This window comes from Miniopterus schreibersii (assembly GCF_964146895.1).
Source record: "Miniopterus schreibersii genome assembly, chromosome: 13".
Taxonomy (NCBI): Eukaryota; Metazoa; Chordata; class Mammalia; order Chiroptera; family Miniopteridae; genus Miniopterus; species Miniopterus schreibersii.
In genome coordinates this window covers 23967511-24535853 of record NC_138113.1, presented here as the reverse complement: position 1 = coordinate 24535853, position 568343 = coordinate 23967511, and the positions used below count along the sequence as shown (strand labels likewise).

Sequence of the window (568343 nt, the reverse complement as noted above, 5' to 3'; positions counted from 1 at the left end):
GTAAACCTTTCCTTACTCCAAAACTCTGATCTATTGAATATTGATTGGCTTTTCTTTTGAAGCATTGGGTACATGAACCTTGTACCTGTAACAAAAGCCTTTCCCTCTGCTCTCTGGTCTCACTGTGGCGAGAAGACTGGATGAGCAGGTTCCCTTAAAGGCCTCACAGGTCCCATTACTGAGGAGTCCTTTTACAAGCTCGGGTTAATTTTTAACTTCCCTGGGGTGAGATGAAAAACAAAGGCGGAGACTCAGACCCAGTAACAGTGCATCCTCACCCCACAGCTAATTTCTAAAGCTCTCGGTCTTTGTCCCCCAAGTCTCCTCCCCTCTCCTTTGTCTCCAGGGCCCGGGAAGGCTGAGAGGAAGATCACGTGGCGCCAATGAGGCCGTGTTCCTGGCTCCCTGCTGGGACCAGGATCCCTAGGATTTCAGGAGGCTGCCCCATTTTTTCTTCCCCTTTTTGTTTCTGTTGTGGGTGTGGCTGTATGCCCACAACCCTAGGATTCCCCCGACCTCAAACTCCAGAATCCAATTTCTTAGATTTCAATATTTTTAAGGTCAGTGGAAACTTTTAAAAAGCAACATTAGGCTAATATATCCTTACTGCAGAGAGCAAGCTTTATTCTATTTCTCTCTAAAACTGATGCTCGCTAGTGCTTTTCAGATCTTGAAAGATATGCTTTTTTTTTTTTTTTTACTTTAATTTTTTATTTTTCAATTACGGTTGACATACAATATTATATTAGTTTCAGGTGTACAGCCCAGTGATTAGACATATAGCTTACTAAGTGATCACCCTGATAAATCTAGTACCCATCTGACACCATAAATAATTATTAGAATATTACTGACTATATTCCCTGTGCTGTACTTTACATCCCTGTGACTATTCTGTAACAACCAATTTGTACTTCTTAATTCCTTCACCTTTTTCACCCAAGCCCCCTCCCATCTGGCGTTTGTTTTTTCATTATTATTGTTGTTGTTTCCATCTGGCTTTTATTTTATTTTATTAAAATATATCTTTATTGATGTCAGAGAGAGGAAAGGAGAGGGAGAGAGAAACATCAATGATGAGAGAGTCATTGATTGAGCCCGCAACCCGGGCATGTGCCCTGACTGGGAATCGAACCCCGATCGCCTGGATCCCAGGTCGACGCTCAACCGCTGAGCCACGCCCGGCAGGGCTCCATCTGGCTTTTAAAAACAACCAGTCACTCAGAATCCTTCCCTTCCCTTTCTCTGATGATATCACCTTCTTAAAGGCTCCTTCACATACCACCCAAATAGTTGAAGTATAAAGAACTATTTTCTCCTGGCCAGCGTGGCTCCTCAGTTGAGCATCAACCTATGATCCAGAGATGGTTTGATTCTGGGTCAGGGCACATGCCTGGGTTTCGGGCTGGATCCCCAGCAGGGGGCATGCAGGAGGCAGCTGATCAATGACTCTCTCATCATTGATATTTCTCTCTCTCTCTCCCTCTCCCTTCCTCTCTCTGAAATCAATAAAGATATATTTTAAAATAATTATTATTTCCTGGGACATTATTTTTACTTTGGTGAAATTGAATGGTAAACATTTCATTAACACTTTCTCCCTTTCCTGACTGAGATGTTAAATCTTTTTTTTTTTAAAGTATGTTTTTATTGATTTTTTAGAGAGGAAGGGAGAGGGAGAGAGAAACATCAATGAGAGAGAAACATCATATCGATTGGCTGCCTGCTGCATGCCCCATACTGGGGATTGAGCCTGAAACCCAGGCATGTGCCCTTACTGGGAATCAAACCTACGACCTCTTGGTGCATGGGACAATGCTCAATCCACTGACCCACACTGGCTGGGCTGAGATGTTAAATCTTGGAGTCAGCCTGGGTAATGTTATACAGGGAAATAGCTCTTCTCACTCACACGCTCAGAATGGACACAACTACTGGTTATTTTATGTCTAGAAGAAATAAGAGATTGCAGTATTTGTCATGAACTTGGGAAAGGGGCAGAGGGGGATTGGTATTTAGAACATCCTGACCATGATTTTCTGCTCTGGGGGAGGGCCAGAAACATTTGCTAAAATGTTGTGCAAAGCATCTTTCCCAGTGCCCTGGTTGCTCTGGGGAGGCAATACTGGTAGCTCAGTTGCCCACACAGACAAATCCAAATTCTGTTTGTGTCCTGAGGTGTGTGTAGCCTGAAAAGAAAAGCAGACACTGTGAGGCATGGCATTCAGCTGCAAAGAAACTCAGACGATGATTTTAAGTCTTGAAGATTTCACTGAATGAAGAGCTGTCCCTGTGAAGACTAAAGACATAGGGTTGGTGAGGGTGGTGGGCAGCAAAGTTGTGCAAGGAAAAGGGATGGATGGTTCAGGAATTCGATTGGTCTTAGGGGAGCTTGGCATGGCCAATTGGATTGATGGGCCCCAAGTCCATTTGTTGAGGCAGATAGTACAGTCCCAAGTTCATCATCAAGTTGTTTTTCTGCTGATACTGACCTATTTTTTCCTGGCAGCACTCTGGTTTCTTCTCTAGGGGTCCTGACTGCTTGTGATCTTTTTACTTTCCAGCCTCAGCATCCTGCAACAGGCAAGTACAAATGCACATGCTCAAAGATCCTTAAGAAATCACTTATCAAACCTCAACACTATTGATATTTGGGGCTGGATCATGATCTGTTGTGGGGTGTTGTCTTGTAGGACATCATTGTAGGATATCTTGCAACATCCTCTATCCACTAGATGCCAGTAGCATCCCTCAGTTGTGACAACCAAAATGTCTCTAGAGCCTGGCCAGCATGGCTCAGCAGTTGAGCACCGATCCAGGAGATGGTGGCTCAATTCCCAGTCAGGGCACATGCCAGGTTTGGGGGCTTGACTTCTGGTGGGGGACGTGCAGGAGGAAGTCAATCAATGACTCTTTTATCATTGATGTTTCTATCTCTCTCTTGCACTCTCTGAAATCTATAAGGACATTTTTTTAATGTCTTTAGACAATGCTACATGTCCCTTGAAGGCAAAATCACCCCTAGTTGAGAACCACTGCTTTAGATAAGGTACCTTCCATGAAATTCTTCACTAGGCTATTGTGGCGATTGGTAGTTCATCAAGCTACCAGAACAAAGCCAAGAAACTCAGTATCACCTCATGTTTTTTTGTTTTGTTTTGTTTTTAAATTTATTTTAGAGAGAGGGAGAGAGAGAGAGAGACCGATTTGTTGTTCCACTTATTTATGCATTCATTGGTTGATTCTTGTATGTGCCCTGGTAGGGGGATGGAACCTGCAACCTTGGCAGATCAGGAGGATGCTCTAACCAACCAAGCTACCTGGCCAGGGCTCTCCTCAAGTTAAGTTTGAAAGTGTTCCTGCCTCGTTCTACTTTAGGCTCAAATAAATCTAAGGGTCAGTCAGCCCAGGGTCCAAGGCTCTAGGCCTGTTTCATCCATGTCCCTTCCCATGGGGTAAGGGTCAACAGGGCCAAGAATATATGCCCACTGGAGCCCACACCTCCCTTCCGGACCACATTCTGGATGCCAGACACCAAAACTCCTTGCCAAAAGGGTCAAGTGTGCTTTCAGTGCTGACATGGCCTCTCCTCTGGGTCCCTTTTCTGACTGTGAGCCCTGCCACTGGGGAGGCCCAAGTTGGGCCAAGGGGTGTCCTCTGTGGCATTGTGGATGGAGCTTGGACATGCAGACTATACTCTTACCCTAAATCTGCAAATGTTAGACAAGGGCTTCCCCTACCATTTTATGCCACTGCCCTCTAACAAATGTAGTTGATAAGAGATAATTAGCAGTTCAGTAGCCTCTCTGACCTCCACCTTCCTCAACATCTGCAGAAGGTGATCACTGGCTCAGAGTGAAGAACCAAAAGGGGAAAGAGGAGATTCTGAGAGCACTCTAGAGAATTGCTCCCTGCTCAAGCATGGGCTACACAGCTTTATGCCTTTCCACCAAGCAGAGAACACTACTTATTACTGGTGAAACATTCCCTAGAAAAACACCAGCATTCCTGGTAACACTGTTAATGTAAGAAACATTCAGACCTGTGAAGAATTTTTTTGAGTTTATTTGAGCCAAACTGTCAACACATGTCAAGAAGCAGAATCTCAACAGATTGAGATAATGCTCCAGAGAATGGCAATTTTGAACCTTGCTTTATACAAAGGAGAAGTTGCAATGAAATCCATTGGTGGTAGATTAGGGAAGTGGGAGAAAGCAAAGGGGGGGAGCGCGAGGCGGGGGGGAGGGGCAGACTTCTGGGATTGGATAAAAAGTAAAATGATAGACACATACTTCTTTACATAGGTGGGTACAGGATAGGTGACTTAACAAGACAGCAGTAACGATGAGAGGATTCCTGGTCTCTGCCCTGGTGCACTGAGGGCCCAGAAAAAGGGGAAATTACTTTGTTTTGCAAAGGCATGTGTTAATCAGGTATGTTATCTCAGATGCAAAAGACAACAGACAGGCTTAATTAAGGTGAAAATTAACCTTTGTGAAGGAAAAATACTGCCTTAGTACATGGGCACCAACCATAAACTGCTTATGTTTAAAAAGTTTTAATTTCAGACCATCTTTTGTGGTTATTTTAGGTCTCTGAGTTTGCAAGGCCACCACGCAGGACTGCTCTGAGCTTTTCAGGGTTAGTATGTGGCCCCTTTTTGTCCACACACATAAGACAAGTCTCTCCTCTGGACTGCAGGCCCCACAGTCAGACAATATTTGGTGAATGTCTCCTGCTCTTCTTTTCCCTCCACCCCTCCTCCCTCTTCCTCTGTGAAGCTGTCTGGCTGACTCTCTTCAAGGTGGAATGAATCACTCTCTCGATTTTGAGCCCCTACAGCCTGTTACTCACATCTTAACTAATCACTTACCTACTCATTGTACCTGGCACTGAGGTAAGTCCCCTGAGAATGAGAAAGGGCTCCTCAAAGACAAGGGCCTCTGACTCAGCCCACTTTCCCCAGTGGGCCTAGCGCAGGGACACACACCCCAGGCAGCTGCTCGGGCTTACTCACTGAGTCATTTAACTTTAAAATTCCTCCTGGTTGGGGTTAAAGTCACCGAGCTTTATGAGAAAACCAGTCCAACCAGCTTCCTCCTTCTTGGCTCTTAGAACCTGAGGCTGGTTTATTTTGTCAACTTAGAGCCCTGCTATTATTAACTTTCACTTTACACCTGGGCCCCCAGAGCCTTTTCTTTTTTAACCTTGTAAAGACTGGAGACATAAGGGAAAAGTATGTTTTAAAAATTGCATTAGTTTCCTAGGGTTGCTGTAACAAAGTACTACAAACCTGGTGGCTTAAAATAGTACAAATTTATTCTCTCACTGTTCTGGAGGCTAGAGGTTCAAAACTGAGATGTTGCCCTGTCCGGTTTGGATCAGTGGTTAGAGTGCCTGCCAACTGAAGGGTCCCGGGTTCGATTCTGGCCAACGGCATGTACCTCTGCTGCAGGCTCTGGTCAGGGGGCATGTGGGAGGCAACCAATTGATGTGTCTCTCTCACACAGATGTTCCTCTCTCTGTCTGTCTCTCTCTCCCCCTTCCACTCTCTCTGAAAAGCAATGGAAAAATATCCTCGGGTGAGTATTAAAAAAAAACCCTCATACAAAATTGAGATATTAGCAGGGCCATAGTCCATCTGAGGACCTAAAAGAAGATCTCTTCTTGCCTCTTTCATCTTCTGGTGGTTGTGGCAATCTCTGGTGTTCCTTGGCTTATAGCTATATCCCTCCAATCCCTGCCACCATGGTCACATGGCATTTTCCCTGTGTACCTTTTCCTGTGTCCAAATTTCTTTCTTTGTGAGAACACCAATCATTGGGTTAGGGCCCACCTAATCCAGTATGACCTCATCTTAACTCGATTATGTCTGCAAAGACCCTGTTTCCAAATAAGGTCACATTCACAGGTACATGGGGGTTAGGACGTATCTTTTTTTTTTTTTAATTCTCACCCACGAATATTTTTTCCATTGCTTTTCAAAGAGAATGGAAGGGAAAGAGAGAGAGAAATCAGTGTGAGAGAGAGACATCGATTGGTGCCTCCTGCACGTGCCCCGACCGGGCCGGGGATCAAGCCTGCAACTGAGGTACGTGCCCTTGGCCGGAATCAAATCCGGGACCCTTCAGTCTGAGGGCTGACGCTCTAACCACTGAGCCAAACTGGCAGGACATGTCTTTTGAGGGGACACAATTCTACCCACTGCAGGGATGAAAGCTTGATTCCCACAGCCTTTGGTACAACTCTGACTTGGGCATGTATGACTTTAGGGCAGCGTGAGCCTGTTCTCCCATTATATCTCTCTGTGGAAGGCTTTGCAATCTGGAATGTTTGGTCTAAGCCCCAGCTCCACCATATGTGCAACCTTAGATAAACTATGTATCCCAGAACACCTTCACATGTCTTTATACCTCTTCACATTAAACTTAAGTACCTGACAACAATATATTTCTATTTCTTCTCTCCCATCCTTTGGCTACTGTGATCACATATTTTACTTCTATGTATGTTATTACTTTATGTAATACCTTGTTATTATTTTAAAATTTAAACAGTATTAAATCTGGAAAATTTTGGACTATTACTTCTTCAAATATTTTTTCTTCCTGCCCTCGATTTTTGGGGGGCTCTAATTATGTTAGATTACTTGATATTGTCCCACAGATCACTGAGACTCGGTTCTTTTTTTAAAATTTATTTATTTGAGAGAAAGAAACATCAATTTGTTGTTCCACTTTTATGCATTCATTGATTGCTTCTTGTATGTTCCCTGACCAGAGATCAAACCCACAACCTTGGTGTATAAGGACAACACTCCAACCAACTGAGCTACCTCAGTTGGGCCTGCTCATTTTTAAAAGTCATTTTTTTCTCTGCTTCACTTTGGCTGGTGTCTATCGCTATGTCTCAAGTTCAGTAATCTTTTCTTTTGCAGTACCTAGTCTACTGTTAATTTCATCTCTAGAAATTCCTTTTTAAAATATATATCTTTCATGTCTCTTCTCACTGTGTTCATGTCTTCATGGAGTTTCACTTCATTCATGTATACTTTACTGCTCAGTAAAAATTCATGGTACCCCAAACTCTTTCTCTTTTGTAATCCCATCCTCTCTGGAATTTTGTTCTACAAATTCCAGCTCCCCTGGACCCCCTACCCCTGCACTCTGATATCTCTCCTCAACTCAGCAAGAGACTCTCCCTCTACCATAGTGTAGAATGTGCTTTGAGGCAGAAAATCACAACAATTATAGATCTCATTTCATTTGTTTCCCTTCTCTTAGGTATCACAGACTTGTACTGCCTGTTGCCCAATGTCTAATAACATTTGTTTTATATATTTTTGTCTAGTTTTCTGGTTGTTTATGGTGAGAGGGTAAATCTGATTTCTGTTACTCTCTCATGGGCCACAATTGAAAATTCTGGCTCAATCATATAACCTGTCTAGCTTCAGTTTCTTCATTTATAAAAATAGAGCCAGTAATTTTATATCCCAGGAATAATGTGAAGATTAAATGAGATAAAGTATGCTTATAGTAGTAGCTACCATTTGATGAGTGTAGTATGGGTGGGGTCTCATCCTAAGTACTTTATATTAACTATCTCATATGTATTTGAACATCACAACTGTGAATGAAAGATATTATTAAGTCCATTATATAGGTGAGAAAGTTTAAGTAAATTGTCCAAGGTTAAATGGCTGATAGACCTATATCCTTATTTCAAAGCCTATATTACCCTACGGGTTATAATAGCTTGAGGCAGCACCTGGCTCATAGTAGAAATTTGAGAATTCAAATGTTAGACTCCCCCTTTACTCCATTGCCCTCCCTCATAGCTGGAAGCTCAAAGGATTTATGGCATTGTAGTAGATGCCAAAGTTTATATTGGGAAATCCAGTTTCTAGTATTGAGTCCTTTCTCTCTGCATCCCCCTCAGGATTTTCTCTCTTAAATAGCTCTCAGATCCATTGACTTTCTTTGCCTCCACTGCCTCCCTTCTAGTGCAGGTGACTGTTCCCTGCCTGGACTCCTACAGGAGCCCCCTGCACCTACTCTGTCCTTTCCTCATCACAGCCCAAGTGATTCTTTCAAAGAGCAAATGTAACCAGCTCTCTTTCCTGTTTAAATTCTTCAGAGAACCATTAGAATGAGGTTTTAAAATCTTAATTTATCCCACGGGATCAGCGTGTGTGGTCCCCACCCGTTTTTCCAGCCACTTCTTTTTTTTTTAAAGATTTGTATTGATTTTTAGAGAGAGGGGAAGGAAGAGAGAGAGAGAGAGAAACATCTATGTGAGAGCGTAATACTAATTGGCTACCTCCTGCACAGCCCCTACTGGGGATTGGTGCCCTGACAGGGAATTGAACCGGCAACCCTTTGGTGCACAGATGATGCCCAACCAACTGAGCCACACCAGCCAGGGCCTCCAGCCACTTCTCACACTGCATTTGCCTTCAGTCTCCTAGCCACTCATGTCCTGTTGTTATTTCCCCAAATATGCTGTCACACATCTAGGTTCTTACCTTTTCTAGTGTGTCCTTATGATAACAAATCCCCATTTTAGTAAAGATGTCTAGATTCTTCTAAATTCTGTTTGTAACCTGAGACCATATGCTAATCCCTGGGGGCCTTCCCGCCAAAGCGTGGGTCTGCAGGGCCATCCAGGCAGGCTCCTAAGCCTTGGCCCTTACGCTGACTCCCTGCCGCAGAATTCACAATGTTTTCATTTACTTTCTTTGCTCAACAAGAAAACACTGGCTCCTGAGTATTATCACACTGCAATGCAAGTTTCACAAAATCGCCCTAAGATCAGCTCAGAATGTTGTCTATAAAGATCGGTGGCCATAACTAACCTTGGACAACTCTTTTCTTATACCAGAGGAGGCCTGGAAGTTTCTTCTAGTCTGTTTGTTCCCAGATAGGATGGAAAGCCCCACATCTCCTCTACCTTCAGGGCTCCCGTGGGAGCTGATGAGACAGGGCCCATAAATGGCTTTGAGCTCTTCTGTGAGAGCCGGTGCATAGGTAAGTGTCACATGCTGAAGTTTGTAATGAGAGTGTGCAATGAAGTCTGATGTCATCATTCTAAGCATGCAGTGTTGCTCAATGGAGTGGGATTATTGAAATGACCCATTAAAAGCCCATGAGAAAAATGTGGGGAGGGAAGGTAGCCCCTGGGAGGAGGGGGGTGGAAAGCTCCTTAGGGGGTCATGGGTTCTTCACTTTTATCCACTTCAGAGCTTAGCCCAGTATGGAATACACACAGGTAGGAGCTGCCCAGGGGGGCTGATTGCCACCTACAAAGGTTATTCTGCAGAGGTGATTCTGTGCTTGGAACAGGTGACGGAGAATGCAGCCTCTGCAATGAGATCACCTGGGCTCTGAGACAGAAACAAGGCTTGTCAGAGCTGGTTACTTACCAAGCCTGGCTGGGTGTGTTTGGCCCTGTATTATCTGCTGAGAGTCAAGGCTGGCTTCAGTGAGGGGTGAAGAGACAGCTTCCCATGTGGTGGTCTAGTCTCCTCCACTTAAATATGTCTCCCTCCGAAGCTAGGAGTCCCACTTTAGAGTTCATTTTCTTTGGGTTGTTTCCCCCTTGCTAAAATGTGAACACCTTGTCATGAATGGGGAGTTTTCTTCCTCCCTAGTGGATACCCACACTCTCTGAGAGACGCAGAGGTGAAATCAGAGGAAGGCACGTGGGGGTGAAACACACCTTTCGATGATTCTGTCTCAATCTGTGAAAGGGCACAGGTGCCCTGAAGGAGCCCAGGAGGCGGAGGAAGGGGCAAGGAACAGGGGGTCTCATAGCCAAACACCAGCATATAGCTTAGGCCAAGATTTGGCTAATTGTGGGCTGGGACGGGGTGATGGAAAGTTCCACAGAGGAAATTTACCTATGCACTTATAAGGCAAAATTACATGGGCTTAGTTACTGGCAGAGTTTGGAAGCCATGACTGTCACCACCATGGAGAGCCGGGTCCAGAACAAGGCAGAACTCAGGTTAGAGCCTCTGGTGTTTCAGAGACTGAGGCTCAGAACCTGATGGGTGGCGTGACCTGCCTTCAAGGTACAGTTGATGTCAGGTATGTCCTACCTTGGAAGGTCCTACCTCCAGGAATGTTTCTCCCACCTGCTCACTGATGCCTGACATTCCTTTTAATGGGGAGCAAAGCCTTGCATTACAGAAATAAAGAGCAAGCCTAAAATGACCATGGGAGAAAAGAGGGGGTGGGAAGTGGGGAAGGGAGAGAGAATATGCCTGACACTAAATATGCCTGACAAAGAAAGTCCAGTGGCCTTGGTGGGAAGAGTGTGTGTGTCCAGGATGGCATAATTTTGCTCAAGACCATCTCAATGAAGAAATCCCCCCCCCCCCGCCCCAGGCAACAAAATCATTCAGAATGGTTTTAAGGTTTCCCAGAATTAGGAAACAGAAGAAAACAAGGCCTTTCTTCAGGGCAACTAACGAAGAATATGAAGGGGGTGGAGTGACCAAGGGGCTCAAACTCTACCCGTATTCTGTAATAGGTCTCAAACTGCCCCTTTGAAATGCAATACTTCCCTCTGCTGGTGGCAGCATGGTACAGTAGCTCATCACAGACCAGGATGAGCCCAAAGTCCTTTCCCCACATCTGGGAAGGATTGAGGCAGTGACTCTGAGTGTGAGGCGGGGTACAAATCAAATATGGCAGATTTTCCAGCTACATCATCCCCTCAGGAAAGACCCCTTACTGTCTTTGGTTTTGAATTTAAACAGGCATATCTAACTTCTCCAGTCCTGCTTAGCAAATTAGGCCTCGTTGGCATAAATGTTCAAAGAGCAGTGGCCCCGAGCCCCGCCCACCAGACTGAGGACCGAGGCCCCCTCCCAAAGCCTCCCTGAGATTCTGTAGTGTTCTCAGGGGTGGAGGCGCGTGGTCTGGGGCTGTGGGCACTGGGGAGAGGCCGCCATGCTCTTCTTGCGGGCTCCTGGTCTCCTATAATGTCTCTTGGCCAAAAAGCCCTTTGAAGGAAACTTCTCACCACACTGCTGACTGTGACCCTGGCACTGCTGATTCTTGCCAGTCCTGCTGGGGCCAGTTTGGTGTTTGTTTGTTTTTTTTTTGCTGGTGCCAGTTTTGTGCAGACATAGGAAAAAGGGGCCCAGTAGAGATTCACTATTTATTCACATATGTTTGTACCACCAAATAACTCACGTTAAATGCTCTCAGTTGCCTGTGTGTTTGGTTATTAAAACCCATACTTAGGAGATTTTTTTTAGTTGTGTGAAACTGGATCTCCACAAATTGGTTCTGAAATCAAAGTGAAAACTTTACTAGTATTTTCTCTCTATTGCTTTATAATGTTTAACTCAAAATCTGCTTTCATTTTCTTCAGGGGCCTTTAAACCTTTCCTAACCAATGGAAGGCGCCTATTCATCAGGTCCCTAAGGATGAGAAATGGAGCCGAAAAGAGAAGGTGTTCCCAATAGGCCTCTCCAGCAATCAGTAGCAAGAAGAAAAAGGAGAGTTTTATGAGTTTATAAGCCTTTCTCGGGGCACACTGGGAAACATGGGTCTGATTTCAGGGGCTGGCAAATGGCAGCATATCCAGTTTTTCAAAGCAAATAAAAGGCAAGTTATTACTTTTGACACCAACAAACCAGAGCCCCAACACCCCGAGGAGCTTTTCAGCAACTGGAAGAAGCTGATGAGGCGGCAGTGATCTGAGCCTGAGGATGTTCGACCATTGCTCCTCAGGCCCCGTCAGTTTTTGTTCCTGCTGTGGGAAGCTCCACGCCCTCCTAAGGCTGTCTGAGCACAGCCTCAGCTCTGACAGGAGCAGCTGGGAGCAGAGGCTCCGGGAGGACCGAGCGGAAGGTGTGCGCTCGCTGTGGCCACACAGCGCCCAGGGCTCAGAAGGGCTCCATGTTCAGAAGGTCCTGCACGTGGGGATTAATGCTCTATGGCCACTGTCTTGATACTTTTACCTTTAATCATGTTAAGGATTATTAAGGAGTTATTGAAAAAGATAAATTTAAGAATAATTTCACCATTTTAAGTGTTATCTTTGAAATGGCTTCCTAAGTGAAGTCTGACGGGACAAGGAAGGAGGCGCCGGGGGCTTGGAGCCTCACCCAGGCACGGTCTGCCTCTCACGGCCTACTTGCCGCCCTGGGGCGGGTCTCTGCTCCCCGGCTCCCTGGCCCACGTGGCTTCTCCTTCCTCGCCCTTGCCCCACACCCCTATTAGGGGCCTGTATGGACATCACGTTTGAGCACGAGTGCCCCGCAGCACCTCGGGGAGAGGCATGGTGGCAGCTGTGCCCCCTCTGGGCCAGCAGTGCCGCAGTACATTTGGTGGTAGCAGCAGAAGTGAGCCTCTCACCTGCCATTGAGCATGTCCCGGCACAGAGGTGCAATCCGTTGGGGCTCTCCCACCCACCGTGGGTTCTGCCTGGAGCATGGCACGTCAGTGTGTGCATGCGCAGCAGGGGTCAGTCCACCCCCACCCGAGGGCCTGTGCAGGTCTGCACTCAGCCTACAAATACCCCTGGGCCTGAGGAAGCATAACATTAACTAGCAAATAAGAAACACCATGAGAGAGTGAGAGAGACCACGGAAGAAAAAAATTTCATATTTTAGTGCCTTTAATGGCATTCTTCCCCTGCTTTTTGAACAAGAGACCCTGCATTTTCATTTCGTACTGGCACTTAGAAATTAGGGAGCTAACCCCACTGTAGCAGAACCATCTTTCTGTCTATATGGCATCTCAAGCTACTGGCTCTTATTAAAGATGACTTATCAAGTTTTCATAGGTACAGATGAAGTTCTCTGGGCCAGGGAGTCACACAGGTAGCCACTGACAACCTGAGAACGAGTGAGAATAAATATTTGCTGAATGAATTGATAGATAAATGAATAAATGCATACAACAGCAAACTAAGGAAAACCTCAAAGCTCAAAATATGACCCTCCTACGGTTATTTGCTTTAGGACAGTAGGTGAAAGCCAAGTAAGAAAAATTTGTGGCATAGGGAGCCCTTGAGGGTTCTGGGGGGAGGGTGGCCTCCAAATCTCCCTGAAGAGGCTGCTCTGCTCAGTCCAGTCTCCTCTGCTGGTCAGTTTTCCCTGTCTACCACAACTCCCGCTCACTTTTTTTATGCTGATGATGTCTAGAAGATGTTCACACTGTACAGGGTCTTTGTAATGAGGAAAGACAGAGGCCTTGATAGAGAATTTCTCCTCCTGGGAGGAAATACCTGGACAGTGTGAACCTCTGTTAATTTGTCTCCAAAAGCTGCAATGATTCCAAGTTGCTCGGGGCACAGAGAATGTGGCTGATATTTAATCAGAACACCCCACTGCATGCGCTGTGTCCACACCCCCTTCTCCCTGCCTGTCAGTGCCTCTTCAGCTGGTCTCTGTCTTCTCCTTGAAGCCTTCTCTGTCTGCTCCAGCACTCTGAGTTTTCTCTTCTGAATGCTCACTGCATGGACTGGGACTCCATCTTTCCTAGATATGCTATTATTTTAGCATTTGCCGTGTGGGCTTTAGATGCTCATTGCCTTTATGAGGCCCAGGACAGTATTGATTTCTTCTCTCAGATTGCTCTGAAGGCCAAGCACAGGCCTGAGCACCAACTACTTGGACTCAGTTCCAGCCGTTCGGTCTTCCCTGCTGTTTCTCTATTACCTGGGCCTGACCCCACAACAGGGCCTTTGCACTTGCTCTCTCCCTGCCTGGAAAGCCCTCCCCTCAGCTATCTTTGGGGCTTGATCCCTTTCTCTTTCAGGCCTTTGCTCAAATGTCGGCTCATCAGGGAATCACTTCCTGACCACCCTGTTTACACTCTAAACCTTCTCTTGCTCCCTTCATCCCTGTTCCATTCGCCAACTTATTTTCCTCCAAAGTACCGCCACCATCAAGCATCCTAAATAATATACTCATTTATTTGTTTATTGTCTGCCTTTCCCTTCTAGAAAAAACATTCCATAAGGATGGTGATTTCATCTGCTTGTTTACTGATACGTCTAGAACATTCCCTGGCACACAGCAGAGGCTCAAACAATAGGTGCTGAATTCAACAAAGAACACGTTCAACAGGTTCTTACTCATTTCAGTGGAAGTCGCACTGCCTGGTTGTGGCTCTTGGAAGCTGCTTCTGTGTCAGGGTAGAGAGAGTAAAGGAGTACCGTGGAGGGTAAGGAATCATTTCTATCTAATAATTAATCCGATTGGCTAGTATCTCAGCTCCTGGAGAGTCATAAAGACGAGCGGTCAGAGTGAAAGCTGCACTTCCGTGCTCCAGGCCCCGTTAGCTCAGCTCTTAGGGCCTGTCCTGGGGCAGCCAGAGTCACATGTCCCCTCCCTGGGTGGGTCGTGGCACATGGCTCAGTTTTACAGTCCAGCTAGGGTGCATTGGAAACAGAATGAGCAAATATGGGCAAACCGAGAGGCGAGGGAGCTGTACAAATGCAGACTTTTGCTCATTTGTTCCCTTCTTCAATAGCTGTAACAATTTCCTGCTGAAATTGAGACGGGATCAGGGAAGGAGGAGGCCTGCTCTCTGCTGTTGAACAAGCTGCAAAGCTGGTCTGTTCTACGAGCCAGATGACAAGCAGAGCGTGGCGCTCTGAGGGAGCCACGAGGGAGGGGCCACGAGGGAAGGAGCTGTGTGCTTCAGGGGAGGTTGGGGCGCTCTCTGCAGGGGCCTTCAGGTGGGCTCAGCTTTAAGGGTAGCACGTGATTATGAGGAGACTGTAGGAAGATTCCAGGTGGGAAGAGCTGTCCAGTCAGGGTGATCCTCAGGACTCTTGCTTATAATGTTGGACTAGACTTGTTTCTTCTTTTTCTTGGGGACATTGACGGCCTGACTGAGCCATCCAGCCACCAGGCTGCGGGTACAACAGATCAGGGAGGAGGGTAGAACCCAGGGAACCACAGATGAAAGGAGTCAGACCCAGATGAAAGCAACCCTGACAGGCAAAGCCCTCTGCATGCTTTTTAGGGCACTTAGGGACGAAAATGTTGAGTCTAACACACAGAACCAAAGGTGCTCATTATTATTATTATTTTTAAAAATTTAATTAAAAGCATTTTTATTAATGATGTGATTAAAATTGTTTTTTTAATTTTAATTTTTAAATTTTATTAATGTTTAAAATATTAAAGATGTCCCTTTTTCTCCCCAATGACCCATTCCACCCCGTCTCACCCCCCTCCCCAGTCCCTCTCCCCACCATTGTCCATGTCCTTGGGTTGTGTATATATGCACATAAATTCTCTGGCTACTCTCTCCACCTCCACCCACCCGCCCTCCTCCATCCCTCTGACATTCATCAGTCTCCTCTATGCTTCCATTTCATTGAATCTATTCTGTTCATCAGTTTATTAAGTTCTTTAGATTCCACATATAAGCGAGATCATGTAATGTTTGTCTTTTTCTGCCTGGCTTATTTCACTCAGCATAATATTCTCCAGGTCCATCCAGACTGTCCCAAAGGGTACAAGATACTTCTTCTTTACAGCTGCGTAGTATTCCATGGTGTAAACATCCCACAGCTTTTTTATCCACTCATCTACTGACGGGCACTTGGGCTGTTTCCAGATCTTAGCTATTGTAAACTGTGCTGCTATGAACATCGGGGTACATATATTCTTTCTGATTAGTGTTTCAGGATTCTTAGGATACATTCCTAGGAGTGGAATCACTGGGTCAAAAGGCAGCTCCATTTCTAATTTTTTGAGGGACCTCCATACTGTAGGATGCTGATTATTCATATCATTAAAAGTGTAACAGAAAAAAAAAAAGTGTAACAGAAATATGGAAACTCCTTTGCTTATGAACTTCCAACTTCCAATTACACCACATACCATAAGCTCTAAGCAAGAATGGAATTAGGTTACTCTGCCCGACTCTCCAGATGGCGTTGGTTGCTGACGTCCAGGAGCATGGAGCTGGGAACTAGGTGGCATTCTCTGCTTGCTCCAGAGGCCCAGGACTAGGCATGTCGTCTCCTCATGCTACACCTGGAAGGGCTGACCCCACCCAGGGGCCAGCTGCGAGCCCTCTCCTGTGGGAGCGAAAGACGTTGAGGCTCATGCCCATCCGGCTCCCCACGCTCCTGCAAGCATCAGACAAATGCCGCTGTCGAGGGGAAGGGGCTGCCAGCCTGTGTCCTGAGAAAGGAACCCTGAAGTAGTAAAAGTTTCCTTCAAACAAACCAACGCAAACACCTGGCTCTACCAAACAGGTACTTCTTTCAGGTTCTTGGCTTCCAAGTTCGCTTCCTGGCTTAGCTGTGGCACAGGAGTGCTGAGAGGCTGGAGGCAATTCCTCACTTGCAAGTCAGTGCAGAGATTTTTAGATGAAAAATAAAGGCACAGTTAAAACCTTTCTGTGTATTGGGAACAGTCCTGTATGTTTTCCATTTCAAGATCTTTCCAGGAAAAGCCAATGGCTCCTTGGCCCCTAAGGGCCTTGAAGATCAGAGAAAGAGAAGCAGAGGGCATGTGGCTTCAGACTGGCAAAGGCAGCTGTGACCTGCTGAGCTGGGCCTGGGAGCAAAACAATACAACAATCACGGTTCTCCTCACTGAGTGTCCACACGTGCCACGCACGGCTCTCTACGCCTTACGTTTCATCTTCAGTATTAACACACACATATTATTGACACGGAAGCTCAAGCACAAGAGAGCATAAGCTCATACGCAGCTGGAGAGAGGCATGACCGGTGCTTACGTCCTACAGTCTTTCACTCCAGAATCTTTAAATGCCAATGAAAAGCCCACCCCCAAGGACACTGGCTGTGGCCAGGAGTCCAGCAGGGAGGGCCGTGGAGGATAATAGTGAGAGTGCCACTGGTGGTGTGCAGGGGGCCCCTGGTTCACTTACTCAGGAGGATTTGGGTTTCACCAACCATTAAGGCCCCCCCAAACTGAGTACTTACCTTTTCATTTTGTCAAGTAAAAAAATTTTTTAAAAGTCATCTCAACATCATTTTATAACATAAATAAAATAAAGTAAACGTAATTTTAATGCAAAGAAGGACAGACTCTCAGAATCAAGGCCAGTACTTTAGTTGAACAAACCTGCTCTGGCAGAAATCTCCTTTCACTGTCCTATTTTCCTCATCTCGCTGTGGGCTGGAGGAAATGTCCCCGCGGCTCTTGTCTCAGGACCCTTATCTGGGACCACTGCAGGACCTCTTTTGATCCCCATAAACCCTCTGCAAGGTAGGCAGAGAAAGTCTTGTTAACCCACCGTTTATTAATCAAGAAACCAAACCCAGAGAAGTTAAGAAATCTGTTTAAGGACACACCATTTTAAAAATGGGAGGGCCAGGCTACAAACCCACCGTCTTCCCTTGTGTATTTCAAGCCATTCATCGGATGAACTGACTGGCCGCGGGACTGATTCCTGTGTGAGGACCCGAATGCTCAGGAAGTGGAGCCACTGGTAGGGCTCAGAATGGAAGAGCCCAGCCAGCTGAGAGCTTCAGCCAGTCTCTGGCTTCAGGATGAGGTGAGAAGCCCCTTAGGGGTAAGGAAGGAGCATATTTTTTCCCACCCTCAGGCCCAGCCTAGCACAAGGCTGGGCCCACAGGGCTGGCAAGTAATTCTTGCAGCTTAGAAGTGGGAGTATGGTTTTGAATGTCAGTTTTTACTTAACAAGATTATACTGTGGAAAGAAAGAAGTGGGGGTAAAAATCTCAGACACAATTTGATAGGATGCTACTGGGAGGAGGGAAAAAAGGCCAGAGTTCAGAAAAGACTTGATGGAGACACCCTGGACAGTGAGGGAAGGAAGGAGGCAGCAAGAGGGGGCTTGTGTGTGTGTGGGGGGGAGTTGGGGGGCAGGGGGGGAGTCCCGGGTGGCATGGAGGCAGGAGCACTGAATGTAGCTTCCCACCATTCTTAGGGTCAAGTTCACATTCTTGATTATGGCTCCCAGTACATGATGGCCTGGCCCTTGTCTACCGCTCTAGTGTTACCTCTACCACTTTTGATTTTGTACACCAAACATGCCCCATGGGATCTCACCTAGGGACCTTTGAACATACTGTTCCTACTTCTGGGAAAAAAATTTTTTAAACAGTATGTAATTATTAATGCCTATTCATTCTTTGGTGACTTCCCTGAATCCCATCCTGTGGTGACTTCTCTGACTCCTGTCTACCAGCTGGAGGGGTAGACAGCCCAGAGCCACATTAGACCACTTCCAAAAGCGTGACCATTTAAATGTGCGCTGTGCACAGAGCCCAGGGGCAGCACGTCAGCCAGCAAAGTGCTCATGAGGCTCACGGGAGCCCCCTTATCTTGTCCTGGTGGTCAGTACCTTGAACCTTTCCTTCATGTCTTTGCTAGGGTCTGAAATTATGTATCTGGGGATTGGTTAATGTCCTTTTCCCACTGAATAGCCACCTACTCGAGGGCAAGGCTTTGTTTTTTCTGGGCATTGTACCTGTCACCTCTCCTGGAGCCAGGGGGGCGCGCAGATGGTGCCCAGTAAGTACACATTGATGGCTTCCCGCCTTGTTTTGCTGAGGGCTGCCTGGCTGTGCAGCTGGCATTTTGTTTTCAACTCACACTATTCTTAGGGGTGGGTGTGAGAGGAGTTGGAGGTCACGGCCATGTCTAGGAGACTACTAAAGATCGTGTTTTCTTTCTAGCTGAAGGTTCAGAACCCACTGCGTTTTAGGTCCTTCAGTACAGGGGACAGTGGAGCTGCCACCTGCTGAGCAGGGTGGGGCTCGGACTCCGGTGAGAAGTGTGTTTTGGGTGGTTCTGAGTGGTTGTCCCTCTGACTGTAGGAGGAAAGAGACTTCTACCCTATGCCATGTGTGGTGGGCCAGGAGCAGGCCCCGGCGCCCGGCAGACTTGTCATTTCCCATTCAGCCACCAGAGGACACTGTTGTTCCACAGGGAAGAGCTGGCTGCAAGGGGCCATCACAGCAAAGCAACCAGGTGCAAGTGACACTGGCTGGCATGTCCTGAGTGCCCGTGGTGTGCTAGGCACTTTGAATACTCTAATTCCATAATCACACAAGAGAGGGATGATGAAATCTAATTTACAGATGAAATAAGGAGGACCAGAGAGATTAAATGATGTTTTCAAGGTGTCCTGCAGCCACCTACCCGGATTGTTGGCCACAGCACAACCTTCTCTCAGGTGGCTCAGCTTAGCCAATTTTTTTTTTTTTTAAATCCTCACCTAAGGATATTTTTTCCATTGCTTTTCAGAGAGAGTGGAAGGGAGAGAGAGAGAGAAGCATTGATGTGAGAGAGACACATCGACTGGTTGCCTCCCGAATGGTCCCCGACTATGGCTGGGATCGAGCCTGCAACTGAGGTACGTGCCCTTGACGAGAATTGAACCCAAGACCCTTGAATCCAAAGGCTGATGCTCTAACCACTGAGCCAAACCGGCTAGGGCTCAGCTTAGCCAATTCTGATTATCCAGACTAATGTAAGTGCCACTGAATTGTGGCTAAAACTTAAAATTGAGTTATTAAAATAATTTATTTGAATCCAGAGACCATTATTGTGGGTCAGAGGGGGGTGGGGGAGGTAGGAGAGGGAAAACAGATTTGCCCTTCCAGAACCTTCTCTCCTAGTTTCATTCTGCAATCCATCTTCCTCCATCCCCACCAGCCCTGAAGCAGCAGCTAGAGAGCTGCTTTCCTATAGATTTGATCAGATGACTCTCACTGCTGTCCTTCGGTGGCCTCCTGTAGGTTCCAGGAGAAAGTCCACTCCTTAACCAGTTCCCAAGGTCCTTCATGAGCTGAACCATGTCTTGCTGCCTTATTCCCCTGCTTCCATTTGCTCACAAACCTGCGCTCTCAGCTCCAGCCCCCTCAGCCACAGCCCTTCAGTGCCCCCTTGGAGCTGCAACCTCTCCTCTGCAGAGTTGAAATAATGATACTTCCCACCATGTGGTTGTGAGGATGGAATTACAGCTGTAAAGCTGCTGGCACAGTGCTGACCCACAGTAGGAACTCATTAATATTTCTTACTTTCCCTTTCTCAGGCCTTGGGGTTGTGCAAAGACAATGCAATCTGCAAAGGCAAATTTATGTGGCACAATGCTCCATACAGAGCAATCCGTGTGTAAACATTTCCAGACACAGGCAAATGTCATCAGGGTGATGTTTTGCTGGAGCTGACACTGAGGAAGACATTTCCTGTACTGTTTTTTTCCTGTACCCATGCTGAGCTTCAAGGTGACTCAAACACTCTGGATGCTAAACTCCCTGAGGACAGGGACAGGGCTGTGAACCTCTGGGTATCCTCATAGACTCAACAAAGCACTGGGTCTTCAGTGGTGTTTCTGAAAAGGTTACTTGGCCAGTTAATTACTGACTTGGGTGCATGAGAAGCTGCAGGGTTAGGCAGGTCATTTCAGGGTATCATCATCTGAAACAGAAGCAGCATTATTTTAAGAGGCTGTTGAAGCCCAGGAGAAATACAGTACTTTCTTCCTGTTGCAGAACTGGCGGCTTAAGACCACAGGGCATTAGGCCAAGAAAGCCATGAGGCTGACCAGTGAGCGGCTTGATTTGAGCGCTCTGGGCTGATTGGGCTGACAGGTTCAGATGTGGAAATTGGCAGGACTCACCCTGGCATTTGAGCACTCAAGCATTGGTCTACCCTTTTCTCCTGTTTCTCAGTTTAATCTTCTTCTTCTGAAGTTTAAAGAGACAAAGCCTAAGGGAGATCCCCAGGTTACAGACACACCAGGATCGTGGAACTCAGTCTCTTCTAGGGAGGGTCCCACTGTTCAGATGAGAAGTGGGGATTCCACTCTCATCTCAGACTCTCTTGACTTCAGCCCAATCTCAGTCTCTCCCTCAGGGTGCCAGCTTCCCCCCATCCAATGTTGCATGGAACCTACCTCCTCTGGGTTTGCATGTCAGGTAAATTCTCTGATCAATATGCATTTGCCTGTTCTTCTCCCATGACTAAGGCACCTTTAGAATTGGTTATTCTGCCTCCATGTGTTCTCATACTCTCGTCATCAAATGCCCTTTGAACATTGTAAACATGTTCTACACAGATTATTCTTTTAAAATATATATATATCTTTATTGATTTCAGAGAGAGGAAGGGAGAGGGAGAGAGAGAGAGAGATAAAAACATCAATGATGAGAGAGTCATTGATGGGCTGCGTCCTGCATGTCCCCTACTGGGGATTCAGCCCGCAACCCGGGCATGTGCCCTAACCAGGAATTGAACCGGGATCTCCTGGATCATAGGTCGATGCTCAACCACTGAGCCACAGATTATTCTTGACTTTAGTCATCTCAGTAACTGTCTGTTATATGGCGTTTAAATGATCTGGGTGGTCCTGTATACCATTCTTTTAGAACCATAGGAAAAACTGATTACTATTATTCCCATGAGCGATGGGGACTCTAAAGGACTTGTCTAAGGTCGTTCTACAAAGTAGTGATAGGGCAGAACCTCTGGCTCTTGTGTCAGCAGCCCTGCCAGTGAGAGTTCTGTTCATGCTCTGTAGTAGCACCCATGGGGCCACATGCAAATATATTACTGCTGCAGCCGGTAAAGGTGGAGCACATGCAGAAGCCCGCACCTGTGGGCAGGTGGGTGTGGCCAGGGTGGCCAGCCAGGCAGGGAACCCCAGAGTAGGAGGCTGCTGAAAGAGTGAGATTTGTGGGCCCTGGAATGAGCTCCCCAGCACCCAAATACCTTACTTATTGCCTGAAACTCTTAATGAAGGAATAAAGCCTTGCAGTCCAAGTTGAGAGATCTGGGTGCAAATCCCAGCTTTGCTCCTTATTGGCTACATAAACTTGGCAGCACACCTAGCCTCTCTGAGACTTTGTTTAAACACCTGTTAGATGGTGTTTAAGTTAGGCAGGGTGCTAAGCCCACTGTGTGCATTTTTAATTTAATCCTCACAATCCTATAAAATAGGTAATTATAAGAAAATTTTGTTTTTAGAGAAAGGGTCAGGAGTGTGGCTGGAGTTGGACAACCCCAGACTGGAGCAAAGGTGATCAAGTTCTTATTGGGTCCTGGCAGAAAGGGAGAGCAAGACAGGGAGGAGGAGCAGCTGTGTTAAACCACTGACACTGTCAGGGTCAGGCATCAAGGAGTGAACTCGGAGCAGGGTGGACAGGGGCCTGTGGAGTCTTGTGCATCAGGATCTAATCCCACAGCAGCATGGCAGGACTGAGTAATGTCCAGTCACCTAACAGGCCATTCAGTCATGGGATTTCGATGTGACCAGTATGTGCTTAAACCAATAGGCTAGGGACACAGTTGCTAGAAGCCTAGAGCCTGGCATAGGGTTGGAGGGGCTGTTTCTTGGGGTCAAACATTGGGACCTTTCCTAGAAGTTCATTAATTCACTTATTTATCTAGCAAGTATTTCATTCATTGATTTGAAAAATATTAAGTATCTACTGTGTCCCAGCCCTGGCACTGAGGCTCTAGCAAGAAACAGACAAAACTCCCTTTCCTACAAAGAGAGAATCTTAAAAGTAGCAAGAGAAAAGTAGTTACCGACAAGGGAGCACCCATATGACTATCAGCTGATTTCTCAACAGAAACTTTGCAGGCCAGAAGGGAGTGGCAAGGAATATTCAAAGTGATGAAAAACATGGAACTACAACCAAGATTGCTCTACCCAGCAAAGCTATCATTTAGAATTGAAGGTCAGATAAAGAGCTTCTCAGACAAGGGAAAGCTGAAAGAGTTCATCACCCTTCTTGAAGGGTCTTCTTTAAGAAGAAGCTAATGAACAAAAGAATCTGACGATCTAAATAGATCCAGAGACATTGATGCATGCAACAGACAATTATATTTCAGAGGAAAGAGGGAAGAGGGTGGAGGGTGGGAAGAGATTAACCAAAGAAGTTATATGCATATATGCATAACCCATGGACACAGTCAATAACAGGGTGAAGGCCTGGGGAGGGGGTGGGAGCAAGGTGGAGGGAGTGAACTGGGGGAGGGGGTGAATGGGACATCTGTAATACTTTCAACAATAAAGATAAATTAAAAGACAAACAAACAAACAAAAACTCCCTTTCCCGAAGGAGATGTGTTCTAATGGGGGAGACAGATGACAAATAACCAAAATATCAGTAGGTTCAATAGTGATGAGTGTGGAGGAGAAAAAGTGGGGGAATGAAGGTAACTGATAAGTGATATTTAAATTAACACCCAAGGACGGGTGGTGAGGGAGGGAGTCAGGCAAGTATCTGGGGAATCATTTGTTGAGCTCCCAAAGAAGCACAGCCCCCACAGGCAGGAGTGGGGAGGGCCCGAGCCCCATGAAAATCTAAGATAAAGCCGCATGAGGAACGAACACCTGGGGGGGTTTTCATTTTGCAAAGGGAAATACAAAGTGTGCCCTTGTGTGTTTATAAATGAGCACTGAGGCTCATAACAAATAATATTTAGTAAACACAAGACACATAATTGCATAATCATCATCATGCTGCATCTTCTTTCTAAATAATTATTTATATAAATTATAGATCATAGTGCAGAGCAAGACCTTAGCAACCATCTGGAGTTAATGTTTTCCAGATTTGCCAGAAGGTAAGAATCCACTGGGGCTTAAAGATACAGATTCCAGCCCGCCTCTCCCATTCCAGGGAATCTGTATGGTTAGCAAGAGCCCCAGGTGATGCTGTAATGGGCAAGTTTGGGAGACATGGATGGGTCCATCCTCATGGTTCACGAACAAGGAAGTTGAGGCCTAGCGAGAGGGGATGTCTTCTCAAGGTAGAATTGGTCAGTTAGGTAGAGCCAGAAATAATACTTAGATTTCCCAACTCCTCCAGGTTGATGAAAGATTGATTTTGATATTTAAACTCAGGATCCAACAAGACACAAAATATAAAAATGAACACCAGGGAAGACACCTGCTTGGAGCACCAGATGTACCTGAGATGAAGTAGTTACTATGACTGATCCCCAAACTCAGCACTGATCGTTCACGCAGCCAAGTTTGCAGGGGAAATGGGTCAGGTTATTCCACTCACAGGGTGCAATAAAATGATGCATAGTAATTTGATTCGATAAGAAAAGCTTTTACCTTTAACAAACAAATTTTAAAAAGCTCCAGAGGTTCAGTATCCTACTGGGGCAATTACAGGAGAAAGGGGAAGAGAGGAGGGAGACAGTGTCAAAAGAAGAGATCCACCCTCTCTCGGAATGAGCGCTTCCCTGTAACTGATCTCACGTGGGCAGTCTGGGGTTTCAACCCTCTCAACAGACCATGAATAACTGTGTTTGAAGGGATCTCAGGATATACTTCTTGAAAACAGATCTTTTCTGATGCTGCCTAACGTTCTTCACTGGAATGGGATGTGAGGCCTGAAAATAACGGTGTGACCTGTGACAAGTCATAGGACGGTCTGGGCCATATAGCCCCACTTGGACAAGAGGAATCTATTATTCCTTGGAGGGGTGGGCTGGATGCCTTCCCCAGGCCCCTTTGGAGCTGTGGCATCTGGGACTCAGGGGCCTGCTAGTCTGGGCAGGAGGGCTTTGTTGGGGTTTGTGTGTGCATGTGAGTGTGTGCACTGTGCATATGATGAGTGTCCTGCCACACACGTGGGAACTCAGACACCACACTGCTGCAGTTGGTGGCTGGGTGACCACATCAGCCGCTCAGGAAAGCTGGCTTCTTGGGAAAAGAAGTTTGTTTTCCAAGCCTGCTGTGTGGGCCTGTGAGGAAACACACAATTGCCTTTGTCGTATGTTCTTCCTGTGTGGGGACAAAAGCCCTTTCAGTTGCTGTGGAATATACAAAAAGTTATGTGCCCGAGGGCCGGCTGGCCCTGGCCTGGACCCTGCACACAGGGATCAGCGGGGGAGCTGGCCACTTCCCTCTGGAGCTTCCACCTGCCCAGCAGCCTGCCAGCATCTGTGTGGCCCGCATGGAGGGCAAGCGTGAGAGGGTCCCCCACTGCCTGCCTCCTGTGCCACGGCATCCCCGGCAGTGACCGGCGGCAACCCATCCCTGTCGCCGAGCCGCCGGGGCCTGCTGCGGGGGGCGCGGTGCCAGGCAGGGCTTTGCTGCCTCACCCAACCTCCCGCCCTTGGGGCTGCAGTGGTGTGACCCCATTTTGCAGCTGAGCTGACTGGTCTTCAGAGGGAGCGGTGGGGGGACAGTGCTGAGACAGGAGCAGGGCAGCGACAGGCGGGCAAGGAGCAGAGTCACCGCTCAGGAGCAGAGCGGCGCGGCCTCAGTCGGCGGCCTTTACGCTCTTATCTCAAGTTTAAGCAAAACAAAAAATGACAACGAGCACTTCGGTGGGGGATAAGAAAGAACCCGCCACCACGGAAGCCTAATCGCGGCACCAGGGGCCTTTCTCGCGGCTGTGACATCGCCGGGTGTGGGCGGCTCAGCAGGTCGCCCAGCGTGCGGGGCTGAGCTGCTCCGGAGGCGGCTGCCCGGCTGCTGCCGTCTGCGTTCTCCCAGCTAGGATGGGGCTCTCCTGAGGGTGCTTTGGTCAGCCAGTGCTGGACTTTGCCCTAGTCTCAAAATATAAACGAGCGAGTGTCGGTGGAAGTGCCCAGGGCCAGGCCTGAGCAGTCGGCTCCCGGGGAAGGAGGGGACTCCGGGAGAGGGCTGGGGACTGACTGGGTTCCAGTCATCTTACCGTCTCCCCAGGACGGAGAAGAAAGGAGAGAAGGAGGCAGAGGGGGAAAGGTGTGGGGATCAAACCAGCTTTTATATCCGATCTTGTTTAAACAAGGCTCTTATCGAAGAGTAATCCTAAACTTTGGTCTTTCTTATTGCCTCAGCTCCCTGCGGAATGGGTATGTGACTTTTGGGTCCCAGGAGGCGGGATTAAATTGCCTCTTCGAGATAAGGACCCCAAATAAGTAGATAAGGTTGATAGTGTTGGGGGTGGGGGAGGGATTCTTTAGCTCTGTAGTTCTTACAGCTGGATTAATAATAAAATTGACACAAGACTAGATTAACAGAAGAACCAATTTAGTACATGCACTCGGGAGAATCACCATATGATACTCAGATCAGAAAATAAGGCTCAAAGAAATGATTGAAGCAGGCATCTTTTTATACTTTTTAGATAAAGAAACAATAAAGTTGTGAGATGTTGGACAGAAAAGTTAATGCTCATCAGAAAGGAATCTGAGCAAGACTTGGGTATTTGCTAGTGAAGAATCTAAGGGAAGTTTGGGCCTGGGTAGTAAATTAGTAAAGGTGTTACAAGGCTCTTTGTACAAGTTTCGACTCTGGATTCTTTTCACTCTTGTGATAAGATTGTCTCTCAGCCCTCAGGAGCAGGGGAGGCACCTGGGAGACTTATCTTCTGCTTTCAGGGGGACAGAGAGATCAGGGTTTTCTTACTTAAACAGGCAGTTTAAGTAATTTTAATTCAAAATAATCAATATGCCATTATGGGATATCTTGGAGAGATCTGCCCTGGGCAATAGAAATGGGAGGAGAAGCATTCACTTGTGTGCCGTGGAGATGTTCTTTGCTCCCCACTATCTAGATCTATGTCTTCTATTGCATAAGGTGTGCACCAAGGCTGCGAGGAGAACTGACCCCTACTTATGGAGCAGCCCGGTGCTGCAGGACGGGTGGGACACTGAGGAATGAGCCATGGTGCGGTGGCACGCGAGGAACGTCTAGTGGCACGTGTGGTGGCTGTGTGGGCACAGGGCATTCATTTTGAAATCTCTATTAAATTGCTGTTTTGTGCCTAACACTCTGTTACATGCTCTGGGAAAGACCCCAAGTAGCTGACATATAATTAAACATGTGTTTCCTGTCCACCAAGTTCACAGCACCTCACCGGAGAACAAACAACCGCAGCAACACAGTAGAGTGTATGGGGTAAGGCGGGGAGTAGTTAGGCTCTGCGTCCAAAGTGCCTGGGTTTGAAGTCACACTTGGCTGTGTGACTTGGTAAGTCAGCTCTCTTTGCCTCCATTTTCTCACCTATAAAATGGGAATAATTTTTCAGCATTGTTACAGGGGTTAAATGTAAAGTGCTTAGCACAGTAAGTGCTGAAGAGACATTGACCATCATTTATTACTATTATCATCTAAGACTCTGACCCTTGCCCTTACGGTGTTTACAACCTAAAGTGCAAAGTAAATAGAGATGGCTTGAAACAGGACAGAGCTGGGCCTGGTTATTGCTGATAAGTGTGCCATAGGTGTCACACGAGGACAAAGAGACTTCAAGCAGGAGCCATTAAAGAAGGCTTCAGGGAGGGGATGAAGGACAGGGCCTTCAGAACTGGGTCAGAATTTAGTACGCGAGGACGTTCTAGCTGGGAACAAACGGCATATATACAAGGAGGTGGAGGCAGGAAAACACCAGGCCTGTTTGTGGGGTGCCAGCTTACTTTGGCTTGACCTTGGCTAAAGTCCCGTAGGAGAGCTGTGAGAAATAAAGTTGGAGGTTGGTAAATCAGGGCCGGTGGCAGACTGTGGAGTTTGACCTTCATAGTGTACGCAATAGAAAGCCATCGGGAGGAGTTTGAGAAGCAGTTGGGATCTGCTTCTCTCGCCTTCCCTGGGGTGTTCTGTGTTCAAATACTGAGGTGATGCTGAACTTACCATCACCAGGTCTGCAGAGGCTCTCATCGGCTTCATCTTATTGCAAACCAGTCTGCTGGAGGGCAGGGCCTATCCAGTGTACAAAAAGACCCTTTCTCCATTGCTCCCACTGAGGACATAAGAAACATCCAAACCCGGAGAGAATTTTTATGAGTTTATTTGAGCCAAACTGACAACACTGCCAGGAAGCAAGGTCTCAAATGCTCTGAAGAATGACAGTTTTGCAGTTTCTTTTATACATTTGGAATTAAGGAGGGAACATAAGGAAGATTTCGTGAAGGTGGGAGAAAGCAGGGCAGGAATTTCAAAGTGTGTTAACCTAGATGCACAAAAACAATGGACATGGCTTGCTTAAGGCAAAGATAACTTTTTCCTCGGGGAGTTATAGGCCTGAGGTGTGACTACCCACTATGATCTGCCCAGTTAGGAATCTGTAATCAGATCACCCTGTGAAGTTACTTTTGGTCACTGGACTTGTCAGATTTATTATAGAGCTTCTTTTTCATCCACCCATCCTTGGAGCATTCAAGGCTAGCTGGCAAATGACTTGAGAATAAGGACATGGTTAGGGAGGCTTCTGCAGGTCACTGAATGGAGCTATGGGTTCAATGTGCCAGCCACTGGTCACTTGTGGCTGTTGAGCACTTGCAATGTTGCTGCTCTATACTGAGATGTGCTATAAGGGTAAAATTATACACCAGATGTCAAAGACATAGCACAAAAAAATGAATAATATTTTTAATATTGTTACATGCTGATACAACAATATTTCAAGTATACTGCATTAAATAAAATATTATTAAAGTTAATTTCACTTTTTACTTTACGTGCCTATTAGAAAATTTAAAATTTACTGGACAGTCTAGAGAAATAGAGACTGGGTGATTTGTGACCTTGGTACTTACTAGGACCATAACTATACAACCCCGATTAGCCTGGGTGGGTTGCCTGGCTCCTAAAACAGCCAGGCTCACTTAAATGTTTATTTATTAATTGATTTTAGAGAGAGAGAAAGGGGGAGGGAGAGAGAGAAATGTTGATTTGTTGTTCCACTTATTTACACATTCATTGGCTGTTTTTTGTATGTGCCCTGACTGGGGATTAAATCCACAACCTTGGTGTGTCAGGAGGATGCTTTAACCAACTGAGCTACCCTGCCAGGGCCAGGCTCATATTTAAACCAAATCAAATCAGCATTATGCTGAGGATAAGAAGTTTAGGAAGGAAAGGGTGTATCATTTCTTGTGTATCAAGTCTCCAAATTTCTCCAAAAATTGGCTCCAAAATTATAACTTTCAGTTGAGGATGGAAGATGGCAGGACTGTATTGTGGGCCCACTTTGGGAAAGTCCTCACCCTTGAGAGTAAAGGGAGAAAGTTCTAGGATGTAGGGGGCACGAGGTCATGGTTTCCTGGGCCTTTTGTCAGCAGCTCCTTGGGTGTGCCTGCCTGTGAACACTACCAATATGGTGAGTCAGGAGCTGGTGGAGAGGCTGGGATCAACGGGCCTCTTTTGAAAGACATGCTGTATGTGAAAGAAATATGTCAAGCTGTTTTAAAAGATTATCTCAAGGTTTTGTACTTATGCATGATTTTTTTTCTTCCTCCTGTGTTTTTCAGGGTTTTTCTGATTTTCTACAGTGAACAACCAAAAGAGGCTATTTTTTTAAGAGCGAGAAGAGAGCCGTGGTAGGTTCTCAGCTGCTACTAAGTGGAAGCTGGTCAGGGAGGGGACTCGGACAAGATGTTGTCAGTCCCCAGACTTAATGTAAAGCACACATTGATGGAGAGAGGTTCTTTTTGAGAAGGCTGGAAAGGCTCCATCAGCAGCCCGCACAGGCAGGCCTGGCTGCTGAATACTGATGTAGTGTGAGAGTTAAGAGGATTCAGGAGATGTACAGAACTGGGTTCAAATTCTCAGTGTACAACTTACCATCTGTGTGTAGGCTTTCTACCATCTCCAAGCCTCGGCTTTCTCACTCTGGGCTGGTGATACCTTTAAGGATAATAAATGCTGGATAAATGCAAGCTATCGTTATAATGGACATTTAGCTTTTCAAATATTCATTCTAACAATAATAGAATAAATATGTCCTAGGCTCCATCCTGGGTATTTTGCAAGCCTTTCTTTCCAGAGCAGACTGAAAGTGACCAGGTTGTGGAAGGGCCTGCAAAGAGATGGAGAGCTCAGCCCACGAGGTCACTCAACTGCACCCAAGGTCAGTTCAACACTGCCCTTGGCATTCCATTCCCCACATCAGAGTTTCTGAGTAAAGTTTGTTGTTCTAAAAACTCTAATTAGGAAAAGCTAGAATAATGGTACACATTCTCAGAGCTCTTATACCAACAAACTGCCTCTCACAGAGGGCAAGAAAACAGCGTGCCAGCCTCTAAACATCCCAGCCGGCATTAATCAGGGGCTCTGTGTGGCTGGATGCCAGGTCTAATTGGCCAGCGTTTCACTGCCCCACTCCAGGACAGTGACAATGTGTTGTTTTATTGCAAATGGGCTCAATATCTAGAGGGAGATAGAACATTTTCTCTTCATTCTTGAGGCTATTTTTCCCACTTTTTTTTTTACTGCAGTAAAATACATACAACATAAAATTTACCACCGTCAACCGTTTTGAAGTGTACAGTTCAGTGGTATTAAATATATTCACCGTGTGCAACCATCCCCACCATCCATCCCCACAACTCTTTTTTTTTATAAAAAATATATCTTTATTAATTTCAGAGAGAGGAAAGGAGAGCGAAAGAGAGAGCGAGAAACATCAATGATGAGAGAGTCATTGATCAAGCCCGCAACCCGGGCATGTGCCCTGACCGGGAATCGAACCCGGATGGCCTGGATCCCAGGTCGACGCTCAACCGTTGAGCCACGCCCGGCCAGGCCCCATAACTCTTTTCATCTTGTAGAACTGAAACTCTGTACCCATTAAAAAATAATTTTCCATTTCCTATATCCCCATAGCTCCTGGCAACCACCATTCTACTTTCTGTCTCTAGAGTTTGACTACTCTAAGTATCTCATATAAGTGGAATGATACAGTGTTTTGTGTGTGTGTGTGATTGGCTTATTTCACTTAACACAATGTCTTCAAGGTTCATCCAGGTTGTAGCATATGGCAGAATTTCCTTCTTTTTTAAGGCCGATTAGTATTTTATTGTACGGATAAACCACATTTTGCTTATCCATTCATTAGTCAATGGACACTTGGGTTCCTTCCATGTCTTAGCTGTAAATAGCTAAGATATTGTACAAATATCTCTTTGAGGCCCTGCTTTCAATTCTTTTGGGCATATACGCAGATGTGGAATTTCTGGATCATATGGAGTTGTAATTTTAATTTTTTTGGAGAGCCTCCATACTGTTTTCCATAGCAGCTCTATCATTTTATATTCCCAGTGGTGCACAAGGGTTTTAATTTCTACACATTCTTGCAAACACTTGTTTTCTGTTTGTTTGTTTTTTAAATAATAACCATCCTAATGGGTATGAAGTTTGATGTTAATATTAAGTTGCTTTAGAGCTTTCCATGTGTTTTTGTTTAACATCTTTGTTTTAGGTGCTTCATCTCCACTCAGGTGTCAGTCCACCCTTGTTAACTCTTGGCTTCCTGCATTTGATCTGTTCTTCCTTCTTTAGTGTCATTCTCCTGGCAGGTTGAAGTAGGGGCTGGTGAATGAGGGCACCACCCAAATTGGACCCTGGAGTCCAATAAGATGATGAATTCTCCATTGCTTGCAGGTCACCATCATAAGACCATGAGCTTGGGAGTCTTGTTGGTGTATGGAGAACCCGTTGACCTTAAGAGAAGTCACACACAGATCATGTACACTGTCGCAAGGCCTTAACCCAGTAGCTCTCAGCCTAGTGAGCAATTTTGTCCCTCAGGGGACACGTTCTGTGTGCGTGTCACACAGCTGAGTGAAGGGGGCAACTGGGGGTGGCGGTTCTATGGCATCCAGTGGGTAGAAACAAGGAATGCTGCTAATCATCCTACAATGCACAGGAGGCTCCCCCCCCCCCCCCAGAACAATCTGGTCCAAATGTCAATAGCGTCCAGGCTGAGGACCCTGGGTTAAGCTGACTCAGCAATCAATGTCCTCTATTATGTGCTCCTAACTCACATGACCAACTGTCGCTCCCCCATGTACTCCTGCTCCTCTTAGGCAAGTCCAGTCCTTACTCCTAAATCTGCCTCTTTTAGTTCTGACCTCTGTGCCTTTGTTCATGTGGCTCCCTCTGCTTGGAATGCTCTCCTATGCACCTGTCGGGACTCTGCCTTTTATTCAAAGCTTAAGCAGCTCCTCTCCTGTAAATTTGTCTTCAACTACCCTAGTCATGGTAACCTCTCTGACCTTCCTCTGAAGCAGAATGGCTGTTCTATGGTCTCTGGAGTGTCAGCTCCTTTAGGGCAGGAACTGGAGCTTAATGTATATACCTGTGTACCCTCTGTAGTGTTTAAGTTTCTCTGTACACAGTTGATTAACCACTCACCTACATTGTCTGGGTTTTTCTTGCTGTTCCATTGAAAATTGTCCCTATGCTAAAAGAAAAATTGTTAAAAGGTAGAAAACTTTGTTGGCTGAGGCTTGGGAAAACCTTTGATGTTATAGGATTTGATCTGCATGGCCTAGAGGTAGGAATTTTATAAACTTCCAGCTCTTTAGATTAGATAAACATCTACCAATCAATCCTTCATGTGAAAAGCCTGTGATGACATATATGAGTAAATAAATAGTGTAACACTGTTTACCAAACTGTGCATGCCCAGCAGCAAAGTAGTGGGGACCCAGGCTGACGCTCTCCTTCATTTCCCCAGTGTGCAAACAGCAGCTTCATCAGCCTGGAGGAGCGGCCCACGCTCTCTCTCTCCTCCTCTCCCTCTCTGTGTGTCTGGTGGGTGTAAAATGGGGATACGGGGATATAGTACCAACCTTGTTACAGTTGTAGTGTGGATTAATAATGCAAATTGGCTGGCACAGTGTGGTATTATAGTGAGCTTACAATAAATATTATTTGTCTCCATTTTCCTTTCCTTCTCAGCCAACGATATGATAATAAAATTAGTAGTAATACAATAAAGATGTTATAATACCTTGTATTTTTCATATTCATTTGAGTTTCATCAGTCCCTGTAAAGTATCTGAAGTAGGAATTTTTATTTCTATTTGTCAGATAAAGAGACAACTCCAAGGTTGGAGTTGTACTGAAATAATGGAAATGACATTGTCACAGTTTCATAGGTGGTCCTATCTGCAAACCTAAGAATGGGTTGTTTTCCTGTAAGCCAGTCTCCTTTCCTTACAAGTTTTTCTTTTTTTCATCTCTTTCTTCCTCCCTCGGTCCCTCCCTCCCTCGGTCCCTCCCTCCCTCCCTCCCTCTCTCCCTTCCTTCCTTCCTTTCAATTTGCAGGTGGGTGGGAAAAGACGTTCTGTTCCTATATATTCTCTCCTCGGGCAGCCTTATCCACACACTGGTCTATAATTACCATCTATACATGGATGACTCATACAAAGATCTTTAGAGCTCTCCTCTGAGTTCCAAACTGGTTCATCCAGCTAGTTGCCTCTTCATCGTCAACTCTTGAAGTTCTCAAATGCACCCTAAACTCAACAAGTGCAAATCTAATCCTGTAGTTCTCCCGCTTAAAACCCTTCAATTCTTCCCATTGTTCTAAGAAAATGGATGACACTAATAGCCAACTGTGGCCTGACATGGCTCAGAGGTTGAGCATAGACCTAGGATCCCAGACTCAAGGTTCAAGTCCCAGTCAGGGCACATGCCCAGGTTGCAGGCTCGATCCCCAGTTGGGGGCGCGCAAGAGGCAGCTGATTATTGAGGACTCTCTCATCATTGATGTTTCTATCTCTCTCCCTCTCCCTTCCTCTCTCTCAAGTCAATGAAGATATACTTTAAAAATTAAATAAAACAAATAGTCGATTGTGTTATGTATCATCTAGCCCCTGCTATCTCTCTGGCATCACCTTGTACCAGCCCCTTGTGGCGACCCACTTAGAACCCCAGCATTGGTATGAAGATTATTTTAAGTTGAAGACATTTGGGATTCAACAGATGCAGAAAAAAGCCTTCTTGGAGCTTCCCTTGTCTGACTACAAGGAGAATCTTCTGGGAAATGAGGCTGCCACAAATTCCCTCTTCAGGGTGGCTTTTACTCCTGAAGGAGACCAAGAGTAAGCCAACTATAAATCCCCTTTCTGGGAGTTTTATGACTATGAAGAAGCCTGAAAGACCACTTGTACCTGCTTGAACAAGCTTTATCACAAACTTTCTTATCTCCCACTTGTTCTTTTAGTAAACTATTTGTCTTTTCTAAAGAAACCTATTTGTTCTTCTCATAGCAACTCCCCCCATCCCTTTTCCCTACTAAATTAAGTGTATAAGACTCTGGCTTTAACCACTTATAGAGCTACTTCTTTTGTAGCTAGCTATGTGGTGAGGCATATAAATAATTTTTTTCTTCTGTTAGTTTAATTCACAGGCCTCCAGCACTCCACCTACAAGGGCAGAGGAAGAGCTTTTCCTCTCTGACACCCTTGTGATCTTTATGCTCCCTTACGCTGGCTGCACTTTACTCTCATAATTCCTCCTTCTACAGACCTCTGCCCACGCTCTTTCCTTTTCCAGGAGTGCTTGCCCTTACCTGGACACCTACGAACTACTGCTTATCTTCAGAACCCAGTTCACGAAGCACCTCCCACAGGAAGCCTCCTCAGACCTCCCTGTTTTGGCCTTTCAGGACATCCTGACCAGGGCAAGGGAAATTTGTATGATTGTTTGACAAATGTGTCCAGCCAGTGTAAGCTTCTTGGTGGCAGGGGTTCTGTCTGTTTTTGCCATTATATCCTAAGTTCCTAGCACAAAGTAGGCACTGAAGAAAAACAAACCACTGAACCACTGTCTGAGTGAACGGTAGAGAAACTGCACATATGACAGACTAGAACCACTCCCTTCAGGATACTTCTTTCGAGCCAAGGACATGTGGAGCCCCTGAATTACAAGTCGTTAACGGTTAGACATATAACTGGGGCAAAGCAATCTCAAAACAGCTGATGTTAGTGTGGGAAAAGTGGTTAGTCTGTCATGGCAACTGTCCTGATCATGGATTAAATGACAGTTTATTTGAGAAAGGCTGACCCAGAAAACCATCCTGCAACATGCAACATGCATGAGAGAACCAGATCCAATCTAAAAATAGCTCCGTCACTGGAACTGGAAGAACTTCAGTGAGAATTCAGTCTCTCTCCTTGCAACGTCTACTCTTGTGGAGGTTTTTACCCTTTTTATTGATCTACTTAATCCCAGGATGGTAGTGCTGGGACAGGATCTGGTTTGCTGCTTTCATTTGAAAATGAGAAAATTAGGAACAGAGGGGGTTAGTGACTTCTGTATCGCCCAGCTAGTTGCTCGCAGAATCAGGACTCGGACAGGGACTTTCGGCTTCTCTTCCACAGTGATGCTTGGGTCTGACAATTTTAGGCATCTTGGAGCCTGAAGACCCTGTAAGATTTATGTTTTTGTGGGTTGCCCTAGTGGGAGGCAGGAAAGCTGGGTTTATTGCCCAATTCTGTGGTTCACTGTCAGGGGTTCAGGGAGGGGTATCTGCGTGAAACCTCTCAAGATCCAGGTGAAGGACCCCTAGAATGGAGAATGGACTCTTGCAACGTGGAGGACAGGAGCTTGGATTCTGGGAGTGGTCTTAGCTCTGCCACCTGATTGCTGAGGCTATCACCTGAGCAACACACTTGTCTCCCTAAATATTTGTTAAATGGGTTAGTGACACTGGCTTCAGGCTATTGTGAGACTCAAATAAGGTAACGAGCTAAAGACTTTTAGCACAGCCCGTCCCACCTGGCTCAGTGGTTGAGCACTGACCTAGGATCCAGGAGATCACGGTTCGATTCCAGGTCAGGGCACGTGCCCGGGTTGCAGGGGATGTGCAGGAGGCAGCCGATCAATGACCCTTTCTCATCATTGATGTTTCTATCTCTCTCCCTCTCCCTTCTCCATTCCTCATACTTAATAAATAAATAAATAAAGACCTTTAGCACAATGTCTGATTTCTGGTGGTCAGTAAATAGAAGTTTTGTTCATTTCCATTCCACTTCAAACCCATAAACATTTGTGGGAAGTGTGCTTTAAAGGCAAAGCAGTTGGGGAGCAGAGTGATTACTTGGGAGGGGAAAACTCAGCCTTCCTTCCAAATGACACATTTCTTTGTTTAGGTATGCTAATATATTTACTCAGGTTGTAGTCGAGTCCTGTTGGCCAGCTGAGCCTTTTTCAGTGACTTTGCATGTTTGTTCTCGGATCCATTAGTCAGAGGTTTTACAGTTCACCAGCTGGAGCAATTTTAATTCCTTCATTCCCAAATTCTCAAGTAATTTATCTCTGTAACAGCCAATGGCTGATGGAGAATTGTGATTGTTAAGAAATGTGGAGGCCTCGAATGTGAGAAGATGGAAGGGGTCCTCTTTTAAGCCTCTGTGACTATAACATAAAAATATTTTGAGTTGGAATGGAAATATTTTGAGTTCCTGAAATCCCTTGTCTGCCTAAAAGCAGAGCCTCAAAAAAAGAATTTGAAATAACTCAATTGTCATAAATCCCCTTCCCAGGGGCAACTCTAATCTTTAGGAGGAGAGAAGTCAACACCATGCCCAGACATTGCCACAAAACTATCATATCTCCCATTCACTCTCTTAAGGGCCCATTTATCTTTCCTATACAGTGTCCTTCTCCCTCTCCCCTTCCTCTCTTTTTTTAAAAAAAAATAATTTTTATTGATATTTTTAGAGAGAGAAAAACATGGATTGGCTGCATCCTGCATGCCCCCTACCAGGATATAGCCCACAACCCTGGCATGTGCTCTGACCAGGAATCAAACCCACAACCTCTCGGTGCATGGGACAATGCCTAACCAACTGAGCCACACTGGCCAAGGCTCTCCTCCATCTCTTATGGTGGTGTATAAGCCATCATTTCTAATCACCCCTTTGAATCACATTTATTTGTGAACTCCCATACATACAGGATTAAAATCTATCTTTTCTCTTGCTAATCTATCTTGTCAGTTTAATTCACACGCAAAGCTTTTCCTCCCTGACAAGATCATGGTACCATCACACAGTTATAAAAACAAAACACACTGTTAAAGAACAAAAATTGAACTAAGTAAATTTAAAGGTCTAATTGGCTTTATTGAACAGTTTATGAATTGGGTAGCATCTCATTTAGTAAATAGAAAGGTGCTTTAGGAGTTGCACAAAGTGGAAGGCTGTTAGAGGTAGAAATGGGGTGGGACAAGAAAGTTAAGATTGGATTGTTTTAGGCCAGCTCACCTTCCCTTAGGGAGAGGCAGGGGGTTTTATCAGGCAGATTACCTCACTAGTGCTGACCAGGAAATTCCAGACTGATTGGTTTAAAATACCGCCCCTGGGAGAGGCTGAAACTGCAGTTAGGTTAGGTATTGTGGACAAAAAAGGGGCCACACACTAAACCTGACAAGCTCTAGGGAGGCCTGCATGGTGGCCTTACAAACTCAGAAACTGAAAATTAACACGTAGGGTGGCCTGAAGTTAAAACTTTCTAACTAAAGGCTGGTGATGGCAGGTAGTCATGTCCTGGGATGGTATCTTCCCTGACAAAAATCAATCTTTACCTTAACTGAGCCTGTTTACTGTCTTTTGGCATCTAGGTCCTAGGATAACATATTTTTGGAATGTCAGGGTAATTTCCTATTTTGTTTTCCAGACCCCTCAGTGTATAACCACCATACAAGAGCAGAAACCACAAATCCACTCATTGCTAGTGTTACTTGTTAATTGTCTGTTAACTGTCCCATACCCACCTTCGTAAAAGAAGCAGATGTCTATTCTTTTTGCTTTTTATCCCATTCCAGAGATCTCCCCACTTTCTCCGGTCTCCCTAATCTATCACAAATGAATTTCATGTAACCCACTTACGTATTCCACTTAGATTGTGATGTATAAAATAAGTGGTAAAACTGCCACTTTCCAGAGCATTTTCTCAATCTGTTGAGATTTAGCTTCAGGGCAATTGTCAGTTTGGCTCAAATAAACTCATAAAAATTCTCTACAGGTTTGAATGTTTCTTACGTTGACAATATTGTCTTGGTGGGGTTTACCACAGGTGACTTCATTTTGGGTCTGTTGTTTCTTTTTAACAACATAAAATAAATAGAAGAAAGCATAAGTTTCCTATTTTGACTATTTTGTGCTTTTGTTTTATTCTTTCTATCAAACATAAGTTCTTTCAAAAGCATTTTCTTGGTGCCTCTGCATTAGGCCCAAACACATCTGCCTATTGGGTGGCCCAGCCGTTGGCACTGTTAATCCTAATTTTGCAGGCTAAGAGTTGAGGGCACGTAGGTGGGAAGGAGCAGAGTGAAGATAAAGTTGCCAGCTGTCAAATGAGTTGAAGCTTCTTACTACATGGCATTGGTGAACCCTTGAGTGTTTCCAGTTCTTCATGGTGATCGAGGGACTGAGATAAGCAGCTTTGGGCATAAAGCTTTGGGCACACGTAACTCCAAATACTTCTGAAGGATACGCTTTTAGAAGTGGAATTTTGAACTCAAAGCTTGAAAACACTTTTAACATGTGACTATTTTAAAATTATCTGGTAATAGTTTCTCATTCCTTAGGAACCAGAAAATCTAGTACTCAAAGTTGCTTTTACTTGTGGTAGCTGCTTCTACTTTCCAGAAAGGAGGATTTGTTCTGGAAAAATGATAAAAAACTTGGCCCTGGACAGTTTGGCTCAGTGGTTAGAGTATCAGCCCGTGGACTAAAGGGTCTTGGGTTTGACACCAGTCACATACCTAGGTTGCAGGCTCAATCCTGGGCCCTACTTTCAGAAGGCAGCCAATCGATGTGTCTCTCTCACATTGATATTTATCTCCCCCCCCCTCACTTCCTCCCTTCCACTCTCTGAAAAGCGATGGAAAAAATATCCTTGGGTGAGGATTTAAAAAAAGAAAAAAAGATGATACAAAACTTGGAAACAAGGCAGAGAGATATTTGTGTGACCTTTAAAATCATATGAAAACATGTCTTAATAGGCGCAGCTGAGGGTCAGCTGACTTTCTGAAGGAATATACTGTATTTAACTAACAATTGATAATTATTGTCATTTTAATAATTTCACAGTTTTGGAAAGTCCTGCTCCCTCACAAGGACTCCCTAGATTAAGAACCTCACAGAAAATATAATTTTGAGATCCTTTGTGCCTCTTGGCCTTCCCATTTCCAGGTTACTTCAGCCAATTCCTTGCATTTTCGCCAAGATCTGGCAGATCTGGCTCATTTTCAGAGCTCCCAAGCATTAAAGTCTGATGTGTTACCAATCTATCTGCTGTGGTTAAGATGTCTTTGCCTTTTAAATATTAGAAATAGGAAATGTGGTTCTCCAAGTGACGTATGTCTGCCTGTTGAAAACTGGTAGGACCTAGTTATTGTCTTTCAGAGGAGAGTTTGAAAGGCCACAGAAGCACTGACCAGAGAAAAGGTCTGGTGGACAAGGCGGGTGGTTGAATGCCTATCTTCCAGCCTCAAGTCCAGAAGCCTGGGTAGGGAGTGGCCTGCTGTGCTACTGCTTGTGCTGGGAAGTCTGTGAGAGCTTCCAAAGGTTAAATAGAGACCTGGGCTTGTAGGCTTCTGTCAATATATCTTTGTTTAAGGAATTCCATGGGATAGACCCATGAAAGATCCCCAGAGTGGGTAGGGAGAAAGTGGTGGCCCACAGCCTTCTGTCTGTCCAGTTCTGCACTCTTAGAGTTGTTTACCTGAAGAGGTTTATTTTTGTTTTTGTTTTTCATGTAGGCATATGTGTCAGTGTCAGTATTTGCATTGGACTCATGGCTGAAATTAGAGCACTGAAGCTTGTGGTTCTTATTTGTATATCTGTAAATGAGAAAAACCTTTGGCCCTCCTTACAGAGGAAAAGTAATTGGCCATTTGTGATGATCTGTATATAATTGTAGCCTTTATATCTGTGGTTAACTTCTTTGGGAGAAGCTTGGTTAACAGATCATAGGAATCTGTCATTTGTACTCATTATAGGGATCTCAAGAAAAGGAAAGGAAATGTAAATTGACATCAAGCTAACAATTAGCAATCTGTTCTAAAAATGTACTCAGGATTTGTTTTAATCAGGTATGGTTAGACATCCAGACATGAAAATGATCACCATGAGAAGTTTATACTCTCAGACCCCTAGAGAAAGGAGGCAGGGCATGCCACACAGGGCCATATGGGGAAGCACCAGGGTGAGTCAGGAGGCCGAAGGAGGAGCATGGCTCAGAGCCATTACTGGAGTTTTTGCAGGAAGGAATGTGTGAGGCAGAGTAGTATGTTGAGTAAGCTTACAATTGGGTGGTTTGAATAATTTTGGTGGGCTCTGGGTTATAGAGGTTGTCCCTGGTTGTCTGGTAGCTGGCCCTGGAGTGATCGATATAGGACAGTGTGAGAGTCTGATAACAGAGGGTCAGAGTATGGGCTCTGGATTGGTTGGTTTGTATATCAAAGGCGTGCTTGCAGAGGGATGTTTAGTCTAGGAATTAGCTAGCCCTGAGAGGGGCAGTCTGTCCAGGATCAAGGCTTCAAATGCCAAAGCATTTTTGTTGTTGTTGTTAATAACCCAAGGATATTTTTTCCATTGATTTTTAGAGAGAGTAGAAGGGAGGGAGGGGGAGAGAGAGAGAGAGAAAGAAGAGAGAGAGAGAAACATCCATGTGAGAGAGACACATCGATTGGTTGCCTCCCACATATGCCCCAACCAGCCAGGGATGGAACCTGAAATCCAGGTACATGCCCTTGACTGGGAATTGAACCCATGACCCTTTGGTATGTGGACCAATGCTCTAACCATTGAGCACACTGGCCAGGGCCCAAAGAATATTTAATGTCATAGGGAAATGCTCATGTTATATAAATAGGTTAAAAAGCAGATTATAAAATAGTATCTCTAGTGTAATTCAGTATTTTAAAAAATATATGGATGGGTTATACACATTCATAGCAGTCTGAACACAGGAGATTGCAGGTGCTTTTTAAATATTATTTGTGGCTTCTGTATTTTTCAAATTGTCTATAATAACTATGGTATAGCTTTTGATTTCAGATTAAAAAAAAAATGAAACAAAACAGAAAATGGAAAAAAAATTGTATTGTTACTCTTGTTAGCCAGCTAGCCAAACTCCAACTATTCCTTGTTCTCAAGCACCTATGCTTCTATCTGAAATGAGTGCTCATCTCCCCTGAAGCTCATTTGATGTTTCCTTCCCCTAAAATTCACAAGAAAGCTCATAAGGTATTTTTTGCACATGAATATTATTTGGCCTTGGTGGATGCTGTTTGGTAGGCCCCAAAAGTCTATTCCCTTTCTTTATAAAAGGTAAGGTGCTAGAAATAACTAGGTATGTTTGGTAATCTCCATGATTTTATTGCTCAACTGATAGTGAGAGCTGTTGTGTTTATCAAGCTCACAACATGGAAAGAACTGTCAATAAAAAAAGAGAAGCTAGAGAAAATAAATAAATAAAATAAAATAAAATAGGGGAAGAAGCTCAACTCTCCTGAGCCAGTTATGAACAGACAGAGTGTTACTTCAGCAGTTGTTAACCCTTCAGGATGGATAGAAGCATACTGTGTTCAGGTGAACGTGTCTGACGCAATAACTCTCAACAAACTGATTTTTAAAGAGTTTTCCTACATTTAAAATATTCTTCCCAAAAAGAATGGATGGTCTTCAGTGCCCTAAAAAATAAAAAATATAAAAAATACTCTTGCCAACCAGTAGCAATTGTAACACGTACTTCACTGGATGGATTAGAAGAAACTTGAGATTTGTCCCTGCCTTCAAAGAGCATGATACAGCCTTGCCCCAGAATCATTATAGCCCGGCCGGGTGTGGCTCAGTGGCTGAGCATCGACCTAGGATCCAGGCGATCGGGGTTCGATTCCCAGTCAGGGCACGTGCCCGGGTTGCGGGCTGCAGCCGATCAATGACTCTCTCATCATTGCTGTTTCTATCTCTCTCTCTTCCTCTCTCTGAAATCAATAATATATATTTAAAAATAATAATAATAAAGGAATCATTATAAATGGTTATGCATTATACTCAATAGAGGAGTCTACTCTTTATTCTGGAATTGTTGGTTACTGTAATAAATTAACCAGCCATTCCATTTTGCCATCAGCAAGTGGTGCAGGGCCAGGACCACAGGAGGCTAAATACTTACAGAACGATTGGCTGACTGAACGAATAATGTGGCTTCACTTAGGAGGATTCTTTCCCTGTGATCACCTTTGCTCTCCTGCTCACAGGCAATGCTCTACCTGTGGCCAGTCAAGAATGGTCATCTCCTTCGTTTTTAGCCTGGGACAGGGTAATCATTTGCTTCAAATGACCGGGTAACAGCAAACTCTGAAACAGGGGGGCTGCAAAGGGCTTTTTGCAGGAGCCAGGGCTGGAAGGCAATTCTAGCATGCTCACTGGGGTAGGCTTGGGGTAATAGCTACATTGCCTGAATGTCAAGAAAAATGTCCAGGGGGAATTTCATGATGTGGGGCCTCCTGTGATTGATCCAGAGCTATGCAGTTGATTTCATCCCTGCAGAACACGGGACTCACTACTTTACTGCACTGTGACAACAGAGCCTGCCGCTTCCTGAGGAGTTCTTTGGGAAGGAGAGGGGGCAGGACACATCATTTATAATAACTTTGAACACGACATAGATCAGACTTCCTTAAAAACCACTCACCAGAAGCAACCCAACTGATCATTAACTGATGAATGGATAAACAAAATGTAGTGTATCCATATACTGAAATATTACTCAGCAATATAAAGGAATGAAGCACCGATCCTTGCTACAACATGGATGAACCTTGAAAGCATTATGCTATGTGAAAGAAGCCAGGCACAAAAGACCACCTATTATATGATTCCATTTATATGAAATATCCAGAATAGGCAAATCTATAGAGACAGAAAATAGGTTAATGGTTGCCAGGGGCTGGGGGAAGGGAGGAATGGGAAGCGACTGCTAAGAAGTACAAGGGTTCTTTTTCGAGTGATAAAAATGTTTTGGAATTAGATACTGGTGATAGTTGCACAACCTTGTACTAAAAAACATTGAATTGTATACTTTAAGTGGTGAATTTTATGGTACATGAATTTATCTCAGTTTTTAAAAGAGAAAATAATGATACCGTAATAAGAAAATCGATACCATTCACTATCACCATGAGTTTCCCACTGTAGTTTTTTCAGTGGCTAAATGCTACCATGACTTTCAACATTCAGCATTTCATATGACATGGCCATGGCAATAGGTTTAAGAAGTTGATGGAAAATGTGGGTTTTATAGGGTTCCTTCCGTTGAAGTTTACAGGCACAGTTGAGAGTTCAGATTCAAATTGGATGGTCCTGCCAGATGACTTTAGAAGCTGACAATACGTGCAGTTTCCTAGCAATTGTGATACTTCTTTCCAGGAGAGGCGACTGTGTCTTTAGACTCTAAGTTATTGGAAGAGAAGAATTATATTTTCTCCATCTCTTGTGTTCCCATATAACCTATGTTCCATCTGTAGCACAGGGAGACGAATGTCTTCCCTAATTATAGGGGGGGAAATGCAGCTCCACAAAATTCAATACTGAGTCTGATCTACTTAATTACTCTTAAGTAGATGGAAGCAAATGATATTTTCATCTCCCTGCAAAAGACCAGGGCACAGGAATTAATATCAAACGAAGTTAAGAAAGTGCACAGTCCAGTCACTAGGAAGCTTTTGCTTTTATATTCTTTGATGGGGCTCATGTGTGCACTTTAACTTTCTCGTCTTCTTTGTACCTTTTTCTCCCTTTGTGTGTGTCTGTGTGTGAGATCCTCTGACCTCGGGACTCTCACATGGATGGCAAGTCCATGCGGGCTGTTAGCAGAAAGCCTCAATTCGTCACACGTGGACCTTGCCATAGGTCTGCTTGAGTGCCCTCCCAACCTGGCAGCTGGCTGCCACCGGAGCAAGTGACTCCTCGAGAGAGCACAGGTGGAACTGCCATGTGCTTCATGACCCAGCCTGGGAAGTCGCATTCCATCATCTCCGCAACATCCTGTCGGTCACGCAGCTCAGCCCACGGTGTGGGACGGGGCTAACCGAGGGTGTGAATGTCAGCTATCAGGAGTGGAATAGTTGTGGTGCCATCTTGGAGGCTGGCTACCACCTAAACCACAAGATAAAGGGCAGTTTCAATTGAATTAAGTTGGAATTCCCCTCTATATCTGCCAACACAAGCCCTGGATCCTCAAAAGAGGCCTGCTGTACCTGTTTCCAGAAGATCCAGGGGAATTAGATAGAAGAAAAGCCCCTAAGGATAGTTGAAAGACTGAGACTCACCCACCAGAACAAAAGGAAAAGGCTTGATTGGAGTCTATAAATCAGGAAGGGCCTGGAAGAGAGTCCATTTTGACAAATTACAGGAATATAGAATGGGGCTTCTGTTTTAAAGCCAGAAAATGGCAGGAATATGCAAAGCCACCCTCCAGCGAATCCCAGTCCCCTGAGTGATCCATGAGAACGTACACAGCACCTTCTGAGGTGAGGCTGAAAGTTCAGAGCGGCTGAAGGTTCAAACCGCTCCTCGGCAGTCTCCCTAGGTTTGAAAGTCTGCCCTGAAGGTGCCCCGCACACAGTTTCCCAAGGGCCCGGGAGTCCTGGTCCCAGGTGGCCTTGTTAGGGTAAAGCAGCTGAGGGATCTGGGCAGCTCATTCCGCAGCTGCTTCCTTTCTCAGTTGTTTTGGTTGGCAGAATTGGTCCTGAGGTTTCCAGGGTGGGGCTGTCTCACTAGGCCAAACCAGGCCTGAGGATCTGGCTCAGATTTGGGATGAAGCGGAATCTTTCTCTTCCACGCAGTTGTGGCTTTGAGAGATTGGAGTTGTCACAGGGAGACATGTGCGTGCCTGCATGCCTGCATGCCTGCGTGCCCGCGTGCGTGAGTGTGTATGCTGGGCCCCTGAAACTCCAGTTGTTATTTTTAGTCTGGATATTGTAGAGAAATTATTGCCCACTGAATTTTACCTGGTTGCTCATTTGTATTTATATTTAGTATAAATATAGCTGGTCCAAATGACTTGTGAGTGGGAATACAATGTTAAGGAAGAAAATTAGGAAAAACTAAAAAACCTTTCCCGCCCGACCGGGCGTGGCTCAGCGGTTGAGCGTTGACCTAGGATCCAGGCGATCAGGGTTCGATTCCCGGTCAGGGCACATGCCCGGTTGCAGGCTTGATCAATGACCCTCTCATCATTGATGTTTCTATCTCTCTCTCTCCCTCTCCTTTCCTCTCTCTGAAATCAATAAAGATATAAAATATATTATTTAAAAAAAACAAAAAAACCCTTTCCCTTCCCCAAATTCTTGGACTTTTTTGGCCCTATGATTCCAAGTTATGTCCATGTGTGTCTTCTCTGTCCCCAGAACCAAGATGGAAGTGTTTGTGCCACAGGCAGCCGCTCAGTGCCTCTCCTAGGGCAGGGGGGTGAATCTCTTTATGCTCTGCTTTGGGATGACTAAGCACTGAATTGGGAGACTGAAGAGCCCTGGACTGGTCATAAGAAAGTCCTGGCTTCTAGTCCTGCTTCTGTCTCCAGCCAGCTTTGCAAACTTGAGCAGGCCTCTTAGCTTCTCTGAGCCTCAGTTTTGTCATCTAAATCAGAGGTGATAAGATCTGTCCTGCCCATCTCACAGGCTAGTGGGAAGGATTGACTGGAAAATGAAGGTGAAAGTGGGGTAGGTGTGTATGTTCTTTTTTATCAGATATAAGTGAATAAGTACATAGCAAACGACCAAGCCATCAAGGGTGCAGCCACCAGCTGTCTGTCACTGAACGTTGCCCATCTGATTAGAATGGGTGCTTGTCAGTGTCCTCCACCTGTCGTAATAATGGCTTCAAATCACAGGGCACCTGGCAGGGCCGGGGCCAGGTTTTACATGCTTATGCAATTTGGGGATACTCTCCTTAGGAAAAGAATGTGAACACATGGTTTGGGCCTCCCCAAAGCCTTGGAAGGGGCCCATGCAAGTGGAAGGCCCTGAAGCTGCTTCAGCTTCAAGATAATTCTGCCTCTGGCTTCTGGACTGGATGCATGTCTGGGGTCTGAGCATCTCTGGAAGCAGGCCAAGATTCAAGCGACCTTTCTCCCACTGCATCTTCTGGATTGGAAATTTTCAGAAGCCTCCCCAGATACTGAAGCTGGATCCCACCATGATATACTCTGAGCAGCCTCTGCCCAAATGTTCCTTGACTCACTCAGGGCCGGCTCTTCCTCTGAGGATGATCTGTACCCCAGAGATCCTTGTGAGGCCTCAAGTCAAACCCTTAATTCAAGGTGGAAGAAATGTGGCCCAGAGATGGGCAGTGACTGACCTGTTAGTGGCAGAGCTTAAAGAGGAAACTGGAACTCCTGAGTCCCATGTAGATTCTCTTTCCACCATGTTCCCTTGAACATAAGTCTCGCAGTTATTCCTGAGTGTTACCTAACTGTCCATCAAGAATCTGCTGTCAGTGAACCCATTTGGTAGTCATTTATGTTTTCAAGTGGGAGAGGCTCACCAGTGGCAGAATGGGTTGGTCTTTGACTTGGCCAGCATGGACTCTTGTGGTTTCTTCTTAGCTCTCCCAGGATTCTAGCCACACTGACAAGAGGTCAGGCCTAAACAGCTTCCTCAATCCAGACTTGGCCAAAGGCTTTGCACCCCACACACCACTAGGAGGTCCCCAGACCCTGGCACTTGTCCCACAGTTTCTGTTCATGCTGTCCACCTTCTCCCTAGAAACTGACCCTCAGGCTGACCTTGCCTCAGAGGTCAACCTTTGGTTCTCTCCGGTTTACATACCTCCAGCAAGTGCCAGCCCTAGGTGCCCCTACATCTGCCCAGTGTCTCAGCTAGAGCACTGATTCAGCCAAGGCAGAAACCCTAATGACCCATTCAGAACCCCTACACTGAGGGGGCCCAATAAAGTGGGGCAAGTGTGTACCTGTGTGTGTAAGGAGGCCACTGTCCCTTGGACAGGCTTAGCTCTGACCCAGTCCATCCCAATGACCCTAGAATGCAGGAAAATCAGGAACCTCAAGCCATACTTATTGTCCCCTGGAACCTAGGGCTAACACTCAACACTAATAAATGGCTTCAGTTTTTTGGTTTTGTTTTTTAATAGTAAACATTTAATTGGTTTCCTAAGAAACTCCAGCACAACTTTTGCTGAAAGGGAGGCAAAATCAAGCTACCCAGAGGTTCATGAGGTGTGGGGGTCATTGAGGAGGCCTCCAGAGTCACTGACCCCACTCCTCAGTGACCTAGTAGAATAAAGGTTGGGCTGATTGAATGTGAAGAGGCAGAAAAAGGGGGCAGGGTGAGGGAAATACAGGTCCTGGCTCATATCTTTCCCTACAGAAAGAAAAAAAGAGGGCAGGAGACTCCCTGCACAGAAGGGTTGGAACTATCCATTCAAGTTTTCAACCTTGTGTGTAAGGGAAACAGATGGGCCTCTTTCCTACTGTCTTGCAGTAGAAACCCTTTCCAAGTGGTCTTCTGTCATCTCTGTTCTATCTTCTCCATTCTGTATTTCAAGTTCTGCAGGTCAAATCCAAGTTCTGAATTGTAAGTTCTACCTTCTGGGTTCCTAGTTCTGTGTTCTTGTTCCTGTTCCATTTTGTTTCCTGCCCCAGATCCTTTCCAGCTCCCTTTTCCCAGCCTTTCTGGGTGAATTAGTTGGACCTTTCACTGACCTTGCTAACTTGAGGGTTTTCCTTTATTTCTTATGGCAGTTGTAGGCTTTTCCCCAGCAGGAGGGACTTGGTTCAGAATGTCCAGCAAGAGGGTGGCCCAGAGGAGACCAGGGAATTCTTGAGAGCCTGGCCTGGGTTAGCCTCTTCCCTTCCCATTCCACTTCTAACCACAGACACACTACCTTTTGTGAAACCACAGCTAAACTGAGCATTTCCATGGTGATGATTGGGGAATGGTGGTCTTGAGATGAGGACTCTTGGGGGCAAATGTGAGAAGACATAAAGGTTGATGTTCCTCATTCAGAGAAATTAAAGACTGCTTCCAGCACGGGGGAGGAATGGGTGGGATCAGTGGGAAGCGTCTGAGCAGAGCTGCAAGCCCTCAGAACCCTGTCATCCTTCAGTTCCCATTGTCTGAGCTGAGCACTAACCCCCAGAGTCCTCCCAGATCTGAGAAAAAACCAAGACAGCAGGACTGGGAGCTCCTCTGTCCATGGCTGCCCTGGGGGAGAAGGGAAGCGAGGTGGAGGCAGCAGCTGCATCACTGGAGAGGTGAGATTTTCAAAGGGCTCATGGTCTGAGACTCCGTGTCCCACCAGGGGGACTGTGTGGCAGACATTTTCCGCTCAACCCTTCTTCCTCCAAGCAGCATCTCTAGTCTCCTCCCGAGACTGCAGGTCTTTATAGGCCCAGAGATGGTGCATAACGTAGAGCTTTCCTGTCTGTGAGAAGAAGCCGTCCACTGCCTCTTGGTTCTCCTGTTGTGCTTGATGGCATATCTGATAAGGGATTAATATACGGAATATAGAGAGAACCCCTAAACTCAACAAGACCAAACAACCCAATTCAAAAATGGGCAAAGGACCTGAATAGACATTTCTCCAAAGAAAATATACAAATGGCCAAAAGCACATGAAAAGGTGCTCAACATTACTAATCATGAGCGAAATGAAAATGAAAATCACAATGAGATATCACTTAATATCCATTAGGATGGCTACCATCACTAACACAACAAGCACTGTTGGTGTGGAAATGGAGAAATTTGAATCTTTGTGCATTACAGGGGGATATACCAGTGGAGCAGCCACTTTGAAAAATTATTTGAGGAAATAATTAAACATAGAATTACCATTTGATTTAGCAATTCCACTTCTGGGTATACATACAAAAGACTTGAAAGCAGGAACTGGAAGAGATATTTGTACACCCATTTTCATAGCAGTATTATTTACAATGGCCAAAAAGTGGAAACAACTCAAATGTCCGTCAAAGGGTTAATGGATAAACAAAATTTCCATACAGTTGAATATTATTTAGCCTTACAAAGCAATACAATTTGGACATATGCTACAACATGGATGAACCTTGAAGACATTATGCTAAGTGAAATCAGCCAGACACAAAAGGACAAATATCATCCTACTTTATGAGGTATCTAGAGTAGTACATTTTGTAGAGACAGAGTAGAATGGTGGTTACCAGGGAGTTGGAGGAGGGAAGTAATGGGAGTTACTGTTTAAATGACTATGGAGTTTCAGCCCGGCCGGGAGTGGCTCAGCGGTTGAGCTCTGACCTAGGATCCAGGAGATTGCAGTTCGATACTGGGTCAGGGCACAGGCCCGGGTTGTGGGCTCGATCCCCAGTCGGGGGCGTGCAGGAGGCAGCGGATCAATGACTCTCATCATTGATGTTTCTCTCTCTCTCTCCCTCTCTCTTCTCTCTGAAATCAATAAAGATACATTTAAAATAAATAAATAAATGACTATGGAGTTTCAGTTGGGGATGATGAAAACATTTTGGAGATGAATAATGGTAATGACTCCACAACAATGTAAAAGTACTTAATGCCACTGAACTGTACACTTAAAATGGTTAAAATGGTAAGTTTTATATTATGTGTATTTTGCCACAATAACAACAAATTTAAATAAATAAATCAGGAAGTACAACTCTGTTGTTCACAGATGAGCTGAAAACTTACTTGCTCTGAATTGCACAGCTACTGGAGTGGCCAAGAGAGCCAAACCTGCCTATCCATCACTGGGGCCTAAGCACTGCCTCAGTGCTCTTTGGTGGAACAGGTTTCATCACCTGCTCTATCTCTGCATCCTAGAAACCTTTTTACTGTAATCCTTTGGTTACCCACCTGGGGTATCTACCTTGAGGCTGAACAGTTCTCTCTTCTGCAAGGGTGGAAATGAAGGGGGGGGGGGCTAGGACTGAAGTCAGGACACTTGTTCCCAGTACAGGGGAAAAAGAGTAGTTGCCCTTTCTTTGAAGGGAATGAGAAATTCTGTAGGAATTTGCTATCCCCCTCCCCATCCCCAACATTCCTCTCTCCTCATACACTGCTCCTGGCTACCAGCTGCGGGAGCCTCTTGGGTATTTGGTATTTGGCCACCAAGGCTAGATTAGAAATTCTCTGAGGGCAGGGATCACATCTTTGCAAATGCTACCCTCCTTCCCCCCCTCCCCAAACCTCATCTCAGTGTCTGCCAAGCATCTCACTCATGGCCCAGCACTCAGTAGCCTCCAGGGAACTTTCACTGGCTGCTTCAAACCCCCAAGCTCACCTATCTTATCAGAAGGTGCACCTTGAAAATGCTCTTGGTTATTCTGCAGGTAACTGCAGAGGCCCAGGAAGGCCAATCTTGGAAGATAATTGAGAAGTTGGATGGGGTCTGGGAGTGGGAAACGGTCAGTACAGGGTCCAAGTGATGGGTGGAGTAGCCTGAAAGCCTGGTGAGGTGGTCCTGAGAGCTGTCATCTAGGAAAAGAGCCAAATGTCAGGGACAGGTGAGCAAGACTGACTCTAGGCCCTGGGGAGCAGGGCATGGTCCCTATTGAGGGTCCTGCTGAGATCAGTACAGGAAGGCAAGCAGAGCCACCAGCTTGCTCCTATAGGTGTTCAGACCCTACCCTGGCCCTCTGGGGACACCATACAGTATTCTTTAACCAAGTAATGTATCTTATAAGCAGATTATGAAAGACCTGTATGTAAAAGTTCAGTAAGCTCCTAGGTGCTAGGAGCCAGCCTGCATCAAGGTCCGTAGCTGGCAATGGATGCCCCAGGAAGGTCCAAAAGGAGCGCTCATCCGAAAAGTGAAGGGTTCATGAAAATATTTGGTTGCCTTAAAACACCATTTCTTCCATTTTTACTTTTTGCCTACTTCCAAAATAAAATGTCAACATTATAGCTTCAGAAGGGGAAAGGAATGAATGAATAAATTCTAAGAGTATTTAGAAAGGTAAAGACTGGTGAGGAACTAATGAGTGTGGCTGCTTACCTGATTGTCATAATCACTTCATTTGCCTGCATTTTTGAGGAGAAAGTAAAAAAATTTTAGCAGTCCAACTTGATCTTTTGATCCTCTTAGGGGTAAAATAAGCTACCCATAATAAAAATATATCTCAGAGCTCTAATCTGATCAGGAGCTCCAATCTAATCAAGAGCTATAATATAATCAAGTACTCTGGGGGGAGAAAAATCCTAGAGTCACAGTTAGTTTTTTTCACTGAGTCATGGTTAGCAATTTTCAACCTTGACTCAGTGAAAATTATTGACAATGACTCAGCAAAAATTGTCTAGATGACTCAGTGAAATCACTTACCCTTCTCTCTGAAATCAATTTTAAAAAAATAGCAGGAAATATGTTACAGAATGTTTCTTCTCAAAATAACAAGATTCCCAAACAAAAGTCAGGCTTGTAAATTCACACTTGCTTTAAATCTCACTCTAATTCTGAGTAGTAAAACGGCTGTGGAAACTTTAAAATTACAAATGTTCGTGCATAAGTGTATAGAACAACAATGAACTAGGAGAGAAATAGAATACTAAGAGAGCATTTAAGCCAAATGAAATGGTATAGTAGGTAAATGTTTAGATATCTTATTCTCAGTCTCATACTCATTTCTAACTCAATCACGCTTATCAGTAAAACAACTTTTATTGTAAAAATCACTAAGTCATGGTTAGAAAAATAGCTGAGTCATGGTTATCGATTTTCGATGAGCCATGGTGAGTGAAAAATCACTGAATCATGGTTAACTGATTTTGTTGAGCCATCAAGAGTGATTTTGTTGAGTCATCATAATCAATTTGTCATCCAAGTGTTTTTGCTGAGTCATCTAGGTGATTTCGCTGAGTTATTTAAGTAATTTCACCGAGTCATCAAGAAATGCACCTCTCTTGTCCTCTTCAAGGTCCCAAGACCGTTGGCTCTGACTTTCACAATTTCATCCCGGTTTCAGGAAGGTAGAAAGAGGAAGCAAGAGAAAATGAGGTGGCCGCCAGCTGAGTCAAGTCGGCTAATCAAGCCCTCTAATCTGATCAATCTAATCAATCTAATCAAATCGTGGCTTTGCACTTTCTAGTTTTTTCTCCTTTTCTTGTCTCTACCACTATCTAAAGTTTCTCTTTTATTCGCTCCATTTTCCCTGTCCTGCTCAATTGTGTCTCCATTCACAGCAGTTTTGTATCTTACTAGGGACCTTTGTCCTAGAAGGAAGCCTTGCTCTATTGGTTTTGAGATGTGAGAGTTCATAGTGCTCGGAGAGCTTCAGCTCCCTCAGGCCCCATCGTGCACTCACCTAAAAGCTGGAGTGTGCGTAAGCACTTTCTGGTCTCACCTGCTGTCTTGACATTGCTGCCACACGTCTCCAGGTATCTATGGGACACTTGCAGGCTCTTTTGTTCTCAGGTCCATTAGATGCCCCTGCTGGTAATATGTAGGTTTGAAACTATCAACAGTTTGTCGTCCTCCATTATACTTTGGGGTTCATGAGGATGTCAGTTCATGTAGTTTGAGGGATGTATATAAGTTCCTTCCTTGAGCCTCCATGTGGACTTTATATAGATCTGTACTTAGGCATAACACTCATCATTCTGGTTTGTAATTATTTGCCTGTCTGCCATTCTGTTCTTCAAGGGCAAGAGCCCAGGCTATTCATGGCCTGTCCCAGTCATTTAACAAATTTATTGAGCACTGACTATGTGCCAGGTTGTTTCTGGGCGCTGGATAGTGAACAAAACTTCATAAAGCTCTGTTCTCCTGGAGCTTACATTCTTGTTGGGGAGACAGACAACATACAAATAAATAAATTATATGTCAGGTAGTGATAAGTGCTACAAGAGAATCAAGGTGGCTAAGGGCACAGAAAATGATGGAGGCTGTTATTTGAGACAGGATGGTCAGGGAAAGCTTTTCTTGATAAAGTGGCATTTAAATTGACACCTGAAGGAAGAGTGGGTTATGTGGGTATCTGGCGGAACAGCATTCCAGGCAATGGGAACAGCAAGTGCAAAAGTCCAGAGGTAGGGGTGTGTCTGGTGTGTTCAAGGGATGCCAGAAAGGGGGCTGATATGGCCAGAGTGGTGAGTGATGGGAAGAGCCGTAGGAGAGGAGCTCCAAGGAATAAGAGGCAGGGACCAGGAGAACTTAGCCTTCAGGCCAATGTAGAAGCTTCAGCTTTTGCTTCAAGCCAGATGATAGCCATTGCAAGGATATGAGGGGAGGGGAGATGGTCTAACCTAGACTTTAGAGCATTTATGATCTGACATGACCTCCTGCCTACACTTTGGAAAACAGATTGTCCATGGTGGGTGCTCATGAAGGGCAGTGATCATGTGGGACCAGATGCAAGTGTGCTGGAGAACAAAGCGAGATTGTCCTTGATTGAACAGGATATGGGAGTGTCGGCTCTCCCTAATCTATGTTCCTTCTCTTTCTTCTTCCTTAGATAAGGGTCCTAGGTGATGAGGATTTTCACCCTGTGAGTGGCATTCTATGAGCCTGGGGACGCCAGACAAAACTCCTGGGAAATAAAGAGACCCCCCCCTCGCCCCTCCCTAACTAAGGGACACTGACCTTTCCTGTAACAGTTCAACCAAAATGTCAAGGCAGACTTCCTGGAGGAGGGAGGCTCAGGTTTCCAGTGATTAATAAAAGGCAAAGCATGGCAGGAAAAACTAGCCTTGCACAACCCCAGCACTCTGGCTGCATGACTGTTGGCTCTGAGTCACCTTCAAGATGGCCAAATGAGCAGTAATAAAAGCTTGCCTGAAAGAAGGAATGGAATACTTTGACTACCTACTCCTTCTAGGGCCCTTCCCAGGCGCATCTGATATATCCTCACTGTTAAAATATCCCAATGAAAATATCCAGTAAAAGCTGAGGACGGCATCTCTCCACCCTTCATGCTGCCCTGCAAAGAATCTCTCTGATGGGGGGTTTTCAGGGTCAGCCGGCCCCTAACATGCCTTGGGGAGGAGACTTCAGGGGCGCCTCTGTTCTCACTACGGAAAAGGTTTCTATTTCCACCTCCCCTCCCCGGGGAGGCGGGCGGAGAGAGGGGGCCGGAGGAGGCCCGGCTCCCCCCGACGTGCCCGCCCTCGTCCAGCCCGGGGGCGCGGGGGCGGCGCCGCGTGCAGGGGAGGCCGGCGCCCGGCAGGGGGCGCGGAGGATCCGCTCGGCTCGCCCGAGCCCGCTCCCGCCCGCGGAGCGCCCCGCTCCCGCCCCGCCGGCCCCCGCGCCCTCACCGCCGGGCTCGCCCGGCCTCGGGGTGCGCGTAGGCGGGTCAGGAAGCTCCTTTCTAGGCCAGTCTCCAGCCACCATCGCTCCCCTTCCCCGGCTGCGGCCGCAGCCCTTTCCGGGTAACCTCGGGCGGCCCCCAGGACGGCCCGCACTCGCCACCCTTCCAAGGCCAACCCTCTCCTCCCGCAGCTCCGCCCCTCCCAGTGTGGCCACTGGGGAAGGGTGGCGACCGGGGTGAGGCGTGGTCGGGAGGACGTGGGCTGCGAGCCCGGCCCGTGAGAATGAGAGGTTTTGTAGAAAGAAGTCGTAGGTGAGAGGCCCAAGCCTGTTTCACCCCAGTACCTCGCCGTCAAGGGCTCCCTGGCCTCAAGCCTTGGGACTGGACGCGGGGAGGGGGATTAGAGCCCAGCGCCCTGGGAAAGAAGGGAGGTTTAGGCACTGTTTAATTCGGCAGGGCCTGGCACGTGGTGGGGGACAATCAATATTTGAATAAGTGAATGAATGAAAGAAATGGCCTGTTTGCCCAGGACCCGGCGCTGGCCAGCCCTTGCTGGCACATTACCTCTTAGGGTTTGCCACACTCACCTTGCTCCTTAGCTGTCTCTCTCCCGAGACAGTCTTCCCACGCCTCCCAGCATGCCTTTCACTTTCTGCCACTGATCAAAAGTCCTCCCACCTGATCTAAATCCCTTCTCCCAGCGTTCAAAGTTCTGCACAGTCTTGCCCCAACCTATTTACACACATGGCACACTCTTTTGCTGGAATCTGCTCTCCGACTACACTAAATCTAGACAAGTCTTCTGAACATAACTTGAATTGGCCTTCTCCCTGGGAGCCACCCATCCCATTTTCCCTATCAGCAACACCTCCCTTGCCTCTAAATCTTTCTCTTCCTTCAGAATCTAGCCTCAAACCCATTTCCTTTCTTCAGAAAGCATTTCAGCCCATAGTAAGTTTTCCCAGCTCTGACCTCCTATAACATATACTCCTTGGCCCCTTTTTGGTCCCAGTCACCTATGGTGCTTTGTCATATAGTACTTATTGTACCTATATTTTCTCTCCTATTATTGTAAACATTTGGAAGGCAGGGTCCAAGTCTTATTTATTTCTCTATCTCCCGCTCAGTTCATTTCACATTTATTGAACATCTGCATACCAGGTGTAGAGTCTAGCATATATGGTCCCAGAGGAATCTAGGATATAGCTCCCTACAATGAAGTTAGGAAGAAAATAAGACACATGGGGTTTGCAGAAAAGTCCAGGGTGTGGCTCTGTCATGGAGCACTCACTAGGAAAGTCCCAAATGACTGTTTCTTTGGGAGTACTCAGCATCCTGGATTAGGAAACAGTCTCATTCTCTGAGGGCGTGTCTGACAATTTAGGGAGCCACTCACTCACCCATTCCTTCCTTCATTCATTCATTTGATAAATATTCATTGAGTCTGTACTTTTCTCAAGTGATTCATAGGATTGGTCATACTGCAGCTACAGGGCTGACTAGTTTGTGTGTGTGTGTGTGTGCATAGTACTAGGAACCTGGAAAGCTTTTGGTGTGAGTTGCTTCTTTGTCAGTTCCTGTTTGGAGGCATAAATCCCTGCTGGAAGTGGTCTTGGGAAGGACTAGGTGGCTGTAGCAAGAGCAGAAAAACCGCAAATTTTAGGGAGGGAAGGAGAACCATCAGCCTTTCCTGAGGGTAAGACTTTTCCTTAGAGTTTACTTTGGAATAGCTTACTCTGCCAGAAAACATTTACTTTAAAGTCCTTTCTTTTCATTCAAGGTTTCCCAAACAGCCCTCTGAGGTTAGGTCTATTTGCCAGATTGAAAAGCTGAGGCTAGGATATTTAGGTTTCCCCAAAGTCACTAGGCTATGTCAGGAATGGGCCTAGACCAGATCATTCACATCCTGATCTCCTCAGCTTCATTGTAAGGGGTTCTGTCCTCAACACCTTTGGGACCTTCTGTGCTAGACTCTACACCTGGTGTGTAGTATACTCAACCTGCTCCATATGCAGGTACACCCAGGCCTGTTGAGGAGCCAGTCAGAAAAGAGAAGTCTCTGGCTCCCTATAAGGAAGAAGGAAGGTCCCTGGAATAGAATATTTTAAATTTCAAATCAAAGTGATGGCCCCCACTGTATCTGACCACTAGCTCTCCGTTTCTCATTCAGAAATTTAGTGGCAACTAATTACCAAATCCTAATTCCAGTTGACTTCTGAACTCTAATCTTAATGCCCAAATTCTAACCATTCCTCTAAATTATTCATTCCTCAATTCTGACTGGATTACATATATCACTTCACCGCTAAAGGCTACTCAGACCCTCTCAAATCCTCACTGTTGGCTGATGCTATCTATAATATCCTTCACATAGCCTGCAGTGGGTCAAAGCCGGCTGTCCTAGCATCCTGGAGGAAGGAGAAGTTCCAAAATTAAGGTGCAAGCAGCTAGGATAACACCAAGGCTGATAACACCAAGAATGTGTCTTTGTTATGAAAGTGGTTCCCTTTCCTTCTCAGGTACCCAGGCCTTCATGTTGTCCCCAGGCCTTTCTGGAAGTGGGGAGAAAAGAAATAGGGTGTTAAACCTAGAGGTTTTCAAGAGAGACTTAAAACAGGCAAGATTTATCAGAAGAGATGAAGCATTAGTGGAGGGAGTCTAGCTATTCAGGCATTCATTCAGTCAACAATCATTATATGAGCAATTAAAAGTATCAGGGCGCCCAGGTCAGCTATAATTCATATATAGCTCCTATCCTCAGGCGCATTGCTATCTAGAGGCAACTGATTTTTTTGAGCACTTTCAATGAGCTGGGTACCTGGGTTAAGCACTTTTCTATGTTATAGTTTATTTAATTTCTACAACCCTATGGAAAAGGAACTACTACTCCATTTTGTAGATGAAAGGCAAAGCTGGGGACTGAAAGGCTGAGTCCTTTCCAGCATTGGCTCTGGGTGGGGTAGGGGAGGGAAGCTTGCCTGTCACCCTCACTCCTGGGGCCCGAGGCAAGTCGCCTCCGGCACCAGCTAGCGCAGACCCAGCACATTGGGCCCGATTCCCTCCAAGGCCCCGCCCCCAGGTATGCGCAGCCTATCAGATCGCAGGCCCTGGGCGTGGCCAGAGGCTGGTGAATGGTTGCCGGGTGTCGGTGGAGAGTCAGAGCCGAGCCCGGAGCTCCCTTCGCCGGTTGCTGCGCTTTTCCTTGGTGCCTGGATCTACCCGGTTGTAGACCACCAGGGTTCCAAGTGACCCAAGAGTCATGGCCTGCTCCGGCTCCCCATTAAAGTCACGGTCTGACTAGCTTTGTGCACAAAGCACAAAGCCCTGCCTTCAAGGAAGTAACTCTGCTTCTACTTTATGATCATCATAAAATAATGCTATTTAGTTAATCGGTATATCATGCAACTACTCTTCCTCATCCTTGAGGAGAAGTATGACCCCTGCCCTTGAGGTTCTAAGACTGTGGTTATAAAAAATATGAACTAATAATAGAGCATTATAATAGATTCCATTCGTAGAGCATTAGCTGCATGCCAGGCACTGCAGCTTTCAAGGATTATCTCATTTAATGCAAAGCAACATCGGCATACATCACAGAACGTTTCTCCTGCAACATATAACAGAAGTGGGAAGAGCTGGGGGAATAGCAGCAGAAATTCAAAGCCTGTCAAACACTAGCTATAGGCTGCTTGGAAGTTACTTCACCAGTCTGAGCCTCAGCTTCCATGTGAGTATTCTCTGCCCCTGTGGTAAAGAGCTGCTTGTGAGGGCTAAGTAGGATATGCCTATGAAGCACCTAGGATGGTTTCTGGGATGGAGGAGGTGCTCCTGTGTTTATTTATTCATTTGACGAACATGTACTGAGTGCCTGTTATGTGCCAGGCTCAGTTGTAGGCTCCGGCAATCCAACAGTGAAAAAACACAAAGGCCACTTATGCTCTACAACTCATTCAATCTTGGTTTCTTTTCTGCTTGCCTATTCCCGTACATGTTCAGGTGGATTAGCTCATTTTAAGTTGATATATTTATTTACTTCATGTTTGCATCACCATGGTCAAGTAGGAATAAAGAAGATTAACTCCATGTGATGGTTGGAGAAACAGAGGCCTAGAGAGATTAGATGATTTACACAACACATCTTTAACAAACTCTAAACCACAGCTTGGTCTCCTGTTTCCCAGCCTGGTCTCTTCCAGGGGCTCTCTCTTTCGACATATATTCCAGGCAGCCCCACACTTCTTCTGGGGGCTTTGAGCTCTCCAGAGGAAGTTCTGCAGAGAGCGCACGGCTGGAGGTCCTAGCGCAGCCCACTCTCAGGCGCTGTCTACACACAGGTGGAGTGGGGGGCTGGGCATCAGGGCAGAGCCCTCCACCAGCGTAGACTGACTCGGGAAGAACAGGTGGAGAAAAAGATAAGTGGTGAGTGAGCCCTGTGAACCCCCACCCCACCCCCACCCAGCACCTAGCCACTGCCCACTTAGCTCCTTTCCTGCTGAGACTCCTCCTATACCTTCCTCCAAACTGAGGGGTGAGGACCCAACAGGATCCCTGTGCAAAGTGGGAAGAGCACTGAGGTCGGATCGGGAGCACAGGGACAGCAGGTGAGAGAACTTGGGTTTAATAAAATTGGCCCTCGTGTTGTTTATTAATATGTAGCAAAATTTACCCTGAGCAAAATCAAAGGATTGGGCAAAGACCATATACAAGCTTGTTCATTCATGAAGGAGTTATTTAGGATTGCAGAACACTGGAAACCAGTTAAATGTCTGACAACAGGGGGTTTATTGAGTAAAACTGTGGCTTTCTCTCTCTGAAATATTAGGCAGCCATGAACAATTCTACCATAAAATAATATTTCCTGGCCTGGGGAAATAACCATGATATGTTGCTAAAGGGTAAAAAAGTAGGCCAAAATGTCAGGGAAAGCCTCCAGGAGAAGGAGGCCAGCCCAGGTCTCTTTGCCACCAAAGAAAACTTGGCCTGATATTTGTTTGTAGAGCCATCTCTCTACTGCCTGTGAGAAGTTTGTCCACTGTAGAGGGCTTCAGATTCTTCTTCTTTCCTCTACCTTTTTATTTTGTAACCACAATCCTTGGTGTTTCCCAAAGGGCAGTAGGAGAAAGACCTCATAAAAATCATGTCACTTCCTCACAGGCTCTGCTAGGGCTTTTGTACAAGCTGTCTTCCAGTTGAAGGAACCAATCGCGGAGCTTATATTCCCTAAACATACACACACACACACACACACACACACACACACACTCCCCTCCCTCCCCCCAGCCCCCAGCTCTCAGCTCTGCCATCGCTTCACATGGGAAGCCTTCCTTGACTTTCCCGACCAGTCAGTGTTCTCTCTGATGCATCCTCACAGCGCCATGCACTCCCTTCTCCTTTGTTTACATTTATTTCTGTGAGTATCTGACGAATGTCTTTTTCCATCTGTGCTGTCTCCATCTGTGACAAGGATCATGGCTGCTGATGTACATCACTTTCTTTACCACTCCACATGTTTCTGGCCACAGAGATTCTCAATAAATGTCAGATGCAGAGCTAGATAAACCACAGACGAGATAGATGGATGGATGAAGCCGCAGGAAGCAGGAAGGAGGGGAGTGATTACAACAGATACGCCTCCAAAGCAGAGTGGAGCTTGGGATCAGGTCTGGCTCTGTACATGGATGAATAGGTGGCTGCCTGCAGTGCAGTTTCAGGGTCAGTAGGAAGGCCCTCCCCCACCTCTGCTCCAACATCTAACATCTCTTTTACAAAGCCTTTTGTTCCCTAAAGTGTAGGGAGCTCAGGCATGGGTCCCACATTCCGGGAGAAGGGAGAGGTCTCTGTGGCTCACTTACACTCATGCCAAGGGGTAGAAGACTGATTGAGCCTTTCCTAAGAGCACATTGTGATGGGAGGCTGTGTGCAGAGGAGGAGGGGAGAGAAAATTAGGAAGCAAGGCTAGGACCCCAAATGGGGAAAGGACACAGAAAAAGGAGTCTTAGGGACCGAGGCCAACCTTGGCCTGCAGTGTCATTTTGCCTTTGCTGCGCGCAGCCCAGTCCTGCTGGGTATTAAAAGCCTTTTTGGTAAATCGGGTTGTGCAAATATTTGACGTCTGGAAAACTTTCAACAAAGATGGCTTTCGGAAGCCTGGCTCAGAGGCCCCAGGATGACAACCTAATTACGTGCCTTTTAATAGCTCTTTCCCAAGTGCTCAGTCAGGGACATCTGCTCTGCCGCGGTTGCACCTTCAGGGAGGAATATTTTTAACACCGCGATGCCACAAAAGGAAACTTCTGAAGGCTGGATGAAAATGGCCTCTGTGTTCCCAGAGCCTCGGGGGCCCAGGTAGGTAGGGCTTCCTGCTCCCCAAAACAGGGCCAGCCTCCTTCTCACAAGCAGAGGAGGCGTCGGCTTACTCGAAGTGGCTGTTGTGTGTGTGTGTGTGCGTGTGTTTCAGTTTTCCTTTTTCAGTTCTCACAGAGGTGTGTTCAATGTGCCAGGCCGGCTCACCCAGCTTTCCATGTAAGCAGTGTGTCGAAAATAACAACCAAAGCAGAGCGAACCCTCTGACGCCGGCTCTTCCTGCTCAGAGCTGGGCCTCGTCCCCGCTTCTACCCGGTAACTGTTCTTCCCCCACACCCCAGCCTTAAATTTAGACAGAAAAAGAAGTCAATCCATGATGTACTGTATTGCGAAGTCTCAGGGGAGAAACCCTGCACCCCAACAGCTACCACTTCTCTGTTATTCTTCTGAAGCAGCACTGCCCATGGAACTGCGTCAGTGGTGAAAACGTCCCCTCTCTGCTGTCCAGCCTCGTAGCCCCTGGCCACATGTGGCCATTGGGCACTTGAAATCTGGCAAGTGTGACTGAAAAAGTAAATTTTTAATTTTAATTTAAATCTAAATTTAAATTGCCACATGTGCTCGTGGTTATCATAACAGATAGGGCAGTTTTTGAGACCTCTTTTAGAATATATATCTCCCTGAGAGGCTCAGACCTTAAGCAATTATTTGCCAAAACTGTAGTCCAGGGAGTGAAAGCTAGGGACAAGGGTGCCAGGTGGATGCATTCCGTTTGGCCAGCATGAGGCTTTAGATTCTTTAATCCCAATGCCTTTCCCCTAGTTTCACTCCAGGGCCATATGCACAATTTGCCACCTCTGAAGGCATGTTTAGTTGTGACTCCAGCCTTGGTAAAAGCCCTTCAGTGGTTCTAAACCTTATTTCATTTGCTTCTTACAGAAGCCCCAGGATGGAGATAGAGTTGAGAATGTTTTACCCATTTTATGGTTAAGAGAATGAAGGTTCACAGAAGCCCCTAGGAAGGGCCATTCTCTGCCTTTTCTGTCTGATTTAAATAGACACTGGAAGCCACAGGCTTGCATCTGCGGCTGACGTGGCCCTGCCCTGCCCTGGTCCAACAGCCCTCAGAGTGCCTCTTCCCCAGCACTCCATTCTTGTTCTCATTCAAACATCATCTTGATTCATTTTTAATGTAACCCAGCTGCTGTGCTAAGACTTACTTAATTCACCACTCACCCGTGTGCCTGCCTGCCTGCCTGCCTGGGCTTCCAGCCTTCTGTTGTGCTTCCAAAGTCCAACCACACATGGGGTCCATCAGCAGATTCAATTGGGTAGACTGGGAGGGGAAAAAAACAACCCTTAACTTTACCAGCAACAGAAGCCTGCACCCCAGGCCTTCTCTCCCCATTGAACCTGATCCCAGCCCCATCCCAGTTTTCCATTGGCATCATACTGCTTATCTACCAGCTTCTGGAATTTAACACCTGCTTGACCCATGCCCCCTTCCTGAGTGAAGGCCTCTGCCCCTCGCAACCACCATTGGCCCACTCAAGTTTCCTGCCTCCCTGACCACTGTAGCCTGCACTGAACTCTGCCTGCCCACCCCTCACCTCCACCACTACCCACAGGTTTCTTTCCCTCTTTTCACAACTTTGTGTTTACATTACTGGATGACAGTGGCCGAGGAAAGAGATCTGCCTGCTGTCCATGAAAGAACGAAACATAAGATTATTTGAGCCAAATTTTGAGGACATGCCCAGAACAAAATCCCAAAGGATTGAGAGAATGCTCCAGAAAATGGCAGTTTTGTACTTATTTTATACATTAGAATCAAAGGAGAAGACGAGGAGAGTTACTTGAAGCCCATTGGTAGTAGATTAAGGAGGCTGGAGAAAGCAAAGCAGGGAAATCTCTAGGACTGGAAAGAAAGCAAAACGGAGAAACACATTTCTTCTACATTGGTGGGTACAGGATAGTTAATAATGAACATTTACAGCACATAGAGATGGTAGGTGAGGAGGAGTAACAATGAGGGATTCTGTGGTCCTGTGCTCTGCAGCCTGCAGCTGTGCCTTCCAGGGGTCTAAAAGAGAAAATTACTCTGACAGTTTTAAGGTATGTTATATTAGATGGATAAGAACAGTGGACAGGGCTCACTTAAGGTAAAGATTGACCTTTGCTAAGTATTCTATAGGCGGGGGATGTGACCACCCACCACGGCCTGCTCAGTTGGGGATTTACTATCTGACCATCCTGAGCTTGTCAGGCCTGCCATGTGCTGCCCCTCTCCCACAGCTTGCTGGGTTTATTACATAGCCCCTTTATCATTCACACTGCAATCAGGGGGTGCAGGTTGTGTGACCTTGGGCAACTAATTTGACCTCTTGGAGTCTCACTTTCCAAAACTGGGTTTTTCAGGGGTGGGACCAGATTAGGGATTTTTTTGAGCTGCTTTCCCCAGGAGGGCTCCTTGGACACCGAGCAAGCAGAACGCGTCGGTGAGAGGGGAACCAGGCCAATGGAGGCCTTAGGATTTCCCTACCCCCTTCGCCAGAGGTGTCACCCCAATCTGATTAATGGACCAGGCTTCTCAAATGTTGCTGAGACACAGAGAGAGGGAGAAGGCTTTAGATTATTTATAATGAGATGATCCAAAGAGACTCTTAAGCTCTAACACAGTGGAGTCAGTCTTTTCTCCCCAGTGCGTTACAGGCCCCTTGGGGCAGTTTGCATGCAGGCTGCACAACAGAAGCCCAGTCAGTGCCTGTGGAATGAAGGAAGAACAGTGGACACTCTCTTGTTCTCTTCTGTGATGTTCCTGTCACCAGCCAGGCTGAAAGGCCTTATTCTTGCACTTCTTGTGCATTTTCCAGAGAGCTCCTAGAACAGGACCTATAGTCTGGCCTTCAACCCTCTTCCTAGTTGAGAGGTCCAGGGGGCAGGGGGAGGGATGAAGACCTCTGAGGCAGAACCTGTAAACCTGAGTGTAAAGTATAATAAAACAAGTGCCGAAGCCCGGGGTGTGAGTCTGCCTCCTTTCCTACCTCCATGATCTCTGATGGGAGACTTAAGTCCCTCTGAATCTCACATTTCTCAGCTAGGTAATAATGCTTATGATTTATTATTTTGAAGTGAGACCTTATACCTAGACAACCTCCCCCTTATCCTGAGGTGTGCTCGCCCCAGTGTGGGAGGGTGGGGAGATATAGTCACTGTTTCTTCAGTGGAAACCACAATTCAAAGGATCAGAGTTGTGTCGTCAGAAATGAAGGGGAGCAGAGTTTGCCACCCCAAAATATGCCTCTGGAATATTGATTATTTTTAGGATGGTTAACTTGAAGAAACAGCAGACCTAGAAGCTCTGAAAACCAGGTAGAAGTTATCTTTTATAAAGGGTACAAATTTGTAAAGGAAATGTCTATCTGTAAAGACGTTTCCTTCACTGTACCAGGCCTGCCTTCATTAACCGTGGAGAACGCACAGGGTTTAAATCTGCATGATAATCTTACCCTTTTTCGTTCATTTCCTTCCTCCCTCCCTTCCTTCCTTCCTTCCTCCCTCCCTCCCTTCCTTCCTTCCTGCCTGCCTGCCTGCCTGCCTGCCTGCCTGCCAGCAGTGGTATGGGAACTGGGCTGCCCTCCCATGCAAGGGCTTTGCAGCTGAGGCCTGTCCCTGGGACACCAGCTGCTGCTGCTGCCAGACTCTAAGCTGCAGGACTTCCTTCTTCCACTTCTGCTCTCCCAGACGCTGACCCAACTTGACCCCTAGGATAGGCCTCGTTCTGTTGCTTGCCTGACCATGTGTAGGCGCTGCTGCTAGCACGGGCAAAGCTTGTCCACCGAGTGGGGTTTAGGTAGGATTTTAGCCTCTACTTGCCCCCTCAGCCAGGCACCTCTGTGCACAACTGCACAATGTTTCTGAGTAGGTTCCTGGGTCCCAAGTCCAGCCATGCTTGGTGGGCCCATCCCCCAGTTTCCCAGCATTTCCTCTTCCTCCTCTTCTGATACTTAATCCTGGGGAAACAGGGATTAATGTAATAATTAATATATTGAGATTCTGTCTGAGGTAGTGTACTAAGCATTGCACATATGTTATTATATTTAATTCTTACAATCACCATGCAGGGTAGAACTACTGTCCCCATTTTCCAGATAAGGAAACTGAGGCATAGAGAGATCAAAGAATTTTCCCAAGGCTCACCACTGAGTGACAAAACTAGAATTCAAACCTTGGTCTGTCTTTTGCCAAAGCTTAAGCTTTTAACTACTCAGCTCTGTCTCCCAAGTCAAAGAAATCTAGAAAGGAGGCTTAGAGAAGTCAATAATTTGTCTAAAATCATAGCTCATCAGTGACAGAGCTCGAATTCAAACCCAAGTAAGTCTTCTGTCTCTAAGTCCAAACCTCTTTCACCTGCTGCCTCTTTCATTGCTGTTTGCCTCTCAGCTCCTGGCATGCGATGGGGCGCACAGGGGGTGTTCAGGAAATACTTGCAGACTGAAGGACTTACCTCAGCTGATTTGATATGCCTACTTGGAGTTGTTTTCTTGTAGACTCTCTCAAAATTTTTTTGACATCAGCCAGGCTGGCCTTGTCCACAGACAGGTTAAGGTTATATCTTAGCTCAACCCCCATCCTCTCAAACCTAGAGGGCCTGGAATTCCACCGTGGAATGCAATTTTCCTAGGAGGGGGAATAGGAGATTATCATGAACTGGATTTAATGTCCTAACATCTCAGGATAAATGAGTTTTCCTGAAAGCTTCCTGGCAAGAGAACCTGGGTAGGCTGGGAATGGTCACAGGGCTAAACCTGGCACAGCAGGGTATGAAGACAAATGTCACTTAAAGTGATTTTCCAGAGGTGAGAGTCTCTCCATCCTGCTTCCTTGAACTTTGCGTCTCCGGGTTTAACCTTGTCTTTGGGCCAGCCCTACAGGCGCCTGATCCAGGACCCTCTTCCCAGCTGGGAAGTTTAGCTCAGGTACTGCTGGAGAGAACCTAGGGGCAGGTGGTGCACCAGGGTAGGGCCAGAAGAAATGCCATGTTCATACAGCAAGGCTTCACACCTGTCCCCTTTGGGCAGTCCTAGGCCTGGCCACAACCCCTGGGAACAGTCCTGCCAAGCTGTTTGGCTTATTAGAGGATCTAATGGACAGTAAACTGTGTGCAGCCTGTAAGAAAAATTTAGATCCCCAGTATGCCTGGCGAAAATAGGTTTCTTAGAGGACTCAGTTCCTGGCAGCTTTGTCGGGATTAAGGATTTTCTAGAACTTTCACTCAGTTCAATTTAAATGAGCAAAGATTTACTTAGCCTGAGTGCCAGCACTGCTTCTGGAGACCAGCGTAGGAGACTTCATCACTTTCCTTCTATTCTGGTCCTTTTTTTATATCCCGATAACAGACAATTTTCTTTTTTTTCTTTCTTTTTTGTTAATCCCCACCATTGATTTTTAGAGAGACTGGAAGGGAGGGGGGAGAGAGAGACAGGGGAGAGAGAGAGAAGCATTGATGTGAGACAGACACATTGATTGGTTGCCTCCCTCATGAGCCCCGACAGGGTCCAGAGATGGAACCAGGTATGTGCCCTTGACTGGGAATTGAACCTGTGACCCTTCAGTGCATGGGCTGATGCTCTAACCACTGAGCACATTGGCCAGGGCAAGCAGCTGATTTTCTTAAAGCCAGCACTGCATAATGTTTCAAGGCTTTGGAATAAGACAGACTTGGGTTCAAATTCCTCTGCCACTCACTAACTGCATGACACTTAGCATCACTGAGCTTCAGTTTCTCCATCTGTAAAACATCAACTTCATAGGACTAAACATGAGAATTAAATGAGATTGTACATGAGCTTAGGCCAGGATCCACCACCTGCAAGACTGTGATCAGTCAGTGGTAGTAATCAAACCAACAAGCAAATAAAACCGTAAAGTCTCCCTGATCCCATCAAGCATTCCTTTGCTCAGACACCTCCCATAATTCCTTACCACTCATAGGACAAAGCTCGGCCTTCTTTACCTGGCACTCAAGGCCTTCTATGTAGGGCGACATTTCTAGTGCTTAATAACCACATGGGTCTTGAGGCCGCCGTATTGGACAGCGCAGAATAGAACATTTCCATTGTTGCAGGAAGTTTACTGGGCAGTGACAGGTAATACTATAGCTCACTCACTAACCTGAGTCCCTTTTCTTGGAACAGGTTTCAATGCAGGTATGTGGTAAGGATGGTCAGCATCAGGGTCCTAGAAGGAAGGGAGTGGGCACCACCAGGCCAGGGAAAGGAGTAAACAGAGCTCAGGGAACTAAGGTTAGACCACAAGGGGCTGCTGTCAACATGCCCCTCCCCAACACCTTTCATCTTTTTCCCCATTTTGGCCGTAGCCTTCTAGAGGTGTTCTAGGAGGGTAAGAAGATAGGGGACTTGGACTTTGTGGACCTCTGTAATTTACTGTGTGTGACCTTTCTTTCACCTGTTTAATTATCCTTACTTCTCTAGTTGTTGGAAAGAGTCAACAATGAACACCCTACCGCTGTGTGGGCACACTGGGAGAATTTAGCAAATGATAGGTCCTTTTCTCACATGTAAATAAGCCTTGTATATGAAAATCTGTCAAAGGGCTGTGTGTGTATTTGTTTTTAATTTTTAAAAAAAGAAGAAAGAAAAATTAGCAGACCATTCTTACCTTAAAGCACATGTACCTGCCTCCCCCCCCCAAAAAAAGTTGGGGGAAGATGGATAAAAAAAGATTGGCTATGAGGTGATCATTTTTGAAACTGTGCAACAGTAATGTGAGGGTTCATTATTCTATTCTCTGCCTGTGTGTGCTTTCATAATTTTTCATAATAAAAACTAAGAACATACTCCAGCTAAAAGTTACTGTACCCAAGCAGACCACTTGCCCCCAGACTTCCAAGGAGGTCTCTTCTGTAACACAAGGTGCATCTGTTCCAATGAGCTGGGAAGGGAGCAGGGAGTGTGGGGAGGGGCAGCTGGTGACTGTTCATCCTGGATGTTTCCATCCTGCTATCTGTTTATTTTACAGGGAACCTGAGCCTATGGCTTCTCAGGTGTCGGTTCTGATTCCCCATGAAAGGATCTGAGGGGTGGCCCCTGGTGTCCTGGTGCCCTGGCCCCTGGCCAGGTTTTCCGGTTGTTTCTGGGCCTCAACTCTGGCTGGGCTGGGCTGGGCTGGGCTGAGAGCTTCCATCTCTGGGTACAGACCCATCCAGTCCCCCCACCCCATGCTCTACCTGCCCAGCTTGCACCTTCCTTCCTTTCTCCCTCTGCACGGCGCCTGCTCCCGCCCTCCTGCAGCCTGCAGACACCTTGCTTTTCTCACCGCTCAGGGCCCTTTGCTTCCCTAGGCCTGCTTTCTTACTACCTGGGCCACAGGGCACGCTCTGAGGAGCTGGGTGATCCCTGGGGATCACTCCTTTGGGACCCTCTGCTGCATCCCATTTTGCTCGGATTGTTTCAGGGGTTAGTCTGACCTCTCTGGCTACAAGGCCAGTCCCAGGGGGCTGAGTTCTGTTATCTCCTGTTTATTTCCATAGCACCTAGGATAAGGCTGGGTTCACACAGAGGAAGTATGGTTGATTGATTGATTGATTGACTGATTGACTGATTGAATGAATGGGTCTTGCAGGCAGTGAGCTCCTCCTTTTCCCGTCAACTTTATCCCAGCTGGGGGCTCTGAGGAATGGCCTTCCGCCCGAGCTCAGCCAGGCCAGGGGTTCCAGGCCGGACTCCGCCACAGCGACACTCCGTCCGTCCGCCCGTCTGTCCCTGCTGGGAGAGGGGTGGGAGGTAGTGGGTGCTCCGAGTCTCTCGGGAGGGAAGAGGAGAGAGGAGAGGCGGAGCGGACACGGGGGGCGGGCGGGGCGGCGGGGAGCAGGGCGCAGCCGGGGGGAGCAGGGGCGCAGCCGGGGGGGAGCGGGGCGCAGCCGGGGGGAGCGGGGCGCAGCCGGGGGGAGGGGAGGAGCAGGGGGGGGAGCGGGGCGCAGCCGGGGGGGAGCGGGGCGCAGCCGGGGGGGGGAGCAGGGGCGCAGCCGGGGGGGAGCAGGGGCGCAGCCGGGGGGGAGCGGCGTGCAGCCGGGGGGGAGCAGGGGCGCAGCCGGGGGGAGCAGGGGCGCAGGCAGGGGGGAGCGGGGCGCAGCCGGGGGGGAGCGGCGTGCAGCCGGGGGGAGCAGGGGCGCAGGCGGGGGGGAGCGGGGAGCAGCCGGGGGGAGCAGGGGCGCAGGCAGGGGGGAGCGGGGCGCAGCCAGGGGGGAGCGGCGTGCAGCCGGGGGGAGCCGGGGCGCAGGCGGGGGGAGCGGGGCGCAGCCGGGCGGGGGGAGCGGGGCGCAGCCGGGGGGAGCGGGGCGCAGCCGGGGGCCCGCCGCGCCGACGCCCCAGCGCGTTGCTCGCGTCGCTGACCTGCTCTCAGGCGTCAGCGGCCGGGCGCCGCGCGGGAGAGCTGGCGGGCCGCGGGGACGGCGCGGGCGGACGGCGGCGCGGGGGGCGCCCGGGCACCGAGGCGGGGGGCAGTTGGGGCTTTTCCTAAGCCCCGGAGGACGGCCCTCCCCGCCCTTTGACACTGACAACGGGTGCTTTCCAGTCTTACATAAGTGCCGCACGATTTCAAGGCTGCTGCCCTCAGTCCCCCAAACGCCGCTGGGGGACCCCGCCCGGACCCGCAGCCCCCCCCCCCCCACGGCTGGGGTGCCTGGGCCGCTCTCCCGACATTTTAAAATTTTTATTTTTAAAAAAATCTCCGTCCCATTCTTTCTCTCCATTTCTGCATCTCTGCCTTTTTGTCTCTCTGTCTCTGGATCTGCAGGAGCTCTTAGGGAGGAAATTCTCTCTTTCGGGACAAAGAGCCTGCCATCCAAAAACCGCTGAGCTGGTTTTTCTCAAGTCAGCATCAGCATCAGCATCCCCCAAACCCTCCAAGTGTCTGCACGTGCACACAGGCCGTCCCCAAAGCTGTGCCCGGCCCGGAGCCAGGAACAGGGCCAGCAGCAGGCGGCCCCTCCTGAAGCTGCGGGTCGCTGCGTGGTTTGCGCTGGTGCAAAGCCAGTTCTTTTCTCATTTGCCTGCAGAAAGCAGGCCTAAACCACCCCAAACAAACCTGCCAACTCAGGGCTTCTCATTCTGGAGTCTGAGGAAATGCTTTAGAGTGTCCCACGGACATTATATGCAATAATATGTAATAATACATATGCATATAATATAATATCTATATAATGTTTGTACATACCTGCATTTCTCTGATAAGAGCATGCACAGTATTCCCCAATTCTCTCATGGCTCTGTACTGGCCCCAAGGATCCTGAAGCACAGCTCTAACCTCCTTGTGCTGTCAGGCCCTTAGATGGGTCCCTAGATAACCGAGGCACTTGGATGGGTGCTTCTTTCCATCTCTGCATCCGTGGCTCTAGAAAAGCCCCTCTGTTTCTCACGTGGATTTTGCAGTGAAAGTTTATGTCAAAAGGGGTCAAAGGCTAGAAATAAAGAAGGCAAGAAGAGGCCCAGTGTTCACCTAAGACTCAAACGAGAATGAAAACTCATGCTTTAAGTCTTGGCATCCAAGCACAGGCTGCTGACTGTATTTCACAGTAGGACTGAAGTTTATGTTGGCAACTCAAACTGTTCTCTAGAACAGCCTTTCTTTCCAAGGAAGGAAGGTAGGAAAAAAACATGTGCTGGGCACTTTCTCTGTGCAAGTTTCGGTCCCAAACAGTCTGCTGTGATCTTGGTCACATTCCAGGGAGGCAGAGCCTCCATCCTACTTCACTGAGGAGGAAAGTGAGACTCCAAGAGGTTAAGAATCTTGAATAGCAGAGTTAGGATGTGAACTTAAACCTTTTTGCCACCACAGTCCAGCTCTTTCCATTATGCAGAATTGCCTGGGCTTAAACACTAGCTCTTGGAGGGACATTTTCTTTCTGGGTGCCAATCTGGCTAACTCCTACTTCCAAGTTCCCATTTCTCATTGCCTGTGCTCCACCTGTACAGGCCCTACCCTTCTTTAAAGACCTAATTTAAATCCTACTTCCTCTATCAAGCCTTTTCTAGACAATTTCAGCAGAGTGACCTCCTTGTATGGCATGAATAGTATGAGTAGATGTAACTTATACAAAAAGGTGGGCTGCAGTGGACACTTGAATTTTAGTCAGCATCCGTTTCCTCATGTATTCATGTCTAACAGATCCTGATTTCTACAAGATATTTATTCCCCCTCCCCCAGTGGGATATTTATTTATTTTACAGTTTACATTCAATATTATTTTGTATTAGTTTCAGGTATCCTGCATAGTCTTTAGAAACAATCGTACACTTCATAGAACTCCTACTCCCCTCTCCAGTGGTCAGCCTGGGAATGGGCACATGACCCAGGTCTGATCGGTGAGATGATGGGGGAATTGCTGGGTGAGCTCGTGAGAGAGATATGGGAAGAAGACAGTGTCTTCTTCAGTAGGCTATTCCATGTCTGGAATTTCTGTGGGCGTCCTGCCACCCATCCTGAGGGTGCAGCCCTCTCAAGGATGGCAAGGCAGAAGGAAAGGACTTCTTGAGCTGCTGTATCCAATATTCTGAGCCTGCCCTTCCTCTGAACCTCTGCTATGAGACATAATAAATTCCCTTGCAGTTAATGTCAATTTGAGTTGAGGTTTTTTGTTCCTTGCTGACAAAGACATCATAGCTGATATACTCTCCCTCCTTTAACACAGTATTTGTGCTGATTGCCTGACACGTGTCACATACTGCTTTGTCACTCTATTGTATTGTTGTCTTGAGTTGTTATTTAACTTTTTCTGTGTTTATATCTTGTCTCTGAAGTCTGCACCAGCTCTTCCAGCCCACATAGATGTTCTCTGACTTCTTATAGAGCTTTCAAATAGCAGTCAAATCTGTCATCCATTCATTCCAGAAAGATTTATTGAGTCTCTATTATGTGCCAAACCCTGGGTAAGGGCTAAGGATAGCAGTGAGCAAGAGAGATATGGTTTCCACCCCTATAGAGCTTATAGTTTGTCATGGGATGAATGTTAGTGTCCCCCCCGAAATTTATATGTTGAAAGCCTGATCCCCAATGTGATGGTATTAGGAAGTAGGGCCTCTGGTAGGTAATTGGGTCATGAGGTGGAGCTGTCAAGAATGGGATTAGAGCCCTTCTAAAAGGGACCCCAGAGGGCTCTCTTGCCTTCTTTCCACCATGTGAGGACACAAGGAAAAGATAGTCAGCTATGAATCTGAAAGCAGGTGTTCATCAGACATGGAATCTGCCGGCACCTTGATCTTAGACTCCCTGGCTTCTAGAACTGTGAGAAATAACTGTTGTTTAAGCCACCCAGTCTATGGTATTTTTTTTATAGCAGCCCAAATGGGCTAAGATCCAGTCTTAATGAAGAACTCAGACATTAATCAAATAATCTCAGGAATAAGCCTAGAATGACAAGCGAGAAGAGTAATGAATGGAGGTACCCAGAGCAATGTTATGGTGTAGTAAGGGAACCTGCCCTAGTCTGGGGGTAGGGAAGGCAGCTCAGAGAAACTAAGATCTGAAGAATGTGTGGGACCAAATGGGTAAAAAGAAAGGGGAGAGGGGAATGAGTTCCAGTAAGAACAGTAAGGTCTGTCCTCTCTTCTCCATCTTGACTACCACTGCTCTGATGTAGGCCCACATCACTCTTCACATGGATCATCATTGGTCTCCCTGTTTGTAGCTGTGTTCGTCTCCAGTGCACCCTCCTTCCAGCTATGAGAGTTATCTATTAAAAACCCTTTGGTGGTCTCTACCATCCATCAAGACAAGGTCGATTTCCTTAACAAGGCTCTGCATCACCTAAGCTCTGCTTGTCTTTCTAACATCATTTTCTGCCTCTCCCTGCTTCTGAGAACTGCCTACTTATAGTTTTCAATCATACCAGACCATTGGATCTTTCTATACTGTTCTCTATGCCTAGAACATCCTTCCTGCTTCCTTTTATGTGGCTTCCATGACTCAGCTCAGACATTGTGTCACCTGGATTGAGCTCAGTGGCCCTCCTCTGTGCTTCCACAGTGCCCTGTGCATATCCAAGTTGTCCAGTGGCATGTGTTTCCCCAACTAGCACTAAAAGTTTCCAGTGTAGGGACCAGGTCTCATCTATCTCTGTACCTCTTAGAACTTAGCACAGCCTGGTACATAGCGTGCCCTCAGGAAACATTAGCTAAACTGCACTTGGGCACAGGTTGTTTTACCACATGATATAGCACTGGTCAAAAATTCCATTTGACTGTACGGTGTTCCACTGATTGTTTCACTTGTGCTAATTTTGACTCCGCATCTAGATTCTAAGTTCCCAGAGGTCAGATCATTTCTCAGCAGTTTTACATTTCTCAGCAGTTCTCATAGCACTTAACACAGCCAAACCCCAAATAAGCGTTCAGTAAGTGCTAAATTAGTGAAGGGATGAATGCATAAGTGAATGGGTAGAGTTAAATAAATAGTTAAACATTTTCCTTATACCTCTCCAGTTGGGAAATTACAGATGACTCCTTCTCTTGCTGTCAGAATCCTGAGGGCAGGCCCTGGGAAGAGAGGCTTCCTAGAAAAGCGAATGTCCATGAGGAATTCCCTGAGCCACTACCCTGCCAGCAGGGCCTTGACATCTTTGTAGTCCAAGCTGGCTTCACTCTCCTGGCTGAGGGGACTGAGGAAGGGAGATCCTGAGGGTTCCTAGACACATGTGGCCCTGAGCTTTCCAGGCTAGAGCCCTACTGCTCCCTCCTTCCGAATGCACTGCTTGGTGACTAAGTAACCTTCATGGATTATGGCCCAGGAGCTCGGGCCCTTCTCTTCTCCTGCTATGATGGCTTCCTCTGGCCCCTGATGAGTGGATGTGCTCCTGCTAATGGTCTGGAAGTGCTCCTGCGGGCCTAGACTCCCAGTAGGTCTTGAGAGAGGCAGAAGCCTGGAGAGAAAACACAGGCTGCTTACTCACTCCTGAGGTCGAAACTCAGGAGACACTAAGCAGGCCTGTGCCTGAGCTAGTCCAGACAGCAGCCAGCAAGGTTTGCTGAGAATTTGCTAAGTGGGCTGTTATAGCTCGGACCAGGGAGCAGGCAGGGAGGAGGAGCCAAAGAAGGAAGCATCGAGTCCCCTGTGATGTGTCCCCTTAAATCTATCAGCCAGGCTTATTTGCAGGCAGAAGTGAGGCCTTGCATGCTGCTGGATACAGAACTTGCTAAAGAGCCCAGCTTTTGCACCTGGACTTGCCTGTGCTCAGGCTGTTCCTTACTGTCTCCGAGCCTCCATGGTCTCAGAGGAGCAGAACCAGCTATGTAACTTATGGGGCCCAGTGCAAGATGAAAATGTGAGGTCCCTTGTTCAAAAGTATTAAAAATTACAAGACAGTGACAGGAGAGCATTAAACCAATTAAAGCACACGGTCCATCTAAGCGCCAGGCCCTGTGTGACTGCACAGTTGCCCCCATGCAGCTGGCCCCAGAGAGGAGTTGTTTGAGAGTGGGGTGTGAGTGGGGCTGTAACCAGGAGAATCTGCACAAGTTAACCACCAACCATGTGTCTTAAAGGCAGGGATTTATCTTCCTTGGTTCTCCTTCCTGGGACATAAAGGCGTTCACCACTGACCTGGTAAAAGTGAGGGGAATTTTCGTATAGTTGGCCTTGGACTAGAAACTGTCTTCCTATGTGTGGCGTGGATCCAGCATGAAGGAGGTCCAGAACCTAGAGTCCAGGTTGGAGGTCATAGGCCAAGACACCTTTATTTTTGAACTTGGGAAAATGGTATGAAGATTGAGTTGGAAAAATAAACATGAGGACACTTGGAAAATTTTTTTTAAAATTTAAAGAAGAGGGCCCTGGCCCATGTGGCTCAGTTGGTTGGAGCATTGTCCCAAGGGTTCAGTCCCCAGTTGGGACATGTACGGGAGGCGGCTGACTGATGTTTCTCTCTCACATTGATGTTTCTCTCTCTCTCTCTCTCCATCCCATTCTCTCTAAAATCATTTTTAAAAAAATGTAAAGAAGAGTATAGGACCTTAGATATTAAAGTACATTTTCAAGGGCATATAAAGGGGCCCCTGGGGTCCTCTTCCACCTGAGCAAGTCCACCAGATGCGCTTCTTTACTCCTTAGCCCCGGTTGCTGAACCCCTGGGCCAAGGCTGGGAGGCTATGTTCCCCAGACCCTGCACCACTAGGGTGCTGGTCAGGCCACTCCCTGGATGTCAGGGTTGTTGACCACTGCCCACTGCCTCTGGGTTGCACATAAACACTCAGGAGGCTTCAACTCCCTGTGTGTGTGAGTGTGTGTGTGTGTGTGTGTGTGTGAATTGTTTCAAAGCCCTATTCCTACACATGAAACTCATAAAGGAATTTTGCACCAGCTCCTTGTGCCTGGCTTCGCCCATCACCTTCGAGGCTAGGTAAGTCATCAGGCCAAGGAAGGTCTTAAAAAAGAAGGCAGCCCACTGCTCCAGGCACAGGCCAACATGTCAAACTAAGCTCTTCTCAGATATGGGGGGTGGTAGACACACACTGGGATGTCCAGGACCCTAGCATGGCTTTTCTTCTTTATCCTGGCATTCCCTGGTCCTCCTGCTTTGTCTTCCTTGAGTGTCTCCACCAAAATTCAAAGAATTAATTTAAAGAACAGGGAAAAATTAGGGTGAACACTTGGTTTAGAGGAAAGTTGAGTTGATTGAAACTGGTTGTGATGTTTCTCTGGGTTGGTAGCTTGTCGTCTCTCATTCCTCTCTCTAGTCCCTCTCAACCCCACAGGTAACTGAGAGTGAGGACTATTCCAGAAAGCAGGGGGGGATCCAGATGCGTGGACATCCTTAGTCCCTCCACGGTGTTCTCAGTAGCCCTGGGCTCCATTCCTACTTGCTTCACATGCTTCCCTATGGATTTGCTTTAGGGGAAAATAGTTGGAGTGAGTGTTTGAAGCAAAATCTCACAGCAGCAGTTTTTTCCCTTCCAGAAACCATTCTTTGTTTTGGCTAAACACTGGACATTCAAAGCAACTTGCCTTTTGTCTAAACTGGGAGCAGAGACCTTGTTGGGCCTAAGGTGGATTTCTAATCCTCTTTACCTGCATCCAGCTCAGGACTAGTGGCCTGTGTCCTGGATGGAGTCATTTCAGGGTCTGGGAGAAAAAAGCAAATTTGCCCATTTTATCAATCCTTCCCATAGCAGGAGCCAGAGTGAGGTCTGGTGTGTTGACCCTTGCTGGCTGAGACTTAGATCCTCTGTCACTGCATACAGAGCTGCTTATTTTAACACTGCAGCATGAACAGAGAGGCTGCAGTGCAGGTTCCAGAGGAGGCTGGATGTCAGGGCCCATCTGGTCCTTAGAACAGGCCTGCAGAGAGGGCTTCCTGGGGATCATAAGGGCTGGAGGCCTCAGACCCAGAACTACACCCCTCCTCCCAGCCCCCACCTGCTGCATTGCACCACTGATTCAGTGAAGGCATCATCCTCACTCCTCTCCCGGAGCTACTTGTCGCGGATCTGACAATTAGACTGGCTGCTGCAGAGAAGTGCTCATCCCCACCGACATATGGCTTTTTAAAGTGATAAATTGCATTAGCAAATTTCTTATTAGCTCTGCTGTCAGGGGGGAGCTCTTGCCACTTAGTTTGCTGAGGCTGATGCATGACTTCCCGCCTGTTAATTACCATGCCAAGGGCTAAAGGGACTCAGAGGCCGGTCGGTGGATGGGTGGAGGCCCCCTTCTGTCTTTCCCCTTATGTGGGAAGTCAGAGGAGGCTGGTACTTGGTGTTGAGCTGTTTTAGATCTGACTGCAGCAGGTGCTGTGCTTTGGGCTTCTGATCCTGCTGGGGAGGGCACAGGAAGCCCAGGTACCATGTGGATTGGTTGGGGTTGGGTTATTTCTCAGGCCTCTAGGATTTGGCAGCTTGGAATCTGCACAGCATCTCTTTTGGAGCTGCATGTTCAAGGCAGAGCCTGGGCTGTGTCCCAGAAAGGTGTGCTGGCTTCTCCTCGGGGGTTCAAGGCCACTGATCCTCCTCATTCCTGATCCCCTCACTCCAGACAGCTGAAGAGTCTCTTACCCAAAGGTGACATCATGTCTCCTCCTCAGATCTTCTCTTGGCTACTCTCCAAGGCACTGCACAGTCAGGATGTTCAACTCCAATTTCCATGGGCCCAGGCTTCCCCTTTCCAGGTGGAAGTGCATAAAACTAAAACTTACCGGGGAGCAAAATAAGAGGAGAAACATTGCAATTTCCTGTGTTAACTATTGTCCATTTGGAGGGTCTCTGACTCATTTGAGAATCAGATAGAATGAACAGATCCTCATATCCAGGAAAAAAGCACACCCTCACACTTGTGCATTCAGTTCCGGGGCCTTTCCAGACCCTCTGCAACCTGTGTACAAATCCACCCTTTAATAGGTGCCTTTCCTAAGCTCCAGAGAGCAGTTAATCCCTGGAAAGGGACTGAGCAGCCCCCTGCCACAAGAAGTGAGTTAGTCTTCTCCTAAAACAATAGCAGAGCAGGTCGCCAGGGCAACCCCAGGCACTGTTTGGGTGAAGGCCACTAGATGCGGTTACATCATTTCTTGGTTATATAAGACATGGTGAGACTGAGAAGTGGGCTCAGGGCAGCAGTGACTTTGTGGCCAGGTCCGCATTAATTCCTCCTTCTGAGAAACAGTTCCTGTGGCCAGGAGGCTCCTGTGGTAATATTCCTGTCCTGGTGTGCTCCTGCTGAGAAGGGAGGTGGGTAGGAGGCGGCGGCCAGAGCCTGTGGCACAAAAAGAGAAGATTCTAAAATGGATGTGGGGAGTGTGTGTGTGTGTGTGTGTGTGTGTGTGTTTGGAGGGGGAGGGAGGGAGGAAGAGGGCTGAATTCCTTGTTTTCAGCTGAAGGATGCTTTTGAGATGGAATCTCAAAAAAAAAAAAAAAAAAAGCTAGGAATTGCACTCTTTCACACACATGGCCTCAAATTCTGCATTATCTTGAGCTTTGGTTGGATCCAATGCTCTGCTCTGTGAAATGAAAAACACTCTCCTTTCTTGTCATCTCTCAGAAGGCTGGGTTTAGGAAATGCCCCAAGGGGGTGAAAGAGGATAGGTGGCTACCAACCTACTCTCCAAGATCCTAGGTTGTTTCCATGACCCCCTGAGGAAACCAAGAAGGTAAAAATGCTGTAAGACCAGTCCCAGCCAGAGGGGGTTTTTGTCCTGTTTTTTTTTAGGGTTGGAAGGCAATGATAACCAGTCCAGCACTGACTGCCCCCTTCTCTGAACCTGGGAGCATGCTTTAACTTTAGTCTAGATCCCAGTGCAGCTTTTGGACTGCAGCCAGCCCAGGGCCCATCCTCTCCCTGCTCCCTCTCTCTTCCATAGTCCCTCCAGGTCAGTGCAGTCATGAGCTGGGCTCCTGCCCCAACCGTGGCCAAGAATCTGCCTGGTTTTCCAAGTCTCTTTCCAAGGTGGTCCAGCTTGGGATCTAGCCCCACCACTTTGAGCCACTTGCTGTCCCTCAGTAGGTTGCCTAATTTCCAAAGAGGCCCCTCCTTGGGTTTTCTAAGTCCACACCACAGCCCTTTTTGCTTCTCCAGCAACATAGTACAGAAACTGGGGCATGAGAAGCCACCCTGCCAGCATCCAACTTGCTCCTCTCTCACTCTCAGACCAAATACCAGTCTGGTCACTGAGAGGGGAAAACAGAGACAATGAAAGGGCTCGAGATTCTGTGAGCTGGGGAAGAGATGACCTGGGCTGACTTGGTTTTTCCGAGGACCATTGGGCCTGGGTTTAAGTATGTTTTCTCCTGGGCTATGGAAGAATGGTCAAGACTGGGCCCTGACAGAGGGGCCACTCGGAAGAAAAAGGAGCTTATTGCCTGGCCGGGTGCCGCTCAGCAGTTGAATACCGACCTAGGATCCAGGAGATCACAGTTCGATTCCCGGTCAGGGCACATGCCTGGGTTGCAGGCTCCATCCCCAGTTGGGAATATGCAGGAGGCGGCCGATCAATGACTCTTTCATCATTGATGTTTCTATCTGTCTCTCCCTCTCCTTTCCTCTCTCTCTGAAATCAATAAAGATACATTTTAAAAAGAAAAAGAAAAGAAAAAGGAGCTTATTGGTTGCCAAGAGGATGAAATTTTGCAATGACTTATGGGAGAAAGGAAAGGAACCCACCCCTGAAAATGTTCTCCAAACATCCACGTGCATGGCTTCAGCATTCCTCATCTCTGGCTCTGGGAATCAGGGACCACTCCTTCTGGCTGCCCCATCCCATGCCTCTGGCTGGTTAAGTCTCCACTGGAATCAAGTTAGGCTGTGGATAAAGTTAGGGGTCCTTTGCCTGGGTATTGGGGAGGAGAGGCATGAATGGCCCAGGAATAGAAGCAAGGAACATAATTCTCTAAGAACTTAACTTACTTTCAGGAAAGGGTTTGAAATGGGAGAAACTGAGTACCCCCAGTCCCTAACTCCCTGCCCTGATACCTCTGTACTCTATAACAACCATAGAAGAGAGTTAACTAAAGTAGCCTCCCCATCTCTCTCTGCTCCATGTGTTTTATTTTTGTCACAGCACTTATCACAGTCTTTTATTTATTTGTGTTTTTGTTTACTAGGTATTGTCTGTCTCCCTCTACCAGCCTTCCTCTCTTTCTCCATGGGCACAGGCCTCTGTCATGTTCATGGCCACATCCCTAGCACCCAGCACAGTGCCTGGCTCACAGTAGAGGTATGCAGTCAGTATTTGTTGATATAACGAGGAATGCTTAGGATTTGGAGAGGAGGCCAGGATGAGAGAGGGCATTTGGGTATAAGGAGAAAAGAGGACATTTGGCACATTCATTTTCAATACCCTTCAGAGGCCTCCCATGGCCAAGTGGATAAAGCCCAAATTTGTTATTCTGACAGGCAAAGCCCCAATCCACCTCCTAGGCTCATTTCTTGCCAGTTCCCCTTTGTTCCTCCAATGGTTCAGCCTCTCCAAATCACTAAATGTCCCACATTCCCAAGTTCTTTCAAATGGATTCTTTTGCATTTGTTCCCACCTGGGACAAGATGCCTTTTGTCTATGCAGTTAGGAATTATAATATCTACTTTTTGCAGTGCCTTGCTGAAACAAAGTCTTCACGAAATGTTGGTGAGCACCCTTCCCCTTCCTCTCTGTCTGGGGAATTCATCAGCACAGGGGGCTCTCCTCTGTGAAGCCTCAGGTAGTTGGTCATTCCCCAGGACCCCACAGCACTATGTTCTGCCCACAGTTAGAGACCTGTTAGGGGGTCTGTGTCCCCAAGCTATCTCCCAGGGTAGAGGCATCTGTTCTTCTTTGTGCTCAATGTGATGCTTAGCACACAGTAGGTGCTAAATGTATGTCCACTAAATAACTGGAACCGAGGTAGGTCTGGGACTTGCGAAGCAATGGGTCTGCTCATCTACCCATAGCCAGAGCTTGTATAGCCACTGACGTCACTGGGGAGAAAGGTCAGCTCTGCATCTTCCTGGGCTGGGAAACCTGCGGGGGGAGGAGGGGGTGGAGAGAGAGGGAGGGGGCTCCCTCCTGCAGCCTAGTCAGCCATCTGGGTACACCTGGCCATGAAATTAGAAGCCACATCCCAAGTACCACGGCCACGTCTAATTTTCCGTCAATGAAATATTCAGCTGCTCCGCAGCCCAGGTCTGCCTGCTCTGTGTCCGGCAGGGAGGGGTTCCCGCCTCACCAGCGCCTGTCTCCCACCCCTCCCCTGCACACACCATCTCTCCGTCCTCAGACCAGGATTTTTTATCCTCCCTCGGCGCCTTTACTAACGCTCTGTGCCCCTGTCCCTAAAATCAGGAGAGCCCTTCTTTCTTCCTGCCCCCTGACTATCAAACTCCAGCCCACCCTTCACCAAGGCCCACCACGTCAGTGAAATTTTTATCAGAAGTGATCGTTTCCCCCTCCTGGATCCCAGACATGCATCTGAACAGCAAGTGCACACTTCGCAATCCCAGTCAGGCAGAATGGTTCTTAACTGGACCCACCCTAGTTCATATGGGATAAAGGCCTTTGACTCAGAATGATGGTCTGCTGCTGCTGTGGATTTCCCTTCTGCATTGGGGTTGGGGCTGGGGTGCTTAGTAGAAAGTAGGAAGGGGAATTTCCAATGAAAACACATGTGGGGGTGCTTTCAGGGACTTCTGCCTGGCCTGCACCCCTAAAGACCCTCCCCTTCAACCAAGGCCCATCCTTCAGTTTCTCCCTACTCCAGACCAGTCACTCTGCAGGGACAGGTCAGGGGAACATTTGGGGTCAAACGCACAGTGCTGTCCAGTGAGAGTGAGCAGCCTCTGGGCGCATGGTGACTGCTGTTCAATGTGGGGATGTTATCAGATTGCCAAGTGGCAGAGCAATGAGCTGGAGGCAGGGCACGCGCAGAGTTCTGGGAAGAAAGGGCATTAGTGTGGGCCTGTTGGCCAACCCTGTGGAATGAGAGCGGTAGGGCCTTGCTTTATGCATTTTGAAATTAGGTGTGAATAAATGTTTGAACTCAAGTCTAATTTTTATACACTATTCAAATGATTTTGATCAAATGGTTCCTACGAAGTGACACTGGCTGGCCCATTGCCAGCAGGATGGTGTGTGGAGAATGGGTCTAGGCTTTGGATTTGGAGTCAGGGGGATGGGGCTTGAACTTAAGCTCTGCTTTTTGTTCATCTGAGTGACCCCAGGTCAGACCCTACCTTCCAGAGAATCAGTATATACATGCTTGTTGAGTGTGTGTGTGCTTAGCTCTACACACGCACTTTCGTTTTTTGAGCATTCTTTATGTGCTAAGCACTCTGTCAAGCATGTTATTTTCAGTGCCCTCATTTAGTCCTCACAACAACTCTGAGAAGAAGATATTATTGTCCTCACTTTACACACCAAGGTTTGTTTTGCAAACAGAAATTTAATAGAGAGGTTAAGTAATTTGCCCTAAAACACATTTATTAAAGGGCATATCTGGGATTCAATGTCAGCGTTCCTAAGCACTGTGAGATTTTGAATTTCTGTAAAATGAGAATAAAAACACCTCCCTCAGCCCAGCTGGCGTGGCGCAGAGGTTGAGTGTCGACCTGTGAACCAGGAGGTCACGGTTCGATTCCTGGGTGGGACACATACCCGGGTTTCAGGCTGGATCCCCATTGGGGGGTGCAGGAGGCAGCCAATCGATGCTTTCTTTCATCATTAATGTTCCTATCTCTCTCTCCCTCTTCCTTCCTCTCTCTGAAATCAATAAAGACATAAAATAAAATAAAATAAAATAAAATAAAATAAAATAAAATAAAATAAAATAAAATAAAATAAAATAAAAACACAGTTCCCTCAGCTGTGTCTGAGGAGAGAATGAAATCATCTATATGAAAGTCATAAACTGTAGAGCATTCTTTTCAGAAGACTCAGTTCTTGCCCTCCAGCACTTTATAATCTGAATTAGTAAGAGCTGCACAATGCATGGTTCAATGAAATCAAGTGTCAAAATGTACACTGTGCACCTTAACTAAGTGATCCAACTTAGCATCATCACTAATGGGACAAACAGACCTGGCGTGTCTCCCGACACGATGGCATGCCACAGAGGCACACAACATCCATCGGCTTTTTGGTATATTCTTGCCCCAAAATACTTACTCTGAATCAAATCAGACAAATCCAGATTATGGGACATTATACAAGATAACTCACCAAGACTCTTCAAAAATGCCAATTAAAAAAAAAACCCACATGCACAAAAATCCCACTACCACCAGCAAACCCCCTCTTTTTACCTCCCCTCACATGCCAATATCATGGAAAAAAAAGTAGGAGACTGTTCTAGATGAAAGGTAACAACAGAGACACGACAATTAAATATACTGTGTGAATCCTCATTGTCTCCTAGATTTTTTTTGAGCCATCAAGAGTATTTTGGGAGAATTGGGGAAATTTAAAATCCTCTATAAGTTAGCTAATATTACTGTATCAATGTTAAATTTCTTAGGTGTGATTATATTCTTGTGGTTATGGGAGGAATTATAGGAGGAATGTCCTGGTTCTTAAGTATTTGGGATAAATGTCATGATATCTGTGACTTTCAAATGCTCTTGCAAAAAGAAAGTGTGTTTATATATATATGAAGAGAAAAAAAGAAAATGGCAAAATGTTAACCCTTGGTAAATATAGATTAAAGAAATTTACAGATATACCTTGTTTTATTGCACTTCCCTTTATTGTATTTCATAGATGTTGGCAGTTTTTACAAATTGAAGGCAAGACCTTCCACCAGCAAAAAGATTATGACTCACTTTATTGCAGTGATCTGGAACCAAACCCACAATATCTCCAAGGTAAGTCAGTGTAGGTTTCCTGTACTATCCTTTCAATTTTTCTCTAGGTTTGAAAATTACTCAGTAAAAACTGAGAATCTGAGCAAGCAGAGGTTTAATAGAGAGGGCAAATAACATTTATTAAAGGGTGGATCTGGGTTCACTGTATGTTACAGGGCTACGGGGAGATTGTTATTTAAAGGAACTTAGAGCTGAAGTCTTCTTTAATATAAAAATGTTTCCATTAAGTATATTTCTTTGTTGGCTCCACTTTTAATCAGTAGAAGGGGGTAGCTCAAGAAGGGTCCCAGGGCCTGAGGCAGCTTCTCCACTCTTCTACAGGAAGGAGTCTAATAGTGGTTCATCAGGGCTGCTTTCCCTTTGGCTACAGTGTAGTCAAAACAATCTCCTGCCCCAGCCTCCGGGTTCCTAGGAGACAAGGCTCAACATCTTTGCAGAAGCTGGGAACCCTCTATGGTCCTGTGGTTTCCATGGTGCAAACAAAGCCCAGATTTACCCAGGGGAGGGACAAAGATAGTGAGGAAAGGGCCTTCTGCAACCGTGCCTGTGAGCCACCAGCACAGTCACCAGGGTGCTTGTTTAAATGCCCCACACCTACTGAGGCTGGGAAGTGGGACTGTTTATTTTAACCAGCACCCAGGTAACACCGCAGCCCACCAAAGTTTGAGAACCATTAGCTTTGGCTAAAATCCAGACCTCTAAAGCTGGCATTCAAGGCCTTGCAAAGGTTCCTTTCCTCCTCAGCAGGTACTTTTCCTCCAGCCAGGCTGAAGGCTCCCTAACCTGACCTGTGGTCTGGAACTCTGCTTAGTCCCACCCTTCCCTGGAATCTTTACTCTCTCTCCTCAATCCATGTGATGCCAACGTAGCTTCAAGACTGAATTCAAGTCGCACTTACTTCCTGGAGCCTTCCTGATCACTCCGGCCCCTTAATACTGAATGATACAACCATCTACCATGGTTGTTTTGTTTTTTTTAAATCCTTACCCGAGGATATTTTTTCCATTGCTTTTCAGAGAGAGTGGAAGAGAGAGAGAGAGAGAGAGAAACATCCATGTAAGAGAAACACATCTATTGGCTGCCTCCTGCACTTGCCCGGACCAGGGCCAGGGATGGAGTTTGCAACCGAGATACGTGCCTTTGGCCAGAATTCAACCCTATCTGCCGCTGATGCTCTAACCAATGAGCCAAACCAGCCAGGGCCCCCATGGTTTTTCACTTGCTTTGGTTGAGTTAATGTCAACCTCTTGTCAGCTTGTGAAGTTCTTGAGGTCAGGGATCACATCTTTTTCTCTTGCATCCTGTTTAGTAATGAGGACAGTTAAAGTCCCAGGTAGGTCCTCAGGACCAGGTTGTTAATAACCGAATAGAGGGAGAGAGTGTAGAAAAATAGAGTAAAAGAGAGGGTAGAGGGGAGAGAGAAGAGGAAAAGAATTGGCTATGGCCGTCGTAGCTTTAGGAAGAGGACGCAGGAAATTTCCCTTGAGCCTGCATCCCAGGCCCCATGAATGGGTGTGGTTAGCACGACCATCCCTCCCAGCCCATAACTATTTGCATCCTGGGCTGGGCTGCTTTGGGATCCCTGCCTTCTCATGATGATTTGCATCCACAGATTTACATAGAGGTCAAGATTTCCTGAGAGAAGAGACAGAGGACTGCCCTCCACCATATTCCTCCTTTGTCATTCAAAGTTATACCCGGTGAACCTGGGGCTGGAGGTGTGGGCGTGGACTCAAGAGGTAGAAAAGTGTGGATGTGCCCCTGAGGGGGAGCTCAGTTCAAGGGGAGGAAAAGGAGTGTTTGGATTTCTCCCTGTGGCTAGCAGCTTTGATAATCTCACAGCTCCTTGGTGGCTGAATTCCTCCACCAACACCTGGCCCCCCACTGCTATGCTTGAAGCAGTTGAGACCAACAAGTAGGGCTGTGTGTTTGGTGGGGCACAGCGGATATTTGGTCATAAATATAAATGGGACCTCCCTTGTAGGCCCAGGAAGGTGAAATCTGCCACATTTTATGCTGTTTCCAGCTCACCTTACACTGTTCCCTCCTCCTGGAATGCCCTCTCCCCTGACCACAGCTTGGCAAGCTCCACGGGGAGCCTGGCTGGATTCCCGGAGTGGAGAGAGACTCTGCTTGAAGGTCTCTGTGAACAGCTCTGTCCCCCCCATCAAATGAGAATGACTACCTGCAGGGTGGGGAAGAGAAAACATGATCAGGTTCAGGCCAAACAAAGGGCTTGAAATCGCCTCTTTACTTCTGTCTCCCCACGTTTCACTAATAAGGCTGGCAACCCTCCCTGCTCCCACCCCGGAGTACCTCGACTGCAGTGGGTCCCCCTAGATGGGGTGGAGGGACAGCTCAGAGCCCTCTGCGGGTGCTGCTCAGCTTTGAGCTGCCCGTCCCAGCCCAGACAAAGGATGTACTCAACCATAACGGCCATGGGACAAAAACCAAGGTGACAGATGCAAGAGAGCTGCAAAGATAGCAGTCTGCGGAGGAGGAAGGAAAGGTCAGCGACCCTGTGAAACATAAGTACAGTTTGCATGGGAAGAGCCAGGAGCCACAGAGCGGGTTCCTGATGGAGGAAAAGTGAAAAGAGAAAAATCGATGATGCAGAGGAAGCTTCTCCTCACATCCTCCAAATGGCTGCAGCGGGAGGAGGGGGAGGACCAGCTGGAGCTGGGAATATATTAGCTGCCTGCTCGCGTTACCAAGGGAGTTGTGGAGTCCCGGGCTGGAGGCTTCTCAGGAGATGGCAGATGATTATGGACGGGTCTCGGGGTGAGGGATGGAATATATGACCCTTTCAAGGTCCCCTTATCTGTACCAGAACAGGTTACGGCAAGACAAAGAATTCAAGAAGCTGTCATATAATTATTTGTGTTGCACGCTTCCTTTAGCTTTTGAGAAATCTAATGAAAATCCTAAGTGCTCAAGGTCAGAATGAATTTGGGGATTTCACTACCCTCACCCCCACACTGTGGATTTATTAACGATAATAATAATAATAAGTCCAACCTCCTGAAATCCTTAAGACAGAGGCTCTACAGCCAACAAGAACAGGATTTAGCTTTCATTAGAAATGTTGGCATTTCCCTTTAGTTAAAGGAGGGTGGGGTATGTTGGAATATTAATGTGGAGCATTTAGATGAGGCTCTTAATTTGAAAAGAATGTGAGAATTAATGCTTGAGTTTAATCAGAGCCTGAATCATCACAGATAGATTTTTACCCTCCTTAATCAATTTCACCCTAATTAATTCTTCTGTGGCTAAGCCTTGTTACATTAGATAGTCTGTTGATTATTTCCACAATCAAGAGACTGTATATTCATGCATTTTTCATTAGGAGCGACTGCATCCCTTTCCATAAGTGATCCTACTGCTTGGCAGTTGCAGCAGCTAAAATAATTATAGAGCAGATTACTTACTTTTACATCATTGTTTGCTGTCATATTCATCCTAGGTGACAATTTGGAAGAGCTCTGGAGGCTGCTGTAATCAGCAGAGGAGCCGGGTATTTAATATGGCAATTTTCAATGTCAAGTGCTGTTTATTTGTAGGTCAATGCCTCTTGTTTTCTTTTAAATAAACACAGGGGTGATTTGGTCCTGCTGGCTGATGAAGCCATGTGCTAAGACTTGAAGGCCATTCTAATTCTATGCTTAGTTTAAAACCTGACTTGTAGAAAGACCTACTTCTGAAAGCTGCCCAGCCCCTTATGCCTTCAATTTTGACTGGTCCAGAGAAGGCTGTCAATGTCTGCTTGTATTTAGTTGATGGGGTGCTCTCATATCAGACCCTGATACCTCTGCAACCTAGAAGGCTTGCAGCAGGTGACACAGTAATTCCAAAGCCTCAGCTTTTTTCTGTTGAGCAAGAAGAAGAGGAAAAATACACCTAAGGGAAAGACTGATTTTTATTTTTGGAAAAACACTGGGCTTTTTGGTTATGCAGAGGAAAGCTCAGAGCTGATTCTGGAATGGACAGGTTGAGACAAAAGCAAAAAAATGGCTGTGTATACTAATACAGAAGGCTTTCCTCTTCTCTCTTGGGGAAAACAGAGAGGCGGGGCCTGCACGCCAGATTGGGGAGTCTGGCCAAGGGCCCTTCTTGCTGTGGGAGTTAAGTTAGCTCTGTAGTCAGATGGTAGGCCTGAAGGCTATTGTGGGGGAGAAGGCAAGCAGGGCACCCCAGGCCATGGGTCAGGGGACTTCAGGAGAGTCTGTAGACAACCTCCAACTTAATTGATTTTCTTCTGTAATTGTATCTCTCTTTTTCCAACCCAAGCCACCAGTAGTTTTGTTAACCTTACAGCCTTTGGAAAATAAGAGCCTGTATCCATGCTTGGATGGGATGGGGGTGCAAAGGAATGTGATCGTCCTTTAGAACCCTACCTCTAAAGCCTATTAAAGGAAGCATAATGGTCCTGGAGCCCAGGTGAGGGGCCATAGGATTGACCCTGGGGGAGGAGGGGACTCATAGCCTCTGGGCAGGTGCAGAAGTGGAATGAGAGAAACTTTCTTCCCCATATATTGGAGAGAGACCTTCAAAAGGAGAAACTACAGCTTGCAAATTACACAGGCATGGGTTGTTGGCTAACGGCCATCTGGGCTGCCCTTAATATACACTGCAGTTGGCCAGAGTCTCAGAGGTAGTCCTGCCTCCCTGTTCTCCACACCAGCTGTTCAGAAAAAGAGCCAAACTGTAGCAGCCTCCAGCTCTTTTCCCAGGAAGGCCACCCCCAGCTGCTCTGGAGAGCCAAGAGCCAGTAGTTAGAAGCATCATTGAAACTTCGGTCATTACTCCCACCCTTAGTGCAGATGAGGAACCAGAACAATTCTGGGGCAGTTACTATCTATAGTGAAATGATCAAAAGAGGTGTCCTCCAGCCTGCTGAAAGAGTTGAGAAGACTGGAAAAGCAAGACCTGAGCAAGTTTGTTGTCATGGGAAATAAATGGCAAGCTGGTTAAATGTCCTGAGCCAGCCCCCCAAACCCCATTTCACTGGTAACCTAGGGTCAAGAGGTAATGTGATTTGTTCAAGGTCACTCTGTTGATCAGGGACAGGTTCAGGTTTTGGGTCCCAGGTCCCCCAACTCCCAACTCAATGCTCTTTTAGGATAGCCCATCCCGCAAGTGAATTTCTTTTTAGCTAGAGAAAAGAAGGCTGGCTCAGGACATCCAGCCAGCTTAACATTTTTTACTGGACTAATTTATCATGTTTAGTTCTGCAGCTTCTGTGCTGGATTTCATAGCCAGAGTGCAAACCCCAAGTAGGTATGGGAGTAGGAGAGGTCAGAGGATCTCCATTCCCTAAGAACTGTAGGAACCTCTTGGGCTATGTGTTGGGAACTAATTTTATTTTTTCCTTTATTTTTTGTTTTCCTTCCTTTCCTTTTCTTCATTTTTTGTCTTCCTGTAATGTTTTTAAGTTTCCTACCCACATCCTCACCACAGAGCTTACCAGAGAAAATAAAATCGGACTAAAGGGATGGGGCAGGGAACCATTCAATGGCTCTCAAAGCTACTTAGATGCGATGAACATCACTTCCACTGGGAAATGAAGTCACATGGCCAACTCTGATCCCAGTAGAGCAGAAGGTTTAATCTTCCCTTTGGAGGAGCACCAGGGAGTGGCTGTGCAGAGGTAGCAGCAGATGTCTTTGAACAAATAATGCAGTCTACCCACAGAGCAGTTTTAGATTATGAATATACTGTGGCTTTACATATAGTAATATTTATGTAATAAAGTTTATTGAAGATTTTGCTGTACATTACATTCATATGACTGCAGTGTGTCTACCTAAATATTGCCTATCTTTCAATGCCCACATCAAGTCTCACCTCCTCCATGCAGCCTTCTTTACTGATCACAGCATTTATTGCCTCTACAACCCATTCTGCCACTATTGCCCGCCTTCTGCTGGCTGCTGTTCTATATGTATGTCTTGTCTCCCTTAATAGACTGGAATTCTCGAGAAGAGAGACTACATTTTATATTCCACTGGGGATCTCAGTCTGTTCATGGAAAGTACTCAGTAAATTCTTTTAAAGTTAGGTACTTTAGTTTGAAATTTTATTTTTAAGGAGCTGTCTTCCATGTTAATGTGACACTGTTCCATTCTGACAGATGGGGAAATTGAGGCTCCAAGAAGTTCAGAGGACTGGTACACAGTCACAGTCAGGTCTGGCCTCCCAGGCCTTTGAATGGTCTCTTATTGCCCAAGCTGCCTCTCAACGCCACCACTGTGTGCATGTCTAAAACACATGTAATCTTTATGGATTATTTCTAAGACCCATTTTCAGGTTTGACTGTGATCTATGTCCCTGAGGTAAGATAAATGGCATCCACTGGAAGGTCAGCTGCTGGGGATATTAGGTTAAAGGAGCTAAGGAAGTAAATCACTTGGCAAGTGAACTTAGAAAGGCCAAGATGTTAAACTCCAAGCCAACCAGGATTTAATTTATTAGTTACTGCGGTCAGTGCCCTTTTTACTGCACGCTAATAAAAGCCTGAGCTCTGTTGCCAACATTCAAGAGAAATCCTGGTTGTCATTTTCCCTTCCACTGGTAGGAAAATGGAGACCTGTCAAATGTGGAAAGGCTGGAAGAAAGGGAAGAAAGGAGAAAATGCACAGTGTTTTCCCCTCCTCTAGTCTGCAACCTCCTTTTCCAGGACAGATGGAGTCATGTCATCTTCTTCATCAGTGTCATGCCTGCTCTAGGAACAGACATTTCTTCCTGGGGCCAATTTCCCTCCTTGGGTCGCTAGGTGCTTTGGGCCAGAAGGTGGACAACCCAGGGTTTTGACAGATGTTGAACTCAATAGAGGAGACCTCCCTACATCTAGAGCACTTGGTTTTCCTAGCCTCACTCATCCCGACTTCGCTTATCCATTTTAACTAGGAAGCCACTGCCAACTCCACATGTGCCAGGTTCACTTCAGACTGTAAGCCACTCCAAAAGCCTTTTCTCCTCCTGAAACACATATATCCCTCTTCAGTTCTCACAGTCATGCCATCTTCCATGCCTGCTTCAACACCTCATGTGAAGACTACCTGTTTCAGGAAGGAAGCCATCATTCCAGAGGACCTCCCTAGTTTAGGACAGTTACACAGAGCTATGGACATGGGATCTGCTTGATGTCGGCATGGCACAGGAGAAAGACACCACTTGGAGGAAACAGCAGACGTGGGAACTAGTCTTACTAGAAGGAAGGAAGGAAGGAAGGAAGGAAGGAAGGAAGGAAGGAAGGAAGGAAGGAAGGAAGGAAGGAAGGAAGGAAGGATTAACATTCTGGTCTATATAACATGTTTGATTACTTTGGTTGATATTAGTTTATTCTTAAAAGACAATCCACTTTCAGCCTGTTGATCACGTCAAGTTTTGGAGCCTAATGAGGGATATCCTAGACTTTGGAAAATTCATCAAGGTCATCTCTGGCCTTGGGAACCCTCCTGGAACTCAGCTGGCCTCTTCCCTTGGCACCACCCTCTCTCTTGCTACACATCTTTCTAACATCAGCAGATTGTATTTCCTTGGAGTACTGGTGGGTTTTTGAAACTAAGACCCTCTTCCTTCTACAAAGGGGTGTGTAGTCATGTTCAGCTTTGCCAGTCCTGTGTCAAAAGTACCCAAGGTGCTGCCCCAAAAGGACCACTAGCCATCATCCCTGTTCTGTGAGCCATTTGCACACAATTCACTTGGTGCCAGTCACTCAGCTCTCCTCAGTTTCTGCCCTTTTCCTCCAGTAGCCTCTGGACTCTGGAGAGAGCTGGGATGGGCTGTGAGAGTTGATCTGGGCCTGGAACTTATGTTACTGTATCACCCTCCCAGAAGTAGGTGTCAAGTTATTCCATGTTAATCTCCCAGGGACCCTTGCTCTTTTTGGAGCTGGGAAAAGGTAGCTAGATAGAAAGAAATGGATGTAGTGGTAACATTCTTGGTAATGGCTAATTTTTTAAGCACTTACCATGTTCCAGGCCCCATGCTAAGAACATTACATGTATTATCTCATTTAACTGTCACAAAAAAACCCAAAACTATAAGACAGCATATTATTACTATTATCCCCATCTTACAGGTGACTAAACTGAGTCACAGAGAGGGTAAGTACATTTGCAAGGTCATACAGTAAATAAATGGCAGAGGTAAGATTCAAGACCCCATGCCATGCTTTTGATTACCACACTATAGTCTTCTCTTTCCCTGCCCCCTGCAAAAAATCATTTCTCTCTTTTATAACTTTGCGGAGTACAAAAATTCGCCTTTAGTACCTGTGATTCAGGCTGCCTTGCCTGAACCCTGGAGTCTTCCTCAGGGGCACCTACCTCATGGCATCTTCTCCAGAGGCTGCTGTTCTCTATGAAACCTCCCTCCTCCCCCAGAGGAAACCTGCAGCTTCCACGCAAAGGTGCCCAGCTTCACCCCCCCAGCCCTCCACTCCTCCTGGAACTCTTATTAGCAGTATCTTCTCATAAGCGATTCAGGGAGGCCATGTGTGTTCCAAAATAGAGTCATTTAAATGGTTTATTGCCTCATAAACAGTGCTCTGCAGGGACACGGCAGGCCCGTGTTGACCGAGAGGCTCAGTTCCTGTATTTTGGGGTTTGGATTTACCTTTCCCAGCTGCGGGTACGCGCTTCCTTATTCTGGGCAGGCTGACCTTTGTCAGGGGAGGTTGAGTGCCGGGCTGGCAGTGCCTCTCCTGCTTCCCTGGCAGCCCAGCGTGATGGGGAGATGGAGGCACTTTCTGCCCCTCTCCTCCAGTCTGAGTGAGCAGGGTTTCTCTTAGGGGAAAAGGCTCAGGAAGGTGGGAGAAGGGGCTAGGAGACCTGCAGAACCCAGCAGCCATCAACCTGAGGGCCCTCTATAGAGTGTCCCCTGGGTAGCAGCAGTGGCTCGCTGTGCTTCATCTCTCCTCGTCCTCACGACTTCTAGTATCCATACCTACAGATGAGAAAGTGGAGCCCAGATGTTGATGCCCTGGGCTACACAGCTAATAAGTGAGATACCAGGCAGGCCCTAGAAGGGGGAAGACCCACTAAATATGGTTCACACAAAGGCTTCATTTCACTTAGAGAGGTGAAGGCAGGGTTAAGGGACAAACAAGGGCTCAAGAGGCACCAGAGATGAACAATGGCAGAAATTTCTGACCCTGAGCCTGACGATGGAGCAGGAGTGAGACCAGAGATGGGTGAGAACGGGACCATGGGGGTGGACCTAGAGCCACCGAGAGACACAGCCACTGCCAAGACCAATCTCCAAGCAAGGAGGGAACAGAGAAGAAATACCTGAAGTCTCTTTTCTTCTGCTTTCCCACCCCTCCCATATCTCCCATGGGCCAAATTCATCCAGAACCCAGGTGATGTAGCCTAAAGAGATCAGTCACCTGGGCACAGAGCAGGACCGAGGAGGAAGGCAAGGGCAAATGGAGCGTAACCAGCATAGCATGGAGCTGGACTTTGAGCCATGAACTCTCAAGAGCCCCTGGCCTTGGCTGTGGTTCCTTCAAGATAGGATGTCTTTCCACCATGCAGCATCATTACTCTGGCTGAAGGCTCTCTCAGAGACTGAGGCACCTATTTATTAATTTGAACAATCCATTTCCTACTTCTTTCCTCCTTCCTGTTCCTGTAGGAACCTCTCCCAGAGAATGAAATTGCCTGGACCCAGGCTTCTGGCCAGCTGGATACAACTACAGTCCTGACTGCTGATCCCACAAATTTTTCAGATTTGCGCTTACTTGGCCTGGCAATGGGTTTCTGACCAGCCGTCTCCCCTCCCCAGCCTCCACCTGCACCAGTTCAGTATTTCCACTCAAGCCTTACATTTTTCTCTGCAGATTTTGCTGCCCTTAACATGAATAGTCAGCCCCCAGTGGCATTACTGCTGCCCCGTGGCTGTTCTGGGCAGGGACTGAGTACTCTGAGAGCCCAGACCAGGAAGAAGCTCAGCGGTGCTGATGCTCTCAGGTGGCATCCCACCCAGATCCAGTGTGAGCTGAGATTAAGCCACAGGGGTGGTTGCCTGGAGCCCGCTGGAAGTTTGAAAGGTAGTCCCTCTTATATGTCAGGAAACCACTTTCAGGGTGAGAGGGACAGAGAAGAGTTCATTTTCCAGTGTGTCTAATGTGGCACCAACAAGGTGTTGGCTAGAGACACGGAAACTTCTGGAAGGGTTCCCAGGCAGTCTGTCAAACTGTATTTATTTTCCACCCACACAATTTTATCCAGGTTCATCCACCTGTCTATCTCCCCTGCAGCTTCTAGACTGGCTAAACCTGGGGAATGGTCTCCGGCTGGGCAGATGTTTGCTGCAAAACACCATTCCTCGGGGTGGTAGGACTTCTGGGTATCCCGGTCAGGTTTAAGTTCTCGCCTATTCCCTTTCATTCACTCACCTGGATGCTGCTCTCCACTGAACTGCCTTGCATTTCAGTCATCAGGGTCACAAATGATGATGATAATGACAGCCAACATTTCTCATTCTTTAGCTACTGTTTCAAATACTTTACAAATTCCAGATGATTTGTCTTCACAACACTATTATTATCCCCATTTTACAGATGGAGAAAGCAAGGCTTAGAGAGATCACATGATTTGGCCTGAATCCAAACCTAGTGAAGTTTCTGCGGCCCACATTCTAGCTTTATTAAGTTATAATTGATATACAGTTAACTGCACATCTTTAAGAATACAATTTGATGAGTTCTGAGACATGCATGTATACAGCCATAAAACCATTGCTACAATCAAGATAATGAATATGTCTATCACTCCCCAAAGCTTCCTAGTGCTCCTTTGTAATTCATCCCTCACCCCCCACACTCCCACCCTGATCCTAAGCAAGCAATTATCTGCTTTCTGTCACTATAGATTAATTTGCGTTTTCTAGAACTTTATGCATGGAAGCAGATAGTATGTACTTTTTTTTGGTCTGACTTCTTTCAGCATAATTATTTTGAGGTTCACATGTTGTTGCAAATATCAGCAGTTCACTCCTTTTTGTCACAGCACTCCACTGTACCAAACACTAAATTCGATTATTCACCTCTTGATGGACATTTGAATTGTCTCCAGTTTATGGCTATTAGGAACAAAACTGCTATGGACATTCAAGTACAAGTCTTTGTGTGGGCACATGCTTTCATTTCCCTCGGGTAAATACCTAGGTGTGAAATGGCTCCATCATTTAGTATGTATATATTTAATATTAAGAGAAATGGCCAAACTATTGTCCAAAGTGGTTTTGCCATTTTACATTCCTACCTCCAGTGTACAAAAAGTTTCAGTTGCTCCACTTCCTTGCAAAATTTGCTATAGTTAGTCTTTTTAATTTTAGCCATTCTGGTAAGTATATAGTGGCTTCTCAATGTGGTTTTAATTTGCATTTTTCTGACAACTAATTATTTTAGGCATCTTTTCATGTGCTCATTTGCCATCTACTTTGGTGAAATGTCTGATCAAATTTTTTGTCCATTTAAAAAAATTGAATTGTTTGTCTTATTATTTAGTTTATATATTCTTTATATATTCTAGAACATGTCCTTGGTCAGATAAGGTTTTGTAATTTTTCATATGTTTCACCTTTTCAGTTTTATAACAGTGTCTTTTAAAGTACAAAAGTTTTGAATTTTGCATTTTTTTTCAGTTTGTTTTTTGCCTAAAGAGAAGGCATTCTTATTTGCTATTATTTTTTATTATTGTGGTAAAATAAAACACATCATAAAAGTTACCATTTTAACTACTTTAAGTGTGCAATTCAGCATTAAGTATATTCACACTGTTATAGATTATACTTTTTGAATCCTTTAAAAAAAAATTTTGGCAAACCTAAGGTCACTAAGATTTTCTTCTGTAGTTTCTTTTAAAGGTTGTATAGTTTTAGCCCTTACAAATCAACTTCCAGTTAAATTTTGTATATGGTATGGTCAAGATTCATTTTTGCTTGTGGTTAAGCACTTGTTTCTGTACCATTTGTCAAAAAAATTATCGCTTTCCCATTGAATTACATTGACACTTTTGTGAAAAATCAATTGGCTGGGGTTTTTTGGGTTTTTTTTTACTATTTTCCTGGTTTGCTTTCAACTTTAACTCTTGACAGGGTGCCTTATGATTTTCACATACTGTCTTCCTGGATCCCCCACTGGTCACTCTGCCCTGGTCTAGCTCCTGACCTTCCCTCCTAGCTGGTTGATAGATTTCTAGAGGTATTTTTCAGGTCTGACCTAATCCCTTGCCTATTCCCTAATCTACAGTCAGCTTGGCTCCCGCCTTCCTCATCTGGGTTCTGTGCCCAGCACCTGAAACCTGCTGCTGCCCACAGTCCTGATACCATCAGAGTCCTGGAGGACAAGAGCTGCAGATGGGTCCTGCCCAGGGATCTAGCACAGAAGCTTTCCCAACCAGTTACTAAGGAAACATGGGAGACCAGAGATCCAGTCCTCATAGCAATGATGCGGCTACCAGAGCTTCTCAAGCCCTCACTCACCATTGGTATCAGCCCAGTTGCGAACCCCAGTTAGATCCGAAGGACCTCAGTGGGTGATCTCCGTTTAATCAGCCATCATGTCTGATTAACAAAACCTGGGAGAAGCCTTGGAATGACTTCCTTACATTGTTTAGACTTCTCTACCAATCTGGAAGACTAGGAGAGTGGCTCAAGTTTGGTGGGAGACATCACTCTGTACCCATCAAGGTGGACCCAGGGAAGGTTGTCCTCAGCAGGGACTGCGCAGCTTGCCTCCGGACTGGTCCATGTTAGAGCCTCAAAGCCACATGCCAGAGGGGAGTATCTTGTGGAAGGATTTTCTTTTGAATTCAGCTGAAAGGGGGCATTATACAGAACCTTCAAATGAAGTGTGAGGCTTTATTATGTAGCAAAAGCATTTTCCATGAGGAATAAAGAATCCTGTGGCCTGGCCGGGTGTGGCTCAGCCGTTGAGCATCGACCTAAGATCCAGGAGATCGGGGTTCGATTCCCCGTCAGGGCTCATGCCCAGGTTGCGGGCTAGGCAGCCAATCAATGACTCTCTCATCATTGACGCTTCTCTCTCTCTCCCCCTCCTTTCCTCTCTCTGAAATCAATAAAGATATTAAAAAAAAAAAAAAGAATCCTGTAGTCAGCACATGTTCAGAGGAGCACTTGAGAAAGGCTGTATCCTAGCACAAGTATCCCTCCATTCCTAGGAGGCAGAAGGGTAGATGCTATAAATGAGCATGTTGCCTTGCATGGGCACTGGGCTCTGAGTTGTTTTTTTAGCCACTAGCCAAACTTAGGCTCTTACCTTTGTGAGCCAACAGCTCCAGTCTGGGAGGTGGTTTTATTTTAGTTGTTATTTTAAAGTTTTATTTTAGTGTTCTGCCTGGTTCATTCAGGGATGGCCCCATTAACACCAAGTGCGAACCAAAGTCCCCACCACCCCTGGCAGGAAGTCACACACTCATTTTCTTGGAACTGCACACAGCCTCCTCTCTTGTGGGCTGTTTTCAAATGGACAGAGTTCCTGGATGTGATGGCTGGAGAAGCTTAAGGATGGAAGGAGGCATAGACTAGCATTGTCATATACTCATTAGGAACTTGGCCCTGGGTCTTGTCCTAGAAGGAAGTAGACCAAAGCTCATCTCTTTCCCAGGCCCACTTAGGGACAGAGGTAAATTAAAGAAGCTTATACTGGAGCTTGACTGATGCTTCAGGACTTCAGGGACTTTATCTTTTGAGGCTGTCACTTCCCCAGCATAAAGTGCTGGGAGTACTATGCGAGAGAAATAACCTCCACGACTGTGGGCACTGATGAGGGTGAAAAAAATGAATAGAAAGTTTTTCATGGTGAATAACACCTTATTAAAAACGAGGTATTTAAGGACATACTTCTTCATCTGCCCAAGTGTCTGGCCAGACTCACCGGTAAGCAGATTAAGCTGAGGCTTTAGTGACCTGAAATCCAAATGGTGTTATAAGCCCAGCTGGCGTGGCTCAGCAGCTGAGCATTGACCTATGATCCTGGAAATCGAGGTTCGATTCTCAGTCAGGGCCCATGCCTGGGTTTGGGGCTAGATCCCAGTAGGGGGCATGCAGGAGGCAGCTGGTCAATGACTCTCTCTCATCCTTGATGTTTCTATCTCTCTCCCTCCCTCTCCTTTCCTCTCTCTGAAACCAATAAAAATATATTTGAAAAAGAAAAAAAGAAATCCAAATAGTGTTATGGGAAGAGCACATCCTGGAGTCAGATACATCTGGATTTAAACCCTAGCCCTGCATCTATTATCTGAGTGAATCTGGGAAGTTACCTACCTTTGTTTCTTCATCTATAAAACAGAATAATACTCATCTCATTGGGTTGCTATGAGGATTATTATTTTTTTAAATAATAGCTACTTGTAATTGATTTATTATGTGCTGAGCACTGTGCTAAACACTATACGTGTATTAAATCATTTAATCTGAACTCACTATCTAAATGATATAATAGCCCTAGCCAGTTTGGCTCAGAGGTTAGAGTGTAGGCCTGTGGATTGGAGGGTCCCAGGTTCGATTGCTGCCAAGGGCACGTGCCTCGGTTGCAGGCTTAATTCCCGACCCTGATTGGGGCTTGTGTGGGAGGCAACCGATTGATGTGCCTCTCTCACATCAACATTTCTCTCTCTCTCCCCATTTTACTTTCTGAAAAGCAACAGAAGAAATGTCCTTGGGTGAGGATTAAAATAATAATAATAATAATAATAATAATAATAATAATAATAAGTCATAATATCTGCAAAGTGCCCAGTACTATCATATTACTTCAGAGATAAAAGGAAGGACTCTTGCTTCTCTTGCGTCCTTCCTCCCCAGACTGCTGGTGCTTAAACTGAGAAATGTGGCTGAAAACCTAATCATCTCTGGAAAAGAGGAAACCTGGCATTGAAATTCGTCCCAAAGTGTAAATGATGATAACAGAACCTTTCCTGAGAATAGGTTTTGATAGCACAAGGATGTGAGGAAGTGTGAAGAGGAAGGGGTGGGTAAATAAGATAAACACTGGAGATAACTTTGCCGGCCCTGCCTAAGCACCACCTGCAACGGAGTTAGGAAGTTTCAAAGCGAGTTTTCATGGGCCGATAGTCTGGTTGGGTGGGGATGAAAGGGGGCAGCAGAGAGAGCCCCGGAGAATTTTGTTTCTGCATCACTGAATTTTGAGGAGCACCTGGGAGGAGGGAGATGGAAGTCTTTGTGTCTAGGGGCACCTCTGTACTGGCTGCCGGGGGAATGAACAAAACCTCACAGAGGTCTCTGGCCATGTCAGTCCAGACTCACATCCTTCCACCTTGGGGGACTCCAGGATAGGGGAATCTGAAACAGACAGAACTACCCGGTAGTAGAGACCAGAACACCTTTCAAAGGACTTGCAAAGTGTTCTGGTCTCTGCTACTGGACAGGCTGTCCCTGAGATGCTTGCCACAGGCCCCAAAGGCTGAGCTTCTTATAAAAATTTCCTAGTTGTCTGTTTTCATAACTATAATGTGCTTCTCCCAGGAAGCAAATATCATGGAGAGCAATTAAAAAAAGCTTGTCGAATTCTGCAATGCAAGTATTGAAGCAAAGTGAAACACTCCTGAGAAAGGGTTCTGGGGAATTGATGTAATGCATCCGCAAAGGTCTCATACTAAAACAAAACAAAACAAAAAAACGCACAAAATTCTTCATGCCAGCCCTGCTTCCCTAAGAACCCACTTGTTCAAAGTTTTTCTGGAAGGATATACAGATGAGAAAGAAAAGCTTTAGAACTCTGAGCTGAATGAATGGGCCTGGGATCTTAGTACCAGGCACTATACCTCAGGTAAGGCCCCATTCCTGAAGCAAATCGCTCCAGCAGTCTTGACTCAGGATTCAAATTTCAGGGAGAGCTCAATGAGCGTGATGACTACCTTGGACTACATGGTCCTCACTGGACAGAGTCACCCACATGGATGTGTCAGGAATAGGGGTAAAGGTACCTCACCAGAGTCAAATTGGGTGCTGAGACCAAAGGAAAGAAGGGAGAATGGGTATTTGAAGGAGAAAAACCACAGATTCTTAAACTTGATTTCAGCATAGATCATATGATGTGAGAGAAATGGAAGTTCAGGTATTGACTGATTAGAAAGTGGGCAGAGACAGAAATCAGCTGCTCCCTCTGAACTGTGTTGAGGAAAAAGTGCTGGCCTGCTCTGGGCTCTGCTGCTCATTAGCTGTGCTACTTCAGGCCAGTGATTAACCTCTCTGTTTGCAGACTCACATAAGCCAGAGCAAATGCCGCAAACCCTATCTTCACCAAGGGCCACCTTGATGATTTCTCCCACTCTCCCCCTCCTCCAAAAAACTCACAGTAATTCATAGCTTTATCCTGGGGAAATGTACAATGTGCATTGGGCTTCTTTAAATTGTGAAACCAGCTGAGGAGAGGGAGAGTGGGCATGGCGTCAAAGGGGGCTTGACACAGGGAGTGAGCGAGGCAGGCCAGGTGAGAGGAAGAGCATAAATTACAGGGCAACACAGACAGGTTTCAGCACGTCACAGGCAGGATTAAGAGCATCTTCAGATTCCCTCCTATTGTTTACTTTCTGCCTTTATCGAGACCAAAGAAACAGTCCCCTGATACTGATCCACCCAGTGTTTTCTAGGTTTGGAGATGCCATTTGCTACATTGTTACCTTGAATTCCCTACTGGGGGTGCCCTGCTAGCTGCAAATGTTAACGCAGCAAACTGCACTGGGTTTCTCCCCCAGTCCGCACTGAGCACGCCTTTCCCCCAAGCACCCCCCCTCCCAGCACTTATGCCCACTTACATTTCCTGCCATCGTGTAGCTCTTCATTACATATTGCCCTGAATTGTTCTCCGGCCCACTCTGATCAGAGCCTCCCATCTCCCAGCCCACCAGCTCCTATGCTCGGTTTTCAGCCTCCTCAAAACCTACAGTCTCTTTCCCTTGCCATTTTCTGTCACTGCATCAAATCCCCCACCCACCCTCTTCTTAATTTCCTTCCCTATTCAGCCTAAGCTGCAGGAGCCCTCTCATCACCCTCCTTTGCCTAAACCCTCCCCTCCGCCCAGTCTCGCTGCTGATCCTGTCTGGCTGATCAGGCCGGCTCTTCCTTCTCTGACTTCTGAGCTCCTGCGCTCTGCTGGAGAAAATCGCAGCCCACGCAGATTGGCACTACTACAAAGTCATCATCTGCAGCCTCAGCAGGCTGCTGAGCAGCCTGGAAAGCCTTGTTAGTGTCCCTGTCAGCACACAAGTCCTTTCCCTGCAGGGGCTCGTCTACGTATTTCCCACCCCTCGAGCTTTGGTGAGAAAATAAAAGCCATCAGGTAGGAATTCCCTCATCCCCATGGTACTCCTCTGCCCTACCAAGAAATGGATCGTCCCCCCTTCCTCCTCTTTGCGTCTCCCCATCTCGAGAGGCTGTGGGACCTCCTTACCTGGCCAAAGGTCCTCAACCCTTCCTAAGAGCTCCAGCAGCCTTGGCACCTCTTTCACTTCCTCAGTCCCCTGTCTCCTCTAACTTTCCATCTCTCTCTATCGCATCTTGTCTTTCTTCTGAGCCCATAAACGTGTTCCCTCTCCATCATGACGAGGTTCTTTTTCCCCGAACTTCACAATGCAGTATACTCGGTGAGGCCATAGCCGGCCATGACCATCAAAGTGTGCAACAGCCACTAATGACCCTCTCATGGTCAAGTCCATGACCACTTCCAGCCTGTCTTATGTGACCCTGTTCATCCTCTGACACGGTTGGCCCTTCTCTTCCTGCTTCTCTCGCTGTTCTTGTCACCTCTGTGTTACTACACTGTTCTCCTGCCTGCTCCACCCTGGCCCAGTTGAGGATCCTTCAGGCACTTTGGGATGAAATTCACCTTCCTTTGGAGAGCAGAGAAGGGCCTTTGTCATTTGGCTCCAGCTTTCTCTCCCTCCCCCTGACACATGATTTATCCCCTCCTCCACTGGCCACATTCTCTCTCATCCCTGTATCTTTAGTGCATTTCTTTCCTCTGGCTGGAGCACCCATTCTCCCTCCCTGCCGCTTCACCAGGAGCACTTATTCACCTTTTAGGGACCGGCTCAGGGGTTGCCTCATTCCTAAGTCAGTCTTTCATAATCATGCCTCATCTGAGTTCCCAAAACACCCCGAGAATGTCTTAGTCTTAGTATCTATGGCATTAAATTGAAGTTATCTGTGTCTGCTCTACTAATCTGTCAGCCCCTTGAGGCTGAGGACTGGGCCTTTTCACCCCATGCTTACTGCCCAGAACAGCTTGGCACATAATAAGTGCTCAATTCATTCATGTTTGCTGAATGAGTGAATGACTTAATGTATTAGGTACTATTCTCAACTAGGCTGCTGCAGGGTAGTGAATATGATCAGTCTTCTCAGAGCATTTCATGTGGTAGATACATATTTTATTGTGGTAGAACACATATAACATAACAATTTAATGTGTACAATTCAGTGACATTTAGTACCTTCACAATGTTCTATAGCTATTACCGCTTTCTAGTTCTAAAACATTTTTATCATCCCCCCCTCAAAAAGACCCTTTACCTGTTAAGTAGTCATTCTTTAAAAAAAAAATAAATTATTGATTTCAGAGAGAGGAAGGGAGAGAGAGATAGAAACATCAATGATGAGAGAGTCATTGATCGGCTGCCTCCTGCACGCCCCTGACTACGGATCAAGCCTGCAACCCGGGCATGTGCCCTGAACAGGAATCAAACTGCGATCTCCTGGATCTTAGGTTGATGCTCAACCGCTGAGCCACACCAGCCGGGCTAAGTAGTCTTTCTTTATTCCTACATTCCCCTCTCACCTGGGAACCACTAATCAGCTTTCTGTCTCAAAGGATTTGCCTAGTCTGGATATTTTATATACGTAGAATCATATTATATGTTGTCTCTTGTGTCTGGCTTCATTCACTTAGCATAATGTTCTTAAGGTTCATTGATATTGTAACATACATCAGCTCTTCATTCCTTCATATGACTAAATAATATTCCATTGTATGACTATACCACATTTTGTTTGTCCATTCATCAACTGATGGGCATTTGGGTTGTTCCCACCCTTTGGCTATGTTGAATAGTGCTACTATGAGGATTTATGTAGAAGTTTTCACCTGGTTTTAGTTCTATTGGGTATATATCCAGGCGTAGAATTGTTGGGTCATATGGTAATTTCATTTAAGTCATTGAGGAACCACGAAACTGTTTTCCATAGCAATTGTGCCATAATACATTTATATTTATATTACCATTTACATTACATGAGGATTCTAATTTCTCCACATTCTTGCCAACATTTGTTATTTTCCTTTTTTATTTTTTTTAGTAGAGCCATCCTAGTGGGTGTGAGTGGTAGATATATTTTGAGGTATATGCTCAGTTTAAATGATTCCCACCTATAAGTGACTTATTGCCATTTTTGGAGGGTGGCATTCCACAGCTGTTTATGCCTAATGGGACCCTGACCCCTGGCCATAATTGATTGGATCAAGCATTGATTCCTGCACCAATTTGGGCCAAAAGAGTTCTTTCCATGGGAGTTTATGTTTGCGAGAGAAGGACTGTGGGAGAGAGAGACTTGGTTTATAAGGCTGGAATGAGACAAAGCAGCAGAGGGAATGCCCGGAAAAAAGATGGACACAAATACTCAGAGAGAAACAGAAACGAAAGATGAAGAGACATATCCCTTGAGTGTCTGACAGTCTGCAAGTTCCCAGTTCTAGTTTTTCCTTAAGCCTTGAGCCTTTCTAGCCCTGAGGGCCTGTAAGTCACTCTACCATCCTGTTGTGTGTGGCTAAGCCTACTCCAGTGAATTTCTATTTCTTGCAAGCAATCGAATCCAGAGCAACACTCACTGACACTCTCACAATCTACTTGAACTAAGAAGGGCCCACAAACTGTAGGCCAAATAAAACAGCTGTAAGGCTACTTCCATTTTTTGTGTGACCTAAAAATAATTTCTTGTCACCTCAATGACCTTACCCCTGCCCACCAACTCAATGTAAATTTAGAGGCAAGTCCAGTGTACTAACATGATCTAATATTCATGAGGCATCCTCAAGGGTAGGGTGTCCAGGCACCTTGATGTGCCTTTTGGCATCTGTTCTAGATCCCCTCCCCCCGCCTAATAGCAGAACTCTTTTGTTCAGTTCTCCAAGTGTCATGTTTTCTTGTTTTAGTTATCACTGTAACTTCTACTCTTACAGAGCATTTCAAGGGCAGAAAGGCAATATGGTGTGGAAGAGAGGACATTCAACTGGGAGGTTTGAAGAACCAAATTTTAGCCCTCTTCCTGCCACTGGTTTTGCTTCGTAATGCTGAGTAAATCATGAGACGCTCTTGATCTGTTTTCCCATCTGTGGAAGTGGGAGAGAAAAATAATACTTTCTTTGCTTACTTCACAGAGATGCAAGCTAAAATTAGGTCATGGATGTGAACATTTCACGAGGCAAAAATATATAAATTGCTGTATCCTACTTCCTAACACCAAGTTCAAGGTCCTCACTCAATAACTACTTGAATTAAACTCTAGTTGCTTCCCCCCCCCCATGTGGCTCTGTCTCTTCATCTGTTTCTTTTGAAACAGGTAAACACTGTATAAAATTACAAATAAAGGAAACAAGAGACATGCGTCCTGTTCTGTTATAAGGCAAGCTAATTTCTTGTCATTTCTTAATGACTGTGTTTATTTTCCTTTAACCTAGCATGTCATTTCCAAACAAGTCTCCACCAGGCATATAGTCCATTACACAGTGGTTCCCAAACTTGTCTGAACCTTGGAATCAATGGAGAGCTTTGAAAACTACTATTGCCAGTGTCCTACCCTAGAGATTGTGATGTAACTGGACTGGGGTGTGGCCTGGGGTTGGAAGTTTTAATAGGTCCCTAAATTATTCAAATATCTAGCCAAGTCTGGGAACCACTGCCTTTAGGGTTCTTATTTTTTTTTAAAAAATCGAATACTAATCATCTTGGGGTTGATTTCCATCTAGGCTTTCTCCTGAAACATTTTCCTTATAAATTGCTATAAGAAACAACAGGAGATTAATCCTAAATCCATCTCGTCATCCTACTGTGATTGCCTGGGTTTCATTAGGTTAATTGAAATCTCTTCTGATAAGTGCAGTAAAGCCTTCAATGGAGCCTTCACTTATCTACATGTACAGTTCCTGTTCTACTGTGTCTTCTCTCCAATGATTTAGTTATGATTTATACGATACCTTTTTTTCCCCTCCCAATTCAAATGGCCTCTTGCTGTACCTGAGTGACTGGCTGGGTCTCTCTACCTGCTATTTCACTTCTGGGAGAACAAAATTTCTCTCTCTCCACTTACGTCGTCTCTGGCACGTTCCAGATCTAGCCAGCCAGCTCAGTGAGCTTGTTCCAAGGGTTGTTTGGGCTATACCTCAAACTGATACCTTTCACAGTTTGGAGCCAGACTTGGTAAAGCTTCTGCACTTCAGTGTTTATCCGTTTCTACCTGACAGGGGGCCAGAGTGAATCTGCTGTTGATTCTGTAATATAAGCAAACTGTATGAGGGACCCTCTGATAGTTACGGCTGACATCTCATTGGCTTTGGTCAGGAGCTAGGGCAGATTCAAACCTGAACACAAATCCTTTGGGGCTTTTTGGACCACCCCCTGACCCAAAAGAGTATGTGAACTTCATCTCAACATGGATCTGAATTCTAAGACTGCTGTTTCATCAGGGCCTCATCCCCACTCAGGATGAGTCACTGCCTTTCATCTGCCTTGGCCCTCTTGATTTATAACACCATCTGATTTCCAGGGGGTGGGGATGACAGAAGAATAGATGCTTTCAGTAAAATAAGCATTACTGAGTCCTGGGCTGTTTTAGGCCACATGGTGCCACAGCCTGTGACAGCCCTCATTCCCTTCTCTTCTTATGGTTCACTACCTCTCCAATTGGCTACAACCAGAGCGTCAGTCCCACCCAGGGGTGAGAGTTCAAACTCACTCATGACATCAACAAAGGGCCAAAAATCATTCAGCCTCTCTTTTTAAAGAGCTTAATTTTTTTAATTATTTAAATTCTCTGAAGAAAGCAATTTTTGTATTAAAATATTATTTGAGGTATTTCAAAGAAACTTACCATTACAACATTATTTGAGGCATTTTAAAGAAATTTACCATTACAACATTATTTGAGGTATTTCAAAGAAATTTACCGTTATGTTCAGTGATTAAAACATATGGCATTTCCCCCACTTTGCTTTGCTTCAGAAACTCAAAAGAAGTCCAGAAAGGTTTGTGATGTCTGAGGCCACAGTTGCTTCTCTGGATTAGAGCAAACAAGGGTCACTTCACTTATATATTATTAATGCATATCACTATTAATAATAACTGAATCTATTGAGCATTTACTATGTGCCAGATACTATGCTAAGCCTTTTCCATAATTTATTTCAATTACTCTTTGTCCCACGTTATGAAGTAGCTACTATTTATTATCTCCATTTTATATATGAGGACATAGAAACTTAGGGAACTTAAAGCTTACACAACTAGGAAATGGTGAGTTCAGAACTCAGACCTATTCTGACCACTGTATAGTCCATGCTCTTAACTTCTAGAGACTTCTGAGATGATCTCCTTTTATAGAAATGTCCTTAAATCCCAGTAGCATTGCTTTCTCTGATTTTAAAAACTAAACTAAGACCTATATGATTGTTAGGGTTATAAATATGAGGATCAATAGTTTAATGCATGTAAAAGTCACTTAAAAAATAATTATCAATGGGTTGATTGACAGTTGGTATTTTATTCTCTCAGGCTCTGAATAGGGTTCTGGACGCTAGAAGATGATGGAAGGGGAGAGACTTGGCCCCCTGGACGGTTTGTGCAGGTGGCCTCTTCAGCCACACCTGAGCCTGTCACTGCTTGTTTCAGGTCTACTCTAAAAGGCTTCCTTATTTCACAGACCTAACATGAAAGCGATGAAGCTGGCTGACAGGCTGAGGACTGCTGAGGCTTTTGAAGGAAAAGAGCGATTTCAGAAAATGAATCCTGTGGTTTAGAAAGAAATCAGCTAAACTTATGATCTGAGCTCATTCATTCTATTCTATTTTTTAAAGAAAGAAAAAAAATATATTCCCATACAAAGAAAACAATTTCTGTAGGCCTGGAGAATTACAGTCTACCCATGAGGCCTTCAACGCTCTGAAATATCTAGATTTTTCAGAACCAAAGGGACCTTTAAAGATAGCTTTTGCATCAGAGTCTTGAATATCACAGAAAGGAAACTGAGGCCCGGAGAGAGTTTGAGGCCACAAAACTAGTTAGTGGAAGGAACTGACTCCCAGTTTTCCTGTCTTCTCCATCTCATTCTTTCTTTTCACTTTTGCATTTTGAGCGACAGAACATTCATAGGCCACTGGGTAAAAAAAAACCCCAAGATAATATTTGCTTCTTCAAGAAAGGTCAGAGAGAACTCCAAAACTTCTAGAAAGAGGAGAGTCCAATGATTTAATCTAATTTCACGAATAGCTTTGATCTTATTAGCTGAGGGAATGTATAAGGAAACAGAGGCCTACGGAGCAAGATGTATTACTGCTTCTCACGAAAGCAGGGGGAAAATGGATACTGGCTTAATGGGGGTTGGGGCCTGTAATTTAATTCTTTGCTTCAGCTTAGACAAACAACCCACAGACAAAAGGTCAGTGGGTCCTAGTAGTGACCTCCTGGGGAAAGGGGTCACCTGCTATTTCTCCACAGACCCCTAGGATTCTAAGTCACCTCTGTGGTGTGGAAGCCTAGAAAGGAAAAAATCCATTGGCCTCTCATTGGCCTAGAAAGTGTATGAATAGTGCCATTGCTTCCCCAGACCAACGAAACAATGAGTAAAATTTTCTTAGAGAGAAAATCCTTAGCAAAGATATGGCCGTGATACTAAAATTAATTCACAGGGGAAGAATTTGAAAGTGAAAATGGAGAAAAAGAAGGAAGGCTGGGGCCATATCAATTCAATAAGCCTGTACTGAATGCTAACTATGTAGTACACACCAAGAGATAAATAAAACCTCTGTCCCTGGAAGTGCTTGCAGATGAGTAGTTACTAGCGACCACAGAGGAACTTGTCCCGAGGATTCAGACACCAAAATGCAAAACTGTCCAGCATGCCAGAAGCTCATTTCCATTCTGAGACTCTTGTTCTGTTACAATTATGGGGCAGCACAACTCACTTCTGTGGGCTACAAAAATCCCCAACTAATTAGCAGCTCACAGATGGGCACACGCATCCAGCCCAAATCTGAGGGTGCTCAAATGAAGAAGGAAATTCAGAGTTAACTGAAGCCACCAGTTCCCTTCCCCAGATGTCATCAGTGCAAATGGGCAGCAGGCCCTGCCCCAGGCCAGCCTATAAATGCAGCTCTCCAAGACTGCCTCACTCTATCAAAACATCAGTTATTGAGGAAAGGGACTGTTTGCTTGTGTTAAAAACAAATCAAATAGCATTACCCATCATGGGATCTGATCCAGGCCAGTGCCCGTTGGATCAATCAACCCTTTAAAAATCCTTTTAGGATAAATATTCAGTTACATTCATGAATTAAGTATGTGAGAGAGAGAAAAACAGTATACAGTGCACAGTGGTTAACACTGGGTTTAAAACCAAAGTGTGACACTGCATTAATCTTCTTGTTGAGGCCTAAAAAAAAGGAATCGAGTAAAATTTGTTCTAACCATGTCTGTTCTGATAAACAGTAAAGATCATTGAATTTCGTGGAAGGTAAGAAGGGGAGACAGTTCATGGCTAAATTAACCTCTTTAAAACAAACAAAAAAATTAAAATCAATATGAAATTTTCCACCAAAGCTGTGTATCTGCTAAATATTAAATAAGTGCCTCACTGGCCAATTTTACTCATCCCCCTACAGACATATTTCCAAGTCATGAATCCTTGTATACATGCAAAACAATAGATGGTCATTAGGTTACCTCTATGAATCCCTAAGCGAATTACCATGGTTCCTCTGTATTTCCACAGGTAGAGTCATGCCAAAGATTTCAGGAAACAGTAGAGCTGGCTTCATGGGTGTGTGCCCAGTGTGGTTGGTTACACAGGGCCTCGCACTCAGAAGGGCCCCACACTTGGGGTTTAACGCTCAGCATTCCCCATCTTAAAATTGTTAGTAACTTTATATTTGATTTTGTGTTCTGTAAGTGAAGTCTAATGAGACAATATGAACATGTGCCCAGGGGCTTGGAGCCTTATGTAACTCTGTCTTTCTAGTTTTCCTGCCTCCTCAGGATGGATTCTTGACTGTCTGTTCCCTGTTCCTTGGCCATCGAGGCCTCACCTGACCTTCCTTCTAAAATGTAGGGAGGCCAGTGTGACCTCACACATATGCTGCCTTGATGATAGTTGTATATTTTTGGTTGAAGGCTACTCACTAATAGCAGTCTATGGGGGGGACTATCCTGGTAAGAGGGGAAGATGTGGAAACAGGCATGGCTGATATGGACCTCTGAGTGGAGCTGAATTGTGGGGGGCAAAGAAGAGAAAATGGGTCGAGAGCCTCCCAGCCATGCATACTGAGGTACATACAGCAGGTTGCTACTATTAAACACAGCAGGCCACTCAAAGTTCTCCCTAGACCAGTGAAGAAAAAACAAAGGGAACTGACCTTGTGCTTAAGCAAGAGACAGAGGGAAGTCAAGTTTCCCAGTGAGCTCAATGATGAGGGAAAAAGCAAATATTCTCTGGTGAAGGTTGACTTAATTAGCCATTTTAATAATTCATGAGTCTTTAAAATGTTTGCCAGAAGATTCAGAGCTCAGATTCTGCTTCTGGCATTTAGCTCTGGGTTTTCTTGATCACAAATTGTGCTGCCTCATGGAGCAATGGCAGGAGCCAGCCTGAGAACGTGAGGTCTGGTTGGCCAGACCATGCACAGTTCTTGACCCTTTGGGGCTTAAAACCTCTTTGGGAATCTCATGAAAGTTTTGGGCCCTTGCCCTAGGAAAAGATATGTATATACAAGTTCAGGGCTTTATAGATTTTCCCAAGGTCCATCCTTGAACTTCAGCTTAAGAATCCTCAATTTAGATGATCTCTAACAACTCTCACATTCTTTTTTAACTTACCCACCAGCCAGCCAGTCTGTCAATATATGCTCTGGAAATGCTGTGACTCTAGGTTTGCAAGCAAGCAGCCTCATGTGGATGTTTGCAAAGTGAGAAAGGCATAATGCTCATTAAGCTGAAGCAATGCTAATGCAGAAAAGAGGGCTGAATGAATTAAAAGCCATGAGTCAGCTCCCTCCTTGCCACCTGCTATCAGAGGCATCTTGCTGAAGCTGAGGGGGTGAGCCCTGGAGTCAGACAGCCTGGGGCCCTCAAATCCTAACCCAGGTACTTTCTGGCTGTGACTTGGAGGAGTGACTTAACCTGTCGTAGTCTCATTTGTAAAATTGAAACCGAGAGTCCTTATGACTTTGATTAAGTTTAGCTTTAAACCTCCCCTTCCCCCAAGGCCTAACCTTTCCCCCAATAATCAGCAACCCCTGAGGCAGCAGAAGACAGTAGACTGGGCCTGACTAATGGTCCAGAACTCTGGTAGGCTAAAGATAACATTTTGACCTAAGTTATGTTTCACTTCCTGAGCCCTACTACCCCTGGCTACTTTCCCATGAGACTGGACAGAAAGACACTGGAAAAGACCTCAGAGCTGTCCTCAAGACCTGAAGAAATGATTCATTACGCTTACCTTATCTCCTACCAATCAGCTCCCAGCATGACCCCAACCCCTAACCCACGGTGTCTTATGTCCTATATAATCTGTAACCTACATGCTATGGAGGAGTTTGGGCTTTTGAGCATTAGTTTCCCATTCTTCCGGATGGCGCCATTCATCAATAAAATAGTCAATATTTCTCCACTGCACTTCTCGGTGTCCAGTGTTTGGCTCTGCTAGTGCGAGGCAGATAACTCTTTCTGTTCTAAAACAAAATGGAACCAATAGGATTTACCCTGTTTCCTCATATTCTGAGGACAAATTAACCCACCGTCTGTAAATCAGCATGCATAGTTCCTGGGCTACAGCAGTGCTCAGTAAAGGGAGTTCATTCTCCTGATCTCACCCACAGGAGGAGCGGTACTGTGAATTCAGGGACAGTGCCTTGACGTAATGCTGGGGGAAGGGACAGGCTTCGGAGTGGCTGGGAACCCTTTTTCTGAACTCCTCCATATGTGGCGCCTTCCCTCTTCCTCAACCCCCACTCCCAGCTTGCGAGGGCTGAGTTCAGCACACGAGGCGGGAGTAGCAGCCTAGGTCTGGAGCAGCTCCCTGTCTTTTCCTCTCCTCTGCTGCTCTGAAGTGTGGAGGCTGCAGGAAACGCTGGCGGGGAGATACTGGGCTTTTCTGGCTGCAGGCCTGACTGCAGGGGGGGGGGGGCCGGCTTCCCCTCAGTTTCTGAACAAGCAGTCCGCATGTTATTCTGGAGCCCACAGCGAAGCTGGGGCTGGGGCTGGTCCTGGGGGACATGCAGAGCTGAGCAAGATGAGGCCGCCACTCTCAAGGACCTTGCAACTTTGACATGGCAATAAGATAAGCCTCAGGAAGGCGAGCGCTGAGAGGCTGGCTGCATCGCTGGCTGCAGAGCATCCTGTCCCATGTGCAGCCTGGGAGGGGAGGGGCAGTGGGGCAGGATGGTGGAAGGCCCATTTCCACAGTGCCAGGCACATGACATGCACTAACTCTCACCCTCACAGTCACACTCCAGCACAGACGCTGTTATCTGTTACTGTGTGACGAGGAAACAAGCTCAGTTAGTGACTCACTCAAGGCAACAGCTGTTCAGTGGTGCCATAGCATTTAAACTTGGTCTTCCTGCCTTGGAAATCTCTTTCCCCACTCTCCATCCAGGCTAGCTAGGGGAAACGGAGGCCTCCACAGTCCTGACTCTGAGGCCTGTGGAGCCATTACTCAGCTGCTACTATGCTATGCTGTCTCGCTCAGTGAATATTTGCTCCATGATTGGGGAGGAGAAAATACTCCTTTCTGGGTTCTCAGCAGCTCTGGGCAGTTCACGCGCTGTTTACTTTCCTCCCACATTCCCCCATGAGGACTCATCAGCCCTCCCTCCCCTCAGTTGAGAATGAAGGCAGAGTGGAATGAGGGAAGTGCCTGGATTACGTAGAGCCTATCTCAGACCTGCCCTGTGCTGCCCCAGGTCTCCTTGCAAATAGCAGCCTCTATCAGAAAACCCTTGTTAGAAAAATACCTCACAGCATTTAATAAGGCCAACTTTGGAGGAATAAATGTTTCAAGGCCTTCAAGGGCCCAACACCAAGAAAGACAGCTTGTGCTCAAGCTCCTATGAAGGAAGGCATTTTGGATTTTCTGGGAAAAGCCGGCCTCCCAGAGACTAACAGTGCCTCCGTGAGAAGTAGGTCTAGAGCAGGCAGCAGCCAGGAAACTTCAGCTCAGCCTGGGCCTCTGCCGAGGGGGAATCCTGTTGTCCTCGGAAATTTTCTGAGCGGTCTCCTGACCTGATTTGTAGCTGGTTGTGTGAATGCATTATCTAAAGCTAGGTGCCCAGTGGAGAGCAAAATGAGACCACCTCTCCATTCATTTCCAGCCGTTGATTCAGTGATGTTGATGAACAGTGATTTTTAAATGGAAAGGGCTTTGTCATCATGATTTTTCAATAAAATTCTAGCACAGCTTTGTTTTCTAAGGCCCTGGGGATTCTTTTTAATATGTTGGGTATGACATATTCCCCAGGGTCAGCTTTTTATTTCATTGCCAGTTTAAGGGTATCAGAGCATGTGGCTAGGATTTACATCTAAATAATAGATAGCTGCATGGTAAAAGCCTATATCATTACTTACACTTAGTAAAGTCCCTTTGGATAGTAAGGACCAGCATGCTATTAATTTTTCTTGCTGTCACTTGACAATATGAATTGGTTTTGTGCAAGAACCAGGAACTCATTGGATTGAATTTAGGAAATTGGTAAAACAAATTTGACTTTAGTGGGTTTGAATGATTACAATGTAATAAACATATAAAGGCTAGGAAGTTAATTTATCATTGCTTTCAGTTTTATTTATTTGAAACTCCTTCATTGTTGGTATAAACAGGCTTTATTAAAGATTATGAATTCAATTTCCAAATGAACTGTAAATGGCTTTCTATAGAGAGATTACTTGATTCATTGTTTTTCTGAATAAAACATGTTTTTGCCCAGTAGGGTTATATAGCCCATATATTAACATTATTCTGTTGAGCTTGGCATCTATGATGTGCAACATGTGATTTGTTCTCTGATCTATCCATCTTCACTATCTCTAATAAACACTGAGATGGGATGCATAACCTCTTAAGACTTGCACTTCAATGAATCATAAGAGAATGTCTGTCTGTGTGGCAGTTTATCATTTGAATGATAATTCTGGCTCCCTTTAAAAATGTTACAGTGTCTGCTTTTCAAAATAGACTACGGTGAAAGGCCTGAGAGATGCTGAGGGTCACTGATGGGAATCATAATTGACCTTGGCTTTGGTTGCATAGTAACAGACTCTCTGGGTATTAGATCATTACATACCACAGAACTACCAACACACTGCCCTCAAAGTCAGGGGAAATTTTTCATTGGCAATTTAAAAAACTACATGCAGCAGACCCTTGTAGAGTAAGAAGCAGCCTGTCAGTAGAGGCAGAGCCTCTGGAAGATGGTCCTCCAGAAGCCTACCATATTGTAATAACCCATTCAATTTCAATCTTTCACAAAAGGATTGTAACTTTCACAGCTCAGTGCCTACTGGAATAATGCACTGCCCAAATGAAAACACTGAAAAACAAATTAGTATCTGTGTGAAGTATCTCAGATTGCTGAGACTGGGGAGGACCTTGGAGGGCCACTTATTTTCATTGTCTCAATGCCAGTTGGCATACTTTAATATATAAAGCTATTGTCTAATGAGCTAGAAAAGTTAATTGTCTAAAGAGAGAAGATTCTACCTCTCTCCAGGAACCCTCATTTGTTGTTGTTGTTTTACTGTATCATAAAACTCCAGATTGAAGGATACAAAGCTCTGGCGGAGAAGAAGTCATTACCCAACCTCAGTTTTGGAAGAAAGGATTTCACTGTTAATGACAGTAGTATGTTCGCTCCATAATTCAACAACTTTAAAGCAGATCAAACTAAACCAGGCCACCGACCAAACTAATTTTAAATTTATTGCCTTGAAGATTTTTAAGCAGACTCAATAATTCTGAAGTCTCGTAAAGAAATACTAGACTGTCATTTTCCACTTCCCATCGGAAGATAGTTCTCTTTTTGGATAATCAATCCCAAAGGCTAGCCTCTTCTGATCACATCGGGGATAAGGCATTCATGTGCACTCCCATATGGCTTTACCTCTGGTCTGAGTGTTCTGGTTATCTTCCTTAACTTGGTATTTTCCAGGTGCCCATCATTGTACCCAGTAGATGCTCAACTTTTCTTGCTGGTGACAGTTTAATACAATTTTAGCAGGATCTGCCTTGAATTATATTCTATTAGTTCCATGTTTATAGAATTTGCATCTCCAGTTAGAACAGGACTTGCATTTCTTTTTCTTTTGCATAGTGCCTAGAGCAGTGCTGGGCCCTAGTAGGTACTTAGTAAGCACCTGGACAATGAATGGATGAATGACTGAATACTGTATTCACAGACAGAAAAATGCTGTGGGTAGGTTTGGAAGTCAGTTAGAGATGAGTTAGAAATCTGAGACTTACTAGCTATGTGACTGGGCAAATTATGTAAATCCTTTAAGCCTCAGCTCTTCCATCTGTAACCTTGGGTGGTTGTAGAACTGACCCTGTAAGTTTGCCATGAGGAGTAAATGTGATACTAAATGGAAAATGTTTAGCACAGAACCTAGAATATAGTGTTTGAAAAATAAAAATGTTTGCTCCTGTAATTATAATTGGAAGTGATAAACATACACATACAGAGGTGTGAAGGTGGGAAATAGGGTTACTGAAATTACTATGGTTGGGTTAGAGGATTAGCAGAATTTTAAAGAGGGTGGAGATGGGAGTCAGCCATGTATAGTATAGAAGGGACTAGACTGACAGTCAGTGAAACTGGCTTCTAGACCTGGCTCTTCCTTCAACTAGATGCAGGACCTTGGGCAAATCACCTAATCTTTAGGACCTTAATTTTCTCATTAGAAGGTTACATTAAATGACCTTTGAAACCTCTTTCTATTCAAACAATCTATAATTTAAGGAAAAAAAGTTCCTAGGATGTCTCTCTCCCTTTCCCCCAGATTTACTAAAATGGACCTTAAAATCAAGAGACCAGGTGACAAATTTGCAATCTGAGGTCCATGGAGGCCATGAAGCTTACCCTAAAATCATAGAGCTAGTTGGTGGTGACTTGTATACAAATCCTTACCCCCGAGTCCCTGTGCAGTGATGGATCCTCTATACGATGTCCAACTAGTCAGAGACAAAGGAGGGCATAGCCCAGGAGGCACTTGCTGGGGCGGGGGAAATACAACGCAGGGCTTGCTGGGAGATAATGCCACTAGAAACAGAAGGAATCAGCTGAAAGACCTTTGTTGCACAACTGAGAGTTTCAATATGGTAAAGATAACTAAGAATCACTGGAGCATAAAATTATTCTAGTTTTACTTATTACTAAAACATATAATAAATCTAGACAAGATATATTCAAACATAGAAACTGAAACATAAACATGAGAAAAATTAACATAGGAATTTCCTATATAAATAGTCAAAATAATAGTCTTACAGATTCATATAAATTATTGAAATGGTCTTGGAGACCTAGGGCAGTAGCTATCTCCCCTCTTCTCTCCAGACCTTGAGGTCACCCTACCTCAAGCATTCAACTCTAAGATTAAAGCAAAGATCCTGTCCCCAGTTCTGTCTTCAAGGAAGCAAGAGGGCGTGAGGATGAGAGCAGGGGCTTTGGGAAGATGTGGCCTCTCTGCCAAGGGCAGTAACGGCTGCATTCTGCTAGTTCTCTCTTGTCGAGGCCCTGCTTGTCCAGGCCTTTCACCTGTCTCTTCCTAATGGGCTTTGTGATACTATCCATGTTCCAGTTTGACCCAAAGCTCACTTTTTACACCCACGGATATGACACCTTGGGAAAAGACTGAAGGAGATGCTAAGACCAACACAGAGGCAACACAAAGAATTAAGCACTGAGAGCAAGGGTCCAGGATGGATAAAAGCTACATTGAGAAGAAAAACTACCGAGGACCGAGGGAAAGCCATTGAAGTGTTTATGGATCGGCTGAGTACAACAAATACAGAAAGATGACTTTTTACAAGCTTGGAATGAAAAACAAAAAAGGATGCATTAAAATTTTCTGAGGATCCTTGAATAAAATGGCTGATTCCAGGTCCAAGCAGAGAAAGTACAAGGTGAGCCTGGAACATTTTGTGCCAGAAAGCAAAAAAATACTCAAGAACTATTGGAAGTATTTCAAAAGGACACAGGAGCTGGGCTGAACAGTGCATACTAGCCAAATTTGGGACAACTTGAGCACCAAAAACTAAAATATTATTGATTATGATACATTGATTTTTTTAAAAATCCACCAGTTAACAGGAATGCTCAGAAAAGGAGAGGAAAGTACTTCTTTACAAAAAGAATGCCAGCTAATGCATATAGAAGGGATCATAGAATTAGAAAAAACACCATTTTGTAACTTGCAATGTAATTATACTAAAGAATCATCAATGAATGATAAAATCACTACAGGAAGAGTTGCTGGGAAAACCAGAATATTTACATGGTGGCACAGTATTGTCCCACAGGTTACTTATTTATTAAAAGTGAAAAATGCACCTTTATGGTGGTGAGCTCTGGTAGAAGCCATCTTACCTAAGTGATTGAATTTATCACTAAGAATGGAACAATGGCTATAATGTGCTCTTGAGATGATTCGGTGTGAAATATACAATATTACCTGTGAAATGTTTTTGCCCAAAGTCTTTAACTTGAGTCTTGACAAGCCTCTAAGAACTAAATACTGCCTGGCTGGTATGGCTCAGTGGTTGAGCATTGACCTAGGATCCAGGAGATTAGGGTTCCATCCCTGGTCAGGGCACATGCCCACGTTGTGGGCTCGATCCCCAATCAGGGGCGTGCAGGAGGCAGCTGATCAATGACTCTCTCTTCATTGATGTTTCTCTCTCTCCCTCTCCCTTCCTCTCTCTGAAATCAATAAAGATATATTTTTAAAAAAGAAAAAAAGAACTAAATTTTGATTTATAGGAAATGCAGGGGATAGAGAAACAAGTTAAATGACACAATGAGGAAACAATCAGACAAATCTAGAGTGTGGCCATTGTAAAAAGAAAACTGTCCTGGATTCTTCAAAATGTAAATGTCAGAAACAAAGGTGGGGAAACTGATCTGGATTAAAAGATTTAAAAGAGTCTACAGAGACGTAACCTTGCAAAGTCCAAGCCCTGTCAGATCCTAGTGAGGAAAAAAAATATTTTTGGGATGATTGGGGAAATTTAAGTATAGATTGGATCTAAGATAATTAAGGGAATTTTTAAAGACAAAACAATAACAGTGTTGTGGTTTTGTAAGAGAATATCTTTATTCTTAGGGCTGAAGTAGTGATGTCTGAAATTTTCTTTCAAGTGGTTCATCAAAAAAACAAAAAAGCACATCTGTCTGTGTGTGCGTATATAGAGACAGACAGAGAGAGACAAAAAGAGAAAGCAAACGTTAGCCATTGTAGAATCTAAGTGGACAGTATACGGATGGCTTATTGTACTATTCTTTCAACTTTTCTATGCATTTGAAATTTTAAAAAATAAATTGAGAACTAAATTTCTGAGTAAATATTTGGAAGTTAAATAAAAAAGCTTACATCTGGAAAAACAGAAACTCATTTCTAATCAATCCTGTTATTGTAATGTGGGCACATTTATGTCTCTCTGAGCTGCCACATGAATGGCAGGGGCTGTGACTTACTTCACTTTGGACCCAGTGAAAGTAAGAATGTGGCACTAAGATAAAGATGTTTTCACTAAGTGACTCCCATTTTCTCATCCAGAGGGGGAACTGAATTTAGTTTGGAACATTTTAAAATCTTTTTTCAAAGCAGACAATGATATATTCCAGGTTTCATGAGCAGAGCCTAGAAATATTGGCTCAATAGTTAGATGTGGAATGGAAACAATGAGAAGAAGGGAAGGAAGGACCCCCAATAATGCCAACTTCCCAGGCTTGAGAATGAGAATCCTATTTTTCACCTGTAAAATCAGCCAAAGAATAATAAAAAACCAAGCTAGTATGAAGAAAATGAAGTTAAAATGTGAGGTCCATCACCGAGAATTCACATCTCCATGTGGGCCCCCACACTGCCAACACAATACTAACTACATCAATCACCTTTCTGTGAAACCATTCAGAGTTGAAAGCACAATTATTTTAGCTTAATTATGTGGTGCTAATTGCTTTAATTCTTAGTTTCATCAAGCTAATATAGTATGAACCATAAATTCTCTAAGTGAGATTGGGGAAAAACAATTTAAATTGTATAAACAGTTATTGCACAATGATATCCAAAATAATCCCAAGGAAGGTGAAAATTATATTTGATTAAGTACATATTTAGCATTTTCAAATGGACTTAAATAATAACTCATGTAAGGAGATTAGAATTATCCTATTGGCTACTTTCTCTGATAAAAAAAAAAGATTGCAGTATTTATACAACTCATTCTTTGTAAAAAACCTTCTGAGTGCTTATTAAAAGCCATGTGAAAAAGGCATGTACAAAATGATAATTATCTTTTTCCATTCATCCACCTATTCATTCAAGAAAATTTACTGAGCATCATCTATGTCCCAGCACCATGCAAGGTGGTGAGGGTAAAAACATATTAAAATCCCTGCGGGAACTCGGCCTACCTGGGATGACAACCTGTAAGGAAATAGTACCTTAAAATGTTGTAAGGATATTTTGAGAATGATTATTTCTCTTTGGGCCCAGGAGAGAGGGCTGCTGGAGTTAGGAAGACATCATAGGGAGCACGACGCTTGGGCCAAGTATGAGCTATGTGCAGCAGGCAGTGGGAAAGGGAGGAAGGTTGTTCCAGGCAGAGGGAGCAGCTGGAGCAAAGACATGGAACTGGGAAACTCTGTAGTACATCCAGATATCTGCAAGCAGTTCAGCCTGGCTTGGGTGACAGGGTAGAGAGAGGCACTTTTCAATGAGGCTAGAATAGAAGAGAGCAGGTCTGGGTGAAAGGATAATGGGTTCAGTTTTGAATGTGATGTTTCAGGGCCTGAGGGCCTCCAGGAGTAGTTGCCAGTAGACATTTTTAGGACTGCAAGAAAGGACTCTGCCCTAGCTTCCCTTTACAGGGCCTTGCTCTGGCCCTCTTCTAGAGGTACCCCTCCACACAGGGCCAAGGAGACCTCCCTATCCAGATTCCATACTCTACCCTACTCCAGACTACTCTAGGTCCCCAGAATCACGGAATTCCTTACTCAAATAGCACTGAGCCTGCTTCCAGGATCTGTATAGTTCCTCAGTTCCATTCTCTAGAGACCAGACCACATCTCTAGGGTGCATACCCTTAGGTGCAGGCCTTTAGGGATGGTTGAGAGGCAGTTATTTGTGTGGGGCTGTTGATGAAGCTAGGTTATGAGGACTAGTGTCCACACACGTGAATGTGGAGCCCCTCGAAGTATGGATGGAGCTGGGGATGAGAAGAGAAACTGGTGGGCTGTGGATGAGAGGATGGCTTCCTTACATTTCCATGATCTGGTGTGGAAATACAAAGTTCTAAAATTTTCCATGATCTTCTAAGTTGTTATGAATGTTTATCAAGGTAGGCAGATAGAATGTATTTGATTTGTTTGTTAGCTTGATTTATAACTTTAACACATTTAATATACGCTATGTAAGCCTCTGTTTGTACTCTTAGCTGAGCCCACAATGTTAGGATTGGCCTGAGCAGCTGAAAATACTGATTAGGAGTTTAGGAGAGATTATACATCTGGCCATCTAAATTTGGAGGTCATTAGCACAGAGCTAATGCTATGGGAATGGGGAGAGTGCCCAGAGTTGGTGTTGAAAATCACAAGAAAAGAGAGCCATGGCTTAAACACGGAGGCACACTATTTTTTAAGCAACAGGTGAAGGAGCCAATTAAAGAGCCTGCAAAAGACAAAAAGCAAAAACTGCCAGAGAGGTAGGAGAAGTACTAGCAGAGGGGCGTTTCAGAAGCCAAGCAAGAAGAGTGTTTCAAGAGGAATGGAATGGTCAACAATGTGGACAATGTAAAGGGATCAGCCTAGTGCCTGGCCCATGGTAAGGACCCATTAACCAGTGGCTGAAAATTGTGGTGATGATGTTGATGATGGAGGTGGTAATGATGTCTCTCTTCCTTTATGTGTCTATACCTTTTCCTCCTTCTCCACCTGTACTCAAATTTTTATGGATCACATTCTCTAGGAAGTTTCCTCTTGCCTATTAGGTTGCCCTTTTACATGTTTCCATGGTCTCCTGTGCTCATTAGTATCATAGCACATTTATATCACATAATAGGCTGCTGATACTAATTGAATGAATGGTTGTTGCTTTTAGGGTGACCCTGGTTTACCTACGACTGTCTGGTTTTAGCTCTGTCCCAGGAAATTGCTCAATCCTAGGCAAATCTAGATAAATGGTCATCCTAAATTGACATCTCAATTTTTTTTTGAATGAGCAAATGAATGAATGGCAGAGTATTAATATCAAAATTAATGACCTTCAACTTTTCCTGTGTGTATATGAGCATAATAAGCCCATTCAGGATGGCTGGAGGATTCAGTTTTTTCTTGCATGCTTCATCCCTCATTGAACTGAGGATGCTGTGGAAAGATATTCTCATGACCAGGTTGAATTCCTGTCCCAGCTGTTTTGCCCCATAATCTTGGAAGAGGATAGCTTAACTTCCTCAGTCATGGCTTCTTATCCAAACCAAAAACAAGAAAATGATTTGAGTATTATTTTCTCAATTCTCTAAAAGGTGACACATAACTGTAATTCTAGATGCACAGGAGAGAAGCTGATGCAATACTGTAGATGCCTTAGGGCATTTAGGGCTTAATTCTTTCACCTGTTGAGAATCACACAGGCCTTGCAATCGAGAATGGCACTGTGGCCCGGCCTGACGTGGCTCAGTGGTTGAGCATCGACCTAGGATCCAGGAGATCAGGGTTCGACTCCCAATCAGGGCACATGCCCCGGTTGAGGGCTCAATCCCCAGTTGGGAGGGGGGTGCAGGAGGCCGTTGATCAATGGCTCTCTCTCATTATTGAGGTTTCTAACTCTCTCTCTTCCTCTCCCTTCCTCTTTCTGAAATCAATAAAGATATATTAAAAAAAAAGAAAAAAAAGAATGGCACTGTGATTGTCCTCTGCTCTTGTTTATTAGTACAACTGTCTGGAGGAGAAAAGCTATGGGAAGTGTCAAAGGACAGGACTTGTGTTATATCTGTTCTACAAATTGAGGAACTGAGGCCTGGAGGGAAGTGTATTCTCATTTTCCCAAGAGAGACAAAGTAGAAAGCTATAAGATCTCACTGTTAGGTGGGGAAAATAGAAATACAACCAGCTACCTCCTATGCCTTGATGTAGTGGCTGTCACTAACTTGGCTTCTCAGCTGGCGATTGCCAAAGTCAGGCTGCACTGTATGTCATCTTGTGGAAGACAAATGATCTATAAATAAATTGACTTGGAACAGCCTCAAATACACATAAACCACAATGGCTTTAAAAGTAAGTCTTGACTTTTTTTCTCATTTTCTTTCTCTTCTTGGAGAGTTAAGCAAAGAAGATTCTGCACGATAGGTCTTACTGAAATTCAACCCAAGAAACCAGGAAGAAGTTTTCTGTGTTCTCTTTAACAGGCATATTTCATTACCAAACGTTTGTTTTAAAGCTCTTCAAGTCAATACATACATCTCTAAGCATGAGCCTGTATAGTAGACGTAAGCTCCTGTTCGTTATGTTATGCATCAATTCTTTAATAAAAAAGTCCATTTTTTAGAGGAGGTGATTATTTATTTTGTCATTCAATTTCTCATTAGTAAAAATGTCATATGTAAAATCACTGGATACTGGTAGGATAATGTGTAAAGAGAGAATATTTTTAGTGACTAAGTGAAAAGAAAAGATTGTTGATAGCTCTTCCATCGGAGGGGGAATCAGAGACATATTTCTGAGTAATACCTTGTATGGACTTGGGAGCTTCTGGGATGCAGAGTATGTAATGGTGGCCTTAGGGCTCTGTTTTCAGCTCAGATTCTGAAGCAGAGGTACCCACTTTTAAATAACATTCTTAATGGTATTTCATTTGAGGGATAAAGTTAATTATCCCCCCTTCCCCTATGGCATAATTAGCAAGGACAATAGAAGCACAGAGTCCTGAGTTTTCATTGAACATTCATTCATCTGAAAGGGAGGTCATAGGGTTGCCAATGCTAATTTAAAAAGCACTCATTTTATGTCTGATTTGCATGACTGACAGAAAATCCATCTCTGGCCTAGTAAAGGAAATACTTTTGAAGGCATTTGAAAATGTCTAACTTGGCTAAAAGAGGTTGAATTCCACTGAAGCTTTTACAAATGTGTGCAGATAGCCACTAGGAAAGGTCTTATTCTTGCTGCACAGGAAAATGCTCTGGAGGGAACCTTTTTCTCAGAAGGAATGATTTCGCCTTGGCTTGCTAAAAATGCTGTTCACTAGGTTTAAAAGGCCCACATGCCTATGCTTTTTAGGGGAAATTCTAAGGCCTTGATGTGGCCTAAGATGATTTTTTCTGGATGGTGGTTCTACCAACAACCTTCTTGAGGAATGCAGTTTGAGCATTAAACACTAGATCTTTTCTAACTGCCCAGTGCCCTCTCCCATGCTCAGCTGGATCTGGTACTGCCTAACCACTGGCAGCTCCTATATCAGGCCGTGAAATTGCATGCCTCTGGACCTTTGCTCTGTGTTTTTTTCTTTCAGCTAGAATTTGCTTCTCTCTTCCTCCCCACCTTTCCATTTTTTCCTGCCCATTTATCATGTCACACTTAATTTAGGAGTCATCTTTAGGAATCCTTTTTGGAACCTCTGTGGTAAGCTAAGGTACTTTCCTCTGTGCCTTATATAAGCACCCTCTGTGGTAACAATTACAATGTATTCAAATCAAGTTCACACAGTAGGTGTTCACTATCCACTTGTTAAACATTCCGGGTTATGGACACCCTTGCTTATTTTGGGTGGGACCAAGGAGCTTATTTAAAAAATATGTATAATAAAATACACACAAAATTTACCAGCCTAACCATTCTTAAGTATACACTTTGATGACATTAAATACATTCACAATGTTGTGTAACCATCACCACCATTCATCCCATAACTCTTTATATTTTGTAAAACTGAAACTCTATATACCCGTTAAACAATGACTCCCCATTCCCTCTAGCCCCAGCCCCTGGCAATCACCATTCTACTTTTTGTCTCTATGATTTTGACGATTCTAAGTACCTCATGTAAGTGGAATCATACAGTATTTGTTCTTTTTGTAACTGGCTTATTTCACTTGGCATAATATCCATATTGTAGCATATCGTAAAATTTCCTCCATTTTTAAGACTAAATAATATTCCGCTGTAACCATATTTTCCCTATCCATTTATCCAGTGATGGAAATTGGGTTGCTTCCACATTTTAGCTTTCCTGAATAATGCTGCTAATAAATATAAATGTACCAATATCTCTTCAAGATTCTGCTTTCACTTCTTTTGGGTATATGCCTCTAAGTGGAATCGCTGGATCAACGTAGTAATTTTTTTTTTTTACTATATCTTTATTGATTTCAGAGAGGGCAAGGGAGAGGGAGAGAGAGAGAGAAACATCAGTGACGAGAGAGTGACTGACCGGCTGCCTCCTGCAGGCCCTGCCTGGGGATGGAGCCCCCAACCTGGGCAGTGCCCTGACTGGAACTGACCCCCAAACTCCTGGATCCCAGGTCCATGCTCAAGGCTGAGACATGCCCGCCCGGCGCTTTTTTAATTTTTAAAGGGACTACCATGGTGTTTTCCACAGTGGCTGAACCATTTTACACTTCCACCAACAGTGCACAAACAAGGGTTCCAGTTCCAAGAGGCCAACTTTTAAATAGTTTTTTAAATGTCCATCTCAATCTGAGAGATTAGGGACCCAAAAGAACAGACTCATTTTGAGGAGGAGGTCTATCATAGTGGCCACTTGTTCGGTGCCTACCCTGTGCCAGGCGCTTCGACATTTTACATTAATCTTTATATAATCCTAATTCTCACAGTAATTTTTTGAGATAGGTGTTATTGCGTCCATTTTACAAATGAGGCTAAATATGAAATGACTCATCCAAGGTCATGCACCTAAGGAAGGGGCCCAATCAAACCCACCGCCAGGCCCGACTCCGAGCCAGAACGCGGTTATTCCAGTGTCAGCGGCCACTGGGAGCGGCTAACCCCACAGCCTCGGACGCTGCGGGTTTCAACTTTTTTCCGGTAAATTACCCCAGGCAAGGAAGGCGAAGGGGCAGTACACACGGAAGACCTTTTCAGACTAGTCAGCTGAGCAGCTGCATTTGCCCTCAGCCAGATTTTCACGGGTTTCGCGGGGGAGCGAAATGTAAAATGCGTGGCCTCCGCGAGGCTGAGACGCTGAGCGGGGCGCGGGTTTCCCGCGGTCCTTCAGCTTCGTTCCGCATCGGCGTAAGGCGCTCTCCCCTGCATAAGGAGCGGCAAGCCGCGCGTGCGAGCGTGGCGGAGACGGGGTGCGGGAGGCAGGCTCCGCGGGCCCGCGCGGGCAACGCGGCTCCGCCGCCCGGCGCAGTTGCCAGGACAGCGCGGCCGGAGCAGCAACGGTAGAAGCCGCACCGCGTCCCCGCGGCGGCCGCTGCGAGCCGAGTGACGCATTGCAGGTACAAACCAACCAATCAGGGGCCGGCTCAACGACTATCGGGGCGCGTCACTGCGACGGTGCTCCTCCGCGCCGCGAAGTAGCGCCCCTCAAGCGCCTCTCCACAGGCATTTTTAACGGCTCACCGGGGAATGAGACCCACTTACGTCATCCGTTTGTCCACATCGCCTTACCCCTTGCATCGTCCACAAAGTAACTGCGAATGGGCCAGGGGTCTCGAGAACAGTTTGCGGAGGGGGGTAGGGTGTGTGTGGCCGGGACTCGTTTGTGATGTTCCGTTATCTGGCCTGCGGCGGAGGGATCTGGCGGAGGGAGGTGTTTATGAAGCGCTGGGGGCGGAGGAGGAGAATTAGTCCGAGTGCAGCGAGCGAGGCGAGCGGTTGTGTGGTCGCGTCTCGGAGACCGGTAGCGCTTGCAGCATGGTGAGTGCGCCGCTGAGCTGCCGGCCTTTGGCCCGCGGGGGGAAGTGGCTGAAGCGGACTGACTGCAGAAAGGGAGCTCGCCTCTCCTAGAACTTCCAGGAGTGGGCTTGGCCAGCGGGATGGCGCGAAAGAGGCTGGGGGCACCCGCGTCGCTTGTGTCGCAGGTGTCCCCCCACCCCCATTCTCCTCAGGGAGGTGTCCCCTAGCGTATTGGGGGCCAGGTGCCCTGCCCCAAGGCCGCAAGCTCCTGGAGGCTTGACCGAGTGAGGATGGATCCGGGGCGGGGGGCTGCCCAGCACAGGAGGGAGGGGAGCGAGTGGGATGGCGGGGGGAGCGGGAGCGCCGAAGCCTTTGGGTCGGGCATGTAGAAAGGTCAGCCCCGGGGCCGGATTCAAAAGCCCAACGGACGGTTAGTGCGGGCGCCAGGAAGCGCCTTTGTCCGCTGGTGGCCGCCATGCGCCGAGGAGGCGGGAGGGAGCGCGCGAGCCCCGGGCGAGCCCCGACGCCGCCGTTAGCCCGCAGCCTCCGCGTGCCGGGAGGGGGGGCGGGCAGGGGGACGCGCGAGCGGGTGCCGCGCGCTGTGTGGGCCGAGCCCGCGCGGCGCGGGGAGCGGCCGGGGGGCGGGGCCGGAGCCGCCGCCCGCTCGGCTCGCGCCCCAGCTGCTGCGCTGGCACCTGCAGGGCTGCGGAGGTCCTGGCGGCCGCGCCGTTGCGGGGCTGGCGAATTGGGGATGGGTGGGGGAGGGTGGCCTCGAGAGCTTCCCCTCCCCCTCCGGTGATGAGAAGGAAGCTCGTTGAATGCCGATTTTTTTCCATCTAGGTTCTGGGGCATTTTCCCACCATCCAGGCTGGACATTTAAAAAAAATTCTTTTTAAGTGGCTTTGTCGTTGGAGGAAATGATCTTTGTGTCACTGAAGTCAGGCGCGTCCCCGAAGTACGCATCTTGTTAGAGAAAGCCATCGGCTCGGGTTAGGGTCTGAAAGGCGTTTCCTACCTACCACCTACGGAAAGCAGGCTCCGGGGTGACTTGTGAAAGTCGGCCTTATTCTCGCGTAACGAGTGGAAGATGCTTTCGCAAAAGGCCACTGAGTATATCCTATTTTTGAGTAATCGCGTGCACTCCTAATGTCAGGGAACCACGACCACGCACGGCATTGCCCCGCTTCAGCCCTCTTTCCATACAGAAGTTGCCAGATCATCTTAACGTGCGGTTCAGTTCATTTGTTCAGTAATGATTGTCAAATACTGTAGTGTGGTAGAAGAGTATTTTGGGGTCAGGGAATTTTAAGAAGAGTTTTCCTGTTACTTGAGACTAGAACGTAAGTTCTTTCCTGTAAAAAAAAAAATCTAAGGAGGGCGGTAAGTAATTACAGCGGTGGGTGTGTCCAGGAGGCAAGGTGACATCTTAAGAGTTGGAAATCCTTGCCAACTGAAACCTCCAGCCTTTATGGGTGTGGGGAGAGGACTTCACCTTGGTTAAAACTGGTGTTCATTTAGGTTTGATACACTCGTTCCATATTGATATTTTTAAGTTATTTTATTCTGAATTTGAATATGCTGGTTGAACTTGGTACTCTTTTAGGTGAAACTGCATTATAGGCATGTAATCGAAGTTCTAAATAGTTCTAAATTTTATAATGTTTTTAAATGAAGGGTAAGGCTTGTGGGGTTTGTCCCCCCCCCCCCAGTCTAATTGAATTAAAAATTCGAATAGGTTTTTTCTTGGTGATGGGTAGAGTTTATGCTTTCGTGGTTCATTACTCCAGTGATAATATTTTGTAGTTACAGATTGCATTGTTGATGCTTTGGGGTTTTTTGGTTTGTTAAATTGACATCATAAGTTAATGACTTAATTTGGAAATTGTTCCTCAGGTAACTTCATAATTATAAGACTTGGAGATTTAAAATTAAAACTCTGACAAGAAAAAATTTATATGAAAGTGGAATAAGTTTATATGAAAATGGAATAATATTGTTCACATAGCTCTTAGGTTTACCATGTAGTCAATATATGCTCTTTGAAAGGGGGTTTGTTTTAAGGAGACTTGAGGCCTGGGGTGGTTAGATAAATAAAAGATGTGAAGAGGTAGAAAATTTTGTCACTTTCTAAATAAATAATCATTCCATCAAACTGCAGGGAGATCTGTTTCTGTTAGACTGAGGAAATTCACTATCGCTCAATTAAAATACAGGAAGTTCTGGATTTAGCTAGAATGGTCAAGTTAAGCCTTTGGTAAAGGTCCTAATTTTTAAAAACTAATTTATCGGTGGTTTTTTTTTGGTCCAAGATGCTGTGTGTATAGTAAGTAAAGTACTGATACAATGACTGAGTTAATTTAGAGACTGCTTTTGATATAGGTAAAGCAAATACCTTTATTTCTGAAATTGTAGGAAAATTTTACTTAAGCAGCCTATGTTGTATCTAAGTAGCACTTGGAAGAAACAGGAATGAATGAATGAAGGATAGAAGTTTGTGTTCCATTTCAACCCTATAGACTCATTCGTTTACTCAGATAAGAATTTTGGATCATTTGTGTAAAACCTTTCCCTAGATAAGCTCCAAGAGTATCCATACCTACTTTTGAGTGTCATTTAGGAAATATTTAATAGGTACATAATGCATTCACTTTCAAGTCACACCTAGTCTAGATTAGTGTTTCTCAGTGTTTACAAATCACCTGTGGTTTTGAACCTGAGAGTGAGTATACTAATGCCTGCAAGCTTTCTCTGGCATGACGAGCAGTAGGAGGAATTATATGAAGTGTAGAAATAAAGGGCCTAAGAACTAGTCAGCTCTCCAGTGAATTATTCTTCACTGTACTGACATAAACACACATGGTAATGAGCTTGAGTTTTCCCAAAAGTATAATTCTTCTAGTTCTAAGTAAGAAAATGTCACTCCATACAGAAATAAGAACCAAATTTATTCATTATAGTTGGTTGGGAAAGGCTTAGAAATTAGAGTGCTAGAGAGTGTCGTGTTTCTGCTTTTAGTAGGCTTTAATTTGAATGTTGCTGGTATAAAGATATTTTAAAACCTTGAACTTTGGATTAGTAGTAAATATAAAAAACTTTTGTAAGTTTCTTCAAACACTCCAAACAAAAATCACACAGTGCTTTTAGGCTATGAGAGTAACTTAGGCTCCTGTGTGCTTAGTTTATTTCTTGAAGCTCATTTGTAATCTTAAGATTGGGTTTGCCCACAGGTAGGGAACTGGACAAAGTAGTGTGGGACCATTGAAATTGGACTTTCCAAGCAAAATTGAAAATTTTTTGTTATATAGCTAACATCCTTATTTCTTCTAAAGACCTTCAGCTTTCACATAAATGAGCTTTCCCAAAATCTTCACCCCACCATGTCTCAAGAACAAACCCAAGTGTCTCCCTTTCTGCACATAGCCCATCAATCCTTCAGCTTTCACGCATGCTGCAGTGCCTTCCACATACTTAGTTTAACGTTTTTGGTCCTAAACTGATATTTACCTTCTAAATCTGTCCCTGGACTACAACTGGTGGTTTCAGTTTGTGGAAATATATTTTCTCAACTTAAAGTTAACATGGAACATAGTAGGTTTGTTGTAAAGGGCTTGAAATGCCATGCATGTTTACCTTCTGTGTTAGGTTGATAGTTAACATTGTAGGTTCTTTGATTAGTTAATTTATATAAAATAATTATCACTGAACTCTTTGGGCCAGCCCTTTACATAGCTTTTGATTTACTCTACACAGTAACTTTCTAAGGTAGGTATCACTGTGTTACAGAAGAAGTTGACTGAGAGGTTGAGTAATGTGTCCAAGGTCACACAGCTTTTAAGTTGCAAGGCTGTGGTACTAGCCCCATGATGACTCAAAACACACTATGCTTTTTCCTGCACCATACCATGTTGCGCTTCCTTCAGAAATGATAGAAATCCTGCAAAATGAAATCAAACTAGAAGTAAATCCTCTATAGCCTCTAACAAAGTAAACAACTCAGTGGATTTACTGGGTTTTAAATATTTTTCCTAGGGAAAATAATCTGGCTGATTTTATACCAAATAGTTGCTGGAGATAATTTATTTTATAAGCTTCTGCATTTGAACTTAATTATTGGCTCTTCAATTTTAAGTTACTAGGCCTTTGGCTTTTTTTTCCCCCCCTTTTTAATTTTTTTAACTAGAAATGAGTTGACTGCATTGAGGTCAAATTGAGTAGGGAAAGAAACTTCTGCTTTGTTTTTTCAGATTTTCTCATGCTGTCCCCTAGAGAAAATGTGATGCTATTCTACATTGAGGTGTTATCCTTTCCAGAGATGTTTTTATTTAAAAAGTGAAACCAGGCAGTGTTTCATTCTTTTCATTACCACAAATGAATGGATTAATCATAGTATGTTTGACTTTATGTAGGTAAATATATTAGATATGAGGCTTATTAGTGCCTGCCAGAACCACATAAGCAGCTATTTCACGGGTATGCATACTGATAAGCAGTGAAATGTCCAAAGATGAAGGACACATGAAGAACAAAGTCTTGATATTTTGCAAACTCCTTTGTATAGTATGATGCTTTGAATTTTAAACTTAGATGCATTGGATATGTCTAACACCTTAGTGTTTAATCCTGACTACTAGTTAACTAATTTTGTGTTCCCACTCCCTGAAATTTAATCTGAGCCTCGCTGTCCCCATTTGTAAGATAGGGGATAATAACACCATTAAAGGGTTACTGTGAAGATGGAATAAGAACAACATATATAATGGTTTTAGCAAATGCCTGAACATATGTTTTTAAAGCAAAAACCAGTAACTTCTACATGTGCTAAAGACGTCACAAACCTCAAGCTCAGGTTGGGATTTCAAAAGTCAGGAGAAAATGGGAGGCTGGACTTACTTAACCTTTGGTAAATAATGTAGTTCGAATGTTCAGAATCCTTCATTCTGCAGTTGCCTGGTAGGTGAGGAGTAAAAACTGGTAGCTTTCATGTTGCCCCCCACCCAAGATGGCGTGTGCAATTTCAGTCTTTTTAATGAATGGGAGTTTTGCTTAATTTTGAAGTTTGGAAAATTACTTTCATGTCCAGGTGGTGTATTGAACCATTTATAGGGGCAATTTTGAATATAGTCCTTGGGCATTATTTTTGGTTCAAGGAGGTGTGAGCTTAAGTTTAGGTATGTTAACTTTGAAAAGGGAAATAATGTTTTTATTGGATTCTATCTTTAATTTAGAATAACTCCAATTAAACTTTTTAGTATGCCAGATTTGCTCTTTTCCCCGATTTATGTAAAATTTAGACTTTCAGACATTCTCAAATGTTTTCATTATCTTAACTTGGGGTCAAGGCAGCTCGGCTTTGAAGGTAAACCAGATATATGCATTTTCTACCCACCCTGTGTGCTTGTTGCTGGTACTAAGAAATGTTGAACTAAATGAAGTTTATGGTACATGCTGAACCTTGAAAATTTTAAAACTTGTTTTTGTAACTGCTAGTCTACATAGTCTCAAGTCACTTATCTATCTCTTGATTTTTTGTAGGCTGACCAACTGACTGAAGAGCAGATTGCAGGTGAGGAATACTTTGCCTGATTGTACCAAATTGGATTTTATTATAAATTGAATAGCCAATCTCAAAATAAGATAATTGTATGAAAAAATTCACTTTGTGTAGAACGTGATAACAAATGGGTGTAATGTAATATAGTAATTGAACCTGCTTTGGCAAGTGAGAAGGTAAACTTGCCTGAGAAAGATGTGTGTTGCTAACTATAATTAAAGACATGTTTTTAGGCCATGTGGGTATACTTTGGAGCCTGGTGGTGGTCTTTTGTTGTCACTGTTGAAGGTTATCTTGCTTTAAAACATGAATTCTAGGCAATTTTTAACATTGCAACTCCAACAAATCAGTCTATACAAGAGGGCCAAGTTGTGTAACTAATAGGTAACTTGAAATGTAGAATCAGAAAGTGAACGTTGAATTTACCTCAGTTTAAAGTAGCTAATATTTTAACCTTAGAATTGCATATATAGTCAGGGAATAACCATTTCTCCAATGAAAAACCTAGATCCAAAGGTTAGCATTTATTACACATGTAATTTTGTCTTACAGTGCAGTGATAGCTTGAAATGAGCTTCTTAAATCTTGTCTCCTTTGGTTTGCTATGGAAATAAGTGAAATTGTTACATAAAACCTGATGTCATGTTGTCTTTATACCATACTATTAAACATTAGTACTTTTGATTTTATTCTAATACTTTGAGATGTCTGGTTAATATTAAAATGTTTTGGAAACTTACTAAAGGTTTTTAAAAAAATGCAATATTAAAATGTCTTTCAAACTCTATTCCTTCCATTGGAGGCTTTTATTAACACAAGCATCAAGTTTTAACTGCCACAATTTTCCTGGTAAGCAGAGAGTTTGAAGTGCTTGGAAACACTAAAGCATTTTTTTAATGCTAGAGAAAACTGAGAAATGCAGATAGAACTCATCTGTGTAGCTCATTTAAAGTAATTCCTTCCCCAACCCCTGTAAACACACATTTGGAGGAGCCAGAAATCACTAATCTCAAATATTCATCACAGATATTATATGATAGGGCTATATAAAGTAGAAAGCTATTAGCATTAAGGACCAAATTTAAGCAGGTTTATTTTTACTTTGTGATTTAAACCTGAGATTTGCTTTCTAGGGTTGGTAAATTGCATGCATTGTGTTAAAGTAATCCACCAGAGCTTTAAAAATAGTTACTTTGTTGGTTTATACTATTTTTAAATGTATCAGTGAAATGCAAAATTATTCCAAAATAGTTTTTAATATAACCTCAGGAACTGACCTGGGCTGGTATTTCCAGTTTTTAAAACTCTTACATTCGCTAATATATCTGGCCTTCCTCTTCCTGCCTTTCATTTCTTGGTATTCCCAGTTAGTTAGTTGTGCGTACTGTACATAGCACAAAACGTTCACTTTAAGGTAGAAAATGTATTATTCAGGGTGCCTATCAGAGACAGAGTTGGTGCTCATTATTGCCTTCCCAAACACACACACCTCTTTAAAGAAAGTTTGTGTCTGTGAAATATGAGTCTTCAGTGATACAGCATTTTTATCCAGAACAGGTGTAGTTCTCTGGAACATTGTCTTTAAGATAAATTCTGTCATTTCATTGACTTCCATCATACAATTAAAATTTAAGTGGGAGTGATAGGAAAATCTATTGTAGATTTTCTCCCTACCTTTCTTCTTTTCTAGGCTTTTAAAGATATTCCTTAGACCCCAGGCTTTAGTAAACCTGTAAACCTGTAGGTTAGAGGAACCAAAGCTTTTATGCTACTAAAATAAAAACTGAGATCAGTGACCTTTGTTTCCTCTTGTGTTCTCGGTGCCTCCCACATAATAAGGACTGAGTAAATATTTCTTGAAGGAATAAATTGTATTTTCAAAGAGGAGTATGACACAAAAAGTGTTGTAGAACACTGCCTACCTTGGCCTAAGAATTTTCCTGCCTCTTTCCAAAGACCCTTCCTAAATTTGGTATGTTTCAGTGTCCACCTTTGAGGTAAACACAAATTTTGTCTTTACCTGGTGAGTTATAATCACTGGTGACCAGTAACATCCTAGCATCCAAGACCTACTTGTTGAAATGTTATCAAGCTTCATACATGCAATGCAACATTGAATATGCTAAGGTACTTTTTAAGCTATTTTTATCTTTATATGATAATCATTACTACAGATTTATTTAGAAATTCTAATAACAAATAACTTGGTCTAGGAAAAAAGCATGCTTCTTGTTTAGGTGGTTACTTAGGATTGTTTACATTATCTGGTCTTAAAGAGCAATCCAGAACAGTCTAGTGTGATATCACAAGTTAATTTTGTTTGACTCTGCCATGATGTCATTAATAGTTGACATTAAGAGGACTAATAAAAAGTGTACAAGAATTTTTGTTTTTAAAAGAAATATGTGCCTAAACCTTCATTGAACTTTCAGTCAAGGTTCAATGTAGGGATAGAATTTAGTTGATAAAAAACATTAACTGTACTGAGTTTATAGCAACAATTACATAGTGCCAACAAATATCTGATACATGACCTTTAAAGGAATTAAGTTTGGTTTCCTAAATACATAGAAGTTAGTAGGCATTTGATTTTTCTTTTATTGTAGTTGTCTCATGATCTATTTTAATAAAATTGTAAATTTATGTAACATAAATAATTAGAAAAGGGTCCTGGGGTTGCTAATGAACAAATAAAATTTAGATAATAGTATGACTTAACCTGAAAGTTTCCATTTAGGCATAACTAGAATGAATTTGAAGGAAGATCTTATCAGTTGTGTTGAAGATAGCTGTTGTGTGTGACATTCGGGACCTGTTGTTTTCTTACTGTGCATTTAGATTTTGACTCCTGGGTTTGTATTTGAAGTCATTCTTTGGAATTACTGTTAATAATAACATGTTTCTATACATGAAGATTATACTAGTTCTGAAGTACAGGTGAGCTGTACAGGCAGGTGAATTTAAATTGTACTTTTGAGTATTATTTCAAGGAATTTTTACAGGTATTTCTGGCTCTTTAGTGTAAAAATACAAATAGAAATTTGGAATAAACCTTTTTTATTTGTTCCTTTCTTGTATTCATAAAATAAATTGTTATAGCATATATACAGTTTTCGGCTTTTCACTTATTTCAGCAAACATAAGTTACTAGATTTTAAAATATTGAAACTTAGAACACACATATGAATTAACACCATGCATCTTCCAGAATTTGGCTTTAAGGCAAGTCCTATAGTAAAATTATTATAGCTAGTTACACATTGGGAATTTTGCATATAATGGTGGTGTTAAATGATGCTTGACCGTTAAGTATTACAGCAGACAATGTAGTGTAAACAAATACAATTCTCTGGGTAAGTCTAATTTTCTTGTAGCCTAAGTTATGGGAGATACATATGATGGGGGCAAACCCTAATAATAGTTTACATATTTCTAATTATTTCTACATCCTGTTTAAAAAATACCTAAGATGGAAATGTTTTCATCAAATTCTGCTATTTGTAGGATTTATTGATCTATTTTGGTTGTTGGATTGATCTAGATTAGTACTGTGTACTATTTTCATAACATCAATGGGTAATTTGTTACTAAGCTTCTGGTATCAGATGAGTTTCTCTGAAAACAAGTATGATATTTAAATGAAATGGAACTGTTACTTATTCCTGAATGCAGCAAACTACAACTAGTCAGTTATATTTGATCTAAGCAATTCAAAGATTTTGAGCAGAATAAGCAGAGGAAAGTAACATAGTAATGCAAAAAGGTAAATAGGTAAGGTAAACAAGTAGTTGTTTGGATAATTTTAAAATAAAGAACCCAGGTAGCAGGCTATTATAATTGTCTAGGCAAAAGGTGATGGGGTCATGAACCAAATTATTGGTTGTAGTGAAGAAAATCCAGTATTTAAATAGCAGAGTTCAATTAGAGGGAAAGAGCTTAAATGGCTTTTGCTTGTGTTCCTAGGGTGTATATGGAATTCATAAGTCTTTCTTGAGGTCAACCAGGGGAGATGTCATCCTGTAGGAAGTCAAAAATAAAGGATGTTATGTTATTGAGAGAGATGAGTATACAAAGACATGAAATCTTCATTATAAGCGGGCATAGATGAAATGGCTAAGGAAAGAAGAACGGTAAGAGAGTTGGTCACATTTACTTGGAAGAGACAGGTGCCAAAAGCCTTAGGCACATTGTAAGGTAGGATATAAATTAAAGTACTATTGTGGAGGCCAAGAGAAGTTTGAGGGGTTTTTTAGTGTAGTTTTGGATACTGCAGGAAAATGTAGGAAGTAGGTATGGTTATGCCAAGGCAGGAAAAAAGTTTAGTAACTTAATTTTCTGGAGGTTGCGTTTCTAGTAAGTAGCAAAGCTGGGATTTTTAACCCAGGCAGTTGAGTTCTAAAGTCTGATTTGAGTTTCTGTGCTTTAAGGCCTCACACATGACACATACTTTCTGGATTAGGCACCTAGGTCATTCTTGGTGAACCTAGCATTTTCAGCTGATGAGTTGGAGCTGAAAGCAGTTTTAATAATTCATTGATAGAGAAGAAATGGATATGAGTAGTGGTGCCTTTTGGAATTTGGAGAGAGAGAAGGATAGGTGCTTAAAAGAAAATATAACTTAAGATTTGAGTTTAGTTTTAGGCTAAGAGGCATGATGATAATTAAATTAATGGCAAAATCAGTAAAAGAATGGTTGAGTCCAGAGAAGGAGGTGATAAATGAAACTTGGGAGGTATATGAATTGGAGCAAGGATAGACAAGTTAGGGGATAAATAGACTTGGACTGTAAGAGGAGGCACACACCATTTCTTAAACATGTATCAGGTATATATATTCAAGTGTTCTAGATATATTGGGAGAGCTTATGGCCTCTTGAACTTTGGAACTGCTTTTGCATTTGTGAAGTACTAGATTTTGTTATTAGCTCATTTATATGATCTTGCGCTACCAGATTTAATCTCTTCTTTAGTTTCTCTGTAAATAAATGGTAAGCCAGGTATTGTGGACTGTGTCTCCCAACAACTTCCCACGTAATCTAGCGGTGAAGTAAAAGCAACATAATTTTGTAAGAAGATCTTAAAGATTTTAGGCAATGATATATTTCACTCTCTTACAACTTTGGGATTATATAATCTAAAGAAAGGTCTAGGTTATCTTTGTTCTCAATAATAGAGCTAAAATTGGCCACTCATATCTTGATCATCCCATTAACACCAGTATAGATTATTTGGTGATAGTCTCTTGAAAACTAGCCCATTGGCATATTGTTCTTAAGTTCAAAGGTTTTTGTTTCAATTTAGTAGGTGATGAGATAGTACTTTAAAGGTGTACTGTAAACATAATGCAAATAGTATAGTTGCACTATAGAAATGTGTTTGGAACCAGTTGTCTTTATTTTTCGGCTCTGAATGAAGGTTAGACCTGTAATATTGAATTGTGTTCCACAGAGCAGCTTTAACAGAAAATAGAGAAGCTAGTCATTTGGGGTTTTGATCCTTTTCCCCCTTTAAATGCAGAATAATAATAGTCTAGATATTGCAGTTCCCTGTAAGATTTTAGATGAAAAAAACCCCCTGGCAGATCGATATGAGCATATACTGGTGTGATTAGCTAAAGATGTTTGAAATGCCACAAGGCTTTCCCATCTAATGCTTTAGAAATCAAAATTCCATTTTGGGTGTTATCTTCATATATATCTTCAAGAGTTGATTTATACATTTCATTTAGGAATGTTAACCTGTATATTTGGATTGTGGTCTCTCACACAGAATTCAAAGAAGCTTTTTCACTATTTGACAAGGATGGTGATGGAACTATAACAACAAAGGAATTGGGAACTGTAATGAGGTCTCTTGGGCAGAATCCCACAGAAGCAGAGTTACAGGACATGATTAATGAAGTGGATGCTGATGGTGAGTCTTTAATTTTGGGGTTTGGGGAGGAGGAAGTTGAAATGGCATTTCAATTCTATTGTAATGTTTCAATTAAACAAACCATTTCAGGCAATGGCACAATCGACTTCCCGGAATTTCTGACAATGATGGCAAGAAAAATGAAAGACACAGACAGTGAAGAAGAAATTCGAGAAGCATTCCGTGTGTTTGATAAGGTAGGTTTTCAGGGGATGAATTTCTTAAATTTTAATTTAAAGATGAAATGAAAATAACAATTCAGTATAAGCTCAAATTTCCTAATAACTTGTATTGCATTGATCTTGTGACAAAAGAGGTATCGCTTGACTTTGGAACTAAGAAGTCGTGCTTGTCTCTCAATGATGTTTAATTTATAGGTCAATTGTTCGTAGATTCTCTTTAGTTTGTGTGGATTTCTAAAGTGTGTTTTTCTCATGTGAATGTAGTAAACTTATTAAACTTCCATCCCAACTCTGATTTTACTTAGGTATTTTAATGGCTTTTTTCTAGGATGGCAATGGCTATATTAGTGCAGCAGAGCTTCGCCATGTGATGACAAACCTTGGAGAGAAGTTAACAGATGAAGAGGTTGATGAAATGATCAGGGAAGCAGATATTGATGGTGATGGTCAAGTAAACTATGAAGGTAAGTCTTTCACTGTCACCACCTCATTCTGTGCTTTAACTTTAGGTTTAGAGGTACTAGGTATCTGATAGGTCAAAATTAGTAACTTCGTTACCCCATGAAGATGTTAAAACAGTATGTTTTCTAACCTTTTGCTATTCAGAATGTGTGTACAGACTGGGCAGCATCCCTGTTACCTGAGAATATTGTAAAACTATTATCAGGTCCTACCCCATACCTAGGATCTGCATTTTTAACAGGAATTCCTGGTGGGTGATTTCATATGTGCATTAAAGTTTGAGATGCACTATACTTTAAACTGTGCTAAAACAATGTTTGTATAACGTTTGTGTAACAGTTTGAAAAGCTTCACTTTAATTTCAAGATCCTCAAAATGAAATTAAGGTGACTTTCTTTTCTTCATTGGATTTCCTTCCTCTACTCAGTTTTAGTCTGAAACTGTTTCATATGCTTCAGATTCAAAAGTATCATTTGTAATACTAAACTAAGCAAGAATACTTTTTATTCATAACTAAAGCATTAATTGGGTTTGTTAATAATTTCGGTTTCTGAAGTTCCAGCCTCTTAGCAGTAGGCTAGCTTTCCTCGGTACTTTAATTTTGAGGAAAGAAAGGGGAATAGAGATTGCTCTGTGGTTGAGTAAATGTGATTGGTTTTGTCAGTCTTTTGCCATTGACTGACTCAACTTTTTGTGTATTCTTTTTCAGAGTTTGTACAAATGATGACAGCAAAGTGAAGATATTGTACAGAATGTGTTAAATTTCTTGTACAAAATTGTTTATTTGCCTTTTCTTTGTTTGTAACTTATCTGTAAAAGGTTCCCCCTACTGTCAAAAAAAAAATATGCATGTATAGTAATTAGGACTTCATTCCATGTTTTCTTCCCTTATCTTACTGTCATTGTCCTGAAACCTTATTTTAGAAAATTGATCAAGTAACATGTTGCATGTGGCTTACTCTGGATATATCTAAGCCCTTCTGCACATCTAAACTTAGATGGAGTTGGTAAAATGAGGGAACATCTGGGTTATGCCTTTTTTTAAGTAGTTTTCTTTAGGAACTGTCAGCATGTTGTTGTTGAAGTGTGGAGTTGTAACTCTGCGTGGACTATGGACAGTCAACAATATGTACTTAAAAGTTGCACTATTGCAAAACGGGTGTATTATCCAGGTACTCGTACACTATTTTTTTGTACTGCTGGTCCTGTACCAGAAACATTTCCTTTTATTGTTACTTGCTTTTTAAACTTTGTTTAGCCACTTAAAGAAAATCTGCTTATGGCACAATTTGCCTCAAATCCATTCCAAGTTGTATATTTGTTTTCCAATAAAAAAAAATTTTACCCAACTGTTGCTCTGAATCTGAGTCATTTCATTAACTTGAGGTCAAATAATTTTGAGAATCAAATGTGGAGGTGGTTAATTGGTATAATTTATAAAACTAAGTTTATTTTTTTTAACTGGTCAAGATTGTGTTTAGCTTTTAAATTATGATAACTTCCTTCAGAAAGTTTAAGTGAAAGATTAAAAACCTTTTGTAAATGTGCCTAGCATGGGAACTGGCATGAGGTAGTTGTTTTAATGTTTTATACCTTTTAAATATGTTTTCCAACTTTGCCATGCAGTGATTTTTTTAAATGTTTGTATTAAGAACACAGCAATCTAAATCCTAATGCTTTACTCATTGTGCTCTTTAATTCTTGAATTCTTTTGCCACAAGGCAAAGGAGACTTCAGTTCTGCCTGCTTTATTTGTAATACCTTTTACAAAAAAAGGTCTCTTTAGGAGTGGATTGGCAGTAACTAAACCTTGTTTTAGTTTTTACTTCTAAACCAGTGCTTTCTCTCATAATTTAAGCTACTCAAAAGCTGGTTATTAGTTTTTATTTTTTATTTAATACTTAATGAGAGATTTCATAGCAAACCAGAGTATAATTGTTAACTGATTATTATAGGCACAAGATTTTTAATTTGGCAGGTTACTACCCATCTTTGACTATTTTAATACCACCGTTACTCTACCAGAAAATAGGAGATTGGATGATTAGTAAAGGAAAAGGGTGATAAGTATGTTTCAGATTAGACAAGGGAAATTACAGGAATTGATGATCCTAACAGTGTATTACATTATTACATATTAGGCAGGCAAATAAAATAAGAAGATGTTCATTAGATTTTAAACAGTGGTTTTTAAAAAAAAAGGCCAAACAGGGTATTTGGTGGAAGACAATTCATGACTACCTGTTTGAGGCATCTGGGCTTTGGTATTTTATTTCAGTGTTTCAGGTTACTGCTGTATATAAGCTTGAAGAGGTAAAGATTAATCAAGCCTCAGTTATCTTAGCTATAAAATGGGTATAATTTACCCAACTGGTTTCTAACTTGGCTTTTATATTAAGGTAGAAAAGCACTTAGCGTAGTCCTTGGCATTTGCACTAAGTGTTCCATTATTACTGTCCCGTTAAACCAGTTATGACCCTATAAAATGAGGGAATTGGGCAAAGTTAATCTTGTTGGTTTTCCAATTTCAAAAACCAATAGTTTTGAAATTGTTAAGGTAGAAAGGGAAACACTTTTGGAGTACTTTTGTGTGTCATGTTAATGGCTGATTTTATATTTTAATATTCACAGAAGTCACAGTAAGCATTATTTTGGTTTTACAGGAAATTAAAGCACAGAGCAGTTTTACATAATTTAACTGGTTGTTGAGCACAAACTGGGCTGAGTTCACATCTCAGTTCTATTGCCTACAACATAATCTTTAAAATTCAGGGTTATAATTTTAAAATCTTATCTTCAAATCTTTACCATGTTACTTGTTTTATATTAGCAGGGTCATGGTAATTGATAATTTTTTCCTCAATACTATCTGTTGTAGCATGTTTGTGTGTAGATCATTTTAACAAAACCATCACTACTGCAGTTGAAAATGATCCTGGAATGTAATTTTCTTTAAAGATCTGATGTATAGAAAAAAATCACTATTAAGCTCTACTTAGTATAAGGTTGTATTCAAAGAAAAATGCTTGTTATCATTTTTAAACTTTTCCCAGTGGTATTGTATAATGCAATGTTTCCTTATGAGGACATTTTGTTTATCCTATATGCTTAATCTGTTTCATTGGTGAAGTCCTTGAAATCATTGACCCATGTTTCTATTTTTGAGATACTCAAGCTATTTTCTCATCTAGATGTTCCCTTCTGTTTCAAACCTTGTGTGGGTTTCTGGACTTCTGTACCTTTCATCATATTGTTTTAGTCTCTAGGGCACCAGTCCCTAGTCTGCTGAGCCAGTTTTTTCCCTGAAAATGAAGTGAGACACAGTGATGGGCTTGATTAGTCTTTTACATTTGTGAAAGCTCTGGTTTTTACTTGCCTCTTGGCCTTTTAATTCTTTATTTCAAACCTGGTGTCTGGTTGTTATTTTTCTCCCTTTTATATGTTTTAAGGCTATGTTAAGTGAATTTAGAATCCCAGTATTTGAAGAGAAATGGAGTTCTCTAGTCACTTGCTACTCAAAAAGTTGTCCATAGAATCACGTGAAAGCTTGTTAGAAATACAGAATTCTAGGCCCTGCCCCAGAATCTGAATCTGTTTTAACAAAATCCCCAGATGTTTGTGTGCACATTTTTAATTTTAATTTTTTATTTAAATATATCTTTATTGATTTCAGAGAGAAGAAGGGAGAGACGGAAACATCAATGATGAGAGAGTCATTGATTGGCTGCCTTCTGCACGCCCCCTACTGGTGGGCAAGCCTGAAACCCAGGCATATGCCCTGTCCAGGAATCAAACTGTGATCTGGGTCATAGGTCAGTGCTCAACCACTGAGCCACGCCAGCTGGGTTGCAGGTTAATTTTTAAAAAGCACTGCTATAGTTCGTCCTCTGATTTTATATATAGAGAGGAAAACTGGTCATTTATTCAACAAATAATTTAATCCTGTATTCAAAGGACTCAGAAGTAAGACAAAAACCTGTGTTTGGTTATGATTTAAATTGGTCGCAATGAAGTCTTCCAGTAAAGGTAAGTACAAGATCCCTTTGGGCTACCAGGGATTAGGCTTAGGGACTTCTCAGAGGAGTTGACCTTTGAGGGTGTACCAGGCTGTCAAAGAAGGGCTGGCTAGCATATGGGGAGACCTTAGAAGTGTGAAAGTGGTATGTTTGGGGTTTGTAAGTACAGTTGACCCTGGAACAACAATACAATGGGTTTGAACAGGGTGGGTCCAGTGAACATGATTTTTTTTTCCAGTAAATACAGTCCCTCCATATCCTTGAGTTTCACATCTACCGATGCAGAGCCAATTGTATGCATTGTTCTAAGCCATTTTATTATTTTTTAATATATCTTTATTGATTCCAGAGAGAGAGTTGAAACATCAATGATGAGAGTGTCATTGATAGGCTGCCTCCTGCATGCCCCGACTGGGGATTGAGCCCAACCCGGGCATGTGCCCTGACCTGGAATCGAACTTCGACCTCCTGGATTCCAGGTCGATGCTCAACCGCTGAGCCCCGCCCAGCCAGGCTCAGCCATTTTATATAAGGGCCATAAGCATCTGAGGATTTTGGTATCCCTGGGGCTCCTGGAACCAATCTCCTATGGATACCAAGGGACTGTAGCTAAGGTTTTGGGAAGTCAAAAGTTAGCGTGGACATTAGGTGGCTTGGAGTTGGCACTCCTAATCCCGTGTTCAAGGGTCAACTCCGTACATCAAAGCATGAGTTCCTGAAGAGGGAGAGGAAATTGGATTGTAAATTTTGCTTTTGTCCTAAAGGCAATGATAGACCATATTTACTGAACACAGTGGGCCAGACATGGTTCCAAACATTTCACTCAGTCTTCATAATCACCTTCTGGGGAAGGTACCAGTTTATTACCACCTTTATAGACAAAAGAAGCACAAATCACAGCAAATGCAGCCAACATTCAAGTTCTGGTAGAGAAGGAGAGGGATTCAAGAGTGAGGGAGTGGAGTATTCAATGCAGCAATGACAATGGAGGGCAAATTAAAAGCTGAGAAATGCCCATTGGATTTGGCCATTGGATCACTGGTAAATTTAGCAAGTGCAAATTTAATGAAAAGGTGTATGCTCATGCCAGATTAAGATGGTTTTAGGAAAGTATGGGAGGTGAAAGTTTGAGTCTACTCTTGAAATTTTGTAAAAGAGCAGAAACTTCATGGTGGTTTGGACACAGTCACTGGAGTCAGACCTGGACTTGAGCTCTGCCGCCGCTGTATGATGCTGAGGAAACTGTCCAAGGAGGTCTCTTTTCTCCTTTATAAAATGGGATTAATACCTACTTCACAGGGTCGTGGGGATTAAATTAATGTATGTGAAGTATCTGGAACACAGCAGGTACTCTCCAAAATGGAATTACTAAGGTTGAGGGGAGGGTTTGTTTTGAAAGATGAAATTGTTTATAGGTGAGATGGTACATCAAAAGGTTGAAAGTGAAAGGGTCTGATAGGAAAGGGTGGTCTGTGGTTTCACAGTAAAGCCTGTTGGGTCTAGTGCTCACTCTACTTCCAAAGTCAGGCAAGAGAAGTGACACAGAATTTCCATCTGGAGGAGCATAGAAACAATCCGAAAGTGGGTCCTACCTGATTTTTGCCTTAGAGCTAGGTATCCCTACCAAGCATTCTGTCCCCTTTCCTGGGGCTACGTGACTGGGGATGATTTGTGAAAGCGTTTATGGAGATGATGGTACGCCCAAGCCTTTCCTAACCGCCTTTAAAAGTCTCGGAGCAGCCTGCCTGGTGCTCAGTTGGTTAGAGCGTTGGCCCCCATGCCCCAAGGTGTGCGAAAAATTAAAAAGTCTCGGTGCAGATACTGAAGCTGAAGGCTTTCTGGTGAGTCCACGCTGCGAAGCACCAGACTTCAGAGCGTGTGCCTGCCTCCCTTCCCCCACCACTGGGGAACCACTTGGGGGGGGGCCTGCGCGCGCACGCGCACACTGGGCACTGCGCCCCGCGGGGTCTCCTGGCAACCAGGCTCCAGCCTCGGCCCAGCGCTGAGGAGGTCGCGATGGACCAGCCAGAAGGCCCCGTCCCTCCCGCCGCAGTAAGGGAAGACTCGGGCGTGGCCGTGCGTGGCCGTGGCCTCGCACCCATGTCCGCCCGGTGCCCAACCACTGGCGCCTTCCGCTCGACTCTTCGCCAGAAGTCCCCCATCTCCGGACCGGCCTCCGCGCCCCTCCTCTCCTCCCTGTTCTCACCCCCTTGTAGTCCTTCTGATCTTTATTTGAGCTCTACTTCGTTTCATTTCCTCTGCCCTTGCTACTCCCTTATCCTTCCGATTTGCCTTTTGTTTTCTGTATGTCCCCCCTTCCCTACGACTAATGCTCTGGACAACCGCTTTAATTAGGTTTCTTTCATTTTCTCCTGTCTGTCGAGAGATGGGTTATTTTTTTTTCAGCTTATGGACAGGTTCTTGAGTTTAGTATTTATAAAATACTTTAAACTACCTTTGTTTAGTGTTTACATTTGGACTAGGGATGTTTAGCCTATCTTTTGTAAAGTGATTCACCCCAAAAGCGAATTTGAAGTGATAGATGGGTGGAGTTTAGATCACCTGCCTTGGGCAAAACAAAACAGCAGCTGGCAATTACCTTCCTTTGGATATATCATGTTTACTTCTCCCTTGGCCTTCCCAACTCATTTTCCTGGCCCAGGTGGAGTTGGGAGACCTGTTTTGACCTGCCTGGGAAAGTTTGATTTCTGTGACTATAAATGTGCAACAGAGAACATTCAATATAATAAATCTAATAAGGGGAATGTATAAAAGGAAATTCAGATTAGTGTGTATGAATTCAGATTAGTGTGTATGAAATAATGTTTTTTAGAGAAATGCATATATTTCATAGTAAAACTAAAGTCAAGGGTACTCATAAATCGAGAGGATATAAGTTGCTAGACAGGAACAATGAATTACATCAGTTTTGCTGATTCGATTGTTTATTATTTTTAATGCATTATTACTTGAGATAACCCATATTTTGTACTAATAAATACATTATAAATGAAAGTAGAAGTCAATATTTTAATGATTTTACTTAGTGGGAACAGCACAAAAGGAAAAATGAGCAATTATGTTCTGTTAACAGTGAGGCTGAATAAAATGTGGAAAAATTTAAAAAGGGTATAGAGTACTTATTATGGAAGACAAGAGTGTCCTTGGAAACTGAATACCAAAATAATCTGCTTAACTTGTTAGATGAGATGTTAAAAATAAAAGCTACCATTTATTATTGAGCACTGGTTGTGGGTGCAAGTGTTTATATGTACAGTGCCTTATGCTCATGCCAACCCTCATATGCCTTATTTTTATACTCCTAAGAGGAAGCTGAGGGTCGGAAGGGCCAAAGTAATTTGCCTAGTACTCTTAGCTAGTAAGTGGCAGACCTGGAGTTCAAGCCCAAGTCTGTCTGGCTCCTCTATCAGTCTGACTCTTCAGTGTCAAAGCTAGCTGGACAAGCTGAGAGAACTGGCTGTATATTTATATAATACATATTTGATAATGTATGTAAATCTAGGAAATGGCAGCTGGCAACGTTTGCCATATCTCCAGGAGTTTGTATCCCAATGTCATATTAATCTGATGACTACGCATTTTGACCTTGAGCTCCAGCACAATCACCTGAGCCATGGTTTTAGGGTAAACCGTCCAAGCAGTTTTTATTTATTAATATTCATAAATGCACACAGCAGCTTCATTAGAGATGTCAGTTTTCCTCTTCAGTTTGAATGTGGAGTACTAGGAGAGCCTTTTGCATGTTAAGGTACAGGAAGCAGAGATCACCCCTGCACTGTTACCTATATTTCCCTGCTAGAAGTAAAAATTAGTTAAGTGGAAATCATATATATTTTTTCTCTTCCTTTTGAATGTATACAACATAGCAAGTGTCAGACCTGATTGCAATCACCAAACAAACCCAAGGTAGTTGTTCACTTTCATTGGCAAATAAAGCCCAGAGGGCATTGTCTGCGAATGGGGCGTCATTGAAGAGGAGGAGGTGGAGGCTCATTTCCTTTATTACTTTCTTTTAAATTTAGGTTTTCTAAAGCATCTAGAACATCTAAGGGCATAATATCTATACAATCCTTGACACCAAAATCTGCCATGTCCCCCAGTTCATCCTTGTCTGAGGACGAGCTCTCTTCACCCACTAAAGTGGACAGAAGGACTGAGCCATCAATCTTAACAATTATGAAAATACAGTTTTGGATTTACACAACTCTTTTCTTCCCAAGAACACCAAATTTTGTCACATCTAATTATCCTTATGGTATCTCTGTCACATGCAGGTGTTTATTGCTCTAATTTTCCCAAAGGGAATTTAGATATTTAAAAAGCACTTAAAATAATAAAATAGCAATTTAAAGAAATATTACAGGCAAAATAGATCATGATGTAGCTTTTAATTCAGACTGACCAATTTGGTGCAGGTATTAATTAATTCAAGTAAATATTTTCTAAATTATATTTAACTTCCAGGGATCGCCTTTCAAATGAATAAGCATATTTTATGTTTGTTAATAGAAACCAACCCGGAAGACATCGTCTTTTGAACGAGAAGGGTGGTGGAGAGTAGCATTAACAGTATGTATATTTTTACTCTTTTCTATTCATGCTATTCTTATTCCATTAGTATTTGATTTAATCAGTCTTACCTTTTAAGTCACTAGCACTTACAGTGGGCCTTATTTTATACTTATAATTTTAATATTAGCATATGAATGAGACTAAATTTTTTATTTAAAAGCTTGGAAAAGTAAAACAACTCTAGAAATCTAGTTGCGTTACAGAATAGCTGAGAAAGATCAACCTAGTTTATGATCTTGGCCGGGCGTGGCTCAGTGGTTGAGCATCGACCTGGGATCCAGGAGACCAGGGTTCAATTCCCGGTCAGGGCACTTGCCCGGGTTGCGGGCTAGGCAGCCGATCAATGACTCTCATCATTGATGTTTCTCTCTCTCTCTCCCCCTTCCTTTCCTCTCTCTGAAATCAATAAAGATATTAAAAAAAAAAAAAAAAAAAGATTACACAAGAAAGGAAAAAGCATACATCTGGAGAGGTTTCTGGGTTTCAGTTTTTAATCTCACTTAGATGGCATAGAGCCTATGAAAACTTTTATTCATTAATATGGTCAGCATAAGAAAGCAAGATGGTAATACACGAAAGTAAAACGACCAGAAGATCTCCCTCTCAAGAGACGTCATTTCTATATTGCAGAAGTATTTCCTATCCACACCCTGCAATAACAGAGAGATCCCCTGGGCCAAAGCCTTCCTGGAATTGAACTCATTTTAACGGTGGAACTGAGCTGAGTGCTCAGTGGAAAGATGGCCACAAAAGCAGCAGTGACTAAACCTTCAGGTTTGGCCATTTAGCCACATTGTGGTTGGGATTTGAAAGTACCAAACCCCTTATTGGACTAATGAAGCGAGATGCTCTGCCATATTCATTCTCTGCCTCATGTCATTATCCTGTAGCTTCCCACTTGAGGGCTAGACAGAAACATGTAGCATCTACTAAGCAGGAGTAGGATAACTTTTATTTAGTCAAGAAACATCCTAAGTGGTCTCGCTAGAGGCCTGAGATTTATAGTCGAGTTGAATCTCAAGTTGAAGTATCTGTAAAGCTACTTTTTAGGAAGTTCAAACTTCAACTATGGCCATAACCCATTTGCTATAACTCAGCAGCTGTCTCAGAAAGGAAGTAATTGTGATTCTCTTGAACTATTGTTCTGTCCAGAGTGTTTACTATATTTTAATAGAATTTTATTAAACTTTAAAACAAAGAGAAATGCTGCTTAGGAGTGACCCTTTCGAGAAGGCTGCTTTCGGAGATGTTGCCAGTTTACACACTGATTTGAAAAACGATGTCAATTTTCCACAGAATACTCCTGTCCCCGGCACTTACCACTTGAAAACTTTTATTGAAGAATCCCTATTAAATCCAGTGGCAGCAACCTACAATTTTAAAAATGAAGGAAGGAGAAAACCACCTCTTGTGCAAAGAAACAATCCAGTACTAACCGACCTTCCCCCGTACATGCCTCCTGACTTCTTGGACTTGTTGAAGAAGCAAGTGACCACTTATTCATTTAAAGACCAACCACGGTCAAGCCCCAGCTCACTGGTTTACAGAGATCAGGTAAAGTGCTACGAGCAGCTGGGTGTTTGTGGGAACGCTGCCAAGAGCTCTGAGAAAGATAATCTATAACTTAGAGTGTATCTTCCCCAGTAGAAGTTAACAATCTTTAGGATGCCTTATTTTCTACAGAAATCAAACAAGGGCTGCAAATATTTCCAGCAAGATTTTTCCCTGTGAGGCCTCCTGAACCTAAGGAGAGGCCGTGGGGGGAAATGTTCCCTCTGGAGGGAATCTTGGCAGGATTCCCCCAACTGAGGGAGCCTCTGGGATCTTATTTGTGGTTGGCCCATGCTTCTGGTCTTTTCAAGCAGTTTGCACAGTGTTCTCTCTTCTTTTAAAAAAGAAAACTCTGCCTTTCTGTGAGTAAGTACCCTTATTAGAATGTGAATATGACTATATACCATAGGGAAACTTTTTCTAAAATTTCTTGTGGAAATGAGCACTGTGGTACCAGGAAGGTAAGATTCTACTCTCAGCCAGCAGTTCATTCACAACATTGATAATATAGAGCACTGCTATGCTTACTGCCCTGTGCTAGGCTCCGTGGAGGGAAGGTGTTCCTGACTCAGAAATATTTAAGTAACAATACAAGAGCAAATATATCAAATGCTGAGATAAATAGTATAGCAGGAAATGCCAGGGGAGGGTTCATTGTAGGCTGGATTGAAAGGTTGGAAGTTTTCCTGGATGAAATAGGACTCACACTGGGCCTCGAATAATATATGACGTTTATGTGGCTCTTAATAGTTTACTGTGAGCTTCTACATATATTCGCAGTTCTTCCCAAGCATTCTGAAATAGAACAGATGTTATCCCCATTTTACATACAAGTAAACTGAGGTGAATAGAGATTAAGTGACTTGTTCAGAGGTACATAGCTAATAAGTAGAGCAGGTAGTACTTTTAACTGAGGGTTTCTGAGTCCAAATTCAGCGCTCTTTCCAACCTACTCTGTGCCTCTGGCCTTGAATAAGGGGTAGGGTCTGGATGGGTGGAACCCAAGAGCTGTGTCTCAAAGGCTGGCATAGCACTGTAAAGGGTCTGTTCAAGGGATAGAGTTGTGACTTGGACTTTGTTACTTGAGACTTGGGCCTTACTATCTCCCATTTATAGGGAAGCTAGTAATAGTATCAGTCTTCACAACCTTATCAGAATATTGTTGTGATAACCTGAGAGGAAATGCATTGCAGCTGGAAGTTGAATGAAATACAAGTGGTTGTGGTTATTGGGAGGGACAAGAATTTTTCTGTGGGGTGAGTGCATGTTGTATCCAATGTGTAAACCCATCCTACTGCTTTGCAGGTTATAGCTCAGAAACAGGACAGAATGGTAAAGGTCACTGGGTAATTCTCATCCCATTCATTTCAGAGGATGACTAGAAACACTAAATTACACCTAGACTCTTAGGCTTGGTAGCAGCTCACCGGGCTTCCTGGGAAGTCACTCTGGCCACGCCCAGGGCAAAATCGTTCTTCTTGTTCTCCACTACCCTTTGCTTCCCTTCTCCTTCATCTCCTCTTGCTTTCAGGGGTTTCTCAGGGGAGGCTGAGGTTCACTGATGAAGAGAAAACACAGAAGGTTGGTATTAGACAAAATTTAAGGCTTTAAAAGACCAAAGGAGTTTGGCTTACCCACAGGGATGGCTGAAACCTTCTGAAAACATATTTTTCCTGTTCCTTTCTTTTCTTTCTCCTCTCTTCCCTGCCTCCCACGAAGGACTGAGCTCCCAAAACTGGGAGAATGAAATGTTTTCCTAACTTTCTGTTTCAAAGGTCTATGACACTGTGTTCACAAGAGGAGAGATACCCAGATGTAACATTGTTTACTCACCAATAAAACTCATAGTTCTTCTTCTTCTTTTTTAATCCTCACCTGAAGATATTTTTTCCATTGCTTTTCAGAGAGAGTGGAAGGGGGGAGAGAGAAGCATCGATGTGAGAGAGACACATCGCTAGGTTGCCTCCCCCACGGGCCCCAACCAGGGTGGGGGATCCAGCCTGCAACCCAGGAATGTGCCCTTGGCCGGAATCAAACCCGGGACCCTTCTGTCTGAGGGCCAATGCTCTAACCACTGAGAAAGCTGGCTAGGGCATAATTCCTTTTGTTTTAATGGCAGAACTCAGTAAAATAATAATTTGAATTTGAGGTGGATATAGTATACATTAATATTATTACTTATTAAGATAGAATGACATTCTCTCAAGCTTCATGATTTTTAATAGAATATTCACTTTATACCTCATTAGTGCTGTTTATTATTTGTAAGAAAGTTTTTACTATTTTTAACACCTTTATTCTGAAGCATGTAACTCAACTAGAGAATCTGTATCAAAGAATCTTATACACATATATATATAGATATATACACACACACATACATATATTTGAATGTGTGTGTGTGTGTGTATAAGGAAGTCAAGGTAGTAAAGGGTAAAGGGGGTCAAATATATGGTGACAGAAGATGATTTGTCTCTGGGTATTGACCACACAATGCAATATACAGATCACATATCACAGAAATCTACACTTGGAGCCTATATAATCTTATTAACCAATGTCACTCCAATAAATTTAATTTATAAAAAAGAGTATTTGAGCCCAGCCAGTTTGGCTCAGTGGTTAGAGTGTTGGCCCACAGACTGAAGGGTCCTGGTTCGATTCCAGCCAAGGGCACGTACCTCGGGTGCAGGCTGGGCCCCGGGCCCAGGTTGGGGCCCATGTGGGAGACAACCAATTGATGTGTCTCTCTTACATCAATGTCTCTCTCTCTCTTTCTCTCTCCCTTCCACTCTCTGAAAAGCAATGGAAAAAATATCCTTAGATGACGATTAAAGAAAAACAAAAACAATAAAAAATAAATAAATAAAAAAGAGTATTTGAGATGGCCCTAAAATTTTTACAATTTTTTTTTCTTATCAGAGAAATAATGCATTTTTATTGTAGAATATATGTACAAAAGTGGGACCATCTCTCTTCATGTACATAGATAGTTTGTGTCCTGCTTTTCCCCACTCTTGCAGTCATCCACTAATCCCAGGGTTACTCCCCCTTATTTCTGGATGATTTAGCTCCCTTGGCTCCCTGCCACTCTTTCTACTCCTCCTGTCATAATTTCAGTACACATGTAGATGATCTTCCAACAATCTCCCTTCTCAGTTTCTTGACCTCTGCTCTATCTCAGCTACGCACTCCTTGGGTTTTTCCAAGACCAGTCATTTCAAACCTACATAATTTCAGCTGCATGCACCCCACTCTGATCACTCCTGATGTTCAGCCTCATTCACTCTAGTATGCCAGTTCCTCCAGTTTTTCTGTTCCCCCAATCTATAATCCATTGATCCTACTTGCAAAGCTTAAATCTCATAGTTGGTCGTCAGAATTACAGCCTGAATTCGCTCTCAATTCCCTTGCCCCTGATGGCACATCTCACTTGTTTGTCAAAGCCACACACCTGGGTAAATTTAACTCTCTGGGGACTTTGTACCTGCATCCATGCCGCTGAATGACTGGCCTCATTTTATAGTCTCACCTCATGTGTGCACTGAATGGGCTTCCCTAGCCTGTTGACTCTCCCGCTCTCCTGGGTGGCTTTATCTCACATCTCCCCATTCCAAACTCCAGACATCTCCGCCTCAATCCTCATTCTTATTTTTTCTTCTCAGCCTTTTTGCTGGTTCGGCCCCTCTTCCCTGATCTCTTGCAGGAGCGCCCCAGATCACCAGACCTCTTCCTCAGCTACACTCACTCCCTTGGTGACCTCGTTTAGTCTCGGCTTTGAACACCGTCTCTGTGATTTCTAAGTTATTTCTCCTGCCCAGACTTCTCTCTTGAATTCCAGACTTGTATACCCAACTGCTTTTTTGACTTCTCCACTTATATGTCTAATTCAGGGTTTCTCAACCTTGGCACTATTAATATTTTGGACGGGATAATTCTTTGTTGTGGGGGACTGTTCTGTGCTTTCTAGCGTGTTTAGCAGCATTCCTGGATAATTGATGCCATTAGCTAATCAGATGCCAATAGCAATCCCCCCCTCTCTGTTGTAACAACCGAAACATCTCCAGACATTGCTGAATGTCCCCTGGGGGGCAACCCCCCTCCTGATTGAGAACCACTGGGTTTAAATCTTTTCGATAGTGGGTGTGATCTCTGAGTGGTTCTTCTCAGGGTCAACAGTTCTGTTGTGAACTGGCTTTATTCCAGACCTCATCTTTTACTACTCCCTTTCACTCTCTTCCTGCCCTGCTGGCCTCCTGAATTTACTTCCTGAATCTGCCACTCCCGCCTCAGGGTCTTTGCACTGGGTCTGGCCAGTTCATTGATCTTTGTTAGCTGTGTTTATAGCTGTGATTATGATGATGTCTCTGAAGACGTGTTAATTTGAAAGTGCTCCATGGTACCACCCACTGAAGGGATTTTCAACAGAGTGGTTTTTCACTGAACAAGGTACTGACTGAACTGGCAAGTGATACTGTAGGGAACTCAAAACTTAAATACTGGAATAATGAAAAGCAAAACATAGGTAAGATGGAGCAATTCATTGTACCAACACCATTTGAATGAAAAAAGTGGCCCTAAAAATTGGCTTGTTTATCACATATTTTTGAGACTGAATTCTCAAAAAGCAAGTGCAAGGCAAAACACTAGTTGTCACATGCAAATATGTCAAGAGAAGCAAATGAAAATGGATTTTGAAAGATGGACATAGAGTACTTATCTCAGGCACTGGAACACACTTGTAATTATTAGTTTTGGAGCTGATAAAGATTACAGGGTACTGGTAAAATTAAGAACAATATCATTGGTTTCTGCTTCATTTTCAGATTTGTTTACCTTGCCTCCTTAACTCTTTCCTGCTTCCACTATCTGAGGTCAAACCTCACACTATCTCAGCTGCAAGGATGTCAGGAGTGTATAGCAGTGTTTTAATAGAGTATCTCCTAAGATAAGCCAAAGAAGTCTGAGGTGACTCTACAAGGTTGCACAGTATGTGATTTTGTCTGTATGGAAGACTGAATAAAATCAGATATTGGATAAACTACAAAAGAAGAAGACAAAGAAGAAAAAGAACAATATCATTGGTATCATTAGGCAGCCTTCTTTTTGAGAAAGTCCTATGTTGTGTCTCATTCCATAAAGAAGTCTGAGCAGTAAGTCAGTGATACTTCCATAAGACACAAAAGACTTTACTTCTCAGAGAGAAGATGCACTTGAAATTTCTACAAATAGTACCTAAAAATATTGCACCTACCAGCCCTTTGGCTGCATTCACCTTATGATCATTCCGACAGGGCTTCTAATGCATTGAAAAATCTGTTTCTTTCTTTCCAACCTATTTATGGATCTGGGTTCTCAAAATGTTGTCATACCAAGAACCTAATATAATAAGTAGGGTTGGATTTTTTCACTTATTCCAGTTTTCTAACACTGATGGTATTGGTACAACAGAACAGAATTAAGTATCCATATTAATAGCATCCTGCCATATCGCATGACTCCAAGCTATTGCAAGATTTCTGAGTGCCTAATCCACATGGACTGCAACATTAACTAGAATCAGGTATTTTACGGGCACATTGTTTAGATTCTCTGAGCCTCATTACATTGAAGAACTGATACACATATGTAGGAATTAGAGAAATGTATGTGTATATTAAAAGTCTCCAAGGACAGTGGAGCCATCCAGATAGTTTGCAACAATGTGCAGAGAAACAGTCTCTTACATAAGGCAGCTGACTGTTCACGACTTTATGGAAAAAAGTCAGCCCTCTCAGTTATATTAAATAGTAAATAATGGCCAATGCCAAGTAAAGTAGAACAAACACTGAAGCTACAGGGAACCAATATTCCTTTCTAGGCTAATGCTCTCTAAGAGTTTTCCACAAGTACTTTTTTATAAAAACTCTATGTGGCCCCCTGGATGTGGCTCAGCGGTTGAGCATCAAACTAGGATCCAGGAGATTGTGGTTTTATTCCCAGTCAGGGCACATGCCCGGGTTGCAGGCTTGATCCCCAGTCAGGGGCGTGCAGGAGGCAGCCGATCATGACTCTCTCACCATTGATGTTTCTATCTCTCTCTCCCCCTCTCCTTTCCTCTCTCTGAAATCAATAAATATATATTAAACACGCGTGCGCACGCGCACACACACACACTCTCTGTGATTGCTGAATGTAGATGGATAAATAGCTGCTTTAAGGTTTTTTTCTCCACTTTTCAGTCTTTGTTCTTTCTCCAGTGTATGTGTGCGTATGTGCATAAGAGAGTGAGCAAGCATGCAAGAGCAAGCACATAAAGTATGCATGCACTATTTAAAGTAAAATAGGATGTTGCAGCTCTGAAAAGCCCCCTGCTTAAAATACGTTTTGGTATTTCCACAGAGGGATAAAAAATAATACCAGTGTTTCCTGGGTGTTTATTATGTCAAGTGAACAATTAACAAGGCACAGGTGCATCGGGACAGTGTGTGTATTTCATCATAAATTTGTATTTACTGTCCCTGTCACTGTATCTACAGAAGTTTTCCTCTGTAATCAAAATTGTGTATTAATATGTGAATGAAAGCAGCAGGGCAAAATATAATAGCTGAACTTCCATGTAGATGCCTCATCTTCAAAAAAGGTATTGTATTTTTAAATCTGATTTAAATACAATACTTCAAAAGTATTGTATTTTTAAATCTGATTTAAAAAATAATAGAGGGTAGGGAGTAGATTGTTCCCTTTGGGAAGGATTCTTCCTAGGATTGTGTAATATAATTCCTTCCTACCAGCTCCCTCAATAGAAGGAGTCTGGGAGGTTGGGTCAGTCTTCCCTGGCTTCACATTCGGCTTCCTCCTCTCCCTCCCTCCCTTTACATATCCCAGTTTCTGTGCTTACCAGTTCCTTATGCTCCGTTACTTCATGTACCTCTGAGCTAATATCCATAAACCGAGGGACAATGGAGCCACCCAGGTAGTTCGAAACAAGTCTGGCAGTGGGCAGAGAGACAGTCTCTTCTGCAGTGTTTCTCCTTAGAATACTTCCCTGGCTCTCCTCTAGGATGTTTTGTATTCCTTAAAGCCCCACTCAAATCTCTTTGTCTTTACCATTTAAAAAAAAAAAAAAATCTTTATTGATTTCAGAGAGAGGAAAGGAGAGGGAGAGAGAGAGAGAAACATCAATGATGAGAGTCATTGATCGGCTGCCTCCTGCACGCCCCCGACTGGGGATGGAGCCCGCAACCCGGGCATCTGCCCTGACTGGGGATTGAACCTCGATCACCTGGATTCTAGGTCAATGCTCAACTGCTGAGCCACGCCTCGCCGGGCGTCTTTACCATCTTTAGATCACCCAGTTGGATTTATTTATTTTCCCCAGCTCTATGGAGGTATAATAGACAAATAAAATTGTGTATGTTTAAGGTGTACAACATGATGATTTGATTTATGTATACATTGTGAAGTGATTACCACAATCAAGTTAACATATCCGCCCAGCCGGGCGTGGCTCTGCGGTTGAGCATCGACCTAGGATCCAGGAGATCGGGGTTCGATTCCCGGTCAGGGCACATGCCAGGGTTGCGGGCTAGACAGCCGATCAATGACTCTCTCATCATTGATGTTTCTCTCTCTCGCCCCCTCCTTTTCTCTCTCTGAAATCAATAAAGATATGTTTAAAAAAAACAACATATCCATCACCTCACATAGTTACCATTGTGTGTGTGGATGAGAACACTTAAGCTCTATTCTCTCAGCAAATTTCAAGTATACAAATACAGTATTATTAACTATTGTCACCATACTGTACCTTGTATCCCCAGAACTTATTTATCTTATAACTGAAATTTTGCTCCCTTTGACCAGCCTCCCATCGCCACCCCAGGCCCTGGCAAGCACCATTCTTCTTTTTTTTTTTTTTTTCCTGGCAACCACTGTTCTACTCTCTTTCATGAGTACAAGCTTTCTAGATTCCACATATAAGTGATACAAAACAATATTTGTCTGGCTTATTCCACTTAGCATTATATCCTCCAGGTTCATCCATGTTGAATTATAGAATTATGTATATATTTTTCAGTTACTTATATATCACATTTTAATTACCCATTCATGCATCAGTGGACACCCAGGTTGTCCCCATAGCTTAGCTTTTGTGAATAATGCTGCACTGAACATGAGAGTGAAGATACCTCTTCCAGATACTGATTTTGTTTCCTTTCGATATATACCCATAAGTAGAGTTGCTAGATTGTATGGTAGTTCTATTTTTAATCTTTCAGGGAAACTGTTTTCCATAATGGCTGTACCATTTTACATTTCCACCAACAGTGCACAAGGGTTCCCTTTTCTCCACATCCTCACCAATACTTATCTCTCGTCTTTTTGATAACAGCCATCCTACTAGTTGTGAGGTGACATCACATTGTGGTTTTGATTTGCATTTCCTTGGTGACTAGTGGTGTTCAGCACCTTTTCATGTACCTGTTAGCTATTTGTGTGTTTTCTTTGGAAAAATGCCTATTCATGTCTTTTGCCCAATTTAATCAGATTATTTTTTGGTTATTGAGTTGTATGAGTTCCTTACATATTTTAGATATTAACACCTTATCAGATACATGGTTTGTAAATACTTTCTCCTGTTCCTTATATTGCTTTTTTATATAGTTGATAGCTTTCTTGTCTTTTTAGTTTGATGTCTTCCCACTTGTTTATTTTTGCTTTTGTTGCCTTATTTTGCCTTTCTTGGTGTCATATAAAAAAAATTACTGTTAAGACTAATGTCAAGGAACCTTTCCTATGTTTTCTTTTAGGAGTTTGCAGTTTCAAGTCTTACATTTAAGTATTCAGTCCATCTTGAGTTAATTTTTATGAGTGGATAAGATAGAGGTCTAGTTTTATTCTTTTGCACATGGATATCCTGTTTACCCAATACCATTTATTAAAGCGACTATCCTTTCCTCATTGTGTATTCTTGGTGCCCTTGTCAAGATAAGTTGATTGTATATGCATGGGTTTTTTTGAGGGGAGCTCTCCATTCTCTTCCATTGGTCTGTGTGTCTGTTTTTATGCTAGTACCATACTGTTTTTATGACTATAGTTTTGTAATCTAGTTTGAAATCAAGAATTGTGATACTTCAGCTTTGTTGTTCTTTCTCAGGATTGCTTTGCCTAAGGCTCTTTTGTGGTTCCATATAAATTTTAAGATTATTTTTCTGTATCTGTGAAAAAATGCTATTGGAATTTTGATAGGAATTTCGTTGAGTCTGTAGATTGCTTTGGGTAGTACTAATATTAATTCTTCTAATCTATGAATATGGGATATCTTTTCATTTATTTGTATCTTTTAAAATTTCTTCAATTTCTTTCTTACAGTTTTCAGTGTACAGATCTTTCGCTGCCTTAGTTAAATTTATTTCTAAGTATTTTCTTGTGTTGATACTATTGCAAATAAGATTCTTTTCTTAATTTCTTGTTCAGATATTTCATTGTTAATGTATAGAAACTCAACTGATTATTATTTTTTAAATATATCTTTCTTGATTTCAGAGAGAAAGGAAGGGAGAGGGGGAGAGAGAGGTAGAAACATCAATGATGAGAGAGTTGTCATTGATTGTCTGCCTCCCACACCCCCCTGACCAGGGATCGAGCCTGCAACCCCGGCATGTGCCTTGACTGGGAATCGAACAGTGATCTTCTGGATCCTAGGTTGATGCTAGACTGCTGAGCCACGCCCAGCCCGGCTCAACTAATTTCTGTATGTTTTTTGTATCCTGCAACTTTATTTAATTTATTGATTAGTTCTAATGGTTTTTTTGGTCGATTCTTAGAGTTCTTTTAGATATAAGATTATGTCACCTGTAAACGGACAGTTTTACTTCTTCCTTTCCGATTTAGATGCTTTTATTTCTTTTTCTTGCCTAATTATTCTGGCTAGGACTTCCAGTGCTATGCTGAACAGGAATGGAGAGAGCGGGCACTTTTCTCCTGTTGCTGATATTAGAGGACAAGTTTTTAGCTTTTTGCTCTTTGTTATGTGATATTAGCTATGGGTCACCCAGTTAGATTTAACCTCTCCTTACCTCCTAAACCTTCAATTTGTCTTTTAGCTTTGATTATATTGTTTTACATTAGGATTGTTTATGTGCCTTCTCACTCCTGCTGGTCAAGGACCATATTTTTGTTACCATCATATTCCTCACCACAACTAGTCAAGTTCTTTACCCACAGAGCAGGCTCACTACATGATGATCAAATTGATTTATTGAATATAGTATATTGAAAATATGATCAATTTGCCCTGGTCGGTGTGGCTCAGTTGGTTAAGCATAGACCTATGCATGGGAGGGTCCTTGGTTTGATTCCCAGTCAGGGCACGTACCCAGGTTACCGGTTCAATCCCCAGTTGAGGTGCATGTAGGCAACTGATGTTTCTCTTTCACATCAATGTTTTTTTTTTCTTGGTGTTTTTTTTTTTTTTAATATCTCTTTATTGGTTTCAGAGAGAGGAAGGGAGAGGGAGAGAGAGAGAGATAGAAATATCAATGACGAGAGAGTCATTGGTTGAGCCTGCAACCTGGGCATGTGCCCTGACCGGGAATCGAACCCCGATCACCTGGATCCTAGGTCGACACTCAACCGCTGAGCCACGCCCGGCCGGGCAGTTTTTTTTTGTTTGTTTGTTTCTTTCTTTCTCTCTCCCTTTCCCTTCCTCTCTCTCTTAAAAAAAAAAAAAATCAATAAAAACATATTTAAAAAATAAATAAAACAAAATAAAATACAATCAATTTTATAGCATTTTCAACACATCGTTTTAGGCATACAGTCATAAAATTCACCATGAAATGTGAACATCTGTGGAATATTTTGAAGCTGCACCTTTGAAAATGTGCCATTTCCACTGTTAAGATAGAGAATAAATTATATAATGTTGTATGGTCATAAAATAAAGGACTATGAATGACAGATAATAAAATAAAGTGAGTTTAAGACCTGTATTAATCTATTATTGGTGTCCTTGTTCATTTTGTATAGTCAGTTAAGCTTTCACCAGGACAATACAATCTACTTCCTGCACCAGTTCCCAAGCACGCTTCCAGGTAATTATATACTTATTAAGCTGCTTTTAATCATTTCACTCATGCCTTTCTATATACATACTTAACAATCAATACTAATGGCTTTTAAACCTCATTTATGTCCATTATATCTAGATTAGCATTTTAAAATATTTAATGAGAGATAGGGAATAAATTAACAAAGATCCTCACATTAAAAAATCAATTTAGGAAATCATATCCTCTTTTTAATATAGGAGCTTCGTATTTCGTTCTACAGTTCAAAGATTTCCAACAGCCTGCTTCACTCCTGTAAGTATATTGTAGACACTTAACTCATGGTAAATTTGATGTTTAAACTATTCAATGATTCCTTTTGATATATCAAGATTAACATTTTACTCATTGGAATAGATAAGCAATGAATGATTATGTAATTGATTTAAAATATACCTAAAGTATATCTGAAGCTATACTGGGGATTTCAATGTAAGCTAACCATTTGTGTCAATTTATGGATGAAAAGTATAGGTTTCTTTACTTTTTTAGGTCTTGACTCATATCACCTCAGTGAGGTCTTCCCTAGTCATATGTTCAGAATTTCCTGTCCCCCTTCCTTTATTTATTTTTCTCCATAGCACTCATCACTGTCTGATGCACTCACTACATTTAGATTTTTACCTATCCTGTTTTTATCTTTCTCCCCTTCTAGAATGCAAGTTTCATGAAGGTGGGGATATTTGTCTGTTTTTGTCCTGTATACCTAGCACTTAAGAAAAATGGCTGACACATAGTATTTGTTGAATTAACTAATTAATAAAATCATCAGAGATATTCAATAGATATTATATTAACAACAAAAAGAAAAAGTATCTTTAGGTTCTTTTCTTTCAAAAATATGAAAATGCCTTCTTGTTTCTAAAAATTTCCAAATATATTTACATGTATTGTGATAAAAATGAACTCTTTTAGATAAGTGACCAGCAGAATACCAAAAAATAATTACATAAACATTTAGAAAGAATGAGAAAATGTGAAATTATTTTGGGATGATTTGAAGGATTATTGTTATTTATTTGTAAGTAGAAACTTGGGAATAGGAGGAGGAGACATACAACAAGCACCTGAAAGAGAAATTGGGATAACTGAACTGAGCTCAGAAACAGACACTAGAATATATAAGATTTATATACTTGAGAAAGATGATAGGACAAATCCACAGGGAAAGGAAGAGACATTTTGTGTTAGAAAATTGTTAAATAATTTGGAAAGATTAAGTTAGGTTTCTTTTGCTGCATATTAAAATAAATTCCATATTGATTAAAGAATTAAATACTTTTGCCCTGGCTGGATGGTTCAGTTGGAGCATCGCCCCGTACACCAAAAGGTGGTGGGTTTGATTCCCTGTCAAGGCTTATACCTAGGTTGTGGATTCAACTCCCTGTTTCTCTCTCAATCTTTCTCCCTTCCTCTCTTTCTAAAAATCAATAAAAACATATCCTCAGTGAAGAAAATAAATAAATAAATATAAAAAAGAAATAAATACTTTTGAAACCATAAATCTAGGAGAAAATATATTAGCTTATATCTAATTTTAGGATAAGGCAGAGTTTCTGACATCATAGCAATGGATGAATTACAAAGGAAAAAAAGTATTAGATTTGATTACATAAGATTTCAATTTTTTATATACATTAGAAAACAAACTGTAAACAAGTTAATAGGCAAATGTAGACTAGGAGAAGTATTTTCAACAAGCAAGGTAGATAAAGGGTTAGTGGTCTTATCTAAAATTCTCTTAACCTATAGGAAAAACATCAGTAGAAAGTAAAACAAATAAAGGCCATGAATGGATAATTCATAAAACAAGAAATTCATATATCCAACAAAGGTGAAAAAGTCTTGATGTCACTAACACTTAAGTGTGAGAAACCAGGAGGCTGATTGAAACTTCCGGTATGTGGGTGGTGTGGTGGACTAAATAATGGCTCCCAAAGATGTCCAATCGCCAGAATCTATGAATATTACCTTATATGGCAGGAACTTTGCAGATGGGATTATATTAAGGGTCTTGAGATGGGGGAATTATCCTGAATTATCCGGGGGGCCCTAAATGCAATCACAAGTATCCTTAGAAAAGGTGGGTAGAGGGAGATTTGAGAAAGGAGGGGAAACACGGAGGCGGAGATTGGTGTGGTGTGGCCACAAGTCAAGGAAGGCAGCGGCCACCAGAAGCTGGAAGAGGCAGGGCATGGATTCTCCCCTGGAGTCTCCAGAGAGAGCATGGCCCTACCAACACCTTGATTTTGGCCCAGTGAAACTGATTTTGGACTTCTGGTCTCAGAACTTTGAGAGAATAAAATTCTGTTCTTTGAAGCCACCAAATATATGGTAATTTGTTACAGCAGCCACAGGAAACTAATTAGGTGAGGATTGTTTCCAGGTCGATTTCACAGGAGATGGATGGGATGAGGACTTGGCCTTTCCTTTTGGTAGACCATAAATGTTTGTATCTGTAGGCCTTCTCTCTTGGACCCATTAGTTGCTTCAAAATGACTCCTTAGCCTCCTGCCTGGGGTATAAACCAGTTGCCAGTGGTCTGGGAACTAAATGGGGAAAGGGGCTGGAGGTCTCACCATTTGTAAGGCTTCGTTCACTTAATTTCTGTCTTCAGAAAAGGCCCCTGCCCTCACAGTGCCGGGGGCTACTGAGTGCAGATCTCTGGTGCAGTCTCTCCATAAAGGAAACCCTGTGTGTCCTACAGGGACATAGCATAGGCAGCTACCTGACTGCCTTGAGTGAGGTGAGTAGGGACTTGGACGAAAATGGTTAGTGTTAGGATTAGGGTTACCGTTAGGTTTAGGGCTAAGGTTAGGGTTAGGGATACCATTAGACCTAGGCTTAGGGTTACAGTTAGGATTAGGGATAGGGTTAGGGATAGGATTAGGATTAGGTTTAGAGTTAGACCTAGGGCTAGGGTTAGGATTAGGGTGAGGGTTAGGGCAACAGTTAGGGTTAGGTTTAAAGTTAGGGTTAGGGTTAGGGTTACGATTAGACCTAGGATTCGGGTTAGGTTTAGAACTAGAGTTCGGGTTAAGGTTGGGAGTAGACCTAGGATTAGGGTTAGGGTTAGAATTAGGTTTAGGTTTAATGTCAGGATTAGAATTAAAATTAGGGTTAGGGTTAGGGAGGGGATAAGGGTTACGATTAGGGTAAGGGTTAGGATTAGACCTAGGGTTAGGGTAAGGGTTAACGTTAAAATTAGATGTAGGGTTAGGGTTAGGGTTAAGGTTAGGGTTAGGGTTAGACCTAGGGTTAGGTTTAGGGTTAGGGTTACGGTTAGGCCTCAGTCTAGGAATAGAGTACGGTTAGGGTTAGCCCTAAGTTTAGGGTTAGGGTTAGGATTAGGGCTAGGGTTAGGGATAGTATTAGGTTTAGGGTTAGGGTTAGACCTAGGGTTAGGGTTAGGGTTAGGGCTATGATTTGGGTTAGGGTTAGGGATAGGATGAGGGTTATGGTTAGAGTTAGACCTAGGGTTAGGGATAGGGTTAGGGTTAGGGTTAGGGTTAGACCTATGATTAGGGTTACGGTTGGGGTGAAGATTAGGGTTAGGGTTAGGGTTAGGGTTGGGGTTAGGGTTAGGATTAGGGTTAGGGTTAATGTTAGGATTAGACCTAGGTTTAGGGTTAGGGTTAGGATTACACCTAGGATTAGGGTTAGGGTGAAGGTAAGGTTGGGGTTATGGTTATGCTGAGGGCTGGGTTCATGTTAGAATAAGACCTAGGGTTAGGGTTAGGGTTAGGATTAGGATTACGGCTAGCGTTAGGGATAGGATGAGGCTTAGTGTTAGGGTTAAAACTAGGGTTAGGGTTAGGGTTAGTGCTACGGCTAGGGTAAGGGTTAGGTTCAGGGTTCAGGTGAGGATTAGACCTAGGGTTAGGGTTATGGTTAAGATTAGCGTTAGTATTAGTGTTAGGGTTAGGGTTATTGATACGATTAGACCTAGAGTGAGGGTTAGGGTTAGGTTTAGGGTTAGGAGTGGAGTTAAGTTTAGGGTTACGGTTAGGGTCAGGATTAGAAGGAGGGTTAGGGTTAGTATTATGGTTATTGCTAGGGACAGGGTTAGGGTTAGGGTTAGACCTATGGTTAGAGTCAGGGTTAGGATTGGACTTAGAATTGGAGTAAGAATTAGTGTTAGGGTTAGGGTTAATGTTAGGATTGGTCGGAGGGTGAGAGTTAGGGTTAAGGTTAAGATTAGGGTAAGGGTTAGGGTTAGGATTAGGGTTATGTTTAAGCCTAGGGTTTGGATTATGACTAGGATTAGGGTTAAGATTAGGTTTAGGGTTATGGTTAGAAAGATGGTAAGGGTTAGGTAGAGACCTAGGGTTAGGATTAGGTTTAGGGTTAGGGTTAGGGAGATGGTTAGGGTTAGGGTTAGACCTATGGTTGGGGTTAGGATTACGATTAGGGTTTGGGAAATGGTTAGGGTTAGGATTAGATCTAAGATTAGGATTAGGTTTAGGGTTTGGGTTTGGGAGATGGTTAGGGTAAGGATTAGACCTAGGGTTAGAGTTAGGTTTAGCATTAGTGTTAGGGAGACGGTTAGTGTTACGATTAGACCTAGGGTTAGGGTTTGGTTTAGGTTTAGGGAGATGGTTATGGTTAAGATTAGACCTAGGGTTAGGGTAAGGTTTAGGGTTAGGGTTAGGGATATAGGTAGGGTTAGGATTCAGCATAGGGTTAGGGTCAACTTTACAGTTGGCGTTAGCTAAATGATTAGAGTAACGATTACACCTACAGTTAGGATTAGATTTAGGGTTACAGATAGGGAAATGGATATGGTTAGGATAACAGCTACGGTTAGGGTTAGGTTTAGGGTTACGGTTAGGGAATGGTTAAGTATGGATTAGACTGAGGGTAAAGATTAGATTTAGGATGAGGGTTATGTTGAGGGCTAGGGATAGGCAGTTGGTTCGCGTTACGATTACACCAAGGGTTAGCGTTATGTGGAGTGCTAGGGTTGGGAGGATGCTTAGGGTTAAGATTAGACCTAGGGTTATGGTTATGTTTAGGTCAAGGGTTAGGAGGAGGTTACGGTTAGGATTCGATCTAGGGTTATGGTTATGTTGACGGCGAGATTTAGGACGATGGTTAGGGTTAGGTTTAGACCTAGGGTTAGGGTTATGTTTAGGGATAGGATTAGGCAGATGGTTAAGGTTAGGATTATACCTAGGGTTAGGGTGATGTTGAGGGCTACGGTTAGGAGGATGGTTAGGGGTAAGATTAGACCGAGCGTTAGCGTTACGTTGAGGGCTAGGATTAGGATCGTTAGGGATAGGATTAGACCTAAGGATAAGGTTATGTTCAGGGCTAAGGTTGGACAGATGGTTCGGGTTAGGATTGGACCTACTTTTAGGCTTATGTTGAGGACTAGGGTTACAGGGATGGTTCAGAAAGGATAGGACCTAGAGTTAGGGTTATGTTGAGGGCTAGGGTTAGAGAGAGGGTTCGGGTTAGGATTGGTCCTAGGGTTAGGGTTATGTTGAGGGCTAGGGTTAGAGAAAGGGTTCGGGTTAGGATTGGACCTAGGGCTAGGGTTATGTGCAGGGCTAGGGTTAGAGAAACGGCTCGGTTTAGAATTGGACCTAGGGTTAAGGTTATGTTGAGTGCTATGGTTAGAGAGATGGTTCCGGTTAAGATTGGACCTAAGATAAGGGTTACATTTAGGGCTAGGTTTAGAGAGATGGTTCGGGTTATGATTGGACTTAGGGTTAGGGTTATATTGAGTCCTAGAGTTATAGAGATGGTAGGCTTACGATTGGACCTGGGATTAGGGTTACGTTGAGGACTAGGGTGAGAGAGATGGTTAGGGAGAGGACTGGACATAGGGTTAAGGTTATGTTGAGGACGAGGGTTAGAGAGATGGTTAGGGTTAGGGTTGGTCCTAGGGTTACGGTAATGTTGAGGGCTAGGGTTAGAGAGATGGTTCGATATAGGATTGGAACTAGGGTTAGGGTTATGTTTAGGGATAGGGATAGAACGATGGTTAGGGATAGACTTAGGGTTAGGGTTATGTTGAGGGCTAGGGTTAGAGAGACGGTTAGGGTTAGGATTGGACAAAGGGTTAGGGTTATGTTGAGGCCTACGGTTAGAGAGACGGTTAGGGTTAGGATTGGACCTAGGGTTAGGGCTTTGTTGAGGGGTAGGGTTAGAGAGACAGTTAGGGTTAGGATTGGACCTAGGGTTAGGGTTATGTTGAGAGCTAGGGTTAGAGAGACGGTTAGGGTTACGATTGGACCTAGGGTTAGGGTTTTGTTGAGGGCTAGGGTTAGAGAGACGGTTAGGGTTAGGATTGGAAGTAGGATAGGGTTATGTTGAGGGCTAGGGTTAGAGAGACGGTTAGGGTTAGGATTGGACCTAGGGTAGGGTTATGTTGAGGGCTAGGGTTAGAGAGACGGTTAGGGTTAGGATTGGACCTAGGGTAAGGGTTATGTTGAGGGCTAGGCTTAGAGAAACGGTTAGGGTTAGGATTGGACCTAGGGTTAGGGTTATGTTGAGGGCTAGGGTTAGAGAGACGGTTAGGGTTAGGATTGGACCTAGGGTTAGGGTTATGTTGAGGGCTAGGGTTAGAGAGACGGTTAGGGTTAGGATTGGACCTAGGGTTAGGGTTATGTTGAGGGCTAGGGTTAGAGACGGTTAGGGTTAGGATTGGACCTAGGGTTAGGGTTAGGTTGAGGGCTAGAGTTAGAGAGATGGTTAGGGTTAAGATTGGACCTAGGGTTAGGGTTATGTTGAGGGCTAGGGTTAGAGAGACAGTTAGGGTTAGGATTGGACCTAGGTTTAGGGCTTTGTGGAGGGCTAGGGTTAGAGAGACGGTTAGTGTTAGGATTGGACCTAGGGTTAGGGCTATGTTGAGGGCTAGGGTTAGAGAGATGGTTAGGGTTATGATTGGACCTAGGGTTAGGGCTATGCTGAGGGCTAGGGTTAGAGAGACGGTTAGGGTTAGGATTGGACCTAGGTTTAGGGTTATGTTGAGGGCTAGGGTTAGAGAGACGGTTAGGGTTAGGATTGGACCTAGGGTTAGGGTTATGTTGAGGCCTAGAGTTAGAGAAACCTTTAGGGTTAGGACTGGACCTAGGGTCAGGGTCATGTTGAGGGCTAGGGTTAGAGTGACGGTTTGGGTTAGGATTGGACCTAGGGTTAGGGTTATGTTGAAGGCTAGGGTTAGAGAGACGGTTAGGGTTAGGATTGGACCTAGGGTTAGGGTTATGTTGAGGGCTAGGGTTAGATAAAGGGTTCGGGTTAGGATTGGACCTAGGGCTAGGGTAATGTGCAGGGCTAGGGTTAGAGAGACGGCTCGGTTTCGAATTGGACCTAGGGTTAAGGTTATGTTGAGTGCTATGGTTAGAGAGATGGTTCCGGTTAAGATTGGACCTAAGATAAGGGTTACATTTAGGGCTAGGTTTAGAGAGATGGTTCGGGTTATGATTGGACTTAGGGTTAGGGTTATATTGAGTCCTAGAGTTATAGAGATGGTAGGGTTACGATTGGACCTGGGGTTAGGGTTACGTTGAGGACTAGGGTGAGAGAGATGGTTAGGGTGAGGACTGGACATAGGGTTAAGGTTATGTTGAGGACGAGGGTTAGAGAGATGGTTAGGGTTAGGGTTGGTCCTAGGGTTACGGTAATGTTGAGGGCTAGGGTTAGAGACACGGTTAAGGTTAGGATTGGACCTAGGGTTAGGGTTATGTTGATGGCTAGGGTTAGAGAGACGGATAGGGTTAGGATTGGACCTAGGGTTAGGGTTATGTTGAGGGCTAGGGTTAGAGAGACGGTTAGGGTTAAAATTGGACCTAGGGTTAGGGTTATGTTGAGGGCTAGGTTTAGAGAGACGGTTAGGCTTAGGATCGGACCTAGGGCTAGGGTGAGGTTGAGGGCTACGGTTAGAGAGACGGTTAGGGTTAGGATCGGACCTCGGGTTAGGGTTATGTTGAGGGCTAGGGTTAGAGAGATAGTTAGGGTTAGAATCGGACCTAGGGTTAGGGTTATGTTCAGGGCTAGGGTTAGAGAGAAGGTTAGGGTTAGGATTGGACCTAGGGTTAGGGTTATGTTGAGTGCTATGGTTAGAAAGACGGTTATGGTTAGGATCGGACCTAGGGTTAGGGTTATGTTGAGGGCTAGGGTTAGAGAGACGGTTAGGGTTAGGATTGGACCTAGGGTTAGGGTTATGTTGAGGGCTAGGTTTAGAGAGACGGTTAGGGTTAGGATTGGACCTAGGTTTAGGGTTAGGTTGAGGGATAGGGTTAGAGAGACGGTTAGGGTTAGAATCGGACCTAGGGTTATTGTTATGTTGAGGGCTAGGGTTAGAGAGATGGTTAGGGTTAGGATTGGACCTAGGTTTAGGGTTATGTTGAGGGGTAGGGTTAGAAAGACGGTTAGGGTTAGGATCGGACCTAGTGTTAGGTTTATGTTGAGGGCTAGGGTTAGAGAGACGGTTAGGGTTAGGATTGGACCTAGGGTTAGGGTTATGTAGAGGGCTAGGGTTAGAGAGACGGTTAGGGTTAGGATCGGACCTAGGGTTAGGGTTAGGTTGAGGGCTACGGTTAGAGAGACGGTTAGGGTTAAGATTGGACCTAGGGTTATGGTTATGTTGAGGGCTAGGGTTAGAGAGACGGTTAGGGTTAGGATTGGACCTAGGGATAGGGTTATGTTGAGGGCTAGTGTTAGAGAGACAATTAGGGTTAGCATCGGACCTAGGGTTCGGGTTATGTTGAGGGGTAGGTTTAGAGAGAGGGTTAGGGTTAGGATCGGACCTAGGGCTAGGGTTAGGTTGAGGGCTAGGGTTAGAGAGACGGTTAGGGTTAGATTCGGACCTCGGGTTAGGGTTATGTTGAGGGCTAGGGGTAGAGAGACGGTTAGGGTTAGGATTGGACCTAGGGTTAGGGTTATGTTGAGGGCTATGTTTAGAGAGACGGTTAGGGTAAGGATTGAATCTACGGTTAGTGTTAGGTTGAGGGCTAGGGTTAGAGAGACGGTTAGGGTTAGAATCGGACCTAGGGTTAGGGTTATGTTGAGGGCTAGGGTTAGAGAGACGGTTAGGGTTAGGATTGGAACTAGGGTTAGGGTTATGTTGAGGGCAAGGGTTAGAGAGACGGTTAGGGTTAGGATTGGACCTAGGGTTAGGGTTATGTAGAGGGCTAGGGTTAGAGAGATGGTTAGGGTTAGGATCGGACATAGGGTGAGGGTTAGGTTGAGGGCTACGGTTAGAGAGACGGTTAGGGTTAAGATTGGACCTAGGGTTAGGGTTATGTTGAGGGCTAGGGTTAGAGAGACGGTTAGGGTTAGGATTGGACCTAGGGTTAGGGTTATGTAGAGGGCTAGGGTTAGAGAGACGGTTAGGGTTAGGAACGGACCTAGGCTTAGGGTTAGGTTGAGGTCTACGGATAGAGAGATGGTTAGGGTTAAGATTCGACCTAGGGTTAGGGTTATGTTGAGGGCTAGGATTAGAGAGACAGTTAGTGTTAGCATCGGACCTGGGGTTCGGGTTATGTTGAGGGCTAGGGTTAGAGAGACGGTTAGGGTTAAAATTGGACCTAGGGTTAGGGTTATGTTGAGAGCTAGGTTTAGAGAGACGGTTAGGGTTAGGATCGGACCTAGGGCTAGGGTTAGGTTGAGGGCTAGGGTTAAAGAGACGGTTAGGGTTAGGATCTGACCTCGGGTTAGGGTTATGTTGAGGGCTAGGGGTAGAGAGACGGTTAGGGATAGAATCGGACCTAGGGTTAGGGTTATGTTGAAGGCTAGGCTTAGAGAGACGGTTAGGGTTAGGATTGGACCTAGGGTTAGGGTTATGTTGAGGGCTAGGGTTAGAAAGACGGTTAGGGTTAAAATTGGACCTAGGGTTAGGGTTATGTTGAGGGCTAGGGTTAGAGAGAAGGTTAGGGTTGGGATTGGACCTAGGGTTAGGGTTATGTTGAGGGCTAGGTTTAGAGAGACGGTTAGGGTTAGGATTGAACCTAGGGTTAGGGTTAGGTTGAGGGCTAGGGTTAGAGAGACGGTTAGGGTTAGAATCGGACCTAGGGTTAGAGTTATGTTGAAGGCTAGGGTTAGAGAGACGGTTAGGGTTAGGATTGGACCTAGGGATAGGGTTATGTTGAGGGCTAGGGTTAGAAAGACGGTTAGGGTTAGGATCGGACCTAGGGTTAGGGTTATGTTGAGGGCAAGGGTTAGAGAGACGGTTAGGGTTAGGATTGGACCTAGGGTTAGGGTTACATTGAGAGCTAGGTTTAGAGAGACGGTTAGGGTTAGGATTGGACCTAGGGTTAGGGTTATGTTGAGGGCTAGGGTTAGAGATACGGTTAGGTTTAGGATCGGACCGAGTGTTAGGGTTAGGTTGAGGGCTACGGTTAGAGAGACGGTTAGGGTTAAGGTTGGACCTAGGGTTAGGGTTATGTTGAGGGCTAGGGTTAGAGAGACGGTTCGGGTTAGGATTGGAACTAGGGTTAGGGTTACGTTGGGGGCTAGGGTTAGAGAGACGGTTAGGGTTAGGATTGGACCTAGGGTTAGGGTTATGTTGAGGCCTAGAGTTAGAGAGACCTTTAGGGTTAGGACTGGACCTAGGGTCAGGGTCATGTTGAGGGCTAGGGTTAGAGTGACGGTTTGGGTTAGGATTGGACCTAGGGTTAGGGTTATGTTGAAGGCTAGGGTTAGAGAGACGGTTAGGGTTAGGATTGGACCTAGGGTTAGGGTTATGTTGAGGGCTAGGGTTAGATAAAGGGTTCGGGTTAGGATTGGACCTAGGGCTAGGGTAATGTGCAGGGCTAGGGTTAGAGAGACGGCTCGGTTTCGAATTGGACCTAGGGTTAAGGTCATGTTGAGTGCTATGGTTAGAGAGATGGTTCCGGTTAAGATTGGACCTAAGATAAGGGTTACATTTAGGGCTAGGTTTAGAGAGATGGTTCGGGTTATGATTGGACTTAGGGTTAGGGTTATATTGAGTCCTAGAGTTATAGAGATGGTAGGGTTACGATTGGACCTGGGGTTAGGGTTACGTTGAGGACTAGCGTGAGAGAGATGGTTAGGGTGAGGACTGGACATAGGGTTAAGGTTATGTTGAGGACGAGGGTTAGAGAGATGGTTAGGGTTAGGGTTGGTCCTAGGGTTACGGTAATGTTGAGGGCTAGGGTTAGAGACACGGTTAAGGTTAGGATTGGACCTAGGGTTAGGGTTATGTTGATGGCTAGGGTTAGAGAGACGGTTAGGGTTAGGATGGGACCTAGGGTTAGGGTTATGTAGAGGGCTAGTGTTAGAGAGACGGTTAGGGTTAGGATCGGACCTAGGGTTAGGGTTAGGTTGAGGGCTACGGTTAGAGAGACGGTTAGGGTTAAGATTGGACCTAGGGTTATGGTTATGTTGAGGGCTAGGGTTAGAGAGACGGTTAGGGTTAGGATTGGACCTAGGGATAGGGTTATGTTGAGGGCTAGTGTTAGAGAGACAATTATGGTTAGCATCGGACCTAGGGTTCGGGTTATGTTGAGGGGTAGGTTTAGAGAGAGGTTTAGGGTTAGGATCGGACCTAGGGCTAGGGTTAGGTTGAGGGCTAGGGTTAGAGAGACGGTTAGGGTTAGATTCGGACCTCGGGTTAGGGTTATGTTGAGGGCTAGGGGTAGAGAGACGGTTAGGGTTAGGATTGGACCTAGGGTTAGGGTTATGTTGAGGGCTATGTTTAGAGAGACGGTTAGGGTTAGGATTGAATCTACGGTTAGTGTTAGGTTGAGGGCTAGTGTTAGAGAGACGGTTAGGGTTAGAATCGGACCTAGGGTTAGGGTTATGTTGAGGGCTAGGGTTAGAGAGACGGTTAGGGTTAGGATTGGAACTAGGGTTAGGGTTATGTTGAGGGCAAGGGTTAGAGAGACGGTTAGGGTTAGGATTGGACCTAGGGTTAGGGTTATGTAGAGGGCTAGGGTTAGAGATATGGTTAGGGTTAGGGTCGGACATAGGGTGAGGGTTAGGTTGAGGGCTACGGTTAGAGAGACGGTTAGGGTTAAGATTGGACCTAGGGTTAGGGTTATGTTGAGGGCTAGGGTTAGAGAGACGGTTAGGGTTAGAATCGGACCTAGGGTTAGAGTTATGTTGAAGGCTAGGGTTAGAGAGACGGTTAGGGTTAGGATTGGACCTAGGGATAGGGTTATGTTGAGGGCTAGGGTTAGAAAGACGGTTAGGGTTAGGATCGGACCTAGGGTTAGGGTTATGTTGAGGGCAAGGGTTAGAGAGACGGTTAGGGTTAGGATTGGACCTAGGGTTAGGGTTACATTGAGAGCTAGGTTGAGAGACGGTTAGGGTTAGGATTGGACCTAGGGTTAGGGTTATGTTGAGGGCTAGGGTTAGAGATACGGTTAGGTTTAGGATCGGACCGAGTGTTAGGGTTAGGTTGAGGGCTACGGTTAGAGAGACGGTTAGGGTTAAGGTTGGACCTAGGGTCAGGGTTATGTTGAGGGCTAGGGTTAGAGAGACGGTTCGCGTTAGGATTGGAACTAGGGTTAGGGTTATGTTGAGGGCTAGGGTTAGAGAGACGGTTAGGGTTAGGATTGGACCTAGGGTTAGGGTTATGTTTAGGGCTAGGGTTAGAGACACGGTTAGGGTTAAAATTGGACCTAGGGTTAGGGTTATGTTGAGGGCCAGGGTTAGAGAGACGGTTAGGGTTAGGATCGGACCTAGGGTTAGGGTTAGGTTGAGGGCTAGTGTTAGAGAGACGGTTAGGGTCCGGATCGGACCTAGGGTTAGGGTTATGTTGAGTGCTAGGGTTAGAGAGACGGTTAGGGTTAGGATCGGACCTAGGGTTAGGGTTATGTTGAGGGCTAGGTTTAGAGAGACGGTTAGGGTTAGGATTGGACCTAGGGTTAGGGTTATGTTGAGGGCTAGGTTTAGAGAGACGGTTAGGGTTAGGATTGAAGCTAGGGTTAGGGTTAGGTTGAGGGCTAGGTTTAGAGAGACGGTTAGGGTTAGGATTGGACCTAGGGTTAGGGTTATGTTGAGGGCTAGGGTTAGAAAGACGGTTAGGGTTAGGATCGGACCTAGGGTTAGGGCTATGTTGAGGGCAAGGGTTAGAGAAACGGTTAGGGTTAAGATTGGACCTAGGGTTAGGGTTACGTTGAGAGCTTGGTTTAGAGAGACGGTTAAGGTTAGGATTGGACCTAGGGTTAGGGTTAGGTTGAGGGCTAGGGTTAGAGAGATGGTTAGGTTTAAGATTGGACCTAGGGTTAGGGTTAGGTTGAGGGCTAGGGTTAGAGAGACGGTTAGGGTCAGGATCGGACCTAGGGTTAGGGTTATGTTGAGGGCTAGGGTTAGAGAGACGGTTAGTGTTAGGATCGGACCTAGCGTTAGGGTTATGTTGAGGGCTAGGGTTAGAGAGACGGTTAGTGTTAGGATTGGACCTAGGGTTAGGGTTTTATTGAGGGCTAGGGTTAGAGTGACGGTTAGGGTTAGGATCGGACCTAGGGTTAGGGTTATGTTGAGGGCTAGGGTTAGAGAGACGGTTAGGGTTAGGATTGGACCTAGGGTTAGGGTTATGTTGAGGGCTAGGGTTAGAAAGACGGTTAGGCTTAGGATCGGACGTAGGGTTAGGGTTATGTTGAGGGCAAGGTTTAGAGAGACGGTTAGGGTTTGGAATGGACCTAGGGTTAGGGTGATTTAGAGGGCTAGGGTTAGATAGACGGTTAGGATTAGGATCGGACCTAGGGTTAGGGTTAGGTTGAGGGTTACGGTTAGAGAGACGGTTAGGGTTAACATTGGACCTAGGGTTAGGGTTATGTTGAGGGCTAAGGTTAGAGAGATGGTTAGGGTTAGGATTGGACCTAGGGTTAGGGTTATGTAGAGGGCTAGGGTTAGAGAGACGGTTAGGGTTAGGATCGGACCTAGGGTTAGTGTTAGGTTGAGGGCTACGGTTAGAGAGACGGTTAGGGTTAAGATTCGACCTACGGTTAGGGTTATGTTGAGTGCTAGGGTTAGAGAGACGGTTAGGGTTAGGATTGGACCTAGGGATAGGGTTATGTTGAGGGCTAGGGTTAGAGAGACAGTTAGGGTTAGCATCGGACCTAGGGTTCGGGTTATGTTGAGGGCTAGGGTTAGAGAGACGGTTAGGGTTAGGATCGGACCTAGGGCTAGGGATAGGTTGAGGGCTAGGGTTAGAGAGACGGTTAGGGTTAGGATCGGACCTCGGGTTAGGGTTATGTTGAGGGCTAGGGATAGAGAGACAGTTAGGGTTAGGATTGGACCTAGGGTTAGGGTTATGTTGAGGGCTAGCGTTAGAAAGACGGTTAGGATTAGGATCGGACCTAGGGTTAAGGTTATGTTCAGGGCAAGGGTTAGAGAGACGGTTAGGGTTAGTATTGGACCTAGGGTTGGGGTACATTGAGAGCTTGATTTAGAGAGACGGTTAAGGTTAGGATTGGACCTAGGGTTAGGGTTAGGTTTTAGACTAAGGTTAGAGAGACGGTTAGGGTTTGGATGGGACCTAGGGTTAGGGTTATGTTGAGGGCTAGGGTTAGAAAGACGGTTAGAGTTAGGATCGGACCTAGGGTTAGGGTTATGTTGAGGGCTAGGGTCATAGAGATGGTTAGGGTTACGATTGGACCTAGGGTTAGGGTTATGTTGAGGGCTAGGTTTAAAGAGACGGTTATGGTTAGGATTGAACCTAGGATTAGGGTTAGGTTGAAGGCTAGGGTTAGAGAGACGGTTAGGGTTAGAATCGGACCTAGGGTTAGGGTTATGTTGAGGGCTAGGTTTAGAGAGACGGTTAGGGTTAGGATTGGACCTAGGGTTAGGGTTATGTTGAGGGCTAGGGTTAGAAAGACGGTTAGGGTTAGTTCGGACGTAGGGTTAAGGTGATGTTTAGGGCAAGGGTTAGAGAGACGGTTAGGGTTAGGTTTGGACCTAGGGTTAGGGTTATGTTGAGGGCTAGGGTTAGAGAGACCGTTAGGGTTAGGATCGGACCTAGGGTTAGGGTTAGGTTGAGGGCTACGGTTAGAGAGACGGTTAGGATTAAGATTGGACCCAGGGTTCTGGTTATGTTGAGGGCTAGGGTTAGAGAGACGGTTAGGGTTCGGATTGGACCTAGGGTTAGGGTTATGTAGAGGGCTAGGGTTAGAGAGACGGTTAGGGTTAGGATCGGACCTAGGGTTAGGGTTAGGTTGAGGGCTACGGTTAGAGAGAAGGTTAGGGTTAAGATTCGACCTACTGTTAGGGTTATGTTGAGGGCTAGGGTTAGAGAAACGGTTAGGGTTAGGATCGGACCTCGGGTTTGGGTTATGTTGAGGGCTAGGGGTAGAGAGACGGTTAGGGTTAGAATCGGACCTAGGGTTAGGGTTATGTTGAAGGGTAGGGTTAGAGAGACGGTTAGAGTGAGGATTGGACCTAGGGTTAGGGTTATGTTGAGGGCTAGAGTTAGACGGTTAGGGTTAGGATTGAACCTAGTGTTAGGGTTATGTTGAGGGCTAGGTTTAGAGAGACGGTTAGGGTTAGGATTGAACCTAGGGTTAGGGTTAGGTTGAGGGCTAGGGATAGAGAGACGGTTAGGGTTAGAATCGGACCTAAGGTTAGGGTTATGTTGAGGGCTAGGGTTAGAGAGACGGTTAGGGTTAGAATTGGACCTAGGGTTAGGGTTATGTTGAGGGCTAGGGTTAGAAAGAGGGTTAGGGTTAGGATCGGACCTAGGGTTAGGGTTATGTTGAGGGCAAGGGTTAGAGAGACGGTTAGGGTTAGGATTGGATCTAGGGTTAGGGTTACATTGAGAGCTAGGTTTAGAGAGACGGTTAAGGTTAGGATTGGACCTAGGGTTAGTGTTAGGTTGAGGGCTAGGGTTAGAGAGACGGTTAGGGTCAGGATCTGACCTAGGGATAGGGTTAGGTTGAGGGATAAGGTTAGAGAGACTGTTAGGGTTAGGATTGGACCTAGGGTTAAGGTTATGTTGAGGGCTAGGATTAGAGAGACGGTTAGGGTTAGGATCGGACCTAGTGTTAGCGTTAGGTTGAGGGCTACGGTTAGAGTGATGGTTAGGGTTAAGATTGGACCTAGGGTTAGGTTTATGTTGAGGGCTAGGGTTAGAGAGACGGTTAGAGTTAGGATTCGACCTAGGGTTAGGGTTATGTTGAGGGCTAGGGTTGGAGGACGGTTAGGGTTACGATTGGACCTAGGGTTAGGGTTATGTTGAGGGCTAGGTTTAGAAAGACGGTTAGAGTAAGGATCGGACCTAGGGTTAGGGTTATGTTGAGGGCTAGGGTTAGAGAGACGGTTAGGGTTAGGATTGGACCTAGGGTTAGGGTTATGTTGAGGGCTAGGTTTAGAGAGACGGTTAGGGTTAGGATTGAACCTAGGGTTAGGGTTAGGTTGAGGGCTAGGGTTAGAGAGACGGTTAGGGTTAGGATTGGACCAAGGGTTAGGTTTATGTTGAGGGCTAGGGTTAGAGAGACGGTTAGGGTTAGGATCGGACCTAGGGTGAGGGATAGGTTGATGGCTACGGTTAGAGAGACGGTTAGGGTTAAGATTGTACGTAGGGTTAGGGTTTTGTTGAGGGCTAGGGTTAGAGAGACGGTTAGGGTTAGGATTGGACCTAGGGTTAGGGTTATGTAGAGGGCTAGGGTTAGAGAGAAGTTTAGGATTAGGATCGGACTTAGGGTAAGGGTTAGGTTGAGGGCTACGGTTAGAGAGACGGTTAGGTTTAAGATTAGACCTACGGTTAGGGTTATGTTGAGGGCTAGGGTTAGAGAGACGGTTAGCGTTAGGATTGGACCTAGGGATAGGGGCATGTTGAGGGCTAGGGTTAGAAAGACAGTTAGGGTTAGCATCGGACCTAGGGTTCGGGTTATGTTGAGGGCTAGGGTTAGAGAGACGGTTAGGGTTAAAATTGGACCTAGGGTTAGGGTTATGTTGAGGGCTAGGGTTAGAGAGACGGTTAGGGTTAGGGTCGGACCTAGGGCTAGGGTTAGGTTGAGGGCTAGGGTTAGGGAGACGGGTAGGGTTAGGATCGGACCTAGGGTTAGGGTTATGTTGAGGGCTAGCGTTAGGGAGACGGTTAGGGTTAGAATTGGACCTAGGGTTAGGGTCATGTTGAAGGCTAGGGTTAGAGAGACGGTTAGGGTTAGGATTGGACCTAGGGTTAGGGTTATGTTGAGGGCTAGGGTTAGAGAGACGGTTAGGGTTAGGATTGGACCTAGGGATAGGGTTATGTTGAGGGCTAGGGTTAGAAAGACAGTTAGGGTTAGCATCGGACCTAGGGTTCGGGTTATGTTGAGGGCTAGGGTAGAGAGACGGTTAGGGTTAAAATTGGACCTAGGGTTAGGGTTATGTTGAGGGCTAGGGTTAGAGAGACGGTTAGGGTTAGGATCGGACGTAGGGCTAGGGTTAGGTTGAGGGCTAGGGTTAGAGAGACGGTTAGGGTTATAATCGGACCTAGGGTTAGGGTTATGTTGAAGGCTAGGGGTAGAGAGACGGTTAGGGTTAGGATTGGACCTAGGGTTAGAGTTATGTTGAGGGCGAGGGTTAGAAAGACGGTTAGGGTTAAGATTGGACCTAGGGTTAGGGTGATGTTGAGGGCTAGGATTAGAGTGACGGTTAAGGTTAGGATTGGACCTAGGGTTAGGTTCATGTTGCGGGGGAGGGTTAGAGAGAAGGTTAGGGTTCGGATTGGACCTAGGGTTAGGGTTATGTTGAGGGCTAGGGTTAGAGAGACGGTTAGGGTTAGGATTGGACCTAGGGTTAGGTTTATATTGAGGGCTAGGGTTAGAGAGACGGTTAGGGTTAGGATTGGACCTAGGGTTCGGGTTATGTTGAGGGCTAGGGTTAGAGAGACGGTTAGGGTTAGATTTGGATCGAGGGTTAGGGTTATGTTGAGGCCTAGGGTTAGAGAGACGGTTAGGGTTAGGACGTACGTAGGGTTAAAGTTATGTTGCGGGCTAGGGTTAGAGAGACGGTTAGGGTTAGGATTGGACCTAGTGTTAGGGTTATGTTCAGGGCTAGGATTAGAGAAACGGTTAGGGTTAGGATTGGACTTACGGTTAGGGTTATGTTGAGGACTAGGGTTAGAGAGATGCTTAGGGTTAGATTGGGACCTAGGGATAGGGTCATATTGAGGCCTAGGGTTAGAGAGACGGTTAGGGTTAGGACGTACCTAGGGTTAGAGTTATGTTGCGGGCTAGGGTTAGAGAGACTGTTAGGGTTAGGATTGGACCTAGGGTTAGAGTTATGTTGCGGGCTAGGGTTAGAGTGACGGTTAGGGTTAGGATTGGTCCTAGGGTTATGGTTATGTTGAGGGCTAGGGTTAGAGAGACGGTTAGGGTTAGCATTGGACCTAGGGTTAGGGTTATGTTGAGGGCTAGGGTTAGAGAGACGGTTAGGGTTAGGATTGGACCTAGGGTTAGGGTTATGTTGAGGGCTAGGGTTAGAGAGACGGTTAGGGTTAGCATTGTACCTAGGGTTAGGGTTATGTTGAGGGCTAGGGTTAGAGGGACGGTTAGGGTTAGGATTGGACAGAGGGTTAGGGTTATGTTGTGGGCGAGGGTTAGAGAGAAGGTTAGGGTTAGAATTGGACCTAGGGTTAGGGTTAGTTTGAGGGCTAGGTTTAGAGATACGGTTAGGGTTAGGATTGGACCTAGGGTTAGGGTTATGTTCAGGGCTAGGGTTAGAAAGACGGTTAGGGTTAGGATCGGACCGAGGGTTAGGGCTATGTTGAGGGCAAGGGTTAGAGAAACTGTTAGGGTTAAAATTGGACCTAGGGAGAGTGTTATGTTGAGGGCTAGGGTTAGAGAGACGGTTAGGGTTTGGATCGGACGTAGGGCTAGGGTTAGGTTTAGGGCTAGGGTTAGAGAGACGGTTAGGGTTAGGATCGGACCTCGGGTTAGGGTTATGTTGAGGGCTAGGGGTAGAGAGACGGTTAGGGTTAGAATCGGACCTACGGTTAGGGTTATGTTGAAGGGTAGGGTTAGAGAGACGGTTAGAGTTAGGATTGGACCTAGGGTTAGGGTTATGTTGAGGGCTAGAGTTAGAAAGACGGTTAGGGTTAGGATCGGACCTAGGGTTAGGGTTATGTTGAGGGCTAGCGTTAGAGAGACTGTTAGGGTTAGGATTGGACCTAGGGTTAGGGTAATGTTGAGGGCTAGGTTTAGAGAGACGGTTAGGGTTAGGATTGAACCTAGGGTTAGGGTTAGGTTGAGGGCTAGGGTTAGAGAGCGGTTAGGGTTAGAATCGGACCTAAGGTTAGGGTTATGTTGAGGGCTAGGGTTAGAGAGACGGTTAGGGTCAGAATTGGACCTAGGGTTAGGGTTATGTTGAGGGCTAGGGTTAGAGAGACAGTTAGGGTTAGGATTGGACCTAGGGTTAGGTTTATGTAGAGGGCTAGGGTTAGAGAGACGGTTAGGGTTAGGAACGGACCTAGGCTTAGGGTTAGGTTGAGGTCTACGGATAGAGAGACGGTTAGGGTTAAGATTCGACCTAGGGTTAAGGTTATGTTGAGGGCTAGGATTAGAGAGACAGTTAGTGTTAGCATCGGACCTAGGGTTCGGGTTATGTTGAGGGCTAGGGTTAGAGAGACGGTTAGGGTTAAAATTGGACCTAGGGTTAGGGTTATGTTGAGAGCTAGGTTTAGAGAGACGGTTAGGGTTAGGATCGGACCTAGGGCTAGGGTTAGGTTGAGGGCTAGGGTTAGAGAGACGGTTAGGGTTAGGATCTGACCTCGGGTTAGGGTTATGTTGAGGGCTAGGGGTAGAGAGACGGTTAGGGATAGAATCGGACCTAGGGTTAGGGTTATGTTGAAGGCTAGGCTTAGAGAGACGGTTAGGGTTAGGATTGGACCTAGGGTTAGGGTTATGTTGAGGACTAGGGTTAGAAAGATGGTTAGGGTTAAAATTGGACCTAGGGTTAGGGTTATGTTGAGGGCTAGGGTTAGAGAGAAGGTTAGGGTTAGGATTGGACCTAGGGTTAGGGTTATGTTGAGGGCTTGGTTTAGAGAGACGGTTAGGGTTAGGATTGAACCTAGGGTTAGGGTTAGGTTGAGGGCTAGGGTTAGAGAGACGGTTAGGGTTAGAATCGGACCTAGGGTTAGAGTTATGTTGAAGGCTAGGGTTAGAGAGACGGTTAGGGTTAGGATTGGACCTAGGGTTAGGGTTATGTTGAGGGCTAGGGTTAGAAAGACGGTTAGGGTTAGGATCGGACCTAGGGTTAGGGTTATGTTGAGGGCAAGGGTTAGAGAGACGGTTATGGTTAGGATTGGACCTAGGGTTAGGGTTACATTGAGAGCTAGGTTTAGAGAGACGGTTAGGGTTAGGATTGGACCTAGGGTTAGGGTTATGTTGAGGGCTAGGGTTAGAGATACGGTTAGGTTTAGGATCGGACCGAGTGTTAGGGTTAGGTTGAGGGCTACGGTTAGAGAGACGGTTAGGGTTAAGGTTGGACCTAGGGTTAGGGTTATGTTGAGGGCTAGGGTTAGAGAGACGGTTCGGGTTAGGATTGGAACTAGGGTTAGGGTTATGTTGAGGGCTAGGGTTAGAGAGACGGTTAGGGTTAGGATTGGACCTAGGGTTAGGGTTATGTTTAGGGCTAGGGTTAGAGACACGGTTAGGGTTAAAATTGGACCTAGGGTTAGGGTTATGTTGAGGGCCAGGGTTAGAGAGACGGTTAGGGTTAGGATCGGACCTAGGGTTAGGGTTAGGTTGAGGGCTAGTGTTAGAGAGACGGTTAGGGTCAGGATCGGACCTAGGGTTAGGGTTATGTTGAGTGCTAGGGTTAGAGAGACGGTTAGGGTTAGGATCGGACCTAGGGTTAGGGTTATGTTGAGGGCTAGGGTTAGAGAGACGGTTAGGGTTAGGATTGGACCTAGGGTTAGGGTTATGTTGAGGGCTAGGTTTAGAGAGACGGTTAGAGTTAGGATTGGACCTAGGGTTAGGGTTATGTTGAGGGCTAGAGTTAGACGGTTAGGGTTAGGATTGAACCTAGGGTTAGGGTTAGGTTGAGGGCTAGGTTTAGAGAGACGGTTAGGGTTAGGATTGGACCTAGGGTTAGGGTTATGTTGAGGGCTAGGGTTAGAAAGACGGTTAGGGTTAGGATCGGACCTAGGGTTAGGGCTATGTTGAGGGCAAGGGTTAGAGAAACCGTTAGGGTTAAGATTGGACCTAGGGTTAGGGTTACATTGAGAGCTTGGTTTAGAGAGACGGTTAAGGTTAGGATTGGACCTAGGGTTAGGGTTAGGTTGAGGTCTAGGGTTAGAGAGACGGTTAGGGTCAGGATCGGACCTAGGGTTTGGGTTATGTTGAGGGCTAGGGTTAGAGAGATGGTTAGTGTTAGGATCGGACCTAGCGTTAGGGTTATGTTGAGGGCTAGGGTTAGAGAGACGGTTAGTGTTAGGATTGGACCTAGGGTTAGGGTTTTGTTGAGGGCTAGGGTTAGAGCGACGGTTAGGGTTAGGATCGGACCTAGGGTTAGGGTTATGTTGAGGGCTAGGGTTAGAGAGACGGTTAGGGTTAGGATTGGACCTAGGGTTAGGGTTATGTTGAGGGCTAGGGTTAGAAAGACGGTTAGGCTTAGGATCGGACGTAGGGTTAGGGTTATGTTGAGGGCAAGGTTTAGAGAGACGGTTAGGGTTTGGAATGGACCTAGGGTTAGGGTTATTTAGAGGGCTAGGGTTAGATAGACGGTTAGGTTTAGGATCGGACCTAGGGTTAGTGTTAGGTTGAGGGTTACGGTTAGAGAGACGGTTAGGGTTAACATTGGGCCTAGGGTTAGGGTTATGTTGAGGGCTAAGGTTAGAGAGATGGTTAGGGTTAGGATTGGACCTAGGGTTAGGGTTATGTAGAGGGCTAGGGTTAGAGAGACGGTTAGGGTTAGGATCGGACCTAGGGTTAGTGTTAGGTTGAGGGCTACGGTTAGAGAGACGGTTAGGGTTAAGATTCGACCTACGGTTAGGGTTATGTTGAGTGCTAGGGTTAGAGAGACGGTTAGGGTTAGGATTGGACCTAGGGATAGGGTTATGTTGAGGGCTAGGGTTAGAGAGACAGTTAGGGTTAGCATCGGACCTAGGGTTCGGGTTATGTTGAGGGCTAGGGTTAGAGAGACGGTTAGGGTTAGGATCGGACCTAGGGCTAGGGATAGGTTGAGGGCTAGGGTTAGAGAGACGGTTAGGGTTAGGATCGGACCTCGGGTTAGGGTTATGTTGAGGGCTAGGGATAGAGAGACAGTTAGGGTTAGGATTGGACCTAGGGTTAGGGTTATGTTGAGGGCTAGGGTTAGAAAGACGGTTAGGATTAGGATCGGACCTAGGGTTAAGGTTATGTTGAGGGCAAGGGTTAGAGAGACAGTTAGGGTTAGGATTGGACCTAGGGTTGGGGTTACATTGAGAGCTAGGTTTAGAGAGACGGTTAAGGTTAGGATTGGACCTAGGGTTAGGGTTAGGTTTTAGACTAAGGTTAGAGAGACGGTTAAGGTTTGGAAGGGACCTAGGGTTAGGGTTATGTTGAGGGCTAGGGTTAGAAAGACGGTTAGAGTTAGGATCGGACCTAGGGTTAGGGTTATGTTGAGGGCTAGGGTTAGAGAGATGGTTAGGGTTAGGATTGGACCTAGGGTTAGGGTTATGTTGAGGGCTAGGTTTAAAGAGACGGTTATGGTTAGGATTGAACCTAGGATTAGGGTTAGGTTGAGGGCTAGGGTTAGAGAGACGGTTAGGGTTAGAATCGGACCTAGGGTTAGGGTTATGTTGAGGGCTAGGGTTAGAGAGACGGTTAGGGTTAGGATTGGACCTAGGGTTAGGGTTATGTTGAGGGCTAGGGTTAGAGAGACGGTTAGGGTTGGGATCGGACCTAGGGTTAGGGTTTGGTTGAGGGCTACGGTTAGAGAGAAGGTTAGGGTTAAGATTCGACCTACGGTTTGGGTTATGTTGAGGGCTAGGGTTAGAGAAACGGTTAGGGTTAGGATTGGACCTAGGGATAGGGTTATGTTGAGGGCTAGGGTTAGAAAGACAGTTAGGGTTAGCATCGGACCTAGGGTTCGGGTTATGTTGAGGGCTAGGGTTAGAGAGACGGTTAGGGTTAAATTTGGACCTAGGGTTAGTGTTATGTTGAGGGCTAGGCTTAGAGAGACGGTTAGGGTTAGGATTGGACGTAGGGCTAGGGTTAGGTTGAGGGCTAGGGTTAGAGAGACGGTTAGGGTTAGGATCGGACCTCGGGTTAGGGTTATGTTGAGGGCTAGGGATAGAGAGACGGTTAGGGTTAGAATCGGACCTAGGGTTAGGGTTATGTTGAAGGGTAGGGTTAGAGAGACGGTTAGAGTTAGGATTGGACCTAGGGTTAGGGTTATGTTGAGGGCTAGAGTTAGACGGTTAGGGTTAGGATTGGACCTAGGGTTAGGGTTATGTTGAGGGCTAGGTTTAGAGAGACGGTTAGGGTTAGGATTGAACCTAGGGTTAGGGTTAGGTTGAGGGCTAGGGTTAGAGAGACGGTTAGGGTTAGAATCGGACCTTAGGTTAGGGTTATGTTGAGGGCTAGGGTTAGAGAGACGGTTAGGGTTAGAATTGGACCTAGGGTTAGGGTTATGTTGAGGGCTAGGGTTAGAAAGACGGTTAGGGTTAGGAACGGACCTAGGGTTAGGGTTATGTTGAGGGCAAGGGTTAGAGAGACGGTTAGGGTTAGGATTGGATCTAGGGTTAGGGTTACATTGAGAGCTAGGTTTAGAGAGACGGTTAAGGTTAGGATTGGACCTAGGGTTAGTGTTAGGTTGAGGGCTAGGGTTAGAGAGACGGTTAGGGTTAGGATCTGACCTAGGGATAGGGTTAGGTTGAGGGCTAAGGTTAGAGAGACTGTTAGGGTTAGGATTGGACCTAGGGTTAAGGTTATGTTGAGGGCTAGGATTAGAGAGACGGTTAGGGTTAGGATCGGACCTAGTGTTAGCGTTAGGTTGAGGGCTACGGTTAGAAGATGGTTAGGGTTAAGATTGGACCTAGGGTTAGGTTTATGTTGAGGGCTAGGGTTAGAGAGACGGTTAGAGTTAGGATTCGACCTAGGGTTAGGGTTATGTTGAGGGCTAGGGTTAGAGAGACGGTTAGGGTTAGGATCGGACCTCGGGTTAGGGTTATGTTGAGGGCTAGGGACAGAGACAGTTAGGGTTAGGATTGGACCTAGGGTTAGGGTTATGTTGAGGGCTAGGGTTAGAAAGACGGTTAGGATTAGGATCGGACCTAGGGTTAAGGTTATGTTGAGGGCAAGGGTTAGAGAGACGGTTAGGGTTAGGATTGGACCTAGGGTTGGGGTTACATTGAGAGCTAGGTTTAGAGAGACGGTTAAGGTTAGGATTGGACCTAGGGTTAGGGTTAGGTTTTAGACTAAGGTTAGAGAGACGGTTAAGGTTTGGATGGGACCTAGGGTTAGGGTTATGTTGAGGGCTAGGGTTAGAAAGACGGTTAGAGTTAGGATCGGACCTAGGGTTAGGGTTATGTTGAGGGCTAGGGTTACAGAGATGGTTAGGGTTAGGATTGGACCTAGGGTTAGGGTTATGTTGAGGGCTAGGTTTAAAGAGACGGTTATGGTTAGGATTGAACCTAGGATTAGGGTTAGGTTGAGGGCTAGGGTTAGAGAGACGGTTAGGGTTAGAATCGGACCTAGGGTTAGGGTTATGTTGAGGGCTAGGGTTAGAGAGACGGTTAGGGTTAGGATTGGACCTAGGGTTAGGGTTATGTTGAGGGCTAGGGTTAGAGAGACAGTTAGGGTTAGGATCGGACCTAGTGTTAGGGTTAGGTTGAGGGCTACGGTTAGAGAGACGGTTAGGATTAAGATTGTACCTAGGGTTCGGGTTATGTTGAGGGCTAGGGTTAGAGAGACGGTTAGGGTTCGGATTGGACCTAGGGTTAGGGTTATGTAGAGGGCTAGGGTTAGAGAGACGGTTAGGGTTAGGATCGGACCTAGGGTTAGGGTTAGGTTGAGGGCTACGGTTAGAGAGAAGGGTAGGGTTAAGATTCGACCTACGGTTAGGGTTATGTTGAGGGCTAGGGTTAGAGAAACGGTTAGGGTTAGGATTGGACCTAGGGATAGGGTTATGTTGAGGGCTAGGGTTAGAAAGACAGTTAGGGTTAGCATCGGACCTAGGGTTCGGGTTATGTTGAGGGCTATGGTTAGAGAGACGGTTAGGGTTAAATTTGGACCTAGGGTTAGTGTTATGTTGAGGGCTAGGGTTAGAGAGACGGTTAGGGTTAGGATCGGACGTAGGGCTAGGGTTAGGTTGAGGGCTAGGGTTAGAGAGACGGTTAGGGTTAGGATCGGACCTCGGGTTAGGGTTATGTTGAGGGTAAGGGGTAGAGAGACGGTTAGGGTTAGAATCGGACCTAGGGTTAGGGTTATGTTGAAGGGTAGGGTTAGAGAGACGGTTAGAGTTAGGATTGGACCTAGGGTTAGGGTTATGTTGAGGGCTAGAGTTAGACGGTTAGGGTTAGGATTGGACCTAGGGTTAGGGTTATGTTGAGGGTTAGGTTTAGAGAGACGGTTAGGGTTAGGATTGAACCTAGGGTTAGGGTTAGGTTGAGGGCTAGGGTTAGAGAGACGGTTAGAGTTAGAATCGGACCTAAGGTTAGGGTTATGTTGAGGGCTAGTGTTAGAGAGACGGTTAGGGTTAGAATTGGACCTAGGGTTAGGGTTATGTTGAGGGCTAGGGTTAGAAAGACGGTTAGGGTTAGGATCGGACCTAGGGTTAGGGTTATGTTGAGGGCAAGGGTTAGAGAGACGGTTAGGGTTAGGATTGGATCTAGGGTTAGGGTTACATTGAGAGCTAGGTTTAGAGAGACGGTTAAGGTTAGGATTGGACCTAGGGTTAGTGTTAGGTTGAGGGCTAGGGTTAGAGAGACGGTTAGGGTTAGGATCTGACCTAGGGATAGGGTTAGGTTGAGGGCTAAGGTTAGAGAGACTGTTAGGGTTAGGATTGGACCTAGGGTTAAGGTTATGTTGAGGGCTAGGATTAGAGAGACGGTTAGGGTTAGGATCGGACCTAGTGTTAGCGTTAGGTTGAGGGCTACGGTTAGAGAGATGGTTAGGGTTAAGATTGGACCTAGGGTTAGGTTTATGTTGAGGGCTAGGGTTAGAGAGACGGTTAGAGTTAGGATTCGACCTAGGGTTAGGGTTATGTTGAGGGCTAGGGTTAGAGAGACGGTTAGGGTTAGGATTGGACCTAGGGTTAGGGTTATGTTGAGGGCTAGGTTTAGAAAGACTGTTAGAGTTAGGATCGGACCTAGGGTTAGGGTTATGTTGAGGGCTAGGGTTAGAGAGACGGTTAGGGTTAGGATTGGACCTAGGGTTAGGGTTATGTTGAGGGCTAGGTTTAGAGAGACGGTTAGGGTTAGGATTGAACCTAGGGTTAGGGTTAGGTTGAGGGCTAGGGTTAGAGAGACGGTTGGGGTTAGGATTGGACCAAGGGTTAGGTTTATGTTGAGGGCTAGGGTTAGAGAGACGGTTAGGGTTAGGATCGGACCTAGGGTGAGGGATAGGTTGAGGGCTACGGTTAGAGAGACGTTTAGGGTTAAGATTGTACCTAGGGTTAGGGTTATGTTTAGGGCTAGGGTTAGAGAGACGGTTAGGGTTAGGATTGGACCTAGGGTTAGGGTTATGTAGAGGGCTACGGTTAGAGAGAAGTTTAGGATTAGGATCGGACTTAGGGTTAGGGTTAGGTTGAGGGCTACGGTTAGAGAGACGGTTAGGTTTAAGATTAGACCTACGGTTAGGGTTATGTTGAGGGCTAGGGTTAGAGAGACGGTTAGCGTTAGGATTGGACCTAGGGATAGGGGTATGTTGAGGGCTAGGGTTAGAAAGACAGTTAGGGTTAGCATCGGACCTAGGGTTCGGGTTATGTTGAGGGCTAGGGTTAGAGAGACGGTTAGGGTTAAAATTGGACCTAGGGTTACGGTTATGTTGAGGGCTAGGGTTAGAGAGACGGTTAGGGTTAGGGTCGGACCTAGGGCTAGGGTTATGTTGAGGGCTAGCGTTAGAGAGACGGTTAGGGTTAGGATTGGACCTAGGGTTAGAGTTATGTTGAGGGCTAGGGTTAGAAAGACGGTTAGGGTTAAGATTGGATCTAGGGTTAGGGTGATGTTGAGGGCTAGGATTAGATTGACGGTTAAGGTTAGGATTGGACCTAGGGTTAGGTTCATGTTGCGGGCGAGGGTTAGAGAGAAGGTTAGGGTTCGGATTGGACCTAGGGTTAGGGTTATGTTGAGGGCTAGGGTTAGAGAGACGGTTAGGGTTAGGATTGGACCTAGGGTTAGGTTTATATTGAGGGCTAGGGTTAGAGAGACGGTTAGGGTTAGGATTGGACCTAGTGTTAGGGTTATGTTCAGGGCTAGGATTCGAGAAACGGTTAGGGTTAGGATTGGACTTACGGTTAGGGTTATGTTGAGGACTAGGGTTAGAGAGATGCTTAGGGTTAGATTGGGACCTAGGGATAGGGTTATATTGAGGCCTAAGTTAGAGAGACGGTTAGGGTTAGGACGTACCTAGGGTTAGAGTTATGTTGCGGGCTAGGGTTAGAGAGACTGTTAGGGTTAGGATTGGACCTAGGGGTAGAGTTATGTTGCGGGCTAGGGTTAGAGAGACGGTTAGGGTTAGGATTGGTCCTAGGGTTATGGTTATGTTGAGGGCTAGGGTTAGAGAGACGGTTAGGGTTAGCATTGGACCTAGGGTTAGGGTTATGTTGAGGGCTAGGGTTAGAGAGACGGTTAGGGTTAGGATTGGACCTAGGGTTAGGGTTATGTTCAGGGCTAGGGTTAGAGAGACGGTTAGGGTTAGCATTGTACCTAGGGTTAGGGTTATGTTGAGGGCTAGGGTTAGAGGGACGTTTAGGGTTAGGATTGGACAGAGGGTTAGGGTTATGTTGTGGGCGAGGGTTAGAGAGAAGGTTAGGGTTAGGATTGGACCTAGGGTTAGGGTTAGGTTGAGGGCTAGGTTTAGAGATACGGTTAGGGTTAGGATTGGACCTAGGGTTAGGGTTATGTTCAGGGCTAGGTTTAGAAAGACGGTTAGGGTTAGGATCGGACCGAGGGTTAGGGCTATGTTGAGGGCAAGGGTTAGAGAAACTGTTAGGGTTAAAATTGGACCTAGGGAGAGTGTTATGTTGAGGGCTAGGGTTAGAGAGACGGTTAGGGTTAGGATCGGACCTCGGGTTAGGGTTATGTTGAGGGCTAGGGGTAGAGAGACGGTTAGGGTTAGAATCGGACCTAGGGTTAGGGTTATGTTGAAGGGTAGGGTTAGAGAGACGGTTAGAGTTATGATTGGACCTAGGGTAAGGGTTATATTGAGGGCTAGAGTTAGAAAGACGGTTAGGGTTAGGATCGGACCTAGGGTTAGGGTTATGTTGAGGGCTAGGGTTAGAGAGACGGTTAGGGTTAGGATTCGACCTAGGGTTAGGGTTATGTTGAGGGCTAGGGTTAGAGAGACGGTTAGGGTTAGGATTGGACCTAGGGTTAGGGTTATGTTGAGGGCTAGGGTTAGAAAGACGGTTAGGGTTAGCATTGTACCTAGGGTTAGGGTTATGTTGAGGGGTAGGGTTAGAGAGACGGTTAGGGTTACGATTGGACCTAGGGTTAGGGTTTTGTTGAGGGCTAGGGTTAGAGAGACGGTTAGGGTTAGGGTCGGACCTCGGGTTAGGGTTAGGTTGAGGGCTACGGTTAGAGAGACGGTTAGGGTTAAGATTGGACCTAGGGTTAGGGTTATGTTGAGGGCTAGGGTTAGAGAGACGGTTAGGGTTAGGATTCGACCTAGGGTTAGGGTTATGTTGAGGGCTAGGGTTAGAGAGACGGTTAGGGTTAGGATTGGACCTAGGGTTAGGGTTATGTTGACGGCTAGGGTTAGAAAGACGGTTAGAGTTAGGATCGCACCTAGGGTTAGGGTTATGTTGAGGGCTAGGGTTAGAGAGACGGTTAGGGTTAGGATTGGACCTAGGGTTAGGGTTATGTTGAGGGCTAGGTTTAGAGAGACGGTTAGGGTTAGGATTGAACCTAGGGTTAGGGTTAGGTTGAGGGCTAGGGTTAGAGAGACGGTTAGGGTTAGAATCGGACCTAGGGTTAGGGTTATGTTGAGGACTAGGGTTAGAGAGACGGTTAGTGTTAGGATTGGACCAAGGGTCAGGTTTATGTTGAGGGCTAGGGTTAGAGAGACGGTTAGGGTTAGGATCGGACCTAGGGTGAGGGATAGGTTGAGGGCTACGGTTAGAGAGACGGTTAGGGTTAAGATTGTACCTAGGGTTAGGGTTATGTTGAGGGCTAGGGTTAGAGAGACGGTTAGGGTTAGGATTGGACCTAGGGTTAGGGTTATGTAGAGGGCTAGGGTTAGAGAGACGGTTAGGATTAGGATCGGACCTAGGTTTAGGGTTAGGTTGAGGGCTACGGTTAGAGAGACGGTTAGGGTTAATATTAGACCTACGGTTAGGGTTATTTTGAGGGCTAGGGTTAGAGAGACGGTTAGCGTTAGGATTGGACCTAGGGATAGGGGTATGTTGAGGGCTAGGGTTAGAAAGTCAGTTAGGGTTAGCATCGGACCTAGGGTTTGGGTTATGTTGAGGGCTAGGTTTAGAGAGACGGTTAGGGTTAAAATTGGACCTAGGGTTAGGGTTATGTTGAGGGCCAGGGTTAGAGAGACGGTTAGGGTTAGGGTCGGACCTAGGGCTAGGGTTAGGTTGAGGGCTAGGGGTAGAGAGACGGTTAGGGTTAGAATGGACCTAGGGTTAGGGTCATGTTGAAGGCTAGGGTTAGAGAGATGGTTAGGGTTAGGATTGGACCTAGGGTTAGGGTTATGTTGAGGGCTAGGGTTAGAGAGACGGTTAGGGTTAGGATTGGACCTAGGGATTGGGTTATGTTGAGGGCTAGGGTTAGAAAGAAAGTTAGGGTTAGCATCGGACCTAGGGTTCGGGTTATGTTGAGGGCTAGGGTTAGAGAGACGGTTAGGGTTAAAATTGGACCTAGGGTTAGGGTTATGTTGAGGGCTAGGGTTAGAGAGACGGTTAGGGTTAGGATCGGACGTAGGGCTAGGGTTAGGTTGAGGGCTAGGGTTAGAGAGACGGTTAGGGTTATAATCGGACCTACGGTTAGGGTTATGTTGAAGGCTAGGGGTAGAGAGACGGTTAGGGTTAGGATTGGACCTAGGGTTAGGGTTATGTTGAGGGCTAGGGTTAGAAAGACCGTTAGGATTAGGATTGGACCTAGGGTTAGGGTTATGTTGAGGGCTAGGGTTAGAGAGACGGTTAGGGTTAGGATTGGACCTAGGAATTGGGTTATGTTGAGGGCTAGGGTTAGAAAGAAAGTTAGGGTTAGCATCGGACCTAGGGTTCGGGTTATGTTGAGGGCTAGGGTTAGAGAGACGGTTAGGGTTAAAATTGGACCTAGGGTTAGGGTTATGTTGAGGGCTAGGGTTAGAGAGACGGTTAGGGTTAGGATCGGACGTAGGGCTAGGGTTAGGTTGAGGGCTAGGGTTAGAGAGACGGTTAGGGTTATAATCGGACCTACGGTTAGGGTTATGTTGAAGGCTAGGGGTAGAGAGACGGTTAGGGTTAGGATTGGACCTAGGGTTAGGGTTATGTTGAGGGCTAGGGTTAGAAAGACCGTTAGGATTAGGGTTGGACCTAGGGTTAGGGTTATGTTGAGGGCTAGGATTAGAGCGACGGTTAAGGTTAGGATTGGACCTAGGGTTAGGTTTATGTTGCGGGCGAGGGTTAGAGAGAAGGTTAGGGTTCGGATTGGACCTAGGGTTAGGGTTATGTTGAGGGCTAGGGTTAGAGAGACGGTTAGGGTTAGGATTGGACCTAGGGTTAGGGTCATGTTGAAGGCTAGGGTTAGAGAGACGGTTAGGGTTAGGATTGGACCTAGGGTTAGGGTTATGTTGAGGGCTTGGGTTAGAGAGACGGTTAAGGTTAGGATTGGACCTAGGGATAGGGTTATGTTGAGGGCTAGGGTTAGAAAGACAGTTAGGGTTAGCATCGGACCTAGGGTTCGGGTTATGTTGAGGGCTAGGGTTAGAGAGACGGTTAGGGTTAAAATTGGACCTAGGGTTCGGGTTATGTTGAGGGCTAGGTTTAGAGAGACGGTTAGGGTTAGAATCGGACCTAGGGTTAGGGTTATGTTGAAGGGTAGGGTTAGAGAGACGGTTAGAGTTATGATTGGACCTAGGGTAAGGGTTATATTGAGGGCTAGAGTTAGAAAGACGGTTAGGGTTAGGATCGGACCTAGGGTTAGGGTTATGTTGAGGGCTAGGGTTAGAGAGACGGTTAGGGTTAGGATTGGACCTAGGGTTAGGGTTATGTTGAGGGCTAGGGTTAGAAAGATGGTTAGGGTTAGCATTGTACCTAGGGTTAGGGTTATGTTGAGGGCTAGGGTTAGAGAGACGGTTAGGGTTACGATTGGACCTAGGGTTAGGGTTTTGTTGAGGGCTAGGGTTAGAGAGACGGTTAGGGTTACGATTGGACCTAGGGTTAGGGTTTTGTTGAGGGCTAGGGTTAGAGAGACGGTTAGGGTTAGGATCGGACCTCGGGTTAGGGTTAGGTTGAGGGCTACGGTTAGAGAGACGGTTAGGGTTAAGATTGGACCTAGGGTTAGGGTTATGTTGAGGGCTAGGGTTAGAGAGACGGTTAGGGTTAGGATTCGACCTAGGGTTAGGGTTATGTTGAGGGCTAGGGTTAGAGAGACGGTTAGGGTTAGGATTGGACCTAGGGTTAGGGTTATGTTGACGGCTAGGGTTAGAAAGACGGTTAGAGTTAGGATCGGACCTAGGGTTAGGGTTATGTTGAGGGCTAGGGTTAGAGAGACGGTTAGGGTTAGGATTGGACCTAGGGTTAGGGTTATGTTGAGGGCTAGGTTTAGAGAGACGGTTAGGGTTAGGATTGAACCTAGGGTTAGGGTTAGGTTGAGGGCTAGGGTTAGAGAGACGGTTAGGGTTAGAATCGGACCTAGGGTTAGGGTTATGTTGAGGGCTAGGGTTAGAGAGACGGTTAGTGTTAGGATTGGACCAAGGGTCAGGTTTATGTTGAGGGCTAGGGTTAGAGAGACGGTTAGGGTTAGGATCGGACCTAGGGTGAGGGATAGGTTGAGGGCTACGGTTAGAGAGACGGTTAGGGTTAAGATTGGACCTAGGGTTAGGGTTATGTAGAGGGCTAGGGTTAGAGAGACGGTTAGGATTAGGATCGGACCTAGGTTTAGGGTTAGGTTGAGGGCTACGGTTAGAGAGACGGTTAGGGTTAAGATTAGACCTACGGTTAGGGTTATTTTGAGGGCTAGGGTTAGAGAGACGGTTAGCGTTAGGATTGGACCTAGGGATAGGGGTATGTTGAGGGCTAGGGTTAGAAAGTCAGTTAGGGTTAGCATCGGACCTAGGGTTCGGGTTATGTTGAGGGCTAGGTTTAGAGAGACGGTTAGGGTTAAAATTGGACCTAGGGTTAGGGTTATGTTGAGGGCCAGGGTTAGAGAGACGGTTAGGGTTAGGGTCGGACCTAGGGCTAGGGTTAGGTTGAGGGCTAGGGGTAGAGAGACGGTTAGGGTTAGAATGGACCTAGGGTTAGGGTCATGTTGAAGGCTAGGGTTAGAGAGATGGTTAGGGTTAGGATTGGACCTAGGGTTAGGGTTATGTTGAGGGCTAGGGTTAGAGAGACGGTTAGGGTTAGGATTGGACCTAGGGATTGGGTTATGTTGAGGGCTAGGGTTAGAAAGAAAGTTAGGGTTAGCATCGGACCTAGGGTTCGGGTTATGTTGAGGGCTAGGGTTAGAGAGACGGTTAGGGTTAAAATTGGACCTAGGGTTAGGGTTATGTTGAGGGCTAGGGTTAGAGAGACGGTTAGGGTTAGGATCGGACGTAGGGCTAGGGTTAGGTTGAGGGCTAGGGTTAGAGAGACGGTTAGGGTTGTAATCGGACCTACGGTTAGGGTTATGTTGAAGGCTAGGGGTAGAGAGACGGTTAGGGTTAGGATTGGACCTAGGGTTAGGGTTATGTTGAGGGCTAGGGTTAGAAAGACCGTTAGGATTAGGATTGGACCTAGGGTTAGGGTTATGTTGAGGGCTAGGATTAGAGCGACGGTTAAGGTTAGGATTGGACCTAGGGTTAGGTTTATGTTGCGGGCGAGGGTTAGAGAGAAGGTTAGGGTTCGGATTGGACCTAGGGTTAGGGTTATGTTGAGGGCTAGGGTTAGAGAGACGGTTAGGGTTAGGATTGGACCTAGGGTTAGGGTCATGTTGAAGGCTAGGGTTAGAGAGACAGTTAGGGTTAGGATTGGACCTAGGGTTAGGGTTATGTTGAGGGCTAGGGTTAGAGAGACGGTTAAGGTTAGGATTGGACCTAGGGTTAGGGTTATGTTGAGGGCTAGGGTTAGAAAGACAGTTAGGGTTAGCATCGGACCTAGGGTTCGGGTTATGTTGAGGGCTAGGGTTAGAGAGACGGTTAGGGTTAAAATTGGACCTAGGGTTAGGGTTATGTTGAGGGCTAGGGTTAGAGAGACGGTTAGGGTTATAATCGGACCTAGGGTTAGGGTTATGTTGAAGGCTCGGGGTAGAGAGACGGTTAGGGTTAGGATTGGACCTAGGGTTAGAGTTATGTTGAGGGATAGGGTTAGAAAGACGGTTAGGGTTAAGATTGGACCTAGGGTTAGGGTGATGTTGAGGGCTAGGATTAGAGTGACGGTTAAGGTTAGGATTGGACCTAGGGTTAGGTTCATGTTGCGGGCGAGGGTTAGAGAGAAGGTTAGGGTTCGGATTGGACCTAGGGTTAGGGTTATGTTGAGGGCTAGGGTTAGAGAGACGGTTAGGGTTAGGATTGGACCTAGGGTTAGGTTTATATTGAGGGCTAGGGTTAGAGAGACGGTTAGGGTTAGGATTGGACCTAGTGTTAGGGTTATGTTCAGGACTAGGATTAGAGAAACGGTTAGGGTTAGGATTGGACTTACGGTTAGGGTTATGTTGAGGACTAGGGTTAGAGAGATGCTTAGGGTTAGATTGGGACCTAGGGATAGGGTTATATTGAGGCCTAGGGTTAGAGAGACGGTTAGGGTTAGGACGTACCTAGGGTTAGAGTTATGTTGCGGGCTAGGGTTAGAGAGACTGTTAGGGTTAGGATTGGACCTAGGGGTAGAGTTATGTTGCGGGCTAGGGTTAGAGAGACGGTTAGGGTTAGGATTGGTCCTAGGGTTATGGTTATGTTGAGGTCTAGGGTTAGAGAGACGGTTAGGGTTAGCATTGGACCTAGGGTTAGGGTTATGTTGAGGGCTAGGGTTAGAGAGACGGTTAGTGTTAGGATTGGACCTAGGGTTAGGGTTATGTTGAGGGCTAGGGTTAGAGAGACGGTTAGGGTTAGCATTGAACCTAGGGTTAGGGTTATGTTGAGGGCTAGGGTTAGAGGGACGTTTAGGGTTAGGATTGGACAGAGGGTTAGGGTTATGTTGTGGGCGAGGGTTAGAGAGAAGGTTAGGGTTAGGATTGGACCTAGGGTTAGGGTTAGGTTGAGGGCTAGGTTTAGAGATACGGTTAGGGTTAGGATTGGACCTAGGGTTAGGGTTATGTTCAGGGCTAGGGTTAGAAAGACGGTTAGGGTTAGGATCGGTCCGAGGGTTAGGGCTATGTTGAGGGCAAGGGTTAGAGAAACTGTTAGGGTTAAAATTGGACCTAGGGACAGTGTTATGTTGAGGGCTAGGGTTAGAGAGACGGTTAGGGTTAGGATCGGACCTCGGGTTAGGGTTATGTTGAGGGCTAGGGGTAGAGAGACGGTTAGGGTTAGAATCGGACCTAGGGTTAGGGTTATGTTGAAGGGTAGGGTTAGAGAGACGGTTAGAGTTATGATTGGACCTAGGGTAAGGGTTATGCTGAGGGCTAGAGTTAGAAAGACGGTTAGGGTTAGGATTGGACCTAGGGTTAGGGTTATGTTGAGGGCTAGGGTTAGAGAAACGGTTAGGGTTAGGATTCGACCTAGGGTTAGGGTTATGTTGAGGGCTAGGGTTAGAGAGACGGTTAGGGTTAGGATTGGACCTAGGGTTAGGGTTATGTTGAGGGCTAGGGTTAGAAAGACGGTTAGGGTTAGCATTGTACCTAGGGTTAGGGTTATGTTGAGGGCTAGGGTTAGAGAGACGGTTAGGGTTAGGATTGGACCTAGGGTTAGGGTTTTGTTGAGGGCTAGGGTTAGAGAGACGGTTAGGGTTAGGATCGGACCTCGGGTTAGGGTTAGGTTGAGGGCTACGGTTAGAGAGACGGTTAGGGTTAAGATTGGACCTACGGTTAGCGTTATGTTGAGGGCTAGGGTTAGAGAGACGGTTAGGGTTAGGATTCGACCTAGGGTTAGGGTTATGTTGAGGGCTAGGGTTAGAGAGACGGTTAGGGTTAGGATTGGACCTAGGGTTAGGGTTATGTTGAGGGCTAGGGTTAGAAAGACGGTTAGAGTTAGGATCGGACCTAGGGTTAGGGTTATGTTGAGGGCTAGGGTTAGAGAGACGGTTAGGGTTAGGATTGGACCTAGGGTTAGGGTTATGTTGAGGGATAGGTTTAGAGAGACGGTTAGGGTTAGGATTGAACCTAGGGTTAGGGTTAGGTTGAGGGCTAGGGTTAGAGAGACGGTTAGGGTTAGATTCGGACCTAGGGTTAGGGTTATGTTGAGGGCTAGGGTTAGAGAGACGGTTAGTGTTAGGATTGGACCAAGGGTCAGGTTTATGTTGAGGGCTAGGGTTAGAGAGACGGTTAGGGTTAGGATCGGACCTACGGTGAGGGATAGGTTGAGGGCTACGGTTAGAGAGACGGTTAGGGTTAAGATTGTACCTAGGGTTAGGGTTATGTTGAGGGCTAGGGTTAGAGAGACGGTTAGGGTTAGGATTGGACCTAGGGTTAGGGTTATGTAGAGGGCTAGGGTTAGAGAGACGGTTAGGATTAGGATCGGACCTAGGTTTAGGGTTAGGTTGAGGGCTACGGTTAGAGAGTTGGTTAGGGTTAAGATTAGACCTACGGTTAGGGTTATTTTGAGGGCTAGGGTTAGAGAGACGGTTAGCGTTAGGATTGGACCTAGGGATAGGGGTATGTTGAGGGCTAGGGTTAGAAAGTCAGTTAGGGTTAGCATCGGACCTAGGGTTCGGGTTATGTTGAGGGCTAGGTTTAGAGAGACGGTTAGGGTTAAAATTGGACCTAAGGTTAGGGTTATGTTGAGGGCCAGGGTTAGAGAGACGGTTAGGGTTAGGGTCGGACCTAGGGCTAGGGTTAGGTTGAGGGCTAGGGGTAGAGAGACGGTTAGGGTTAGAATGGACCTAGGGTTAGGGTCATGTTGAAGGCTAGGGTTAGAGAGATGGTTAGGGTTAGGATTGGACCTAGGGTTAGGGTTATGTTGAGGGCTAGGGTTAGAGAGACGGTTAGGGTTAGGATTGGACCTAGGGATTGGGTTATGTTGAGGGCTAGGGTTAGAAAGAAAGTTAGGGTTAGCATCGGACCTAGGGTTCGGGTTATGTTGAGGGCTAGGGTTAGAGAGACGGTTAGGGTTAAAATTGGACCTAGGGTTAGGCTTATGTTGAGGGCTAGGGTTAGAGAGACGGTTAGGGTTAGGATCGGACGTAGGGCTAGGGTTAGGTTGAGGGCTAGCGTTAGAGAGACGGTTAGGGTTATAATCGGACCTACGGTTAGGGTTATGTTGAAGGCTAGGGGTAGAGAGACGGTTAGGGTTAGGATTGGACCTAGGGTTAGGGTTATGTTGAGGGCTAGGGTTAGAAAGACCGTTAGGATTAGGATTGGACCTAGGGTTAGGGTTATGTTGAGGGCTAGGATTAGAGCGACGGTTAAGGTTAGGATTGGACCTAGGGTTAGGTTTATGTTGCCGGCGAGGGTTAGAGAGAAGGTTAGGGTTCGGATTGGACCTAGGGTTAGGGTTATGTTGAGGGCTAGGGTTAGAGAGACGGTTAGGGTTAGGATTGGACCTAGGGTTAGGGTCATGTTGAAGGCTAGGGTTAGAGAGACGGTTAGGGTTAGGATTGGACCTAGGGTTAGGGTTATGTTGAGGGCTAGGGTTAGACAGACGGTTAAGGTTAGGATTGGACCTAGGGATAGGGTTATGTTGAGGGCTAGGGTTAGAAAGACAGTTAGGGTTAGCATCGGACCTAGGGTTCGGGTTATGTTGAGGGCTAGGGTTAGAGAGACGGTTAGGGTTAAAATTGGACCTAGGGTTAGGGTTATGTTGAGGGCTAGGGTTAGAGAGACGGTTAGGGTTATAATCGGACCTAGGGTTAGGGTTATGTTGAAGGCTCGGGGTAGAGAGACGGTTAGGGTTAGGATTGGACCTAGGGTTAGAGTTATGTTGAGGGCTAGGGTTAGAAAGACGGTTAGGGTTAAGATTGGACCTAGGGTTAGGGTGATGTTGAGGGCTAGGATTAGAGTGACGGTTAAGGTTAGGATTGGACCTAGGGTTAGGTTCATGTTGCGGGCGAGGGTTAGAGAGAAGGTTAGGGTTCGGATTGGACCTAGGGTTAGGGTTATGTTGAGGGCTAGGGTTAGAGAGACGGTTAGGGTTAGGATTGGACCTAGGGTTAGGTTTATATTGAGGGCTAGGGTTAGAGAGACGGTTAGGGTTAGGATTGGACCTAGTGTTAGGGTTATGTTCAGGGCTAGGATTAGAGAAACGGTTAGGGTTAGGATTGGACTTACGGTTAGGGTTATGTTGAGGACTAGGGTTAGAGAGATGCTTAGGGTTAGATTGGGACCTAGGGATAGGGTTATATTGAGGCCTAGGGTTAGAGAGACGGTTAGGGTTAGGACGTACCTAGGGTTAGAGTTATGTTGCGGGCTAGGGTTAGAGAGACTGTTAGGGTTAGGATTGGACCTAGGGGTAGAGTTATGTTGCGGGCTAGGGTTAGAGAGACGGTTAGGGTTAGGATTGTTCCTAGGGTTATGGTTATGTTGAGGGCTAGGGTTAGAGAGACGGTTAGGGTTAGCATTGGACCTAGGGTTAGGGTTATGTTGAGGGCTAGGGTTAGAGAGACGGTTAGGGTTAGGATTGGACCTAGGGTTAGGGTTATGTTGAGGGCTAGGGTTAGAGAGACGGTTAGGGTTAGCATTGTACCTAGGGTTAGGGTTATGTTGAGGGCTAGGGTTAGAGGGACGTTTAGGGTTAGGATTGGACAGAGGGTTAGGGTTATGTTGTGGGCGAGGGTTAGAGAGAAGGTTAGGGTTAGGATTGGACCTAGGGTTAGGGTTAGGTTGAGGGCTAGGTTTAGAGATACGGTTAGGGTTAGGATTGGACCTAGGGTTAGGGTTATGTTCAGGGCTAGGGTTAGAAAGACGGTTAGGGTTAGGATCGGTCCGAGGGTTAGGGCTATGTTGAGGGCAAGGGTTAGAGAAACTGTTAGGGTTAAAATTGGACCTAGGGAGAGTGTTATGTTGAGGGCTAGGGTTAGAGAGACGGTTAGGGTTAGGATCGGACCTCGGGTTAGGGTTATGTTGAGGGCTAGGGGTAGAGAGACGGTTAGGGTTAGAATCGGACCTAGGGTTAGGGTTATGTTGAAGGGTAGGGTTAGAGAGACGGTTAGAGTTATGATTGGACCTAGGGTAAGGGTTATGCTGAGGGCTAGAGTTAGAAAGACGGTTAGGGTTAGGATTGGACCTAGGGTTAGGGTTATGTTGAGGGCTAGGGTTAGAGAGACGGTTAGGTTTAGGATTCGACCTAGGGTTAGGGTTATGTTGAGGGCTAGGGTTAGAGAGACGGTTAGGGTTAGGATTGGACCTAGGGTTAGGGTTATGTTGAGGGCTAGGGTTAGAAAGACGGTTAGGGTTAGCATTGTACCTAGGGTTAGGGTTATGTTGAGGGCTAGGGTTAGAGAGACGGTTAGGGTTAGGATTGGACCTAGGGTTAGGGTTTTGTTGAGGGCTAGGGTTAGAGAGACGGTTAGGGTTAGGATCGGACCTCGGGTTAGGGTTAGGTTGAGGGCTACGGTTAGAGAGACGGTTAGGGTTAATATTGGACCTACGGTTAGCGTTATGTTGAGGGCTAGGGTTAGAGAGACGGTTAGGGTTAGGATTCGACCTAGGGTTAGGGTTATGTTGAGGGCTAGGGTTAGAAAGACGGTTAGAGTTAGGATCGGACCTAGGGTTAGGGTTATGTTGAGGGCTAGGGTTAGAGAGACGGTTAGGGTTAGGATTGGACCTAGGGTTAGGTTTATGTTGAGGGCTAGGTTTAGAGAGACGGTTAGGGTTAGGATTGAACCTAGGGTTAGGGTTAGGTTGAGGGCTAGGGTTAGAGAGACGGTTAGGGTTAGATTCGGACCTAGGGTTAGGGTTATGTTGAGGGCTAGGGTTAGAGAGACGGTTAGTGTTAGGATTGGACCAAGGGTCAGGTTTATGTTGAGGGCTATGGTTAGAGAGACGGTTAGGGTTAGGATCGGACCTAGGGTGAGGGATAGGTTGAGGGCTACGGTTAGAGAGACGGTTAGGTTTAAGATTGTACCTAGGGTTAGGGTTATGTTGAGGGCTAGGGTTAGAGAGACGGTTAGAGTTAGGATTGGACCTAGGGTTAGGGTTATGTTGAGGGCCAGGGTTAGAGAGACGGTTAGGGTTAGGGTCGGACCTAGGGCTAGGGTTAGGTTGAGGGCTAGGGGTAGAGAGACGGTTAGGGTTAGAATTGGACCTAGGGTTAGGGTCATGTTGAAGGCTAGGGTTAGAGAGATGGTTAGGGTTAGGATTGGACCTAGGGATAGGGTTATGTTGAGGGCTAGGGTTAGAGAGACGGTTAGGGTTAAAATTGGACCTAGGGTTAGGGTTATGTTGAGGGCTAGGGTTAGAGAGACGGTTAGCATTAGGATCGGACTTAGAGGTAGGGTTATGTTGAGGGCTAGGGTTAGAGAGACGGTTAGGGTTAGGATCGGACCTCGGGTTAAGGTTATGTTGAGGGCTAGGCGTACAGAGATGGTTAGGGTTAGGATTGGACCTCGGGATAGGGTTATGTTGAGAGCTAGGGTTAGAAAGACAGTTAGGGTTAGCATTGGACCTAGGGTTCTGGGTATGTTGAGGGCTAGGGTTAGAGAGATGGTTAGGGTTAAAATTGGACCTAGGGTTAGGGTTATGTTGAGGGCTAGGGTTAGAGAGACGGTTAGGGTTAGGATCGGACTTAGGGCTAGGGTTAGGTTGAGGGCTAGGTTTAGAGAGACGGTTAGGGTTAGGATCGGACCTCGGGTTAGGGTTATGTTGAGGTTTAGGCGTAGAGAGACGGTTAGGGTTAGAATCGGACCTAGGGTTAGGGTTATGTTGAGGGCTACGGTTAGAGAGACGGTTAGGGTTAAGATTGGACCTAGGGTTAGGGTTATGTTGAGGACTAGGGTAGAGAGACGGTTAGGGTTAGGATTGGAACTAGGGTTAGGGTTATGTTGAGGGCTAGGGTTAGAGAGACGGTTAGGGTTAGGATTGGACCTAGGGTTACGGTTATGTTTAGGGCTAGGGTTAGAGAGACGGTTAGGGTTAAAATTGGACCTAGGGTTAGGGTTATGTTGAGGGCTAGGGTTAGAAAGACGGTTAGGGTTAGGATCGGACGTAGGGTTAGGGTTATGTTGAGGGCTAGGGTTAGAGAGACGGTTAAGGTTAGGATCGGACCTAGCGTTAGGGTTATATTGAGGGCTAGGGATAGAGAGACGGTTAGGGTTAGGATTGGATCTAGGGTTAGGGTTTTGTTGAGGGCTAGCGTTAGAGAGACGGTTAGGGTTAGGATCGGACCTCGGGGTAGGGTTAGGTTGAGGGCTACGGTTAGAGAGACGGTTAGTGTTAAGATTGGACCTAGGGTTAGGGTTATGTTGAGGGCTAGGGTTAGAAAGACGGTTAGGGTTAGGATCGGACGTAGGGTTAGGGTTATGTTGAGGGCTAGGGTTAGAAAGACGGTTAGGGTTAGGATCGGACGTAGGGTTAGGGTTATGTTGAGGGCAAGGTTTAGAGAGACGGTTAGGGTTAAGTTTGGACCTAGGGTTAGGCTTATGTTGAGGGCTAGGGTTAGAGAGATGGTTAGGGTTAGGATTGGACCTAGGGTTAGGGTTATGTAGAGGGCTAGGGTTAGAGAGACGGTTAGGGTTAGGATCGGACCTATGGTTAGGATTAGGTTGAGGGCTACGGTTAGAGAGAGGGTTAGGGTTAAGATTCGACCTACGGTTAGGGTTATGTTGAGGGCTAGGGTTAGAGAGACGGTTAGCGTTAGGATTGGACCTAGGGATAGGGTTATGTTGAGGGCTAGGGTTAGAGATACGGTTAGGGTTAAAATTGGACCTAGGGTTAGGGTTATGTTTAAGGCTAGGTTAGAGAGACGGTTAGGGTTAGGATTGGACCTAGGGCTAGGGTTAGGTTGAGGGCTAGGGTTAGAGAGACGGTTAGGGTTAGGATCGGACCTCGGGATAGGGTTATGTTGAGGGCTAGGGGTAGAGAGACGGTTAAGGTTAGAATCGGACCTAGGGTTAGGGTTATGTTGAAGGCTAGGGTGAGAGAGACGGTTAGGGTCAGGATTGGACCTAGGGTTAGGGTTATGTTGAGGGCTAGGGTTAGAAAGACGGTTAGGGTTAGGATCGGACCTAGGGTTAGGGTTATGTTGAGGGCTACGGTTAGAGAGACGGTTAGGGTTAGGATCAGACCTAGTGTTAGGGTGAGGTTGAGGGCTACGGTTAGAGAGACGGTTAGGGTTAAGATTGGACCTAAGGTTAGGGTTATGTTGAGGGCTAGGGCTAGAGAGACGGTTAGGGTTAGGATTGGAACTAGGGTTAGGGTTATGTTGAGGGCTACGGTTAGAGAGACGGTTAGGGTTAGGATTGGACCTAGGCTTAGGGTTATGCTGAGGGCTAGGGTTAGAGAGACGGTTAGGGTTAAAATTGGACCTAGGGTTAGGGTTATGTTGAGGGCCAGGGTTAGAGAGACGGTTAGGGTTAGGATCGGACCTAAGGTTAGGGTTATTTTGAAGGCTACGGTTAGAGAGACGGTTAGGGTTAGGATCGGACCTAGCGTTAGGGTTATGTTGAGGGCTAGGGTTAGAGAGACGGTTAGGGTTAGGATTGGACCTAGGGTTAGGGTTTTGTTGAGGGCTAGGGTTAGAGAAACGGTTAGGGTTTGGTTCGGACCTCGGGGTAGGGTCAGGTTGAGGGCTACGGTTAGAGAGGCGGTTAGGGTTAAGATTGGACCTAGGGTTAGGGTTATGTTGAGGGCTAGGTTTAGAGAGACGGTTAGGGTTAGGATTGTATCTACGGTTGGTGTTATTGGGCGGGCGAGGGTTAGAGAGAAGGTTAGTGTTAGGATTGGACCTAGGGTTAGGGTTATCTTGAGGGCTAGGTTTAGAGAGACGGTTAGGGTTAGGATTGGACCTAGGGTTAGGGTTATGTTGAGGGCTAGGGTTAGAGAGACGGTTAGGGTTAGGATTGGACCTAGTTTTAGGGTTATGTTGAGGGCTAGGGTTAGAGAGACGGTTGGGGTTAGGATTAGACCTAGGGTTAGGGTTTTGTGGAGGGCTAGGGTTAGAGATACGGTTAGTGTTAGCATTGGACCTAGGGTTAGGGTTATGTTGAGGGCTAGTGTTAGAGAGAAGGTTAGGGATAGGATTGGACCTAGGGTTAGGGTTATGTTGAGGGCTAGGGTTAGAGAGACGGTTAGGGTTAGGGTTGGACCTAGGGTTAGGATTATGTTGAGGGCTAGGGTTAGAGAGACGGTTAGGGTTAGGATTGGACCTAGGGTTAGGGTTATGTTGCTGGCGAGGGTTAGAGAGAAGGTTAGGGTTAGGATTGGACCTAGGTTTAGGGTTATGTTGAGGGCTAGGGTTAGAGAGACGGTTAGGGTTAGGATTGGACCTAGGGTTAGGGTTATGTAGAGGGCAAGGGTTAGAGAGACGGTTAGGTTTAGAATCGGACCTAGGGTTAGGGTTAGGTTGAGGGCTACGGTTAGAGAGACGGTTAGGGTTAAGATTCGAGCTACGGTTAGGGTTATGTTGAGGGCTAGGGTTAGAGAAACTGTTAGGGTTAGGATTGGGCCTAGGGTTAGGGTTATGTTGAAAGGTAGGGGTAGAGAGACGGTTAGGGTTAGGATTGGACCTAGGGTTAGGGTTATGTTGAGGGCTAGATTTAGAAAGACGGTTAGGGTTAGGATCGGACCTAGGGTTAGGGTTATGTTCAGGGCTAGCGTTAGAGAGATGGTTAGGGTTAGGTTTGGACCTAGGGTTAGGGTTATGTTGAGGGCTAGGTTTAGAGAGACGGTTAGGGTTAGGATTGAACCTAGGGTTAGGGTTATGTTGAGGGCTAGGGTTAGAGAGACGGTTAGGGTTAGGATCTGACCTAGGGTTAGGGTTAGGTTGAGGGCTACGGTTAGAGAGACGGTTAGGGTTAAGATTGGACCTAGAGTTAGAGTTATGTTGAGGGCTAGGGTTAGAGACACGGTTAAGGTTAGGATTGGACCTAGGGTTAGGGTTATGTTGAGTGCTAGGTTTAGAGAGACGGTTAGGGTTAGGATTGGACCAAGGGTTAGGGTTATGTTGAGGGCTAGGTTTAGAGATACGGTTAAGGTTAGGGTTGTACCTAGGGTGAGGGTTATGTTGAGGGCTAGGGTTAAAGAGACGATTAGGGTTGGGATTGGACCTAGGGTTAGGGTTATGTTGAGGGCTAGGGTTAGAGGACGGTTAGGGTTAGGATTGGACCGAGGGTTAGGGTTATGTTGTGGGCGAGGTTTAGAGAGAAGGTTAGGGTTAGGATTGGACCCAGGGTTAGGGTTATGTTGAGGGCTATGGTTAGAGAGACGGTTTGGGTTAGGATTGGACCTAGGGTTAGGGTTATGTTGAGGGCTAGGGTTAGAGAAACGGTTAGGGTTAGCATTTGATCTAGGGTTAGGGTTATGTTGAGGGCTAGGGTTAGAGAGACGGTTAGGGTTAGGATTGGACCTAGAGTTAGGATTATGTTGAGGGCTAGGGTTAAAGAGACGGTTAGGGTTAGAATTGGACCTAGGGTTAGGGTTATGTCGAGGCCTAGGGTTAGAGAGGCGGTTAGGGTTAGGTTGTACCTAGGGTTAGGGTTAGGTTGAGTGCTAGGGTTAGAGAGACGGTTAGGGCTAGGATTGGACCTAGGGTTAGGGTTATGTTGCGGGGGAGGGTTAGAGGGACGGTTAGGGTTAGGATTGGACCTAGGGTTAGGGTTATGTTGAGGGCTAGGGTTAGAGAGACGAGTAGGTTTAGGATTGGACCGAGGGTTAGGGTTGAGGGCTAGAGTTAGAGAGACGGTTAGGCTTAGGATTGGACCTAGGGTTAGGGTTATGTTGAGGGCTAGGGTTAGAGAGACGGTTAGGGTTAGGATTGGACCTACGGTTAGGGTTATGTTGAGGGCTAGGTTTAGAGAGACGGTTAGGGTTAGGATTGGACCTAGGGTTAGGGTTATGTTGAGGGCTAGGGTTAGAGAGATGGTTAGGGTTAGGATTGGACCTAGGGTTAGGGTTATGTTGAGGGCTAGGGTTAGAGAGAGGGTTAGAGTTAGGATCGGACCTAGGGTTAGGGTTATGTTGAGGGCTAGGGTTAGAGAGACAGTTAGGGTTAGGATTGGACCTAGGGTTAGGGTTATGTTGAGGGCTAGGTTTAGAGAGACGGTTAGGGTTAGGATTGAACCTACGGTGAGGGTTAGGTTGAGGGCTAGGGTTAGAGAGACGGTTAGGGTTAGAATCGGACCTAGGGTTAGGGTTATGTTGAGGGCTAGGGTTAGAGAGACGGTTAGGTGTAGGATGGGACCTAGGGTTAGGGTTATGTTGAGGGCTAGGGTTAGAAAGACGGTTAGGGTTAGAATCGGACGTAGGGTTAGGGTTATGTTGAGGACAAGGGTTAGAGAGACAGTTAGGGTTAGGATTGGACCTAGGGTTAGGGTTATGTTGAGGGCTAGGGTTAGAAAGACGGTTAGGGTGAGGATCGGACCTAGGGTTAGGGTTATGTTGAGGGCTAGCGTTAGAGTGACGGTTAGGGTTAGGATTGGAACTAGGGTTAGGGTTATGTTGAGGGCTAGGTTTAGAGAGACGGTTAGGGTTAGGATTGGACCTAGGGTTAGGGTTATGTTGAGGGCTAGGGTTAGAAAGACGGTTAGGGTTAGGATCGGACCTAGGGTTAGGTTTATGTTGAGGGCTAGGGTTAGAGAGACGGTTAGGGTTAGGATCGGACTTAGGGTAGTGTTATGTTGAGGGCTAGGGTTAGAGAGATGGTTAGGGTTAGGATCGGACCTAGGGTTAGGGTTATGTTGAGGGCTGGGGTTAGAGAGACGGTTAGGGTTAGGTTGAGACCTAGGGTTATGGTTATGTTGAGGGCTAGGTTTAGAGAGACGGTTAGGGTTAGGATTGGACCTAGGGTTAGGTTTATGTTGAGGGCTAGGTTTAGAGAGACGGTTAGGGTTAGGATTGAACCTAGGGTTAGGGTTAGGTTGAGGGCTAGGGTTAGAGAGACGGTTAGGGTTAGATTCGGACCTAGGGTTAGGGTTATGTTGAGGGCTAGGGTTAGAGAGACGGTTAGTGTTAGGATTGGACCAAGGGTCAGGTTTATGTTGAGGGCTATGGTTAGAGAGACGGTTAGGGTTAGGATCGGACCTAGGGTGAGGGATAGGTTGAGGGCTACGGTTAGAGAGACGGTTAGGTTTAAGATTGTACCTAGGGTTAGGGTTATGTTGAGGGCTAGGGTTAGAGAGACGGTTAGGGTTAGGATTGGACCTAGGGTTAGGGTTATGTAGAGGGCTAGGGTTAGAGATACGGTTAGGATTAGGATCGGACCTAGGTTTAGGGTTAGGTTGAGGGCTACGGTTAGAGAGACGGTTAGGGTTAAGATTAGACCTACGGTTAGGGTTATTTTGAGGGCTAGGGTTAGAGAGACGGTTAGCGTTAGGATTGGACCTAGGGATAGGGGTATGTTGAGGGCTAGGGTTAGAAAGTCAGTTAGGGTTAGCATCGGACCTAGGGTTCGGGTTATGTTGAGGGCTAGGTTTAGAGAGACGGTTAGGGTTAAAATTGGACCTAGGGTTAGGGTTATGTTGAGGGCCAGGGTTAGAGAGACGGTTAGGGTTAGGGTCGGACCTAGGGCTAGGGTTAGGTTGAGGGCTAGGGGTAGAGAGACGGTTAGGGTTAGAATTGGATCTAGGGTTAGGGTCATGTTGAAGGCTAGGGTTAGAGAGATGGTTAGGGTTAGGATTGGACCTAGGGATAGGGTTATGTTGAGGGCTAGGGTTAGAGAGACGGTTAGGGTTAAAATTGGACCTAGGGTTAGGGTTATGTTGAGGGCTAGGGTTAGAGAGACGGTTAGCATTAGGATCGGACTTAGAGGTAGGGTTATGTTGAGGGCTAGGGTTAGAGAGACGGTTAGGGTTAGGATCGGACCTCGGGTTAAGGTTATGTTGAGGGCTAGGCGTACAGAGATGGTTAGGGTTAGGATTGGACCTCGGGATAGGGTTATGTTGAGAGCTAGGGTTAGAAAGACAGTTAGGGTTAGCATTGGACCTAGGGTTCTGGGTATGTTGAGGGCTAGGGTTAGAGAGATGGTTAGGGTTAAAATTGGACCTAGGGTTAGGGTTATGTTGAGGGCTAGGGTTAGAGAGACGGTTAGGGTTAGGATCGGACTTAGGGCTAGGGTTAGGTTGAGGGCTAGGTTTAGAGAGACGGTTAGGGTTAGGATCGGACCTCGGGTTAGGGTTATGTTGAGGTTTAGGCGTAGAGAGACGGTTAGGGTTAGAATCGGACCTAGGGTTAGGGTTATGTTGAGGGCTACGGTTAGAGAGACGGTTAGGGTTAAGATTGGACCTAGAGTTAGGGTTATGTTGAGGACTAGGGTAGAGAGACGGTTAGGGTTAGGATTGGAACTAGGGTTAGGGTTATGTTGAGGGCTAGGGTTAGAGAGACGGTTAGGGTTAGGATTGGACCTAGGGTTACGGTTATGTTTAGGGCTAGGGTTAGAGAGACGGTTAGGGTTAAAATTGGACCTAGGGTTAGGGTTATGTTGAGGGCTAGGGTTAGAAAGACGGTTAGGGTTAGGATCGGACGTAGGGTTAGGGTTATGTTGAGGGCTAGGGTTAGAGAGACGGTTAAGGTTAGGATCGGACCTAGCGTTAGGGTTATATTGAGGGCTAGGGATAGAGAGACGGTTAGGGTTAGGATTGGATCTAGGGTTAGGGTTTTGTTGAGGGCTAGCGTTAGAGAGACGGTTAGGGTTAGGATCGGACCTCGGGGTAGGGTTAGGTTGAGGGCTACGGTTAGAGAGACGGTTAGTGTTAAGATTGGACCTAGGGTTAGGGTTATGTTGAGGGCTAGGGTTAGAAAGACGGTTAGGGTTAGGATCGGACGTAGGGTTAGGGTTATGTTGAGGGCTAGGGTTAGAAAGACGGTTAGGGTTAGGATCGGACGTAGGGTTAGGGTTATGTTGAGGGCAAGGTTTAGAGAGACGGTTAGGGTTAAGTTTGGACCTAGGGTTAGGCTTATGTTGAGGGCTAGGGTTAGAGAGATGGTTAGGGTTAGGATTGGACCTAGGGTTAGGGTTATGTAGAGGGCTAGGGTTAGAGAGACGGTTAGGGTTAGGATCGGACCTATGGTTAGGATTAGGTTGAGGGCTACGGTTAGAGAGAGGGTTAGGGTTAAGATTCGACCTACGGTTAGGGTTATGTTGAGGGCTAGGGTTAGAGAGACGGTTAGCGTTAGGATTGGACCTAGGGATAGGGTTATGTTGAGGGCTAGGGTTAGAGATACGGTTAGGGTTAAAATTGGACCTAGGGTTAGGGTTATGTTTAAGGCTAGGTTAGAGAGACGGTTAGGGTTAGGATTGGACCTAGGGCTAGGGTTAGGTTGAGGGCTAGGGTTAGAGAGACGGTTAGGGTTAGGATCGGACCTCGGGATAGGGTTATGTTGAGGGCTAGGGGTAGAGAGACGGTTAAGGTTAGAATCGGACCTAGGGTTAGGGTTATGTTGAAGGCTAGGGTGAGAGAGACGGTTAGGGTCAGGATTGGACCTAGGGTTAGGGTTATGTTGAGGGCTAGGGTTAGAAAGACGGTTAGGGTTAGGATCGGACCTAGGGTTAGGGTTATGTTGAGGGCTAGGGTTAGAAAGACGGTTAGGGTTAGGATCGGACGTAGGGTTAGGGTTATGTTGAGGGCTAGGGTTAGAAAGACGGTTAGGGTTAGGATCGGACGTAGGGTTAGGGTTATGTTGAGGGCAAGGTTTAGAGAGACGGTTAGGGTTAAGTTTGGACCTAGGGTTAGGCTTATGTTGAGGGCTAGGGTTAGAGAGATGGTTAGGGTTAGGATTGGACCTAGGGTTAGGGTTATGTAGAGGGCTAGGGTTAGAGAGACGGTTAGGGTTAGGATCGGACCTATGGTTAGGATTAGGTTGAGGGCTACGGTTAGAGAGAGGGTTAGGGTTAAGATTCGACCTACGGTTAGGGTTATGTTGAGGGCTAGGGTTAGAGAGACGGTTAGCGTTAGGATTGGACCTAGGGATAGGGTTATGTTGAGGGCTAGGGTTAGAGATACGGTTAGGGTTAAAATTGGACCTAGGGTTAGGGTTATGTTTAAGGCTAGGTTAGAGAGACGGTTAGGGTTAGGATTGGACCTAGGGCTAGGGTTAGGTTGAGGGCTAGGGTTAGAGAGACGGTTAGGGTTAGGATCGGACCTCGGGATAGGGTTATGTTGAGGGCTAGGGGTAGAGAGACGGTTAAGGTTAGAATCGGACCTAGGGTTAGGGTTATGTTGAAGGCTAGGGTGAGAGAGACGGTTAGGGTCAGGATTGGACCTAGGGTTAGGGTTATGTTGAGGGCTAGGGTTAGAAAGACGGTTAGGGTTAGGATCAGACCTAGTGTTAGGGTGAGGTTGAGGGCTACGGTTAGAGAGACGGTTAGGGTTAAGATTGGACCTAAGGTTAGGGTTATGTTGAGGGCTAGGGCTAGAGAGACGGTTAGGGTTAGGATTGGAACTAGGGTTAGGGTTATGTTGAGGGCTACGGTTAGAGAGACGGTTAGGGTTAGGATTGGACCTAGGCTTAGGGTTATGCTGAGGGCTAGGGTTAGAGAGACGGTTAGGGTTAAAATTGGACCTAGGGTTAGGGTTATGTTGAGGGCCAGGGTTAGAGAGACGGTTAGGGTTAGGATCGGACCTAAGGTTAGGGTTATTTTGAAGGCTACGGTTAGAGAGACGGTTAGGGTTAGGATCGGACCTAGCGTTAGGGTTATGTTGAGGGCTAGGGTTAGAGAGACGGTTAGGGTTAGGATTGGACCTAGGGTTAGGGTTTTGTTGAGGGCTAGGGTTAGAGAAACGGTTAGGGTTTGGTTCGGACCTCGGGGTAGGGTCAGGTTGAGGGCTACGGTTAGAGAGGCGGTTAGGGTTAAGATTGGACCTAGGGTTAGGGTTATGTTGAGGGCTAGGTTTAGAGAGACGGTTAGGGTTAGGATTGTATCTACGGTTGGTGTTATTGGGCGGGCGAGGGTTAGAGAGAAGGTTAGTGTTAGGATTGGACCTAGGGTTAGGGTTATCTTGAGGGCTAGGTTTAGAGAGACGGTTAGGGTTAGGATTGGACCTAGGGTTAGGGTTATGTTGAGGGCTAGGGTTAGAGAGACGGTTAGGGTTAGGATTGGACCTAGTTTTAGGGTTATGTTGAGGGCTAGGGTTAGAGAGACGGTTGGGGTTAGGATTAGACCTAGGGTTAGGGTTTTGTGGAGGGCTAGGGTTAGAGATACGGTTAGTGTTAGCATTGGACCTAGGGTTAGGGTTATGTTGAGGGCTAGTGTTAGAGAGAAGGTTAGGGATAGGATTGGACCTAGGGTTAGGGTTATGTTGAGGGCTAGGGTTAGAGAGACGGTTAGGGTTAGGGTTGGACCTAGGGTTAGGATTATGTTGAGGGCTAGGGTTAGAGAGACGGTTAGGGTTAGGATTGGACCTAGGGTTAGGGTTATGTTGCTGGCGAGGGTTAGAGAGAAGGTTAGGGTTAGGATTGGACCTAGGTTTAGGGTTATGTTGAGGGCTAGGGTTAGAGAGACGGTTAGGGTTAGGATTGGACCTAGGGTTAGGGTTATGTAGAGGGCAAGGGTTAGAGAGACGGTTAGGTTTAGAATCGGACCTAGGGTTAGGGTTAGGTTGAGGGCTACGGTTAGAGAGACGGTTAGGGTTAAGATTCGAGCTACGGTTAGGGTTATGTTGAGGGCTAGGGTTAGAGAAACTGTTAGGGTTAGGATTGGGCCTAGGGTTAGGGTTATGTTGAAAGGTAGGGGTAGAGAGACGGTTAGGGTTAGGATTGGACCTAGGGTTAGGGTTATGTTGAGGGCTAGATTTAGAAAGACGGTTAGGGTTAGGATCGGACCTAGGGTTAGGGTTATGTTCAGGGCTAGCGTTAGAGAGATGGTTAGGGTTAGGTTTGGACCTAGGGTTAGGGTTATGTTGAGTGCTAGGTTTAGAGAGACGGTTAGGGTTAGGATTGGACCAAGGGTTAGGGTTATGTTGAGGGCTAGGTTTAGAGATACGGTTAAGGTTAGGGTTGTACCTAGGGTGAGGGTTATGTTGAGGGCTAGGGTTAAAGAGACGATTAGGGTTGGGATTGGACCTAGGGTTAGGGTTATGTTGAGGGCTAGGGTTAGAGGGACGGTTAGGGTTAGGATTGGACCGAGGGTTAGGGTTATGTTGTGGGCGAGGTTTAGAGAGAAGGTTAGGGTTAGGATTGGACCCAGGGTTAGGGTTATGTTGAGGGCTATGGTTAGAGAGACGGTTAGGGTTAGGATTGGACCTAGGGTTAGGGTTATGTTGAGGGCTAGGGTTAGAGAAACGGTTAGGGTTAGCATTTGATCTAGGGTTAGGGTTATGTTGAGGGCTAGGGTTAGAGAGACGGTTAGGGTTAGGATTGGACCTAGAGTTAGGATTATGTTGAGGGCTAGGGTTAAAGAGACGGTTAGGGTTAGAATTGGACCTAGGGTTAGGGTTATGTCGAGGCCTAGGGTTAGAGAGGCGGTTAGGGTTAGGTTGTACCTAGGGTTAGGGTTAGGTTGAGTGCTAGGGTTAGAGAGACGGTTAGGGCTAGGATTGGACCTAGGGTTAGGGTTATGTTGCGGGGGAGGGTTAGAGGGACGGTTAGGGTTAGGATTGGACCTAGGGTTAGGGTTATGTTGAGGGCTAGGGTTAGAGAGACGAGTAGGTTTAGGATTGGACCGAGGGTTAGGGTTGAGGGCTAGAGTTAGAGAGACGGTTAGGCTTAGGATTGGACCTAGGGTTAGGGTTATGTTGAGGGCTAGGGTTAGAGAGACGGTTACGGTTAGGATTGGACCTACGGTTAGGGTTATGTTGAGGGCTAGGTTTAGAGAGACGGTTAGGGTTAGGATTGGACCTAGGGTTAGGGTTATGTTGAGGGCTAGGGTTAGAGAGATGGTTAGGGTTAGGATTGGACCTAGGGTTAGGGTTATGTTGAGGGCTAGGGTTAGAGAGAGGGTTAGAGTTAGGATCGGACCTAGGGTTAGGGTTATGTTGAGGGCTAGGGTTAGAGAGACAGTTAGGGTTAGGATTGGACCTAGGGTTAGGGTTATGTTGAGGGCTAGGTTTAGAGAGACGGTTAGGGTTAGGATTGAACCTACGGTGAGGGTTAGGTTGAGGGCTAGGGTTAGAGAGACGGTTAGGGTTAGAATCGGACCTAGGGTTAGGGTTATGTTGAGGGCTAGGGTTAGAGAGACGGTTAGGTGTAGGATGGGACCTAGGGTTAGGGTTATGTTGAGGGCTAGGGTTAGAAAGACGGTTAGGGTTAGAATCGGACGTAGGGTTAGGGTTATGTTGAGGACAAGGGTTAGAGAGACAGTTAGGGTTAGGATTGGACCTAGGGTTAGGGTTATGTTGAGGGCTAGGGTTAGAAAGACGGTTAGGGTGAGGATCGGACCTAGGGTTAGGGTTATGTTGAGGGCTAGCGTTAGAGTGACGGTTAGGGTTAGGATTGGAACTAGGGTTAGGGTTATGTTGAGGGCTAGGTTTAGAGAGACGGTTAGGGTTAGGATTGGACCTAGGGTTAGGGTTATGTTGAGGGCTAGGGTTAGAAAGACGGTTAGGGTTAGGATCGGACCTAGGGTTAGGGTTATGTTGAGGGCTAGGGTTAGAGAGACGGTTAGGGTTAGGATCGGACTTAGGGTAGTGTTATGTTGAGGGCTAGGGTTAGAGAGATGGTTAGGGTTAGGATCGGACCTAGGGTTAGGGTTATGTTGAGGGCTGGGGTTAGAGAGACGGTTAGGGTTAGGTTGAGACCTAGGGTTATGGTTATGTTGAGGGCTAGGTTTAGAGAGACGGTTAGGGTTAGGATTGGACCAAGGGTTACGGTTATGTTGAGGGCAAGGGTTAGAGAGACGGTTATATTTAGGATTGGACCTTTGGTTAGGGTTATGTTGAGGGCTAGGGTTACAGAGACGGTTAGGGTTAGGATTGGATTGGGTTACGGTTATGTTGATGGCTAGGGTTAGAGAGACGGTTAGGGTTAGAGGTGGACGTAGGCTTAGGGTTATGTTGAGAGCTAGGGTTAGAGAGACGGTTAGGGTTAGTATTGAACCTAGGGTTAAGGTTATGTTGAGGCCTAGGGTTAGAGAGACGGTTAGGATTAGGATTGGACCTATGGTCAGGGTTATGTTGATGGCTAGGGTTAGAGTGACAGTTAGGGTTAGAATTGCACCTAAGTTCAGGGTTATGTTGAGGGCTAGGGTTAGAGTGACGGTTAGGGTTAGGATTGGACCTAGGGTTAGGGTTATGTTGAAGACTACGGGTAGAGATACGGTTAGGGTTAGGATTGGACTTAGGGTTAGGGTTATGTTGAAGGCTAGGGTTAGAGAGAAGGTTAGGGTTAGGATTGGACCTAGGGTTAGGGTTATGTTCAGGGCTAGGGTTAGAGAGATGGTTAGGGTTAGGATTGGACCTAGGGTTAGGGTTATGTTGAGGGCAGGGGTTAGAGAGACGGTTAGGGTTAGGATTGGACCTAGGGTTATGGTTATGTTCAGGCCCAGGGTTAGAGAGACGGTTAGGGTTAGGATTGGACCTAGGGTTAGGGTTATGTTGAGGGCAAGGGTTAGAGAGACGGTTAGGGTTAGGATTGGACCTAGGTTTAGGGTTATGTTGAGGGCTAGGGTTAGAGAGACGGTTAGGGTTAGGATTCGACCTAGGGTTAGGGTTATGTTGAGGGCTAGGTTTAGAGAGACGGATATGGTTAGGATTGGACCTAGGGTTAGAGTTATGTTGAAGGCTAGGTATAGAGAGACGGTTAGGGTTAGGATTGTATCTACGGTTGGTGTTATTGGGCGGGCGAGGGATAGAGAGAAGGTTAGTGTTAGGATTGGACCTAGGGTTAGGGTTATCTTGAGGGCTAGGTTTAGAGAGACGGTTAGGTTTAGGATTGGACCTAGGGTTAGGGTTATGTTGTGGGCTAGGGTTAGAGAGACGGTTAGGGTTAGGATTGGACCTAGTTTTAGGGTTATGTTGAGGGCTAGGGTTAGAGAGACGGTTGGGGTTAGGATTGGACCTAGGGTTAGGGTTTTGTGGAGGGCTAGGGTTAGAGATACGGTTAGTGTTAGCATTGGACCTAGGGTTAGGGTTATGTTGAGGGCTAGTGTTAGAGAGAAGGTTAGGGATAGGATTGGACCTAGGGTTAGGGTTATGTTGAGGGCTAGGGTTAGAGAGACGGTTAGGGTTAGGGTTGGACCTAGGGTTAGGCTTATGTTGAGGGCTAGGGTTAGAGAGACGGTTAGGGTTAGGATTGGACCTAGGGTTAGTGTTATGTTGCTGGCGAGGTTTAGAGAGAAGGTTAGGGTTAGGATTGGACCTAGGTTTAGGGTTATGTTGAGGGCTAGGGTTAGAGAGACGGTTAGGGTTAGGATCGGACCTAGGGTTAGGGTTAGGTTGAGGGCTACGGTTAGAGAGACGGTTAGGGTTAAGATTCGACCTACGGTTAGGGTTATGTTGAGGGCTACGGTTATAGAGACGGTTAGGATTAGGATTGGACCTAGGGTTAGGTTTGTGTTGAGGGCTAGGATTAGAGAGACGGTTAGGGTTAGGATCGGACCTAGGGTTAGGGTTTTGTTGAGGGCTAGGGTTAGAGAGACGGTTAGGGTTAGGATCGGACCTATGGTTAGCGTTATATTGAGGGCCTGGGTTAGAAAGACGGTTAGGGTTAGGATCGGACCTAGGGTTAGGGTTATGTTCAGGGCTACGGTTAGAGAGACGGTTAGGGTTAAGATCGGACCTAGGGTTAGGGTTTGGTTGAGGGCTATGGTTAGGGAGACGGTTAGGGTTAGGATCGGACCTAGGTTTAGGGTTATGTTGAGGGCTACGGTTAGAGAGACGGTTAGGATTAGGATTGGACCTAGGGTTAGGGTTTTGTTAAGGACTAGGGTTAGAGAGATGTTTAGGGTTAGGATCGGACCTAGGGTTAGCGTTATATTGAGGGCCTGGGTTAGAAAGAGGGTTAGGGTTAGGATCGGACGTAGGGTTAGGGTTATGTTGAGGGCTAGGGTTATAGAGACGGTTAGGGTTGGGTTGAGACCTAGGGTTACGGTTATGTTGAGGGCTAGGGTTAGAGAGACGGTTAGGGTTAGGATTGGACAAAGGGTTAGGTTTATGTTGTTTGCTAGGGTTAGAGAGACTGTTAGGGTTAGCATTGGACCTAGGGTTAGGGTTATGTTGAGGGCTAGGGTTAGAGAGACGGTTAGGGTTAGGATTGGACCTAGGGTTAGGGTTATGTCGAGGCCTAGGGTTAGAGAGATGGTTAGGGTTAGGTTGTACCTAGGGTCAGGGTTACGTTGAGGGCTAGGGTTAGAGAGACTGTTAGGGCTAGGATTGGACCTAGGGTTAGGGTTATGTTGCGGGGGAGTGTTAGAGAGACCGTTAGGGTTAGGATTGGACCTAGAGTTAGGGTTATGTTGAGGGCTAGGGTTAGAGAGACGGTTAGGTTTAGGATTGGACCTAGGGTTAGGGTTATGTTGAGGGCTAGGGTTAGAGAGACGGATAGGGTTAGGATTGGACCTTGGGTTAGGGTTATGTTGAGGGCCAGGGTAGAGAGACGGTTAAGGTTAGGATTGTACCTAGGGTTAGGTTTATGTTGCGGTCGAGGGTTAGAGAGAAGATTAGGGTTAGGATTGGACCTAGTGTTAGGGTTATGTTGAGGGCTAGGGTTAGAAAGACGGTTAGGGTTAGGATTGGACCTAGGGTTAGGTTTATGTTGAGGGCTAGGGTTAGAGAGACGGTTAGGGTTAGGATTGAACCTAGGGTTAGGGTTATGTTGAGGGCTAGGGTTAGAGAGACGGTTAGGGTTAGGATTGGACCTAGGGTTAGGGTTATGTTGAGGGCTAAGGTTAGAGAGACGGTTAGGGTTAGGAATGGACCTAGGGTTAGGGTTATATTCAGAGCTAGGATTAGAGAGTCGGTTAGGATTTGGATTGGACCTAAGGTTAGGGTTATGTTGAGGGCTAGGGTTCGATAGACAGATACAATTAGGATTGGACCTAGGCTTAGGGTTATGTTGAGGGCTAGGCTTAGAGAGACATTTAGGGTTAGGATTGGACCTAGAGTTAGGGTTATGTTGAGGGCTAGGGTTAAGGAGACGGTTAGGTTTAGGATCGGATCTAGGGTTAGAATTAGGTTGAGGCTACGGTTAGAGAGACGGTTAGGGTTAGGATTGGACTTACGGTTAGGGTTATGTTGAGGGCTAGGGTTAGAGAGACGGTTAGGGTTAGGATTGGACCTAGGGTAGGGTTATGTTGAGGGCTACGGTTAGAGAGACGGTTAGGATTAAGATCGGACCTAGGGTTGGGGTTATGTTGAGGGCTAGGGTTAGAGAGACGGTTAGGGTTAGGATCGGACCTAGGGTTAGGGTTATGTTGAGGGCTAGGGTTAGAGAGATGATTAGGATTAGGATCGGACCTAGCGTTAGGGTTATATTGAGGGCTAGGGTTAGAGAGACGGTTAGGGTTAGAATCGGAGCTAGGGTTAGGATTATATTGAGGGCTAGGGTTAGAGAGACGGTTAGGGTTAAGATTGGACCTAGGGTTAGGGTTGTTTTAAGGGCTTGGGCTAGAGAGGCGGTTAGGGTTAGATTGTGACCTAGGGTTAGCGTTATGTTGAGGGTTAGGGTTAGGGAGACGGTTAGGGTTAGGATTGGACCTAGGGTTAGGGTTATGTTGAGGGCTAGGGTTAGAGAGACGGTTAGGGTTAAAATTGGACCTAGGGTTAGGGTTATGTAGAGGGCTAGGGTTAGAGAGACGGTTAGTGTTAGGATCGGACCTAGGGTTAGGGTTAAGTTGAGGGCTAGGGTTAGAGAGATGGTTAGGGTTAGGATCGGACCTAGGGTTAGGGTTACGTTGAGGGCTAGGGTAAGAGAGACGGTTAGGGTTAGTATCGGATCTAGGGTTAGGGTTATGTTGAGGGCTTGGGTTAGAGAGACGGTTAGGTTTAGGATTGGTCCTAGGGTAGGGTTATGTAGAAGGCTAGGGTTAGAGAGACGGTTAGGGTTCGGATTGGACCTAGGGTTAGGGTTATGTTGAGGGCTAGGGTTAGAGAGACGGTTAGGGTTAGGATCGGACCTAGGGTTAGGGTTTGGTTGAGGGCTATGGTTAGGGAGACGGTTAGGGTTAGGATCCGACATAGGGTTAGGGTTATGTTGAGGGCTACGGTTAGAGAGACGGTTAGGATTAGGATTGGACCTAGTGTTAGGTTTGTGTTGAGGGCTAGGGTTAGAGAGACGGTTAGGGTTAGGATCGGACCTAGGGTTAGGGTTTTGTTGAGGACTAGGGTTAGAGAGATGGTTAGGGTTAGGACCGGACCTAGGGTTAGCGTTATATTGAGGGCCTGGGTTAGAAAGAGGGTTAGGGTTAGGATCGGACGTAGGGTTAGGGTTATGTTGAGGGCTAGGGTTAGAGAGACTATTAGGGTTAGCATTGGACCTAGGGTTAGGGTTGTGTTGAGGGCTAGGGTTAGAGAGACGGTTAGGGTTAGGATTGGACCTAGGGTTAGGGTTATGTCGAGGCCTAGGGTTAGAGAGACGGTTAGGGTTAGGTTGTACCTAGGGTTAGGGTTACGTTGAGGGCTAGGGTTAGAGAGACTTTTAGGGCTAGGATTGGACCTAGGGTTAGGGTTATGTTGCGGGGGAGTGTTAGAGAGACCGTTAGGGTTAGGATTGGACCTAGAGTTAGGGTTATGTTGAGGGCTAGGGTTAGAGAGACGGTTAGGTTTAGGATTGGACCTAGGGTTAGGGTTATGTTGAGGGCTAGGGTTAGAGAGACGGATAGGGTTAGGATTGGACCTTGGGTTAGGGTTATGTTGAGGGCCAGGGTAGAGAGACGGTTAAGGTTAGGATTGTACCTAGGGTTAGGTTTATGTTGCGGTCGAGGGTTAGAGAGAAGATTAGGGTTAGGATTGGACCTAGTGTTAGGGTTATGTTGAGGGCTAGGGTTAGAAAGATGGTTAGGGTTAGGATTGGACCTAGGGTTAGGTTTATGTTGAGGGCTAGGGTTAGAGAGACGGTTAGGGTTAGGATTGGACCTAGGGTTAGGGTTATGTTGAGGGCTAGGGTTAGAGAGACGGTTAGGTTTAGGATTGGACCTAGGGTTAGGGTTATGTTGAGGGCTAGGGTTAGAGAGAGGATTAGGGTTAGGATTGGACCTAGGGTTAGGGTTATGTTGAGGGCTAATGTTAGAGAGACGGTTAGGGTTAGGAATGGACCTAGGGTTAGGGTTATATTCAGAGCTAGGATTAGAGAGTCGGTTAGGATTTGGATTGGACCTAAGGTTAGGGTTATGTTGAGGGCTAGGGTTCTATAGACAGATACAATTAGGATTGGACCTAGGCTTAGGGTTATGTTGAGGGCTAGGGTTAGAGAGACGGTTAGGGTTAGGATTGGACATAGGGTTAGGGTTATGTTGAGGGCTAGGCTTAGAGAGACATTTAGGGTTAGGATTGGACCTAGAGTTAGGGTTATGTTGAGGGCTAGGGTTAAGGAGACGGTTAGGGTTAGGATCGGACCTAGGGTTAGAATTAGGTTGAGGGCTAGGGTTAGAGAGACGGTTAGGGTTAGGATTGGACCTACGGTAGGGTTATGTTGAGGGCTACGGTTAGAGAGACGGTTAGGATTAAGATCGGACCTAGGGTTGGGGTTATGTTGAGGGCTAGGGTTAGAGAGACGGTTAGGGTTAGGATCGGACCTAGGGTTAGGGTTATGTTGAGGGCTAGGGTTAGAGAGACGATTAGGATTAGGATCGGACCAAGCGTTAGGGTTAGGTTGAGGGCTAGGGTTAGAGAGACGGTTAGGGTTAGGATCGGACCTAGGGTTAGGATTATGTTGAGGGCTAGGGTTAGAGAAACGGTTAGGGTTAGGATTGGACCTAGGGTTAGGGTTATGTTGAGGGCTAGGGTTAGAAAGACGGTTAGGGTGAGGATAGGACCTAGGGTTAGGGTTATGTTGAGGGCTAGGGTTAGAGAGACGGTTAGGGTTAGGATCAACCTAGGGTTAGGGTTATGTTGAGGGCTAGGGTTAGAGAGACGGTTAGGGTTAGGATCGGAGGTAGGGTTAGGATTATATTGAGGGCTAGGGTTAGAGAGACGGTTAGGCTTAAGATTGGACCTAGGGTTAGGGTTATGTTGAAGGCCAGGGTAGAGAGACGGTTAAGGTTAGGATTGGACCTAGGGTTAGGTTTATGTTGCGGGCGAGGGTTAGAGAGAAGGTTAGGTTTAGGATTGGACCTAGGGTTAGGGCTATGATGAGGGCTAGAGTTAGAGAGACGGTTAGGGTTAGGATTGGACCTAGGGTTAGGGTTATGTTGAGGGCTAGGGTTAGAGAGACGGTTAGGGTTAAGATTGGACCTAGGGTTAGGGTTATGTTGAGGGCTAGGGTTAGAGAGACGGTTAGGATTTGGATTGGACCTAAGGTTAGGGTTATGTTGAGGGCTATGGTTCGATAGACGGATAGGGTCAGGATTGGACCTAGGCTTAGGGTTATGTTGATGGCTAGGGTTAGAGAGACGGTTAGGGTTAGGATTGGACCTAGGGTTAGGGTTATGTTGAGGGCTAAGTTTAGAGAGACGGTTAGGGTTAGGATTGGACCTAGGGTTAGGGTTATGTTGAGGGCTAGGGTTAGAGAGACGGTTAGGGTTAAGATTGGACCTAGGGTTAGGGTTATGTTGAGGGCTAGGGTTAGAGAGATGGTTAGGGTTAGGATTGGATCTAGGGTTAGGGTTAGGTTTAGGGCTAGGGTTAGAGAGCCGGTTAGGGTTAAAATTGGACCTAGGGTTAGGGTTATGTTGAGGGCTAGGGTTAGAGAGAGGGTTAGGGTTAGCATCGGACCTAGGGTTAGGGTTAGGTTGAGGGCTAGGGTTAGAGAGACGGTTAGGGTTAGGATCGGACATAGGGTTAGGATTATGTTGAGGGCTAGGGTTAGAGAAACGGTTAGGGTTGGGTTGAGACCTAGGGTTAGGGTTATGTTGAGGGCTAGGGTTAGAGAGACGGTTAGGGTTAGGAATGGAGAAAGGTTTAGGGTTATGTTGATTGCTAGGGTTAGAGAGACTGTTAGGGTTAGCATTGGACCTATGGTTAGGGTTATGTTGAGGGCTAGGGTTAGAGAGACGGTTAGGGTTAGGATTGGACCTAGGGTTAGGGTTATGTTGAGGGCTAGGGTTGGAGAAACGGTTAGGGTTAACATTGGACCTAGGGTTAGGGTTATGTTGAGGGCTAGGGTTAGAGAGACGGTTAGGGTTAGGATTAGACCTAGAGTTAGGATTATGTCGAGGCCTAGGGTTAGAGAGACGGTTAGGGTTAGGTTGTACCTAGGGTTAGGGTTACGTTGAGGGCTAGGGTTAGAGAGACTGTTAGGGCTAGGATTGGACCTAGGGTTAGGGTTGTGTTGCGGGGGAGGGTTAGAGAGACGGTTAGGGTTAGGATTGGACCTAGGGTTAGGGTTATGTTGAGCGCTAGGGTTAGTGAGACGGTTAGGTTTAGGATTGGACCTAGGGGTAGGGTTATGTTGACGGCTAGGGTTAGAGAGACGGTTAGGGTTTGGATTGGACCTAGGGTTAGGGTTATGTTGAGGGCTAGGGTTAGAGAGATGGATAGGGTTAGGATTTTACCTTGAGTTAGGGTTATGTTGAGGGCCAGGGTAGAGAGACGGTTAAGGTTAGGATTGTACCTAGGGTTAGGTTTATGTTGCGGTCGAGGGTTAGAGAGAAGATTAGGGTTAGGATTGGACCTAGGGTTAGGGTTATGTTGAGGGCTAGGGTTAGAGAGACGGTTAGGGTTAGGATTGGACCTAGGGTTAGGGTTATGTTGAGGGCTAGGGTTAGAGAGAGGGAAAGGGTTAGCATCGGACCTAGGGTTAGGGTTATGTTGAGGGCTAGGGCTAGAGAGACGGTTAGGGTTAGGATCGGAGGTAGGGTTAGGATTATATTGAGGGCTAGGGTTAGAGAGACGGTTAGGCTTAAGATTGGACCTAGGGTTAGGGTTCTGTTGAAGGCCAGGGTAGAGAGACGGTTAAGGTTAGGATTGGACCTAGGGTTAGGTTTATGTTGCGGGCGAGGGTTAGAGAGAAGGTTAGGTTTAGGATTGGACCTAGGGTTAGGGCTATGATGAGGGCTAGGGTTAGAGAGACGGTTAGGGTTAGGATTGGACCTAGGGTTAGGGTTATGTTGAGGGCTAGGGTTAGAGAGACGGTTAGGGTTAAGATTGGACCTAGGGTTAGGGTTATGTTGAGGGCTAGGGTTAGAGAGACGGTTAGGATTTGGATTGGACCTAAGGTTAGGGTTATGTTGAGGGCTATGGTTCGATAGACGGATAGGGTTAGGATTGGACCTAGGCTTAGGGTTATGTTGATGGCTAGGGTTAGAGAGACGGTTAGGGTTAGGATTGGACCTAGGGTTAGGGTTATGTTGAGGGCTAAGTTTAGAGAGACAGTTAGGGTTAGGATTGGACCTAGGGTTAGGGTTATGTTGAGGGCTAGGGTTAGAGAGACGGTTAGGGTTAAGATTGGACCTAGGGTTAGGGTTATGTTGAGGGCTAGGGTTAGAGAGATGGTTAGGATTAGGATTGGATCTAGGGTTAGGGTTAGGTTTAGGGCTAGGGTTAGAGAGACGGTTAGGGTTAAAATTGGACCTAGGGTTAGGGTTATGTTGAGGGCTAGGGTTAGAGAGAGGGTTAGGGTTAGCATCGGACCTAGGGTTAGGGTTAGGTTGAGGGCTAGGGTTAGAGAGACGGTTAGGGTTAGGATCGGACATAGGGTTAGGATTATGTTGAGGGCTAGGGTTAGAGAAACGGTTAGGGTTAGGATTGGACCTAGGGTTAGGGTTATGTTGAGGGCTAGGGTTAGAAAGACGGTTAGGGTGAGGATAGGACCTAGGGTTAGGGTTATGTTGAGGGCTAGGGTTAGAGAGACGGTTAGGGTTGGGTTGCGACCTAGGGTTAGGGTTATGTTGAGGGCTAGGGTTAGAGAGACGGTTAGGGTTAGGAGTGGACAAAGGTTTAGGGTTATGTTGATTGCTAGGGTTAGAGAGACTGTTAGGGTTAGCATTGGACCTAGGGTTAGGGTTATGTTGAGGGCTAGGGTTAGAGAGACGGTTAGGGTTAGGATTGGCCCTAGGGTTAGGGTTATGTTGAGGGCTAGGGTTGGAGAAACGGTTAGGGTTAACATTGGACCTAGGGTTAGGGTTATGTTGAGGGCTAGGGTTAGAGAGACGGTTAGGGTTAGGATTAGACCTAGAGTTAGGATTATGTTGAGGGCTAAGGTTAGAGACACGGTTAGGGTTAGGATTGGACCTAGGGTTATGGTTATGTCAAGGCCTAGGGTTAGAGAGACTGTTAGGCTTAGGTTGTACCTAGGGTTAGGGTTACGTTGAGGGCTAGGGTTAGAGAGACTGTTAGGGCTAGGATTGGACCTAGGGTTAGGGTTATGCTGCGGGGGAGTGTTAGAGAGACGGTTTGGGTTTGGATTAGACCTAGGGTTAGGGTTATGTTGAGGGCTAGTGTTAGAGAGACGGTTAGGGTTAGCATCGGACCTAGGGTTAGGGTTAGGTTGAGGGCTAGGGTTAGAGAGACGGTTAGGGTTATGATCGAACCTAGGGTTAGGGTTATGTTGAGGACTAGGGTAAGAGAGACGGTTAGGGTTAGGATCGGACCTAGTGTTAGGGTTATGTTGAGGGCTAGGGTTAGAGAGACGGTTAGGGTTAGGATTGGACCTAGGGTTAGGGTTATATTGAGAGCTAGGAATAGAGAGTCGGTTAGGGTTTGGATTGGACCTAGGGTTAGGGTTATGTTGAGGGCTAGGTTTAGAGAGACGGTCAGGGTTAGGATTGGAACTAGGGTTAGGGTTATGTTGAGGGCTAAGGTTAGAGAGACGGTTAGGGTTAGGTTTGGACCTAAGGTTAGGGTTATGTTGAGGGCTAAGGTTAGAGAGACGGTTAGGGTTAGGATTGGACCTAGGGTTAGGGTTATATTGAGAGCTAGGAATAGAGAGTCGGTTAGGATTTGGATTGGACCTAAGGTTAGGGTTATGTTGAGGGCTAGGGTTAGAGAGACGGCTAGGGTTAGGATTGGACCTAGGGTAGGGTTATGTTGAGGGCTACGGTTAGAGAGACTGTTAGGATTAAGATCGGACCTAGGGTTAGGGTTATGTTGAGGGCTAGGGTTAGAGAGACGGTTAGGGTTAGGATCGGACCTAGGGTTAAGGTTATGTTGAGGGCTAGGGTTAGAGAGACGATTAGGGTTAGGATCGGACCTAGCGTTAGGGTTGTATTGAGGGCTAGGGTTAGAGAGACGGTTAGGGTTAGGATCGGAGCTAGCGTTAGGATTATATTGAGGGCTAGGGTTAGAGAGAAGGTTAGGGTTAAGATTGGACCTAGGGTTAGGGTTATTTTGAGGGCTAGGGCTAGAGAGACGGTTAGGGTTAGATTGAGACCTAAGGTTAAGGTTATGTTGAGGGCTAGGGTTAGAGAGACGGTTAGGGTTAGGGTTGGACCTAGGGTTAGGGTTATGTTGAGGGCTAGGGTTCGATAGACGGATAGGGTTAGGATTGGACCTAGGCTTAGGGTTATGTTGACGGCTCGGGTTAGAGAGACGGTTAGGGTTAGGATTGGACCTAGGGTTACGGTTATGTTGAGGGCTAGGGTTAGAGAGACGGTTAGGGTTAGGATTGGACGTAGGGTTAGCGTTATGTTGAGGGCTAGGGTTAGAGAGACGGTTAGGGTTAAGATTGGACCTAGGGTTAGGGTTATGTTGAGGGCTAGGGTTAGAGAGACGGTTAGGGTTAGGATTGGACCTAGGGTTAGAGTTATGTTGTGGGCTAGGGTTAGAAAGACGGTTAGTGTGAGGATCGGACCTAGGGTTAGGTTTATGTTGAGGGCTAGGGTTAGATAGACGGTTAGGGTTAGGATTGGACCTAGGGTTAGGTTTATGTTGAGGGCTAGGGTTAGAGAGACGGTTAGGGTTAGGATTGGACCTAGGGTTAGGGTTAGGTTAAGGGCTAGGGTTAGAGAGACGGTTAGGGTTAGGATCGGACCTAGGGATAGGGTTAGGTTGAAGGCTAAGGTTAGAGAGACGGTTAGGGTTAGGATTGGACCTAGGGTTAGGGTTATGTTGAGGGCTAGGCTTAGAGAGACGGTTAGGGTTAGGATTGGACCTAGGGATAGGGTTAGGTTCAGGGCTACGGTTAGAGAGACGGTTAGGGTTAGGATTGGACCTAGGGTTAGGGTTATGTTGAGGGCTAGGGTTAGAGACATTTAGGGTTAGGATTGGACCTAGAGTTAGGGTTATGTTGAGGGCTATGGTTAGGGAGACGGTTAGGGTTAGGATCGGACCTAGGGTTAGAATTAGGTTGAGGGCTACGGTTAGAGAGACGGTTAGGGTTAGGATTGGACCTAGGGTTAGGGTTATGTTGAGGGCTACGGTTAGAGAGACGGTTAGGATTAAGATCGGACCTAGGGTTAGGGTTATGTTGAGGGCTAGGGTTAGAGAGACGGTTAGGGTTAGGATCGGACCTAGGGTTAGGGTTATTTTGAGGGCTAGGGCTAGAGCGACGGTTAGGGTTAGATTGACACCTAAGGTTAGGGTTATGTTGAGGGCTAGGGTTAGAGAGACCGTTGGGGTTAGGGTTGGACCTAGGGTTAGGGTTATGTTGAGGGCTAGGGTTAGAGAGCCGGTTAGGGTTAAAATTGGACCTAAGGTTACGGTTATGTAGAGGGCTACGGTTAGAGAGACGGTTAGGGTTAGGATCGGACCTAGGGTTAGGGTTAAGTTGAGGGCTAGGGTTAGAGAGATGGTTAGGGTTAGGATCGGACCTAGGGTTAGGGTTACGTTGAGGGCTAGGGTAAGAGAGACGGTTAGGGTTAGTTTCGGACCTAGGGTTAGGGTTATGTTGAGGGCTAGGGTTAGAGAGGCGGTTAGGGTTCGGATTGGACCTAGGGTTAGGGTTATGTTGAGGGCTAGGGTTAGAGAGACGGTTTGGGTTAGGATCGGACCAAGGGTTTTGGTTTGGTTGAGGGCTATGGTTAGGGAGACGGTTAGGGTTAGGATCGGACCTAGGGTTAGGGTTATGTTGAGGGCTACGGTTATAGAGACGGTTAGGATTAGGATAGGACCTAGGGTTAGGTTTGTGTTGAGGGCGAGGATTAGAGAGACGGTTAGGGTTAGGATCGGACCTAGGGTTAGGTTTTTGTTGAGGGCTAGGGTTAGAGAGACGGTTAGGGTTAGGATTGGACCTAGGGTTAGGGTTATATTGAGAGCTAGGGTTAGAGAGTCGGTTAGGATTTGGATTGGACCTAAGGTTAGGGTTATGTTGAGGGCTAGGGTTCGATAGACGGATAGGGTTAGGATTGGACCTAGGCTTAGGGTTATGTTGACGGCTAGGGTTAGAGAGACGGTTAGGGTTAGGATTGGACCTAGGGTTAGGGTTATGTTGAGGGCTAGGGTTAGAGAGACGGTTAGGGTTAGGATTGGACCTTGGTTTAGGGTTATGTTGAGGGCTAGGGTTAGAGAGACGGTTAGGGTTAGGATCGAACCTAGGGTTAGGGTTATGTTGAGGACTAGGGTAAGAGAGACGGTTAGGGTTAGGATCAGACCTAGTGTTAGGGTTATGATGAGGGCTAGGGTTAGAGAGACGGTTAGGGTTAGGATTGGACCTAGGGTTAGAGTTATGTTGTGGCCTAGGGTTAGAAAGACGGTTAGGGTGAGGATCGGACCTAGGGTTAGGGTTATGTTGAGGGCTAGTGTTAGATAGACGGTTAAGGTTAGGATTGGACCTAGGGTTAGGGTTATGTTGAGGGCTAGGTTTAGAGAGACGGTTAGGGTTAGGATTGGACCTAGGGTTAGGGTTAGGTTGAGGGCTAGCGTTAGAGAGACGGTTAGGGTTAGGATCGGACCTAGGGATAGGGTTAGGTTGAAGGCTAAGGTTAGAGAGACTGTTAGGGTTAGGATTGGACCTAGGGTTAGGGTTATGTTGAGGGCTAGGCTTAGAGAGACGGTTAGGGTTAGGATTGGACCTAGGGATAGGATTAGGTTCAGGGCTACGGTTAGAGAGACGGTTAGGGTTAGGATTGGACCTCGGGTTAGGGTTATGTTGAGGGCTAGGGTTAGAGAGACAGTTAGGGTTAGGATTGGACCTAGGGTTAGGGTTATGTTGAGGGCTACGGTTAGAGAGACGGTTAGGATTAAGATCGGACCTAGGGTTAGGGTTATGTTGAGGGCTAGGGTTAGAGAGACGGTTAGGGTTAGGATCGGACCTAGGGTTAGGGTTATGTTGAGGGCTAGGGTTAGAGAGACGATTAGGGTTAGGATCGGACCTAGGGTTAGGGTTATATTGAGGTCTAGGGTTAGAGAGACGGTTAGAGTTAGGATCGGAGCTAGGGTTAGGGTTATATTGAGGGCTAGGGTTAGAGAGACGGTTAGGGTTAGAATCGGACCTAGGGTTAGGGTTATGATGAGGGCTAGGGTTAGAGAGACGGTTAGGGTTAGAATCGGACCTAGGGTTAGGGTTATGTTGAGGGCTAGGGTTAGAGAGACGGTTAGGGTTAGGTTGTGACCTAGGGTTAGGGTTAGGTTGAGGGCTAGGGTTAGAGAGACGGTTAGGGTTAGGAAGGACCTAGGGTTAGGGTTATGTTGAGGGCTAGGGTTAGAAAGACGGTTGGGCTTAGGATCGGACCTAGGGTTAGGGTTATGTTGAGGGCTAGGGTTAGAGAGACGGTTAGGGTTAGGACTGGACCTAGGGTTAGGGTTATGTTGAGAGCTAGGTCTGGAGAGACGGTTAGGGTTAGGATTGGACCTAGGGTTAGGGTTAGGTTGAGGGCTAGGGTTAGAGAGAGGGTTAGGATTAGGTTCGGACCTAGGGATACGGTTAGGTTGATCGCTAAGTTTAGAGAGACGGTTAGGGTTAGGATTAGACCTAGGGTTAGGGTTATGTTGAGGGCTAGGGTTAGAGAGACGGTTAGGGTTAAGATTGCACCTAGGGTTAGGGTTATGTTGAGGGCTAGGGCTAGAGAGACGGTTAGGGTTAGGATTGGACCTATGGTTAGTGTTATGTTGAGGGCTAGGGTTAGAGAGACGGTTAGGGTTAGGATTGGACCTAGGGTTAGGGTTATGTTGAGGGCTAGGGTTAGAGAGACGGTTAGGGTTAAAATTGGACCTAGGGTTAGGGTTATGTTGAGGTCTAGGGTTAGAGAGACGGTTAGGGTTAGGATCGGACGTAGGGTTAGGGTTAGGTTGAGGGCTAGGGTTAGAGAGACGGTTAGGGTTAGGATCGGAACTATGGTTAGGGTTATGTTGAGGGCTAGGGTTAGAGAGACGGTTAGGGTTAGAATCGGACCTAGGGTTAGGGTTATGTTGAGGGCTAGGGTTAGAGACGGTTAGGGTTAGGAATGGACCTAGGGTTAGGGTTATGTTGAGGGCTAGGGTTAGAGAGACGGTTAGGATTAGGATCGGACCTAGGGTTAGGGTTAGGTTGAGGGATAGGGTTAGAGAGACGTTTAGGATTAGGATCGGACCTAGGGATAGGGTTAGGTTGAGGGCTAAGGTTAGAGAGACGGTTAGGGTTAGGATTGGACCTAGGGTTAGGGTTATGTTGAGGGCTAGGGTTAGAGAGACGGTTAGGGTTAAGATTGGACCTACGGTTAGGGTTATGTTGAGGGCTAGGGTTAGAGAGACGGTTAGGGTTAGGATTGGACCTAGGGATAGGGTTATGTTTAGGGCTAGGGTTAGAGAGACGGTTAGGTTTATAATTGGAACTAGGGTTAGGGTTATGGTGAGGGCCAGGGTTAGAGACCGTTAGGGTTAGGATCGGACCTAGGGTTAGGGTTAGGTTGAGGGCTAGGGTTAGAGAGACGGTTAGGGTTAGGATCGGACCTAGGGTTAGGGTTATGTTGAGGACTAGGGTTAAAGAGACGGATAGGGTTAGTATCGGACCGAGGGTTAGGGTTATGTTGAGGGCTAGGGTTAGAGAAACGGTTAGGGTTAGGATTGGACCTAGGGTTAGGGTTATGTTGAGGGCTCGGGTTAGAAAGACGGTTAGGGTGTGGATCGGACCTAGGGTTAGGGTTATGTTGAGGGCTAGGGTTAGAGAGACTGTTAGGGTTAGGATTGGACCTAGGGTTAGGGTTATGTTGACGGCTAGGTTTAGAGAGACGGTTAGGGTTAGGATTGGACCTAGAGTTAGGGTTATGTTGAGGGCTACGGTTAGAGAAACGGTTAGGATTAAGATCGTACCTAGGGTTAGGGTTATGTTGAGGGCTAGGGTTAGAGAGACGGTTAGGGTTAGGATCGGACCTAGGGTTAGGGTTATGTTGAGGGCTAGGGTTAGAGAGACAATTAGGGTTAGGATCGGACCTAGGGTTAGGGTTATATAGAGGGCTAGGGTTAGAGAGACGGTTAGGGTTAGGATCGGAGCTAGGGTTAGGATTATATTGAGGGCTAGGGTTAGAGAGACGGTTAGGGTTAAGATTGGACCTAGGGTTAGGGTTATGTTGAGGGCTAGGGTTAGAGTGACGGTTAGGGTTAGCATTGGACCTAGGGTTAGGGTTTTGTTGAGGGCTAGGGTTAGAGAGACGGTTAGGGTTAAAATTGGACCTAGGGTTAGGGTTATGTAGAGGGCTAGGGTTAGAGAGACGGTTAGGGTTAGGATCGGAACTAGGGTTAGGGTTAAGTTGAGGGCTAGGGTTAGAGAGAAGGTTAGGGTTAGGATCGGACCTAGGGTTAGGGTTACTTTGAGGGCTAGGGTAAGAGAGACGGTTAGAGTTAGTATCGGACCTAGGGTTAGGGTTATGTTGAGGGCTAGGGTTAGAGAGACGGTTAGGGTTAGGATTGGACCTAGGGTAGCGTTATGTAGAGAGCTAGTGTTAGAGAGATGGTTAGGGTTCGGATTGGACCTAGGGTTAGGGTTATGTTGAGGGCTAGGGTTAGAAAGACGGTTACGGTTAGGATCGGACCTAGGGTTAGGGTTTGGTTGAGGGCTACGGTTAGAGACACGGTTAGGATTAGGATTGGACTTAGGTTTAGGGTTATGTTGAAGGCTAGAGTTAGAGAAACGGTTAGGGTTAGGATAGGACCTAGGGTTAGGGTTATGTTCAGGGCTAGGTTTAGAGAGATGGTTAGGTTTAGGATTGGACCTAGGGTTAGGGTTATGTTGGGGGCTAGGGTTAGAGAGACGGTTAGGGTTAGGATTGGACCTAGGGTTAGGGTTATGTTGGGGGCTAGGGTTAGAGAGACAGTTAGGGTTAGGATCTGACCTAAGGTTAGGGTTAGGTTGAGGGCTATGGTAAAGAGACGGTTAGGGTTAGGATTGGACCTAGGGTTAGGGTTATGTTGAGGGCTACGGTTAGAGAGACGGTTAGGGTTAGGATTGGACCGAGGGTTAGGGTTATGTTGAGGGCTAGGTTTAGAGAGACGGTTAGGGTTAGGATTGGACCTAGGGTTAGGGTTATGTTGAGGGCTAGGGTTAGAGAGACTGTTAGGGTTAAAATTGGACCTAGGTTTAGGGTTATGTAGAGGGCTAGGGTTAGAGAGACGGTTAGGGTTAGGATTGGACCTAGGGTTAGGGTTATGTAGACGGCTAGGGTTAGAGAGACGGTTAGGGTTAGGATCGGACCTAGCGTTAGGGTTAGGTTGAGAGCTACAGTTAGAGAGACGGTTAGGGTTAAGATTGGACCTAGGGTTAGTGTTAGGTTGAGGGCTAGGGTTAGAGAGACGGTTAGGGTTAGGATTGGACCTAGGGTTAGGGTTATGTAAGGGCTAGGGTTAGAGAGACGGTTAGGGTTAGGATCGGACCTAGGGTTAGGGTTTGGTTGAGGGCTACGGTTAGAGCGACGGTTAGGGTTAAGATTGGACCTAGGGTTAGGGTTATGTTGAGGGCTAGGGTTAGAGAGACGATTAGGGTTAGGATTGCACCTAGGGTTAGGGTTATCTTGAGGGCTAGGGTGAGAGAGACGGATAGGTTTAGGATTGGACCTAGGGTTAGGGTTATGTTGAGGGCTAGGGCCAGAGAGACGGTTAGGGTTAAAATTGGACCTAGGGTTAGGATTATGTTGAGGGTTAGGGTTAGAGAGACGGTTAGGGATAGGATCGGACCTAGGGCTAGGGTTAGGTTGAGGGCTAGGGTTAGAGAGACGGTTAGGGTTAGGATCGGACCTAGGGTTAGGGTTATGTTGAGGGCTAGGGTTAGAGAGACGGTTAGGGTTAGAATCGGACCTAGGGTTAGGGTTAAGTTGAGGGCTAGGTTAAAAAGACGGTTAGGGTTAGGATTGGACCTAGGGTTAGGGTTATGTTGAGGGCTAGGGTTAGAAAGACGGTTAGGGTTAGGATCGGACCTAGGGTTAGGGTTATGTTGACGGCTAGGTTTAGAGAGACGGTTATGGTTAGGATTAGACCTAGCTTTAGGGTTATATTGAGGGCCATGGTTAGAGAGACGGTTATGGTTAGGATTGGACCTAGGGTTAGGGTTATGTTGAGGGCTAGGGCTAGAGAGACGGTTGGAGTTAGGATTGGACCTAGGGTTAAGGTTTTTGGAGGAGTAGGGTTAGAGAGACGGTTAGTGTTAGGATTGGACCTAGCGTTAGGACTATGTTGAGGGCTATTTTTATAGAGACGGTTACGGTTATGATTGGACCTAGGGTTAGGGTCATGTTGAGGGCTAGGGTTAGAGAGACGGTTAGGGTTAGGTTGAGACCTAGGGTTAGGGTTATGTTGAGGGCTAGGGTTATAGAGATGGTTAGGGTTAGGATCAGACGTAGGGTTAGGGTTATGTTGAGGGCTAGGGCTAGAGAGACGGTTGGGTTAGGATTGGACCTAGGGTTAGGGTTAGGTTGAGGGCTACGGTTAGAGAGACGGTTAGGGTTAAGATTGGACCTAGGTTTAGGGTTATGTTGAGGGCTAGGGTTAGAGAGACGGTTAGGGATAGGATTGGACCTACGGTTAGGGATATGTTGAGGGCTAGGTTTAGAGAGACGGTTAGGGTTAGTATTGGACCGAGCGTTAGGGTTATGTTGAGGGCTATGGTTAGAGAGAAGGTTAGGGTTAGGACTACACCTAGGGTTAGGGTTATGTTAAGGGCTAGGGTTAGAGAGACGGTTAGGGTTAGGATCGGACCTAGGGTTAGGGTTTTGTTGAGGGGTAGGGTTAGAGAGACGGTTAGGGTTAGGTTGAGACCTAGGGTTAGGGTTATGTTGAGGGCTAGGCTTAGAGAGACGGATACGGTTAGGATTGGACCTAGGGTTAGGGTTATGTTGAGGGCTAGGGTTAGAGAGACGGTTAGGGTTAGAATCGGACCTAGGGTTAGGGTTATGTTGAGGGCTAGGATTAGAGAGACGGTTTCGGTTACGATTGGACCTAGGGTTAGGTTTATGTTGAGGGCTAGGGTTAGATAGACGGTTAGGATTAGGATCGGACCTAGGGTTAGGGCTAGGTTGAGGACTAGGGTTAGAGAGACGGTTAGGATTAGGATCGGACCTAGGGATAAGGTCAGGTTGAGGGCTAATGTTAGAGAGATGGTTAGGGTTAGGATTGGACCTAGGGTTAGGGTTATGTTGAGGGCTAGGGTTAGAGAGACGGTTAGGGTTAAGATTGGACCTACGGTTAGGGTTATGTTGAGGGCTAGGGTTAAAGACACGGTTAGGGTTACGATCGGACCTAGGGTTAGGGTTATGTTGAGGGCTAGGGTTAGAGAGACGGTTAGGGTTAGGATTGGACCTAGGGTTAGGGTTATGTAAGGGCTAGGGTTAGTGAGACTGTTAGGGTTAGGATCGGACCTAGGGGAGGGTTAGGTTGAGGGCTACGGTTAGAGCGACGGTTAGGGTTAAGATTGGACCTAGGGTTAGGGTTATGTTGAGGGCTAGGGTTAGAGAGACGATTAGGGTTAGGATTGGACCTAGGGTTAGGGTTATCTTGAGGGGTAGGGTGAGAGAGACGGATAGGGTTATGATTGGACCTAGGGTTAGGGTTATGTTGAGGGCTAGGGCTAGAGAGACGGTTAGGGTTAAAATTGGACCTAGGGTTATGGTTATGTTGAGGTTTAGGGTTAGAGAGACGGTTAGGGTTAGGATCGGACCTAGGGCTAGGGTTAGGTTGAGGGCTAGGGTTAGAGAGACGGTTAGGGTTAAGATTGGACCTAGGTTTAGGGTTATGTTGAGGGCTAGGGTTAGAGAGACGGTTAGGGTTAGGAATTGACATACGGTTAGGGATATGTTGAGGGCTAGGGTTAGAGAAGGTTAGGGTTAGTAATGGACCTAGCGTTAGGGTTATGTTGAGGGCTATGGTTAGAGAGACGGTTAGGGTTAGGACTACACCTAGGGTTAGGGTTATGTTAAGGGCTAGGGTTAGAGAGACGGTTAGGGTTAGGATCGGACCTAGGGTTAGGGTTTTGTTGAGGGGTAGGGTTAGAGAGACGGTTAGCGTTAGGATTGGACCTAGGGTTAGGGTTAGGTTGAGGGCTAGGGTTAGAGAGACGGATAGGGTTAGGATTGGACCTAGTGTTAGGGTTATGTTGAGGGCTAGGGTTAGAGAGACGGTTAGGGTTAGAATCGGACCTACGGTTAGGGTTATGTTGAGGGCTAGGATTAGAGAGTCGGTTTCGGTTACGATTGGACCTAGGGTTAGGTTTATGTTGAAGGCTAGGGTTAGAAAGACGGTTAGGGTTAGGATCGGACCTAGGGTTAGGGTTATGTTGAGGGCTAGGGTTAGAGAGACAGTTAGGGTTAGAATCGGACCTAGGGTTAGGGTTATGTTGAGGGTTAGGGTTAGAGAGACGGTTAGGGTTAGGATTGGACCTAGGGTTAGGGTTATGTTGAGGGCTAGGGTCAGAGAGACGGTTAGGATTAGGATTGGACCTAGGGTTAGGGTTAGGTTGAGGGCTAGGGTTAGAGAGACGGTTAGGATTAGGATCGGTCCTAGGGATAGGGTTAGGTTGAGGGCTAAGGTTAGAGAGACGGTTAGGGTTAGGATTATACCTAGGGTTAGGGTTATGTTGAGGGCTAGGGTTAGAGAGACGGTTAGGGTTAGGATCGGACCTAGGGTTAGGGTTAGCTTGAGGGCTACGATTAGAGAGACGGATAGGGTTAGGATTGGACCTAGGGTTAGGGTTATGTTGAGGGCTAGGGTTAGAGAGACGGTTAGGGTTAGAATCGGACCTAGGGTTAAGGTTATGTTGAGGGCTAGGGTTAGAGAGACTGTTTCGGTTACGATTGGACCTAGGGTTAGGGTTATGTTGAGGGCTAGGGTTAGAAAGTCGGTTAGGGTTAGGATCGTACCTAGGGTTAGGGTTATGTTGAGGGCTAGGGTTAGAGAGACAGTTAGGGTTAGAATCGGACCTAGGGTTAGGGTTATGTTGAGGGCTAGGGTTAGAGAGACGGTTAGGGTTAGGATTGGACCTAGGGTTAGGGTTATGATGAGGGCTAGGGTAAGAGAGACGGTTAGGGTTAAAATTGGACCTAGGGTTAGGGTTAGGTTGAGGGCTAGGCTTAGAGACACGTTTAGGGTTAGGATTGGACCTAGAGTAGGGTTATGTTGAGGGCTAGGGTTAGAGAGACGGTTCGGGTTAGTATTGGACCTAACGTTACGGTTATGTTGAGGGCTAGGGTTAGAGAGACGGTTAGGGTTTGGACGGCACCTATGGTTAGGGTTATGTTAAGGGCTAGTGTTAGAGAGACTGTTAGGGTTAGGATCGGACCTAGGGTAGGGTTATGTAGAGGGCTAGGGTTAGAGTGACGGTTAGGGTTAGGATCGGACCTAGGGTTAGGGTTTGGTTCAGGGCTACGGTTAGAGAGACGGTTAGGATTAGGATTGGACTTAGGTTTAGGGTTATGTTGAAGGCTAGGGTTAGAGAGACGGTTAGGGTTAGGATCGGACTTATGGTTAGGGTTATGTTGAGGGCTAGGGTTAGAGAGACGGTTAGGGTTAGGATCGGACTTATGGTTAGGGTTATGTTGAGGGCTAGGGTTAGGCAGACGATTAGGGTTAGGATCGGACCTAGGGTTAGGGTTATATTGAGGGCTAGTGTTAGAGAGACGGTTAGGGTTAGAATCGGAGCTAGGGTTAGGATTATATTGAGGGCTAGGGTTAGAGAGACGGTTAGGGTTAAGATTGGACCTAGGGATAGGGTTATTTTGAGGGCTAGGGCTAGAGAGACGGTTAGGGTTAGGATTGGACCTAGGGTTAGGGTTATGTTGAGGGCTAAGGTTAGAGAGACAGTTAGGGTTAAAATTGGACCTAGGGTTAGGGTTATGTAGAGGGCTAGGGTTAGAGAGACGGTTAGGGTTAAGATCGGACCTAGGGTTAGGGTTAAGTTGAGGGCTAGGGTTAGAGAGATGGTTAGGGTTAGGATAGGACCTAGGGTTAGGGTTACGTTGAGGGCTAGGGTAAGAGAGACGGTTAGGGTTAGTATCAGACCTAGGGTTAGGGTTATGTTGAGGGCTTTGGTTAGTGAGACGGTTAGGGTTAGGATTGGACCTAGGGTAGGGTTATGTAGAGGGCTAGGGTTAGAGTGACGGTTAGGGTTAGGATCGGACCTAGGGTTAGGGTTTGGTTCAGGGCTACGGTTAGAGAGACGTTTAGGATTAGGATTGGACTTAGGTTTAGGGTTATGTTGAAGGCTAGGGTTAGAGAGACGGTTAGGGATACGATTGGACCTAGGGTTAGGGTTATGTTGAGGGCTAGGGTTAGAGAGACAGTTAGGGTTAGGATCTGACCTAAGGTTAGGGTTAGGTTGTGGGCTACGGTAAGAAGACGGTTAGGGTTAGGATTGGACCTAGGGTTAGGGTTATGTTAAGGCCAGGTTTAGAGAGACGGTTAGGGTTAGGATTGGACCTAGGGTTAGGGTTATGTTGAGGGCTACGGTTAGAGAGACGGTTAGGATTTAGATCGGACCTAGGGTTAGGTTTATGTTGAGGGCTAGGGTTAGAGAGACGGTTAGGGTTAGGATCGGACTTATGGTTAGGGTTATGTTGAGGGCTAGGGTTAGGCAGACGATTAGGGTTAGGATCGGACCTAGGGTTAGGGTTATATTGAGGGCTAGTGTTAGAGAGACGGTTAGGCTTAGAATCGGAGCTAGGGTTAGGATTATATTGAGGGCTAGGGTTAGAGAGACGGTTAGGGTTAAGATTGGACCTAGGGTTAGGGTTATTTTGAGGGCTAGGGCTAGAGAGACGGTTAGGGTTAGATTGAGACCTAGGGTTAGGGTTATGTTGAGGGCTAGGGTTAGAGAGACGGTTAGGGTTAGGATTGGACCTAGGGTTAGGGTTATGTTGAGGGCTAAGGTTAGAGAGACAGTTAGGGTTAAAATTGGACCTAGGGTTAGGGTTATGTAGAGGGCTAGGGTTAGAGAGACGGTTAGGGTTAGGATCGGACCTAGGGTTAGGGTTAAGTTGAGGGCTAGGGTTAGAGAGATGGTTAGGGTTAGGATAGGACCTAGGGTTAGGGTTACGTTGAGGGCTAGGGTAAGAGAGACGGTTAGGGTTAGTATCAGACCTAGGGTTAGGGTTATGTTGAGGGCTATGGTTAGTGAGACGGTTAGGGTTAGGATTGGACCTAGGGTAGGGTTATGTAGAGGGCTAGGGTTAGAGTGACGGTTAGGGTTAGGATCGGACCTAGGGTTAGGGTTTGGTTCAGGGCTACGGTTAGAGAGACGGTTAGGATTAGGATTGGACTTAGGTTTAGGGTTATGTTGAAGGCTAGGGTTAGAGAGACGGTTAGGGATACGACTGGACCTAGGGTTAGGGTTATGTTGAGGGCTAGGGTTAGAGAGACAGTTAGGGTTAGGATCTGACCTAAGGTTAGGGTTAGGTTGTGGGCTACGGTAAGAAGACGGTTAGGGTTAGGATTGGACCTAGGGTTAGGGTTATGTTCAGGCCAGGGTTAGAGAGACGGTTAGGGTTAGGATTGGACCTAGGGTTAGGGTTATGTTGAGGGCTACGGTTAGAGAGACGGTTAGGGTTAGGATTGGACCTAGGGTTAGGGTTATGTTGAGGGCTAGGGTTAGAGAGACGGTTAGGATTAGGATTGGACCTAGGTTTAGGGTTATGCTGAGGGCTAGGGTTAGAGAGACAGTTAGGGTTAGGATCGGACCTAGGGTTAGGGTTATGTTGAGGGCTAGGGTTAGAGAGACGGTTAGGGTTAGGATCGGACCTAGGGTTAGGGTTATCTTGAGGGCTAGGGTTAGAGAGACGGTTAGGGTTAGTTTCAGAACTAGGGTTAGGGTTATGTTGAGGGCTAGGGTTAGAGAGACAGTTAGATTTAGGATTGGATCTTGGGTTAGGGTTATGTTGAGGGCTACGGTTAGAGAGAAGGTTAGGGTTAGGATTGGACCTAGGGTTAGGGTTGTGTTGAGGGCTAGGGTTAGAGAGACGGTTAGGGTTAGGATTGGACCTAGGGTTAGGGTTATGTTGAGGGTGAGGGTTAGAGAGACGGTTAGGGTTAGGATCGGACCTAGGGTTAGGGTTATGTTGAGGGCTAGGGTTAGAGAGACGGTTAGGTTTACGATCGGACCTAGGGTTAGGGTTATGTTGAGGGCTACGGTTAGAGAGACGTTTAGGGTTAGGATTGGACATAGGGTTAGGGTTATGTTGAGGGCTAGGTTTAGAGAGACGGTTAGGGTTAGGATTGGACCTAGGGTCAGGGTTATGTTGAGGGCTAGGGTTAGAGAGACTGTTAGGGTTAACATTGGACCTAGGGTTAGGGTTATGTAGAGGCCCAGGTTTAGAGAGACGGTTAGGGTTAGGATTGGACCTAGGGTTAGGGTTATGTAGAGGGCTGGGGTTAGAGAGACGGTTAGGGTTAGGATCGGACCTAGGGTTACGGTTAGGTTGAGGGCTACGGTTAGAGAGACGGTTAGGGTTCAGATTGGACCTAGGGTTAGGGTTATGTAAGGGCTAGGGTTAGAGAGACGGTTATGGTTAGGATTGGACCTAGGGTTAGGGTTATGTTGAGGGCTATGGTTAGAGAGACGGTTATGGTTAGGATTGGACCTAGGGTTAGGGTTATGTTGAGGGCTAGGGCTAGAGAGACAGTTGGGGTTAGGATTGGACCTAGGGTTAGGGTTTTGTGGAGGGCTAGGGTTAGAGAGACCGTTAGTGTTAGGATTGGACCTAGCGTTAGGACTATGTTGAGGGCTAGGTTTATAGAAACGGTTAGGGTTATGATTGGACCTAGGGTTAGGGTCATGTTGAGGGCTAGGGTTAGAGAGACGATTAGGGTTAGGTTGAGACCTAGGGTTAGGGTTATGTTGAGGGCTAGGGTTAGAGAGACGGTTAGGGTTGGGATCGGACGTAGGGATAGGGTTATGTTGAGGGCTAGGTTTAGAGAGATGGTTGGGTTAGGATCGGACCTAGGGTTAGGGTTAGGTTGAGGGCTACGGTTAGAGAGAAGGTTAGGGTTAAGATTGGACCTAGGGTTAGGGTTATGTTGAGGGCTAGGGTTAGAGAGACGGTTAGGGTTAGGATTGGACCTAGGGTATGGGTTATGTTGAGGGCTAGGGTTAGTGAGACGGTTAGGGTTAGTATTGGACCTAGCGTTAGGGTTATGTTGAGGGCTATGGTTAGAGAGACGTTTAGGGTTAGGACTGCACCTAGGGTTAGGGTCATGTTAAGGGCTAGGGTTAGAGAGACGGTTAGGGTTAAGATCGGACCTAGGGTTAGGGTTTTGTTGAGGGGTAGGGTTAGAGAGACGGTTAGCGTTAGGATTGGACCTAGGATTGGGGTTAGGTTGAGGGCTAGGGTTAGAGAGACGGATAGGGTTAGGATTGGACCTAGGGTTAGGGTTATGTTGAGGGCTAGGGTTAGAGAGATGGGTAGGGTTAGAATCGGACCTAGGGTTAGGGTTATGTTGAGGGCTAGGGTTAGAGAGACGGTTTCGGTTACGATTGGACCTAGGGTTAGGGTTATGTTGAGGGCTAGGGTTAGAAAGTCGGTTAGGGTTAGGATCGGACCTCGGGTCAGGGTTATGTTGAGGGCTAGGTTTAGAGAGACAGTTAGGGTTAGAATCGGACCTAGGGTTAGGGTTATGTTGAGGGCTATTGTTAGAGAGACGGTTAGGGTTAGGATTGGACCTAGGGTTAGGGTTATGTTGAGGGCTAGGGTTAGAGAGACGGTTAGGGTTAAAATTGGACCTAGGGTTAGGGTTATGTTGAGGGCTAGGCTTAGAGAGACGGTTAGGGTTAGGATCGGAGGTAGGGTTAGGGTTAGGTTGAGAGCTAGGGTTAGAGAGACGATTAGGGTTAGGATCGGACCTAGGCTTAGGGTTATGTTGAGGGCTAGGGTTAGAGAGACGGTTAGGGTTAGAATCGGACCTAGGGTTAGGGTTATGTTGAGGGCTAGGGTTAGAGAGACGGATAGGATTAGGATCGGACCTAGGGATAGGGTTAGGTTGAGGGCTAAGTTTAGAGAGACGGTTAGGGTTAGGATTGGACCTAAGGTTAGGGTTATGTTGAGGGCTAGGGTTAGAGAGACGGTTAGGGTTAAGATTGGACCTAGAGTAGGGTTATGTTGAGGGCTAGGGTTAGAGAGACGGATAGGATTAGGATTGGACCTAGAGTAGGGTTATGTTGAGGGCTAGGGTTAGAGAGACGGTTAGGGTTAGTATTGGACCTAGCGTTAGGGTTATGTTGAGGGCTAGGGTTAGAGAGACCGTTAGGGTGAAAATTGGACCTAGGGTTAGGGTTATGTTGAGGGCTAGGGTTAGAGAGACGGTTAGGGTTAGGATCGGACGTAGGGTTATGGTTAGGTTGAGGGCTAGGGTTAGAGAGACGGTTAGGGTTAGAATCGGACCTAGGGTTAGCGTTATGTTGAGGGCTAGGGTTAGAGACGGTTAGGGTTAGGATTGGACCTAGGGTTAGGGTTAGGTTGAGGGCTAGGGTTAGAGAGACGGTTAGGGTTAGGATTGGACCTAGAGTAGGGTTATGTTGAGGGATAGGGTTAGAGAGACGGTTAGGGTTAGTATTGGACCTAGCGTTAGGGTTATGTTGAGGGCTAGGGTTAGAGAGACGGTTAGGGTTTGGACTGCACCTAGGATTAGGGTTATGTTAAGGGATAGGGTTAGAGAGACGGTTAGGGTTAGGATCGGACCTAGGGTTAGGGTTTTGTTTAGGGGTAGGGTTAGAGAGACGGTTAGCGTTAGGATCGGACCTAGGGTTAGGGTTAGGTTGAGGGCTAGGGTTAGAGAGACGGATAGGGTTAGGATTGGACCTAGGGTTAGGGTTATGTTGAGGGCTAGGGTTAGAGAGACGGTTAGGGTTAGAATCGGAACTAGGGTTAGGGTTATGTTGAGGGCTAGGGTTAGAGAGACGGTTTCGGTTACGATTGGACCTAGGGTTAGGGTTATGTTGAGGGCTAGGGTTAGAAAGACGGTTAGGGTTAGGATCGGACCTAGGGTTAGGGTTATGTTGAGAGCTAGGGTTAGAGAGACAGTTAGGGTTAGAATCGGACCTAGGGTTAGGGTTATGTTAAGGGCTAGGGTTAGAGAGACGGTTAGGGTTAGGATTGGACCTAGGGTTAGGGTTATGTTCAGGGCTAGGGTTAGAGAGAGGGTTAGGGTGAAAATTGGACCTAGGGTTAGGGTTATGTTGAGGGCTAGGGTTAGAGAGACGGTTAGTCTTAGGATCGGACGTAGGGTTATGGTTAGGTTGAGGGCTAGGGTTAGAGAGACGGTTAGGGTTAGAATCGGACCTAGGGTTAGCGTTATGTTGAGGGCTAGGGTTAGAGACGGTTAGATTTAGGATTGGACCTAGGGTTAGGGTTATGTTGACGGCTAGGCTTAGAGAGACGGTTAGGGTTAGGATTGGACCTAGGGTTAGGGTTATGTTGACGGCTAGGCTTAGAGAGACGGTTAGGATTAAGATCGGACCTAGGGTTAGGGTTATGTTGAGGGCTAGGGTTAGAGAGACGGTTAGGGTTAGGATCGGACCTAGGGTTAGGCTTATTTTGAGGGCTAGAGTTAGACAAACGATTAGGGTTAGGATCGGACCTAGGGTTAGGGTTATATTGAGGGCTAGTGTTAGAGAGACGGTTAGGGTTAGAATCGGAGCTAGGGTTAGGATTATATTGAGGGCTAGGGTTAGAGAGACGGTTAGGGTTAAGATTGGAACTAGGGTTAGGGTTATGTAGAGGGCTAGGGTTAGAGAGACGGTTAGGGTTAGGATCGTACCTAGGGTTAGGGTTAAGTTGAGGGCTAGGGTTAGAGAGATGGTTAGGGTTAGGATCGGATCTAGGGTTAGGGTTACGTTGAGGGCTAGGGTAAGAGAGACGGTTAGGGTTAGTATCAGTCCTAGGGTTAGGGTTATGTTGAGGGCTATGGTTAGTGAGACGGTTACGGTTAGGATTGGACCTAGGGTAGGGTTATGTAGAGGGCTAGGGTTAGAGAGACGGTTAGGGTTCGGATTGGACCTAGGGTTAGGGTTATGTTGAGGGCTAGGCTTAGAGTGACGGTAAGGGTTAGGATCGGACCTAGGGTTAGGGTTTGGTTCAGGGCTACGGTTAGAGAGACGGTTAGGATTAGGGTTGGACTTAGGTTTAGGGTTATGTTGAAGGCTAGGGTTAGAGAGACGGTTAGGGTTAGGATTGGACCTAGGGTTAGGGTTATGTTCAGGGCTAGGTTTAGAGAGATGGTTAGGGTTAGGATTGGACCTAGGGTTAGGGTTATGTTGAGGGCAATGGTTAGAGAGACGGTTAGGGTTACGATTGGACCTAGGGTTAGGGTTATGTTCAGGGCTAGGGTTAGAGAGACGGTTAGGGATACGATTGGACCTAGGGTTAGGTTTATGTTGAGGGCTAGGGTTAGAGAGACAGTTAGGGTTAGGATCTGACCTAAGGTTAGGGTTAGGTTGTGGGCTACGGTAAGAAGACGGTTAGGGTTGGGATTGGACCTAGGGTTAGGGTTATGTTGAGGGCTAGTGTTAGAGAGACGGTTAGGGTTAGGATTGGACCTAGGGTTAGGGTTATGTTGAGGGCTACGGTAAAGAGACGGTTAGGGTTAGGATTGGACCTAGGGTTAAGGTTATTTTGAGGGCTACGGTTAGAGAGACGGTTAGGGTTAGGATTGGACCGAGGGTTAGGGTTATGTTGAGGGCTAGGTTTAGAGAGACGGTTAGGGTTAGGATTGGACCTAGGGTTAGGGTTATGTTGAGGGCTAGGGTTAGAGAGACGGTTATGGTTAGGATTGGACCTAGGGTTAGGGTTATGTTGAATGCTAGGGTTAGAGAGACGGTTAGGGTTAGGATTGGACCGAGGGTTAGGGTTATGTTGAGGGCTAGGTTTAGAGAGACGGTTACGGTTAGGATTGGACCTAGGGTTAGGGTTATGTTGAGGGCTAGGGTTAGAGAGACTGTTAGGGTTAAAATTGGACCTAGGTTTAGGGTTATGTAGAGGGCTAGGGTTAGAGAGACGGTTAGGGTTAGGATTGGACCTAGGGTTAGGGTTATGTAGACGGCTAGGGTTAGAGAGACGGTTAGGGTTAGGATCGGACCTAGCGTTAGGGTTAGGTTGAGAGCTACAGTTAGAGAGACGGTTAGGGTTAAGATTGGACCTAGGGTTAGTGTTATGTTGAGGGCTAGGGTTAGAGAGACGGTTAGGGTTAGGATTGGACCTAGGGTTAGGGTTATGTAAGGGCTAGGGTTAGAGAGACGGTTAGGGTTAGGATCGGACCTAGGGTTAGGGTTTGGTTGAGGGCTACGGTTAGAGCGACGGTTAGGGTTAAGATTGGACCTAGGGTTAGGGTTATGTTGAGGGCTAGGGTTAGAGAGACGATTAGGGTTAGGATTGCACCTAGGGTTAGGGTTATCTTGAGGGCTAGGGTGAGAGAGACGGATAGGTTTAGGATTGGACCTAGGGTTAGGGTTATGTTGAGGGCTAGGGCCAGAGAGACGGTTAGGGTTAAAATTGGACCTAGGGTTAGGATTATGTTGAGGGTTAGGGTTAGAGAGACGGTTAGGGATAGGATCGGACCTAGGGCTAGGGTTAGGTTGAGGGCTAGGGTTAGAGAGACGGTTAGGGTTAGGATCGGACCTAGGGTTAGGGTTATGTTGAGGGCTAGGGTTAGAGAGACGGTTAGGGTTAGAATCGGACCTAGGGTTAGGGTTAAGTTGAGGGCTAGGTTAAAAAGACGGTTAGGGTTAGGATTGGACCTAGGGTTAGGGTTATGTTGAGGGCTAGGGTTAGAAAGACGGTTAGGGTTAGGATCGGACCTAGGGTTAGGGTTATGTTGACGGCTAGGTTTAGAGAGACGGTTATGGTTAGGATTGGACCTAGCTTTAGGGTTATATTGAGGGCCATGGTTAGAGAGACGGTTATGGTTAGGATTGGACCTAGGGTTAGGGTTATGTTGAGGGCTAGGGCTAGAGAGACGGTTGGAGTTAGGATTGGACCTAGGGTTAAGGTTTTTGGAGGAGTAGGGTTAGAGAGACGGTTAGTGTTAGGATTGGACCTAGCGTTAGGACTATGTTGAGGGCTATTTTTATAGAGACGGTTACGGTTATGATTGGAGCTAGGGTTAGGGTCATGTTGAGGGCTAGGGTTAGAGAGACGGTTAGGGTTAGGTTGAGACCTAGGGTTAGGGTTATGTTGAGGGCTAGGGTTAGAGAGATGGTTAGGGTTAGGATCGGACGTAGGGTTAGGGTTATGTTGAGGGCTAGGGCTAGAGAGACGGTTGGGTTAGGATTGGACCTAGGGTTAGGGTTAGGTTGAGGGCTAGGGTTAGAGAGACGGTTAGGGATAGGATTGGACCTACGGTTAGGGATATGTTGAGGGCTAGGTTTAGAGAGACGGTTAGGGTTAGTATTGGACGGAGCGTTAGGGTTATGTTGAGGGCTATGGTTAGAGAGAAGGTTAGGGTTAGGACTACACCTAGGGTTAGGGTTATGTTAAGGGCTAGGGTTAGAGAGACGGTTAGGGTTAGGATCGGACCTAGGGTTAGGGTTTTGTTGAGGGGTAGGGTTAGAGAGACGGTTAGCGTTAGGATTGGACCTAGGGTTAGGGTTAGGTTGAGGGCTAGGGTTAGAGAGACGGATACGGTTAGGATTGGACCTAGGGTTAGGGTTATGTTGAGGGCTAGGGTTAGAGAGACGGTTAGGGTTAGAATCGGACCTAGGGTTAGGGTTATGTTGAGGGCTAGGATTAGAGAGACGGTTTCGGTTACGATTGGACCTAGGGTTAGGTTTTTTGTTGAGGGCTAGGGTTAGATAGACGGTTAGGATTAGGATCGGACCTAGGGTTAGGGCTAGGTTGAGGACTAGGGTTAGAGAGATGGTTAGGATTAGGATCGGACCTAGGGATAGGGTCAGGTTGAGGGCTAATGTTAGAGAGACGGTTAGGGTTAGGATTGGACCTAGGGTTAGGGTTATGTTGAGGGCTAGGGTTAGAGAGACGGTTAGGGTTAAGATTGGACCTACGGTTAGGGTTATGTTGAGGGCTAGGGTTAAAGAGACGGTTAGGGTTACGATCGGACCTAGGGTTAGGGTTATGTTGAGGGCTAGGGTTAGAGAGACGGTTAGGGTTAGGATTGGACCTAGGGTTAGGGTTATGTAAGGGCTAGGGTTAGTGAGACGGTTAGGGTTAGGATCGGACCAGGGGGAGGGTTAGGTTGAGGGCTACGGTTAGAGCGACGGTTAGGGTTAAGATTGGACCTAGGGTTAGGGTTATGTTGAGGGCTAGGGTTAGAGAGACGATTAGGGTTAGGATTGGACCTAGGGTTAGGGTTATCTTGAGGGGTAGGGTGAGAGAGACGGATAGGGTTATGATTGGACCTAGGGTTAGGGTTATGTTGAGGGCTAGGGCTAGAGAGACGGTTAGGGTTAAAATTGGACCTAGGGTTATGGTTATGTTGAGGTTTAGGGTTAGAGAGACGGTTAGGGTTAGGATCGGACCTAGGGCTAGGGTTAGGTTGAGGGCTAGGGTTAGAGAGACGGTTAGGGTTAAGATTGGACCTAGGTTTAGGGTTATGTTGAGGGCTAGGGTTAGAGAGACGGTTAGGGTTAGGAATTGACCTACGGTTAGGGATATGTTGAAGGCTAGGGTTAGAGAAGGTTAGGGTTAGTAATGGACCTAGCGTTAGGGTTATGTTGAGGGCTATGGTTAGAGAGACGGTTAGGGTTAGGACTACACCTAGGGTTAGGGTTATGTTAAGGGCTAGGGTTAGAGAGACGGTTAGGGTTAGGATCGGACCTAGGGTTAGGGTTTTGTTGAGGGGTAGGGTTAGAGAGACGGTTAGCGTTAGGATTGGACCTAGGGTTAGGGTTAGGTTGAGGGCTAGGGTTAGAGAGACGGATAGGGTTAGGATTGGACCTAGTGTTAGGGTTATGTTGAGGGCTAGGGTTAGAGAGACGGTTAGGGTTAGAATCGGACCTACGGTTAGGGTTATGTTGAGGGCTAGGATTAGAGAGTCGGTTTCGGTTACGATTGGACCTAGGGTTAGGTTTATGTTGAAGGCTAGGGTTAGAAAGACGGTTAGGGTTAGGATCGGACCTAGGGTTAGGGTTATGTTGAGGGCTAGGGTTAGAGAGACAGTTAGGGTTAGAATCGGACCTAGGGTTAGGGTTATGTTGAGGGCTAGGGTTAGAGAGACGGTTAGGGTTAGGATTGGACCTAGGGTTAGGGTTATGTTGAGGGCTAGGGTCAGAGAGACGGTTAGGATTAGGATTGGACCTAGGGTTAGGGTTAGGTTGAGGGCTAGGGTTAGAGAGACGGTTAGGATTAGGATCGGTCCTATGGATAGGGTTAGGTTGAGGGCTAAGGTTAGAGAGACGGTTAGGGTTAGGATTGGACCTAGGGTTAGGGTTATGTTGAGGGCTAGGGTTAGAGAGACAGTTAGGGTTAGGATCGGACCTAGGGTTAGGGTTAGGTTGAGGGCTACGATTAGAGAGACGGATAGGGTTAGGATTGGACCTAGGGTTAGGGTGATGTTGAGGGCTAGGGTTAGAGAGACGGTTAGGGTTAGAATCGGACCTAGGGTTAAGGTTATGTTGAGGGCTAGGGTTAGAGAGACGGTTTCGGTTACGATTGGACCTAGGGTTAGGGTTATGTTGAGGGCTGGGGTTAGAAAGTCGGTTAGGGTTAGGATCGTACCTAGGGTTAGGGTTATGTTGAGGGCTAGGGTTAGAGAGACAGTTAGGGTTAGAATCGGACCTAGGGTTAGGGTTATGTTGAGGGCTAGGGTTAGAGAGACGGTTAGGGTTAGGATTGGACCTAGGGTTAGGGTTATGATGAGGGCTAGGGTTAGAGAGACGGTTAGGGTTAAAATTGGACCTAGGGTTAGGGTTAGGTTGAGGGCTAGGCTTAGAGACACGTTTAGGGTTAGGATTGGACCTAGAGTAGGGTTATGTTGAGGGCTAGGGTTAGAGAGACGGTTAGGGTTAGTATTGGACCTAGCGTTACGGTTATGTTGAGGGCTAGGGTTAGAGAGACGGTTAGGGTTAGGATCGGACCTAGGGTAGGGTTATGTAGAGGGCTAGGGTTAGAGTGACGGTTAGGGTTAGGATCGGACCTAGGGTTAGGGTTTGGTTCAGGGCTACGGTTAGAGAGACGGTTAGGATTAGGATTGGACTTAGGTTTAGGGTTATGTTGAAGGCTAGGGTTAGAGAGACGGTTAGGGTTAGGATCGGACTTATGGTTAGGGTTATGTTGAGGGCTAGGGTTAGAGAGACGGTTAGGGTTAGGATCGGACTTATGGTTAGGGTTATGTTGAGGGCTAGGGTTAGGCAGACGATTAGGGTTAGGATCGGACCTAGGGTTAGGGTTATATTGAGGGCTAGTGTTAGAGAGACGGTTAGGGTTAGAATCGGAGCTAGGGTTAGGATTATATTGAGGGCTAGGGTTAGAGAGACGGTTAGGGTTAAGATTGGACCTAGGGTTAGGGTTATTTTGAGGGCTAGGGCTAGAGAGACGGTTAGGGTTAGGATTGGACCTAGGGTTAGGGTTATGTTGAGGGCTAAGGTTAGAGAGACAGTTAGGGTTAAAATTGGACCTAGGGTTAGGGTTATGTAGAGGGCTAGGGTTAGAGACGGTTAGGGTTAAGATCGGACCTAGGGTTAGGGTTAAGTTGAGGGCTAGGGTTAGAGAGATGGTTAGGGTTAGGATAGGACCTAGGGTTAGGGTTACGTTGAGGGCTAGGGTAAGAGAGACGGTTAGGGTTAGTATCAGACCTAGGGTTAGGGTTATGTTGAGGGCTTTGGTTAGTGAGACGGTTAGGGTTAGGATTGGACCTAGGGTAGGGTTATGTAGAGGGCTAGGGTTAGAGTGACGGTTAGGGTTAGGATCGGACCTAGGGTTAGGGTTTGGTTCAGGGCTACGGTTAGAGAGACGTTTAGGATTAGGATTGGACTTAGGTTTAGGGTTATGTTGAAGGCTAGGGTTAGAGAGATGGTTAGGGATACGATTGGACCTAGGGTTAGGGTTATGTTGAGGGCTAGGGTTAGAGAGACAGTTAGGGTTAGGATCTGACCTAAGGTTAGGGTTAGGTTGTGGGCTACGGTAAGAAGACGGTTAGGGTTAGGATTGGACCTAGGGTTAGGGTTATGTTAAGGCCAGGTTTAGAGAGACGGTTAGGGTTAGGATTGGACCTAGGGTTAGGGTTATGTTGAGGGCTACTGTTAGAGAGACGGTTAGGATTAAGATCGGACCTAGGGTTAGGTTTATGTTGAGGGCTAGGGTTAGAGAGACGGTTAGGGTTAGGATCGGACTTATGGTTAGGGTTATGTTGAGGGCTAGGGTTAGGCAGACGATTAGGGTTAGGATCGGACCTAGGGTTAGGGTTATATTAGGGCTAGTGTTAGAGAGACGGTTAGGCTTAGAATCGGAGCTAGGGTTAGGATTATATTGAGGGCTAGGGTTAGAGAGACGGTTAGGGTTAAGATTGGACCTAGGGTTAGGGTTATTTTGAGGGCTAGGGGTAGAGAGACGGTTAGGGTTAGATTGAGACCTAGGGTTAGGGTTATGTTGAGGGCTAGGGTTAGAGAGGCGGTTAGGGTTAGGATTGGACCTAGGGTTAGGGTTATGTTGAGGGCTAAGGTTAGAGAGACAGTTAGGGTTAAAATTGGACCTAGGGTTAGGGTTATGTAGAGGGCTAGGGTTAGAGAGACGGTTAGGGTTAGGATCGGACCTAGGGTTAGGGTTAAGTTGAGGGCTAGGGTTAGAGAGATGGTTAGGGTTAGGATAGGACCTAGGGTTAGGGTTACGTTGAGGGCTAGGATAAGAGAGACGGTTAGGGTTAGTATCAGACCTAGGGTTAGGGTTATGTTGAGGGCTATGGTTAGTGAGACGGTTAGGGTTAGGATTGGACCTAGGGTAGGGTTATGTAGAGGGCTAGGGTTAGAGTGACGGTTAGGGTTAGGATCGGACCTAGGGTTAGGGTTTGGTTCAGGGCTACGGTTAGAGAGACGGTTAGGATTAGGATTGGACTTAGGTTTAGGGTTATGTTGAAGGCTAGGGTTACAGAGACGGTTAGGGATACGACTGGACCTAGGGTTAGGGTTATGTTGAGGGCTAGGGTTAGAGAGACAGTTAGGGTTAGGATCTGACCTAAGGTTAGGGTTAGGTTGTGGGCTACGGTAAGAAGACGGTTAGGGTTAGGATTGGACCTAGGGTTAGGGTTATGTTCAGGCCAGGGTTAGAGAGACGGTTAGGGTTAGGATTGGACCTAGGGTTAGGGTTATGTTGAGGGCTACGGTTACAGAGACGGTTAGGGTTAGGATTGGACGTAGGGTTAGGGTTATGTTGAGGGCTAGGGTTAGAGAGACGGTTAGGATTAGGATTGGACCTAGGGTTAGGGTTTTGTTGAGGGCTAGGGTTAGAGAGACGGTTAGGGTTAGGATCGGACCTAGGGTTAGGGTTATGTTGAGGGCTAGGGTTAGAGAGACGGTTAGGGTTAGGATCGGACCTAGGGTTAGGGTTATCTTGAGGGCTAGGGTTAGAGAGACGGTTAGGGTTAGTTTCAGAACTAGGGTTAGGGTTATGTTGAGGGCTAGGGTTAGAGAGACTGTTAGATTTAGGATTGGATCTAGGGTTAGGGTTATGTTGAGGGCTACGGTTAGAGAGAAGGTTAGGGTTAGGATTGGACCTAGGGTTAGGGTTATGTTGAGGGCTAGGGTTAGAGAGACGGTTAGGGTTAGGATTGGACCTAGGGTTAGGGTTATGTTGAGGGCCAGGGTTAGAGAGACGGTTAGGGTTAGGATCGGACCTAGGGTTAGGGTTACGTTGAGGGCTATGGTTAGAGAGACGGTTAGGGTTAGGATCGGACCTAGGGTTAGGGTTATGTTGAGGGCTAGGGTTAGAGAGACGGTTAGGTTTACGATCGGACCTAGGGTTAGGGTTATGTTGAGGGCTACGGTTAGAGAGACGTTTAGGGTTAGGATTGGACATAGGGTTAGGGTTATGTTGAGGGCTAGGTTTAGAGAGACGGTTAGGGTTAGGATTGGACCTAGGGTCAGGGTTATGTTGAGGGCTAGGGTTAGAGAGACTGTTAGGGTTAACATTGGACCTAGGGTTAGGGTTATGTAGAGGCCCAGGTTTAGAGAGACGGTTAGGGTTAGGATTGGACCAAGGGTAGGGTTATGTAGAGGGCTGGGGTTAGAGAGACGGTTAGGGTTAGGATCGGACCTAGGGTTACGGTTAGGTTGAGGGCTACGGTTAGAGAGACGGTTAGGGTTCAGATTGGACCTAGGGTTAGGGTTATGTAAGGGCTAGGGTTAGAGAGACGGTTATGGTTAGGATTGGACCTAGGGTTAGGGTTATGTTGAGGGCTATGGTTAGAGAGACGGTTATGGTTAGGATTGGACCTAGGGTTAGGGTTATGTTGAGGGCTAGGGCTAGAGAGACGGTTGGGGTTAGGATTGGACCTAGGGTTAGGGTTTTGTGGAGGGCTAGGGTTAGAGAGACCGTTAGTGTTAGGATTGGACCTAGCGTTAGGACTATGTTGAGGGCTAGGTTTATAGAAACGGTTAGGGTTATGATTGGACCTAGGGTTAGGGTCATGTTGAGGGCTAGGGTTAGAGAGACGATTAGGGTTAGGTTGAGACCTAGGGTTAGGGTTATGTTGAGGGCTAGGGTTAGAGAGACGGTTAGGGTTGGGATCGGACGTAGGGATAGGGTTATGTTGAGGGCTAGGTTTAGAGAGATGGTTGGGTTAGGATCGGACCTAGGGTTAGGGTTAGGTTGAGGGCTACGGTTAGAGAGAAGGTTAGGGTTAAGATTGGACCTAGGGTTAGGGTTATGTTGAGGGCTAGGGTTAGAGAGACGGTTAGGGTTAGGATTGGACCTAGGGTATGGGTTATGTTGAGGGCTAGGGTTAGTGAGACGGTTAGGGTTAGTATTGGACCTAGCGTTAGGGTTATGTTGAGGGCTATGGTTAGAGAGACGTTTAGGGTTAGGACTGCACCTAGGGTTAGGGTCATGTTAAGGGCTAGGGTTAGAGAGACGGTTAGGGTTAAGATCGGACCTAGGGTTAGGGTTTTGTTGAGGGGTAGGGTTAGAGAGACGGTTAGCGTTAGGATTGGACCTAGGGTTGGGGTTAGGTTGAGGGCTAGGGTTAGAGAGACGGATAGGGTTAGGATTGGACCTAGGGTTAGGGTTATGTTGAGGGCTAGGGTTAGAGAGATGGGTAGGGTTAGAATCGGACCTAGGGTTAGGGTTATGTTGAGCGCTAGGGTTAGAGAGACGGTTTCGGTTACGATTGGACCTAGGGTTAGGGTTATGTTGAGGGCTAGGGTTAGAAAGTCGGTTAGGGTTAGGATCGGACCTCGGGTTAGGGTTATGTTGAGGGCTAGGTTTAGAGAGACAGTTAGGGTTAGAATCGGACCTAGGGTTAGGGTTATGTTGAGGGCTAGGGTTAGAGAGACGGTTAGGGTTAGGATTGGACCTAGGGTTAGGGTTATGTTGAGGGCTAGGGTTAGAGAGACGGTTAGGGTTAAAATTGGACCTAGGGTTAGGGTTATGTTGAGGGCTAGGCTTAGAGAGACGGTTAGGGTTAGGATCGGAGGTAGGGTTAGGGTTAGGTTGAGGGCTAGGGTTAGAGAGACGATTAGGGTTAGGATCGGACCTAGGCTTAGGGTTATGTTGTGGGCTAGGGTTAGAGAGACGGTTAGGGTTAGAATCGGACCTAGGGTTAGGGTTATGTTGAGGGCTAGCGTTAGAGACGGTTAGGGTTAGGATTGGACCTAGGGTTAGGGTAAGGTTGAGGGCTAGGGTTAGAGAGACGGATAGGATTAGGATCGGACGTAGGGATAGGGTTAGGTTGAGGGCTAAGGTTAGAGAGACGGTTAGGGTTAGGATTGGACCTAGGGTTAGGGTTATGTTGAGGGCTAGGGTTAGAGAGACGGTTAGGGTTAAGATTGGACCTACGGTTAGGGTTATGTTGAGGGCTAGGTTTAGAGAGACGGTTAGGGTTAGGATTGGACCTAGGGTTAGGGTTATGTTGAGGGCTAGGGTTAGAGAGACGTTTAGGGTTAATATTGGACCTAGGGTTAGGGTTATGTTGAGGGCTAGGGTTAGAGAGACGGTTAGGGTTAGGATCGGACCTAGGGTTAGGGTTAGGTTGAGGGCTAGAGTTAGAGAGACGGTTAGGGTTAGGATTGGACCTAGAGTAGGGTTATGTTGAGGGCTAGGGTTAGAGAGACGGTTAGGGTTAGTATTGGACCTAGCGTTAGGGTTATGTTGAGGGCTAGGGTTAGAGAGACGGTTAGGGTGAAAATTGGACCTAGGGTTAGGGTTATGTTGAGGGCTAGGGTTAGAGAGACGGTTAGGGTTAGGATCGGACGTAGGGTTATGGTTAGGTTGAGGGCTAGGGTTAGAGAGACGGTTAGGGTTAGAATCGGACCTAGGGTTAGCGTTATGTTGAGGGCTAGGGTTAGAGACGGTTAGGGTTAGGATTGGACCTAGGGTTAGGGTTAGGTTGAGGGCTAGGGTTAGAGAGACGGTTAGGGTTAGGATTGGACCTAGAGTAGGGTTATGTTGAGGGCTAGGGTTAGAGAGACGGTTAGGGTTAGTATTGGACCTAGCGTTAGGGTTATGTTGAGGGCTAGGGTTAGAGAGACGGTTAGGGTTTGGACTGCACCTAGGATTAGGGTTATGTTAAGGGATAGGGTTAGAGAGACGGTTAGGGTTAGGATCGGACCTAGGGTTAGGGTTTTGTTTAGGGGTAGGGTTAGAGAGACGGTTAGCGTTAGGATCGGACCTATGGTTAGGGTTAGGTTGAGGGCTAGGGTTAGAGAGACGGATAGGGTTAGGATTGGACCTAGGGTTAGGGTTATGTTGAGGGCTAGGGTTAGAGAGACGGTTAGGGTTAGAATCGGAACTAGGGTTAGGGTTATGTTGAGGGCAAGGGTTAGAGAGACGGTTTCGGTTACGATTGGACCTAGGGTTAGGGTTATGTTGAGGGCTAGGGTTAGAAAGACGGTTAGGGTTAGGATCGGACCTAGGGTTAGGGTTATGTTGAGAGCTAGGGTTAGAGAGACAGTTAGGGTTAGAATCGGACCTAGGGTTAGGGTTATGTTAAGGGCAAGGGTTAGAGAGACGGTTAGGGTTAGGATTGGACCTAGGGTTAGGGTTATGTTCAGGGCTAGGGGTAGAGAGACGGTTAGGGTGAAAATTGGACCTAGGGTTAGGGTTATGTTGAGGGCTAGGGTTAGAGAGACGGTTAGGGTTAGGATCGGACGTAGGGTTATGGTTAGGTTGAGGGCTAGGGTTAGAGAGACGGTTAGGGTTAGAATCGGACCTAGGGTTAGCGTTATGTTGAGGGCTAGGGTTAGAGACGGTTAGGGTTAGGATTGGACCTAGGGTTAGGGTTATGTTGAGGGCTAGGGTTAGAGAGACGGTTAGGGTTAAAATTGGACCTAGGGTTAGGGTTATGTTGAGGGCTAGGGTTAGAAAGACGGTTAGGGTGAGGATCGGACCTAGGGTTAGGGTTATGTTGAGGGGTAGGGTTAGAGAGACTGTTAGGGTTAGGATTGGACCTAGGGTTAGGGTTATGTTGACGGCTAGGCTTAGAGAGACGGTTAGGGTTAGGATTGGACTTAGGGTTAGGGTTATGTTGACGGCTAGGCTTAGAGAGACGGTTAGGGTTAGGATTGGACCTAGGGTTAGGGTTATGTTGACGGCTAGGCTTAGAGAGACGGTTAGGATTAAGATCGGACCTAGGGTTAGGGTTATGTTGACGGCTAGGGTTAGAGAGACGGTTAGGGTTAGGATCGGACCTAGGGTTAGGCTTATTTTGAGGGCTAGCGTTAGACAAACGATTAGGGTTAGGATCGGACCTAGGGTTAGGGTTATATTGAGGGCTAGTGTTAGAGAGACGGTTAGGGTTAGAATCGGAGCTAGGGTTAGGATTATATTGAGGGCTAGGGTTAGAGAGACGGTTAGGGTTAAGATTGGAACTAGGGTTAGGGTTATGTAGAGGGCTAGGGTTAGAGAGACTGTTAGGGTTAGGATCGTACCTAGGGTTAGGGTTAAGTTGAGGGCTAGGGTTAGACAGATGGTTAGGGTTAGGATCGGATCTAGGGTTAGGGTTACGTTGAGGGCTAGGGTAAGAGAGACGGTTAGGGTTAGTATCAGTCCTAGGGTTAGGGTTATGTTGAGGGCTATGGTTAGTGAGACGGTTAGGGTTAGGATTGGACCTAGGGTAGGGTTATGTAGAGGGCTAGGGTTAGAGAGACGGTTAGGGTTCGGATTGGACCTAGGGTTAGGGTTATGTTGAGGGCTAGGCTTAGAGTGACGGTTAGGGTTCGGATCGGACCTAGGGTTAGGGTTTGGTTCAGGGCTACGGTTAGAGAGACGGTTAGGATTAGGGTTGGACTTAGGTTTAGGGTTATGTTGAAGGCTAGGGTTAGAGAGACGGTTAGGGTTAGGATTGGACCTAGGGTTAGGGTTATGTTCAGGGCTAGGTTTAGAGAGATGGGTAGGGTTAGGATTGGACCTAGGGTTAGGGTTATGTTGAGGGCAATGGTTAGAGAGACGGTTAGGGTTACGATTGGACCTAGGGTTAGGGTTATGTTCAGGGCTAGGGTTAGAGAGACGGTTAGGGATACGATTGGACCTAGTGTTAGGTTTATGTTGAGGGCTAGGGTTAGAGAGACAGTTAGGGTTAGGATCTGACCTAAGGTTAGGGTTAGGTTGTGGGCTACGGTAAGAAGACGGTTAGGGTTGGGATTGGACCTAGGGTTAGGGTTATGTTGAGGGCTAGTGTTAGAGAGACGGTTAGGGTTAGGATTGGACCTAGGGTTAGGGTTATGTTGAGGGCTACGGTTAGAGAGATGGTTAGGGTTAGGATTGGACCTAGGGTTAGGGTTATGTTGAGGGCTAGGGTTAGAGAGACGGTTAGGATTAGGATTGGACCTAGGGTTAGGGTTATGTTGAGGGCTAGGGTTAGAGAGACGGTTAGGATTAGGATCGGACCTAGGGTTAGGGTTATGTTGAGGGCTAGGGTTAGAGAGACGGTTAGGGTTAGGATCGGACCTAGGGTTAGGGTTATCTTGAGGGCTAGGGTTAGAGAGACGGTTAGAGTTAGGATCGGACCTAGGGTTAGGGTTATGTTGAGGGCTAGCGTTAGAGAGACTTTTAGGGTTAGTTTCAGAACTAGGGTTAGGGTTATGTTGAGGGCTAGGGTTAGAGAGACGGTTAGGGTTAGGAATGGACCTAGGGTTAGGGTTTCGTAAGGGCTAGGGTTAGAGAGACGGTTAGGGTTAGGATCGGACCTAGGGCTAGGGTTAGGTTGAGGGCTAGGTTTAGAGAGACGGTTAGAGTTAGGATCGGACCTAGGGTTAGGGTTATGTTGAGGCCTGGGTTAGAGAGACGGTTAGGGTTAGAATCGGACCTAGGGTTAGGGTTAAGTTGAGGGCTAGGTTAAACAGACGGTTAGGGATAGGATTGGACCTAGGGTTAGGGTTATGTTGAGGGCTAGGGTTAGAAATACGGTTAGGGTTAGGATCGGACCTAGGGTTAGGGTTATCTTGAGGGCTAGGGTTAGAGAGACGGTTATGGTTAGTATTGGACCTAGGGTTAGGGTTATGTTGAGGGCTATGGTTAGAGAGACGGTTATGGTTAGGATTGGACCTAGGGTTAGGGTTATGTTGAGGGCTAGGGCTAGAGAGACGGTTAGGGTTAGGATCGGACGTAGGGTTAGGGTTATGTTGAGGGCTAGGGTTAGAGAGACGGTTGGGTTAGGATCGGACCTAGGGTTAGTGTTAGGTTGAGGGCTACGGTTAGAGAGACGGTTAGGGTTAAGATTGGACCTGGGGTTAGGGTTATGTTGAGGGCTAGGGTTAGAGAGACGGTTAGGGTTAGGATCGGACCTAGGGTTAGGGTTATGTTGAGGGCTAGGGTTAGAGAGACGGTTAGGGTTAGGATCGGACCTAGGGTTAGGGTTATCTTTAGGGCTAGGGTTAGAGAGACGGTTAGAGTTAGGATCGGACCTAGGGTTAGGGTTATGTTGAGGGCTAGCGTTAGAGAGACGGTTAGGGTTAGATTCAGAACTAGGGTTAGGGTTATGTTGAGGGCTAGGGTTAGAGAGACAGTTAGATTTAGGATTGAACCTAGGGTTAGGGTTATGTTGAGGGCTACGGTTAGAGAGAAGGTTAGGGTTAGGATTGGACCTAGGGTCAGGTTTATGTTGAGGGCGAGGGTTAGAGAGACGGTTAGGGTTAGGATTGGACCTTGGGTTAGGGTTATGTTGAGGGCTAGGGTTAGAGAGACTGTTAGGGTTAAAATTGGACCTAGGGTTAGGGTTATGTAGAGGCCCAGGGTTAGAGAGACGGTTAGGGTTAGGATTGGACCTAGGGTTAGGGTTATGTAGAGGGCTGGGGTTAGAGAGACGGTTAGGGTTAGGATCGGACTTAGGGTTACGGTTAGGTTGAGGGCTACGGTTAGAGAGACGGTTAGGGTTAAGATTGGACCTAGGGTTAGGTTTATGTTGAACGCTAGGGTTAGAGAGACGGTTAGGGTTAGGTATGGACCTAGGGTTAGGGTTATGTAAGGGCTAGGGTTAGAGAGACGGTTAGGGTTAGGATCGGACCAAGGCTAGGGTTAGGTTGAGGGCTAGGGTTAGAGAGACGGTTAGAGTTAGGATCGGACCTAGGGTTAGGGTTATGTTGAGGCCTGGGTTAGAGAGACGGTTAGGGTTAGAATCGGACCTAGGGTTAGGGTTATGTTGAGGGCTAGCGTTAGAGACGGTTAGGGTTAGGATTGGACCTAGGGTTAGGGTAAGGTTGAGGGCTAGGGTTAGAGAGACGGATAGGATTAGGATCGGACCTAGGGATAGGGTTAGGTTGAGGGCTAAGGTTAGAGAGACGGTTAGGGTTAGGATTGGACCTAGGGTTAGGGTTATGTTGAGGGCTAGGGTTAGAGAGACGGTTAGGGTTAAGATTGGACCTAGAGTAGGGTTATGTTGAGGGCTAGGGTTAGAGAGACGGATAGGATTAGGATTGGACCTAGAGTAGGGTTATGTTGAGGGCTAGGGTTAGAGAGACGGTTAGGGTTAGTATTGGACCTAGCGTTAGGGTTATGTTGAGGGCTAGGGTTAGAGAGACCGTTAGGGTGAAAATTGGACCTAGGGTTAGGGTTATGTTGAGGGCTAGGGTTAGAGAGACGGTTAGGGTTAGGATCGGACGTAGGGTTATGGTTAGGTTGAGGGCTAGGGTTAGAGAGACGGTTAGGGTTAGAATCGGACCTAGGGTTAGCGTTATGTTGAGGGCTAGGGTTAGAGACGGTTAGGGTTAGGATTGGACCTAGGGTTAGGGTTAGGTTGAGGGCTAGGGTTAGAGAGACGGTTAGGGTTAGGATTGGACCTAGAGTAGGGTTATGTTGAGGGATAGGGTTAGAGAGACGGTTAGGGTTAGTATTGGACCTAGCGTTAGGGTTATGTTGAGGGCTAGGGTTAGAGAGACGGTTAGGGTTTGGACTGCACCTAGGATTAGGGTTATGTTAAGGGATAGGGTTAGAGAGACGGTTAGGGTTAGGATCGGACCTAGGGTTAGGGTTTTGTTTAGGGGTAGGGTTAGAGACACGGTTAGCGTTAGGATCGGACCTAGGGTTAGGGTTAGGTTGAGGGCTAGGGTTAGAGAGACGGATAGGGTTAGGATTGGACCTAGGGTTAGGGTTATGTTGAGGGCTAGGGTTAGAGAGACGGTTAGGGTTAGAATCGGAACTAGGGTTAGGGTTATGTTGAGGGCTAGGGTTAGAGAGACGGTTAGGATTAGGATTGGACCTAGGGTTAGGGTTATGTTGAGGGCTAGGGTTAGAGAGACGGTTAGGATTAGGATTGGACCTAGGGTTAGGGTTATGTTGAGGGCTAGGGTTAGAGAGACGGTTAGGGTTAGGATCGGACGTAGGGTTATGGTTAGGTTGAGGGCTAGGGTTAGAGAGACGGTTAGGGTTAGAATCGGACCTAGGGTTAGCGTTATGTTGAGGGCTAGGGTTAGAGACGGTTAGGGTTAGGATTGGACCTAGGGTTAGGGTTAGGTTGAGGGCTAGGGTTAGAGAGACGGTTAGGGTTAGGATTGGACCTAGAGTAGGGTTATGTTGAGGGATAGGGTTAGAGAGACGGTTAGGGTTAGTATTGGACCTAGCGTTAGGGTTATGTTGAGGGCTAGGGTTAGAGAGACGGTTAGGGTTTGGACTGCACCTAGGATTAGGGTTATGTTAAGGGATAGGGTTAGAGAGACGGTTAGGGTTAGGATCGGACCTAGGGTTAGGGTTTTGTTTAGGGGTAGGGTTAGAGAGACGGTTAGCGTTAGGATCGGACCTAGGGTTAGGGTTAGGTTGAGGGCTAGGGTTAGAGAGACGGATAGGGTTAGGATTGGACCTAGGGTTAGGGTTATGTTGAGGGCTAGGGTTAGAGAGACGGTTAGGGTTAGAATCGGAACTAGGGTTAGGGTTATGTTGAGGGCTAGGGTTAGAGAGACGGTTAGGATTAGGATTGGACCTAGGGTTAGGGTTATGTTGAGGGCTAGGGTTAGAGAGACGGTTAGGATTAGGATTGGACCTAGGGTTAGGGTTATGTTGAGGGCTAGGGTTAGAGAGACGGTTAGGATTAGGATTGGACCTAGGGTTAGGGTTATGTTGAGGGCTAGGGTTAGAGAGACGGTTAGGATTAGGATCGGACCTAGGGTTAGGGTTATGTTGAGGGCTAGGGATAGAGAGACGGTTAGGGTTAGGATCGGACCTAGGGTTAGGGTTATCTTGAGGGCTAGGGTTAGAGAGACGGTTAGAGTTAGGATCGGACCTAGGGTTAGGGTTATGTTGAGGGCTAGCGTTAGAGAGACTTTTAGGGTTAGTTTCAGAACTAGGGTTAGGGTTATGTTGAGGGCTAGGGTTAGAGAGACGGTTAGGGTTAGGAATGGACCTAGGGTTAGGGTTTCGTAAGGGCTAGGGTTAGAGAGACGGTTAGGGTTAGGATCGGACCTAGGGCTAGGGTTAGGTTGAGGGCTAGGTTTAGAGAGACGGTTAGAGTTAGGATCGGACCTAGGGTTAGGGTTATGTTGAGGCCTGGGTTAGAGAGACGGTTAGGGTTAGAATCGGACCTAGGGTTAGGGTTAAGTTGAGGGCTAGGTTAAACAGACGGTTAGGGATAGGATTGGACCTAGGGTTAGGGTTATGTTGAGGGCTAGGGTTAGAAATACGGTTAGGGTTAGGATCGGACCTAGGGTTAGGGTTATCTTGAGGGCTAGGGTTAGAGAGACGGTTATGGTTAGTATTGGACCTAGGGTTAGGGTTATGTTGAGGGCTATGGTTAGAGAGACGGTTATGGTTAGGATTGGACCTAGGGTTAGGGTTATGTTGAGGGCTAGGGCTAGAGAGACGGTTAGGGTTAGGATCGGACGTAGGGTTAGGGTTATGTTGAGGGCTAGGGTTAGAGAGACGGTTGGGTTAGGATCGGACCTAGGGTTAGTGTTAGGTTGAGGGCTACGGTTAGAGAGACGGTTAGGGTTAAGATTGGACCTGGGGTTAGGGTTATGTTGAGGGCTAGGGTTAGAGAGACGGTTAGGGTTAGGATCGGACCTAGGGTTAGGGTTATGTTGAGGGCTAGGGTTAGAGAGACGGTTAGGGTTAGGATCGGACCTAGGGTTAGGGTTATCTTTAGGGCTAGGGTTAGAGAGACGGTTAGAGTTAGGATCGGACCTAGGGTTAGGGTTATGTTGAGGGCTAGCGTTAGAGAGACGGTTAGGGTTAGATTCAGAACTAGGGTTAGGGTTATGTTGAGGGCTAGGGTTAGAGAGACAGTTAGATTTAGGATTGAACCTAGGGTTAGGGTTATGTTGAGGGCTACGGTTAGAGAGAAGGTTAGGGTTAGGATTGGACCTAGGGTCAGGTTTATGTTGAGGGCGAGGGTTAGAGAGACGGTTAGGGTTAGGATTGGACCTTGGGTTAGGGTTATGTTGAGGGCTAGGGTTAGAGAGACTGTTAGGGTTAAAATTGGACCTAGGGTTAGGGTTATGTAGAGGCCCAGGGTTAGAGAGACGGTTAGGGTTAGGATTGGACCTAGGGTTAGGGTTATGTAGAGGGCTGGGGTTAGAGAGACGGTTAGGGTTAGGATCGGACTTAGGGTTACGGTTAGGTTGAGGGCTACGGTTAGAGAGACGGTTAGGGTTAAGATTGGACCTAGGGTTAGGTTTATGTTGAACGCTAGGGTTAGAGAGACGGTTAGGGTTAGGTATGGACCTAGGGTTAGGGTTATGTAAGGGCTAGGGTTAGAGAGACGGTTAGGGTTAGGATCGGACCAAGGCTAGGGTTAGGTTGAGGGCTAGGGTTAGAGAGACGGTTAGAGTTAGGATCGGACCTAGGGTTAGGGTTATGTTGAGGCCTGGGTTAGAGAGACGGTTAGGGTTAGAATCGGACCTAGGGTTAGGGTTATGTTGAGGGCTAGCGTTAGAGACGGTTAGGGTTAGGATTGGACCTAGGGTTAGGGTAAGGTTGAGGGCTAGGGTTAGAGAGACGGATAGGATTAGGATCGGACCTAGGGATAGGGTTAGGTTGAGGGCTAAGGTTAGAGAGACGGTTAGGGTTAGGATTGGACCTAGGGTTAGGGTTATGTTGAGGGCTAGGGTTAGAGAGACGGTTAGGGTTAAGATTGGACCTAGAGTAGGGTTATGTTGAGGGCTAGGGTTAGAGAGACGGATAGGATTAGGATTGGACCTAGAGTAGGGTTATGTTGAGGGCTAGGGTTAGAGAGACGGTTAGGGTTAGTATTGGACCTAGCGTTAGGGTTATGTTGAGGGCTAGGGTTAGAGAGACCGTTAGGGTGAAAATTGGACCTAGGGTTAGGGTTATGTTGAGGGCTAGGGTTAGAGAGACGGTTAGGGTTAGGATCGGACGTAGGGTTATGGTTAGGTTGAGGGCTAGGGTTAGAGAGACGGTTAGGGTTAGAATCGGACCTAGGGTTAGCGTTATGTTGAGGGCTAGGGTTAGAGACGGTTAGGGTTAGGATTGGACCTAGGGTTAGGGTTAGGTTGAGGGCTAGGGTTAGAGAGACGGTTAGGGTTAGGATTGGACCTAGAGTAGGGTTATGTTGAGGGATAGGGTTAGAGAGACGGTTAGGGTTAGTATTGGACCTAGCGTTAGGGTTATGTTGAGGGCTAGGGTTAGAGAGACGGTTAGGGTTTGGACTGCACCTAGGATTAGGGTTATGTTAAGGGATAGGGTTAGAGAGACGGTTAGGGTTAGGATCGGACCTAGGGTTAGGGTTTTGTTTAGGGGTAGGGTTAGAGAGACGGTTAGCGTTAGGATCGGACCTAGGGTTAGGGTTAGGTTGAGGGCTAGGGTTAGAGAGACGGATAGGGTTAGGATTGGACCTAGGGTTAGGGTTATGTTGAGGGCTAGGGTTAGAGAGACGGTTAGGGTTAGAATCGGAACTAGGGTTAGGGTTATGTTGAGGGCTAGGGTTAGAGAGACGGTTTCGGTTACGATTGGACCTAGGGTTAGGGTTATGTTGAGGGCTAGGGTTAGAAAGACGGTTAGGGTTAGGATCGGACCTAGGGTTAGGGTTATGTTGAGAGCTAGGGTTAGAGAGACAGTTAGGGTTAGAATCGGACCTAGGGTTAGGGTTATGTTAAGGGCTAGGGTTAGAGAGACGGTTAGGGTTAGGATTGGACCTAGGGTTAGGGTTATGTTCAGGGCTAGGGTTAGAGAGAGGGTTAGGGTGAAAATTGGACCTAGGGTTAGGGTTATGTTGAGGGCTAGGGTTAGAGAGACGGTTAGTCTTAGGATCGGACGTAGGGTTATGGTTAGGTTGAGGGCTAGGGTTAGAGAGACGGTTAGGGTTAGAATCGGACCTAGGGTTAGCGTTATGTTGAGGGCTAGGGTTAGAGACGGTTAGATTTAGGATTGGACCTAGGGTTAGGGTTATGTTGACGGCTAGGCTTAGAGAGACGGTTAGGGTTAGGATTGGACCTAGGGTTAGGGTTATGTTGACGGCTAGGCTTAGAGAGACGGTTAGGATTAAGATCGGACCTAGGGTTAGGGTTATGTTGAGGGCTAGGGTTAGAGAGACGGTTAGGGTTAGGATCGGACCTAGGGTTAGGCTTATTTTGAGGGCTAGCGTTAGACAAACGATTAGGGTTAGGATCGGACCTAGGGTTAGGGTTATATTGAGGGCTAGTGTTAGAGAGACGGTTAGGGTTAGAATCGGAGCTAGGGTTAGGATTATATTGAGGGCTAGGGTTAGAGAGACGGTTAGGGTTAAGATTGGAACTAGGGTTAGGGTTATGTAGAGGGCTAGGGTTAGAGAGACGGTTAGGGTTAGGATCGTACCTAGGGTTAGGGTTAAGTTGAGGGCTAGGGTTAGAGAGATGGTTAGGGTTAGGATCGGATCTAGGGTTAGGGTTACGTTGAGGGCTAGGGTAAGAGAGACGGTTAGGGTTAGTATCAGTCCTAGGGTTAGGGTTATGTTGAGGGCTATGGTTAGTGAGACGGTTACGGTTAGGATTGGACCTAGGGTAGGGTTATGTAGAGGGCTAGGGTTAGAGAGATGGTTAGGGTTCGGATTGGACCTAGGGTTAGGGTTATGTTGAGGGCTAGGCTTAGAGTGACGGTAAGGGTTAGGATCGGACCTAGGGTTAGGGTTTGGTTCAGGGCTACGGTTAGAGAGACGGTTAGGATTAGGGTTGGACTTAGGTTTAGGGTTATGTTGAAGGCTAGGGTTAGAGAGACGGTTAGGGTTAGGATTGGACCTAGGGTTAGGGTTATGTTCAGGGCTAGGTTTAGAGAGATGGTTAGGGTTAGGATTGGACCTAGGGTTAGGGTTATGTTGAGGGCAATGGTTAGAGAGACGGTTAGGGTTACGATTGGACCTAGGGTTAGGGTTATGTTCAGGGCTAGGGTTAGAGAGACGGTTAGGGATACGATTGGACCTAGGGTTAGGTTTATGTTGAGGGCTAGGGTTAGAGAGACAGTTAGGGTTAGGATCTGACCTAAGGTTAGGGTTAGGTTGTGGGCTACGGTAAGAAGACGGTTAGGGTTGGGATTGGACCTAGGGTTAGGGTTATGTTGAGGGCTAGTGTTAGAGAGACGGTTAGGGTTAGGATTGGACCTAGGGTTAGGGTTATGTTGAGGGCTACGGTAAAGAGACGGTTAGGGTTAGGATTGGACCTAGGGTTAAGGTTATTTTGAGGGCTACGGTTAGAGAGACGGTTAGGGTTAGGATTGGACCGAGGGTTAGGGTTATGTTGAGGGCTAGGTTTAGAGAGACGGTTAGGGTTAGGATTGGACCTAGGGTTAGGGTTATGTTGAGGGCTAGGGTTAGAGAGACGGTTATGGTTAGGATTGGACCTAGGGTTAGGGTTATGTTGAATGCTAGGGTTAGAGAGACGGTTAGGGTTAGGATTGGACCGAGGGTTAGGGTTATGTTGAGGGCTAGGTTTAGAGAGACGGTTACGGTTAGGATTGGACCTAGGGTTAGGGTTATGTTGAGGGCTAGGGTTAGAGAGACTGTTAGGGTTAAAATTGGACCTAGGTTTAGGGTTATGTAGAGGGCTAGGGTTAGAGAGACGGTTAGGGTTAGGATTGGACCTAGGGTTAGGGTTATGTAGACGGCTAGGGTTAGAGAGACGGTTAGGGTTAGGATCGGACCTAGCGTTAGGGTTAGGTTGAGAGCTACAGTTAGAGAGACGGTTAGGGTTAAGATTGGACCTAGGGTTAGTGTTATGTTGAGGGCTAGGGTTAGAGAGACGGTTAGGGTTAGGATTGGACCTAGGGTTAGGGTTATGTAAGGGCTAGGGTTAGAGAGACGGTTAGGGTTAGGATCGAACCTAGGGTTAGGGTTTGGTTGAGGGCTACGGTTAGAGCGACGGTTAGGGTTAAGATTGGACCTAGGGTTAGGGTTATGTTGAGGGCTAGGGTTAGAGAGACGATTAGGGTTAGGATTGCACCTAGGGTTAGGGTTATCTTGAGGGCTAGGGTGAGAGAGACGGATAGGTTTAGGATTGGACCTAGGGTTAGGGTTATGTTGAGGGCTAGGGCCAGAGAGACGGTTAGGGTTAAAATTGGACCTAGGGTTAGGATTATGTTGAGGGTTAGGGTTAGAGAGACGGTTAGGGATAGGATCGGACCTAGGGCTAGGGTTAGGTTGAGGGCTAGGGTTAGAGAGACGGTTAGGGTTAGGATCGGACCTAGGGTTAGGGTTATGTTGAGGGCTAGGGTTAGAGAGACGGTTAGGGTTAGAATCGGACCTAGGGTTAGGGTTAAGTTGAGGGCTAGGTTAAAAAGACGGTTAGGGTTAGGATTGGACCTAGGGTTAGGGTTATGTTGAGGGCTAGGGTTAGAAAGACGGTTAGGGTTAGGATCGGACCTAGGGTTAGGGTTATGTTGACGGCTAGGTTTAGAGAGACGGTTATGGTTAGGATTGGACCTAGCTTTAGGGTTATATTGAGGGCCATGGTTAGAGAGACGGTTATGGTTAGGATTGGACCTAGGGTTAGGGTTATGTTGAGGGCTAGGGCTAGAGAGACGGTTGGAGTTAGGATTGGACCTAGGGTTAAGGTTTTTGGAGGAGTAGGGTTAGAGAGACGGTTAGTGTTAGGATTGGACCTAGCGTTAGGACTATGTTGAGGGCTATTTTTATAGAGACGGTTACGGTTATGATTGGAGCTAGGGTTAGGGTCATGTTGAGGGCTAGGGTTAGAGAGACGGTTAGGGTTAGGTTGAGACCTAGGGTTAGGGTTATGTTGAGGGCTAGGGTTAGAGAGATGGTTAGGGTTAGGATCGGACGTAGGGTTAGGGTTATGTTGAGGGCTAGGGCTAGAGAGACGGTTGGGTTAGGATTGGACCTAGGGTTAGGGTTAGGTTGAGGGCTAGGGTTAGAGAGACGGTTAGGGATAGGATTGGACCTACGGTTAGGGATATGTTGAGGGCTAGGTTTAGAGAGACGGTTAGGGTTAGTATTGGACGGAGCGTTAGGGTTATGTTGAGGGCTATGGTTAGAGAGAAGGTTAGGGTTAGGACTACACCTAGGGTTAGGGTTATGTTAAGGGCTAGGGTTAGAGAGACGGTTAGGGTTAGGATCGGACCTAGGGTTAGGGTTTTGTTGAGGGGTAGGGTTAGAGAGACGGTTAGCGTTAGGATTGGACCTAGGGTTAGGGTTAGGTTGAGGGCTAGGGTTAGAGAGACGGATACGGTTAGGATTGGACCTAGGGTTAGGGTTATGTTGAGGGCTAGGGTTAGAGAGACGGTTAGGGTTAGAATCGGACCTAGGGTTAGGGTTATGTTGAGGGCTAGGATTAGAGAGACGGTTTCGGTTACGATTGGACCTAGGGTTAGGTTTTTTGTTGAGGGCTAGGGTTAGATAGACGGTTAGGATTAGGATCGGACCTAGGGTTAGGGCTAGGTTGAGGACTAGGGTTAGAGAGATGGTTAGGATTAGGATCGGACCTAGGGATAGGGTCAGGTTGAGGGCTAATGTTAGAGAGACGGTTAGGGTTAGGATTGGACCTAGGGTTAGGGTTATGTTGAGGGCTAGGGTTAGAGAGACGGTTAGGGTTAAGATTGGACCTACGGTTAGGGTTATGTTGAGGGCTAGGGTTAAAGAGACGGTTAGGGTTACGATCGGACCTAGGGTTAGGGTTATGTTGAGGGCTAGGGTTAGAGAGACGGTTAGGGTTAGGATTGGACCTAGGGTTAGGGTTATGTAAGGGCTAGGGTTAGTGAGACGGTTAGGGTTAGGATCGGACCAGGGGGAGGGTTAGGTTGAGGGCTACGGTTAGAGCGACGGTTAGGGTTAAGATTGGACCTAGGGTTAGGGTTATGTTGAGGGCTAGGGTTAGAGAGACGATTAGGGTTAGGATTGGACCTAGGGTTAGGGTTATCTTGAGGGGTAGGGTGAGAGAGACGGATAGGGTTATGATTGGACCTAGGGTTAGGGTTATGTTGAGGGCTAGGGCTAGAGAGACGGTTAGGGTTAAAATTGGACCTAGGGTTATGGTTATGTTGAGGTTTAGGGTTAGAGAGACGGTTAGGGTTAGGATCGGACCTAGGGCTAGGGTTAGGTTGAGGGCTAGGGTTAGAGAGACGGTTAGGGTTAAGATTGGACCTAGGTTTAGGGTTATGTTGAGGGCTAGGGTTAGAGAGACGGTTAGGGTTAGGAATTGACCTACGGTTAGGGATATGTTGAAGGCTAGGGTTAGAGAAGGTTAGGGTTAGTAATGGACCTAGCGTTAGGGTTATGTTGAGGGCTATGGTTAGAGAGACGGTTAGGGTTAGGACTACACCTAGGGTTAGGGTTATGTTAAGGGCTAGGGTTAGAGAGACGGTTAGGGTTAGGATCGGACCTAGGGTTAGGGTTTTGTTGAGGGGTAGGGTTAGAGAGACGGTTAGCGTTAGGATTGGACCTAGGGTTAGGGTTAGGTTGAGGGCTAGGGTTAGAGAGACGGATAGGGTTAGGATTGGACCTAGTGTTAGGGTTATGTTGAGGGCTAGGGTTAGAGAGACGGTTAGGGTTAGAATCGGACCTACGGTTAGGGTTATGTTGAGGGCTAGGATTAGAGAGTCGGTTTCGGTTACGATTGGACCTAGGGTTAGGTTTATGTTGAAGGCTAGGGTTAGAAAGACGGTTAGGGTTAGGATCGGACCTAGGGTTAGGGTTATGTTGAGGGCTAGGGTTAGAGAGACAGTTAGGGTTAGAATCGGACCTAGGGTTAGGGTTATGTTGAGGGCTAGGGTTAGAGAGACGGTTAGGGTTAGGATTGGACCTAGGGTTAGGGTTATGTTGAGGGCTAGGGTCAGAGAGACGGTTAGGATTAGGATTGGACCTAGGGTTAGGGTTAGGTTGAGGGCTAGGGTTAGAGAGACGGTTAGGATTAGGATCGGTCCTATGGATAGGGTTAGGTTGAGGGCTAAGGTTAGAGAGACGGTTAGGGTTAGGATTGGACCTAGGGTTAGGGTTATGTTGAGGGCTAGGGTTAGAGAGACAGTTAGGGTTAGGATCGGACCTAGGGTTAGGGTTAGGTTGAGGGCTACGATTAGAGAGACGGATAGGGTTAGGATTGGACCTAGGGTTAGGGTGATGTTGAGGGCTAGGGTTAGAGAGACGGTTAGGGTTAGAATCGGACCTAGGGTTAAGGTTATGTTGAGGGCTAGGGTTAGAGAGACGGTTTCGGTTACGATTGGACCTAGGGTTAGGGTTATGTTGAGGGCTGGGGTTAGAAAGTCGGTTAGGGTTAGGATCGTACCTAGGGTTAGGGTTATGTTGAGGGCTAGGGTTAGAGAGACAGTTAGGGTTAGAATCGGACCTAGGGTTAGGGTTATGTTGAGGGCTAGGGTTAGAGAGACGGTTAGGGTTAGGATTGGACCTAGGGTTAGGGTTATGATGAGGGCTAGGGTTAGAGAGACGGTTAGGGTTAAAATTGGACCTAGGGTTAGGGTTAGGTTGAGGGCTAGGCTTAGAGACACGTTTAGGGTTAGGATTGGACCTAGAGTAGGGTTATGTTGAGGGCTAGGGTTAGAGAGACGGTTAGGGTTAGTATTGGACCTAGCGTTACGGTTATGTTGAGGGCTAGGGTTAGAGAGACGGTTAGGGTTAGGATCGGACCTAGGGTAGGGTTATGTAGAGGGCTAGGGTTAGAGTGACGGTTAGGGTTAGGATCGGACCTAGGGTTAGGGTTTGGTTCAGGGCTACGGTTAGAGAGACGGTTAGGATTAGGATTGGACTTAGGTTTAGGGTTATGTTGAAGGCTAGGGTTAGAGAGACGGTTAGGGTTAGGATCGGACTTATGGTTAGGGTTATGTTGAGGGCTAGGGTTAGAGAGACGGTTAGGGTTAGGATCGGACTTATGGTTAGGGTTATGTTGAGGGCTAGGGTTAGGCAGACGATTAGGGTTAGGATCGGACCTAGGGTTAGGGTTATATTGAGGGCTAGTGTTAGAGAGACGGTTAGGGTTAGAATCGGAGCTAGGGTTAGGATTATATTGAGGGCTAGGGTTAGAGAGACGGTTAGGGTTAAGATTGGACCTAGGGTTAGGGTTATTTTGAGGGCTAGGGCTAGAGAGACGGTTAGGGTTAGGATTGGACCTAGGGTTAGGGTTATGTTGAGGGCTAAGGTTAGAGAGACAGTTAGGGTTAAAATTGGACCTAGGGTTAGGGTTATGTAGAGGGCTAGGGTTAGAGACGGTTAGGGTTAAGATCGGACCTAGGGTTAGGGTTAAGTTGAGGGCTAGGGTTAGAGAGATGGTTAGGGTTAGGATAGGACCTAGGGTTAGGGTTACGTTGAGGGCTAGGGTAAGAGAGACGGTTAGGGTTAGTATCAGACCTAGGGTTAGGGTTATGTTGAGGGCTTTGGTTAGTGAGACGGTTAGGGTTAGGATTGGACCTAGGGTAGGGTTATGTAGAGGGCTAGGGTTAGAGTGACGGTTAGGGTTAGGATCGGACCTAGGGTTAGGGTTTGGTTCAGGGCTACGGTTAGAGAGACGTTTAGGATTAGGATTGGACTTAGGTTTAGGGTTATGTTGAAGGCTAGGGTTAGAGAGACGGTTAGGGATACGATTGGACCTAGGGTTAGGGTTATGTTGAGGGCTAGGGTTAGAGAGACAGTTAGGGTTAGGATCTGACCTAAGGTTAGGGTTAGGTTGTGGGCTACGGTAAGAAGACGGTTAGGGTTAGGATTGGACCTAGGGTTAGGGTTATGTTAAGGCCAGGTTTAGAGAGACGGTTAGGGTTAGGATTGGACCTAGGGTTAGGGTTATGTTGAGGGCTACGGTTAGAGAGACGGTTAGGATTAAGATCGGACCTAGGGTTAGGTTTATGTTGAGGGCTAGGGTTAGAGAGACGGTTAGGGTTAGGATCGGACTTATGGTTAGGGTTATGTTGAGGGCTAGGGTTAGGCAGACGATTAGGGTTAGGATCGGACCTAGGGTTAGGGTTATATTAGGGCTAGTGTTAGAGAGACGGTTAGGCTTAGAATCGGAGCTAGGGTTAGGATTATATTGAGGGCTAGGGTTAGAGAGACGGTTAGGGTTAAGATTGGACCTAGGGTTAGGGTTATTTTGAGGGCTAGGGGTAGAGAGACGGTTAGGGTTAGATTGAGACCTAGGGTTAGGGTTATGTTGAGGGCTAGGGTTAGAGAGACGGTTAGGGTTAGGATTGGACCTAGGGTTAGGGTTATGTTGAGGGCTAAGGTTAGAGAGACAGTTAGGGTTAAAATTGGACCTAGGGTTAGGGTTATGTAGAGGGCTAGGGTTAGAGAGACGGTTAGGGTTAGGATCGGACCTAGGGTTAGGGTTAAGTTGAGGGCTAGGGTTAGAGAGATGGTTAGGGTTAGGATAGGACCTAGGGTTAGGGTTACGTTGAGGGCTAGGATAAGAGAGACGGTTAGGGTTAGTATCAGACCTAGGGTTAGGGTTATGTTGAGGGCTATGGTTAGTGAGACGGTTAGGGTTAGGATTGGACCTAGGGTAGGGTTATGTAGAGGGCTAGGGTTAGAGTGACGGTTAGGGTTAGGATCGGACCTAGGGTTAGGGTTTGGTTCAGGGCTACGGTTAGAGAGACGGTTAGGATTAGGATTGGACTTAGGTTTAGGGTTATGTTGAAGGCTAGGGTTAGAGAGACGGTTAGGGATACGACTGGACCTAGGGTTAGGGTTATGTTGAGGGCTAGGGTTAGAGAGACAGTTAGGGTTAGGATCTGACCTAAGGTTAGGGTTAGGTTGTGGGCTACGGTAAGAAGACGGTTAGGGTTAGGATTGGACCTAGGGTTAGGGTTATGTTCAGGCCAGGGTTAGAGAGACGGTTAGGGTTAGGATTGGACCTAGGGTTAGGGTTATGTTGAGGGCTACGGTTACAGAGACGGTTAGGGTTAGGATTGGACGTAGGGTTAGGGTTATGTTGAGGGCTAGGGTTAGAGAGACGGTTAGGATTAGGATTGGACCTAGGGTTAGGGTTTTGTTGAGGGCTAGGGTTAGAGAGACGGTTAGGGTTAGGATCGGACCTAGGGTTAGGGTTATGTTGAGGGCTAGGGTTAGAGAGACGGTTAGGGTTAGGATCGGACCTAGGGTTAGGGTTATCTTGAGGGCTAGGGTTAGAGAGACGGTTAGGGTTAGTTTCAGAACTAGGGTTAGGGTTATGTTGAGGGCTAGGGTTAGAGAGACTGTTAGATTTAGGATTGGATCTAGGGTTAGGGTTATGTTGAGGGCTACGGTTAGAGAGAAGGTTAGGGTTAGGATCGGACCTAGGGTTAGGGTTACGTTGAGGGCTATGGTTAGAGAGACGGTTAGGGTTAGGATCGGACCTAGGGTTAGGGTTATGTTGAGGGCTAGGGTTAGAGAGACGGTTAGGTTTACGATCGGACCTAGGGTTAGGGTTATGTTGAGGGCTACGGTTAGAGAGACGTTTAGGGTTAGGATTGGACATAGGGTTAGGGTTATGTTGAGGGCTAGGTTTAGAGAGACGGTTAGGGTTAGGATTGGACCTAGGGTCAGGGTTATGTTGAGGGCTAGGGTTAGAGAGACTGTTAGGGTTAACATTGGACCTAGGGTTAGGGTTATGTAGAGGCCCAGGTTTAGAGAGACGGTTAGGGTTAGGATTGGACCAAGGGTTAGGGTTATGTAGAGGGCTGGGGTTAGAGAGACGGTTAGGGTTAGGATCGGACCTAGGGTTACGGTTAGGTTGAGGGCTACGGTTAGAGAGACGGTTAGGGTTCAGATTGGACCTAGGGTTAGGGTTATGTAAGGGCTAGGGTTAGAGAGACGGTTATGGTTAGGATTGGACCTAGGGTTAGGGTTATGTTGAGGGCTATGGTTAGAGAGACGGTTATGGTTAGGATTGGACCTAGGGTTAGGGTTATGTTGAGGGCTAGGGCTAGAGAGACGGTTGGGGTTAGGATTGGACCTAGGGTTAGGGTTTTGTGGAGGGCTAGGGTTAGAGAGACCGTTAGTGTTAGGATTGGACCTAGCGTTAGGACTATGTTGAGGGCTAGGTTTATAGAAACGGTTAGGGTTATGATTGGACCTAGGGTTAGGGTCATGTTGAGGGCTAGGGTTAGAGAGACGATTAGGGTTAGGTTGAGACCTAGGGTTAGGGTTATGTTGAGGGCTAGGGTTAGAGAGACGGTTAGGGTTGGGATCGGACGTAGGGATAGGGTTATGTTGAGGGCTAGGTTTAGAGAGATGGTTGGGTTAGGATCGGACCTAGGGTTAGGGTTAGGTTGAGGGCTACGGTTAGAGAGAAGGTTAGGGTTAAGATTGGACCTAGGGTTAGGGTTATGTTGAGGGCTAGGGTTAGAGAGACGGTTAGGGTTAGGATTGGACCTAGGGTATGGGTTATGTTGAGGGCTAGGGTTAGAGAGACGGTTAGGGTTAGGATTGGACCTAGGGTATGGGTTATGTTGAGGGCAAGGGTTAGAGAGACGGTTTCAGTTACGATTGGACCTAGGGTTAGGGTTATGTTGAGGGCTAGGGTTAGAAAGACGGTTAGGGTTAGGATCGGACCTAGGGTTAGGGTTATGTTGAGAGCTAGGGTTAGAGAGACAGTTAGGGTTAGAATCGGACCTAGGGTTAGGGTTATGTTAAGGGCTAGGGTTAGAGAGACGGTTAGGGTTAGGATTGGACCTAGGGTTAGGGTTATGTTCAGGGCTAGGGGTAGAGAGACGGTTAGGGTGAAAATTGGACCTAGGGTTAGGGTTATGTTGAGGGCTAGGGTTAGAGAGACGGTTAGGGTTAGGATCGGACGTAGGGTTATGGTTAGGTTGAGGGCTAGGGTTAGAGAGACGGTTAGGGTTAGAATCGGACCTAGGGTTAGCGTTATGTTGAGGGCTAGGGTTAGAGACGGTTAGGGTTAGGATTGGACCTAGGGTTAGGGTTATGTTGAGGGCTAGGGTTAGAGAGACGGTTAGGGTTAAAATTGGACCTAGGGTTAGGGTTATGTTGAGGGCTAGGGTTAGAAAGACGGTTAGGGTGAGGATCGGACCTAGGGTTAGGGTTATGTTGAGGGGTAGGGTTAGAGAGACTGTTAGGGTTAGGATTGGACCTAGGGTTAGGGTTATGTTGACGGCTAGGCTTAGAGAGACGGTTAGGGTTAGGATTGGACTTAGGGTTAGGGTTATGTTGACGGCTAGGCTTAGAGAGACGGTTAGGGTTAGGATTGGACCTAGGGTTAGGGTTATGTTGACGGCTAGGCTTAGAGAGACGGTTAGGATTAAGATCGGACCTAGGGTTAGGGTTATGTTGACGGCTAGGGTTAGAGAGACGGTTAGGGTTAGGATCGGACCTAGGGTTAGGCTTATTTTGAGGGCTAGCGTTAGACAAACGATTAGGGTTAGGATCGGACCTAGGGTTAGGGTTATATTGAGGGCTAGTGTTAGAGAGACGGTTAGGGTTAGAATCGGAGCTAGGGTTAGGATTATATTGAGGGCTAGGGTTAGAGAGACGGTTAGGGTTAAGATTGGAACTAGGGTTAGGGTTATGTAGAGGGCTAGGGTTAGAGAGACTGTTAGGGTTAGGATCGTACCTAGGGTTAGGGTTAAGTTGAGGGCTAGGGTTAGACAGATGGTTAGGGTTAGGATCGGATCTAGGGTTAGGGTTACGTTGAGGGCTAGGGTAAGAGAGACGGTTAGGGTTAGTATCAGTCCTAGGGTTAGGGTTATGTTGAGGGCTATGGTTAGTGAGACGGTTAGGGTTAGGATTGGACCTAGGGTAGGGTTATGTAGAGGGCTAGGGTTAGAGAGACGGTTAGGGTTCGGATTGGACCTAGGGTTAGGGTTATGTTGAGGGCTAGGCTTAGAGTGACGGTTAGGGTTCGGATCGGACCTAGGGTTAGGGTTTGGTTCAGGGCTACGGTTAGAGAGACGGTTAGGATTAGGGTTGGACTTAGGTTTAGGGTTATGTTGAAGGCTAGGGTTAGAGAGACGGTTAGGGTTAGGATTGGACCTAGGGTTAGGGTTATGTTCAGGGCTAGGTTTAGAGAGATGGGTAGGGTTAGGATTGGACCTAGGTTTAGGGTTATGTTGAGGGCAATGGTTAGAGAGACGGTTAGGGTTACGATTGGACCTAGGGTTAGGGTTATGTTCAGGGCTAGGGTTAGAGAGACGGTTAGGGATACGATTGGACCTAGTGTCAGGTTTATGTTGAGGGCTAGGGTTAGAGAGACAGTTAGGGTTAGGATCTGACCTAAGGTTAGGGTTAGGTTGTGGGCTACGGTAAGAAGACGGTTAGGGTTGGGATTGGACCTAGGGTTAGGGTTATGTTGAGGGCTAGTGTTAGAGAGACGGTTAGGGTTAGGATTGGACCTAGGGTTAGGGTTATGTTGAGGGCTACGGTTAGAGAGATGGTTAGGGTTAGGATTGGACCTAGGGTTAGGGTTATGTTGAGGGCTAGGGTTAGAGAGACGGTTAGGATTAGGATTGGACCTAGGGTTAGGGTTATGTTGAGGGCTAGGGTTAGAGAGACGGTTAGGATTAGGATCGGACCTAGGGTTAGGGTTATGTTGAGGGCTAGGGTTAGAGAGACGGTTAGGGTTAGGATCGGACCTAGGGTTAGGGTTATCTTGAGGGCTAGGGTTAGAGAGACGGTTAGAGTTAGGATCGGACCTAGGGTTAGGGTTATGTTGAGGGCTAGCGTTAGAGAGACTTTTAGGGTTAGTTTCAGAACTAGGGTTAGGGTTATGTTGAGGGCTAGGGTTAGAGAGACGGTTAGGGTTAGGAATGGACCTAGGGTTAGGGTTTCGTAAGGGCTAGGGTTAGAGAGACGGTTAGGGTTAGGATCGGAGCTAGGGTTAGGGTTTTGTTGAGGGGTAGGGTTAGAGAGACGGTTAGCGTTAGGATTGGACCTAGGGTTAGGGTTAGGTTGAGGGCTAGGGTTAGAGAGACGGATAGGGTTAGGATTGGACCTAGGGTTAGGGTTATGTTGAGGGCTAGGGTTAGAGAGACGGTTAGGGTTAGAATCAGACCTAGGGTTAGGGTTATGTTGAGGGCTAGGGTTAGAGAGACGGTTTGGGTTATGATTGGACCTAGGGTTAGGGTTATGTTGAGGGCTAGGGTTAGAAAGTCGGTTAGGGTTAGGATCGGACCTAGGGTTAGGGTTATGTTGAGGGCTAGGGTTAGAGAGACAGTTACGGTTAGAATCGGACCTAGGGTTAGGGTTATGTTGAGGGCTAGGGTTAGAGAGACGGTTAGGGTTAGGATTGGACCTAGGGTTAGGGTTATGTTGAGGGCTAGGGTTAGAGAGACGGTTAGTGTTAAAATTGGACCTAGGGTTAGGGTTATGTTGAGGGCTAGGCTTAGAGAGACGGTTAGGGTTAGGATCGGACCTAGGCTTAGGGTTATGTTGAGGGCTAGGGTTAGAGAGACGGTTAGGGTTAGAATCGCACCTAGGGTTAGGGTTATGTTGAGGGCTAGGGTTAGAGAGACGGTTAGGATTAAAATTGGACCTAGGGTTAGGGTTAGGTTGAGGGCTAGGGTTAGAGAGACGGTTAGGGTTAGGTTCGGACCTAGGGTTAGGGTTATGTTGAGGGCTAGGGTTAGAGAGACGGTTAGGGTTAAAATTGGACCTAGGGTTAGGATTAGGTTGAGGGCTAGGTTTAGAGAGACGGTTAGGGTTAGGTTCGGACCTAGGGTTAGGGTTATGTTGAGGGCTAGCGTTAGAGAGACGGTTAGGGTTAGAATCGCACCTAGGGTTAGGGTTATGTTGAGGGCTAGGGTTAGAGAGACGGTTAGGGTTAAAATTGGACCTAGGGTTAGGGTTATCTTGAGGGCTAGGGTTAGAGAGACTGTTAGGGTTAGGATCGGACCTAGGGTTAGGGTTAGGTTGAGGGCTAGGGTTAGAGAGACGGTTAGGGTTAGGATTGGAACTAGGGTAGGGTTATGTTGAGGGCTAGGGTTAGAGAGACGGTTAGGGTTAGGATTGGACCTAGGGTTAGGGTTATGTAAGGGCTAGGGTTAGTGAGACGGTTAGGGTTAGGATCGGACCTAGCGTTAGGGTTAGGTTGAGGGCTACGGTTAGAGCGACGGTTAGGGTTAAGATTGGACCTAGGGTTAGGGTTATGTTAAGGCTAGGGTTAGAGAGACGATTAGGGTTAGGATTGGACCTAGGGTTAGGGTTATCTTGAGGGGTAGGGTGAGAGAGACAGATAGGGTTATGATTGGACCTAGGGTTAGGGTTATGTTGAGGGCTATGGCTAGAGAGACGGTTAGGGTTAGGATTGGACGTAGGGTTAGGGTTAGGTTGAGGGCTAGGGTTAGAGAAACGGTTAGGGTTAGGTTCGGACCTAGGGTTAGGGTTATGTTCAGGGTTAGGGTTAGAGAGACGGTTAGGGTTAGAATCGCACCTAGGGTTAGGGTTATGTTGAGCGCTAGCGTTAGAGACGGTTAGGGTTAGGATTGGACCTAGGGTTAGGGTTAGGTTGAGGGCTAGGGTTAGAGAGACAGATAGGATTAGGATTGAGCCTAGGGATAGGGTTAGGTTGAGGGCTAAGGTTAGAGAGACGGTTAGGGTTAGGATTGGACCTAGGGTTAGGGTTATGTTGAGGGCTAGGGTTAGAGAGACGGTTAGGGATACGATTGGACCTAGGGTTAGGGTTATGTTGAGGGCTAGGGTTAGAGAGACAGTTAGGGTTAGGATCTGACCTAAGGTTAGGGTTAGGTTGTGGGCTACGGTAAGAAGACGGTTAGGGTTAGGATTGGACCTAGGGTTAGGGTTATGTTGAGGGCTAGTGTTAGAGAGACGGTTAGGGTTAGGATTGGACCTAGGGTTAGGGTTATGTTGAGGGCTAGGGTTAGAGAGACGGTTAGGATTAGGATTGGACCTAGGGTTAGGGTTATGTTGAGGGCTAGGGTTAGAGAGACGGTTAGGGTTAGGATCGGACCTAGGGTTAGGGTTATGTTGAGGGCTAGGGTTAGAGAGACGGTTAGGGTTAGGATCGGACCTAGGGTTAAGGTTATCTTGAGGGCTAGGGTTAGAGAGACGGTTAGAGTTAGGATCGGACCTAGGGTTAGGGTTATGTTGAGGGCTAGCGTTAGAGAGACGGTTAGGGTTAGTTTCAGAACTAGGGTTAAGGTTATGTTGAGGGCTAGGGTTAGAGAGACAGTTAGATTTAGGATTGAACCTAGGGTTAGGGTTATGTTGAGGGCTACGGTTAGAGACAAGGTTAGGGTTAGGATTGGACCTAGAGTCAGGGTTATGTTGAGGGCTAGGGTTAGAGAGACGGTTAGCGTTAGGATTGGACCTAGGGTTAGGGTTATGTTGAGGGCCAGGGTTAGAGAGACGGTTAGGGTTAGGATCGGACCTAGGGTTAGGGTTACGTTGAGGGCTATGGTTAGAGAGACGGTTAGGGTTAGGATCGGACCTAGCGTTAGGGTTATGTTGAGGGCTAGGGTTAGAGAGACGGTTAGGGTTAGGATTGGACATAGGGTTAGGGTTATGTTGAGGGCTAGGTTTAGAGAGACGGTTAGGGTTAGGATTGGACCTTGGGTTAGGGTTATGTTGAGGGCTAGGGTTAGGGAGACTGTTAGGGTTAAAATTGGACCTAGGGTTAGGGTTATGTAGAGGCCCAGGGTTAGAGAGACGGTTAGGGTTAGGATTGGACCTAGGGTTAGGGTTATGTAGAGGGCTGGGGTTAGAGAGACGGTTAGGGTTAGGATCGGACTTAGGGTTACGGTTAGGTTGAGGGCTACGGTTAGAGAGACGGTTAGGGATAAGATTGGACCTAGGGTTAGGTTTATGTTGAACGCTAGGGTTAGAGAGACGGTTAGGGTTAGGAATGGACCTAGGGTTAGGGTTATGTAAGGGCTAGGGTTAGAGAGACGATTAGGGTTAGGATCGGACCAAGGCTAGGGTTAGGTTGAGGGCTAGGGTTAGAGAGACGGTTAGAGTTAGGATCGGACCTAGGGTTAGGGTTATGTTGAGGCCTGGGTAAGAGAGACGGTTAGGGTTAGAATCGGACCTAGGGTTAGGTTTAAGTTGAGGGCTAGGTTAAACAGGCGGTGAGGGTTAGGATTGGACCTAGGGTTAGGGTTATGTTGAGGGCTAGGGTTAGAGAGACGGTTAGGGTTAAAATTGGACCTAGGGTTAGGGTTATGTTGAGGGCTAGGGTTAGAGAGACGGTTATGGTTAGGATTGGACCTAGGTTTAGGGTTATGTTGAGGGCTATGGTTAGAGAGACGGTTATGGTTAGGTTTGGACCTAGGGTTAGGGTTATGTTGAGGGCTCGGGCTAGAGAGACGGTTAGGGTTAGGTTCGGACCTAGGGTTAGGGTTATGTTGAGGGCTAGGGTTAGAGAGACGGTTGGGTTAGGATCGGACCTAGGGTTAGGGTTAGGTTGAGGGCTACGGTTAGAGAGATGGTTAGGGTTAAGATTGGACCTAGGGTTAGGGTTATGTTGAGCGGTAGGGTTAGTGAGACGGTTAGGGTTAGGATTGGACCTAGGGTTATTGTTATGTTGAGGGCTAGGGTGAGACAGACGGTTAGGGTTAGTATTGGACCTAGCGTTAGGGTTATGTTGAGGGCTATGGTTAGAGAGACGTTTAGGGTTACGACTGCACCTAGGGTTAGGGTTATGTTAAGGGCTAGGGTTAGAGAGACGGTTATGGTTAGGATCGGAGCTAGGGTTAGGGTTTTGTTGAGGGGTAGGGTTAGAGAGACGGTTAGCGTTAGGATTGGACCTAGGGTTAGGGTTAGGTTGAGGGCTAGGGTTAGAGAGACGGATAGGGTTAGGATTGGACCTAGGGTTAGGGTTATGTTGAGGGCTAGGGTTAGAGAGACGGTTAGGGTTAGAATCAGACCTAGGGTTAGGGTTATGTTGAGGGCTAGGGTTAGAGAGACGGTTTGGGTTATGATTGGACCTAGGGTTAGGGTTATGTTGAGGGCTAGGGTTAGAAAGTCGGTTAGGGTTAGGATCGGACCTAGGGTTAGGGTTATGTTGAGGGCTAGGGTTAGAGAGACAGTTACGGTTAGAATCGGACCTAGGGTTAGGGTTATGTTGAGGGCTAGGGTTAGAGAGACGGTTAGGGTTAGGATTGGACCTAGGGTTAGGGTTATGTTGAGGGCTAGGGTTAGAGAGACGGTTAGTGTTAAAATTGGACCTAGGGTTAGGGTTATGTTGAGGGCTAGGCTTAGAGAGACGGTTAGGGTTAGGATCGGACCTAGGCTTAGGGTTATGTTGAGGGCTAGGGTTAGAGAGACGGTTAGGGTTAGAATCGCACCTAGGGTTAGGGTTATGTTGAGGGCTAGGGTTAGAGAGACGGTTAGGGTTAAAATTGGACCTAGGGTTAGGGTTAGGTTGAGGGCTAGGGTTAGAGAGACGGTTAGGGTTAGTTTCGGACCTAGGGTTAGGGTTATGTTGAGGGCTAGGGTTAGAGAGACGGTTAGGGTTAAAATTGGACCTAGGGTTAGGATTAGGTTGAGGGCTAGGTTTAGAGAGACGGTTAGGGTTAGGTTTGGACCTAGGGTTAGGGTTATGTTGAGGGCTAGCGTTAGAGAGACGGTTAGGGTTAGAATCGCACCTAGGGTTAGGGTTATGTTGAGGGCTAGGGTTAGAGAGACGGTTAGGGTTAAAATTGGACCTAGGGTTAGGGTTATCTTGAGGGGTAGGGTTAGAGAGACTGTTAGGGTTAGGATCGGACCTAGGGTTAGGGTTAGGTTGAGGGCTAGGGTTAGAGAGACGGTTAGGGTTAGGATTGGAACTAGGGTAGGGTTATGTTGAGGGCTAGGGTTAGAGAGACGGTTAGGGTTAGGATTGGACCTAGGGTTAGGGTTATGTAAGGGCTAGGGTTAGTGAGACGGTTAGGGTTAGGATCGGACCTAGCGTTAGGGTTAGGTTGAGGGCTACGGTTAGAGCGACGGTTAGGGTTAAGATTGGACCTAGGGTTAGGGTTATGTTAAGGCTAGGGTTAGAGAGACGATTAGGGTTAGGATTGGACCTAGGGTTAGGGTTATCTTGAGGGGTAGGGTGAGAGAGACAGATAGGGTTATGATTGGACCTAGGGTTAGGGTTATGTTGAGGGCTATGGCTAGAGAGACGGTTAGGGTTAAAATTGGACCTAGGGTTATGGTTATGTTGAGGTTTAGGGTTAGAGAGACGGTTAGGGTTAGGATCGGACCTAGGGCTAGGGTTAGGTTGAGGGCTAGGGTTAGAGAGACGGTTAGGGTTAAGATTGGACCTAGGTTTAGGGTTATGTTGAGGGCTAGGGTTAGAGAGACGGTTAGGGTTAGGATTGGACCTACGATTAGGGATATGTTGAGGGCTAGGGTTAGAGAGACGGTTAGGGTTAGTAATGGACCTAGCGTTAGGGTTATGTTGAGGGCTATGGTTAGAGAGACGGTTAGGGTTAGGACTACACCTAGGGTTAGGGTTATGTTAAGGGCTAGGGTTAGAGAGACGGTTAGGGTTAGGATCGGACCTAGGGTTAGGGTTTTGTTGAGGGGTAGGGTTAGAGAGACGGTTAGCGTTAGGATTGGACCTAGGGTTAGGGTTAGGTTGAGGGCTAGGGTTAGAGAGAGGATAGGGTTAGGATTGGACCTAGTGTTAGGGTTATGTTGAGGGCTAGGGTTAGAGAGACGGTTAGGGTTAGAATCGGACCTAGGGTTAGGGTTATGTTGAGGGCTAGGATTAGAGAGACGGTTTCGGTTACGATTGGACCTAGGGTTAGGTTTATGTTGAAGGCTAGTGTTAGAAAGACGGTTAGGGTTAGGATCGGACCTAGGGTTAGGGTTATGTTGAGGGCTAGGGTTAGAGAGACAGTTAGGGGTAGAATCGGACCTAGGGTTAGGGTTATGTTGAGGGCTAGGGTTAGAGAGACGGTTAGGGTTAGGATTGGACCTAGGGTTAGGGTTATGTTGATTGCTAGGGCTAGAGAGACGGTTAGGGTTAGGTTCGGACCTAGGGTTAGGGTTATGTTGAGGGCTAGGGTTAGAGAGACGGTTGGGTTAGGATCGGACCTAGGGTTAGGGTTAGGTTGAGGGCTACGGTTAGAGAGATGGTTAGGGTTAAGATTGGACCTAGGGTTAGGGTTATGTTGAGGGCTAGGGTTAGAGAGACGGTTAGGGTTAGGATTGGACCTAGGGTTATTGTTATGTTGAGGGCTAGGGTTAGACAGACTGTTAGGGTTAGTATTGGACCTAGCGTTAGGGTTATGTTGAGGGCTATGGTTAGAGAGACGTTTAGGGTTACGACTGCACCTAGGGTTAGGGTTATGTTAAGGGCTAGGGTTAGAGAGACGGTTAGGGTTAGGATCGGACCTAGGGTTAGGGTTTTGTTGAGGGGTAGGGTTAGAGAGACGGTTAGCGTTAGGATTGGACCTAGGGTTAGGGTTAGGTTGAGGGCTAGGGTTAGAGAGACGGATAGGGTTAGGATTGGACCTAGGGTTAGGGTTATGTTGAGGGCTAGGGTTAGAGAGACGGTTAGGGTTAGAATCAGACCTAGGGTTAGGGTTATGTTGAGGGCTAGGGTTAGAGAGACGGTTTCGGTTACGATTGGACCTAGGGTTAGGGTTATGTTGAGGGTAGGGTTAGAAAGTCGGTTAGGGTTAGGATCGGATCTAGGGTTAGGGTTATGTTGAGGGCTAGGGTTAGAGAGACAGTTAGTGTTAGAATCGGACCTAGGGTTAGGGTTATGTTGAGGGCTAGGGTTAGAGAGACGGTTAGGGTTAAGATTGGACCTACGGTTAGGGTTATGTTGAGGGCTAGGTTTAGAAAGTCGGTTAGGGTTAGGATCGGACCTAGGGTTAGGGTTATGTTGAGGGCTAGGGTTAGAGAGACGGTTAGGGTTAAGATTGGACCTATGGTTAGGGTTATGTTGAGGGCTAGGGTTAGAGAGACGGTTAGGGTTAGGATCGGACCTAGCGTTAGGGTTATGTTGAGGGCTAGGGTTAGAGAGACGGTTAGGTTTACGATCGGACCTAGGGTTAGGGTTATGTTGAGGGCTACGGTTAGAGAGACGGTTAGGGTTAGGATTGGACATAGGGTTAGGGTTATGTTGAGGGCTAGGTTTAGAGAGACGGTTAGGGTTAGGATTGGACCTTGGGTTAGGGTTATGTTGAGGGCTAGGGTTAGAGAGACTGTTAGGGTTAAAATTGGACCTAGGGTTAGGGTTATGTAGAGGCCCAGGGTTAGAGAGACGGTTAGGGTTAGGATTGGACCTAGGGTTAGGGTTATGTAGAGGGCTGGGGTTAGAGAGACGGTTAGGGTTAGGATCGGACTTAGGGTTATGGTTAGGTTGAGGGCTACCCTTAGAGAGACGGTTAGGGTTAAGATTGGACCTAGGGTTAGGTTTATGTTGAACGCTAGGTTTAGAGAGACGGTTAGGGTTAGGAATGGACCTAGGGTTAGGGTTATGTAGGGGCTAGGGTTAGAGAGACGGTTAGGGTTAGGATCGGACCAAGGCTAGGGTTAGGTTGAGGGCTAGGGTTAGAGAGACGGTTAGAGTTAGGATCGGACCTAGGGTTAGGGTTATGTTGAGGCCTGGGTTAGAGAGACGGTTAGGGTTAGAATCGGACGTAGGGTTAGGTTTAAGTTGAGGGCTAGGTTAAACAGACGGTTAGGGTTAGGATTGGACCTAGGGTTAGGGTTATGTTGAGGGCTAGGGTTAGAGAGACGGTTAGGGTTAAAATTGGACCTAGGGTTAGGGTTATGTTGAGGGCTAGGGTTAGAGAGACGGTTATGGTTAGGATTGGACCTAGGTTTAGGGTTATGTTGAGGGCTATGGTTAGAGAGACGGTTATGGTTAGGTTTGGACCTAGGGTTAGGGTTATGTTGATTGCTAGGGCTAGAGAGACGGTTAGGGTTAGGTTCGGACCTAGGGTTAGGGTTATGTTGAGGGCTAGTGTTAGAGAGACCGTTGGGTTAGGATCGGACCTAGGGTTCGGGTTAGGTTGAGGGCTACGGTTAGAGAGATGGTTAGGGTTAAGATTGGACCTAGGGTTAGGGTTATGTAGAGGGCTAGGGTTAGAGAGACGGTTAGGGTTAGGATCGGACCTAGGGTTAGGGTTTTGTTGAGGGGTAGGGTTAGAGAGACGGTTAGCGTTAGGATTGGACCTAGGGTTAGGGTTAGGTTGAGGGCTACGGTTAGAGAGACGGATAGGGTTAGGATTGGACCTAGGGTTAGGGTTATGTTGAGGGCTAGGGTTAGAGAGACGGTTTCGGTTACGATTGGACCTAGGGTTAGGGTTATGTTGAGGGCTAGGGTTAGAGAGACGGTTAGGGTTAGGATTGGACCTAGGGTTAGGGTTATGTTGAGGGCTAGGGTTAGAGAGACGGTTAGGGTTAAAATTGGACCTAGGGTTAGGGTTATGTTGAGGGCTAGGCTTAGAGAGACGGTTAGGGTTAGGATCGGACCTAGGGTTAGGGTTATGTTGAGGGCTAGGGTTAGAGAGACGGTTAGGGTTAGAATCGCACCTAGGGTTAGGGTTATGTTGAGGGCTAGGGTTAGAGAGACGGTTAGGGTTAAAATTGGACCTAGGGTTAGGGTTATGTTGAGGGCTAGGGTTAGAGAGACGGTTAGGGTTAGGATCGGACCTAGCGTTAGGGTTATGTTGAGGGCTAGGGTTAGAGAGACGGTTAGGTTTACGATCGGACCTAGGGTTAGGGTTATGTTGAGGGCTACGGTTAGAGAGACGGTTAGGGTTAGGATTGGACATAGGGTTAGGGTTATGTTGAGGGCTAGGTTTAGAGAGACGGTTAGGGTTAGGATTGGACCTTGGGTTAGGGTTATGTTGAGGGCTAGGGTTAGAGAGACTGTTAGGGTTAAAATTGGACCTAGGGTTAGGGTTATGTAGAGGCCCAGGGTTAGAGAGACGGTTAGGGTTAGGATTGGACCTAGGGTTAGGGTTATGTAGAGGGCTGGGGTTAGAGAGACGGTTAGGGTTAGGATCGGACTTAGGGTTATGGTTAGGTTGAGGGCTACCCTTAGAGAGACGGTTAGGGTTAAGATTGGACCTAGGGTTAGGTTTATGTTGAACGCTAGGTTTAGAGAGACGGTTAGGGTTAGGAATGGACCTAGGGTTAGGGTTATGTAGGGGCTAGGGTTAGAGAGACGGTTAGGGTTAGGATCGGACCAAGGCTAGGGTTAGGTTGAGGGCTAGGGTTAGAGAGACGGTTAGAGTTAGGATCGGACCTAGGGTTAGGGTTATGTTGAGGCCTGGGTTAGAGAGACGGTTAGGGTTAGAATCGGACCTAGGGTTAGGTTTAAGTTGAGGGCTAGGTTAAACAGACGGTTAGGGTTAGGATTGGACCTAGGGTTAGGGTTATGTTGAGGGCTAGGGTTAGAGAGACGGTTAGGGTTAAAATTGGACCTAGGGTTAGGGTTATGTTGAGGGCTAGGGTTAGAGAGACGGTTATGGTTAGGATTGGACCTAGGTTTAGGGTTATGTTGAGGGCTATGGTTAGAGAGACGGTTATGGTTAGGTTTGGACCTAGGGTTAGGGTTATGTTGATTGCTAGGGCTAGAGAGACGGTTAGGGTTAGGTTCGGACCTAGGGTTAGGGTTATGTTGAGGGCTAGTGTTAGAGAGACCGTTGGGTTAGGATCGGACCTAGGGTTCGGGTTAGGTTGAGGGCTACGGTTAGAGAGATGGTTAGGGTTAAGATTGGACCTAGGGTTAGGGTTATATAGAGAGCTAGGGTTAGAGAGACGGTTAGGGTTAGGATCGGACCTAGGGTTAGGGTTTTGTTGAGGGGTAGGGTTAGAGAGACGGTTAGCGTTAGGATTGGACCTAGGGTTAGGGTTAGGTTGAGGGCTACGGTTAGAGAGACGGATAGGGTTAGGATTGGACCTAGGGTTAGGGTTATGTTGAGGGCTAGGGTTAGAGAGACGGTTAGGGTTAGAATCAGACCTAGGGTTAGGGTTATGTTGAGGGCTAGGGTTAGAGAGACGGTTTCGGTTACGATTGGACCTAGGGTTAGGGTTATGTTGAGGGCTAGGGTTAGAGAGACGGTTAGGGTTAGGATTGGACCTAGGGTTAGGGTTATGTTGAGGGCTAGGGTTAGAGAGACGGTTAGGGTTAAAATTGGACCTAGGGTTAGGGTTATGTTGAGGGCTAGGCTTAGAGAGACGGTTAGGGTTAGGATCGGACCTAGGGTTAGGGTTATGTTGAGGGCTAGGGTTAGAGAGACGGTTAGGGTTAGAATCGCACCTAGGGTTAGGGTTATGTTGAGGGCTAGGGTTAGAGAGACGGTTAGGGTTAAAATTGGACCTAGGGTTAGGGTTAGGTTGAGGGCTAGGGTTAGAGAGACGGTTAGGGTTAGGTTCGGACCTAGGGTTAGGGTTAGGTTGAGGGCTACGGTTAGAGCGACGGTTAGGGTTAAGATTGGACCTAGGGTTAGGGTTATGTTGAGGGCTAGGGTTAGAGAGACGATTAGGGTTAGGATTGGACCTAGGGTTAGGGTTATCTTGAGGGGTAGGGTGAGAGAGACGGATAGGGTTATGATTGGACCTAGGGTTAGGGTTATGTTGAGGGCTAGGGCTAGAGAGATGGTTAGGGTTAAAATTGGACCTAGGGATACGGTTATGTTGAGGTTTAGGGTTAGAGAGACGGTTAGGGTTAGGATCGGACCTAGGGCTAGGGTTAGGTTGAGGGCTAGGGTTAGAGAGACGGTTAGGGTTAAGATTGGACCTAGGTTTAGGGTTATGTTGAGGGCTAGGGTTAGAGAGACGGTTAGGGTTAGGTTTGGACCTACGGTTAGGGATATGTTGAGGGCTAGGGTTAGAGAGACGGTTAGGGTTAGTAATGGACCTAGCGTTAGGGTTGTGTTGAGGGCTATGGTTAGAGAGACGGTTAGGGTTAGGACTACACCTAGGGTTAGGGTTATGTTAAGGGCTAGGGTTAGAGAGACGGTTAGGGTTAGGATCGGACCTAGGGTTAGGGTTTTGTTGAGGGGTAGGGTTAGAGAGACGGTTAGCGTTAGGATTGGACATAGGGTTAGGGTTAGGTTGAGGGCTAGGGTTAGAGAGACGGATAGGGTTAGGATTGGACCTAGTGTTAGGGGTATGTTGAGGGCTAGGGTTAGAGAGACGGTTAGGGTTAGAATCGGACCTAGGGTTAGGGTTATGTTGAGGGCTAGGATTAGAGAGACGGTTTCGGTTACGATTGGACCTAGGGTTAGGTTTATGTTGAAGGCTAGGGTTAGAAAGACGGTTAGGGTTAGGATCGGACCTAGGGTTAGGGTTATGTTGAGGGCTAGGGTTAGAGAGACAGATAGGGTTAGAATCGGACCTAGGGTTAGGGTTATGTTGAGGGCTAGGTTTAGAGAGACGGTTAGGGTTAGGATTGGACCTAGGGTTAGGTTTATGTTGAGGGCTAGGGTCCGAGAGATGGTTAGGATTAGGATTGGACCTAGGGTTAGGGTTAGGTTGAGGGCTAGGGTTAGAGAGACGGTTAGGATTAGGATCGGTCCTAGGGATAGGGTTAGGTTGAGCGCTAAGGTTAGAGAGACGGTTAGGGTTAGGATTGGACCTAGGGTTAGGGTTATGTTGAGGGCTAGGGTTAGAGAGACGGTTAGGGTTAAGATTGGACCTACGGTTAGGGTTATGTTGAGGGCTAGGGTTAGAGAGACGGTTAGGGTTAAAATTGGACCTACGGTTAGGGTTATGTGGAGGGCTAGGGTTAGAAAGACGGTTAGGGTTAGGATCGGACCTAGGGTTAGGGTTATGTTGAGGGCTAGGGTAGAGAGACAGTTAGGGTTAGAATCGGCCCTAGGGTTAGGGTTAGGTTGAGGGCTAGGGTTAGAGAGACGGATAGGGTTAGGATTGGACCTAGGGTTAGGGTTATGTTGAAGGCTAGGGTTAGAGAGATGGTTAGGTTTAGAATCGGACCTAGGGTTAGGGTTATGTTGAGGGCTAGGGTTAGAGAGACGGTTTCGGTTACGATTGGACGTAGGGTTAGGGTTATGTTGAGGGCTAGGGTTAGAAAGACGGTTAGGGTTAGGATCGGACCTAGGGTTAGGGTTATGTTGAGGGCTAGGGTTAGAGAGACAGTTAGGGTTAGAATCGGCCCTAGGGTTAGGGTTATGTTGAGGGCTAGGGTTAGATAGATGGTTAGGGTTAGGATTGGACCTAGGGTTAGGGTTATGTTGAGGGCTAGGGTTAGAGAGACGGTTAGGGTTAAAATTGGACCTAGGGTTAGGGTTATGTTGAGGGTTAGGGTTAGAGAGACGGTTAGGGTTAGGTTGAGACCTAGGGATAGGGTTATGTTGAGAGCTAGGGTTAGAGAGACGGTTAGGGTTAGGATCGGACGTAGGGTTAGGGTTATGTTGAGGCCTAGGGTTAGAGAGACGGTTGGGTTAGGATCGGACCTAGGGTTAGGGTTAGGTTGAGGGCGACGGTTAGAGAGACGGTTAGGGTTAAGATTGGACCTAGGGTCAGGGTTATGTTGAGGGCTAGGGTTAGAGAGACGGTTAGGGTTAGGATTGGACCTAGGGTTAGGGTTATGTTGAGGGCTACGGTTAGAGAGACGTTTAGGGTTAGGATCGTACCTAGGGTTAGGGTTATGTTGAGGGCTAGGGTTAGAGAGACGGTTAGGGTTAGGATTGGACCTAGGGTTAGGGTTATATTGAGGGCTAGGGTTAGAGAGACGATTAGGGTTAGGATCGGACCTAGGGTTAGGGTTATATTGAGGGCTAGGGTTAGAGAGACGATTAGGGATAGAATCGGACCTAGGTCTAGGGTTATATTGAGGGCTAGGGTTAGAGAGATGATTAGGGTTAGGATCGGACCTAGGATTAGGGTTATTTTGAGGGCTAGGGCTAGAGAAACGGTGAGGGTTAGATTTAGACCTAGGGAGAGGGTTATGTTGAGAGATAGGGTTAGAGAGACGGTTAGGGTTAGGATTGGACCTAGGGTTAGGGTTATGTTGAGGGGTAGGGTTAGAGAGACGGTTAGGGTTAAAATTGGACCTAGGGTTAGGGTTAAGTTGAGGGCTAGGGTTAGAGAGATGGTTAGGGTTAGGATCGGACCTAGGGTTAGGGTTAAGTTGAGGGCTAGGGTTAGAGTGACGGTTAGGGTTAGGATCGGACCTAGGGTTAGGGTTAAGTTGAGGGCTAGGGTTAGAGTGACGGTTAGGGTTTGGATTGGACCTAGGGTTAGGGTTATGTTGAGGGCTAGGGTTAGAGTGACGGTTAGGGTTAGGATCGGACCTAGGGTTAGGGTTTGGTTGAGGGCTACGGTTAGAGAGACGGTTAGGATTAGGATTGGATTTAGGTTTAGGGTTATGTTGAAGGGTAGGGTTAGAGAGACTGTTAGGGTTAGGATTGGACCTAGGGTTTGGGTTATGTTCAGGGCTAGGTTTAGAGAGATGGTTAGGGTTAGGATTGGACCTAGGGTTAGGGTTATGTTGAGGGCTATGGTTAGAGAGACGGTTAGGGTTAGGACTGCACTTAGGGTTAGGGTTATGTTAAGGGCTAGGGTTAGAGAGACGGTTAGGGTTAGGATTGGACCTAGGGTTAGGGTTATATTGAGGGCTAGGGTTAGAGAGACGATTAGGGTTAGGATCGGACCTAGGGTTAGGGTTATATTGAGGGCTAGGGTTAGAGAGACGATTAGGGTTAGAATCGGACCTAGGGTTAGGGTTATTTTGAGGGCTAGGGCTAGAGAGACTGTTAGGGTTAGATTGAGACCTAGGGAGAGGGTTATGTTGAGGGATAGGGTTAGAGAGACGGTTAGGGTTAGGATTGGACCTAGGGTTAGGGTTATTTTGAGGGCTAGGGTTAGAGAGACGGTTAGGGTTAAAATTGGACCTAGGGTTAGGGTTAAGTTGAGGGCTAGGGTTAGAGAGATGGTTAGGGTTAGGATCGGACCTAGGGTTAGGGTTAAGTTGAGGGCTAGGGTTAGAGTGACGGTTAGGGTTAGGATCGGACCTAGGGTTAGGGTTAAGTTGAGGGCTAGGGTTAGAGTGACGGTTAGGGTTTGGATTGGACCTAGGGTTAGGGTTATGTTGAGGGCTAGGGTTAGAGTGACGGTTAGGGTTAGGATCGGACCTAGGGTTAGGGTTTGGTTGAGGGCTACGGTTAGAGAGACGGTTAGGATTAGGATTGGATTTAGGTTTAGGGTTATGTTGAAGGCTAGGGTTAGAGAGACGGTTAGGGTTAGGATTGGACCTAGGGTTTGGGTTATGTTCAGGGCTAGGTTTAGAGAGATGGTTAGGGTTAGGATTGGACCTAGGGTTAGGGTTATGTTGAGGGCTATGGTTAGAGAGACGGTTAGGTTTAGGACTGCACCTAGGGTTAGGGTTATGTTAAGGGCTAGGGTTAGAGAGACGGTTAGGGTTAGGATTGGACCTAGGGTTAGGGTTATATTGAGGGCTAGGGTTAGAGAGACGATTAGGGTTAGGATCGGACCTAGGGTTAGGTTTATATTGAGGGCTAGGGTTAGAGAGACGATTAGGGTTAGAATCGGACCTAGGGTTAGGGTTATTTTGAGGGCTAGGGCTAGAGAGACTGTTAGGGTTAGATTGAGACCTAGGGAGAGGGTTATGTTGAGGGATAGGGTTAGAGAGACGGTTAGGGTTAGGATTGGACCTAGGGTTAGGGTTATGTTGAGGGCTAGGGTTAGAGAGACGGTTAGGGTTAAAATTGGACCTAGGGTTATCGTTATGTAGAGGGCTAGGGTTAGAGAGACGGTTAGGGTTAGGATCGGACCTAGGGTTAGGGTTACGTTGAGGGCTAGGGTAAGAGAGACGGTTAGGGTTAGTATCGGACCTAGGGTTAGGGATATGTTGAGGGCTAGGGTTACAGAGACGGTTAGGGTTAGGTTTGGACCTAGGGTAGGGTTATGTAGAGGGCTAGGGTGAGAGAGACGGTTAGGGTTCGGATTGGACCTAGGGTTAGGGTTATGTTGAGGGCTAGGGTTAGAGTGACGGTTAGGGTTAGGATCGGAAATAGGGTTAGGGTTTGGTTGAGGGCTACGGTTAGAGAGACGGTTAGGATTAGGATTGGACTTAGGTTTAGGTTTATGTTGAAGGCTAGCGTTAGAGAGACGGTTAGGTTTAGGATTGGACCTCGGGTTTGGGTTATGTTCAGGGCTAGGTTTAGAGAGATGGTTAGGGTTAGGATTGGACCTAGGGTTAGGGTTATGTTGAGGGCTATGGTTAGAGAGACGGTTAGGGTTAGGACTGCACCTAGGGTTAGGGTTATGTTAAGGGCTAGGGTTAGAGAGACGGTTAGGGTTACGATCGGACCTAGGGTGAGGGTTTTGTTGAGGGGTAGGGTTAGAGAGACGGTTAGGGTTAGGATCGGACCTAGGGTTAGGGTTATGTTTATGGCTAGGGTTAGAGAGACGGTTAGGGTTACGATTGGACCTAGGGTTAGGGTTATGTTGATGGCTAGGGTTAGAGAGACGGTTAGGGTTACGATTGGACCTAGGGTTAGGGTTATGTTGAGGGCTAGGGTTAGAGAGACAGTTAGGGTTAGGATCTGACCTAAGGTTAGGGTTAGGTTGAGGGCTACGGTAAAGAGACGGTTAGGGTTAGGATTGGACCTAGGGTTAGGGTTATGTTGAGGGCTAGGGTTAGAGAGACGTTTAGGGTTAGGATTGGATCTAGTGTTAGGGTTATGTTGAGGGCTACGGTTAGAGAGACGGTTAGGGTTAGGATTGGACCTAGGGTTAGGGTTATTTTGAGGTCTACGGTTAGAGAGACGGTTAGGATTAGGATTGGACCTAGGGTTATGGTTATGTTGAGCGCTAGGGTTAGAGAGACGGTTAGGGTTAGGATCGGACCTAGGGTTAGGGTTATGTTGAGGGCTAGGGTTAGAGAGACGGTTAGGGTTAGGATCGGACCTAGGGTTAGGGTTACCTTGAGGGCTAGGGTTAGAGAGACGGTGAGAGTTAGGATCGGACCTAGGGTTAGGGTTATGTTGAGGGCTAGGGTTAGAGAGAGGGTTAGGGTTAGTTTCAGAACTAGGGTTAGGGTTATGTTGAGGGCTAGGTTTAGAGAGACTGTTAGGTTTAGGATCGGACCTAGGGTTAGGGTTACGTTGAGGGCTATGGGCTATGGTTAGAGAGACGGTTAGGGTTAGGATCGGACCTAGGGTTAGGGTTATGTTGAGGGCTAGGGTTAGAGAGACGGTTAGGGTTACGATCGGACCTAGGGTTAGGGTTATGTTGAGGGCTACGGTCAGAGAGACTGTTAGGGTTAGGATTGGACCTAGGGTTAGTGTTATGTTGAGGGCTAGGTTTAGAGAGACAGTTAGGGTTAGGATTGGACCTAGGGTTAGGGTTATATTGAGGGCTAGGGTTAGAGAGACTGTTAGGGTTAAAATTGGACCTAGGGTTAGGGTTATGTAGAGGGCTAGGGTTAGAGAGACGGTTAGGGTTAGGATTGGACCTAGGGTTAGGGTTATGTAGAGGGCTAGGGTTAGAGAGACGGTTAGGGTTAGGATCGGACCTAGGGTTAGGGTTATGTAAGGGCTAGGGTTAGAGAGACGGTTAGGGTGTGGATCGGACCTAGGGTTAGGGTTAGGTTGAGGCGTACGGTTAGAGAGACGGTTAGGATTAGGATTGGACTTAGGTTTAGGGTTATGTTGAAGGCTAGGGTTAGAGAGACGGTTAGGGTTAGGATTGGACCTACGGTTTGGGTTATGTTCAGGGCTAGGTTTAGAGAGATGGTTAGGGTTAGGATTGGACCTAGGGTTAGGGTTATGTTGAGGGCTATGGTTAGAGAGACGGTTAGGGTTAGGACTGCACCTAGGGTTATGGTTATGTTAAGGGCTAGGGTTAGAGAGACGGTTAGGGTTAGGATTGGACCTAGGGTTAGGGTTATATTGAGGGCTAGGGTTAGAGAGACGATTAGGGTTAGGATCGGACCTAGGGTTAGGGTTATATTGAGGGCTAGGGTTAGAGAGACGATTAGGGTTAGAATCGGATCTAGGGTTAGGGTTATATTGAGGGCTAGGGTTAGAGAGACGATTAGGGTTAGAATCGGACCTAGGGTTAGGGTTATTTTGAGGGCTAGGGCTAGAGAGACGGTTAGGGTTAGATTGAGACCTAGGGAGAGGGTTATGTTGAGGGCTAGGGTTAGAGAGACGGTTAGGGTTAGGATTGGACCTAGGGTTAGGGTTATGTTGAGGGCTAGGGTTAGAGAGACGGTTAGGGTTAAAATTGGACCTAGGTTTAGCGTTATGTAGAGGGCTAGGGTTAGAGAGACGGTTAGGGTTAGGATCGGACCTAGGGTTAGGGTTAAGTTGAGGGCTAGGGTTAGAGAGATGGTTAGGGTTAGGATTGGACCTAGGGTTAGGGTTACGTTGAGGGCTAGGGTAAGAGAGACGGTTAGGGTTAGTATCGGACCTAGGGTTAGGGTTATGTTGAGGGCTAGGGTTAGAGAGACGGTTAGGGTTAGGTTTGGACCTAGGGTAGGGTTATGTAGAGGGCTAGGGTGAGAGAGACGGTTAGGGTTCGGATTGGACCTAGGGTTAGGGTTATGTTGAGGGCTAGGGCTAGAGTGACGGTTAGGGTTAGGATCGGACCTAGGGTTAGGGTTTGGTTGAGGGCTACGGTTAGAGAGACGGTTAGGATTAGGATTGGACTTAGGTTTAGGGTTATGTTGAAGGCTAGGGTTAGAGAGACGGTTAGGGTTAGGATTGGACCTAGGGTTAGGGTTATGTTGAGGGGTATGGTTAGAGAGACGGTTAGGGTTAGGACTGCACCTAGGGTTAGGGTTATGTTAAGGGCTAGTGTTAGAGAGACGGTTAGGGTTACGATCGGACCTAGGGAGAGGGTTTTGTTGAGGGGTAGGGTTAGAGAGACTGTTAGGGTTAGGATCGGACCTAGGGTTAGGGTTATGTTGATGGCTAGGGTTAGAGAGAAGGTTAGGGTTACGATTGGACCTAGGGTTAGGGTTATGTTGATGGCTAGGGTTAGAGAGACGGTTAGTGTTAGGATTGGACCTAGGGTTAGGGTTATGTTGAGGGCTATGGTCAGAGAGACAGTTAGGGTTAGGATCTGACCTAAGGTTAGGGTTAGGTTGAGGGCTACGGTAAAGAGATGGTTAGGGTTAGGATTGGACCTAGGGTTAGGGTTATGTTGAGGGCTAGGGTTAGAGGGACATTTAGGGTTAGGATTGGACCTAGGGTTAGGGTTATGTTGAGGGTTACGGTTAGAGAGACGGTAAGGGTTAGGATTGGACCTAGGGTTAGGGTTATTTTGAGGGCTACGGTTAGAGAGACGGTTAGGATTAGGATTGGACCTAGGGTTAGGGTTATGTTGAGGGCTAGGGTTAGAGAGACGGTTAGGGTTAGGATCGGACCTAGGGTTAGGGTTATGTTGAGGGCTAGGGTTAGAGAGACGGTTAGGGTTAGGATTGGACCTAGGGTTAGGGTTACCTTCAGGGCTAGGGTTAGAGAGATGGTGAGAGTTAGGATCGGACCTAGGGGTAGGGTTATGTTGAGGGCTAGGGTTACAGAGAGGGTTAGGGTTAGTTTCAAAACTAGGGTTAGGGTTATGTTGAGGGCTAGGGTTAGAGAGACTGTTAGGGTTAGGATCGGACCTAGGGTTAGGGTTACGTTGAGGGCTATGGTTAGAGAGACGGTTAGGGTTAGGATCGGACCTAGGGTTAGGGTTATGTTGAGGGCTAGGGTTAGAGAGACGGTTAGGGTTACGATCGGACCTAGGGTTAGGGTTATGTTGAGGGCTACGGTCAGAGAGACGGTTAGGATTAGCATTGGACCTAGGGTTAGGGTTATGTTGAGGGCTAGGTTTAGAGAGACAGTTAGGGTTAGGATTGGACCTAGGGTTAGGGTTATGTTGAGGGCTACGGTCAGAGAGACGGTTAGGATTAGCATTGGACCTAGGGTTAGGGTTATGTTGAGGGCTAGGGTTAGAGAGACTGTTAGGGTTAAAATTGGACCTAGGGTTAGAGTTATGTAGAGGGCTAGGGTTAGAGAGACGGTTAGGGTTAGGATTGGACCTAGGTTTAGGGTTATGTAGAGTGCTAGGGTTAGAGAGACGGTTAGGGTTAGGATCGGACGTAGGGTTAGGGTTATGTAAGGGCTAGGGTTAGAGAGCCGGTTAGGGTGAGGATCGGACCTAGGGTTAGGGTTAGGTTGAGGGCTACGGTTAGAGCGACGGTTAGGGTTAAGATTGGACCTAGGGTTAGGGTTATGTTGAGGGCTAGGGTGATAGAGACGGTTAGGGTTAGGATTGGACCTAGGGTTAGGGTTATGTTGAGGGCTAGGGCTAGAGAGACGGTTAGGGTTAAAATTGGACCTAGGGTTAGGGTTATGTTGAGGGTTAGGGTTAGAGAGACGGTTAGGGTTAGGATCGGACCTAGGGCTAAGGTTAGGTTGAGGGCTAGGTTTAGAGAGACGGTTAGGGTTAGGATCGGACCTAGGCTTAGGTTTATGTTGAGGGCTAGGGTTAGAGAGACGGTTAGGGTTATAATCGGACCTAGGGTTAGGGTTAAGTTGAGGGCTAGGTTAAAAAGACGGTTAGGGTTAGGATTGGACCTAGAGTTAGGGTTATGTTGAGGGCTAGGGTTAGAAAGACGGTTAGTGTTAGGATCGGACCTAGGGTTAGGGTTATGTTGAGGGCTAGGGTTAGAGAGACGGTTATGGTTAGGATTGGACCTCGGGTTAGGGTTATGTTGAAGGCTACGGTTAGACAGACGGTTAGGGTTAGGATTGGACCTAGGGTTAGGGTTATGTTGAGGGCTAGGTTTAGAGAGACGATTAGGGTTAGGATTGGACCTAGGGTTAGGGTTATGTTGAGGACTAGGTTAGAGAGACTGTTAGGGTTAAAATTGGACCTAGGGTTAGGGTTATGTAGAGGGCTAGGGTTAGAGAGACGGTTAGGGTTAGGATTGGACCTAGGGTTAGGGTTATGTAGAGGGCTAGGGTTAGAGAGATGGGTAGGGTTAGGATCGGACCTAGGGTTAGGGTTAGGTTGAGGGCTACGGTTATAGAGACGGTTAGGGTTAAGATTGGACCTAGGGTTAGGGTTATGTTGAGGGCTAGGGTTAGAGAGACCGTTAGGGTTAGGATTGGACCTAGAGTTAGGGTTATGTAAGGGCTAGGGTTAGAGAGACGGTTAGGGTTAGGATCGGACCTAGGGTTAGTGTTAGGTTGAGGGCTACAGTTAGAGCCACGGTTAGGGTTAAAATTGGACGTAGGGTTAGGTTTATGTTGAGGGCTCGGGTTAGAGAGACGATTAGGGTTAGGATTGGACCTAGGGTTAGGGTTATCTTGAGGGCTAGGGTGAGAGAGACGGTTAGGGTTAGGATTGGACCTAAGGTTAGTGTTATGTTGAGGGCTAGGGTTAGAGAGACGGTTAGGGTTATGATTGGACCAAGGGTTAGGGTTATGTTGAGGGGTAGGGTTAGGGAGACAGTTAGATTTAGGATTGGACCTAGGGTTAGGGTTATGTTGAGGGCCAGGGTTAGAGAGAAGGTTAGGGTTAGGATCGGACCTAGGGTTAGGGTTACGTTGAGGGCTATGGTTAGAGAGACGGTTAGGGTTAGGATCGGACCTAGGGTTAGGGTTATGTTGAGGGCTAGGGTTAGAGAGACGGTTAGGGTTACGATCGGACCTAGGGTTAGGGTTATGTTGAGGGCTACGGTTAGAGAGACGGTTAGGGTTAGGATTGGACCTAGGGTTAGGTTTATGTTGAGGGCTAGGGTTAGAGAGACGGTTAGGGTTAGGATTGGATCTAGGGTTAGGGTTATGTAAGGGCTAGGGTTAGAGAGACGGTTAGGGTTAGGATCGGACCTAGGGTTAGGGTTAGGTTGAGGGCTACGGTTAGAGCGACGGTTAGGGTTAAGATTGGACCTAGGGTTAGGGTTATGTTGTGGGCTAGGGTTAGAGAGACGATTAGGGTTAGGATTGGACCTAGGGTTAGGGTTATCTTGAGGGCTAGGGTGAGAGAGACGGTTAGGGTTAGGATCGGACCTAGGGCTTGGGTTAGGTTGAGGGCTAGGGTTAGAGAGACGGTTAGGGTTAGGATCGGACCTAGGGTTAGGGTTAGGTTGAGGGCTAGAGTTAGAGAGTCGGTTAGGGTTAGGATCGGACCTAGGGTTAGGGTTATGCTGAGGACTAGGGTTAGAGAGACGGATAGGGTTAGGATCGGACCTTAGGTTAGGGTTATGTTGAGGGCTAGGGTTAGAGAGACTTTAGGGTTAGGATTGGACCTAGGGTTAGGGTTATGTTGAGGGGTAGGGTTAGAGAGACGGTTAGGCTTAAAATTGGACCTAGGGTTAGCGTTATGTAGAGGGCTAGGGTTAGAGAGACGGTTAGGGTTAGGATTGGACCTAGGGTTTGGGTTATGTTCAGGGCTAGGTTTAGAGAGATGGTTAGGGTTAGGATTGGACCTAGGGTTAGGGTTATGTTGAGGGCTATGGTTAGAGAGACGGTTAGGTTTAGGACTGCACCTAGGGTTAGGGTTATGTTAAGGGCTAGGGTTAGAGAGACGGTTAGGGTTAGGATTGGACCTAGGGTTAGGGTTATATTGAGGGCTAGGGTTAGAGAGACGATTAGGGTTAGGATCGGACCTAGGGTTAGGGTTATATTGAGGGCTAGGGTTAGAGAGACGATTAGGGTTAGAATGGGACCTAGGGTTAGGGTTATATTGAGGGCTAGGGTTAGAGAGACGATTAGGGTTAGAATCGGACCTAGGGTTAGGGTTATTTTGAGGGCTAGGGCTAGAGAGACGGTTAGGGTTAGATTGAGACCTAGGGAGAGGGTTATGTTGAGGGCTAGGGTTAGAGAGACGGTTAGGGTTAGGATTGGACCTAGGGTTAGGGTTATGTTGAGGGCTAGGGTTAGAGAGACGGTTAGGGTTAAACTTGGACCTAGGGTTAGCGTTATGTAGAGGGCTAGGGTTAGAGAGACGGTTAGGGTTAGGATCGGACCTAGGGTTAGGGTTAAGTTGAGGGCTAGGGTTAGAGAGATGGTTAGGGTTAGGATCGGACCTAGGGTTAGGGTTACGTTGAGGGCTAGGGTAAGAGAGACGGTTAGGGTTAGTATCGGACCTAGGGTTAGGGTTATGTTGAGGGCTAGGGTTAGAGAGACGGTTAGGGTTAGGTTTGGACCTAGGGTAGGGTTATGTAGAGGGCTAGGGTGAGAGAGACGTTTAGGGTTCGGATTTGACCTAGGGTTAGGGTTATGTTGAGGGGTAGGGTTACAGTGACGGTTAGGGTTAGGATCGGACCTAGGGTTAGGGTTTGGTTGAGGGCTACGGTTAGAGAGACGGTTAGGATTAGGATTGGACTTAGGTTTAGGGTTATGTTGAAGGCTAGGGTTAGAGAGACGGTTAGGTTTAGGATTGGACCTAGGGTTTGGGTTATGTTCAGGGCTAGGTTTAGAGAGATGGTTAGGGTTAGGATTGGACCTAGGGTTAGGGTTATGTTGAGGGCTATGGTTAGAGAGACGGTTAGGTTTAGGACTGCACCTAGGTTTAGGGTTATGTTAAGGGCTAGGGTTAGAGAGACGGTTAGGGTTACGATTGGACCTAGGGTTAGGGTTATGTTGAGGGCTAGGGTTAGAGAGACAGTTAGGGTTAGGATCTGACCTAAGGTTAGGGTTAGGTTGAGGGCTACGGTAAAGAGACGGTTAGGGTTAGGATTGGACCTAGGGTTAGGGTTGTGTTGAGGGCTAGGGTTAGAGAGACGTTTAGGGTTAGGATTGGACCTAGGGTTAGGGTTATGTTGAGGGCAACGGTTAGAGAGACGGTTAGGGTTAGGATTGGACCTAGGGTTAGGGTTATTTTGAGGGCTACGGTTAGAGAGACGGTTAGGATTAGGATTGGACCTAGGGTTAGGGTTAAGTTGAGGGCTAGGGTTAGAGACGGTTAGGGTTAGGATCGGACCTAGGGTTAGGGTTATGTTGAGGGCTAGGGTTAGAGAGACGGTTAGGGTTAGGATCGGACCTAGGGTTAGGGTTACCTTGAGGGCTAGGGTTAGAGAGACGGTGAGAGTTAGGATCGGACCTAGGGTTAGGGTTATGTTGAGGGCTAGGGTTAGAGAGAGGGTTAGGGCTAGTTTCAGAACAAGGGTTAGGGTTACGTTTAGGGCTATGGTTAGAGAGACGGTTAGGGTTAGGATCGGACCTAGGGTTAGGGTTATGTTGAGGGCTAGGGTTAGAGAGACGGTTAGGGTTACGATCGGACCTAGGGTTAGGGTTATATTGAGGGCTAGGGTTAGAGAGACGATTAGGGTTAGAATCGGATCTAGGGTTAGGGTTATATTGAGGGCTAGGGTTAGAGAGACGATTAGGGTTAGAATCGGACCTAGGGTTAGGGTTATTTTGAGGGCTAGGGCTAGAGAGACGGTTAGGGTTAGATTGAGACCTAGGGAGAGGGTTATGTTGAGGGCTAGGGTTAGAGAGACGGTTAGGGTTAGGATTGGACCTAGGGTTAGGGTTATGTTGAGGGCTAGGGTTAGAGAGACGGTTAGGGTTAAAATTGGACCTAGGTTTAGCGTTATGTAGAGGGCTAGGGTTAGAGAGACGGTTAGGGTTAGGATCGGACCTAGGGTTAGGGTTAAGTTGAGGGCTAGGGTTAGAGAGATGGTTAGGGTTAGGATTGGACCTAGGGTTAGGGTTACGTTGAGGGCTAGGGTAAGAGAGACGGTTAGGGTTAGTTTCAAAACTAGGGTTAGGGTTATGTTGAGGGCTAGGGTTAGAGAGACTGTTAGGGTTAGGATCGGACCTAGGGTTAGGGTTACGTTGAGGGCTATGGTTAGAGAGACGGTTAGGGTTAGGATCGGACCTAGGGTTAGGGTTATGTTGAGGGCTAGGGTTAGAGAGACGGTTAGGGTTACGATCGGACCTAGGGTTAGGGTTATGTTGAGGGCTACGGTCAGAGAGACGGTTAGGATTAGCATTGGACCTAGGGTTAGGGTTATGTTGAGGGCTAGGTTTAGAGAGACAGTTAGGGTTAGGATTGGACCTAGGGTTAGGGTTATGTTGAGGGCTACGGTCAGAGAGACGGTTAGGATTAGCATTGGACCTAGGGTTAGGGTTATGTTGAGGGCTAGGGTTAGAGAGACTGTTAGGGTTAAAATTGGACCTAGGGTTAGAGTTATGTAGAGGGCTAGGGTTAGAGAGACGGTTAGGGTTAGGATTGGACCTAGGTTTAGGGTTATGTAGAGTGCTAGGGTTAGAGAGACGGTTAGGGTTAGGATCGGACGTAGGGTTAGGGTTATGTAAGGGCTAGGGTTAGAGAGCCGGTTAGGGTGAGGATCGGACCTAGGGTTAGGGTTAGGTTGAGGGCTACGGTTAGAGCGACGGTTAGGGTTAAGATTGGACCTAGGGTTAGGGTTATGTTGAGGGCTAGGGTGATAGAGACGGTTAGGGTTAGGATTGGACCTAGGGTTAGGGTTATGTTGAGGGCTAGGGCTAGAGAGACGGTTAGGGTTAAAATTGGACCTAGGGTTAGGGTTATGTTGAGGGTTAGGGTTAGAGAGACGGTTAGGGTTAGGATCGGACCTAGGGCTAAGGTTAGGTTGAGGGCTAGGTTTAGAGAGACGGTTAGGGTTAGGATCGGACCTAGGCTTAGGTTTATGTTGAGGGCTAGGGTTAGAGAGACGGTTAGGGTTATAATCGGACCTAGGGTTAGGGTTAAGTTGAGGGCTAGGTTAAAAAGACGGTTAGGGTTAGGATTGGACCTAGAGTTAGGGTTATGTTGAGGGCTAGGGTTAGAAAGACGGTTAGTGTTAGGATCGGACCTAGGGTTAGGGTTATGTTGAGGGCTAGGGTTAGAGAGACGGTTATGGTTAGGATTGGACCTCGGGTTAGGGTTATGTTGAGGGCTACGGTTAGACAGACGGTTAGGGTTAGGATTGGACCTAGGGTTAGGGTTATGTTGAGGGCTAGGTTTAGAGAGACGATTAGGGTTAGGATTGGACCTAGGGTTAGGGTTATGTTGAGGACTAGGTTAGAGAGACTGTTAGGGTTAAAATTGGACCTAGGGTTAGGGTTATGTAGAGGGCTAGGGTTAGAGAGACGGTTAGGGTTAGGATTGGACCTAGGGTTAGGGTTATGTAGAGGGCTAGGGTTAGAGAGATGGGTAGGGTTAGGATCGGACCTAGGGTTAGGGTTAGGTTGAGGGCTACGGTTATAGAGACGGTTAGGGTTAAGATTGGACCTAGGGTTAGGGTTATGTTGAGGGCTAGGGTTAGAGAGACCGTTAGGGTTAGGATTGGACCTAGAGTTAGGGTTATGTAAGGGCTAGGGTTAGAGAGACGGTTAGGGTTAGGATCAGACCTAGGGTTAGTGTTAGGTTGAGGGCTACAGTTAGAGCCACGGTTAGGGTTAAAATTGGACGTAGGGTTAGGTTTATGTTGAGGGCTCGGGTTAGAGAGACGATTAGGGTTAGGATTGGACCTAGGGTTAGGGTTATCTTGAGGGCTAGGGTGAGAGAGACGGTTAGGGTTAGGATTGGACCTAAGGTTAGTGTTATGTTGAGGGCTAGGGTTAGAGAGACGGTTAGGGTTATGATTGGACCAAGGGTTAGGGTTATGTTGAGGGGTAGGGTTAGGGAGACAGTTAGATTTAGGATTGGACCTAGGGTTAGGGTTATGTTGAGGGCCAGGGTTAGAGAGAAGGTTAGGGTTAGGATCGGACCTAGGGTTAGGGTTACGTTGAGGGCTATGGTTAGAGAGACGGTTAGGGTTAGGATCGGACCTAGGGTTAGGGTTATGTTGAGGGCTAGGGTTAGAGAGACGGTTAGGGTTACGATCGGACCTAGGGTTAGGGTTATGTTGAGGGCTACGGTTAGAGAGACGGTTAGGGTTAGGATTGGACCTAGGGTTAGGTTTATGTTGAGGGCTAGGGTTAGAGAGACGGTTAGGGTTAGGATTGGATCTAGGGTTAGGGTTATGTAAGGGCTAGGGTTAGAGAGACGGTTAGGGTTAGGATCGGACCTAGGGTTAGGGTTAGGTTGAGGGCTACGGTTAGAGCGACGGTTAGGGTTAAGATTGGACCTAGGGTTAGGGTTATGTTGTGGGCTAGGGTTAGAGAGACGATTAGGGTTAGGATTGGACCTAGGGTTAGGGTTATCTTGAGGGCTAGGGTGAGAGAGACGGTTAGGGTTAGGATCGGACCTAGGGCTTGGGTTAGGTTGAGGGCTAGGGTTAGAGAGACGGTTAGGGTTAGGATCCGACCTAGGGTTAGGGTTAGGTTGAGGGCTAGAGTTAGAGAGTCGGTTAGGGTTAGGATCGGACCTAGGGTTAGGGTTATGCTGAGGACTAGGGTTAGAGAGACGGATAGGGTTAGGATCGGACCTTAGGTTAGGGTTATGTTGAGGGCTAGGGTTAGAGAGACTTTAGGGTTAGGATTGGACCTAGGGTTAGGGTTATGTTGAGGGGTAGGGTTAGAGAGACGGTTAGGCTTAAAATTGGACCTAGGGTTAGCGTTATGTAGAGGGCTAGGGTTAGAGAGACGGTTAGGGTTAGGATTGGACCTAGGGTTTGGGTTATGTTCAGGGCTAGGTTTAGAGAGATGGTTAGGGTTAGGATTGGACCTAGGGTTAGGGTTATGTTGAGGGCTATGGTTAGAGAGACGGTTAGGTTTAGGACTGCACCTAGGGTTAGGGTTATGTTAAGGGCTAGGGTTAGAGAGACGGTTAGGGTTAGGATTGGACCTAGGGTTAGGGTTATGTTGAGGGCTAGGTTTAGAGAGAGAGTTAGGGTTAGGATTGGACCTAGGGTTAGGGTTATGTTGAGGGCTAGGGTTAGAGAGCCTGTTAGGGTTAAAATTGGACCTAGGGTTAGGGTTATGTAGAGGGCTAGGGTTAGAGAGACGGTTAGGGTTAGGATTGGACCTAGGGTTAGGGTTATGTAGAGGGCTAGGGTTAGAGAGACGATTAGGGTTAGGATCGGACCTAGGGTTAGGGTTATGTAAGGGCTAGGGTTAGAGAGACGGTTAGGGTGAGGATCGGACCTAGGGTTAGGGTTAGGTTGAGGGCTACGGTTAGAGCGACGGTTAGGGTTAAGATTGGACCTAGGGTTAGGGTTATGTTGAGGGCTAGGGTTAGAGAGACGATTAGGGTTCGGATTGGACCTAGGGTTAGGATTATCTTGAGTGCTAGGGTGATAGAGACGGTTAGGGTTAGGATTGGACCTAGGGTTAGGGTTATGTTGAGGGCTAGGGCTAGAGAGACGGTTAGGGTTAAAATTGGACCTAGGGTTAGGGTTATGTTGAGGGTTAGGGTTAGAGAGATGGTTAGGGTTAGGATCGGTCCTAGGGCTAAGGTTAGGTTGAGGGCTAGGTTTAGAGAGACGGTTAGGGTTAGGATCGGACCTAGGGTTAGTTTTATGTTTAGGGCTAGGGTTAGAGAGACGGTTAGGGTTATAATCGGACCTAGGGTTAGGGTTAAGTTGAGGGCTAGGTTAAAAAGACGGTTAGGGTTAGGATTGGACCTAGGGTTAGGGTTATGTTGAGGGCTAGGGTTAGAAAGACGGTTAGGGTTAGGATCGGACCTAGGGTTAGGGTTATGTTGAGGGCTAGGGTTAGAGAGACGGTTAGGGTTAGGATCGGACCTAGGGTTAGGGTTATGTTCAGGGCTAGGGTTAGAGAGACGGTTAGGGTTAGGATCGGACCTAGGGTTAGGGTTACCTTGAGGGCTAGGGTTAGAGAGACGGTGAGAGTTAGGATCGGACCTAGGGTTAGGGTTATTTTGAGAGCTAGGGTTAGAGAGAGGTTTAGGGTTAGTTTCAGAACTAGGGTTAGGGTTATGTTTAGGGCTAGGGCTAGAGAGACGGTTAGGGTTAAAATTGGACCTAGGGTTAGGGTTATGTTGAGGGTTAGGGTTAGAGAGACGGTTAGGGTTAGGATCGGACCTAGGGCTAAGGTTAGGTTGAGGGCTAGGTTTAGAGAGACGGTTAGGGTTAGGATCGGACCTAGGGTTAGGTTTATGTTGCGGCTAGGGTTAGAGAGACGGTTAGGGTTATAATCGGACCTAGGGTTAGGGTTAAGTTGAGGGCTAGGTTAAAAAGACGGTTAGGGTTAGGATTGGACCTAGGGTTAGGGTTATGTTGAGGGCTAGGGTTAGAAAGACGGTTAGGGTTAGGATCGGACCTAGGGTTAGGGTTATGTTGAGGGCTAGGGTTAGAGAGACCGTTAGGGTTAGGATTGGACCTAGGGTTAGGGTTATGTTGAGGGCTAGGGTTAGAGAGACCGTTAGGGTTAGTATTGGACGTAGGGTTAGGGTTATGTAAGGGCTAGGTTTAGAGAGACGGTTAGGGTTAGGATCGGACCTAGGGTTAGTGTTAGGTTGAGGGCTACGGTTAGAACCACGGTTAGGGTTAAAATTGGACGTAGGGTTAGGGTTATGTTGAGGGCTCGGGTTAGAGAGACGATTAGGGTTAGGATTGGACCTAGGGTTAGGGTTATCTTGAGGGCTAGGGTAAGAGAGACGGTTAGGGTTAGGATTGGACCTAAGGTTAGTGTTATGTTGAGGGCTAGGGTTAGAGAGACGGTTAGGGTTATGATTGGACCAAGGATTAGGGTTATTTTGAGGGGTAGGGTTAGGGAGACAGTTAGATTTAGGATTGGACCTAGGGTTAGGGTTATGTTGAGGGCTACGGTTAGAGAGAAGGTTAGGGTTAGGATTGGACCTAGGGTTAGGGTTATGTTGAGGGCCAGGGTTAGAGAGACGGTTAAGGTTAGGATCAGACCTAGGGTTAGGGTTACGTTGAGGGCTATGGTTAGAGAGACGGTTAGGGTTAGGATCGGACCTAGGGTTAGGGTTATGTTGAGGGCTAGGGTTAGAGAGACGGTTAGGGTTACGATCGGACCTAGGGTTAGGGTTATGTTGAGGGCTACGGTTAGAGAGACGGTTAGGGTTAGGATTGGACTTAGGGTTAGGGTTATGTTGACGGCTAGGTTTAGAGAGACGGTTAGGGTTAGGATTGGACCTAGGGTTAGGGTCATGTTGAGGGCTAGCGTTAGAGAGACTGTTAGGGTTAAAATTGGACCTAGGGTTAGGGTTATGTAGAGGGCTAGGGTTAGAGAGACGGTTAGGGTTAGGATTGGACCTAGGGTTAGGGTTATGTAGAGGGCTAGGGTTAGAGAGACGGTTAGGGTTAGGATCGGACCTAGGGTTAGGGTTATGTAAGGGCTAGGGTTAGAGAGACGGTTAGGGTGTGGATCGGACCTAGGGTTAGGGTTAGGTTGAGGGCTACGGTTAGAGCGACGGTTAGGGTTAAGATTGGACCTAGGGTTAGGGTTATGTTGAGGGCTAGGGTTAGAAAGACGGTTAGGGTTAGGATTGGACCTAGGGTTAGGGTTATGTTGAGGGCTAGGGTTAGAGAGACGGTTATGGTTAGGATTGGACCTAGGGTTAGGGTTATGTTGAGGGCTACGGTTAGACAGACGGTTAGGGTTAGGATTGGACCTAGGGTTAGGGTTATGTATGGGCTAGGGTTAGAGAGACGGTTAGGGTTAGGATCGGACCTAGGGTTAGTGTTAGGTTGAGGGCTACGGTTAGAGCCACGGTTAGGGTTAAAATTGGACGTAGGGTTAGGGTTATGTTGAGGGCTCGGGTTAGAGAGACGATTAGGGTTAGGATTGGACCTAGGGTTAGGGTTATCTTGAGGGCTAGGGTGAGAGAGACGGTTAGGGTTAGGATTGGACCTAAGGTTAGTGTTATGTTGAGGGCTAGGGTTAGAGAGACGGTTAGGGTTAGGATCGGACCTAGGGCTTGGGTTAGGTTGAGGGCTAGGGTTAGAGAGACGGTTAGGGTTAGGATCGGACCTAGGGTTAGGGTTAGGTTGAGGGCTAGAGTTAGAGAGTCGGTTAGGGTTAGGATCGGACCTAGGGTTAGGGTTATGCTGAGGACTAGGGTTAGAGAGACGGATAGGGTTAGGATCGGACCTTAGGTTAGGGTTATGTTGAGGGCTAGGGTTAGAGAGACTTTAGGGTTAGGATTGGACCTAGGGTTAGGGTTATGTTGAGGGGTAGGGTTAGAGAGACGGTTAGGCTTAAAATTGGACCTAGGGTTAGCGTTATGTAGAGGGCTAGGGTTAGAGAGACGGTTAGGGTTAGGATTGGACCTAGGGTTTGGGTTATGTTCAGGGCTAGGTTTAGAGAGATGGTTAGGGTTAGGATTGGACCTAGGGTTAGGGTTATGTTGAGGGCTATGGTTAGAGAGACGGTTAGGTTTAGGACTGCACCTAGGGTTAGGGTTATGTTAAGGGCTAGGGTTAGAGAGACGGTTAGGGTTAGGATTGGACCTAGGGTTAGGGTTATATTGAGGGCTAGGGTTAGAGAGACGATTAGGGTTAGGATCGGACCTAGGGTTAGGGTTATATTGAGGGCTAGGGTTAGAGAGACGATTAGGGTTAGAATGGGACCTAGGGTTAGGGTTATATTGAGGGCTAGGGTTAGAGAGACGATTAGGGTTAGAATCGGACCTAGGGTTAGGGTTATTTTGAGGGCTAGGGCTAGAGAGACGGTTAGGGTTAGATTGAGACCTAGGGAGAGGGTTATGTTGAGGGCTAGGGTTAGAGAGACGGTTAGGGTTAGGATTGGACCTAGGGTTAGGGTTATGTTGAGGGCTAGGGTTAGAGAGACGGTTAGGGTTAAACTTGGACCTAGGGTTAGCGTTATGTAGAGGGCTAGGGTTAGAGAGACGGTTAGGGTTAGGATCGGACCTAGGGTTAGGGTTAAGTTGAGGGCTAGGGTTAGAGAGATGGTTAGGGTTAGGATCGGACCTAGGGTTAGGGTTACGTTGAGGGCTAGGGTAAGAGAGACGGTTAGGGTTAGTATCGGACCTAGGGTTAGGGTTATGTTGAGGGCTAGGGTTAGAGAGACGGTTAGGGTTAGGTTTGGACCTAGGGTAGGGTTATGTAGAGGGCTAGGGTGAGAGAGACGTTTAGGGTTCGGATTTGACCTAGGGTTAGGGTTATGTTGAGGGGTAGGGTTAGAGTGACGGTTAGGGTTAGGATCGGACCTAGGGTTAGGGTTTGGTTGAGGGCTACGGTTAGAGAGACGGTTAGGATTAGGATTGGACTTAGGTTTAGGGTTATGTTGAAGGCTAGGGTTAGAGAGACGGTTAGGTTTAGGATTGGACCTAGGGTTTGGGTTATGTTCAGGGCTAGGTTTAGAGAGATGGTTAGGGTTAGGATTGGACCTAGGGTTAGGGTTATGTTGAGGGCTATGGTTAGAGAGACGGTTAGGTTTAGGACTGCACCTAGGGTTAGGGTTATGTTAAGGGCTAGGGTTAGAGAGACGGTTAGGGTTACGATTGGACCTAGGGTTAGGGTTATGTTGAGGGCTAGGGTTAGAGAGACAGTTAGGTTTAGGATCTGACCTAAGGTTAGGGTTAGGTTGAGGGCTACGGTAAAGAGACGGTTAGGGTTAGGATTGGACCTAGGGTTAGGGTTGTGTTGAGGGCTAGGGTTAGAGAGACGTTTAGGGTTAGGATTGGACCTAGGGTTAGGGTTATGTTGAGGGCTACGGTTAGAGAGACGGTTAGGGTTAGGATTGGACCTAGGGTTAGGGTTATTTTGAGGGCTACGGTTAGAGAGACGGTTAGGATTAGGATTGGACCTAGGGTTAGGGTTAAGTTGAGGGCTAGGGTTAGAGACGGTTAGGGTTAGGATCGGACCTAGGGTTAGGGTTATGTTGAGGGCTAGGGTTAGAGAGACGGTTAGGGTTAGGATCGGACCTAGGGTTAGGGTTACCTTGAGGGCTAGGGTTAGAGAGACGGTGAGAGTTAGGATCGGACCTAGGGTTAGGGTTATGTTGAGGGCTAGGGTTAGAGAGAGGGTTAGGGCTAGTTTCAGAACAAGGGTTAGGGTTATGTTGAGGGCTAGGGTTAGAGAGACTGTTAGGGTTAGGATCGGACGTAGGGTTAGGGTTACGTTTAGGGCTATGGTTAGAGAGACGGTTAGGGTTAGGATCGGACCTAGGGTTAGGGTTATGTTGAGGGCTAGGGTTAGAGAGACGGTTAGGGTTACGATCGGACCTAGGGGTAGGGTTATGTTGAGGGCTACGGTCAGAGAGACGGTTAGGGTTAGGATTGGACCTAGGGTTAGGGTTATGTTGAGGGCTAGGTTTAGAGAGAGAGTTAGGGTTAGGATTGGACCTAGGGTTAGGGTTATGTTGAGGGCTAGGGTTAGAGAGCCTGTTAGGGTTAAAATTGGACCTAGGGTTAGGGTTATGTAGAGGGCTAGGGTTAGAGAGACGGTTAGGGTTAGGATTGGACCTAGGGTTAGGGTTATGTAGAGGGCTAGGATTAGAGAGACGGTTAGGGTTAGGATCGGACCTAGGGTTAGGGTTATGTAAGGGCTAGGGTTAGAGAGACGGTTAGGGTGAGGATCGGACCTAGGGTTAGGGTTAGGTTGAGGGCTACGGTTAGAGCGACGGTTAGGGTTAAGATTGGACCTAGGGTTAGGGTTATGTTGAGGGCTAGGGTTAGAGAGACGATTAGGGTTCGGATTGGACCTAGGGTTAGGGTTATCTTGAGTGCTAGGGTGATAGAGACGGTTAGGGTTAGGATTGGACCTAGGGTTAGGGTTATGTTGAGGGCTAGGGCTAGAGAGACGGTTAGGGTTAAAATTGGACCTAGGGTTAGGGTTATGTTGAGGGTTAGGGTTAGAGAGATGGTTAGGGTTAGGATCGGTCCTAGGGCTAAGGTTAGGTTGAGGGCTAGGTTTAGAGAGACGGTTAGGGTTAGGATCGGACCTAGGGTTAGGTTTATGTTTAGGGCTAGGGTTAGAGAGACGGTTAGGGTTATAATCGGACCTAGGGTTAGGGTTAAGTTGAGGGCTAGGTTAAAAAGACGGTTAGGGTTAGGATTGGACCTAGGGTTAGGGTTATGTTGAGGGCTAGGGTTAGAAAGACGGTTAGGGTTCGGATCGGACCTAGGGTTAGGGTTATGTTGAGGGCTAGGGTTAGAGGGACGGTTAGGGTTAGGATCGGACCTAGGGTTAGGGTTATGTTCAGGGCTAGGGTTAGAGAGACGGTTAGGGTTAGGATCGGACCTAGGGTTAGGGTTACCTTGAGGGCTAGGGTTAGAGAGACGGTGAGAGTTAGGATCGGACCTAGGGTTAGGGTTATTTTGAGAGCTAGGGTTAGAGAGAGGTTTAGGGTTAGTTTCAGAACTAGGGTTAGGGTTATGTTGAGGGCTAGGGCTAGAGAGACGGTTAGGGTTAAAATTGGACCTAGGGTTAGGGTTATGTTGAGGGTTAGGGTTAGAGAGACGGTTAGGGTTAGGATCGGACCTAGGGCTAAGGTTAGGTTGAGGGCTAGGTTTAGAGAGACGGTTAGGGTTAGGATCGGACCTAGGGTTAGGTTTATGTTGCGGCTAGGGTTAGAGAGACGGTTAGGGTTATAATCGGACCTAGGGTTACGGTTAAGTTGAGGGCTAGATTAAAAAGACGGTTAGGGTTAGGATTGGACCTAGGGTTAGGGTTATGTTGAGGGCTAGGGTTAGAAAGACGGTTAGGGTTAGGATCGGACCTAGGGTTAGGGTTATGTTGAGGGCTAGGGTTAGAGAGACCGTTAGGGTTAGGATTGGACCTAGGGTTAGGGTTATGTTGAGGGCTAGGGTTAGAGAGACCGTTAGGGTTAGTATTGGACCTAGGGTTAGGGTTATGTAAGGGCTAGGTTTAGAGAGACGGTTAGGGTTAGGATCGGACCTAGGGTTAGTGTTAGGTTGAGGGCTACGGTTAGAACCACGGTTAGGGTTAAAATTGGACGTAGGGTTAGGGTTATGTTGAGGGCTCGGGTTAGAGAGACGATTAGGGTTAGGATTGGACCTAGGGTTAGGGTTATCTTGAGGGCTAGGGTAAGAGAGACGGTTAGGGTTAGGATTGGACCTAAGGTTAGTGTTATGTTGAGGGCTAGGGTTAGAGAGACGGTTAGGGTTATGATTGGACCAAGGATTAGGGTTATGTTGAGGGGTAGGGTTAGGGAGACAGTTAGATTTAGGATTGGACCTAGGGTTAGGGTTATGTTGAGGGCTACGGTTAGAGAGAAGGTTAGGGTTAGGATTGGACCTAGGGTTAGGGTTATGTTGAGGGCCAGGGTTAGAGAGACGGTTGAGGTTAGGATCAGACCTAGGGTTAGGGTTATGTTGAGGGCTAGGGTTAGAGAGACAGTTAGGGGTAGAATCGGACCTAGGGTTAGGGTTATGTTGAGGGCTATGGTTAGAGAGACGGTTAGGGTTAGGATCGGACCTAGGGTTAGGGTTATGTTGAGGGCTAGGGTTAGAGAGACGGTTAGGGTTACGATCGGAACTAGGGTTAGGGTTATGTTGAGGGCTACGGTTAGAGAGACGGTTAGGGTTAGGATTGGACTTAGGGTTAGGGTTATGTTGACGGCTAGGTTTAGAGAGACGGTTAGGGTTAGGATTGGACCTAGGGTTAGGGTCATGTTGAGGGCTAGCGTTAGAGAGACTGTTAGGGTTAAAATTGGACCTAGGGTTAGGGTTATGTAGAGGGCTAGGGTTAGAGAGACGGTTAGGGTTAGGATTGGACCTAGGGTTAGGGTTATGTAGAGGGCTAGGGTTAGAGAGACGGTTAGGGTTAGGATCGGACCTAGGGTTAGGGTTATGTAAGGGCTAGGGTTAGAGAGACGGTTAGGGTGTGGATCGGACCTAGGGTTAGGGTTAGGTTGAGGGCTACGGTTAGAGCGACGGTTAGGGTTAAGATTGGACCTAGGGTTAGGGTTATGTTGAGGGCTAGGGTTAGAGAGACGATTAGGGTAAGGATTGGACCTAGGGTTAGGGTTATCTTGAGGGCTATGGTGATAGAGACGGTTAGGGATAGGATTGGACCTAGGGTTAGGGTTATGTTGAGGGCTAGGGCTAGATAGACGGTTAGGGTTAAAATTGGACCTAGGGTTAGGGTTATGTTGAGGGTTAGGGTTAGAGAGACGGTTAGGGTTAGGATCGGACCTAGGGCTAAGGTTAGGTTGAGGGCTAGGGTTAGAGATACGGTTAGGGTTAGGATCGGACCTAGGGTTAGTTTATGTTGAGGGCTAGGGTTAGAGAGACGGTTAGGGTTATGATCGGACCTAGGGTTAGGGTTAAGTTGAGGGCTAGGTTAAAAAGACGGTTAGGGTTAGGATTGGACCTAGGGTTAGGGTTATGTTGAGGGCTAGGGTTAGAAAGACGGTTAGGGTTAGGATTGGACCTAGGGTTAGGGTTATGTTGAGGGCTAGGGTTAGAGAGACGGTTATGGTTAGGATTGGACCTAGGGTTAGGGTTATGTTGAGCGCTACGGTTAGACAGACGGTTAGGGTTAGGATTGGACCTAGGGTTAGGGTTATGTAAGGGCTAGGGTTAGAGAGACGGTTAGGGTTAGGATCGGACCTAGGGTTAGTGTTAGGTTGAGGGCTACGGTTAGAGCCACGGTTAGGGTTAAAATTGGACGTAGGGTTAGGGTTATGTTGAGGGCTCGGGTTAGAGAGACGATTAGGGTTAGGATTGGACCTAGGGTTAGGGTTATCTTGAGGGCTAGGGTGAGAGAGACGGTTAGGGTTAGGATTGGACCTAAGGTTAGTGTTATGTTGAGGGCTAGGGTTAGAGAGACGGTTAGGGTTATGATTGGACCAAGGGTTAGGGTTATGTTGAGGGGTAGGGTTAGGGAGACAGTTAGATTTAGGATGGGACCTAGGGTTAGGGTTATGTTGAGGGCTACGGTTAGAGAGAAGGTTAGGGTTAGGATTGGACCTAGGGTTAGGGTTATGTTGAGGGCCAGGGTTAGAGAGACGGTTAGGGTTAGGATCGGACCTAGGGTTAGGGTTACGTTGAGGGCTATGGTTAGAGAGACGGTTAGGGTTAGGATCGGACCTAGGGTTAGGGTTATGTTGAGGGCTAGGGTTAGAGAGACGGTTAGGGTTACGATCGGACCTAGGGTTAGGGTTATGTTGAGGGCTACGGTTAGAGAGACGGTTAGGGTTAGGATTGGACCTAGGGTTAGGGTTATGTTGAGGGCTAGCGTTAGAGAGACTGTTAGGGTTAAAATTGGACCTAGGGTTAGGGTTATGTAGAGGGCTAGGGTTAGAGAGACGGTTAGGGTTAGGATTGGACCTAGGGTTAGGGTTATGTAGAGGGCTAGGTTTAGAGAGACGGTTAGGGTTAGGATCGGACATAGGGTTAGGGTTAGGTTGAGGGCTACGGTTAGAGAGACGGTTAGGGTTAAGATTGGACCTAGGGTTAGGTTTATGTTGAGGGCTAGGGTTAGAGAGACGGTTAGGGTTAGGATTGGACCTAGGGTTAGGGTTATGTAAGGACTAGGGTTAGAGAGACGGTTAGGGTTAGGATCGGACCTAGGGTTAGGGTTAGGTTGAGGGCTACGGTTAGAGCGACGGCTAGGGTTAAGATTGGACCTAGGGTTAGGGTTATGTTTTGGGCTAGGGTTAGAGAGACGATTAGGGTTAGGATTGGACCTAGGGTTAGGGTTATCTTGAGGGCTAGGGTGAGAGAGACGGTTAGGGTTAGGATCGGACCTAGGGCTAGGGTTAGGTTGAGGGCTAGGGTTAGAGAGACGGTTAGGGTTAGGATCGGACCTAGGGTTAGGGTTAGGTTGAGGGCTAGGGTTAGAGAGTCGGTTAGGGTTAGGATCGGACCTAGGGTTAGGGTTATGCTGAGGACTAGGGTTAGAGAGACGGATAGGGTTAGGATCGGACCTTGGGTTAGGGTTATGTTGAGGGCTAGGGTTAGAGAGACGGTTAGGGTTAGGATTGGGCCTAGGGTTAGGGTTATGTTTAGGGCTAGGGTTAGAGAGACGGTTAGGGTTAAAATTGGACCTAGGTTTAGGGTTATGTTGAGGGCTGGGGTTAGAGAGACGGTTAGGGTTAGGATCGGACCTAGGGTTAGGGTTAGGTTGAGGGCTAGGGTTAGAGAGACGGTTAGGGTTACGATCGGACCTAGGGTTAGGGTTATGTTGAGGACTAGGGTTAGAGAGACGGATAGGGTTAGGATCGGACCTTGGGTTAGGGTTATGTTGAGGGCTAGGGTTAGAGAGACGGTTAGGGTTAGGATTGGACCTAGGGTTAGGGTTATGTTGAGGGCTAGGGTTAGAAAGACGGTTAGGGTGAGGATCGGACCTAGGGTTAGGGTTATGTTGAGGGCTAGGGTTAGAGAGACTGTTAGGGTTAGGATTGGACCTAGGGTTAGGGTTATGTTGAGGGCTAGGGTTAGAGAGACGATTAGGGTTAGGATCGTACCTAGGGTTAGGGTTATGTTGAGGGCTAGGGTTAGAGAGACGGTTAGGGTTAGGATTGGACCTAGGGTTAGGGTTATATTGAGGGCTAGGGTTAGAGAGACGATTAGGGTTAGGATCGGACCTAGGGTTAGGGTTATATTGAGGGCTAGGGTTAGAGAGACGATTAGGGATAGAATCGGACCTAGGTCTAGGGTTATATTGAGGGCTAGGGTTAGAGAGATGATTAGGGTTAGGATCGGACCTAGGGTTAGGGTTATTTTGAGGGCTAGGGCTAGAGAGACGGTGAGGGTTAGATTTAGACCTAGGGAGAGGGTTATGTTGAGAGATAGGGTTAGAGAGACGGTTAGGGTTAGGATTGGACCTAGGGTTAGGGTTATGTTGAGGGGTAGGGTTAGAGAGACGGTTAGGGTTAAAATTGGACCTAGGGTTAGGGTTAAGTTGAGGGCTAGGGTTAGAGAGATGGTTAGGGTTAGGATCGGACCTAGGGTTAGGGTTAAGTTGAGGGCTAGGGTTAGAGTGACGGTTAGGGTTAGGATCGGACCTAGGGTTAGGGTTAAGTTGAGGGCTAGGGTTAGAGTGACGGTTAGGGTTTGGATTGGACCTAGGGTTAGGGTTATGTTGAGGGCTAGGGTAGAGTGACGGTTAGGGTTAGGATCGGACCTAGGGTTAGGGTTTGGTTGAGGGCTACGGTTAGAGAGACGGTTAGGATTAGGATTGGATTTAGGTTTAGGGTTATGTTGAAGGCTAGGGTTAGAGAGACGGTTAGGGTTAGGATTGGACCTAGGGTTTGGGTTATGTTCAGGGCTAGGTTTAGAGAGATGGTTAGGGTTAGGATTGGACCTAGGGTTAGGGTTATGTTGAGGGCTATGGTTAGAGAGACGGTTAGGGTTTGGCCTGCACCTAGGGTTAGGGTTATGTTAAGGGCTAGGGTTAGAGAGACGGTTAGGGTTAGGATTGGACCTAGGGTTAGGGTTATATTGAGGGCAAGGGTTAGAGAGACGATTAGGGTTAGGATCGGACCTAGGGTTAGGGTTATATTGAGGGCTAGGGTTAGAGAGACGATTAGGGTTAGAATCGGACCTAGGGTTAGGGTTATTTTGAGGGCTAGGGCTAGAGAGACTGTTAGGGTTAGATTGAGACCTAGGGAGAGGGTTATGTTGAGGGCTAGGGTTAGAGAGACGGTTAGGGTTAGGATTGGACCTAGGGTTAGGGTTATGTTGAGGGCTAGGGTTAGAGAGACGGTTAGGGTTAAAATTGGACCTAGGGTTATCGTTATGTAGAGGGCTAGGGTTAGAGAGACGGTTAGGGTTAGGATCGGACCTAGGGTTAGGGTTACGTTGAGGGCTAGGGTTAGAGAGACGGTTAGGTTTAGGATTGGACCTAGGGTTTGGGTTATGTTCAGGGCTAGGTTTAGAGAGATGGTTAGGGTTAGGATTGGACCTAGGGTTAGGGTTATGTTGAGGGCTATGGTTAGAGAGACGGTTAGGGTTAGGACTGCACCTAGAGTTAGGGTTATGTTAAGGGCTAGTATTAGAGAGACGGTTAGGGTTACGATCGGACCTAGGGTGAGGGTTTTGTTGAGGGCTAGGGTTAGAGAGACGGTTAGGGTTAGGATCGGACCTAGGGTTAGGGTTATGTTGATGGCTAGGGTTAGAGAGACGGTTAGGGTTACGATTGGACCTAGGGTTAGGGTTATGTTGATGGCTAGGGTTAGAGAGACGGTTAGGGTTACGATTGGACCTAGGGTTAGGGTTATGTTGAGGGCAAGGGTTGGAGAGACAGTTAGGGTTAGGATCTGACCTAAGGTTAGGGTTAGGTTGAGGGCTACGGTAAAGAGACGGTTAGGGTTAGGATTGGACCTAGGGTTAGGGTTATGTTGAGGGCTAGGGTTAGAGAGACGTTTAGGGTTAGGATTGGACCTAGGGTTAGGGTTATGTTGAGGGCTACGGTTAGAGAGACGGTTAGGGTTAGGATTGGACCTAGGGTTAGGGTTATTTTGAGGGCTACGGTTAGAGAGACGGTTAGGATTAGGATTGGACCTAGGGTTAGGGTTATGTTGAGGGCTAGGGTTAGAGAGACGGTTAGGGTTAGGATCGGACCTAGGGTTAGGGTTATGTTGAGGGCTAGGGTTAGAGAGACGGTTAGGGTTAGGATCGGACCTAGGGTTAGGGTTATGTTGAGCGCTACGGTTAGAGAGACTGTTAGGGTTAGGATTGGACCTAGGGTTAGGGTTTTTTTGAGGCCTACGGTTAGAGAGACGGTTAGGATTAGGATTGGACCTAGGGTTAGGGTTATGTTGAGGGCTAGGGTTAGAGAGACTGTTAGGGTTAGGATCGGACCTAGGGTTAGGGTTATGTTGAGGGCTAGGGTTAGAGAGACGGTTAGGGTTAGGATTGGACCTAGGGTTAGGGTTATGTTGAGGGCTAGGGTTAGAAAGACGGTTAGGGTGAGGATCGGACCTAGGGTTAGGGTTATGTTGAGGGCTAGGGTTAGAGAGACTGTTAGGGTTAGGATTGGACCTAGGGTTAGGGTTATGTTGAGGGCGAGGGTTAGAGAGACGATTAGGGTTAGGATCGTACCTAGGGTTAGGGTTAAGTTGAGGGCTAGGGTAAGAGAGACGGTTAGGGTTAGTATCGGACCTAGGGTTAGGGTTATGTTGAGGGCTACGGTTAGAGAGACGGTTAGGATTAGGATTGGACCTAGGGTTAGGGTTAAGTTGAGGGCTAGGGTTAGAGACGGTTAGGGTTAGGATCGGACCTAGGGTTAGGGTTATGTTGAGGGCTAGGGTTAGAAAGACGGTTAGGGTGAGGATCGGACCTAGGGTTAGGGTTATGTTGAGGGCTAGGGTTAGAGAGACTGTTAGGGTTAGGATTGGACCTAGGGTTAGGGTTATGTTGAGGGCGAGGGTTAGAGAGACGATTAGGGTTAGGATCGTACCTAGGGTTAGGGTTAAGTTGAGGGCTAGGGTAAGAGAGACGGTTAGGGTTAGTATCGGACCTAGGGTTAGGGTTATGTTGAGGGCTACGGTTAGAGAGACGGTTAGGATTAGGATTGGACCTAGGGTTAGGGTTAAGTTGAGGGCTAGGGTTAGAGACGGTTAGGGTTAGGATCGGACCTAGGGTTAGGGTTATGTTGAGGGCTAGGGTTAGAGAGACGGTTAGGGTTAGGATCGGACCTAGGGTTAGGGTTACCTTGAGGGCTAGGGTTAGAGAGACGGTGAGAGTTAGGATCGGACCTAGGGTTAGGGTTATGTTGAGGGCTAGGGTTAGAGAGAGGGTTAGGGCTAGTTTCAGAACAAGGGTTAGGGTTATGTTGAGGGCTAGGGTTAGAGAGACTGTTAGGGTTAGGATCGGACGTAGGGTTAGGGTTACGTTTAGGGCTATGGTTAGAGAGACGGTTAGGGTTAGGATCGGACCTAGGGTTAGGGTTATGTTGAGGGCTAGGGTTAGAGAGACGGTTAGGGTTACGATCGGACCTAGGGGTAGGGTTATGTTGAGGGCTACGGTCAGAGAGACGGTTAGGGTTAGGATTGGACCTAGGGTTAGGGTTATGTTGAGGGCTAGGTTTAGAGAGAGAGTTAGGGTTAGGATTGGACCTAGGGTTAGGGTTATGTTGAGGGCTAGGGTTAGAGAGCCTGTTAGGGTTAAAATTGGACCTAGGGTTAGGGTTATGTAGAGGGCTAGGGTTAGAGAGACGGTTAGGGTTAGGATTGGACCTAGGGTTAGGGTTATGTAGAGGGCTAGGTTTAGAGAGACGGTTAGGGTTAGGATCGGACCTAGGGTTAGGGTTATGTAAAGGCTAGGGTTAGAGAGACGGTTAGGGTGAGGATCGGACCTAGGGTTAGGGTTAGGTTGAGGGCTACGGTTAGAGCGACGGTTAGGGTTAAGATTGGACCTAGGGTTAGGGTTATGTTGAGGGCTAGGGTTAGAGAGACGATTAGGGTTCGGATTGGACCTAGGGTTAGGGTTATCTTGAGTGCTAGGGTGATAGAGACGGTTAGGGTTAGGATTGGACCTAGGGTTAGGGTTATGTTGAGGGCTAGGGCTAGAGAGACGGTTAGGGTTAAAATTGGACCTAGGGTTAGGGTTATGTTGAGGGTTAGGGTTAGAGAGATGGTTAGGGTTAGGATCGGTCCTAGGGCTAAGGTTAGGTTGAGGGCTAGGTTTAGAGAGACGGTTAGGGTTAGGATCGGACCTAGGGTTAGGTTTATGTTTAGGGCTAGGGTTAGAGAGACGGTTAGGGTTATAATCGGACCTAGGGTTAGGGTTAAGTTGAGGGCTAGGTTAAAAAGACGGTTAGGGTTAGGATTGGACCTAGGGTTAGGGTTATGTTGAGGGCTAGGGTTAGAAAGACGGTTAGGGTTAGGATCGGACCTAGGGTTAGGGTTATGTTGAGGGCTAGGGTTAGAGAGACGGTTAGGGTTAGGATCGGACCTAGGGTTAGGGTTATGTTCAGGGCTAGGGTTAGAGAGACGGTTAGGGTTAGGATCGGACCTAGGGTTAGGGTTACCTTGAGGGCTAGGGTTAGAGAGACGGTGAGAGTTAGGATCGGACCTAGGGTTAGGGTTATTTTGAGAGCTAGGGTTAGAGAGAGGTTTAGGGTTAGTTTCAGAACTAGGGTTAGGGTTATGTTTAGGGCTAGGGCTAGAGAGACGGTTAGGGTTAAAATTGGACCTAGGGTTAGGGTTATGTTGAGGGTTAGGGTTAGAGAGACGGTTAGGGTTAGGATCGGACCTAGGGCTAAGGTTAGGTTGAGGGCTAGGTTTAGAGAGACGGTTAGGGTTAGGATCGGACCTAGGGTTAGGTTTATGTTGCGGCTAGGGTTAGAGAGACGGTTAGGGTTATAATCGGACCTAGGGTTAGGGTTAAGTTGAGGGCTAGGTTAAAAAGACGGTTAGGGTTAGGATTGGACCTAGGGTTAGGGTTATGTTGAGGGCTAGGGTTAGAAAGACGGTTAGGGTTAGGATCGGACCTAGGGTTAGGGTTATGTTGAGGGCTAGGGTTAGAGAGACCGTTAGGGTTAGGATTGGACCTAGGGTTAGGGTTATGTTGAGGGCTAGGGTTAGAGAGACCGTTAGGGTTAGTATTGGACCTAGGGTTAGGGTTATGTAAGGGCTAGGTTTAGAGAGACGGTTAGGGTTAGGATCGGACCTAGGGTTAGTGTTAGGTTGAGGGCTACGGTTAGAACCACGGTTAGGGTTAAAATTGGACGTAGGGTTAGGGTTATGTTGAGGGCTAGGGTTAGAGAGACCGTTAGGGTTAGTATTGGACCTAGGGTTAGGGTTATGTAAGGGCTAGGTTTAGAGAGACGATTAGGGTTAGGATTGGACCTAGGGTTAGGGTTATCTTGAGGGCTAGGGTAAGAGAGACGGTTAGGGTTAGGATTGGACCTAAGGTTAGTGTTATGTTGAGGGCTAGGGTTAGAGAGACGGTTAGGGTTATGATTGGACCAAGGATTAGGGTTATGTTGAGGGGTAGGGTTAGGGAGACAGTTAGATTTAGGATTGGACCTAGGGTTAGGGTTATGTTGAGGGCTACGGTTAGAGAGAAGGTTAGGGTTAGAATTGGACCTAGGGTTAGGGTTATGTTGAGGGCCAGGGTTAGAGAGACGGTTAAGGTTAGGATCAGACCTAGGGTTAGGGTTACGTTGAGGGCTATGGTTAGAGAGACGGTTAGGGTTAGGATCGGACCTAGGGTTAGGGTTATGTTGAGGGCTAGGGTTAGAGAGACGGTTAGGGTTACGATCGGACCTAGGTTTAGGGTTATGTTGAGGGCTACGGTTAGAGAGACGGTTAGGGTTAGGATTGGACTTAGGGTTAGGGTTATGTTGACGGCTAGGTTTAGAGAGACGGTTAGGGTTAGGATTGGACCTAGGGTTAGGGTTATGTAAGGGCTAGGGTTAGAGAGACGGTTAGGTTTAGGATCGGACCTAGGGTTAGGGTTATGTAAGGGCTAGGGTTAGAGAGACGGTTAGGGTGTGGATCGGACCTAGGGTTAGGGTTAGGTTGAGGGCTACGGTTAGAGCGACGGTTAGGGTTAAGATTGGACCTAGGGTTAGGGTTATGTTGAGGGCTAGGGTTAGAGAGACGATTAGGGTAAGGATTGGACCTAGGGTTACGGTTATCTTGAGGGCTATGGTGATAGAGACGGTTAGGGATAGGATTGGACCTAGGGTTAGGGTTATGTTGAGGGCTAGGGCTAGAGAGACGGTTAGGGTTAAAATTGGACCTAGGGTTAGGGTTATGTTGAGGGTTAGGGTTAGAGAGACGGTTAGGGTTAGGATCGGACCTAGGGCTAAGGTTAGGTTGAGGGCTAGGGTTAGAGATACGGTTAGGGTTAGGATCGGACCTAGGGTTAGTTTATGTTGAGGGCTAGGGTTAGAGAGACGGTTAGGGTTATGATCGGACCTAGGGTTAGGGTTAAGTTGAGGGCTAGGTTAAAAAGACGGTTAGGGTTAGGATTGGACCTAGGGTTAGGGTTATGTTGAGGGCTAGGGTTAGAAAGACGGTTAGGGTTAGGATTGGACCTAGGGTTAGGGTTATGTTGAGGGCTAGGGTTAGAGAGACGGTTATGGTTAGGATTGGACCTAGGGTTAGGGTTATGTTGAGGGCTACGGTTAGACAGACGGTTAGGGTTAGGATTGGACCTAGGGTTAGGGTTATGTAAGGGCTAGGGTTAGAGAGACGGTTAGGGTTAGGATCGGACCTAGGGTTAGTGTTAGGTTGAGGGCTACGGTTAGAGCCACGGTTAGGGTTAAAATTGGACGTAGGGTTAGGGTTATGTTGAGGGCTCGGGTTAGAGAGACGATTAGGGTTAGGATTGGATCTAGGGTTAGGGTTATCTTGAGGGCTAGGGTGAGAGAGACGGTTAGGGTTAGGATTGGACCTAAGGTTAGTGTTATGTTGAGGGCTAGGGTTAGAGAGACGGTTAGGGTTAGGATCGGACCTAGGGCTTGGGTTAGGTTGAGGGCTAGGGTTAGAGAGACGGTTAGGGTTAGGATCGGACCTAGGGTTAGGGTTATGTTGAGGGGTAGGGTTAGAGAGACGGTTAGGCTTAAAATTGGACCTAGGGTTAGCGTTATGTAGAGGGCTAGGGTTAGAGAGACGGTTAGGGGTAGGATTGGACCTAGGGTTTGGGTTATGTTCAGGGCTAGGTTTAGAGAGATGGTTAGGGTTAGGATTGGACCTAGGGTTAGGGTTATGTTGAGGGCTATGGTTAGAGAGACGGTTAGGTTTAGGACTGCACCTAGGGTTAGGGTTATGTTAAGGGCTAGGGTTAGAGAGACGGTTAGGGTTAGGATTGCACCTAGGGTTAGGGTTATATTGAGGGCTAGGGTTAGAGAGACGATTAGGGTTAGGATCGGACCTAGGGTTAGGGTTATATTGAGGGCTAGGGTTAGAGAGACGATTAGGGTTAGAATGGGACCTAGGGTTAGGGTTATATTGAGGGCTAGGGTTAGAGAGACGATTAGGGTTAGAATCGGACCTAGGGTTAGGGTTATTTTGAGGGCTAGGGCTAGAGAGACGGTTAGGGTTAGATTGAGACCTAGGGAGAGGGTTATGTTGAGGGCTAGGGTTAGAGAGACGGTTAGGGTTAGGATTGGACCTAGGGTTAGGGTTATGTTGAGGGCTAGGGTTAGAGAGACGGTTAGGGTTAAACTTGGACCTAGGGTTAGCGTTATGTAGAGGGCTAGGGTTAGAGAGACGGTTAGGGTTAGGATCGGACCTAGGGTTAGGGTTAAGTTGAGGGCTAGGGTTAGAGAGATGGTTAGGGTTAGGATCGGACCTAGGGTTAGGGTTACGTTGAGGGCTAGGGTAAGAGAGACGGTTAGGGTTAGTATCGGACCTAGGGTTAGGGTTATGTTGAGGGCTAGGGTTAGAGAGACGGTTAGGGTTAGGTTTGGACCTAGGGTAGGGTTATGTAGAGGGCTAGGGTGAGAGAGACGTTTAGGGTTCGGATTTGACCTAGGGTTAAGGTTATGTTGAGGGGTAGGGTTAGAGTGACGGTTAGGGTTAGGATCGGACCTAGGGTTAGGGTTTGGTTGAAGGCTACGGTTAGAGAGACGGTTAGGATTAGGATTGGACTTAGGTTTAGGGTTATGTTGAAGGCTAGGGTTAGAGAGACGGTTAGGTTTAGGATTGGACCTAGGGTTTGGGTTATGTTCAGGGCTAGGTTTAGAGAGATGGTTAGGGTTAGGATTGGACCTAGGGTTAGGGTTATGTTGAGGGCTATGGTTAGAGAGACGGTTAGGTTTAGGACTGCACCTAGGGTTAGGGTTATGTTAAGGGCTAGGGTTAGAGAGACGGTTAGGGTTACGATTGGACCTAGGGTTAGGGTTATGTTGAGGGCTAGGGTTAGAGAGACAGTTAGGGTTAGGATCTGACCTAAGGTTAGGGTTAGGTTGAGGGCTACGGTAAAGAGACGGTTAGGGTTAGGATTGGACCTAGGGTTAGGGTTGTGTTGAGGGCTAGGGTTAGAGAGACGTTTAGGGTTAGGATTGGACCTAGGGTTAGGGTTATGTTGAGGGCTACGGTTAGAGAGACGGTTAGGGTTAGTATTGGACCTAGGGTTAGGGTTATTTTGAGGGCTACGGTTAGAGAGACGGTTAGGATTAGGATTGGACCTAGGGTTAGGGTTAAGTTGAGGGCTAGGGTTAGAGACGGTTAGGGTTAGGATCGGACCTAGGGTTAGGGTTATGTTGAGGGCTAGGGTTAGAGAGACGGTTAGGGTTAGGATCGGACCTAGGGTTAGGGTTACCTTGAGGGCTAGGGTTAGAGAGACGGTGAGAGTTAGGATCGGACCTAGGGTTAGGGTTATGTTGAGGGCTAGGGTTAGAGAGAGGGTTAGGGCTAGTTTCAGAACAAGGGTTAGGGTTATGTTGAGGGCTAGGGTTAGAGAGACGGTTAGGGTTAGGATTGGACCTAGGGTTAGGGTTATGTTGAGGGCTACGGTCAGAGAGACGGTTAGGGTTAGGATTGGACCTAGGGTTAGGGTTATGTTGAGGGCTAGGTTTAGAGAGAGAGTTAGGGTTAGGATTGGACCTAGGGTTAGGGTTATGTTGAGGGCTAGGGTTAGAGAGCCTGTTAGGGTTAAAATTGGACCTAGGGTTAGGGTTATGTAGAGGGCTAGGGTTAGAGAGACGGTTAGGGTTAGGATTGGACCTAGGGTTAGGGTTATGTAGAGGGCTAGTGTTAGAGAGACGGTTAGGGTTAGGATCGGACCTAGGGTTAGGGTTATGTAAGGGCTAGGGTTAGAGAGACGGTTAGGGTGAGGATCGGACCTAGGGTTAGGGTTAGGTTGAGGGCTACGGTTAGAGCGACGGTTAGGGTTAAGATTGGACCTAGGGTTAGGGTTATGTTGAGGGCTAGGGTTAGAGAGACGATTAGGGTTCGGATTGGACCTAGGGTTAGGGTTATCTTGAGTGCTAGGGTGATAGAGACGGTTAGGGTTAGGATTGGACCTAGGGTTAGGGTTATGTTGAGGGCTAGGGCTAGAGAGACGGTTAGGGTTAAAATTGGACCTAGGGTTAGGGTTATGTTGAGGGTTAGGGTTAGAGAGATGGTTAGGGTTAGGATCGGTCCTAGGGTAAGGTTAGGTTGAGGGCTAGGTTTAGAGAGACGGTTAGGGTTAGGATCGGACCTAGGGTTAGGTTTATGTTTAGGGCTAGGGTTAGAGAGACGGTTAGGGTTATAATCGGACCTAGGGTTAGGGTTAAGTTGAGGGCTAGGTTAAAAAGACGGTTAGGGTTAGGATTGGACCTAGGGTTAGGGTTATGTTGAGGGCTAGGGTTAGAAAGACGGTTAGGGTTAGGATCGGACCTAGGGTTAGGGTTATGTTGAGGGCTAGGGTTAGAGAGACGGTTAGGGTTAGGATCGGACCTAGGGTTAGGGTTATGTTCAGGGCTAGGGTTAGAGAGACGGTTAGGGTTAGGATCGGACCTAGGGTTAGGGTTACCTTGAGGGCTAGGGTTAGAGAGACGGTGAGAGTTAGGATCGGACCTAGGGTTAGGGTTATTTTGAGAGCTAGGGTTAGAGAGAGGTTTAGGGTTAGTTTCAGAACTAGGGTTAGGGTTATGTTTAGGGCTAGGGCTAGAGAGACGGTTAGGGTTAAAATTGGACCTAGGGTTAGGGTTATGTTGAGGGTTAGGGTTAGAGAGACGGTTAGGGTTAGGATCGGACCTAGGGTTAGGTTTATGTTGCGGCTAGGGTTAGAGAGACGGTTAGGGTTATAATCGGACCTAGGGTTAGGGTTAAGTTGAGGGCTAGGTTAAAAAGACGGTTAGGGTTAGGATTGGACCTAGGGTTAGGGTTATGTTGAGGGCTAGGGTTAGAAAGACGGTTAGGGTTAGGATCGGACCTAGGGTTAGGGTTATGTTGAGGGCTAGGGTTAGAGAGACCGTTAGGGTTAGGATTGGACCTAGGGTTAGGGTTATGTTGAGGGCTAGGGTTAGAGAGACCGTTAGGGTTAGTATTGGACCTAGGGTTAGGGTTATGTAAGGGCTAGGTTTAGAGAGACGGTTAGGGTTAGGATCGGACCTAGGGTTAGTGTTAGGTTGAGGGCTACGGTTAGAACCACGGTTAGGGTTAAAATTGGACGTAGGGTTAGGGTTATGTTGAGGGCTCGGGTTAGAGAGACGATTAGGGTTAGGATTGGACCTAGGGTTAGGGTTATCTTGAGGGCTAGGGTAAGAGAGACGGTTAGGGTTAGGATTGGACCTAAGGTTAGTGTTATGTTGAGGGCTAAGGTTAGAGAGACGGTTAGGGTTATGATTGGACCAAGGATTAGGGTTATGTTGAGGGGTAGGGTTAGGGAGACAGTTAGATTTAGGATTGGACCTAGGGTTAGGGTTATGTTGAGGGCCAGGGTTAGAGAGACGGTTAAGGTTAGGATCAGACCTAGGGTTAGGGTTACGTTGAGGGCTATGGTTAGAGAGACGGTTAGGGTTAGGATCGGACCTAGGGTTAGGGTTATGTTGAGGGCTAGGTTTAGAGAGACGGTTAGGGTTAGGATTGGACCTAGGGTTAGGGTCATGTTGAGGGCTAGCGTTAGAGAGACTGTTAGGGTTAAAATTGGACCTAGGGTTAGTGTTATGTAGAGGGCTAGGGTTAGAGAGACGGTTAGGGTTAGGATTGGACCTAGGGTTAGGGTTATGTTGAGGGCTAGGGTTAGAGAGACGGTTAGGGTTAGGATCGGACCTAGGGTTAGGGTTATGTAAGGGCTAGGGTTAGAGAGACGGTTAGGGTGTGGATCGGACCTAGGGTTAGGGTTAGGTTGAGGGCTACGGTTAGAGCGACGGTTAGGGTTAAGATTGGACCTAGGGTTAGGGTTATGTTGAGGGCTAGGGTTAGAGAGACGATTAGGGTAAGGATTGGACCTAGGGTTAGGGTTATCTTGAGGGCTATGGTGATAGAGACGGTTAGGGATAGGATTGGACCTAGGGTTAGGGTTATGTTGAGGGCTAGGGCTAGAGAGACGGTTAGGGTTAAAATTGGACCTAGGGTTAGGGTTATGTTGAGGGTTAGGGTTAGAGAGACGGTTAGGGTTAGGATCGGACCTAGGGCTAAGGTTAGGTTGAGGGCTAGGGTTAGAGATACGGTTAGGGTTAGGATCGGACCTAGGGGTAGTTTATGTTGAGGGCTAGGGTTAGAGAGACGGTTAGGGTTATGATCGGACCTAGGGTTAGGGTTAAGTTGAGGGCTAGGTTAAAAAGACGGTTAGGGTTAGGATTGGACCTAGGGTTAGGGTTATGTTGAGGGCTAGGGTTAGAAAGACGGTTAGGGTTAGGATTGGACCTAGGGTTAGGGTTATGTTGAGGGCTAGGGTTAGAGAGACGGTTATGGTTAGGATTGGACCTAGGGTTAGGGTTATGTTGAGGGCTACGGTTAGACAGACGGTTAGGGGTAGGATTGGACCTAGGGTTAGGGTTATGTAAGGGCTAGGGTTAGAGAGACGGTTAGGGTTAGGATCGGATCTAGGGTTAGTGTTAGGTTGAGGGCTACGGTTAGAGCCACGGTTAGGGTTAAAATTGGACGTCGGGTTAGGGTTATGTTGAGGGCTCGGGTTAGAGAGACGATTAGGGTTAGGATTGGACCTAGGGTTAGGGTTATCTTGAGGGCTAGGGTGAGAGAGACGGTTAGGGTTAGGATTGGACCTAAGGTTAGTGTTATGTTGAGGGCTAGGGTTAGAGAGACGGTTAGGGTTATGATTGGACCAAGGGTTAGGGTTATGTTGAGGGGTAGGGTTAGGGAGACAGTTAGATTTAGGATTGGACCTAGGGTTAGGGTTATGTTGAGGGCTACGGTTAGAGAGAAGGTTAGGGTTAGGATTGGACCTAGGGTTAGGGTTATGTTGAGGGCCAGGGTTAGAGAGACGGTTAGGGTTAGGATCGGACCTAGGGTTAGGGTTACGTTGAGGGCTATGGTTAGAGAGACGGTTAGGGTTAGGATCGGACCTAGGGTTAGGGTTATGTTGAGGGCTAGGGTTAGAGAGACGGTTAGGGTTACGATCGGACCTAGGGTTAGGGTTATGTTGAGGGCTACGGTTAGAGAGACGGTTAGGGTTAGGATTGGACCTAGGGTTAGGGTTATGTTGAGGGCTAGCGTTAGAGAGACTGTTAGGGTTAAAATTGGACCTAGGGTTAGGGTTATGTAGAGGGCTAGGGTTAGAGAGACGGTTAGGGTTAGGATTGGACCTAGGGTTAGGGTTATGTAGAGGGCTAGGTTTAGAGAGACGGTTAGGGTTAGGATCGGACATAGGGTTAGGGTTAGGTTGAGGGCTACGGTTAGAGAGACGGTTAGGGTTAAGATTGGACCTAGGGTTAGGTTTATGTTGAGGGCTAGGGTTAGAGAGACGGTTAGGGTTAAAATTGGACCTAGGTTTATCGTTATGTAGAGGGCTAGGGTTAGAGAGACGGTTAGGGTTAGGATCGGACCTAGGGTTCGGGTTACGTTGAGGGCTAGGGTTAGAGAGACGGTTAGGTTTAGGATTGGACCTAGGGTTTGGGTTATGTTCAGGGCTAGGTTTAGAGAGATGGTTAGGGTTAGGATTGGACCTAGGGTTAGGGTTATGTTGAGGGCTATGGTTAGAGAGACGGTTAGGGTTAGGACTGCACCTAGGGTTAGGGTTATGTTAAGGGCTAGTATTAGAGAGACGGTTAGGGTTACGATCGGACCTAGGGTGAGGGTTTTGTTGAGGGCTAGGGTTAGAGAGACGGTTAGGGTTAGGATCGGACCTAGGGTTAGGGTTATGTTGATGGCTAGGGTTAGAGAGACGGTTAGGGTTACGATTGGACCTAGGGTTAGGGTTATGTTGATGGCTAGGGTTAGAGAGACGGTTAGGGTTACGATTGGACCTAGGGTTAGGGTTATGTTGAGGGCTAGGGTTGGAGAGACAGTTAGGGTTAGGATCTGACCTAAGGTTAGGGTTAGGTTGAGGGCTACGGTAAAGAGACGGTTAGGGTTAGGATTGGACCTAGGGTTAGGGTTATGTTGAGGGCTAGGGTTAGAGAGACGTTTAGGGTTAGGATTGGACCTAGGGTTAGGGTTATGTTGAGGGCTACGGTTAGAGAGACGGTTAGGGTTAGGATTGGACCTAGGGTTAGGGTTATTTTGAGGGCTAGGGTTAGAGTGACGGTTAGGGTTAGGATCGGACCTAGGGTTAGGGTTTGGTTGAGGGCTACGGTTAGAGAGACAGTTAGGATTAGGATTGGATTTAGGTTTAGGGTTATGTTGAAGGCTAGGGTTAGAGAGACGGTTATGGTTAGGATTGGACCTAGGGTTTGGGTCATGTTCAGGGCTAGGTTTAGAGAGATGGTTAGGGTTAGGATTGGACCTAGGGTTAGGGTTATGTTGATGGCTATGGTTAGAGAGACGGTTAGGTTTAGGACTGCACCTAGGGTTAGGGTTATGTTAAGGGCTAGGGTTAGAGAGACGGTTAGGGTTAGGATTGGACCTAGGGTTAGGGTTATATTGAGGGCTAGGGATAGAGAGACGATTAGGGTTAGGATCGGACCTAGGGTTAGGGTTATATTGAGGGCTAGGGTTAGAGAGACGATTAGGGTTAGAATCGGACCTAGGGTTAGCGTTATATTGAGGGCTAGGGTTAGAGAGACGATTAGGGTTAGAATCGGACCTAGGGTTAGGGTTATTTTGAGGGCTAGGGCTAGAGAGACGGTTAGGGTTACATTGAGACCTAGGGAGAGGGTTATGTTGAGGGCTAGGGTTAGAGAGACGGTTAGGGTTAGGATTGGACCTAGGGTTAGGGTTATGTTGAGGGCTAGGGTTAGAGAGACGGTTAGGGTTAAAATTGGACCTAGGGTTAGCGTTATGTAGAGGGCTAGGGTTAGAGAGACGGTTAGGGTTAGGATCGGACCTAGGGTTAGGGTTACGTTGAGGGCTAGGGTTAGAGAGATGGTTAGGGTTAGGATCGGACCTAGGGTTAGTGTTACGTTGAGGGCTAGGGTAAGAGAGACGGTTAGGGTTAGTATCGGACCTAGGGTTAGGGTTATGTTGAGGGCTAGGGTTACAGAGACGGTTAGGGTTAGGTTTGGACCTAGGGTAGGGTTATGTAGAGGGCTAGGGTGAGAGAGACGGTTAGGGTTAGGATCGGACCTAGGGTTAGGGTTATGTTGAGGGCTAGGGTTAGAGAGACGGTTAGGGTTAGGATCGGACCTAGGGTTAGGGTTACCTTGAGGGCTAGGGTTAGAGAGACGGTGAGAGTTAGGATCGGACCTAGGGTTAGGGTTATGTTGAGGGCTAGGGTTAGAGAGAGGGTTAGGGTTAGTTTCAGAACTAGGGTTAGGGTTATGTTGAGGGCTAGGGTTAGAGAGACTGTTAGGGTTAGGATCGGACCTAGGGTTAGGGTTACGTTGAGGGCTATGGTTAGAGAGACGGTTAGGGTTAGGATTGGACCTAGGGTTAGGGTTATGTTGAGGGCTAGGGTTAGAGAGACGGTTAGGGTTACGATCGGACCTAGGGTTAGGGTTATGTTGAGGGCTACGGTCAGAGAGACGGTTAGGGTTAGGATTGGACCTAGGGTTAGTGTTATGTTGAGGGCTAGGTTTAGAGAGACAGTTACGGTTAGGATTGGACCTAGGGTTAGGGTTATGTTGAGGGCTAGGGTTAGAGAGACTGTTAGGGTTAAAATTGGACCTAGGGTTAGGGTTATGTAGAGGGTTAGGGTTAGAGAGACGGTTAGGGTTAGGATTGGACCTAGGGTTAGGGTTATGTAGAGGGCTAGGGTTAGAGAGACGGTTAGGGTTAGGATCGGACCTAGGGTTAGGGTTATGTAAGGGCTAGGGTTAGAGAGACGGTTAGGGTGATGATCGGACCTAGGGTTAGGGTTAGGTTGAGGGCTACGGTTTGAGCGACGGTTAGGGTTAAGATTGGACCTAGGGTTAGGGTTATGTTGAGGGCTAGGGTTAGAGAGACGATTAGGGTTAGGATTGGACCTAGGGTTAGGGTTATCTTGAGGGCTATGGTGATAGAGACGGTTAGGGTTAGGATTGGACCTAGGGTTAGGGTTATGTTGAGGGCTAGGGCTAGAGAGACGGTTAGGGTTAAAATTGGACCTAGGGTTAGGGTTATGTTGAGGGTTAGGGTTAGAGAGACGGTTAGGGTTAGGATCGGACCTAGGGCTAAGGTTAGGTTGAGGGCTAGGGTTAGAGAGACGGTTAGGGTTAGGATCGGACCTAGGGTTAGGTTTATGTTGAGGGCTAGGGTTAGAGAGACGGTTAGGGTTATAATCGGACCTAGGGTTAGGGTTAAGTTGAGGGCTAGGTTAAAAAGACGGTTAGGGTTAGGATTGGACCTAGGGTTAGGGTTATGTTGAGGGCTAGGGTTAGAAAGACGGTTAGGGTTAGGATCGGACCTAGGGTTAGGGTTATGCTGAGGGCTAGGGTTAGAGGGACGGTTATGGTTAGGATTGGACCTAGGGTTAGGGTTACGTTGAGGACTATGGTTAGAGAGACGGTTAGGGTTAGGATCGGACCTAGGGTTAGGGTTATGTTGAGGGCTAGGGTTAGAGAGACGGTTAGGGTTAAAATTGGACCTAGGGTTAGGGTTATGTAGAGGGCTAGGTTTAGAGAGATGGGTAGTGTTAGGATCGGACCTAGGGTTAGGGTTAGGTTGAGGGCTACGGTTAGAGAGACGGTTAGGGTTAAGATTGGACCTAGGGTTAGGGTTATGTTGAGGGCTAGGGTTAGAGAGACCGTTAGGGTTAGGATTGGACCTAGGGTTAGCGTTATGTAAGGGCTAGGGTTAAAGAGACGGTTAGCGTTAGGATCGGACCTAGGGTTAGTGTTAGGTTGAGGGCTACGGTTAGAGCCACGGTTAGGGTTAAAATTGGACGTAGGGTTAGGGTTATGTTGAGGGCTCGGGTTAGAGAGACGATTAGGGTTAGGATTGGACCTAGGGTTAGGGTTATCTTGAGGGATAGGGTGAGAGAGACGGTTAGGGTTAGGATTGGACCTAAGGTCAGTGTTATGTTGAGGGCTAGGGTTAGAGAGATTTTTAGGGTTAAAATTGGACCTAGGGTTAGGGTTATGTAGAGGGCTAGGGTTAGAGAGACGGTTAGGGTTAGGATCGGACCTAGGGTTAGGGTTAGGTTGAGGGCTACGGTTAGAGCGACGGTTAGGGTTAAGATTGGACCTAGGGTTAGGGTTATGTTGTGGGCTAGGGTTAGAGAGACGATTAGGGTTAGGATTGGACCTAGGGTTAGGGTTATCTTGAGGGCTAGGGTGAGAGAGACGGTTAGGGTTAGGATCGGACCTAGGGCTAGGGTTAGGTTGAGGGCTAGGGTTAGAGAGACGGTTAGGGTTAGGATCGGACCTAGGGTTAGGGTTATGTTGAGGGCTAGGGTTAGAGAGACGGTTAGGGTTAGAATCGGACCTAGGGTTAGGGTTAAGTTGAGGGCTAGGTTTAGAGAGACGGTTAGTGTTAGGATTGGACCTAGGGTTAGGGTTATGTTGAGGGCTAGGGTTAGAAAGACGGTTAGGGTTAGGATCGGACCTAGGGTTAGGGTTAAGTTGAGGGCTAGGGTTAGAGAGACGGTTATGGTTAGGATTGGACCTAGGGTTGGGGTTATGTTGAGGGCTATGGTTACAGAGACGGTTAGGGTTAGGATTGGACCTAGTGTTAGGGTTACGTTGAGGGCTAGGTTTAGAGAGACGGTTAGGGTTAGGATTGGACCTAGGGTTAGGGTTATGTTGAGGGCTAGGGTGAGAGAGACTGTTAGGGTTAAAATTGGACCTAGGGTTAGGGTTATGTAGAGGGCTAGGGTTAGAGAGACGGTTAGGGTTAGGATTGGACCTAGGGTTAGGGTTATGTAGAGGGCTAGGATTAGAGAGACGGTTAGGGTTAGGGTCGGACCTAGGGTTAGGGTTAGGTTGAGGGCTACGGTTAGAAAGACGGTTAGGGTTAAGATTGGACCTAGGGTTAGGGTTATGTTGAGGGCTAGGTTTAGAGAGACGGTTAGGGTTAGGATTGGCCCTAGAGTTAGGGTTATGTAAGGGCTAGGGTTACAGAAACGGTTAGGGTTAGGATCGGACCTAGGGTTAAGGTTAGGTTGAGGGCTACGGTTAGAGCGACGGTTAGGGTTAAAATTGGACGTAGGGTTAGGGTTATGTTGAGGGCTAGGGTTAGAGAGACGATTACGGTTAGGATTGGACCTAGGGTTAGGGTTATCTTGAGGGCTAGGCTGAGAGAGACGGTTAGGGTTAGGATTGGACCTAGGGTTAGGGTTATCTTGAGGGCTAGGCTGAGAGAGACGGTTAGGGTTAAAATTGGACCTAGGGTTAGGGTTATGTTGAGGGTTAGGGTTAGAGAGACAGTTAGGGTTAGGATCGGACCTAGGGCTAGGGTTAGGTTGAGGGCTAGGGTTAGAGACAGTTAGGGTTAGAATCGGACCTAGGGTTAGGGTTATGTTGAGGGCTAGGGTTAGAGAGACGGTTATGGTTAGGATTGTACCTAGGGTTATGGTTATGTTGAGGGCTAGGGTTAGAGAGACGGTTAGGATTAGGATAGGACCTAGGGATAGGGTTAGGTTGAGGGCTAAGTTTAGAGAGACGGTTAGGGTTAGGATTGGACCTAGGGTTAGGGTTATGTTGAGGGCTAGGTTTAGAGGGACGGTTAGGGTTAAGATTGGACCTACGGTTAGGGTTATGTTGAGGGCTAGGGTTAGAGAGAAGGTTAGGGTTAGGATTGGACCTAGGGTTAGGGTTATGTTTAGGGCTAGGGCTAGAGAGACGGTTAGGGTTAAAATTGGACCTAGGGTTAGGGTTATGTTGAGGGCTAAGGTTCGAGAGACGGTTAGGGTTAGGATCGGACCTAGGGTTAGGGTTACGTTGAGGGCTAGGTTTAGAGAGACGTTTAGGATTAGGATTGGACCTAGGGTTAGGGTTATGTTGAGGACTAGGGTTAGAGAGACGGATAGGGTTAGGATCGGACCGTGGGTTAGGGTTATGTTGAGGGCTAGGGTTAGAGAGACGGTTAGGGTTAGGATTGGACCTAGGGTTAGGGTTATGTTGAGGGCTAGGGTTAGAGAGACGGTTAGGGTTAGGATCGGACCTAGGGTTAGGGTTATGTTGAGGGCTAGGTTTAGAGAGACGCTTCGGGTTAGGATCAGACCTAGGGTTACGGTTATATTGAGGGCTAGGGTTTGAGAGACCGTTAGGATTAGGATCGGAGCTAGGGTTAGATTTATATTGAGGGCTAGGGTTAGAGAGACGGTTAGGGTTAAGATTGGACCTAGGGTTAGGGTTATTTTGAGGGCTAGGGCTAGAGAGACGGTTAGGGTTAGATTGAGACCTAGGGTTAGGGTTATGTTGAGGGCTAGGGTTAGAGAGACGGTTAGGGTTAGAATTGGACCTAGGGTTAGGGTTATGTTGAGGGCTAGGGTTAGAGAGACGGTTAGGGTTAAAATTGGACCTAGGGTTAGGGTTATGTAGAGGGCTAGGGTTAGAGAGACCGTTAGGGTTAGGATTGGACCTAGGGTTAGGGTTATGTTGAGGGCTAGGGCTAGAGAGACGATTAGGGTTAATATTGGGCCTAGGCTTAGTGTTATGTTGAGGGTTAGGTTTAGAGAGACGGTTAGTGTTAGGATCGGACCTAGGGCTAGGGTTAGGTTGAGGGCTAGGGTTAGAGAGACGGTTAGGGTTAGGATCGGACCTAGGGTTAGGGTTATTTTGAGGGCTAGGGTTAGAGAGACGGTTAGGGTTAGAATCGGACCTAGGGTTAGGGTTAAGATGAGGGCTAGGTTAAAAAGACGGTTAGGGTTAGGATTGGTCCTAGCGTTAGGGTTATGTTGAGGGCTAGGGTTAGAAACACAGTTAGGGTTAGGATCGGACCTAGGGTTAGGGTTATATTGAGGGCTAGGGTTAGAGAGACAATTATGGTTAGGTTTAGACCTAGGGTTAGGGTTATCTTGAGGGCTAAGGTTAGAGAGGCGGCTAGGGTTAGGATCGGACCTAGGGTTAGGGTTATGTTGAGGGCTAGGGTTAGAGAGACGGTTAGGGTTAGGATCGGACCTAGGGTTAGGGTTATGTTGAGGGCTAGGGTTAGAGAGACGGTTAGGGTTAGTTTCAGAACTAGGGTTAGGTTTATGTTGAGGGCTAGGGTTAGAGAGACGGTTAGAGTTATGATTGGACCAAGGATTAGGGTTATGTTGAGGGCTAGGGTTAGAGAGACAGTTAGATTTAGGATTGGACCTAGGGTTAGGGTTATGTTGAGGGCTACGGTTAGAGAGAAGTTTAGGGTTAGTATTGGACCTAGGGTTAGGGTTATGTTGAGGGTTGGGCTAGAGAGACGGTTAGGGTTAAAATTGGACCTAGAGTTAGTGTTATGTTCAGGGTTAGGTTTAGAGAGACGGTTAGGGTTAGGATTGGACCTAGGGTTAGGGTTATGTTGAGGGCTAGGTTTAAAGAGACGCTTAGGGTTAGCATTGGACCTAGGGTTAGGGTTATGTTGAGGGCTAGGGTTAGAGAGACTGTTACGGTTAAAATTGGACCAAGGGTTAGGGTTATGTAGAGGGCTAGGGTTAGAGAGACGGTTAGGGTTAGGATTGGACCTAGGGTAAGGGTTATCTTGAGGGCTAGGGTGAGAGAGACGGTTAGGGTTAGGATCGGACGTAGGGTTAGGGTTATTTTGAGGGCTAGGGTTAGAGAGACGGTTAGGGTTAGATTCGGACCTAGGGTTAGGGTTAAGTTGAGGGCTAGGTTAAAAAGACGGTTAGGGTTAGGATTGGTCCTAGGGTTAGGGTTATGTTGAGGGCTAGGGTTAGAAAGACAGTTAGGGTTAGGATCGGACCTAGGGTTAGGGTTATGTTGAGGGCTAGGGTTAGAGAGACAGTTATGGTTAGGATTGGACCTAGGGTTAGGGTTATGTTGAGGGCTACGGTTAGAGAGACGGTTAGGGTTAGGATTGGACCTAGGATTAGGGTTATGTTGAGGGCTAGGTTTAGAGAGACGGTTAGGGTTAGGATTGGACCTAGGGTTAGGGTTATGTTGAGGGCTAGGGTTAGAGAGACTGTTAGGGTTAAAATTGGACGTAGGGTTAGGGTTATGTAGATGGCTAGGGTTAGAGAGATGGTTAGGGTTAGGATGGGACCTCGGGTTAGGGTTATGTAGAAGGCTAGGGTTAGAGAGACGGTTAGGGTTAGGATCGGACCTAGGGTTAGGGTTAGGTTGAGGGCTACGGTGAGAGAGACGGTTAGGGTTAAGATTGGGCCTAGGGTTAGGGTTATGTTGAGGGCTAGGGTTAGAGAGACGGTTAGGGTTAGGATTGGACCTAGGGTTAGGGTTATGTAAGGGCTAGGGTTAGAGAAACGGTTAGGGTTAGTATCGGACCTAGGGTTAGGGTTAGGTTGAGGGCTACGGTTAGAGTGACGGTTAGGGTTAAGATTGGACCTAGGGTTAGGGTTATGTTGAGGGCTAGGGTTAGAGAGACGATTAGGGTTAGGATTGGACCTAGGGTTAGGGTTATCTTGAGGGCTAGTGTTAGAGAGACGGTTAGGGTGAGGATCGGACCTAAGGCTAGTGTTAGGTTGAGGGCTAGGGATAGAGAGACGTTTAGGGTTAGGATCGGACCTAGGGTTAGGGTTATGTTGAGGGCTAGGGTTAGAAAGACGGTTAGGGTTAGCATCGGACCTAGGGTTAGGGTTATGTTGAGGGCTAGGGTTAGAGAGACGGTTATGGTTAGGATTGGACCTAGGGTTAGGGTTATGTTGAGCTCTATGGTTAGAGAGACGGTTATGGTTAGGATTGGAGCTAGGGTTAGGGTTATGTTGAGGGCTAGGGCTAGAGAGACGGTTGCGGTTAGGATTGGACCTAGGGTTAGGGTTTTGTGGAGGGCTAGGGTTAGAGAGACGGTTAGTGTTAGGATTTGAACTAGCGTTAGGACTATGTTGAGGGCTAGGGTTAGAGAGACGGTTAGGATTATAATTGGACCTAGGGTTAGGGTCATGTTGAGAGCTAGAGTTAGAGAGACGATTAGGGTTAGGTTGAGACCTAGGGTTAGGGTTATGTTGAGTGCTAGGGTTAGGGAGACGGTTAGGGTTAGGATCGGACGTAGGGTTAGGGTTATGTTGAGGGCTAGGGTTAGAGAGACGTTTGGGTTAGGATCGGACCTAGGGTTAAGGTTAGGTTGAGGGCTACGGTTAGAGAGATGGTTAGGGTTAAGATTGGACCTAGGGTTAGGGTTATGTTGAGGGCTAGGGTTAGAGAGACGGTTAGGGTTAAGATTGGACCTAGGGTTAGGGTTATGTTGACGGCTAGGGTTAGAGAGACGGTTAGGGTTAGTATTGGACCTAGCGTTAGGGTTATGTTGAGGGCTATGGTTAGAAAGACGGTTAGGTTTAGGACTGCACCTAGGGTTAGGGTTATGTTAAGGGCTAGGGTTAGAGAGACGGTTAGGGTTAGGATCGGACCTAGGGTTAGGGTTTTGTTGAGGGGTAGGTTTAGAGAGACGGTTAGGGTTAGGATCGGACCTAGGGTTAAGGTTAGTTTGAGGGCTAGTGTTAGAAAGACGGTTAGGGTGAGGATCGGACCTAGGGTTAGGGTTATATTGAGGGCTAGGGTTAGAGAGAGTGTTAGGGTTAGGATTGGACCTAGGGTTAGGGTTATGTTGACGGCTAGGTTTAGAGAGACGGTTAGGGTTAGGATTGGACCTAGGGTTAGGGTTATGTTGAGGGCTACGGTTAGAGAGAGGGTTAGGATTAAGATCAGACCTAGGGTTAGGGTTATGTTGAGGGCTATGGTTAAAGAGACAGTTAGGGTTAGGATCGGACCTAGGGTTAGGGTTATGTTGAGGGCTAGGGTTAGAGAGACGATTAGGGTTAGGATCGGACCTAGGGTTAGGGTTATATTGAGGGCTAGGGTTAGAGAGACGGTTAGGGTTAGGATCAGAACTAGGGTTAGATTTATATTGAGGGCTAGGGTTAGAGAGACGGTTAGGGTTAAGATTGGACCTAGGGTTAGGGTTATTTTGAGGGCTAGGGCTAGAGAGACGGTTAGGGTTAGATTGAGACCTAGGGTTAGGGTTATATTGAGGGCTAGGGTTAGAGAGACGGTTAGGGTTAGGATTGGACCTAGGGTTAGGTTTATATGAGGGCTAGGGTTAGAGAGACGGTTAGGGTTAAAATTGGACCTAGGGTTAAGGTTATGTAGAGGGCTAGGGTTAGAGAGACGGTTAGGGTTAGGATCGGACCTAGGGTTAGGGTTAAGTTGAGGGCTAGGGTTAGAGAGATGGTTAGGGTTAGGATCGGACCTAGGGTTAGGGTTACGTTGAGGGCTAGGGTAAGAGAGACGGTTAGGGTTAGGATCGGACCTAGGGTTAGGGTTTGGTTGAGGGCTACGGTTAGAGAGACGCTTAGGATTAGGATTGGACCTAGGGTTAGTGTTAGGTTGAGGGCTACGGTTAGAGGGACGGTTAGGGTTAAGATTGGACCTAGGGTTAGGTTTATGTTGAGGGCTAGGGTTAGAGAGACGTTTAGGGTTAGGATCGGACCTAGGGTTAGGGTTATGTTGAGGGCTAGGGTTAGAGAGACGGTTCAGGTTAGAATCGGACCTAGGGTTAGGGTTAAGTTGAGGGCTAGGTTAAAAAGACGGTTAGGGTTAGGATTGGACCTAGGGTTAGGGTTATGTTGAGCTCTATGGTTAGAGAGACGGTTATTGTTAGGATTGGACCTAGGGTTAGGGTTATGTTGAGGGCTAGGGCTAGAGAGATGGTTGGGGTTAGGATCGGACCTAGGGTTAGGGTTTTGTGGAGGGCTAGGGTTAGAGAGACGGTTAGTGTTAGGATTGGAACTAGCGTTAGGACTATGTTGAGGGTTAGGGTTAGAGAGACGGTTAGGGTTATGTTGGACCTAGGGTTAGGGTCATGTTGAGGGCTAGAGTTAGAGAGACGGTTAGGGTTATGTTGAGACCTAGGGTTAGGGTTTTGTTGAGGGCTAGGGTTAGAGAGACGGTTAGGGTTAGGATCGGACGTAGGGTTAGGGTTATGTTGAGGGCTAGGGTTAGAGAGACGTTTGGGTTAGGATCGGACCTAGGGTTAAGGTTAGGTTGAGGGCTACGGTTTGAGAGACGGTTAGGGTTAAGATTGGACCTAGGGTTAGGGTTATGTTGAGGGCTAGGGTTAGAGAGACGGTTAGGGTTAGGATCGGACCTAGGGTTAGGGTTATGTTGAGGGCTAGGGTTAGAGAGACAGTTAGGGTTAGAATCGGACCTAGGGTTAGGGTTATGTTGAGGGTTAGGGTTAGAGCGACGGTTAGGGTTAGGATTGGACCTAGGGTTAGGGTTATGTTGAGGGCTAGGGTTAGAGAGACGGTTAGGGTTACGATTGGACCTAGGGTTAGTGTTATGTTGAGGGCAATGGTTAGAGAGACGGTTAGGGTTAGGATTGGACCTAGGGTTAGGGTTAAGTTGAGGGGTAGGGTTAGAGAGACGGTTAGGGTTACGCTTGGACCTAGGGTTAGGGTTATGTTGAGGGCTAGGGTTAGAGAGACAGTTAGGGTTAGGATCTGACCTAAGGTTAGGGTTAGGTTGAGGGCTACGGTAAAGAGACGGTTAGGGATAGGATTGGACCTAGGGTTAGGGTTATGTTGAGGGCTACGGTTAGAGAGACGGTTAGGGTTAGGATTGGACCTAGGGTTAGGGTTATGTTGAGGGGTACGGTTAGAGAGACGGTTAGGATTAGGATCGGACCTAGGGTTAGGGTTAGGTTGAGGGCTACGGTTACAGAGACGGCTAGGGTTAGGATCGGACCTAGGGTTAGGGTTATGTTGAGGGCTAGGGTTAGAGAGACGGTTAGGGTTAGGATCGGACCTAGGGTTAGGGTTATCTTGAGGGCTAGGGTTAGAGAGATGGTTAGGGTTAGTTTCAGAACTAGGGTTAGGGTTATGTTGAGGGCTAGGGTTAGAGAGACGGTTAGGGTTATGATTAGACGAAGGGTTAGGGTTATGTTGAGGGCTAGGGTTAGAGAGACAGTTAGATTTAGGATTGGACCTAGGGTTAGGGTTATGTTGAGGGCTACGGTTAGAGAGAAGGTTAGGGTTAGGATTGGACCTAGGGTTAGGGTTATGTTGAGGGCTAGGGTTAGAGAGACGGTTAGGGTTAGGATTGGACCTAGGGTTAGGGTTATGTTGAGGGCCAGGGTTAGAGACGGTTAGGGTTAGGATCGGACCTAGGGTTAGGGTTACGTTGAGGGTTATGGTTAGAGAGACGGTTAGGGTTAGGATCGGACCTAGGGTTAGGGTTATGTAGAGGGCTAGGGTTAGAGAGACGGTTAGGGTTAGGATTGGACCTAGGGTTAGGGTTATGTTGAGGGCTAGGGTTAGAGAGACGGTTAGGGTTACGATCGGACCTAGGGTTAGGGTTATGTTGAGGGCTAGGGTTAGAGACACTGTTAGGGTTAAAATTGGACCTAGGGTTAGGGTTATGTAGAGGTCTAGGGTTAGAGAGACGGTTAGGGTTAGGATTGGACCTAGGGTTAGGGTTATCTTGAGGGCTAGGGTGAGAGAGACGGTTAGGGTTAGGATTGGACCTACGGTTAGGGTTATGTTGAGGGCTAGGGCTAGAGAGACGGTTAGGGTTAAAATTGGACCTAGGGTTAGTGTTATGTTCAGGGTTAGGTTTAGAGAGACGTTTAGGATTATGATTGGACTTAGGGTTAGTGTTATGTTGAGGGCTAGGTTTAGAGAGACGGTTAGTGTTAGGATTGGACCTAGGGTTAGGGTTATGTTGAGGGCTAGTGTTAGAGAGACTGTTAGGGTTAAAATTGGACCTAGGGTTAAGGTTATGTAGAGGGTAGGTTTAGAGAGACGGTTAGGGTTAGGATTGGACCTAGGGTTAGGGTTATCTTGAGGGCTAGGGTGAGAGAGACGGTTAGGGTTAGGATTGGACCTAAGGTTAGGGTTATGTTGAGTGCTAGGGCTAGAGAGACGGTTAGGGTTAAAATTGGACCTAGGGTTAGTGTTATGTTGAGGGTTAGGTTTAGAGAGACGGTTAGGGTTAGGATCGGACCTACGGCTAGTGTTAGGTTGAGGGCTAGGGTTACAGAGACGGTTAGGGTCAGGATCGGACCTAGGGTTAGGGTTATGTTGAGGGCTAGGGTTAGAGAGACAGTTATGGTTAGGATTGGACCTAGGGTTAGGGTTATGTTGAGGGCTACGGTTAGAGAGACGGTTAGGGTTAGGATTGGACCTAGTGTTAGGGTTATGTTGAGGGCTAGGTTTAGAGAGACGGTTAGGGTTAGGATTGGACCTAGGGTTAGGGTTATGTTGAGGGCTAGGGTTAGAGAGACTGTTAGGGTTAAAATTGGACGTAGGGTTAGGGTTATGTGGAGGGCTAGGGTTAGAGAGAAGGTCAGGGTTAGGATCGGACTTAGGGTTAGGGTTAGGTTGAGGGCTACGGTGAGAGAGACGGTTAGGGTTAAGATTGGACCTAGGGTTAGGGTTATATTGAGGGCTAGGGTTAGAGAGACGGTTAGGGTTAGGATTGTACCTAGGGTTAGGGTTATGTTGAGGGCTAGGGTTAGAGAGACGGTTAGGGTTAGAATCGGACCTAGGGTTAGGTTTAAGTTGAGGGCTAGGTTAAAAAGACGGTTAGGGTTAGGATTGGACCTAGGGTTTGGGTTATGTTGAGGGCTAGGGTTAGAAAGACGGTTAGGGTTAGCATCGGACCTAGGGTTAGGGATATGTTGAGGGCTAGGGTTAGAGAGACGGTTATGGTTAGGATTGGACCTAGGGTTAGGGTTATGTTGAGCTCTATGGTTAGAGAGACGGTTATTGTTAGGATTGGACCTAGGGTTAAGGTTATGTTGAGGGCTAGGGCTAGAGAGACGGTTGGGGTTAGGATTGGACCTAGGGTTAGGGTTTTGTGGAGGGCTAGGGTTAGAGAGACGGTTAGTGTTAGGATTGGAACTAGCGTTAGGACTATGTTGAGGGTTAGGGTTAGAGAGACGGTTAGGGTTATGATTGGACCTAGGGTTAGGGTCATGTTGAGGGCTAGAGTTAGAGAGACGGTTAGGGTTATGTTGAGACCTAGGGTTAGGGTTTTGTTGAGGGCTAGGGTTAGAGAGACGGTTAGGGTTAGGATCGGACGTAGGGTTAGGGTTATGTTGAGGGCTAGGTTTAGAGAGACGTTTGGGTTAGGATCGGACCTAGGGTTAAGATTAGGTTGAGGGCTACGGTTTGAGAGACTGTTAGGGTTAAGATTGCACCTAGGGTTAGGGTTATGTTGAGGGCTAGGGTTAGAGAGACGGTTAGGGTTAGGATTGGACCTAGGGTTAGGGTTATGTTGAGGGCTAGGGTTAGAGAGACGGTTAGGGTTAGTATTGGACCTAGCGTTAGGGTTATGTTGAGGGCTATGGTTAGAAAGACGGTTAGGGTTAGGACTGCACCTAGGGTTACGGTTATGTTAAGGGCTAGGGTTAGAGAGACGGTTAGGGTTAGGATTGGACCTAGCGTTAGGGTTATGTTGAGGGCTATGGTTAGAAAGACGGTTAGGGTTAGGACTGCACCTAGGGTTACGGTTATGTTAAGGGCTAGGGTTAGAGAGACGGTTAGGGTTAGGATTGGACCTAGGGTTAGGGTTTTGTTGAGGGGTAGGGTTAGAGAGACGGTTAGGGTTAGGATCGGACCTAGGGTTAGGGTTAGGTTGAGGGCTAGGTTTAGAGAGACGGATAGGGTTAGGATTGGACCTAGGGTTAGGGTTATGTTGAGGGCTAGGGTTAGAGAGACGGTTAGGGTTAGAATTGGACCTAGGGTTAGGGTTATGTTGAGGGCTAGGGTTAGAGAGACGGTTTGGGTTACGATTGGACCTCAGGTTAGGGTTATGTTGAGGGCTAGGATTAGAAGGAGGGTTAGGGTTAGGATCGGACCTAGGGTTAGGGTTAGGTTGAGGGCTAGGGTTAGAGACGGTTAGGGTTAGGATTGGACCTAGGGTTAGGGTTATGTTGAGGACTAGGGTTAGAGAGACGGTTAGGATTAGGATCGGACCTAGGGTTAGGGTTAGGGTGAGGGTTAGGGTTAGAGAGACGGTTAGGATTAGGATCGGACCTAGGTATAGGGTTAGGTTGAGGGTAAGGTTAGAGAGACGGTTAGGGTTAGGATTGAACCTAGGGTTAGGGTTATGTTTAGGGCTAGGGTTAGAGAGACGGTTAGGGTAGGATCGGACCTAGGGTTAGGGTTAGGTTGACGGCTAGGTTTAGAGAGAAGGTTAGGGTTAGGATTGGTCCTAGGGTTAAGGTTATGTTGACGGCTACGGTTAGAGAGACGGTTAGGATTAATATCGGAACTAGGGTTAGGGTTATGTTGAGGGCTAGGGTTAGAGAGACGGTTAGGGTTAGTATCGGACTTAGGTTTAGGGTTATGTTGAGGGCTAGGGTTAGAGAGACGGTTAGGGTTAGGATTGGACCTAGGGTAGGGTTATGTAGAGGGCTTGGGTTAGAGAGTCGGTTATGGTTCGGATTGGACCTAGGGTTAGGGTTATGTTGAGGGCTAGGGTTAGAGTGACGGTTAGGGTTAGGATCGGACCTAGGGTTAGGGTTTGGTTGAGGGCTACGGTTAGAGAGACGGTTAGGATTAGGATTGGACTTAGGTTTAGGGTTATGTTGCAGGCAAGGGTTAGAGAGACGGTTAGGGTTAGGATTGGACCTAGGGTTAGGGTTATGTTCAGGGCTAGGTTTAGAGAGATGGTTAGGGTTAGGATTGGACCTAGGGTTAGGGTTATGTTGAGGGAAATGGTTAGAGAGATGGTTAGGGTTAGGATTGGACCTAGGGTTAGGGTTATGTTGAGGGCTAGGGTTAGAGAGACGGTTAGGGTTACGATTGGACCTAGGGTTAGGGTTATGTTGAGGGCTAGGGTTAGAGAGACAGTTAGGGTTAGGGTCTGACCTAAAGGTAGGGTTAGGTTGAGGTCTACGGTAAAGAGACGGTTAGGGTTAGGATTGGACCTAGGGTTAGGGTTATGTTGAGGGCTAGGGTTAGAGAGACGGTTAGGGTTAGGATTGGATCTAGGGTTAGGGTTATCTTGAGGGCTAGGGTGAGAGAGACGGTTAGGGTTAGGATTGGACCTAGGGTTAGGGTTATGTTGAGGGCTAGGGCTACAGACACGGTTAGGGTTAAAATTGGACCTAGGGTTAGGGTTATGTTGAGGGTTAGGGTTAGAGAGACGGTTAGGGTTAAGATCGGACCTAGGGCTAGGGTTAGGTGGAGGGCTAGGGTTAGAGAGACGGTTAGGGTTAGGATCGGACCTAGGGTTAGGGTTATGTTGAGGGCTAGGGTTAGAGAGACGGTTAGGCTTAGAATTGGACCTAGGGTTACGGTTAAGTTGAGGGCTAGGTTAAAAAGACGGTTAGGGTTAGGATTGGACCTAGGGTTAGGGTTATGTTGAGGGCTAGGGTTAGAAAGACAGTTAGGGTTAGCATCGGACCTAGGGTTAGGGTTATGTTGAGGGATAGGGTTAGAGAGACGCGTATGGTTAGAATCGGACCTCGGGTTAGGGTTATGTTGAGGGCTAGGGTTAGAGAGACGGTTAGGTTAGGATTGGACGTAGGGTTATTGTTATGTGGAGGGCTAGGGTTAGAAACACGGTTAGAATTAGGATCAGATATAGGGTTAGGGTTATGTTGAGGCCTATGGTTAGAGAGACGGTTAGGGTTAGGATTGGACCTAGGGTTAGGGTTACGTTGACAGCTAGGTTTAGAGAGACGGTTAGGGTTAGGATTGGACCTAGGGTTAGGGTTATGTTGAGAGCTAGGGTAAGAGAGACGGTTAGGGTTAGGATCGGACCTAGTGTTAGGGTTATGTTGAGGGCTAGGGTTAGAGAGACTGTTAGGGTTAGGATTGGACCTAGGGTTAGGGTTATCTTTAGGGCTAAGTTTAGAGAGACGGTTAGGGTTAAAATTGGACCTAGGGTTAGGGTTATGCTGAAGGCTAGGATTAGCTAGACGGTTAAGGTTAAGATCGGACCTAGGGTTAGGGTTATGTTGAGGGCTAGGGATAGAGAGACGTTTAGGGTTAGGATTGGACCTAGGGTTAGGCTTATGTTGAGGGCTAGGGTTAGAGAGACGGTTAGGGTTAGGATCGCACCTAGGGTTAGGGTTATGTTGAAGGCTATGGTTAGAGAGACGGTTAGGGTTAGGATTGGACCTAGGGTTAGGGTTATGTTGAGGGCTAGGGTTAGAGAGACGGTTAGGGTTAGGATTGGACCTAGAGTTAGGGTTATGTTGAGGGCTAGGGTTAGGGAGACGGTTAGGGTTAGGATCGGACCTAGGGTTAGGATTAGGTTGAGGGCTACGGTATGAGAGACGGTTAGGGTTAGGATTGGACCTAGGGTTAGGGTTATGTTGAGGGCTAGGGTTAGGGAGACGGTTAGGGTTAGGATTGGACCTAGGGTTAGGGTTATGTTGAGGGCTACGGTTAGAGAGACAGTTAGGATTAGGATTGGACCTAGGATTAGGGTTATGTTGAGGGCTACGGTTAGAGAGACGGTTAGGATTAGGATTGGACCTAGGGTTAGGGTTATGTTGAGGGCTACGGTTAGAGAGACGGTTAGGATTAGGATTGGACCTAGGATTAGGGTTATGTTGAGGGCTAGGGTTAGAGAGACGGTTAGATTTACGATTGGACCTATGGTTAGGGTTATGTTGAAGGTTACGGTTAGAGAGACTGTTATGGTTAGGATTGGAACTAGGGTTAGGGTTATGTTGAGGGCAAGGGTTAGAGAGACGGTTAGGGTTAAAATTGCTTCTAGGGTTAGGGTTATGTTGGGGGCTAGGGTTAGAGATACGGTTAGGGTTAGGATCGTACCTAGGGTTAGGGTTAGGTTGAGGGCTAGGATTACAGAGAGAGTTAGGGTTAGGATCGGACCTAGGGTTAGGGTTAGGTTGAGGGCTACGGTTAGAGAGACGGTTAGGGTTAAGATTGGACCTAGGGTTAGGGTTATGGTGAGGGCTAGGGTTAGAGAGACGGTTAGGGTTAGGATTGGACCTAGGGATAGGGTTATGTTGAGGGCTAGGGTTAGAGAGACGGTTAGGGTTAGCATCGGACCTAGGGTTTGGGTTATGTTGATTGCTAGGGTTAGAGAGATGGTTAGGATTAAAATTGGACCTAGGGTTAGGATTATATTGAGGGCTAGGGTTAGAGAGACGGTTAGGGTTAGGATCGGACCTAGGTCTAGGGTTAGGTTGAGGGCTAGGGTCAGAGAGACGTTTAGAGTTATGATCGGAGTTCGGGTTAGGGTTATGTTGAGGGCTAGGGGTAGAGAGACGGTTAGGGTTAGAATCGGACCTAGGGTTAGGGTTATGTTGAGGGCTAGGGTTAGAGAGACGGTTAGGGTTAGGATTGGACCTAGGGTTAGGGTTATGTTGAGGGCTAGGGTTAGACAGACGGTTAGAGTTCGGATCGGACCTAGGGTTAGGGTTATGTTGAGGGCAAGGGTTAGAGAGACGGTTAGGGTTAGGATTGAACCTAGGGTTCGGGTTACATTGAGAGCTAGGTTTAGAGAGACGGTTAAGGTTAGGATTGGACCTAGGGTTAGGGTTAGGTTGAGGGCTATGGTTAGAGAGACGGTTAGGGTTAGGATCGGACCTAGGGATAGGGTTATATTGAGGGCTAGGGTTAGAGAGATGGTTAGGGTTAAGATTGGACCTAGCGTTAGGGTTATGGTGAGGGCTAGGGTTAGAGAGACGGTTAGGGTTAGCATCGGACCTAGGGTTCGGGTTATGTTGTGGGCTAGGTTTAGAGACGGTTTGGGTTAAAATTTGACCTAGGGTTAGGGTTATGTTGAGGGCTAGGGTTAGAGAGACGGTTAGGGTTAGGATCGGACCTAGTGCTAGGGTTAGGTTGAGGGCTAGGGTTAGAGAGACGGTTAGGGTTACGATCGGACCTCGGGTTAGGGTTATGTTGAGGGCTAGGCGTAGAGAGACGGTTAGGGTTAGAATCGGACCTAGGGTTAGGGTTATGTTGAGGGCTAGGGTTAGAATGACGGTTAGGGTTAGGGCCGGACCTAGGGTTAGCGTTATGTTTAGGGCTAGGGTTAGAGAGACGGTTAGGGTTAGTTTTGGACCTAGGGTTAGGGTAATTTGAGGGCTAGGGTTAGAGAGACGGTTAGGGTTAGGATCGGACCTAGTGTTAGGGTTCGGTTGAGGGCTACGGTTAGAGAGACGGTTAGGGTTAAGATTTGACGTAGGGTTAGGGTTATGTTGAGGTCTAGGGCTAGAGAGACGGTTAGGGTTAGGATTGGAACTAGGGTTAGGGTTATGTTGAGGGCTAGGGTTAGAGAGACGGTTAGTGTTTGTTTGGACCTAGGGTTAGGGTTATGTTTAGGGCTAGGGTTAGAGAGACGGTTAGGGTTAAAATTGGACCTAGGGTTAGGGTTATGTTGAGGGCCAGGGTTAGAGAGACGGTTAGGGTTAGGATCGGACCTAGGGTTAGGGTTATGTTGAGGGCGACGGTTCGAGAGACGGTTAGGGTTAGGATTGGACCTAGGGTTAGGGTTTTGTTGAGGGCTAGGGTTAGAGAGACGGTTAGGGTTAGAATCGGACCTAGGGTTAGGGTTGTGTTGAGGGCTAGGGTTAGAGAGACGGTTAGGGTTACGATTGGACCTAGGGTTAGGGTTATGTTGAGGGCTAGGGTTAGAGAGACGCTTAGGGTTAGGATCGGACCTAGGGTTAGGGTTATGTTGAGGGCTAGGGTTAGAGAGACGGTTAGGGTTAGGATTGGACCTAGGGTTAGGGTTATGTTGAGGGCTAGGTTTAGAGAGACGGTTAGGGTTAAAATTGGACCTAGGGTTAGGGTTATGTTGAAGGCTATGATTAGCGAGACGGTTAGGTTTAGGATTGGACCTAGGGTTAGGGTTATGTTGAGGACTAGCTTTAGAGAGACGGTTAGGGTTAGAATCGGACCTAGGGTTAGGGTTATGTTGAGGGCTAGGGATAGAGAGACGGTGAGGGTTAGGATTGGGCCGAGAGCTAGGGTTATGTTGAGGGCTAGGGTTAGGGAGACGGTTAGGGTTAGCTTCGGACCTAGGGTTAGGATTAGGTTGAGGGCTACGGTAAGAGAGACGGTTAGGATTAGGATTGAAGCTAGGGTTAGGGTTATGTTGAGGGCTAGGGTTAGAGAGACTGTTAGGGTTAGGATCAGACCTATGGTTAGGGTTATGTTGAGGGCTAGGATTAGAGAGACGGTTAGGGTTAGGATCGGACCTAGGGTTAGGGTTATGTTGAGGGCTAGGGTTAGAGAGACGGTTAGGGTTAGAATCGGAATTAGGGTTAGGGTTATGTTGAGGGCTAGGGTTAGAGAGACGGTTAGGGTGAGGTTGAGACCTAGGATTAGGGTTATGTTGAGGGCTAGGGTTAGAGAGACGTTTAGGGTTAGGATTGTACCAAGGGTTAGGGTTATGTTGAGGGCTAGGATTAGAGAGACGGTTAGATTTAGGGTTGGACCTATGGTTAGGGTTATGTTGAGGGCTAGGGTCAGAGAGACGGTTAGGGTTAGGATTGGACCGAGGGTTAGGGTTATGTTGAGGGCTACGTTTAGAGAGACGGTTAGGGTTAGGATTGGACCTAGGGTTAGGGTTATGTTGAGGGCAAGGGTTAGAGAGACGGTTAGGGTTAAAATTGGATCTAGGGTTAAGGTTATGTTGGGGGCTACGGTTAGAGAGACGGTTAGGGTTAGGATCGGACCTAACGTTAGGGTTAGGTTGAGGGCTAGGGTTACAGAGACGGTTAGGTTTAGGATCGGACCTAGGGTTAGGGTTAGGTTGAGGGCTAGGTTTAAAGAGACAGTTAGGGTTAGGATTGGACCTAGGGTTAAGGTTATGTTGAGGGCTAGGGTTAGAGAGACGGTTACGGTTAAAATTGGACCTGGGATTAGGGTTATGTTGAGGACTAGGGTCAGAGAGACGGTTAGGGTTAGGATCGGACCTAGGGCTAGGGTTAGGTTGAGGGCTAGGGTTAGAGAGAGGGTTAGGGTTAGGATCGGACCTCGGGTTAGGGTTATGTTGAGGGCTAGGGTTAGAGAGACGGTTAGGGTTAGGTTTGGACCTAGGGTTAAGGTTATGTTGAGGGCTAGGGTTAGAGAGACGGTTAGGGTTAGGATGGTACGTAGGGTTAGGGTTAGTATGATGGCTAGGGTTAGAGAGACGGTTAGGGTTAGGATCGGACCTACGGTTAGGGTTATGTTGAGGGCTAGGGTTAGAGAGACGGTTAGGGTTAGAATCGGACCTAGGATTAGGGTTATGTTGAGGGCTAGGGTTAGAGAGACGGTTAGGGTTAGGATTGGACCTAGGGTTCGGGTTATGTTGAGGGCTAGGGTAAGAGAGACGGTTAGGGTTACGATTGGAACTAGGTTTAGGGTAATGTTGAGGGGTATGGTTAGAGAGATGGTTAGGGTTAGGATTGGACCTAGGGTTAGAGTTATGTTGAGGGCTAGGGTTAGAGAGACGGTTAGGGTTAGGATTGGACCTAGAGTTAGGGTTATGTTGAGGGCTAGCGTTAGAGATACGGTTAGGGTTAGGATCGGACTGAGGGTTAGGGTTAGTTTGAGGGTTATGGTTAGAGAGACTGTTAGGGTTAGATTTGGTCCTAAGGTTAGGGTTATGTTGAGGGCTAGGGTTAGACAGACGGTTTTGGTTAGGATTGGACCTAGGGTTAGGGTTAGGTTGAGGGGTACGTTTAGAGAGACGGTTAGGGTTAGGATTGGACCTAGGGTTAGGGTTAGGTTGAGGGCTAGGGTTAGAGAGACGGTTAGGGTTAGAATCGGACCTAGGCTTAGGGTTATGTTGAGGGCTAGGGTTAGAGAGACGGTTAGGGTTAGGATTGGACCTAGGGTTAGGATTATGTTGAGGGCTAGGGTTAGAAAGACGGTTAGGGTTAGGATCGGACCTAGGGTTAGGGTTATGTTGACGGCTAGGGTTAGGGAGATGGTTAGGGTTAGGATCAGACCTAGTGTTAGGGTTAGGTTGAGGGCTACGGTTAGAGAGACAGTTAGGGTTAAGATTGGACCTAGGGTTAGGGTTACGTTGAGGGCTAGGGTTAGAGAGACGGTTATGGTTAGGATTGGACTTAGGGTTAGGATTATGTTGAGGGCTAGGGTTAGAAAGGCGGTTAGGGTTAGGATTGGACCTAGGGTTAGGGTTATGTTGAGGGCTAGGGTTAGAGAGACGGTTAGGATTAGGATCGGACCTAGTGTTAGGGTTATGTTGAGGCCTATGGTTAGAGAGACGGTTAGGGTTAGGATTGGACCTAGGGTTAAGGTTACGTTGCGGGCTAGGATTAGAGAGACGGTTACGGTTAAAATTGGACCTGGGATTAGGGTTATGTTGAGGGCTAGTGTCAGAGAGACGGTTAGGGTTAGGATCGGACCTAGGGCTAGGGTTAGGTTGAGGGCTAGGGTTAGAGAGAGGGTTAGGGTTAGGATCGGACCTCGGGTTAGGGTTATGTTGAGGGCTAGGGTTAGAGAGACGGTTAGGGTTAGGTTTGGACCTAGGGTTAAGGTTATGTTGAGGGCTAGGGTTAGAGAGACGGTTAGGGTTAGGATCGGACCTAGGGTTAGGGTTATGTTGAGGGCTAGGGTTAGAGAGACGGTTAGGGTTAGGATCGGACCTAGGGTTAGGGTTATGTTGAGGGCTAGGGTTAGAGAGACGGTTAGGGTTAGGATTGGACCTAGGGTTCGGGTTATGATGAGGGCTAGGGTAAGAGAGACGGTTAGTGTTACGATTGGAACTAGGTTTAGGGTAATGTTGAGGGGTAGGGTTAGAGAGACGGTTAGGGTTAGGATTGGACCTAGGGTTAGGGTTATGTTGAGGGCTAGTGTTAGAGAGACGGTTAGGGTTAGGATTGGACCTAGAGTTAGGGTTATGTTGAGGGCTAGGGTTAGAGATACGGTTAGGGTTAGGATCGGACTGAGGGTTAGGGTTAGGTTGAGGGTTATGGTTAGAGAGACGGTTAGGGTTAGGTTTGGTCCTAAGCTTAGGGTTACGTTGAGAGCTAGGTTTAGAGAGACGGTTAAGCTTAGGATTGGACCTAGGGTTAGGGTTAGGTAGAGGGCTAGGTTTAGAGAGACGGTTAGGGTTAGGATGGGACCTAGGGATAGGGTTAGGTTGAGGGCTAAGGTTAGAGAGACGGTTAGGGTTAGGATTGGACCTAGGGTTAGGGTTAGGTTGAGGGCTACGGTTAGAGAGACGGTTAGGGTTAAGATTGGACCTAGGGTTAGGGTTATGTTGAAGGCTAGGGTTAGAGAGACGGTTAGGGTTAGGATGGAACTAGGGTTAGGGTTATGTTTAGGGTTAGGATTAGAGAGACGGTTAGGGTTAAAATTGGACCTAGGGTTAGGGTTATGTTGAAGCCTAGGATTAGCGAGACGGTTAGGGTTAGGATTGGACCTAGGGTTAGGGTTAGGTTGAGGGCTAGGGTTAGAGAGACGGTTAAGGTTAAGATCGGACCTAGGGTTCGGGTTATGTTGAGGGCTAGGGTAAGAGAGACGGTTAGGGTTACGATTGGAACTAGGTTTAGGGTAATGTTGAGGGGTAGGGTTAGAGAGACGGTTAGGGTTAGGATTGGACCTAGGGTAAGGGTTATGTTGAGGGCTAGGGATAGAGAGACGGTTAGGGTTAGGATTGGACCTAGAGTTAGGGTTATGTTGAGGGCTAGGGTTAGAGATATGGTTAGGTTAAGGATCGGACTGAGGGTTAGGGTTAGGTTGAGGGTTATGTTTAGAGAGACGGTTAGGGTTAGTTTGGTCCTAAGGTTAGGGTTATGTTGAGGGCTAGGGTTAGACAGACGGTTTTGGTTAGGATTGGACCTAGGGTTAGGGTTAGGTTGAGGGGTACGTTTAGAGAGACGATTAGGGTTATGATTGGACCTAGGGTTAGGGTTAGGTTGAGGGGTAGGGTTAGAGAGACGGTTAGGGTTAGAATCGGACCTAGGCTTAGGGTTATGTTGAGGGCTAGGGTTAGAGAGACGGTTAGGGTTAGGATTGGACCTAGGGTTAGGATTATGTTGAGGGCTAGGTTTAGAAAGACGGTTAGGGTTAGGATCGGACCTAGGGTTAGGGTTATGTTGAGGTCTAGGGTTAGGGAGATGGTTAGCGTTAGGATCGGACCTAGGGTTAGGGTTACGTTGAGAGCTAGGTTTAGGGAGACGGTTAGGGTTAGGATCGGACCTAGGGATAGGGTTAGGTAGAGGGCTATGGTTAGAGAGACGCTTAGGTTTAGGATTGGACCTATGGTTAGGGTTATCTTAAGGGCTAGGGTTAGAGAGATGGTTAGGGTTAGGATCAGACCTAGTGTTAGGTTTAGGTTGAGGGCTACGGTTAGAGAGACAGTTAGGGTTAAGATTGGACCTAGGGTTAGGGTTACGCTGAGGGCTAGGGTTAGAGAGACGGTTAGGGTGAGGATTGGACCTAGGGTTAGGATTATGTTGAGGGCTAGGGTTAGAAAGACGGTTAGGGTTAGGATTGGACCTAGGGTTAGGGTTATTTGAGGGCTAGGGTTAGAGAGACGGTTAGGGTTAGGATCGGACCTAGGGTTAGGGTTATGTGGAGGGCTAGGGTTAGAAAGACGATTAGGATTAGGATCGGACCTAGGTTTAGGGTTATGTTGAGGCCTATGGTTAGAGAGACGGTTAGGGTTAGGATTGGACCTAGGGTTAGGGTTACGTTGAGAGCTAGGTTTAGAGAGACGGTTAAGGATAGGATTGGACCTAGGGTTAGGGTTAGGTTGAGGGCTAGGTTTAGAGAGACGGTTAGGGTTAGGATGGGACCTAGGGATAGGGTTAGGTTGAGGGCTAAGGTTAGAGAGACGGTTAGGTTTAGGATTGGACCTAGGGTTAGGGTTATGTTGAGGGCTAGGGTTAGAGAGATGCTTAGGGTTAGGATCGGACCTAGTGTTAGGGTTAGGTTGAGGGCTACGGTTAGAGAGACGGTTAGGGTTAAGATTGGACCTAGGGTTAGGGTTATGTTGAAGGCTAGGGTTACAAAGACGGTTAGGGTTAGGATTGGAACTAGGGTTAGGGTTATGTTTAGGGCTAGGATTAGAGAGACGGTTAGGGTTAAAATTGGACCTAGGGTTACGGTTATGTTGAAGGCTAGGATTAGCGAGACGGTTAGGGTTAGGATTGGACCTAGGGTTAGGGTTAGGTTGAGGGCTAGGGTTAGGGAGACGGTGAGGGTTAGCTTCGGACCTAGGGTTAGGATTAGGTTGAGGGCTACGGTAAGAGAGACGGTTAGGATTAGGATTGCACCTAGGGTTAGGGTTATGTTGAGGGCTAGGGTTATAGAGACTGTTAGGGTTAGGATCGGAAGTAGGGTTAGGGTTAGTATGAGGGCTAGGGTTAGAGAGATGGTTAGGGTTAGGATCGAACCTACGGTTAGGGTTATGTTGAGGGCTAGGGTTAGAGAGACGGTTAGGGTTAGAATCGGACCTAGGTTTAGGGTTATGATCAGGGCTAGGGTTAGAGAGACGGTTAGGGTTAGGATCGGACCTAGGGATAGGGTTAGGTTGAGGGCTAAGGTTAGAGAGATGGTTAGGGTTAGGATTGGACCTAGGGTTAGGGTTATGTTAAGGGCTAGGGTTAGAGAGATGGTTAGGGTTAGGATCGGACCTAGTGTTAGGGTTAGGTTGAGGGCTACGGTTAGAGAGACGGTTAGGGTTAAGATTGGACCCAGGGTTAGGGTTATGTTGAGGGCTAGGGTTAGTGAGACGGTTAGGGTTAGGATTGGACCTAAGGTTAGGGTTATGTTGAGGGCTAGGGTTAGAGAGACGGTTAGGGTTAGGATCGGACCTAGGGTTAGGGTTATGTTGAGGTCTAGGGTTAGAGAGACTGTTACGGTTAGGATCGGACCTAGGGCTAGGGTTAGGTTGAGGTCTAGGGTTAGAGAGACAGTTAGGTTTCGGATCGGACCTCGGGTTAGGGTTATATTGCCGGCTAGTGTTAGAGAGACGGTTAGGGTTAGTATAGGACCTAGGGTTAGGGTTATGCTGAGGGCTAGGGTTAGAGAGACGGTTAGGGTTAGGATTGGACCTAGGGTTAGGGTTAGGTTGAGGGCTAGGGTTAGAGAAATGGTTAGGGTTAGAATCGGACCTAGGGTTAAGGTTATGTTTAGGGCTAGGGTTAGAGAGACGGTTAGGGTTAAGTTTGGACCTAGGGTTAGGGTTAGGTTGAGGGCTAGGGTTAGAGAGACAGTTAGGTTTAGGATCGGACCTAGGGTTAGGGTTATGTTGAGGGCTAGGGTTAGAGAGACGGCTAGGGTTAAGTTTGGACCTAGGGTTAGGGTTAGGTTGAGGGCTAGGTTTAGAGAGACAGTTAGGTTTAGGATCGGACCTAGGGTTAGGGTTATGTTGAGGGCTAGGGTTAGAGAGACGGTTAGGGTTAGAATCGGACCTAGGGTTAGGGTTATGTTGAGGGCTTGGGTTAGAGAGACGTTTAGTGTTAGGATTGTACCTAGGTTAGGGTTATGTGGAGGGCTAGGGTTAGAAAGACGGTTAAGATTAGGATCGGACCTAGGGTTAGGGTTATGTTGAGGGCTAGGGTTAGAGAGACGGTTAGGGTTAGCATTGGACCTAGGCATAGGGTTATGTTGAGGGCTAGGTTTAGAGAGACGGTTAGGGTTAGGATTGGACCTAGGGTTAGGATTATGTTGAGGGTTAGGGTTAGAGAGACGGTTAGGGTTATAAATGGACCTAGGGTTAGGGTTATGTTGAGGGCTAGGGTTAGAGAGACCGTTAGGGTTAGGATCGGACCTAGGGTTAGGGTTAGGCTGAGGGTAGGGTTAGAGAGACAGTTAGGGTTAGGATCGGACCTCGGGTTATGGTTATGTTGAGGACTAGGTTTAGAGAGACGATTAGGGTTAGGATTGGACCTAGGGTTAGGGTTAGGTTGAGGGCTAGGCTTAGAGAGAGGGTTAGGGTTAGGATCGGACCTAGGGATAGGGTTAGGTTGAGGGCTAAGGTTAGAGAGACGGTTAGGGTTAGGACTGGACCTAGGGTTAGGGTTATGATGAGGGCTAGTGTTAGAGAGACGGTTAGGGTTAGGATAGGACCTAGTGTTAGGGTTAGGTTGAGGGCTACGGTTAGAGAGACGGTTAGGGTTAAGATTGGACCTAGGGTTAGTGTTATGTTGAGGGCTAGGGCTAGAGAGACGGTTAGGGTTAGGATTGGACCTATGGTTAGTGTTATGTTGAGGGCTAGGTTTAGAGTAACGGTTAGGGTTAGGATCGGACCTAGGATTAGGGTTATGTTGAGGGCTAGGGTTAGAGAGACGGTTAGGGTTAGAATCAGACCTACGGTTAGGGTTATGTTGAGGGCTAGGGTTAGAGAGACGGTTAGGGTTAGGATCGGACCTAGGGTTAGGGTTAGGTTGAGGGATAGGGTTAGAGAGAGGGTTAGGGTTAGGATTGGACCTAGGGTTAGGGTTATATTGAGGGCTAGGGTTAGAAAGACGGTTAGGATTAGGATCGGACCTAGGGTTAGGTTTATGCTGAGGGCTAGGGTTAGAGAGACGGTTAGGGTTAGGATTGGACCTAGGGTTAGGGTTAGGTTGAGGGCTAGGGTTAGAGAAACGGTTAGGGTTAGAATCGGACCTAAGGTTAAGGTTATGTTTATGGCTAGGGTTAGAGAGACGGTTAGGGTTATGTTTGGACCTAGGGTTAGGGTTAGGTTGAGGGCTAGGGTTAGAGAAACGGTTAGGTTTAGGATCGGACCTAGGGTTAGGGTTATGTTGAGGGCTAGGGTTAGAGAGACGGTTAGGGTTAGGATTGGACCTAGGGATAGGGTTAGGTTGAGGGCTGCGGTTAGAGAAACGGTTAGGGTTAGGATTGGACCTAGGGTTAGGGTTATGTTGAGGGTTAGGGTTAGAGAGACGGTTAGGGTTAGGATTGGACCTAGAGTTAGGGTTATGTTGAGGGCTAGGGTTAGAGAGACGGTTAGGGTTAGGATTGGACCTAGGGATAGGGTTAGGTTGAGGGCTGCGGTTAGAGAAACGGTTAGGGTTAGGATTGGACCTAGGGTTAGGGTTATGTTGAGGGCTAGGGTTAGAGAGACGGTTAGGGTTAGGATTGGACCTAGAGTTAGGGTTATGTTGAGGACTAGGGTTAGAGAGACGGTTAGGGTTAGGATTGGACCCGGGGTTAGGGTTATGTTGAGGGCTAGGGTTAGAGAGACGGTTAGTGTTAAAATTGGACCTAGGGTTAGGGTTATGGTGAGGGCTAGGGTTAGAGAGACGGTTAGGGTTAGGATCGGACCTAGGGTTAGGGTTATGTTGAGGACTAGGGTTAGAGAGGCGGTTAGGGTTAGAATCGGACCTAGGGTTAGGGTTATGTTGAGCGCTACGTTTAGAGAGACGGTTAGGGTTAGGATTGGACCTAGGGTTAGGGTTAGGTTGAGGGCTAGGGTTGAGAGACGGTTAGGGTTAGAATCGGACCTAGGGTTAGGGTTATGTAGAGAGCTAGGGTTAGAGAGACGGTTAGGGGTAGGATTGGACCTAGGGTTAGGGTTATGTTGAGCGCTAGTGTTAAAGACGGTTCGGGTTAGGATCGGACCTAGGGTTCGGGTTATGTTGAGGGCTAGGGTTAGAGAGACGGTTAGGAGTAGGATTGGACCTAGGGTTAGGGTTACGTTGAGAGCTAGGTTTAGAGAGACGGTTAGGGTTAGGATCGGACCTAGGGTTAGGGTTATGTTTAGGGCTAGGGTTAGAGAGACGGTTATGGTTAAAATTGGACCTAGGGTTAGGGTTATGTTGAGGGCCAGGATAGAGAGACGGTTAGGGTTAGGATCTGACCTAGGGTTAGGGTTAGGTTGAGGGCCAGGGTTAGAGAGACGGTTAGGGTTAGGATCGGACCTAGGGTTAGGGTTAGGTTGAGGGCCAGGGTTAGAGAGACGGTTAGGGTTAGGATCGAACCTAGGGTTAGGGTTAGGTTGAGGGCTACGGTTAGAGAGACGGTTAGGGTTAAGATTGGACCTAGGGTTAGGGTTATGTTGAGGGCTAGGGTTAGAGAGACGGTTAGTGTTAGGATCGAACCTAGGGTGAGGGTTAGGTTGAGGGCTACGGTTAGAGAGACGGTTAGGGTTAAGATTGGACCTAGGGTTAGGGTTATGTTGAGGGCTAGGGTTAGAGAGACGGTTAGGGTTAGGATTGGACCTAGGCTTAGGGTTATGTTGAGCGCTAGGGTTAGAGAGACGGTTAGGGTTAGGATTGGACCTAGGGTTAGGGTTATGTTGAGGGCTAGGGTTAGAGAGACGGTTAGGGTTATAATTGGACCTAGGGTTAGGGTTATGTTGAGGGCTAGGGTTAGAGACACGGTTAGGGTTTGGATCGGACCTAGGGTTTGGGTTAGGCTGAGGGCTAGGGTTAGAGAGACGGTTAGGGTTAGGATCGGACCTAGGGTTAGGGTTATGTTCAGGGCTAGGGTTAGAGAGACGGTTAGGGTTAGAATCAGACCTAGGGTTAGGGTTAGGTTGAGGGCTTGGGTTAGAGAGAAGGTTAGGGTTAGGATTGGACCTAGGGTTAGAGTTATGTGGAGGGCTAGGGTTAGAGAGATGGTTAGGGTTAAAATTGGACCTAGGGTTAGGGTTATGTTGAAGGCCAGGGTCAGAGAGACGGTTAGGGTTAGGATCAGACCTAGGGTTAGGGTTATGTTGAGGGCTAGAGTTAGAGAGACGGTTAGGGTTAGGATCGGACCTAGGGTTAGGGTTATGTTGAGGGCTAGGGTTAGAGAGACGGTTAGGGTTAGGATCAGACCTAGGGTTAGGGTTATGTTGAGGGCTAGGGTTAGAGGGACGGTTAGGATTAGGATTGGACCTAGGGTTAGTGTTATGTTGAGGGCTAGGGTTAGAGAGACGATTAGGGTTAGGATCGGACCTAGGTTTAGGGTTAGGTTGACGGCTAAGGTTAGAGAGACGGTTAGGGTTAAGATTGGACCTAGGGTTAGGGTTATGTTGAGGGCTAGGGTTAGAGAGACGGTTAGGGTTAGGATAGGACCTAGTGTTGTGGTTAGGTTGAGGACTACGGTTAGAGAGACGGTTAGGGTTAAGATTGGACCTAGGGTTAGGGTTATGCTGAGGGCTAGGGTTAGAGAGACGGTTAGATTTAGGATTGGACCTATGGTTATGGTTATGTTGAGGGCTAGGGTTAGAGAGATGGTTAGGGTTAGGATTGGAAGTGGGGTTAGGGTTATGTTGAGGGCTAGGGTTAGAGAGACGGTTAGGGTTAGGATTGGACCCGGGGATAGGGTTCTGTTGAGGGCTAGGGTTAGAGAGACGGTTAGTGTTAAAATTGGACCTAGGGTTAGGGTTATGTTGAGGGCTAGGGTTAGAGAGACGGTTAGGGTTAGGATCGGACCTAGGGTTAGGGTTCGGTTGAGGGCTAGGGTTACAGAGACGGTTAGGGTTACGATCGGACCTATGGTTAGGGTTAGGTTGAGGGCTACGGTTAGAGAGACTGTTAGGGTTAAGATTGGACCTAGGGTTAGGGTTATGGTGAGGGCTAGGGTTACAGAGACGGTTAGGGTTAGGATTGGACATAGGGTTCGGGGTATATTGAGGGCTAGGTTTAGAGAGACGGTTATGGTTAGGATTGGACCTAGGGTTAGGGTTATGTTGAGGGCTAGGGTTAGAGAGACGGTTAGGGTTAAAATTTGACCTAGGATTAGGGTTATGTTGAGGGCTAGGGTTAGAGCGACGGTTAGGGTTAGGATCGGACCTAGGGCTAGGGTTAGGTTGAGGGGTAGGGTTAGATAGACGGTTAGGGTTAGGACCGGACCTCGGGTTAGGGTTATGTTGAGGGCTAGGGTTAGAGAGACGGTTAGGGTTATAATCAGACCTACGGTTAGGGTTATCTTGAGGGCTAGGGTTAGAGAGATGGTTAGGGTTAGGATCGGACCTAGGGTTAGGGTTAGGTTGAGGGATAGGGTTAGAGAGAGGGTTAGGGTTAAGATTGGACCTAGGGTTAGGGTTATATTGAGGGCTAGGGTTAGAAAGACGGTTAGGGTTAGGATCGGACCTAGGGTTAGGGTTATGCTGAGGGCTAGGGTTGAGAGACGGTTAGGGTTAGAATCGGACCTAGGGTTAGGGTTATGTAGAGGGCTAGGGTTAGAGAGACGGTTAGGGGTAGGATTGGACCTAGGGTTAGGGTTATGTTGAGGGCTAGTGTTAGAAAGACGGTTCGGGTTAGGATCGGACCTAGGGTTCGGGTTATGTTGAGGGCTAGGGTTAGAGAGACGGTTAGGGTTAGGTTAGGACCTAGTGTTGTGGTTAGGTTGAGGACTACGGTTAGAGAGACGGTTAGGGTTAAGATTGGACCTAGGGTTAGGGTTATGCTGAGGGCTAGGGTTAGAGAGACGGTTAGATTTAGGATTGGACCTATGGTTATGGTTATGTTGAGGGCTAGGGTTAGAGAGATGGTTAGGGTTAGGATTGGAAGTGGGGTTAGGGTTATGTTGAGGGCTAGGGTTAGAGAGACGGTTAGGGTTAGGATTGGACCCGGGGATAGGGTTCTGTTGAGGGCTAGGGTTAGAGAGACGGTTAGTGTTAAAATTGGACCTAGGGTTAGGGTTATGTTGAGGGCTAGGGTTAGAGAGACGGTTAGGGTTAGGATCGGACCTAGGGTTAGGGTTCGGTTGAGGGCTAGGGTTACAGAGACGGTTAACGTTACGATCGGACCTATGGTTAGGGTTAGGTTGAGGGCTACGGTTAGAGAGACTGTTAGGGTTAAGATTGGACCTAGGGTTAGGGTTATGGTGAGGGCTAGGGTTACAGAGACGGTTAGGGTTAGGATTCGACCTAGGGTTTGGGGTATATTGAGGGCTAGGTTTAGAGAGACGGTTATGGTTAGGATTGGACCTAGGGTTAGGGTTATGTTGAGGGCTAGGGTTAGAGAGACGGTTAGGGTTAAAATTTGACCTAGGATTAGGGTTATGTTGAGGGCTAGGGTTAGTGAGACGGTTAGGGTTAGGATCTGACCTAGGGCTAGGGTTAGGTTGAGGGGTAGGGTTAGATAGACGGTTAGGGTTAGGACCGGACCTCGGGTTATGGTTATGTTGAGGACTAGGGTTAGAGAGACGGTTAGGGTTAGAATCAGACCTACGGTTAGGGTTATCTTGAGGGCTAGGGTTAGAGAGACGGTTAGGGTTAGGATCGGACCTAGGCTTAGGGTTAGGTTGAGGGATAGGGTTAGAGAGAGGGTTAGGGTTAAGATTGGACCTAGGGTTAGGGTTATATTGAGGGCTAGGGTTAGAAAGACGGTTAGGGTTAGGATCGGACCTAGGGTTCGGGTTATGCTGAGGGCTAGGGTTAGAGAGACGGTTAGGGTTAGGATTGGACCTAGGGTTAGGGTTAGGTTGAGGGCTAGGGTTAGAGAAACGGTTAGGGTTAGAATCGGACCTAGGGTTAAGGTTATGTTTAGGGCTAGGGTTAGAGAGACGGTTAGGGTTAAGTTTGGACCTAGGGTTAGGGTTATGTTGAGGGCTAGGGTTAGAGAGACAGTTAGGTTTAGGATCGGACCTAGGGTTAGGGTTATGTTGAGGGCTAGGGTTAGAGAGACGGTTAGGGTTAAGTTTGGACCTAGGGTTAGGGTTAGGTTGAGGGCTAGGGTTAGAGAGACAGTTAGGTTTAGGATCGGACCTAGGGTTAGGGTTATGTTGAGGGCTAGGGTTAGAGAGACGGTTAGGGTTAGAATCGGACCTAGGGTTAGGGTTATGTTGAGTGCTTGGGTTAGAGAGACGTTTAGTGTTAGGATTGTACCTAGGTTAGGGTTATGTGGAGGGCTAGGGTTAGAAAGACGGTTAAGATTAGGATCGGACCTAGGGTTAGGGTTATGTTGAGGGCTAGGGTTAGAGAGACGGTTAGGGTTAGGATTGGACCTAGGCATAGGGTTATGTTGAGGGCTAGGTTTAGAGAGACGGTTAGGGTTAGGATTGGACCTAGGGTTAGGGTTATGTTGAGGGTTAGGGTTAGAGAGACGGTTAGGGTTATAATTGGACCTAGGGTTAGGGTTATGTTGAGGGCTAGGGTTAGAGAGACCGTTAGGGTTAGGATCGGACCTAGGGTTAGGGTTAGGTTGAGGGTAGGGTTAGAGAGACAGTTAGGGTTAGGATCGGACCTCGGGTTATGGTTATGTTGAGGACTAGGTTTAGAGAGACGATTAGGGTTAGGATTGGACCTAGGGTTAGGGTTAGGTTGAGGGCTAGACTTAGAGAGAGGGTTAGGGTTAGGATCGGACATAGGGATAGGGTTAGGTTGAGGGCTAAGGTTAGAGAGACGGTTAGGGTTAGGACTGGACCTAGGGTTAGGGTTATGATGAGGGCTAGGGTTAGAGAGACGGTTAGGGTTAGGATAGGACCTAGTGTTAGGGTTAGGTTGAGGGCTATGGTTAGAGAGACGGTTAGGGTTAAGATTGGACCTAGGGTTTGTGTTATGTTGAGGGCTAGGGCTAGAGAGACGGTTAGGGTTAGGATTGGACCTATGGTTAGTGTTATGTTGAGGGCTAGGTTTAGAGAGACGGTTAGGGTTAGGATCGGACCTAGGATTAGGGTTATGTTGAGGGCTAGGGTTAGAGAGACGGTTAGGGTTAGAATCAGACCTACGGTTAGGGTTATGTTGAGGGCTAGGGTTACAGAGACGGTTAGGGTTAGGATCGGACCTAGGGTTAGGGTTAGATTGAGGGATACGGTTAGAGAGAGGGTTAGGGTTAGGATTGGACCTAGGGTTAGGGTTATATTGAGGGCTAGGGTTAGAAAGACGGTTAGGGTTAGGATCGGACCTAGGGTTAGGGTTATGCTGAGGGCTAGGGTTAGAGAGACGGTTAGGGTTAGGATTGGACCTAGGGTTAGGGTTAGGTTGAGGGCTAGGGTTAGAGAAACGGTTAGGGTTAGAATCGGACCTAAGGTTAAGGTTATGTTTATGGCTAGGGTTAGAGAGACGGTTAGGGTTATGTTTGGACCTAGGGTTAGGGTTAGGTTGAGGGCTAGGGTTAGAGAAACGGTTAGGTTTAGGATCGGACCTAGGGTTAGGGTTATGTTGAGGGCTAGGGTTAGAGAGACGGTTAGGGTTAGGATTGGACCTAGGGATAGGGTTAGGTTGAGGGCTGCGGTTAGAGAAACGGTTAGGGTTAGGATTGGACCTAGGGTTAGGGTTATGTTGAGGGCTAGGGTTAGAGAGACGGTTAGGGTTAGGATTGGACCTAGAGTTAGGGTTATGTTGAGGGCTAGGGTTAGGGAGACGGGTAGGGTTAGGATGGGACCTAGGGTTAGGAGTAGGTTGAGGGCTACGGTTAGAGAGACGGTTAGGGTTAGGATTGGACCTAGGGTTAGGGTTATTCTGAGGGCTAGGGTTAGAGAGACGGTTAGATTTAGGATTGGACCTATGGTTATGGTTATGTTGAGGGCTAGGGTTAGAGAGATGGTTAGGGTTAGGATTGGAAGTGGGGTTAGGGTTATGTTAAGGGCTAGGGTTAGAGAGACGGTTAGGGTTAGGATTGGACCCGGGGATAGGGTTCTGTTGAGGGCTAGGGTTAGAGAGACGGTTAGTGTTAAAATTGGACCTAGGGTTAGGGTTATGTTGAGGGCTAGGGTTAGAGAGACGGTTAGGGTTAGGATCGGACCTAGGGTTAGGGTTCGGTTGAGGGCTAGGGTTACAGAGACGGATAGGGCTATGATCGGACCTATGGTTAGGATTAGGTTGAGGGCTACGGTTAGAGAGACTGTTAGGGTTAAGATTGGACCTAGGGTTAGGGTTATGGTGAGGGCTAGGGTTACAGAGACGGTTAGGGTTAGGATTGGACCTAGGGTTCGGGGAATATTGAGGGCTAGGTTTAGAGAGACGGTTATGGTTAGGATTGGACCTAGGGTTAGGGTTATGTTGAGGGCTAGGGTTAGAGAGACGGTTAGGGTTAAAATTTGACCTAGGATTAGGGTTATGTTGAGGGCTAGGGTTAGAGAGACGGTTAGGGTTAGAATCAGACCTACGGTTAGGGTTATCTTGAGGGCTAGGGTTAGAGAGACGGTTAGGGTTAGGATCGGACCTAGGGTTAGGGTTAGGTTGAGGGATAGGGTTAGAGAGAGGGTTAGGGTTAAGATTGGACCTAGGGTTAGGGTTATATTGAGGGCTAGGGTTAGAAATACGGTTAGGGTTAGGATCGGACCTAGGGTTAGGGTTATGCTGAGGGCTAGGGTTAGAGAGACGATTAGGGTTAGGATTGGACCTAGGCTTAGGGTTAGGTTGAGGGCTAGGGTTAGAGAAACGGTTAGGGTTAGAATCGGACCTAGGGTTAAGGTTATGTTTAGGGCTAGGTTTAGAGAGATGGTTAGGGTTAAGTTTGGACCTAGGGTTAGGGTTAGGTTGAGGGCTAGGGTTAGAGAGACAGTTAGGTTTAGGATCGGACCTAGGGTTAGGGTTATGTTGAGGGCTAGGGTTAGAGAGACGGCTAGGGTTAAGTTTGGACTTAGGGTTAGGGTTAGGTTGAGGGCTAGGTTTAGAGAGACAGTTAGGTTTAGGATCGGACCTAGGGTTAGGGTTATGTTGAGGGCTAGGGTTAGAGAGACGGTTAGGGTTAGAATCGGACCTAGGGTTAGGGTTATGTTGAGGGCTTGGGTTAGAGAGACGTTTAGTGTTAGGATTGTACCTAGGTTAGGGTTATGTGGAGGGCTAGGGTTAGAAAGACGGTTAAGATTAGGATCGGACCTAGGGTTAGGGTTATGTTGAGGGCTAGGGTTAGAGAGACGGTTAGGGTTAGGATTGGACCTAGGCATAGGGTTATGTTGAGGGCTAGGTTTAGAGAGACGGTTAGGGTTAGGATTGGACCTAGGGTTAGGATTATGTTGAGGGTTAGGGTTAGAGAGACGGTTAGGGTTATAATTGGACCTAGGGTTAGGGTTAGGTTGAGGGTAGGGTTAGAGAGACAGTTAGGGTTAGGATCGGACCTCGGGTTATGGTTATGTTGAGGACTAGGTTTAGAGAGACGATTAGGGTTAGGATTGGACGTAGGGTTAGGGTTAGGTTGAGGGCTAGGCTTAGAGAGAGGGTTAGGGTTAGGATCGGACCTAGGGATAGGGTTAGGTTGAGGGCTAAGGTTAGAGAGACGGTTAGGGTTAGGATTGGACCTATGGTTAGTGTTATGTTGAGGGCTAGGTTTAGAGAGACGGTTAGGGTTAGGATCGGACCTAGGATTAGGGTTATGTTGAGGGCTAGGGTTAGAGAGACGGTTAGGGTTACAATCAGACCTACGGTTAGGGTTATGTTGAGGGCTAGGGTTAGAGAGACGGTTAGGGTTAGGATCGGACCTAGGGTTAGGGTTAGGTTGAGGGATAGGGTTAGAGAGAGGGTTAGGGTTAGGATTGGACCTAGGGTTAGGGTTATATTGAGGGCTAGGTTTAGAAAGACGGTTAGGGTTAGGATCGGACCTAGGGTTAGGTTTATGCTGAGGGCTAGGGTTAGAGAGACGGTTAGGGTTAGGATTGGACCTAGGGTTAGGGTTAGGTTGAGGGCTAGGGTTAGAGAAACGGTTAGGGTTAGAATCGGACCTAAGGTTAAGGTTATGTTTATGGCTAGGGTTAGAGAGACGGTTAGGGTTATGTTTGGACCTAGGGTTAGGGTTAGGTTGAGGGCTAGGGTTAGAGAAACGGTTAGGTTTAGGATCGGACCTAGGGTTAGGGTTATGTTGAGGGCTAGGGTTAGAGAGACAGTTAGGGTTAGGATTGGACCTAGGGATAGGGTTAGGTTGAGGGCTGCGGTTAGAGAAACGGTTAGGGTTAGGATTGGACCTAGGGTTAGGGTTATGTTGAGGGTTAGGGTTAGAGAGACGGTTAGGGTTAGGATTGGACCTAGAGTTAGGGTTATGTTGAGGGCTAGGGTTAGAGAGACGGTTAGGGTTAGGATTGGACCTAGGGATAGGGTTAGGTTGAGGGCTAGGGTTAGAGAGACGGTTAGGGTTAGGATTGGACCTAGAGTTAGGGTTATGTTGAGGACTAGGGTTAGAGAGACGGTTAGGGTTAGGATTGGACCCGGGGTTAGGGTTATGTTGAGGGCTAGGGTTAGAGAGACGTTTAGTGTTAAAATTGGACCTAGGGTTAGGGTTATGGTGAGGGCTAGGGTTAGAGAGACGGTTAGGGTTAGGATCGGACCTAGGGTTAGGGTTATGTTGAGGACTAGGGTTAGAGAGGCGGTAGGGTTAGAATCGGACCTAGGGTTAGGGTTATGTTGAGGGCTACGTTTAGAGAGACGGTTAGGGTTAGGATTGGACCTAGGGTTAGGGTTAGGTTGAGGGCTAGGGTTGAGAGACGGTTAGGGTTAGAATCGGACCTAGGGTTATGGTTATGTAGAGGGCTAGGGTTAGAGAGACGGTTAGGGGTAGGATTGGACCTAGGGTTAGGGTTATGTTGAGGGCTAGTGTTAGAAAGACGGTTCGGGTTAGGATCGGACCTAGGGTTCGGGTTATGTTGAGGGCTAGGGTTAGAGAGACGGTTAGGAGTAGGATTGGACCTAGGGTTAGGGTTACGTTGAGAGCTAGGTTTAGAGAGACGGTTAGGGTTAGGATCGGACCTAGCGTTAGGGTTATGTTGAGGGCTAGGGTTAGAGAGACGGTTAGGGTTAGGATTGGACCTAGGGTTAGGGTTAGGTTGAGGGCTAGGGTTAGAGAGACGGTTAGGGTTAGAATCGGACCTAAGGTTAGGGTTATGTTGAGGGCTAGGGTTAGAGAGACGGTTAGGGTTAGGATTGGACCTAGGGTTAGGGTTAAGTTGAGGGCTAGGGTTAGAGAGACGGTTAGGGTTAGCATTGGACCTAGGGTTAGGGTTATGTTGAGGGCTAGGGTTAGAGAGACAGTTAGGGTTATAATTGGACCTAGGGTTATGGTTATGTTGAGGGCTAGGGTGAGAGAGACGGTTAGGTTTAGGATCGGACCTAGGGTTAGGGTTATGTTGAGGGCTATGGTTAGAGAGACGGTTAGGGTTAGGATTGGACCTAGGGTTAGGTTTATGTTTAGGGCTAGGGTTAGAGAGACGGTTAGGGTAAAAATTGGAACGAGGGTTAGGGTTATGTTGAGGGCCAGGGTTAGAGAGACGGTTAGGGTTAGGATTGGACCTAGGGTTAGGGTTATGTTTAGGGCTAGGGTTAGAGAGACCGTTATGGTTAAAATTGGACCTAGGGTTAGGGTTATGTTGAGGGCCAGGATAGAGAGACGGTTAGGGTTAGGATCTGACCTAGGGTTAGGGTTAGGTTGAGGGCCAGGGTTAGAGAGACGGTTAGGGTTAGGATCGGACCTAGGGTTAGGGTTATGTTGAGGGCTAGGGTTAGAGAGACGGTTAGGGTTAGGATCGAACCTAGGGTTAGGGTTAGGTTGAGGGCTACGGTTAGAGAGACGGTTAGGGTTAAGATTGGACCTAGGGTTAGGGTTATGTTGAGGGCTAGGGTTAGAGAGATGGTTAGGGTTAGGATTGGACCTAGGGTTAGGGTTATGTTGAGGGCTAGGGTTAGAGAGACGGTTAGTGTTAGGATCGAACCTAGGGTTAGGGTTAGGTTGAGGGCTACGGTTAGAGAGACGGTTAGGGTTAAGATTGGACCTAGGGTTAGGGTTATGTTGAGGGCTAGGGTTAGAGAGACGGTTAGGGTTAGGATTGGACCTAGGCTTAGGGTTATGTTGAGCGCTAGGGTTAGAGAGACGGTTAGGGTTAGGATTGGACCTAGGGTTAGGGTTATGTTGAGGGCTAGGGTTAGAGAGACGGTTAGGGTTATAATTGGACCTAGGGTTAGGGTTATGTTGAGGGCTAGGGTTAGAGAGACGGTTAGGGTTAGGATCGGACCTAGGGTTTGGGTTAGGCTGAGGGCTAGGGTTAGAGAGACGGTTAGGGTTAGGATTGGACCTAGGGTTAGGGTTATGTTGAGGGCTAGGGTTAGAGAGACGGTTAGGGTTAGAATCAGACCTACGGTTAGGGTTATCTTGAGGGCTAGGGTTAGAGAGACGGTTAGGGTTAGGATCGGACCTAGGGTTAGGGTTAGGTTGAGGGATAGGGTTAGAGAGAGGGTTAGGGTTAAGATTGGACCTAGGGTTAGGGTTATATTGAGGGCTAGGGTTAGAAAGACGGTTAGGGTTAGGATCGGACCTAGGGTTAGGGTTATGCTGAGGGCTAGGGTTAGAGAGACGGTTAGGGTTAGGATTGGACCTAGGGTTAGGGTTAGGTTGAGGGCTAGGGTTAGAGAAACGGTTAGGGTTAGAATCGGACCTAGGGTTAAGGTTATGTTTAGGGCTAGGGTTAGAGAGACGGTTAGGGTTAAGTTTGGACCTAGGGTTAGGGTTAGGTTGAGGGCTAGGGTTAGAGAGACAGTTAGGTTTAGGATCGGACCTAGGGTTAGGGTTATGTTGAGGGCTAGGGTTAGAGAGACGGCTAGGGTTAAGTTTGGACCTAGGGTTAGGGTTAGGTTGAGGGCTAGGTTTAGAGAGACAGTTAGGTTTAGGATCGGACCTAGGGTTAGGGTTATGTTGAGGGCTAGGGTTAGAGAGACGGTTAGGGTTAGAATCGGACCTAGGGTTAGGGTTACGTTGAGGGCTGGGGTTAGAGAGACGTTTAGTGTTAGGATTGTACCTAGCTTAGGGTTATGTGGAGGGCTAGGGTTAGAAAGACGGTTAAGATTAGGATCGGACCTAGGGTTAGGGTTATGTTGAGGGCTACGGTTAGAGAGACGGTTAGGGTTAGGATTGGACCTAGGCATAGGGTTATGTTGAGGGCTAGGTTTAGAGAGACGGTTAGGGTTAGGATTGGACCTAGGGTTAGGATTATGTTGAGGGTTAGGGTTAGAGAGACGGTTAGGGTTATAATTGGACCTAGGGTTAGGGTTATGTTGAGGGCTAGGGTTAGAGAGACCGTTAGGGTTAGGATCGGACCTAGGGTTAGGGTTAGGTTGAGGGTAGGGTTAGAGAGACAGTTAGGGTTAGGATCGGACCTCGGGTTATGGTTATGTTGAGGACTAGGTTTAGAGAGACGATTAGGGTTAGGATTGGACCTAGGGTTAGGGTTAGGTTGAGGGCTAGGCTTAGAGAGAGGGTTAGGGTTAGGATCGGACCTAGGGATAGGGTTAGGTTGAGGGCTAAGGTTAGAGAGACGGTTAGGGTTAGGACTGGACCTAGGGTTAGGGTTATGATGAGGGCTAGGGTTAGAGAGACGGTTAGGGTTAGGATAGGACCTAGTGTTAGGGTTAGGTTGAGGGCTACGGTTAGAGACACGGTTAGGGTTAAGATAGGACCTAGGGTTATTGTTATGTTGAGGGCTAGGGCTAGAGAGACGGTTAGGGTTAGGATTGGACCTATGGTTAGTGTTATGTTGAGGCCTAGGTTTAGAGAGACGGTTAGGGTTAGGATCGGACCTAGGATTAGGGTTATGTTGAGGGCTAGGTTTAGAGAGACGGTTAGGGTTAGAATCAGACCTACGGTTAGGGTTATGTTGAGGGCTAGGGTTAGAGAGACGGTTAGGGTTAGGATCGGACCTAGGGTTAGGGTTAGGTTGAGGGATAGGGTTAGAGAGAGGGTTAGGGTTAGGATTGGACCTAGGGTTAGGGTTATATTGAGGGCTAGGGTTAGAAAGACGGTTAGGGTTAGGATCGGACCTAGGGTTAGGTTTATGCTGAGGGCTAGGGTTAGAGAGACGGTTAGGGTTAGGATTGGACCTAGGGTTAGGGTTAGGTTGAGGGCTAGGGTTAGAGAAACGGTTAGGGTTAGATCGGACCTAAGGTTAAGGTTATGTTTATGGCTACGGTTAGAGAGACGGTTAGGGTTATGTTTGGACCTAGAGTTAGGGTTAGGTTGAGGGCTAGGGTTAGAGAAACGGTTAGGTTTAGGATCGGACCTAGGGTTAGGGTTATGTTGAGGGCTAGGGTTAGAGAGACAGTTAGGGTTAGGATTGGACCTAGGGATAGGGTTAGGTTGAGGGCTGCGGTTAGAGAAACGGTTAGGGTTAGGATTGGACCTAGGGTTAGGGTTATGTTGAGGGTTAGGGTTAGAGAGACGGTTAGGGTTAGGATTGGACCTAGAGTTAGGGTTATGTTGAGGGCTAGGGTTAGAGAGACGGTTAGGGTTAGGATTGGACCTAGGGATAGGGTTAGGTTGAGGGCTAGGGTTAGAGAGACGGTTAGGGTTAGGATTGGACCTAGAGTTAGGGTTATGTTGAGGACTACGGTTAGAGAGACGGTTAGGGTTAGGATTGGACCCGGGGTTAGGGTTATGTTGAGGGCTAGGGTTAGAGAGACAGTTAGTGTTAAAATTGGACCTAGGGTTAGGGTTATGGTGAGGGCTAGGGTTAGAGAGACGGTTAGGGTTAGGATCGGACCTACGGTTAGGGTTATGTTGAGGACTAGGGTTAGAGAGGCGGTAGGGTTAGAATCGGACCTAGGGTTAGGGTTATGTTGAGGGCTACGTTTAGAGAGACGGTTAGGGTTAGGATTGGACCTAGGGTTAGGGTTAGGTTGAGGGCTAGGGTTGAGAGACGGTTAGGGTTAGAATCGGACCTAGGGTTAGGGTTATGTAGAGGGCTAGGGTTAGAGAGACGGTTAGGGGTAGGATTGGACCTAGGGTTAGGGTTATGTTGAGGGCTAGTGTTAGAAAGACGGTTCGGGTTAGGATCGGACCTAGGGTTTGGGTTATGTTGAGGGCTAGGGTTAGAGAGACGGTTAGGAGTAGGATTGGACCTAGGGTTAGGGTTACGTTGAGAGCTAGGTTTAGAGAGACGGTTAGGGTTAGGATCGGACCTAGCGTTAGGGTTATGTTGAGGGCTAGGGTTAGAGAGACGGTTAGGGTTAGGATTGGACCTAGGGTTAGGGTTAGGTTGAGGGCTAGGGTTAGAGAGACGGTTAGGGTTAGAATCGGACCTAAGGTTAGGGTTATGTTGAGGGCTAGGGTTAGAGAGACGGTTAGGGTTAGGATTGGACCTAGGGTTAGGGTTAAGTTGAGGGCTAGGGTTAGAGAGACGGTTAGGGTTAGCATTGGACCTAGGGTTAGGGTTATGTTGAGGGCTAGGGTTAGAGAGACAGTTAGGGTTATAATTGGACCTAGGGTTATGGTTCTGTTGAGGGCTAGGGTGAGAGAGACGGTTAGGTTTAGGATCGGACCTAGGGTTAGGGTTATGTTGAGGGCTATGGTTAGAGAGACGGTTAGGGTTAGGATTGGACCTAGGGTTAGGTTTATGTTTAGGGCTAGGGTTAGAGAGACGGTTAGGGAAAAAATTGGAACGAGGGTTAGGGTTATGTTGAGGGCCAGGGTTAGAGAGACGGTTAGGGTTAGGATTGGACCTAGGGTTAGGGTTATGTTTAGGGCTAGGGTTAGAGAGACGGTTATGGTTAAAATTGGACCTAGGGTTAGGGTTATGTTGAGGGCTAGGGTTAGAGAGACGGTTAGGGTTAGGATTGGACCTAGGGTTAGGGTTATGTTGAGGGCTAGGGTTAGAGAGACGGTTAGGGTTAGGATTGGACCTAGGGTTAGGGTTATGTTGAGGGCTAGGGTTAGAGAGACGGTTAGGGTTAGGATTGGACCTAGGGTTAGGGTTATGTTGAGGGCTAGGGTTAGAGAGACGGTTAGGGTTATAATTGGACCTAGGGTTAGGGTTATGTTGAGGGTTAGGGTTAGAGAGACGGTTAGGGTTAGGATCGGACCTAGGGTTTGGGTTAGGCTGAGGGCTAGGGTTAGAGAGACGGTTAGGGTTAGGATCGGACCTAGGGTTAGGGTTATGTTCAGGGCTAGGGTTAGAGAGACGTTTAGGGTTAGAATCAGACCTAGGGTTAGGGTTAGGTTGAGGGCTTGGGTTAGAGAGAAGGTTAGGGTTAGGATTGGACCTAGGGTTAGAGTTATGTGGAGGGCCAGGGTTAGAGAGATGGTTAGGGTTAAAATTGGACCTAGGGTTAGGGTTATGTTGAAGGCCAGGGTCAGAGAGACGGTTAGGGTTAGGATCAGACCTAGGGTTAGGGTTATGTTGAGGGCTAGAGTTAGAGAGACGGTTAGGGTTAGGATCGGACCTAGGGTTAGGGTTAGGTTGAGGGATAGGGTTAGAGAGAGGGTTAGGGTTAGGATTGGACCTAGGGTTAGGGTTATATTGAGGGCTAGGGTTAGAAAGACGGTTAGGATTAGGATCGGACCTAGGGTTAGGTTTATGCTGAGGGCTAGGGTTAGAGAGAGGGTTAGGGTTAGGATTGGACCTAGGGTTAGGGTTAGGTTGAGGGCTAGGGTTAGAGAAACGGTTAGGGTTAGAATCGGACCTAAGGTTAAGGTTATGTTTATGGCTAGGGTTAGAGAGACGGTTAGGGTTATGTTTGGACCTAGGGTTAGGGTTAGGTTGAGGGCTAGGGTTAGAGAAACGGTTAGGTTTAGGATCGGACCTAGGGTTAGGGTTATGTTGAGGGCTAGGGTTAGAGAGACGGTTAGGGTTAGGATTGGACCTAGGGATAGGGTTAGGTTGAGGGCTGCGGTTAGAGAAACGGTTAGGGTTAGGATTGGACCTAGGGTTAGGGTTATGTTGAGGGTTAGGGTTAGAGAGACGGTTAGGGTTAGGATTGGACCTAGAGTTAGGGTTATGTTGAGGGCTAGGGTTAGAGAGACGGTTAGGGTTAGGATTGGACCTAGGGATAGGGTTAGGTTGAGGGCTGCGGTTAGAGAAACGGTTAGGGTTAGGATTGGACCTAGGGTTAGGGTTATGTTGAGGGCTAGGGTTAGAGAGACGGTTAGGGTTAGGATTGGACCTAGAGTTAGGGTTATGTTGAGGACTAGGGTTAGAGAGACGGTTAGGGTTAGGATTGGACCCGGGGTTAGGGTTATGTTGAGGGCTAGGGTTAGAGAGACGGTTAGTGTTAAAATTGGACCTAGGGTTAGGGTTATGGTGAGGGCTAGGGTTAGAGAGACGGTTAGGGTTAGGATCGGACCTAGGGTTAGGGTTATGTTGAGGACTAGGGTTAGAGAGGCGGTTAGGGTTAGAATCGGACCTAGGGTTAGGGTTATGTTGAGCGCTACGTTTAGAGAGACGGTTAGGGTTAGGATTGGACCTAGGGTTAGGGTTAGGTTGAGGGCTAGGGTTGAGAGACGGTTAGGGTTAGAATCGGACCTAGGGTTAGGGTTATGTAGAGAGCTAGGGTTAGAGAGACGGTTAGGGGTAGGATTGGACCTAGGGTTAGGGTTATGTTGAGTGCTAGTGTTAGAAAGACGGTTCGGGTTAGGATCGGACCTAGGGTTCGGGTTATGTTGAGGGCTAGGGTTAGAGAGACGGTTAGGAGTAGGATTGGACCTAGGGTTAGGGTTACGTTGAGAGCTAGGTTTAGAGAGACGGTTAGGGTTAGGATCGGACCTAGGGTTAGGGTTATGTTGAGGGCTAGGGTTAGAGAGACGGTTAGGGTTAGGATTGGACCTAGGGTTAGGGTTAGGTTGAGGGCTAGGGTTAGAGAGACGGTTAGGGTTAGAATCGGACCTAAGGTTAGGGTTATGTTGAGGGCTAGGGTTAGAGAGACGGTTAGGGTTAGGATTGGACCTAGGGTTAGGGTTAAGTTGAGGGCTAGGGTTAGAGAGACGGTTAGGGTTAGCGTTGGACCTAGGGTTAGGGTTATGTTGAGGGCTAGGGTTAGAGAGACAGTTAGGGTTATAATTGGACCTAGGGTTATGGTTATGTTGAGGGCTAGGGTTAGAGAGACGGTTAGGTTTAGGATCGGACCTAGGGTTAGGGTTATGTTGAGGGCTATGGTTAGAGAGACGGTTAGGGTTAGGATTGGACCTAGGGTTAGGTTTATGTTTAGGGCTAGGGTTAGAGAGACGGTTAGGGTAAAAATTGGAACGAGGGTTAGGGTTATGTTGAGGGCCAGGTTTAGAGATACGGTTAGGGTTAGGATTGGACCTAGGGTTAGGGTTATGTTTAGGGCTAGGGTTAGAGAGACGGTTATGGTTAAAATTGGACCTAGGGTTAGGGTTATGTTGAGGGCCAGGATAGAGAGACGGTTAGGGTTAGGATCTGACCTAGGGTTAGGGTTAGGTTGAGGGCCAGGGTTAGAGAGACGGTTAGGGTTAGGATCGGACCTAGGGTTAGGGTTATGTTGAGGGCTAGGGTTAGAGAGACGGTTAGGGTTAGGATCGAACCTAGGGTTAGGGTTAGGTTGAGGGCTACGGTTAGAGAGACGGTTAGGGTTAAGATTGGACCTAGGGTTAGGGTTATGTTGAGGGCTAGGGTTAGAGAGACGGTTAGTGTTAGGATCGAACCTAGGGTTAGGGTTAGGTTGAGGGCTACGGTTAGAGAGACGGTTAGGGTTAAGATTGGACCTAGGGTTAGGGTTATGTTGAGGGCTAGGGTTAGAGAGACGGTTAGGGTTAGGATTGGACCTAGGCTTAGGGTTATGTTGAGCGCTAGGGTTAGAGAGACGGTTAGGGTTAGGATTGGACCTAGGGTTAGGGTTATGTTGAGGGCTAGGGTTAGAGAGACGGTTAGGGTTATAATTGGACCTAGGGTTAGGGTTATGTTGAGGGCTAGGGTTAGAGACACGGTTAGGGTTAGGATCGGACCTAGGGTTTGGGTTAGGCTGAGGGCTAGGGTTAGAGAGACGGTTAGGGTTAGGATCGGACCTAGGGTTAGGGTTATGTTCAGGGCTAGGGTTAGAGAGACGGTTAGGGTTAGAATCAGACCTAGGGTTAGGGTTAGGTTGAGGGCTTGGGTTAGAGAGAAGGTTAGGGTTAGGATTGGACCTAGGGTTAGAGTTATGTGGAGGGCTAGGGTTAGAGAGATGGTTAGGGTTAAAATTGGACCTAGGGTTAGGGTTATGTTGAAGGCCAGGGTCAGAGAGACGGTTAGGGTTAGGATCAGACCTAGGGTTAGGGTTATGTTGAGGGCTAGAGTTAGAGAGACGGTTAGGGTTAGGATCGGACCTAGGGTTAGGGTTATGTTGAGGGCTAGGGTTAGAGAGACGGTTAGGGTTAGGATCAGACCTAGGGTTAGGGTTATGTTGAGGGCTAGGGTTAGAGGGACGGTTAGGATTAGGATTGGACCTAGGGTTAGTGTTATGTTGAGGGCTAGGGTTAGAGAGACGATTAGGGTTAGGATCGGACCTAGGTTTAGGGTTAGGTTGACGGCTAAGGTTAGAGAGACGGTTAGGGTTAAGATTGGACCTAGGGTTAGGGTTATGTTGAGGGCTAGGGTTAGAGAGACGGTTAGGGTTAGGATAGGACCTAGTGTTGTGGTTAGGTTGAGGACTACGGTTAGAGAGACGGTTAGGGGTAGGATTGGACCTAGGGTTAGGGTTATGTTGAGGGCTAGTGTTAGAAAGACGGTTCGGGTTAGGATCGGACCTAGGGTTCGGGTTATGTTGAGGGCTAGGGTTGAGAGACGGTTAGGGTTAGAATCGGACCTAGGGTTAGGGTTATGTAGAGGGCTAGGGTTAGAGAGACGGTTAGGGGTAGGATTGGACCTAGGGTTAGGGTTATGTTGAGGGCTAGTGTTAGAAAGACGGTTCGGGTTAGGATCGGACCTAGGGTTCGGGTTATGTTGAGGGCTAGGGTTAGAGAGACGGTTAGGGTTAGGTTAGGACCTAGTGTTGTGGTTAGGTTGAGGACTACGGTTAGAGAGACGGTTAGGGTTAAGATTGGACCTAGGGTTAGGGTTATGCTGAGGGCTAGGGTTAGAGAGACGGTTAGATTTAGGATTGGACCTATGGTTATGGTTATGTTGAGGGCTAGGGTTAGAGAGATGGTTAGGGTTAGGATTGGAAGTGGGGTTAGGGTTATGTTGAGGGCTAGGGTTAGAGAGACGGTTAGGGTTAGGATTGGACCCGGGGATAGGGTTCTGTTGAGGGCTAGGGTTAGAGAGACGGTTAGTGTTAAAATTGGACCTAGGGTTAGGGTTATGTTGAGGGCTAGGGTTAGAGAGACGGTTAGGGTTAGGATCGGACCTAGGGTTAGGGTTCGGTTGAGGGCTAGGGTTACAGAGACGGTTAGCGTTACGATCGGACCTATGGTTAGGGTTAGGTTGAGGGCTACGGTTAGAGAGACTGTTAGGGTTAAGATTGGACCTAGGGTTAGGGTTATGGTGAGGGCTAGGGTTACAGAGACGGTTAGGGTTAGGATTCGACCTAGGGTTTGGGGTATATTGAGGGCTAGGTTTAGAGAGACGGTTATGGTTAGGATTGGACCTAGGGTTAGGGTTATGTTGAGGGCTAGGGTTAGAGAGACGGTTAGGGTTAAAATTTGACCTAGGATTAGGGTTATGTTGAGGGCTAGGGTTAGTGAGACGGTTAGGGTTAGGATCTGACCTAGGGCTAGGGTTAGGTTGAGGGGTAGGGTTAGATAGACGGTTAGGGTTAGGACCGGACCTCGGGTTAGGGTTATGTTGAGGGCTAGGGTTAGAGAGACGGTTAGGGTTAGAATCAGACCTACGGTTAGGGTTATCTTGAGGGCTAGGGTTAGAGAGACGGTTAGGGTTAGGATCGGACCTAGGCTTAGGGTTAGGTTGAGGGATAGGGTTAGAGAGAGGGTTAGGGTTAAGATTGGACCGAGGGTTAGGGTTATATTGAGGGCTAGGGTTAGAAAGACGGTTAGGGTTAGGATCGGACCTAGGGTTCGGGTTATGCTGAGGGCTAGGGTTAGAGAGACGGTTAGGGTTAGGATTGGACCTAGGGTTAGGGTTAGGTTGAGGGCTAGGGTTAGAGAAACGGTTAGGGTTAGAATCGGACCTAGGGTTAAGGTTATGTTTAGGGCTAGGGTTAGAGAGACGGTTAGGGTTAAGTTTGGACCTAGGGTTAGGGTTATGTTGAGGGCTAGGGTTAGAGAGACAGTTAGGTTTAGGATCGGACCTAGGGTTAGGGTTATGTTGAGGGCTAGGGTTAGAGAGACGGTTAGGGTTAAGTTTGGACCTAGGGTTAGGGTTAGGTTGAGGGCTAGGGTTAGAGAGACAGTTAGGTTTAGGATCGGACCTAGGGTTAGGGTTATGTTGAGGGCTAGGGTTAGAGAGACGGTTAGGGTTAGAATCGGACCTAGGGTTAGGGTTATGTTGAGTGCTTGGGTTAGAGAGACGTTTAGTGTTAGGATTGTACCTAGGTTAGGGTTATGTGGAGGGCTAGGGTTAGAAAGACGGTTAAGATTAGGATCGGACCTAGGGTTAGGGTTATGTTGAGGGCTAGGGTTAGAGAGACGGTTAGGGTTAGGATTGGACCTAGGCATAGGGTTATGTTGAGGGCTAGGTTTAGAGAGACGGTTAGGGTTAGGATTGGACCTAGGGTTAGGGTTATGTTGAGGGTTAGGGTTAGAGAGACGGTTAGGGTTATAATTGGACCTAGGGTTAGGGTTATGTTGAGGGCTAGGGTTAGAGAGACCGTTAGGGTTAGGATCGGACCTAGGGTTAGGGTTAGGTTGAGGGTAGGGTTAGAGAGACAGTTAGGGTTAGGATCGGACCTCGGGTTATGGTTATGTTGAGGACTAGGTTTAGAGAGACGATTAGGGTTAGGATTGGACCTAGGGTTAGGGTTAGGTTGAGGGCTGCGGTTAGAGAAACGGTTAGGGTTAGGATTGGACCTAGGGTTAGGGTTATGTTGAGGGCTAGGGTTAGAGAGACGGTTAGGGTTAGGATTGGACCTAGAGTTAGGGTTATGTTGAGGGCTAGGTTTAGGGAGACGGGTAGGGTTAGGATGGGACCTAGGGTTAGGAGTAGGTTGAGGGCTACGGTTAGAGAGACGGTTAGGGTTAGGATTGGACCTAGGGTTAGGGTTATTCTGAGGGCTAGGGTTAGAGAGACGGTTAGATTTAGGATTGGACCTATGGTTATGGTTATGTTGAGGGCTAGGGTTAGAGAGATGGTTAGGGTTAGGATTGGAAGTGGGGTTAGGGTTATGTTAAGGGCTAGGGTTAGAGAGACGGTTAGGGTTAGGATTGGACCCGGGGATAGGGTTCTGTTGAGGGCTAGGGTTAGAGAGACGGTTAGTGTTAAAATTGGACCTAGGGTTAGGGTTATGTTGAGGGCTAGGGTTAGAGAGACGGTTAGGGTTAGGATCGGACCTAGGGTTAGGGTTCGGTTGAGGGCTAGGGTTACAGAGACGGATAGGGCTATGATCGGACCTATGGTTAGGGTTAGGTTGAGGGCTACGGTTAGAGAGACTGTTAGGGTTAAGATTGGACCTAGGGTTAGGGTTATGGTGAGGGCTAGGGTTACAGAGACGGTTAGGGTTAGGATTGGACCTAGGGTTCGGGGTATATTGAGGGCTAGGTTTAGAGAGACGGTTATGGTTAGGATTGGACCTAGGGTTAGGGTTATGTTGAGGGCTAGGGTTAGAGAGACGGTTAGGGTTAAAATTTGACCTAGGATTAGGGTTATGTTGAGGGCTAGGGTTAGAGAGACGGTTAGGGTTAGAATCAGACCTACGGTTAGGGTTATCTTGAGGGCTAGGGTTAGAGAGACGGTTAGGGTTAGGATCGGACCTAGGGTTAGGGTTAGGTTGAGGGATAGGGTTAGAGAGAGGGTTAGGGTTAAGATTGGACCTAGGGTTAGGGTTATATTGAGGGCTAGGGTTAGAAAGACGGTTAGGGTTAGGATCGGACCTAGGGTTAGGGTTATGCTGAGGGCTAGGGTTAGAGAGACGGTTAGGGTTAGGATTGGACCTAGGCTTAGGGTTAGGTTGAGGGCTAGGGTTAGAGAAACGGTTAGGGTTAGAATCGGACCTAGGGTTAAGGTTATGTTCAGGGCTAGGTTTAGAGAGATGGTTAGGGTTAAGTTTGGACCTAGGGTTAGGGTTAGGTTGAGGGCTAGGGTTAGAGAGACAGTTAGGTTTAGGATCGGACCTAGGGTTAGGGTTAAGTTGAGGGCTAGGGTTAGAGAGACGGCTAGGGTTAAGTTTGGACTTAGGGTTAGGGTTAGGTTGAGGGCTAGGTTTAGAGAGACAGTTAGGTTTAGGATCGGACCTAGGGTTAGGGTTATGTTGAGGGCTAGGGTTAGAGAGACGGTTAGGGTTAGAATCGGACCTAGGGTTAGGGTTATGTTGAGGGCTTGGGTTAGAGAGACGTTTAGTGTTAGGATTGTACCTAGGTTAGGGTTATGTGGAGGGCTAGGGTTAGAAAGACGGTTAAGATTAGGATCGGACCTCGGGTTAGGGTTATGTTGAGGGCTAGGGTTAGAGAGACGGTTAGGGTTAGGATTGGACCTAGGCATAGGGTTATGTTGAGGGCTAGGTTTAGAGAGACGGTTAGGGTTAGGATTGGACCTAGGGTTAGGATTATGTTGAGGGTTAGGGTTAGAGAGACGGTTAGGGTTATAATTGGACCTAGGGTTAGGGTTAGGTTGAGGGTAGGGTTAGAGAGACAGTTAGGGTTAGGATCGGACCTCGGGTTATGGTTATGTTGAGGACTAGGTTTAGAGAGACGATTAGGGTTAGGATTGGACGTAGGGTTAGGGTTAGGTTGAGGGCTAGGCTTAGAGAGAGGGTTAGGGTTAGGATCGGACCTAGGGATAGGGTTAGGTTGAGGGCTAAGGTTAGAGAGACGGTTAGGGTTAGGACTGGACCTAGGGTTAGGGTTATGATGAGGGCTAGGGTTAGAGAGACGGTTAGGGTTAGGATAGGACCTAGTGTTAGGGTTAGGTTGAGGGCTACGGTTAGAGACACGGTTAGGGTTAAGATTGGACCTAGGGTTAGTGTTATGTTGAGGGCTAGGGGTAGAGAGACGGTTAGGGTTAGGATTGGACCTATGGTTAGTGTTATGTTGAGGGCTAGGTTTAGAGAGACGGTTAGGGTTAGGATCGGACCTAGGATTAGGGTTATGTTGAGGGCTAGGGTTAGAGAGACGGTTAGGGTTACAATCAGACCTACGGTTAGGGTTATGTTGAGGGCTAGGGTTAGAGAGACGGTTAGGGTTAGGATCGGACCTAGGGTTAGGGTTAGGTTGAGGGACAGGGTTAGAGAGAGGGTTAGGGTTAGGATTGGACCTAGGGTTAGGGTTATATTGAGGGCTAGGTTTAGAAAGACGGTTAGGGTTAGGATCGGACCTAGGGTTAGGTTTATGCTGAGGGCTAGGGTTAGAGAGACGGTTAGGGTTAGGATTGGACCTAGGGTTAGGGTTAGGTTGAGGGCTAGGGTTAGAGAAACGGTTAGGGTTAGAATCGGACCTAAGGTTAAGGTTATGTTTATGGCTAGGGTTAGAGAGACGGTTAGGGTTATGTTTGGACCTAGGGTTAGGGTTAGGTTGAGGGCTAGGGTTAGAGAAACGGTTAGGTTTAGGATCGGACCTAGGGTTAGGGTTATGTTGAGGGCTAGGGTTAGAGAGACAGTTAGGGTTAGGATTGGACCTAGGGATAGGGTTAGGTTGAGGGCTGCGGTTAGAGAAACGGTTAGGGTTAGGATTGGACCTAGGGTTAGGGTTATGTTGAGGGTTAGGGTTAGAGAGACGGTTAGGGTTAGGATTGGACCTAGAGTTAGGGTTATGTTGAGGGCTAGGGTTAGAGAGACGGTTAGGGTTAGGATTGGACCTAGGGATAGGGTTAGGTTGAGGGCTAGGGTTAGAGAGACGGTTAGGGTTAGGATTGGACCTAGAGTTAGGGTTATGTTGAGGACTAGGGTTAGAGAGACGGTTAGGGTTAGGATTGGACCCGGGGTTAGGGTTATGTTGAGGGCTAGGGTTAGAGAGACGGTTAGTGTTAAAATTGGACCTAGGGTTAGGGTTATGGTGAGGGCTAGGGTTAGAGAGACGGTTAGGGTTAGGATCGGACCTAGGGTTAGGGTTATGTTGAGGACTAGGGTTAGAGAGGCGGTAGGGTTAGAATCGGACCTAGGGTTAGGGTTATGTTGAGGGCTACGTTTAGAGAGACGGTTAGGGTTAGGATTGGACCTAGGGTTAGGGTTAGGTTGAGGGCTAGGGTTGAGAGACGGTTAGGGTTAGAATCGGACCTAGGGTTAGGGTTATGTAGAGGGCTAGGGTTAGAGAGACGGTTAGGGGTAGGATTGGACCTAGGGTTAGGGTTATGTTGAGGGCTAGTGTTAGAAAGACGGTTCGGGTTAGGATCGGACCTAGGGTTCGGGTTATGTTGAGGGCTAGGGTTAGAGAGACGGTTAGGAGTAGGATTGGACCTAGGGTTAGGGTTACGTTGAGAGCTAGGTTTAGAGAGACGGTTAGGGTTAGGATCGGACCTAGCGTTAGGGTTATGTTGAGGGCTAGGGTTAGAGAGACGGTTAGGGTTAGGATTGGACCTAGGGTTAGGGTTAGGTTGAGGGCTAGGGTTAGAGAGACGGTTAGGGTTAGAATCGGACCTAAGGTTAGGGTTATGTTGAGGGCTAGGGTTAGAGAGACGGTTAGGGTTAGGATTGGACCTAGGGTTAGGGTTAAGTTGAGGGCTAGGGTTAGAGAGACGGTTAGGGTTAGCATTGGACCTAGGGTTAGGGTTATGTTGAGGGCTAGGGTTAGAGAGACAGTTAGGGTTATAATTGGACCTAGGGTTATGGTTATGTTGAGGGCTAGGGTGAGAGAGACGGTTAGGTTTAGGATCGGACCTAGGGTTAGGGTTATGTTGAGGGCTATGGTTAGAGAGACGGTTAGGGTTAGGATTGGACCTAGGGTTAGGTTTATGTTTAGGGCTAGGGTTAGAGAGACGGTTAGGGTAAAAATTGGAACGAGGGTTAGGGTTATGTTGAGGGCCAGGGTTAGAGAGACGGTTAGGGTTAGGATTGGACCTAGGGTTAGGGTTATGTTTAGGGCTAGGGTTAGAGAGACCGTTATGGTTAAAATTGGACCTAGGGTTAGGGTTATGTTGAGGGCCAGGATAGAGAGACGGTTAGGGTTAGGATCTGACCTAGGGTTAGGGTTAGGTTGAGGGCCAGGGTTAGAGAGACGGTTAGGGTTAGGATCGGACCTAGGGTTAGGGTTATGTTGAGGGCTAGGTTAGAGAGACGGTTAGGGTTAGGATCGAACCTAGGGTTAGGGTTAGGTTGAGGGCTACGGTTAGAGAGACGGTTAGGGTTAAGATTGGACCTAGGGTTAGGGTTATGTTGAGGGCTAGGGTTAGAGAGATGGTTAGGGTTAGGATTGGACCTAGGGTTAGGGTTATGTTGAGGGCTAGGGTTAGAGAGACGGTTAGTGTTAGGATCGAACCTAGGGTTAGGGTTAGGTTGAGGGCTACGGTTAGAGAGACGGTTAGGGTTAAGATTGGACCTAGGGTTAGGGTTATGTTGAGGGCTAGGGTTAGAGAGACGGTTAGGGTTAGGATTGGACCTAGGCTTAGGGTTATGTTGAGCGCTAGGGTTAGAGAGACGGTTAGGGTTAGGATTGGACCTAGAGTTAGGGTTATGTTGAGGGCTAGGGTTAGAGAGACGGTTAGGGTTATAATTGGACCTAGGGTTAGGGTTATGTTGAGGGCTAGGGTTAGAGAGACGGTTAGGGTTAGGATCGGACCTAGGGTTTGGGTTAGGCTGAGGGCTAGGGTTAGAGAGACGGTTAGGGTTAGGATTGGACCTAGGGTTAGGGTTATGTTGAGGGCTAGGGTTAGAGAGACGGTTAGGGTTAGAATCAGACCTACGGTTAGGGTTATCTTGAGGGCTAGGGTTAGAGAGACGGTTAGGGTTAGGATCGGACCTAGGGTTAGGGTTAGGTTGAGGGATAGGGTTAGAGAGAGGGTTAGGGTTAAGATTGGACCTAGGGTTAGGGTTATATTGAGGGCTAGGGTTAGAAAGACGGTTAGGGTTAGGATCGGACCTAGGGTTAGGGTTATGCTGAGGGCTAGGGTTAGAGAGACGGTTAGGGTTAGGATTGGACCTAGGGTTAGGGTTAGGTTGAGGGCTAGGGTTAGAGAAACGGTTAGGGTTAGAATCGGACCTAGGGTTAAGGTTATGTTTAGGGCTAGGGTTAGAGAGACGGTTAGGGTTAAGTTTGGACCTAGGGTTAGGGTTAGGTTGAGGGCTAGGGTTAGAGAGACAGTTAGGTTTAGGATCGGACCTAGGGTTAGGGTTATGTTGAGGGCTAGGGTTAGAGAGACGGCTAGGGTTAAGTTTGGACCTAGGGTTAGGGTTAGGTTGAGGGCTAGGTTTAGAGAGACAGTTAGGTTTAGGATCGGACCTAGGGTTAGGGTTATGTTGAGGGCTAGGGTTAGAGAGACGGTTAGGGTTAGAATCGGACCTAGGGTTAGGGTTACGTTGAGGGCTGGGGTTAGAGAGACGTTTAGTGTTAGGATTGTACCTAGCTTAGGGTTATGTGGAGGGCTAGGGTTAGAAAGACGGTTAAGATTAGGATCGGACCTAGGGTTAGGGTTATGTTGAGGGCTACGGTTAGAGAGACGGTTAGGGTTAGGATTGGACCTAGGCATAGGGTTATGTTGAGGGCTAGGTTTAGAGAGACGGTTAGGGTTAGGATTGGACCTAGGGTTAGGATTATGTTGAGGGTTAGGGTTAGAGAGACGGTTAGGGTTATAATTGGACCTAGGGTTAGGGTTATGTTGAGGGCTAGGGTTAGAGAGACCGTTAGGGTTAGGATCGGACCTAGGGTTAGGGTTAGGTTGAGGGTAGGGTTAGAGAGACAGTTAGGGTTAGGATCGGACCTCGGGTTATGGTTATGTTGAGGACTAGGTTTAGAGAGACGATTAGGGTTAGGATTGGACCTAGGGTTAGGGTTAGGTTGAGGGCTAGGCTTAGAGAGAGGGTTAGGGTTAGGATCGGACCTAGGGATAGGGTTAGGTTGAGGGCTAAGGTTAGAGAGACGGTTAGGGTTAGGACTGGACCTAGGGTTAGGGTTATGATGAGGGCTAGGGTTAGAGAGACGGTTAGGGTTAGGATAGGACCTAGTGTTAGGGTTAGGTTGAGGGCTACGGTTAGAGACACGGTTAGGGTTAAGATTGGACCTAGGGTTATTGTTATGTTGAGGGCTAGGGCTAGAGAGACGGTTAGGGTTAGGATTGGACCTATGGTTAGTGTTATGTTGAGGGCTAGGTTTAGAGAGACGGTTAGGGTTAGGATCGGACCTAGGATTAGGGTTATGTTGAGGGCTAGGTTTAGAGAGACGGTTAGGGTTAGAATCAGACCTACGGTTAGGGTTATGTTGAGGGCTAGGGTTAGAGAGACGGTTAGGGTTAGGATCGGACCTAGGGTTAGGGTTAGGTTGAGGGATAGGGTTAGAGAGAGGGTTAGGGTTAGGATTGGACCTAGGGTTAGGGTTATATTGAGGGCTAGGGTTAGAAAGACGGTTAGGGTTAGGATCGGACCTAGGGTTAGGTTTATGCTGAGGGCTAGGGTTAGAGAGACGGTTAGGGTTAGGATTGGACCTAGGGTTAGGGTTAGGTTGAGGGCTAGGGTTAGAGAAACGGTTAGGGTTAGAATCGGACCTAAGGTTAAGGTTATGTTTATGGCTAGGGTTAGAGAGACGGTTAGGGTTATGTTTGGACCTAGAGTTAGGGTTAGGTTGAGGGCTAGGGTTTGAGAAACGGTTAGGTTTAGGATCGGACCTAGGGTTAGGGTTATGTTGAGGGCTAGGGTTAGAGAGACAGTTAGGGTTAGGATTGGACCTAGGGATAGGGTTAGGTTGAGGGCTGCGGTTAGAGAAACGGTTAGGGTTAGGATTGGACCTAGGGTTAGGGTTATGTTGAGGGTTAGGGTTAGAGAGACGGTTAGGGTTAGGATTGGACCTAGAGTTAGGGTTATGTTGAGGGCTAGGGTTAGAGAGACGGTTAGGGTTAGGATTGGACCTAGGGATAGGGTTAGGTTGAGGGCTAGGGTTAGAGAGACGGTTAGGGTTAGGATTGGACCTAGAGTTAGGGTTATGTTGAGGACTACGGTTAGAGAGACGGTTAGGGTTAGGATTGGACCCGGGGTTAGGGTTATGTTGAGGGCTAGGGTTAGAGAGACAGTTAGTGTTAAAATTGGACCTAGGGTTAGGGTTATGGTGAGGGCTAGGGTTAGAGAGACGGTTAGGGTTAAGATCGGACCTACGGTTAGGGTTATGTTGAGGACTAGGGTTAGAGAGGCGGTAGGGTTAGAATCGGACCTAGGGTTAGGGTTATGTTGAGGGCTACGTTTAGAGAGACGGTTAGGGTTAGGATTGGACCTAGGGTTAGGGTTAGGTTGAGGGCTAGGGTTGAGAGACGGTTAGGGTTAGAATCGGACCTAGGGTTAGGGTTATGTAGAGGGCTAGGGTTAGAGAGACGGTTAGGGGTAGGATTGGACCTAGGGTTAGGGTTATGTTGAGGGCTAGTGTTAGAAAGACGGTTCGGGTTAGGATCGGACCTAGGGTTTGGGTTATGTTGAGGGCTAGGGTTAGAGAGACGGTTAGGAGTAGGATTGGACCTAGGGTTAGGGTTACGTTGAGAGCTAGGTTTAGAGAGACGGTTAGGGTTAGGATCGGACCTAGCGTTAGGGTTATGTTGAGGGCTAGGGTTAGAGAGACGGTTAGGGTTAGGATTGGACCTAGGGTTAGGGTTAGGTTGAGGGCTAGGGTTAGAGAGACGGTTAGGGTTAGAATCGGACCTAAGGTTAGGGTTATGTTGAGGGCTAGGGTTAGAGAGACGGTTAGGGTTAGGATTGGACCTAGGGTTAGGGTTAAGTTGAGGGCTAGGGTTAGAGAGACGGTTAGGGTTAGCATTGGACCTAGGGTTAGGGTTATGTTGAGGGCTAGGGTTAGAGAGACAGTTAGGGTTATAATTGGACCTAGGGTTATGGTTCTGTTGAGGGCTAGGGTGAGAGAGACGGTTAGGTTTAGGATCGGACCTAGGGTTAGGGTTATGTTGAGGGCTATGGTTAGAGAGACGGTTAGGGTTAGGATTGGACCTAGGGTTAGGTTTATGTTTAGGGCTAGGGTTAGAGAGACGGTTAGGGAAAAAATTGGAACGAGGGTTAGGGTTATGTTGAGGGCCAGGGTTAGAGAGACGGTTAGGGTTAGGATTGGACCTAGGGTTAGGGTTATGTTTAGGGCTAGGGTTAGAGAGACGGTTATGGTTAAAATTGGACCTAGGGTTAGGGTTATGTTGAGGGCTAGGGTTAGAGAGACGGTTAGGGTTAGGATTGGACCTAGGGTTAGGGTTATGTTGAGGGCTAGGGTTAGAGAGACGGTTAGGGTTAGGATTGGACCTAGGGTTAGGGTTATGTTGAGGGCTAGGGTTAGAGAGACGGTTAGGGTTAGGATTGGACCTAGGGTTAGGGTTATGTTGAGGGCTAGGGTTAGAGAGACGGTTAGGGTTATAATTGGACCTAGGGTTAGGGTTATGTTGAGGGTTAGGGTTAGAGAGACGGTTAGGGTTAGGATCGGACCTAGGGTTTGGGTTAGGCTGAGGGCTAGGGTTAGAGAGACGGTTAGGGTTAGGATCGGACCTAGGGTTAGGGTTATGTTCAGGGCTAGGGTTAGAGAGACGGTTAGGGTTAGAATCAGACCTAGGGTTAGGGTTAGGTTGAGGGCTTGGGTTAGAGAGAAGGTTAGGGTTAGGATTGGACCTAGGGTTAGAGTTATGTGGAGGGCCAGGGTTAGAGAGATGGTTAGGGTTAAAATTGGACCTAGGGTTAGGGTTATGTTGAAGGCCAGGGTCAGAGAGACGGTTAGGGTTAGGATCAGACCTAGGGTTAGGGTTATGTTGAGGGCTAGAGTTAGAGAGACGGTTAGGGTTAGGATCGGACCTAGGGTTAGGGTTATGTTGAGGGCTAGGGTTAGAGAGACGGTTAGGGTTAGGATCAGACCTAGGGTTAGGGTTATGTTGAGGGCTAGGGTTAGAGGGACGGTTAGGGTTAGGATTGGACCTAGGGTTAGTGTTATGTTGAGGGCTAGGGTTAGAGAGACGATTAGGGTTAGGATCGGACCTAGGTTTAGGGTTAGGTTGACGGCTAAGGTTAGAGAGACGGTTAGGGTTAAGATTGGACCTAGGGTTAGGGTTATGTTGAGGGCTAGGGTTAGAGAGACGGTTAGGGTTAGGATAGGACCTAGTGTTGTGGTTAGGTTGAGGACTACGGTTAGAGAGACGGTTAGGGTTAAGATTGGACCTAGGGTTAGGGTTATTCTGAGGGCTAGGGTTAGAGAGACGGTTAGATTTAGGATTGGACCTATGGTTATGGTTATGTTGAGGGCTAGGGTTAGAGAGATGGTTAGGGTTAGGATTGGAAGTGGGGTTAGGGTTATGTTGAGGGCTAGGGTTAGAGAGACGGTTAGGGTTAGGATTGGACCCGGGGATAGGGTTCTGTTGAGGGCTAGGGTTAGAGAGACGGTTAGTGTTAAAATTGGACCAAGGGTTAGGGTTATGTTGAGGGCTAGGGTTAGAGAGACGGTTAGGGTTATAATTGGACCTAGGGTTAGGGTTATGTTGAGGGCTAGGGTTAGAGAGACAGTTAGGTTTAGGATCGGACCTAGGGTTAGGGTTATGTTGAGGGCTAGGGTTAGAGAGACGGTTAGGGTTAGAATTGGACCTAGGGTTAGGGTTATGTTGAGGGCTTGGGTTAGAGAGACGTTTAGTGTTAGGATTGTACCTAGGTTAGGGTTATGTGGAGGGCTAGGGTTAGAAAGACGGTTAAGATTAGGATCGGACCTAGGGTTAGGGTTATGTTGAGGGCTAGGGTTAGAGAGACGGTTAGGGTTAGGATTGGACCTAGGCATAGGGTTATGTTGAGGGCTAGGTTTAGAGAGACGGTTAGGGTTAGGATTGGACCTAGGGTTAGGATTATGTTGAGGGTTAGGGTTAGAGAGACGGTTAGTGTTATAATTGGACCTAGGGTTAGGGTTATGTTGAGGGCTAGGGTTAGAGAGACCGTTAGGGTTAGGATCGGACCTAGGGTTAGGGTTAGGTTGAGGGTAGGGTTAGAGAGACAGTTAGGGTTAGGATCGGACCTCGGGTTATGGTTATGTTGAGGACTAGGTTTAGAGAGACGATTAGGGTTAGGATTGGACCTAGGGTTGGGGTTAGGTTGAGGGCTAGGCTTAGAGAGAGGGTTAGGGTTAGGATCGGACCTAGGGATAGGGTTAGGTTGAGGGCTAAGGTTAGAGAGACGGTTAGGGTTAGGACTGGACCTAGGGTTAGGGTTATGATGAGGGCTAGTGTTAGAGAGACGGTTAGGGTTAGGATAGGACCTAGTGTTAGGGTTAGGTTGAGGGCTACGGTTAGAGACACGGTTAGGGTTAAGATTGGACCTAGGGTTAGTGTTATGTTGAGGGCTAGGGCTAGAGAGACGGTTAGGGTTAGGATTGGACCTATGGTTAGTGTTATGTTGAGGGCTAGGTTTAGAGAGACGGTTAGGGTTAGGATCGGACCTAGGATTAGGGTTATGTTGAGGGCTAGGGTTAGAGAGACGGTTAGGGTTAGAATCAGACCTACGGTTAGGGTTATGTTGAGGGCTAGGGTTAGAGAGACGGTTAGGGTTAGGATCGGACCTAGGGTTAGGGTTAGGTTGAGGGATAGGGTTAGAGAGAGGGTTAGGGTTAGGATTGGACCTAGGGTTAGGGTTATATTGAGGGCTAGGGTTAGAAAGACGGTTAGGGTTAGGATCGGACCTAGGGTTAGGTTTATGCTGAGGGCTAGGGTTAGAGAGACGGTTAGGGTTAGGATTGGACCTAGGGTTAGGGTTAGGTTGAGGGCTAGGGTTAGAGAAACGGTTAGGGTTAGAATCGGACCTAAGGTTAAGGTTATGTTTATGGCTAGGGTTAGAGAGACGGTTAGGGTTATGTTTGGACCTAGGGTTAGAGTTAGGTTGAGGGCTAGGATTAGAGAAACGGTTAGGTTTAGGATCGGACCTAGGGTTAGGGTTATGTTGAGGGCTAGGGTTAGAGAGACAGTTAGGGTTAGGATTGGACCTAGGGATAGGGTTAGGTTGAGGGCTGCGGTTAGAGAAACGGTTAGGGTTAGGATTCGACCTAGGGTTAGGGTTATGTTGAGGATTAGGGTTAGAGAGACGGTTAGGGTTAGGATTGGACCTAGAGTTAGGGTTATGTTGAGGGCTATGGTTAGAGAGACGGTTAGGGTTAGGATTGGACCTAGGGTTAGGTTTATGTTAAGGGCTAGGGTTAGAGAGACGGTTAGGGTAAAAATTGGAACGAGGGTTAGGGTTATGTTGAGGGCCAGGGTTAGAGAGACGGTTAGGGTTAGGATTGGACCTAGGGTTAGGGTTATGTTTAGGGCTAGGGTTAGAGAGACGGTTATGGTTAAAATTGGACCTAGGGTTAGGGTTATGTTGAGGGCTAGGGTTAGAGAAACGGTTAGGGTTAGGATTGGACCTAGGGTTAGGGTTATGTTGAGGGCTAGGGTTAGAGAGACGGTTAGGGTTAGGATTGGACCTAGGGTTAGGGTTATGTTGAGGGCTAGGGTTAGAGAGACGGTTAGGGTTAGGATTGGACCTAGGGTTAGGGTTATGTTGAGGGCTAGGGTTAGAGAGACGGTTAGGGTTATAATTGGACCTAGGGTTAGGGTTATGTTGAGGGCTAGGGTTAGAGAGACGGTTAGGGTTAGGATCGGACCTAGGGTTTGGGTTAGGCTGAGGGCTAGGGTTAGAGAGACGGTTAGGGTTAGGATCGGACCTAGGGTTAGGGTTATGTTCAGGGCTAGGGTTAGAGAGACGGTTAGGGTTAGAATCAGACCTAGGGTTAGGGTTAGGTTGAGGGCTTGGGTTAGAGAGAAGGTTAGGGTTAGGATTGGACCTAGGGTTAGAGTTATGTGGAGGGCCAGGGTTAGAGAGATGGTTAGGGTTAAAATTGGACCTAGGGTTAGGGTTATGTTGAAGGCCAGGGTCAGAGAGACGGTTAGGGTTAGGATCAGACCTAGGGTTAGGGTTATGTTGAGGGCTAGAGTTAGAGAGACGGTTAGGGTTAGGATCGGACCTAGGGTTAGGGTTATGTTGAGGGCTAGGGTTAGAGAGACGGTTAGGGTTAGGATCAGACCTAGGGTTAGGGTTATGTTGAGGGCTAGGGTTAGAGGGACAGTTAGGGTTAGGATTGGACCTAGGGTTAGTGTTATGTTGAGGGCTAGGGTTAGAGAGACGATTAGGGTTAGGATCGGACCTAGGTTTAGGGTTAGGTTGACGGCTAAGGTTAGAGAGACGGTTAGGGTTAAGATTGGACCTAGGGTTAGGGTTATGCTGAGGGCTAGGGTTAGAGAGACGGTTAGATTTAGGATTGGACCTATGGTTATGGTTATGTTGAGGGCTAGGGTTAGAGAGATGGTTAGGGTTAGGATTGGAAGTGGGGTTAGGGTTATGTTGAGGGCTAGGGTTAGAGAGACGGTTAGGGTTAGGATTGGACCCGGGGATAGGGTTCTGTCGAGGGCTAGGGTTAGAGAGACGGTTAGTGTTAAAATTGGACCAAGGGTTAGGGTTATGTTGAGGGCTAGGGTTAGAGAGACGGTTAGGGTTATAATTGGACCTAGGGTTAGGGTTATGTTGAGGGCTAGGGTTAGAGAGACAGTTAGGTTTAGGATCAGACCTAGGGTTAGGGTTATGTTGAGGGCTAGGGTTAGAGAGACGGTTAGGGTTAGAATCGGACCTAGGGTTAGGGTTATGTTGAGGGCTTGGGTTAGAGAGACGTTTAGTGTTAGGATTGTACCTAGGTTAGGGTTATGTGGAGGGCTAGGGTTAGAAAGACGGTTAAGATTAGGATCGGACCTAGGGTTAGGGTTATGTTGAGGGCTAGGGTTAGAGAGACGGTTAGGGTTAGGATTGGACCTAGGCATAGGGTTATGTTGAGGGCTAGGTTTAGAGAGACGGTTAGGGTTAGGATTGGACCTAGGGTTAGGATTATGTTGAGGGTTAGGGTTAGAGAGACGGTTAGGGTTATAATTGGACCTAGGGTTAGGGTTAAGTTGAGGGCTAGGGTTAGAGAGACCGTTAGGGTTAGGATCGGACCTAGGGTTAGGGTTAGGTTGAGGGTAGGGTTAGAGAGACAGTTAGGGTTAGGATCGGACCTCGGGTTATGGTTATGTTGAGGACTAGGTTTAGAGAGACGATTAGGGTTAGGATTGGACCTAGGGTTAGGGTTAGGTTGAGGGCTAGGCTTAGAGAGAGGGTTAGGGTTAGGATCGGACCTAGGGATAGGGTTAGGTTGAGGGCTAAGGTTAGAGAGACGGTTAGGGTTAGGACTGGACCTAGGGTTAGGGTTATGATGAGGGCTAGGGTTAGAGAAACGGTTAGGGTTAGGATAGGACCTAGTGTTAGGGTTAGGTTGAGGGCTACGGTTAGAGACACGGTTAGGGTTAAGATTGGACCTAGGGTTAGTGTTATGTTGAGGGCTAGGGCTAGAGAGACGGTTAGGGTTAGGATTGGACCTATGGTTAGTGTTATGTTGAGGGCTAGGTTCAGAGAGACGGTTAGGGTTAGGATCGTACCTAGGATTAGGGTTATGTTGAGGGCTAGGGTTAGAGAGACGGTTAGGGTTAGAATCAGACCTACGGTTAGGGTTATGTTGAGGGCTAGGGTTAGAGAGACGGTTAGGGTTAGGATCGGACCTAGGGTTAGGGTTAGGTTGAGGGATAGGGTTAGAGAGAGGGTTAGGGTTAGGATTGGACCTAGGGTTAGGGTTATATTGAGGGCTAGGGTTAGAAAGACGGTTAGGGTTAGGATCGGACCTAGGGTTAGGTTTATGCTGAGGGCTAGGGTTAGAGAGACGGTTAGGGTTAGGATTGGACCTAGGGTTAGGGTTAGGTTGAGGGCTAGGGTTAGAGAAACGGTTAGGGTTAGAATCGGACCTAAGGTTAAGGTTATGTTTATGGCTAGGGTTAGAGAGACGGTTAGGGTTATGTTTGGACCTAGGGTTAGGGTTAGGTTGAGGGCTAGGGTTAGAGAAACGGTTAGGTTTAGGATCGGACCTAGGGTTAGGGTTATGTTGAGGGCTAGGGTTAGAGAGACAGTTAGGGTTAGGATTGGACCTAGGGATAGGGTTAGGTTGAGGGCTGCGGTTAGAGAAACGGTTAGGGTTAGGATTGGACCTAGGGTTAGGGTTATGTTGAGGGTTAGGGTTAGAGAGACGGTTAGGGTTAGGATTGGACCTAGAGTTAGGGTTATGTTGAGGGCTAGGGTTAGAGAGAGGGTTAGGGTTAGGATTGGACCTAGGGATAGGGTTAGGTTGAGGGCTAGGGTTAGAGAGACGGTTAGGGTTAGGATTGAACCTAGAGTTAGGGTTATGTTGAGGACTAGGGTTAGAGAGACGGTTAGGGTTAGGATTGGACCCGGGGTTAGGGTTATGTTGAGGGCTAGGGTTAGAGAGACGGTTAGTGTTAAAATTGGACCTAGGGTTAGGGTTATGGTGAGGGCTAGGGTTAGAGAGACGGTTAGGGTTAGGATCGGACCTAGGGTTAGGGTTATGTTGAGGACTAGGGTTAGAGAGGCGGTAGGGTTAGAATCGGACCTAGGGTTAGGGTTATGTTGAGGGCTACGTTTAGAGAGACGGTTAGGGTTAGGATTGGACCTAGGGTTAGGGTTAGGTTGAGGGCTAGGGTTGAGAGACGGTTAGGGTTAGAATCGGACCTAGGGTTAGGGTTATGTAGAGGGCTAGGGTTAGAGAGACGGTTAGGGGTAGGATTGGACCTAGGGTTAGGGTTATGTTGAGGGCTAGTGTTAGAAAGACGGTTCGGGTTAGGATCGGACCTAGGGTTTGGGTTATGTTGAGGGCTAGGGTTAGAGAGACGGTTAGGGTTAGGATTGGACCCGGGGATAGGGTTCTGTTGAGGGCTAGGGTTAGAGAGACGGTTAGTGTTAAAATTGGACCAAGGGTTAGGGTTATGTTGAGGGCTAGGGTTAGAGAGACGGTTAGGGTTATAATTGGACCTAGGGTTAGGGTTATGTTGAGGGCTAGGGTTAGAGAGACAGTTAGGTTTAGGATCGGACCTAGGGTTAGGGTTATGTTGAGGGCTAGGGTTAGAGAGACGGTTAGGGTTAGAATTGGACCTAGGGTTAGGGTTATGTTGAGGGCTTGGGTTAGAGAGACGTTTAGTGTTAGGATTGTACCTAGGTTAGGGTTATGTGGAGGGCTAGGGTTAGAAAGACGGTTAAGATTAGGATCGGACCTAGGGTTAGGGTTATGTTGAGGGCTAGGGTTAGAGAGACGGTTAGGGTTAGGATTGGACCTAGGCATAGGGTTATGTTGAGGGCTAGGTTTAGAGAGACGGTTAGGGTTAGGATTGGACCTAGGGTTAGGATTATGTTGAGGGTTAGGGTTAGAGAGACGGTTAGGGTTATAATTGGACCTAGGGTTAGGGTTATGTTGAGGGCTAGGGTTAGAGAGACCGTTAGGGTTAGGATCGGACCTAGGGTTAGGGTTAGGTTGAGGGTAGGGTTAGAGAGACAGTTAGGGTTAGGATCGGACCTCGGGTTATGGTTATGTTGAGGACTAGGTTTAGAGAGACGATTAGGGTTAGGATTGGACCTAGGGTTGGGGTTAGGTTGAGGGCTAGGCTTAGAGAGAGGGTTAGGGTTAGGATCGGACCTAGGGATAGGGTTAGGTTGAGGGCTAAGGTTAGAGAGACGGTTAGGGTTAGGACTGGACCTAGGGTTAGGGTTATGATGAGGGCTAGGGTTAGAGAGACGGTTAGGGTTAGGATAGGACCTAGTGTTAGGGTTAGGTTGAGGGCTACGGTTAGAGACACGGTTAGGGTTAAGATTGGACCTAGGGTTAGTGTTATGTTGAGGGCTAGGGCTAGAGAGACGGTTAGGGTTAGGATTGGACCTATGGTTAGTGTTATGTTGAGGGCTAGGTTTAGAGAGACGGTTAGGGTTAGGATCGGACCTAGGATTAGGGTTATGTTGAGGGCTAGGGTTAGAGAGACGGTTAGGGTTAGAATCAGACCTACGGTTAGGGTTATGTTGAGGGCTAGGGTTAGAGAGACGGTTAGGGTTAGGATCGGACCTAGGGTTAGGGTTAGGTTGAGGGATAGGGTTAGAGAGAGGGTTAGGGTTAGGATTGGACCTAGGGTTAGGGTTATATTGAGGGCTAGGGTTAGAAAGACGGTTAGGGTTAGGATCGGACCTAGGGTTAGGTTTATGCTGAGGGCTAGGGTTAGAGAGACGGTTAGGGTTAGGATTGGACCTAGGGTTAGGGTTAGGTTGAGGGCTAGGGTTAGAGAAACGGTTAGGGTTAGAATCGGACCTAAGGTTAAGGTTATGTTTATGGCTAGGGTTAGAGAGACGGTTAGGGTTATGTTTGGACCTAGGGTTAGAGTTAGGTTGAGGGCTAGGGTTAGAGAAACGGTTAGGTTTAGGATCGGACCTAGGGTTAGGGTTATGTTGAGGGCTAGGGTTAGAGAGACAGTTAGGGTTAGGATTGGACCTAGGGATAGGGTTAGGTTGAGGGCTGCGGTTAGAGAAACGGTTAAGGTTAGGATTCGACCTAGGGTTAGGGTTATGTTGAGGGTTAGGGTTAGAGAGACGGTTAGGGTTAGGATTGGACCTAGAGTTAGGGTTATGTTGAGGGCTATGGTTAGAGAGACGGTTAGGGTTAGGATTGGACCTAGGGTTAGGTTTATGTTAAGGGCTAGGGTTAGAGAGACGGTTAGGGTAAAAATTGGAACGAGGGTTAGGGTTATGTTGAGGGCCAGGGTTAGAGAGACGGTTAGGGTTAGGATTGGACCTAGGGTTAGGGTTATGTTTAGGGCTAGGGTTAGAGAGACGGTTATGGTTAAAATTGGACCTAGGGTTAGGGTTATGTTGAGGGCTAGGGTTAGAGAAACGGTTAGGGTTAGGATTGGACCTAGGGTTAGGGTTATGTTGAGGGCTAGGGTTAGAGAGACGGTTAGGGTTAGGATTGGACCTAGGGTTAGGGTTATGTTGAGGGCTAGGGTTAGAGAGACGGTTAGGGTTAGGATTGGACCTAGGGTTAGGGTTATGTTGAGGGCTAGGGTTAGAGAGACGGTTAGGGTTATAATTGGACCTAGGGTTAGGGTTATGTTGAGGGCTAGGGTTAGAGAGACGGTTAGGGTTAGGATCGGACCTAGGGTTTGGGTTAGGCTGAGGGCTAGGGTTAGAGAGACGGTTAGGGTTAGGATCGGACCTAGGATTAGGGTTATGTTCAGGGCTAGGGTTAGAGAGACGGTTAGGGTTAGAATCAGACCTAGGGTTAGGGTTAGGTTGAGGGCTTGGGTTAGAGAGAAGGTTAGGGTTAGGATTGGACCTAGGGTTAGAGTTATGTGGAGGGCCAGGGTTAGAGAGATGGTTAGGGTTAAAATTGGACCTAGGGTTAGGGTTATGTTGAAGGCCAGGGTCAGAGAGACGGTTAGGGTTAGGATCAGACCTAGGGTTAGGGTTATGTTGAGGGCTAGAGTTAGAGAGACGGTTAGGGTTAGGATCGGACCTAGGGTTAGGGTTATGTTGAGGGCTAGGGTTAGAGAGACGGTTAGGGTTAGGATCAGACCTAGGGTTAGGGTTATGTTGAGGGCTAGGGTTAGAGGGACAGTTAGGGTTAGGATTGGACCTAGGGTTAGTGTTATGTTGAGGGCTAGGGTTAGAGAGACGATTAGGGTTAGGATCGGACCTAGGTTTAGGGTTAGGTTGACGGCTAAGGTTAGAGAGACGGTTAGGGTTAAGATTGGACCTAGGGTTAGGGTTATGCTGAGGGCTAGGGTTAGAGAGACGGTTAGATTTAGGATTGGACCTATGGTTATGGTTATGTTGAGGGCTAGGGTTAGAGAGATGGTTAGGGTTAGGATTGGAAGTGGGGTTAGGGTTATGTTGAGGGCTAGGGTTAGAGAGACGGTTAGGGTTAGGATTGGACCCGGGGATAGGGTTCTGTCGAGGGCTAGGGTTAGAGAGACGGTTAGTGTTAAAATTGGACCAAGGGTTAGGGTTATGTTGAGGGCTAGGGTTAGAGAGACGGTTAGGGTTATAATTGGACCTAGGGTTAGGGTTATGTTGAGGGCTAGGGTTAGAGAGACAGTTAGGTTTAGGATCAGACCTAGGGTTAGGGTTATGTTGAGGGCTAGGGTTAGAGAGACGGTTAGGGTTAGAATCGGACCTAGGGTTAGGGTTATGTTGAGGGCTTGGGTTAGAGAGACGTTTAGTGTTAGGATTGTACCTAGGTTAGGGTTATGTGGAGGGCTAGGGTTAGAAAGACGGTTAAGATTAGGATCGGACCTAGGGTTAGGGTTATGTTGAGGGCTAGGGTTAGAGAGACGGTTAGGGTTAGGATTGGACCTAGGCATAGGGTTATGTTGAGGGCTAGGTTTAGAGAGACGGTTAGGGTTAGGATTGGACCTAGGGTTAGGATTATGTTGAGGGTTAGGGTTAGAGAGACGGTTAGGGTTATAATTGGACCTAGGGTTAGGGTTAAGTTGAGGGCTAGGGTTAGAGAGACCGTTAGGGTTAGGATCGGACCTAGGGTTAGGGTTAGGTTGAGGGTAGGGTTAGAGAGACAGTTAGGGTTAGGATCGGACCTCGGGTTATGGTTATGTTGAGGACTAGGTTTAGAGAGACGATTAGGGTTAGGATTGGACCTAGGGTTAGGGTTAGGTTGAGGGCTAGGCTTAGAGAGAGGGTTAGGGTTAGGATCGGACCTAGGGATAGGGTTAGGTTGAGGGCTAAGGTTAGAGAGACGGTTAGGGTTAGGACTGGACCTAGGGTTAGGGTTATGATGAGGGCTAGGGTTAGAGAGACGGTTAGGGTTAGGATAGGACCTAGTGTTAGGGTTAGGTTGAGGGCTACGGTTAGAGACACGGTTAGGGTTAAGATTGGACCTAGGGTTAGTGTTATGTTGAGGGCTAGGGCTAGAGAGACGGTTAGGGTTAGGATTGGACCTATGGTTAGTGTTATGTTGAGGGCTAGGTTTAGAGAGACGGTTAGGGTTAGGATCGTACCTAGGATTAGGGTTATGTTGAGGGCTAGGGTTAGAGAGACGGTTAGGGTTAGAATCAGACCTACGGTTAGGGTTATGTTGAGGGCTAGGGTTAGAGAGACGGTTAGGGTTAGGATCGGACCTAGGGTTAGGGTTAGGTTGAGGGATAGGGTTAGAGAGAGGGTTAGGGTTAGGATTGGACCTAGGGTTAGGGTTATATTGAGGGCTAGGGTTAGAAAGACGGTTAGGGTTAGGATCGGACCTAGGGTTAGGTTTATGCTGAGGGCTAGGGTTAGAGAGACGGTTAGGGTTAGGATTGGACCTAGGGTTAGGGTTAGGTTGAGGGCTAGGGTTAGAGAAACGGTTAGGGTTAGAATCGGACCTAAGGTTAAGGTTATGTTTATGGCTAGGGTTAGAGAGACGGTTAGGGTTATGTTTGGACCTAGGGTTAGGGTTAGGTTGAGGGCTAGGGTTAGAGAAACGGTTAGGTTTAGGATCGGACCTAGGGTTAGGGTTATGTTGAGGGCTAGGGTTAGAGAGACAGTTAGGGTTAGGATTGGACCTAGGGATAGGGTTAGGTTGAGGGCTGCGGTTAGAGAAACGGTTAGGGTTAGGATTGGACCTAGGGTTAGGGTTATGTTGAGGGTTAGGGTTAGAGAGACGGTTAGGGTTAGGATTGGACCTAGAGTTAGGGTTATGTTGAGGGCTAGGGTTAGAGAGAGGGTTAGGGTTAGGATTGGACCTAGGGATAGGGTTAGGTTGAGGGCTAGGGTTAGAGAGACGGTTAGGGTTAGGATTGAACCTAGAGTTAGGGTTATGTTGAGGACTAGGGTTAGAGAGACGGTTAGGGTTAGGATTGGACCCGGGGTTAGGGTTATGTTGAGGGCTAGGGTTAGAGAGACGGTTAGTGTTAAAATTGGACCTAGGGTTAGGGTTATGGTGAGGGCTAGGGTTAGAGAGACGGTTAGGGTTAGGATCGGACCTAGGGTTAGGGTTATGTTGAGGACTAGGGTTAGAGAGGCGGTAGGGTTAGAATCGGACCTAGGGTTAGGGTTATGTTGAGGGCTACGTTTAGAGAGACGGTTAGGGTTAGGATTGGACCTAGGGTTAGGGTTAGGTTGAGGGCTAGGGTTGAGAGACGGTTAGGGTTAGAATCGGACCTAGGGTTAGGGTTATGTAGAGGGCTAGGGTTAGAGAGACGGTTAGGGGTAGGATTGGACCTAGGGTTAGGGTTATGTTGAGGGCTAGTGTTAGAAAGACGGTTCGGGTTAGGATCGGACCTAGGGTTCGGGTTATGTTGAGGGCTAGGGTTAGAGAGACGGTTAGGAGTAGGATTGGACCTAGGGTTAGGGTTACGTTGAGAGCTAGGTTTAGAGAGACGGTTAGGGTTAGGATCGGACCTAGCGTTAGGGTTATGTTGAGGGCTAGGGTTAGAGAGACGGTTAGGGTTAGGATTGGACCTAGGATTAGGGTTAGGTTGAGGGCTAGGGTTAGAGAGACGCTTAGGGTTAGAATCGGACCTAAGGTTAGGGTTATGTTGTGGGCTAGGGTTAGAGAGACGGTTAGGGTTAGGATTGGACCTAGGGTTAGGGTTAAGTTGAGGGCTAGGGTTAGAGAGACGGTTAGGGTTAGCATTGGACCTAGGGTTAGGGTTATGTTGAGGGCTAGGGTTAGAGAGACAGTTAGGGTTATAATTGGACCTAGGGTTATGGTTATGTTGAGGGCTAGGGTGAGAGAGACGGTTAGGTTTAGGATCGGACCTAGGGTTAGGGTTATGTTGAGGGCTATGGTTAGAGAGACGGTTAGGGTTAGGATTGGACCTAGGGTTAGGTTTATGTTTAGGGCTAGGGTTAGAGAGACGGTTAGGGTAAAAATTGGAACGAGGGTTAGGGTTATGTTGAGGGCCAGGGTTAGAGAGACGGTTAGGGTTAGGATTGGACCTAGGGTTAGGGTTATGTTTAGGGCTAGGGTTAGAGAGACGGTTATGGTTAAAATTGGACCTAGGGTTAGGGTTATGTTGAGGGCTAGGGTTAGAGAGACGGTTAGGGTTAGGATTGGACCTAGGGTTAGGGTTATGTTGAGGGCTAGGGTTAGAGAGACGGTTAGGGTTAGGATTGGACCTAGGGTTAGGGTTATGTTGAGGGCTAGGGTTAGAGAGACGGTTAGGGTTAGGATTGGACCTAGGGTTAGGGTTATGTTGAGGGCTAGGGTTAGAGAGACGGTTAGGGTTATAATTGGACCTAGGGTTAGGGTTATGTTGAGGGCTAGGGTTAGAGAGACGGTTAGGGTTAGGATCGGACCTAGGGTTTGGGTTAGGCTGAGGGCTAGGGTTAGAGAGACGGTTAGGGTTAGGATCGGACCTAGGGTTAGGGTTATGTTCAGGGCTAGGGTTAGAGAGACGGTTAGGGTTAGAATCAGACCTAGGGTTAGGGTTAGGTTGAGGGCTTGGGTTAGAGAGAAGGTTAGGGTTAGGATTGGACCTAGGGTTAGAGTTATGTGCAGGGCCAGGGTTAGAGAGATGGTTAGGGTTAAAATTGGACCTAGGGTTAGGGTTATGTTGAAGGCCCGGGTCAGAGAGACGGTTAGGGTTAGGATCAGACCTAGGGTTAGGGTTATGTTGAGGGCTAGAGTTAGAGAGACGGTTAGGGTTAGGATCGGACCTAGGGTTAGGGTTATGTTGAGGGCTAGGGTTAGAGAGACGGTTAGGGTTAGGATCAGACCTAGGGTTAGGGTTATGTTGAGGGCTAGGGTTAGAGGGACGGTTAGGGTTAGGATTGGACCTAGGGTTAGTGTTATGTTGAGGGCTAGGGTTAGAGAGACGATTAGGGTTAGGATCGGACCTAGGTTTAGGGTTAGGTTGACGGCTAAGGTTAGAGAGACGATTAGGGTTAAGATTGGACCTAGGGTTAGGGTTATGTTGAGGGCTAGGGTTAGAGAGACGGTTAGGGTTAGGATAGGACCTACTGTTGTGGTTAGGTTGAGGACTACGGTTAGAGAGACGGTTAGGGTTAAGATTGGACCTAGGGTTAGGGTTATGCTGAGGGCTAGGGTTAGAGAGACGGTTAGATTTAGGATTGGAACTATGGTTATGGTTATGTTGAGGGCTAGGGTTAGAGAGATGGTTAGGGTTAGGATTGGAAGTGGGGTTAGGGTTATGTTGAGGGCTAGGGTTAGAGAGACGGTTAGGGTTAGGATTGGACCCGGGGATAGGGTTCTGTTGAGGGCTAGGGTTAGAGAGACGGTTAGTGTTAAAATTGGACCAAGGGTTAGGGTTATGTTGAGGGCTAGGGTTAGAGAGACGGTTAGGGTTATAATTGGACCTAGGGTTAGGGTTATGTTGAGGGCTAGGGTTAGAGAGACGGTTAGGGTTAGGATCGGACCTAGGGCTAGGGTTAGGTTGAGGGGTAGGGTTAGATAGACGGTTAGGGTTAGGACCGGACCTCGGGTTAGGGTTATGTTGAGGGCTAGGGTTAGAGAGACGGTTAGGGTTAGAATCAGACCTAGGTTAGGGTTATCTTGAGGGCTAGGGTTAGAGAGACGGTTAGGGTTAGGATCGGACCTAGGGTTAGGGTTAGGTTGAGGGATAGGGTTAGAGAGAGGGTTAGGGTTAAGATTGGACCTAGGGTTAGGGTTATATTGAGGGCTAGGGTTAGAAAGACGGTTAGGGTTAGGATCGGACCTAGGGTTAGGGTTATGCTGAGGGCTAGGGTTAGAGAGACGGTTAGGGTTAGGATTGGACCTAGGGTTAGGGTTAGGTTGAGGGCTAGGGTTAGAGAAACGGTTAGGGTTAGAATCGGACCTAGGGTTAAGGTTATGTTTAGGGCTAGGGTTAGAGAGACGGTTAGGGTTAAGTTTGGACCTAGGGTTAGGGTTAGGTTGAGGGCTAGGGTTAGAGAGACAGTTAGGTTTAGGATCGGACCTAGGGTTAGGGTTATGTTGAGGGCTAGGGTTAGAGAGACGGCTAGGGTTAAGTTTGGACCTAGGGTTAGGGTTAGGTTGAGGGCTAGGTTTAGAGAGACAGTTAGGTTTAGGATCGGACCTAGGGTTAGGGTTATGTTGAGGGCTAGGGTTAGAGAGACGGTTAGGGTTAGAATCGGACCTAGGGTTAGGGTTATGTTGAGGGCTTGGGTTAGAGAGACGTTTAGTGTTAGGATTGTACCTAGGTTAGGGTTATGTGGAGGGCTAGGGTTAGAAAGACGGTTAAGATTAGGATCGGACCTAGGGTTAGGGTTATGTTGAGGGCTAGGGTTAGAGAGACGGTTAGGGTTAGGATTGGACCTAGGCATAGGGTTATGTTGAGGGCTAGGTTTAGAGAGACGGTTAGGGTTAGGATTGGACCTAGGGTTAGGATTATGTTGAGGGTTAGGGTTAGAGAGACGGTTAGGGTTATAATTGGACCTAGGGTTAGGGTTATGTTGAGGGCTAGGGTTAGAGAGACCGTTAGGGTTAGGATCGGACCTAGGGTTAGGGTTAGGTTGAGGGTAGGGTTAGAGAGACAGTTAGGGTTAGGATCGGACCTCGGGTTATGGTTATGTTGAGGACTAGGTTTAGAGAGACGATTAGGGTTAGGATTGGACCTAGGGTTAGGGTTAGGTTGAGGGCTAGGCTTAGAGAGAGGGTTAGGGTTAGGATCGGACCTAGGGATAGGGTTAGGTTGAGGGCTAAGGTTAGAGAGACGGTTAGGGTTAGGACTGGACCTAGGGTTAGGGTTATGATGAGGGCTAGGGTTAGAGAGACGGTTAGGGTTAGGATAGGACCTAGTGTTAGGGTTAGGTTGAGGGCTACGGTTAGAGACACGGTTAGGGTTAAGATTGGACCTAGGGTTAGTGTTATGTTGAGGGCTAGGGCTAGAGAGACGGTTAGGGTTAGGATTGGACCTATGGTTAGTGTTATGTTGAGGGCTAGGTTTAGAGAGACGGTTAGGGTTAGGATCGGACCTAGGATTAGGGTTATGTTGAGGGCTAGGGTTAGAGAGACGGTTAGGGTTAGAATCAGACCTACGGTTAGGGTTATGTTGAGGGCTAGGGTTAGAGAGACGGTTAGGGTTAGGATCGGACCTAGGGTTAGGGTTAGGTTGAGGGATATGGTTAGAGAGAGGGTTAGGGTTAGGATTGGACCTAGGGTTAGGGTTATATTGAGGGCTAGGGTTAGAAAGACGGTTAGGGTTAGGATCGGACCTAGGGTTAGGTTTATGCTGAGGGCTAGGGTTAGAGAGACGGTTAGGGTTAGGATTGGACCTAGGGTTAGGGTTAGGTTGAGGGCTAGGGTTAGAGAAACGGTTAGGGTTAGAATCGGACCTAAGGTTAAGGTTATGTTTATGGCTAGGGTTAGAGAGACGGTTAGGGTTATGTTTGGACCTAGGGTTAGGGTTAGGTTGAGGGCTAGGGTTAGAGAAACGGTTAGGTTTAGGATCGGACCTAGGGTTAGGGTTATGTTGAGGGCTAGGTTTAGAGAGACAGTTAGGGTTAGGTTTGGACCTAGGGATAGGGTTAGGTTGAGGGCTGTGGTTAGAGAAACGGTTAGGGTTAGGATTGGACCTAGGGTTAGGGTTATGTTGAGGGTTAGGGTTAGAGAGACGGTTAGGGTTAGGATTGGACCTAGAGTTAGGGTTATGTTGAGGGCTAGGGTTAGAGAGACGGTTAGGGTTAGGATTGGACCTAGGGATAGGGTTAGGTTGAGGGCTAGGGTTAGAGAGACGGTTAGGGTTAGGATTGGACCTAGAGTTAGGGTTATGTTGAGGACTAGGGTTAGAGAGACGGTTAGGGTTAGGATTGGACCCGGGGTTAGGGTTATGTTGAGGGCTAGGGTTAGAGAGACGGTTAGTGTTAAAATTGGACCTAGGGTTAGGGTTATGGTGAGGGCTAGGGTTAGAGAGACGGTTAGGGTTAGGATCGGACCTAGGGTTAGGGTTATGTTGAGGACTAGGGTTAGAGAGGCGGTAGGGTTAGAATCGGACCTAGGGTTAGGGTTATGTTGAGGGCTACGTTTAGAGAGACGGTTAGGGTTAGGATTGGACCTAGGGTTAGGGTTAGGTTGAGGGCTAGGGTTGAGAGACGGTTAGGGTTAGAATCGGACCTAGGGTTAGGGTTATGTAGAGGGCTAGGGTTAGAGAGACGGTTAGGGGTAGGATTGGACCTAGGGTTAGGGTTATGTTGAGGGCTAGTGTTAGAAAGACGGTTCGGGTTAGGATCGGACCTAGGGTTCGGGTTATGTTGAGGGCTAGGGTTAGAGAGACGGTTAGGAGTAGGATTGGACCTAGGGTTAGGGTTACGTTGAGAGGTAGGTTTAGAGAGACGGTTAGGGTTAGGATCGGACCTAGCGTTAGGGTTATGTTGAGGGCTAGGGTTAGAGAGACGGTTAGGGTTAGGATTGGACCTAGGGTTAGGGTTAGGTTGAGGGCTAGGGTTAGAGAGACGGTTAGGGTTAGAATCGGACCTAAGGTTAGGGTTATGTTGAGGGCTAGGGTTAGAGAGACGGTTAGGGTTAGGATTGGACCTAGGTTTAGGGTTAAGTTGAGGGCTAGGGTTAGAGAGACGGTTAGGGTTAGCATTGGACCTAGGGTTAGGGTTATGTTGAGGGCTAGGGTTAGAGAGACAGTTAGGGTTATAATTGGACCTAGGGTTATGGTTATGTTGAGGGCTAGGGTGAGAGAGACGGTTAGGTTTAGGATCGGACCTAGGGTTAGGGTTATGTTGAGGGCTATGGTTAGAGAGACGGTTAGGGTTAGGATTGGACCTAGGGTTAGGTTTATGTTTAGGGCTAGGGTTAGAGAGACGGTTAGGGTAAAAATTGGAACGAGGGTTAGGGTTATGTTGAGGGCCAGGGTTAGAGAGACGGTTAGGGTTAGGATTGGACCTAGGGTTAGGGTTATGTTTAGGGCTAGGGTTAGAGAGACGGTTATGGTTAAAATTGGACCTAGGGTTAGGGTTATGTTGAGGGCCAGGATAGAGAGACGGTTAGGGTTAGGATCTGACCTAGGGTTAGGGTTAGGTTGAGGGCCAGGGTTAGAGAGACGGTTAGGGTTAGGATCGGACCTAGGGTTAGGGTTATGTTGAGGGCTAGGGTTAGAGAGACGGTTAGGGTTAGGATCGAACCTAGGGTTAGGGTTAGGTTGAGGGCTACGGTTAGAGAGACGGTTAGGGTTAAGATTGGACCTAGGGTTATGGTTATGTTGAGGGCTAGGGTTAGAGAGATGGTTAGGGTTAGGATTGGACCTAGGGTTAGGGTTATGTTGAGGGCTAGGGTTAGAGAGACGGTTAGTGTTAGGATCGAACCTAGGGTTAGGGTTAGGTTGAGGGCTACGGTTAGAGAGACGGTTAGGGTTAAGATTGGACCTAGGGTTAGGGTTATGTTGAGGGCTAGGGTTAGAGAGACGGTTAGGGTTAGGATTGGACCTAGGCTTAGGGTTATGTTGAGCGCTAGGGTTAGAGAGACGGTTAGGGTTAGGATTGGACCTAGGGTTAGGGTTATGTTGAGGGCTAGGGTTAGAGAGACGGTTAGGGTTATAATTGGACCTAGGGTTAGGGTTATGTTGAGGGCTAGGGTTAGAGAGACGGTTAGGGTTAGGATCGGACCTAGGGTTTGGGTTAGGCTGAGGGCTAGGGTTAGAGAGACGGTTAGGGTTAGGATCGGACCTACGGTTAGGGTTATGTTCAGGGCTAGGGTTAGAGAGACGGTTAGGGTTAGAATAAGACCTAGGGTTAGGGTTAGGGTTAGGTTGAGGGCTTGGGTTAGAGAGAAGGTTAGGGTTAGGATTGGACCTAGGGTTAGAGTTATGTGGAGGGCCAGGGTTAGAGAGATGGTTAGGGTTAAAATTGGACCTAGGGTTAGGGTTATGTTGAAGGCCAGGGTCAGAGAGACGGTTAGGGTTAGGATCAGACCTAGGGTTAGGGTTATGTTGAGGGCTAGAGTTAGAGAGACGGTTAGGGTTAGGATCGGACCTAGGGTTAGGGTTATGTTGAGGGCTAGGGTTAGAGAGACGGTTAGGGTTAGGATCAGACCTAGGGTTAGGGTTATGTTGAGGGCTAGGGTTAGAGGGACGGTTAGGGTTAGGATTGGACCTAGTGTTAGTGTTATGTTGAGGGCTAGGGTTAGAGAGACGATTAGGGTTAGGTTCGGACCTAGGTTTAGGGTTAGGTTGACGGCTAAGGTTAGAGAGACGGTTAGGGTTAAGATTGGACCTAGGGTTAGGGTTATGTTGAGGGCTAGGGTTAGAGAGACGGTTAGGGTTAGGATAGGACCTAGTGTTGTGGTTAGGTTGAGGACTACGGTTAGAGAGACGGTTAGGGTTAAGATTGGACCTAGGGTTAGGGTTATGCTGAGGGCTATGGTTAGAGAGACGGTTAGATTTAGGATTGGACCTATGGTTATGGTTATGTTGAGGGCTAGGGTTAGAGAGATGGTTAGGGTTAGGATTGGAAGTGGGGTTAGGGTTATGTTGAGGGCTAGGGTTAGAGAGACGGTTAGGGTTAGGATTGGACCCGGGGATAGGGTTCTGTTGAGGGCTAGGGTTAGAGAGACGGTTAGTGTTAAAATTGGACCAAGGGTTAGGGTTATGTTGAGGGCTAGGGTTAGAGAGACGGTTAGGGTTAGGATCGGACCTAGGGTTAGGGTTCGGTTGAGGGCTAGGGTTACAGAGACGGTTAGGGTTACGATCGGACCTATGGTTAGGGTTAGGTTGAGGGCTACGTTTAGAGAGACTGTTAGGGTTAAGATTGGACCTAGGGTTAGGCTTATGGTGAGGGCTAGGGTTACAGAGACGGTTAGGGTTAGGATTGGACCTAGGGTTCGGGGTATATTGAGGGCTAGGTTTAGAGAGACGGTTATGGTTAGGATTGGACCTAGGGTTAGGGTTATGTTGAGGGCTAGGGTTAGAGAGACGGTTAGGGTTAAAATTTGACCTAGGATTAGGGTTATGTTGAGGGCTAGGGTTAGAGCGACGGTTAGGGTTAGGATCGGACCTAGGGCTAGGGTTAGGTTGAGGGGTAGGGTTAGATAGACGGTTAGGGTTAGGACCGGACCTCGGGTTAGGGTTATGTTGAGAGCTAGGGTTAGAGAGACGGTTAGGGTTAGAATCAGACCTACGGTTAGGGTTATCTTGAGGGCTAGGGTTAGAGAGATGGTTAGGGTTAGGATCGGACCCAGGGTTAGGGTTAGGTTGAGGGATAGGGTTAGAGAGAGGGTTAGGGTTAAGATTGGACCTAGGGTTAGGGTTATATTGAGGGCTAGGGTTAGAAAGACGGTTAGGGTTAGGATCGGACCTAGGGTTAGGGTTATGCTGAGGGCTAGGGTTGAGAGACGGTGAGGGTTAGAATCGGACCTAGGGTTAGGGTTATGTAGAGGGCTAGGGTTAGAGAGACGGTTAGGGGTAGGATTGGACCTAGGGTTAGGGTTATGTTGAGGGCTAGTGTTAGAAAGACGGTTCGGGTTAGGATCGGACCTAGGGTTCGGGTTATGTTGAGGGCTAGGGTTAGAGAGACGGTTAGGAGTAGGATTGGACCTAGGGTTAGGGTTACGTTGAGAGCTAGCTTTAGAGAGACGGTTAGGGTTAGGATCGGACCTAGGGTTAGGGTTAGGTTGAGGGCTAGGGTTAGAGAGACGGTTAGTTTTAGAATCGGACCTAAGGTTAGGGTTATGTTGAGGGCTAGGGTTAGAGAGACGGTTAGGGTTAGGATTGGACCTAGGGTTAGGGTTAAGTTGAGGGCTAGGGTTAGAGAGACGGTTAGGGTTAGCATTGGACCTAGGGTTAGGGTTATGTTGAGGGCTAGGGTTAGAGAGACAGTTAGGGTTATAATTGGACCTAGGGTTATGGTTATGTTGAGGGCTAGGGTTAGAGAGACGGTTAGGTTTAGGATCGGACCTAGGGTTAGGGTTATGTTGAGGGCTATGGTTAGAGAGACGGTTAGGGTTAGGATTGGACCTAGGGTTAGGTTTATGTTTAGGGCTAGGGTTAGAGAGACGGTTAGGGTAAAAATTGGAAGGAGGGTTAGGGTTATGTTGAGGGCCAGGGTTAGAGAGACGGTTAGGGTTAGGATTGGACCTAGGGTTAGGGTTATGTTTAGGGCTAGGGTTAGAGAGACGGTTATGGTTAAAATTGGACCTAGGGTTAGGGTTATGTTGAGGGCCAGGATAGAGAGACGGTTAGGGTTAGGATCTGACCTAGGGTTAGGGTTAGGTTGAGGGCCAGGGTTAGAGAGACGGTCAGGGTTAGGATCGGACCTAGGGTTAGGGTTATGTTGAGGGCTAGGGTTAGAGAGACGGTTAGGGTTAGGATCGAACCTAGGGTTAGGGTTAGGTTGAGGGCTACGGTTAGAGAGACGGTTAGCGTTAAGATTGGACCTAGGGTTAGGGTTATGTTGAGGGCTAGGGTTAGAGAGATGGTTAGGGTTAGGATTGGACCTAGGGTTAGGGTTATGTTGAGGGCTAGGGTTAGAGAGACGGTTAGTGTTAGGATCGAACCTAGGGTTAGGGTTAGGTTGAGGGCTACGGTTAGAGAGACGGTTAGGGTTAAGATTGGACCTAGGGTTAGGGTTATGTTGAGGGCTAGGGTTAGAGAGACGGTTAGGGTTAGGATTGGACCTAGGCTTAGGGTTATGTTGAGCGCTAGGGTTAGAGAGACGGTTAGGGTTAGGATTGGACCTAGGGTTAGGGTTATGTTGAGGGCTAGGGTTAGAGAGACGGTTAGGGTTATAATTGGACCTAGGGTTAGGGTTATGTTGAGGGCTAGGGTTAGAGAGACGGTGAGGGTTAGGATCGGACCTAGGGTTTGGGTTAGGCTGAGGGCTAGGGTTAGAGAGACGGTTAGGGTTAGGATCGGACCTAGGGTTAGGGTTATGTTCAGGGCTAGGGTTAGAGAGACGGTTAGGGTTAGAATCAGACCTAGGGTTAGGGTTAGGTTGAGGGCTTGGGTTAGAGAGAAGGTTAGGGTTAGGATTGGACCTAGGGTTAGAGTTATGTGGAGGGCTAGGGTTAGAGAGATGGTTAGGGTTAAAATTGGACCTAGGGTTAGGGTTATGTTGAAGGCCAGGGTCAGAGAGACGGTTAGGGTTAGGATCAGACCTAGGGTTAGGGTTATGTTGAGGGCTAGAGTTAGAGAGACGGTTAGGGTTAGGATCGGACCTAGGGTTAGGGTTATGTTGAGGGCTAGGGTTAGAGAGACGGTTAGGGTTAGGATCAGACCTAGGGTTAGGGTTATGTTGAGGGCTAGGGTTAGAGGGACGGTTAGGGTTAGGATTGGACCTAGGGTTAGTGTTATGTTGAGGGCTAGGGTTAGAGAGACGATTAGGGTTAGGATCGGACCTAGGTTTAGGGTTAGGTTGACGGCTAAGGTTAGAGAGACGGTTAGGGTTAAGATTGGACCTAGGGTTAGGGTTATGTTGAGGGCTAGGGTTAGAGAGACGGTTAGGGTTAGGATAGGACCTAGTGTTGTGGTTAGGTTGAGGACTACGGTTAGAGAGACGGTTAGGGTTAAGATTGGACCTAGGGTTAGGGTTATGCTGAGGGCTAGGGTTAGAGAGATGGTTAGGGTTAGGATTGGAAGTGGGGTTAGGGTTATGTTGAGGGCTAGGGTTAGAGAGACGGTTAGGGTTAGGATTGGACCCGGGGATACGGTTCTGTTGAGGGCTAGGGTTAGAGAGACGGTTAGTGTTAAAATTGGACCTAGGGTTAGGGTTATGTTGAGGGCTAGGGTTAGAGAGACGGTTAGGGTTAGGATCGGACCTAGGGTTAGGGTTCGGTTGAGGGCTAGGGTTACAGAGACGGTTAGGGTTACGATCGGACCTATGGTTAGGGTTAGGTTGAGGGCTACGGTTAGAGAGACTGTTAGGGTTAAGATTGGACCTAGGGTTAGGGTTATGGTGAGGGCTAGGGTTACAGAGACGGTTAGGGTTAGGATTGGACCTAGGGTTCGGGGTATATTGAGGGCTAGGTTTAGAGAGACGGTTATGGTTAGGATTGGACCTAGGGTTAGGGTTATGTTGAGGGCTAGGGTTAGAGAGACGGTTAGGGTTAAAATTTGACCTAGGATTAGGGTTATGTTGAGGGCTAGGGTTAGAGAGACGGTTAGGGTTAGGATCGGACCTAGGGCTAGGGTTAGGTTGAGGGGTAGGGTTAGATAGACGGTTAGGGTTAGGACCGGACCTCGGGTTAGGGTTATGTTGAGGGCTAGGGTTAGAGAGACGGTTAGGGTTAGAATCAGACCTACGGTTAGGGTTATCTTGAGGGCTAGGGTTAGAGAGACGGTTAGGGTTTGGATCGGACCTAGGGTTAGGGTTAGGTTGAGGTATAGGGTTAGAGAGAGGGTTAGGGTTAAGATTGGACCTAGGGTTAGGGTTATATTGAGGGCTAGGGTTAGAAAGACGGTTAGGGTTAGGATCGGACCTAGGGTTAGGGTTATGCTGAGGGCTAGGGTTAGAGAGACGGTTAGGGTTAGGATTGGACCTAGGGTTAGGGTTAGGTTGAGGGCTAGGGTTAGAGAAACGGTTAGGGTTAGAATCGGACCTAGGGTTAAGGTTATGTTTAGGGCTAGGGTTAGAGAGACGGTTAGGGTTAAGTTTGGACCTAGGGTTAGGGTTAGGTTGAGGGCTAGGGTTAGAGAGACAGTTAGGTTTAGGATCGGACCTAGGGTTAGGGTTATGTTGAGGGCTAGGGTTAGAGAGACGGTTAGGGTTAAGTTTGGACCTAGGGTTAGGGTTAGGTTGAGGGCTAGGTTTAGAGAGACAGTTAGGTTTAGGATCGGACCTAGGGTTAGGGTTATGTTGAGGGCTAGGGTTAGAGAGACGGTTAGGGTTAGGATCGGACCTGGGGTTAGGGTTATGTTGAGGGCTTGGGTTAGAGAGACGTTTAGTGTTAGGATTGTACCTAGGTTAGGGTTATGTGGAGGGCTAGGGTTAGAAAGACGGTTAAGATTAGGATCGGACCTAGGGTTAGGGTTATGTTGAGGGCTAGGGTTAGAGAGACGGTTAGGGTTAGAATCAGACCTACGGTTAGGGTTATGTTGAGGGCTAGGGTTACAGAGACGGTTAGGGTTAGGATCGGACCTAGGGTTAGGGTTAGGTTGAGAGCTAGGTTTAGAGAGACGATTAGGGTTAGGATTGGACCTAGGGTTAGTGTTATGTTGAGGGCTAGGGCTAGAGAGACGGTTAGGGTTAGGATTGGCCCTATGGTTAGTGTTATGTTGAGGGCTAGGGCTAGAGAGACGGTTAGGGTTAGGATTGTACCTATGGTTAGTGTTATGTTGAGGGCTAGGTTTAGAGAGACGGTTAGGGTTAGGATCGGACCTAGGGTTAGGGTTATGTTGAGGGCTAGGGTTAGAGAGACGGTTAGGGTTAGGATCGGACCTCGGCTTAGGGTTATGTTGAGGGCTAGGGTTAGAGAGACGGTTAGGGTTAGCATCGGACCTAGGGTTATGGTTATGTTGTGGGCTATGGTTAGAGAGACGGTTAGGGTTAGGATTGGACCTAGGGTTAGGTTTACGTTGAGAGCTAGGTTTAGAGAGACGGTTAGGGTTAGGATTGGACCTAGTGTTAGGGTTATGTTGAGGGCTAGGGTTAGAGAGACGGTTAGGGTTATAATTGGACCTAGGGTTAGGGTTATGTTGAGGGCTAGGGTTAGAGAGACGGTTAGGGTTAGGATCGCACCTAGGGTTAGGGTTAGGTTGAGGGCTAGGGTTAGAGAGACGGTTAGGGTTAGAATCCGACCTAGGGTTATGGTTATGTTGAGGGCTTGGGTTAGAGAGACGGTTAGGGTTAGGATTGGACCTAGGGTTAGGCTTATGTGGAGGGCTAGGGTTAGAAAGACGGTTAGGATTAGGATCGGATCTAGGGTTAGGGTTATGTTGAGGGCTATGGTTAGAGAGACGGTTAGGGTTAGGATTGGACCTAGGGTTAGGGTTAGGTTGAGGGCTAGGGTTAGAGAGACGGTTAGGGTTAGGATCGAACCTAGGGATAGGGTTAGGTTGAGGGCTAAGGTTAGAGAGACGGTTAGGGTTAGGATTGGACCTAGGATTAGGGTTATGTTGAGGGCTAGGTTTCGAGAGACGGTTAGGGTTAGGATCGGACCTAGTGTTAGGGTTAGGTTGAGGGCTACAGTTAGAGAGACGGTTAAGGTTAAGATTGGACCTAGGGTTTGGGTTATATTGAGGGGTAGGGTTAGAGAGACGGTTAGGGTTTGGATCGGACCTAGGGTTAGGGTTATGTTGAGGGCTAGGGTTAGAGAGACGGTTAGAGTTAGGATTGGACCTAAGGTTAGGGTTATGTTGAGGGCTAGGGTTAGAGAGACGGTTAGGGTTTATTATTTTACCTAAGGTTAGGGTTATGTTGAGGGCTAGGGTTAGAGAGACGGTTAGGGTTAGGATCGGACCTAGGGTTAGGGTTATGTTGAGGGCTAGGGTTAGAGAGACTGTTAGAGTTAGGATTGGACCTAAGGTCAGGGTTATGTTGAGGGCTAGGGTTAGAGAGACGGTTAGGGTTAGTATTTTACCTAAGGTTAGGGTTATGTTGAGGGCTAGGGTTAGAGAGACGGTTAGGGTTAGGATTGGACCTAGGGTTAGGGTTATGTTGAGGGCTTGGGTTAGAGAGACGGTTAGGGTTAGGATTGGATCTAGGGTTAGGGTTATGTTGAGGGCTAGGGTCAGAGAGACGGTTAGGTTTAGGATTGGACCTAGGGTTTGGGTTATGTTGAGGGCTAGGGTTAGAGAGACGGTTAGGGTTAGGATTGGACCTAGGGTTAGGGGTATGTTGAGGGCTAGGGTTAGGGATACGGTTAGGGTTAGGATTGGACCTGGGGTTAGGGTTTTGTTCAAGGCTAGGGTTAGAGAGATGGTTCGGGTTAGGACTGGACCTAGGGTTAGGGTTATGTTTAGGGCTAGGGTTAGAGAGACGGTTAGGGTTAGGATTGGACCTAGGGTTAGGGTTATGTTGAGGGCTAGGGTTAGAGAGACGGTTAGGGTTAGGATTAGACCTAGAGTTAGGGTTATGTTGAGGGCTAGTGTTAGAGAGACGGTTAGGGTTAGGATTGGATCTAGAGTTAGGGTTATGTTGAGGGCTAGGGTTAGAGAGATGTTTAGGGTTAGGATTGGACCTAGGGTTAGGGTTATTTTGAGGGCTAGGGTTTGGGAGACTGTTAGGGTTAGGATTGGATCTAGAGTTAGGGTTATGTTGAGGGCTAGGGTTAGGGAGACGGTTAGGGTTAGGATTGGACCTAGCGTTAGGGTTATGTTGAGGGCTAGGTTTAGGGAGACGGTTAGGGTTAGAATTGGACCTAGGGTTAGGGTTATTTTGAGGGCTAGGGTTAGGGAGACGGTTAGGGTCAGGATTGGATCTAGAGTTAGGGTTATGTTGAGGGCTAGGGTTAGGGAGACCGTTAGTGTTAGGATTGGACCTAGGGTTAGGTTTATGTTGAGGGCGCGGGTTAGAGAGACTCTTAGGGTTAGGCTTGGACCTAGGGTTAGGGTTATGTTGAGGGCTCGGGTTAGAGAGACTCTTAGGGTTAGGATTGCACCTAGGGCTAGGGTTATGTTGAGGGCTAGGGTTAGGGAGACGGTTAGGGTTAGGATTGGACCTAGGGTTAGGGTTATGTTGGGCGCCAGGGTTAGAGAGACGGTTAGGGTTAGGATTGGACCTAGGGTTAGGGTTATGTTGAGGGCTAGGGTTAGGGAGACGGTTAGGGTTAGGATTGGACCTAGGGTTAATGTTATGTTGAGGGCTAGGGTTAGAGAGACGGTTAGGGTTAGGATTGGACCTAGGGTTAGGGTTATGTTGAGGGCTCGGGTTAGAGAGACTGTTAGTGTTAGGATTGGTCCTAGGGTTACGGTTATGTTGAGGGTTAGGGTTAGAGAGATCTTTAGGGTTAGGATGGGACCTAGGGTTAGGGTTATATTGAGGGCTAGGTTTAGAGAGATGTTTAGGGTTAGGATTGGACCAAGGGTTAGGTTTATGTTGAGTACTAGGGTTAGAGTGATGCTTAGGTTTATACTTGTACCTAGGGTTAGGGTTATGTTTAGGGCCAGGATTAGAGAGATGGTTAGGTTTAGGATTGTTACTAGGGTTAGTGTCTTGTTGATGGGTAAGGTTGGAGAGATAGTTAAGTTTAGGATCTTACTCAGGGTTAAGGTTATGTTGAGGGGTAGCGTTAGAGAGATGATTAGTGTTAGGATTGGATCTAGGGTTAGGGTTATGTAGAGGACTAGGTTTATAGAGTTGGTTAGTGTTTGGATTAGACCTAGGATAAGGGATATGTTCACGGCTAGGGTTAGAGAGATGTTTAGGGTTAGGATTGGTCCGAGGGTTAGAGTTATGTTGAGGGCTAGGTTTAGGGACATGGTTAGGGTTAGGATTGGACCTAGGGATAGGGTTATGTTGAGGGCTAGTGTTATAGATATGGTTAGGTTTAAGATTGGATCGAGGGTTTGGATTATCTTGAGGGCTAGGGTCAAGGGGATTGTTGGGGTTAAGTTTAGACCTCGGGTTAGTATTATGGCGAGTTCTAGGTTTACGGGAATGTTTTCGGTTGGGATTGGACCTAGCGTTAGTTTTATGTTGATGTTTAGGTTTTAGATGATGATTAGGTTTAGGAATATACCTACGGTGAGTTTTATTGTGAGGGCTAGGTTTGGGCAGATGGTTGGGTTACTATTACACCTAGGGTTAGGGATATTATGAGGGCTAGGTTTATCCAGATGATTAGGGTTAAGATTAGTCATATTGTTAGGCTTATTTTGAGGGCCAGTTTTAGGGCTATGGTTAGGGTTAGGATTAGACGTTGGGTTAAGGTTATGTTGAGGGCTATGTTTAGGGAGATCGTAGGGTTAGGATTAGACCTAGTGTTTGGATTATGTTGTTGGCTAGGGTTACGATGATTATTGGGATTAGGATTAGAACTAGTGTTAGCTTTATGTTGAGGGTTAGGGTTATACAATTGGTTAGGTTTAGGATTAGACCCAGGTTTATGGTTGGGCTTACGGTTCGGTTTAGGAATAGAGTAAGCTTTGTGTTAGGGTTTGAATTAGATCTAGTGTTAGGTTTTGGTTTAGGGTTAAGTTCAGTGGTATTGTTCTTGTTAGGGTTATGTTGTAGGTTTGGTTGGGGTTGAAATTATACCTAGCGTTAGTGTTAGGATTAGGGTTAGGGTTGGGTTATGGTTTGGGTTAGTGTTAGGGTTAGTATTAGGATTAGGTTTAGGGTTAGGGTTAGATTTAGGGTTAGGATTAGGTTAAATGTTAGAATTAACCCTAGTGTTAGGCTTCATGTTAGGATTAGGGTTCGAATTAGGATTAGAATTAATGTTAGGATTACCCCTCGGTGCCTGGTGGCTAAAATTTCTCATCTTTTTTTCTTAAGCTGTTTTGAGCCAATCTCCTCCTCGAGGCACTCAGCGTTCAGCCCTCTCTACCTTTCCATGTCATTGTGCTTCTCATCTTCAAAACTTTGTTAACTCTGTTGGCCATTGTTTCTTTTGTTAGCTTGTGTGTGTGTGTACAGGTGTGTATGTGTGTGGGGAAAAAGAGAGTCATAAGTGCAGTGTACAGCTTTTTTTGGCAACAAACATTCGAGACACTAGTTTTTCCCCACTAGGTGATATTGTATTTTCTTTGAAATACATGCTTTAAATGAATGCCATGAGTTAGTAACGATTTGTTTATACTCTTAGTAAGGACAGATTCAGTTAAAATAATTTATTGATAGTTTAGGTTAGGCATCCTGTTAGATAAGCAGCCTGATATGGGAAATGGCATGAGGCAGTGGATTCTGACAAATTTTGCCCGTGTGCTCATTGCTTTTATGGAGAAGACTTTTGGAGATCCTTATTCTGCCATTTTTGTTGATGTCACCTCCACATTCCATTTTATAAATAAAAGTGATTCATTGATTTGGAACATCTTGTCCTTCAACAAAGTGAAAAGAATACTAAAATGTTCCAAGATAAAGAAATAACCCAGGGCTGTGATTCATGTCTGTCCCAAACATGCGTTCCCAGAGCAGGCTTATGGGTTTGGTTTAGATCCACAAATTTGTAAACTTCAGAGAGCAAACTCCTTTGATGCCAGCAGCAGGAGATGGTGGCATGCAGTGCGAGTGTGGTGAAGAAATGATGCTTGCTAGAATGCTATCTCAAACCTTCTTGAGGTAAAAGCACTATTGCTTAGGCCATTATAGGCCTTTATCTGAAAAACTCATTTGATTGACTTTATCATTCAGGTTAATGGCTCTAAAAATTAAAATCATAGTCACAGAACCGTTAAGGACTCTTAGAAATGGAAGAAATTTTATAGATCTGCTACTACTATTAAGGTCTGCTTTAATGATAATGCATCGAGTGTCTTCTGGTGCCAGGCACAGTGCTCATTGACAGACACATCCTGTTTCATTTAATCCTCACAGCAACTTGATGGGGTAGTATTTATTGTCTGTATTTGATAGGTCAGGAAATGGAAGTTAATTGTCTGAGGTCACACAGTTATTAAGTTGTATAGAATGAGGCAGGATAGTAAGATCCCAGGAAAATTCCTTGACAAGTGGAATGGGGAAACTGAGACAGCTGAACAAACTGGCTGAGCAATTTACAGCCAGATACAGAAGTTCACCTCTTTAGAGATAACATCTAAGCCTCAGCTGTATTTCAGCTCCAGGCCCAGAAAAGCAGCAAAACAAGGTGGGCGACTCCAGGACCAGCTGCAATGACCAGTGACCCCCTGCCCTGGCACTGACCAATCAGTAGAGACCATGAGCCTGAAAAAGAATACCTGGAAAACTGATGAATATTCTGCTGAAACCCTCCCTAGAGCTTCCCTAAGATTCCCACCTGTAAGAGGGAGAGAAAAACCCTCAGGACAAAGGACCCAGTGCCCATCTCCCAGCACGCCCGCTCTCTTGGGAGCACACCCGCACCTTGCTCTTGCTCTCTTTTCCCACAGGTGTGTATCTCCTAAACTCTAAGGGATCCCATGAGACTTGCAACCAGGGGAGCAATGGGCAGCAGCAGCTCGTCCTGAGCTAACCCTCTGAACGTGTCTCCAAGGCCCCTTTTCTCTGACTTCCCAGTGAACTAAAGCAGCTCAGCCTAGGCTCTCCTGTTGCATCTTCTATGCTAAGCCCTTCCTTGTCCAGCTTTAATATATGTACCCTCAAAGTCACCTGGACTCGTCTTGTGAAATCTTTCCCTCACAAAGCCAAGAACCCACACACTACCGGCTGGCCCTAGGCAGACCCACTCAAGGCCAGGTCCCCTGTCCTATAACAGGACCACTGTGCAGCAGGCTGAGAGAGAAACTAATCCACACTAATAAAGTAACTAATGTTTCTTTCCAGAAAGAATGTTTCTATGGAAAAAGGGACTCAAGAACAGTTAGGAAAATATGTATAGCAAAATATGCCAGTGAAAAAACAAGGCACTAATTAATTCCAGGTAAAACAAAACACTGCAAGACAAGAAATCACGTTATGTAACTTGGCTCTGCAAGGTATAACAGTTCTTTAGGAAACATTGGTTAGTGATTTAAAAAGCTACTTTGATTGGATGAGCAGTGGATAGAGCAAGAGAGATATTTCTTATTCCAAGAAGTCATCAATAGAAAATTTCTAAAATATCAACTAAGAAATAACAAAATGAACATACTATTTAGTGATAAGAAAATAATTGCCAGAAGAATAGCCAGGAGTTAAAAATAGTTGTCTTAGGCTCTCTAGAGCCTACTCAAAAATGTGTGCCTAAGACATGTGTATAAAAATTGTTTCTAAGAGTGCTAGTTTTGTAAATGAATCAGTATAGTCTTATTTTAATGAAATACTGTACTGCATATACACTTTTAAAAATAAGAAACAGCCCTGGTTAGTGTGGCTTGGTTGAGTGTCGTCCGATCAACCAACTGAGCTTCAACCAACTGAGCCACATCACCCAGGGCTTGGCATTTTGATTTTTTAAAAAACTTGTAACTCTCGCTTGGCTGGGCATGGCTCAGTGGTTGAGCATTGACCTAGGATCCAGGAGATTGTGGTTCAATTCCCGGTCAGGGCACATGCCAGAGTTTCAGGCTCGATTCCCAGTCAGGGGCGTGCAGGAGGCAGCCGATCGATGATGATTCTCTCATCACTGATGTTTCTATCTCTCTACCTTCCTCCCTCTTCCTTCCTCTCTAAAAATCAGTAAAAATATATTTTAAACAAACAGACAAACAACTTGTAACTCTTTAATTCTTCAGAAGTGTGTTTTATGTATAGTTGCATGACAAGGTCATAGTGTCATTCGAGCCCTATTAGTTAGGACAGGTTGTCTCCTTGTTGGTATACCTGAAACCTGCAATCGCCAGAAATCTGACCTGTGGATTTGGTGCAACATAGTACCACCTAGAGACACTCACCAAGTCACTTTAAACCCTTTTGAGAACGAGCAGGTTATAAAAGATGGATACATGCGGGTCCATTTCTCCTCCTTTCTTTCCATCGCTGTGAAAACCAGCTCATTGAAATTTGTTAATCATTTATGCATAAAATCTCCAGGAGCAGCCTATTAAGAAAGGAGTAAATGACCATGTGAAGAAAGAGCAGATTACTACATGATTTTTTAGTCCTAAAAAGTACATTAACTTTGAATCTGAAAATCCTCTTGGATCTTTCACTTGTTGAAAAAAATGCAGCCTTCTTGTTTGTGTCAGGGATTCAGTTGGTGAATTACATTTTGTCCCCAAAGTGTAGGTGGCTCTCAGCAGAAGCAGTTGGTGAGGGATTTGTCTGGTTGGAAAATGGTTTTTTAATCTTCAGATTACCAGTGTAAGGTTGTATACTTATTAGCTATTTCAGTTGTTGTCGAAATCATAATTATTGATTATGGATCAGCATAATTGTTTTGCCCATAGGAAAGACTGTAAGTATTTTGGGATAGAGGGCCGGAAGACATGTTCTACTGTAAGTAAAAAGGGCCTTTTTACACCTACAGAAAAAAATTGTATTGGAAATGTCTGCCAGCCACCATTTCCTTTTAGCACCTTGATAATGACCAAGCCCCACAAATGCCAAGTCCCAAAGGTCCAATTCCCTCATAGGATTTTTTTTTTTTTTTTTTAGAGGAGAGAGCAAACTAACAAATCCTAGTCATTCTTAGCCAATCAAATTGAACAAAATAAAACTTGTTATTTGTGGATTTTCTTCCTCTAGCCCATCCCTTTAATTAGTCGAATTGCTTTTATAAATGAACCAAATAAATCTCCAGACCTACCAACAAATTGCGTTTGTTCCCTCCTGAATGTTTTTCAAAATGTCAGTATGAAGGATATCAGATATTCTACACAACTTCTTTGAACATATATAGGGACCATTAGTAAGGTTATTTGTTTATTTGTTTGTTTGTTTACTTATTTATTTTTAATCCTTGCCCAGGGATATGTTTTATTGATTTTTAGAACGAGAGGAAAGGGGGAAGAGAGAGAGAGAAACATTGATGTGAGAGAGAAACATCGATTGGTTACCTCCAGTACATGCCCCACCGGGATTGAACCCGCAACCTAGGTATGTGCCCTGACCAGGAATCAAACCCACAACCTTTTTGGCATATGGGACGATGCTCCATCCATCTGAGCCACTGGGCTGGGGCTGTTGATGTTATTTAGAAGAGTAAGGAAGATTTTATTTTTCTAAATCTTTTTTCCCCTCCAATATCTACTTGGCAGTGGACAGTAGAGACTCGGTGCTTTTCTTAACTAATTGCTGGTGGGAGTACATGTATACACTCATGTAATATGTGAAAAGTAGTTTGGCAGTATGTATTGAGCTATAAAAACTGCTTATATTTTCTAGCCCATTAATTCCATTTGGAGAAAATCCTCCTAATTCCATTTGCAGAAATATTCATCTATACAAAGATATCATCAAAGGATTGTTTATAATAACAAGATAGCAACAATCACAATTTAATATCCAATAAAAGGGAAATAATTAAAAAAGAATACTGCATATCCACTTAAAGGGATATTTTACAACCATTGAAACAATTGTTAAAATTATAAAATAGCAGCAAAAGTGTTTGTGATCTAATATGTAATGAAAAAATGCAGGACACAGATTGGTATGTATATTATGATTAAAATAATATAAGAAAAATTATGAGTATAAAAAACAGAAAATGCACCAAAATGCTATTAGTGGCTATGCTGAGGTGCTGTAATTAAGGGTAATTGTTTACTTGGTTTCTGTCTTTTCTGTTTCTTTTATAATTTTTCAATATCTAATTTTTAAAAGTCAAAAAATAGGTAATGTTTGAGGAAAAGAACCATCAAAATGGTCAACATAAAAATATTTTGTTACTTAAATAAAAATAGTGCCACTTACTACTACTTAACTTAGAATCAGTCAGTCACATGATCCAGGGCTTCCAGTGATTTGCTGAACAGATTCTCTAGTTATTATTTCTCATAGTTGTGTATAAGCGAGACATGAGATGTGCACCTCTTTCCTGGCGGTAGGAATAAAATCTTACAATGTCAAACAAAAATGGGTTTCTTTTATTTGATGTCAGAAATATTTTAAGATTTTTCTGTATTTCTTAAAACCTGACAAGCCTATAAAGAATAAGGAAGGGATTAGATAAACAGGAAAGAGTCTGTTCAGACACAAATGAGTGTTATATGATTTGTCTGTTTTAGTCACATTTAATAGTAGAAGCTTGAAAAGGGATAACACATCTGTGGCATATTTTTTGCATTAAAACTAGCATTCTGAAAGAATGCTGAATATTCCAGCTGTTTTTGCATTTAAGGAATTAGTTTAATTAAAAAAGAAGCTGGTAAAGGGAAGCAAAAGCAAAAATAAACAAATGGGACTTTATCAACCTAAAAAGCTTCTGCACAGCGAAGGAAACCATCAAACAAACAAAAGACAACCTACTGAATGGGAAAAGATATTCACAAATGACACATCTGATGAAAGGGTTGATAGCCAAAATATATAAGGAACTCATTCAATTCAATAACAAAAAAATAAACTAGCCAATCAAAAAATGGGCAGAGGACATGAAGAGACATTTCTCCAAAGATGATATACAGATGGCCTTATGAAGAGATGCTCAACATCACTAATCATCAGGGAGTTGCAAATCAAGACCACAGTGAGCCCAGCTGGTGTAGCTCAGCTTTTGAGCATCGACTTATGATCCAGTAGATCACGGTTCGATCCCCGGTCAGGGCACATGCCCAGGTTGTGGGCTCTATGCCCAGTAAGGGGTGTGCAGGAGGCAGCCGATCAATGACTCTCTGATCATTGATGATTCTCTCTCTCTCTCTCCCTTCCTCTCTCTGAAATCAATAAAAATATATTTTGGAAAAAACAAACAAACAAACAAACAAAACTCTCAATGAGATACCACCTCACTCCAGCCAGAATGGCTGTTATCACAAAGTCAACAAATAACTTGTGTTGGCAAGGACGTGGAGAACAGGGAACCCTTGTGCACTGCTGATGGGTCTGCACATTGATGGAGTCACTATGGAAAACAGTAAGGAGATTCCTCAAAAAACTAAAAAGAGATCTAACATATGACCCAAGAATTCCATTTCTGGGTATTTATCTGAAGAAAACAAAAACACTAATTCAAAAAGAGATATGCCCACCTATGTTCATTGCAGCATTATTTATAATAGTCAAGATACGGAATCACCCTAAGTGTCCATCAATAGACGAATGGATGAAGATTTAGTCTATACATACAGGGGAATATTTTGCAGCAATTAAAGAAAGAATGAAATCTTGTCATTTGTGACAACATGGATGGGCCTGAGGGTATTATGCTAAGTGAATAAGTCAGAGTAAGACAAAGGCAGTATGGTTTCACTTACATGTGGAATCTAAGAAACATACAAACCAACAAGACAAAACAAAAAGAGACTCATAAACAGAGATCAAAGGGACGGCTGGCAGAGGGGAGGAGGGGAGGGATGGGTGAAGAAGGGAAGGGGGAATATAGTAAAAAATATTGTGTTCAGTTTGCATGGTGACAGATGATTACTAGAATTAGTGGGGGGACCACGTTGTAAGGTATAAAAGTGTTGAATCACTATATTATATACCTGAAATATTGTATACTAACTATACTTAAAAAGTGAACTACAAAAAGAAACTAAGCTGGTAGTTTAAAATTTCATGAGGAACAGAAAAATAATTAATAAACTTGGTCCTATTGAATAAAGCCAAACACAGATTGAAAGGAATCTGAAAGTTAAGATAATGAAAACAGGTCTCATTCTCAGTGTCTTCAAAGATGAGTTCACTTGTAGGTAACATTTTTGGAAAAATATGACCTTTCAAATGTAGTTACAGATGTACTAGAATTTTTAAGAAAAAGATATTTTGGCAATTTTTTTTTTAAATTTGTGCAACTTTTCTGATGCTATTAACACCAGCAGTCATAGATCCCTGCCTGGCTGTGAGTGTGAGGAATTTCCTGCGTTCCTTCTTATAACAATATCTTGACTGGGAACAGGAAAAAGAATATATTAAGATTTTATTCAGTGGCGAGCTACAGAAACCCATCCCAATTAGCTTAAGCAAAAAATACAAACATAAAGCTGGGGTGGAATTTATTGGTGCACATTGCCTTGGGCACTATTTACCTTTCTCCATTCTTTGGACATGGTTTCTCCATGAGCTGAGCAAGACCACCCCAGCAGCCCCAGGTGCCTAGCCCCCAGAGTGTGGGAAAGCAAGCTCTTCTGCCCTAGCCGGGTTTCTCAGTGGTTAGAGCACCGGCCCTTGGCCTGAAAGGTCTCCTGTTTGTTTCTGGTTAAGGGCACACGTGGACCTCGCTTGCAGGCTCCATTGCTGGTTCCTGCCGGGGCGCATGCAGGAGGCAACCAATTGATGTGTCCCTCTCACATCGATGTCCCCCCACACACACACTTCCACGCTCTCTGAAAAGCAATGGGAAAAAAATCCTAGGGTGCGGATTAAAAAAATAAATAAAAAGAAGCTCTTCTGATTGTCCAGGTGATGGTTGCCCGACCCTGGGCCAATCACTGTGACCAGGAGTAGGGAGTTGCCAGCTTGACTGGAAGTTCCCAGGCAGAAATGCCACCTTAGATTTCTAAGGATGCTCCCAGGGTCATGTGGAAAAGGGAGGATGGGCCAGTAAACACCCGCAGCAATTCTGAAATACCTGGACGTCCCTGGCACATGCATTTGTATACGAGCTACATTTTTGGTGTGGACAGGTTAGTGATCACTCAGTGCTGCCCTACCCACATAGCTCATACCTGGAAAACCCAGACTACCAGTTTCTCTCTCAGTAGAAATAAACAGTACCGAGCTAGACTTCAGAGGCACATTAATTCTTCATTTCGCAAATGTGAAGAATTTTGGCTTCTGACAGATTTGCTTGCACCCCACCAGCCAACATGCATGTCTCCCTTCTTTTTCCTCTGAAGATGTAGACCAATATTTACAGAGTTCTGGAATTTCCGTAGTCAGACCCGCCCTGCCATCTGCCTCCCCCTGAGTTCCCAGAAGCTGCCAGCTTCTCTCTGTGCCCACCTCCACACAGGATTCTACCCTCCTTGGGGGGGGAGGGGGCATCTGTTTTCTTTGTTACTCAATATGGCCCTCCTCTTACACCCATCTCCCCAAATTTGGGGGGATCATTTTTATTATCCCATGTACTAATTTCAGTTCATGTTGCATATTACTTATGTTTTATGTGTATATATAGACATTTGGGGCTACACATTTTGTTTCTGACCCTTTCTCTCTTGAAGTATGATTCATTGAAAGTTGTTAGGATTATTAAGGACAGACAAGGTGCTTATTCTAGGTTCCCTTTAGCTCTATGATTAAAAAAAAAAGCTTAGAACCAAGTACTGACACCTCCTAGCATGGAGAAGCAGGGTGAGTAACTGGCTCTCGCTCCCGCAGCTGAGGTGCTGAGTCATTTGTTTCTAACCCCTCTGAGCCTCACTTGCTCATCTGTTAAATGGAGGTAACAGCATTTCCCTGCACTGTTGCGAGGATCAGATGAGAGCGGGTGTGTGAGCCAGAGATGGCGGCAGGGATGGGGCAGCTCTCCGGCAGCGCCCCGGGCGGGGTGGTGGGGGCCGGGCAGGAGAGGCGCCCGTAGGTCAGCAGCCCTGCCTGCGGAGGAGGCTGCGGAACTCTGCGGCCTTATGGAGATGGAAATGCAGGGGTGACGACTGCCATTTTACATCTGCAGGGAAACTGTCAAACCAGTCACAGTGTTGATACATATGTGAAAACAACACAGCAACTGGAGGGAGACAGCTGAACTTCACGTTCCTGACTATTTTTGACAGCAGCTATGCCCTTTCATTTATGTTTTGTGATGCAGTGCATTTGTCCCTACAAGGTTAAAACGAGCAGCGGCCTCCTCTCTAGGCTTGCCCTGAAGGCCCTGCTGGCTTTGGCACCCTAGCCTCTCCTATGACTGCCTCCCATCAAACTCCTTTCTCTTTGTTCTTTAGGTTTCTGCTCAAAAGTACTTCTTTAAGGGGCTTCTTAGGCCCCTCAAACCAGGTCAGTTTACCCCCTTACATGCTCTCCCCTAGCACTGTATGTGTTCCTTTGTGTTATTTTCCAGCATATTTTTTAGTAAGGTATATATTTCCTATTAGAATGTAAGTCCCACGAGAGTGGGAAACATGTATATCTTTTCAATTAAGACTGAGTTCTGCCCGGCCGGGCGTGGCTCAGGGGTTGAGCGTCAACCTAGGATCCAGGTGATTGGGGCTCAATTCCCGGTCAGGGCACATGCCCAGGTTGTGGTCTGTAGCCAATCAATGATTCTCTCATCATTGATGTTTCTCTCTCTCTCTCCCCCTCTCCTTTCCTCTCTGTGAAATCAATAAAAATATATTTTTAAAAAAAAAAAAAGACTGAGTTCTGCTGCCAGTAACAAAGACCCCAAATAACTATTTTAAACATGATAGGAAAATATTTTTCTCTTGTACAAAGGTGGTTCAGGGATGGTGTGGCAAATCCACAACATCAGATTTCTGTGTGCTGCTCTGCTAAGCATGACTTCCATTCTTATGGTCCCTCAGAGCCAAGAACATGGGACAAGCTAGCAGGCAGGAGGGCGGGGGAGATGGACAAACTGCCCTCTCCTTAAGGATGCTCCTTGGAATTTGCATACACATCTTCCACCTCCATCCTATTGGCCAGAAATTAGCCATGTGGTCACACCTAGCTGAAAGGGAGGCTGGGAAATTTAATTTTTATTCTGGGTAGACATGTGCGCAGTTAAAAATTGTTCTAATACCAAGGATTAGGAGAAAGGATATTGGGAGACAATTATACACTGCTGTATTCCCAATTCCCAGCACACTGTGTGGCACACTGTGTATATTAGTTGAATGAAGAAATGAGTTGAACACTTTGTGTATTTATTTGCCAGGGCTGCTGTAACAAAGTACTACAAACTGAGTGGCTTGACAACAGAAATATATTGTCTCACAGTTCCAGAGTCTAGAAGTCAAGATCAAGGTGTCGGCCTTGTTGGTTCCTTCTATTCCCCTCCCCTCTCATAATTTCCAGGGCTTTGCTGGCAATCTTCAACAATATCTCTGCCTTTGTCTTCACATGGAGGGAAATTACCCCTATGTACGTGCCTCTGAGTCCAAAATTTCCCTTGTTATAAAGGATACACTTCATACTTTCATACTGGATTAGGGCCCATCCTAATGACCTCATCTTCACTAATTACACCTGGAATGACCCTATTGCCATTGCCCTGAGATTACATTCTCAGGTACTAGGAATTCAAAAGTCACAGAACTTATGAATTTGGGGAGGACAACTAATATTCAACAGAACAAAAATTCGTAGCATTTATGAATTTTGGAAGGACATAATTCAACACATACAAACTTGGGATCATTTCATCTATTCTTTTTTTTTTTTTTTAAATATCTTGATTGACTTCAGAGAGAGGAAGGGAGAGGGGGAGAGATAGAAACATCAATGATGAGAGTCATTGATCAGCTGCCTCCTGCATGCCTTGCACTGGGGATCGAGCCCACAACCCGGGTATGTGCCCTGACCAGGAATCGAACCACGATCTCCTGGATCCTAGGTTGATGCTCAACCACTGAGCCATGCTGTCTGGGCTCATCTATTCTCTTGATTCATCTACACAGTCTTTCAGAGGCATCTGGAGCCTTTTCATTGCTGAGCAGTGCTGTGTAGGTGAGCCATTTCCACCCTCTCAGCCCCAAAGGAGTGTGTTGGGAGGAGGAGTCTGGCAGGGTTTACCAAAGGCCTATAATGGTAATGAGCCTTATTGTCCATAAGCATTTGTAACCAAATAAATCAAGCTTCTTCATGTTATGACAGGAACCCAGGGGCACACCAGAAAAGTCAGAGGGGCCTACACATTGGAGTCCTTTGCAGTGAGTGGAAAGCTCCTATCCTTGGTAATATCCTGTGGCCCACTGAGGTCACACTAAGCTAGCACACTCCAGCTACACAAGGACCTGGTTTAGAATCTTGGAACCAGGCAGCTAGCTCAGCCCCCAGTCAGCACCATTCCAGCTCCTCATACCTTCACTGATTCTTTTGGGGTGTTTTTATTTGGTTTTGCCTGTGTCCCTCACTGGACTCTAAACTCTGACCTTGAAGATAGCGTTTTATTCATCTGTGTAATCTCTACAGCTCCCATTGGTTAAAGTTGCCCTCGAGTAAAAACTCAATTAAATAAGACTTTTTAAAGGGAAGAGAAAGATATTCTCATCTTGTCAGGAGGGTTGAGATATAATCATGCCCCAAAGCAGAAGAATGGGCACTATATAAAAGGGTTCCTGTAGTTTCCTTTGGCAGCAGACTCTAGGAAGGTGACAGTTCTGTTTTCCTTGGCACCAAATGTCAATGGTCTTTGAAAGGCTTAGTTTCAAGAAACCCAGGGTTGCCAAAGCATGGCCCTGACAATAGCAAGGTTTAAGAAATGACCCATTCAATTTATGCAAGAGGTGCTTAGTACTGCTTGATGAGCCTGAATGTTGCCCTTCACCCATGAATTGCACATAATGTGGACCAGAGCTCTGGGTCACATCCAGTGATCCCCAGTAAACGAGGGAGCAGAGTCCCCCACCTCAAGGCAGACTCGGCACAGTTCAAGTCCTTCTTGTTTTAAACACCTTCCTGTTGACTGAGGTCCATTTCCTGACATACATTCAGAGCCATCCTGGACAGTGTCCCCTTCCCTCCATTCCTGCTCTGCCCACTCATGTGTCCTCGATGGGGCATAAGCCAGGACTCTGCGGGAAATGTTTCCCACCCATTGCAGGACCCTGGCAAGATCATTACTTTTCATTTAGAACAGCATTCCTGTGGTCTTTGGAATATGAACTTGGGCCTGTATCCACTTCCCTAATGTTCCCACTTAAAGATTTCATCTGACATGTGTGACAAATAGCACTCAGTCATTTCTTTCTGCCCCAAGTCCTAGTCTTTTTTATCCAAGTGACTAGGCCCCATGCAGGGAGGCTGCTGGATGACACAGGCAGACATCAGTGCTTCGCTAGGCCTGCCACCTGGACTCCCAAGGAGCTCATGACTTGGAAGCTTAGAAATGAAAGCCACGTTAGGCTTGGTGGGAAAGGGTGCAGGTGGTGGCATTTCTTGGCCATCCTGTGGACAGCTGGGCTGTCACAGGCATGCAGTCAATGGTAACACACTCAGCAGCAGCTTTCGCTCCAGCTACCAATCTGGCTTGAGAGCACTGTGCTTGTTATGGCCAAAGCGAGGGGACATTGCGCAAACTGTTCCTCCCCGATTGCCTCTGTTTTCTACGCCTTTGTTTTTGTGGTGGCTCAGGCTTCTTCAGTGGGAGTGCAGAGGTCACTCCATACAGAAAGTAGTCTCTGTCCCACATGTGCATTGGTTTGAAAACATTACTGTTTTTAGCTTTCTGCCATGAGTTGTAAAATTAGGAGGTGCATCCACTCCTTGATGATCAGACTTGTGCTTGGCTGTGATAACAGGCTCCATTCACGGTGGAGTAATTGAGAAATGGAGCCCTAATTACACGGCAGGGCCTGCACTTGGGCGCTTGTCCTGCCAAATCCCTTGGCTAATTTGTGGTCCAACCTCACCTATTATAAGGCTCTTACAAGATACCTTTTCCTGTTCTCACCTTCTGTTAATTTAACCCTTGTTTCTCCTCTCTCCCTTTCTCTTAAACTTCTTTTCCATATCCATTTATCTATACATTAAGTATAATTGTTTTTCATATTTTAAGAGCACTCAAGTCCATTGTAGAAAAATTAGGAAGCGCTGATAAGGAAATTAAAAATAAAAATGTTTCTTTTTACTCAACATGCCACCACCTGGAGAAAACAACTATCCGTGAGCATTCCATCCCCAGTTTTTTTCAAGCACATTTTTTTAAGCTTTTATTTTTCACTTCACAATATTTGGGAATAGCTTTTATGTCTATAAAAATTCATCGACCCTGGACGGCTGGATGAAGGAATCACAATTTGTTCAACCAGACACAGGTCCTTGGTCATTTGGTTTATTTCTCATTTCCAACCTTTAGAAACGATGTTATAGCGAATGTCTTTGTGGCCAAAAATTTGCCACATTCTCAGTTGTTTCCTTAGGGTGAGTTCCTAAAAGCGGAATTGCTGAGTCAAAATAATAAATATACATTGTCTTTAACTTTGTATTATAAGGATGTAAAAAATATACACCACATGGACAGAATGCTGTATCCAACCCATGTGCCCATTCAACAGGGACCAGCTCCTGGCTTCTCTCTACCTCCACCCGCTTCCCCTAGTGCCTGCATTATTTAGAAACAGCCAAGACGTCATGCCAGAAAGACTCATTTTTGTCAAATAGCACAGGTATTTGAAAATGGGAGAAGGAAAAAAGTGGATTACTAGAAAACAAAATAAAATAAAAGGCTAACATCTTGTGTACATTGTCTGCTATGGTGTTTTGAACACTTCCATTCTCCCTGCCTTCTCTGGGCTCAGGACTCGTTTGTCTTCTGGATTTCTGCAACAATCTTGTCACTAGTCTCTTTCTCCTTTCTCTATTTGGATGTTTTTAAGTTATTTCAGAGTTTCCTAAACTGTACTCCAGAAAGGCTAATCAAATTTATACTTCCACCAGAAAGAATCATACAAGAGTGTCCATGCTATGCTGGTGGTTAAAGTTTTGTTTTCCCCTCCCTCCTCCTTCCCTCCCTTCCTTTTTTCCTTCTTTCTTTTTACCTTTGTTAATTTTCTAGGGTGAGTTCCTTAGGGACATCTGTAATATTTTAAACAAAAATAAAATTAAGAAGAAAAAGAACCACCAAAAAAGAACCTTATTGTTGCTTTAATGAAAACTTATTTGGTTATTAATAAGGTTAAAGCCTCCTACTCATTTCCTCACTGAACAATTGTATTTCCTCCTTGTGAATTTATGTTTGTCTTTTTAAAAATTGTGTTCATTTTTGTTAATCCCATAGCATTGTACTTATGTCAGGGAATTGCTGTGAATACTTATTTGTACTAAGATAACATATATTACAGTTATATGAAAGAATAAGTGTGTCTTAGAAAGCTAACAGCTCAGAACAGCAGGTGACTCTTAACAGTCAGACAAGTATGGAGTGAGGCATGCCAGTGTGGGGAGGGGCTCAGGCAGGAGCAAAGGGGGACTTTTTTTTCTTCTTAATTTTATTTTTGTTTAAAATATTACAGATGTCCCTTTTTCTCCCCAATGACCCATTCCACCCCATCCCATCCCCCTCCCCAATCCCCCTCCCCACCATCCTCCATGTCCTTGGGTTGTGCATATTTGCATATAAATTCTTTGGTTACTCTCTCCCCCTCCACCCACCCACCCTCCTCCATCCCTCTGACATTCATCAGTCTGATATGTGCTTCCACGTCATTGAATCTATTCTGTTCATCAGTTTATTAAGTTCTTTAGATTCCACGTATAAGCGAGATCATGTGATGTTTGTCTTTCTCTGCCTGGCTTATTTCACTTAGCATAATTTTTTCCAGGTCCCTCCATACTGTCCCAAAGGGTACGAGATCCTTCTTCTTTACAGCTGCGTAGTATTCCCTGGTGTGAATGTCCCACAGCTTTTTATCCACTCATCTACTGACGGGCACTTGGGCTGTTTCCAGATCTTAGCTATTGTAAACTCTGCTACTATGAACATTGGGGTGCACATATTCTTTCTGATTAGAGTTTCAGGATTCTTAGGATATATTCCTAGAAGTGGGATCACTGGGTCAAAAGGCAGCTCCATTTTTAATTTTTTGAGGAACCTCCATACTGTTTTCCATAGTGGTTGTACCAGTCTGCATTCCCACCAGCAGTGTACTAGGGTTCCCAAAAGGGGACTTTTACAGTCACTCAACCCCTAGTCTTCACAGTCATCCACCAGGCAGGTAAAGTAGATAAAGCAGGTATTTTCCCCATTTCACAATGACTTGTGCCAGGGCACACATGAATAAGATCTTCCAAGCCCTAATCCAGTTTTTCTACTACCATATTGCATGATTTGCATGTTTAGTTGTAGAAGGCAAATAAAGCATTAAAATATATAAAATATTAGTAATTATGAAACACTTTTAAAAACATTTTTTTCTATAGCATGAAGGTCCAGGCCCAGGTCATTATGACTTGAAAATACCTTCAGCAAGTTCCGTTACTTCTTGTTTTCGATCCCGAGTTCCTCGATTCTTGCCTGCCTGTTCAGTAAGTATTCTACAGGACAGATTTGGTGGTAGGTTTTGTGGCTGTGTGTTGGGGGGCGGTGGGCTGTGGAGGTGGGATGGGGAGTATTATATGCAATTCTAGTATATATATGTTTACATATATGTGTATACACACACACACACACACACACACACACATATATATAATTGCTTGTCAAGGTAGCAGAGTCTAGAGCTCAAATACCTGGTAAGCCCTTGGCCGGGTTCAGGTACAGGTGACTCCTGAAGACTGCAGCTGAATTATAGGTCCAGGTGAGAACAGCCAGCACAGTGATTAGCCGCCCATGCTATGGCCTGGATGCTTGTGGGGAAACACCTTTAATGAATTGAGGCAAGCGGTGAACAGTGGCTGCCCCCATCCATCCAGAATTGCCTTTCTTTGTATGTGTGGCTTCTGAGAGCAAAAAGTGAGAGCAGAAACATTATCATTGAATCGAAGGAGACCACAAAGTCATGAGCAATCATCCTGCCCTTAAGAACTCAGGACAGGGAAGGGGCTCAGTCCACAGAGAGATATAAACAAGGTAGAATCTGGGAGTGTGGGAGAGCCTCAAAGGCCTAGGGAAGGCCAAGAAAGATCTCAAAGGCAGAACACGGAGTGTATTAACAGTGGCTTTTTAAAAAAATGCTAAAAGACAGTTTTAATTCCCATGGCTTTGGTATTTCCAGCCTGCACCCCAGTCTGAAAGTCCCTCAGACTTGCTGATATATAGCCTTATTTGAGATGGCTGGGAGACAGAAATACAAATTCTGCCCATAGGGAAAAGGCCCGCCCTGGAGGATGAAGGAAGGTGGGCAAAGCTGGGCAGTGGGTGACCTGCTGTCTGGGCTCCCAGGTCACCTCTCCAGCCCTACCTGTGGTGTCCCAGGCCCTTGCCTGCAGGATCTTGTTCCAGAGCTGCCAGCTGCAGTGTGGGGTAGTGTGGTGTTTGTCTGGAGGTATGCATACTGGGGAGTTCTAGCCAGTAAAATTAAAAACAGCCTGACAACAGGAGTTGGTGGATCCTTTAATCGGCTCCTCATACCCTAATAGCATCACCATGATCCAGACAGAGACTTTTGTCAGAGATCACAGGGCTGAGCATCCTCAGGAAGTTAGAGTCATGCTAACCAAAGTCCCAGGAAACTGCTGGTGTTCGGGGCTGCTGCTCTGTGGAGTGTCTCCCCTTATAGAGAAAACTTCATGGAAGCCGAGGACAACCAGAAGTTTGCTTGGTGACAGTGAAATCAGGACTGGGGGGTGGAGCCAGATGTTCTCAAGGTCTGAGAACCATAATAGGTAGCCTCCTGAGGGGTGGTCTTAGGGGTGGGGTACAGGCCCACAAACCTATTCAGGGGGCCGGTCTTTCAGGACTCCTCACACAAGCTGCTTCCTCATTAATAGCACTAATAAAGGCTTCAGCTTTTTTGACACCGGCCAGGCCTTGATGAGATTTCCAGGCTGCTCCTCTGCTTTTGGCAAAGGAAACATCCTGTCATTTAAAGAGGCTTCTGCAGTCAGCTGACCTCATCCACGCTGGGCTGACTCTCGGTCCCACTCTCAGGGTAATCCAATTTCCACTCTCACTGTCTCCTGAAAAGAAAACAAGCTGCAAGCAAGGAAGGAAATGACAAGAAGGTGATAACAGGGACTTATACTAGCAGTCGTAGCTAGCGTGTAGAGTGCCTGTCTTCCTGTGAGCCTCAGAACCTCATTTGATGGGGGAAGTATGGGAAGCCCATGGCCCAAGGTCACACCGAGCCATTGAGGGTGAGACTAGGACCTGAACCCAGGCCTATCTGACAATAAAATTCTTCCCTTAACCACACACACAGACCCTGGTGTCTCTCCAATAACCCAAGATAAAATTCCTTTGGGTTTTAAGAATATGTGTGTGCAGCCCAGCCTGGAAAACATTGACCTTAGAAATCCAAGTCTTAGTCTATGAAAATGACAGTCATTTGCATTTTATCACTACAGGACAGAAGCTTTATTTTAACAATTGGGACAATAATTTTTTAAAGAATTTCATCAAAATGAAAACATGATTTTTAAAAAGTAGAACTCGTCGATCCCTTGAGAATACTTCTGACCCTGGGGTCCGTGGACTGTGGCAGAGAAACGCTTACTGCGTGCATGCTGGGTCAATGATAGAAACCCACAAGTTTGGGCTTTTGCAGTCAACCACTGTGGTTCAGAATCCATTCTCTCTAACCTCTTACCACGAGACTAAGATTCACTAGAGCGGACGACAATGACATTCCCAGGAACAAATTGCCCTGTGGGGAAAAGTGTGCAGGTGGCATGTGAGCTGCCATCCCCTTGAGGTGCAGGTGGCACGTGAGCTGCCATCGCCACAGGTCTAGGTCATTGCTTGCTTGTCCTCTGTCTCTCAATACCTCTGCAGCCTTGGGGAGAGGGGCTGACAGGAGCAGGTCTGAGCTCCAAGGACACGCGTCAGTGCAAGGGTGCCCCAGGCCTCAGCCAAAGCCAGTGTGGCCCTTGTCTCCCTCCATGGGGACTTGCCAGTCACACCTGAGCCAGCAGCCAGCCTCAGTGGGCTCCAGGGTTTGGGGATCAAGCTCTCATCAGTTCCCGTTTTCCGTTCTGTTTTCAGAAAACTCCGGGCCCAGGAGCGTACGCATCTTCAGCACAATTCCCCAAGCAGCCCCGGACCATAGCCAAAATGGGGAGAGAGCACAGCCTTTTCTTCAACAACACAATTGGCTTTTAAAATGAAGCCATCCTGGCCCTAAGCTGCTTTGTTTTAGCAAGTTATTATGTTTGGAAAACTATTCTGTCTACTCTTAGGAGGGTTTGAGCACAGAACCTAATAGATTGCCCAGAGTGACCATCTAGCCTGCTTACCTGGACTAGTCCCAGCATAATTTCCAGTTCACTCTCGAAGTGTCCTAATTTAAACAATAAATTTTATGCTCAATCTGCTGTCAAAAGGTGTTTTCCTGGAGAATTTCCCTGGGCTGCCCTTGCAGCAGCTCAGACAAGCCCAGTGTGTCCAGGCTGTGCTCTGTGCGGGCCTTGGGCTCTCTGGCTGGGTCTCAACTGTACTAGGGTTGTAATACCTCACGGCCTCGAGGAGACTTCCTTGTGAGTGGGGGGTGCGCGTTTAACCAAGGCCAAGCTGAGCTTGCCGGGATCCCAACAGGTGGTTCTTTCTCTCTCTCAACTCCTTGAAAAGAACAATATTTATTCAACCCAATGAGTATCTGTGGTTTCAAGTCAACAAAAATGTTTTGAGTATCTGCTCTGTGCCAGGTGCTGTGTTGGGACTGGGGAGTGGGGGCCTAAAAGAAAGATGATTGACGCATGTGACTGAGTTTGACGAGGGTTGTAGGGGAGATGAGGCCAGGAGGGTAGTTTGGGGTAGTCCTTGGCTCAAGGGAGGCTTGAAAGCTGTGCCAAGCAGCTCTTTCTGGTGTTGGAAACCCAGGGACTGCCCTCATGCAGATGGAGTTTCAAGGGGGAAGACAGGCCCTCATCTCTGGAAGCTGTAAAATCACTGCACCCGGTGCCCAGAGGAGCAATTTCGACAATGAAGGCTGCAGGCGGTCAGAGCAGGGACAAGGCAGTGTGCAGGAGGGAAGCCTGGCGGGCACCCAAGGACCAAGAGGCTGAGGCAGAGAGGAGAGGGGAGATCACGGGCAAAGAACCCTGTTTGGACAAAAGGCAAGAATAAACATTTGCTGGAGGGGAACAGGGAGCCTAGCCTGGCTCAAATAGAGTGGAGGGTGGGAGGCAGGTGGGAGGGGAATTGCGTGAGGCTCCGTCAGAAGGCTGGGACCGCGTGCAGCCACTTGTGCCACAAAGTCCTGCTCGATGGGCTGCACTAGACAGATGCTGAGCATGGCAGCTGGTGTCTCACAAATGGTGAGGAGATTCCAGAGTCATTAATAAATAAGTGGAACTTTTAAAGATGCTTTTACGGTATTTTGTTTTATTTTAAAAGAAGAAAAATCCCACCTCTCTTCTCTAGAATATAAGCCCTTATAAAATAGGTACTGGGGGCAAGGAAGGGAGGGCCACCATCTCACTGAATTTATTCGCATTTCACGTTTGCGGGAAGAACCTCTCTGCGTGGCATTCCTTCAGGGCCCAAAACAGCCCCTTGGAAGATGAGAGCGATTTCTCAGGGCGCAGGCTCCTGTCCCGTTTTGATCTGAAGATGGCTGCAGGCAGATAGTTCCACATTTTATTTCCAAGTGGGTCACAGTCCCCACAGGCTGGCGGTGCTGCTGGAGGGTGTCTTCTCCAGGTTGCACCTGGTGCTCAGGGAAGTGTTTCTGAGAGCTCTGGGTGGAAGCCAGGGGAACCCTTCACAGCAACAGGGGAGGAGGGAGCTGGTGGTGTCAGCACGTAAGGGTATCTCCCGACAAGTGTGAACCACTTCTCTCTCCGTCTCCCTCTTCCTCTCACTCAGGCCTCCTCCCTGAGAGGCTGACTTCAAGGCCTCTTTATGTACAGAATCTAATGTAGCCACCTCAGCCTCTCCTCGCGTCGTTTCCTGAGCCAACGCCCTAAAAGGATGCAATCAGCCCCTTTTGGTTCCAGTATCCAGTTCCCAGGAGACAGAATCCAGTTGCCCCGCTTGAGTCAGGGGTCCACCCCTGGGCCCTTCGGCTGTGACAAGGCTGCAGGGGCACAGCAGTGTGGGTGTGTAAGTGGGTGGAGGGGAGCTCCCCGGTGTCCCAGGAGAGAATGAAGACCCACGCAGAATAAGAAGGGAGGGTCTGCCTGCCTGCAGAGACTTCACCTGGAGGCGAGGCTGCTGGAGAACATCCTGCAGGGCCGTCTAGACACCCTGGTGTTTTGGGTCCATTTCCTAGCGCGCCTTTGGCTCCCATGATGTCTTTCTGGAGCTGAGTGTGGGTGTGGGCACCTCAGCCCTGTCTTCCTTACTATACTAGTCTTGCCATCTGGTTATAATACAGCCCCCCTCCTCTGTGATTCGGGTGCTGTGTCAGAGACCCTGCCCTAGGTATTAGCTGAGGTGCTGGCAAGATCTAGGTGGTGAGGAGAGAATGTTTTACTTCCTCTTTGGCATATTCTAATATTTTTATAGTATTTTATACGGTTAGGGAGGGGCTTTCCCAAAGAGACCAGAGGGATTCTGGATGGCTCTTTTTCCCCACGAGCTTAAACTTGAGACACTCCTCTGTCTTTTCCTAGATGGAGAGACTGGCAGACCTGGGTCAAACTTCAGCTTGAGGGCTGAGATTGAGATATTAACACCTGGTGGCCAGGGCTCTTACGAACACCAAATGACACATCCAAAGGGCTCAGAAAAGTCTAGAGTGGATGAAGAGACTTCTGCCTGTATCCTAAGTCCCGAGAGGCCTTCCCTGCAGGACCCCTACTCCCTCCTCACTGGATGCTGTGACACTGGCTTCTCAAGGTCCCTGCCCTGGCTTCTCTGAGTATCGCTCTGTTCCTTTCCCCTCCACCCCCACCCCAACTGCCCTCTGAATTTGGCTTCAACCAAAGGGATTGGCTCTTCTTGGCAGCAAATGTCTTCTGCTGTTTCCATGTGAAATTCCCTCTCCATTAAATCAGAGCATGTCAAATGTCACAGCGCTGATGGGGACAGCCTGTCTTCCTCCCCCTTCTCCTCCCCTCCTTCCTTACCCCCCACCCACCCACTGCCTTCTGGACCTGCAGGTGACACCTTCCAGCCTCAGAGGCTGAGGGCCACAGGCTGCTTAGGTGACTGGCCCTGCCTCCAGCGTCATCTCTCACCTGCTTGCTGCCACCTACCTCGAAGCAGCACAGAGCTGCCAGGACTCAGGTCCCCCATCCTAGGACTGCTTTGAAAGCCCTATTTTCTTGAAAACCCAGTTTGAAATCTACAAGTTCGGAATCAGTGGTTCTAAGCTGCATTTTAGAATCCCTTGGGGAGACTTTAAAATTCTTGGTGCTGTCCGCTCCCAAACAGATCACATCAGACTCTCTGGGGGTAGGACTCAGGCCCAGTATTTTTTTTAAAGCTCACCCCCCTTCCCCACCCCAATTGATTCCAATGAGTGGCCAAAGTTGAGAAATACCACTGAGATGGCGTGAAGGGACCAAGCACCAGTAACTCTGGGCAAGTTCTCTCAACACTAAAGGTTTAAGAAGACAGGGCCCTTCCCCTAGAAGTCCCTCTCCAGGTATGAAGAAAAGATGGGCCCATGTTAGCATCCGGCTGAGTCCAAAGGGAAAAGTATAGCACGGGGCCAGTTTGGGTGAAGCCAGTACCCGGGGCGGTACCAGACAGCGGTTGTTCTTAGTAGAAAGGACAGCAGGGGCCTGAACCCAGGCACCTCTTACCAGCCTCTGGCTGGGCTCCTCACAGGCCTTTGGTTTTGGCTAAAGGCATGGCTGCAGGCTTGCGAAGCCTGCCAGGCCCAAGTGGGGTAGGGGTTGGGCTCTGGATTTAGGGCTGCAGGGGCTGGCCATGGTCCCTGCCTTCCTTTTCTGAAGTCCCAGAGCTCAGAGGTCCTGCATGGTAACAGGGCCATCAAGGACAAAGGAAATTGCTGGAGCTTCCTTTATTCAATGGGGCTAGAGGGGACGCTTGAGAACATGCCAGGCAGGGCCATATCTGCTTAGGCTTCTAATCCCCAACCCCTCCTGGGCCGGGCATGGGAGCTGGACTGCAGAGTACCCCTGAGCCCATGTGCCCAATTCTGTGCCTTTAAACCATCTGTATCAGTTTCCTGTGGCTGCTATAACAAATTACTCCTGACTTTGTCACTTAAAACAATACAAATTTATTCTCTTACAGTTCTGGAGAGCAGAAGTTTCCAAAGCAGTCTCACTGGGCTTAAGTCAAGGTGTTGGCAGGGGGTTCTGGAGGTTCCAGGGCAGAATCCGTTTCCTTGTCTTTTTTAGCTCCTAGAGACCACCTTTCGTTTCCTCAGATCATTCCAAATTGCTCCCATTACATCTGGTCCTGACTCTAACCCTCCTGTCTTCCTCTTTTAAGGATCTTTGTGGTTATAAGGGCTCACCTGGATAATCCAGATAGTTTCTCCAAGGTCCTCATGTTTGCCAAATGCCTTTACCGTGAAGAGAACATATTCACAGGTTCTGGGAATTAGGGCACAGGCACCTTTGGAGGGGCATTATTCAGTCTTCCACACCATCTATCTAACCTGTAGCTGGGATGGGGAGTGAGGCATTCTTCTGCTTTAAATATTGCCCTCCTGTGGCCCTAGGTATGCTCCAAGTATCCTTCCCAGGCCTATCTAGACTGGTTGGGTGCCTCTCATCTGTGCTCCAGCCGTCCCCAGATCCTTGCCTGAGGCCAGGTTGGGTTGTGGGCTCTGGGATCACAGTGGGTTGCCACCAAGAGCTGGTAGCATGGGCTGGGGGAGGTTTACTTAGCTGGCTGTTTCCCAAACAAGGCCAAGAAATATTTGCATGGTGACAACATCTGAATGCCCGGGTGAGGGGTACAAATGCAACAATGAGCACTTTGGTACCAGAAAGGAGGCTGGGTGGTGGTGGCTGAAATTCCATTCATATTTGTGCCTGCAGATAAACACTATTAATACTGAAGGGCTGTGTCCTGGACAGTAGTGGGTGGGCTGGAGGTCCATGAGGGTGACAGTGCAACGCAAGTCTTCTCCCCAGACTCTAGCCCTTGTTCTGGCACAATGGGTTGGACGCAGGGCAGGCTCCCTCCTTCTCCAGGGAGGGTTTATGTGTGAACAAGGGCTCTGAAGACCTGGGGGTCGGGAAATGTCTCCACCCCTTCCTGACTTTTCAACATCTGACCAACTCGAGGTCAGCTCAGCTCAGCACAGCACAGCTCAGCACAGCACAGCACAGCACAGCACAGCACAGCACAGCACAGCACAGCACTCATATTGAATAGGAAGGCCTTCCTTCTCCCTCCTTCCATTCTCTTTTTTGAAGGATATACCTTCTAGAACTTTCTCCCAGGCTGGTAGATAATATAACATCACCTATGGCCTTTCTCACCCCAAGGGATCATGAGCTGGGGGTGAGGGTGTGTGACAAGTAATCTGATACTAATTGTTATATCACTAAAGATTGCGAATGTGTTTCCTTAAAAGAAAGCATCACAGCAAGAGAGAAGCTGGACACCTAAAGACAGACCCTCCTTCACTAGTATAGTAAAACCTCAACGGAGAACAGAACTGAGGGACAGGGAGGCCAAGGGAGCAGGACGCTCAGTCTTGGCAGTCCCAAGTTCCAGGGAAAGCCTCAAAGGCAGCTGTCTTCAAAGTGGGTGGGTGCAGCCTTGGGGGTGCACCAGATGATCCCTTGGGGTACAAGAAATAGAACTCCTGCAAAAATCTGTCATCCTTCAAAATGTTAATGCACTTTATAATGGATGTAGTGTGTTGTTAAGTAGCATAACCTACATATTAGGCGTGTATTGGTTATGGACCTCTCAAGGCAGGTGGCCAATCTGGATGCAGCCTGGCCTGCTTACCACCCCCCCCCCCCCCACCCCCGGTGCTTCTCCCCAGGTGCTGGAGCGGCTCCACTGGCAGTGCCCTTGGAAGAGTCACTGTTCAGATAGCAAGTCTGGCCTTGGACTCTCCAGTTGGCCCAGGGAGGCAGCATGGAGCTCAGGGCCATCTAAGGAACAGATGGCAGTCCAGAATGAGACCTACTCTTGCTGGCCCTGCCTGGACCCCTCTGCTTCCTTATACCCATCTCCAGGCTTCAGCCTGACCTCAAAGCCCTCCCCAGCCTCCACTGTGCACATCCATTCTCACTGGATCAAATCACAGTCCCTCAGCGGCCCTTTTCCTCCTCCCCCCACAACCCCACCCCCACCTGTGAGGCCCAGGCCCTGGCCTTCACGACTCCTCAGGCCTCTCCTTCTGCAACACCTGCTCCTCCAGGGCTGCTCAAGGCCTGTTTCGGGGCCACCTGCACACTGAATGAACACATTGCTTCAGACAAGCCTGCTTCCCCTTCAGGGGTCTCTTTATTCAGAATAATCTGCGAACTGTCAGCAACTTGGCCCAGCCCGCTGAGATGGCCTCTGAGGGCATACAATCAAAATGCACTCGGTCCCTTTCCTATTACCCAGAACTGACTACCAACATCTTGGGGCCCCCCAAGGCAAATCAATGGCATTTCCTTTGTCATGTTTACTTTCTTTCTTAACAGAATTCCAGAATAAAAATAGAGCTCTATCATATATATATATATTTATACACACACAAATATATAGAGATCCTTCAACCAAGAGGCGAAGGGTCTGCTGTTCTCCGCAGTGTTGCTCACCGGGCGGAGGCCAGAAGGCGCAGGCTCTCCCTGGGAAGCACCTGGGGGTGCAGTGCTGAGCCAGTGCGGCAAGGAGGGTGGGTCTCCCACAGACAGACAGGGCTACAACAAACCAGGGCAGTCCTCACCCGACTTTTCCACACATCTTAAAATGAGAGGTGTACCTGGAGCTTTAAAACTAAAACCCAAAGTGCAGATAAAAAAGGAATTCCCGACAGGCCTGTGGAGGGGCTGACTTCTTGCGGAGAATTCCAGGAGCATCATGCCGCAGGCAGGGGAGCAGCAGGAAGACACCCACCCACCTGCACACAGGGTCCCTGCAGACAAAGGTGTCAAGTATACAGAGGCCTGCTCAACCAGTTAGGAGGTGCCAGGCCCCGACTCCTCAGGTCTCCAACCAGTCATTTGGTGCCAGGCAGGGAGAACCAAATGGCCAGGGTGGCGCCTGGGTTACCCAAGAAAGCCTGAGGTGAAATGTGTTGTGGGTGGTGAGATGAATTGGACACAGTCCTAGAGACTCCCCATCTACAGAGCGATCTGCAATGTACCCACTGCCCAGAAAGGTAAGGCTTGAAGGAATGTGTTGATGTAAGCAATCAGAAAGGGCTGCAACCAGCACCCACATTTATATCCTGAGGCCCATCCTGGGGCTATGGCCTAGGGTCTAAGGAGCCTGCTAAAGCTGGGGTGTCTCCAGAAAAAGAGGTGGGCGGAAATGGAAAGTTAGGGCAAGACCTGAGAGTGATCCAGAACCCTGTCCTGAGGCTGGGGCATGAGACCAGGGCCGCGGGCTCCCTAAGGCACAGAGGCATGGGTGGGGTGGAGTACAGCTGTGAGGTTCACAAGGAGCAAGTCCCGTCACCACAACTCTCAGTCACTTAGGGTTCAAGCCGACTGTCTCCAAGGCGCCAAGGAAGGAATCCAGGAAAACCCTTTTGGCCCAGCCAGGGGGCAGCTTGCAGGGTTCATCTTTGGTGCTGGAGAGCAAAGAGCTGAAGTTCCAGACTAAAGCTTGTGCAAAGCCAGAAATCAAGGGTCAGGGATGGTGAGGGAGGGTGGCAGGTATAGGACAGGGCTTTCTAGATGGGGAGGTAACCAAGCCACACAGATCTTACTACACATTTAGATGAACAGATACTCTGGGGAGGGGCCCCCATGCTGATGTGGCCTCCCAGCTACTTCCTTGCTCATAAATGCCATAATGTCTGAGTCCCAAGGAGCAAGGAATTTGCTTTTGATGCAAATCTGGTCCACCCGGCTCCAGATGAGCAGCTCCCAGACCCAGCTGGCCCTGGAGGGAATGCAGGGGTGGGGTGGGGAGGCGAGGAGAACTAGGGCTGCAGCTTGCAGAAGTGTTCCCTAGAGATGTATTTCCCTGAGGTCCTATACCTCCCCGAACCCGTGCTCCCCCGGCCCGCCTGCCCCCACACCGGGCAGCCTCCTCCCCCCCGCTGCTGCAGGGCGGTGTCAGAGCTCTCTGGGGATAATGGAGAAGGGCAGCACTGGGCTGCTGGCCTCCAGCTCCAGGGCGGTGAGGAAGCAGTCGATGGCGGCCTCACTCTGGCCCTGGGCCTGCAGCACCTCACCCAGGCCCTGCCATGCCTCGTGGCAGGTGCTCTGCCTCTCCACGGCGTCCCGCAGCACCTTCTGGGCCAGGCACTTGTGGCCCAGCCGACTCAGCATCAGACCCTGGGGAGCAAGCACAGGGCAGCGGTTAGTGAGGATGTCCTGGGGCTGGGGCATCCTGGCGATCAGGGCAAGGAGTGGGAAGCAGGTTGTCCACCAGCTGGAGAGGGCCCCAGACATGGTGTCTCAGGTTTGGGTTTGGTCAAGTGACCATGCCCATGACTAATGCAAATCCTATCTGTCCCCACCCTAGACCTACTTCCAGTCCAGCCTCCCAGATCATGCACTGTGGGAGCTGTGTCCCTCCTGGCCTCAAGGAATGGGCTTCCAAGTGAGCAGACCTGGCTTTAAATCTCCTCATTACCGGCTGGGGGATCCTGGGCAAGCCACCCCTCTCTGGCCCTGAGTTTCCTCATCTATAAATGGGAAAGACCACAGTAGCCACCTCAAGGGCTGTGAAGCTTACACGAGTTTATGTAAAATATTTGAACAGTGTCTGGCCTGCATGGGTTAGTCATTGGGCCTGCTACTCCCAGCCTTGCTGCGGCACTGCCGAGCTGCCATTCTCCCCAGGGATGCTGTGAGACCCAGGGATGTATGCTGCAGGTTCCAGCTCCTATCACCGAGGGGAGAACCTCAAGCTTGTCAGTGGGTGGGGGCAGCCTGCACCAGCAGCCAGTCTTCCTAGGGACGTCTGGATCCTGGGACCAAATACCCATCCCAGTCTGGCCTGGCAGGTGAGGGTCACAGGACAGTCAGATGGACAGGGACCAGGGACGGAGGCTGAGTGAAAGGAGGGCTCTGGGAGGGTGGGTCAGGGTGGCCAGGAGCTTGGCCTTTTATTTGGCTCCAAAAACCCCGTTGCCAGAGAAATATAGGAAGTGACAGGAATTGTCACAAAAAGGAGTTGGGAAGTGAAACTGGCACCCTGCCCCTCTCCATCCACTTCTACCCACAGTGGGAGGGGTGCAGGGAGGTAGGGGGACAGGGCGGTGAGCAGGGGAAGGGGCCGGGGTCCTTTTTGGCCTCTGTTCCCATAAATGCTGCTTTGCACCATACTGTCTACTGATCTGTGAATCAGCCCTCAAAGGTGGCATGGGATGGCAGCACAGGGGGGCCCCCTCTCATTCAAAGATACGAGGTGACGCACGAACAACTCTGACTTCCTGGGCAGGCGGGGGCCAGGGTGGGGGCGGGGAGCTGCCTTCTATGTGCCGGGGGCCCCCTCTTGGGTGCCCGCCCACTGATGGCCATGTACATTTTTAGCTGGAACATTTTCATCCCCACCACGCTCTCCAGAGTTAGGCCCTCCGTTGCTATGGCGACCCACTAGGGAAGATGCCTGATTTCATAAAGTCCTCCGAGAGCCTGGAACATGACCAATTAGGCAAGAGGGGAAGATGGTACTCAGGAAGCCCTAGGAAAGCTTCTCCCTCGATGAAGGTGCTGGTTGGTGGTCCTGGGGCCAGGGGGTGGGAAAGGAATAGGGAGATGTATCCACAGTCTCTCCAACCCAGGGTGAAGCCATCCCCAGGGAACCATGAGGATGAGGCAGGGGACAGGGGAGGACAGGGGAGCTGCGGCTGGGCAGAGCTTCAGGCAGGGCCCCCGGCTCCAGCTCTGGCCAGATGGGAGCGGTGCTGACTCAGGGCTGCCTAGGACCGGAGGGCTGTGCCCGGTCTGGCCAGTGGGGCTCCAGGCCAAGCTGTTCTGCCCACAGGGCCTGGGAGCTGGACCCTGAGCTCACGATGGAACAGGGCCCACAGGGAGGAGGGAAGGAAGGCGAGACGACAGGCTGCCAGACACCAAAATTAAGCACCAAAAATGGAAGGTTTGAGCCCTGTGAGAGCTGCCCATGGGGGAGCGACAGAGGACAGATGGGGAAGGCCAGCCAGGAGAGTCTCCCAGAGGGGCGGGGCCGCAGTGGCTTTATACACTAAGATTGCTATACTGAGCTTCCACATGAGATTTTGTTTGAAAAGAGGGCTCCATCTAAAAAGTTTGAAAACCCCTGATCTCAAGCGTGTGGGCGTTTGGGAAGGGGCCAGGTGTGTGTGCAGGCTGAACAGGGGGTCACGCGTGTGTTATTCTTGGTTTGGAGGGTGTGCAGTGTAGGAGACAAGCCCAGGGCTCCACAGCCACAGGAATCCCAGTTCTGCCACCGACAAGTGCAGCGACCCTGGGTAAGTGGCCCATTTTCTCTGAGCCACTGTTTCCTCATCTGTAAACTGGGGAACAGAAGAGTCCTTCCTCATAGGCTATTGTGAGGATTCTCAATGAATTTGAAATTGTAGAGCCAGGCAGGCCACATGGTGGGCGCATAGCAAATGGAAGTGTCCCCAGGATGAGCAGAGGGTCCTGGGAGGGGGTAAGGGGGTGGAAAAACTGCTTTCTCTAAAGGGCAGGGCTCTCTGTGGGGAGACTGTGGGCTAGGTGGGGGTTGGAGCATGTCCCCACCACCCTGGGGTGCTGACCTTAGAGCCTGAAAGGAGACACCGGGCTGGGGTCAAGCTGGGGCCCAGAGGCCCTGGGCCGGTAACAGGATCTGCTGCCACCTGCCCAAGACACCAGCCCGTTGATGTTTGGTAGCAACTCAGAGCTGTTTGCTGCTTGACAACTGGACAGGGCCCGCCCCAGGAAGAATGTAGGTCTCACCTGCTCTGCCCCCCACCCGCACTGCCAAGGGCCTGGCACCCCTGCCCCTAGCTGCCAGAGAATGGGTCTCCAGGGAGATGGTGGGAACACAATTCCATCCAAATGTCCCCACACTGGCCAGGGGGCATCCTGAAGCCGGAGAAACCAGGCCTGCTGGGGACTCTCATTTGGGAGAGGCCACAGCTGTGCTGCCCTTGCACAGGGACCGGAAAGTGAGTGCAAGTTGCTGTGGCGATGGGGCGCTGCGCCTGTGAGAGGGGCCAGGGTTGCCACAGCTGCTCAGGGAGGGCAGGGCTGGGGGCAGTCCCACAAATTCCCGACTTCCTCCATTCCTTCCTCCCTCCCTTCTTGGACCTCAGGGAGGGGGGAACATCTGGCCACATCTCATCTACCTGGGACCCTGCTCCCCAATAAGCCTTCCCTGAGGACCGGTCCCTCAACCACCATCACCCTGACATTGTGCTCCATGACAGTGGGCTGTCAAATGCCATCCTGCCCTCCCACAGCGCTCGGCTGGGAGGGTCCTGGGCTCCGAGCCAGGGACACCAGAGACAAGCGTGTGTGCTCAGCGAGCTGCTTAGGGCCACGGGATAGGCAGCCTGGAGAGGCCCCCTGGGGGACCTCCCGCGTAGGAGCCCAGGTTCTTTGGGGAGGTATAGGGTAGGGCAGGGGCTACAGCCCGGGATGGAAATGAAGGAGGAAAAGAATCCTGTCTTATTTCTCAGAACTGCTACTGCACACCATCTCACCCAGTTAACTCAGTGTCTGACACTGTCCCCCAGGGGTAGGGGCAGCAGGAAGGTCTGTGTGTGCCTTTTTCTCCTTTTGGGGGTGGACTGCCCTGGGAAGTAGTCCCCAGTGCTAGGCCAGCTGTAGGCCATGCTGAGAGCTCCCTCCCCGCCCTTACCCTCAAGTATTTATAGGAGTTATTTTGGGAATTTTCTTTCTGAGCTCAAGGCACATTCCTGGGATTCTGTCACAGCCTTTCCAGCTGGGAAGCCAGGAATCAGCTGGAGGCTGCTGGAGCCTCCAGGTCCCTGGAGCCTCCTGCTTGGGGACCCTGGGGCTGCAGGGAGGAGCCCCTGGTGGAACCACCTCTGAGGCTGCTTCACAGGAAGGCTCCCTCCCTTCCCCCTCCAGGGGCACTGACACGCCCAGCAAGGGAGGCCTGCATTCCTGCATGCTGGATTCTCCCAGGTGTGTCAGCCTCAACCTGTCTGACCAGACTGGGAATGAGACGGCTCTCCAGGCTGAGAATGAGCCCACACATCACCACATCCATCTTGGAGCTGGGGTGGCCCCTGTTGGGAGAAGGGGCACAAATCCTTCTAGATCCCACTCAATGCCTGGCTGATAGCCCCCCCACAACTCCTCCAGGCTCTCATAGGAAGAAAACCCTGCTGAGGGAGCCCCCAGACTCACCTGGAGCCCAGCTTAGGTGGGGCCCCATCCTGGAGAGGACAGGGCCTTCAGGGCTAAGTCAGGGGGCTGTAGTAAGGCCCCTGGACTTCAGGTTTTAGAAGAGAAGACCCTGTGATGGGCAGTGGGAAGGTGACCCATGGCAGAGGCCCCACTATGGGACCAGGAGACAGAGCCATGGGGGGGGCGGGGAGGGCTGGCCTACAAGGCGGAAAGGGCTGAACCCTGCTCCTCCAGACAGAGTGAGCCTTTCAGACCTTTGATCCTGGGGCTGCACTAAGGCAACAGTGCTTCACTGACAAGCTGATCCGAATCTACGACAGACTGACAGGAGGCTTCCTCTCCACTTCCTCGTCAGGGTTGGCATGGACATCAGGAGCACACACACCACCTAAGGCTTCCCAAAATCCAGAGCCAGGGGAGTCGCCCTCACCTTCTGGAAGGTCTCTGGGCCTGGGCTAAGGGCTCAGACTGTGTGCTGGGGGCTGTGCCAGGCTAGGGGTGAGGCAGGGTAGGCAGGGGCCTCGAAACACCAGCGAGGCCCATGCTGGGTGACAGGCTTGTGCACCTCCCACCTGCCAGCACGGTGAGCCCCAAAACTCTCCCCCTCCTCCTCCACTTGCCCACCAGGGACTACTGACCTCAGGCAGCACTGGGGAGGGGTGGAAAATACAGAGCTCACCATCAAGCCACCACACCAGGAGGGCAAATGACCAAGACCTTCCTTTTGGACTTTTCTGTCAAAAAGAAGAAAACTCCCCATCTACCGGAGCTGGGGGGAGGGGGAGCGGGGCAGGGAGACTCCAGTGCAGGGGCTCTGTGTGCAAGAACTCAGGGTCTCCACACACACACAGCAGAGCCAAGACTTCTGCATCCTCCCAGCCCTCAGGAGGCCCGACCCTCTCAGCCACCTGCCACAGACCAGGCGGCCGACATGGAGGGAGGCCTGGGGCAATGGGCGCCCTGGGCCCTGAGGGATGGGGCCCCAGGAACCAGAGACCCTTCTGTTCTGTGTGCCGCAGCCTTGTCCATAGTCAGGCTGAGTTGTACTTCTCGCTGCTTCGGACACCTTTCCTCAGAGTCAGGAGGCAGAGGCTGAACCAGCCTGGCAGACATGGGGCAGAGTGCAGGGCTGAGCAGGACCTTCCAGAGCCTGGCCTTCCCCTCTCCTCCTCTCTCTCAGCCTGAGGGCCCCAGCGTGACCCTTTAGCTGAAGGGTTTCACCCAACATCTGACACTGCAAGACCCGGTCTCAAATTTCCCTCATCCCTCAGCTCACATTCTCGCTCTCAGCTACGGTCAGCTGGGCCTTGCCCTGTGTATGTGCTTGTCCCAGCCACAGGGCAGTTGGGGCCGATGTTCTGCACATCTATGCCTTGGCCAGAGTCACCTGGTGAGCTCACTGAGGACCGAGCAGCTTTGCTACAATGAGTCTCTGGGCTTGGCTCTGGGCTTCCGTTTCTCTCTGCAAACCAAGAGCATCTGAACCTGTCTGGGAAGCAGCACTTCTAAATGAAAAAAATAAAAGTAACTCCACTACTGAACCATTAACTTACAGAGTTACTCAACGTAATTCTATCAAGAGCTCTGTGTGCTTGGCACCATGGTTCCCATTTTACAGATGAGGACACTGAGGTTCTGAGAGGTTGAGGAGCTTAGCCAAGGTTAAACAGTAAGTATAGGGAAAGTGAGACTCAAGTCCAGGTCAGTCAGACTCAAAGGCTATGTTCTTACCTCCAGGCACAAGTTGGCTCTGATACCAGGGCTTAAAAACTGTTCCAGTCAACTAGCCCCACAGGCAGCTCTGAGGTCCCTGGTCCCTGCCCAGCACCCCCTCCCTGCCTTTTTAGCACCCCGCTGGCACCATAGGCCACATGGCAGAACAAGAAAATTTGGGCCAATGACCATCATCCCACAGCAGCCTGGTCAAAGGTAGGCTCAGGACACCTGCCACCAAGTCTTCCACACAGATAGTGACAAAATGCCTGATGTTAACTTATTTTTTCACAGGTCTCAACACATCTGAGCCCTAAAACTATTGTGCTCACAAGGGCCTGTCTTATTTTCTTCATCTGATAGAAAACTAAGCCAGTGAAGGGAAGTAATCTCTGTGCCCCATAGCTTAAGGGCTGGCAGGGTTGGTTGTCTGTGTTAGAAGTGAGTCACCTCTGTCTGGTCTGGTCCTCCCCTCCAGGACTGGGGATGGGCCAGCCAAAGGAGGGTAACGGGCGAAGCTCTGTGTAGCCACAGTTCACCTCTTTGGCCTTAGAGAGCAGAGACTTCTTATTGGATCCTGGAGCGCCTGCAAAAGACCTGACCCAGAACCTCAGGGCTAGGTGAGGCAGAACCCTGGTCCTCACTGACTCAGAACCCACCTTGGGGGAGGCCGGGGCTGTGGTGGGGAGCTCTGGGGACTTGAAATGTGCTGCAGCACACCCCAGTCTAGGGAGAAGGGGGCAAGAGGCTCTGGGGTCATCTGGGGATGGCTATGACCTTGATCCCCCCAACCCACTTCAAGAATGAGACATCAGCCCCACACTGGGAGCAAGAGGGAACAAATGCAGGGAAATAATTCATGGTCATGCTCTCATCAGAGGGCAATGGATGAAAATGCTGTCTTCCCGTCTTTCCAGGGGCATCTGGAGGGAGAAGAGGCCAGGTCACGTGGCCAGGATGCTTCAGAAATTACATCTCCGGGAATTACATCACAGAAGCTAAAGCTCACACAGGCCAATCTCTCCCTACTGCTGGGGTGCCCAAGCAGGAAAGGGTTCTGGGGAGTTGTAGCAGCAGGAACCTAGAGCTCTGTCTCAAGAAGAAAGCATGGCCAGTGACAGGGCCAGTGAGGGGCAGGAAACCCCTCCTACCATCCCTAAGAGTGTGCCCCTGCGGGCGAAGGGCAGGGGGAGCGAGTTGTTCTGTAGTCAGGGCTAGTGACCTTCTTACCATTAAGGTCAGGTGACCTCAATGGAACTGTTTCTTGGGAGGGCTCTTAGTGACTCGGCTAGTCCATCAGCCACAGTTGGGCTCCCTGCCATCCCCAGGCATACCTGCTCCCTTAGGGATACAGAGGGGCTCCTGGTAGGAGCAGGGCAGAGAAAGGCTCAGAGAGACGGGTGCAGGCTGCCTGAGGATCCTTGTCTGGGTGAGACTGTGGCGCCCTCTCTGAAAAGCAGTGCCACCCAGGGGCCAACTCCTCTGCTGATCTTGGGAAGGACCCTACTTTCTTTCTCATGTTTCTGCAAGGGCAGGCAGGTAAAGTTCAGTCCCCCCTTCTTAACTAGTTTCTTCTGCCAGTAAACTAACTTCTGAACACCCAGGCTGAGTGGGGTTTCCAGCTACCTGGTGGGGAGGCCGGGACAGAGCCGGCAGACTGTTGGGACCTGCTGCTGAGATTTCACTGGGAATGTCCATCTACAGAGAGACTGCCTTTTTCTTCCTGTACTTCGGCACTCCCTCAAAGCAACCTGGCCATCCTTGCGTCTGGCAGAGGTGGCAGCTGCAGGACCAGGGCTCGAGGACAAAGACTCCTCAGGGACACTGCTGTGGGCAGTGGAGACTCTTTCCTGGCAGAGCACTGCCAAGGAGGTGTCTCTTTCCTGCCTGATCTGGGTGGGAAAATCTGAGCCAAGCCCAGAGTGGAGCCAGAACCATAGAAAGGTCTCCTGTCACATTCCAGGCAGGAGGGCAGCAGGACTGGGAGAGTAGAGAACCCACGTCTGGGCCAAAGTTCATATTCTTAGAAATGCCTGAACCCTGGCTCCTGAAACCGACAGTCTTCCACTCCCAGAGGCTGTCTCCAGCGTGTCCAGGGAAAGGCCTGAGGCTGGCCTCCTAGTGTTTGGTGATCCTGCCTAAGGACTGTAGGGCTGAACCTGGCCCCCATGAGGCTCACTAAGTCTATCCTCAACCTTCTCTTTCCAAACCTCAGGGAGTGGGACTCAACCACGACCTCAGAGGGCTCATGAGGGACCTAGAGCTTCTCCAGCCCAGGCTGTGGGTGGCTGTGCTCTCAGGGGACTCTAGTACCTACCAGAGGCCAGTGTCCTCACAAAGCCACAGTGGCATGGTAAGGCCAGGATATCCTCCCTGGAAACCTGCCTTGTCAATGACTCCACGGGGGGTGACATACTGTTCCCGTCCATGTTCCTTCCTCTGGATAATTCTCCAGAGATGTGCCCACCTCTGGAGTTCACAAAGGCTGAGATAACTGATATATTGCTCTCATTCTTTACTGACTTTTTATAGTGACTCCCTTACATAAATGTCAAGCTGACTTAGGCTGACGAGTAGCGGCCGCCTTCATGTTGTACCATAGTGAAAAAGATCCCCACTTCCCATCTGTGCTCAGTGGGGAAAAGTGCTGTGACTGAGTAGCAATGTCTGTCATGAGTGAGGGACTAGAGAGTAGTGGCATATTCACTGTGTTTTGCCTTCTCTGATGTTGCATTGTAGACTTTTAGAAGCACTTTCACATGCATCACCTCATTTGATTAGAAAATTGGTCTAAGAATGATGACGATTATTATTCATTTACAAAGGGAGATGTCAGGAGCAATGGAGCTAAGTGTGTCTTTTCCTAAGTCACCCACGTGAATCAGGGCCAGAGCCAGGGCGAGGTCCCAAATGTCCTGAGTCTAAGGTCAGTGCAGGGAAGACACTTAGATTGGGGAATGCTGGAGATCAACCTGCCAAAGTGTTCGTGTGTCTCTGGAAAATGAGTGCTTAGTAAATCTTCCCAGGCTTGAAATCTGCTATGTGTAGGGTGCTGGTAGGGACAGAGCGTGTGAAAGGGATGGGCTGCCCACGCAAGAGCCAAAGGCCCCTCTGCTTGCTTTTAACTAACAGTGGGCAGGCCTGACTCTGACTTGCCCCAAATTCATCACATTGGCAAGGCACCTCGAGAAGAGAAAAGGGACCATTTCAGAAACATCTCTAGGGAGCCACTCTGGACAGCCCTTCAGTTACCATGGAAACTCACCCTTGGAAACTGCTTCAATTTCAGGGAAATAGCTACAAACAATAATAAGCATAAATGAAAAATGGCACACTGTTACTTCAAAATTGTACTTGTTATTGGATTTCGCCGGGTTTTAGGAGCTGAGCGGCAGGCGCACATCCGTGAGTGCAGTGGAGGGCAGACGTCGCCGCCTGGCCGCTGGCCTAATGACACAGCCCACGTCCTCCCTCCCGCCGCCCTAATCAAGTTTCTGGATGTGACCTCCGGGGAGGCATTCATCAGAGGAGCTAATATCTGAATTGTGGGAGGAAGGAGGATGTGCCTTGAAAAAAACAAACATCTGCTGAGCAGACCGGAAGGCAGCCCGGAGCCCCGTGGAGGGAAGCGTGGGCCAGGGCGGGACACTGCCGTGCAGGCCTCTCCAACCGACACCGACACACGGGTCTCGCCTAGACAGCTTTCAAGAAGGCAGGCAGTGGGAGTAATAGCTGAGCTAGGAACCTCTGTTCTGATCTGTTTTCAAGGACTCTTGGGGTTGGAAAGGACCTTATAAAGATGACCTGGTCCAGCTCCTACCCTATGTGATGTTTCTGTTCTCTTGGCAACATCCTCACCAGACAATTCCTGAGTTTGTGCTTAGGCTCTTCTAAGAGTTACACCATTTTTCCTGACACTGAGCTGAAATCTAACTCCCAGTAGCTTCTACTCATGAACAATCAGACCTCTTTGGGCAGTGACAACCCTGCAGCCACCTGGAGCCATTCTCCTGGTCCTTCGGCGTTTCCCACGTGGCAGATGTTACTGAGCCTCTCGTGGCTGTTCTCAGAGCTGTCCAAGAGGACATGAAGTGGAACCCAGACCCTGACAGGGGAAGACTGTGTCACTAACTGTGGGCTCCTAAATCATACTTCAAAAATCACTGTGCCTATGCAGACCTGTATTTTCAGATCATTGCATTTATCCTGATACCTGCTCTCTGAAAGCAGCTAAAGCAAGCAAGGGGAAGAAAAGTTATACCCAGGGTCTACTGTATCACCTGTTAGAGATCCCCACTGCACAGATAAGTAAAAACAAGGTACAGAGAAGGTGGCTGACCTGCCCATGATCACCCATGATCACCCAGAGAGAGAATGGAAAGGTCTGGACAAGAGCACCAGCATTCTGTTCCCAGTCTCCAAACCTCCCACACGAAGGTCACTGAGCCTTGGGCACCCAAGTCCTGAGCTCTGTGTCCTAAGAGTGGGGGCCCCTAGGAGCCATTTTCAATGTGCACTTGAGTCAGACCTGAAATGACAGCCCACCCTGGGACATCCCTGGAATCCCGCCAAGGAGCTCCTCTGAAATGGGGAAGGCAGTCCAGTGATCAAGGAGGGCCTGAGGACCCCCACAGAAAAGAGCATTTTGGTATCTAGAGTCTCCATCCAGCCTGAGGATCTGATGTATAACAATGAAAGTCCTTTAGGGCTAGACTGCCATACAGCAACTTAGAGCAGAAAGTCACAAAGAATATCAACCGATCCTCCCAGATTCTTTCATCCACTCAGGGAGGCTCTGATCGGAAGGAAATGGCATGCTTCTGCAGGAGGAGCACTGTCTTTCCCAACAGAGCAGGGAGGAAGCCACCTCCCCCAGACACCAGGGCACGGTGGCAGCAAGGCACCTGCAGGCATGGAGGGGGGAGAGGAGAGGAGGGCCCTGAGGCCTTTTGAGGGGGTGCGGGGCTGACTCACCAGACTATGCATGATGCGCACGCCATCAGGGTTCACCGTGAGCGCCTCTTTGTACAGCTGCTTGGCCTCCTCCAAGCTGCCCTTCATCTCGGCCAGCCGGCCCCGCATGTAGAGTACCGAGTGTGAGGTGGGGAAGAGGCCTGCTGCCTCCTGGATGCAGAAACCTGCTTCCTTGAGGTGCTGCTGCTCCATGAACAGCTCAGCTGCGAAACCAGGAGGAGAGGGGGAGGTGAGGGTGGTGGAAGTCAGAGGCAGCAGTCCTCTTGGTGGGAACCGGTCTCAGGTGATGGAAACCATCACCTCGAGTGGGCACAGGACAGGCTCTCTAGGGGGTGCGGGGTTAACACCAGGCCACGGTTTCTGAGTGCTCACTGTGTCAGGCACCGTGCTCCATGCTCCACACAGACCGTCTCAGCCAGTGTTCACAAAGCCCTGGAGAGCAAGCACTGTCACTGACCCACTTCAGAGAGGAGGAAGCTGAGGCACAAATAAGGTAGGGAACTCGCCTGAGGCCACAGGGAGAGTGAGGAGCCAGGGTTTGCACTGGGTCCCCAACTTCAGAGCCCCCATGGGGGCACAAGGGGTATCTCCTGGAGCTCGGCGATGGCTCAGGTGACTTTTTTCCCAATGTCTGTTGACGTCACTTGTTTACTATGTGTCCAGGGTAGGGGATGAAGGCAGATGTGGTGGCTTTCCTCCAGCGCTCAGTCTCCGGGGAGGGAGGCTAACAGTGTGCACAGGGCCCCAGGAGGAGCTCAGTGATCCTGCCAAGGATGGGCTGGGCAGCTGAGAAGGAGAGAGGCTCACAGAGCCCCCTGCGAAGGGGCAGAGCTGGGCTCCACCCAGGAGCCTTAGTAACAGCTCCCGAACAGCTTGCGATGACTGAGAGCCGACTGCGGGCCAAGGCCCAACTGTGTGAAGCATCTCCTCTCATTTAATCCTCACAAGTCTGGGACGGAGGCAGGATCTCATGAGCCCCACGCTAACAAACCAGGCTGACAGAGGACCTCATTCCCATCCTTCAGTGGGAAGGGGCAAGGCAGAGCTGGGCCCCCCAGGGGTTCCTCACCTCCCTCCAAAGGACTTTCTGCCACACTGAGAGGAGCAGAGGACACACATACAATCTGCCCCGCAACCAGTTTGCCTTCTTCCCCCGATCAGTGGGAAATGGGGCAGTTTCTCCAATCTTGGGCCAGCCCACATAAATGCACATTTCAAACCCTCCTGTGCAGGTCCACACCCACAGCAGGTGCTTTTAGCAACACAGTTCTTTGGGTTGCAGCGTGGCCTCATGGCCCACTCAGCCCTCCTCTCATGGTAGCCCCAGACCTGGCTGCCCCTCTTGAGGCTGGTGCCGGTGCACAGATGGGAGCACAGGAGGGCAAGCAAAGCCAGGCTTGTGACTTTGCCAAGAGCTGTTCCTAGCAAAGGCTGAGTAAGAGCTGAGGTTATATGAGTTCAGATTAGGTCTGGGGTGGGTTGGATAGCAGACATCCCAAAGGAAGCTCCCGGAAAGAGGTGGAAAACCCGGGCTCAGGCATCCTATCTTCCTGTTCTGACAAGAAGCAGGAAGGAGGCCTAAGGCCGGGACTGGTGCTTAGCAAGAATGTTGCCTGAGGCTCATTGTGTAATCAAATAGCTTGCCACATCCTAAAATACTACAGAAGCTTTCAGAGCAAGGGTACTTTTTTCCTCTGGTGGAGATGAGAATTTGGGAGAATCAGAGAATTAATTAAACACAGAGAAGCCAGGTTCCCATGATAAGGCAAGAAAGAGAACTCCAAGTTCTTATTCCCTGAGACAGCCTGAACTCGATTTCCAAGGCAGAAAACACAGGGAGGTGAGCCCAGGAAGGGTAGGCTTTGAACCTGGAGTCTTGCAGGGAGGACTGGCCTGGTGGTCAGGAGTCTGGTTCTCAGCCTCAGCTCTGCTCTGCTGTTGTGTTTCCTTCTGGGGCTGCTGCCTGACGCTCTGAGCAGTCTGCCTTCATAACTAAGCGACCAACGTGCAATTACTGAGTACTGATGGTGTGCCTGGCCCTCCCACAAGGAGAAAGAGTGAAGCCACCAAACCACTGGAGTGGCCCAGGGCAATGGAGTGACAAGTGCCAACTCTGAGTGTTCTGGGCACTCAGAAGGGGTCAGGTCAGCTGTGCTGGTGTGGTCAGGGAAGTCTTCCTGGGGGTGGCAGCATTTGAGCAAAGGCCTGAAGACTCAGGCCTTAGACTTGGACTGGCAGAGAGAAGGGAGGCTGTGCTAACCTGGAGGGGTGGGCTCCACTGTGGCAGAAGTCCCAAAGGTCACAAAGGAGAGGGGAGAAGCAGAAGGAAGTGTGGTGTGAGTGTTGGGGGTGGGGAGGCCTTCCTGTACCAGCCCACATGGTGGCTTCCTCTATCACCAGGGCTTAGCTCAGAGGCCAGGCTCTCCACACCCCTAGACCTTGCTCCAGCAGGCCCGCCCAGGCCTGGTCCACCTGCCCACCTGGTCTAGGCATGGCTCATTAAGCTGTTTACAACCTGCTGCCCTATCTCCTGAGCTTAATCTCTGGAGGGTGTCCCCAGTCCCTCCCTTGGGGATTCCTCACAGTGCCTTGACATCAACAGATTTCAATCACAGGATCCCCACCTACCTCCTTCCTTGGAGCCCTGGGCCTTGTGAAGCTGGCCATACACCAGAAAACATGCCCTGAAAAATAGGTAGGGCTGCTTTGCTGCAATGGACTTCATTACCAGTTAGGCAGGAAACCAGATGACACAGAACAGAGCCAGAGAAGCGAGGTCTCCTGAGGGCTGCTGGCGGCCTTGTAGACAGCCCCTGGCAGGCCCAGCCTCCAGGGAGGAGCCTCTGACCTGCAGACAGGCTCACAGGTCTGGGGGCTGCAGTGTACCCCTCTGTCCTAGACTCAATCTCCCTGGGCAGTTGTTTTACCAAATAGACAGCCGCATGGCACTGTGCCCACCCACTGCCCTGATCCTCTACCAGCAGGCCCTGGCTGCCAGGGCCTCAAGGTGCCCACACCCATCCTGGTCTCCCATGGCCAGGGCTGGATGAGCACTCACTGTTACTGGATTTTCCTTAAATTCTCATAGTCGCGGTTATCACCCCAGGAAACGGGCCTTGCTGTCCCCTCGGTGTCAGAGGCCCCTCAGTTCCTTTACTCTCTCCCTACTCTGATTCCCGCTTCTCCCGTCTTCCTTTCTGCCTGCTCTTGACCTCCGGTCTCGCCTGTCTGTTTCAGCTTTTCTTCTTCTTCCCTCCATCTCTCTCCACCCGCCCCTCTCTGAGCTTTCTCCTGGCAGCCGCCAAATGGAAAACATCTGTTCCCTGGAGCTTTGTAACAGTGCCTTTTATTATTTTTTCTAAGGCATGCTGCTCTAACCCTGCACCCAGAGCTGGTTGTAGCCTTGCTGCCATTCCTGCCAATGCAGAGGCCTCATCCCCCAAGGCTGGGGGATGGACTCACCTTCAAGGACTATCTGTACATCCTTTGCAGAGAGGACCTTGCCCTCAGGCTGATCAGGAGCCCAGGTCCACACCTAGGCCTTTTAGGGGCCCTCCCAAGCGAGATAGAGACCCTCTGTGAGACTTAAGAAAGGAGGGGGCCACCGGCTAAAAGGGCAGAGCTCTCCCACCCCCAAGGCAGGAGAGAAGTAAAGGTTGGGCCCTATAAAGAACCCACCTTAGCTAGCCTTGAGCCCGGGGGAGTCACCAAAACTGTCCCCTAAAGGAAATAAGCATCCTCCCCATAGAGCAGACCCTCAGGACATATGGTTAAGACACCCAGAATAAAGGAAGAAGGGTGGGAGGAAGAGGGAGGAATGACAGAGGAGACCGGGGAGCCAGAAGGCAAAATGCCCGGGAATAACTGAGAGGCCTTAAGGGTCGGGGTTGGTCTGAGACCCTGCTTATCTTCTGAGAGTGAAGGACGACAGGAGAGGAATGAGGAAGTCCGGATGCGGACACAGGTGATGCGGACCAAGGGTAAGACAGCTTCCTCCTTCTCTCCTTTTATAACAAATATGATCTTTAGACACACCCCTGGTTGCCCCCCCCCACCCCCCAGTTCCCCAGGCTGCCCAGTTGGCAGCTGGGGGAGCTTCCACCTGCAGGGCCACCTAAAGAGGTAGGGCATCAGTACCCAGGCCTATGAATTTGCTATTTGGGAGCTGAGACATGGGTCAACTTCCCTCAACTCAGGGAAAGCCAATGGTCCACCTGTGAGCCCCTGGGCCTCCAGGGGAGGGAACTCTCCCTCCATCCATCTGCCTCCCTCTAGCACACTGTGAGTTCCTGAGATGTGAGCAATAGTGAGAGAGCGAGGTGGGCCATCTTGCTCTCCTGGAAAGCACCTCTAGACACTCAGGGTCCTGGAGCATCTATGGGCCCGGTGCCTCTCCCGTACAGACCTGCTGCCAGAGAGGCAACATTTCTGAAATTCACCTCTCAAGTGGAAACCCTCTGTGAAGTTTCTCACGTCAGACTGGAATGGGGAGGGCACGTGAATAGGGGAGGGGAGGGCAATGAGAGTTGGGAGAGGAGGGGGGTTAATGATGGAACCTACTGCCCAAATAGGCTGGGATGCAGTTTATCTTGAACCAAACCATGGGGGGATTAACTCATTCCAAAATGATAGAGGAGGCTATTTTTCCCTTCCTGCAAAATTGCTGCAGCTGGAATCATTAGGTGGGTGGGTGGGGGTGTTGATGTCAATACTCTTAGCCTGGGTCAGGTGAGCGAAGGGGCAGTAGTTAGGGAGAAGTTATTGTCTTGGTGACCTGCTCCTGGCAGCCCTTCATTCAACAGGTGCTCAGCACATGCTTGCTGGTGATGATGGTGGCCCGGGAGGGGAGATGGTTCACCTTTGCAGTTGGGTGTGGTCATGTGACTAAGTTCTGAACACTGGGTCCTAACAGGAAGTGATGTGTGCCAATTCCAGGATATGTCCCTAAGCGGGGAGTGTCCCCTTCTCTCACTCTTCCCCATTATGCCTTGAAATGTGGATGTGGTGGCGAGCCATGTTGGGGACAAGAGTGACAATGGGAGAGCAGAGCTAACAAAATGGAAGAGACCTGGGTCCCTGGACCAGGAGAGCTGTCATCCCAGACAAGGCTGCCATCTCTGACCTGCTATGCGAGAAAATGGAGCGTCTACCTTGTGGAAGCCACTACTATTTTGGGTTGGTCACACATACCTGAACTTTACTCCTGATGCCACACTGCCCAACCCTCACAGGGCACCATGTTCAGAGTACTTGGATTTTGTTCCCAGAGTTCTCTGTGGGCTGCAAATTGTTGAAGGGCTTATGTTTATACCAGTATTCCCATATCTAATTATAGGGTTCAGGAACGATGATAACCTTCCTCGGAGTTACCAGAACACACTGGCACCACTCACATAATGCAGTATACTGCGAAATGCAAGCAGGCTTGTAAAATGCAAAAACATTTTCATTTGCTGATGATTGTAAACAAGACACATCATTAAAACGAAAGGCCTCAGGAGCCTCTGGAATGGGGTCACTGTGTTACTGACATAGTCCTTGAAGTTGATGAGGCCCCCAGCACACCCCTCCAGAGCCATTATGGCTCCATATCTTAGAAGAAAACAGGGCAATATTTGCCTAAGAGGAAGCTTTGTCTATTATTCCCCTGAATTTTTCAACATTCTTTTTCCTACTTAAAATGCAAGAAGCTGACCACGGAGCACAGCCCCAACACATCCCTAGCATCCTGACAGACCCTGATATAGTAACTGGGGCAGTATCTGCATTATTAAAATGCTTCCCTGTCTAACCTTTCTGTGAATCCTGGTCCAACTTTTTCCCCCATGTTCAGAACCTGCGGGGGGTGGGGGGAGTGGGGGCGTGCTGCATACTAATGTGTCCATATGTGAACTCCATGCAGCAGGAAAGCTTAGATTCTCAGTTAAGCACATTCTAACTCTAACTTGCAAAACCCACATGTCCCAGGAACTGATCATCTACTTTGGGTCTCTTTCCCATTTTCCCTCGGGGGCTATGGGCACCACTTCCTTGGTAGAGAGGGGGCAGGTAGGAGGGTAATGGGGAAAAGGAGAGGGGCTTCACTTGGGCAGATCACAGACAAGGAGGCATGTGGGCCTGGCGCATTTTTAGGATTCCATTCACTCTATCACCTTCTCTATTTTGCGGCTGCTGCCATTTTATCTCAGGCACATCTCCAGCCTTGACTCTCTCTTTTCACTCTAGTCTACCTCTCACACCATGGTCTGATTAGATTTTCAATCACTCCAGGGAGTCACTCCTTGGTATTCCTTAGTCGAGCACCAAGGACAGTCACTGTTGGTGGTGCCATGCTGCCCCTACGCCCACGACCAGAGTGGACAAGACAGAAGTCAAATGCCACTTACTGAGCACCTACTATGTGCCCCACACTGCACTACCTGCTTTACCCACATTAGCTCATTTTAGATCAGGACAGGCAGGGTTGAGCTGGTATTATAACCCAGCTCTTTGTGACTCTGAAGCTGCCTTCCTCCCCAACACTGACCCTCAAACTCCACGGTGGCAATAGTGCTGAATAGCTATCAAGAGGGATTGTCTCCCTAAATGGCAACCCTAGTGTTACCACCCTTGCCTTCAATGAACTCTACCACCATTCCTCCCTTCCTGGGGGCTGCCAAACCTCACCTCTTCTCTAGCTATTCTGTGGGCTCTTGGGGCTTGAGCCTAACTAGTTTTACTCAGGAGAAGCTGGGTAAGAAGAAGGAATGGGGCCTGTTGTTGAGAACTTTCCTCCAGTCCTCTCCCATTTGTATTTGCTGCCAGAGAGCTTCTCCCAGGTAGGCAGGCAGGTGCGTGCGCTGTCCCCACTTGGGGAGAGGAAACCCAGGACCAGACAGATTAAGTGACTTTTCCTGGGCCAAGCAAAGAAAGAGCTGGAACTAGAGCTCTGGGTTCCTGATTGCCAGGCCTTTCCATGAGGAATGAAGCCCATGTGAGCCTTGTCAGGGGTCCCTACCACCCTATATACTCCATTCTCTAGGACAGGACACAACCCCAAAAGCCTGGTGGCCTGTTGGTAGGTGCGTGGGTATCACTGGGGCCAGGGACACTCACCAGCTTGGAGCCAGATCTGTTCCAGAGTGGTCCACAGCTGCATGGGGCCCTGCTTCAAAACAGAGCTGGGCATGGTCAGCTCTGACATGGCCTCCTCTAGCCGGGAGGCTGCAATGGACGATGCCCGCCGAGAGCCTGCAGAGCAAGAGGGGAAGGGTGCAGAGTCAGCGTGCCATACACCACAGGCCCAAGGAGAAGGGACTGCTCAGCCCCATGGGTAGAGAGGGCACTGAATCAGGGCAGGTGGCCACCAGACAGCTCACAGAGCCACCAGGAAGGGCCACCTGGTCCCCTCATCCACAGCTGGGGGGAGGAGCTTTAAAGGGGAACAGGCAGCGAGCCCACTTCTAGGAGTCCATCCCTGAGGAACACAATCATAAACGTCGGCAAAGCTGCTCGCTCTCCTACTGCCCGTAACCTTGACACTGACTGAAATGACCAAATGTCCAACAGCAGGAACTGATTAAAAACAAGTGAGGGTATAATCATACCAGACTATGCAGTTATTCAAGTAACAGTGCACGAATATGGCCATCGATGCGGGCACCTATAGTTAGGTGAAAAAAGCAGGCCGGAAGAATGACTGCATTGTTTTAAAAAAGAAATACGGGCCTAGGGAAAAGTCTGAATTAAGGACTTTATTAAGGACTGGTGGCGAATTATGGGTGATTTTTCTTCCTTTTGCTATTTTTGCTTTCTGTTTTCACAAGTGCATATTATTGCTTCCTACACAAAAATGTCCCATCTGAGGTTGTGCTGTGAAGGATCCTTGGGGAGCAGCTCAGGTCAGACCCCGAGCCCCCTGGAGAACCTCTCCCTGTGGCAGTTCTGGGTGACGTGGCTCCCTGTATGGGATACGTGAGCTGTTGACATTTATGATTCACATGCAGGTGAAATGCGAGCACTTTCTCTCTCAGAGGCAATAAAGGGTCCAATAAACTCAGGAGACCTCAGGGCAAACCACAGATGATTTCAGTTTGTAAGATGAATGCACACGGAATCCTAATAATTTGCTCGTGGTTCTTTCCCCTTTCATCGCAAGGGCGAGATGCCCTCCTTCAGCACTCACTCCTTGGAGTCAACAGCTTCACATGCAACCCGCACTTCTCGGACGCGCTTCTCAAGTCAGCTGCTGGGCTTGGCAAGGGAATCAACACCATCACTTAACAACGAAGGCACAACTTGGTCCATGTCCGCAGAAGTGGAAAAACTGAGCAAGGCCACTAAACACGACTCCCTCACACTTTCACTCCTGTGACTAATCCTTCTTGTGTCTTGAGGAATGTATTCTTCTTTATTCAGGTCCTCAGTTAAAAGTCAGCTTTGGGCTTAGAGTTGTAAATATACGCTCAGCTCATTCCTTCCTACTAAGGATGTCCTAAAGGCAGAACTTGACCTCAAGCTGTAGCCTAAGAGGAAATGCTTTCTATGCTCCATGGCTGTCATTTGATCCCACTATCCCCTCTTGGCCTCCACCCAGGAGGTAGAGTCCCTCCCTTGCCTACTCCAGCTGCCCATTTCCCATCCCAGGCCTAGTAGCCAATTGGTTCCAGAGCCATACTGGGCCCTGAAAGATGCCAGAGGGCAGCTCCTTAGCACAAGGCCCTAGGGCAGCAGCCAACAAGGAGCAAGCTGGGAAATGCCATTCTCCCAGTTCATGCACAGGCTGGGAGAGCAAGCTGTGGGCCCACGTGGATAGCTGCCCAGGGACACGTTCTTACCGGAATCTGCATCGTGGGCATCGGGCAGAGTCAGGTGCATGCCACTCTGCTTCTTCAGCGTGAGGCCCTCACCGAGGCTGCCATCCTTTTCCAGGCCTCTGGAAAGCAAGAGAGGGCCAGGCCCCAGTACAGCTGAGGGCTCACAGGGAGAACGAGGGAGCCTCCTTCCAGGCAGGCTCTGGGGCTGCAAGAACAGCCAAAGCGGGACCAGCAGGAAGGATGGAGACAACCAGAGTGGCAGGACAGGTCGGGGCTCAGGCTTGGGATGCTAGAATCTGGCTCACCCCAGAGGCTCAACTGACGTGGGGTGCTCCCCATCACTCACACATATGTACACTTGCTGCCTGCTGCGTGCCTGTGGGGCCATCAGTCTCCTCACTATTCCCAAGTTTCATTCCCAAAGCTATGCGCTTGCTAATGCTGCAGCCACCAAGAATGTTCTCGCTGCTCTTCTTGGTCCACCCTAAACCCCCATCCCTTAGAACCCAGCCTGAGTGCCTTTCATCTGTCTAGAAAGCTTCTTGTGGCTCCCCTGCCCTTCATGGGGCCTTCCTTCCCTCTTGTCCATCAGCATGGATCCTCGCACCACAGATGCTGAGGCTCAGAAACTCTCCCCTTCTGGCCAGAAGCTCCCCCAGGCCTCAGGGAGGCCTTTCTACCCTTTCCAGCCCTCACATGTCTAGCTGAGGGCCAGGTACAGAGCAGGTACTGAGGACTGGCTTCCAAGGAAAGCCTGGTCCTCAAAGGCTACCAGAAGTGTCCCCAGCCCACCCCCCCAAGGGAAGAAGGGCCCAGGTGCCACTCTCGCCTCAGGTACCCTACCCTGGCTGCCAGGGTGGCCTCTGGCAAAGGGGACCTCTGGCGTGGAAGATAAAAAAGCAGGTCCCTGTAGCTCCTACACTGCTAGGGAGGTTCCTCTTTTCTCAGAGTGGGAGGTTGGAGAAGCTCCCAGCTCAGAAAGGCAGCATAGCCTCCTGTGCCCTTTAACTGCCCCTGCCCATGCCAGGGATGCCCATGGCCCTTGAACCTGCTGCTTGAGGAAGCTCAGAGGAGGACTGAAGTGGAAGGGGGGGAGAGAAGGCAGGCACAGCCTGAGGCCAGATGCTTCTCCCCTTCAGGGGGGTGCCAAGGTGATGGTCCCACAAAGAATGCCAGAGCCTGGGGTATCCTTGCCATTCTAACTCAGGCTCACAGTGGCCTGAACGTGGGCCTGCAGATACATAGCCATCTTTATGGGCATTAGAGGAAACCACCCACAAAAGCACAGTGTGTCAGGTCTGGCTCCCGTCCTCTCCCACCCTCTTTTCTCAGGAGGTGCCAGAGTGTGGTGCCAGAGATACTGGATTAAAAACACAAGGCCAGCCCTAGCCGGTTTGGCTCAGTGGTTAGACTGAGGACTGGGGGGTCCCGGGTTTGATTCTGGCCAAGGGCATGGACCTCCTTTGAATACTCCATCGCCGGCCCTGGTCAGGGAGAGTTCGGAGGCAACCAATCAGTGTGTCTCTCTCACTTCGATGTTTCTCTCTCTTCCCCCTCTTCCACTCTCTTTGAAAAGCAATGGAAAAAATATCCTCGAGCGAGGATTAAAAACAAACAAAAAATCCCTCAAAAAACACAAGGCTACCCCTTCTTAGCTGTGTGACCCTTGGCAAAGCCACCTTTCAAGGTGAGCTCAAGATAAGTTGTCTCGTCTTGAAATGAGAGTGAGAATATTGATCTCACAAGGCTGTTGTCAGGAGCATATGAAACAATATGGGCAAGTGCCCAGCATGTGCTGGCTTGGAACAGATCCACAGGTACAGCTTCTGCCCCACCTGCCCTCCCAGCCCCTGAAGGGGCCTCTTCCAGGGCTCCAGAAACAGCCCATCTCGGGGACCTTCTGCCATTTGGTTCTAGGCCAATATACAGTATTGCTCCTGCCCTAAAGAATCTGGCGGCCAGATGGGGAGAAGAGACGGTAGAAGCTGAGCAATCAGCATGACCCAGATGGAGAGGCTGAGCAGAAGCATGAGGCAGGGTGACTGGAGGAGCCATGAGGAGGGGCATCCGAGCAGGGCCTGTGGGGCTGTGTGGACATGCGGGAGCAAAGCAGGAGGTGGGACAGCGTAGGCCAGACCCTCAGGCTGTGGATTCTGGCCTTGGTCCTTAGCTGACCCAATCTAGATTTCACAAGCCCCAGTTTCTGTGCTGTGGCTCCAGGTTGAGAAACAATGTTTTCTATTCTTGGGAAAGCCTGGAGGGTACTGGATCCAGGCCTCTTGTCCCAACCATTTGTCTCCAGGTAGCTGGCCTGGCTGAGCCCTGCCTCACCCTGAAGGTTCCCCAGGAGAAGTGCCTCGGGAAGGAGCTCCATCAGGTCCTCAGAGCACAGATGAGTGTGAGTGGTGGCTTGAAAAGGCCCCAAGGCAGGGAAACTCCACTGACCCTACAGCCCTACAGTTCTTCAGCCCGGGGGGAGCAATAATGGGCCTTATATGCCTGGAGAGAAGGCTGCAGTGCTGAGAAAGCCAGAATGAGCAGGCAACTAGCCATCTAGCTAAGAGGGGTCCCTGCCAGGGGAGCCAGGTTGTGCCCCTGCCCAAGTGGCCACAGCCAGTAAATTGTAAAATGAGGTGCATCTGAACATAGGCCCCCTTATACCAGAGTCTGCCCCTCACCTCACATTAGCCAGGTGGCTCCCCATTTTCTTTCTGAAAAGTCCCTCACCCCAGAGCCTTCTTCTGGCAGCTTCCACCCATTGGTTCTGCTCTGCCCTGGAATTTTCCAGGCCCCAAGCCTTCAAGGAGAAGGCTGACCCTACCCTGCCCAAGAGTTTTATTACATGGGATTACCCTGGGACCTCCTATGTAAATTTCACCATTAGAGAAAGGCCTCTGGGGACTGTGAAAGCCTTCTGGGCTCCCAGAGTCCCTGTGAAAATGCAAATACATCCACTAGAGTTGGGTTCCCCTGAGGCCCTAGGGAGATGACACAGCCATCAGTCCCGAAGAAGGAGGAGGAAGTAGGGTCCAGAGGACCAGGAAGAGGCAGTGCACAGCACCGCTTGACGCCCTTTTCCACTTTGGGCTCACAGGCTGAACCCCAACATCCCAGGGGGTTTGAACAAAGACTTTCTGCAGATTCAGCCTGGACAAGAGTACCCTGCTGTGGCCCAGAGAAGGCCCAGAGCCCAGGCTGGGGACTGTAGCAGGAGACAGGATGAGTAGAGACAGTGGGTGAGTGGGGCGGGGACCTTGCGGAATTCTGCTTCCTCCTATTCTTCTGGCTTTCAAATGGAACCAGGAAAGAAGTATCAGACTCCACAGGCTGGGATGCAGGAGACCCAGGTCCAAGCCCCAGCACTACCACTTACCAGGCAAGCAGCTCTGGCAAATTATCCCAGGTCCCTGGTCTCAGTTTTCCCACTGGGGTGAGAATAAAACCTGATGACGTCTAAGGTGTAAGCAGCTGATGTGGAAGACAGAGCAGCAAGCCCAGGACCTGGCCCAGATGCTCAGTAATGATTCTCTCCCTTCCCACCCCTCTGAACCCCAGTCTCCTAAATAGGTTCCTTATGCACTTCACAGAGGATTGTCACAAGGTTAAAATTAGACCAGGGATGTAAAAGGCCCAGGAGCAGCAAGTCCCACACTCTCATTCAAACATTCTCATCAGCCCCATCCACCAGGCCTGTGGCCGCTCTGCAGTGGGCGGTTGCCCTGACAACCACCGCCTGTCAACTCTGGCACACCCAAGGGACAATGACAGCCACTCACCCCAGCTGAGAGAAGTTGTACAGGGTCTGCCACAGTCGCAGCATTTGTCTGCAGGTCACGAGGGCTTCCTCTGGGCCCTTCAGTACCTGCTCCAGCTTCACCTTGGTGAACAGCAGGCTACGGAGAGAGAGAGTGACAGTCAGCACACCCCATAGGAGGTTCCCTTTCCCTGGCTTTCCTCCCAGGGTGGGACCCCAAGAGGGTCCAAACCCCATCAGAGCAGCCCCCAGCCCACTTCCCCAGCCCAAAGAAGGCAGAATGTCTAAGAACGTGGTGGCCTCGGCCATATCCCTGGATCACTCACTCTCTCCATGCCTCAGTTTCTCCCGAGTATCTGTGCTAATGCATGAAGCACTCTTCTGCATTCACCAGTGTCCACACTGCTCATCCACTATGCCCTGATCATAGCCTATCCTGTCCCCAGCTCTGAAACACTGTCAAGCATGGTTACAGGTCGTGCTTGCATGTCCTCACTGAACATGTGGCTATCTTTATCCTGACATATCCCACTGGCCCAAGATGGGTCTGTATAAGAGATAGACCCAGAAAGCAACTCTGAGTGAAGGAAAGAGGCTCAGCAAGAACTAGTGAAAAGGTCACTAAAGAGCAGAGTCCTGCTTTCCACCTTGCCAGCACACAATAGCTCAATTAGCATCTTCTCAATTGAATTACAAACTTTATTTCCTGACCCTGGAAACACGAGGACATTCATGTTTGACTTTATCAAAGGATTCTTCACTGCATTTGCTAAAATAGCCTGGTCCCCTTATATATTCAACAGAATTAAAGCTACACGAGGTCCTAGTCAGTCACCATTTAGGAACACAGTTACTTGCAAAGGGAGACAGCAAACTCAGTATCTCTTTCAACCTGAAAACCAGAAGTCCTCTGATGTAAGGATGGTATGGGGATGTGGCCCTCACTGGGGCTGGGAAGAGAGGAAAAGAGCTAGTTCCATGGGGAAACAGGGCTACAGGAGGGGCAGATGGCTACTTCCCTCTGACCAGGACACAGCAGAGACCTTTGGAAGACTGGCTCCAAGGGCTTGGGTGAGGCGTGGACACCCTGCTGTGCCAGGGGCTAGACTTTCAGTTGGGGAGATCTGGGGACACTTAGGAGGTTTAAGGCAGTGGCTGTTTACCAGTGGGTATGGAGATACTGCAATCCTTTACCACGGGTACTGCTAGCAACACAGAGGCATACCAGCGGCCCAGGGCAGACTGGTTGAGCCGTGGAGGCCCAAACAAGACTGAGCCTCCTGCTGATCACCAGGTGGTGAGCAGTGAGGCCCTTTATTCCCAGCATGGCTGTTGGGCAAACCCATGTGACTGTCAGGCCCTGAACTTGATTGCTGCTGGGTGGTTCCGCCAGCCCACATGAGGTTGGCACACAGGCCCTCATGGAAGCCGAGTCCTCCATCTCGAGAGGGAGCATCCCTGTGACCTAAGGGTGCAGCAGGGGGCCGGCCCCAGAGAGGCCAGGAGTTCATCTGGGAGCTTTCCCCTCTGACCTTTCCCCTCCCTCGCTCAGGGCCCTGGCCTCCCCTGCTCGTACTGAGACCTCCCGGCTCATGAAGAACTTTGATGGCCACACTCTGCTCCTTTCTCTTCACACCTTGTGTTCCGTAGATTGTGACTTGTCAGTAGATAGAGAATGAGAGGGTGGAATTTGGCCCAGCCCTCCTTTTAGAGGAGGGGGCTTGGGGTATGGGCAAGTATTTTTCTTCCTCATTTTTCCTCAAACACACCACATGCCTTTTGTGCCCTGCACACAGGGTACCACCCCCACCCTATGTGCTTCTCCTCTCCATTTCCATCCTTTCCCCTAATACTCATGCTGGACTTTAAACCTCACCTACCTCAGGAAGCCTTCCCACACTCTCAGGATGCCCTGCTGACCTACAAGGTCCCACAGTGTAGCCTGCGCAGGCCCGAGCAGGAGTGTGGGCTCAGTACCCCAGTGGGCAGCTGCTGGGGAGATCTGGTCTTGCCACCCCCGCTCCCCTTTCCCCGATTCTCCGAGTGGCCAACACTCCACACGTACTAGGAGCCTGTGCTTTGGAAACATGAAGTGAAAGACAGTTTCTGCCTTCAAGGTAAGTTAGTGCTACAAATGACAACTTGCCTAGAGAATCAAGCGCTGTATTTCTGGATCAGACTCAGTGCCAGGAAAAAACAGAGAAGGGGTCTTGCTGGTATTTGATGAAACGGAGGGTGAGATGGGATATAGTTAGGAGTGGGGGAAAAGAGAAGTATGGGGGTGTCACGGGGGGAACAGTGGCTGGAGCAGCAGGTGTGAGGGAGGAGTGAAAGCCCCTCCCTGGGGGAGGAGGAAACATCCAGGCTCAAGTCCATTCCAAGCTGCCCCCTCCCCTCAGAGAGCAGAGTCCACTGGGCAGGGCCACTTGGTCTGGGCTCGTTCGGGGACAGCTTTTGGGTAGACCAGCCCTGCAGCATTCCCCTAGTACCCAGTCTGCCCAGACACGCCTCCTCTTCAGCTCTCTTCTCGGCTACGGTGCCTCCCCCTCCTGCTCCCCGCATCCCTGGGAGCCAGGATGGGGCCCTGGCAGACCTGACCAATCACGTGCCTGGAACAGAAGTGCTGGCATTACAGTGACTGCTACCAACACAGGCTGCTGTCCTCGAGGCTGCTGACATTCCATCAGCAGGAGTGACCATAGCAGAATTTCTCAATCCAACCACATCCTTTCTGGGCTGGGGCAAGCACTCCAACAGTCACCTCTGGTTAGACCTTTCACTCTAAGATCCTGGGAGGCTCTAGATTAGCTCCTGAGATCTCCTTGGTGTCACCGTTCAGCAATGCCAGTGAGAACTTCCTCAACAGCAAGCCCCGTCCCGACTGTCTGACATCAATCCAAATACCTGTGTGTGCCACCTTCCACTCCGGCCACCCGTCTGCATGACCTCAGGGACCCGAGCACTGCTCAATGGGTATCAGTAGCTCCCTGAACTTCAGGACAGGCTCCTGGCCTCATCCATGCTCTGCTTCGTTGTCGCCCTGCTGGGACTAACCCTTCCCCCTTTAGCATCCGGCCAAGTCCTTGCCAGATGTTATCCTCTCACTGTGTCCCCATGGGGTCTGTAAACAACCCCCTCCAGGACAGACTTCACTACATTGGGAGGTGCTTATTCGTACACTTGCTGGCGTGCCTCTAACTCACCGCTGAAGTCTCGCCCCTCTTGCAACAGGGATCAGCAAACAATTCCATTCTCTCCAAAGAAGCAACGCTGCTGCTCTCCTGACTAAGACTATCAAATCCACAGGCCTGTCAGAGCTCAGGGCTCCCTCTCCATCCCCTCTGCCAAGACGGGTGGCTCAGTTTTTCAGACAACGGCATGAGAAGGCTGGCAGAGCCCTGGTGGGCCACCCTGGTTGGTGGGAAACACTTTTGGGCCCACACAACAGGCTACAGCCTCATCAGAGAACTGTGCTTCCTGGGTGTGACACGGGGAGGCTGCTAGCAGTGGGGGGTGGGGTAATACGAGGGGCAAGCCTGGCTGCCCAGCCCCTTCAACCAGCCCTGGCATACATTTTATATACTGAATGGATCTAAACTGTCATTTGAAGAAAGAATTCTGAGGATTTAAGAAAGTGCACTATTTTAATCCAGTGGCTCCAAGCCCTCCTCCTATGAAAAGTCCATATGACCACCCTTCTCTGAATGTTCCAGACAGTCTGCAGTTAGCCCTTAATTACATTACATATATATTTCTTCTTGCTGCATAGGCTTATGAGTTTAATAATGAAGATAAACTCACATAAAGCATTTTTAAATTCAGACACTGTGGAAACAGTTTGTGGATAGTCTTGCCTACAGATGGTAAAACCACCATTTATTTTGTCATGTGTCTCACAGTGGGTTCCCCACCTGAAGGACAGGGCCCTGCTTCTCCCCACATCCACATCGTCCTAGCTTCCCCAGTGCCTGGCCCGGAGCTGAGCAGTGTCCGCTTAGTACTGTGAAAATGTGTGTTACTATAACCATCTGGCCCCTGTCTAGGCCTCACAATCCGTGTTAAATCAGAGCCGATTTCTGGCACCACTTCCTGCTGCTGGGCTCCGGCTAGGAAGGTAAGAGAGGGACCTGATCACTTGCTGATTTGTAACTGCAGTGAGCTGGACTCACACAGCCAGCGAGTAGCACGCTGGGCGATTCCTTTTTAAGCTGTCCAGAAGCAAAGCTGTACAGGGCCTGGGGAGGAACAGGGAATTCTGGACACAATGTGAAGATGCCTGGCTCCTTGTGACTTGGGGGGGGGGGGGTCTTCATCCCAGAGGACCCAGGCAGAGCCAACAGAACCACCGGGAAGAGTCTAAGACAGGAAGGCCTGGAATACTGGAATCACACCCAGGAAGGAATGGCTGCATTGCTATCCTTAGATCCCGCACTGTGACCTCGCTCAGAGTGGACAGATACTGGCCGAGGAGTGAGAAACCGGAGCCAAAGTCCCAGCTCTGTGGCTGCCCAGCTGGGCATGTCACAGGTTCCAGACCTGTGAAATAGGAGTGAGGTCTCCTGCCCGGCCTGCCCAGGGATCCCACAGATGAACTTTAGTAGCAGCTGAGAGCCCACAGCTGCAGTTAGTTCTCAAGCACAGGCCTGTGCAAGGCTCAGGGAAGGGGCTCCTGCTTTGAACCTGCAGACCTAGCAGACTCGGAAAAGCAGTTCCCAGGCCAGGTGCTGCTGAAGGCTCTCAGAAAGCCCCCGAGCTCATGGCCTGTTTGGCAAGGCAGGTGGTCCTCCTGGTGGCTCCTGGGACCCCAGCTCGGTATGAGGAAAGGATAGAGGGATGGACAGAACCACAGCAACCTCAGCTGTGACCCCCTTTTATAAGCACTTTCCTGTTGAGCTCACACGCCCCCTGAGAATGCCACCCAAGCCTTGACAGCCAGCAGGCACCTTGGCCCAGGCTCCGTGCTCCCTCAGCCCCTCGTCTACCACTGCGCTCTGATCAAGGCGGACACCTGCCACCTCCGGAATCACCTTCAGTCCAGCACTGTGGGTGGGTGGGGAGTGCCCCTGCCAAACAGTGAAACATCTCAGCCCTGCAGAGTCTGTCTGTGTGTCTGCCTTGCCTGGGCCAGCCCCCTCCTGTGGGGGATGGCAGAGACCAGTGAGGTCAGTGTCTCTGGATGTCACCACAGGTCACCAGCTTTGCCAATCTTCCCTATCGCTCTGGCCAGGGCTGATAGTGGAAGTTCCCAGGGGAATGCCCGGGTAAGCCTGGCATCTGCCTCCTCTTCCTCCCCACCCTGCCTGGGCCCTGCCTGGCCTGCTCTTCTGGGGCAGAATCAGGATCAGGATCAGCCTGCTAATTATCTGTCAAAAGGATTGAGGCTTGGAGCCATTCCATTTGAGGCAAAGGTAAATCCTTTCTTTCCACTGCTGTGAAGAGGAAATATCTTAGGGTGAACCTCCTCAGAACTGAGGAACATGAGACTTTCCAAAACCTTTTTTTTAAAAAAAGAATTATTTTGTGAATAGGGGATATTTTTGTGACTATGGCTCTGGCTAAGCAAGCGCTGTTTTGGGGTCAGAGGTCACCTCGTCCATTTCCCCCTAAGAGCCGATCATTTTCCCGTGTCCCCTCCCTGGCTGCTCACTCCTGCCCCCCTCTCGGTGGCAGAGGGGCACTGGCAGAGCAGAGCTGGCTGCAGGGAAGGACCTGGGCTGTGTGGGCAGCAAGTACAATGGGTCCACATTTTTACTTTCATGTTTCTGAAAGCAGCTCCCTATAAAATCACTCAGCACGCAAAACAAACACTTGAGCACAGTAACTGCTGTGCACCTGAGGGAGCCACCTGTGACCTCTGGCTCACTCCTTGTCAAACAGGAGGACATTGTGCAGAAACATGGCCTTTGGCATCAGATGCTTCTGTGCTCTGCCGCCTCCTAGCAAGTGCCTTCACCTCCCTGAGCTCTAGCTGCTATGTGAAGCAGGGACAGTAATGGCACCGCCCAGGAGGGCTGTTGGAGGCCTACGGGCAATAGAACTTGTAAAGGCAGTCCTGGTGCACAGTCACCCTCAAGAAAGGTCAGCTGTCATCCTGAGACTGCTCACTCATTACCAGTCCTCACTGCCAGATCCTGCGCTCTGGCAGGGACTGTGTCCTTCTTATCTTGCCCCATCTGAGCATTCATCCATTCTCGAGGCCCTGGGCAGCTCTGCCCACTCCCTCTGGCTCCCGGCCATCACGGGAGCTCTCCACACTGGGGGGAGGGGTGGCGGCAGGTGTGGCGAATGCTCAAAAGGGGACATTATCTCTTTAAAGGACAGTAATTAGTAATGCCAGCTGATGGCTGCACTGTGCTGTTTTAATGAAGTGTTCTATTTTTATAGAAAACACATAATTGAGTGAAAAAGCAGGCTATTCTCTGAGTCAGGCAACCACGTCTTTGGAAAGTCCAACTCCTCAGCCAGGAGGCCAAAGCCTGCACATAGCACGGGGTTCTGCAGGAAGGAGGCCCCATCCCAGGCCGCCCCAGGTCTGACTCAGTGGTGGTGGAAAGCAGGATCCATGTTTGATGACCCAAGTTCAAATCTCAGCTTCCCTTCTTCCAACCACATGATCCCGGGCAAGTCATATAACTACTCAGAGCCTCAGTTTTGTATCTATAAAATGGGAATGACAGTATCTATATGCCCTGAGGGTTCTTATGTGGAAACAATGTACACAGCAGGGGGCTGGCCCTTAAAGGGTCCAATCCATGTTTGTCCTGTCATTATTTACCTAGCCCCTATTATGTCCAGTTGCTTACTAATGCCCTCGGTGCCTCTGTTTCCGTATCTGTAAGGTAGGAATAACAGTAGTTCCTATACCTCCTAGGGTTGCTGAGGGGCTTCAATGAGTAAATGCTGGTAAAGTGCTCAGAGCAGTCACTGGGTGTCCTACTGTTTTATTAGTACCAAAGCTTGTGGCTTGAAGCATCCCAGGGTTGTTCAGCTCATCAGCAGGTGTGAGTTCTGGCTCCTGCTCTTCCACTCACCAGTTACCTGACCTTGAGATATCATTGTAGCTTTCCCATTAGTTTCACCTTGAAAGTAGGGGGGTTATAAAAACTAAAACATAAACAAATCAAACCAAAACAACAAGAAGACAGGGTAAGGGGTGTGAGAACTCTTGAGGGTTATAGGTCTGATGCCAACATCCCTGTGTGTTCCCATTCTTCCTCCCCATGGCCTACCCTTTGGAGGGTCTACTTGGGTGCTAGGTGCCCATCGGTGGGCTCCCTACAGGAGGAGGTGGAGACAGAGGGCAGGTAACAGTTTCTGCCCCAGAGGTACTTCCAAACTCAGGGGAAGCTCAAATAATACATCCGAGGCAATTAGGAAACAAAACAGAAGAAAAGAACCAAGTACTCAATTGAGTGGTTCAGCTTTGAGGAATATACGGGGACTTCAAGGCCAAGTAGAGCCGAGGGGAGCCTCTGAGGGTGGGCAGGATCCGAACAAAGTGAGGTGAGGAGGGCACCCTAGAGGGCTGGACTGGCAGGGATGGAGGTCTGGAGGTGGTGCGGGAAGGGTCAGCCTGAACAGGCACAGATCTCCTCCCTCCAGGACAGGATGAGGGTGGGAAAAAGAGGGGAGTAGCCCCTCAGAGTAGGAGCCAACCACCCCCCTTGCCCTCCTCTTCATTCAAGCTGTCATCACCAGGCACTCACAGAGCCGCCCAGACCCTGACCAGGAATACCAGGGATTGCTGAAGGGCACAGGTCTCCCAGACTCCTCTAGATCCCATACCTCCAGGACAGACTCCACCAGTGCAATTAACTGCTTAAAATCACACACGGTGCTCTCTGAGGGTATCATTTTAAAGCTCTAACAGCAGAGGGAGAAGGCCAGAATCAGGCCCGGCGTTATTACCTTCCCATGGACTAGCCTCAATGTGATCTTGATGGCAGTTCTTCTTAGCCCTAAAAACCAATGATTTTTCCTGGAGTCTGGAGGATTACACTGACCCATGTCCCCTAATGTTTTAAGGCTCATGCTGACCTTCTACCTAATAAATTCATTCAATGTCACCTAACTTTGAAGCTTTAAAAGTCAATAGCCTGTAAGCCTTGCTCACTGAAGTTAGCCTCTGCTTACTTCACAGGGCCTGCCCCACCTGGAGGACAGCCCATGCTCAGTGCACGCCTTGTGGCTGGCTGCATGGCAAGACCTTCTCATCTGGCTGACTGATGGCTAACCTGGTGGCCTCCAGGCCCACTTCCCTCAGCTGCAAGCCACCTTCAGTTCCCTCCAGATGACTCTCCAAACACAAATTCACGATCTTGAAGGATATGAACACAAATCACCCAGAGCCATTCCATAACCATTCAGCGGTGGAGGAACTTCCAGAAGAAAGGTCCTCAGGTGGAACAAAGGTAGGCTCCCAGCCAGGTATAAGACACCAAGAAGCAAACATCTTGGTCCTGGTTTGTGATCTCTGCCCAGCAAGCAGACCCTTAGGACCTGAAGAACATCCATTGCAAAGGGAAAGGCTATCCTGCTCTAGAGGCATGAAATACCCCTTGTCCTCTCTTCTCAGGGGCTGTGCTACTTCAGCTAGAGAATGGTGCACCGTGGGCCCCAGTGCCTGCCTCCAGCACAGGTTGAGAGCAGGGAGATCAAGAAGGCAGAAAGTAAAGGGCTAAAACCACTTTAAAACAAATGAAGAATTCCTTTTGGAAGAATCTGCAAATAGCTCTTTCCTTTCCTTCCTTTCTTCCCCATACAAAACACAAAAGTTCATCTATTTACCCTCCTAGACTGAGTGTAAGCAGACCACCAGGGGCGAGACCAAGGACTATCTGACTGCAGTGTCACACGGAGCAAGATCACAGGAGGCTGCAGGGAACAACCAGCAAAGGGAAATGCTGAATGTCAAACCAGCTTAGCGATGAAGAACTGACCTTTGGGGAAGAGAGCCCAGTGCCAGTGATTATGCCTGGCTTAACACGTCCCTCAGCCACAAGGCTGCAAGTTTAAGCCATGGTTCAGCAGGGCTGTAGCAGCCAAACATGTTTAATGAATGCAGCAAAGTGATAAACTAGGTTTGTGCTAATACCTTTGATTCCAGCCTCCTCACTGGAAGGTTGGTATTTTAAGCGTCCTTTTGATCTACTGCAAGTTCCTAATAAGACTCATCCAATAAACACACTGGGTTTAAGTCAGAAATGTTAACAGGAGCCCCAGAACCTTGATATTCTGCTCTGGAGAATGCACCACTACAAATATGTCACGGACCACTTGAGAAAAAGGTGGGCAGGCCAGGTAGATGAGAGAGGTGCCCTTGGGGCCAACCTTAGCCTTAACTGGATAAGGCTGAGGTCTGGCCTCAGCCAACGCCTAGTTATCAGTTCAAACATTTTCCAAAACAGCTTAGGTTTCCCTGGGGAGATGGCTTTGATGGTTCCATTTGTTTATGTGCAGCGAGCCCCAGCTTGTCCAGAGGGCCACATTGTTCCTGTGGGGGGTGGGGGGGAGTGCCCCCTGGGGCTTTGTACACCTTCCCCCAGGACCTGAGCTTGGCTGGGCAGAAACTTCCACTAGGGCCTAACCTGACCCACAGGGGTGGGAGGAGGCAGCTCTGGCACTGAGGAGTTGGGCAGGGCAAGCCAGTTGGCTCCTCTGCCTCCAGCCCTTTGGCCTGGGCTTTCAAAACCAGTCTGGCAGGCTGCCAGGCCTGGGGTGGGGGCAGTGACTGACAGGCTGGTTATTGGAAAGCTCCCATCATTAGCCCAGGAATGTTGTTTGGTTACCATGGCGACCTTCACTACAAGTGGCCTGACTAAAGCATAAGGAATCTTGTTACCTAAAACCAGAGCCCCAGGAGCCCTGGGCTTCAGGAACCACGCTTATCAGCGCCTGTTCCCTTTGACCCCATATTCCTGCCCCTTCCCTCAGGGCCTCCCAGCTGCCTCCCACACCCAGGATCAGGAGAAAAGACTAGCAAAGGCACCTCCGAGCTGGCGTGGGCCCTCTTACATTCCCTGGCCTAGCCAGGCTTGGAAGCAGGTCCAAACAGGGTGTCTGCTGCCCCCATGAGGCCCCCTGCGGGCTAACCAGGACCAGTCTGGCCAGCACATGTGTCCAGGGCTTAGTGGGAAGCCCTTAGGATTTCAGGAAGCTGCTCAGAGAGTCTGGTTCCCACTGTGCCAGGTTCACACTGTCCTTGCGCCATCAGTCTCTGCCTCATCACGTTCCTGCCTTTTTAAACCCCATTAACTAAAGGTCATCCTGCAGCACGGAAATCAAGATCTTCTTTGCTTTGCTTTCTAATCCCTGAATTCAGGAGGATTTTCAAAAGTTCAACTCCACGAAAGCTGGGTTTTTCTCCAGGAGTCTTGAGACTGCCTGTAAGAGGAGTGGCCACTCATGCAGCTAAAAAGCTTAAAAACTTTCATCGAGTGTCCCTGCCTCCGGTTCTCTGCCCTCCCTCACATAGGGCCCTCTCCATCATCGCCTGGCCCACGTGCACTGCTTCCTCTGGGTCCCACGTTGCAGTCTTAATCTGTTTGTGGGCTGACTCCCAGACCCCTCTACACGGCTGCCCCTCAACACGGTTGTAAACCGACTGCAAGACCTTCTCTTGCCTGAGTCTCACAGTAGACCTTGGAAGCAGAGGGAGGCAGGGCAGAAGGCACAGAAAGGAGAAGCATGCTGCTGGAAGGGACACAGGCAAGGGACAGGCATGACTCACAAGGGGAGAAGCTTGTGTGGAAAGGGGCCCAATGCACCCAGCTCCACTCTCCCCTGTGCCAGGCTTCCCCCAGCCCTGACACTGGCTGCCAGCCTCTTTCTTCACTAAGGCAGGCTTTGCAGCCTCTAAAGGGCTTCAGCCACCTGGGACAGCCTGTGGGGAGGAGCTCAGTGGCAGACAGACCCTGGCCATGGGCCTTTAAGTGCCCCTCACCAAGGACATAGACCTTGCTGGGCCGAGGCCAGTGTGAAGGGGGTTTGATATTTTTGTTTTGCTGCAGTGATATTTACTGGACCGGTCATTTAATTAACTGCCGTGGCAACAGCCAGAGCCACACAGCTTGTTCCCAATGCAGGGAGCAGCTGGAGAAGCAGGATGCAGTTTCCATTGAAGAGCAATGACATTTTTCAGTGATCCCTGACCGGTAATGGACTCAATGACATTTCCTGCTAATCCATGGGTTTCTGTACTCCGGGGTTTCATCTGTGGGGAACAGTATTGATTTATTTGCAAAGAGCGATGGTGATACCCTATGGTCACTTCAGAGCTGTGTGGGAGGTGGATATTCCACCCCCACTTTTTTAAGATGGATTTTTTTTTTTCTGCCTAAGAAACTGAAATGTGTTCTTGCATAGTTTTGGAGGTCAGAAGCCCCCTATATTTTTCCAGTTAGTTTTGACATATATTGACAATATGTCAATATATCCTACGTTGATGGGTAGGATACTCTGCCACTGCCAAAACACCTTTCTTGAGCCTTAGCAAGGAGGAAACCACCCCCAGGAAAGTTCACAGGACAAGCCCCTGGTGGCATCCTCTCAAGGAGGCCAAAGGTACAGGAAAGCCGATGCCTCACTTAGAGAGTCAGCCCTGTCCCCGAAGGACTAGGGATGGACAGAGGTGGACACTGGGCTCCCCACATAAAGGGAACCTCCCTGGGTTGAGACAACTTGATCACCTCACAGCTGTGGCACCCACCAATTTCCCCTAATGCTTTGTGAACCTTTTTTCATTGACAACGTGAGTCACCTCAGGGTTCCAGGACTGCTGCTCTTTCTGCTGTCTGCCCCAGAGCTGGCCGGTTCCAAATGGCCCTCCTTCAGACCCTAAGGTAGGCCACGGTGGGAGTGGGGTGCTGAGCCCCCATCCTGGGATCACAGGATTCAGAGAAATAAGGTCACCTGCTGACCTCCCCCTCGTTCCCTCCTGCAGAGCAACACTCCCTTCTGCCTCAGTTGGCCCAGCATGGCTCTTGTTCCCAGTGTCCCAGTTGGGCGAGAGCAGGTCCTCTGTGTACAGGTTGGGACAGGAGGGTCTAGTCCTGCCCCACCCACCACCACCTGGGCCAGGTGCAATGTGAACCCTGCTCCAGAGATGGGCCCAGAGATAGGCACCTGGGTGATGTCGTTTATGGTGAGGGTGTGTGGAGGAGCTAAGGATGGAGAGGCCAGGAGCACCCTGGAAGGAGACAACACCCTCCCCCAACTTCCTGTTGACCTGTTTGGAAGCAAGGGGATGGCTCCCTTGGCCTCCACCAGCCCAGCCAGTGTTAGGAGCCACCCTTGGCTAGCTGCATCAGGGTTATGACTAAGTTGCACATGACAGTGTCCCCAGGAGGCTCAAATGCAGAACCCAGGGCTGGGTTGAAGCAGCCTGAGCATATGTATTCCAGCATAGCCCCTTCCATGGTCCACACAGCCCCAGTGGAGCCTGCAGGTGCCACATAGAACTCCCCACTAAGACCCTTGGGCACAGAAAGCCAGAGTGATTCTCTGACCCTACAGGTCCTCTCCCTGCCTTGATTCTCCAGCCAGGGAAAGTACATGTAGTGGGAGCTTAATCGGTGTATGTTGGTTGGCTACATGGCAGGGTGGGGAGTACCTGGACACCTGCATCTGTGACAGGCCAGCCCCCCAGCCCAGCGGTGTCCCCAGGGAACTCACTTGAAGTTCTCAGGGTACTCTGTGATGGCCATGTTGATGACATCCAGCGCAAGTTGGTAGTGCTTCTGGGCAGAGAAGAGGAGAGCCAGCAGGTGGAGGGCATTGGCATCGTCCCTGCACAATTTCAGGGCCTCCTGCAGCTGCTCCATGGCACTGGAGATCTGCCAGAGAAAACCGCCAGCTCAGTGACCTTCCCAGGGTCCACACCTCCCTCCAGGACTTTGATGCCAGGCGCCAGCCTTCCAGGGGACACGAGACTCAATTGAGACCCTGGGCACTGAGGGTCAGGACTGGTGCTCTGATGAGAAAACACATCCCCAAGTAACATGGCAACAGGAATCTACTACCCCAAGTTAGGAAGCCTCTACTGTCCCCACTCGGAAGTAAAGAGGAGCAGGTATATGGTGTAACACAAAAGATCCGGTAGACACTGGGAAGTCTTTCCGAGGCTGGAGTAGGGGTCATAAGGAGAGACCACCAGGCCACTAGCTACACACCTAGAGGTAGCCAGGCCCTCTTCTCTGAGCCAGTCCATGCAGTGACAGGGGCCTACTCAGAGGCTCACAGTGGCAAGAGCATGGGGTCCGAAGGGGGCATGGATTGCAGCTCTGCCATGTTCCAGCTGGCGCCTCAGGGCAAGGGACTTCACCTCTCTGAGCTGTAGTTCTTATGCTGCAGAAGGAGAACAGTCATAGCCATCGCGGTGGCTGAGGGGACATGGACAAATGTTCTGCAGAGTACCACACACGTTTGAAAATGTGTTTCCTTCTTCAAGCTCTCAAAGCCAGGCAACTAAGGACCAAGTAAGATTCCTCCTTCTAGTCCTGAAGGACGTGTGGTCTCATGTTTTCAGGTCTGGCACTTGCATCAATTCCTGTGACCTTATCCATATCCTCCCAGGAGCCTCGTGAGTCTTTTTAGAAAGCCTGGCTTCTTTTCAAACCTCAGACACCCTACAGTGCAGGCCAGTGGGGGCCTTAGGTCCCGGTGTGCCCTGCTCCAGCCTGGTCTCTGCCCAGCCTCTGTACAGGCTGTGCTGTGGGCAGTGCTAGGCAGAGTGTTCCCATGAAGACCTTCCTTTGTGGGAAAGGGAAGGGGAGGGGAGGGGAGGGGAGGGGAGGGGAGGGGAGGGGAGGGGAGGGGAGGGGAGGGGAGGGGAGGGGAGGGGAGGGGAGGGGAGGGGAGGGGAGGGGAGGGGAGGGGAGGGGAGGGAAGGGAAGGAGGAAGCTAAGGCTAGTGTGGCTGCCAGCTTGGCCTGCCTGTGCCTCCCTGAGGCTGCTCCGACCCTGGGGATTCTCCAGAGTGGACCCCATCATCCTGGGCTGGGCAGCCAAATCCACAGCCTTCACTGCTCAGGGAGCCTTACCTCTCTGGGCAGAATAGGCCAGTGGTCCTTAGACCCAAGCAGGCCAAGGTCCAGCTTAGAGAACATTCAGGGGCCCTTGACCCCCTGATGCTACCAAGATCTGGGGTCCCCAAGAAAACTGGGTGCCAGGCTCTACTGGCCTGGCTCAGCCATCTCTGAGACAATAGACACCATTCATTCATCAGAGGTGGCTGAATAGTTAAAGATATAAAAAAATGCATCACCAAAGGTTTATAACAAATTTGGCAAGAAAACCACTGGTTCTTTCAGAGAGGGCTGAAAATAAAGTGGTCTCAGGTATCTTGCTGTCTGTGCTCCTAGGAGCGCCAGAGCAGACTGATGTTCCTGAAGAGAGCGGCAGAGAGGTACCAAGGACCTCATGCAGGACCTGGAAGTCAGGAGCCCTGGGCGCAGTGGGGTGAGGGGCCGGGGCAGTCAGCGGCAGCCTGGAGGTGGAGGAGTGATGGAGTGAGCTGGGAGCAGGGGGGGCCCGCTAAGGAGAGAATGGCTGAGACAGAAGGACCCAGAGAGGGAGACAGAGTGACTCAGAAATAGTGATGATGAGGCACAATTCAGGTCTGGGCAGAGAGGGGCACCGGGACATGCGAGGGAAGGGTCTCTGCAGAGAGTCAGGTGCAGGGAGGGGAATAGCCAGGCTGATGCAGGGACGAGGGGAAGGGGAAGCAAACAGCAAGCTGACAAGTTGAGAGAAAGAGATCAGTGAACTAACTGGAGGAGAAATCAGAGGCCAGAAGTTGACACAGACCAGTAAGATCAACCTCCAGGCCAGTGGACAAGGCTCTAAGTGCCCCGTCTCAAACAGGATACTCAGAGCCACTTGGGGTTTCTTAGCTGTGGCAGGTGGGCTACGGGTCAGACTCCTGGGGCTCCCCCAGATCAGTGGATTAAGCTCAACGGAAGGTGAGGACACCAACAAACGCTTATCATGATCACTTGTGAACTTCTCACAAGTCTGACATGTTCTAGGGGGAGTGAGGGCAGAGAATAATCTGCCCACCATGTGCCCACTGTGGGTCAGGTGCTGAACCACATTATCTGACTTTATCTACTAGGTCCCTCTGAGGTGAAGTTTGAAGGCGCTCATGTAACAGGTAAGGAAACAGAGGCTCAGAGAGGTCAAGTCACTTGCAAAGGGTCACACAGCTGGTAAAAGCAGTGGTGCCGGGAAAAGATCAGCAGCCCCCAAAGACCTGGGGGTTAGGAACAGTCAGGACCCACCTGTCGGACGAGGGCCAGCTGCAGGGAAACATAGAGGATGACCTGGGGGTCGCCAGGCGCCAGCTGCTGGGCTCTGTATGGGGAGAGGGAGCACCAAGTCAGTCACCAAGGGCTGAGCACCAGTGTTCGATATGGGCCTCCAGCATGCCATGTATGCTGGGTGCACGGGGTAAAATGCTGGGGATTCTGCCTGGCCCCGCTTGGAAGGTTGCCCAGCTGGAAGATGATGGTTTGGGCAGAAAGCCACTGGCAGGGGCAGTGGGCTCCTAGAAGGCTGGCTCTGGCTCAGGTGGGGGCCATCTGGCAGGGGTAGGATTGGGGGTGGGAAAGCCCCCAATCTCTGGGCAGCTGCTGGCCTGGCTGTGGCCCTGCTGTAGTCTTATACAGAGCCTGGAGCCTGCCCTCTCCACCACAGGACAGAGGGAACACCTTCCTGAGGGTGGAGGGGCTGGGAATGGGCAAGAAGCCTCAGGAATGAAGAGGTGGCAGGGGAAGGAAGGAAATGTCCCTCTATCCTGGGCACCCAGGATGGGACTCTCTGACCTCCCTGAGTTGGGAAACAGCCCACCCCCAAAGGGAGTTAGATGTGCTACATATTCCAAGGAAGCTGGCACAAGGAGTCTGGGGCATGCCCCTTACCTGGCAGTGCTAGGGGGATGGAGGTGTGGGGGACAAGACACACAGGGCTCTGAGGAAGGAATGGGGAGGGATGTGCAGGGGGCCAGGGCTGTGGCGGAGACAGGAGCTCAGGAAGGATGGGTCTGAGGGAGGGAGGGCTGCTGCTGGGGGAAGGGCTTCTCTGCCTCCCTTCCCCTCCTCCCCACCCGCACCTTCCTGACCCTGCAGCTGCCAGGAAATCTCTAGGACTATGGGTGGGGGCTACTCACAGCCCTTGAATTTTTGAGTTCCTGCCACAGGTAAGGCACTGTGCAAGGTGCCTGTCCTGCTTTATCTCAGGAAATCATCAAAACAATAATGGGTTATTATTCCCATTTTAGAGCCTTGAGCTCAGGAGGGCTGGGGCTCAGCCTGGGGCTTATGTGTGAGCTTTTAGAGCCTCAGTTCCCTGGTCAATAAGATGGGGACAGAAACCTTTGCTCCGTCTACGACCAGAGGGTCCACTGAGATCCAACATGTGCACTGGCACCTCTGCCTCCGTGCACTTCCGGCCCCCTCACCTCTCCAGGGTGTGCAGTGCTTTCCGGTGCAACTCATCCTGCTTGCATTTCAGAGTCGCTGGAGGAGACAGGATGGAGACAGCCATGAGGGGATGCAGAGGGTGCCGACCCAGCCCTGCCCCACCCCAGGGCACACAGGCTCTGCAGGGAGAGGTCCCATTGGGCCCTGTTTGGCAAATGCTTGCACCCAAGCAGCTCCAACTGATGCCACCCACTGCCCTGGTTACTGGGGGAGGGTGTGCGGTGCCCACCTGGCCCCAGCCCCTGGCATGGTTCTTGGCACACCAGGTCCTTCCACTCCACTGCCTTCTTTGCCACCTGGGCCAACCTGACCCTCTCAAAGGCCTGAGCCTGGAGAAAAAGGTTCCCACTTCTGTCCTGGCTACATGCCTCCTTGGGCTTCCTTACCCACGAGGCCGCTGCTTCTTTAGCCATTTTAACAAATTTTAAGTGTACAATTCAGTGGCATTAACTACACTCACAATGTGTAACCATCACCTCCAGAGCTTTTTCATTACCCTTAACAGAAAGTCTACACCCACTGAACACTAACTCCCCTCCCCCTAGACCCCTCAAAACCTCTATTATACTTTCAGGGGCCAATACCTATCCCAGGTTTAGTCTGGGGGGCCCATCACTCCCTTTCTCTCAAGCTACAAGGATACAGAAGTAGGTGGCTGCCTGATCCCTCGGGGACACACAGCTGAGCTGGCAGGGTTGGGAGAGAATGCCAGGCTCTCGGTGGCAGGAGTGAAACCTCTCTGCCAAGCACAAGTATTTATTAAACACCTACTGTGTACCCAGTTCTACATCATGCATGGAGGGGGATCCAAAAGACCTCAGAAGGTCACAGCAGTGCTGAAGTTAAAGATGAACCAGAATGCACTAGAATGTGGGGTCAGGGCTGGCAGCCCTTACAGTTGCCAGCACCACAAGGGGCACCAGAGGCAGAGGCTGGGACAGGCTCTGCCAGGAGCTGGGCCTTGAAGAAGGCATCTCTGAGAGTAGTGAAGTCTGGGGAAAAGTGAAAATGGGACTGAGGGGTGTGTTTGTGTGTGTATGTGTGTGCACTGTCCCAGAGTAGTCAATGGGGATGTGTTGGGAGGTGGCCACTGATGGAACAAGAGGCCTGGGGAGGGCTATTAGGTCTGAGTCACCCCAAGAAGAGGCTGAGATCCTGGCACTCACCGTCAGTGGCCTGCAGGCTGTAGGTGAGACCCAGCGCCAGGTAGCCCTTGGAGAGGAACTCCCCAGCTTCCTCCCCGAGGTTGACCACCATCATGGCAAAGCACTCTGCCTCCTCCAGCTGCAAAGAGGAGAGGCAAAAGTCACTGGGATGGCTTTGCTGGCCTTGGCATGCAAACCACTCATAGTCACCAGCCCTGCAATTCCTAGTGTGTGGGCAGCATGACCAAAAGGGCCAGGTGGCTTGTCTGAGGCCACACAGCCAGAGTGGGAGGATCAAAGCTGTTACCTCTATCAGTGATGCCTGGACCTCGCCACCTACCCAGGGGCCAGTGCTCAAGGTCACAGGGCACTCACTACCTTGCTCAGAGAAAGCTTCCTTTGTCCCAGGGATCCGTGCCTCCCATCACTTGGTCTGTTGAGAGCATGGACCCAGGACCAAGCCAGTCAATGCCAGCTCCTTTCCTCATCTGGCCTCTGCAGGTACCAGTGTCTGTCCCTGCTCAGCAGAAGGAAACCAGGGACAGGGGGAACAGACAGGGGTCTGGGGCTGGGTGTAGGGGGATACCGCCCACCCTACAGAGTGGCCAGGCTGCCACTTCTGTTCTGCCTGTGAACTCAAACCCTGACCCAGAGAGCTCAAATTTTTCAGGGGGAAAAAGCCTCGGGCTGTTTTTGTCCTGTTCCAGTTGGAAAGGGACCAACTGGCACAGGTCACATGTGCACACACCATCATATACAACATATGACACAAAGAGAGGGGCAAACACAAGGCAGGCCTCCGGAGCCCTCTGGGTCACCCATGGAGGTCAGGTCAGTTAGGGAGGCAGGGGACAGCTGGGGACCTCAGCCATGCCCACTCACAGCCTATAGGCCTCTGAGAATGTCCCCTTCCGCCTTTCAGGCCCAGGAATGTCATCTGCCCACATGCCTGGTGTGGCAGTGTACCCAAGTTCGTGTTACCAAGAACAAAGATCGGTTCTGCCCCATAATAAGGAGGCTTAACAAAGGTCCCCTTGTGTGGGTGTTTTCCCCCAGTAGAGGCCCATGAAGTCAGTCAACCAGGGAACAGAGTCAAACCTAAGTTGGCTTCTGGCACCCAAGCCAGTGTGCCCGGCCCTGCTCCTGTCCTTGCCTAGGCCCAACCCCACTCCCTTGGGAGAGGGGCAACTCTGTGCATCTTGTGGCATGACCACTGGCCATAGCTGGGAGTGGGAGGACAATGGACTCTCTCTCCCTGGAGTGTGGAGTTAAGATGCTGAGACGGAGGCCATCAGTGTGGAGAAAAGAGTTGAGCTGAGTCCACCATTTGGGTGCAGCTGTGGTGGGCTACGGTGCAGGACAAAGGTTGATGGAGCAGAGAACACAGTCAGTGAACAGAGAGGGGAAAAAATAAAACCAAAGTACAAGGGAGCCTGAGAGAGTGATCTGACAGTCCAGAGAGAGATGGCTGAGGAGGGCTGAATCCCTCTGTGGTCCAAGCGCCATCCCTGACAAATGTTGACCAGGGCAGCCTTCTGGTTTCCTCCTGGTCAAGCTCAAGCTGCAAGCTGCTGGCCTGGGCAGTGGGTCACCTCCAGGTTCGTAGGCTGGCCATTTAAAAAAAATGAAGGAGTTGGGGAGCTAGGCCTGAAACCATTAGAGCAGAGGAGTTGGGGTTCAGGGGGAAGTAGCAGCTCAGGAAACCCCACAGCTCTCTTGGAGCACCTGGCCCTGCAGGACTCAGGAGGGCTACAGGGCCCAAAGTCAGAGCCAGGTTGAGACAAGCCCCCAGACACCGGCTCTGATCCTGGCTCGGCACCTGATAGCCATGGGGCCTTGAGCAAGTCACTTAGTTTCTGGGCCCCAAAGGTCCTCACTTGCAAAATGCAGAGTTGGACCCCCAACTTAAACTGCTCCTCCCTACAAACCTCTACTGAGGCATCTGCAGCACCACACTCTGTGCTGGGCCGAGCTGGGGATGCCCAATGACAAGGGGGGCGGGATGCCTGGTGAGCTTGCACAGGATCCTGGAAGCCAAACAAAGAAGGGCAGGACCCCACAGAACAAAGTGGCTCTTAATTAAGGCTACACTGTGTGGGGCTGGCATGGGACTATGGAGCTTCAAAAGAGGGGCGATCGTGTGGCTGGGGTTGTCCAAGCAGGTCTCAGGTCAGGGAGGAGGGGCAGCAGGCATGATGGGAAGAGTGAGTGAGCAAAGAGCACCTTTCCTCCTTCCTAATATCCCCATTGCTGATGCAACTCATCTCACACACTGTCTTTAGTCCTCACTATGCCTCATGCAAAAGAAACAGGCTTTTTTTTTTATAAACCACCAAGTACAAGTTATAAAAAGAATCGAGAAACCTACTGCACTCCATGTGTAAACACTCTCTCATGGCCACGTCCTTCTACTCGGCCAACGCCAGCTTCTACCTCCTGCAACCCACATGGAGAGGGTGCTGGGAACAAGGCCCCGCGATTACTGGCAAACAGGGAAAATTACTCTCCAGTTCAAACATGTCATATTCTGGATTAATAGAGCTCACCATATTTTAGCTTTAAAAAGCAAAAACATACATCCTTAGCTTGTTCACTTGTGGTCCACTCTGACCCCCAAGCCAGTAGCCTTCCTTCACCAGTACTTGCCAGCCTTATCCACATAGTTTAAAACAATCTCTAAGCATGGTGTCAGCATTTCTCTCAAATCAAACTCACAAGGCTTCAACGTACCATCTGCTACATAGCCAACACTATTTTGATTTCTTTTACCAGAAACAAAGCAGCCTTTTACATGTGAAGCCAATGCAGTGATTAAGAAGGAAAAGAAATATTATCAAGTCCATTAAGTATGACAATATCCAATATGGTAAACCCCCAAGTATATATGTATTTTTTAATATAAAATATATATTATAAAAACAAAAACTATTTAAAGAAAAAAAATATATATATAATGCATGATTCCTTTTCATCTAAGACAAGAGTGGGATTCCTAAAGCCCTTGAGAATGTGGCTTTTTCACTTTTGTCCTGAAGAACTATAATGCAACCTAAGTCCCGAGTCAGCTCCACACCCATGATAGCTCTCCACGAAGAGAGCAGGGCAGCCTAGTAGCTAAGAACACAAGCTCCAGGGCCAGACTTGCTGGGCTCAAATCTCAGTCTGGCTACTTACTAACTGTGTGGCCTTGGGCACATCACTTCATGCTGCTGTGCCTCAGTTCCCTCTTCTGTGAAATGGGAATAACAACTGTTTGCTTCACAGGGTTTCTGAGAGGACTGAATGGGATGAAGACATGGCGAATGCTCAGAGCAGTGCTTGAATAAAAGTAAAATATTATTACTAGTTGTAACTTTATATCTATAATTAGTTCAATCTTCCAGAAAATTTTAAAGTCTCTGCCTGATAGATGCAGCCAGTGCCATCTAAGTAGATCGCTCCCCTATAGCTATGTGATCTAGACTCAGTGACAAATTAAGAAGGGGCAAAAAAGATCCTCCTGGATCCAGAGAGGGGACACGACTGCCCACCTTCTGTCTCTGGCCTGACTCTCAGTCACAGAAAAGGAGTGACTGCACAAGGACAAGCCAGGTCTCCACAGCCCTAGGCAGGCCACTATGCCAGGGTGCTCAAACTCTGACCTCCACCCATGGTCCGGGACACACAGACATATAACCACTAATCTACCCATTGTCACAACACTCACCCCAACTGTGGGTAATACACTTGGACATTTTCTATCCTCTAACAGTCTATTTCTATTATTATTATTATTTCTAATCCTCACCTGAAGACTTGCTTAGAGAGAGAGAGAGAGAGAGAGAGAAACATCGACCAGGGATCGGACCTACAACCTGGGCATGTGCCCTGACCGGGAATCAAACCAGCGACCTTTGGGTGCACAGGACGATGCTCAGCCAACTGAGCCGCTCTGGCCGGGCGCGATTATTTTTTGAGAGTCCTGTTTCACAGCCCACTGATGGGTATCGACCTGGGCTGTGAAAAATCATTGATTGGGCTGCGCAGCATCTGCCCATCTACAACCACCTTCGCCATCTTTCTCCCCACCTAGGACCTCACTGGTCCTTTCCAATCTCCAGACACTTCCTCTGTGGCCTTAAAATGAACAGCTGCTAGCTCTGTAGTTATGGCTCCTGCTTCTGCAAGATTCGCTCAGGTTACAGCACTGGGCCCTCTTTGCTCATCAAAATACTTCTAGGGATGATGGGTTTTCAAAGTTCTTTTCAACTGTTCCCTTTCCGATGATATGCTGCTTTTAATACCTCCTTTACCCATGGCAGCCATGTAACTTTGCACAAAATCCAGGTGGAGATCCCCCCACTCCCTCCCTTGCAATTCTAGAGCGAGTTAGTGCTTACCTGACTTTTCCCAGCACCAGGGCCACCTGATGGGATGGGTGTTTCACAGTGAAGGCTCTGAGGCACAGGGAACTAAGGGACCTAACCAAGGTCCCCCAGCTAGTAAGTGGCAGAACTGAGTTTCCAACCCAAGCCTGTATCATGTGTTGACTCTTGACCTTTGCTTTCTATAAGTAAAAAAGTGACTTGACAAGTTCCTGCATCTCTCCAGCCGTCCTAATTTGGTCCCCACACAAGACCAGCTTTGGCTGCACACCCTTGCTCACGCTCAGGCTGCCTTCCACCTCCAGGGCTGCCTAAGGTTGCCCTGGGAATCTCCCCCCTCCCCCTCCCTGGGAACTGGAGAGAGGTCACTTCTGAGCCTGCAGAGCTTGTTTAAACAGCACCTCCGGTTTCTCCTGAGGCCCATCCCACAAGGCCCAGGTGCTGTCGTTATCTGCTCTATTGAAAATGCACTTTTGTCTTCCTGGGAGGAGCAGGCCTCTTCCTAATTCTCACAAGCTAATGGCAAGAGAGCTGCTGTTCTTTCTTCCCTACCTCATAAACACTTAATCCATCTTCCTGGCTCTGCCCACCCCAGAATCTGAAAAATGAAGGCAAAACCACAAAAAGCACATCCCTTCTGAGAGCCTGCTGTTTTGAAGAGGCTGTCACAGGGATAGCTGCCATTTATCATGAACCTGAAATGTGCTAGCAGGGACACTCCTCAGCTCTGGTGTTTGCAGGTCACAGATAACGCACAGCGAGGGTGAATAACTGCCCTGAAGTCACACAGCACTAAGTGGGATTTGAACCCTGTCCTCTCTGCCTCCAAAGCCTGCACTCTTTCTACCACCCCACACAATCCCCTCCCCTCACGGGAAGAGGCCCCGAGACAGTATCACAGACCCTTCCAAAGAGGAGCATGGCTCGCTTTTCCGTTTCATAACCTCTCCTTCTCCATCTGTGTGCACACATGCACACACCCATCCATCCTCCTAGAAAGGAGTCAATGTTTTAAATTACATGAATTTTAAGTAATTGTGTTTGAAGGGATATTAAAAAATATTTACATCTCCCTTTTCTCCTGCCCCAAATAACTGACTGGGGACCCTGGAAGATGTTGGCCATGCCAAAGCAGGAGGCTGCCACACAGCTGTCACCTAGGGAAGCTTCACAATAAGCCTCCTGCCTGATCCCACAGCTGCCCCAGCTGCTCCCACCTGGTGGCAAACCCCACATCAACCAGCACGTGACCATCCCTCTGCCTGGTCCCCTTCCCACCCACCCTCAGACCCAGACCCAGCCTGGGAAGTCCCATACTGGCTCTGGGCAAAAGGACAGGACATGGGACAGCAGGTGCTCCACCTCTGGGCACATGGCCACCCAGTCCGGTTTCATCCAGCACGACTCGTTTTTCAAATGTCCCAGTTTCAGCCTCCCTTCCTGCAACCTGGGCCAAACTGTTCACCCCTGGATTTCTGACCCCTGCTAACAGGGCTTGGCTGGACAATGGCTGGGCCTGCTGGGGGCTGATGTGAGCCAGAATAGCTACAAAGGCAGGGGACAGAGGCGATGTCAGAAACCTTTCAGGATCCATGCCCTGTCCCAAGTATTAGCACCTGCCCTGTGCCAGTCAGACCCATTCTTCCTGCTCACAGCCTTGATAACAAAGAGTGCTGGCTATCCCTCTCCTGGCCTTGTTCCTGTTTCTGTTCTCAGCCCAGCAGCAAACCAGGGAGCCAGGAAAAACTACTGAATGAGATGTAGAACTCTCACACCCAACCCTCCAGGCCAGCTGGAGCAGGTGTCATTCTATAAGATATTAGCGAACACCTACTATGTGCAGGGTTCTGTGTGGGAAAGAGGGGCTCAGGGTACAAGACATGGCAAGTGAAGAAGCTCCCATCAAATTGGGAAGACAAGTACCATAAAAGACAGAATTTGGTGCCACGTGTTTGTGCTCACCGGCAAGGAGTCATCCAATAAACTCCAGGCATCAACTCTGGGCTGGGCTTTCAATGAGCAAGACAGACAGTCCCTGCCCTCAAGGAAACACCAATGATTACAATGGGATGTGCTAAGTCCAAGGCAGGTGTAAGCGAGGCTTTAGGGAGCTGTGTTGGTGAGGTTTTGGTGAGGGAAGGCTGCCAGAGACCCTCCTCCCCCAGCCCTCCAAGAGGGACCCACTCCTGCCTGTACCCAATTTAAACCCAGGCTCAAACCAGGCCCCTAACCCAAACATGCTCTCGGCTGAGGTTAAACAACTCCCCCTCCTCCCTGATTCTGATGACAAGTCTGCATGTTTAAGTTTCCTTTTGGGCTTTTCTATTTATGTTGTCATTGATTACTTTGCTCCTAACTCATCTGATTTCAATTTGGACTGATTTGATCCTAATTTTATTACCATGTAATCTGAATGCACATAATTACTGTAATTATGCTGCTGAGGGAAACAGCTCCTCCACGGCGGGAAGACCTAAATTTAGGACTTCCTGGCAAAGGCGGCTGTTGGCTGGGTGGACCCACAGCCACCTCAAAGCTGGCAGTCTCTGGGAGTGCAGATGCCCTCCCCCACCCACCTCAGCGAGATGTGTATTTTGGGCTTCATCTCAGTGATGGGGTTGAGGTCCTTCTCAGGAATCCTGCGAATATGTAGGACTGTGAGCTAGAGGTTGGGAACACCCTCTCTGTGTTCTCCAGCCCATACCACCACCCTCTGTTGCACTGCTCAGCCTGGGTGTCTCCTTTCTGCCGGCAACCACATACCCCCACATCCCAAGGCTGTCCTATGTCTAGGGTGCAAGATGCCAGCAGTCTCCCTGAAAAGACTTGGAGAGCAAGAGGTTTTCCTGCTAACCATGGGGCTGGGGAAAGCAAGCTGTGATGGAAGGGCCTACCACTGGTCTGTATGGATCCTTCCCAGACGTCCAAGGCCTCCTCCTGCAGGAAGCCTCTCTGACTCATCCAGCTCTCTCCATACTTTGTCACTTATATCAACGGTATATACACAGCACAATGGGCATGCCCCTGTCTCATGCCCACCTGCTGCCATCCTCCCGCAGGAAGCTGCAGGGACCTGCTCACCCTGAGCCCACAGCTCACTTACCCAGTGCAGGGACCCAATGCAGACCTTGGCGGCCATCAGAGGCACAGTGGGGTCCGAGGGCCGCAGCTTCACACACTCCCGTAGCAGAGACACGGCGTAGGCCGACTGCAGAGGAAAGAGCAGGCAACGCCATCATGCAACAGACCGGGCGCCTCACGCACGGTGGGCGGACCTTCCAAACGGGCAGTCCTGGCTCTGCGCCCCTGTCCTCCCAAGAGCCAGGAAGAGGGCCCAGTAGGAGCCCAGGCAGTGTGGGCAGACAAATCCCTCCCAGACCTGTTTCCTCATCTGGAGAATGGAGGATGTGACCCCTACCCAGAAGGGATATGGTAACAGCTAAGGTGACAACAGACGGAAGCTCTTTAAAAGGAATTCAACCCGAAACACCCATCAGAAAGAACTTACACACCACTATGTTCAGAGCAGCACAGTTTACAATAGCTAAGGTCTGGAAACAGCCCAAGTGCCCATCAGTAGGTGAGTGGATAAAAAAGCTGTGGGACATTCACACCATGGAATACTATGCAGCTATAAAAAAGAAGGATCTCATACCCTTTGGGACAGTATGGAGGAAAACTGGAGATTATGCTGAGTGAAATAAGCCAGGCAGAGAAAGACAAGTACCACATGATCTCATTCATATGTGGAAAATAATGAACAAAATAAATTGATGACCAAAATAGATCCAGAGACATAGAAGCATGGAACACACTGAGGGATCTCAGAGGGAAGGTGGAAGTGGTAGAGTGGGTGGGGAGAGATTACTTGAAGAACTTATATGCTTATATGCATAACCTATGGACACAGACATTGGTATAGGGAAGGCCTGGGGGTGGGGTGGATACAGGGTGGAGGGGATCAATGAGGGGGGAAGAGGGGACACCTGTAATACTTTCAACAATAAAGAGAAATTTAAAAATAAATAAATAATTAAATAAAATAAAAAATACCTTAAAAGGAATTCAAATGTGAACCACACAAATTTCAGAGATAGAAAAGAGCTCTTTCAAACTTCTGAGTTCAACACTCTTGGGTTAATAGATGATAAGATTAGGCCAAAACCACATGGACTTGGAGGCAGGGTAGGTGGTAGGGAGTGGGGTGGAAGTGTAAAGGCTGGCAGATGAGGAGGAGAGAAGCCAAGGTTGCAGAGCCAGAGAGAACCTCCAGACAGGAATCTGGGGACCCCCCAAGGCTCTAGGGACTCAGTCATGGATATGGAATGAGACTGGACCTGCTGAGGTTGGCCAAGTGTGGACGGAGGGCCACAGGGGAGAGCATCCAGAGCCAGGCAGGAATATAGCTAACCACAGTAATGAGAAGAACACCAGCAATACTTATCTACATCCCATTACGGACCAAGCATTGCTGTAAGTCAGGGCCAAGTCAGGCCCTCTGCTTGCTTTTGTAAATAAAGTTCTGTTGGAACTCAGCCACATCCATTCATATGTGTATTGTCTGTGGCCACTGTCATAATGCAAAGGCAGAGCTGAGCAGTTCCCACAGAAACTGTTTGCCTGCAAAGTCAAAAATGTCTATTCTCTGACCCTTTGCAGAAAGGCTGCTGACACCTGTTGCAAGTGCTTTACAATATTAAGTCATTTAATTTTCACAACTCTCCTATGAGGTAGGTGCTATGCCCCTATTCACAGATGAGGAAACAGAAATGTAGAGAAGTTAAGTAGCTTGTTCAAAGCCACACTGCCCATAAGTGGCTGAGCTGGGGTTTGAACAGTCTGGCACCAAGTTTGTAACCACTGCCCTATCCTGTCTCTGTGGTGACTGCCTTGGCCAGAGAGGCCGCCTCTGTCTCCCGGCTCCCCCTGCCCTCCCTTCACCCCCCCAGGCTAAAGGCTGGAACCTCTGACTGAGTCCAGTGCTTTTCCATGAACTCAGCAGTGACCTCCTCCCCCCCACCCCCTACCACCCAGTGTGTACACTCCCCTTCCTGTGTGAGCCCCAAGTAGGCAGGGACATATGCGTGTAACTTCAACAATTCCCACATGCTGGGCACTACTGCAGGCTGAGCTCCTCACCATCAATTAGCTCTTACCCTCCCTGGCAACTCCGGAGGTACTGCTGAGAAAACGGGGGTTCACCTGTACACAGCATGGTGTGAGGGACTGGTGGATGCAGACCTGGGACCCCACTGGTCTGTGTCCACCCTGGCCTCCCAGCCTCTCTTGAGCTAACCCTCCTTTTTCCACCAGCTAAGGAAGGAGAGCTTTTCTCAGCCCAGATGTGAGCCCTGGGCTCTGGGCTCAGGCTTATTAGGCCAGTTCTAGACGTCTCGGTCAACAGCCTGCTCTGTACCCAGTACTGTGGGAAGGGGCAAGAGGCCATGGCGACCGGCTGTCAGGAAGGCTGGGGAGAGAAGACAAGCACTGCCATCCCCCGCTGCTCTCTCAAGAAACAGGACCACGCACAAGAGGGCATTAGATGACAGGCTCTGGCAGGCTGGGAGACCCACAGAGCGCCCCGCGTGGGCTGGAGCAAGGGAGGCTGCAGGAGGGGCTTGAAGGGGCTGCAGGGCATCCACCTCTCCCGAGCCCCTCCTGTGCATGCTGCTCCCAGCACCCTCACCCCGGCCCCTCTGGCCACACACCCCACAAGCTTCGAGGCCTCTCCTCGGCTTCCTTCCCCAGCTGCTGACCTGCGCCTCCCTAAAATACAGGGTTCTCTAACCCTGACCCTCCCACATTCATTCTACCCCCACACAGACCACAAAACGCTGCTATTTAAGGAGCCATCTGAGGACTCCACAGGCAGGGCAGCCTGCATTTTTTTTGTTTTTATTTTTTGTCATACTCGTTACCTAGCAACGCAGCCAATGGGACTGCTGAGGAAACCAAAAGATAGAGCGACCTAAATCATGGAACTCCCTCTCTTCTTGCAGGCTGAAGTGCCAGGTACATTTCTATCTGCCCTCCTGGGAGACCTTTTGTGCACAATCCCAGGTCCAGAACCTTGCTTTCTGCCTTAGGATCTTAGAAAAGGTGAGGTCTGGCCAACCAGGCTGACCAATCTGGTGGGCAGGGTTCCTCAGGGAGGTGGAGAGTGTATTCTAGAACAATCTCCTGCTGCACCCAACCCAGGGGTAGGTGCAACCCAGTGTCTCCAGCGTGAGGAGCCTCATGTGAGGATCTCAACAGTCACCCCACACCCCATCTGTAAGCCCACTCTTGTGTGCACCTTGCTGGTCTATGAAGGAGCCGGGCCGGGACACCAGCTCCCTGGACCCTGAAACATGCTGGGCTATGTTTGGACCCCTCTGAGCCTGTCTCTTCTCAGTAAGGAGGTGGAAGACCCCATACCATCCATGGCATCTTCTCCTGAGATTGGGGGCTTCCAGGAGCAAACACAGAAATTAAAGCTAACTTCATGTGTGATCATTCTGAGGAGGGGACCCCAGCTTTCCTTAGCATCTCAAAGGGGTGCATGACTCACAGAAGGGTGAGAACCACTGCGGCCCTGGCTCTCCTCCTGGTCCACGCTCACTATTACAAAACTAGAGGCATTTTCTCTGTTCCCTGGAGGGAGGAAGCTGTCACATGCCACCGTGAGCTGTCTGCCCAGGCTCCATGTAAGCTCCAGCCTGGCTCCTCCCTCCCCACCTCTGTTCTGAGTTCTCCCTGAGCCTTGAAAAGGCCCCACTGAGCACAGAGCCCAGAATGTCATGTCCTGCTCTGTGGGGTGGCCAACGTTATGGGAGAGGAGGAAGAGGTTTGGGAAGACAAGTGCCCAGCAGCGCAGGGGAAGGGAAGGTTCCCCACTTGATTCTTGGCTGTGCTTCCCACCTGTCAGGCTACAGCACCTGTTCTCCTTCCCTGTCCCTGCCAGGACCCAGCCTGTGCACCCTCCACTTGTGACAGAGGCCCTGGCAAGCTTAGAGGGCCCTCCTTGGAGACGGCTGCGGGGCTAGAAATGGCAGGTGGCACAGATGGGCGGGCAGGCGGAGGAGGAGGGGGCGAGGAATTCCCTCAGCCCCAAGAAAGGGCCCTGGGTGTTTACAGCTCTTGGAATGACCTGCGAGCTCTTGCCATCTTATTTCCTGCCTTCGAAGCATCCTCAGTTCCAACAGCCCCAGCACCCAGCCCCAGAAAGCTTTTCCTATCATGTCGCTACTTAAAATAGAAGCTTACATAAGCATGATTCTCATCCGAGGGAAAATGAGGGGTGCTGGAGCAGTGCTTGGTGGGTAGAGAGCAAATGCAGCCCTTCAACCGGGGATACGGTCAGCTCCAGGTTCACGGGGGGGTCCTTCCCTGACTCCACACTTGGGGGCAGGACGTTGGCTACAGCCCAAATGGAACAACATTCCCCTTGCTGGAACCGTCTCCCCGTGCCTGTCTCATGCAGTCAGGCCCATCAATTTACCCATGGAAATGCCACAATGCCTCATGCGTGCACATATTCTCAGAAAAAAGCAGCCATAGACTCACACTGCATACCTGGCACACCTGAAACTCACACATGGACACTGGATTCACACAGGGGTCTGTATGTGGCCCTCCCATGCCCTCTCTCCTGGAGATGAAAACCAGATGCCCGACAACATTTCTGAGTCCCGCATGTAGTCCCCACCTCTGGGAGGGACCTGAGGGGAGTGGAGTCCTCCAAGAGTGAATGTGCAACTTCCAGTGCCTGGGCCTTACCTTTCCACAAGCCACCATGGAGAGGGCCACTTGGTACCAAAGGTGAAATTCTCCACATGCAAACTTCATGGCTCGTTCCAGGCACTGCAGAGAGGAAGAGGGTCAGCACTTCTCCAGGATGTGCCCCAGCCCATCCCGCCCTCACAAAGTAATCACTGCCCAAGTCACTGCCCTCAGAGGCTGTGGGAGCCTGTACTTGGTTCTAGTCAGAAAACTCCAGGTAACCTGTCCATGCGACAGGCATGCTGTGTTATCCCACGCAAGTCTCTAGCCCTCTCTGGCCCTCGCTCCCCACCTCCATAGCATGTGAATGATCTCACAGGGTGATGGAGAAAAGCAAATGAAATGAGATTTATGGAAATGCTTTCAAGATGTAGACATCCAATAAAAATAATACAGCTGACATTTATTAATATTGTGCATGGCACTGTTCTCAGCTTTTTACATGTAATAACTCATTTACTCCTTGCAACAACCCTGTGAGGTGGATTATCTAATTACCCCCATTTCTCAGATGAGAAAACTGAGGTCCGAATGACTTGCCAGAGTCACAAGGCCTGTGAGTGGCAGAGCAGGCTGACTGTAAAGCTCATGGATAGAATGGTTCCTCTTCATCCCGCTGTTCTCTATACCCACTGACAAAGTCTACTGCCAGTATATGAGGACAGGATTCACCGTGTGGCCATGATCAGGTGGGGTGGGGGACAGGTGAGGGACGCAGGATCAGACAACACACACTTTGAGAGCTCAGTGGCTTGGGTTCACATGCCAGCTCGACATCATGCCCTGTGCCATCTTGGACAAAAACCACCTCTGTGGGTCTCGCCTTCCTTGTGGTAAACTTGAGAGAACATTTATCCTTCCAGCATTAAAGAGGGGACCATCTCAGAAAGCTCCTTGCACTATGCCTGGCTTGAGCAGGGGCTTGGCAGATGTCACTGTCCCTCCTTTCAAGAGCCCTCTGAAACACGTGGAAAGAGAATCTACTGCCAAGAGGCTCACTCCCATCACAAGGAGACAAGGGCCCCACAGCCACCTTGATCTCTGCCTGGATTTGAAAGCTCAAAAATGTGTGTGCCACGTGCACTGTGGGCAGGGGGCAGAAGAGAGGGGCAGCTCAGTACCCCTGGTCCCCCCTACCACAGAGAGGTACCACCCCCTGGGCACAGCTCACTGAGCACTGCCCAACAGAATGGGGGGGGGGGGTCAGATCTCTGCCAGGAGAGGAAGTCACAAAACATGTGTCACCCTGGTCAGTGTGGCTCAGCTGGTTGGAGTGTCGTCCCATACACCGAAAGGTGCAGGTTCAGTTCCCAGTCAGGGCACACAGGTTGCGGTTTGATCCCTGGTCAGGGCGTGTACAGGAGGCCACTGGTCAGTGTTTCTCTCTCACATCAATGTTTCTCTTCCTCTCTCTAAAATCAATAAATATATCTTTGAACAACAAAAAGAAACCCACCAGTGTCATTTCTGGGGGAAACTGAGGGTACATAATTTTCTTCTTGTGCCTTTCTATACAATGACGTGTGTTAATTTCAAAAGAAAACCGCAAAAATAACATTAGTAAAAGCAAAAACACTGCCAGTGAAGGGCAGCTCTCTTGGCATTGGAAAGGCACAGTCCCAAGCCTGGCCTCCCAAGAACAGAGCTGCACCCCTCGGTGGAGGCGGGGAAGGGACATGGGGGAGGACCAGTGGGGGCTCCCCCTGGTTTCCTCTGAGTACCACGCGACTCTGGGCGGGCCGGGCTGGGGTGCCTCGTACCTCAGAGAGCATGACGTACTGGCCCCGCCTGCCCAGCGTGATGCTCAGGAGGTCGTAAATGGCTGCTGCATTCCGCAGGCTCACCGCCCGGTCCTCCTCCTGCTCCGGCGTCCGGCTCAACACCACATCCCGAGTAGCCTGCAGAGGGACATGGGTTGGGAAAGAGTGAGGACAGATAATACACAGGTGCCTGTACCCACAGAGCCCCTGCCTTCCAGGCCGAGACCCAGGCCAGGGAGGGGGCCACACTCCCAGAAACAGGTAGGTCCTTCCTCACCCCCACCAAGGCCCTCTCCAAAGAGAGGAGACACTCCGCTCTCAGCCCAGGCTGGGGTGAGGGAGCAGTTCTCAAGGCTTGAGCTCTGGGCGGTCAATGTTTTATTCTGAAAAACCTGAAACCAACAGGAAAGTTGCAAGAATAGTACAACAGTAAACCCAATTGTGAACATTCACCATATTTGCCGTTTCTCTCTCTGCTACGTAAAAACAATGATAGTAAGTTATGACAATATGACCCTTTACCCCTAAACACAAGAAGACATTCTTTTTATAACCACTACAGAAACGCCAAAGTCGGGGAATATAACACTGATGTCACTACCATCTAAAACCAGTTCATATTTGAATTTGCCACCCATCCATCGATGACCTTTCTAGTCATTTACTTTTTCTCATTCCAGGGTCCAATCCAGGGTCACGGTCCTCTTTAGTGTCCTTTCATCTTGGATAAGCCCCTTGGCCTTCCTCTGTCTTTTTGGACACTGGCATTTTTGAGGAGATAGACCAGTTGTCCTGTGGAAGAGCTTCTTGTATTTGTAATTGTTCCCTCACAGAAACAGCTTCAGAGAACACATGGAATTGTCCCGATCAGATGGGTGGCTCTGCTGCTTGACTCCAGAGGCAAGCTCAGGCCCTGGGCCCTCGGTGCACTCTTCTCTTACTCTGTGGGTCTCCCAAGTCCCTCTAATAAGGAACCCCCATACTTCTTTCCCATTACCCACATGTCTATCCTTGACCCCCTCCAACCATAGAACTCTCTTCCTCCCCCAAAAGTCTCTCCCAAACTTGAGGTCTCTGTGCTGCATCCAGCACTCAGTTCAGTAGCTCAGAGCTGCCAGGTGGCTGCTCAGGGAGGGGAAGGCCACAGTCTGAAGGGGGAGCGCTGTGTCACCAAGCCTGAAATCTCACCATCAGGGATCCCAGACCCTCTTGTTCTGTGGCCTATAGCATGCAGTCCAGGTCCCCTTATACCCATACCCTGGGGACAGCACTCAGGAACAGCTGAACAGAAGTTACAGTGTTTCTGAGCTGAGTAGCAACAGGGCAGGGACCAGGCTGGGGATGCTCTGGGGCCCCTGCGCCTCCCCCACCTCCCAACATACACACTGAGGACTGAAGCAAAGCTGAGTTCTGGCCAGATGCTCCTGCTGGCTGCTCCCAGCATCCTGCCCTCTCCCACCTCTTCTCCCCTTTGCCCACAACGGCCTCTTCCCAGCATCCCCCTCCCTCTGTAGAATGTCAGAATCTCCTCCGTGTGTTGAGACTCACCTTCCTCTACTTTCCCACACAGGACCTCAGACCTTCCTGACAGACTAAAGGGGAACTGCTGGCCCTTAAAAGCCAGATCCTGCTGGTCAGATCCAGACAATCCTTCCTGTCACAGATGGTCCTTCCCCCCGCCACCACCACCCCCTCCAGCCAGGACCACTACCCCTCCTCCAGGTCAGGGTGGAGGCTCCCAAGTGCTACAGAAGCAGAAGCCCAATGGCCTTTGGATGTAGGCTGCATGTCCTGCCGTGCAGACTTCAATTGCATTCCCACAGAGGCTCTGGAAGCCACAGTGCTTATCAGACCCAAGGAAGTGACTCGCCCACGGGGGCATTTCAGGCCAGGGGTCTGTAATAGGCGAGGGCTGCCCACTGCCACCATGGACATGGAGCGGCCCTAGGAGAGGGTATGGGAGGCCAAGAGATGCCCATAAAGGCTGAGCACTGTGCCAGCCCGGTAAACAAGAGCAGGTCAGGCACTCGACATAGTTGAGGAGGGAGAGGACTGGAGAGGGAAAGTGCCAGAGAAACCCCCTCCTTCCTGGTGAAATCCACCCACACAGGCACCAACAGGAAGGGAGAAGGAATTTTAAGGAGATGCTTGGCAGGAGCTATTTCACTGAGCTGTGTAGGAACACAAACTCCAATACTTATTCTGTGTGTGGCCATGTTCATCCCCACTCCCCCCTCCAGCGTTCACCTCCAACAACTCCCCAGCTCAGGCTGCCCACAATAGGGCCTGGAGGGGTAGCTTCCACCAGGCAGTGTTGGGGGTGGCGGGTATTAGGGAATGAGAGGATGGGAAACAGTCCCCACTCCCAGCAGCAGGTACCGAATGGCATCTGAGCTAGAATGCTGGTGGGAGACAGAGGTCCTGATGGAGAGGGAGCAGGGCAGGTGGCCTGCAAGGTGGCTTTTCTGTGGGACAGAGCGAGAAACCTGGCTGGGCACATCTAGGATCTGGGGACTCGCCCATGCTGACCAGTCACATTCAGGGGGCAGGTGAGCAGCAAGCTGTCAGCAAAAGTTTCAGTTCTGGTTGGTCTGTCCTTGAAGAGTAGCCCATCCCAGAATCCAACTCCCAACCCCCTCTAGACTGCCCCAGGATAAAGTCTAGCTTCTCCACTCCACCCAGCTCCCCAGTCTTCCCCAGTCCCCACATGGAACTCCCCCTGCAGCTCCCTATCCTCACCACAGCCTGTCATTGTTCCCTCTGTCAATCTGGGTGCCTGCTGGCCTGTCACAACTCGAAGCAGGTATCTGCACTTATCTCGCCAGGCAAGGATGGACCCCCTAGTCTTCCCCTAACAGTGGGCACACACTACAACCAGTCCTGGGGGCAGGGGCATGTCTCTAAACTCCCAGCCCCAGTACAGGCTCACAAAGCACTTTCCTCGGTTCACGTGTGTAGAACGAGTGACATTTGAGAGAGAAAGACTTCTGGACCTGGTGGGGGGAACTTCCTCCTGTCTGCCCTAGACCTTGACCTTTAAGAGAGCAGTGTCTCTAGGGTGGGCCTGGTGGAAGGGAGGGGTGGATTTCTAGCCCCGGGAAGGAATTAGGTCATAAGAATAGGAACAGAAGAGGTTGCAGCAGCATCGTTTCAGCGGAGGGACAGGGAAGAGGCTCCCCATGAGGCAGACAGCAAGGGAGGCACTTTCTCAGGGGTCCTCGGGACTTGGAGCCTGTGCCAAGAGGGAAGCATGGTTCCCCAAAGGCAAGCCAAAAGCAGAAGTTTGCCTAGCGGTTGCTATGGCCTTGGGGCAGGGCTGTGGTGAAATGCTCCGGTGCTTGCTGGGCTTGGCCTAAGTACGTAACCATGGCAACAGGGCGGGGTGGGGGAAATGGGGCAGAAAGAAGGAAGCTGAAGCCGTGGGGGAGAGCAGCGGGGTAGGAATTCAGGTGCAGCTCGGGGACCAGAGCAAGCCTCAGGCGGCAAGGCCCCCAACATCCTGGGGGCTTCAAGTCTTCAAGTCCCTGCCCTGGGCACCTGGCTGTACTGCTCCCTCCTCCCCCGGGCTCAGGGCCCTTAAAGCCACACGCAGGCTCCCAGCTCCATCAGCAGCCTGCCTTCAACTAGTCCCAGGCACACTCTCTTCCTTTCAGCATTTACATGGCCTCACCAGGAAATCCTTCAGATCAAATGTAGTAACAGATGTGTTTGAGCCTGTGACCCTTAAAGCAACATATATACCCTAAATTTTATTCCCACCATCATGGTCCTTACTAGTCTTGGAATAATGGCAGAATATTCTCCCCTGGCGTCCCCTGGCATAACCCCCAGGCCCACTCCCTTGCCTCCGGCCTGTGGGGATTCCCCACTCTCCTTGAACCCAGGTACTTAATCCCGGGCAGGTTCATAGGGCTGTCCCTGCTCCTAGTCTTGGGCCTCTGGCTGCACTCCCAGGGGCGGCCTCCCCCAGACTAAAGGACATTCACCCCAGGCCTCCTAGTAGGTCAGAGGAGACAAAGCCAAAGCAACGTGCTTCTCTCCATCTTCCATCACCCAACAGCTAATCACAGCCACCACGCCTCACATCTGGTCTCTGAACAAATACCCACGGAGCAAATACGGGCCTCACAGGAAGGCCCACGAGGGAATGTCCATTTCCCCATGTGGGCCAGCCCCTGTGAAACCCATGGCAGCCAGCTTCTGTTCAAACAGCCATCCCTTATGTGTGTGCCATGCGTTACCCTTTTAGGAGCTGAATTTTCATGTCCATCATCTCATCTGGCCTCACAGTGACCTCCATGGAGAGGCAGAATGAAACCACTATGTTCCCTTCGCAGATGGGGAAACTAAGCCCCAGAAGGTCCTGGGAGTTAAGGCAGAGCCCCTGATGGCCAGACTAGGGCAGCTTCTGCTACCCTGCGCTCCTCTGCCAGCCGAGGTCTGATGTTCTGTGGGCTGCAGGGCCTCAAACAGTAATAACCTTTGCTTCTGACCAGCCCTGTATCTCCTCTCTAACCCTGGACACAAACAGTGTAAGAGAAGGAAAGGGAACTAATCTGTGGACACTCTGTAAGTGGTATCTCACAAATCTCACAAACTATTGCCCTATTTTACAGATGAGAAGACTGAGGCCTGGGGAGACCAGGGAGGCACCCAAAAGCATACAGATAGGTTGTTGAGACTCAGATTAGAACCTAGATATTTTGGCTTCATTCCCAGGCTCTTTCCCTGCCTCCAGGTACCTCTGAGAAAGCATCCAGTAGGCTTGTCCTGGCCATCAGAGGGTCTGGCATGTCTCTGCTTATGGAAAAACCAAAGCAAAACCCACAGCCAGGCCTTCACAATCAGGCCGACGCTGCTTCTCTGCAGAGAACAAGCTCCTTGGGCAATGTGGCCAGCATCTCGCTCAGCCCTGTCCTCAGACACAGCCTCTCCACTGGTCAAGGACCCAGCCTCAGGGCCTTCTGCTGACACCCCACAGCCACTGTCCTAGAAAGGAGTTTCCTGGCAGCATCTGTGCCCAGTGCCTGCCCCTCCTTGAAGAACACTGCCATGTTCCACTTGTGCTGTCATCCCCCACTGGAAGACATAATTACCACCAGCTCTCGAGCTGCCCATCCAGAGCCAAGAAATAACATGCCCTGTGATGTGTCCTATCTACCGAGTGACCCAGGGGAGGCCAGGCCCATGCCAGCCCCCACTCTCCTGCTGCATCAGCCTCCTGTAGCAGAAATCACAGCTCTTCCTGCCAGCAAGGGCGAGAGGCTCCCTCTCTACTGAACTGAGTGTTCTGAGCTGCAGTGTGATCAGACCCTTTACCATCGCAGCCCGCAGCAGAGCAGGGCCTCGTGTGAGAGCAAACCAGGTGCCAAGAGCTGGAACAATCTGTGCTCGTCTGCTGAGTCCCACATGGAATCAAGCCCAGAAAGTATTTTTTTTTTTTTAACCACATGGTATTCTGAAAACAATTTTTATCCCAGCCGGATCTGAGCCTAAATGTTTTCTAAAAGGACTGAGTCAGAACAAAGTATTTATCAGGACAAAACAGATACATGTTGGACATCCACAGTGTATCAGGTGCCTTCGTGTTCATTTTCTTACTTAATCCGCTCAAATCCCTGCAAGAGAGGCCTTCTTAGCCCCATTTTACAGAAGAGAAAACTGAGAATTAGGAAGGTAAGAAACTTACTCAGGCCACATAGGTTGTGAATGACAAAGTCAAGATTTAAATTGCCAATGTCTGATGTTGGATATGGCACAAATTTAGTTTGTAAAGGTCGCCCCCCATCGCTCACCACCAGGCATTTTTTGCCTTTAATTCCCAAGAATCTGACATCAGCAGCGACTTTTTCAGCAGCTGAATGAACAGGGACCCAAGGATTTACTTTGCTGTCATACACATTTTTATGCCCTAGATCAGTATTTTAGAAATGGCGAGATTCCCATACCTCCTGGTCCCCCAACTGTTTGAGAAAAATCAAGCTGGTTTTGATACATGATTCTTTCAAAGGCTAGACTATGCATTTGGGGTTCAGCAGACTGGGGTAATTCCTTCTGATCTGGGGACCAGGATTTCTCTTATGTCTCTGGACACACTCTCCATCATGTGGGAGTACTTGCAGGACAGGGGCTGTGATTGAACTGTTCACCACTGTAACTCCAGTGCTGAGCACAACCCAGCACGCCACTCAACAATCCACCCAACAAGATGTGGGTGGATTTTAAAATCTTTTAGCCCTAGCCAGTTTGGCTCAGTGGTTAGAAAGTCAGTCTGTGGACTAAAGGGTCCTTCGTTTGATTCCGGCCAAGGACATCCTGTCGGTTGCAAGCTCAACCCCAGGCTGTGGGAGGCAAACAATAGATGTGTCTCCCTCACATTGATGTTTCTTTCTCTTTCTCTCCCTCCCTCTCCCTTCCACTCTCTCTGAAAAACAATGAAAAAATATCCTCGGGTGAGAATTAAAATAAATAATTAATTTAATTAAATGGTCTTTTGGCCCCAAAGACTCAAAATTGGATCCAAAACACAAGTCTTCAACCAGTTATAGCTCATATCCCTTGTGTTTCTGTGGAAGCAGTTGTAAGATTTCTATTTACCTCTTGGAAGACAAGCGCCTACTGCCCATTCATTCTGATCACAGTCAGCCCATAACAAAACCATGTCCAATGCACCAACCCCACACCAGATCCCGTGCAGGCTACTCCTCTGAGTTCCAAACCACAGAAAAGGGGCTGCTATACTCAGGAAATGTGCAAACACCCTTTCCTGGAGCAGCTGCTCTGGGGATCCTGGAGATGGAGAACTAGAATGATACCTCCTGGGCTGGCTGAGCTGAAATAGCTTTCACTGCAGTATAATGAATCCTGCAGGTATTAGGAGAACCCAGGTAGCAGCCACAGCAGCCAACTGCTATTGTACAGGTTTCTCCCTATTATCTGCAGGCAAACCCAGCCAGCACCAAAGGGAGATGAGGAAAACCCTGCAGGTACATGGGGGCCAGACTGAACCTCAGTTTAATGGAGGGGTTAGAGCAGGAGCCTAGGAGGCTTACACAGTGACGACCGCACCTGCTTGAGAATGTGACTACAGGGGAGGAGGGTGTGAAATGAGTATGAGAGAAGCCAGAGGTGTCTGGTCACTCTGAGAAACAGCTCTGAGCCACAGCAACCATCTCCAGAGCCCAGGTGGAAAGCCCTCTGTAGATGAGACGACAAAGCTAAGCCCATTGCCAAAACTCTCCCCCAAGTTGCTGAACTTTCTAAATGTGTCACAGGCTGGGTGTGATCAAGGGGAAGCCAGCCAGCCAGTCAGCCAGCCCTAGGAGAGGTGCCTCCTCCCAGCTGCAGTGCACTTGGCATCCAAGCACTTCCTCTGCTTTACATGTTACAGGGAATTCCCAGGACGCCACCTGCCCTGCACGCCTGGACCCCAAGTCTCTTGATCAAGCCAGCCCCACACAGCCTCTCGAAAAAAGAAAAGAGCTGCTTGGAGGGAAACTACACACTCAGGAAAATTCACCTTGGCTCCAAGTGTGGGTCACTATTCAGCAAAAAGCATTTTGCACCTTATTTTAGGGCAGCTTGAGAGTTTGGGGAGGAAAAAGGCATCTGAACTCTGGTCCTGGGCACCCAGATCAAGCAGAGGCCACAGGAAAATCTTGGGGAGACAGAGCCCAGCCTCGATTCCAGCCTGTACTTTGGAGCTATTTAGGGAAACAGATGTGACTCAAATCATTGTTACAAGGATTATTACAGTGTGACCTTGACCAAGACACAAATTTGTTTGGACCTTACTTATCTCATCTGTAAGATGGGACCATATTGGCATTACACTGAACCATGTAAACCTCTTAGTTTTCATATGGCTCAATATAATGCCTACCTCTATGAGATAATCAGCTTGAAACCTGGCATAGAAAGGACCTAAGAAATGTTCATTTTCACCTTTGACCTCCAACCTGTGTACCACACTGTGACCCTCAGCACAAGGTGACAATAATGACCCATGTTTCCTGAGACAGGTGACTTCAGTGCAATCTCACTTGAGGGTGTAGGTGGTGAGATAACTGAGGTGTGTGTGTAGGGGGCAGAGAGGGGGTACTGGTCTATGTCTGAGGTTCCATAATTAGAAACTGGGGTTCAGTCTGTGGTCAGAGGGTCCTTTTTCTGTGAAAAGTGTACTGTTCTTCAATGAAAATCAGATATGGCACTTGGTATTTCTACCTTTACATCAGGCAAACCACCTAGATGTCTCCTCCCTGGAGCAACCACTTCTCCCCTCACAAGCCCACATCCTGCAAACCTTTCAGGACCACGCCTTGGCCAGTTTGCATTCAGATCCAAATATCCACGCCCCTTCACAGAACTCTAAATCCCAGTGGACTTGGCTGAGGAAGGATACAACCTCTCGCCCCCTAGTCCAGCGCCCCCTCCTTCTATTTGCTGGAGAACTTATTGAACCAAAGGCAACCCACTGACCAAAGTTCTCTAAACCAGTCCTGGGATCGCAAGGTCCTAGATACTCCTGCCCACCCCTCCCCCTCATCCCTCAGACCAGGGCATCCATCATCTCACCACTTCCTGGACCACCCAACCACACCTCTCTCCTTCGCTGAGCCTCCAAACCCAGGCATGTGTGCACACATGTTCGCATATGTGTGCGCATATTCATATGTGTGTGTGCCTGTCTCCCTGCCCAGGGCAGGGGAAATGGGTCTCATAAAAAAAATCTAAAAAGCACTTCGCATGTGCTTTGTCCAGCACGCCTTATTCCCCCATTGCCTTATTTTCCCATGGCACACACAGACACTGGAACTGGGATATTTTATAGTTAATGTATTGTCCTTCCCCTCACTAGAACATCAGTTCCATGAGGGCAGGGACTTTTCTCCGTTTTGTTTGCTGCTGCAACTCTGGCATCTAGCATGTGGCCTGGCACAAAGTAGATGACACTGGGTAAATAGTTTTGTGAACAAATGAATTCCTTTTACTGGCCGGGCGTGGCTCAGCGGTTGAGCATCGACCTGGGATCCAGGCGATCGGGGTTTGATTCCCGGTCAGGGCACACACCCGGGGTTGCAGGCTCAATCAATGACTCTCTCATCATTGATGTTTCTCTCTCTCTCCCCCTCTCCTTTCCTCTCTCTGAAATCAATAAAGATGTATTTTTAAAAATTAAAAAAAAAAAAAAGTTCCTTTTACAGGCACCTTGTAACTAACCTCTGGGAGTTACTATCATTTAATAGGTGAGGAAACTGAGGCTCAGAGAGGTTAGGAGGTTCGCCCAGGGCCCTCAGCTAACAAGCGGCAAAGCTGGAACCTGAACCCAGGGCCTCTGCATGGAGAGCACATGCTCCTCCCACTCCCTTATGTGGGTCCCAGACCCAGCACAGAGCTGCCAGATGCAGACAGCTGACTTGCTGATAACCATCTCTTGTAATCCCAGAAGACGTGGGTTGGGACTTGTTAGCTCAGGCCCTACTCATTTGGGAGCAGGATCCGGGCCCCCAAATGTAGCCTTAAGCCTTATGCACATGACCCAACCTTGTGCACCTCACCCCTGGGGGGGTGGGGAGACAGATCTAAGAATCCTGCTTCAGGGATGTCCCTGGGAGGCCAGGACTGGTGGCCTGTGCCTGAGCTGAGCAGTCGTACCCCACAGAGGCAGAGGAAGGCCCTGGAGCTTACCATGGACTCGCTGATGAGAAGCAGCAGGAGGGCTTCCTCAATGTTGTCCTTTGGGCAATAGAGGCTGAAAGACAAAAAAGGCAGTGTGGCTCCAGCACAGCCTCACGCAGCACTGCTGGCCCACCACGCCTGCCACACTGGCCCTTCTGTCCCGGCGTCAGCACCAGCCCTGTAAGGTGACCCTCTCCTGCATAATTCACGGGCACTGGATACCACTTGCAGCTCTGTATCATGCCCCAGAGTTATGGATGTGAAATGCTGTTGTGGGTGGCTGCGCTGGAAGTACTGCAAATGCTCCTGGGGAAGAAATGGTTCTTCCAGTGCCCAGCGCTGTGCAAAGAGGCTGGGGCAGGAGCTCTGCTGGGTGGTCACAGACTCCACCTTCAATTATTGGCACAAACAAGAGAGATGGGATGTTAAGTAAGACACTTTAGGAAGGCAGGTACCCCCCAAATAATTTGTGTGGCCTTGGGATGCCCTATGGGAATTTCCTGCCAGCCCCCATTCAAGACCTGTCTCATCTAGTCTACTGGGCTCCTGCTGACACTGAAGAGCTTGCCTGACAGGGAGCTGGGTGTCAGCTAGAGTGCATGGGGCAGAGAGGGGTGACCAGCGGGGACCAAACCCGGGGTGTGGCGTGAGACTGGCATGGGCCAGCAGGGCCAGCAGAGCTTACTTGTCTCCTTCATAGAGGTGAGGTTTCCGCAGGGCTTGCATGATGAAGGAATTCTCCTCTTTACTCATGAACTCGGGTAGAGGCTGGGACAGGGGGCTCCAGTAGCACTCCTCACTCAGGGAGTGCAGCAGGACCCCAGCCAGGTGCTTGGCCGCCATCTGACAGAGAGGGAGGGGTAAGGCCCAGGCACAGGTCAGCTCTCTCCTGATGTGGCCAGAATGCCCTTCACCCACCTCCCAACCAAATCTACCTGTCTTGCAAAATGCTTCCCCTCCAGGAGGCCCACCATTCCACTCCCAGGAGCGCCCTCCAGCACTGAGGCTACCCATCTTTTCTGTTGGCCTTTGGTGGCTCCTACTTAACCTTTTAACCTTTCTCCTCTCCTGGACAAGAGTGCAGTTCTCCCTTCTCCTGATGCTGCGGGGCCTAGCACAGCTCTGAGTATTCACAGGCCCCTGCAGAGCATAAAGCCATGGGCACAGGCAGCTAAGCTCTCTCTACCAAATACCTTTCTGATATCTGACCAAAAATTCTAGAGTGAAGAGCTGCTCCGGCTCTGATTTGGGCTGAATCAAAGCCTGGGAAGGTGGGGCTGAAGTGGGACAGCAAAGTAGAGTCAAGGTTATTTACTAAGATCACAAATCCCTAAGAATTAGCACACCACCTTTCTAGGGTATGGTGGCCGTAGGCTTCAACTCTGATCTGAGGCTAGGGGCCATCTGCAGTGCTGTGATGAAAAGGCTGCTGAGGGTGCTTCCTAGGCTTAGCAGGAAAGTGCTGAGGCTGATTTACAATGTGTGCCATGAGCACAAATGGGGAGAGTAGAAGTATGCACGTGACATATTGCCATCCCTGACTCAGGGGCTGCCACTAGGACTTCCGCTGTCTCCCAGTGAACTTGACCCCTGAGTAAACTGGCTACAGCCAGCACCCAGCACCCAGCCCTGGGGCCTCCTCCATGTTACCACTTTGAAGTTCTGGGTTGCTTTGGTCTCCACAGTTCGTAGGACCTCCCGGAGCTCTCTCATGCCTTTCACGACATTCCTAGTTGGGAAGACAGCAGAGCAGGGTCAGTACCAGCCTAGTTCCCCCAAGGACACCTCATCAAGCCTGTAAACACTAGGAACCAGACTGAGTTTTATTTGAAAACATTCAGTAATTGGAACGGAAGGTCAGAGTTGTAACACCAAGACCCTAGAGGGCCAGGACATCACCCACCAAAGAACAGGGGGATCCTTCTCTCCAGAACCCCCGAAACTCAGCCTTGCATTTTGCACCCAGAAGGGGACCAAGGTCAAGTGTTTCAAACAAGATGTTATTTTGGCCCAAGAGCCTTGGGCTGGTGTCAGACTTTCTGACTTGAGTTGGTCTCAACTCCTCTACCTTTACTCTCTGCATCTGGCCAACACTAGAACCCATCCTCACCTTAGTCCCTTCCACCAGGGCCCAGACTGGCCTGCATCACCCCGGGCCTGCATAACCAACCTGGCCAGCCTCACCCCTTCCAGTCAACCCTGTTCCTTAAAATAATCTTCAAGCTTTTTAAAGTGTGACTCATAGTAAAAAATACATTTGAGTTTACAACCCTGGATATATACACACTTCCCTTACATACAATTGAACCAAGTTTCTTGACATTACCTACCTCTACGACATGTAATCCACTCTGATATTTCTATTTTATGTCTCCTCTTACTCCCCTTTTCAAAAAATGTTGGCCGAGGCCCACTAAATAGATCTTGCAACCCACTAATGGGTTGTGGCCTGCAGTTTAAAAAACTGCTTCCCACCGTCCCTCAAGGGGTCTACTTGACATGCACAAGTCATCTTATTCCTCCCCAGGTTGGCTCCTTTGTTGGCACCCTCAGTGCTTAGAGTCCAGTTTAGACCTTCAGCTGTTGGGTCTGCCTCTTGCCTCTCTCTTCCCATCTCATCTCCCACCACTCAAGTCCTTTCTGCATGACCGCCCAGTTCCCTATGTCACAGGCTCCTCACACTACCTTACACAGCTTTTCCTGTATTTATCCTTAAAAAACCCTTTCTAGCCCAGCCGGGCGTGGCTCAGCAGTTGAGCATCGACCTAGGATCCAGGAGATCACAGTTCAATTCCCCCCCGTTGGGGCATGTGTCCGGGTTGCGGGCTCGATCCCCAATCTGGGGTGTGCAGGAGGCAGCTGATCAATGACTCTCTCTTTATTGATGTTTCTCTCTCTCTCTCTCTCTCTCTCTCTCTCTCAATCTCTCCCCTTCCTCTCTCTGAAATCAATGAAGATATATTTAAAAAAAACAAAAACAAAACGCTTTCCAGTATCACTTCCTTCTTGCAGCCTTCCCAGGTCCCTAGCCATGCTGTGACACTTGCACCCTGTTGATTCCTTTTCAGAAGCAAGCATGCCATTTTTCGGTCATTTTCTGTTTACAGGCTGATCTCTCATGCCCTGAGGACTCCTGTCTTGTTCCAGAAGCTCAGCCTTAGCGCAGTCCCTGGCCCACAGCAAGTGCTCAACCAAAGTCTGAGGACTACTCTTCTCATTTGTTCAAGGGATTCCCTGGATCACAGCACACAGGGAAAGCAGAGGCTGATAGGCCAGCAAATAAAGAAAGATCAGCCCTGCTGAGCATGGCTCAGTGGTTGAGCATCGACCTAGGATCCAGGAGATGTTGGTTCGATTCCGGGTCAGGGCACATGCCCGGGTTGTGGGCTTGATCCCCAGTTGGGGGCATGCAGGAGGCAACCAATCAATTACTCTCTCATCATTGATGTTTCTCCCTCTCTCTCTCCCTCTCCCTTCCTCTCTCTGGAATCAATAAAGATATATTTTTTAAAAAAAGATCAACACTAGCTGGTCCGGCTCAGTGTTAGAGTGTCGGTCTGCACACTGAAGGGTCTCAGGTTCGATTCCGGCCAAGTGCACATACCTCCGTTGCAGCCCCAGTCTGGGAGTGTGCGGGAGGCAACCAACCAATCGATGTGTCTCTCTCACGTAGATGTCTCTCTTTATCTCTCTCCCTTTCACTCTATCTGGAAAGCAATGGAAAAAATATCCTCGGGTGAGGAAAAGAAAAGAAAAGAGAAAAGATCACAGAGGGTGAAAAGCCAAAGGGGGCAGTCAAGAAAACCACATTGGCCCCTCCTGCAATCTTTAAGCATGGACCAGATTCCAGGGGGCTTCGAGGCCTGGAGCCATAAAAGGACAGGTTTGTAGATCAAGTCCCTCCCTGCCTTCGGGGGCCTCTGGTTTCACTTAAACAAGTTCCAAATACGAAAACTACCAACATTATAAACACAGACCCTTGTTTGTAAGGTTAGGAATAGAGACAAAGAGAATAGAGACAAAGACCTGTGGGATGGAGTCTGACTCACAGTGACCTTCTCTAGCCTACTCACTACTTCTGAAGAACAAGGGGGGGAAAGCAGGACAAGGCACCACAGCGTCCTTAGAAACAATTCAAGTATGGACACTGCTACTGGTGGCCAAGTGGCCCAGGGATGCACAGTCACCTTGGTGGGCTGTGCATGGTCTCCTCCTCTACAAAGTCAGGCCTTTAGTTTGGATCAGCATCTCCCAGACTTGTGTTATCTGCATACCACATTTACAATTTTTGCTACGAGCTACATACCATCAGAGTTATTATTCATGTAACACTTTTCTTTATATCTTCTTTTTTACTTCAGTAGATAGCGTATCTTAATAAAAAATACCCAAAATCATGGATTTGGTGTGCTAGTTCTTTTTTGGCTAACAAACAGAAATACAGAAGTACTTTTAAAAATTTTGTGTATCACTTAAAACCACCTTGTGTATTGCTAGAGTTATTCATCCCATACTTCGAGAAACAAAAAGTTAGACCATAGGTTCTCAAAGTGTGGTCCCTGAACCAGCAGCATCAGCATCCTAGAAACTTATTAGAAAATCGAATTCTGAGACACACCCCTCCCCTCGACTCCAGCCCAGCAATTTGGGTTTTATCAAATCTCCAGAGGGTTCCAATGGACACTCAAGTTTGAGAACCATTGGTTTAGATGATCCCCAGTGTCTTCCAGTTCTCCTATGCTACAAAGCCAGGTTCCAGAAAGCACAACCAGATGCAAAAAATCAGCTTTCAAGCCAGATCCTAAATCTGTAATCTTGGGAAGGAAGACAGCCTCTCTGAGTCCTAGTCTCCCCATCGAGGAAGATTCTTCACTTGCTCATAGTGCTGTCTGGAAGATGATGCATGAGAAGCCCCAAGCACACCCAGGCATGTGGTAGAGGGTCACTAAATATTAGTTATTTTCCTTCCCCCTTGTAATTTGGGTCCTAAAGATCTTAGTACTTTAACTTAATTTGCCACATTGTTTTGCATGGATGTTTGGGAGCTGATGAGTAGGGGGAGGAAACAAGTTTGCCTGAGATCCTCCAGCTTTGTGTCCATCTTACTCACTCCACCATTCCCCACCCCCACAGGGGACTTAAGAACAGAATTCCCTAGTTGACAAACCACACCCAGAGACAGGCTGGGAGCCCCCACGAGTCCAATAGGAAGAATCTGCAGCAGAGGCCTTCGGTGCCACTGAGACCTCTGCCTTAGAAAAGAACCAGAGCTGGACAGCAGGCTACCACCAGGAGAGAAAAAACAGACACAGACTGCATGAGCTCCCAGAAGAGAGGAAATGGCTGGCTCTGGGAACTCAAGTCTGCTGGAGAGCTCTTCCCTGGCCAAATGGCCATAGGCTGAGTTGGGGCTGGATCCTGGGACCTGTGGGTGATTTTCCACTCTGTGGGCTACCTGCCAACCTCCTCCCTGGCAGGATGGTCCAGGCTGCTACCAGGAGGCCAGAGCCAAAAGAAACTGAGGCCCCCCTCTTCCCACTCCAGGGCAAGGACTGTCCTCTCTTGGCCTTTAGTCCCTACATCATCAGCACTGAAGAGTGCTCTCAGGCCTGCAGCACCGGCATTACCTGGGGGCTTGAGAGAAATGCAGACCCTCAAAGGCCCTACTTCTCCCAACACACACACAATTAAGAAATTGGAGCTGCATTTTAACAAGATCCTTTATTTTTAAAGATCACGCATTTTTACCATTTTCAAATCTATAAGGAATTTTGGTATCAAAAGAAGCTCCCAGGAATTCTTTAGCTAAGGAAATAATCACCCTCAAGCATCTTTTGGAGAAATCTCAAATTTTATTAAATGCACATAGAGAAAAACCAACACACTGATTCCAGTGACCAGGGCTGCACAGGGATTCTGGCTCTCAGGCTGATCTGTTCTGAGGTGCTGGGAATGCCCCTCAGCTCACCCCTCTGGAAACCAGCCAGGGAGTTTCTCCCACCAGCCTGAGCAATCCTGCCCCCAAAGTCTAAAGCTGCCTGCACCAGGTGGAGCTGGGGCTTTTCTGAGCCTCGTGAGAGGCCAGCTTGAAAGATCCCTTTGTTCTGGTCTCTCACGCTGACCTTTCTGAGCAAAGCTGCCACTTTTAACAATATCCAAACAGGGTCTCAAACAAACCCTGGTCCAGAAATAGGCTGCACGTGGAGAAGCCTCAGGAAGCCACTGATTCCAACTCAAGTAAAGCCAAGCTGGCCAGGAGCAGAAAGAGATGTATGTGCAGGGAGGGGTCAAGGAAAACAGCTCGAGGCCTCCAGGTGGGATGTGCAGGGAGGTGGCAAGCTCCGCAGGTGCCCTGTCAGCAGCAGGCAGCAGTGCAGATTTTTCAAAGTGCTCCATCTCATTCAGTGTTTGCAGCTTTTGAGGAGGTTGAGAAGGCAGGCTTTGTTATCCCAGCACAATGCTTGGCACATAGAAGGCACTCAAGAAATAACCCCAATCCCCTAAGAGGAACATTAAAGCCTGGAAGATACCTACCTTTCCAGGCTATCACTTACCCAAGGGGAGAGGCAGGCTTACCATAGACACCAAGAGGTCCAGCTTCTACTCCCTTTTAACTAAAAAGACCCCTGAGAAAGACACCTGTTTTTCAGCCTGGCAAGGTTACACTTTCCTTTCCTAGCCACCGGAACTCCAGAACTCAGCTAACAAAATCTTTCCAAAGTGCCTACAGCATACCAAGAGCCTGGTCATCAGCCCTGTTCTCAACAGGCATCCAACAAATACTGGTGGAATGAACTAAGAGACTGAATGAGTATCACATTCACAGCCCTGCATGGAAGGAGCTCAGTCTGTTAAATTAGCCACACTCTAGATGTACTCAGAGCTTACCAAACTTTTGCATACAGTAGGTGCTCCATAAAAAACACTTCAGTGGTTTAGTTTGATTTGAAACAGAATAAGAAATGGCATGGAATTTATGGCTGAATGGAGCCTAGACAGATGCTAGTGCATATGACGCTGACCAGAAGTTCCAGTCTCAGGGCTGGCACTAGAAACTGTATATGAGAAGTTTCCAGTCAAAGACGCAGAAGAGCACAGTTATTTGGCAGATCCCGACAGCAAGAGGGTTGAATCAGGAGGCAAGGTCAGGTGAAGTTCAAAGGTTATAAAGCTGTTCACTCTTGTCATTGACCCACACTATCAGTTTTAAAAACTAAAACTCTCCTCTTCAACCCCAGCCTCAGAAAAAGGCTGTGACACTGTTCTTGTGGGGCACTGAAAAGATCCAGGCAAGGGGCTCTTTCCTTTCTAGTGAGGTAGGGGATCAGGGGGGTGGGGGGGGTGGCAGTGGGTCCTAACAATAAATAAAGGCTGTGCATTAAAAGAGGCTGGAAGAGAATGTTCTCCCCAGTGGGACTCAGAGGTCTCCCTGTGCCCCAAAGTGTGAGAGACCACCAAGAGTTTCTCCTGGGCTTCTCCGTTGAGTGATTCTGGCCTGTAAATTCCCCCTTAGAGCAATCTGCCTCCTGCCCTTCCCCAGCACTGCTGATACTGGGTGGCTGCTGAGACTAAGACAAAATGACTGCTGACTGAACACAACCCTCACGGGGTCACACCAAATAGCAAGCTGGATTTTCTAAGGTGTCTCCCCACAGCGATCTGCAACCCTGCCTTAGCTGCTTCTCGACTCAGCACCTAGTTGGCAAGGTGAATCATGTGTGTGCATGGGCGCGCACACACACACACACGCGCACACACACACACACACACACACACACACACAGCAGAAGGGGAGAGTGCTTTCATAAGGCTGAACAACCTGCCAAGCTCCTGGGAACTCCCTTAGAAAACACACACACTCCCTTCTCTATTGTTTGGTTTTGGTACAATGAGCACATACTGCTTTAGTAATTAAAAAAAATTTTTTTAAAGAACATGCACAAGACATATAGCCAACACACTTGACCTAAACTCACTCCCAGCCCTGAGCCAGGAACAGGCTCTGCAGGGCAGGGCAGAAGAAGAGCAAAAAACCTCCCCAGAGAGAAATGCCCCTTGCCCACTCCAGGGAAAACAGCTAACTTGGTTCACATTTTTATTCTTGGGAGATGCCCAGGGACTTGGTCCTAGTGGTCAAGGCCATGGAGGGAGGGACAGTCAGCTTCCGGGGCACTGCATTGTACCAGTTCCCCTGCTGCCTCACCCCTGGAGCTGCTTCCTGCAAAGGAGAATCAAGCCACCCTCACAGCCAGGGCCCTGGGCCCAGCTACAACTGTCTCCCCAAGAACATGCCAGAAAGGTGCCCCCTCCTGGCAGCTGCCATCCTCAGAACTGCCTGGGGTGACGCTCCAACTAGAGTCCACGGCTGCCCTCTGGTGGCCACGAGGGGACTCGAGCGCCAGGAGTCTCAGGCGGCTGCCCTGTGGGAGGGGCGTCCCAATTCATGACTGTCCTTTCAAGCCAGCACTTACAGTTCCAGGTCAATTAGAAACCCTGTCACCAGTCACAGAACAAGGGGCAGGAGTCATCTGGGGGAATTAACTGCTGGAACAATAGGGCAAGGCCCCTGGAAAAAATTAATGTCCGTCGGATACACTGAATGAGTAACTGGGTAGTGGCTGCAGACTTAGCCAGCGTGATGGAGGCCCAGGCTTCATCAAAGCTCAGAATGAAAGGAGCACTGTCTGGAGCTCAAGCAAACATCACCCACTCTGAAGAATGGAGAACACCACACCCTCTAAGTTATATGTCAAACCCTCAACTGGAGGGACGCTCCTGGATCCTGGGGGCAGGCACTGCTTGTGGCTCTCTGGTCCCTGGGGGGCAAAGCACTCAATTCTCAGCAGGGGCTCTTCTGGCCCCTCTGGAGGCTGGGTCCACCCCAGGTCCGGCCAGGAATGAACTCAGGCTCTCAGATTCCCACTCAGAAGCAGGTCCCACCATCTCTCCCCGTTCCTTAGGCCCTAAGGAACCTCTTCTAATACCCAAGCAGCACCTTAGCTCCTGGCTCTATTCCACCTGGCCCCCGAGGAAGAACTGTGTCCTCAGAGTCCACCCTGTCCCAGCAACACCCCCACCTCGCTGCCTTTTCTTCCCTAGCATGGAGCACAGTCTGACTGACTACTTTTGGCTCCTTCACTGTGGGCTTCCACTGGGATATAAGCTCCATAGGAGGGCACCTCGTCCTGTTCCTGGCTCCAACCCTGTGAATCAGGCGGGGTGCCTAGCACACAGTGGGCTCTTGTCTGGGCTTTCTTACCTTAGCCCCATTCCCCCTCCTGGGCCGTGACCCCTCTGAACACTCCAAGAGCCCAGCAAGTGGGGGTGAATGTAACCAGCAGGAAATGGCGCTGGAGCCCTTTAAAGGGCTTTTCAGAGCTGCCCTGGAGAAAACTCAGTGTCCGGTATCTGGGTTCTAATCTCCCACTAACCTTCTGCTTCTCACACCTTAGTCTGCGACAGTGGTTCTCAACTGGGTGCCCCTCCCCACCCCTACTTCAGGACATTTGTCAATGTCTGGAGACATTTTTGGTTGTTATACTTTGGAGTGAGGGAGCTACCGGTATCTAAAGGGTAGAGGCCAGTGATGCCCCTAAAACCTTCAATGGACAGGACAGGCGCCCACAGACCCAGTTTAGCGCCAGATTTGCTGGCAATACTACCTGTTAACCCTGTGACTTCACCTCTCCTTTCTTCAGTAAAATGGGGATATTATTAATCCCCATTTCAAAGCATTCTGCCTGGCATGAAGTAAGTACTAAACAAATAATTAGCTACTTTTAAGAAGGTGTGAAGAAATTAATTAAAGCCCAGCTGGGCACACAGGGCTGTGACCTCTGCTTTACAGATCTGTTGCATTTTGGGGCCACCTCTGAGCTGGATGTGGCCCCAGGAAACTAACAGAGGGACTGAGTTGTTGCCATGTGTCCTGGGGACTGCTGCTCACATTCAAGCTTTCAAATGTTTGGGCTGTTTGCTTGGAAAGAAATGATTCAATTTCCATTCCTCTTTATTTGGGAGGCGCCAGAGGGCGGGAGGGAGAGCGGGGAGAAGTCAGTATCCTAGTTTTAAGGACTTAAGTTTGTGCTTCAGGAGGAAAAGAGTTTGAAGGGAGGGGAGCAGAGTAACAGGAACAGAAAAGTAACTGAAATGACTTGGGATTTCCTGGAGGGTGATGGTTAGTTAATGCCTCTGCCCACTGCTGGCAACACACACACCCACGCTCAGCTTGAGCGTGTAGAACGCAGAAGATAGGGGAAGAAACAGGCCCACTCTGAAGAGGGTGTGGGACCAGCTAAAGAGAGAGGAGCCACTCCCTCTGGGAATGACGACTCAGGTCCCAGAGAGGCAACGAGAGTCCCTGGAATCAGCCCAGAGACTGGAACCATCACCAGAGTCCTCCTGTCCTTCTCCCACGACCCTCCCGCCCGGCTGCCCAGGCTGCCCTTCCACACCCCAAATTGGAAAGGGCATGGGATTCCAGGCCACTCAGATCTGAAATTGAAATCCCAGTGGGTGAGGCTGGGCAAGGTACTCAACCTCCTTGAGCCTTTGTCCCCTCGCAAGTGTAGTGGGGTCACACGACCTTGTACAAAGCACGCCATCCAGTCTGGCATACAGCAGGTGCTTGGAACCTGTTGGCCTTCTCCTTCCTTCCCTCCTGGTCGTCCTTGACATTCACCTTAACCTCATCACACTTGCAGAAAATACAACGTGGGGAAGGGAAGCAGGCAGCTCTGAGGGGTGGAGATGGGGGAACTCAGCGGAGAGGGAGTTAACAGCAATGCCTCCTGTTCTCAAGGTATCTTTTCATTCCTTCCTTCTTCTTGGACCCTCACACCCCAGGATGCAGGACACACAGAAGCCCCCTGTTAGAGGGGAGGAAGCAGCGCTGGACGGTAGAGAGGAACTTGCTCAGGGTCACTGAGTGGCCTCCATCTCCAGGTCCTGTCCTGATGTCCTCTAGATGGTGAGGGCACCCACCAAACTCTTCCAACCAGAAGCTAGGACCACACCTACCAAGCCTGAGCACACTCAGGGGAACAAATGTCAGGCTGTGAGCAGCAGGGTTTCTGCTGTTGGCAGGGTAGCCTAGTGGTTAAGAGTGTCAGACGGGCCCTGTACACATAGTCCTGGCCCTGCCCATGACAGTCATTTATGTTCTGTGCCTCAGTTTCCCACGTGTAGAATGGGGATGCTAACAACAGCACCCACCTCAAAGGGCTGTTGGGAGAACTAAATATACATGCAAGCAAAGCATTAACAAGCACCTGGCACAAATTCAGCACTTAATAAGTGCCATGTATTAGTATAATGAATATTTGTTAAATGAATGAATGAGGGGACAGAACACTGAAATTAGAACTGTCCCCTCCCCACAAAATCTACTCCACAGGGCTCCCATGCAGGAGGACAAGGGCACCTCTTCTACAGGAGGCCTCGGGAGAGAGGGCTTCTTAAACACAGAGCAGGTGTCAGTCAGCAAACTCTTTTCTAAAAGGGGCCAGAAAGTAAACATTTTAGGCTTCACCTTACCAGGTCTCAATTTCAACTGCTCAGCTGTGTGTGTGAGACAATATGTAAATAATGGGTGTGGCTATGTTCCAATAAAAGTTTATTTGCAAAAACAGGCTGCCGAAGTTCAGCAGCCCCTTCTTCCGAATCTCTGCAGGTAGGGGCTGAGAGTGGCATCTCTTCCTGTCCCCCATTTATCCCTGACCTGCAATTGCCCACTGGCGATTCCCCAGGGAAGAGGGCAGAGCTGGGGCAATGGCAGTCTCCAGTTAGAGACAGGCAGCCAGGCATAGCTGCCTGGGCAGTAAAAACAGGAACCAGCCCTCTGGGCCACTGTCTCTCTGAAACTAAAGCTCAGCAATGAAAAAAGGACAAGAAAAGCAGATGGAGCTGGAGGAGAACCAGCGTGCTCCCCAATATCCTTGTGATGCCCCCCAAGACCCACCCCAGGGGCCACAGGGTGATGTGAGGAGCTCAGGGCTGTAGGGCCACCAACCCTTGGGGGGGAGCTGCCACTGCTCTCTGGGCCTCCTGGTGCACAAGTCCCAAATGGGGACACCACCGCCTCCCTGGGGACACCACCGCCTCCCTGGCCTAGCACTTGAGAAATTTTTTTAGAAAGAAAAAGAAAAGCAAAAGGTGTAAAGTTCAAGCATGCTATCATGCCAAGAACCACCTATTCAAAAAACATTTAATTAAAAGAATGAATAAAGGTAAATTTAACAAAATAAAACATACCAAAAATAAAATATGGGCTTCAAAGGGCTCTAGCCAGTCAGAGCAAAGCTCTGTGATCCTGACCTTTGTTTCCTCACCTGTGAGCACATGGAGCCCTCCCTTGCCCAGGATGTCCTCATAGCCCCAGACTAGTGTCTGTAGAGTGCAGAAATGATGCCAAGGAGGGAGCTGATAGGGCACAAAATCTCGGCTGCAGAGAGGTGCAGGAACCCCAGCTCCCACCAGTGAGTCCCTGGGCTGGTGGCAGCATTCCAGGCAGGTAGGACTGACCCTTGCAGAGCTGCCAAAGAGCCACAGTTGCCTGCAGCATGTCCTCCTGATTCTGTAGCTTCTCCCTCCCTCACCATCACCACCCACACACCCCATGAAGCACCCCTTTGGTCCCAGCACCCATACCACTGTCCCATCCCACCCAGGGAAGCATCCACTGCGCTCTTCATACAGGGAGGACACAAAAGACTGAGGAGGGCGTGTGGCACCACAGTTCTTGGGTCTGAGGCAGGCGAGCATTCCCAGGGCCCTCCAGTCAACACACAGGAGAACCACCTCTTCTGCCACCTCATCAGCAGAGACAGTGGCCACACTTGCCCTCACATCTCACTGCCCCTTGGAAGCTGGAATGAGCAAGAATCAACTTCCCCATTTCATTTTTGGGGAGACTGAGACTCAAGGAAACAAAATGACTTTACCCAACACCTGATGTGGCAGTGAACAATACAGACAGGCACCTGCTGCCCAGCTCACGGTCCTTCGCGCTCGTCCTTCTAAAGAGACCCAGCTCTCCCCCGAAGCATGTGCAGGTTTTATTGCTCCTGAAGCTTGGCCCTTCACCCCAAGAGCGCCTCTGAGCAGCTCAGTCTGACAAAATGCGAACACTGATCCCCTCCAGAGCGCGTGCACACAGAGAGGAGGGAGGCCAGACTAACTGCCAGCAACGCCAGGAGCACCCAGCCCAGAGAAACACTTCACAGTCCCACTTGGCGGCCGGCGACCTACCCCTTCTTCAGGTTTGTCACGTAAGCACTCTGGAGGGCAGCTTCCAGGAAGTAGGTAAGCTCATAGTCAACGGGGTGGGAGCCTTTCAGGTGCCGCGATGTGGTGTTATTAGTGATCTGGAAAGGGAACACAGAGAAAGCCACTGTCTCAGAGTTCTTAGGGTCAGTCTAAGCCCAGATGTCCCTATGGCCACCCCAAGTCCCCAACCACCCCATGGAAACGGGATGCAATTCTCAGACCAAATCCAACCTAACTTGCTTTAATTCACAATATGTCTATAGCACTCTCTCCCCATCCAAATGACAGATACCACAACAGCCCTACAAAGCTGGTTTTGTCTGTGTTTTATAGACGAGGTAACTGAGGCTCAGAAAGTACCTAAAGTCACAAAGCTGGCATGTGCCCTGACCTCAAACTCAAGTCTGGCCAGCTACAGATTCCAGGCTTTCTCTACTATGTATTGGTTCATTCATTCATTTAACGAACACCTGAGTGCCTACCATATGCCAGGCACCACGCTGTCCCTGTCGTACAATCATGAAACATCAAAATAGCCCAAGGGCAGCTTTTCCCCAGAAAAGCTGAGAAACAGTTGCGTTAACTGAGTTGTCCCTATTAACTGAGCTCTAAGAGGGCCACCCAGTCCCACCAAGACTGGCCTGCCTTTGCGAAGCCATGTCCCTTCTCTGATCCAAGAAAAAAATCAGTGAGTCAGCCACCTTATTTTTCAGAAATCAGAGTAGATTTAAGAGATGTTCTCCATTCCTCAGAGGTTGGAGCTGGGTCTTTGGAGGAACACACAGCATTTCCGAGAACGCACAGGGTTCTCTGGCTTGCCTTCCCTCAACCCAAGATAACCAGCTATCAGGGCCAATTGGCCTGCCCACCGCCACCAGGCACTGATTCCAGGCCTGGGCACCACTATAGCTCATCACCTCAATCCCCTTTTAAAAGCTCAAAGCCTAGGCTTCTGGCTGAATGGAAGACTTTATCTTTTTCATGAAAGTTTCCTCCAAACCCCACACAATTCAAATGTGATGTGAAGAGCACCTAAAACATTGCTGGTAGCAGTGATCCACGTGGCTCTCCCCGTGGACCTATGCCAGGGAATGCACTTGAGTCCTGTCTTTGCTGAGGGCCTAATCACTGCTTCTTTCCTCCTGAAGTCCAATCGAGGAGAGGGACTCTAGGGCAGTGAATCCCAATAGGGGGGTGACTTTGCCCTCTAGGGACATTTGGCAGTATCTGAGACATTTTTGGTTGTCACAACCCAAAAGGGCTGCTGGTATTCAGTGGGTATATGTCAGGGATGCTGCAAAACATTTTATAAAACACAGCCCCACAACCAAGAATTATCTGGCACCAAATGTCAGGAGTGCTGAGGTTGAGCTGGCCTGGCCCAAGGAGGACTCCTCAAAAAAGCCCCATCACAAAAATAGGTGCTGGGTTAACATTTGACATTTGCCAAAGTAAGTGAGTGAGGTTCAAATGTCTGCTGGGCTCGAAGTCCCTCAGCTCATAACCACCTCCTCCTGCGGGACACCGGTCCTTATCTACTCTGCCCTCGCACCTGCCGTCTAACAGCTACTAAACATCCACTAGTAGAGAAAATGCCTAAGCACCACCCCAAATTCTCCCCACAAGTGACCAGAGCCACACTCTCAGGGTCCCAGTCCTGCTGATGGCACATATTAACCGTCTGAACTCTGAGAAGCTATTTAATTCCTCTTCAGACCACATTTTCTCACTTGTAAATGGGGACGAGTACAGTACCTACTCCGCCCAGCCCACAGTGTGGGCGTTAGATTAGAGAAGGACTGGAAAGAGCTCAGTGCCTGACACAGAAACGGGGACTCGGTGACTGCTAGCAGTATCTCTGCTCAATATGCCTGCTTGTGCTCATCCACAATAAACCAAAAGCCCCCCAGAAGGGGGAAACTAGGGTAACATCACAATACGCTGCTAATACCTAGAATGGCCGCCCCATACAGGCCTCCCTAAGGGGGAGCAGGGGCATGAGAACTTCTAGGCCTCACCTGCGAAACAGGGGTGAATCGAATACCTACTGCACAGCTGTCCTGAGGAGTAAACAAGTGAACGGATACAAACAGGGCTGTCACATTCGGCCCTACAAGCTGAGCTCACCGAGGTGGTTCCTGGCCGCTCAAAGACAATGTGGACTCTCTAATTATTAAAACGATTTCCTGGCAGTAAAGAGTCTCAATCTAACAGAATCTGTCTACTATGAGTTTTCCTAATGAGGTAGCATGTTTTTGGAGGGGTGCAGGGCGTCTTTTCCTAATTTGCACAAGAACGACCGGCCTATGGGCTAAGTGGGCTAAGTCAGGCTCTCACCAGAGGCGGCGGTGAGCACAGTGTAACCCCAGCTCACCTTCTCCAGTTCCTGCAGGAAGACCTGAGCGATCCAGGAGGCCCTCTCGAAGCAGGTGATCACTTCCTCCTCCCTCTCAGTCAGGCGGTGGCGGGAAGCGATGGAGTTGGGAAGGCGTTCCAGGGAGAGGCCTGCAGGAGGAGAGCACCTCACACCTGCCCTGCTCAGGCCCCCTGACGCCAGGTCCTTCCCGCGGGGCCCGGGTGGGCTCAGCCGAGGAGACCTACGCTCTGGAGCAGCCAGCGGGATGCGGAGGTCCGGGGGAGGGGGCTAAGCAATGGTGGGATTAGCAGCAGCTGGGGTCAAGCGGCGGGCAGACAGCAGGCACCCATGCCCCACATGGGGAACCACACTGTGACACCCCCACGTCCAATCCTGCCTATGCTTCCAGACCAACCTCCTTAGAAATCCATTCCCGATCCTCCTTCCTGCTGCTAGAAGAAAACGTCCACCCCCCAGGCACTCACCAGCTCTGCACTGCGGAGTGATTGTGCCCAGCTCTTCTCTCCCCAAGTAGCTAAAAGCTCCATGTGGACAAAATGTGATTCTTTGTAGACCTCCACACCCCCTAGCACACAGCAGAGGCTCGAGTTACACAGCATTTTACGTGCGCCTCTCCCGTGGAACCAGTTTCTATCTTGCCTAAGTGATCTGCACTCAGGTCTTATCTGCCTAGAGTGGATGGACATCTGCTATTTTTGCCTCCACATTCCCATTTTTTCTTTCTTTTTTTAATCCTCCCCCAAGGACATGCTGAGAGAGAGAAAGAGAGAATAGCAATGATCTGTTGCCTTCTGTATGTGCCCTGACCAGGGGATTGAACCCAAAATCCAGGTATGTGCTCTGACTGGGAATTGAACCAGCAACCTTTCGGTGCACAGGACGATGCTCCACCCAACTGAGCCACTCCGGCTGGGCACTTCCCATTCTTTCAACAACAGCACCTCGCTTCCCTTTGAGCACCCCTCCCACCGTCTCAGCCTGTGTGGTTCAAAGGTGATGACCGCACTCCACCTCAGGGGCAGCACATGAGCCAGGCTGACCCACCATCAGGACCACCAGTGGCCAAGGAGGAGCACACAGCCTAGTATGAGCCAAGAAAGAACCAATCCTGGAAATGTTACTCTTTCCACTGGGCTTGGTAAGCTGGTAAGCGGTCAGCCTGAAAATGTCAGGGAAAGCCTGCCTTCAAATGCAGCTACACAGTGTGAATGCAGTTAACACGACTGAACTGTATACATTACAGTGGTTAAGATGGTAAATAGACAGAGAGGAAGGAGGAGGGGAGGGGACATTTGAAATGTTAAGGGCTTGGTTATCAGTTGGATGTTGGGGGTATAGGGCAGGAGAGAGTTGAGGATTCTGTCCTTATAGTTCCTTGGTAGTTCATCTTGAGAACCCAGTACATGCCAAGTACTGTGTGGAGCACTGATCTCGGACTTCCAGCCTCCAGAACTGTGAGACATAAATGTCTGTGGTATATAAGCCATCCAGTCTGTGGTACTTTGTTATAGCAGCCTGCACTGTCTAATATACCATAACTGCCACATCCACACCAACCTCCCGCGCCCAACTGCTGACCCTGCTCAAGTTGCTCCTGCTGCCTAGAATGTACCACCTCACCCCGTCCACCCAAAATTACCTCTCCCCTTCTACCCCACTGACACTCCTCTACAATGCCCCTCCCAACATACCTAGTATAACCAACCGTTCCCTTCTTGGGCCCCGGTCTGTATTTTACATATATCTGCCCCACCATTTCTTAGACTTATTTGTTCACGCATTTGCCCAGCCAGACTGTAGGCTCCTTAAAGGCATCAACCTCACCGCATTCACCTTTCCACAAGCTGGCACACAGTAGGCAGTCAGCAAGCACTGGCTGGCTGCAGAAACAGCAAGTCTGATCACGTCTGACAAAGTACAAAGTGCTCTGCCAGTGCAAGGTGAGGAGTTACGATTGTTTTCTTGGCTATGTCCCAACTCTTACGGATTCAGTGACCTTGCCCTCTGCCAGGCTGGGTTGTGAACAGGTCCGAAGGTCGAGGTGCCTCGGCCTAGGGGGAGGCAGGCACAGAATGTGAAGGCCCTTGCTCAACGCAAAAACTGTTACCCGAGTCCCTGAGTGTCAACCTGCTTCCTGCCAAATGACTCACAACCTTTCAGCTCCTCACTGGAGAGGACTAGGGGGGAGGAGAAACAGAGGGAGCACTGGAGGAGGCGCAGAAAGAAGGCAGGAGAAGGCGGGCCCCACTGCTCACTGCTGGCTGGCCCAGCCCCTGATCCTCAGTCACGCGGCCTGTCTGCCCTGCAGGAAGGTGGGACAAACATACAAGCTGTTCAGGGACCTAGACAGGGAGGCCAACTGCAGGTGGCAGGAGGACACCACCAATTCCAGAAGGCAGCGTGGATCTGTTTTAACACAGCCACCCTGTCCCCCTACCCTGAAATGTGCTGTTGACTGGGTCTCCTCCTGCCCCACCTCTGGGTCCAGAACTGTTTCTTTTGCTCCCAGCAGAAGCCTCTCCACCACGCTTCTCTGAGAATTCTGAATCTCACCCTCTCCTTCACTGCTCACAGCACAACCACCTCCTCTCTGAAACCTTCTTAAGCCTCCCAACCTCGGACCACCAGAGTGTTTTAGCTGCATCTCCTTTGACCTACTTTGTCACCACCCTCTCTGCCCATTTCTGATTGATCTTTGCACCCAGTGAGAGCAGGGCCCGGCTAAGGGTGAGTGGATGGGTGCATGGATGAATGAACATACTCTCATGCTGAGTGCAGAGCCCAGTGGGTTTCTCTCTCTCCATTTAAAAAAATAGTTCTTGCAGAATTCATCAACAAGTTGTATGCTTATACAACAGAATACTACTCAGAAATAAACAAAAGGACAAACTCCTGATATACTTACAACATAGATGAATCTCTCAGAAATTATATTGTGCAGACAGAGCCAGATATCAAAAAGTATATGCTGTATTATTTTAGTTGAATAATATTCAAAAGAGGGCAAAATTAACTTACATTAATAGAAATCAACCAATCACTGCCTGGGGTGGGGAGAGGATCAATTGGGAAAGGCCGGAGGGAACTTCCTGGGGTGATGAAATTGCCTTTGCTTTTACTGGGGTTTTGGTTACATGGGCGTTTGCATTTGTCCAACTGATCAAATTATACACTTAATATCTGTTCACCTTACTGTATGACAATTTATCTAAAAATATGGATATGATGCCTTTTCTAAGGAAGAAGTTGTGATTCTGGAGAACTAAAAGATGAAAGCAGAGGGGCTGCAATCACCGAGGTGGTCTTCTGTGAAATAGTTTCCAACATGCATAAAACAAAAACCTTCCTGCAGCTGGGAATGGCTTTTCCTAATCAGGGTCACAGTCCCGTCACCCAGTTCTGCCCACAAAAAGGGGCTTCTTTACCTTCTATTTGCTCTCTGATTCATATGAAGGTCCATTTTCCTGCCCACAAACAGGAAATGTGCTGAAGACTCCAACTATTGGGTTCCCCTTCACCCTCTGCCCTTGAGTATTTCTGCTCAAGTGGCCAGAATCCAGATCCAGACGGAGATGGGCTGCTCCTGAGCCGGGCCCTCAGAGGATCCCAGTGGTTTTAACAAAGCCTTGTCAATCAGGCAGGAAGCCAGGGCTACCAGGATGGGCCAGGCACTACCTCACAATTCCTGCTGCCTTTCTGTGAAAACACCCAGCTCTACAAGTCAAGGGAGGGCTCCTTTCAAGAGGAGGGCTTGCTTTTTTCATTAACTTTCGGTTTGGATGAAAGCTGATCCTGGTACATACAGCCCAGGGCTCAACACCCATCCTGCTGCCAGCCTCTCCAGTCTGGGATGACTCATCACATCCCAGACAGCTGCCCTTCCAAGAAGCTCCACCCTGGGAGCCCTGGGCCCTGGATGCAGAGGTGGAGAGCACAACGCTTCCTCTGCAATGGAACTTTCCATACTGGTGGACCTCCTCCCTGTCGCCTACCCAGCTGATCCAAGAGCACAGGGCACCCACAGAGGGCTGAGCCAAGAGTTTGTGAATCCCGGGGTGGGGTGGGGTGGGGTGGGGGGAGGAAGAAATGCAAGTCAGTGCTTCAGCCCTTAGGGAGGAAGCCTCAAGGCAGGTAGGGAAGAACCCCCATAAATCAAACACAAAAGTGGACAACTGTGGGAATGGTTTAGCTGCTGTGGAAAACAGCTTGGCCGTTCCTCAAAAATTTAAAAATAGAATTACCATATGACCCAGCAACTCCACTTGTGGGTATATATACCCAAAAGAATTGAAAGGAAGGTCTAGAGAGATATTCATAGCAGTATTATTCATAACAGCCAAAAGGTAGAAGCAAACCAAGTGTCCATCGGTGGATGAATGGGTGAACAAAACGTGGTACATGCATACACGGAATATTCTTCAGCCTTAAAAAAGGAAATCCTGCCATATGTGACAACATGGATGAACCTTAAGTACATTATGCTATATGAAATAAGCCAGTCACAAAAAGACAAATACTGTATGATTCCACTTTCTATGAGGTACTACAGTAGTCAAATTCATAGAGACAGAAAGCACAGCAGCAGTTGCCAGGTGTTTGGGGCAGGGGGGATTAGGGGCTTATTTAATAGGTATGGAGTTTCAGTTTTGCAAGATGAACAGTTCTGGAGATTGGCTGCATAATGTGAATGTACTTAATACTACTGAACTGTAAGCTTAAAAATGGTTAATATGATAAGTTTTATGTTATGTGTATTTTACCACAATTTTAAAAAATGTTTTTAATGGTTAAGATGCTAAATTTATGTTCAGTATATTATACCAATGGAAAATTTTTTTAAAAAGTAGGCAATTTGACTCCTGCTATCAAAGTCTCCGAAAAATATATATACTTTGATCCGGTTACTCTACTTTTTGGAGTTTATGTTTAAAAAAATTAATGATGTATGCAAAAATTTAGGTTCAAAGATACCCACTACAGAACTGTCCGTAATGGCAAAAAATGAGATTTAACCTATAGGTCCAATAACAGGGAACAAGTTTGCTAAACTATAATAGATCCTTACCATAAAATTCTTGCTATGAAGCCACTTTAAGCAGTGATGTAGATGTGTACTAGAAACTGGTTCATAAAAATATTAACTTTAAAAAATATAATTGTATAAACTTACTTTTGTTTTAAAAAACCAACAACAACACACATAAAAACTTATAGGAAAAAAAACTGGAAGGATATACCTCAAAGTATTTACAGAGGTCGAAGTTTCCTCAAACACAAAATGAGATTACATATTAGCAATACCTACCTCATAAGGTGGCCGTGAAAATTAAATTAGATGCTATTATAAAGAGCAGAACGTTTGCTCTCAGAAAACATTGGCAAGTGATGCTCACAATGACCTCTCAGGGAGGCGTTTAGCTCTTCCCTAGAACGACACATGAACAATCTAATTCAGGGAGAAGAGATTCCTTCCAACACCACTCAGCTAAAAGTGGCAGAGTCCAGACTAGATTCAGGTCATCTGGCTTCAATTCTGTCTGTTCTCTCAGCCCAGACTCCAGGTATCCTTCCTTACCCTTAGGTTACTCAGGGGTTCCCAAATCTCAGGCTTCTGGCCAGCCCCTGCCTATCTAATGGTTGAGTTAGTTATAGCCGTCTATCCTAGTGTTGAAGCTGGTTTCTCAAAAGCCCTGCCCACACTCTACATCCCAACCGACTACTCTCTGGGGTGGTCCCCCACAACGGAGGAAAGGGCTGCCAGCAGAAGGTGAGGGGAGAACACACCAACTTCCTCCCTTCCAACCCCATGGTGTCCCTCCTGGGATCCTGTTTACCATGTTGCCCTGTTTTGTATCCTGCAGCCCAGGAAGGCACTCAACGAAGACTTGGTGTGCACACAATTAATACACCTGCCTCCTTCCAAGATGCCCCAACATCAGCCTGCTCATGCCTCTCCATTCAGTCCAGAGCCAGGGCCGCAGAACCAAAAGTGCTGACCTGCTTCCCCGTAAGGCAAACCACCCATGCCCCTTTGAGAAGGAAACCAAAATAGACAGCTAATTCCTTCCATACCAGGACTAAAAAAAAAAACACAGGACCAAATCTGTCACCATAACCTGTCCTAAGCATGGCTGGTGTTCTTTCTTTTATTTTTAAAAGTTTTAATAAGCCACAAAATCCCAGGTAAGAGCAGAATAGCTGGGGGTGCACTGACTGAAAGATAACTGAAAAAGAGAAACAGCAGATCTTGAGGGGCGAGAAGAGAACTTGCAGATCATAATTCTCACAGCTGCTTAGTGTTTTTTACATTTTTACTTTCCACGGCACCTTCACAATTTAGCATCTCACTGCACTATTTTGGGTGAATGGGCCATTTTTCTCCATAGCCAAGCCAACCATTTAGTGCTCAGCCAGCAGGCAAGCCTGCCCAGAGCATGGACTGTGGCCTCCCTGCGCAGGGCTGTGAGCGAGGGGAAAAGGGGTTGGCTAGGCGGAAACACAGGGCACATTAGTTTTCAAAGGGTTCACACCTCATTTGTGGGGCCACAGCGAGCCCCAAGCTACACTCAGGGCAGGGCGTCATTCCCTACATCACTACCACACTAAGTTAGCTCCAGAAATGGAAGCGACACAAGAAGGCTTGAGGAGAGAAAGAAGCCTTTCGTCACAGAACAGGCCTCTGAGAGGTGGACAATGGCACTGCGGCTTTGGGGGGATGAACTAGGAAAGGTCTGAGATGTCAAAAGTGCAGGACCTGAAGCATCCTGCATGTCCATCAAAGCTGGGAATGCCCCTTAGGGCTCAGATGAGCAGAAAAGAGGGCAGCATGTAACCCTGGATCCACAAAGGTCTCGTCCTAGGGTCTAGGGCCCAGACCCACCTGCCTGGACAGACCCAGACAGCGCTGACCAACAGGTGAGCCCGATTTTAAGCATGACAGACTGCGCCACACCAGTCATGGTGAGGCTCCCTGAGCCCAAAGTTCTAGAACACCAGCATAAAGGGACACCCTGAGCCTTACTGCCAGACTTTCAATGGCCCCTTATTTCCCACTCCCTCCTACATGCACCCCCTCTTAGCTCCAAGAAGGTGTGACTATACCCCCTTTTAAACGTTACCTCCATTTCCCTCTGGACTCTACCTGGAAAGCATGTCTCCCACTCCTCTGCAGGTAATTCCTCAAGTTCGGGCTCACCTCCCAGCTCGCCCAGGAAGGCTGCATACTAGCTGGGTCTCACTCACTTCCCTCTCTGGAACACAGCAGTCCAATCAAACCTGTACTCCTTGGACGGGCCCCAAAGCCAGAGAGCGCCAAGTCAAATTCTGACCTGGTTACTACTGGTGTAACCTGAGGTGAGTCAGTTCTGCCTCAGCTCTGAGGTTCTGCCCTCTGCACCTTTCACCTACTTTGGTATCAGCACCTTGATTTTCCTAGAGGGCACCATTCCTCCAACTCAGTCCACAAGATTCAGGTAGGGAAATCCCACCCCTGCGTCACCCCAGCAACCTACGCGCTGATCACTGTAACTGGTGCCTGGGTAGGCATGAGACCAAGCTAGGTCAATGGGAATGACCCCGGGGCACTCTTTCTCAGGCAGTGAGTGCTGTGTTGCAGGACCATGTAAACCTGGAGATGCTGAGAGACCTTAACACACAGAGCTACTGGATCCAGCTATGCCTGATGCCACCGGCCTCAACTTAATAGTTACATGAGCCTATAAATTCCTAGTCTCACCCCCTTTTGGGTGTTGCTTTTCCAGATAGTTAGAGTTGCATTTTTGTCATCAGAACCGTAAGTCTGGCTATATAGAAACTGATCCCAGAAGCATGATGTCAGAGTGGACCATTCCTGAAGTAAAGGACTGGCTGAGTGGAGGTCAGGTACGGCAGTAAGGATTTTGCCATCTCCCAGCTAAGAAACTAGAATTCCAGATACACAGCAGCAACAGCAGTTAAAATGCAGCCTCTTTTGTCTTGAGGTGAGACCTTGGGCCATGGAGGCTGGAGCTTTAGGACATCTGGTGGAACATTCCAGGATATTAGCCTATGTTGGATACTTTTTTGGGCTCACAGTAAGGCCTACAAAAGGGGGCAAGCTTTACTCCTGGTAGCCTCCTGAATGACAGCTTTGCTAAGGATCCCTTTTTCCCTTTGGACAACAATTCAAGGTAGGTGAGGGTCAAGTCAGATGATCAGGGTTGGACATTCTCTGTTCCTGCTGCAGGCAGTGCCAGAGGAGGCAGAAAGGCCAGCCCCTATCAGGCGAGAGCCTGGGAAAGGCCTAATCCCCCAGGACCTCCCCAGCCCCCCTGCTGTGGTTCTCACATGCTGCTAGACAACCAGACGCAGCTTGGGGGCAAGGGGCCTGTGTGGATTCAATGAGGGCATACCTGGCACAGAATGAGGGCTTAGGAACTGTTGTTATCCTGGGGGCACTATGGCCTCCTGCTGCCACTATCCTTTCTATGGACTGAATGTTTGTGTCTCCCCCAAAATTCATAATCATAGCCCTAACCCCCAATGAATTGCTATTTGGAGATGGTGCCTTTGGGAGGTGATGAGGATTAGATGAGGTCATGAGGGTGGGGACCTCATGATGGGATTTGTGGCTTTATTAGAAGAGGGAGAGAGAGGGATCTCTTCATGCACACACTTGGAGGAAAGGCCATGTGAGAACACAGTGAGTAGGTGGCCATCTGCAACCGAAGGAGACAGCCCTCATCAGACACTGACGCTGCTGGTACCTGGATCTTGAACTTCCCAGCCTCCAGAACTATGAGAAATAAAGTCCTATTGTTTAAGCCACCCTGCCTATGGTTTTGGCAGCCCGAATTGAATAAAAACCCCTTGCTCATAAATGGAGTTAGGACCAATGACCAGCCATCCCCGTCTCCTAATCTCTGCATGGGGAGATCCACTGGGTCCCCCCAAACCTAGGAAAATCAACATCATGCATACTCTGGAGGCCACGTGCATGGTCTCGAGCACACGCAGGGTCAGATGAACCTCAGCATGCCAAGCAGCAGGCACAGTCACTGCAACAGGACAGGGAGGACAAGCAGAGAGGAGGCAGGCAAGTGGGAGGCCACGTGCAGTCAGTGAGGGACGGGGAGCTGGCACAGCCCACGACCGAGCAGCCCACGCCGCGGTGCCCGGCTCCTTACCTCCCCTGCAGGACCTCTGACCACCAAGAAGCTGGAGGCGTGCTGGAAAGAGTAGAGAGCAGGAGACAGGGAGCAGTAGGCACCGAGCCAGTTCTACAGGAAAAAAAGTGCTGGAAAGGACCCCCAAGGAAAGGTGTTAGATTTGGGAAGTCTGTGGCAGAGGTGGTTTCCAAGAGGCCCGAAGGACCCAAACGCCAAATGAAGATCACCCCCAAGACCGGCCTGTGCCAGGGGCCCAGAGAAGGGGGCAAGAGAGCAAAGGGAGAAGAGCCCACAGGCTGGACCACCCCAGATGGGCACTTGCCCTCCCGCAGGCTGGTGCTCGGTCTGTCCAGGGTGACATTCTCGGCAGATTTCCTGGGATGGCGTGAACAGTCTCTCAATGGGGAAAGGGATCCAGGGCCCCAGCAGTGGACAGCCATTAAGAAGCCCCACCAGCCAGGGACAAGGAGGCTGTGCCCTGCACAGATGTCACCGTCGATTCCCCAGGATCCAAAGGAGACAGGAATGGGGGTGAGGGACTCTTATTCCAAGGCCAATGTCAGAGAGTGGAGGTTCCTGTCCTGGCTCCACCTCAAATCTCCAGGTAACTTTGTACAACGTACGTATCATCTCTGGGCCTCAGTTTTCTCATATATATAAGCTGGAGAAAGTCCCTCTATATGATGGAAAGAAGGTGACAAATAGTCTACCAATGCCAGACACCAAATCCCCATAGGGCCACACACGTTGCTACACTTTTCTCTGGGGGTTGGTTTGTGCTGAAATAGGGAGGTGATCAAATATTCAAGATTCCTGGGCAGAAGGGCTCCAGGAACCTCACTGCCACCCAGGGCCACGCCTCAGGCTCTACGATCCCAGCACTTTTGGATGGAGGGAAGAAGGAGCCTGAAGCACAAAGTTTGGGGCAGAGCTTTTACTAACAGGAAACACCTTCAGGGTCCAGGTCAATGGCACTATTAACAATTGGGCCATCCACAGCCCCTATATCATGAAATTCCCACATCACTGACGCTGTGTGCCTGGTCTCCACCAGAGACCCCTCACCCCGGGACCTGGTTCTGACCTACCCATCACTGGATCCTGGCACCGCCTCCCTGGGCCACTCGCAGTCGGTACCCAACAAATACCTGAGAAGTGACAGACTGCTCTAGACCATCAAACACCCAATTTGCAGTCACTGTCAGCCACAGCACCCACCTGCCAAAGGGATGGTACATTTTCTAAGCCTTTCTCAACCTGGTTACGCAACTGATTCCTCTTGGTCATGGTAACCCTTAGAGGGCAGGCATTACAACCCTGTCTTAGAAATGAGTCAACTGCAGCTAAGAGAGGTGAAGAGGTAATTTTCGCAGAGGCACACAGTGGGTGGCCAGTTGTCAACAGAGCCAGGGTGAGAACCTGAGTCTTCTGACACCCAGCCTGGTGCCCGCCATCAGCCAGAATGCCCGGTTACCACTGGTGTCCACCTGGCTGGTCAGCGCCTGGGGTGACATATCTTGGATACTGGCCCAGCAGGCTCACCCTCAACCCAGCATCTGCTGCCCTACAACTGCCGCCTGCTCCCAGCACAGGGAAGCCTGAGTGTAATGAGCTGGGCATGGGAGTGGGGAGCCCCAGCCAGTGCCCACACCTACCTTTGATGACAAGGGCCTCTGCCAGCAGCCGCATCTGATAAAGGGGCTTGTTCTCCACAGACATGTCATCGATCCCGGCCCGCGCATACATGCTGATGGCATCCCGGTAGGAGCCCTCCACGTAATGCAGCTTGCCCAGGATCAGCATGGCCTCGCACATGTACTGTGGCTGAAAGGACAAGGACCACATCAGCAGGCTCCTGCCCCAAAGTCCCTGCCCCACCCCCACCAGATAGAAGGAACACCCTCTCACTGAGCCATGATAATTTGCTTAAGACCCTGCTCAGAAACCTCCTCCTGCAAAAGCCTTCCCTGGACTTTGAGCACATGCTGGGAGGCGGGGGCTCTCTTCTCCCCATACCTGCAGTCCGTGGCCTACTTATTGAAATTCTTACATTCTTACTAAAATTCTTATAGGAGTCACTGTTTCACCTGTGTGTCTTATGCACCCAGCTACACTGCAGGCAACCTGCAGACTGGGCCCCATCTTCTCTCCTGTAGCCCCTGGAAGCTTCAGCCCAAGGTTGGCTCTCAGGAGTTCAGGCACTTGTTCTCAATGCAAGTGAGGAGTCAGGGACCCAGCCCAGTTTTGTGGGGCCCAATATAACTTGGGGGTGCATAAACACACACAAATATACAATTAGGTAAAAGGCCTTGGAAAGAGCCCATGCAGGTGACAGGCCTCAAGCTGAAGACCCCATGCAGCAGGACCTTTGTGGGCCAGAAGAGAGGAGGAGAGCAGAGGCCTGCTGGGCTACTGTCCCATCTTATCAGAAGTAGGTAATAAAAGTCACAATCAAGTGTCTGAATTCAAACCTGTTCTCTCTGCCCTACTTTTTCAAGTGCTGCTTATGCCTAAATCTCCACCCCATACAAGGACTCTCAGGCCTCGAGGAGGTCTGGTTGGCCCTGCCTGAGAGTTATGGCCTTGGATGTGGGCCCAGCCTGGTTTCAAGATCTCCCACATTTTGGGACTACTTGCTCTAGTCTGCTGTCTCCATTTCTGTGCTCAGCAGGCCCACCACCCCTTATGCTAGGCACTGTCCCCACCACACAGCATTGATTCTCTCCAGAGCTCTCTGGAGATGAAGCACTGGTCCCCATCCCAGACTGTCATCACAAGAAGGTGCTGCCCCTGACTCCCTGTGGGGAGATCAGACTCTGGGGTACATGTGACAGACCCCAGGGGAAGCCTCCACCACTCCCCACCATCTCCTGTCCTCTCAGAAGCCAGCTAAGAGAAATGGAGCATGGCACAGCTAAATTCTCCTTCCTCGCTGGTCTTCTTGGTTTTTGTAAATACCCATTCTACCTTTGCTTTTGCTCACACAGGCCCCTATCTGGAACAGTCTCCCCTTTCCCTCAAGATATCCAGATCTTCTTCCATCCTTTGGGGCCTTGCTCAAGCCCACCTCCTCCTAGAAGCCTCCCTGACTACCAGGGAGCTCCCTTCTGCTGAATTCCTGCAATGCTTCTACCAATGGACCTATCAGCTCCTGCAAGCCTAACCTGCTGACGACTGATTAACTCTCAAAGGCTGAATTTTTCAAGGGCATTTGCTAGTCTCCCCAGTAGGCTACCCACTCCCTGGGCCGGGGCCATAGATTTCATATCCCCAGGGGCATGCAGTCCACGGTCCCTCCAAGATGGGCAACATCTCTGCTATTCTTTCCACTCGTCTCAAGCCACGGGCACATTTCCTCCCTGCTCGGCCTTGTTTTCCCATTGTGAGGGCGAGATCCTAACACCCATCCCTCACCTCCCATCACAGCAATGCCAAGAGCATTAATAGGGCAAAGTCCAGAAAAGAGGTTTTAACTTTTCTTTAGAAAGAAGCAGGATAAACACAGAGCATGAATAATTACTACTCTGTTCTACCGTAAAGGGGATAAAGGGCAGCTAAGCTCAGAAGGACAAGTTTCAGGGTGTGATAATAGGGCAGAGCTCAGTGGTTCCTGGTGGACCAATGACAGTTTACAAGAACTTCCACCTAGCTGGGGACAAATTAAGGACAATGTGGTGAATGTTTCATAAAGCTGAATTTATACTATTTAAAAAGCTGCTCTTAACTCTGAAAGTATATGTGTCTTGCCTTTTGGTGTTAAGATGCACTTTCTTTTATGGAGTGATGGTAATAGAAAGTGGTACAGTTTTGCTGCTATTTTTTTAATGTCCATATTTGGCAGATTTTAAAGTTGGCTACACTCCGTGGGACCCGTGCATTTGAATCTGAAATGTTCTTGGCCTGTCGATATCCAATAGTCAGGGAACCACAGAGCCCTGGCCCAGTGAAAGGACGTTATGCAGGAAGTCACTCGTCTGGGGAATAGTCCCTCTGCTGTGGAGCAGACCTGTCACCTAGTCTTTGTGCCTCGATGTCTCTGTCAATAAAAAGCGAAGACTGACGACATGTGAATACCCAGGTAAGAGGAGAGAACAGATGAGGAAATACTTCACAGAGGCAAAATAGGCCCGTAAAAGCCAGTGTCACCATCATCACCGACATTAATCCGAGTCTCTCATGTCATTGTTTTATCTCTACTCAAGGACTTAGGGACACAGCACTGAGAAGGAACAGAGAACATGAGAACCTGGGATATGGAGACAAATAGGCCTGTGTTCAAGTCTTGGACCTACCACTGTGATCCTTGGCCAAGTGACTAACCTCTCCTGGGTCTCAGTTTCTTCTCCTGGTAAATGGGGATACTACGAAATCCATTGAGAGGGTTACTATGAGGCACTCATGAAATGGTGCAATGCCAGGTGCTCAGTGCATAACAAGTTATGACAAAGGTTCATTTTCACCCACCTCCACAAGACTGAGCTGGGCAGAATCTTAGAGGTCACTGAGAGTAGATTTCAAACTATCCTAAGGAGGTGCCTCAGGACCCACCTCTCTCCTCTCTTTGTCCCATCACAGTTACTCAGGACACATGGGAATCCAACTGGGATTTCCTCTGCTGCCAAGAAAAATCACCCCCTCCCCAACCACACCCCAGCCTTTGGGGTAAAACAAGAGAATCCCATAAACTACTTTTAATATTTTATTTTGCCGGATCAATGTTAAGTTTTGGGCTTTGGCCTGGATAACAGGGAATTTCTCAATGTTATTGGTGCCCGTGTATGCCTTTGATGAATAAAGCATGGTAAAATTTGCATTTAATAAATGTGATGTGGTAGAAAAAACGGTTTTCACAATACATGTGTATACTATTTGGCCAATACAAAGAAAGGGGCATCGGCATGGAGAAAGCTCCAAGTGAAAGTTCTCAGTGCAAAAGAGCAACTTGTCAAATATGTATCCTATGATTCTAATAAGAAAAGAAAGCTTTATAAGCATGTGTGAGTGTTTGTTAACACAGAGAAAGGAGTGTGGGACACATGCCCAATGGTGACTAGTGCTCAACTCTGGGGATGGGAATGGGCGTGGCAAACAAGGACTTTTATTTATTACTCAAACTACTTTTTTATGTAGTAAATTTTTTACAATAAGCCAAAGTCATCTTTATTTTAAAAACAATTTTTAAATATTTGATGTTTACTAAAAAGAAAAAAATTAAAAGGGTTCTTAGTGGGAAAAGCTTAGGACCCACCAATCAAGTCCAACTCTTTTGACTGGCAGATGGGGAACTGGAGGGCCCAAGAGGTCGGGGAACATCCTCAGGGTCAAGCAGCTATTTTAAATCCAATTCAAAATCTCCCAGAGCTATAATAATCCCATCACAGCAATGAGCCTAAAGGCAGTAACCTTAAACTCCCAGTACACTCTCCCTGCACTGCTTAAGGAAAAAGCCGATGCTTCTTGGTGTGGCATTCTAGTCCCCATTCTCTGGCCCCAGTGTACTTATATAACCTAATTACCCACCATTCCCTTTTACTCTTATGAAATGACATAGTGTAATGAAATTCTTGTAAGAAGAACCCTTAGATTACACACTGCTTCCTTAGCTTGGAATGCTCTGTCCTATCTCTGTATGTCTATCTCCCTCCCCCTTCAAGGTCCAGCCCTTCCCCCAGGGTCCAATTCTAGTACTACCATCCCCCAGATGACTCCTACCCCATCCCAAGGAGCGTTCCCCTCAGACTTGCCTCTGTATGTGCCTATGACATGTGTCAGAGTCCACACTGGACAATGTGTTGATAGGACTTATCTTCCCAGTAGATCTGCAACTTCCTAGAGGACAGAGTCCATGCTGAACCCATCTTGATTGCCCTCAAATTATATAACACAATGCCTTGCACACAGTAGGTTGCAATCAAATGTTTAGGTCAATAAATATATTACTTTAAAACATGTCTTGAAAAATTATATCTTCTTTGGGTCTCTAATAACATACCAATACCTCCACTATAGCTTGGCATACACTGTAATCTAGAACAGTCTCAAACTCTAATGTGCAATAAATCACCCAGAGAGCATGTTAATTACAGATTCTAATTCAGATTTTGCATTCCTAACCAGCTTCCATATCATGCCCAATCTACAGGTGGGTGGACCATGCTTTGAGTAGTAAAGATCTAGAGAAAGCTGTGACTCTATTTCCCTCTATACCTGCCCTTAGTGCCTTATATACAGTAGGTGCTCAATAAGTGCACTTGGACTTAAACTGGCTTGCCCTGTTATCGAGCTCTTCCGTCACTAGCCAGTTCTATATGTTTGCCTGTTTCCAACTAGATCTTAGTCTCACTAAAGTTTTATTTCTCAAGACTGCCAAAGAGCACACAGGACTGGGCACATGCCAGTCTAATGAAATCTAATAGAAATATCACCTGAGCCATATGTGTAATTTAAATTTTCTAGTCACATTAAAAAAGGTAAAATTAATTTTAATAATTTTATTTAACCCAATTTATCCTATCATCTGAACATGTAATCAATGTAAAGAATTAATGATCTTTGACATTCTTTGTTTTGTACTAAGTCTTCCAAAACCAGTATATGTTTTACACTTATAGCACAACTCAATTTGGATTAGCCTCATTTCAAGTGCACATGTGGCTAGTGGCAACTGTACTGAACAGCACAAGGCCAACCCTAGGAGACACATGCTGCTCAGCTGACCGAATGACTCAGGGAGGTTGAGAGCAGACAGGAGGCAGGAGAGGAAAGGGGACCCCAGGCTTGAGGGGCTGACAACTTACTGACAGCTTCCCATGGTTGAGGATACTACTCAGATAGTTTCTGGCTTCATTCATCTTCGGCTCATTCTTCTCCAGCAAAGGGATGGAGTCTTTTATCTGGGCACTGTTCTCTTTCAAACACTGCTCCAGGAGGGCCTCGGCCAGGAGCAATTTTCCAAAGTCATCTGCAAAACAGGGCAGTGATCCCCTGAATGTGGCAAATGTGCAAACTGGGACAAGTCCCTGTTCCAACCCAACAGACCCATCCCAGCACATAAATGTCCCAGGTCTGAAAAAAATCAATAAAGACACTGTTTCCATAAACTTAAACAGCCTTTAAATAACAACAACAAAAACAGACATTCTACCATTGTACCAGCATAAATCGCCCCTTTGGGTTTATTTTCTGTAGTTTAGTGGTTGGGGAGGCAGAGTTTCTAGGAGTTGGGACAAATTGCCAGAATTTCAGAATTAAAATGACAAAGTCACACTCATGACCCATTGTGGGTAATAAGTTCTTAAACCAAGAAGGAATTTCTCCAAACAACCAGAGAAGAAAATGATATGAAGCAGTTTAATAATGCATTTTCATGTGCTCCTAATTTCCATGTAACCACATTTGGCTTTTTCCATTTTAAAGGTATTTTATTTAACATGACCCAAGGAGAACCTAGCAACCAAGTGGAGAGCTGAGGTGGGAAGCAGATTTACTTGCGCAGCAAGGCAAATCCCTGAACAGGTTTAGTACTGGCACTGCCTGGAGTTCTCTCACATGGTAGCTTATCTGCAGACCTCACCACCTGGCAGGCGAGTTTATCTTGCTTTGTTTAATTTGCTGCCTCCCCCACCACACTGAAAACTCCAATTCTGTGACCACCATATTCCAGCTACCTACAGCAAAAGTGACTCAGGTGGGGGTGGGATTCAGGTGTTCAGTGTGCAGGGCCATAGGTCAAGTGTGCTTTCATGATGGCCTCGGGTGGCTGTGCTTGATGTGACTGGCTCATTGCCCTTCCCCTTCAACCAGGGTGAGGACCAGGCCCACCACTCGATATAGGTGCCAGTAAATAGCCGCCAAGTGAATTGGATCCTCTCCACTACTCCAGGAGGAAGCCATGAGGATCAGGGAGTGATGTGCCAATCCACAACGTCTCTAGGAATGTGTGCCTGGTCCCGTCTCTTCACAGAGCTCCTTCTCCTGCCACAAAGGTGCTGTCAGACCTACCCAGGGATGCCACTAACTCCTCACTCTCAGGACCACTGCAGTTTGCTCACAACTCAAAGCCACCGGTCCCAAATTGCATGCCTCTGAAGAAGACTCTCCATCCATAAGGAAGATTCCATGCAGAGAGCATCCTAAAAGCCCAGATCCCAGAGGACGGTCACAGATTTTTCCTCTGAGGATGCCACAGCCTTTTAGTGGGCCCTTTGCTATACCTACCTCATGATTTCTAAAATTAACATTTGTAGGAAATGGTCTGACAAGTACCTAATTCAAACTATCATCCATCACTGGTAGAATAGAAGTTGGTAGGACCTCTATAAAGGGCAATTTAGCACATATATCAAAATTATTTTTGTACTTTCCCACTGACTCAGCAATTTTGCTCCTACAGATGTCCTTATAAAGTCATTACTGTAGCATTACCTGTAATAGCAGAAAATTAGAGACAACCTGTATGTCCATCAACAGGAGGCTGATTAAAGAATGGTATATCCATAAAAAGGGACACCACGCTGCTATAAAAAGGAATAAAAAAGCTCAGTATGTGCTAAACTACCTTCAAATTAAATTAATGGGCCACTGTGTGTTTATGCAAGCATAAAAATATGTGAAAGGATACACAACCATCTGATAACCTTGCTGGTTTACGGGGAAAGAGAGGGAGGCTTTTCACTCTTTACAGTGGGTACTTTTGGAGGGTTGGCCCATGTGGATATATTACCTAGTCACAAATAAAAGTTTAAATCAACCCCAGAATGAAAGGCACCTTTCTTCATTTCCAAATCTCAGCCAGGAGGGGTGGGATGCTTAGCAGTGGGTGTCTGAGCAGCAGTCCTGAGATGGGGGCCTCTAGGCAAACTGCTCTCCTCCTCACTGGTTTTTCCTCGGTAAAACCAGGGGTGGGGTTAGGGACCTGCTCTTTGCAGGAAACAGGCCCTCCCCAAGCTCCTCCCCTGAGGCTGGTGCCAGCCCTCCTGCGAGTGCTCAAGGCCCTGCTCAGCACAGCTAGCTCCCCACCCAGTTCGCAGCAGCAGAGCCATCTGGCCACCTGGCCCTGCCTCTGCCACCCAACTGCCGGGCCCAGAGCTCTGCGTGGTTCATTGGCTCTTTCTTTCGGGGCCTGGAGAAACCAGCTTCCTTCTAGGCAACCCTCAATCTTGAAAAACTCCCCAGGGCACGCACTGCTCCTCAAAATAATGGGAGTGTCCTCTGAACACTTGCTGCTCAAAGTGTGTGGTTCGTGGACTGGAACAGGTAGGTCTGTGTTTATGACCCAATCCCTGGAGGTAAATGCAGAAATTTAGAATACACGTTTACAAAGGTTGATGATAACATGACAGAATGTATTTGAATCTGTTGAATCAAATAATACAAAATTGGGGGGTAAAAGTCTGTGTATCTTTTGAAAGTATCAGAGCACATCAGATTGGGAATTTAAAAACATAAAACTGATCCTTCACAGATCGTTTGAGAAGCACTGCTCTAAACCACAAGAGAACCTTTAAGAAATTTTAAATGTTCTATTGTTGACACTATTGCAGATGTTCCCTATTCCCCCCTTTGCCCACCTCCACCCAGCCCCCGGCCCCCCTTCCTTGGCCCTCTCCACACTATTGTGTTCATGGACTATGCATATATATTCTTTAGCTAAACCCTTCATCTTATAATGAGAAAGGGAGACTAATATTTGTTGAGGGCCTACTGATTGCCAGGTACTTTATTACATAATATCATTTAATCAGCACAGCCCTAAAAGGTAGATATTGTTCCCATTTTATAGATTATAATAAAAATATGCAATATTGCACGGCTGGGCATGGCTCAGCGGTTGAGCATCGACCTAGGATCCAAGAAATCATGGTTCGATTCCTGGTCAGGGCACATGCCAAGGTTGCAGCTCGATTCCCAGTTGGGGGCATGCAGGAGGCACCTGATCAGTGACTCTCTCATCATTGATGTTTCTATCTCTCCCCTTCTCCCTTCCTCTCTCTGAAATCAATAAAAGGTATATTTATATATGCACAACCCAAGGACACGGACAATGGTGGGGAGAGGGACTGGGGAGGGGGATGGGATGGGGTGGAATGGGTCATTGGGGAGAAAAAGGGACATTTGTAATATTTTAAACAACAAAAAAGGTATACTTAAAAATATATATATATGCAATATTGTTATGGTCACAGCCTATAACAAGACACAGCAGAAGAATAGTCTGTCTCCCTTGCATCCCATGCAGAGCAAAGCTTCGCGTACTTTAGAAATAAAAAACAGTCTGAGAGCTGTAAACAGCTGGTGAAAAGCTAACAGTGCCCTGGCTGGTGTGGCTCAGTTGGTTAAGCATCATCCTGCGCATGGAAACACCGCTGGTTTGATCCCCAATCAGGGTACCTGCCGGAAGTAGCCAATCAACGTTTCTCTCTCCCCCTCTCCTTCTCCCTTCCCTCCTCTAAAATCAACAAAATAATATATTTTTTAAAAAAGCTAACAGTAATTCCAAGGACAGGGATAAGAGTTGTTCTCACTGTCATACGTGAAAGATTTTGCGATGATTTTGTAAACTAACACCCCAGGTCCTTCTCCAGAGCCATGCTGCCCCTCCGCATCCCCCACTCAGGCTCCGTCTCCTGCAGCAGACACTCAGTCGGTGTCGGGAATGTACTTTCTTTTCTTCCTTGCTCAGCACTTCTCCCTGCACCATTCTTTCTCTTCCTTTCCCCGTTTCTTTCCATCCTATTATTCTCAACTGGCCAGTCTATGGAACTGAAGAATATTTTACAATTAAAAGTTCTAGATTTTCACGCCCTAGCCGGTTTGGCTCAGTGGTTACAAGGCCGGACAGTGGACTGAAGGGTCCCAGGTTCGATTCCAGCCAAGGGCACATACCTTGGCTGCAGGCTCGATCCCCGAACCCGGTCGGGGAGTGTGTGGGAGGCAACCAGTCAATGTGTCTCTCTCACATCGATGTTTTGTTTCTTTTTCTTTTTTTTCCTCTCTCTCTCTCTCCTCCCTCTCTCCCTGTCCCCCTTCCACTCTCTCTGAAAAAGCAATGGGAAAAAAATCCTTGGGTGATGATTGAAAAAAAAAAGTTCTAAAATTTTCAGTTGTTAAATAAGAATCTAGGTGGATAGAGGCTTTCCTGTCCTTCTCTAAAGATGAATCAATTGCTTTTTATCATCATGTCCAAAATCAACTCCCTACCCGGTTTGGGTAAAGTGTTCCAGCTCTCCCCTCCCAGGGCCATTAGGAGGGCCTTCTTGACAGAGTGAGGCAGACTCTGGGAGCCTGGATACTGATCCTGGCAGCCCATCCCAATCCCCTGCCCTTGACAGAGACCCAAATTAGGCCACCACTTAGTGGCCACCCAGTCTGCCCACCCACCTTGTTTGGAAGGCCTCTGGCAGCTAGCTTTCTCTCTGCTCCCACCCCTCTCCAGGACTCTCTCAGGGTACCAGGTCACAGAGACCCATTTCAAGGACACCTGCCTCCTCCCCGCACCCCCATTTGTAGGACGGTGTTCCCCTCTCCACAACCTGCCAATTCGCTATCCGGAAACCTGCAAGCCTGGAGTTCAGACCAGGCCCTTCCTCCTAGGTCACATGGGGACACAGCAGTCCCCGCTGCTGCTCACCTCTCAGGACTGCAAAGGATTGGGACCTTCCAACCATGGGGAGAGAAGAGGCCGAAACTAGTGAGAGGCCACCTGCCTCAAACATCCCCTAAGAAATACTCTTTAACCACTTGGATGGGCTTTTTGTTTTTACGTGAACAAACCCCACCACAGACAGCCTTACTCTGGGGTTCCCCTGCTCCATCCTGACCAAAGCTAAACCGGATGTGAGTTTGAAAGTAAATGTACAAAAAGCAGCAACCACCTTCCCTCTGGGTGGGTGGCGGGGAGAGCCTCCCCAGACAGGAAAAGGGGTAGGGCCCCTTGTGAGGGAGGATCTCCTGGTCCTTCACTCCCACCAGACCAGAAAAAGGCACTCCCAGATGGCACCTCTCCTACCCCCTGCAGTGAAATCCATGCTCTGGGATTTTGTTTCTGAAGGAGATCCCACAGGTACAGCACAGCCTCGGGGTGTCAGTCTGTAAAATGGGGTTCAATTGGGGTTTAGCTCTCCCCTCAGTATCTTCCTCCTCTCCCAAATTATACAACTGTTAAAGCTTCCAGTCACTAACTGTAAGAGTCTAATAGGTCAGGTGGGACTTTAAGGATCTCCCTCCTGGCCCAGCTGGCATAGCTCAGTGGTTGAGCGTCAACCCATGAACCAGGAGGTCACCAGTTCGGTTCCCTACCAGTTCAGTTCCCAGTCAGGGCACATGCCCCGGTTTTGGGCTTGATCCCAGTAGGGGGCATGCGGGAGACAGATGATCAATGACTCTCTCTCATCATTGATGTTTCCACCTCTCTCCCCCTCTTCCTTCCTCTCTCTGAAATCAATAAAAAATAAATAAATAAATAAATAAATAAATAAATAAATAAATAAATAAATAGGAATCTCCCTCCTGGGTTGCAGGAGGGTCAGCTCCAACACCCCCACACTCCCAGAAAATAAGCTCTCAATCTCTCCAGTTGATCAAGAATCCTGTGGAGAGAGGACCAAAATAGCAGACAATCCAAAAACAAAAACGATTCCATGCATGGGCTTTGGGAGTCCCTTGTTTTCCTCCTTGCTCGTGTGCATGCTTGCATTTTGGGATAGTTAGTGTATCTGAACTTAACAATGGGAAAAGAAATCACTCACAGAACCAAACCCAAAAGTTGTCAGAGGAGACTTCCCACTATCCTTCAATCTCCCTTGTGCTGATAGGTTCCCACAGTGAAGCCAGGCCAGGCTCCATACACCCCACTCTGTCACTAGTAGACTTGGCTGCAGGGACTCAGGCTTAGGTACAGGCTCTATGAGTCTTGGTGTCCCTGTGTTTAAAATGGGGACAACAGCCTGGCCAGCGTGGCTCAGCAGTTGAGCATCGACCTATGATCTAGGAGATCGAGGTTCAATTCCCGGTCAGGGCACATGCCCGGGTTACAGACTCAATCCTCAGTAGGGGGCGTGCAAGAAGCAGACAATCAATGACCCTCATCATTGATGTTTCTGTATATCTCTCTCCCTCTCCCTTTCTCTCTGAAATCAATAAAGACATATTAAGAAATATATACCATACCATTTATAAACTATGTCCTACCAGTGTTTCCCAATAATGCTTCATAGAATATGGTAAGGGAAGTTTGAGAAATGTAGTATTTATACTCTAATCCTGGCTTTTACATCACATGCAGGTGAGCATATTAAAGGCCCTCATAAGTCCTGCAGTTGAAAAACATCTGTTTAATGATATTTAATCCATTAGGTCCAATTTCTTAACTTGCGTGGCTCTCTAAATCCTTTCTTCCTGGGATATCAATTAATAAACTATTCAATGTCCTTGAGACCTCTAAAGAATAGCTTAGGAAATATATCTCTGTGTGGACTCGAGGCGGCCAGGTTCCTATCTTGGTCCCAGCGTGTGTCTCTTCAGTGCCAATCTGACTCAGATTCCCATACCTCTCCTAGGCCCCAATGCCCTCTGTATGGGTCACTTTCCATTCCCACCCTCATCCGACTTACCCCATCACATCATCCCACACCAGGGATGGAGGGGAACCTGCAATTTATCTATTCTGCCCTAAAAAGGGGGGCTCACCAGCTTCTCCCATATATGTACCAGCTCTGGCGACTCCCCCTCACTGCCATGTTTAGACCTATCTCAAAGGTTCAACCTGACTGTCACTGTCACCTAGCCCCTCTCAGTGTCCTGTCCTTCCTCCTCATTGGGCAGACACACTCTGCCCATCCCACAGAGGTCAGTACACATTCTGCTACTTCCTAAAACCCTCTCCCCTTCCTCTGAGCCCCACTATCTAATGCACAGTTGTGCTCTGATCACCTCCCTGCCTCCCCATCCATTTTGGCAACTCTTCAAGCTGGGATTTTGTGCTATACGTCTTTGAGATAAGACGTAACAATGCAAATGGCTAAAAGGATATACTGAGAAACCTGGGTTCAAATCTTGATTCCACCACTTATCAGCTGGATGGTCAAGTTACTTAACTTCTCTGTGTCCCAGTGTCTTTATCTGTAAGTGGGGTGAACAACCCCAACAATATGGGATTGTTGGGAGGAATTAATGAGTTGATTAAAGTGCTTAGGACTATGTCTGGCACACAGTGAGTGCTAGATAAGTGTTAGCTATTACAATTACAATTATTATCATTCCTTCTCCTCCACAGAGCCTTCCATAGGCAGTCCTTAAAACTTTTTTTTTCTGTGAATGTGAAGTTATTTGAAATAAAATTGAAGCACATTTAAAGAAAGAATTGCCAATATTTAGTATTTTCCCTCCTTGTTAGTATGTTTTATTGTTATATTTTGATCCTATTTACTTATTTGCATCATTATACAATAATCCAATTTTTAAAATGCTGTGGATGTAACCTTTTCTTAGACTGGCAAATACTTGGTAAAACTCTTAATATCTGTGTCTACGTCCCTCCTTCCACAGGGCTCTAAAGTGCTCAGAGGCAGGGCTCAGAGCGAGGGCTCTCCAGGCTGGGCTGAAGGCATGGGGACCGGATCTGAGGCCGGAGGCTGGGGCGGGGTCCCCACTGCCACAGCAGGGTACTTTCCCACCCGGGAACGGGAAGGGCCCAGCCCGCCGAACCGGCCCTACTGCTGCGGCCACGGCTGCCGCGCTGGAAGGGTCCCGACGCTGGCCGCGCGCGGGGAGACGGCTCTCCAGGCCTCCTCCACACTTCGCCACCCACCCGGCGCTCAGGGACCCCTCCGACTGGGTCTGCCGGGCACGGAGCTCCGCTGTCACCCTGACCTGGGGGAAGGAGAGGAGGGAGGGAAGGAGCGGCACGGAGACCTCACCCGAAGTAGTGTCAAGACCAGAGCGAGGGTTGGGGTGCTGGAGGGGCAGAGTCCAGCCCCAGCCCTATCTGACACGTGCCCGTACCACCATTTCACAACAGATGGAGCTGCCCACAAAATCCTAAAGGGCAGAGCGCGAAAGACGTTTCTCTCCCCCAAGCACCCAACCAGTACGATTTTTCTCCTGAGGCAGAAAAACCGTCCAGACTACCGCGGCACTCCTAGGACGAGCACTACAGCAAGAGTAATACCAAAGCCGGCCGTCGCCGGCCGGGGGCAGTCGGGGCGCGCTTCCTGGAGGAGGCGGCGCGTTTCGCGCGCTCCAGCCTGTGAACCAGCCCCTTCCCTCGCTCACCGGTGTCCAGAGAGGCGAATAAGGAGCTCGGGACGGCCTTCCGGCCGCCCCCGCCGCTGGGCGCGACCAGCGCCTGCATCTGCCGGGCCAGCTCGGGCACGCGGTCCCAGTGGCCCTCGGCGCGGCAGCGCTCCAGCTCGCTCTCCAGCTTCAGGTAGGAGCCGTGCGCGCCCTTCGCAGCCATCTTCGCGCGGGCGCTGTCATGGAAGGCGCGGCCGAGAAGTGGAGACCCGGCCGGGGGCGGCGTCCCGGCTGGGGCGCACACGCGGGCGGGGTCGCTGGGGGCGCGGACGACGTCCGGGGCTCCGGCGGCGGGGGGGGCCCAGGCGGCGGCGGCGGCGGCGGCGGGGCAGCAGCAGCACTTGGTGCACCGCCCGGCGCCTCCGGGCTGGGGCTCCGGCTGCGCGGCCCGGACGCGTCCAGAAGCAGCCTCCGCCTCTGCTGCAACAGCTCCTGTCGCTGCTGCCTCCGCCGCTGCTGCAGCTGCGGCCACAGCCCCCGCCCCGGGCCCTGGCGCCGCCAGCTGCGGACCCGCCCCGGGCCCGCGCTCCGCCCCCGCGGGGGCGTGGCGCGGCTGCGGAGAGCCGGGCGCGCCGGCGGCCAGCGCGGCCACAGCAGCCAGGCGCACGCGGAGCGCTCGCGGCCGCCCCGGCGCCAACCCCCCGCCGCGGGGGCGGCGGCCTCGGCGTTCACTTTAATGCTGCGCGGAGTCCCGGCGCCCGGGGCGCCTCGCTCCCCGCCCCCTTCCCAGCCCGTGGGGGCGCTGGGCCTCGGGGACCCCCGCCCCAGCGTCGTGGAGGCTTTGTGTGGTGGCCCGGTCGACAGCGCCGCCCGACACGTCACAAATCCGGGGAGAGGCCGGCCGGCCGGGGCCCCCACTCGCAGGGCGGGCCTCCCCGGAAACCCGCCGCCCCGCGCGGCGCCCACCCACCGGGAGCGTGCGGGCCGCGTGCTAGCCCGCGGGGTGCGCGGGAGGAGGCGCGCGGGCTTCGCGGCTCGGCTCTGGGCGCCTCTGCTCTTAACAGACTTTTTCTTTTCTTTTTTTAAAAAGCGGAGTTCCTCTTTCCAACCAGAGCCCCTGCACTAACCGGCTGGCCTGTCCGCCGCAGAGCCCGGTTGCCCTGGATTTCTTAAAGGTTTTAAGCTGTTTCTCCAACTTGGTATTTATTTATTTATTACTTCTGGTGTTCAAAGACTGCGATCAAAGCTGTATTGAGCTCTTGGCGGGGCTCAGTTCGGCGCTGTGGGGTACTAAGTTCAAAGGGTTACTTGGTGGCCTGGAGGGAGGGGGAGACCTACACCCTGTGCCTGACACCCGTGGGGGCCCCGCCTCCGGGGTCGCCTCGGTTTACTCTCATGTAGGGATTGGAGCCACCTCGAAAGAAATCACAGCAAGACCAAAACAAAAAGCAAACAACAAAAGAACAACCCTGTGTATAAGTGAAGACTCCAGAAAACGGGAGTGCGGGCCAGCTTTTAAGCAGAGACTCCGAAGACCCCTCACACGGGTCTTCACCACTGCCGGACCGTGACCTTGGGAGTGAGCTTGACCGTTCTCACTGCTTCGTGCTTCTGGACAGCTGTCACTGTGGGAGGCTTTGTCAGGGCGCGCCCCGGCTCCTGGGGCTTAGTCCCACCGGGCCCTTTGCTCTGCAGCCACACGGAGTCATCTTAGGAAGGCAGTCTTCCTGCCCCACCCCACGGCAGGATTTCCTCAAGGTGGAGGCTGCTCTGAGCACCTGGGGTCTGTTCTGAACTCCCAAAAGCCAGGAGATAGGTGAAGGAAAATTGGGACAGCTCTGACAGACTCACTCAATGTGCATAGGCGCCTCCTTGCTGACTCCTGTCAGCTCCTCTAGTTGGCTTTTGGTTAGTTACCCTTGGCTGCCCTTGCTAGTTAATAGAACTGGATTTTGCTAGGAGAGTGAATTGTGCCTGTCCTTCGGGTGAGGGTGGCCTGAGAACACCCTGTGATTTACCCCAGGTCTGGCATTCCCCAGAGTCAGCCGTGAGGCAGGCAAAGAAAAGCAGAGTTGATAAGTAGGAGGCAATCTTTATGGAAAAAATAAAACCTCCCCTCCTCCCTATTTTCTCCAGTCCTTTGCCAACCCTGCCCCCAGATTGCAGGACTCTAGGGAACTAGCTGAACGGGAATGGCTGCTTGTTCCTTTGACAGGTGCTCTAATATTTATTTGTGTGGGCATGGGTCATGGTAGGAGGGATACCCCTTGGCAAGGAAAGCCCTGCCATGTGTCATGTTTAAAACTTATGATGAGCAGCTCTTCAATACTGTGGAACACATGCCTTCATGGCTCTTTTCCAGCAGAGACAAGACCCCAACCCGCTCGCTAATGACCAGCGTTTTTGGGGGGCAATAAGAGACTGTAGGTACAACAAAGAACAACCAAGATGTATTAGTAGCATTTGCTAAAATCAAAGGCATATAGAAAGGGTACTGGTTGTTTTTATTTTTTAATAATCTGAAATCCCTTAGAAGAGAGTTTAGGACAAATTCTGGTAAAGACTGCTTTCCACCTTGAAAATGCTACCAAGATAACTTGCTGGTCAGACAAAGCTGAGCTCCTTGCTTGCCAGAGTGAGGGAGAACATTGCCATGACATCTTAGTAGCATCTCAGAGGAAGTAATGAAGTTCACAGGAGGTAAATCAACTTGCTAAGGAATGTGTGTTTTCACAGGGCAATGAAGATACAGCATGAGGGACCATCTGGTTTAAAGGGAACCGTAAAACCAAGCCGACGGGGGAAGCTACTAGTTCACCTGCTGCCCCAGACAAGCTGGGGAGGCACTTGCCACTGGATCACGAGAGAGGCTGTAGTAAGCTATTGATCTTTTTTTTTTTAATCTTTATTTATTTGCCTTGGTAAGGAAAAAGTTAACAGTAAATTTCCCACCTCAAACTTCCATAAATATGCTGACAATGTAGCAAAAATTTTACAAAAACAGCTTAAGAACAATTAAAGTGCATACAACTCTTTTTAAAAGCTTATATTAAATGTCCTTTACTAAGCAAAAAGGGAATTTTGCTTCTAATTTCCAGGCCTTGTTGAGTAGGCTCTTGGTCCTGGTTCTCATGGTGAGATCTCTCATGTTCTTATAGGTGGAAAGGTTTATAATATATAGTTAGGCCTGTAATGGGAGGCCTGGACATGGCTCAGTGGTTGAGAATCAACCTAGGATCCAGGAGATCACGGTTCAATTCCCGGTCAGGGCACATGCCCAGGCTGCAGGCTCGACCCCCAGTCGGGGGCATGCAGGAGGCAGCAGATCAATGACGACTCTCTCATCATTGATGTTTCCATCTCTCTCCCTTCCTCTCTCTGAAATCAATAAAGGTATATTTAAAAAAAACAAAAAAACAAAGCTCATTTGAACTCACAACCCTGTTCAGGCTTGGGTTCCCAGAGAAAAGGATTGGTTACCAAGTACTTGGGTGAGTCAAATAATGGCATGGTAATTGCAGGAAAGTTGGGAATGCACTGCTTTGCAGTGGCCAGTGAGATCCAAGAATAACTGTCCCTTAGTTATTGGCGGGTAACCTTTTGCACAGCCAGTTGTCCAGAGTTAGGGGATTACCTACATGAGATAAACCTTGTCTTAGGTCATGGACTTTCCTTTGACAAATTGTTAACTTCTGTATGCCCTCTCTGAGCTAAAAGAACTCACCTTATCTTTGCAACATAAATGATCATCCATATTGAATAAAAATAGAATCACAGCAATTTAAAGCTCTCGAGGTCCTGGTTGAGGTCTTCTGAAAAGTAGAAGGGCACTTCAGTTCACTGAGGCATAGCGATCCAGGTATGTTGTTGATTTTCCCTGGAGAAAACAAACAGCTATTATTTTTTGATTTAAAGAGACACCAAAGAAAGTACAACATAGTGCTACAATTGTAAAACACGCAGTCAGACTCCTTAGGCCCTGAAGATAAAGTATTTGAGTTTGGTTCCAGGGGAAGCAAAACTGGAGAATGACTAATTTATTTATGGCCATGGGGACCTAAGTGAATCTATATTCTTGCCTACTGGGTTTCTCCATGGCACAATAGGGCAAGATATGAAGACTCCTTTCTCTTAAGGCTCTTGCTTATTACTTTTATTCCTTCTTTTAGCTCCTTGTTTTAGAGGCTACTGTGCAAGTTTGGGTAGAGGTTTAGATGAGTCAGTCTAAACCTTGATGAGTTTAGTGTGGAAGAATATAAGTAGAATTGTTTACCTACAAAAGAGCTTCAATCTGTGCTTGATCTACATACAAAAGTACTGATAAATCAATATCCAAATTAGCCAGGACCTCATTAAGAATAGAGATGTCCTCTGAGACTGGAAGGAAGAGACCATCAGGAGAGCTTTCACACAGTAAATCTCTTGTTATTAAGTTAATGAGGGTAGTGTCGTGAAGAAGAAAACTCTTTGGTTAACGGTTCAAGGCTAAAAAGGAAAGGAAAAAAAAGAAGGTTCAAGGCTGACAGTTGGGGGGTGAGGTACCTGGAGAAGGTGCGATGAGGAGGATTAGCTAGATGCATGACCAGAGGAAGTAGTTTGTTGACTCCAAGGAACAGGCTGTTTAATAGTGCTCTGGTGGCTTGGTCAGCCGTGGCTCAGCAGTTGAGCATCGACCTAGGATCCAGGCGATCAAGGTTCGTATTCCCGGTCAGGACACATGCCCAGGTTGCGGGCTTGATCAATGACTCTCTCATCATTGATGTTTCTATCTCTCTCTCTCCCTCTCCTTTCCTCTCTCTGAAATCAATAAAGATATATTAAAAAAAAAAAAATAGTGCTCTGGTTTAAGGTTGATAATATTATGCCCATATCAATCAAAAAGTTGTAACGTTGTCCTTTAATTTTTAGAGAAATGTTTCCTTGCAGTTTTAAAGAGAAGAATGGAAAATTGAACACCTTCAATGATAACTTTTTCTCTTTTTTTTTTAGTTTCTTAGTTCTGTAGCTCTTTTAATATAGAGCTCTTCCAAGGTTTTGGCGATCTGACCGTAGCACTATTTCCCATTCTACTTTTCACTTGCATATTAAATTCCCTATTTCTGGTTTAAGGCCATTTACAAAAAGACAAGTGGGAGAGCCAAGGTCAAGTCTGCTTCAGGATTTACTCCTGAATACTGCCCCAAGGTAGTAAAGAACCTATCCCTGAAGTCTCCATCAGATTGCTCCCTTTTAAGCTTGAAGAACTGAATCAGAGCATAGTCTATTTTCACAGGAAAGATAAAGGATAGCTTCTCAAAGACCTTGACCAACACCTACAGCTCTTCTAAACCCCTTCAGTTTCCTATGCAATTCAAGGTCTTTTAAGTCAGCAGTGGAGATCTTCCCGTTCTGACTTTATATATATCTTGGCAACTCTGGTAATAAGCCTCCAGGATGGCATCTAACATGGACCTGCTTTATCCTTCTAGTCCCCTTCTCTACCTCCAAGCACTAGAGGATGAGCCATCAGTCAGTACAGGGGGGTTCATATAAACAGTCTGGATGGTTCTTTGGCTATAAGGAAGCTTCTAATATTCTTCCAGAAGGATCATTTTCTATCATTCATACCTTTACCCTTTTCTGAAAAAGAGTGCTCTATCAAAAGAAGTCCCTTTCATTTTAATGTATTCCTTTTCTCCATGTCCAGGGTGGTCCTTGAGTGTGCCATAAACCCATAGGCCCTGAGAACACTTATCCTGATCACTTACAAAGGATAATGAATGAATCGATGGCTGAGCCAAGGGTTTGAACTAATTCTTGGCGTAAACACTGTGGCTGGGGAAACTCCAGAATGAGTAATTACCTCTGATCATGTAGTGGCTGTGATGCTGAAAAGTGATATGTCAATTGAAGTTTTGTAAATTAAATCTTATTAGAAAGGCAAAAATTATCATCACAGAAAAATGCCTTGGCACTGAGTACCTGCTGCCCGGCGGTGCAGTCTTGTTTTTCTGTGCTTCTGGACCCTCTGCGGCAACCATGCTCCGCCAGATCCTCAGTCAGGCAAAGAAGCATCCAAGCTTGATCCCTCTCTTTGTATTTATTGGAGCAGGAGGTACTGGGGCAATGTTGTATGTCACGTGCCTGGCATTGTTCAATCCAGATGTCTGTTGGGACAGAAAGAATAACCCAGAACCCTGGAACAAACTGGGTCCCAGTGAGCAATACAAGTTCTACTCAGTGAATGTAGATTACAGCAAACCGAAGAAAGAAGGTCCAGGCTTCTAAATGAAATGTTTCACTATAAAGCTGTTTAGAATGAAGGTCTTCCAGAAGTTATCCGCACAATTTTCCACTTACCCAGGAAATATTTCCCCTCCAAATGAACAATATCATGTTGCTGTATTGTGTTGGGGTTTACACTGATTAATAAATATTTGCAACTTGAAAAAAAAGAAAGAAAATGCCTTCTATAAAAAGAGACTTTCATAATATGAACAGTCAGACTGTAACCTATAGATTATTGTTTGTTTAGCTAATGGCCTCTATATATCCAAGTCTCATCCCTGAATGCCCAGGTGCTGCATCTCAGCTTTCAACTCTCAACTACTCCGTGAAGCCTTCTCCTGCTACCCAGGTCTTACAACTCACGTTCTTTCATCTCTGCACTCAGTTTTAACATTGTCTCTGTCCTACAGTTCAACTCTTCAGTATTCAATTTCTGCGATGCTTTTTTTTTTTTTTGAAGAGAGGTATAATACTCAATACATTAAAAATGTTTTTCTTGCCTGGCTGGTGTGGCTCAGTGGTTGAACATTAATCCATGAACCAGGAGATCAAGGTTCTATTCCAGGTCAGGGCATATGCCTGAGTTGCGGGCTTGATCCCCGGTAGAGGGCGTGCAGGAGGCAGCCGATGAGTGACTCTCTCATCATTGATGTTTCTATCTCTCTCTCTGTCTCCTTTTCTCTCTCTGAAATCAGTAAAACATTTTTTTAAATAAAAATCAGAAAGAATATATGCACCCCTATGTTCATAGCAGCACAATTCACAATAGCTAAAATCTGGAAACAGCCCAAGTGCCCATCAGGAGATGAGTTGATAAAAAGCTGTAGGACATTTACACTGTGGAATACTATGCTGCTGTAAAGAAGAAGAATCGCGTACCCTTTGGGACAGTATGGATGAACCTGGAGAATATTATGCTAAACGATATAATACAAGCAGAGAAAGACTGGAATCTAAAGAACTTAATAAACGGGTGAACAGAATAGATTGAATGACATGGAAGCATGGATCAGACTGACGAATCTCAGAGGGAAGTAGTGGGGTGGGGGAGAGATTAACCAAAGAATTTATATGCATAACCCAAGGACATAAACAATGGTGTGGTGAGGGTCTGGGGAGGAGGGTGGGGCGGGGTGGAAGGGGACAATGGAGAGAAAAGGGGACATCTGTAATATTTTGAACAATTAAAAAAATTATATAAATAAATAAATAAATAAATAAGCTTTTCTTGCCCTGGCCAATGTGGCTTAGTTGGGTAAGTGGCATCCCATGCACCAAAAGGTCACTGTTTTGATTCTTGGTCAGGGCACATGCCCGGGTTTCGGGCTTGTTCTCCAGTGGGGGGCATGAGGGAGGCCGCCAATCGATGTTTCTCTCTCCCACTCCCTTCCTCTTTAAAATCAATAAAAACATATATTTTTTAAATGCTTCTCTTGCTGCTTCCCTTATTTTCTATATTTTTATCATTGCAATCTTCAGTATACTCATAATAAGAATTTCAGGTATAGGTTAACAGATGTCACTGTGAAAAATAAAATTTAAAAAGCTTACCATTCTTTTAAAATTAACTGATTCATTCATTCATCTACCCCTTCACTTATTGTTATTAAAACTGTTAAGATGTTGGGTTAAGAAGAGAAAACAATTATTAATGTTGCTTAGAGAATAGATCATAATGGTGGGGATTTTGGGGATAGGCAGGAGAAAAGTCACCTGATAGGTGATATAATCAAGTTAACTTATTCTGAGCAGGCATGTGTCAACATTTTACTAAAAAAACAAGTGCAGTGCACTGAACTGACCTGTATTTAAAAAAAAAATACTGAAAGCTCAATAGAAGAGCCCAGATCCCTAAAGGCCAATTCATAGGGGGATCAATTAGTTCAATGTCCAAGCTACCCCGAATTTGCCAAATGTGCAATTTACCAGAAAGTTAGAGTACTCAGGAAAATATCCAATGACTATTAAGTTATTTTTTATGAATACCACATGGGATATTTTTATTTTTCTTCCAGGTATTATTCTCAAATATTCTAATTCAAAACATTCATATTCAACATATTCTAGAATGTTTTAATGCATGAATACGAATGTTTCATAAATGTATTTACCTCTGTTTCTTTCAAAACATCTTGAAATTATGGTAAAATAAATCAAGCTTTCTATTAATTGTAAAGCTAAGCTTATAATAAAATAGGGAAAATTCTCAGTGGTCAATAAATTAAGGGGGAGCTAAATTGGGGAATGGTGGAGGGAGTGTTGGATGAGCTGATACTGAGGCTTCCCTGGGATTTACTTGTCTCAGGAACCAAGGACTTTGAGTTTTAATGGGCATGTAGCAACAGGAGGAAAGACCTTGAGTTAACAACAATGAAGAGATAGACTGGATACTTTCACATAAAGTTGGAACTCTCAAAGGGTTATACTGTTGGTGAAAGTATGAAGCAGAAACAAAATCTGCAGAGATGTGCAGGGGAACAGTAAAGCTGTATCTCTTGGCCTAGCATCTTGATGGGGAAAAAAAAATACCCCTGAGAATTTATAATTACAGTCTGTCCAAATTCAGATCTAGAGTTCAATTTTACACTACCTATAGAAACCTGGAATCCACAAGTTGAAAAATTAACTTAAAATGGATACTAAGCAGATAATAAAATCTCTTTGAAGGAACATACCTTCCACCTGGACCATACAGAATTCCCCTAGACAAAGCCCCACTAAAGATGAGCTCATCATCTGAAATTATAAAATATAGGAGGAAATAATCACTGGGAGTGAGAGTTGAGAAATTCTGAGGGAAGTGGTACAGACCTCACCTAATATAATAGTGTCAGCTTGGCACGAATATTCCATACTTAAAATCTCCAAGGCATCAGAAGGACCTGTCAGTAACTGAAATTGTTTCCTCCTTTGCTTGCCCTAGCCAGCCTGTCCTAGGGCACACCTCACACACTAGACTCTGCTAGATGCCAGCTGATCCATTAGCCTCCCCACACCCAAATAGCAACCAAAAATATCCAAAACTTACTGCTCTCAGAGTGTCTTTAGTTTTTTATTCTCTCATAAATCCCTTCTTGTTGACAACAGTCTAATTACTATTTAAAATGAGTATATCATTTGCATGCAGATAAATGTCTCTGAGTTACGCTTTGACAGTCAAAAGAAGAGACACAACAGCAAGACTAGACTACAATAACTAGAGATAATAGAATTACCAGACTATTAAAATAAGCATGCTTAAAATGATCAGACTTATTTCTAAGTATTTTATGTTTTGAGGGTGCTATTGTAATGATACCTTAATTAATTTATTAACATATTTTTTAACCTCACCCAAGGATATTTTTTCCATTGCTTTTTCAGAGAGAGTGGGAGGGAGAGAGGGAGAGAGAAACATCAGTGTGGGAGAGACACATTGATTGGTTGCCTCCCACATGTGCCCCAACTGGGGTGGGGATTGAGCCTACAACTGAGGTACTTGCCCTTGGCTGGAATTGAACCCAGGACCCTTCAGTTCATGGGCCAGTGCTCTAACCAAACAAAACCAGCTAGGGCTATAATGATATTTAAAATTTTTCATTTTCCATGTGTTCATTATTAATATATAGAAATAGCATTGATTACTCTATATTGACCTGTTGCCTCTGGCCTTCTTATATTTATTTAGTAGTTCCAGTAGTTTTTTTGTAGTTTCTTTAGTATTCTCTCTGTGCATAATCATGTTATCTGTGAATAAAGACTGTTACCTTTTCCTTTCCAATTTGTGTACCTTTTACATCTGTTTCTGCAATGGCTTGAAGTTCTCATATAATGGTAAACATAATGGTGACTATGTGTTAGGGGAAAGTATTCAGTCTTCCACTACAAGAACATTAACTGTGGGTTTTTACTAGGTACCTTTATCAGTTTGAGAGACTGCTCTTCTATTCCTAGTTTGCAGAAAGTTTTTATCATGAGGGTACTGAATTTTGTTAAATGCCCCTTCCCGCCCATATTTTTAGATGATATAACTTTTCTTATGACCATATATTTATTTATTATTTATTTATTTATTTAAGTACTGAAGGAAAAGAACTCTGAACCTGAAATTTTGTATACAAATTTTCATTTTGATGAGAGTAATAAAAATGTTCTCAGACATGCAAGGCCTCAGAATTTTGTCACACAAAAATCCACAATGAAAATATCTTTAAAGGAAGTGTTCAAGTAAGAGAAACAAATCCAGGAGCATCTTCAAAAGATATGGGATGTCAGGGTGGTCAAATATTTTGAGCCCTGGCTGGTTTGGCTCAGTAGTTAGAGCCTCGGCCTGAGGACCGAAGGGTCTTGGGTTCAATTTCCAGGCAAGGGCACAGGTTGGGGTGTGTGTGAGAGGCAACCAATCAATATGTCTCTCTAGTGTAGATGTTTCTCTCTCTTTTTCTCTCCTTCTTACTCCTTTTCACTCTTAAAATCAATGGAAAAAATATCCTCAGGTGAGGATATATATATATATATATATACACACACACACACATATATATACACACATATATACTTTGATAAATTTATTGATTTCTAAAAGAAAAAAAAAGCTAAGACTGAAGAAATGAAGAGAATGTTTATCCAAAATAACTAATGTCAAAAATTGCAAACAAGAACGTGACTGGAAGGAGAGGGAGACAAAAGGGATATTAAGACATGCTAATGTATTTGACTTGTTAGGGGAAAAGTACATATATTTAAAAGTTTTACAAAATCAACAGTTGTGGAACTTTTCATCAAGGGTGATGATATGTTCTTTGATAACAAAGATGGAAGAAGTAAAGTCATTAAATACAGATGTTCATCATTTCCAACACCCCAGTTTACAGTATATCTCAATTCAGAACATCCCAAGAGAAGCCAAAATTCTTTTAGCACCTTTCACCCCTATCAGAATTAAAATTAAGGGAGAAAGAAATATGACCGCCCCCCCCCCCATGCCTTGATTAAAGCAGATCTTACTGACATCAGTATTTAGAATTGCCCCTTTTGTGGTTATCTTGAGCTTTTTATGCCCTGGAGCAATGCATCTTACTAAGATTTAGGATTTAAGTTCCCTTTAAAGATGGTGGGGAGGGAACATAATTATGAAAGCACACACATGTTCTAAGGCAGGTCCTTGTCAGGCAGGTCACTTTTAGCAAAGAGTGCATATGAAAACAGAGAACCTGCAAAGTAATTTCTAAAACTACCTGTGCCTGGACACCCCTTGGAATGCTTTCAAGTACCTTGTGAGTACTCATGCTCTGTATGAACAGCGATGCGTCATTATGATGGGAATTGGAACACAATGTAGAATAGGCTGGCTGACTAGTTTTGATGCTTATAAGCATAAGAGAGCTTTAAAATAATAAATTTTTAAGAATCACCAACTCAGAATTTTAAATTCTTCAAACCACAGTCAGAACCTCTAAAAGTGTCCAAAAAAAAAAAAATCTCTTTTCTCTTAGAGCTGCTGATCATAAGCATCTAAACCTAGATGCCGTGTCTGATACTGTGGGAACCTATATTATTACAATGTAAGATGAATTTACAAACAAATCATGCTTCATGAGAAAGTTTTGGAATGGGCTAAGAACATATGGGACTTTGGGAATTAGAATGGGGGAATATAGGTGGATTTCAAGAGTACCTGGAATTCCTGAAACTCACTGAATCTCTCTTGCCAGTAGAAGCAGCTTCTTCCTTCCACCTTTCGATCCCTTGCTGGTGTCCTCTACTAGTTTAGCCAGCAGGAAGCCAGGTGACCGGGGAGGCTAGGAAATGCAACCCACTGGGGTCAGCCCCCTTGTGATGCAGAACACAATGGGGGAAGAGGATGGCTCTGAAGGCAAATAGTCTCAGAACAGTACACCCCCTGTGCTTTCTGCATGTGCTACTAATGCCTGGAGTCCTGCCATGGCCTCTCATTGTCACATAGATCTGCTTGGCATTATCCTCACCCCAGTGATCAGGTCTCACCTGGTTGCTTTGCTCTCACACCTGGCCCTCTTGGAGGAGTTGGGAATTCTTGCCTCCTTTTTGCTGAATCATGCTGGGGATGGAGGGCTCCTTGAGGATGCTCTTAGGCCCACCTTTGCAGACATCACCCTCAGTATGGCTTTCCCATTGTTCAGGTCCCATATTGGGCCCCATGGGGCTTGGAAAACACCCAAGGAAACTGCGGTCTCTATCCTGGCTCAAACACAACCCAAGTCATGAGCCCTCGAACCAGCTTGGGATCATTTTAAAGGGGATTTTTTCCCAAAATAGTGTCTGCTTGAGTGCCAGGGGAAACGAGATATTGAGGGCCAGCAGTGTTCCGAAAGAGGTGCTGCCATGTCAAGGGAACCGCAGGGAGGGCTCCAGGGGAGCCACACAGAAGCACTGTGAGTGAGTCAGCATTAAACAGCAGTCAACTGGGGGCAGGGTGGAAGAGCCAACTATTGTACTACTCAAGTAAAAACTTCCTTATGTGCCTAAGCACTCTCCAATCCACCCCCCCACTCAACCCTAGGGTGTTCTTAAACAGCAGCTAGCAAGAGGGGGGAAAGTTAGTGATTAAGCGAGAGGAACTTGTTTTATTAGACAACTTTCTGTTCTATTTATTTTTTTCTAGCCATGTTCATGTACAACTTAGCTACAAAAATTTTTAGAATTAAAATTCAAGAAATGTACATTAACCATTGTATACAGTCAACTAATTATGCAGACTGTACCATTATAAATGAACAATCTCCAATCTCAGCTGAGCCTTCAACTCAGGCTGGCAGGTCTTCTCTCCCCGGGGCAGCTTGCTTTCCCAGTCACACAATGCAGATTTCACACTCGGACTGGTCAATCTCCCTGCCCTCCCCAGATCATGGTGGGCTCAGAAAGTAGTCACACTTCCCAAATTTCAGGCTAACCCCCATCTGGGCTTTGTAGTTATTCTCTCCTGCCTCCTCAATAACCTTATTCTTTCCGTTTTCTCCACTCTCATGTCTCTTCAATCTCATTTTTTCTGGCTCCTTCCCAGAACGATTTCAAACATACACAAGGCCCTCCATCTTAAAAAAAACCTGTATCCTGTGCCCTGCTCTAGCTACCTTCCTGTCCCTTCACAGCCAGTGCTTGAAAGACTTGCCCATACTTGTTGCACCCAGTGTTTACCTACCAGCCACTCATTGCCCAATGCAATCAGGCTGCTGCTCATCACTCCACAGAAACTGCTCTCTGAGCCCGTGACCTCACGTTGATAAATTCAGTTCACATCTGAGTCCACATCTTGCTTGACTTCTGTATCACTCAGGAATGCTTTGGACTGTAATTGTTAGAGTGGCTTAAACTAATAGTTCTCTCCACATAACAAGATAACTGAAGGTAAGCAGTTGCTGTTGCTGGTTCAGCAGCTCCACAGCATTGGGGCAGCCTTTCTGAAATTCTCCCACTTCCTTCGCAGTTGAGGATGACTCTGAGGCGGTACATACCCCATTCAGGGTTAGAAGAAGAAGGAAGGTCTGCAGCAGCCACGTGTCTCTTTTATCAGAAGAGTAAAAGATTTCCCAAGTTCCCCTTATGTCTCATTGCCTGAGATTGTGTCACATGGCCATATGGCTGCAAAGTAGATTGTTTTTTAGGCTTTATTGGGGAGATGTCAAGAGAGAAGGGGGTTGAAAATGGAAACTGGGCTACCACCAAGTATTAGAATATTTAAGTCTTCTAGGGGCCGGCCTTTGTGTGCTCAATTGCAGTTGAGGCAATTCAAAATAACAGCTGCAGGTAAAGAGAGGCCACCCATAGTCCATCTTTGCTACCTTGGGCCTCAATCATAATCTCCTGATAAAGATGCCTCCTTCCTGTCTCCAATTCTGCTGGCTTCAGCTTGAGTATAGGAAGAAAATTGTTTATTTCAACCCAGCAAGTTTCCAAGCTGTAGGACTCAGCCAATTTAGGTTGTAAACTGTAGGTAAGGAGTTCTCTTACCAAGGCCTATTTAATCTCTGCTTTTAAGTCAGTTATCTCTAATCTAGACTTGCCACTCTCTTAAAGGATTTTGCTGAAAACTACTAAAAAAAACCACCCCAAAACAAAAACAAAAAACCCAACAAGCACTAATGTTCTATATTGTTCCTGAGATTTCTCCTACAATATAACTTTGGCATGTGGCCAAGTCCAGCATGTGATGGCAGTTTGACAGTTTCACTACTGCTTAACAAGTTGGTCACCAACTTTCCAATTTGGAATACAGAATCTTCACCACCAGTTACCTTAACGTTTTGTTACCCAATTCCATATTTTAGTGTTTTTAGTGTCCTACTTCTGTTATCAAATGATTTACCTGTTAGGAACGTGTTCAGCTACAAGTTATAGAATACTCACCTATAAATAGCTTAAACAAATGTATCATCTCTCTTACGGACTAGAATGGGGCAAGAATGGAAGCAGGGAGATCAGTTAGAAAGCTCTCACTGTAGTCTAGGTAGCAGAAGATGGTTTCTTGGATGTCAGTTATATCTCAATAGAGCTAGTGGGGGGAAAAAGTAACTCCTAGCATTAAATGGATGGCAATGACATTCATTAATATGGACAAAACAGAGAGGTATATGTTTGGGGATGAAATTTAGTATTTTGGGGGACAAAGTTAAATTTGAGTTGCCGGTTAGGCATTCATGTCAAGTAGGCAGTTATTTAGAGGAGCAGAGGTGATTGTAAATGGCGCCTAAAACCATAGAACTAGATGAAATCACATAAGGAGAGTGGTAGGTAGAGAAGAGAAGGGAACTCAGAATAGAACCCTGGGCGCTTTGGCATTTATAGGTTGAGCAGAAGATGAGAAGTCAGTGAAAAGATTCCAAGAAATAATAACCAGGACCTGCCAATGGCTCAGTTGGTTGGAGCATCGTCCCATGCACTGAAAAGTTGCTGGTTTAATTCTCAGTCAGGACATGTGCCTGAGCTGCAGGTTCAATCCCCAGTTGGGTGCATACAGAAGGCAGCCAATTGAAGTTTCTCTCTCATGTAGATGTTTCTCTCTCTCCCTTCCTCTCTCTAAGCATGTCCTCAGGTGAGGATTAAAAAAAAGAATAGCCAGTGAGGTAGGAGGAATGCATGGTGTCAGAAAACAATAAAGTGTTTCAGCCTGGCTGGGGTGGCTCAGTGGTCGAGCATCAACCCATAAACCAAGAGGTCACTGGTTCGATTCCCTGTCGGGGCACATGCCTGGAATGTGGGCTCCGTCCCCAGCGGGAGGCAGCTGATTGATGTTTCTCTCTCACCGATGTCTCTATCTCTCTATCCCTCTCCCTTCCCCCTCTCTAAAATCAATAAAAACATATTAAAAAAAGAAAGTGTTTGAAAGTGACAGTGGTTGGCTGTGATGAATAGTACTGATAGGGCAAGTAAAAACAGGAGAAGGTACCACTAGATTTGCATGAAGATTGCAATTTCATTAGTGTAGTAGTGAAGAAACCAGAGGGCAAGGTTAGTTACATGACAATAGCAATGATTTGTTAGAGAGGGAGCAATTGGTGATTCAAGAGAGGGAAGAGGGTAAGATCCACAGAAGAAGTGGAGGCATTGGTATCAGACATTGAGCTTCTTGAAGAAAGAGACATGTCTTACTGGTATTTGTATCTGTAGTAACTCCCAGTACATAGGAGGTACTCAAGAAATGTTACTGAATTATTGAACAAATGAGCAAATGGAAAAATAGTTGGACGGCAGATACAGGGCTGGAAAACAAATTATATCAGCCTAACTCAAACTTCAGAGTAAGGAAAGGAGAAGGGGTCCTGGATTAATAGGGTTTCTTCAGGGACTTGGGATCCTGGAACTTTTCTCTGGGATAGGGTAGACAGGCTTCAGGCTCAGATAAAGGTGAGAAGGAACAAGTCACTATCGAAGGCAGTTGCCTGGGCCAACTTTCAAGGCACTGATCTGCTAAAGCCAACTTCAGGGAGGATTCTGGGACCATTTGCTTAAGCACTTTCTTTCCTTGTCTCCCTCTCTGGATCCAGGCTCATATGAAAAATGATTGCGTCTTTACGGAGACAAATGGGAGAAAAGGTTTTTAAAAATGACAGTTCCACATTCATTTACCCATCTGGTCAATGGATATTCGCTGAATGAGTCTTGTATGGAGGGAAGGGCAGAAGGGCGGGTTTACGCAGGGCTTACCTATTCGTTTCTTTTGTTTATGGGTATTTGTCTACTATTTATCTTTAACGTTTGTCTCCTGAGCAGCAGCGGATTCCGCGACCTGCGCGGGGGGCGGTACTGGCACCGGGCGGCCTCCCACGGCGGGGTAGGCCTGCGCGGCGGCCGCGGTGGAGTGGAGCAAGCGGGGTCTGGAAGCAGGCCCATGTTGCAAACGCGGGCTCCCGGCCGGCTCCGGCACCTCCTAGCGCTGTCGTTAGGAAAGGAATTAGGGTTCCGGTCCCCTCTCTCCCCCACTTGCAGTCGCAGGAACAGCTGTGCGAGTGGAAGCGGAGGCGGAGCTTCGGCGTCAGAACCGACCGTTTCCGCCCCTCTGCGTCCGACGTGGGGCTGCGTTCCCCGCGGCTTCCGGCGTTGCCTAGCAACCTTCCGGACCCCCGGGGTGGTCGGGGCGACCCACCCGGGCTCCAGCCCGGCGTCGCCTTCCGGGAAGCAGGAAGAACTGCGTCCGTCTGGCCCCCGGGCCGGTTACACGTGGAATCGCCCGGGCCGAACCCACCGCCGGCGCGGGCGGGGCGGGGCCTGCGGCGCCGCGGGGCGGGCGGGAGCGCGCGCCTGCGCCGGGCGGGGCGGGGGCGGGGCGGGGGCAAGCTGACTGAGGAGCGGCGCTGGCGCGGCTCGAGCTGCAACGTTTCGCGTCTGGGAGCCGCGGGCAGCGGCGGGCAGTGCGGGTGAGTGAGTGCCGAGCGGCCCCGGTGGGCTGCGGCCCGGGAGGCCCGCGTCTCGACCCGGGGAGGAGGTCCGCGGGGGGCTGGGTCCCGGCGGCCCTCCGGGGTCTCAGGGCCTCGGCCCAGCTGAGCGGCGGCGGCGGCCCGCGCGGGGTCTCGGCCCCCGAGCCGCCTCGGGCTTGGCCGGCTGGGAGCCGAGCCTCTCGCCCGGCGCAGGCCCCCAGGGCTTTGCGTCCAGATGGGCCCGCCGGGCCGAGCCCCGCCCTCCCGGAGGACCGGCCGGGGTGCGACCCCGCCCGCCGCGGGCCCGCCACCCTGCACCCGCATCTCCCGGAGGGGACGGCGAGCGGTCCCTCGGCTCGGCTCCGCGGGCGGAGCGGGGAGGGGGAAGCGGACCTCCTCTTGTATGCTCTGCCTGCGCGCGGGCGCCGCCTCCCCCAGGGCCCCGCCCGGCCAGGACCCGCGTCGAGTCCATCGCAGGGCTCGGATAGCCCAGGCTCCCTGCTCCAGCCGGCTCGGGCCACCGCCGGCTCTCCCCTGGGCCCCGCGGGCCTCCGTCGATCCTCCGGGGCTTGTTCTGTACTGGAAGGCCGGAGTGATGGTCACCGCACCATGACCTTCCCGGCCTTCCCGCGGATTTTCATGGCTCTTCCAGCCTGTCTAGCAGGGCTCACAAGCCCCCTCCTGTGCTGCCCGCTTTTTACTCTAACTCATCAGTCTGCGCTCTACTGTGCCTTCAACCATATTGAACCCTTCGTACAGTTCCTTCTAGGCCTAAAGGTCTGTTACATCATGTTCCCTCCGCCTGAAGTGCTTTCTTTGGTTGAAAAAGTCCTCCCCATCCTTAAGGAATTACTCCGGGTGTGAGCGGGGTTCTGCAGGTGTAGGCTGTGTGCCGTCCTGGTGTGAGTGGAGGCTGTCGCGGCCACGGTCCCGTCCTTAGTGCCTGGGGCAGCGTCAGGCTGTGAGTAGAGTATGTTAGTTAAATGTATAGATGAAGCGTGGCTGCTCCTTGGCCTCCCCAAGTGAACCAGTAGATCCAGCTATCAAATGCCTGTTCTTTCAGGATCTATTCTCAAACCCCAACCCATATAGAGGTTTCTTTGGCCTAGAAACTTGGTTATTTTCTCGTTTTCAGTTTAGGCCCATGGAAGTTTTAAATGGGGAAGTACTGATCAGAGTTTTTCTTCGGCATTGGCTCTGGGTACAGGATGTCTGGGTGTTGGTGAGTATGGCTGCTTTGAGTTTGAATTCTTCACTGAGGGCCCTTGGCGTGAGAGAAAGGTTGCTAGCAGCTGCTGTGGTCTCTATGGGAGGAAGGCTGGCCCCAAACTCTTCTGTGCTGATAGGACAAACTACATAATGGGAGGGACTGGTAGGCCAGGCCAAGTCACTGGTGGGAGGGCTCCAAAGGGGAGTTATTTTCCCAGCTTAGGCCAAGACATAACCTAGGGCCAAGACGCACTGCTCTTATTCAGACGTGAAGGTCTGCTATCTGTGGGTCAGCTCAGCACAGTCCGTAGAGAGGGAGGAAAGGAGAAAAACAAAAGAACAGTATGTGATCGTATGTTAAGGCCAAATGAGTGTGAGAGGCTGCAGACTGAGGTTAGAGGAGAGAACAATTGATCTTGGCTGGAAGACTCCAGAGATGAAGTTTGAACTGGGCCTGGAAGGAAGAGGGAGGACAGACGGATGACACCAGTGGGAGCAAATGCTCTGGGACTGGAGGAGGGTGCTGGCACAGTGAGGGGAACCCTGTTACCGCCCCAGCACTGCCTGAGGCTCACGACTGACGGTGGTTGGGTGCTTCACTCCCAGGACTGAGGCTTCTCCCTGTGAAGGATGTCTCAAAGCATGGGTTATATTCTGAAGTCTCTCAGAAATCTCTCCTCCTTTGGATTTTTCTCCAACCTGGCCTTCACGTTTCTCAATGAAGGCCTGGGGTTTATCTGCCTGGCTGTTTGCTCATGGCCTTGGCCTAAGTGGTTTAGAGTGTGGATGATGCAACTTGTTCATGGGGTTGAAGGGAGTTGCTTATGTTTCTTTTTGAATGTGACAGTTTAAAGTGTTAGGTGGCAGTCAGATTCCCTGTTTTCACTGCCACACTTGGAGGTAGAGTTTCTCCTTTGTATCCGTAGATGTGGTTTTTGTTGTTCTGATGTAGGCATACCTTGTAGGTATTACATGTTTAGTTCCTGACCGCCGCAATAAAGCGAGGTTAGCACTAAAGTGAGTCATGCAGATTTTTTGGTTTCCCAGTGTATATAAAAGTTAAAGCACTGGCTGGGTAGCTCAGTTGGTTAGAGTGTCGTCCTGATAAGCCAAAGTTGTGGATTTGATCTCCAGTCAGGGCACATACGAGAATCAACAAATGAATGCATAAATAAGTGGCACAACAAATTGATCTTTCTTTCTCTCTCTCTCCCTCCCCCTCCTCCACTCTCTCTGAAAAGCAATGGAAAAATATTCTCGAGTGAGGATTAAAAAAACAAACAAACCAAAAACTTTATTGCCAAAAAATGCTAAACATTTTTACCACATTCTGCTGGTGAAAGGTCTGGCCTCCATGTTGATGAAAAAGCAATAAAGTGAAGTGCAATAATCTGAGATATGCCTGTAGTTAGAGACCTGCAACAGCAAACCAAGATGGGACACATTCAATATCAATGGTTCTTGGCCTTTCTTCTGCCTCCCTTGAAGAAGGGATCATCTGGACCCATGGTTACTATATTACCAATCACTTAGTAGTGTTCTTTGAGTAGAACCCCCCCCTCCCCAGTTTGATATACTAAGTTTCCAACCATGTAGTTATAGGAAATGGAGCCATGGGTTTAGTGATCACTCAGCTCAACTATCTGATAGATATCTCAAAAAGAAAATAGTTTTATGCTCAATTACACTGACATCAAAACTTGGCGGCATGTTTGTGAAAGTGGGACTCCCCTCATCCCCAGGGACCATGGCACACAGGCTGAGGACTGTCGACCTCTGCGCCTGGCCCTGTCCTTGATGCTAGGAATGTAGATGCAGTCCCCAGCCTCACAGATTCCACTCCAGCAAGGGGCACTGACAGTAGTAGTCAGACATTGTTCAAGATCACATTCACCACTGTTGTCAGCAGCGGGCTGGACCTTTCTGAAGGGAAGCACTCAGGAGCATAAGGGAAGAACACCTAAGCTAGATGTGGAATTGAAGGAGGTTGGCTGGAGAAAGAGACCTCTCAGGTGTGAGTCTGAAAGGCTTGGGAGGAGCTTTAATAATAAGATACTGCTTTTTCACCCTAAAAGTTACACATTCCAGTTATTATTGTCTCCTTAGGGAGGGGACCCTGGGAGGTTATACTGCTGATAGGCAAAGTGGATTTGGGAAATTTTCCTAAATGTTACAGGGGTAGCATTTTCCAGGGTCCTACCTTTTAGATGGGTGAGGTGGCTGTAACATGTCTACTTCCTAGCCCAGGTACAGGTTGTGGAGATGGCACAGCCTCGGAGCTGAACTCTGTGTAGCATGTGGAAGGGTGTGACCAGTACCTATGCTTTCTCTTTACTGCTATATAGGTTTGGAGCTGTGGCTACAGTTGGCCCCTTAGAAATCTCCTGTTATCCAGCAGAATCTGCGCTGCCCTTTTGGAATTGTGTGAATCAGGGCTTTCTTTGTGTTGGTGTGCAGGTCTCCTGGCTGTCCTTCCCCTTCCTCTTTGAGGTCAGTCCTTAAGTCCCAGGAAGGACCAGGATTTTCAGTTTAACAAACAGTAAAGCCCTGCCTGAGCCTCGGTGGGGAATACTGATGGGAACAAAGCACTCCTGACCTCAGGGAGCTTGCTCTGTAGCTGACTGTGTCTTCCTCTCGACCACAATTCCAGGTCTAGCCTTCGGGAGTACTTACTTGATGGGAATCCTAATTTCTATGTGTCTTTCCTTTCCACTGCTCTTTCACAGTGGTTAAGCTACCTGCCTCTGTCACAGCCCTGTAAAGAGGGTTAATGTCCTCTTCTCTGCGCCGGCCTTGAACTGACGCACCTCATCCCTTCCCTGTTGTGCTGCCAGATCAGCCATTCTGAAAACAAGCTCTGATCTCGTTTTCCATTCAGGAATCCTCAGTGGCTCCCCATTATCCTCAGGAAACTTCAGTCCCCTTGGCCTGCCATGCAAAGTCATGTTCACTACTTTCTGGTCAACCTTTGCAGCCTGTGTTCACTGTTCTGCCTACTTCTCACCCTCTGGGCTCCAGATCGACTAAACCACTTGGAGTTTCTTTCCCACTCGTCTGCACCTGCCACTCTGCTTGCACCATCCCTTAGTCCTTCAGTCCCTGCACGTCCACAGCACACTCATCCATGCAGGCCCAGCTGAAGTTTCCCCATGTCCATCAGCCTTCTCTGATTTTCCCTCACCCAGCGGACATTTCTTTCTGTTAACTCTTAGAGGGTTTATCTGTTTTTCTCCCTAATAGTGCTATTGGGAGGAAGTATTTTTTTCACCTGTTAGCTTCTTGTAGGCAGGAATAATCTTCAGTCCACTGAAGCTGTCAGTGAGCTGCTTGGCATTCTGAAGGTGCTTTGGGAAATGTCACGGATCTGCCCATTTGAGTGATGGGGACCTAGAGTCTAGCGGTCTAGGTGCAGAGCTGGCTGTGGAGCCAGTTTAACATATTCTCTTCCCCAGCCTTGCTCCTTCATTGGGTTTCTCAGGAGCATACTGTGTTGAGTCTTGAAAGAACCTTCGCTTTGGTGTTCTCACCTTCATCTTCTGTGTTTGCCACCTCCCAGGTACCGGCAACCATGAGATCTCTGCAGCTGCTCAGAACCCCCTTCCTGTGCGGCCTGCTCTGGGCCTTTTGTGCCTCAGGTACCAGGGCCGAGCAGCCTGGGGCTGGCTCTTCCCATCCCGGCGGCGTGGGCCTGGATAAGCACACAGTGCACGACCAAGAGTACGTATGCAGCCAGGGCTGTGGGCCCGGGGTCCCCCCATTGTCTGCAGCTGCAGCCAGCTGTGATGGCACCCTCAGTTCTCTTCTCCTTTTACTGTTTGTACTCCTTGACATTTTTCAAGGATGATATTTATTCCTTATAGTCACCTGTATTCCTTCGTCGTATCACCAACGGAGGATCTTGAGGCCCAAATGGGACAAATGACTTGCCTGAATTCATTCTGCCTCTCACCACAGACAGACTGATAGATACACACACACATGCACATGCAGTAGTAGTGGTGGAATCCAGAATAGAGCTAAGCTTTCTTGACTGTGGCAAGACCATTTTCTTTTTTTATTGGCACATTCAAACACTGAATCATTTGTTGCAACTTTTATCTTGGGCCAGTTAGCCTTTTACATTATACTCTATTAGCCTTGAATTGCTTTTTTAAAAAAAGTTTTTTTAATTGATAGCCTCAAAAAATGTCATAAAAACATTCTAGTAATAAAGAGGAAAAATCACCCATAATCTCGCCAGCATAATAGTGGCAGTGTTTGATTTTATTCCGTGCTCCTTGCATGACCTTGCCTATATCTGCCATCATTGAGTGTGGTCTGCCCCTGTTTCTGTTTGTTTTTGTGGGATGGATGAATTTTAAGATCTTGAACTTTTAAGAGTCCTTAAGGTTTTGGCATGATCCCACCGTCGCTGCCAAGTAGTCTGAGTCTAACTGTTGATTTCTAGGCATATCATGGAACATCTAGAAGGTGTCATCAACAAACCAGAGGCAGAGATGTCCCCACAAGAACTGCAGCTCCATTATTTCAAAATGCATGACTATGATGGCAACAATCTGCTTGATGGCCTGGAACTCTCCACAGCCATCACTCATGTCCATAAGGAGGTAGGTCAAGCAGCGGTATACTGGGTAGCCTCCTAGAAAGGCCTCCCTCTGGTACTTCAGTCCCCAGTCTTGGTGACCTGTGCTGTCCTTGTGCAACAGTACTGTTGCTTCTTGTTTTTTTGCTCACCATTCTGTTCCATCTCTTTTTCTATTTAGTGGTCCTACTTGCAGAGGGTAACCTGCTGAGGCAGAAGCCCCAGGGCCTTGGGTCTTTAACAAGTGCTATAGGCATTTCGACTGCACACAGAGTTTGAAAACCAGTGCCCCAAAGACAGACCATGTTCAAAATGCAGAGCAGGGAAGAAATCATTTTATTGGAGAAGATTGGGGAATCAGGGAACCAAGGGGTCAAGGGCCTCGGCAGTAACTGAGGGTTTTACAGTGCTACACACAAAGCAGTTTGCAAAGCGCTTTCAAGTAGGTTAGAGATCTTGATCTTCACAGCAGCCTATGATAGACAGGGGCAGGCGTTAGTGCCTGATTTAGAGGGGAGGAAACTAGAATTGAGATCTTGTGTCTTCAGACCTAATGCCTGTCCATCCTTCAGTATAGAGTGAGGGTGGGGGGAGGCAAAGTTGGGGAGGTGGCTGTGATCACATTGGCTGCCCAGGAGAGCAGGTTTGGGTTTACTTCGAAGGCTGTGGGGAGTGCTAACAGCTCTGTACAGGAGAATGACGTGACTAGAGCAGTGGTTTGGGAAGATCCTTTGCTGTGGGAGGCCGACTGAGGGTCATGAGGAGTCTCGCATCAGGGAGAAGAACAGATTTGGCGTCCTGGCGGCTAGGGTGGTGGGATAGGTGGAGAGGAAGGTCAGATATGGGAGAGGTGCCAAAGGAAGAATCCGCACAGGATGTGAACAGCATTAGCTAGCACTTGGCACAGTGAGCCTCTGGAGCAGGAGAAATACCTTCCCCTCAAAGGTCCGAACAGGTTCTACTGGTAGGCAGTGCCTCCTTCCTCTTGCTCAGTCCACTTGGACTGTTTCTCTCTTTATCAGAGCAGACTGTGCCCAGAGCTGGCCCTCGGGAGGGCCTGGGCTGTGCACTTTCCTCTAGGGCAGGCTTGTGTCTGTGTGAGCCGGATCTACAGGGAACACGTATGACCTTTCAATTAGAAAGGGATGAAAAGTAATTTTTAAAATAAATAAGCAAGGGCCTGCTTTGATTGTATCTTCTTTTAACTGGCAAATATTTTTAAATTGGATTATTATGAATTGATTCTACACCTGATACATGGTTTGTGGATTCCTAGAAGTAGTCACGTGCTACATTGAAGTAGTTCTTGGACATCTATGAGCATGGACATTTTGGAAATTGGCTAAACACTTACAGTAAAATGTGCCAACTCATTGTCTAATTTAAATTTTGTAGGGTGGGAATGATCAGGCACCACCAATGAGGGAAGAGGAACTGATTAACTTAATAGATGGTGTTTTAAGAGACGATGACAAGAACAACGATGGATACATCGACTATGCTGAATTTGCAAAATCACTACAATAGACATTTGACTATCTTCTAGTTATTATGCAAATATGACCCATTATAATGTGATTGAAAACTTTCGGTAATGTAGAATAATTCATTTCCAACTACTGCTGAAGTATTTTGGTAAAAATCTGTAGCAAGTGTTACACTGGTGTGAGAAAGAGAAGTCTGGAGAAATGGAAGAGAGGGGAAATGGGACATGTTGTAGTCCCCAAGTACTGTTAAGTCTCCTGTTGGACAAGGGCTTGATTAAAGAATCTTTTTAAGAATATTGGATAATTGGAGCTGAGTACTCAGGAACATGGCTGTAGAATACTGCTAGTCTCTTGGTTTTAATTCATGCTACTTGAAAAGTTAAAATGAGCTTTGCCAAGTAGACACACTTTTCAGTAACAATGAAGGAATGGAATCCATGCCAAATGTTCCCCCTTTGGGTCCTGTGTCTTCAGGTAAACATGGTCAGTATTCTGTGACGTTCCCTGGCTTAAATGATTACTTGCTATGGGCAAGTGAGTACTGATTAAGCTATTTCAAAGCCACAGCATAACATGAATGTCAGATATTGAGCTCAGTGAGCCAGAGTCTGGATCTTCTGGGACTTGGATATGATGCACCACTGACCTAAGTGATTAACCTTTTTTCAGTTTTTCAATATTTTATAAAACTACTGCCCTATCCTTATACTTTATTTCTTTTATGTCTTCTTCAATCTGGGAGAGACCTTGAATTTAAAAGTGTTGTCTAATCAATAGCACATGTTTTAGCTTTCTTAATATTTGTATTTAACTCTTGTTTCTAGGGTTTCATTTTTGCAGTTTAGAAACATAGGAATGCAAGAATTTATCTCTTCTGCTTGATACAGTGGGGGTAAATCTACTTGCTGCCGTAGCCTAAGTGCAAAATGAAAAGATCGTTCACCAAGTACAGTGATTAAGCTGATACAAGTTGTATTTAGAAGGAGTCTTGTTTAAATGACTTCTTCTAGCCTACATTTGTGAATTCTTTCAGATCAGGAAAGATTAGAAAAAGAAGCCTAAAAACTCTTAGCAGTGTGAGTCTCAGTAATAGTTGAAAGTGAGAAGCAGTGGCAAATTCTAATTTGGTTTATTGGATGTGATGGACATACTGTGATAAAAAATCATAAAATGATGATTGAATGGGGGGAAACTGCATACAATTTGCTGTAAGATGTATAGAGACTTATTTTCTTTATTAAAGTATTCTTATAAGAAAACATATGTATTTGTAAAAATGGTTTCCTGTGTCAAGTATTTGTGCAGTCAGAGCTGAATTATAAACTATTCTTGTAAAATCTAGTTATTTTGAAAGATTTATATAATGAATTCTGGATATATGATCAATAAAACTGATGAAACAAAATAAAGGGCTGTTGATTTTGTCTAATAGGCGACTTCTTCCACCACAGGAAGGCTTTGCTTATCTAATACAGATGTTTACTCGCGCCTGCTCTAGCACAGGAGCTGTGACCCTCCCTGGCTGTACCCTATTCCTTTTGCAGGAGTCAATTCCCAGTATTCAGTCACTTTCCCCTTTTAGGCATTCTTTTTTCTTCTGAATGAAATCACTTTTTGGACCTTTTTTCCTGGCCAAATTCAGATTATGACAACATTTTCTGGCTTAGGAAAATACAGTGTTTTCTCCTTGAGTCTGGTGACTGTTCTTTCTCTTTGCTACAAAATTTAATTAGATAGCATTATTGCAAGCCTCCCAGGCCCAAGCAAAAAGTACAGTCTCCTCTGGCTTTTTGGAAAAAACACTTTGTTCTGCCAGTTGAAAATCAAGGAAGGAAGTTACCATTGCCTTTTCTCCTCCAAGATTCTTGGATCTTGCACTGGCCCTTCTTCACCCAGAACTGCCCCTCTGGACGGATCTAGTGCGTGGGCTCACGGTTGGAGGAACCTCATCCTGTTGGCAGCTAGGAAGGGAGTCAGTGAGGCAGCTGGGGAGGAAGAGAAACAGATGCTTAGAAGGTAGAGTCATCCCATTAAACAGACAAGATGGACACCTCCTTCCCCCTCCACAGCTGACTGTCCTTGGTAATGATTCCCCACTGGCCTTTGTGGTCCTATTTGTCTGCCTTTCCTCATAGAAAGTCTCCTGGGTGGGCAAGGGCATGTGACATTAGGGATACAGCATGATTAGCTTTTCCCTATAAATCCCTTTCCCTCCCCTCCCCTCCCCTCCCCTCCCCTCCCCTCCCCTCCCCTCCCCTCCCCTCCCCTCCCCTCCCCTCCCCTCCCCTCCCCTCCCCTCCCCTCCCCTCCCCTCCCCTCCCCTCCCCTCCCCTCCCCTCCCCTCCCCTCCCCTCCCCTCCCCTCCCCTCCATGAGGCCTTGGCCTTATAGCTCACCTCAAAGATTTTTCAGAATGTGTTAGAAACATCTTTGTACCTCAGTTTCCTTATGTGTAAAATGGAGATGAACATAACCAAAAGAGTCAGCCTTGTATGAGCGTAAGCTTTGGGCTTAGGCAAACCTGAGTTGAAATCGTAGACCTGCTACTCTTTAGCTGTGAACCTTAGTTTCTCATGTAAAAAAAAAACAAAACTATTAATAAAACACCTACAGAGTGGTTAAGAGGATTAACAAATGAAAAATATAGAAAGCATCTAGTAATTGCCTGGCACAGAGTAGGTGCTAAACACTAACTCACCTGTTCTCAGCCTGACTGAAGAGCCTAGACTCCTTCCTCATTGAAGAGTGGGGGCAGAGGGGTTACAGAGAAACTGATGACTCCTCGGGGGCATAAGTCCAATAAATAGCCATTGTTTGCCATATTGCCATATGACCTCTCTTGTCTAGTTTCTGGATTTCAATATCTTCTGGAGAAGAAGAAAAAAGCTTTTTTTTCTTTTTTTTAAATCCCATGCCAGACTTCCCCTGAAGGTTCTGAGGGGGACACAGAAATACTCTTGTCCAATAAAAACAAGCTAAATCACATTTCTATGTCAAGAGGGAATTCATTATCTCGAGAACCTAATCAAATATCTACCAGGAAATTAGTAGCAGGAACCATGAACATTATGTCTGAACTTCTTGGGTGTTAAATAATTACAGGACTTCTGCTTCTGGGAAGATAGACTAGATGTACTTTTCCCTGTTCCACTAACTAAGTACAACAAAACCCCAGGACATTATATATAAAACAAGCATAAGAAGACTGAAAGGTAGAGAGAAGTCAGACTGGCTAGGGGCTTTGGGACCCCAGCAACAACATGATAGTAAGTTTCCTTTTTTTTTTTTCTCCCTTCTCTCATATGTTCTCAGACTTGGAGCTGAGGAAGCCTGCAACTCAGAAATGCCAAAAAGAGCAAACGTTAAGAAAGAAAGAGAGAGAGAGAGAGAGAGAGATATGAAAGAAGAAAGAGAAAGAAAGAAAGAAAGAAAGAAAGAAAGAAAGAAAGAAAGAAAGAAAGAAAGAAAAAGAAAGAGAAGAAAGAAAGAAAGAAAGAAAGAAAGAAAGAAAGAAAGAAAGAAAGAAGAAAGAAAAGAAAGAAAGAAAGAAAGAAGAAAGAAAGAAAGAAAGAAAGAAAGAAAGAAAGAAAGAAAGAAAGAAAGAAAGAAAGAAAAAGAAAGAAGAAATAAAGAAAACATGGTTTCTCTAGCCAAAGGATAAAGAAAAGGCCACCCTAACAAGGCAGGAAACTTTTAGACAATAACTGCTCTATTCCAGCCAAACACTGCAGGGAAAACTTGCCCTGCCAACAAAGGCTGACAGGGGAGCCTGCACTTCCATCCTTGCCAAGCCATCATGAGGTGCTCCTCCTCCTTCCTATATTTGAGGTGATGCCAGAGGAAGCCAAGTAGGGAGCTGGACTTTCATTCTCCCCACCCCCTGGGCAGTCATGAGCCCCCCCCCTGCCCACAGGGTCAGTAGAGAACACACAGGGGACTTGGACCAGGGGATCCCCTCCACCTTCCCACTGGGTGTTCAGAGGAGGCCTACTGGAGGGTCGGGACTTTCACCACTGCCCAGTGATAACAAACCCACCCTCAGCTACAGTGTCAGTTGAGACTATGGCTGGGGGACACGGTGCAAACTCCCACCCCTGCCCAGCAGTAATAAGGAGCTCCTGGCCTTGGGTGTCAATGGAGGCCAAGTGGAAAGTCTGGACTTCTCCCTCTACCTGTCAGTAATGAGGCAGCACCCCTTCCTTCCCCTGCTGGAATGATGTCAGAAAACCAGTAAAGACAAGTTCAAATAAGATTCAGTCTCATTACATAATACAGAAATGTCCAGGTTTCAATAAAAAAATCACTCATCATACCAAGAACCAGGATATCTCTGACTGAAGGAAAAAGAGATGCTAGCACTGAGGTAACAGATGTTAGAATTATCTGACAAAGGTTTTAAAGCAGCCACAATTAAAAAATACAACAATTATGAACATGCATCAAACGAATAAAATAACCAAGGCCCAGCAAAGAAATAGAAGATATAAAGAAGAACCAAATGGAAATTTGAGAACCGAAAAATATAATCAAATAAAATAACCAAAATAAAGATGTCACTGGATAGTCAGGCTCAACAGTGGAATGGAGGGGGCAGAGGAAAGAATCAGCGAACTGGAAGATGAAACAATCGATGCTACAATCCGACCAACAGAGAGAAAATGGACTAAAAATAAATGTGCAGAGCCTCAGGGACCTGTGGGACTGGAACGAAAGATCTTTTTGTCAGAGTCCCAGAAGCAGAGGAAAAGGAAGCTGGAGCTGAACAGGGATTCAAAGAAATACAGGTTCAAGAAGCTGAGCAAACTCCAAAGAGAATATAAGCCCAAATAAATCGACCCCAAGACTCTCATCACTGTTAACTTTCTGACAACTAAAGACAAAAAATTTTTTGAAAGTAGTGGGAGAGAAGCAACATCTTACCTATATGAGAAAAATGCCTTGAATGACAGCATATTTCTCATCAGAGACTATGGAGGCCAGAGAGAAGTGGCAAAGCAGTTGCCAAGTGCTGAAAGAAGAATCCTCGATCTAGAATCCTGTCTCTAGTGAAAATATCCTTTGGGAATGATGGGGAAATCAAGATATTCTTAGCAAGGAAAATGAAGAGAAGTTCTCACTGACAGACCTACCCTAAAATAATGGCTAAAGGGAGCTTTAAATTTTTTTTATTTATTTCTCATCCAAGGATATTTTTTCCATTGCTTTTCAGAGAGAGCGGAAGTGGGGGGAGAAAGAGAGAGAGAGACACATATCCATTGGCTACCTCCTGCACTCGCCTGACCTGGCTGGGAATCCAACCTACAACTAGGTATGTGCCCTTGGCCAGAACTGAACCTGGGACACTTCAGTCCATAGGCCGACACTCTAACCACTGAGCCAAACCTGCTAGGGCTAAAGGAAGTTTTTGTGTTTTGTTTTTAAATATATCTCTATTGATTGATTTTAGAGAGAGGAAGGGAGAGGGAGAAAGAGAGAGAAACATCAATGATGAGAGAGTCGTCATTGATCGGCTGGCTGCCTCCTGCATGCCCCTAATTGGGATCGAGCCCGCAACCTGGGCATGTGCCCTGACGGGGAATTGAACCATGATCTCCTGGGTCCTAGGTTGGTGCTCAACCGCTGAGCCACGCCTGGCCGGGCTAAAGGAAGTTTTTTAAACAGAAAGAGAACAATAAAAGAACAATATACAATGGAATGTTAGCCATAAAAAGAATGAAATCTTGCCATTGTGACAACATGGATGGACCTAGGGGGCATTATATTAAGTGAAGTAAGTCAGAGAGAAAGACAAATGCCAGATGATTTCACTTATATGCAGAATCTGAAAAACAAAAACGAGCTCTGGTGGGTGTGGCTCAGTTGGTGGGGCATCGTTCTGTGCACTGAAAGGTTGCAGGTCCCATTCCTGGTCAGGGCACATGCCCAGGTTGCCTGCAGGGGGCAGCTGAATGTCTCGCTCTCACATCAATGTTTCTCTCTCTCTAAAAAAATCAGTAAAAAATCTTTCCAAAAAATAAGTAAATAAAATAAAAAACAAAAGCAAACAAAATAAAACAGAAACAAACACATAGGTACAGAGAACAAACTTATGGTTGTGAGAGGGGAAGAGAGTGGGAGGGGGATGAGGCTGGGGGTGGGAGGAAAAGGGGAAGAGAATTAAAAGTACAATCTGCCAGTTATAAAACAAGTCATGGAGATATAATGTACAGCAAAGGGAATATAGTCAATACTATAGTAATAACTAGACATTATTATGGATAACTAGACTTATTTGCAAGGTATATAAATGTTGAACCCCTGAAACTAATACAATATATGTCAACTATAATGAAAATAAATTTTAAAAAGAGAAAAAATAGGTAAATACAATAACTTTCCTTCTTTTGTATTTTATAAATTATATTTAATAGTTGAAGCAAAAATTATAATATGGTCTGATGCGGTTCTAAATGTACATAGAGGAAATATTTAAGACAATTATATTGCAAGTGGGAGAGGGTAAAGTAATGTAAAGAAAAGTGAGTTTTCTATACTTTACTCGAACTGGCAAGATGATGAATGTAAAATGGTATAGGCACCCTGGAAAACAATCTGGCACGTTCTTTAAAAACTAACCGTATGATCAGCAATTGAATTCTTGGGCATTTATATTTGCACAAAAACCTGCACATGAGTGTTTAAAGCAGCTTCATTTGTAATAGCCCCAAACTGGAAACAACCCTGATGGCCTTCAACAGATAGTTAAACAAGCCTTGGCACATCCATTCCATGGGACACTACTCAGCAATTCAAAGGAACAAACTATTGATCCGGGCAGCAACCTGGATGAATCTCCAGAGCATTAGACTGAGTAAAAAAAGCCAATCCCAAAAGGGTACACACTGTATAAATCCACTTATATAGGCTTCCTGAAGTGACAAAATTATAGAAATGGAGAACAGATTTGTGGTTGCCAAGCACTAAGGAGGGGTGGAAGCAGGAGAGAGGTGGGCATGGCCATTAAAGGGCAGCAGGAGGGATATTTGTGGTGATGGAAATGTTCTCTATCTTGACCATATCAGTGTTAATATCCTGTTGGGGATATTGTATTATAGTTCTGGGAGATTCTACCCTTGGGGAACTGGGTCAAGAGTACACAGGGTCTCCCTATGATTTCTTACAATTGAATGTGTATGAACCTAACAATTATTTCAAACTAAAAAGTTTAATGAGGCACTGTAACAGGTGATTACTAGAACTAGTGGGGTGATCATGTTGTAAGGTATAAAGATGTCAAATCACCTGAAACTAATATAATATTGTATATTTAAATAAAAATAATTAAAAGTTTGATTAAAAAAACAACAGCTTTGAAAGACAAAGTCTTTCATGGCCATTTTAAACTTGGAACAGCATTAGAATCTGCCTGTTGGTTGGTGTTAGAGCCCCAGGGGCTGTACTGGCTGTGCTCAGGAGTTTGCTTTCAGAGGCTTTCAGAGAATTTGCTTTGCTCTGCCAGAATCAAAAGGAAACATTGCACTGGGCATTTTCTGTCCATGAATTTCTAATTGCCTTCCCACTGGGCGGCTGGGGAAGGACATACAGGTCACACCTGCCGAGGCTAAAAGGCCTTGCTGCCCGGAGAGGGGAGAGAAAGTTTGAGGAGGTCTTTGTACCCCGCTGGAGGAGAGTATGTGGGGGCTGGCCGAAGTGGCTGGAATCCCACAGGACCGAAGCAGAAAGAGTGTCCCTTGCCCCTGGCTGTGGGTATAGTCAAATGGTGTGTGTGTGTGTGTGTGTGTGTGTGTGTGTGTGGCTGTAGTTGGTGAATCTAAGAAAAGAAATCCAACAGGTGTACAAATTGGAGATCTTAGGGAGAGATCTTGACCTTCATGGATGTCAGAGAATTAGAGCGCAGGAAATAGTGATGGCTTATCCGTGAGGCAGGCTCTGGTGTCCATAACTAAATTCTATGAGATGGAACTAGTGAGACCATATCTGAAGGGGCAAGGGTGCTAAACCAAGTGTCCCTGGACTTGTTTTGAAGGGTTTTGGAAGTGCCCATTCTCATAGCCTATGCATTAGGGGAGCCCAGGACCCCATCAATAACAATCTCATAAAAACTCGGCCTTGGCCTGTTGCTGCTAGTCCCTGGGTGGGAACAGGGTGGTGTAGACAGACCAGAGCACAGAACAGAAGCCCATGGTGAAGTCTAGGGCTATAGTCCGTGACCTCCTTTGCCTCAAGGTGGGGCCTCCAGCCTTTAGCTTGGGTACACATGTGCCTCCCTCTTGTCTGTTCTGATAACATTTCTCCCCCTCCAAGAAGGTGGACATACTGAGGCTATAAGGCCCTGCTATAGACCATCATTTCAGAGCTAGGCCCGGATTCCCATTCAAGCTGGGCCAACACATTCTGTCTCCCAGAGATTTGATATTTGGAACCGAGGGGAGCAACAGTAGGGAGGCATGGTGGTGGTACCCTTGATAGTCAATGTATGATCAGTCCATAGACCACCAGCATCTCCCCGGGGGTTTATGACTGCCTTATCTCAGGCATCACCCCAGATCAGCTAGTCAAAATTTGCCCTTTCACAGATACTCAGTGACATGGGCAAGAGAAGCACAGCTCTAGAGAGAAGGTCCCCAGACACCTATTGCCAAGCGACCTGAGCTGCCCCCAACCTGCTGCTCTGAGAAGTGTGGTTCCTCCTTTCCTTGGATTCCAATGGAATCCTATTGAACTCTTTTTCTAAGTCTGAGCAACTTCGTTTCTATATTGTTTATAACCAAGGGAACCTTACTAATACATATGGGCAAGTCAGAGGGGACGGCGTGTCAAGGGCAGGCTGGCCCGGTGTGCCTCACCAACCACATTTCATCAACAGAGGCTCAGTCCTCTGCGTTCATAGATGCTTTGAATCTTATTAAAAGGAAATCCTCCTGAAATGGAAGTCATTCATCTTTTAGTGTGAAGTACCTTCTCAGATTCTTTCCAAAGGGACCCATTTGCTGGGCTAGACATAGGAGAAGTCATAGGAACCCTCCCATGTCCACACTGTGGCAAAGCCTGGCTCTGCTTCCCCAGATAAGGCCTGCATGGAAATTGCTCTGTGGGGCCCCTTTTAATAGAGTGCAAAGACAATTATGATAATTATATCTTAAACCTGAAAGGAAAAAAATGTAAAGAAGACATCCATTCCTGTCCTCTGGAAGCCCTCTCCGACTAGTCCAGCCCGTGGTCACCTGTCCCTTCTCTGAGCCTCCGAAACAGCCATTCTTGACCTTTTGTGTCCATAGACTCCTTTAAAAAATAATGTTTTCAAATGCATAAAACAGAAAACAAAGGATTTTAAAGAAACCAATTATACTGAGATACAGATATAAAAACATTTTAAAAGGAGAGTGATTTAGTAATATATGTGCTTCTTAATTAAATTACTAAGGTCTAGCAGCAGGTCTAATAGTCACTGTAATTTCAAAGTTTGATGAGTAAGTGATTTGAGATCTGTAACAACCGTACTATGGTAGGAAAATATTTTATAATTCCTATG

The 568343-nt window shown here is 47.7% G+C and overlaps 4 protein-coding genes and 1 pseudogene across 6 annotated transcripts; 4 read left to right on the top strand and 1 right to left on the bottom strand.

Moving 5' to 3' along the window:
• Window positions 1-123631: 123631 nt before the first annotated feature.
• CALM2 (calmodulin 2) lies at window positions 123632-137417 on the top strand. Its single transcript, XM_081157170.1, has 6 exons — window positions 123632-123982; window positions 129494-129524; window positions 135281-135424; window positions 135515-135621; window positions 135935-136070; window positions 136778-137417. Exons 1-6 carry the CDS (start codon window positions 123980-123982, stop codon window positions 136804-136806), a joined length of 450 nt encoding a protein of 149 aa, XP_081013296.1. The 5' UTR covers window positions 123632-123979; the 3' UTR covers window positions 136807-137417.
• Window positions 137418-143672: 6255 nt separating this feature from the next.
• On the top strand, window positions 143673-421943 carry STPG4 (sperm-tail PG-rich repeat containing 4; the record flags this gene model as incomplete). Its single annotated transcript, XM_081155864.1, has 7 exons — window positions 143673-143729; window positions 144615-144674; window positions 145974-146231; window positions 157242-157306; window positions 157522-157576; window positions 418881-418985; window positions 421603-421943. 7 exons carry the CDS (start codon window positions 143673-143675, stop codon window positions 421717-421719), a joined length of 717 nt encoding a protein of 238 aa, XP_081011990.1. The 3' UTR covers window positions 421720-421943.
• A 5983-nt stretch (window positions 421944-427926) lies between these two features.
• Window positions 427927-534931, bottom strand: TTC7A (tetratricopeptide repeat domain 7A). Of its 2 annotated transcripts, XM_081156666.1 has the most exons (21): window positions 534436-534931; window positions 525963-526126; window positions 520821-520989; window positions 519184-519225; window positions 510017-510147; window positions 507625-507740; window positions 496027-496105; window positions 495062-495219; window positions 494386-494449; window positions 484699-484836; window positions 482936-483019; window positions 478281-478385; window positions 470835-470952; window positions 469647-469704; window positions 468469-468541; window positions 465864-466024; window positions 453214-453330; window positions 449459-449556; window positions 447738-447872; window positions 440643-440845; window positions 427927-429941 (listed from the first exon to the last, which is right to left on the bottom strand). In XM_081156666.1, the coding sequence occupies exons 1-21, from the start codon at window positions 534617-534619 to the stop codon at window positions 429720-429722; spliced, it is 2619 nt and encodes an 872-aa protein (XP_081012792.1). In that variant the 5' UTR covers window positions 534620-534931; the 3' UTR covers window positions 427927-429719. The 2 variants fall into 2 exon arrangements, with proteins under 2 accessions (XP_081012792.1, XP_081012793.1); XM_081156667.1 differs by lacking the exon at window positions 519184-519225 and having other exon boundaries at window positions 534436-534930.
• A 4605-nt stretch (window positions 534932-539536) lies between these two features.
• On the top strand, window positions 539537-541398 carry LOC308566419 (cytochrome c oxidase subunit NDUFA4 pseudogene; annotated as a pseudogene). Its single transcript has one exon. The product of its transcript is annotated as a cytochrome c oxidase subunit NDUFA4 pseudogene (transcript).
• A 9867-nt stretch (window positions 541399-551265) lies between these two features.
• Window positions 551266-559668, top strand: MCFD2 (multiple coagulation factor deficiency 2, ER cargo receptor complex subunit). The gene is made up of 4 exons (XM_081156668.1): window positions 551266-551534; window positions 556300-556460; window positions 557191-557350; window positions 558721-559668. The coding sequence occupies exons 2-4, from the start codon at window positions 556312-556314 to the stop codon at window positions 558850-558852; spliced, it is 441 nt and encodes a 146-aa protein (XP_081012794.1). The 5' UTR covers window positions 551266-551534; window positions 556300-556311; the 3' UTR covers window positions 558853-559668.
• The last annotated feature ends 8675 nt before the right edge of the window (window positions 559669-568343 follow it).

Bases quoted from the DNA above. Each gene is read 5' to 3' on its own strand.
- CALM2 (XM_081157170.1), top strand. The intron at 135,425-135,514 runs GTGAGTCTTTAA...AAACCATTTCAG, and splicing joins TAATGAAGTGGATGCTGATG to GCAATGGCACAATCGACTTC. The intron at 136,071-136,777 runs GTAAGTCTTTCA...ATTCTTTTTCAG, and splicing joins TGGTCAAGTAAACTATGAAG to AGTTTGTACAAATGATGACA.
- TTC7A (XM_081156666.1), bottom strand. From the start codon at position 534,619: ATGGCTGCGAAGGGCGCGCACGGCTCCTACCTGAAGCTGGAGAGCGAG. The intron at 526,127-534,435 runs GTGAGCGAGGGA...CCTGTTTTGCAG, and splicing joins ATTCGCCTCTCTGGACACCG to ATGACTTTGGAAAATTGCTC. The intron at 469,705-470,834 runs GTGAGTGCCAGG...TGTCTCCTCCAG, and splicing joins CAGCCTGCAGGCCACTGACG to CGACTCTGAAATGCAAGCAG.
- MCFD2 (XM_081156668.1), top strand. From the start codon at position 556,312: ATGAGATCTCTGCAGCTGCTCAGAACCCCCTTCCTGTGCGGCCTGCTC. The intron at 556,461-557,190 runs GTACGTATGCAG...GTTGATTTCTAG, and splicing joins CACACAGTGCACGACCAAGA to GCATATCATGGAACATCTAG. The intron at 557,351-558,720 runs GTAGGTCAAGCA...TAAATTTTGTAG, and splicing joins TCACTCATGTCCATAAGGAG to GGTGGGAATGATCAGGCACC.